The 482,758-nt window shown below is 40.8% G+C and overlaps 11 protein-coding genes and 3 long non-coding RNA genes across 35 annotated transcripts in view; 7 read left to right on the forward strand and 7 right to left on the reverse strand.

Moving 5' to 3' along the window:
• Positions 1-2,274, forward strand: part of TARS1 (threonyl-tRNA synthetase 1) — a 16,314-nt gene extending 14,040 nt beyond the window's left edge. The window contains exons 18-19 of the mRNA XM_027446044.3: positions 359-473; positions 1,801-2,274. Of these exons, the coding sequence (XP_027301845.1) occupies positions 359-473; positions 1,801-1,949 (264 nt within the window). The 3' untranslated portion in view covers positions 1,950-2,274. The remainder of the gene's footprint in view (positions 1-358; positions 474-1,800) is intronic.
• A 4,473-nt stretch (positions 2,275-6,747) lies between these two features.
• Positions 6,748-21,285, reverse strand: LOC113840159 (uncharacterized). Its single transcript, XR_003492930.3, has 3 exons — positions 20,951-21,285; positions 10,338-10,424; positions 6,748-10,233 (listed from the first exon to the last, which is right to left on the reverse strand). It is a non-coding gene; the product is annotated as an uncharacterized lncRNA (long non-coding RNA).
• Positions 21,286-23,533: 2,248 nt separating this feature from the next.
• ADAMTS12 (ADAM metallopeptidase with thrombospondin type 1 motif 12) lies at positions 23,534-196,585 on the reverse strand. Of its 3 annotated transcripts, XM_038170323.1 has the most exons (24): positions 196,051-196,585; positions 190,958-191,319; positions 127,390-127,564; positions 99,189-99,385; positions 96,228-96,311; positions 94,495-94,619; positions 92,204-92,353; positions 89,453-89,596; positions 89,051-89,195; positions 85,335-85,427; positions 84,984-85,129; positions 83,997-84,166; positions 75,264-75,397; positions 66,551-66,671; positions 60,597-60,841; positions 59,096-59,237; positions 50,828-50,954; positions 43,485-43,695; positions 39,798-40,949; positions 34,772-34,924; positions 32,521-32,694; positions 30,663-30,809; positions 28,528-28,681; positions 23,534-26,440 (listed from the first exon to the last, which is right to left on the reverse strand). In XM_038170323.1, exons 1-24 carry the CDS (start codon positions 196,568-196,570, stop codon positions 26,205-26,207), a joined length of 5,307 nt encoding a protein of 1,768 aa, XP_038026251.1. In that variant the 5' UTR covers positions 196,571-196,585; the 3' UTR covers positions 23,534-26,204. The 3 variants fall into 3 exon arrangements, with proteins under 3 accessions (XP_038026251.1, XP_071886945.1, XP_038026252.1); XM_072030844.1 differs by lacking the exon at positions 66,551-66,671 and having other exon boundaries at positions 75,257-75,397; XM_038170324.2 differs by lacking the exons at positions 127,390-127,564; positions 196,051-196,585 and having other exon boundaries at positions 190,958-191,120.
• LOC140000642 (uncharacterized) lies at positions 80,912-84,976 on the forward strand. The gene is made up of 3 exons (XR_011805699.1): positions 80,912-81,322; positions 81,943-82,036; positions 84,818-84,976. It is a non-coding gene; the product is annotated as an uncharacterized lncRNA (long non-coding RNA).
• An 8,343-nt stretch (positions 196,586-204,928) lies between the features above and the next one.
• On the forward strand, positions 204,929-210,289 carry RXFP3 (relaxin family peptide receptor 3). Of its 2 annotated transcripts, none has more exons than XM_072031336.1 (2): positions 204,929-207,482; positions 208,202-210,289. In XM_072031336.1, exon 1 carries the CDS (start codon positions 205,091-205,093, stop codon positions 206,429-206,431), a length of 1,341 nt encoding a protein of 446 aa, XP_071887437.1. In that variant the 5' UTR covers positions 204,929-205,090; the 3' UTR covers positions 206,432-207,482; positions 208,202-210,289. The 2 variants fall into 2 exon arrangements, with proteins under 2 accessions (XP_071887437.1, XP_038027021.1); XM_038171093.2 differs by having other exon boundaries at positions 204,929-207,193.
• Positions 210,290-217,011: 6,722 nt separating this feature from the next.
• SLC45A2 (solute carrier family 45 member 2) lies at positions 217,012-235,387 on the reverse strand. 2 transcript variants are annotated; one of them, XM_038170508.2, is made up of 7 exons: positions 234,467-235,374; positions 233,169-233,342; positions 229,943-230,259; positions 225,998-226,141; positions 225,235-225,358; positions 224,071-224,276; positions 217,012-221,096 (listed from the first exon to the last, which is right to left on the reverse strand). In XM_038170508.2, the coding sequence occupies exons 1-7, from the start codon at positions 234,903-234,905 to the stop codon at positions 220,872-220,874; spliced, it is 1,629 nt and encodes a 542-aa protein (XP_038026436.1). In that variant the 5' UTR covers positions 234,906-235,374; the 3' UTR covers positions 217,012-220,871. The 2 variants fall into 2 exon arrangements, with proteins under 2 accessions (XP_038026436.1, XP_071887463.1); XM_072031362.1 differs by lacking the exon at positions 224,071-224,276 and having other exon boundaries at positions 220,931-221,096; positions 234,467-235,387.
• Positions 235,388-236,417: 1,030 nt separating this feature from the next.
• AMACR (alpha-methylacyl-CoA racemase) lies at positions 236,418-256,718 on the reverse strand. The gene is made up of 5 exons (XM_027446439.3): positions 256,273-256,718; positions 253,883-254,026; positions 251,150-251,310; positions 246,160-246,346; positions 236,418-237,442 (listed from the first exon to the last, which is right to left on the reverse strand). Exons 1-5 carry the CDS (start codon positions 256,553-256,555, stop codon positions 237,033-237,035), a joined length of 1,185 nt encoding a protein of 394 aa, XP_027302240.2. The 5' UTR covers positions 256,556-256,718; the 3' UTR covers positions 236,418-237,032.
• Positions 256,719-263,412: 6,694 nt separating this feature from the next.
• On the reverse strand, positions 263,413-280,902 carry C1QTNF3 (C1q and TNF related 3). 2 transcript variants are annotated; one of them, XM_005017147.6, is made up of 6 exons: positions 280,357-280,902; positions 275,224-275,335; positions 272,879-273,033; positions 269,230-269,359; positions 267,689-267,788; positions 263,413-266,213 (listed from the first exon to the last, which is right to left on the reverse strand). In XM_005017147.6, exons 1-6 carry the CDS (start codon positions 280,642-280,644, stop codon positions 266,054-266,056), a joined length of 945 nt encoding a protein of 314 aa, XP_005017204.2. In that variant the 5' UTR covers positions 280,645-280,902; the 3' UTR covers positions 263,413-266,053. The 2 variants fall into 2 exon arrangements, with proteins under 2 accessions (XP_005017204.2, XP_021126313.2); XM_021270638.4 differs by having other exon boundaries at positions 263,418-266,213; positions 280,561-280,873.
• Positions 280,903-301,253: 20,351 nt separating this feature from the next.
• LOC119714391 (uncharacterized) lies at positions 301,254-317,868 on the forward strand. Of its 2 annotated transcripts, none has more exons than XR_011806077.1 (3): positions 301,254-301,855; positions 313,108-315,118; positions 315,197-317,868. It is a non-coding gene; the product is annotated as an uncharacterized lncRNA (long non-coding RNA). The 2 variants fall into 2 exon arrangements; XR_005261555.2 differs by lacking the exon at positions 301,254-301,855 and adding an exon at positions 310,562-310,922.
• Positions 317,869-324,783: 6,915 nt separating this feature from the next.
• RAI14 (retinoic acid induced 14) lies at positions 324,784-430,117 on the forward strand. 14 transcript variants are annotated; one of them, XM_027446239.3, is made up of 18 exons: positions 344,050-344,342; positions 354,736-354,827; positions 393,645-393,775; positions 410,441-410,529; positions 412,263-412,327; positions 414,473-414,530; positions 415,253-415,323; positions 416,716-416,822; positions 419,228-419,406; positions 420,075-420,103; positions 421,158-421,244; positions 421,867-421,944; positions 422,654-422,711; positions 423,048-423,166; positions 423,676-425,202; positions 426,010-426,159; positions 427,762-427,827; positions 428,080-430,117. In XM_027446239.3, the coding sequence occupies exons 2-18, from the start codon at positions 354,792-354,794 to the stop codon at positions 428,155-428,157; spliced, it is 2,928 nt and encodes a 975-aa protein (XP_027302040.1). In that variant the 5' UTR covers positions 344,050-344,342; positions 354,736-354,791; the 3' UTR covers positions 428,158-430,117. The 14 variants fall into 14 exon arrangements, with proteins under 14 accessions (XP_071887865.1, XP_071887864.1, XP_027302040.1 ...); XM_027446236.3 differs by having other exon boundaries at positions 344,051-344,342; positions 422,651-422,711; XM_027446238.3 differs by lacking the exon at positions 344,050-344,342 and adding an exon at positions 344,370-344,596 and having other exon boundaries at positions 422,651-422,711.
• Positions 430,118-440,891: 10,774 nt separating this feature from the next.
• RAD1 (RAD1 checkpoint DNA exonuclease) lies at positions 440,892-446,411 on the reverse strand. 2 transcript variants are annotated; one of them, XM_013097174.5, is made up of 6 exons: positions 446,217-446,411; positions 444,657-444,765; positions 443,366-443,624; positions 442,903-443,001; positions 442,423-442,602; positions 440,892-441,047 (listed from the first exon to the last, which is right to left on the reverse strand). In XM_013097174.5, exons 1-6 carry the CDS (start codon positions 446,409-446,411, stop codon positions 441,020-441,022), a joined length of 870 nt encoding a protein of 289 aa, XP_012952628.3. In that variant the 3' UTR covers positions 440,892-441,019. The 2 variants fall into 2 exon arrangements, with proteins under 2 accessions (XP_012952628.3, XP_038026967.1); XM_038171039.2 differs by having other exon boundaries at positions 440,920-441,047; positions 442,417-442,602.
• A 139-nt stretch (positions 446,412-446,550) lies between these two features.
• BRIX1 (biogenesis of ribosomes BRX1) lies at positions 446,551-451,198 on the forward strand. The gene is made up of 10 exons (XM_038171038.2): positions 446,551-446,705; positions 447,434-447,545; positions 447,935-447,978; positions 448,622-448,692; positions 449,071-449,120; positions 449,216-449,289; positions 449,386-449,436; positions 449,694-449,795; positions 450,330-450,458; positions 450,758-451,198. Exons 1-10 carry the CDS (start codon positions 446,562-446,564, stop codon positions 451,025-451,027), a joined length of 1,047 nt encoding a protein of 348 aa, XP_038026966.1. The 5' UTR covers positions 446,551-446,561; the 3' UTR covers positions 451,028-451,198.
• Positions 451,199-452,230: 1,032 nt separating this feature from the next.
• On the forward strand, positions 452,231-468,374 carry DNAJC21 (DnaJ heat shock protein family (Hsp40) member C21). 2 transcript variants are annotated; one of them, XM_027446292.3, is made up of 12 exons: positions 452,231-452,461; positions 452,762-452,855; positions 456,142-456,265; positions 457,160-457,282; positions 461,483-461,787; positions 462,334-462,485; positions 462,843-462,930; positions 463,181-463,339; positions 463,929-463,968; positions 465,207-465,391; positions 465,801-465,876; positions 466,583-468,374. In XM_027446292.3, exons 1-12 carry the CDS (start codon positions 452,365-452,367, stop codon positions 466,745-466,747), a joined length of 1,608 nt encoding a protein of 535 aa, XP_027302093.2. In that variant the 5' UTR covers positions 452,231-452,364; the 3' UTR covers positions 466,748-468,374. The 2 variants fall into 2 exon arrangements, with proteins under 2 accessions (XP_027302093.2, XP_038026589.1); XM_038170661.2 differs by having other exon boundaries at positions 465,804-465,876; positions 466,583-466,904.
• AGXT2 (alanine--glyoxylate aminotransferase 2) lies at positions 466,415-480,250 on the reverse strand. The gene is made up of 14 exons (XM_027446293.3): positions 480,183-480,250; positions 479,015-479,100; positions 478,477-478,661; positions 478,046-478,169; positions 476,845-476,939; positions 475,636-475,729; positions 474,988-475,081; positions 473,824-473,924; positions 472,628-472,720; positions 471,663-471,795; positions 470,943-471,031; positions 469,813-469,962; positions 469,383-469,481; positions 466,415-469,085 (listed from the first exon to the last, which is right to left on the reverse strand). Exons 1-14 carry the CDS (start codon positions 480,235-480,237, stop codon positions 468,975-468,977), a joined length of 1,509 nt encoding a protein of 502 aa, XP_027302094.2. The 5' UTR covers positions 480,238-480,250; the 3' UTR covers positions 466,415-468,974.
• Positions 480,251-482,758: the final 2,508 nt, after the last annotated feature.

Here is a 482,758-nt window from a genome sequence, read left to right on the forward strand (position 1 = left end):
TTTCTTTCAAGCTAATGATACATAAGTCTGCAAAAGTAAGAAACTTAAAAAAAAAAAAATCTCCTAATTGAAAACCCCACCACAGTGCTACCATTTACAGTATCAAACCAAAGTAAGTACTCAGCCCAAAACATTAGGTATTGACACCACTACTCACTGATATAATGTGTGTGTACTTGTTTGATAGCAGGCCTCGTTTTGTTCTTTGAACTAGGCTCATTGCCAAGGCTCAAGCCAATGACAATGTCTTTGGTTTAGTGGAGGTCAGATAAGCTTGACAGGCTTAACTTTACAGGTCACAAATAGTTCATCATCACAATTTATCCCATTGTGACAGTTTTAAATACTTTTTCCCTAGGTCAGACAGCAATTCCATGATGCTGGATTAATGGCAGATATCGATGTAGATCCTGGGTGCACACTGAACAAGAAGATCCGAAATGCTCAGCTTGCACAGTATAACTTCATTCTGGGTAATGTATAGTGAATTTGTTACCTTATCCTGGCCGACTTTTTCAGACAGGTGCTCTGAGCAGGTGGTAGTGTTTTAGCTCACTTTGCTCCTTCAGACTCTACATTCCAGATAGCCTCCCCTGTACAATGGTGGGCAGCCCTTGCATGTACAGCTGTTTGTGAAAGGAGGTCCCTGTTGTGTGGCCCAAGGCATTGCTGCTGCTTTAGAAAAAGTTCTTTGCTGTTTTCTGGTCAGCAGTGTGGACACATTAAATCCAATGGCACTTGTCACTCAGATTGTTAATTGTGGTTGTGAATTATTCCTTCCCCTTCTTGGTCCCCCTACGTAATTTATGCTCTCATTTCAAGTGTAAAAGTAGTACCCTAAGTTCACTTAATTCAGCTGTGGTGCCTTTGGTGCTCTGAGCATGTGGTGCTCTGAGGAGACTTGGAAGAAAAGGTGATGTAGGGACAATGAGAAACTGACCCTGAAGCACATGGTTTGAAGCAACACCAAAGTCATGTACTTGAGCTGTAGCACTGACCTTACATCTGTGGGCAAACCACAAAAGTTGAAGTAGTCTATTGGAGAGAAACTCTACTCTCACAGTAATTTACAGAATCATGAATAAAGTTATTCTGTTATTTAAAACTTAAAGCATATGATACAGGTAAGATGCAACCACGTTTTACCTTGAAGACCACAAATGGTCAGCCTACCAAGAAAAAAATCTCACCTAACTTGTATTCAGAGGCTATTTCAAAAAGTTGTCAAATATCTGCAGATGAGCAATCTGCCACTAAGTATAGAAATGCAATTTCTCATAGCTACCTCCAAGTATATTACATAAATTTTTTATTAGTAATGAGACATACAGATACTATCTTGGTATCTATCAATGTTTAATTTAAATATATAGCTTTGGCCTTTGCCAATAAGCTGTCTTGTTTCTGTAAAGCAAACAAATAGCTCTTGATTATTTACAGTCAAGCTGTATTTCTAACTTGCCCATGGAATTCTTCTACATTTATTTTTCATTTCAACTTTCTGGGTCTTTTTACTATCAAATTTGGCTTATGCAGTTTATTCATTTCTTTACTCACATTTTGCTAAATTGCTACTTAAAATATACTAAAATCTATTGAGTGATATGAGATTAAATAAAGCTATTAACTGTCACAGATCTAAGTTAGGGGGGCTAGGAGAAGGGCAAATGAGGATTTGGTGTTGTTGTGTTGTATGTTTGTTAGAATACTTGTTTAACATGCCTGTGCTTTAAGGGAATTGGTAGGCAGTATAGATTGTTGAAAGTTAAGTTCATTCCTTTGCATCTTGGTTGTTTCTAGTTGTTGGTGAGAAGGAGAAGGCCAGCGGAACAGTTAACATCCGTACCAGAGATAACAAGGTTCATGGTGAGCGTACAATTGCTGAAACGGTGGAGCGACTGCTGGAACTGAAACGTTCTCGATCCAAACAAGCTGAAGAGGAATTTTAACACCACCTGCTCTACCTGGCATAAAATGATTCTGGTGTTCCTAACTTGGTTAACCACAGGTTGCTTGTACTGTAGTGGATTGGCAGAGATCTTTAGTTAGACATGTCTCTTTCTGTAAAAATCAGTTTCTCACCAACCTTGAAGTAAGATTTCCTGGCCTCTGATCAATGACAGATGAAGCAAGATGACTTTGTGTGACTGCAAGAGAAAATGGAAACGTTAATTGGGGATACTTATAGTACTCTTAACTTTTAAAATAAAATACATTTTCATAAAAAAGGTTTTTCATGAAAGTTGAACAATAAACCTCAGACTTAAGAAACCGCATAGAAGCCCTGTGCTACAGCAGCTTTGGAAGTATCTCCTTTAGCAAGATAAGTGATACCTCGCAGTCTAGTCTGCTGCTCTTACACCAATTAAACACATTGACACTGAACAGTTCCTAGTCACAGGAGCTGGGAAATGAAAAGAAGTCTCCCAGTTCAACATGTTTTGGTGCCTCTGGGAGGTCGCAGCTCTCACTCCATGACAGTCCAGCAGTGGGGCTGTCTGCCACGTAGCACTGAGCTGCTTACCACGGCCAAGCTCTACCCTTCTCCAAAGGCTGCACATGAAATGTGCTCATTCTCAGAGTAAGCTCCTTCTAGCTGTGGGAAAGGGTATGAGTGGAAGAGGTAGCGCCAAAGCAGCTAAGGAAGCCAGGATCCTTAGGTGTTGGTTGGTTGGTTGGTTGGTTTTTTAGACATGCCATTTTTTTTTAACATGGAACAGTTCTCTCCTGTGGAACACTATGTACCAAGCCTTAAACCTAGGACATCACAAAGCAGCTCCTCCTGTTTCTCTCACACTTTTTTTTTCTTCTTCCTCCTCTTCTGGCTGGTGCCAAAATGCCAAATGCCTGTCACTGACAAAAAAAACAAAATATGGATGTAGGGCTTTTTTTTTTTTTTTTTATTAACAGACCTGAACAGCTTCCAGCAGTGGTTGATGAGTGTTCTGAAAAGAAAAATCTAGATGGTAGCAAATAGAGCCAAAGTTAGTTTTATTGTTACACCCTTAGCACACAAATCTGAAACCAGGTTTGAACTATCTTACCATTTGAAAACCTCCAGCTCTCATCATTTCCTTTATTATCTGGGCAGAAGCATTTTATCCAGCTTTTTCTCTTACCATTTTCAGGTGTATACATTATATTAGCCTTTGAACCTCTTGTGAATTCAGTCTCCCCAAACCACAAGCCCAGCTAATTTCAGCAAAGTCTATTTCCAGCCCCTTCACACTAGTAATGTTCTAACTGCTATGAGTAAAAGGGAAAGATTGACTTTCCACTGCTTTACTGCTTTCAAAATTATTTCAGTGATGGTGGAGTGAGTTTAAAATACCTAGGTCTGATTGTCTGTATTTCACATCTGCTTTACTCTGCTGTGAAGCGACTGTCACTTGTGCAAAAGAAAAGGGCATCATCAGATGTCAGCTGTCCCTGTGGCAGGAGACCTTCATCAAATGTAGACGTGGGAGCAAAACCAGAGCAGAGACCAGTCCCCAGGGAAAATGAGCTACTAGCTCCATTTCTCTAGGAACCAAGCTTTGAGCTGCCGTTCTAATACTCTGGTGTATTTGCCGAGTTTCACGGAGAGCTCTGCCTTTTGTTTTGTAGGGGTCCCTGTGCATGCTCGCATTAAGACGTGCGCTGAGAAAACAGCGCTGCAAAAGTGCTGGCCGCTGCTGTGTGCATCAGTACTACTGCGTGTAACTCAGTAGATGGCAGTGTCGGACAGCTTACCTTTGACAGAACCCTCACTTGTGTAGATCATGCTGATAGTTTCCATAGCTCGTCTGTCAAAAAACTATGTAACAAATACGTAGGTATGTAAAAATACATTACTAGGAACAAAACATAACAGGACACTCCAATAAAGCATGGACACACCCCAGGCATGATGTGGACCGATCTGAGGTGTCCAAACCCAAATTGTGATCAGTGCGGGGCTCCACTCACACAGACTTGGTAGGACTAAACTCCTGAAGTACCATGCTCACCATCCCCTACGGCAGGAGGATGCTGTGCAGGCTTGGGGTAATAGCCCAATGGTTGGACCACTCACTTGTCAAGCAAGAGAGAAGCCTTTGTACAGTTCTTCCCAGGGATGGGAAGGCTGAAAGACGCCCCTCCCATTCTTCAGAGCATGCTCTGGCTTACTGCCAGTAGGCAAGAGAAATCCAAAACATTTGCAGCTTCACTTTAAGCCTGCACGTCCGCTGTGAGGTTTTCATGGGAATATGAATTACCTCACATTTAGCACAGACTCCATCATGCCATGGGCATTTTCCTCTGGAGCAGCTGATAAGGTACAGCTGAAACTCTGCTTTACTTCACAGCAATTTGGTTCTCATATCTTAAAGCAGATTCCAATGCAAATTGCTGAAGGAGTGACAGAGAATGACAGTGAAGGATGCTACCTAACCTGATAAATCATTCCAGTATATAAAAATAAAATCTGGCAGGAACTTCTGTACTTGGATAGATCACTGTGACAGCTTTCAGTGAGCCTCCTCAGTTGTGCAAACTCACCTAAAAGAGTTTTCCCCAGCCCAGAGTCATCTGCAGACTGCCATGAGCCAAGATGAGTCCACGACGACTGTTCCCATCACATTTTGGGATCAAATTCCTACAGCAGCTGCTAATAGTACTGCCTCAGACCACTGGGACAACCTGATGCAGTTTCAATATTCAGATTCAGTAATGTAATTTCAACTCCTCTAAAAGCAGTGAAGAATCACCTTTAGGGAGAACCCAGCTCCAAAACAAATTTTAATCCCTGTAGGCACCTTTGCACAGTCAGCCCTGCCCTGACCACACATTTTTCTGCTGCATCTAACCCAGTCCACTCCTGTTGCTCCCCAAAAAAGGCAAACAAAACAAGCCTTCTGGTAAAAACAAACAAACAAAAACAATTAAGGGGCTTCTTGTAAAATCATTTAAGCCTTCGGCTTATGCCCTACATAATTTCATGATTGCTTCAGCTTTCTCCACAGTTTCTTAATCACACAGTAAATTTTGGCCTTCAAATCAGATAATGGTAAACTGATCCTATGAAAATTAAGTATAGCCTCTAGCAATACTTATAAAAACAAGACGATGCATACTGCTTAGTGCTTAAAGAGTATTTCTGAAACTACTCAGCCTATCTACACACTAGCGTTTTCCATCTGCCTGGACAGAAATATTCCTTTACAATTGTCTGGTTGCACTTGATGCCTTCTTAGTCACTGTGATAGAATATTCTCAGATAGAATGTGCTACATCTGGAATTTGTATCAAATTTACTTTTTTTTTTTTTTTTCAGTCTTCAAATAGGAATAGGAGAGTGCATGGAGCAATGCATGGATTAACATCTTCGGAGAAATTACTACAAGGAAACTTATGCTCAGATAATTAAGAGCAGCCAAGGGCATTTTCTTTTGTTCTTGGATGTTAACAGTAAATCATCTGGGCTATGTAATTAGTTTCAGTAAACAACATACCTGTATCCCATTCCAAACGATATTCTTCAACTGGATCAAAGAGCTCTTCTGAAACCAGGAAAAATTTCACAACAACACCAAAAAAAAAAAAAAAAAAAGCATTTGAGCAAACAAGAGGGGTGGCAGACAGGGGCAGAGGTTGAGCAAGGAAGCTTGGAACAAAGACATGCAGTGCTGTCCTTGCCTACATCCAGCTGAAAAGTACAATTAAGCTTCTTGGAGTTTCAAGCGTCCTCTCCTGTGATGGGTTTATCTCACTAGAAGAAAATACGTTCATTCCATGCCAGTTTGGGGCTGACATTTAAAGCACTTTCTGCTATCCATCACAGGAAGCTGCAGGCCTACAAAACAGGCACTCGCTGATTTATTACACTCCTGAAACATCATTCTTCATTTTGGGAATACTCACAACTCACCCCTGTGCACAGAGTGTGTACGGCAACAGAACAAGTTAACTTAATATTCCGCAAGAGCTTAAATGCACAATGACATTAATCTAATCATGCTTAATATGTGATTTCTCAATTGCACACTTCAGGGACAAACTGTAACCTGTCTATAGTACATCAGCAATAGAAGGAAAATCTATCTGTATTTTTGTTTAATGGGATAAAGGCCCTGAAGGATGTGATACCCCTGCGTATCTGCAGGGATGTCAGGCTGCACACTGGAACAGCTGTAAATCAGTTGAGGAATGGGTTTCTTCAATATGAATATAACTATGGAAATAAAGCTTTTCTTGGAGCAGCCACTGAAATGTCAAAACAGTATGAATAACAAAGCATACATTTCCAAGAAGCCATAACCTGCTGAGAGCTAATAATCATGCAATCAATTCCATTCATAAATACCCCACTAGGCTATGGGAAATCAAATCACACATGTTCTAAGTTCTGGCCTCCACATCAAGATAGATGGTGTCAGCAGAGGGATCAGGTGACAAAGCTGACAGGACAAAGGGATCAAGCAGAGGCATTCTTTTAGAGTAGGATTTCTTTTCTTAGGATTTTTAAGACACTCTAAGTCTTTGAGCAGATCACCCCTGGGCAGACTGCATGCACAAATACGGCCAGTTAGAGCTTTACCACCAAGTTTTCCCTTTCTTGCACTGAAAGGTAGATATTCCCAAACACATCAGCATAGGGAGGCTGAGCTGCTATTATCTTTTACTGGAAGAGATTTTTGAAATTGTTCACCGGATGGAAATAAAAATAATTTCAGAATGTGTAATTTTTAGTTTCCAATGACAAGTTGGTTTTATTTTTCAGTATAAGATGTTTTCCACATATTAAGACTTTCAAGATGTTTCTAGAAATGATCATAAAACAAAAAATTTCCATTTTGCTTTATGATGCATAAACTTGCATCACTTTGGATCTGCAGATAGGGAACTCGGAATTAAGGAGGAAAAAGGAGCACATTTTGAAAAGGATTTCCAAGCTGCTTTTTTCTGGGCTCAGATCCCTCAGACAGAGTTTGATAACTCTTCCAGATTTCACGTATGGACTGTCACAGGAACCCAGCGTGTAACTTGGCTGATCTGGAAGAGACAACTCAGTGATCTGGAAAACAGACAAGACAAGCTTTATAAAAGACTCAGCCCCTGCAACTGAATTCAAGAAAGATATGAGTGGCTAGAGTGGGACTCAGGTAGAAACTAGAGCCCAGAGCCAGTCCATAACTGATTCTGCAATCAGCTGCTGCCTGGCCCTGAAGTACCAGAACCACCAAGGCAATGACTTGTTTATCTAAAGCTCCCCACCTGTCATGCACCGAGTGCCTGTCCCAGAAGTGGAATTCCCCAATTTGGTTTCCCTCCTCTGCCTATGGGGGGATTCAAATCCCAACATCTAAAGAGCCTCTTGTCGGACTGGAGTCTCTCCTAGATAGGAAAGGACACAAGAAGGAAGACAGCAAAGAAATGCAGAAAACAGAGCCTGACTGTGCAGCTTATTGGGGATTTCAAACACATTTTAATTTTATGGGAAGGAGCTACTGTCTTCTCACCACCAGTAAACAAAGTTAGGACTTTTCTTTACTTTTATAACAAATCATGAATTCCCAGCAATTAAATTCTGAATTTTCAAGATGTTCCACACAGACTTGGTGGAGCATGAGGTGCAATGACGTGGTGTATGATTCCGTGTTCTCAACAGAAGAATACCTTGCAAAGCAACAATTTGTCTACAGGACAATCTGTATCTTCCAGTTAACAACCTTGTCACAACAAGTATCACAGATTGTTGATAAGGTCATTTCAACACCCCCTCCTCATGCATGGAAGATATAGTATATGGAGATTATGGCAAACTGTCACTTTCTCTAGCAGTGTTTCTAAATGAATGGAAGAGAGTAGCAGCTATAGCTAGTTACCTCAGTCTGCACATCATTAAAGATACACTGAATAATTCATTTTTCCTTCCATGTCAATGAAGAAAGGCAAGTATTGCATTGCTTAGAAGCATGACATGCGCAACCCACTAAAACTTGAGCTAGGTATCAGTATACATTTCATACAAAACACTAGTCTTAGCACAGGAAATGAAAAACCTGCTGAAGGTCGTAACACCAACGCTTGCCATTCTCATCCCACCCTGCTGTAACTGCAGGTGCCACTGCTGCCAAATTGTAACACTGCATTTTAACTCCTGAGTTAAATTCCTGAGCAATAAGCAGGAGGGAAATGTGGTATTCGATTCATGGCTTGAGCTGGGACCATGAGGAACAAAAATGAAAAGGCTACAGGAAAAGAGAGAGAATGTGGACAAATGTAGGAGAAAGCAGGATGCAGAAAAGGAGGCTGCAGTTGTCCCTTCCAGCTTTTACCCAGACTCCCTGGCCAGTGGAGAACTATGCCTCCTCCCAGACTGCCTCACCTACACCACCAAATAAAACACACCAGAAGTGCTGTCTCGTTCCTAGGCCAAAACTCACATTTCCCTCCCCCAGCCAAAAATGCCATGTCCCAGCTGCCCACAGACAGCAGCGTCTTCCAGCTGACACTGGGCCATGCCTGGCTGCTACCTGAGTGGCAGTCTGACTCTGGGCTGTGCCAAAGGACATGCCAACCTCCAGGTTATGGACCAGTGCCCCAGCCAACACGATGAGCGTGTTTTAATTACAGCACATCCAACACTAATCATCCTTGCACAGACAAATAGTTCTGGGTTTGCTATATTAGGGTTGGCTCATAAGCACAGGCATCTGTGTAAGGGCTCAAGGCGGGGGTATTTGCTGTCCCAGTTCTTCTAGCACAACCCCCATCTTCAACAACAAAGGAAATGACAATTCAAAGTTCAGCCACATGTGGCAATCCAAAACAGTGACAGTGAAATCTCTACCCTCCTGCCTGCCAAGGGGATCCTCTCTGCACCTCACCTCTCTCCCCGCTGTGGCTGGCAGCCTGCTCATTCTCAGATTCAAACCCCTGGGAGAATGCCTTCTGCTTATGAATGGTAAATTACATCGGCTTTTAACAGGGTAACATGAGCTTAAATGGATTAACTGTGTCACAGCCAGAGACAAAATAAATGACAACAGCAATAGAGCAATCTAGAGAGAATATCTACAAATCTTAGTTCAACGATCACTAACCTGTGCAAGCTGCGGTTGTATGCCAGTTAAAGGAACAAATGATCAGCTCAAAATTGTAACAGAAATCTGGTCTAGATCTTTTAACTTCCCATCCTCAGCCCTGTCCTTTCATCACAGGGTTGTTCTTCTTAAAAACTGTCCTACTGATGTGACCGTAAATCATATAATATGATTAATATAATAGCATTAATGCAGTGCCGAGGGACCTCAAACAAGATCAAAACCTCATTGTTCAAATCTGCACACAGGCAGCCTCTGCTCTGAGGAGCCGTCAATTTAATTAGAGGGGGCACCAGGAGTGCAGAGCACTGCAATGCTCACCCGGTGTCACCGTGCAACCCACAGGCTGCAGGCTTGCAAACCAGTACTCTGCTCTGCCCACACTGCACTGCCTCTTCTGCTGGCTTTGCCATGCAGCAGCTTTCATCAGACTGAGTTTGTTAGAAGAAAGTGAGACTGAACATATGTGTATACGTGAACATGTGTGTGCAGCATCTGTCTGCACCACTGCACACAGGCATGGCCCAAGGGATTGCCGTTCCTTGCACCGCTGATTTTTACCAGCTGCCAGCACTCACCAGTGAATTTTTGCATCAGAGCAGTCAGTGAACCATGCTACCTACCACAGAAAGGGAAAACACACATGGTCAAAACTTTTTTCTCTTGAGAAGGATGGAGTTTTTCTGCTGTTCAAGTTGCAGCTGTAAAATGCCCTGCTTGGCGTCACTGCAGCAAAGCTTTGTGCTTATGAGACACCAGTTTCCTGTTTGCAGTAGGACCAGCTTCACCTCAAATCTTTAATGCCTCTTTCCCCTAGCCTTGCTGTGTCAGACTGGCCCAGCAGCTGCACAAAAATTATGGATAGTCACAGCAGTACCACTTCATTTTTCGTGGCCCAATTCAGCAATGCACTGCAGAGGGGTGGTGTTACCTCTGCTAACACTGAAAGCAGGATCAGGCCTCTTCAGGATCAAGGGACACTTGCTGAAGAGGTCTCTGCCACCCAGCCCGCCCTGTGTCAGCCCACTGTGCAGCTCTGCATGACCTGCTCCTCCGGATTGCTTTGGCTGTCTCAGGGTCTGCAGGAGAGAGCAATCTTGCAAGGGCTGGGCTGCCCAGTTGACACAGGGAACTCAAGTTGCCCAGAGAAGTGCTGCTTCAAAAGCTGCAAATGGAAAAAAAAAAAAAAAATCAATCATTCCTTCTCTTTGGTCAACCTTGGCTTATGGTATTTCAAGCCCATTATTGATTCTGTACTCAAAACATCACCAGTGCCTTTAAACTGTTATTATCTGTAGAGGGTCCTCAGTTCCTCAGAAGACAATGGTCTTCATAAACTGTCACAGATGACGATGTCTGTAAAAAAAAACAGAGTAAGAAAATCTTACTTGCTGTTTACTTTTGTCCCATAGCTCATCAGCATGGGGCTTCAGATCTGGCACAGTCCCAAGGCAGGCAGTTTTCATCATCTATCATGATCAAGTGTAATTCCAGAGGGAGATGAATGGATGCTGAGGCTTTGCAGTCCATTTTTTGGGGTTACTGCTGCAGGTAATCCTGTGCAGTGGTGTCTGGAAGGTCTCTCTGAGCCCCTGTTGGTTTGAGCAATGCTGAACCTTCTCTCCAGTCATTTATTAGCTACTCTTTTTCTCCTTTCTCTGTTCTGTTCTGCAAAAATAGCTTCAGAAGTTGGGTGAGCAACAAAAATGTTACTTCTAGCATTGGAGTGCACAGGAAGATCTACATTATACACTTGAAAAGGCAAAAGCCTGATAGCTAGCAATTTACTTTTTCCTTACACAGGCTGAGAAATCACTTCAAAAAGTTTTCAGTTATCACAGTGTAGGTGGAGGTTGTCCGTTCTCAGCTGTTTATTATCGTTGGATTTCTGTACTGTTACAAAAACTACATTTACACTTGACAAGAATCATTGCTGCTCAAGAAAAAGAATAAGCTGGTGGGGGAGAGGCATTGTACAGAAGGGCAGCATCACAACCTCAGCAAGGATTACCTCATGTAACAGCAGCACACAAGAATTTCATAAAATCAATGAAGAACTGCCACCCAGTAATTTTCATCCTTAAATAAAACTCAGTGCAAGACAAGCTGATTTTTCTTTCTCCATCTGGGCTGCAAACATTTGGCTCCCAGTTATACTTTTGTAAGTCCAGAGCATGAAGAGTGAGGAAAATTTCCTCAATAAATACAAGACATTATTTGTTTCAGTTACCAACACTGTAATGGGCTGATTTTGCTAATTATGTTTCTAGTCCATACTGGGTTTCGATACCCATTCTGCATTGGGTTGCAAACTTAAGGACTGTCAGAAGAGACTTTTTTGTGAACACTAAAACTAAAACTAAACATCTAAACATCTAAAACTACCCCAGGCAAATCTTTTGTTTTAACCTACCTGAATACCAGCAGGTGGGTACCTGCTGTCTATCTCAAGTTTATCAGCTTTAGGAGGGCTTTTAACACTGTCTTCCATAACTTCTTCATTGACAAGTCGGTGGAGTATGGACTAGGTAGGTGGAGGTAAGGTGAGCTGAACTGAAAAGTGGTTGAAATTCCAGGTTTAACAGGTTAACAGGTTGTGATCAGCAGCATGCAGTCCAGCTGAAAGCCAGTGACTAGTGGTGTACCACGATGTTGAATCTGGGGCCAGACCTGTTTCACATTTTCATTAATAACCTGGACAATGGAATAGAGTGCACCACCAGAAGACTTGTACTGGGAGGACTAGCTGTAACAGCATTTTCTTTCCTCACTGTGGGAATGGTTGAACACCGGAAGAAGTTGCCTAAAGAGCTTGGGGAGTCTCCATCCAATAAAGGAAATACATATTAAAAACAAAACAAAACAAAAACAAAACAACAACAACAAAAAAAACCCACACATAACTCTGGTCAACATGAGCAGGGAGATTGGGTTAGGCAATCTCCAGAGGTGCCTTCTAACCTCATCCATTCTGTGATTCCATGAATTCCCATAAAGTGATCAGGTAGAGATCACACACACAGCTTCAGATGTAATAGAAACATAACAAGTAATCTGAAGATGGCTAGAAGAGTTGAGCTGGAGACTGAAAAGGATGCACACACAGACATCTGTGGGAGTGAAAAGAACCCTGCATTGTTATCAGAGCAGTTTTCAAACTGGGAATTTACAGTCACACAAATCTCATCCAAGAGATGAGGGCTTGGCTGGACACATGAAGCTTCAAAGTTATCGCAAGCTTTGCAAAATATTTTTGTGAATGTGGACAGAATTTCCATAAATAAACACACAAAGCAATTAGGTTTTTGTCCCTGGTTTCAAAAACAGGACAAGGACAAAGTTCGGTAAATGAAAATCCTCATGAATTGCTGCTCAGTTTTATTCAGTACATTAAAAAAAAAAAAAAAAAAAAAGAGAGAGAGAGAGAAGTAAATACTGCTCTTTTCCAAGTAGCAAGACTTGCTATTTGGGTAGAAATCATGTTGAACCTATCATTTTAGGACTCTCTTCAGATCTCATACTGCGTTTTCATATGAATCATGATTTGAAGTTGCATATGTTAATAAATAACATACAGTACCATATAACAGGTAGAATATAAAGGTTATTTAACAATGAACAATGATAACTAATTATACCTCATCAGTTACCATGCAGTATTCCTCAAGCCTTTATAGGGGGAAGTACAGTCACAGAAAGGAAATTAGACAGGACACTGTAGTTAACATTGCCATATCAGAATCACTTTAAATGTTATTTCTCAGTTATTGCTAGGACCACACGTGGGGTCAAACAAATGCAAACGGCACATCTAGTTTTTGACAGCTTGTCAGCTTTCCACCAAGAACCACAACACTGTCAACACGTCACTTTTAAAGGAAAATGTTAGCTATGACAAAATACAATCTTTTCATCAGGAAAATATTCACTTTGTGTAGTAAAGCATCATTTATCCTAAAATTAAAAAATAATAATAATAATTCTGAGCTTCTCACAAGAGCTGAACAAAGTATCTTCAGCTGTGGTGGTTTTACACTGCTGGGCAGCTGAACTCTACAACAACTCCCTCACTCCCCCTCCTTGAAGTAAAAGGGGAAGAAAATAGTGATGGAAATGGCTCAAGGATTGAGATAAGGACAGAGAGATCACTCAACCATTATCGTCATGGGCACAACAGACTCAGTATAGGGAGTTTAATACAGCCTGTTAGTAATAGGCAATAAATTGTAACAGTGAGAAACTAGAAGCAAACTAAAAGCACCTCCCCCACCCCCACCCCACCCTCCACCCTCTTCCACCTCCTCCCCCTGAGTGGGACAGAGGAATGGGCAATGGTGGCTGCAGTCAGTCCCTGATGCTTCATCTCCTCTGGCTTCCTACAGGCAGCAGCTCCTCAAGCACTGCTCCCACACAGCTCCCTCCCATGGGGTCCATCCCCCAGGAGCAAACTGCTCCAGCACGGGTCCCCCACGGGTGGGGGCAGCTCCCCCCAGATCCCCTGCTCCTGCGTGGGCTCCTCTCCAGCAGAGAGGAGCCCAGCTCCTCTGCAGCTCCGGCCCGGGGCCTGGTCCTGCGGGGGCTCTCCATGGGCCGCAGCCTCCTCCAGGCCACATCCACCTGCTCCACCGGGGGCTCCTCCACCCATGGGGGGGCTGCAGCGTGGAGATCTGCTCCATGTGGGACCCATGGGCTGCAGGGGTACAGCCTGCTCCACCAGGGGCCTCTCCACAGACCACAGGGGAACTGCTGCTGCATGCCTGGAGCACCTCCTGCCCTCCTGCTGCACTCACCTGGGGGGCTGCAGGGCTGCTTCTCACTCCTCACTCTCCCAGCTGCTGTTCTGCAGCAGTTTTTTTTTTTTGTGTTGTTGTCAGTTTTCCCTTTCTTCAACCTCTCCCAGAGGCCCAACCAGCGTTGCTCCCTGGTTTGGCTCTGGCCAGCCACAGTTCTCTTTTGGAGCAGCTCTGGTCTGACATGGGGCAGCTGCTGGGCTCTGCTCACAGAGGCCAGCCATACAGCCCCCCCACTACCAAAACCTTGCCATGTAAACCCAATACAGCAAAGTCACTTTTTATCCATTAAAAACGCCTGACCAGTTCCAGTCCTGAACCGTCTAGAGATTCAGAATCCAGTTACTATTTTATAGGCTAGAAGTCATTGACAATTGAAGTAATATCTGATATTTCATATAGAAGGAGGCATTTTCAATCATAAAACGGCTAACCAGAGAGCGAACTCAGATCACCGCAGATAAGCATTCCCAAGCTGCAAATTCAGAAGCAAATTACTTCTCCTTCAAAAACATATACAGTGGTGTCACAGGGGGAAAGTGCTAAGAAAATGAAATTTCTTCTCTTATAAAAATATCATACATTTTTACTTCATTTTATCTGTAACTAGTAACTTGTACTGATTTGAAGTCATCTGTGGATGTTCTGCCTGACTACAGGCCTATGGCTGCACTTTTGGGATCAGGATGATCACTGCTCAGCACCATACAGGCAAGCAGACCCAAAGTGCACCTGGATTTGTAACAAGGTCACTGCCACCTGTCTTCTCTCACAAATTTCCAGCACTTCAAGTTGCCCTCTTCTTTCACCTCCAAACTGGCAGTAGCTGGACCTGCTCATAAAACAACATACCTGCACTTCTAAGCTGTTACTGAATCTAAACTGGTCTCCTGTGCTCAAAAGCAGCTCTGCTTCTGGTTTCATCTACACACAATTACAGACAATACTACTGAATTACTTGTTCACAGGTGCCTGAGGCAGGTGAGGACAACCAGCACCCTTGAAGCCTCCCCCCTCAACCTTATTTGACTCTGCAGGAGTCATGGCCAACTAATGGCCCCAAGGGTAGTCCAGGAAGGCTTTAGTTTAATCTGTTTGTGCTCCACGGTAGCAGACAGGGGTTGGGATTCACTTTGATTTTTCAAACACAAACCTGGAGCACAGCATTTCCCATAGCAGGCTCCCCTGCTGATCAAATCCTCAGGCACATTGAAATATGGAGAAGATGGGAAAACATAGACTTTTCAACTGCTTAATAACAAAGCCTCTATGACTCTCTTATTTTTTTTTTCTTATTTCAGAGGACAGCATGCCAGCTGACCCAAAGATGCCTCCATAGTTATGTTAACAGAAAGCTGAGATCAAAGACATTTCAAAACTCTTTTCAGTGATATTTGGAGTGTGCCTTGAGATTAAAACTTCAGTAAGACAGAGGTTAGCGCTGTGGTTTTAGTAGCTTGTTTCTTATCAAAACAACATGACTATAGCCTCCCTCCAACAGACAAGAGGCTTGGTTGGACTGAACAAAATATATCTGTGAAAAACTTCATTTTTTCCCATCCAAAATTTTGACTGTATAAACTACTACTATGTTAAAAACAAGCCCATGCAGAACTGATTATAAAAGTAACATACATGAGAAACATCAACCTAACACTTCCATTCCTGTAGAGAGATATTTTTGCCAGTAAATATCTTTATTGTTGAGCTGGAAGAGAACAAAAAATGAGTGCTGGGTGAGACAGTAAAAGGATGATTGGTTAGACAGGGTGAACTGGGTCACTTGCTAAAGTCAGTGGAATTTAAAGATCTGTTTTCATAAAGCAAGCAAAACAAAAAGCAAAGAAGTCAAGTCCTATAGAAGAGGTGGGCTGTATGCTGACGTTCATGACATTGGAAAACAGCAGCAGACTAATGACAAACTACCAGCTGTGTTTATGCTATTTACCCTAATGCTACAGCTGTAAGAAGTACAAGTTGCCCCTGAAAAAAATGGTAAAAGTAATACCAATGCCGTGTGGACTGACAAGACCAAATTTTCAATTCTGTAGCAAGTTTGTGTCTGCACCTCAAAGTGGATTTTTGAGGGTTCAGAAACAGAATGGAAAAATTGAAGTCCATGAAATATCCATGGCATAACTGGAAAAACTCAGCATATTTATTTCATTTCACAGAAGATTTGACCAAAGTTTGCAAGCACCTCTCTGTGGAAGAGATTTCTAATGGAGGCTGTACATATTTTTGGCACAGAAATAACAGCACACAGTCCAGAGGTTGAAAGCATAAAGTACAAAAATTTTTGGCTGGGAAAAGGCTTGAGCCCGTGCAGTAATGGAACATGAGGTTAATCTGGACTTTCAGTCATCCTAGCAGCCCAACTCAGAAGCAAACAAGATGCCTTGATTTCACTGGACACAACCCCAGGGTAGCTCAAATTAAGAACATACTTTTCCCTTGATTGGAACAAGCACTCTTAAGGACACAATAGTCCTCTAATCAGCAACCTTAATTCACTCATCCATGGATAAAAAATGTATAATTACTCAAAAATTTAAAGGAGCCTAATAAATAAAGGTGATGAAAGAGGAGAAGGAAGCCAGCTCCCTGTTAGTTCTTGTCTGCAGCAGATTTTGTGCTCCATATACGGCATATTTTCATCTTAGCAGACAACTCCCAGATGAGAGGGAGCAGTGGCACTGACTGTTGCAGAGGATACATAATGTTCTTTCCTCAAAGACTTATTTTATTGTTTCCCCTATAAAGTTCCTCAGACTCAAGCACATGACGGGGCTGTGTTTGTTGAAACAATGGGAGTCAGTCAGACATACTCCATAAATCTGTTTGGGGACTACTGATAATTACTTACTGGGGCAATTCAGCACAAACTTGCTTTGGCTGTAAAACACACCCAGTGAAAACAACAACTCTCAACTTTGTGCTCAGTACATTTCCTGTATAAAATCTGTATAATTCATTCGACAACCAGAAAATGAATGGCATCCCCAAGTGACTGTTTCTTTCTCAGGTGACTGATTACTTAAAATAGAAATCACCTGCAGTCAAGATGAAACTAAGATTTTTCCCTGTGCACCAGAGAGGAGATGCTCCTTACTCTCAGCTGACAGCCCTAAATATCACATCACACTGTCCATCTCTGAGTGCTACTATAATTATCACTGAAAAAAATAAAACAGTGAAAAACCTCTGAGAGGAAAGAGTGGAAGGACACCACTTCAGCATCCTGCACAGAAAGACATGGCACTCATGCCAAGCCACAGTCAGGTACACGATCCAAACACAAGCTCCAGGCAAGGTTGCTGCTGGATGAGCCACCTAATACAGCTTACAGTTGGATTTGGAGGAGCCAGGAGTTGGACTTGATGTCTAATTTGTGGGTCCATCCAACTCAGGATATTCTAATACAGTTTCTGCCTTGTAAACAGTGCCTGCCCACATACCCCAACAAACATTTAATTTCAGCAATATCAAAATTAGCAGTTTTGATGTCTTCCATCACTTCACACTGAACCTAACTTAACACTCCAATACTCCTTTTTTCAATGACTAAACTTTTTAGCAAAGCTGGTTCCTTTTGCTGTTGTTAAAACTTCTCATTTACACAGACAAAACCATTCTGCACCTAGGGCATGGGCTATTGCCTATAGCTGATGGAAAACTTCACCACTGACCTTGGTTGTGTTTTTACAGATTCACACCTACTAGGGTCTTGGACATGGCAGTCACGACAGCAGGATAAAAGCTCCCAGCACAAAGCTTCCTTTGTGTTACGACATCAGCCAGTGAACATGGAGACATGGGTTGCTTAAAGGATTTGTTGAGCTCAGTGGAGAACACGTTGTATGTTCCCTATCTCGTTGCCCTTTTGAATACTGAGCAGTGAAAGCCACATTTCCCATTCGGAGGTTGACTGCAGGTCAGACAGATTGGGGTTGAGTCAGAGTGGGTGTGAAGACACAAATGAGCAGAAGTCCCAGCATCCTTGCAGGGGTTTCACGCCAGCCCTGCCTGCCCCCAGCAGGCTCCCCTACAAATGAGGGTTCCCTCATCAGTCAGACCACATGTCCCCTGTGGGCAGGGAGCATGAGCCAGCAGGAAGCTTTGCTAAAAATCTAGTTATTTCAACTTGTGACTGCATTAATTACCAAGACCCATTTCTGCTCCCATTAACTCCAGCAGCGTCTGGCTGTGGCAACATCCACTGTCTCTTTGCCTAAATGCATGCTTGGAAGACAAGCGTGGTAAGAAATGAAGTGATCCTGGAGTAACAGGGAACTGTCAGCTGTAACTTGCTAACAAGGGGACATCCATTGTTGGCAAACTCCCAGCTCATGCTAGAACCTGAGGACGCTCCTGCCTTCCCGTCAGCTGAGATGCAAAAACGTTCATTTTACACAGCTATGAAGCTGAGATCAGCTGAGCTCACCATCAGATGGGCAGTGGGAGTAAAGTTGGTCCCATTTCCTCTAAGTCCGTGGCCATTGCATGCAGGGTCTGGCACAGCCTCTTTTAGCTTGGGGCAGAATCTTGCTGGCTTTTCAGTGTGTTAGTTATTCCAGTGGTGTGTTTTGACTAGCAGGACCAGGCCTGTCCCCAGTGAAGTCTAGGAGGACTAGGGATAGAAACACATCGAAATGAATTTGCAGTTTTCCCCTGGAGAAAAACATCATTCAATTAGCATTCAGATGGTAGGACTTGCAGCAAAGGACAGTAATTTTATAAGCCAGCATTATTTGTTATGAGTATGATTCAGGCTGCCATATATTATAACATGACAAGGTATTTTTACTTCCAGAACCAAGCAACCAAACAATACCCTTCGAAGTGAACCCAGAGGATAAGAGGTAATTTAATCTCAAGCTTCATTAGTTCATCTATTGTATGAAACAGATAACAGATGCAGGAGAATAGACAGAAAACATAGTGTTTCCATGCCTGCCATCTGTGTGACACTTATGTGTGCTTGGGTGCTTGAAAATTCACCGCAGTCCCATTCACAGACTGTCCTTGTGGGTTTGTAACAAAGCTTTCCCTCTCTGGTATTCACGAGAGTAATCAGCTTCCCTCATACTGGAGTCTTCCTTATGGTGGTTTCCCATTAATACCATGTTTGCCACCATTCCAGCACACCAGCATTCCCAGTGGGAATCTCTTCTAACACCAGTACTATGGTAAACAGCAATGCCATTTCCCCGGGGGGCTGGCAAGCAGGAACACAGATATGGCATTCGAGGAAGGCAGCACTGGGTGCCTGCTCACATCCCAAGGACCACTGCAGTAAAACCATGCACTGCCTTGAAATGTTCATATGCACAATGACCTTGATTTGCCTGGGACCCCCCTCTCACCTGCAATGAATTAGCTTGACCCCACATGCAGCCTTTTCTTGTTTCTGGCTTTCCCTCAGCCTCTCCACACACAGCATGTTCTCTTTTTGCTAGCTGATAGCATTTACTTAAATCCAAGGCAAGACTTAAAATCCAAGTTTCATCCCTTTTTTTCATTTATTGAGACTTCATGCAAAACAAAAGGGAATTTGGAGTTTCTGTTCTGCATCTACAGCATAGTAAGAGCTGACACGTGCCACATGTACATGAATTGTGTTCCAGGGGTTCACCACAGGAGGATGGGAAGGGATGGCATTGCAGCCTTACCATATCCAGCTCCAGACCCAGCAACACCCATGAGATGGCTTGAACTCTCCCAAACGCTGCAGTTGGGACCCAGCAGTCCAGAGGAAAAGCACATCCAGCACTGCACTCTGCTTGCACGTAAAATCTCTTACCCATAGGAAAGGCTTAAACAGGCTTCCTTCATTTGTTTAAAATTAACCATGCTCTATTTACAGCACCTTTCTGCACAACTTGTTGATATGCTGGAATTGCTCCCAGACCCCATGGCTCCCTAGAAGATCTTAGTAATTGTCCTTTTGGGTCCACGTGTCTGTCACACCTATCCCAATGGCCACACATGAAAGCCATGCATTATGACTGTAAACGGTAATTTCCTTCTTTCCCAGGTGATTTAAGCAATAGTGTTTTGCTGCAAAAATCTCCAGGGGTAGGAGACATATGAGCTGGGCTCACCCATTTATCTTTTTGGTACTGTAGTTACTGCTTTAAACTTTTCGTATTCCTTGTCAGAGTTTAACCTACCACTTGCTTGGCTGCCCAGATATTACCTTCACCTGAGTGGTATTTTCAGAAGCAATTCATTGTTCAGGTTCACTTTTAAAGGGAGGCCAGTGGGTGAAGAGGACATATAATGGGCTTTTAAAGCCCTGTCCGTCACCATCATCACCTGTGGGATGAGTGTTCACGAACCATGTACTCGTCCACAAAGGACTCCACGCAAGAGCCACAATATCAATAATGTACGTCAACGCTGACACACTATTCAAAAAGCAAACAACTGAGCACAAAAAAAATGTTATTTTTTCAGGGACAGTGTGTACAGCTGTTTTCAAAGACCACGTAACAGCTCTGAGGTAGGAAAAGCAGGTCCGCTTCAGAGCTGTCACCTTTTCCAGCAAAGCCCAGAGTGATAGTTGCAAAAGTAAGTACATCTGTATTTTTACTGTGACTAAGCCAAAAGGCTGAATTTGCAAGGATTATAGCTCCGAAGTTTTAGATACACCTGATAGTAATGACTTCCAAAGAGGACATTACGAGACTTCAGATGCTATGATTACTCTATGTTAGCATGGTTTCAGGCTGAATTAATTACTTGTTTAGACACTGTTTTATTCCCCCACTATTCAGTTTTGTTTTGCTAGCCTGAAGACACCAACAATTGAGTTGCATATATTAGCTTAGATTTACCTTTCATGCTTAAGCTTTATAGCCCCTAACTCTTTGTAATTAGGGGTGAACATCAACTGAGTCCCTCTCTTGTGTCACTGAAGGAATAGTTATGGAAGTCTTACATACTTACACTTTTCTCAGTACTTTTCCTTGCTTTTTATAGCCTACGGTGTTACAGAACATCACACCCAGAGCCCAAAACCTGAGGAGACACAGACATTGACTGCAGAAAACACCTTAACAAACGCCATTCTTCTAAACCTTGTCCTACCTCTCTACTGGGATTAAATAGTAGCTTCACGTCTGCAGCCAAAGTTTCTCCAAGTGATTTTTCCTCCATGTTCTTTTTTATTTTGACTTTTCAGAGAGGTGGCTTCTTTGCAACCTCAGGGCTGAGCTCCCTCTTGTCTTACACCTAATCGATCACTAAAACAACCTACAATGGAGGCTGAGCAGGCTGGCTTCTCCCTGGGAGACTGCTCGATACTCTGAGCAGATACAGCTCCAGGCTCTGCTGGTATCAGTCTTGCTGCACCTGCTCTGTTTCTGTAAAAAGAGAAGATTCCATCCTGGGCTATGTCCTCTCTTGCTGCTTCGCTTACCTGAGAAGCCTCTGCTCTCTGTGCAGGCCTAATTAAATCGTTAGAACAACTAATTAGTTAGGAGTAATTAGTTAATTAACCAATTAAGTTAGGAAACTAACACAGCCACTAAAACACGGTAATTTTTCTGCTGGGTTAGTGAGCCCTGTCAGCTCAAAAACAGTGCTCAAAGAAGGGGTGAGGTTGCCCATGGGCAGAGGTAGAGAATGCTTCTGATGGCAGAGAGATGCGACAGGTTCTGCTACCAGTGAAACTGGAACAAACGTTTTTACCACGTGTTTCTGAAATCCCCAGAATTGTGACTGCTCCTGCTTGGACCTTGTAGAAGACCGTTCTGGTCAGGGGAGATTCAGGTTGGAAACGAGGAGACATTTGCTCTCAGAAAGGGTAGTCAGGCATTGGAATGGGTTGCCCAGGGAGGTGGTGGCATCACTGTCTCTGGGGGTGTTCAAGGAAAGGTTGCACATGGTGCTTAGAAACATGGTTTTGTGAGTGATATTGGGGGTAGGGTGATGCTTGGAGCGGATGGTCTTGGAGATCTTTTCCAACCTTAATGATCTGTGATTCTATGACATCCACAAGCAGCTTGGCCTATAGGCTACAGCGGAATTCAGGGATAAAACATTCCCCTGACAGTCTTACTGAAGGACCTGATCCACACGTGTGTGCTATGCAGGTAATGCACAGCTGGGGAGGAGGTACCATGTTTTTCACTGCATGCTTTGGGCACTGTATTAGGTTATTAAGGAGCTGGGCTCAACCCCTTTCCTTTCAAATCTGGAGGGGAATCAGTGTGCTGCTTCTCACAGAGGCTTTGGGGCAGGCCTTTTTGACTCATTAAGCTTCATTAAGTTAATGGAGTTTCATGGAGTTCTCCCCAGTCAATAAAAGCTGTCTGAGAACAGACAGCTGTCGAGGATCATCTTCTCAGCTGGTTGTAACTCGATAGAGGTAACTGCAAAGATCTAGGAAAAGAGTGCCTCCTCAAATCACCAACCCCTCTGAGTAATTATTTTCCTCTGTTCCAGGTCTTTAACTTTGATTTAATAAAAGCTACATCTAATGACTCATAAAGGTAATGCTGAATCAGCAGAAGTCCTGAAGAATCTTGAATAATTTTGGTTTTGATTTGTGTCTTTCAAGAAGGCATCTAATGGCAGCCTACCTATGTAACAAATTCCCCCTTCTCACATGTTCACCACAGATTCCTCCCCAGACCCAGGCACCCCAGCTTACAGGGGTGGTTGTCCACTTTGAAGGTGGTGTAGCTATTGCTCATCCTCCTGGCTTTTACTGCTACCATCATTGTGTCTGCAGAATGGACTTGGACTGCTCTGCTAACATACCTCAGGCTTTGTTCCTGTGGGCACCCTGGAGAGATCCATATTTGTCCATTAAGAGAAAGAAGGGATCAGTCAGTCACAGAAACATGCAATATCCTTGTGTGAGCTCCCCATGTCCTACTACCTGCAGGTGTAAGGGCTGGGGAGGCTGCAGTGCTGGCATCACTCAATAAGGCCTCACAAAGTGGAGGAACTTCAACTCATTTCTCAACCCAATTCATTCCCCCCTCTTAAATCACCTGCACAGGGCTGCTTCCCCTGGGGGCTGGAGATGCTCACCTACTTAGTTAAGCAAGAAGCAGCAACATCCTACAATTTCCACATGGTGTCATGAGGCTGAACCCATGGATGAATGGGTGGAGTTGGGTAAGTGAGCACACTTACAGTGCTCTCTGCCCAAGCAGATACACCTAACACTGATCCTTGTGCTTCTGGGTCAGGTCAAGGAACTGAGTTAGCACGATCATATTTCTGGGCAGCACAGAATCAGCAGTACTTGCAAAACTTGAGTATTGAAAGGATTTGGGGGCAAGGTTGGGATGAGCACATTGCAAACAACCCCCTCAAGAAAACAAACACTTCCCACAGTAGGCATACATACATACATCTGCTGCCAGGGCACATCTGCTGGATCTCAGGAGGTAGGATGTCATATATTTAATAGGAAATAACTTAGTACCATGATTTATTCTGCCACATTTTCCCTCTCCTCTTTAATGATCTCTTTTGTGTTGGAATATCAAGCATCAAAATATGTTAATGATGAGGATTCTGATGGAATAACTAGATAGAAAGCACAGGAAGATACTGTCTTAGGGTTTTGTTGTTTTTTTCTTTTTTTTTATTTTTCATTGTAATCCCATTTTATGAATCTTCTTGCACTGGACACAAAATACCAGAGACATCAGATGTAAGCAATGCCATTTATTGAAGCTTGAAACAAATATGTCATTGTAGTTTGCTTTTAAAAACTTGAAATACTAGAACAAGCAGTGAATGTGCCAAATACACATTTTTCCTGAACAACCTGTTGAAGCTGAAGTGTTTCAGGCTAATGTGATAATACAATGATATTATGCCTCAGCACTTAATACTCTATTCAGTTTTGAGAATAGCGACCATCTGGGTTAGGATCATAAATCCACCTTTACTTAAAAAGAGATATGTCATAAGAAAAGAACCTTGCTAATGGATGGCAGAGATGTTTGCAAATACTGTTAGCGTAGAGGAGATATTAGGCTGATGAGTGCAATGTAAAAACCTATGTAAAATACAGCAGTGGCACTGCCCTATTAAAACGGTTTGTGTTGTCACAGTCTCGTCCCTAAAGTTTTAAGCTGAGCAACAGTGCTGACTGTACTTCCCTGGGTAGAAAGTCCTTCATATCACTTACTCACTTTTATCCATTTCAAATGAAATAACAGTTCCCTGTAGTAAACAATGAAGCCAGGAATGGTTTTACTCCACCAGTGCTGCAAAGAGCAGTGGAAGGCACAACCTCCCAGGCACTTTTCCTCCCACCTGCACTATCTCCACTCAGTCAGCTCCCTTCTCATTAGCTCACAAGCCTGATGGCTGTTTGCTGACTTCCACTGTGCATTCCCACCAGTCTAGGCTGCTTGGACATCAGACAACTGCCTGTACTTGGCTTTACAGGCTCTGCTTTACACAATGCAGCCTGGGGCCAAACCCTGCTTAAATGCTTTCTGAATCACAGATGGGACACCTCCACTCCTTCACATGATTCAGTCCTTCACATGATTCCTCCCACGGAATAAGAACCAATCTGCCTTCTCTTGTTCAGAGGGCCGGTAGCCATTCAGGACCTCAGAAGGACATAAGCACACTGTGATACTGAAAAAGCAGTATGTCTGGCATTGGCCAGCAACACCACAGATATGTATTATTTTAAGAAAATGTGCATGTAGGCTATGTACACCCATGCATGCACACGCACCACTGTAAGTCATTGCCTGCAGCTATTTATACTAGCACCATATTTGTATCAGTGGATTTTGAGTTTTATCAGCACCTATAACTGGGGTTACATTGCCATCGCAGGGGTTAGTAAATCTAACCTTACCATGCTGAACTCCCAGAGACTTCAAGTGAAGAAGTGAGCCCTTAGCCAAAGGTCACAAACCTATGAAAAAGGACAATTAGACTTGCAGTCTTCATTAGGTTAATATGATATAGTCAGGCCCAAATATTTCCCTTAACTTTCATAAAAGTCTGTCTAGAAATACAACTATTGATAATCATAACTCTGTAACCATAGTGACACTTTGATTCATGGCTATGTATCTCACTCTACATTGCACAAAATATGACATTTCCCTGTATTACAATCTCAAATCGTTAGGTGGCTAGGGAGTAAATCCATGATTTTCAAAAGAGCACGAAGAGCCAAGGTGTCCAACTCCTACTGAATTTCAAAGGAATCTAAATGTCAGACTCTGTCCACCTCTTTTGAAAATGCCCACCTTTCCTTCAAAGGGTCCAGTCTGGTGTCCCTAAGCGTTGTTCTGCCATTTTCAATAACACACTATTCAAAACACTGTTTGGTTGGTGCTCTCCTAATGCCAGAGGTCCAGAGCTATGCAGATACTCTGGTCTTAGGCTCCTAATCCCAGATGTCATCACCTTCACTATGATCAAGGATTTGCATGGTGGGGGGGATGAAGTTTGCTGTGAGTGAGGTGATAAGAGTAATGTGGATGTGGGTTTATGCTCTACAGGAAATACTGGATTAAATGATAGAACTGTCACTGATTATCTGTGTGAATTATATATCTGCCTATTCAGGTGGTAGATGCAAACAGCTTTGCTTTCATGGTACCAATAAATGTTGCTTAAAGCATATCTGGGAACTTAACATTCCAGATTTGGTGGGTTTCTTCTTCTTCTTTTTGTTTGTTTGTTTGTTTTTGTTTTTGTTTTGTTTTTACATTAGAGCAAGAAGCAGGAGAAAACTGGCCAGAACAGGCTATTTCTGAGGTATCCTTTAGATGTTCAGTCAAGTAGGAAATGAAAAAGTTTTCTTTTAAAAAACACATTTCAAATCAGCCTACACATCATAATCAGTTATTACAAAACTCTACTTTTGTCTTTATAACAACTGAAGTGAGCAAACAATCTAGAGAAACACTGACACCTCACCTTGATTCTTAAAAAAAAAGAACAGAAAAGTGAGTGAGCACAGGGGAATGGCTGTCCCATCATCCGCCTTCACTCAGCACTCTTAAGTGGTGCTGCTGTTCCAAGAGAGTTTTGGAAAAGAGATGGAAGAAAGAGCAAGCTAAACAATCATTAAAAAACACAAAACAACCTTCTTCCAAGCTTGCCTATAGCCTCTATGCACACCTAAGTACTAGCTGCTTGCACATTGCAAATAATATTACAAATTCTGGACTTCTACAGGTGAAAAAATGAAGCAGTACATTAGAACTGATAACCATAAGGAATGTGTTTTCCCAGTTATGATCACAGATTTCCATATATGTTGGACGGTTCAGAAAAAACATGAAGAAACAAAACCTGTAAACAGAAGCCCCATCCAAATGAACTAGATAAAAAGCAGCTAGTGCTGAGCAGCTTGGTTGTTGTTTTCTTGGTTTTGAGGTGATTTTCTTCTAAGTTTAGTATAATTTTGTTGCTTGAGGCCTCGCTGATCCCAATATCTTGCTTTGTTACGAACTCGGGGATGACTACACGTGGAGCAGCACTGAGTCTGTATGGATGGCACCGAGCACTTGCCAATGCCTTTCAGCCTCTGGCAGAAGTGGACTGACAGTTGGTCATTGCTGCAGGGTAGGCCTATGGTGGAGAAGATGAGAAGAATTAGCTATATTTTGCTGACAAATCATCAGCACTTCAAGAATCTTAAACTGCATGTATGTTAAGGCTCATACTTAGGACAACTTTTGCTTCCTTTGTATTACTTGTCAGCTCAAGCCTCCTGAAATTTTAGGAGTTATAAGTGAAAAGTTCCTATTAAACTTCACATGACCTTCTGCCTTGGAAAATACAGCACTTTTTATTATTGTTCAGTGAGGGTTTACTTTTGCAGAAGACAGAGCTGGTTGATGTTTCTGACTTTCCTATTTCTGCTTTTAAGAGCTGCCACAGAGATTCAGTAACAATGATTTGTGTGTCTGGCACTTTGACATTCTTGTAACAGTGCATTTAAAATAAGCCCAAAGAGCTGCAGTGTGCTGCAGAGAAATGCAGGGCAGGCAGGAAGAGCATAAACAAGGCATGTAGAACTACAAGTTCAGCTTGGCTCTACTTTCTGCAGCACTAGGATAAGCCAAGGATTGCTAATATCAGTAGTAAGGTGCTGATAGGGCTGTAGGAGCTTAAATAAACTGACACATGTCAGATTTGGTTAGGCATTACTGAAATGGAGGTCCTGAGCTGTGAGAAGAGATGGCTGAGAGAAGGCAAAACTTTGCAAAAGCAGAAAGGCGGTGGATTAGTTGAATGAAGGATTTGTTCAACAAATCCCTCAACACTGGATCTAGGAAAACACAGTGAAACCAGCAGAAAGTGGTTTACAATAGATAGGAGGACTTCTTTTCAAAGCAGGCTATGAAATGCTGCAACTTGCTGCCAGAAAAGGTGGCAGAAGCAGACAGCACTGTAGGTTCAAAAAGGGACGTACCATATTCATGGAAAAAGTTCCATAAATGGAAACCAAAGGAACCAGGCTAGGATGCCTTTAATAGCCCTAATATATCAGTTGGGAATGCTGGGGGAATACCAATGAAATGAACCACAGAGAACGACTAAGCTCCTGTACTTTCCCTAAGTGGTACCTCCTAATGCCATCACTGGAGACAAAGTATTGGGCTGCATGCACCACTGGACTGCCCACTAGGTTATTTCCTATGCTATATTGGCTTCTTTACAGAAATAACTATTAACTAATCTGTGTACGTACTATTTACCTGAGTCTGTCTTTACAAACAAGGAGAGAATAGGAGATGAGCAAACCAGGTCAACCTTAGGACAAAACATGGGCTAAAGATCTGTGAATAGCAGGAGGAGTAAAGCAACTTTTATCACTCGCAAGCACATAACCAGATCTGCACTGCTCTCAGGAGCTAAACTCGTCAATCACCAGATTGCACCCTTACTGCTGACTTGCTAGGAGGGAAGAATCCTCCTCCAAAAGGTCTTTGAAGGCTCTTCCAGAACGGATCTGAGCTGTTGCTGTGGGTACCTGTTGGATACTGCTGTACACAGACTACAGAGCTTCAGGTTTTCCTCCACTTTATATTTGTCACAAAGAGGGATAAATGTACTTGTCTGTAATTTTCCCCCCACTCAGTCCCTTTTTTCTGGCCAATTATCATCTGTGGGAGTTTCATTCTCTCCACCTCTTCATTTTGGAGATAGTTTCACTCTGGGGATCACTGAATTCATAGTGCCAATGGAGTATCTGGGTTCACTGCCAGTCAGATTTTTCTTAGAGTATCTTTTTCACTTTGCTTGCTTGTACTCCCATCCCAGAATCTGCAGTGCCTATAGGGGTGTCTGTCTTAAGAAAAGTCATCTGTTTGGACTTGCAGCATTTCCTACCACAGCCCTTAAAGCAGCCTATGAGTTACCTAAAACCAATCAATATAGGAAGACCCATTAATTTAGTTGCGGCAGCATCACAAATTAGGGATGCGTGCTCAGAGAACTGTTTTCCCCACCATAGCAACACAAGGCCAGAAGGGCTGGAGAACATAACGTGGTTCTGCCAATAGTGTGGCTGAGCAGTAGCAGGTTAGGCTAACCTATAAATACCGAGCCTGTAGCACTCAAAACAAGCTGATTGAGTCAGTTCCCAGCTTTGCAGGACCGCAGAACAAAGAGCTCTTTGGACACCATCTGCCACAGGTGTATTATCATACCTGTGATTTTCCTGCACTCTTGTAGATTGCATTTCTGATGCTCCGTTGGCTTGGACTTATCTGCACACATACTGTCATCTTCAGTTTTGTTAGTTTCTGTATTCATGCACTTCACAGTTCGTTGCTGAATGCCCCCTCCACAGGAAACAGTGCACTGAAAGAGTCATTGTAACACATTTACAAGTCTTTTAAGTAGAAATTGTGCAATATGCCAGTATTTGAGCTGTAATGTGACAGAAAGCTAAAAACACTGTATGATCCAGAAACAATGACAAAATATTTTGTGTACTTCATTCTCCATATAAACATTTCCATGATGTATTGTGGCAAGATTTGTAAGGATACAGTGGACAGGGAAATAGAACAAATACAGCATCTTGGAATGTGTAAGCAGGGTGAGAGGAGTGTTTTCTACAGAAATGCAAAAGCTACATGGACAGTAGTAATCCAAATTAGTATTGCAAAATGACAAATTTTGTTTCCCGTGTGTTTTTTTTTCACCACTTGTATTAAACATGAATAATCTCTGTCAATTAAAATGTTAGGTCTAGAAATGTCTGAGCTTAAGATTTCAGAAAAGCTCATTGAAAAGTTTTTTTCTTTGGTGACATTTGCACTGTGGTTACCCTTTCTTTATGACAGCAAAACAACCACCAGCTGCTTATTCTGACTACAGACAGATGGCCATAATAGAACATTTTCAAACCATGTTCCTTTACTAGTCTAAAAATTCACTTAATTCTTCATTCCAGAGCTTATGAGAATTCAACTGAATTTTAAATTCTTATTCTCTTCAGAGAAAGAGTGGCCAGCAAGATAAAACAGTTCAATAGATACAGAATGCCAGCTGATGAAGCGCAAGAGATGAATACACAACTCATAGCTCTTTAATTTTGCTGCAAATCATCCTCTCTGTATTGTATACCTCTGTATGTATGACACAATCTTATTAGTGTGAAGTACATAAAGAGATCTTAGATATCCTTTCTGCAACTTTAACGTTTAAAACTTTTTTTCTTTTTTAAATAAAGTATAATAAATGGGATTAATAAATCAGCTGCTATACATTCTGGTATTCAGTTGCTTTCACTTACATGTTTAAGTGTCAGAGTTGAAACCATTACATTACTCTAATTTCCCATTTGAAGGCTTCCTCTCAAAAGCCAACCCTCATTACATTTTCTGTGTTAAATGACTCTCCAATATTTACTTATTTATGGCTCCTGGCTTCTGGTGTTCTTTCAATGTTCTCTTCTATTATGAGGAGTATTTGTAATGTATGAATAGGTTTACAAAGGAAACTGGAGGGAAAGATTTATTAGATATACCAGATTTTTTATAAATAGCATGTACTGCAGTTACAGGAAGGTTCTCCAAACATATACACACATATATTCATCAGCTAGATTCCCAGAATCCAAAGTGGAAGGCTATTTGTCAAAATTCAGAACTTCTGTTTGTGTGGACAATTCCAGTATTCAACTAAGTTGCTTTCAGGATATCCTCCTGGCTCCCCAATCTGCCTCCTTGCTTGCCCTCTCCCCTGTTCCAATTCACAAGCTGTGAAACATTACAATGACTGGAAAGGCTCTGAAAGCACAGACAGAACAAACAGGCTAGCTGTGCTAGGAGGGACTCAGCTAGGTTTGTATCGGGGACTTTTATTAGCAATTCAAGCTCTTCCCTCCCTCTCTAAAGATAGTCTGTCTTGTTGTCTCTTTGAAATTTTACCTGACTTTGGATCTAACAGAACATGATTGAATTTATTTGTCTCTTTCAATGGAAAATTTCAAATGAATAAGGGAAGAATATCAATGGTAACACATTCTTTGTTCAAAAAGGAGAAAGAATCATCCCTATAATGTTGATCACTTGAAGGAACTGGAGCTGGCTCTGAAATGTTTGGTAATGTTTTCAAGAGATCTCCCATCATAGCTCTAGCTGTGCATAAGAATTTACACCTGTCAGGGGCACTGAAGTTCACAGACAAGTAGGTAATTAATTGTCTGCCTAATCCCTCCTCCATTTTTTGCTTTAACACGTTGTTTAATCTTTAAATAATAGCAACAATTTAAATACTACCAGATACAGCCAAGTCATGAAAACAAATACAGCAACAAAGAGTGGAAACCTACCGGGCCCCATGTCTGGTTAATCCATTGCGTACAAGGTTGCCTGTTACATGGTACCATGGCAGCAGGTCTTTTTGTCCAGTCACAATTGCCTTCTTCTGGGCAGTAGATACGTCGCTTTTGCTGGCCACCACCACATGTTCTTGAGCACTAACACAAAAGATGCACAAACCCGCAAGAAGAGATGTGGGAATGAATAAGAGCCCAGTAACAGACCATAAAGACAAGCAAAGTATTCTTCATTTAGAAATGTGGATACACAGGTAACAGGAAGCATGTCCTGGACCTATATAATTCATTTTTTCTTTCTTTGACCTAGAAAGATGTACAGAATAGCCTACATAACAAGTCTTAAAATCCAGATGAGAAGAAAAGCTCTGCAGTGAGAAATGTATTTAATCATATGCTTGGAAATAGACAGGGAAGAAGCCGTTACTGGTCCGAAATACTTGGGAGAAAGCTGTTCCTGACATATATTAATGCAAGTAATAAGACAGCACAGAAGTAGCAACACAGAACAGGCAACGCAGAACTGCTCATGCAACACCACCAGAAACAGTAATTTCTCTAACAAAAATGAGATCGCAAGTCATGTGCCTGCAGGATTAATCTGCAATATTTACAGAAGACAGTAAAAGTTCATGGGATGAAACATCTCATTTTTATGAGGTGGTTGGGGACATTAAAATTCACCCAGTGCTAACAATAAATTAACTGCAGAATGGCAATAAAAAGCATCACACAAAGATGGTATCAGGGTTATTTTTTAAGCATTCTGTTGTCCCTTTTCTATTATTAGTTTTCAACTGTTCTTTTACTACTATTCATTAGGTCTGCAGTAGAGCCTGCCTGAAATACAGACAAGATTCGTACTCTAACATGAAATAAGGTGCCAGATATACTTTGAATATTGCATTGTTCCTGTCCTAAGAGGAACTGCATCCCTATGGACAGAGGATCAGAGCTGGCATCTAATAAATGAACCTGTTTGATCCAATTCTACCCGGTATGCTCAATTTGAGGACAACTGCCAGGTTGGACAACTGTTTTTATAGAATATTTTAAGTGGCAAACTATGAATTCATCACTATCACTTGGTTACTCTAATTATTTACTCCCTGCTGACTGCTCTGACAGGAAACCCACAACCGGCACACAGGATGATGTCTCCTACTGCTTACGGCAGGTGGGACGTGTCAGTGACAAGAAAGGAATGCGATCACCTCCCTTAAAATCCAAAAGTATAGGGTCCATAATGATACAAACATTGCAGCACTTCCTCCAGAGCTGCGTTTATTGGGAGCAAATATTCAAAGATCAGATCATCAGCCTACGTGCTTTAGCTGACATAAATATGTGCCTGGCTGCCTACGAAAGTTTGTTGGTACAAATTTAAATCACTAAGTGACCCCAAAATCAGATTTACATCATGTCTGACCTCAGCCTCTGGCCCACAAAATTCCAGCCACAAAAAGCATAAAAACAAATTCTAAATAGATCATAATGAGAAAGCAGTGTAACAACGGCAGCAAAAGGGAAAAGTTTGAACGAATCTCATTTACGGATCCAGCAGCATAGCTTTAACAAATCTACTTCATCTTCCAGGCCATCTGCTTCTCTGTTTCAGGGTAAGGTAATTTACAGCTGTGTAACACACGCAATCCTAAGAATGATTCTGGGAAGCCTTACTAACGTCTATGATGACTTTTGCTTTAAGCATACACAAAGACTGCAGCGTCTCTGAGTGTAATAGCTGTGTTTCTTCTTTTGTGCCGAAGTTTACTTAGCAGTGTGGGACATACCGCCACTGTTAAACAACAGCTAAAAGCTCATTCCCAGAGTCTCTTTTAAAGACCAGTACCTCATTCCAGGCCTCCACATGCCACTGCAGGCAAGGCTCCATATTACAACTGGTGCTGAGTTGTGGTTTATATCCAAGTAATTGGCAATGAAAAGGCCTGAGAAGTCGCTTTTCACGAATGTCGATGCACTGAACATCTCGGGTCTTGAAACCACCGCTGCAGTTAGCAGAGCACTGTAAACAAAACAGAAAGGAGCACTTCTTCAAATGATGCCAACAGCTGAGCCCTTCCAGTCTCCCTTTTTATCCCCAGAGCTTGCTCAAAGTGCCTCATGCATCAGTACCAGCTTCTATCCCCAAATACCACAGCCTCTCCTGCTGCTCAGGAAGAAATGAATTTGCTACCCTAAGGATAAAGACAAATACACATTTAATTATTCTGTCTTCATCCAGAATTAAAGCCTATTCTGCCAATGCCACTGAATAACCACAGATTAGCTTTAACTTCTATGACTGTGGCATTAGTTGTTATCTTGCAACATTCTCGTTTACATCAATAATGATTCTTGATTTGAACAAGGAAACTGAACATCCTACTTCCCCTGGGAGTAGGAGAACGGGTGAAAGGGGTGTCCATGTTCTTGTTCACAGAAGTCTCTGCCCCTCTGAATAAAAACAATGGACAAAATTGACTGTGCAAGAAACTCAGTAGACAGCAGCCTGAAAACACATGCAAATTGTATTTGGTAATAAACTCAGACTATAGGACCTAGTCTGAAACACCTTTCCTTTAGGTGAGGGGAAGAATTAGATGAGAGGAAGAGAACACAAAGATTTACTACACTGGCAGTGGGATACAGCTGTCTTGCTGTGGTAAGTTGCCTTAAAATCTTTGAAACAAGTAATGAGAGAAAGAATTGCTCCTTGCAAAAGCAAACAAAAAATACCCATTTTAATATATTAAATTGTAGTTAGGTTTGTATATTTCAATTGCTGTAAAATAAGGAAGGCTTACACAACAGAAATCCGCTAGTAAAGGCCTTTTATCTCAAAGTGTCCTCTTGGACTGAGGCTTTAAAACATTTGTTTCCCATAATATTTTAACATTAAATCTGATTTCTAGCTACTTTTTGTGACACAAACATCACCTACTTGTTGCAAGAGCAATAACTTTTACAAAGGAAGAGTGAAGGTGAAATATGTCTTGCTTGAAGTAGGACTGCAGAATGTCTGTGCATCATTTAAAATCAATTTTGAAGGTTTAAGTGTGGTTATGGCCTTGCCTGGACTTTCTATACAAGCACGTATTTCAAGTACAAATCAGTTCTATGTCAAAAAGCTCAATAATATAACCCAGGTTTTGTAACTATAATCTTTTCTGCAGACTCTTCTCTGCATAAATCTGCCCTCTAGTCCAATGGCAACATAACAGTCTACAAAAATGATAAGTGTCTGAGAAAGTTTGAGACACCTATCTTTCTATCCCTTCCTAAATCAACATTATTTCAAACAGAATTCTGCAGTTTTTCCTCTTCTGAGTCTTGAAAAATAGCTCACTACTTGATGCCCCAGTTCTAAACAGAATGAAGACAAAACATAATAAGCTTCAAGAAGTCACGAAAGTCCTTCCAGGTGTTCACCACACACCTTACAATATCAAAAAAAGAACTCAAACACAATTCCTTGGGTTCCACTTAACCACTTAAAAGTATCTACTTGGATACTTTCCTGTGTGTTGCCCAGACCTTTGTATGTAACTTGGACTAAAAAAGACCCTAGCCAAATCAGGCATTCTCCCCATTACATATTTCTTTATTTCTTTCTCTCTTTCTTTCTCTTTCTTTTTTTTAAATTACAAAAATTATGAGTTAAATGAACGGGGAATAGACCATGCCATGTGAGAAATGAGTAGACACTGACCAAGGTGAAGAGGAGTGTGAAAAGTCCCTCTCCCAAATTTTTACCTCCTTATTAAAATTAGGATATACCTATAGAGGCAGAGATCAAAAAGAAACACTTGCAAATATGTAGAGCTTTGCCCTAGGATCTCCACAAAACATGGACCATGAGCTGTGCGTTAGCTCTAGGTGCAAGATTTAATGAACATGATCCCCCCACAGGAAGAATAAAATTCACAGCAGGTGCATTACCATAAATAACTTAGTCAGGAAATTAGCACTGGATGGTCAACTGGGAATCATGTATGCATTCATTAAGTAAATACTTATTTTAAAAATGAAGTAGTTAGAAATCCCTAGTCTTTGAAGAGCGCAAGCTTACTGTTCAAACGCAGCTCTCCAAATGAAGTTACCTTGCTCCAGTTTCCTGTTTTCCAGCTAGCACATGGGCGGAGATAACATTTTCTGACAGGATCAGGCTGTTTTGTGTGTTGACAGTGAGACGCATTTTTACTGCTGCACTCCACGTGTCTCCAGAAAGCTCCCATTCCACAGGTGGTAGAGCACTGGCCAAGGGGAGAGGAAAGCCCAAGGGGAAAACTTGAGGTTAGTAAATCATTCTGGTAACAATTCAGGTGCCTGAACAAAAATATCTAGAGATTTTAGATAGCCTAGGTTATTTGAGAAGTCTGTACAGATGTTCAAAAGAAGACTTAAATTTACCAGTCTTACATGTACTTAAAATTACAAAGGAGGGCTTTCTGTTGCTGTGTTAGGAAAATACCAATTCTGCCTTACAGCATGCAAACATTCTGATATATACTCCGGAAAACTTCTGCTTATTGAGACATTCTAAATCTGTACCAGCTGTTCCAACGTTTCCCTCTCTGATCTTTGGGGAATCTAAGGCAAAATGTCATTGCATCCAATCTTTGTCAGTGTTCCCTCTCTATCCCTAACACTGCTAATGAGATATTTAGCAAATTGAATACATGATGCTGAAAACCTGAAATAAATTGTGAGAGACTCCTGGGAAAACTCCACAGTAAAACTATTTTTAAAAGCATGAATCCAAAGTGTGGATAAGTGTTTCCAAAACTGCAGGACGGCTTTAGTATCAGAGGTAAGAGGCCATGGATTGTGCCAGTCTATAGCTCCCAAGAGTGCCTGCTTTTCAGCAAGAAGCCCCTGTAAAGAGGTAAAAATTGACTGGAGACCCCCTTTTACATTTTTCTGCCTTAAAATGTGAGGGACAGTAAACTATATGCATAGAGTCAAATCCAACACATGCCAAGCATATTATAGCTGGCATGAGAAACAGCATAAATAGTCCCGGATTAAGCCACTGAATGATGAAGAGAGCAACTTCTACTGTGTGGTTTACAGTAAATTTACAAGTACAGACATATCCTAAGGAGCAAAGAAGCATCAGAATACTGGCAGTTATTCTGAAATTTATCAAGTGCATTACAGTAACAGTAGAAAGACAGGATAGCAAGAGATTCGTCTACATAGAATATGGTGGTATTGAAATATCAAGGCCTTAAACATAAGTCATCAAAAAACAGGAAGTGATTTTTGCTAAGAACAGGTAAACAAGACAAAAATACACAAAGTCAGAAAACTGTAGACTAAAAATTATTTCTAAGTAAGGAACAATAAGAAAACATTCTGTCAGTGTTAGAATCAAGGTGTGTGTATGGGGAAATATAAGTCCTTCATCTCATGAGAAATGTAATAGCTGACATTCACAAAATCACAGGATAGGACAGGATGCCTGTAGGTCATATTGTCCAATCCACCTGCTCAAGCTGGACCATCTAGAGCCAGTTGCTCAGGACCATGGCCAGAAGGCAGAAATTAAGTGGGCCAGGTTTCACATAAAGTTAATTTTAACTAGAAGCAGCAGCTTGAATCAAAATAGCAAAAGATAAATAAAATATTAAAAATAGTAAATTGAGATGTGTTAAGTATCCTCAAATTGTTTTCATCGGTTCTGCAAAGTTGCATTTATTGACCATACCACAATAGCGATTCAGGTGTTCATAAATGACCTTTGAACTGTTGAGAATAATCTTTAAAAATTATGGAAGATTAAGGAGGCCCCAGAGGATTAGAGAAGAACACCTTTCAAATTACCTTTGGGAAAACAAAAAGACAGATCTATGGACTAAGAACACACTGCCTAGCTTCACAGGAAGATACAAAAGCAAAATATTAAACAATCAAGACCAAAATGGCATATGGTAACAACAATAAAGCAGACAACATGGACCTTTCAAGAACAAATAGGGTACCTGGTTTAATGAAAAAAAGAGAGCCAGTCAACATGATGCACATTGGCATGATTGTTCTCTTAGCAAATGATAGAAATATGACCCAAGTGAAATCATTACAATGCACATCTAATCAAAAAAGTATAATAAAGTGGTCCTCAGTGATTCAACATCACAATGAAAAGATGTTTCAAATGCAGCTCTGCAGGTCTCTGTCCAGAGCCAAGCTTTCTTCAGTATTTTCATTAAAAAATTGAATGATGAAGGAGAGCATGCACTTAAAAATTTTGCAGATGACACCATGTTGGGAGAGTTGGCAGGAACACTGGAAGACACAACCTGAATTCAAAAATGTCTTGCCAAGTAGAAAAATCTCAAGGAAACAGTAAACTGAAATTTAAAAGATGTAAAAAAACTGCATTTAGGAAAAACCTTTTATATATATATAAAGCTTTGTGTACATATATATATATATATATATACACACAACAAACAAAACCAAGAACATCTGTTGAAAATAATAATATTGTATTAAGGGATCCAGGTTTTCAATGGTCCACAAATCAAATGAATCAAAATGGAATGGATACAAAACAATCCAAATTTCATCCCAACAGTAATATATATATACATGTGTATGTGTGTATACGTTTGAGTATATATATATATATATATATATATATATATATATATATATATATATACATACACACACGCAAAACTATACAACTATAGCTATTATTCCATTTTATTTGCCATCTGTCAGCTAGGTCCATAATGAGCACCACTGCTGATAGCTTGATGACCAGTGATGAGTGGTCCTAAGGGTGGGATCATAGAATTGTAGAATGGCTTGGGTTGGAAGGGGCCTTAAAAGACCATCTAGTTCCAATTCCCCTGCATTGGGTAGGGACACCACCCATTAGATCAGGTTGCCCAGGGCCTCATCCAACCTGGCCTTGAACACCTCCAGGGATGGGGCATCCACAGCTTCTCTGTGCATCCCATGTCAATGCCTCACCACCCTCTGAGTAAAGAATTTCCTCCTGACATCTCATCTAAATCATCTCTCTTTTAGTTTAAAAGCATTCCACCTTGTCCTATCATTATATGATAACGCAAAAAGTTGCTCTCCATAGTTTTTATAAGCCCCCTTTAAGTATTGAAAAGCTGCAATGACGTCACCTTGGAGACTTCTCTTCTCCAGGCTGCACATCCCCAGCTCCTTCAGCCTTTCTTCATAAGACAGGTGCTCCAGCCCTCTGACCATCCTCATGGCCCTCATTCGGACCCACTCTAACAGATCCGCATGCTTCTGGAACAAGCTGCCCAGAGAAGCTGTGGATGTCCCATCCGCAGAAGGATTCAAGCTCAGGTTGAATGGGGTTTTGAACAACCTGGTGTAGTGGAAGGTTCCCTGCCCATGGCAGGGGGTTGGAATTAGGTGGTCTTTAAGGTCCCTTCCAACCCAAACCATTCTATTTTTTTTTTATATTCAGTGCAACAAAGCCTCCAGTTATGGACTCTCAGCTGTACTGTTTAACTTGGCTGTCAAAGAAAGGCCATCAAAAAAAATTAAGTAACTTGTTCAGATACCAAAGTCTCTCACTTCAGGTATTATGATTTCAAGAACATCAACAAAAATGGGTATGTTTGCCCCTTCACCGGCCCTGACCTCCTGAATAAGTACTATCTCAGAACACAATAAGATAACAGCACAGAAACCTGACTGTCAAAAAGCATGGTTATGTGTATTGGTAAAGGAAAGTCAATAGTGCAATACAAAAGATGGTAAGCACTTCTGAAAGGCTATAGCAAACTCTGCAATTTATATTGCTCCTGCACAGAAAATAGAAGTTACTCAAGCTTTATAACCGTTCAGCAATGATCAGAGATAGCCAAGTCTGGGAAGCACAGTTCTCTACCTGCTCCATTTAGCATGTGATATACTTGCAAGGTAAGAGTTATGCTCACAAAATTGAAAACTTCTTTCTGAAAAGCTAAGAAACTGAGACAAGTCTGAAGGTGATGCTGTAAAACATCTTCCAAATGCTTAACAACTCAAAAGAGTTTTCAAACTTCCTGTGAGCTGTACTTGTTTCATTTACTCAAATAGGAAACCAGAGCTTTCAATAGTAGTATTATGGGATATTAACACCTGTTTTGATCCAACTTCGTTCTGGCACAGCCATTGATTCAGACAAAAACTGCTCATTTCTACCTTCAAATAACAAGACATAGCTTAATGCTACAATTATCAGCTATTGTATCCAAAGATACTGGAATAACCAAAGCCACTGGCCTGACTATTTTAATTTTTATGCTAACCAGACAAAATGCTTCATGTGTACTACTGCTTCAACCCAGTTCCAACATATGATCACCTAAACGTCTAAGAATGGTGCAGAACTCCATATTACAATGTCTCTCTGTGGACATGTGCTGGACAAATTAATGGCCCAGATATACCAGTTTAACTTTGGACTAACATTCTTATCTTGAATTTGCAGATTCAGACTGGTTTTACCAGGCAGAATGTTGCTCTGAGTTGGGAGGTTTTTGCTTAATGGTGGATACAAACACTGATGGTGGTATGAGATAGAAATGCACCACAAAAATCTGTTAATAGACAACTAAAAATATGTTTCAGCAACCATGATATCGATTTGCTTTATATAATAATAAAGCCAGCTTACCTACATGACCCTGGTCATGCACTAACTTAGGAAACACACATAATTAGAGAGAAATGATATATAAGGAAACGTTAGAACACAGTAGCATATCTACAGCTAACTTGAACTATGTACTTATTTGGAAATACAAGCACACTCATTTGGTGTCTCCAGGATTCATCTAATAGCTTATCTTTTTGCTATGCTTTAAAACAAAGCTCTTGAGGTATCTCTGGTTACAGTCAACCCTGAATGTCATGTCCCTGGAAGAGCTATGCATAGTTTTGCAGAATCCATAAACGGACACATTTTATTTAAGCAGCCTAATGCTAGATGCTCCAAGTTCTGTTACCCATTTTTATACTAATATTTCATTTGAATTTATGCTATTCATGTCAGATAATTGTGACAAAGCAAGATTTATTTCCTCAACAGTGGTTCAGAGAGCTGACAAGCTCTCCACTACTTACGAGTTAAAAATAACTTACCTCACTCCAGTTCCCTACTATCCAGTAGGCATCACCAGGCAAACTGTTGGATGTTATTAGGTGGTTACTTTCTGTGACATTCGTCAAAACCCCATCAGATGCACTTTGGTTCCTGGTAGCATGCTCAAGAGCTGACGATTGTGTACTGGACGTTATGTTGGCAGGGAGCTTTATTTCTGTTCTGTTGTCAGTCTCGTCTCTCAGTACGTTACCAAACACTGTGGGCATTACTGTAACAGATGCTTCTTGGGTAGTTACTTCTATGCCAGGCACATCAACTTGCAGACTAATAGAGTTTGCTGGTGTTGGAAATGCCAGCCCTTGTGCTGTTCTGCTAACAGGAAGGAGTGCAGAAGGCTCCTGGGGAAGAGATGCTGGGGGGAGGTGAGAAGTCACACTCTCATTCTGAAGGATGTGAGAGCTGGTATCTATCGTTGTGCTCCTGGTTGTAATTTCAGGATCGCGTTCTGTGCTGTAAAGATGATCAATCTGTTTCCCACTGCCTCCTACTGACCCGTCAATGTCATCAGATTCTTCGGTTAAGTAATCATAGCTGGAACTTATTTCTGGGCTACTGGTAAAAGAGGAGACAGGAGTGTACTCACTTTTTTGCACCTCACCTGCTATAGTAGAAACTGGCTCACTTTTAGAAACATTTTCAGCATGCTTTATAATTTCGGTACTTGAGCTATTATGAAAAGGCCACAAAGTAGTATTTTGGTGTGAACTATTTTCGGTAGAAACAACAGGATAGTTGTAAACACCAGTTGATCCAACAAAATTATTTTTTAATGTTTTGCTGGTTGTTCCTTCTTTTTCAGAGACATTACCCAAACTAGAGGATGTAGGCAAACAGGGAGTTACACTTTCAGGATTGGGAGTTTTTGTTGTTGTATGGAACCTTGGGCTTGGTAGAGGTATGGGTATCCTGTTAGGATGACTCCGTTTGGGATTAGTTGTTGTTTTTCTGATTATGATCTTTCCTCTTCTGGGTGCCAGTGGGGGTATCAGAAATCTTCCAGCAGAAGGACATTGCTGAAGACCACACAGGGCCTTAGAGTTTGGTCTCTTGGAACTATCACATGGCTCATGGTTATTTTTGGCACAAGTAACATTCCGAGTCCTTATCCCTCCACCACAAGTAACTGTGCACTGCAGAAGAAACAGAATTAATACAATACCTCTCTTCATTCTGTTGTACAAGTCAATTAAGTGACAACTGGCTGCTCTCTTCAATAAAGAAGAATCATTGCAAATAATCAATAACGTTTTTTTGTTTGTTTGTTTGTTTGTTTGTTTGTTTGTTTTCCCCTGAGGAACAAGACCTTCATTTTAGTGATTTTCTGTTATCATGGAGCCTTTGCCAAATTTTTAGAAGAGTAAATGTCACCTTGAGTGACAACTTGAGTGATAAACAACTACTTGATAAAGACAAAATATGGAATTCTAGAAAAATATGCCAGAATTTGATTTCTACTGTGAAACAATCACAAAAATTGTTTAGCCAACACCTTTACCACCAAAGTATGAAAAACAGACTGAAAAAGCTGCCATCAAAAGCATCTATCTGGCTCACTGTTGGTGGCTCATGATGCCACAAACCTGCTGTGATGCCTTGTGCAACACCTAGATCCTTGCTGAGTTTATGAAATGGATCTTTCATTCAGACTGAGTGCAGGCAGACTTATTCTGACAGGGCTATTCACATCTCTCCTAAATTATGGACTACTACAAGTAATTAACCTATGTGTCTGGTTTAAACCAGGTACTCAGCACACTTACAAACACTCCTACTGCCAGCACTTTAAAATCCCTGGGTTATCTAGCCTTCTTAGAGCTAGTCAAGGTCACAGAGCAGTAGAAAGACCTGTGACCTTGTGTTATTGGTGCTTCCTGCGTTGCCAACACCAGTACAGTAACATCAGCTCTGCAGCAACAGGTGCAGGGAAGAAAGCAGAGTAACCTCAGAGCAGACACATTTGTTAGACATTCTGTCTGTCCTCCTTGTGCTTCGAGCAGTGTAGCATATTTAGTGTACTCAGAGCCATGCAAGTTTACATCAGCTACAATTTGACCTCTGAAGTTGTTGAGATTGGCAGTAGGATTTTGCCTACTGAGGAAGACAGTAACTGCTGGCATTATATTGCTGCTTCCAGAGAAATACAACACACTTACTTTGCCACCTGGACAATTAAGATCAGCATTCTGGTAAATTAAAAAGAACATCTAACCTCATTAGCTTTCTGGGACAATATCTGTCTTTCTCCAAGAACTAGCTTTGAAAACCTCTGTGTTAGATTACAGCCAAGTACTAAAAAGAGATTTCAGAATGGCTGTAACACTTCATCCTCATTATCTGCCTACTTAACACAAATTAAACAGCAAAGTAAGTTCAGAGTAAAAGGAAGTTTTGCCTGTATAAAAACTCTTTCTCAAATTTACCAGCAAAAACAAAACAAAACTGTCTCTAATTACAAATGTACTGAAAATATTGTTGTTTGTTCAGGAGAAATAATTGAGCCCATACTCCTCCTCCCTACAACTCCCACTTTTTGCAGGTGAATAAAACCATCATAGAATTCTACTAGCTAGCTCGTTATCCTGAATCTGCTATCAAACTCATTAGTGAGTTTGATAAAAAAAAATAGAAATAGGAGAAAGAAGACAGAAGAGTTTTTAAAAATGAAAGTTTGGGAAGTTTTGAAAAACCTGTTAAACTTCAATTTTATTGACATCTGAAATGGAAATATTTGTTGTGCATTTGTTTTCATGATTATCAGTTACACGTTCTTATCTAAGTAGATACACAAAACTGCCTACTTGTGAGGTTAAACATAAGCAAATCTTACTATATCAGAACAAAACAATTTTAAAATTTTACATGACTCAAAACCTATTTCTTTCCCCCAAAAGATGTATCTTGGTGTGTTTTTAGGTTTCATGTAGAAGTAGACTGCTCAGCATGTTGGAGCTTCAATGAAATGTGAAGTTGGGAAGCACTTGCAGATACCAGCAACATAATCTGAAGAAAGCTAAGGAGTGCGAGGTCCTTCCACAGATTAAAATGTAGGACAGAGTATAAAACACAAGTGCTCCCAATTAATACTAGCATATATTGCAGAATGTGTTCTAGTATATTTAGACAAATTAACTATTTTTCAGTCATTAACTTGACCACCTCACATTCTGCAGTTCATCAGCTGTCAATGAAATAACTGCACAGTATTTAATTAACACTTGAAGGGTGCACAGATATTCTAGTGTTAATCTGAGCTTCAATCTAATAGTAGAAGTAAAACGCTAGCATGCTGTTGCAAAAAAAATGACAGAGATATAAATGTAAAAGATATATAAATGTAAAAACTCTGAAAAAGTTTTTTTGTATTCCTGTAGACACGACACAGAGCCTTCCCCATCTGGTTCACAGCAGTAATTTGTATTGCATAGAATTCTGTGCATGCAAACATGCACTGCTCTGTGGCACCAATAGCTCAGCATGCCAAAACCTTAGAAACATCTCACACACTACTCTTGTGAAGACTCGTTAAAAAATAAGGAAAAAAACAAACAAACAAACAAACAAACAAAAAAAACAGATTATTGGTCTTCCCTTGATTATGATGGGTCATTTTGAAAAAATAAAAAACAGAAAACAAATATTTAATGCTACAGGTGATATGAATTTACCTCAGTCCAGTTGCTCACTGTCCAGTCAGATGGGCACAAGACATCCCTGTTGCATGACAGATGGGTCTTTGGTTTAAGTAGGTGCTGGCATTCTGTGACAGCCAATGCCTGCTCATCAGATCCTACTGTCTGGATGCAAAGTACAGTTCGTTTTTTCTGTCCCGTTGGGCCACATGTTGTCGAACATTTCTGCCACTCTCCTGCCCACCATCTGAAAAATGGGGAATACGAAGCATTACAGAATATAATCCATAACCAGTGCATTAAAGATACTCCTTCACATCTAGACTGAGTAACTGCTAGGAAGCATACTTATCCTTTTACTCTATCGTATTATCTGTTTATTGTTACCTTAATAATACAGAAAGAGTTAACAAATCAGAATCATCAGAGGGTGTGTAATTACAACAGCTAGGTGGAATAGACCACCACACGTGTCTATGGAGCGAGTGCTACAGGACCGTTCAAACTGGCATTGGCACTGTACTCCCTGCACAAGGGCAAGCAGCAAGGCTTATTGACATCAGAAGACCAGAAGCCACATTGCTTGCAGTCAGAGCTATGCTGCTTGCACCCCCACAGGATCAGTGCCCAGCAGTGCTGTATCTCTGGGCCTAGCTGGGTGGTCAGTACTACAGCGACCTTTTCTGTACTTTGTTCCTTCATAAAGCAAAAACAAGCCCCTTTTGTGTCTCTCCTGATTACAGATGGTCTTCCATAGCATACTGTGCAATGCTTTACCAAATGAAAATTAAATATTTCATCTCATATCAGTGTTCCAGTGCAGCTTAGAGTACCCTAGGCAAGAGTATAGCATCTATCCCAAGATGCTATATAGACAGCTTAGCTCAGCTGTGAACTCCAGGCTAAAAATGTTCCTAGACATTGTAAGTTGCTCCTGAGTTTTGAAGTAAGTCATGCCAAAGCCTTACACACAAAGCCCCCACCAGGGACATATATTTCATTATGTATTTTGCGTTTATAGAAATATGAATTCATATAGAAATATGAATAAAGAAATATGAATAAAGAAATATGCTTTTCTAGACAAAAAGGGCAAAAAAAATGTTTTGGGCTCAAACCCAAAATAACCGTCTTTTTTTCCTCCCCTCCTTTTTAGGCCAATGAACTTGAAGCAAAATAAACCCATTTCGATAAACACATCAAAGTTCTATGGCAGGTTTTATTGCAGTTTTTAGCATTCATCTGCATCTGTCACAATCTTCTTGCTTTCTCTCCCATCTTACTGCATTTCTGGCTTCTTCGGTTTGCTGATAATCCCTCTCCCCTTTCAACTTTCATCCTCTGTTTACCGATTAATTTATTCTTCAATTGCTAATGAGCTGTCACTGATGTGGAAGGCACCGATAGGCACTGATATCTACTCATAATCATTCCAAAAGAAAAAAGAAAAAAAAAGACTCAGAGCAATCAAGCTACACATACAGCTCATTTATGCAACCATCTGGTCTCCTCTAGGGTACCTACATCTTCCTTCCCTTTACTTATGAATACATATTGCATTTCCTTTTAAATTACACTGTAAGCCCTTTGGGGCATGTGGTGGAATGGTAACCCACAGCCACAGCCCTGCATGAGGCCACTGGACACTGCTGTAATAAAACGAACAAATTAATTCTCTCCTTCTGCCTTTCTTTGGAGTGTTTCTTGCTCTATCAGGTTTCTATGAATAACAAAGTAAAGATAACAACTAGTTAAAAAGAAAGACAAAGTGCACCTCAGATGTATGTGGCAAAAAATAAGAGAAAAAGATATTATCATAACCTTAATCAAGTCATTTCAGGGTTGTTTTCATCTCTTGCATCTCCTCTCCAATTCTCTTTATCATCTCTAGTATCTTGTAAACAGCTGACGCTTCGGCACAAATGCAATCTGAAGTATGTGAATTGCCCTATTAATTTTAATGGAACCAGATCACGTATTTCCAGTTACAAACATGCTAAGCTGACACCCCCTCCCTCACTATTTTCATGTGGCTCTGAGTGAGGGTTCAGCAGTTCGCAGGTTTAAGTACTGAACTCTTAGTGCTAAATTATCAGTTTCCTACAGAACCTACCTTCACCAGCAGCAATGGTAAATTATTAAAAAGCTAGCACACACAAAACATTTTTCAAAAAGTCACTGAAGAAAATAAATTCTCTGAAGTTAGGAAATCCCAGAATTAAGACTGTACCCTATTGCACCTTCATGGACTACTTTTGGTCATGGAACTTTTCCACTGAACCCTTCCTCATGCACTGTAGGTAGCAGATGGTACTAATGAGTCAACTAGTTAATTGACTAGCACCTTGTTCACCACACACAATTCAAACAAGAACTTGCTTTTATTAAAAGCTTATTCTCATCAGTAACTGGAGTTCTAATGGTGCATTTTTCTTATTTACATTCTAGTGTAGATGCATCTGTCTTAAACACTCAGTCATGAGAAACTTAACATGGAAATAGAGTCTGGCTCTTGTGGTCCCCACTGAAGACTTCTGAATTGCAGAAGAGGAAGACAGGCAAAGCAAGGAGTGAAGAACATTTGCCATCTACTTGTCTGTTCTATTGCAGGGTGCTCCAAAGCAGGTCCTGGACTACACATAAGGGAGCAGCCATGTGAGTGACAAAACACCAGTCATCTAGGAGCTTCTTCTGTCTCCACACTGCAGAGCCATGACTGAAACTGGAGGTGGCTTCTGAACACAGCCAGAATTGACACAACCATCTGAGAACCACACACCCAACTTCTAAATTGAGATGACCAAGCTGTCAGACCTCGCAGCTGCAAGCTAGAGAGTGGACGGCAGTGCCAGACAGACTTAGCTTTGGGCAGGTTATAGAAAGACTTTTTTTTTTTTTTTCTCAATCACATGCGCAGAGATGCCTGGCAAAGAAAAGGATATGAGGAAGAAAACTAGTAGGTAGCTGTGCTGATTGTGGTGGGAAAAGTTGGTAGAAACTGAAGCCTGATGAGAGCAAATGAGTAGCTCTTCAATATTAATGTATCACCTTGTCCCTACAAAGTGACAGGACTGTCTTATCTCCACAGGCAGGCATTGCACAGAAAGATTGTGTTCACAAACAAATGAAGTGTATGATTTGGGTAACTAATTTGTGTAAGTACAAATTTTCCTCAGGCTCTCAAACTAGAGAGCAGTCTGTATGGTGAAAGCATAACTTCAGTAGATTTTCCACTGCAGCTGTGAGTGCTCAGCTCTTCTACAATCCAGCTAGTAGCACCCAATCATGCACTCAGAAAATGAAGAGCATACGCATAAGAAGAATTTTTGAAAAATATGTGACTTGCCTGTCATAACAACAATTTTGGGACAGAGGTAGGGACAAAATCTGATTTTCTCAGGGGGCATTCAGCTGCCTCGAATGAGACTTCTCTTTTTCCTATCATGCTGAGTTTTCAAGGTCTGTAATAATTAAGGCAGAGCCCAACAGCCCTGTCTGTCTATGCCTAGATGATGTATGCTGAATGAGGATCCCGTTGGGATTTTGGAACCTAAGTTTGCGATATTCATCCTATGGGGCTCAATATTCCTGCCCTCTCACTATTTCTTTAAGGAAAGACTGTCTTCTTTAACTACACATACTTGTACAGCACCAGGCAGAGCACGTATCAACAAGGCACTGGTTTTTGGTCTAAGTATTACAATAGAAACAAAACTTTTTATTCTTATTATGCTGTTGAAGTTTGCTAAGCACTTTAGAAGCAGGACAATACAATAAAATTGTAAAGAAGCAGATAAATTTGGATATTGCAGGAGATCCCAAGTACTTTGAAAATATCCTATTTACGGTTCCTCTGTTCAAGGGGGTAGACAGCTTAAAATTGCTTCGGGCAATTTTCTGTACAGGCAGGGTAAAACTTCTACTCAGAGCACAAGTAGTTAAAATTGCTCTCTTTTTCTTCATTTAGTATCTGTTGATTTTTATCATGAACACCTATGGAGCAAAATCTCTGCCTATCCAAGAAACATATAACTGGAAACCTCATTCCATACTGCAGTATGGAAAACATACATTCACGCCACAGTCACTCCTGCTGAGGAGTTTCACATGAGCAGCCTTATCGTGTTTGAACTCTCAACTATTCAACTGTATTTATTTTGTTCTTAGTCAACACATGGTATACATGTATTGCTACATTTAAAATATTCGCATTGCCCCAGATTTTTAGTAGGAAGCACGGGGAAGAAAAAACACAATAAAAATATTAAGACTTGGACTTTGCAGAAGCCTGTCATTAAACAGTTTAAAATTAACTTCCTGAAATGGATTGATGAGATTAGACCTGGTTCATGCAAGTTACAAACATTAATGTTATTCTTTGCCTGTAGCTACCATTTGATACATTATCTAATTTTGAGCTAGTGACCTAGTAGATAGGCACATGCTAGCATGTTTTCCTTCCATCCACAGGATTCAGCAGATCATAGGAGGGTTGTGCAAGACAGCATCCTTGTTTCAGATGGGATGTTTCCACAAAGAAACTGGTTTGCTGTTGGGAAGAATGATATCATCTAGCAGTTCCAGTCCTGTGGCTACAACTCCAACCAAAGGTTCCCAGTAGTGCCATTTTTAATGACACTGTCCTCAGCTCGCGCACAGTATTTAGCACCTCTCCACAAACACCTGTCTTTTGGCAGTTTCACTTGGACTCTCAGTTGTGCTAAATAGTGCTGTACAGGACACCTTTCTCTAACATTCAGATTTTCTTTACAACCAACAAACCACAGTATTTTGTGTGCTTGAAGTGCCTACTTGTTTTTCAGACAGAGATGTCTGAAGTTGAAAGGCCTACAGAGTAAGTCTTATGAGAAGCAGCTGAGGGAGCTGGGGTTATTTAGTGTGGAGAAAAGGAGGCTCAGGGAGACTTCATCACTCTCCACAGCTCCTCCTCAAAGGAGGCTGTAGCAGGGTGGGGTTGGTCTCTTCTCCCAAGCAACAAGTGATGAGACAAGACGAAATGGCCTCAAGTTGCAGCAGGGGATGGTTACATTCAATATTATGAAAATTTTCTTCACTGAAAGCATTGGTGAAGGTTGTGAAGCCTTGGAAAAGGCTGCCCAGGGAAGCAGTTGAGTCACCATCCCTGAAAGTATTCACCATACATATACATGTGGTGCTTAGGAACATGCTTTATTGGTAGACTTGGCAGTGCTAGGTTAAGGGTTGGACTTGATGATCTTAGAGGTCTTTTCCAACCTAAATGATTTTATGTGTGACTACCTGTCTGGGTTAGAGATAACACATATGTCATGGAAAAGTAAATACCAGCTAAACCCCATGCTGGGACCACAGCCTGGATCAGAGATCAGATCTACAAAATCCTGGGAAGGGTGAATAGGAACTCACTATTCACTGTCAGCTCTTCTATTAAAAGAGCTAGTGGCCACCAAAAAAGGCTGGTAAGAGCCACATTCAAAATAAATAAACTGTGTGGTTCTTTACACAGTAGGAATTAAAATTTGAAACTTTTTGCAAAGGAAGATGTGTATGAAATACATTTCACAGTTGCACAGGAAGGCTGAATTACTGCAGAGAGAAGGCATACATTGCTCTAGAAATGCCTCAAGTTAAAAACAGTTGGAAACTCTAAGAGTATTAGAATGAGAGATAATTTATGCTTGCCTTGTCTGCTCCTCCTTAGGCATGTAGTTATGGCCCTGCTGGAAACCAGAATAGGGGCTTACTTAGATGGGCACACAACTACAGTCATTCTTCTGTTCAGATAAAAATAAATACAGAAATTGACTCTAGAAGTATATGTTGTCTGGGGCTCCTGCGCTGAGGATTGCAAAATTGTCAAGTATTTTTTGCAGTCCTCAGAAGGATAATTATTCCTTTTCTCTGCAGAGCAGAATGAGCTTGAGAAGCATCACTCAGACTGGCAGCATACGAGAGCTTTTCTGCCTGTTTCACACATTAAAGTAATTCCATGATCTGCCTTATAATGGACAAGTTCTGCTCCCTCACTTTGAAGAACAGGCCTGAATAATGCAACCACTTAGAGTAAATGGGGTAACTTGAGCACACATTTGAAACTTTGGAATAAATAAAACAGTTTATACATGTAATAAATACAAAGTTCCCCCACACGTGGGAAGGCTCGGCTCTTAAGTAGTCAACTAGTTAATAAGTTTGATCTATTGTTAGTTGATTTCCTAGCAATCTATACAGAACTATGAAATGCTGACAGCTTATGCTTTTAACAGTTATTTATAGAGGCTGCAACCATAAAGATGTAATTCCCAAAGGAGGCATCATACTCTCTTGTGAAGATACTTGGAAACGATTAATAAAACCAATAGCCACACAATTTGTTACGTTAAAGCTTCATGAAAATTGCTGCTGACAAAGATAACATGGTATACTTTAAGGAAATCACTGCAATGACTTGGACTTGATCCTGAATTAACTAGAATTACTAGGTAAAGACTTATATACCACTGTGGACATCATGATAAAGGATTTTCAAAGAAAATGAAAGATGTGCAAGATGTTCCAGCATCCAAAGCACAAAACTAAAACCAATATTGACTGTAGCAACAAGAACGGGAACTGTACTGTCACGTCCCTGCACCACTGATACCTTCCAGCAAATCTGTGCCTATTTTATAGCCACAGGCTGCTGTCACCTGGAATGTTTGCTGTGGTTAATCTTCCTTACCCTGCTCCCTAAAACTGTAAAACAGAAAAAAGAGAGATGAAAAAGATCATTAAAATAATGCTATGGGAATAGAAAAAAATGATTCCCATGTGAACACAGAATGAAGAAAAGCTGCACTTCCCTGGAAAGAAATAAGAAGGGATACAATAAAAAAGATGTCATAAGTGTTATAAAGAAGGTATGGTAATTAGAGTTATGAAAAAGTGTGCATTTCCAATCATCCTTCCTCACAAAAAGGACAAAGGAATCTAAAAAAAAATACTGAAAAACAGCATAAAAAGGCTTAAAAATCTTCTCTGCAAGTTGGGTTTTGGAACATGCAGTGATACAGTATTGCTTGAGCTAAGACAGAATTTTTAAAATAAGAATTTACGTGGCTTGCATGCACACCTGCACCTAAACTAAATGAAAAGAGTATCTATACAGATAGCAGTCTCTGCCATTCACAGCAGATTGCTCAGCAACTCACACTGGAAACTTTACAGGGCAGCACACTCCTAATTTAACTATTACTGAGTTTCTGACACCTCACTCTGAAATCCTTAGGAGCTGTCACTGTGGCAGACTGCAGATGTCACATTAATCTGGTATTAGAACCAACATATCCTTTTGAATGACTCTGAAACAAGATTAGAAGGGCCCTCCCAGCATCTGGTACCTGGGCGGACAGTCCTTCTCATAGCATTTCTTCTGTCGTCCATTTGGCTGTGTTGCTGGGTCGCAGAAGGAGTTTTTGATTGCTCCGCTTCCCTTTCGCATGCAGTGGGCAATCTGGCGCCTCACCCCTGGAAGAGAAAGACAAAAAAGGGAAAAGTAATGCCTGTAGGCTGGGGACAAACTGCAGAAGTTATCTATCATGGCAAGTACACAATGATTGCACTTCTGGAGTAAAATTCAGTTCTGCTGAATGCCTGGGCTAAGTCAGGTATGAGTATACTTACAGAACAAGCTGAAAAAGTGTTATGCATGGCTCTTTTGAATCAGTTAGCTGAAACAACACACTAGAAAGCACTTTCCCTGATCACAATTAAATTGCCAGTCTCCAAAAGGGCTCCTATATACTGAAATCAGGCACAGCAACGTGGCAGCACCAGGCTGTTTGCAGCAAGGGAATTTTTCGTGATCTTTGCTTTGTACTTCTGGAATGAGCAATTAAGCAGGAAACAATCCACAGCATTTCCCTAAAAAACATAACCCTGCTAATGCTGAATTCTGCTTTTTAAAAGTTCTGATACAAATGACCTAAAATGATGATGCTGTAATACAAAGGAAAAGATCTGTTTTTAAAATTACTAATACTCAGCACTAATGACAAGAGGCAAAATTACAGCAGTGGAAAGAGACAGAGATATTCCATACATACAATTCAGATTATTTACTAATAGTTACACTCACTAAAATTCCTGCTCATTTAAGGGAAAAAAACATGAACCAAAATATTGCATCAACCTTACTGTGAACCTAAAGAAAACCACTTACCAGAGGCCTGTCTTCCACAGAATTTTACAATAATTTGAGGTAGGTTCTGTGCTGCAAACCCAAACAAATCCCAAGGACTAATAAGACTGAAGAAATATTTTTATTCATTGCTATTAAACTACTTTTGCTATTAATTCACTACAATTAATATGCAGATGCTGGGTCACTGTCTCCGCCACTTTTATCCCTCTCCCGGGAGGGAATGGGCTTAGTAACACTATTACTATGGTGTCAGGGTAAGCGTTACATTATTTTGCAGTATTTTTAGGAATCAAGCTTAACCTTCTCTCATACCTCCTAATAACCAGCATGAGGATCTATCTGGAAGACAAGAACAGCAATCTGTAAGTAATAATGCCTGGGAAATGTGAAAATATTCTTCAATGCAGCACATACTTCTGTTCGTCTATACAGTATCCCCATATATGAGAATGAAAATGTATGTCCTGAAAATTCATGCTAGCATTATTACTACTTTGATTGAAATAATATCACAGCATTCAAAAAAAACAAACAAACAAACAAAAAAAAACCTACCAAATCTAATACTAGGAAATCCAAAGCTACCAGTCAAGGTAATTCTTGGTGGGAGAATTGAACATGGAGTGCAGATATGAAAGGGAATTTATAGCCAAATATTACTGAAAAAGATCTCCATAAGACAGAAGAAAATTAAAAACTTTCTATCCATATTTGGGTCATTCTTTCCGTGAAGCAGATGGAAACCTTTATCCCCTTTTGATAGCACTCCCAGATATCAGGTCTGTGACACTGAAAAAATGCTACAGCTTCTGGAGTTACTTTCAGACTTGTGACTAGAATGCATGCAACCATTACCACAGCCAGCTTGGGATTTGATGTTGAGCCTCCTATAGTCATAAACAAGGGTTGATTTTCTAGAACATGTATTTGTTTCACATAAAAGGGAGAATGAGAGGGACTGCAGCCCTGCCCTTCCATTAATACTCTTTTTGCTGAGGCATTCGAGCTCCAGAGTATGTGATGTGGCAGCAGCTGCATGACAGCACAGCCTCTTTGACTGCAGCACGGACATGGCTCTCCTCTTCCTAGGGGACTCCAAGCAGCAGAATGCTTTTTGGTTCAGTGCAGGACTCCCAGGGAGCAAGGTCCTGTTTTATGCTACGGAAAATGTAACTGGAATAGTAAGCAGCCGTTCTGCTAGTTGTAAACAAAGCAGTTCACAGAAATACATTTCTGTTCTTTTCAAAATTATATGATATGTTGCTCTTACAAATGTAAATAAGCTACAGAAGAATTCTTTTGCTCTAACAATTTTTTTAGTGTCATTTCAGCTGCTATAATTCACTTTAAAACCACTATAAACCTTTGCAGAAGTATTGTTTAGAGGCTGTACATTTCCATAAAACATTTGCTGATCACTGGCGTCAATAAACGAATTTATTCACACAAACACATTTTTTATTATGAAAGTTATACGAATTTGCACAGTAGTATGAAAATCTGGAAAGTTCTGGGATAGATGCATATGTTTAAAGAAATCATTCATTCCTTTTTTTTCCTCATGACGGTGTACAGTTCCGTTCTAAAGCTGAAAGGAATTCTATATACACATATAGATGTGTATATATTTTCTTGAAAGCTGTCATCTTAAAAATATAGTAGTGCTTCAATTTATCTGAGACATGTTGGAAGAAAGAAGGAACCTTTTGTGCAATTTTAATATGTTTTTCAAGGACCTTAGCCAGTAAAGAAAATGAGATAGAAAAAGAAAGTTGAGCTGGGTGAATGGTTCATGAAATTAGCTTGAACCTGCCCTAAACAGAAATTTTATGCATCCGAAGCCCCATTTTTCTATTGAATGTTCAAGTCTTGCTTTCAGCTATACTATTCCTCTTTGCTTTTCCCTATCTAACCCGATAATATGATTACCCTTTCTGTGATTAGAGAGAGTAAAATATATATAGGTATACATATAATGACATAACGAAACACAGCTGGGTATTTCATCTTGAGCAAGTTGAACTAGAAACAGTGCAACAATAGAAAACAAGTCACCTCACACTGACCCTGGTTTACCAACTTTCACACAGGTCTTAATTTTGATTAAATCTGCTCAGAGACCACTTCTGCTTCTCTGTGCCACTTCAACCATAATGCAGAAGAACTTTTCAGACAGGAGTGACACACTCAGCTCCCAGTTTCTCAGTTAGTTTGGAAAGAAACAAGCAAACAAAAAAAAGCACCAGTTTTAAATCATTTGGGTCTGGATGGGTTTGAAAGAGAGAGAGAATCCTGTTGGCTGAACAGCCTCACCATGGCAGGTGGCTTGGAACCAGATTATCTTTCAAGGTCCCTTCCAATCCAAGCCATTCTGTGATTCTCAGTTTGGGTGAAGTTAAGGCTGAGAATGACAGAAGCAAAGGTCCTGCACCTCCAGAAGCAGACACAGAAACTTTGTGTGCAAAAGAGCATATCTGATAGTAAAATTCACTAGTTTGAACATTAAATTGTCACTGTTGTACGTTAAATACTCTGCAAAGAATTCACTTTGGTATTTGAATAAACGACATTCAATGAATGCACAAAGCACTCACACAATACAAAACCAGCCTTTACATACTTAGTGTTATAAAACTTAGACTCATAATCATGAAGGAAAACACAGTGACTGTTGTGTGTTTTTTTTTAATCTCAATGCTACAAGTTTAGTAGTACATTTCAGTTCAGGAACACCTGGAGGTAATTTAGCAAAACAGTTGTGATAACAGTTGTAAAGGATTTAGAGGGCACACAACAATTAACCCCCAAACAAATCTTACAGTCAAGTCCTCTGCAAAGGTTTGAAAATTTGCCAATCACTGCTGTTATCTATGGAGAAGTACATTTCTGAAGTTGCCTAATACTCTCCCTTTGTTGCAGCTGTGCTGTGTTTTTTTCCTTCTTCTTACATTCAATGCCACTCAAAGCTAGTTCTAAAAAACATCACTATGGCCTTTGACAAGTATAAAGGAATTTAACTTGTAATTTCTAATTGACCATTATGTAAAGACAGCATAATGCGTAGAAAGTATAATGGGTCTAGAAAAATACTCAGTGAGGCATTCAAATTAATCTTCCTATAAAAGAAGCTTAAGGGCTTTACATGCTACCTGGCTGGACAGCAGACTCTGGAGGGACAACCCTCTTGGCTAGAGGGTTGCTGTGCACAATTCAAGTTTGACAGTGGAAGAGCTTGCAGGACGCCTTCCATAATGCAGACTTCCTGACTGCAAAGCAATTCCTTTCTTTTGCCTAAAGCAAATGGCAATCAGAGATTCCAACTACCCTGCAGAGAGGACAGAGCAAAGCTTATGATTTTTATTGTATATTATCCCCCTAAGAGTTTGTCATGAATGGATTGCAATGTAATTACCAAACTATTTTCTACACGACAAATAGATATTGTTTATTGCCAAGTATTCTTTTCCCTGCACACAGCGTTAGGTATCTTTTGTACAGAAAATATTCACAGAATCATAGAATGGGTTGGGTTGGAAGTGACCTTAAGGACCACCTAATTCCAACACCCTGGCATGGGCACAGGGACACCTCCCACCAGACCAGGTTGCCCAAAGCCCCATCCAGCCTGGCCTTGAGCACTGACAGGGATGGAGCATTCACAACTTCTCTGGGCAGCCTGTGCCAGGGCCTCACCCCCCCTCAGCATGAAGAATTTCCTCCTCACATCTTATCTACACCTACCCTCTTTTAGTTTAAAGACAATCCCCCCTGTCCTGTCACTCTGCTCCCCGACGAAGAGTCCCTCCCCAGCTTCCCTGTAACAAGGGACTTCACCTGACTGCCAGGACTTTTCAAATGCGATGGAGAGAGGCTTGGCAACTCCATCAGCCAGTCCCTCAGGACCCTGGGACGCGGGTCATTGGGCTCCATAAACTTGTACCTGTTCATTTTTATCAGGTGGTTTCCAACCTGCTCTTCACTTACACAGGGAGGAACTTTGCTCCCCCAGCCCTCACCTACAGGTTTAGGGACTGAAGAGATGTGGGAAGCCTGACTGGCAGTGAAGGTTGAGGCAAAGAACTTGCTGAGTACCTCAGCCTTCTCCATGTCTGTTGTTACCAGCTCACCCTTCTCATTTTTCAGAGGACATAAACACTCTCCTCGTCCTTTGTTTTCTGGCCAATGTACCTACAAAAATCCCTTCTTGTTCTTTGCATCCCTTGCCAAGCTCAGCTTTATCAGTGCCTTGGCTTTCCTGATCCCATCCCTACACATCAGAACAACATCCCTGTACCCTTTCCAGGCCACATGTCCCTGCTTCCACTGCCTGTGCACACCTCATTTCGACCACAGGGTCCTTGCCCAGCCATCCCATTTTTCTGCCCTTCCTGCTCACTTTTTTACACAAGGGGTTGGAGAGTTCTCGTGATCTAAGAAAAACATCCTTAAAGAGTTGCTATCTCTGTTCAGCTCCTTTGTCCCTAAGGACATTGATTTTTCAGACTGTATTTTTTCCCTATTAAATACTGTTACTGTGGGCTGGTCAGACTTACTCTATCTCTGAGACTACAAAAGACAAGGGCATGTAAAGGAGATGCTAGAAAACTTAAGCACATTTGCTTCTTTTCTTTCACAGCTGCAATGGAATTGGGGAAGGATATGGGCCAGAGCACAGCAATGTAGGCCCATGGTGCTATCCAGAGGCCAAGAGCCTTTTAGAAAATGTCTGTAAGGAGCTTCCGCGGGGTCATTATGAGAAGGGACAACCTTACTCTACAGAGACATTATGCATCATTGGCAATTTTTCCTGGTACAGACCCATATCCAAGGGAAATGTATCATGAGGCTAGAACTACTTTTTCTCTTAAGACAGAAGAGGCTTTCTTGGATCAGCCTGCTCTTGTGTCTCCAGTCCCATTTGTCACTCTTCTAACTCAGTTTTCCTCTCTTGGCTCTGCAAATAATTTGTTCGCATTGTCCTGATCTCTGTTGCTACAGAAGACTGAAGGGCTCTTGGATTTACTACTACCATATCAACCCATGCTGATGAGAGGCCTTCAATGAATCTTTAGACAGGCCCAGGTTTGCTAAAAAAAAATTCTAGGTAAGGTTCAATTTCTCCCACTGGCTATACCCATCACAGTTAGTTAGTTAGTTCATCTTTCTTGGCCCTCCCTTTGATCCTGAAAAACAGTTAGTTTATTATTTACCAAATGATGACTGCATAAGTCCTTGAAGGTTATTTCACTACTACATTTAGTCTAAACAAATGCAACTTTTCTTATCTCCTTGATCCCCATTAAAGGTTTGTCTTCAGTAAGGGCTGTCAGGTAGCATACTGATAGCTGAAGATAATCTTCTTGCCTACTTCAACGCACTTTATCTTAGAAACCTTACGGAAATCTTTAAATGTCTGAGATCTGGCACTACAGCTTTGTTGCTGCCAATGGCATTAAATTCAGAATCTAAACAGGCTGTACATTCAGATAAAATCAATCTCATTATTCAAACCTAAGAGGTAGTTCTGTGTAAGTTGAGGAAATTTGTTGATTAATGGAGCAACATTGGGAACATTCAGTTCTGCCTTTATTTTGCCTCTCTTTCCTGAACTCAACTTGGGGGGATCAAAACACAATATTGTGCAATTGTGTGAGAATTTCTGGTTCTACATAAACCATTACTACCATGACCATTACTTGCTAAATGGGGCAAGACTTTAGAGTTTCCATATTTCTATGCTGATGGAGCATTAACATTTTCCCAATATTCCTTCTCTGCTGATACTTCCTGTTTTTCTCATGCAGCAGAGCTCCAGGTGTTTTTTGCTGATGTGTTTGTACTCTGCTCATCCAGACATAAGCCTGCTATGTTACTTCACTGGTGTGGTGCCTTGGAGGGCCAGAGCTAACTCAGGCTCACTGCCAAGGTAATACAACAGCATGTTTGGTGCACACTCAGGCAGCCCAGAGCACAGTCAGATTAAGCATCGTATACCTGCAGAAAAATGAAAACAGACTGTAATATCAGAGCTCCCCAGGTTCAAGTGATGTACTGAAGCTCTACACCAGGGTTTCCTTTTTTTTTTTTTTTTTTTTTTTTTTTCTGAATAGTGAGTAAGGGACAATACCCTGACTTCATTATACATTAGTAGATCACATATTTCTTCATGCCTGTTCAAACATGCCTCTTATGAACGTATGTATCTAAGGTGAAAGAGAGCAAAGGGTCTACTAATTCCTTTCCTCCTGTCCTCAAAGGAACACAAAGAACTGAGAAGGCTTCCATGCTCTTGAACTGTTATGCACCTCTTGGTTCCCCTGTGCAGTCATACCAAGAAGTTCACTATCTTTCCTAAAACACATCATTTCTACGTATGCAGAAAACAAAGCCATGAGCTCAAGAAATACTTGTTAAGAGTCCAAAGACAGTAATGGGGGAAGCCACTTATTAAATAAAAACCAAAAAAAGCCCCATATCCTGCAGTCCTATGTTTAAGTAATCATGTGGTTGTTAGAAATCAAAGCCAAATCACACAGTTCTTTAGCCAGAAGGTAGTGCACAGGATTGTAATTTATTTAGTGAGAAACACTTCTGGGAAAAGCAGAGCAGATGTCGAATAAAACATAATAAGCAGTCTAATAACACTTTCCCCCACCTCTTTTTGTTACCACGTCAATTGTTATATTAAACTATCCACAAATAGGTAACAGAGCTAAAACATACAGCATGCCATTAAGCAAAACATTTGTTTTGGGTACCTAACAAAAAAGCTTTCTTTTGCTACCAAGAAAGCACATGGTGCTATATGCTGAGAGTCTCAAAAAAATAAAAAATAAAACACAAATAATATGGGGTGGCTGACCTGGGTCGGGGGGACAGCTTCTTGAGGATGGGCTGGGCATTGGTCAGTGGATGGTGAGCAACTGCATTGTGCATTACTGGCTTTGTACATTCTACTACTATTATTATCATCATAATCATAATCATCATTATTATTACCCTTCCTTTTCTGTCCTTTCAAACTGTCTTTATTTCAACCCACCAACTTTTATTTTTTCTTCCTCCCAGTTCTCTCCCCCATCCCACTGGGAGCTGTGGTGGGGTGAGCGAACGGCTGTGTGGTGCTTGGCTGCCTGCCGGGTTAAACCACAACATGCTGGTAAGCAGGATTACTGCAAACAACACTGGCAATAAGTTAGGAGGAAAAGAAAACTAGGTTTTCATTTTTGTTCAGAGAGGTTGAGAATTTCAAGGCAGATACTACACAAAGCCACTTGCTTTAAATAGGTTTGTTAACTTACTTTATTTTAAAGCCAAAATATATTACAATGTATGCTTTCTCACTAAATGCAAGTAAAACCTTACCTCTTAAAGAAATAGAACACTGTCCAGGTAATTTAAAGCAAAAATGAAATTGGCCAGTAGCAAAGTCAAAAATTAATAGAAAAAGAAAATGAGGAATTACCTCTTCCACAGGTAACACTGCAGGCTGTCCACTCTCCATATTGCCAAAAATACTCTGGCTCTCCAATCTCATTCTCATGACTTTCTTCTTTACGTACAGTATATTCATACTTGATTCCAGGGTTAGTCTCTTGAAAAAGCAGCTGGAGAAAGAGTGCAGTTTATTTAATTATTTATGATTATAATAATCTACTGGCCCAAAGCTTTCCAAGTGTGAAAGCAGAAGAATCAGCAAGGTTTAAAGCAACCACCACCAGTTCAGAAATTCAGACCAGCAAATCTTCCATTTGTGTGCTGACAGTGGTGCACACATGGGCCTTTCTAAGACACAGCTGTTTGCCAGGCACTTTTGCAAGCATAGGTGGCAATAAGTGGGTCAACATAATTGGCATCCTGTTGACTGTAAGAAAAGATAATGCAAAGTCCATCCAAGGCACTGGCAAATGTGTTGCTGATTAAGTGCTATTGCCTACCACCATTATAAATGGTAATAACCCTACAATATGAAAAAATTTTTAAACATATCCAGTAGGTCATAAAACCACAGATTTTATTCAAATACTGCTTTATTATTTTTCAGTGTTTGTGGATTAAACAGGAAAATTCCAGTTGAGATGAGCCACCCAAGAAATTCACCATTTGGCCAACAGAAGGGAGAGAAGAAAAACATTTTCAAGGGATAGAATAGTGATGAGGCAATGAACTTCTATTCTTCCTTCTAATTGTTTCCTTGGCTTTGCTCCTGACAGTGATTGTTGAGTTACATGTTAGATGTGCCTTCTCTCCAGACATTCAAGGTGTGAAAGTGGTGCCCATCACTCCTCTAGCACTTCTTTAATGGCATGGTGGATACACAGGCAAACAAGCCATGAAAGAAAGATATATTCAGAGAACAAAGGGGCAATTTAAAAATATTGTTTTGCAGGATTAACAGAAGTTGGTTACGTTTAAGTTAGAATCTATAAAGCAATACAAGAGAAATAAAAGGTAGCAACCTTAGTATATACTAAACAGATCCATTTTACTTACCATAAACTATTGATCTGTCTATCTAATGCTGTACTTTGTTGCTCAGTATAAGCTGTCACTGCTGTCACTTTGCTAGCTTTCACTGTTCCCAGCCTGAAATCAGCTGCTTTTCTATGACAGTTACTTTTCCTCTGGGTCCAGTTCACATCACAGCAGTTGGTCTAAACTGGCATAAGAGACTGTGAAGTCTGGGCAAAGGACTGACCAACAACAGATGGTAGGATTCCTATCCTAGTGGCCACACTGAATTATACTTGCTTTTAATAGTCAGACTCTGACATTCAGTTATGATGAATTGCCTTCTCAAGCAGCATGTTCATTTCTCTCCTAAACAGCTTAAGTGATTTTTGCAAGACAGCATGCTAATAGCATTATCTAAAAATATATACGTTTTTTCAGCCTCAGTGTCAAAGCCCCAATACATTCCGCTGCCATCCAAACCCAGCAGGCTCTGTTAGAGATAACCTATTTACCTGAATCCATATTGATTCATTGGTGGGTCCTGGAGCAGTCAGATTTTCTAGATCACCTGTTCTGTCATACTGAAATATTGTTCCTGCCACTTTGTATTCACCATTCCACTGAATGATAAAACCTCCATTCAGGTAATATTTTTCTGGGTCTTTACTTCGCACAGCAAGGAAATTGCCAGCTTCTGCAACTTCTGTGACTCTGATTCCCCTTGCGCCTTTTGGAATTAGCCCAATATCAACATATCCTAAGAGACAAAAAAGATACAGGGAGGTGAACCACAAAAATGACATTGCATTGTACTTCAGATATTTTAAAACATAAGCTTTGTTTGAAAGTATATACAAATGCGCTATCACAAAGCTTTTATCTCAAGGTATTCTTTTCAGTTAGTTAATGGTGGGACTTTCCAAGCCAGGTTTTCCAATATCAGTTGGGGAATATGTAATGTGTTTAGGCCATGATAGTGGCATTTAGAAGCGATATGGAGGTGAATGCTTTACTGAGCTGCACCAGATGAACTCTACTCCATTGGTAAGTGTCAACATCTTTATAAACACACCTGAGGCCTCTGGCATACTGCAATGTGAGTGCTCTGGAGAAAGGCTATGGAGTCCCAGTAGGTTAACAGCATGTTGTAGGAAAGGTCTTTTCAATTTGCAAGGAACATTTTCATCTGTCATCTGTAGATGTACATAATTTCACATCCCTTGTCTTAAGTTACTTCTCCGTGACTATTTCCCTTACATAGCCTTCCTACAAAAACCTGAAAGTCATTCAAATGCCTCAAATTACTAAGATTAGTTAAACATTATTATAAATTACTGAGTTTCATAAGAAAGATCAACAGCTCTTCATTCATGGGCAAAAGTATCTGTAAAAAAAGGTTATTGGTATGTGTGTTAAGAATAAAGCCAGCGAAACTATTACAGAATTTTGTTTGTACTTCAGGCAATACAAGAAATCAAGCTCAGTGCTTCTCATCTTAGAGGTAACTACTATTGCTACTGAATGAAAACTGTAAAAATAGGAAGTTCGCATACAGATTTGAACTCAAACAGCTTTCTTGCTATTGTTCCTGGGTGGGCTTTAGAAATCTGATGGAAGACCAGCTCTGCAAGCAGGTACCCTGGGAGCATGTGCTGCAGTTTGGGTTGATTTATTTCAAGTTTGGCTACAGTATATGTATGTGGTTCCTCAGTTCTCATCACACATGGCTGAGGTCACAAATTAAGTCTGAGAATCACATCCCCTTCAACTTTCTTGTGAAATAAGCACATCATCTTTTATTACACTGACATATACCATATTGGCCAAACTTAGTGATCTTCTGAATCAATGTTATCCACGTACCTGAAGTACTAATATGCCCTTTGCTGTTAAATAACTTACTGCAGTAAGTGCCCCAAAGTCTTTAACATCTGAATTTTCCTTACTGCTCTATTATAAGGTGATATGTGTTGGTCCTACTGTCATATTTTGACAATGGTATAATTAAAAAAATAATAAAAAAAAGATCTGTCTGGATCTGTCTGCTTCAGGCTTTTCCTAATTAAATTCAATATATTTTTCCTGTGAATAATGTTAAACAGAGAGAGTTTTCTCTGGTTGCCATCTTTTACAAGTTTTCTACACTGACCATGGGAATTTAAACCTTTCAGTCTTTCATAGGTGAAGAGAATAACAAAATCCTTAGGATTACTGAATAACTTCTATTATAGGAGACTACAGGTCTAGGTCTATTATAAGCAACCAAGGTCTAATGATGTATTCATTCAGTGCAGTGGAGACATATTACAAGCACAGTGTGTGATCGTGTAAGTAAAGACTTGATTAGATGGCATACTCACAAGTATGCCAAATTAAAACAGCATGCAAAATCTTAATTGTATCATGTCCCAAGAGCTTGGCCTTGCAACCCTGGTGTCCTATTTCCAGCAGATTTTTTTTTTCTAGATGTAATTGGAATAACATTTGCTCAAAACAGAAAATATAAGAACAATCAGTTTTGATTCTAACATAAAGTCTGTATCGTCTGAAGGTTTTGCATAACAATTTGTCTGAATCACCTGCTGTTGCTCATAAACCTGATTTTAAATATATTACAGCTGTATTGTGACAGATGTTACATTTGGTCAATGTACCACACTCCTTCCCCCTACCTAGCCCTTCCTTTTTTGACTAGCTAAATTATCTCTTGATTTCCTAGAACCTCACCCTATTTCTCAGTGAATGTTATCTGCTTCTGAAAGGAAAGCTAATCAGGAGAGAGCTTTTGACTTTATCATTCAACATAATAATTTTTTTTTGTTTAATAATGAGGTGGATGGTGTTTATATAATTGCTCCTGGTTATATAGTTCCATCTGATAACGATCTAGTAATCTGAGATTCAATAACAGTTAAAATGTCAGCTCTCTAACCTACATGCTGTGTTCATTAAATCCTGGAGCATCCAAGCTCTAGGTGCTATCATAACACCTGTGAAATGGCAACTTTCAGATGCTATTAATCTTTTCCTTTTTAATAAAAAGCTATATGCTCCTAATCACAGATGAGAGCACAGTATGAATAAATTCATGCAAACCTTGTAGGCACAGCTCTACTAGGACCAAAGAGCTTGTTTCTCTTTTCCCATTGCTGTGAGACAGAAGTAATTTCACTGAGGTGGTTAGCAATGTATTGTAGATCAGATTACAATCTAGCTATTTCTCCTTATCACACCAGCTCTCATCCTGCTCTCCAGTTTGTCATATCTGTGACTTTCTCACTTTAAAATGTGAGCTCCTGACGCATGATTTTCCTATGAGCTGGTTTCTAGGCAATATCACAAGCATATTACGTGGAAAACAGCACAGACTCCCCATGGTTTATCAGGTTTGTACAGTTACATACAGCCTTCTCATGGAACATACACTGCAGTGTATGATGGCCATGGGAAAAAAACTGTAGTTCAGAGACAGTTCCCTAAGTGAGGATCCAGAAGATCTTCTAATCTCTTGGATCCATATTTGCATGGCTATGTCCAGACTCCATCTCAAGAACACACCAGACCTCCATCTGCACTTGGATAGCAAGGGACTGTGGCAAGTGTTGATTCAGTTCCAATCAGGTTGGTCAAAGGTGACAAGCCAAAGATAAACCTTCAGGTTAAGGCAAATACAGTCACAGTTCCTTGTTTGCACATCACTATCTTAAAATTTCTTCTGCCTTTTTGTTATCCATTTACTCTACACTTCACTTGCCACAGTCCTAAACCTATATCCCTCACATCTCAGTCTTTCTTTTACCCCAATGCTTTTCCTCATTCAGAAGTGCCATTTATTCTCCTTCCAAAGACTTTGTGTGCCTTGTCTATGGTCTGCTGTATGGAATAATAGCCCTCTGCAGCCACCACAACGATGTGAGTAACAGGAACATCTCATCCCCCCCAACAATACCCTACCATAAAAAAAAAGCAGAGTTTTTACAGTAATCAAAGGATAACTTGTATCTTCTTTGCCTAACTCTAGATCCTGCTTATGGTGCAATCTTTTGGCCCAATTAGTTCAGCTGAAGCAACATAAATGGTTTGCAAAGAAACTTGCTGAAAACCTAGTGTGGACTGCATACTAGCTAGCATTAGTGCCAACAGTTAAGACCATTTGCTCAAATCAGACCTCTGATTTGTTTTGCAACACAAAACTCTACTGGAACCCACTACACTGATAAAACTGTCACTCCTATGGCTGTGTTGGGAATTCCTGGACAGCTTTCCATATTTTGCATCCAAAGGAAAGGCATTTGAAAGAAACTCTGAATAAAAACATAAAAAAAAATATTTTTTTATGTGTTTAAAACTTTTTTCTTTTTTTTTTTTTTTTCCTGAACACAGGCAGGTTAAGACTTCAGGTAAAACCTATCCTGAAGTGAAAGGCTGAAGTATTTAAAGCTCTTTCCTAGTGTATCATTAGTCTGATCTGGCAACCTAGTTGTCTTGCAGAGACATTAAACTTTGGTCCAGTACCAGAACCAAGAAAGACTCTGCTGGGCCTAAGTTCTGAAGAAAGCTTTAGATCAGAATATATTAGCTTTGCTTTTGTAATTCTCATTAAACATTCAAAAAACTCATTTTCCTTCCCTGCTGATGGCACCAAGTATCCTGTACTCTGGGCCAGTTTCATTAGCTATACTGAATTTATGTCCCTGAAGTCTTTATGTTTACATAAACCGTTTAGTAGCCACTGTGTCATAAATCTGTGCTGTATGACAGAACATCACAGTACCTTCAAGTCAGAGACAAAAAGAAGCCAGATGTTGTGAACAAAATGCATTTTCCTTTTCTCAATTTCATGCCTGTTAACATCAGTAAGACAGTAAGATTCATATGTTGCCTTAAAAGCTAAAGAGCCCACCAACCTTTTCCTTTCCTGATATTTTTCCTTATTTTTTTCTGCTATGGAGTTGACTTCTCTAGAAGAGAAAAGAATCTACAGAAGATATCCCTTAAAAAAATATCTAAAGAACATGATTAAATAATTTTCTTTAACGTTCAGTATTCCTCAGTGGTATCTGTTAGTGAGGTTTATTGAATCTTGAGGCAAGGAAAAAATAAACGAAGATACAAGACAAGATGAATTTGAATAAAATTAGAGATAGCTATCCTCCCATGCATAGGTATATCAGACCATTTCAGAAAAGCTGTTTTTTGAAAACAAACTTCTGATCATCTGCAGCCTTGCAAAACCTGCACACAGACAAAGGCAGAGTGAATTATAGAGTAGCAGTAGGAAAAGATCAGAGGCTGGAGGATTACTGCAATATCGGAAGAAAAGGAGCTCTAGATTTTTCTTTGTAAGCCTCACATATGTATGCCACCTGTGTGGTTGTAGGCATCATCACATCTGCAGGATACAGAGTGAGTGGCGGGAGCAGAGGAACGTATCCAACATATCCACAGTTAAGAAAAAAAAAAAAAAGAAATATTAAAAGGACTTTTCCCACAAACTTTGGAAAACCTTAGCAAACCATTTCTAAATTATTACCTCAGATTTTAGTTGTGCATGTCAGATTTTTTAAATGAAAAAAACAAAAACAAAAACCACCACCACCAACAAAAAAAGCCAGCCACACACCTTACTGCAGTTTCTCGCTCTCCACCAGCATGGTACCAGTCACTGCTCTTGAGACTTTAAATCTTGGCAGCAGGATCTTTCCTCAGCCACAGACCTTGCCCTAAGCAAGCTCTCTAGCACCCTCTCATCTCTCCGGTACTGGTTTCCCATTCAAAGCATCCCATCCCATGTCCAACTCACCATCACTCTTCTCTCTCAGTTTTAGATACCCCTCTCTCTTCCAGACTTTTTGGCTCCAGTTCATCCCACAGAAGGCAACTAAAGGCCTGAATGTCTCCCTGGCATTGGTGAAGAAGGGCTTGGTCCATCAGATGCTGATTCAGACCTCCATAGCCCTGCAGGGGGTCTTTCTCCCCTTCTATCACAGAGGCATCCCACAGAAACTTTTATATAAACCAGATACAAAATTCTGCATGGGGAAGAGTTTGTACATGGCCACGAGAGCCAATGCTATCACATTTAAGATACTTGGAAATGAACTCTCAAAGCACTCAGCACAGGATTTTCTTGGTGCTTTACTCTGTCTACAGATTCAGTCCAGATTTTCCAAGGGCATTAATTACATTCATTTTGTAAATGCACTCACTATTTGGGGTTTTATTGGTGTAACTTGAATAGGACTTGTTAGTCTCTGACATAAATTTTATTAGATGAGGTGAACTTAAAAAGTACGGACCACTGATCTTTTCTGGCACAAGCAGGATTCACTGTGAAATATCCACTTGCTATTTCCTATGCGGATTGATCACTCAGTTTACAATGAAAAGCTTTTTTTTTTTTTTTTTTTTTAATGTAGAAAACAACTTCATCAATGGAAGAGTTTAAGAAAAGAACATGTTTTACCAAATCCTTCACTTTGATTAAAGGTCATCTTCACTGTATGACAGGCAGAGCCATCTCCCAGGCAAACTCCACACTGGTCTTCAGTTGCATTGGAATTTATCTCATAATCACAGCCGACAGCCTGGAAGAAAAAACTGTCTCAGAATAAATATGGTCTCCAAAACAAAGCTTCAGCATACTCTGTCCTCTTCTAAGATGGGGAGACTCAATTTTGTGGCAGAGTATATATTCTACATAGAGAAACTAATAATAGAGATAATTGTATCTAGGTAAAACTTCTGTGGATTAATAAGATGTTAAAAAGAACAAAAAAAAAAAAAAATCAACACTACCATGCCATGAAACATACAGTGGTGTTTAGATTCATATGCTTGAGATGGAAATGTGCTACCCAAATGGCCTCAGCAACTAGGATTGCCCCAAACATCTAGGATTTGTGTCTGCTTTTTTATGCTGAAGACACAACCATGGATTCCCAGGACTACAATGTAGTAATGGAACCAAAAGATAGGTTCACCAGTACCGCAGAGAAACCCCAATATTATACTCACAGACTAATGCAAACATTTTATATCTCTGGTCTGTTTTCTCAACAGATGTAAAACAAAAGCTGTGCACAGGAACAGAAGCTCTGAACCTGCATTAATGCTGGTGTGGTGCAGGGGGTTATTGCCGGAGATTCACTTCCTGAACATGCTGAACTTATACAACTGCACCCATCCAAAGATATAAAGCAACTCAAGATGTGACAGACCACTTTCTGATTGTCATGCCAGCTTTTTGTGGCAGTTCCGGTGCAGAACAGTTACTGCAGACAACCCCCTGGCAAGGTGAAACTCTTTAGCAGGCATGAAGTTTTACACCCATGACACTTGCTTCTCCAGTTTGCCCACATAGGGCAATGTATCAGAGAGAAAGTTCTGGTAAAGACCAATTTTTCAGTTCATGCTTGGTAGGGGGTCAAAGCAAGAGAGAAAAATTATTAATTTTGAGTAGGGCAAATCCTTCTTTCCAATGCCAAAAACTTTGTGCACTAATTCCTCTAAACTTGAACAAAATCTTTTATTTTTGGGATGGCTTTTTTTGCTTCTCTTTAAGAACTAGCAAAGTTTTTGAAGTTAAAGATTAACCTGTTTTCATATTTAAAATGTGGTATGAAAATGATTTTATGATTCTTGCATTTTATATCCATTTACTTGAGTAGAAGTAGCACATGCCCTCACCAGAGAAGTGGAAGTGTAATATGTCTGGGTTAGGCACAGCTGAACAGTTTGCTCCCTTCTCATATATAAAGTCAAAAAACCTTTCATCATCTGAATCAGCTTGGTAATAAGGCAATGCAAGGGTTTGGATTTCCCTGAAACTTCTCTCTCCTGACATGAACAGAGCTCAGCTGTGGGAAGAAAATCATCCCCCAAACTTTGAAAGGCTTCATGCTAAGATAAAACTATAAAAATATACCAGGGAAAGGATCCTAAAATTTATTTAAGAAGGCTTTAAATAGCTGGTTTCAGAAACTTTGCAAAAGTTACACTATAACGCAAAAGGTAGATTGTAATGTATTGTTAAAATTTGCAGGTTTATATTTTTATAGTACTGCTTTCCAAAGGGTGTACTGCATAACAGCACACTTGAGCTCCTAAAGCTCTTTAAATGGTATCTGCATTTCAACTGCTTTTGTCACAAGTCCATATTAATGAATTTTAAAAAACATTAACAGTACTTTGTACCAGAGCTAATCATCATTACTGAGGAGCAGGCTGTGGCTTTCCAACTAAAATAATCTCCATGTATTGTTCCATGTCTGCTATGTGTATCCCTACATCGTAGCTTCCTCTGTAGCACACTCTCATGCCGATAATGTGCATCAGGCAATGCACAGTCTTCAGTCATGAATAATAAATAGGACTTACTGCTTTTTTTGGCTTAATTTGAAGAATATTCCAACAAATTATTTTGTCTGCTTCCCTCCTCCTTGCATGTTTCATCTGGGGAATCATTTAAGAATTTTAAAAACTTTTTCTAAAAAATTCAGAGTAAATTTCTGGGGGAACTGTCAAAATGCTTTGTTTTCAAAACCACACAACAGAGTGTGTCAACTTTTCTGTCACTCCACATTCTCTGCTCCCTCCTTTCCGTATTCTAGTTTCAGACTGAAATCACTTTCAAATTTTGACATGAATTAGTGCATAGTTTCAATCCCATAGATGTTACATTTCTTGATTTGTTGAGTATTTACTAAATAAATAAAATTATATTTAACTTGGAGAGAATAGATATAATTCTGGACAAATTTTTGGGCCAACCCAAGCCCTGAAGGACAGAGACCTGGCTGGTACTCTGGGAAATGAAGATGGACATTTGCCTCAAAGCTTATCCCTTCCTACATTCTCTGGCTGGTGTATGGATAATGCTTGCACAGGAGCTTGAGGCTTTTCTCTGTTCTGTTGCAATACCAGGCTCAGTCCCAATATGCTACCCATACCTCACAGATCCTAAATCAATTCTTACCAAGGTTTTTTTGTGGATTGTTTGTTTTTAGCAGTGAAGCTCCTTGATTCTGTACCATCATCACAGCAAGCTGAACTTGCAGAATGCCGCCCGGTGTCCAATATTTAATAGCTATTAACAGCATCTAAGACATCTGGAAACCTTCAACAGAAGACTGCCTCTGATTTAGATGAATAACCAACAGGCTGGTGGTAGTTAAAAGTTTTTCTCTGCTGATTTTTCTTAAAATAAGCTTTCAGGTGTGGTACCTGCCAACTTCTCTGAGCCTCTTTATGTATGAAAATCCAGGCATCCCCTCTTTTGATTCTGATCCTATTTCACCTTCAGTACTTCAGCTATTGTAATCTTCTGTAAGCTCTTGACAGGAAAGCCCATCTATTAGATTAATCTAAGTATAAAGGCTTCTTCATATTCTTGCTCTTAAAATGACAGAAAGATAGTAGAAACACCTGAGCTTTTCCTCTGTGCACGAGTGATTTAATGAACAGCTAGAAAAGCTGCAAAGATAAAAGCATGAAAAGGCCCCAAGTTAACAAAGGTGTTAAACCATGTCTCTTGCATTTTTACAGAGGTTTCAAGAAACACTCATCTGTCACTTAATGACAGGACTTATCCAACACCTTTGAAACCTTCTATGAAAACCAATGGCTGTGCCAAAAGGATCTGCAGCAGGCACTTCACTCTTATTTCACAGAAGGAAAAAAAACTTTTCCCTTCTGTGAAATAAAGGGGAAACTTTTTTCTCACTGTTATTGTAATGTCTTTTGCAGACATATCTCAGTACCAAGGACCATGTTTACAAGCAGCACAGAATGTTACAGTGATAAGCACATGCTAAGAAGGTTCATGACCACAGTTTTGCCTCTAAGCATGTAGCTATTCATCCAAGGATGGATTTAATGAAGTACTCAGAGTACTCAGACACCACTGTGATAAGTGCAAGATGATTCTTCCTCTTGCCAAGAGCTGAGATCTAACTCCTCACCTATGAGCTAAGTATTCACTACAGTTTATATTTAGTACTTCCTAAGAATACGAAAAGGTAGACATGTAGCTATTTTTTTTAAAAGATGCATTTTCTGGTGTATCTACTGTACTATCAGTACATTTGTTAATAGTCTACAAGCAGTTATCAAAGTCAGCATTGTCGGGTTTGTCATTAGACCAGAGCAGCAACCAGCCTCCTTGGGGAGTCCAGCAAGCTGAAGTTTATTTTCTGTTCTATGAACACATTCATTATTAAACACAGTGTTGGGGATAAAATGTTTTAGGCTGAAGTTTGATTTTTTAAAATAGATTTTATCTTTTTTTTTTTTTTTTTTAATATTCAAATGAATACTCTAGAATTGGAACTCCAACACTTCATGTTTTGCTACTGGACAATATTAGTGAGTGTTTTTGAGCTTCTCTTTTGAACCTCAAAAAATATGTCTTCAAGTTTTATCATTTTTGTCAAATAAGCATTTTCTACCATGTTCTTAAAAGGTTTCTGTTCACCTTTATTTACTGCTCATTCTTGTGGTTACACCCAGATATAATTTATCTAATGTGAGCTGTCAGTCAGACATTCTGAAATGAACATAACTGAGCATATTTCCTTTGTGACCACCACATAGTATGAAAATCCCCAAGCACTGAACAATTTAGTCCTGAAATACTATGCTGTCACTGGTGAAAGAGTCCACTACCACAGTATGATCACTTTCCTGCCTTTGGGGTGCCAATTAGTATCTCGGTATGGGCTGTATGTACTCTGTATCAGCTCAGATCGTTCACACATTGCCATGCATTTCCCTTATTAATACATCCATGGTATCAAAACATGACATCCTTGTGACACAAAGGGAATGAATCCCTTTGTCCTTTCCAAATATAACCATAGAGGCTTCTATTTCAGTTTTCCTCTGACATTTGAAACAGCTTGTACCTGACCAGACATCACCAGACTTATCTATAAGCACAGCAGGGTGTGGTGCAGGGGTCCCCAAAATGAAGCATCTGCATAGCTGTGTCACAGTAAGTAAAGCCTCCACTTTACTCACTAGCTACAGGGGTGCTGCTGGTGGTGAAATGACCTTTTTATCTAGCAGCAGGTCATCATCTTACAAGGCCATTAATGACCATCACAAAGTGTACATTTTCATGCGTAAACAGGTTTAGCAGTCATTCATTACAAATACGTTTAATTGAACTGTAATTTTCAGGCCAGGTTTTACCTTCTTACTCCAGTGAATTGTACATTATTTTTATTTGTCAGATACATTTCTAGATGCTTCCTCCTCCCTTTTATTTCTTTTCCTCAATCTTCTATTTAGATACGCAGAAGCCATATCTTCTAAAACTGCCTTAAAAAGCATGCCTAAAATTTATGCCAAATTGCCTGTTAAAGAGGATCTGGAGACTAAACACAGGTTATTAAAACAAGAAAAAAACAGCAACAATTATCCTCTGATTGTATTACACATATGCTCTTGTGCACCCTCTGCCTGTGAAACATGCTGTGCTAACAAGAAACCCTTCTGTGCCATAGTATATGCATTGCAAATCATCACCACTCCCTGCAGCCCTTTGTCATAGCCCCATTCACCAAGAGTCTTTTTGACACACCTGAGACTGGCTTTATTACTGGTCCCACCACACAGTATGGAGGCAGAAATAATGACTTGAATTGCCTGGCTATGTTACAGGTAGGAGAAACAATTTAGTTCCTGCTGTTTGGTGACTAAAAGGAAAATAGCCAGAGATATTACCCTTTTGCCACTTCCAGAGGGAGAGACTTTTGTGCCAGACTGGCTGTGGGGAGCAGATACAGAAAGTTCTTGCTCTCACTGAAGGGTATGTCCTGGATGTACTGCCTGAATATCAAGTTACATGAATCCCATGTTATGCTTCTAAGTTCTTTCTCCCATCTGTCTCCCCCACTGGTCTACAAATAAAGAAATCATGATCTTGTCATGTTGTCCACGAGATTGCTCTGAACAGGGAAAGATGTGCCCCGATGTGCCTTATAATTTGTCTAGATGTTTCTGAATCAATTTCCTGTTGGGCTAGCAGTAGGAAGAGGAGATTGAAACATAGTGAATGGTAGCGAAAGTACTACAGAAAGATTGAGATACGCAATCTGCTTTTTAGCACAAGGAAAAAAAAACACACAACACTTTCCTCCCTAGTACTATGGTTGTGTAATTCAACAGCATGTTAATCTCTCAATATAATAACCGCACATTACCACAGAGAACAGCTTACAGATTTGCATGACTGAAGATCATTTAAACCTATTAAAATTCTGTGCAGGAGACGAATGCTTGTTACAAACAGCAGAGATGCCAGGTCCTCCATTGTCAATGTCTGCACACTCTCAGCGTGTTCACCAAGCTTTCTTTCACTTTTAGACAATGCCATGGCATGTTTAACCAAACTCCTCAGTCTGGAAAACTCATGTATGTAGTTTCTAGTAGTCAACAAACATACTACAGTGGCAGTATCTTTACTTATTGTCCCTGTGGGAGCAGCCAAGTGCTCTAATAAGAATCAGGGTCTGTTTGTGACATATAATTTAAACATGTGAAGATAGGTTATGTTCTTTAACAATCTTCCATATAAAGGGAAAGAGACACCCAAAAGATGAGTGCAGAGAAACATGGTTAAATAGCAAACTAGTCATGATATATCTTGACAATCTTAGGTAACATTACTAACAGATCTTGTTGCCGCCTTCCATTTCTAAGTTGGGCATTATTACAGGATTGGGTCCAAGAAGGAAGGCCAAGCTAGGTGAGAACAGAATAAAAGGGTTAAGGGGACTGCATCCCTCTTCCACTTGGAAGGAAAACATGGTGGCAATTGCAGGCATGTAGCATTAAGGTTTCCCTTTGCAGTCTCTATTCCCAGTGCAGAGTGATTTAACACTATTATACATTCAGGGAATTCCTCTTACATGTAAATGACAGAGCAGAGGGCCCAACTGCCTTCTCTACTAGGTTCTCAAGTAAGTTACCAGTTCTGGTTTGTTTCTGATCAGGAAGTTCTAAAGAAACACCATACCAACATCTACCAGGAAAACTTCCTTGTGCAGTGAGGCATAGGCAGCACTTCTGAAAAATTAGGCCCCACATACTGGGCAAATCACAAAGGCACTGGTGTCTGTACTTCCTACCGATTTACCAGGATGGCTAGATAACCATTCGGTATACCTTAGGTAACTAAAATGAGGTACCTCAATCCATGCTTAGCCATCTAGGTAAGAACAATTTCTCTGTCTGCTCTGAGCAAAACCATGGCTATCTGAAAAATCAGGTTAAAATCAGCTAAACTTAGGAGATTAGATTATTGACTGAACTGAGTCTACCTATATTCCCCCAGCCCAGCAACTATGAAAAAACTCTGAAATTCGTTGTTAAATAGGAACTACTCTACAAACCAAATATGTGAGCAGTATGGACAGACAGATCTAACATAAAACATCTCACCATTTTCAATTTTTTACTAAATTTCAGGTTGAAGTGTTATTTAGGACTTAGAACAAATGTGAAGTACTTTTGTGAGATAAAGTAATGAAAACCAGTTTATGGCATTATTAGACACTGCTGCTAATATCTGTGAACTCTTTTTCTATGTTATTAGCAACATGTTGCTATTGGAGTACAAGAATTATGTACCAGACTAATTATATTCAATGTATTTCTAGATTTACTGACCATGATCTGCAGTGTATTTATTGTGTTTAACTAGCTGGACTAAAATATTAGTGAATTATGTTGAGAGGTACTTGAAAAAGCTTCTCCTCAAGCTTTATGCTGGGCACTTTTTTATATAAAGACACACTGTCTTTCAGAGATATGAGATATTTGGGTTTACCTATTCATCGCTGGCTCTCATCTGTGGCAGCTGCATGATTATATTGTTCACTCCATGATTCTGATTCCAATTAGACCTGTTTGTCAGAAGATCTGAAGTGGTAGTCAACATATGAAAGGCTGACAAAACCATAGTTATGATAGTGTCAGTACTATGGAAAAAATTTTTTAGTTCTTGAGACTCAAAGCCTTTCTATTTATGTTGAAGTATATCTGGTACCTAGAAACTGCAATTAAAATTTTCCTTTCAATTTCAATCTGTCAATCATTCTACTATTTCCAAAATAGGCAAAAATTTGAATGGTCACAGGCAAAGTTCAATACAGAAAGCATATGGAAGCTAAAATTAGCCACAGTGATCCCAACCCTTTTAGGCTGGAAATCATAACATAAAAGCATAACATCACAAAAACAGCCTTCTGGGTTTAGATTCCTTGGCCTCTCATTAGTAAAGTGCTGATACAGTATGCAAATTTTATTACACTCTTCAATACAGCAGGGTTTGTTTGAAGCTGGCTTGAGCTGTTCATGAGCAGGTCAGTTCTTTCACCATCACAGTTAAAAGGCCTATCCTGGCTCTTACTAAAGCCAAGTGGAAACTCTTCACTGTGAATCGGAGCAGGATCTCAGTAACTCCCTTTCACAAAGGCATGTTCTGCAAGGAAAACTTAGAACAAATCTTTTATTACTGCTTTCTGAGGGACTGATGTTATGAGGCATATTAACTACCAACATGAAGAATATGCAGAGAACCTTATATTTATTCTCCAATAAACAGAACATTGTTGAGCTACATACCACGTGTTTGCCAGTTACCTCATTGTACAACATTATTCAATTTACTGTTGTAAAGGGAAATACTTTTAATTGTCTTTAAGAGCAAGTGTCTGATCCTGCTACAAGTCAGTTCAGAATTGCTACATAGTGTGCAATACTGAACAGCATTTTGAAAATAAAACCACATAGCAGTGACACCAATTACAACCCTAAAGCTACCATTCATGAAAATGTTTCACCATAACCAAACAGGCTATCTTTAACTGTTGTTTTAAAGCAACAGAAGAAAAGAAGAGTTCGAAGGTACCAAAAATAATTAGCCCTCAGGCTAATGGATTCATTAAAACTAATGGAAATGACTCTCACGTCTACTGAGAGAAGCTGTTTTTATGAACTTATTTCCATGATCATTAAAAATGCAATAAAATGAAATGCCTGCCATGGTTCTTCAAAAAAAAAAAAACCACCACACACAAACACAAAAAAAAACACAACCCACAAAAACATTAAGTATTTTCCCATAACTACATAAAATTGTAGAGAAAGAAACATGCAAACATACCCAATACCTTACACATGCCATTAATACAGATATCTCTGCTGTGCCTTCCTTCAAAGCAAGGAGTACCATCAGTGACTGCATCCAACATCTTCTCTGAAAAATGGCCATCTATTGGGCGACAGTGGAGCTCACAGGGGTTTGCTGAAATGAAAACAAAATACTCCCTCAGAAAATATTACAGCAGGACATTGAAGTGTAATGCACTGAGAATGACCGTATATCTTCACCGCACCATCCACTAGCTTTCTCTTATATTTGCTGACAAGAAATAGCATAACTAGACTCAGTTACCAAAGCAATCATAGTAATGCTAACTAGCAAGTAGCAGAGGCCTGATAAACATGACTAGAGTAGGAAGCAGAGAGAGCCCTGTACCATCAGACCTCCCAAACCTCCACCCTTTCTGTTGTCCATATATTAAAATCCAGCTGGCTGAATTGAGCAGTAATAAGGCCATCAGTTGGGATGGAGAAAGGGACAGGAAACTGGCAAAAACAACAGTCATCAGTGAGGGGAAAAGGAGGAATTTGGGAGTAAGATTGCCAAGGCAAACTGGTTTTTATCAGCTGATGGCTGAGTGATTTCAGATAATTTATAACTCTTGATCAGTGCTGCCAACCCCTCTCAGTGAGCAGTGAAATGATTGCTTCTCATCTTCTGCCTGTCAGTCGAGGGTCACATCTCTGCTTAATTTCAGATACCTGCTGGCAGTTAATAAATTATTTCAAACACTTGATTTTTTTCCTGGTTGGCAATTTATGAAATGGAGATAATACTGGTGAGTCTGACATATCCAGGCTTGTTTTGTATAGATGTGCAACAGAGAAGAGAAAAACTGCAGCAAAAGCAATTCGTGATTCTCTGTAAGGGCCCAGCCTTATCCTAGTCCATACATTGAATAAAAAGAGCCAAACAGGCACTTGCCCCACCTCATGGATGCTGGTCTTTGGGAACCTAAAGTTTTGAATCTCAGGCTTAAGTGAGTGAAAGGACACAAGTTTGATAAATCAGTTGTAAGCACAGAAGATGAGCTAGAATTGAAACCATGGTCAAAGCCAAAGACATATTATCTGCCCTCAGATCACTACCCTAGAAACCCTCCAGCACAGTCACCAGGGGTATCCACAGCTTCTCTTCACCGCCAGTGCCAGTGCCTCATCACCCTTAGAGTGAAGAATTTCTTCCTAATATCTACAATAAATCTCCCCTCTTTCAGTTTAAAGCCATTCCCCCTTGTCCTATCACTCCACTCCCTGACAAAGAGTTCCTTCCCAGCTTCCCTGTAGGCCACACTCAGTGCTATCTGACTGAAAGAAAAGCTATCCACTGTCACATCCAGGAGGGACAGCAGCAGAAGAACCATCTTTTGCTCCTGGTCTGTTCCAAGACCCTGATCTAACCAAGTGGCACAGCAATTTGTTCATGTTCAGCAAGCCAAAATCCTTTGCTGAGCAAAGCAGTAGGCCTTAAAACTGTCAGTTAGTAGGAACTTCAAGGCACCGTATTGAGCCATTTTGCTAAAATCTCCCTGGGTGCTACAGAGGTGCCTGTGCTGAGTGACATTTTCATCCTATGCCAGATAGCCAACAACTGCTCCCTTGGTCTCAGAGCAATGCAGGGTAACTATAAATTGATATCCTAGACGATGAATTTCTGTTTCCCCTTCCTCCTTTGTTGACCTTGCTTCTGTCATACAAAGAGCTATATTTAAAATTGGACAAGTTTCTAGTAATGAGAGAAATTCAATTTTTTGCTAATGCAGAGAAACCAAATCATTTCCTTTAAAAGAGCTTATGCTTTTGAAGGGGGAAATTCACTTTCATTGCTCTGGTTTGTACATCACCAACACATACACAGCACCATGCAGTGCACAAAAGTGACAGCAGCTCCTGGCCCTGAAGTGCTTGCAATACCAGCACTGACTCCTGCACAGTCTGAACTTTAACATTATTAATCTCATTCATGTAACCAGCATTGCTTTAAAACTGGTATCCAAAAAATAAAAAGGGGATACTCCAGAAAATCCAAAACCTTAATGAGGAGCTTTGTTTTCCCTCTTGTCAGTAGAGCTAAACGTTTTTTTAAGACTGACAACAATGATGTGCTTGTGGCTTCTGAAATAATGATCTCTTAATAAAGAAAGGGCAATAGAGGGATTAGAGGCAGAGGAGACTGAGGTAATGACACTGGTGGAAATCAGGGTGATAATCAGTCACATTCAAGAATATCAACAGAGATTGAACTAGAAAAATCTCAAGCAAGAACATTAAGTTTGTAAACCTTATCAGTCTTCAGACCCTCTGTGAAAATTCTCAGCCATAACCTCTGCCAGTTGTTCTGATAACAACAGTCCTGATAAGCAATACAATTTATTTTACCTTTAGCTAGAGAAATTGTTTTTCGGTTAATTTGATTATGTTAGTGCTCTAAAGTTTGCTTCATCTTCTCACCACACCTTTTTTTTTTTAAATGCTAGTCACAGTATTCATACAGTAAGGAGAACAGAAGAATCCCAGCAAGTCTGTGACCTGTTAAAAATGCATCCTGACTGATCCAGACTTTGCTTAAAGCCATTTCAGCTTTTACACTGCTCATAATGAAATATGTAGAGTAGTAGCTTGATACCTGTATCTCCTCCCTAGCTGTATGTTGAAATAACAAGCAAGACTGTATCCAGTTTCATTTCAGAAATCAATGAACAAGAAAAAACAGGCAGTGCTGACTACTGACATATTCCTGTCACGACGATGGTCTAAGTATATAACTCAGAAATAGTTTGTAGGGAAAGATAATCTTCCTCGCTAAGCCAAATGAAAAAGTAAAAATAAATAACAAGCAAACTTTCAGACTTGCAAAGCCTCATGAATCAGAGAAGAGCTTTGTAGACCTGAAAGCTTTCCTGTTTTTCCTAATTGTAGTAATTCATCTAAAAATAGATCCTACCTATATGACAAATGCGTTTCTTCCTGTCAGTTTTCTACTGAGACCCACTGGAAATGAGAGATTATTGTTCCTTCCCCACAGACACTCCTATCCAATATTTTATACTACTGTCCTCATTCTTAAAGCTATTTTCTTATTTCATCTGCATGGGAGGCTGATTAGGGCACTACTGAGGAAATTATCCAAACACTATATTAGTCATTCATTTGCTGAAATTATTTACTTATCTATCATTATTATTTTTTTTACAGCTGAGCTCAAGGATCTGATGAAGTATCAGGGCTCCATTATTCTAGGGCTGTAAATAAACTTCACAAGAATCAGTCACTGTCTTCCAAATATCTAACATTTGAACATGAGACAGATATAAGAAAGGTCTTACCTACTATTTTCAGATAGACAACTGACATACATGGAAAATATTTTGCCTCATATGATGGAAGAACTCAAAAGCAAAGACTGGTGTTGAATTCACATTTTCTAACTCTTATTTTAGTCCTCAAAAAAACTAAAAAGACTAAACAGAGTTCAATGCAAGGGTTTGCATTGCATTAGGGCTGCTCAAAAAGAACTCCTTAAAGCAGCTGGTTTAGTTTCCATTACTTCAGTAAATTTAGTTAATTCACGATGAGACTTTAACAAAAAGGCTGTCATTTTAGTAATTTTTAAGCCAAAAGACACAGAAATTCTTGCAATCCAGCATATACATGGAATACTACATCCAACCTGTAAACATTCAGTAATGATCAGATTTCTGCCTGAAATTTCTCTACACCAAAGTAGGATCAAAGCCACTTAGGTTGCTCATGCCCTGTTTGTGTTGCAATATAAAATGATAACATTAATTCGTCTAACCTTCTACACGACCAGCAATAAAGAACTCTTAATATGTTATCTAAAGTGTTCTTGTATTATTTTGGCTGTTACTGCTTCTCCTACCTTTCACAGGCATGAAGAACTGCAGGAGCCTGCTCTCCCTTGACTCTCTTTGTACTATCTCTCCCTTCTCCCCCCTCTTGAATTGAGGGTCTCAGAAGCTGCAGTATGAAGTTCAATGGCATAAAACTTGATGCTGAAACTTTTCACTTGATGGTTAAAGCAGAAGAGCTACATTCAAACCTAGCTAATAAGATCATGGTGTCCTGCTTTTCAAAGTCAAGTTAACAAGGGCATAAAACTGCTTGAGGCTTTGTAGCTTCCAGACCTGAGCACAACGCTGCATGGAGACATGCTGGCTTGCTAGCCTGTACCTCTACTAGCTCAGGGATATGTATGCAATACACCTTTAGAAACAGTCTTCAAGCACTTTGTATTTAAATCACTCAATCTTCTCTTTTCTGGAGAAGCACTTGCCTTTTTCTTGCCTTTACTTTAAACTATGATTTTTAAATTGCTTGTCTTTCATTTTGCTCTTCTGTGAACCTCATCCAGGTTGTCTGGCATTGCATTGGCCCTAGTTGAATATGTGTGCTTTTTTTTCCCTGCATATAGCAGAACAGAATTCAGATTCACCAACTGTAAGCAAAATAACATGAAGATAACCAGAAAAGAACATGTTCCCTGCTCTAAGCAGAAATACAAAATCCAAATGTTTCCTTTACAGCTGACTTCCATGAGTTTGAATGCAGGAAGGGTCCAACTTAACCTGACTGAGATGGATGTGATTAATCTGTCTGCCAGCAGATGACAAGGCTTCAATAGTTTTTTCCCAGCTTCACAAGGAACAAAAGAGGTGGGCCTATACTCTTGAAATCCTTGCCAGTCTGTGAGAAGTCAGAACAGGATGAGGAAATCCAAAACAAAATTAGAAAAGACAATTGCTCAGCAGACAAAACAGGTAAAAAGAAACTAAGGTGAAACTACCTTATCACACTAAACAAACTTGGAACTGCAAGAGAAAATTTAATTCCAAAGCAATGGCAGCAGAGACATTATCTTACACTGTTAGCTGAAGCCTTGTGACTATATCAGTACAGATCTTAGAATCATAGAATCATAGAATATCCTGAGTTGGAAGGGACCCTTAAGGATCATCAAGTCCAACTCTTGACACCGCACAGGTCTACCCAAGTTCAGACCATGTGACTAAGTGCACAGTCCAATCTCTTCTTAAATTCAGTCAGGTTCGGTGCAGTGACCACTTCCCTGGGGAGCCTGTTCCAGTGTGCAACCACTCTCTCTGTGAAGAACCCCTTCCTGATGTCCAGCTTAAACTTCCCCTGCCTCAGCTTAACCCCGTTCCCGCGGGTCCTGTCGCTGGTGTTAATGGAGAAAAGGTCTCCTGCCTCTCGACACCCCCTTACGAGGAAGTTGTAGACTGCGATGAGGTCTCCCCTCAGCCTCCTCTTCTCCAGGCTGAACAGGCCCAGTGCCCTCAGCCGTTCCTCGTACGTCTTCCCCTCCAGGCCTTTCACCATCTTCGTAGCCCTCCTCTGGACACTCTCCAACAGTTTCATGTCCTTTTTATACTGTAGTGCCCAGAACTGCACACAGTACTCGAGGTGAGGCCTCACCAGCGCAGAGTAGAGCGGGACAATCACCTCCCTCGACCTACTTGACACACAGACGTATTTTGGAAGAAATATGAAATTTCCCACTCTTTAGCTACATAACCCCTATCTGCCAGTGAATTAGATGAACCTGGCACACACTGAGAAAAGAATGGTGTTTATATGATTACTTTAATCACTTTAATGTAAGACGCATGATGACTATGTGGACTTTAAGTCCTAGGAAGCTATCAGGTTCAGATAAATGTAATTTGTCAAAAGGTATGATAAAAATAGATGTGGGCTCAGCCTGATGACAACAGAAGTAATTTAGCACCAAAATCTGACTAAAGTGTCAATGCAGGGGCCAGAATTATGAGAACAATTCAGTAGATACCCTGGTCAGAGCCACCATAACACCAAAAAAATTCTTGAACCTGCAAGTTCCCTTCATGTTGACATTCCCATGGATACTCAGGTGTTTTAGCATGAGCACACAGGTTTCTGTGCTCCAGGACAACTCTACAATAGGACTGTGCAAGTCCCCACAGGAGGCTCAAACTCGTCTGAAACAGGAGGGAAAAATCTCAAAGTATTTAGAATCTTAACCATAGCTGGCCTAGGACACAGCAAGGTTATGACCCACTTCTTTCCTTTCCAGTTGCTTGTTAAAGCTACTTGCTGCATCTCACTATTTACAATAGAATCTTTATGAAGGTACAATTTACACAGTGGGAAAGAACACTTAAACGGTGTTTAATTAAGTGACAATCATTATAACTTGGTTAAGGAAACTATGTAATTAAAGATGGGAGAGATGGTCATCAAGGTTTCTTTCACCATTTACCATTTTTCCAGAAGGATGAAGGAACGCAGAAATTAACAGCATCTAGAAAATTTCTATCTCAGGGTTTCATCTCAACTAAATCTTTTCACAAAAAAAAACTGTTACATCAATCAGGGTTTGGTAAAGCTTCAAAACACTTTCTTTTTCCCCTTATATCACATGTACAGGGTGAGAGAATTGAAAATGACTGATAATAAAACAAGCCAAAACCTTCTTGGCTGCAAGCTTCAAGTAGGAACAGAGTACTCCAAAAATTCTTTAAAATGGGATGGCATAATTTAGGCTGAAAAGTAAGGGAAGATAGTATAGACTGAGAGCCCTGAAGCATCAGCTCTCTTTGTGGGGGTTTACAAGAGACTGTTGGTTTGCTTTTGTTCAAAGTCTTGTTTTGTTTTGGACAAACACAGGAAAGGCTCAGACTGCTCCATCTCAGGCAGAGAACTGACTGATGAACCTACTTGAAGTTATTGTGCCCAGAACATCGTTAGAAAACACTGAAAGGTGACAGAAAATTAACATTTTAAATGACAGGAAAACTGCCTGATGTACTTCAGTGCAATAGCTGGACACAGCTAGACAAAACTGGAAGCACTACGCCCACAATAGCTACCTACTGCCATAAACAGTCATACAAAATTATGTTAGATGAAGGATCAGCACAGGATTTGGCCAACTGTCTGTCTAAATGCATGTCCCCTGAAAACTGACCTGAGGAAGCCAGGATAAGATAGAGTTTAGTAGCAAGAAAACACTTTACATGATGTTAATAGAACGTAAGAATGAAGTTGCAAACTTTATTTTTATTTTATTTTATTTTATTTTATTTTATTTTATTTTATTTTATTTTATTTTATTTTATTTTATTTTATTTTATATTTATTTTGTGGACCTCATAGATCATGAGGGAGAAATGCAGATCTACACTGAAATTCTGGCTGCTGAGAAAACATAGACAAAAATAGACAAAAAACCTTGTAAGCCAGAGAAGAAATATTTGCTTGATATTTGAAGGATTTGGCAAAAGGTCACCAAAACCGAGGATGTTTCAAATAGAATGGGATAGCATAGTTCAGTTGGAAGGAACTTACAAAGATCATAGAGTCCAACTGCCTGACCTTTTCAGAGCTAACCAAAAGTAAAAGCATGTTACTGAGGGCATTGTCAAATGCATCTTCAACATTGCATGGGGCATCAACCACCTTGCTAGAAAGACTGTTCCAGTGGCTGGCCATCAGCATGGTAAAGAAATTGCTCCTAATGTCCGGTCTGAACCTCCCCTGGTCCAGCTTTGTGCTGTTCCATGTGTGCTGTCATTGGTTCCCAGGGAGTAGAGACTTGCACTTTCCACCTCCCCTGCTCACAAAGTTGCAGAGAGCAATGAGGTCGCCTCTGAGCCTCCCTTTCTCCAAAGCACACAACCCAAGCATCCTCAGCCTCTCCTCACAGGACATGCCTTCCAGCCCTGATATCAGCTTTCTTGTCCTCTTGCTCTTTGTACAGAAGGATGCTGTGAGGAATGCTATCAAAGGTCTTACTAAAATCCCAAAAGATTACATCTGCTGCCTTCCCTTCATCCACCAAATGGATGACTGTATCATATAGAAGGAGATAAATTACTAAGGCAGGACTTTCCCTTCATGAACCCATGCTGATGATGCCTGATAGTTGCTTTGTTCGTTAACTGACTTTCAGTAGCATCCAGGACAACCTTCTCCATAACTCTTCCAAGTACTGAGGTTAAACTACCAGGTCAACAGTTTCCTGGGTCATGCCCTTTTTGTAGAAGGGTATAGTATTGGCTAGCTTCCAGCCAGCAGGGACCTCTGCAGACTCCCACTGCCTTTGGTAAATTGTTGAGAGGGGTCCAGCTGTAACATCCCCTAACTCTTTCAGCACCGTGGGGAGAAATCTCGTCAGGCTCCATTGACTTATGAATATTTTACTGATATAGCTGTTCAGTTACAATTTTGGTGACCACAGATGGGAAGTCACTGCTCCCCCAGTCATGGTCCTCCAGCTCTGAGGACCAGGCAGCCTAAGATTTGTCATTATTGTTAAAAACTGAGGCAAAAAACAAGGCATTAAATGTGCCTTTTCCTCCTTCTTATTTCTTAGGTCACCATCTACCTACCAGTACCTACCTCCACCTACCAGTCCATTGTTTTTCTCTTGCAGCTGACATACTTGAAAAAGCCTTTTTTTTGTTGTCTGACAAAACAAAAGTGATCAGGGTCAAGTCAAGCTGGGCTTTGACTTTTCTTGTTCTCTCCCTGCACTTGCAAAACGCAGCCCTCTCATCTCCCTGTGAAGCCTCGTATCTTTTCTTTTTCTGCCCTAGTACCAGAAGGAATTCCCTGTTCAGCCAGGCCAGTCTTCTGCCCACTTGCTTGCCTTGTGGCACAGAGGGATTGCCTAATCTTGGGAATTTGTTCAAGACATTAAAAAAACCATAGCTTCGTACCTGTGTTATAAACTGGCACCCAGTGGTAGAATTCATTTTGGTAGGGAACTGTGTCAAATTCAGTGCACTGCATCTGACGAAAGGTGGGCAAGCCTTTTTGACAGGGGCTAATGTTACACATGCGATAGCGTTTCCTTTCTCCAGTGCAGTAGTCTCCTCCAAACTGTGGTCTAGAAAAGAATCATTGAGACTAAGATGTGATACTCTGGGTGAAAAGTAGTTTCAAACATGCAATGACTTTTGGGTTCCAATGGGATAACAAGGTGAATCCAAATCCTTTACAGGGTAGTCATACTGTTCACATGTTCAATTACCCAAACATATTCTTATGAAGTATAGGAATCTAGAGGCGCTTTGTATCTTGTTACAAGCACAAAGAAGTGCTTGGTACATTGCCTGGCTGAACTTACATCAAATTACCTTATCAAATGAACTCCCCAAAATGCCTTATTTTCCAGAATAATTGACAGTTCTTCCGAAAAAGCCAAGTGATCTCAACTGTTAGGGACCCTCTTAGTGATTTTTCAAATTGAGATGTAGTGTCCTCATAAATTCAAGTATGTATTAGAAAACTCTGCCCTTCATGTTCTGTACCCATCAGCTCATGTATATGAAGCTCAAACAAAGCTGATGCTGATGACTAAAATAAAACATGAAAGGCAAGTCCTTGATTTCCCTTAGGAACAGAATGCTACCTATTGCTCCTACCCTGTGTATGAAGATGCTTGTTTGTGTATGACAGTATTATTAAAACAACATTTCTAACATTTACACAAAGCTAGCATGCAAAATAACAGGATTTTTTTTTTCATTTTGAATAGAAATAAACTCAATGGAAGGCAAGGATTAAAGTATAAGAAAGACAATGACTGTAAAAGGTGAGCCTTTACCCGTTGGTAAAATAGCATCATAAAAAGTGTCTCCAACATCATAAGTACCTCAAAGATCTTGAACAAAAAGCATCAAAAGATTGTGCACTCTGCTTACTCTGGGTTATCACATGGTCTCTCTGCGCTCTGAACTCCTGCCCCACAGGTCCTTGTGCAATGGGACCAGGATGACCAGACACCCCATCCACCATGGACTGCTTCTGGAGTCTTGCCTACTGTAATGCACTCACCAGAGAAGCACCACTGTCAAGAGAACAAAAAGGACAAACAGGTTAAGATTATTAAAACAGAAAAATGTTACATGAATTGTTATTTCAATCTCTGAAGGTTGACAACTTAGTGGAAATTGAAACAGAGATGTCACAGGACATCCTTCTACACCAAACAATAGCAGAGCTATTCATGGTTTTTCTGCTTCCGTTTTGCAGACACCACAACTCACAGTCACCTTGTTTTCTCCACATCGAGTTCCATCCGCAGCAGCATCCAGTTTGGAGCGGCAGGAGCCCTTTACTGAGCACCACAGTGTTTGGCAAAGGTTCTGGAAAAGAAATAAAACTGCAGCAGTCTGAAGCAGAGCTGAAGAACTCCAATGGCCAAGAGTTTCAAAATATTTCCCACAGTTTTGTACATCAATTTAGAAAGCCTTATAAGGGCTGTATTTCCAGAGACATGTTCAAAGTTTTCCACAAGTTAGGACCCAACAAAGGTCCAAATTCAAGTACTGCTCCTTACGGTAGAAGGAGTGTATATGACAAATACAAAACAGTCAGTACTTTCTATCAAGTTAACTAACCAAATTATATTTGTGAGTTTAAATACTTCCCTCATAGGCTGCTCACCTCCTACCTACACACAGGAAAAATGGCTTTACAAAGTTTGGGCACTACTGTTTACATTGAAAGAGAACAGAGTCTGCAATATTTTCTTTTAAAGAGTACTAATGAATACATTATTCAATTTTGTATTTCTGTTTGCCTGAAAACTCACAAAGAAATAAAAGGTTACAGGTAAATACAGGTAAATGAAAACAATGCCACAGTACAACAGCCAGGTTAACCGTCATGAGCTCACAAAATTGGAAGAGATCAAAACACAGGTCTCCTAAAACATCAGCCAAGCAGATACTCAGGAAATGATCTAAAAGAAGTTCAGGCAAACTGGCTGAGAAAAAAAAAAGCTTGGTAGGCTGGAAACAGCAAGGGCTCTGGTTGGTGAATACTGGCAGATTAACAAACTTAGAAACAGGTGCAAGTTCAATGCAGTTCCCTGTCAGTAAAGCACAGAATTTCAGCTGCTGCTCTGCATGCAGGGGTCAGCTCTCTACACAAGGGACAGAAACTCCTGAGAGTCAAAGATAGCAGGTCAAGAATTGTTACAGCCACCTTACAATTGCTCTTCACTCAAGCAGAACTATTCTCTATACAGAGAGGAGAGACATCAAGGGCAATTCCCCCTTGACAGAGGTGGTTAATACATCTCATGCAGACCTGACACAGTTCACATACAAATCAACTGCTCTTCTGGTTTATGTATAGAAGCCATGCATGCTTAGGAAATCCTAAGTCTGTGGAAAAACATTTCCAAGTTGGAGAAACCAGGGATATCAGAGAGAGTGTGCAGTCCCAAATGGAACAGCAGAAGCAAAAGCCCAGAAGCTCTGGGCCAAATCTTGGCTGAGGGTGTTTAACTGCAGAATTCAGTACTGGGAAAGGGAACAAACCTGGCAGCGTATACCTGTGAAACTGAGACAGCCCTGTGTTATCGCATAGGAGAACCAGCAAGAACTACCCCACTGTCAGCTTCCACTGGGATTCTCAAAGTAAAAAATATGCTGGGCTTGGGAGCCAACACTGAAATTGGACACTTGGGAAAATGCAGCCCCAACGAGCTAGCAGCAACGTTTGGCTGAATTTGAAATCAAAAACTTGGCTGCTGGTTTCTGAGCTGCTTCTACTTAAAATAGCTAAGCTTAGGCATAGTCTGTTATTTATGTTCTGCATTGCATGTTCACCAGGAAAGAAATTTGATAATGCAAAACGTTTCTAAGTACTTTACATGTCCAGTTGGAAATACATTGTCTGGGATATTGTATCTCTGCTCATGTAGCTGCTTTTGGCCGATATTTTCGAGCCAGAGATTGTTTTGCAGTTCCCTATTTATAGTTCAAGAGTAGCATTACTGTGCAACTCTTTGTGGAACCATCATTGTCAGCATGTAAAGACAGAGCTAACCAAATGTTCTGGATGATGAATTTTCCATGTACCAGAGCTTTTCTCCATCTCTAAAAATAGTGGAGCACTGTTTACTTTGTACTTTTGGAAATACATGAAGAACAGCTAGGAATTCATGACTGTAACATGGACTCACTGCAAGGCAAGTGATTTTATCATCAGCACCATGGTGTGTACACTTTCCACTCTATCTGTGAGTTGAGAGTCTGTGCCTTCATGTTAAGCTCCTGCAGTCTCTCCTATAGAAAGCTGAGCATCCACTTACTACTTGGAAAACTCCTCCTAACCTGTATTTTGCTTTTCTTTTCACATTATAGTGACAACATATATGTATTTCACAAGATACTAGAGGAATCTGTAAGTGTAATCACTGAGCCTTTGGGCATCTTCAACTATATACTGACATATACTAAATACTGATTCTTCCCTCAGAAAGAATCTGTGGATCGAATTCAGACATTAAAAGTTACACAACAAACGTAGCTTGGTCAGTGAATGTTCAGTAAAAACTGGAAAGGTAAATAATAGTCTGGTTTCTTAGATGAAATGCCACACAAACTATACTAATTCATAATCAAGCTTCTTGCCAGTGCAGCTACCTGCAAAACACAGTCCTTGCACTAAAAAGCAAAATAAGATGATATCAATTAATTTTCTGACATATATCTAGCTGTAAAATCGGTTCATCAAGAGATGCTGAATGTAGAGGCCCACAGGTTCAAACCCAAGGAGACACAGAATGAACCAGCACTGCAAAATTACACTTTAATTTTCTATCTGTACTGTTGGACAAATTACACTAGCTGAGGAAACTGGAACAGCAAATGAAAGCAATTTTTCAATACCTGCTTCAGATTCAGTAGTTGCAGTTCAACATTGGTAATCATGTTATCTATTAAGGCTAAGGGAGATTAATCAGAAGTAATCCCTCTAATAGGAGAGTAAATGAGGATACGCATAATTATCCAAATGGAATAAACAATCAAGATCAGCAGTCCCCAACCCACAGTTGTGCACAGTACCTTGCCTAGTGAAGACACTACTGCCACAGCCCTGCTTAACACGCAGAGGAAAATGTTATGCTGCCTGCAAAGTTTAATTAATATTGTTGCCCAAAACTCAGCAAAACCTAGTTATCACTTAGCTAGACTAGCACTTCAAACCACTGTTTCTGAACTCCTCCGTGTAGGAAAGGACTGCACTGAGCTTCATAGCTCTGAACATGCTATGTACAGTTACAATGGCACAGCGTGACACCATTGCTAATATAATCTGCTACTCTGCAGTGCTTCCTAGCTCTTGCAGGGAATTGTGCTGATGTCACTATACCATTCTCATGCATCTTCACACAGCACTGTTTTGCTGTGCTGTGAGATAAAACCCCAGGGTAACTACAAATTACCTGTTTAGACATAAAAATCTCATGTATGATGGGGACACAGATTCTTCATAGTCTATGGATCGAAATTTCCTTTAATTAGTTAGACCACCATGAGTATGAAATTCTTCAGAAAATACTTCCTAGAACTGAATATTTGTTACCAGTATGATTTGGTCACTTGAAAGCTATATGCTTGAAAAGCACCTTGTTTTTGATAACAGGACTTAAGTTCCACTGCTAATTTACCTAAAATCAGGATTTTAATTTTCAAACCAAAATGACTCCACCATTGAATGACAGGTACTTAACATCAAGTATGGGGAGACCCAGTAAATGTCTTGGAATATATAAGGCAAACAGTGCAACAAGTCTGCAGGGTAGAATTAAAACACTGTGTTACGCAATGCTTGTACTGCGCATCTAGCCTACAAGACTGAACATGCTATACATGTAGTTAGCAACTGAGGTTGGTTCACTGACTGCACTTCCACACTGTTCCAAATGTTTAAGCTGTTATTAGTAGAAAGAAGAAAAATACAGAGCACTCACATCCACATCTTCACAGAAAGTAGCATTGGAGCCATACTGAAGCTGGCACTGGTGATGTACATCATAAATCATTCCAGGAGCAATGATTGGCGACTTTAAGAATTCTTTTTGGGGGATATCATCCAGACAGAATCCCCACCCTCGGCTGAAAAACAAAAATTGCATATTAAAAAAAATAAACAAAGCTAAACAAAAGCCATCTTTTTGATGCCTCTATACCGACTTGTAGTATCTAATTGTTAACGGTAATTTTTGATATGGCCTTTGGAAACAACAGTTCCAGATTCCAGCTAAGATACACTGCAGTGCTACTGACAAACAGCACTTGTTTCTGGTAGTTTATCGAACTTTTCATACACAGTTGTACTCATTTCAGGGAAATGCTACAACCCAATCACTCACTCTAGGAAACGTGTGATGTATTCCTTGCTGCACGGTGACCAGGTGAGTGGAGTAGGATCGTACTGCAGCTGCCGGGACATGATGTACGGGCGCTTTCCAACAGGCTCACAGTCGTTCTCTTTTCCGTCATGCTGGATACCAAAACTGGAAAAACAAAACAACATCTAATAACTCCAGCTGATCGGATGTACCGCAACACTCATCTAGATGTTCCACGCTGTGTTTAAAAGACAGTAGGGTTGCTTCTGCCTCTGGTGAACTGCAGATACCCGTTTGTCAAAAAAAAAACACCCAAACACATAAATCTGACCCAAAACATACCAAAAATCTACATTTCAACAGGCTTTCAAATATATCTGTTATGCACAGCAATATTATCAGACCAAACAAAATAAAATAAAATAAAGAAGTGTCAAAGATTACATTCAGGGCTATTTTTAAGGTTGTCAGAACGCTATTGCACAACTTGGCCAGGAGTGCCAGTTTAAACCTCAAAGTTATGTCAAAGCTTCTAGAGTGCTTCCTAACTTGTGGAGCCCAGTTGCTTAGACTTGTACTACTTTAACTATGGTCAGGCTTTGTTACACTTTCTTTCACTCCCTTATTTTGCCTCTATTGCTTCTTTTTATGTCTCTTTTGGTAGATTTAGACAAAAACATTTTCCACATTACTGAACTTCAGTGGATTAGCCTCCAAACTTCACTTCTTCCTATTTAACTTCCTCCAGATGTATTTTACAAACAGATCTCCACGGCAGGAAGCTGTCTTTCCAACAGCTTTCTCTTCAGCTTTTCTGACTTATTATGAGATTTCTTTATTCAACACCTTATAAAAGTCATAAACAAAAAACTTTGTGTGGGATTCAGTGGACTAAACATAAATGATTCCACATCATCTCAGTGTGAAGGAGATTATCTGAAATAATAACATACAGAGATATTAGTATATGAAAGATTTTGACACCTGCATTGTTAACATCTGAAGTTGTATATGTCCGTGTGTAAAAGAGCAGTGAAAACTAACTCAGGTCATGATTCAGTAATGAATCAGACAAAGACCTTTCCGGTGAGTTCAAACCACTAAGACTTTGTTTCTGGAAAATGTAATTGTACCATGACTCAAATGTTCCAAATGCAGAGCACGGCTTCAGTCAGAATCAACTGCAGTTAACAGGCCTAAGCTATAACATCAAGTGTGTCCCCCTAGTGACAGGCCCTTTTCCATGAACAGGGTCTGTTGATGCAGGAGTCTGTGAACATTTGGAGGGACAGTATGAGAAAGAGTGACTTTGAAATCCATTTAAAATGGGTGCAGTTTTTTTCTTTTTTTTTCCTCTCTTTATTTCGCTCTCTCTCTCTCTCTTTTTTTTTTTTAATCTGTTCTTACAGACTTTTATTAGCCATTTAGAACTTTTATATATATGTACACTATGCTGGCTTGGGTAAAGTATGGTTTCAAGTTCATGATGAACTCTACAGCATTCCACTGTCTTTGCGGAGACCATACTTAAAGGCAAGGAGGCCCTGCAGCACTCTGCAAAAGCTAGTACAGCAGTACTGTCTCACAGCATCCAAAAGACGGTGAGTTACCAGCCATGTAGGTCAAACCAGGAGGTCACGCATGACTCTATGGCGAAGTGTTTTCTGATAACAAGCAGTAATGAAAAAGCTTTCTGTCAGCAAGAGGTTGTGGGGACCAAGAGACTAAACCTCAAAGCACCTAGATCCAATTATGAATGATTTCATCATTATTTGCTTACATTATTTCCTTTCTGAGAACTGACAGGTTGAATAAAGAAAGGCCAATTAATACGTAAGTAATCTTTTTATCAGATTTTATATCTCATCAGGAAATACAGACTCCATCCTGAGTGGAGGTTTGGTACATAATGAAAGTAATGTGATACAGCAACGAACATGTCACCTAGCCAAGCAACATGGCCCGAATGAAAAGTGCCAACATTTTATTCAAACCAAAGTATCCACAAGAATTTTCTAGCCAGGAGAAAGCAACTCAGTCTCAAAAGATTCAAAAATCCAAATACTTCAGGTGAGTTTAATAAATCAACTAACCAACCAAAACACCCTCACAAAGTGGGAATACGGAGAAATCTAGTTTCAAGCAAAAAGACCCAATCATAGAAAAATAAAAAGTTTAGGCAGGTCCAAAACTAAATGCCTAATAAACTTAGTCAACTTGACCTACATGAACCAACAATGGGAATATTAATCTACGGAAACTACCAGTTACTAAGACAAGACAAAAAGTAACTATATGTTAAGACAGGACTTCATACATGTATTTCTGTGAAGTTTGGCTGGTTGAATTAAAACCAGTTTCCAGCTAAATCTAAAATACTCAAATACACTGATAGAATATGAATGTTTTATATAAATGATTTTGATTAATTTGAAGATTATATGAAGTAATTGCATAGTAATTCAATATGTGCTAGGAAAAGTGAGTATGGGAGAAAAGGCATTAAGTGATGATTGTTTGCAGCTTAATTATGTAAATGTATTGCCCTAGCAGAATGTTAAAAGGGGTATACTAAATAATTCTAAGTATAAACAAAGGTCAAAGAATTAAGAATCTCTTATTCCTCTGCTCATTAAAAACCAGCATGGTTTTGATTTCAATAATGAAGAGACATTAACTCACTCCTTGTTTTGTTTCTGACTGGCAATTCAACCATTAATAAGCAAAGAATAAGTTAAACTCATCATGGTCCCCCTTCACTTTCAACTATACCTGTGTCCAAGTTCATGAGCAATAGTGAATGCCAATGGAAGGCCAGAATCTTCATTGATGTTACAGCTTCTGTGAGGCTGACACATGCCTGACAGATGAGACAAACCTAAAGTTTCACATGGACGATTCATACCAGCACAAATGTCCTTTCTAGAATTTAAAAAAAAAGAAAAGAAAAGAAAAGAAAAAAGTCTTACCATTAAAAGTTTTAAAACAACTGCAGAGAGTCCCTTACAATGGGTTGAGTGTTCCTCTCCCCTCTCATAATGTATCACTGCTAATTTGTGCTAATTTTTTTAAACAAAGCATCGTGATAACGTTTTACAAACATACACGTAACAACATGCACTTGTTCTGGTATTACTGTTTACAGTGCTATAATTTGTAATCAATATTGACATTGCTGTTGTGCCTGAATACATATGTTTATTCTCAACTTGCAAAAGAAGGTTTTAAAATCTCCACTTCTGACAGTGTTTTGATTATAGCACATGTGAAGTTTTCTAGCACATGCCTGATGATGAATGACATGCAGAATTTCTTTTCTTCTAATTTTTGTACAAGGATTTACTAGTCAGGACAATAGTTTTCTCTCTAGTGATCCACTCTCAGCCTCTTTAATCTGCTTTAGCTTTAGCTTTCACTAGGTCTCTTCTTATAACATCTTTAAGAAAAGTCACCCTTTAATTCCACCACCTCACTTAGGACATCAGACCCACAGCTACAGGCAGCCAGTGTGCTGCTGCAGAAGAGTCTCCACACTACCGTGGTGCCAAAATCCCTGTAAGCTGTTTAGGCCAACAATTCACCTCCCTCATCATGGAATATTCCCCTAGCAAACAGGTGTGTGCTGCTGTGTCATTGCCAACATTAAGGAACTGCACACAGTCAAAAACTGGGCCCTTCTGTCAAAAGGTTTGGCTGGATTCTGTCCAGTCTGCTAGAAGAACTGGAAGAAAGACATGCATTTTTGGGCTCTGAACAGGGCTCTGAACAGGAGGGAATGAGACAGATCCTCACAGGGATCCTCAGAAATCTGGGATCTCCTTCTACCAGTTCAGTCAGAGCAGGCTGAGGGGGTTACAACCATATTTCAGGCTCTTTGGAGGAACATCCAACTGCAACAGGGTCTCCTCTTAGGTTAAGAATGGCAATTTAGATCCTGTATATCAGCACTGCCAGGTACAATGCATTTGCAGCCACTGAAGGGTTGCCAGAGAGGTGATCCAACATTTACCCAAACACACATTGGCTTCATTTAAATAAAATGTCTGAAGACTGTTTATTTGGAGAGGTAAACCACTCAACATTTGGAGACTTCTTATTCTTGTCCTTATTTTAACACCTGTTGATTTTCTTACTGTACAACTAGAGTTTTTGTTTGTTTGTTTTAAGTTGTTCAGTTTGTGTGTTGGTTTTTGGTTTGGTTTGGTTTGTTGTTTGTTTGTTTGTTTGTTTTTTTGTTTTGTTTGTTTGTTTTTTACCTGACAGACTAGTTTAGGACTTTTTTTTCCAGATCTGGAACCCAATCTTTCCTCTAAGTTGTGTGTAGACTGGATCGATTCTGACAGGCCTGCAGAATTTCTGCCTCATGTCCTGCCACATACTCCCTGGGTAACCTCATTTATCACCTTTAAGTTTTGTGTGCCTCCATTGCTCACATGTAAGAAAAAGATTTTCTCTTACTCAGAATACTGAGATAAAATCACACACTTTAAATTGTAGTCTTCAAAAATATTTGTCCATTCTGAACTGCACCTGTATATTATTTTAGGATTTGTCATTATGCAGTTGCTTATCTACATGATAGGTTGTTTGGTATATTCCTTCAAAAAAGATTAAAGAAGTGACTGAGCATTAAATGAGACAGGATCAGGTGGGGTGAAAGACCTGAGCTCTGTAAACTTCTAGTCTCTTGGGACATACAGTTCTCAATTTCCTGACTAAGGTGCATGTCTAATAAAACACCCACATTCGTATATAGAGTGTTATATGTACTTTGAAAACAAATGAAAAACAATATCTTTAAAAGGTACAGCAGGTCTAACCTTCACCACATGTTTTTATAATATAACTCATATTCTCTGCCTTTGTGAATGTCAGGCATACTTACACTAGTTTATTTTTGCATTAACACTGTGTTTCTGAAACAGCATGTCTTCATCAGATAAATCACTTTACTGGGAAAGCAGAATGAACTAAACGAAGACATAAGCTAACAAAAAAAAATCATCACCAAAAGTAATACAACTAAAAAATATCTAGTTCCATCTAGTGAACTTCTGTCATACCTGGTTAGAAGGACAGCCACATCGTGATGCATAGGGTTGACATCACTCTTGGGATTGACACTCTTTTGCCATTTGCAGAAGCTGGCTAGTGTCTTATCAGCATGGTGAACTATCTTCAAGCCTTGCTAATGGGAAGTGAAAGAAAATACTATTGTAAATACAAGACTGTATTGCAATAACATGCCAGCAATGTTAGCTATGAAGTCTGAAATATAGTTGCTTATGCTTTTACCTAAGCTAGAGCAATTGTTAAGAGTAATGACATGTATTTATATATCATCTTGAATATTAAGTTAAAATCTTTACTTTTTAATGATGCAGCTAACAAAAAATAAAAGGCAGAATGTACTTTTTTTTTGTAAGTGGGCTTCATAAAATCCAATGGCATCGAAATTTTTGAACAAACATTTTGTATTTTCTCGAAAGCACTTTTCCCTTTTTTTTAATTAAGAGGGTAACAAATAACTAGCGTGGGACTTCATGCTCATGTTTGTCACTGGGTGTGATGTGAACAAACTTATGCTTAGGGAATAATTACACTTCTAAGGGCATATCTCTTTCACAATGTTTTTAAATTCCAAGAAAAGACAATGCAGTCATAGATGCGTCTTCCTTATCTTATGATTATATAACATACATGCAAGTTACCAAAACTTCAGAAATATAAAGTATGCAAAATAAATTAATTAAGAAGGACTATTTTCCCCTTTCTGGTCTTGGGTACCTGTCCTATCTTTCCTTTGTTTATTGTAGCAATTTTTTTACAAAGTATCTAGATAACATTGCTACCAGATTATCACTTCTGAGTAACTAAACCCCAAAATTTTAAATATAACCACCATGTTTACTTCCAGCATTGCCATACTCAACTGAATAGTAATCCATGCTTTATTTTCAAAACAGACACAGAAATTTAGCAAGTACACTTAATTGGAGGTCACTATAGAGTTCAGGGATCAGCTGTCCTGTTTAAGACATGAACTACAGTTTTTGCCTGCTTAATCTTATTTCACAAGGCATAGCCTCACTCCCTGGCTTTGTTCACTGCCTTCAATAGCATTGCTACCATTTGGATTATGGTCACAAACCATAAGTCACTGAGAAAATCCCCTCAATGTGTTCCTGCAGTCAGAGCAGGAAATAAAATTATCACAATCAGCATGTATTTAAGCATGTAGCAAAATAGTTGTGCATCACTGACATTGGAAACTGCCAATACACAGCTAGTTCACAGCAATTAGCATCTACTTAGACCTCATTTTTGAACTTTGAAAGAGATCTAATAAGAAAAATGTGTACTGCAGCTGTACAATAATAGATTTACTTCTTCAGGGACCTGCAAATACTCTAGTATTACACTTCATAATGCGTTTCAGATAATGTCAGGTAATTAGATTCTGAATGGTGACACATGTTAATTTTTGTTCCTCATCTAATCTTCCTTAGTATCCCATGTTCTTTTGACACTCAAGAGATTCCATTTTGCCATTCCTAATTTACCCATTTTAATTACATTTTCCTTGAGGATTTTATGCAAAAATACCTGAAGTCATGAGCTAAATACTTTCCTGCTCAGGAAAGGATTTATCCTAAAAGCAGATGTGCCAAAGTCAACAGATTAACGGAAGAGTAAAATTAACAAACTATTTTAAGCAAACAAATCTTCCTCTCCATAATTAGGGCTCAACTCCCAGGTGTCATAAATGGTATTTTAAGGAAAATTAAAACCTTACCTCCTCCTCCTCGAAGAGGATGAGCCGGACCAGCACAATGTGAATTGCATTGCCAATGCTTGGATCATGGAACAGCCCTGTGACCTGTGCCAGAGCCAGGAGGTATGAGATTAACTGATTCCTCTATAGCAGAACAGAACTTTAGAGAGAAAATATGGCATTTACTTCAAGCACACTGTACACCTTGGGATGTGAGGTGTAGTTTTGTTTTTCTTTAACTTTTTAGATCCCCAATACACTTCACTGAAAATTTAGTGAAAACTGACGTTAGAGCTACCACAAAGTGCAGCTCTGTCAAATGAGTGATGCTACAGGATTTGACAAAAATTACTAACCCAAAGAACAAAAGCATAGATTACACACACAAGATTATTTTGTCCATTTGTCATCCAGACGAATGCACCAGCTTTGGGCCTGCATCCTTCACTGCCTGCTGAAACACTTCAAAGTTCTTGAAAAATATTAACAGAAATGAATGTAACATCTACAGTCACACAATAATGATGGAGGGGTCATCTCAGGGTGCAAAAGAACAGCACGTAAAATCCTCATGTTTTGGTTTGATAGGAATCAGTTTCTGCCACACCAAAGCATTAGTAACTCTGTATTAGGCAAACAGAAATCAGTTAAATGATGGATACGCATATTCTTACATCACAGAAGAGGATGCAAAAAACAAAAGTAAAGATAATGAATCCATATTTAAAAAAAAAAAAAGGCAAAACATTAAGGCAAGAATTGAACTCCAGAAAAACTTGGCCAAATAAAATGTGATTAACATTATCATAATGCTGAATTAGGCAGAAGAAAATGGAATGAGAATAGTATATAGTGAGAATCTACCTATAGGTGAGCTATGCTTTGTATCACAAGAAATATGCATGGATAAAAAAGATTGCATTTAGGTCAAAATTGGTTTGGAGAATACCATTAAAGGAGAAATTACTGAGATATAGTGGAAATTGTGATTTTAAATACAAAGATTTGATTTGTTTACAATCCTTTTTCAAGATATGGGGCTAGAAATTGAATCATTTTTGGGTAACCCTAATATATCAGGTACAGACTGCAGAGAAAATGTTAAGACTTGTTTGTTCCTGAATCAAATCATGGCAGTGTTTTATTCCATGGGTTTTCCCTGTGTAGACAAAACTTCACGTGCCCAAATCATCTTTGTGTCTCTTCACCGAGACTCATTACCTCACTAAGCTAGCCAGACCACTTGGGGTAATGTCAGGAACACACAGTACAAATGTAAGCAATAGATCAATTGTCATGGCTAGAATTACACTGTGATTAATTTTGTATATATTACACACACACCATGATAAGGACATGGAATACGTCTTCAACAGACTCTCCAAGGTCAATACCTGTTATGATACAGATAACAACATGAAATAATCTGTAGTCTGTCTCATGAAACATTACTGCTTTTCCCAGGTCAACTTATATTTTGAAACTTGTCACACAGTAAAAAACATTGAAAGTTAAACTGTTAAACTTTCTTTCTCTCTCTCTCTCTTTCTTTCTTTCTTTTAAACATGGTCTTTATATTAGAAGCAGGAAACTTATCTGGAAAAGCAGTTGTACTCATTTTGGCTGGTATAGAGTTAATTTTCTTCATAGTAGCTCATATGGTGCTGATTTACGACACAGATGTTTCAGCTGTTGCTGAACAGTGTGTATTTGGTGTCAAGAATTCCTGTTTCTCACAATGCCCATCAGCAAGTAGGCTGGGGGTGTGCGAGAAGTTGGGAGGGGGGGACAGCTGACTCCATCTGACCAAAGGGATATTCCATAGGGGAATTCTGAAGGCACAGTGTCATTCTCAGCCATAAATGCTGGGGGGAAGGGGAAAATGAGAGATGACATTTAGAGTTATGATGTTTGTCTTCCCAAGTAACCCTTATGCATGATGAAGCCCTGCTTTCCTGGAAATGGCTAAATATCTGCCTGTCAGTGGGAAGCAGTGAATGAACTCCTTGGTTTGCTTTACTTGTACACACAGCTTTGCTTTACCAATTAAACTGTGTTTATCTCAACCAAGGAGTATCCTCACTTGTACGTGATGTATGGCTTGGGTTGGAAGGGACCTTAAATATCATCTAGTTCCATTCCATCCCCCCTGCCATAGGCAGGGATGCCACCCATTAGACCAGGCTTGCCAGCGCCCCATCCAGCCTGGCCCTGAACACCACCAGAGATGGGGCATCCCTCTAATACCCTTCTAATTCTCTTCCTCACCCCACTGAAGTGTTGTTGGGGGGGGAGGGGGGGGGTAAAGCAAGTAACTGTGTAAAGGGGGTAAAGCAAGTAACTTAGGGCTTAGCTGTCTACTGGGACTAACAACAAAAGTGACAGAAAGGAAAAAAATCATTGCAAAAAATGCTACTGTCAAATATGTAGGTAGCCAAATCATTTCTGTTAGATATAAAACCTACACCCTAAATGTTTTGGCTGAACTTCAATAACAGCATATGACTCCAAATTGCACTATCTTTATAATGTTAGAGCAAAGTTCAAATTCACTACAATTGCTAGTGGGCTCCTGTATACCTTTATAATTCAAAGACATGGGAAAGAATCCCTAATGCGTGAAACTGTAGAATTTTTCTCTATTACTGCAGCTACAGTTTACTGATCAGCAACAGGTTCTAGGGGAGAACAGGAATTTCAGCTAAATGAAAGTTAGTGCTAGAATTTATAAATTTGTGGTACTGTCCTCAAAACTAAGAACTGCAGAATTTTCATTTAAAATCCAGAGAAAAATGACATCTATTCATCTAAGGAAAAAAAATGCTTTAAAAGACAGAATTTTAATAAGTATGTATGAACTATATTCCATTTCTTTCAGTGAACAATGTTACCAACTTGTTTCTAGGTGATTAGCTAAATAATAAAGTTGAAATTTGCTCCATTCATCTAAAGACAAACAAAAAAATGAAATGTTTTACATACCATGTTCATTATAGTGAGGATATATGATTCCACATGATCACTTCCATGATACTCAACCATCTTACTGTCTGCAACCACAAGCGTCTCCACCCATCGCTCCTTGCTGACAGATCGCCGAGAAACCTTTCTGACAGCCATATGATTCTGTTCCCATTTCTCCCTTCGACGTTCTTCTTGTTTGAAAAAGCTGAGGGTATCTGGAGGGGTAAGAAGCAACACTGACTTCAAAATATTTTCAAGCTTGATTTACATTTGTTGTGTATGGCTGTAGTACTTGTGGACAGTAAGGCAGCACTGCAGAGTCACACGATGATATAGGTTGGTATGGCTGCCACCCACCTGACCAAAAAACTTCAAAGTGACATCAGCCTGCTGAGGGCCAAGTCCAGTGAGGTTCTGAATATCTCCCCCACGTGGATTAAAAGGTGCTCCGAAATACATATCCAGTCATCCCTACTCAAATACCAGGCACTAAAGTGCAAGACAGAGCCAAGTTTAAAAAACTGAAATGGAGATGCCCTTTTCAAGGTTTTTCTCTTCCATGCTTTCGCTCTTAACTTTCCCACGACGCCAATTCATAGTTTAAGATAAGGGATATACTTTCTCCACAGGCAGCTCTTATCCTCAGCAGGATGGCAAATTAGGCCGAGCACTTTGGTACATCCACGAATGGTTTGTTCTGTACATTAAGAATATCACCCTGTAAGCCCTAAGGGGTGGGAATGCTTTATCAGTGGTGTCATCTGAATAACAGTGAGGCAGAGAGCTGCTGGCCCCACAGCTGCCTGTCATGTTGTCTGACTGACAGGTGAGTCCCTTAGTGCTTCCACTGTAATTTTGGGATCTGTACATCCAGACTGTTTTGGGAAGTTTTTTGCTATGCAGAGTTGCAAGCAACCCTGCCCTGTGCTCAGCACGGATAATTACTCTCAAGAACAGAAGAGAACAGAACAGAACAGTTCAGTTGGAAGGGACCTTCAAAGACCATCAAGTCCAACTGCCAGACTTCTTCAGGGATAAACAAAAGTTAAAGCATGCCACTGAAGGCATTATCCAAATACTGCTTGAACACTGAGAGGTATGGGGTATCAACAACCTTGCCAAGAAACTTGTTCCAGTGTCTGGCCACCCTCATGGTAAATACATTTTTCCTAATATGCAGTCTGAACCACCCCTGGCACAGCTTTTTGTGCTTCTGTCCTTCTATCTGTGAATGCCAGCCAGCTGCATTATCAGAGAAGCAGTGGAAATGTAAATATCCCTAGGCCTAAAAAAGAAGTGAGAGATGCCAGTCTGACAGAAACTGGTGACAATTTTCCAAGCTAGAAGCCAGAGAAATACTTTTTTGGTGCTGGGATTCCCCAAGTCCTAAGAAGGATCAGGAGTGCTTCTTGTTATTACAGATATTGCTGTAGCCCTTTGGAATCTCATTCATGGAAGAGGATGTCCTAGTTCCAGACAGGGTACATTCACAGGCCTTTAAGTGCCTACAGCCTGTCCAGCATTACCCCACACCACTGTGTGGCAGGGGACAGTTATCAAGCATTACCTCCGTCTTCCAGCACTACTGAGCATTAAGGGACAGCTGCCACACTTCAGGTATAGATGACCTGGTGGCTAGGTCTAAAATCCGTGTGTTCACATCAGCAGCAGATCTGTTATGCTTCTGTCACCAAAGTGCTGTTTGCCATTTACAAGACGTAAATTCAGTCAGAATGTATTGTGATATGTTAAATGCCTGTATGTAGCACCATTGGACAATCACGATGTGCATAATACACCTCTCAGCATAAATGGCATCTGATATCTTGGGTTATTGTACGTGTGCAACAGAAGATGCACAGGACTTCAGAAATGAGTTCTCTGAGGTCAGTCTGGAAGTTGCATACTGAAAGAAATCCTGGTACTGATGGTGCATTATTTATAAAATCGGAACACGCCATACTAATAATCAAAACTAGAGCACATGTATAACAATTAGAACTGACTTCAATACACAAATGTGCATTACACAGCTGCTTTGTTAGTTAATGCACACAGTGATCTGTTAGCACTGTGGTGCACCTGGCATGAACCACTGACAAGCACGCAATCATACAAACTTACCCCATCCAGGTTCATTTTATTCAATGGAAGCCTGTAGTTGCCTGGACTGCTTTCTAAAGCATACTATACTAAGCTCGATTAGTATACTATGCTAATTAATTAATATACTATGCAGGATGTCACGTATTCTATACCATAGATACAGAATATAATAAATAAATTAAAATAGTTGTATGAACTGGCATTTGCATTTTAAAAGATGCTGAAAATACTACTTGTGAAGGCCAAAGAACTGTAAGATTTTTTATCTTCTTGGCAAGACAAACCTCATAAAAATTACAAAAAGCTTGAATAAATGTAAACGAATTCCAGCAAGCACATAAGCTGCTAAATTTACTATCCATAAACTGTCACAATAAAAAGCCCAACAGTATAAATTTCCTTTGTGATTACCAACCCAAATAATATGTCAGTGTCATCCTACGTAGCTGCACAAGCAGACTGTGCTGAAAATATATATCAACTAGTAAAAAAAAAAAGTGCTCAATAAAGAAAGTTCTCTTCCCATCAAGTCAATGGACTCAAAGAGAGCAATACATTTTGCTATATTAATCTTGAAGAAAGAACTGCATGGAAAAATAGTTTCTTATCTACCTGGAAAAATATAATTTTTGAGTAAAGACAAACAGAATAAATTGATTGGTTCATTTTGTTTTGTTTGTTTGTTTGTTTAAGAGAAGGAAATGGATCATCTCTTCTACAATCCCTACCCTAACTCCACTAGCTGCAGCATCACTCCTGCCATCTTCCCCAACCTTTGTTCAGTTACCGTAATACTCACTGCTATCAGGGCTATTTATGAAATGCATTCATTGATATCTCCCAGATATTTCTGTGGTTTTCAGCAGTCTTATTTCTCTCAGTAGCTCAATTTTCAAGGATTTTGTCCCGAGAAACACATTCCCCACAGCTATATGAACAAAAGATTCTGCTCAGACTGCTGGTTAAACCATTTGCTTATGGCCATACAAAACACCATGTCAGAGGTCAGGCTTTGTACTCACATCCACCAAAGACTTTTAGTTATTGTCTGGAGAGGTGATAGCTCTGTACGTACAAATTTTTAAAGCCATTCAGACTGCAACAATGAACAGCCCTCAGGTCTGTTGATCTGGTTCAGCAAAAGGATATAAACTGCAGGAAAGTCCAGAGAAGAGATCTGAGTTATGAAAATTGATGTCATGTAGCAAGAAAGTGCTGCAGTCAAAACCCTTTCCTAAGTGTCAACTCCTTCCTGTGCAGGGATCTAACCTAGACACGGGGTGCTGTTGGAGAAGTGGATACCCAGCTGTGGTAAGTCACCTGTCAGCTTTGTTAGTGAGATGAAGCAGAAAGAACCTCTTGGAGCTACACTAACATACAGGCAGGTATAAAGCATGGTTCTACTTCTGCTTTCATATCTCTGTGAATGATGATTGTCTCTTTAAGTTTTTTTTTCTGAAGTAAGGTAACATTGCTTTACTTTTACCTTAAATTTGCAGTGTTGCATGTGATTTCAGAGTTGCTGGCAATCCCCAGGTATTCTGTTGGCCAGTAATGGCAATCTTAACAAGGAGCCCACAAGTTCAGGAATATCCAAGGAGGGATGGATAGTTTAAAACCTCCTAACACACAGTGCTGCCTGAAAACAACCTGCTTGCTTCCCACACCACAATCATAAATGCTGAGAATGCCCCACAAATAGAACAGAGAAAGTGGGTTTCCATGCATTTTTGAAAAGCTAGACATGGGTAGATACAGTGCTGAGATCCCTAGGAACAGAAAAAAAATTTTTGCTGAAAGTACACCCTGGATAGTCACAGACTCAGTAAATAGAGGGTTGGTAAGAGATTCATTTAACAAACTGCATGAAATTCAAGCAGCAGCATTCAGAAGTTTCTGTCTGTTGTGGGAGATAATTTTGCAGATGTGAGGTTTTTATTAAAACACCTGACTTGGCCAAATGGGTCACATACGATGTTACATTGGTCATACATGAGACATCCAGCCATATCACAAGAGAAATTGTGTAGAGGACAACATTTCACCATATTCTCATTAGAATTTTAGAATCGTTAGAAGATTGTAGGTGTTTTTGTTGTTGTTGTTTTTGGTTTTGTTCTTGTTTGTTTTTAAAATCAAAATCCAATAGTTTTTTAGTGAAAAATGTCTCCTGAAACTATTCATACAAATCCTATCTGAACTGGACAACATACATGGCCTCTCAGATACGCAGGAAGATTTTAACTGTGAGTCTGAATGAAATAAGAAGTACAAAAAAAATTATCCAGTGCAGGTTAAAGCTGCATGGCTTTTGGGAAGGAAACAAATCTATATTCTTTTAGCAAATCAATTCTATTTTATATTAAGTGGCAACAGAAATACATAGTTATTTTACCAGTTCCCATTAAGATCAAACTTTCTAATCTTTAAGAAGTAATCTTGATAGCTGCACTATAAAAAATGTTCAAATCCATTTTGAACAACTCATCCACTCAAGAAGTTGCCTGATTATTTTTTGTAGTTTTTGTTGTTGTTCTTTTTTTTGTTAATTCTGCTTTTTTTTTTTTTTTTTAACCCCCCAACTCCCTTGAAGAATTGATAGTACTCAGCTTACAGGCATTATGTGAGATTTCCATATCAAAGGCTCTCTTTCCACCTTTGTTTCCTGCAGGTGTTGCTCGAAGAAGAGCGCGGCATACAGTGGAACAGACAGGGACCTGAGGGTGCTAACTGCACACAGACACCTTTCAACACCTTTGGAGATCCACAAGGGCTTTGAAGAAGCAAAGTGAAAATGTCTGTAAATTCCCAGGAGAGGAGAGCGCAGCCTTTGACTGAAGGATGTCAGACAAAGTATAGTTGTGCATATTTATGTCTTCACTTTTTATCTTCATCTCCTTTCTCTTTGCACATGGGCTCTTTCATTTTTACCACACTGTATTATTCAATGTCAATATGCTACATCTCTAGACATGAGGTATGTACAATGCTAGGGATGCTAGAATATTAAATTCCATCCTGTTCAGAACTTTCTAAATTATGATTTTTCTTAAAACCTTCTCTCTATGTCTTGCTCTAAGACATGCCCTTAGCTTTAAGCATTAACAAAAAGACCACAGTTTGGGGGTGAGTTCTTCAAGTGGTCAATAAACTCTGTTGCAAAGCAGTCACCGTACAAGGGCAGATGAATAAGCATATGAAATCATTTTTATAAACACTTATCCATAGCTGAAAAGAACACAAGTTCAACCATAGACTAAATAAAGGAAAGGTTGAAGAGTGACTCAGCTAATAAGAGTTAAAAAACAAACAAAAAAAAAAAAAAAAACACAGTAAGACAGAGGAAATCAACATGTCTTTCTGAAAAGTGACCATCATCCTATCAGTTTTGGGATAGATCTAATAAAAGACTTGGCTTTTATGCAGGAGAAGCTTCTCACATAACCAATGTCCAACCTTACCAGGCTGTACCGAAATTCTGGAGAGGACACAGGACACATGCCCTACAAGCATAGACCTCCAGGATATGGCTGCAAGCCATATAACAGGTTTATAATAACAGGTTTCTCCTTGGCATTGGGAGGTCATCCCTGAAAGACACAGTGACCTCAGTCTCCATGGGCATGGGAGCCTTTGTTCCTTCCACAATGATCTAGGCTTTCCAGCAGTCTGCACAGGCTCCTGACTGTCCTCATCAACATGGGAGCTGGGTACAAATTGTTCAGGATTCACATGTAGTTCCAGAAAGGGAGGTCCATCTCCTGCCTTCCAGGCAGTGAAGCAGCAATGTTCCTAAAAATTCCTTTCTTATGATCACTTACAGCACTGGGGGCTCTGGTATGCTTTGTCACCAAATGTATAGCTTGCTCTATTCAGATCACAGAATCACAGAATTTCTAGGTTGTAAGAGACCTCAAGATCATCGAGTCCAACCTCTGACCTAAGATGCAGCAGACTGGTTGTTTTGGGCAGCAAAATATCACAGCTCTACCTGACAATTTACTGCAAGATCTTACTATTAATCTACAAAACTAAAAAGCAATAGTTTACTCAATACAGTAAGTGAACCTCATCCCCTGGTCTAATTCTCTTTGCTGAAATGAATAAGGGAAGGATTTAGAAAAGCTCTGTGTCCCTAAGTACACTAGTCACTCTGTATCCACAATCTCTTCTTACACATACAATTTCGATTACAAATAACCTTAATACGTCTGGATGCTGAAAATGTGAGAGTGAAAATTCACGCACTGTACAGAAAAACTGTTGTAAAACAAGGAAGAAAGGATGAGATTTTAAAACAGAACAGGTAACCAAACCATCTCTTTTTATGAGCATTTCTGAAACAGACAAAGCTAAACCACACAAATGCTTTCTGAGTGTTAAACAGTGTTCACAAAGGAAGCTACTACAGCTATTTAATCATGTACTTCCCATGTTGACACCAAACATCCAAGACACAACAAAAATAAGTACAGGGAAAGAAAACTTGCATCTTTGCAAACTTTAACTTCAACACTCCTGCTGTCAAAATATCAACAATAAAACAGTAGAGTCATATCACTCTAACGCAGAATGAAGCTAAAATTTGTGTTGACTGATGCAGTTAATTAGATGCTGCTGCTAAGTGTATCTGCCACTCATTACCACTTACAATGGAAGGATGGAATGAAAAATGTTCTGGACTACTGGCATCAGGAGGTATACAGAGAACAACGTCACAGGAAATATTTCCTTCTGTTTGAATATTCTCATTTTTTTCCCAAGGGATTAAATCCAAGTCTTTAAGGGACAAATAAATATATAGATCCATGTGATGCTGTTCTAGGAGTACATTATTTCATGTGGCTTGAACTCTCCATGCTCTTTTATCTGTTAATTTTAGTGGCAGGTCCCTCTTATTCTTTTGATAACATCGGTGTGATGGGTGAGAAGAACAAGGTGACTTTTCTACAAATTTAATCTAGCACTTATTAACATGGCATCTTAAATCAGTTTACCTTGCAGAATAATTCTTCTATTTCTGTTTTATGAAAACAAGTATTTTCTAAAAAAGAATACATCTCACTGTAAAACAAATTTACAGATTAAGGATTCCCAGTAAATTATGTCTATAACTTAATGTCTGTTACCAAATCATTTAAGAATTGCTGACTTCAGGAAATGTAGTTTTGTGAAGCCGTTATGATATGAACAAGAATTTAAACATATGGGCTTTATTAATATTTTTTTCTTCTTTTTACATACCTGTATGCAACTTTATTTGCACGAAATGAAGGCAAATGACTAAAAGCAATATCTTGAAGTATTTGTCTGCACTTTGTCAGGGCTGACTTATACTCCAGCAAGGTTAACAGAATAGCAGCCAGAAGCTTTTCAATCGGACTGCAAAGATTTTAATTAATGTTCCATAAATTTCATTCAGATTATAATGAAGAAAAATAAACTACTTATATGTTGGTGGTCAGGGGTCACCAGCCTCCTTTAATCAGGAAAAAGAGCAAGGCTAAAAAGCCACAAGAATCTTATTCTTGCAGTATTCGCTAAGTCTGCATGCTGTAGGAAAGCATTTGTAGATACAGCAGCATTCAGTAGAGAAAGAAACTTTCAAAACTCTGGAAGGATACATGCTTTGTAGAGTTTCTTGGAGGTACAGACAGGAGGACAGTTACGAACCAGCAGGAAACTGGCAGCACAGGCCTCTGGAGTGCCTATTTTCTTTTTGAAGAACTACTTAGGACTATATTCCAAATCTTTGGGCAGTCAGAGTGATTTAGATCATAGAATCACAGAATCGTTCAGGTTGCAAAAGTCCTCTAAGATCACCTGGTACAACCTTTAACCTAGAACAGCCAAGTCCACCATTGAACTGAGCACTACCTCTACACATTTTTTTTGAAAACCGCCATGGCTGGTGACTCAAGCACTTCCCTGAGCAGCCTGTTCCAATCCCACACAACACTTTCAGTAAACAAATTTCTCCTAATAGCCAACTTAAACCTCCCCTGGTGCAACTTAAGGCCATTTCCTCATCTTATCACTTAGTGCTTGGGATAAGAAACCAACCCCCACCTCGCTACAACCTCCTTTAAGATAATTGTAAAGTACAATGAAGTCTTCCCTGAGCCTCCTCTTCTCCAGACTAAACAACCCCAGTTCCCTCAGCCCCTCCTCACGGGACTTGTGTCCCAGGCCCTTCACCAGCTTCGTAGCCCTTCTCTGGACATGCTCCAGGCCCATGGGGTCTCTTCTGTCATGAGGGGCCCAAAACTGGACACACTGTTCGAGATGCAGCCTCACCAAAGCCAAGTACAGACAGACAATCACTTCCTAAGTCCTACTGGCCACACTATTTCTGATCCAAGACAGGATGCTGCTGGCCTTCTTGGCCACCTGAGCACACTGCTGGCTCATATTCAGCCAGCCATTGACCAATACAACCAGGCGCCTTTTTGCCAGGCAGCTTTCCAGCCAGATGGCAGGTTCACTTACCACATGAGGCAGGACAGGAGAGCAATGCCGTCTTAACGCTGTGAGAATTGCAGCCAGCCTCTAGAGAGACTCAAGAGGCAGCTGAAAAGGGCCTTCTACTTCCAGGGAATTAATAAACTTATGTACCCAGAAGCAGGATGGGTGCTGCACCACAAGGACTGGAGAGAGTCATTCCTCCAGGCAGCTTATGCACCCACACATGTATTTAAATTCATAATACTAGCTAAACCCCAGATTGGTGAATGTTAGCAGTTCATTCTTCAAAACAGAATTACTGAGCATAATCACAGCTGATTCAGGGATTATAAACAAACTGGCACACTTCCCTGTGCAAACATTTTATTTCAGAAATGTTGTGCAACTGCTCTTTTATCAGAGGCTGAATCCTCCATGGTACAGATCTGTCTCAGAAGTCCTAAACGAATAAACATTTTGTTCTATTCCTCAGCAGAACCACGAGCTGAGCTACAGCAAAGGAGAGAGGCATATTAGCATAATGTTCTCCTCTGGTCTATAACATGCTCCTTTCCACCCTGGTCCAACCTTCAGCCAAGATAAAAGTTTCTTGGGGTTTGACCAGGGATAAACAGCTGCAGAGCAGAAAGGGAGGGTTTGGGATTCCCCGTGAGGGAAAACAGGAGGCCTCTTTACTGACTCGCACTCGTGTTCAGCTCCCTGCAAACAACTCAAGATTTCCTTGCCCCTCTCTGGAGAGAACTGACTGCTGCTCCATATATCCAGGACGCACATACTGTTTTTTTTTTGGACTTGCAATAACTGTGTAAGGACTCCCTCCACACAGACATCCTTCACAAAATGTTCTCTGTATTGTCACCATCACCACAAAAGCAGTGTGACCAGCATTATTTTGTATGCTTATGTTCTTCCACACATATGAATCAGAAATGCTGGGTGGGTTTGAAAGCCTCCTCCAGGTCTCCAAGAGCTGACCCACATGCCACAGGAACTCCTCCTGGCTTTTTTCTTCAGCAAATATAGCAGAACAGCCACTTGCATCTCCCTATGCAAAGTCTGGTACAGAACCAGCTGAGACCAGCTGCTCCTGCCTCCTCTTGCAGTGGGATTGGAAGTGAGAGGCAATCAGAGAGACAGCGCAGAGCAGCTGCAAGATGCCACCTCTCCTGTGTTTACTCAGACTGGTGGGTGGTCCCAAAACAGGATGCAGCCTCCCTGTGGGTTGTGACCCTGCTCCAGCTCATATTTTCAGCCTCACAAAGAAAACTCCAAGTTAACAAGAGCTGAGTCTTGATGGATTGCTTTGCAACTGTCTGTGAAAAGTGTGACTGTTGAACTAAAGCTATTCCACATCACCTACCTGTGTCCTCCTGCTTGGCCTGATCTCTTTGCATTCTTCTGCTCCTCTTGCCCTAACTTCCCCTACTCCCTTCCCAAAATGCCAAACAAATCCCCTCCAAGTACTGTGCAAGACTTCAGTTCAACAGTAGCTCTGATGCACGAGCTGAAGTATCCTGAACTCCTTGTCTTGTTTTTATGTCCGTCTCTCTCTCAGATGTTGGCACGCTCCACTCCACTGCCTCTGTTCTGCTTTGACTTGTGCTGGGTCATGGAAAGCTCAGAAAGTGCTGCTCAGCTAATCCCCCAGGAAAGCTCCAGATATTTGTAACATTCAAAACCAGCAAGCAGACAGTTGTGCCTGTCAGATCTTCTTTGACTTTCTAAATTAATTAGTCACATTCTCCCAGCTAAAATATTAAATTATGAGGAAATCTTTCAGCTGAGGGCAGCCTTAACTTTGGTTTGTAAGTGGCAGGTTTTGTCAGTTTTATTTGTGTGACCCGGGTGTTATAAAATACAGGACCTTGGGGTATGACTTCAGGTCAAAAGCTTGCACTGAAATCTGCCAGGTCTTAGGTGAACTGTGGAATAAATTCCTTCAAATCACATAATGGGACGAGCCCATTTCTTGAGACAAGGGATGGCTGTAATAGAGAGGCTCTGGAAATATCTAGGGACCAAAACAGGTCCTCCAAGTTGTGTCAAAACTGCTTAGGTCAACAACAAGTAGGAGCTCTACATCTCCCCAAGCCCATGGGGAGCTTTGCCCTCCATGGAGCTTTTACCCCATTGCCTTCCAGATGTCCTACTGGGTACCATGAATGAACACTATTTATATAAAGAGATTCGCTATAGAAATCATAACTCTTATTGAACTCTTATTGAACTCTTATTGCTCTGGGGCAGTCTTTTCTGGTTAACTAAGGAATTTCACATTCTCTGCATAAATCTTGCTATCACAAGGAGGGCTCACAAGAAGTCTAGATAGGCTCTGTAAAGAAACAGAAACTTGCACAGTATTCAGTATTAATTGACTGTCTACAGCTGTCAAATCACCTTGTATATTTAAAATAGTGAGCAAATTTACATTTCATTTTTCATTTTCCCACTGACTTCAGGAAGTCGGTGGCAGTTCTCTTCATCTGAGCTATAATTACTAGAAATAGTAATTTTGTATTTTTTTTTATTTTTTTTTTTGCACTTGGGCAATATTTGCAGTACACTGGGCTTCCATTTTCTAGATACTTATCTCATTGTTTTCTACACATATAGATTATTTTCAGTTACACCTTAAAAGGCATTATATTTCACCTATCTTTATCACTCTTGGATTTGCTTCATGCTCTCCTAGACAGAAGAGAACAAATACTGATGGTTATTTGTGGGATACCAGGTTGGGATAAATGTATCAAGAGGTTAAACTCAGCAGTGACATCTAGTATAGCTCGTATTTGATGCTATTTAACTATAAAGTTGGCTCCCTTAAGTTAAAGACTGCCTAAAGTTTTCTACAGCAGTTTCTTGACCACTGATGATTCATAAATATCTACAAGACTGTCCATAAAACCTAATATTTCTACACATATGAGTAAGCCAACAATGTAAGAGCCATATAAACAATCACTCAAAGCTTATCTGATGTTTTAGTAGCACATAAATGAAAACTGTACAAAATAGTCATGTTTTTCTCATTCAAACCAATTGATCCTGCAACTAAAAACAGGTTCTAAAACACTATTCTGTATGAGCGATTAGTAATGACTGACACTCTTGACCTGCTATGAGTTAGCTGAGAGAGCAGCCATCAAAACACTATTTCAAGCACTCACTTTTGACATTACTACAATGCTTAATTGCTTGTCTCTACAGTTGTAAATTCAAGTGACTGAAAGTGACTAAGAAAGTACTATACCGGCATTCAATGCTGCAGGAAAAATTTCAGTCTGTTACTTTTGTCAAAAAAAAAAAAAAAAAAAAAAAAGTAGATTCAGTTCAGCTGAAATGCTTCAAAGCAATTTGTGATACCTTAAGATAAATTCAAAGAAATACCATAAAAGTCAAATGCTTCCCATCAAAATTTTGAAAATTGCTTTTTTGTTGTTGTTTTAATTATGCAACCATTTTCAGCCTAAGTACAGTTCTATTTACTTAAAACAGGCTGAAAAACATAAAAGCTAAAAATGTTTCATTTCATCCTAGAAATTAAGAATGTTCTATTTAAGCCTGAGCAAAATGCTCTTTAATATGAAATCACTTTCTAATTTTGCTTTTGTTTTTCATCACAACAAAATCATGTCTTATAGTTCACCCTAACATATGTGTCATTTCCCTCTTAAACTCAAATCCCTTTTATTTTCCAGTTTGAGCAATGAACCAAAAGTTTTTGTAGAAAAACCAACCTGCTGGTAGTACCTCTGTAGCTGCATGCAGAAATCATTCATGAAAACTTGCTTCCATATTTCCATAAAGAGAAGCAATCCCAAAATACTTCTCTTTGACCTTCTTAGTTTGAAAGGTTGAAGAGCTCCACTACTCTAGTATAGTATCTTATTCCTAGTTGAATCTCAGCTATAAAACACTGACACCCTGACTTTCTGTGAATGGCACCTTCATTTTTAAGCTGTCCTTGTCAGCATGGCTGTCCCAAGAGTGATGATTCTGACAGGGCACAGAACACCTACCACTAACGTGGTTCCTTCTTTAGACAACATGCTTTTTGTGTATCAAGGACATATAAGGCCACTCCTGAAGCTTTGTGGTGCAAAATGGCACTCCAAACTCCTAACTCCTCTCCTTGACAAAAAAAAAAAAAAAAAAAAAAAAAGGAACCCAAAGCTTGCCCCATCAGGCTGTAATCTGTAAGGTGTTGTCTGCTCCAATAAATTAAATATGGTCAGGGAACAAACACACCCAGGCAGTGGAAACAGTCAACTCAAAAGTGGATGGTTCCTGGCACGGCCTCAGGAAGAGGAAGAGCATGCTCCCAGTCAGTTCCTGAATGTGGTACAGGAGTGGTTGCAGGCCAGGAATCCCTCTCAGTAGTCAGGATCTGGCCACTACGTTCAAGAGGCTAAGAAAATGTAATGCATGGACACAGGCTGGTCTTTACAATTTGGCAGCAATGCCAAAGAATGCAGACATGTTTCATTTATTAGTGCAGATCTGGTCTCATTGTGTTGGACTAGCAGTTGCCAAGAATACCTACATGACTATGGTGTATAAGTAAAAACAAGCTCAGCATTTGCAGATAAAACATAATATTGTAAAACACAGTCGATACTGTTTGGAATACCACCACCAGCATATTTAACAAAATTTGTCGAGCAAATTTAATAAAAAGGAAGCCTACTCATGTTCATCATATAACCTGCCTGCCGTTGTGGTTATTCTATATGCTTACAGTGCTGGACATTAGCTACACATTTTGGCATGCCATCAATACTTTCAATATAATTTTATCATTCAGCTACCCAAACATGTTCATGATTTGAAGAAATAACAGTTACTAGTTCAGTTTTCAAAATGTATAACTTAAATTACAACATGCTTCAAATATACTCTTTCAAGATGTCAACAGAAAGGTTACTGGATACCCACATACGTGGGAATTAGGTAACTTGTTTGAAATCATCCCAACTGGCATCTTCTTACTTTTTGGCAATATCAACATAAAAACCTTGGCTAGATTTCAAGAAGACATTCACCTGCTTAAAATTCTCCAGATGTGAAAGTAAGTCAAGAATTCAGCTAAAAATATCTTTTCAAGACTGGATTTGAGAGCTCTCCAGCTGCAACATGACAGCTATTCCCACTATAAAGCACTAGGCAGAAATAAATGATTTCATGACCAAACATGAAACAGGTAAAAACTAAAGAAAAAAAAAAATTGTTCTAGACAGATCTTTGGTTTAGTATTTGAGGAATTGAGTGGTTAAGAAATAATTAGACCCCAGGTCCTCAGTAGCTAAGTAAAAATGTATGAGGATGCATTTACTTACATACATTAATGAAGCAACCATTAAAATACAAATGGAATTATTTCACTGAGCACTGACAATAAGATTTTATGGGTCTTATGACCAACAATTTTACAAGTGGCTCTTATCTGCTGTGAAATCCTGTATGTTTTTTTTTTTTTTTTTTTTTTTTTTTTTTTTTAAGAGAGGACAGCAAAACAAGAAGAAAATCATCTAGATGACACTCACCAGTTCTCAACATGTTAGCTTAGCTCTCTGTTACTGCAGAAGACAGAACCTCATTTTTCAAAACTAATTTTATGTCAGCCATAGATCTACACGTATCTATCGTAGGTGGTAGCTACGCCTAAGAAAATGCATCACACAATTCTTTAGCAAAACACATGGGGGGGAGGAGGAGCAGGAAGAAAAATTAAAATGCATATTCTCTAAAAACTAATATCAAGTATTTGGAATGCCCCTTATAACTTTTGAACAACTCTTTTTCAATCATCCAAGGTCAACGCAAGGTCCTTCATGTTCCTTATATAAATCAACAGGCTTTGTTTTAGCACTGCTTTTCAACATTTTATGTAGCTCATGAATATAAACACAATCCTTTTAATCTTTTTTCTTTTCTTCCCTCCAAAATAGTTTCTCACAGTTAACAGGTAGTGTGCACTAACAGGGCTGGAAAGGAGCTTTAGAGCTTAAAAAGTAAGACAGTAATCAGCCCTTTCTAAATACTCTAAAACCCTGTTAGGTTACTAGTGTTCTTGGCTGTTATTAAAACAAAAATGACACGGCAATTTGGTATTTGTATAAGCTATTTAGTATGTTATCACCATTCTTGTGAATTCTGCAATAGCCTCATTCTGCAAGCTCTGCTTCTTCATCGATTAAGGTAAAGGTAAGGTAAGTTTAGACAGAACAAAATGGAAATCAGTGCACAATGCTGTATGCATAACTTGCTACCCACAGCAGTCTGGCTGAGACACCTCAGAATTCCTCTCACATTACCCCTGGAGCCCTGCACTCACAGTAGCACTTGCATCCCTGTGCAACCACTTTAAAATTAGGGAAGCTCATCTCCGCCCTCTGTTTTCTGGTGTCAAGCAGCAAGCTAATAACTTATTGCAAATTCAGGGAGTTCTGAAGATGTAGAAGGAACAACTGCCTCAGCTCTTTCTCCTCCTAAGGGTTTAAAACATATTGAAATGGGTCACATTATCAAGACTAGGGAGCAAATAATGCTGACTTGGACTTCCAAAATGATGCACAGTCCAATGCCCCACCAGTAAACATCTCAGCTGGCAGGACTGGTGCATGTCTTTTGGTGCATCATCTCTTTCTTTCTCACTCTCATCTCAGGCAGGCCCAGATCTCTTGGAAATACATTAGAACCAGAGCTGTTTCTGTATCAAAACCCATGATTAAATCTAGAAGCATCTCTAAGCAGTGATACAACTTCACCTTCTATATAAAATCCTAGAAATGACATATTGGTTTGAAGACACCAGTACAGTAATACTGATAAAACATTTATCTGAACTAATAGAGCAAATAAATCAGTAACACCATTAACTCTGTAACAAAACTAAATATCTACTGTAATGGACTGCACAAATCCTGATGTTTGATTTCTAATGTTATATTAATAGGATTTAAGTTTCAACTGCTTTTTCCCCCTTTCTTCTTTCCTTCCTTTTTTCCTTCCTTCATTTCTTTTCAACAATTCTGAGGAAAACAGTGTTTTTTCCCAATGCACTCAAAACCAGTGTGACATATTTCCATTACAAAAGGAATCCGAGGAGCAGTACTAACATGAGCCAATACAGGGGAGCAAGGGTAAAAGCTGGAGAGAATGACTGGATCTAATTCCTTTGCTCATTGGCCATCCTTATAAACACCCAAACCAAACAGGTTCTTCCCTAAAATACTGAAGCCCATTAAATTTTTGGCAGCTTCATGCACCTGTCTAAAGACCTTTGGGTTGCGAGGCATGCTGTGGACAGAGGCCAGTAAGTGAACAATTCTAGCAGTTTGTTATATGTGGAAAGCAGTCGTAACAGTTCATACATAGTTCCAGAAATTTTGATTGTTTCCAACAAAAGCCAAACCAAAAAACAAACAAACAAACAAACAAACAAACAACAACAAAAAAAAACACAAAACCAAAAAAACTCAGTTTAAAGTCCAACTTTTCCAGAGGTACTTTAAGAAATGTGAAGCACCACAACTAAATTGATGCATAATGTCATAATGTCTGTGTTGTGAAAGAGAAATGGATACTCACAGAAAAGGTTTTTGAAGTCACAGTCAAACTATGCCTTTTAATTAGTTTGGTTAAATACAGATTACTAAGGGAAAGAAGAAAAAGACAGTCAGGAATTAATATTGAAAAGAACAGTTCTTTTAATGTTTGAAATGATATCTTCAAGAAATGCTGCATATGCTATAACTTTCTTATCTTTGCGCTTATACAACAGAGTTTATTTGGCCTTCTTCTGGACCAGCTGTTGTTTTTTCCATTCCATTTCCATTGTATCTAAAATATACCAATCCCACTAGGAAAAAACACATACTTGCACTTTGAAGGGCCTCCTTGCTCTTGGCCAAGGCCAAATATCTTGTATTTCAGATGACGTTATTAGAGCAATACAGCCTTCAAAGCCTTGGGCCCAATCCTGCTGTGCTTCTGCATCAAATACCAGCAGTGTCAGACTAGCTTTTGCAGGCAAGGACTGCCCTCTAGGCCTGGGCCTACAACAGGGTTGGTTGTTCTGGGAGTTACTGAAAAGAATCATCCTAATATTACATCTTGAAAATCTCAGATGCATACTGCTTTAACTGTTTTCTGTTCTTAGAAGCAGGACCTGACAACATTTTTCAGTTTCGCGACACTTTGAAAGACCATGACGGAGGCTCTCCCATGCCAGCTCTACACACAAGCTTTCAGTTTGCCCGATTACGCCCCAGAACTGGAGGCATCCACACACAGGACACCAGCACAACAACAGAGCAGGGACAGCCCATATCTCAGCTATTCAGGCACCTGTAGCATGAAAAAAAAATCAAAACCTGTCAGGGAAGGTGGTCAACAGCATCTCTGCATGTGAGAAGTTGAGGACTCCTGCCACTGAGCACCCCACATAAGCAGCCCTGTTAGGATAATACTGTCCTGGGGTGATCAGTGACATTATGAGCTCTTCATAAGTGCCACAACCCAGGTGAATGGATATTCATATAATCACAGAATCATAAAGGTTGGAAAAGACCTTCAAGATCATCTGGTCCAACCATATTCCTGGTTTTAGCCAGAGTTTTGAGTGTGAATTTTATTTTTAATTCTTGTTTCTGATCAAACACTAGTTGTCAGATGCAATACAACCTGTGGGAAGTGACGATTATATTAATTTTCTTCCATTTTTGTTGTGTATAGGATGGAGGTTGACCAGTGACACCAGCTGTAGTTAACTGGACTCACTGTGGTTTGCTGCCAATGGAAAACCATGAAAGAATACTTCACAGGAAACAATCGGCTTGCACAATCAAATACCAAGACGTTTGAGTGTTTGCTTAGAACCGGGTTTGAGCTTTGAAATTTGCACTCTACTGTAAAGAAAATCAAGGAGAACCCTGTTAACAGACTTAACATTTATTATTTTCTAAAAAGAAAGCTCAGTTTTCATTTGTAGAAAGTTCCCAGTCCTTTCCTTTCCTGTAGTCTTGAGATTTTAAAGGTATGTGCATGGGACCAGAAAAAGAGAAAAATGCAGGAGTGTTTGCCTGAAGACATCCAGTTCAAACACATCATAAAATAATATGATTAATAATAGCCTAAGGAGAGAAAAATATATTAAAAAAATGATGAAGATGATGATGGATAAAATTGGGCTATATCCATCCCTGAGTAAGAGGTTGTTCAGTAAGCCCATCTTTAATGCTAAGGCAATGTCTATTGAAAAACTTTCACCTGTCTGCCAGTGTTACTGGCTGAGGCTTTCCAGGAAAGTCCCTTCTTTTTCTGCACTTCCCCATTACCTCCCCAGCAGGCAAAATTTCATTCTTCTTGTACCAGACATCTCCTCAGAGGAACACCTGACTGACAGAAATATTTCACAATGGGGAATGGATGCAACAGGGACTGTAAAAATACCATAAAGCAGATAGTTTTTCAGTGAATATTTTACCTGGAGAATGTCAGGCAAATAATATAGAAAATGTCAGGAATGATCCCTTGCTAAAACTTCTGCAGCACCTGAAAGAAGACTTTGATCCACATCCAAATCTCCACAGAGCTGAGGAGAATGCAGACTTGGGGCACAACTGACAACACTGAGGTTCTGAGTAGAAAGAACTTGATCCAGCTTGTTTTAGTCACGAGGTAGGCAAGAAACTTGCTTCTAATTCTAACTTTGGCAGAATGGAAGACTCATACTGAGGCTATTCTTTGTGTTTAAGAAATATTTAAAATGCAAAAATCTATTTCTCTGCAGCTTCAAATCGAACAGTTTTGCAGCTGAGCAAAACCTTAGACAAGACCTTTTTAAAATGAGTGTAAAGCAGAGACAGTATGGAATTAGACTGTTTCTGAAGAAATGAATAAATGACATCAAGGACATTCTATTTTGCACAAAGATTTAACTTTCTGGCAGTGTTCCTTGAGACTGGCCAGGACAGTTTAGAGGAGACCTCTAACCATCTAATTTATGTGTAGAGAGACTTCATCAGTAATTGTTTAAGAACGATTGGAAAATATATAGCTACCTAATTCCATGTTGTTTGCTTAAGTTTAAGTTGAATATTTGCAAGAAAAGCAGAGTCAGTACACAAGAGATTATGACAAGAATTAATATTCTCTTTTATTTTCTTTCATGTAGAAACCTGGACACTCAACAAATGGTTTCACAAAGTCTTCAGTGTAACAGTTAATGGTGGTAGCTAAAAATATTTGCTGTACCTTTTGGCATAGCAGTCTTCTGGTCACTTTTTTGTTTGTTTGTTTGTTAGTGTTTTTTGTTTGGTTGGTTTTTGTTTGTTTGTTTTTTGTTTGTTTGTTTTTTTGTTTTTGTTTTTGCATAAAGTCAGATGCCTACTTTGACTGAACAATTCCTTTTTCTAGAAAAAAAAGTGTGTAATTCTGTATGACCTGTCAGTGAAAAATGCCCCTCCAGTCTGTTATTTTTGCCCAGGCTTTTCAGGAGAGTTCTTTCTACAGAAATAGCATACAGCAAAAAGGCATTACTTACAAAGACACCCTGCAGCAGGTAAACTTTACATAAACCCTGTGAGACTGAGGAAAAAACCTGTAAACCCTACTAAATGTCTTTCATAACAATCAAACCCAGCTAGTTCAGTAGCTCTCTGAATCTGTGTTGAGCCAGATATTTGTTTTCAGATACTGAATGCATGAACAGTTCAGATATAAAGACCTGTGTCAGAAACAATGCCCTGGATCCCCAAAGATGCAGACTACTACCTGCCTAGTGTAATTGCTACTATTAAACAAAACAACCCATACAACTTGATACTGCCAGAAATACACGATGAGACTGATCCCCACAGGCAACCATTGCTAGAGCTGAGAACTCCATCCTATACTCAACAGATAATCAGGAGTGGAGAATGGGATCTGTGCACTCCAGAGCATGCCATCAAGTAATCAGGTGAGGAGCAAGGTAAGTCCACATATAGCCTCACTTCTACACACTAAAGATACAGCTTACAGTTTGCTCTACAAAATGACTGAAATAGTGGAGGATAAGAATAATCTTACAACCTCCTAAGTTATGCAGTACCCTCTGTCCCCAGTTAATCGTAAGTTAAAATCAATGAAAGAAGTAAGACAATCTCCTTTTAACTATAATTCACCCAGAGGACTCTCTTCAATTATTCAAAATGCATCCAAGTTCAAGCAGATGTTGGGAACATGGAGTGAAGAACACTATACCCAAGCAAGGAGTGGACAAGCTGTGAGGACACCGTGTTTCCTGCAGAATAAACAGGTGTCCAAGCATTACAAGCCTCTCACAGTTTAAGTGGGTCACATATAACAGAAGGCTACCAGAGGCTCATCAGGGACATGCAGACTTTGGAGAAACTAACTGAGAACATTGAGCTCGTATCAGTGCATTAGCCCCACAGCACAAGCCCAGCACTTCTCAGAAGAATTAGAAGTCTGTGATCTGCCCAGAAATAATAAGGTAATTGTAGATTCTTCTTAGAAAGTTCACAGAGAGTTCAATATGACTGGGAAGTTTGGCACTAACCACACTGAAGGCTGAACAGCTTTGCCAATACTACTCTATTAATGAGACAAGGGTTCGAGCAAGTTTTCAAACTCTTGTAACAAATCTATTCCCCAATGCATCTTTCTCTGTTGATTATTTCAATTGTGCAAATAAGGTTTAAAATTGTTCATGGCTAATATTTCTCTACAAAAGAGAAAGGAATGATGGCATGTGAAATGTTACAGTTTAATTTTCAACTGTATTGCTCCCCAAATCAATACTGCAGCAATTTAACATTTACATTAGCAAATCATTTGTTTACCAAATCAATATCAATACTTTAAAAGAGAAATAGCATCACACACAGTTTGACAAGGAAAACTGTAGGCACAGATCAAGAGCAGATTATATTCCTCTACCATGGAACATGGTTAAAAATGCTGACCGTAAGTTCATTCTGCAAACAGACTCCTTAATGTGATGAGAGGTTAAGCAAATTGTTCCAGTGAAGATGAGAGATCACAATTTACCCTTTAATCTACAGGAAAGCAAGCACAGTGCAGCAAATTCTGCCTCTTCCCAGTGGCACAGGATGGAAAAGAAAGACTGTTGAAATGCGATAAAGGAGATTGCCTCCCCCACTATAATTTTGACTTATATTGTTTGAAAAATGTCCTTTCACAGAAAGTCAAAATTTGTTCAGTCATTGAATAAGTGTATCATTGTTCCGATACATTTTGGTGGCAACAAGTGACTACTACCAAGTTATAACAACAATCTCCCATTGCCACTTGTTTTCTCCCTTACCACCAGCACAGTACAAGTACATATGGAAACCACCCTGTTACAGTTGGTAGGATGTACTGAAATACTGAAGGTTAAATTCCATTGGAAAAGAGAAGATGATAAAACCTTTAGGGATTGGGACACCAAGTGCAGGCACTCTGCCAGCATTGAGCTTTCTCTGCCACATTTCACCACAGACTTTGGATCCACTTGGAGAAAGCGCTGGGTTTGATTCTACTGGAGAGGAAGAATTGCATAAAATACAGTATTTTCTTCCATTCTCCTCTACCAGTACTTCTACTGCATGTAACTACAGCCTAGGCAGCTCCCAAGGGCAATGCATCCCAAATGTCAGAGAAGGCATCTTAGGATAGGATGAATCAGCCTTTGACAATGACTGTTACTGTCCAAGAACGGTAAAACATGCTAGCTTGTAACACATCTAGCTTAAACTAAAGTATTCAACTACTTGGGTATCAAAGTTTAAATGTTTCAGCATTATACAGTGCTGTTACAACATAAAGTTCAAGTAATACTTTAAGCAGATTCATTGAACATCTGTATGCTAATGAAACTTAGTATCCTTTCCATTGCTTAGCAAGAAGACTACACCTTTTCATTTCTTAGAAAGCCCACTTTTAACAACAGCATTTTTGACAGCAAAGTATAAGGAACAAAGAAGTCTTCTTAAATTTGTTCGTCAAATGCTAACAACTGCAAGTTAAAGATTTTTTATCTCCCGAGCACAGAACCCAGAGATTTCAGAAACGGAACTCTTCCTTTTTTCTGAAGAAGGAAAGCACAAGACAATGAAAAAAGAAAATCTATCTTATCTCTGATAAGCTGCTAATAAACTCCAAAGAACTGCAGAAAAAAAAAAAAAAGAAAAAAAAAAAGAAAAAAAAAACTTCCAGAAACATTGTTGTGTTGTGGTTTAACCTGTCAGGCAGCTCAGCACCACACTGCCACATGCTCACTCCCCCCAAGTGGGATGGGAAAGAGTACTGTAAAAGGTAAAACTGCAAGAACTTATGGGTTGAGACAAAGACAGCTAAATAAGAGAGAAAGACATAAGGTAAAGGAAAAAAGAAAAAAAAAAATAAAGAAAGAAATAAAGAAAAAAAGAGAAAAAGGGGGAAAAAAGAAAAAGGAAAAAGGAAAAAAAAATGAAAAAAAATAAAAAAGAAAAAAAAGAAAAAGAAAAAAAGAAAAAAGAAAAAAAAAAGAAAAAAAAAGTGATGCACAACAAAATTGCTCACCACCTACTGACCAACGCCCAGCTAGTACATGCACAGCAATGGCCCCCCTCGCCAACGAGCCCCTATTAACTGTTCAGCACAGCAGCACACGGTGTGGGACATCCCTTCTTCCAGCCTGGGCCTGTTGTCCTGGCTCTTTCCACTCCCAGCTCCTGGTGCACCCCCAGCCTCCTCACTGGCAGGGCCAAACCAGAATCTGAAACATCCTGTGCTCTGTGTGAGCACTGCTCTGCAACAACTAAAACATCAGTGTGTTATCAGCATTATTCTCATCCTAAACTCAAAACACAGCACCATGCCAGGTACTCAGAAGAAAATTAACTGTATCTCAGCCAAAACTAGGAGAGAAAGAAAGTTAGAAACTTCTGCACCTTTTTCTTGAGCTTGTTTGGGAAAAAAAATAATTCTGCTGAGATCAAACAGTTAAAAGTAATTCATAAAATATGAATCAAAATTCATATTATTTTTGAAATTCATCAAAAATAAAATTCACTATTAGTAAAAATCAGCTGTGATGTCTGTGTTTCCCAGGTACCCTACCTCTGAAATGCAAAATCTCCTGCTGTCTGCACAAGCAGGCGCTCACTGCTCACAGTTCAATGAAGCCTGTTCCAGAAATGAGATACTCCACATACTCCTGGAGGCTGTTTCTATTGTGGTTCTGGCTTTAAAACAGAGGTCACTCTGTCTATATGTATCCATTTGCTCTTTTTTCACAGCAAGCACCATTTAAACAGGTTTGTAGAGCGTGTTTATAGAAAGGAGAGGGATGCAGGGAGATAGATGCTCTTCCCTCTGCACTGAATTCAGCTTGGTTATTATAATTCAATATGTGAAGTTACTATTCTAAGAAAAAATAGCCTTTGTGTTTTGGAGAAACTATGCAAATTAAGATGAATAGTAATTGATGTGGTTAAACACAGGATAAACAAATACTGGAAAAATGTCAGCATCATTCTTTGAAAGATATGGAAGTCACACAGCATGTATTGGGTTCTGCCAGCAAGCAGGGCTGCTTACATTGGCCACAATATTCTTCCAAAAAAAGACAGACTATCCTTTGAGAATAAAAGTGTCCTGGACTTTTTTCCTGCCCTCTTCCAACTGGTTAAACAAAGGACTTCACTGTCAAGAGCCAAGATTAATAGTTTATGCTGTACATTTACAGACAGAAAAAATGAAGAGAATCCTCTGGCAGCTGCAAGTTAATTATCAACAACCAAGACCATTATTCAATAAAATCCTGCCCTCAGACACAACCCATAGGCAGAATAGCACATAACTATCATCTGAAACAGCTTAATAACATTCCAGTCACCTACTAAATGAATTACTACACAAAATATTTCTCAAACTACTTTAAAATAGTTTTGCAGGGATGTTGGTGCTCTTCTCCTTTAGTTCCCTCCACCCCTCTGCTCACCTCTCACAGCACCAGGGTACCACCTCCTCCTCCCTCACTCCAGCTTTATCCCATCACAGCTCCAAGGAAAGAATGCCTTCAATCTAATGGAGAAGTTTCTAAGGTTTGTAACTCCTCTGCAGACAAGGATTTGGAGATTCATGTACAAGTCAAACTAATGCCAAATTCTGATATGTGTGGAGCTCATCTATCGACTGTTTTCAAAACTGTCAAAATGAGGCAAAGCATATGACAACTGCTATATGCCTAAAGCTCCTATGACTTATTCACAGAGATCTATTTTAATACCATAAATCTCTCCTTGCTTAGTTATTTAGTACAGTTTACTTCAGCAATCACTGGGCTACAGTCTGAATAAAACTCAGCTACCCTACCTTTAAACTACTGCAACTTGACCACCTCACCAGACCAAGAAAAAGTCCATCTTTTCATATCCTATCAGTCCCCTTTGTGGTGCTGCCATCTCCTATCACTGCTCAGTTAGGAAGGGCTCCACTGTCATTCACAACTTCACAAAGCTTCTCCACTTTGCAGCTCACAAACAAACACAATACCTTGTGACAGACTGCATTAAAACAAGCAGAAAGATAAAGGAGCAGATCTTCTCTTATTTTGTGAAAGGGGGGTTAATTCATTCTCTTGCGCTGTACCTTGGAGCAGTGGAAAGTTTTTAAGATAGCCTATTTAGAGAAACAAAACAAATCCTCACTTTTCCTCTCCCGCAGGCAAAAATGATCAGAAAAGTTATTTGTAAAGGTCAGGGCAATTTTTCATTTATCATGTTTGCCCCTTCTCACACATTTCAAATATCACTGTAAGACAGCAGCTTGCAATGTACCGTATCATGGTGCTGTTCTTAAGATAAGCACTCAGTTTTGCATGCAGCTAATGACTGAGTCATCCAGCAATTGCCTTAGCAGCAGTGGGAGCATACAGCACATACCTAAGTTCTAATTTACATCATTTATCACAATGATTTTTCTCCAAATATATGGAACTTCAGGATACTGCAAATTATAAATTAATTAACATAATCATTGCAAGAGCACAGGAATGTAACTGATGCAAAAGTATTACTGTATGTAGATTAGAGACAGATGACAAGCAGGGTTGGAACCTGGAGATACATCTGGTCATTGTCACAGTAAAAGCTGTTGTGAGCAAACTGCACAGAGCTTTTTTCTAGAGCTCCCTACATCAAAAAAAAGGCTAAAAAATACTGTACAGGAGGTAGAGTCCTCACCTTCTCCTTCCTACAGCAATTCCTCTTTTTTGATTTTGCTTATACAAGTATCTTTCTATTCCTTGCCAGACAGACCTGCTAACTCTGACTACATTACTATTATCACCACCAAAATTTTTGCACAGACTCCAACTTTTCCAAGCAAAAATTATCATAGAATCATAGAATAATAGATTCATTAGGGTTGGAAAAGACCTCCAAGATCATCTGGTCCAACCGTCCCCCAGCCACCAATGTCATCCACTAAACCCTGTCCCTAAGCACCACGTCCTTTCCTTGAACACCCCCAGGGATGGTGACACCACCACCTGGGCAACCCATCCCAGTGCCTGACTGCTCTTTCTGAGCAGAAATGTCTCCTCATTTCCACCTTGAACCTCGCCTGGTGCTACTTGAGGCCATTCCCTCGTGTCCTATCGCTAGTTACCTGTGAGAAGAGGTCGACCCCCAGCTCCCCACACCTTCCTTTCAGGTAGTTGTAGAGAGCAATGAGGTCTGCCCTGAGCCAGGCTAAACAACCCCAGTTCCCTCAGACCCTCCTCACAGGAATTATGCTCCAGGCCCTTCACCAGCTTCGTAGCACTTCTCTGGACACACGCCAGGCCCTTGATGTCCTTCTTATACTGAGAGCCCCAAAACTGAACACAGTACTTGAGGTGTGGCCTCACTAGAGGATAGTACAGGGGGATGATCACCGCCCTGGTCCTGCTGGCTGCACTATTCCTGATACAATTACATTTCAACCTGGGCGTATAAACTGTTTCACAAGCATAGTTCTTAGAAATGGCTCAACTGTCTTGGTTTAAGTTCAGAAAACAAGACAAAACAAAAACAGAATCAGAGCTCAAATAAACAAAAGCACACACACTGTATAATGAACCTCAGCCCACAAGCTTAAGATACTTGACTCTGAAAACCAGGTCAAACACAGGATATGGCAGGCAGCTCTTTATCAGTTATTCCCCAGCCCAGCACAAAGTTAGGATTGAGAATACAGAAGAATGGTCATGATGTTGAATCTGTAAAATACAATTTATTTCTACAATTAAATGAGAACTTGGACTTGTTTTCCTTTGAAGTGATCCCAAAAGGCATTAATCTGGGCCATCTGTGGTATCACTGGGTATACCAGACTTCTGCAATGAAACTTAGCATGAAGTGCTTGTGGTGCTGAAAAGAGGGAAAAGTCAACTTGCCACCTCTAAAACTTTATTTATGTACCAAATATTCCCCACACCCTGTGTAGTAAATATATTCAGCAAAGAACTCAAGAATTAACTCTTTCCATTTTTATTCTGTATTCTACCTCTACAATGAGAAATTGATCTTTAATAATGCCTAATGTAAACAGGAAATGACACTGAAGTCTTTTTCTAGCCCTGTTGAAGAGTTGGCTACAACAGCAGTTGAATAACAGAACATAAAACACTAATTAAGGAGTTAAGGCCACCATAAGAACCAGTGACTATTATATCTTTTCACACAAAGAGCAGAAACATAATGAAGGGAATGCTTTCTTTTCCCAATGCACTTTTTCACACTGATTACTTTTATTACTGTCAAGCAGATTACTGCTTGACCAAAAGCAGGCATAACCTATAAAGGCTGATCAAGTCAGTTAAACACAGAAGCCTAAGTGACAAGTGCATTACTTTTTTAATTCATGAGATGCTCCCTTTGCTAGCCTGAAATATCATGAACATATTATTAGCACAAGGAATAGCTCAATCATATTACAATGAATAACATCAGACAGAGTTAAAATCCAAAAGCCACTTAGAGCAAATTTAGGTAGTCTAAGTCATGAAATCTCAGGGAAGGTATGCTCAATTTGTCCCAGCATCCAGGTACAGTCTTTCTCAGTCTCATTCTTCAATACTTTAAAGGAAGACCCCAAAGATAAAAAGCGAAAAGTAGAAAGAAAATTATCAGACTACACAAAGCAAATACACAGCACAATGCCTGGTATTTTCTATCTTCTCTCCACACTTAAAATTACCGCTTATAGACATTATTCCATGCATAAAAGAAAAATGGAGGACAGTAGACTAGAACAGTTCATCACTCTTCACAGGCAAATCTAAACAAATTCCTCTCATTTATCCCAGTAATCAGCAAAGGAAATGAAAAAACAAGGAGATACTTTAGATCTGTTAAAATAGACACCAATATTAGATATTCATGGCTTATCAACTTAAGGTTTAGTTATCTAAAAAGTTGATATATTTTTATTTGATGAAAAACAATAAGAAACACCATTGATACTAATTCTTATGGCTTCCCCTTACCCTTACCTATGCATTATCACAGAAGATCGAGTATCTCCCCACTAGCCCCCAGGCTTCTGGTTTCCCCTAGCAGTTTCACACTGCCCTTACCCAGCAAGAAACAAGTGCTATCCAGGTCTACAACCAGAAGCACAGGGGGGCTGAGTTGTTGTCTGCTTCTTTAAATTTTCAATTCACATCACACAGCAATAGAACTGCAGCAGCAGTCATGACTGAGAATTAAAAATTCCAACATATCCTTCCTTCTTTTGCACCCTCAGAAAAGAACCAACTATTATTTAACCATTAACCCTTGAAAAACACACAGACACACACCTCTACGTATTCCACACCTCTATTTGTACATAACCTGGGCCTTACATCATTTGGGTTATTTTCATTCTTCCTACCAAAACTTTACCATTAGTAATGAATGAATAAAGTAAATGATTCTAAAAATAATTAAAGGAACTCATTTTGGAGATAGGAGATATAAACTACATACTCCACCTTTCCAGGATAGCCTATTAGCTTGTTTTCCCAAAAGGCATAATGCTGACTATTTTTGCTCCAGTATGTCAATTATTTTTTTTATTTATGCTTCTAAAAAAAACACCAAAACAAACATATAACCATTGATCTGTTGATGCCTTACACTACACTTTCAGAACTGTCAAAAATCTTTAAATATTCTGGTAACAATCACTAAGAATCTATGAAGCTTAAATATAAACACTGGATTAGAGATGGGATATTTTATATTAAGAACAACATTTCCATGGAGTGAGTATACTTTAGTTAAAATAATAACAACTGCAATTCTTGTCATCCCAAAACTACTGAAGAATTTCAAGTCAAATTTACTAAACAATTTTGGCTGGAGGAAAAAGTGTGGGGTAGAAAGGAGAAACGGTGTGAAAAACATTCCAGCAGTCACAAGGAGGATTTAAATTCAGACTCAGAAAGGAACCAGATGGGTGGCCATAGAGGTGTTTTGACTGAGACACTCTCATTTTGCATAATCTCTTTTTCTACAGTTTAGGAAAGCCTGGCAAAAGGAAAGGCACAGACAGCTGGAAAATAAAAGCTGCTCAGAGAGATGCAGAAGGCAAATAGGCAGAAATTCAGCAACATTTGTACCATTCAATCCACATGCTTGTTGTTCTTCCACTGGGATTGCTCGTCTTCTCCTTAAAGCATTTTGAAGGGTATTTGCCTCATAGATAATGTGGGGATGGGGCGTTCCCTCTTTCTGTGGATGCTTTTTAATGGGCTCAATGAAGTAATCCCCATGGGGCAGTTGGAAATATCCAGTCTGAAAATAAGCATAAAATAGTTAATCTCTACTGTCCACTACCTGAATTCAAAAGTAAACTAGACTCTTTTCACATCACCGTCCTTGAGCTCTTCTCATAAGCCAGCCGTTACACTGTGGCATCAAAATATTAAAACAACACAAAACAACATGTTTTCAGCATTTATTTTGCTGCATACATCACAGTTGCTTTGTACCTCATGAAGGTGTAACAGACCAGATGGGAACAGAAGAAATATCTTCTTCCTAATGTCCTGAAATTCCATGTATTGAGGCAAAAGCTTCCATATTTGTACAAAGCCACGGAAAGGTCAAGAGTTAATTAGTCAAACATGATGCAGTACAAAGAGCCACATCTTGTTCTTCTGGCGTTTTGCAGCCATTCCCCAGAGAACAAATCCTGAATAGAAGCTATTTCATAAGTGAAAAGCGTAATTCTGCTCCTACTGAAATTCCACAGTCAGATTACACAACACAAAATGGCTGAACTGTGTGGTCCACTCTCAACTCAAACATCACCCCCCACCACAAGCCCCCAGGCTTTCAATGGAAGAAATAAGTAGCTTTTCATGACTTATAGCAAGCTATTGTGATCATACAATAGGCTGGCATAACAAAGGCTGTAAAATTTCTCATGCTACAGCTTCTGTATCAAGCTCCTAACTTTGACTGAGCACACTTTTGACAGGGCTTTGATATCAACCTGGACTACACAGGATTCATTTACACCTCCTGCTGCTGCAGTCTGAAAGATGCATGCAACTAAGAATGGCCTTGGTACCCTGTGTCTCAGTTTGCATTTCTGCAGAGATTGCTAACTTTGCAAAACCATTCTACAGCCCCTACACTCCAACATATACAGAGCAATACTAAATCTAAAGAGAAGGATCTACTGACAACTCAGGTCCCCTAGCCCACGCTGGGGATGTGACAGAAGATCAAGGCATCCCACCTACTCTTAGACCTTTTTTTCAGTCTTTGTTCATTCTCTCGCTGTGGTCAATGCATCTTGCTTAACCTGCTCTGGGACAGGGGAAAAAAAAAAAAAAATCAGCAACACTGTAATCCCTTAGCTGCTGTATTCAAACTTAAGAGGACAGAAAAAATGTTTAAATCATTCTGAAATACTCCAAGGTCCCCCAGTTTCCCTAGGCAGTTGGGAAAGCCAGCACAAAAGCACGAAGAGGGAACTCTTTGGAGCTGGGGAGTCTGCCCCAACATCTCTAAAAAGTGACAACTCTTCCCCTTTCCAGTTTTCTACAGCAAGTCAAAGCTTAAAAAACAGAGATTATTCTTGACTTGAAGCCTTAAGGTTACACCCATAAGACTTCACAGGTTTAAGACTCAAAGTCACATATGTTTGCTCATCTGGGATTACTGTTACTGCTTGTATGTTTTCATTTCCTTTTTAAGGAAAAAGAAATTGAGCCCTCACATTCTTAAACACGAAACCAAAAATGCCCAGGTTTCTTTTTAAATTATAAATCAAGGCTACTTTTGACATAGTCTGAGATGCACTACGAAAGCAATAAAACCCATGCTTAGAATGGATAATGATGTCAAGCAAGCATGAACCTACAGAGGAGGAATTCCTATGTGGAGGCTAGACAAGGAAATAAGTAGATGTTGCTTTCCTCCTGCTGCTCAAGGAATCAAAGCATTGGCACAGGTCCATTCCATTTCATTCCAAGGGATTCAAACTTTCTTTTATATTTTATAAGTCCTGTTGTGTTTTTAGCCTGGTTGGAACCAGGAAGAACTAGTCATCTTCACCGCAGATGCTGATTTTGTAGGGCAGACTGATCAGACACTGGCTAATTGTGTCAAAGTTGCACCTGTATAAAGGAAGGCAATCACATAAAAATTGTATGTTATCAGTAGTGACCTCATTTACCAAGCTCCCCAGTTTCTGTATGTCAAAATTCAGCTATCCATCCAAGCTTTATGGAGCAAGAGAATAAAGAAAAAATAAACGTATTTCATATTGCAAATGCACACACATAGATGGCAGGAAAGGTTGTTCAATGAGCCAGTAACCATTGGCTACTACAGAACCCGGCTTTGGACATTCCCACTGATTTTATTTATTTTTTTTAATGTTACTGTTTCTCAATATAAAACATCTGCTTTCTCAGTCTTAATGTTTTTTGCCATAACAACTCTATTCTAAAGTCAGCTCTGCCACAACAGACATCCCAAACCAGCCGGCATTCTGCAGACATCATTTGTTAAGTTCAGTACTGTAATTTCCCTGTCCCATCCTCCTGAGGCAGAAATACTGCCAGCCTTCCTGTAGATCGGAGTGAAATAAATTTTCATCCTGTCCTCTACAGTAAATGCTTATCTGTACTAATTCTACTACTATCCTTATCATCATCATCACATCACTTTCCAGGAGTATATGCAGCTACTTGAAGCATGCCTGTATGTGTTTCATTCTTCATGTAGATGGATAACTGAATATGAACAGAAACAGCTGCACCACCCTTCTTCTAGTTGTAATTACTACCTTCCTGCTTGTCTCCTCTATGTTATGTGAGACAAGGTCCAAGAGATGCCTCCTGCAATTTATGCAGAAAAACTAGAAATTTTTGATGTCCCTTATTTTCTGGAAAAGACCACACTTATGTCTCTTTCCCTGAAGAAAGACACCTCAGAGATTAATAACTTTTACGCAAAGGTTTTAACATTTGTTCTTTAAAAGGGATTTATAAAAGACAGCAGTTTTGCATTTGTTGGCTGCAGATTGCTCTATCTTGGGAAGATAAAGGCTGCTCCCACACTTAACATCAAGGCTGAAGTTGCTGTGAAACATGAAGGAGAAGCCTGGGGGGTTGTTCTACTGGGGAGACATTCCAGACCTTTCCAGTGTCATCAACTCACAATTCAACACGCCTCAACAGCTCCTGACACCCTGGAGTAGCACAGCTAACCTACAGCTAGAACTGCTACCAGCTCTGAATAAAACAAGAACAACTCTAAGCAGGCAGCTGAACTCCACCACAACCTCTCTCTCACTCCCCTTCCTCAAAGGGGACGGGGGAGAAAATGCAATGGAAAGGGCTCAAGGGTTGAGATAAGGACAGGAAGATCTCTCAACAATCATAAACATGGGCAAAATAGACTCAGCATAGGGAGATTAATACACTTCACTGCCTGTTACTAACAGGTCAGTGCAGTAAGAACTAAAAACAAACTAAAAACACCTTCTCCCTCCCCTCCACCCTCTTCTATGTCCTCCCTGAGCAGTGCAGGGGAATGGGAGCTGTAGTCAGCAGCTTCATCTCTGCCACTCCTTCATGGTCACTCTCTGCCCCTGCTCCACATGGGGTCCCTCCCATGGGATGCCATCCTTCCCACAGGCAGCAGCTCTTCAGGAACTGCTCCCACATGTCTCCCTCTCACTGGGTCCATCCCCCAGGAGCAAACTGCTCCAGCATGGGTCCCCCACGGGTGGGGGCAGCTCCCCCCAGACCCCCTGCTCCTGCATGGGCTCCTCTCCACGGGCTGCAGCTCCGGCCCGGGCCCTGCTCCTGCGGGGGCTCTCCATGGGCCGCAGCCTCCTCCAGGCCACATCCACCTGCTCCACTGGGGGCTCCTCCATGGGCTGCAGCACAGAGATCTGCTCCGTGTGGGACCTGATCATGTGGGCTGCAGGGGGACAGCCTGCTCCACCAGGGGCCTCTCCACAGGCCACAGGGGAACTGCTGCTGCGTGCCTGGAGCACCTCCTGCCTCCTGCTGCACTCACCAGGGCGGCTGCAGAGCTGCTTCTCACTCCTCTCTCCCAGATGCTGTAGCACAGCAATTTTTTCCCTTTCTAAAATCTGCTCTCACAGAAGTGCAAACAACATTGCTGATAGCTTGGCTTTGCCCAGCAGTGGGTCCCTTTGAAGCCAGCGGAAACTGGCCCTTATCTAACACAGGGCAGCTTCTGGACTCATCACACAAAGGCCACCTCTGCTACCAAAACCTTGCCATGTAAGCCCAATATTGTCATACGCAATCCTTCGTGATCAGCTTGGGAATACTAACTGGGTGCACTCATGCAGTCATTTCACACGTTAATTCAGTGGTGAGTCCCTACAAGCAACTGATGGGATAGCATGGAAAAATATAAGCCAGCACTGTCACCAAATAGAGTATAACTGTACCTGTTAGGCCACTGACTGTGCACTTTGAATCAAAATGAGGATTTGTTGCTGTTTTTCTACTTTCAGCTTTGACCTCAAAATGGCTCATGAAAAACTGTTTTAACCTCTGCCTAAAATGTGGTTCTTAAGGCAAGAGGATGTTTCCTTCACTCCTGTTTTGCACGGCAGACTTGAAAAGTACATTAAAAATCTGTATGCTAGTAAGACTGCAAAGACAGAAAGGGCAGAGGTGGCACTTTGTTACTGTTGGTTTCTATTCTTATTCAGAGGATCCAGCAGAACATACAGTTTTTTCAAGTACTATAGTTCTAGACAGATTGCAGGTTGTGGCAAAAATAAAAACAATAAACAGTTTGCTCCAGAAGTTATCACAGATCCTAAATTCTAGCAGCCATACAACTCGTTTAAGCAAAACTGCCTGCTCTATGCATAATAAATTCCTCAGTGATGTAAGAGATTTATAAGCAATCTTTCCTTTCACTTGAACTTTCTGCACTGGGAGATTCTGAAAGAGTTTGAAATTTGGATGAAAACATCATTGCTCAAATATGGAGTAAGATTGATACCATTACATCTTACACATTTTAGTGCCATCTGCATTCTCCAGGGTAAAGACAGCTGCCAGACAGTGCAGGACAGAGACAGGATATTGTAACCAGGCCAGATCTTATCTTTCTAAAGGTGTCGGTCACTTTGTAACCAAACATCTCCAAGTACTCCTTCTTTCCAGACAGTTTCAGTATACAGGTATTCTCTAACGGTGTTGCCAGCTTGAAATAAGTGCATGCATTGCCCTTATTTTTCTTGCAGCTTCCATTAATATGGTACTGTAAGCACCATGTGGGGAAAAAAGATGGAAAAGAAGATGAAAATAATGGAATATAAAATAAACTAGATTCCCTGGTCTGTATTATTCCCAGCCACTATTCCACGAGGATACAAAGATTCTTGAGACCAGTGTCTTAAATACAGCTCTGTGTATGTGTTACATAAATGTAAATCAAAGCAAATTTAGGGAGGCTCCCTCCTTTATCACAAACACTCAGCTTCCTCCTTTATCATGAACACTCACTGATGCTAAATACACTTCAAATGTATTTTCAAACTTTCTTTACATCAACTCTCTGTCACTGCCAAATCACTCAAGAACTGTTAGAATTGCAAGTGCAATTCAACAGTGGAGTGCACTGAAATACATGATTCTGCCTTCTACATGCAATACATATAGTTTGCTGCCATCATGTATGTCCATGCTTAATATCAGTCAGCAGGACGATGGGAAAAGGACTAAATCTGAAGATACTAAACGGCTATGATAATTTTCCTCTGGCAGTTCAATATTGTGTCAGACAAAAACCCAACAAAAGCCTCAACATATTTAGAGTCTATCCACAGATAATTCTACTGAAAACACTTAACTTGCTCTCCTCCCCCAGAAAGGGACTTGAAAACGAGTAAAAATGACCATGCCTTGTACCCTACACATCCATCTCATTCAAAACTTGTGTCCAACACTGAGTTTTGGCATGCCTGGTAATTCAGCATGGACATAATAAGGCAGCTAGGACTCATATTTGCAGAAGGACTTCCTGCTATGGTGGAAGTAGCTCCATCAGAATGGAGCTTCTTAAATTGTTTTTCTTCCATCAAGACTTCCTGTAGCAATAAATTCTTTGCTTTAACGCAAACAGGCATCCATTTATCTCCTAAAACAAGATCCCTTATCCTTCCTTTGTTTATCCTGAAACTGTTTAATTTTTGACTGATTAGCTGCCAGGTAGGAATAGTTGTTTTCATTCCTATCCAGAATCATAAAGAAGAGCATATGTGTTATGCTCTAGGTCATATATTAAACAAATTATCAATTACACAATCTATCAATTGGAAATGTAAAGACCCTACACATTATAGAGCTAATGAATAAAACTCTCACAGTTTTAACCCTGAGAAATGTGGAGCTCTTTAGAAATAAGTCTAAAAAAGAGAAGATTAATAGTTTATATTTCATGTGCTAATCTAGTTGGGGAAAATATTCTTTAATGAATTCAATTTCAAGTTCTGTCTTCATCAGAAATGCAGTACCTGTGTAAATTTATGGGTGAAACCAAATATGAAAATCACAATGCACTGTGCTCACCAATGCCACTTGGGATGAAGTGACTGTAAGAATCTGCTTCCAGCACATGCAGATGTACTTTCAAACAGCATTCAACAGACTTCCAGTACTTACTGAATTCACACTTTGCGCTTGAACTTTCATTCTCCACAGGCTGTATAGCAAGAAAGGAAGTAATGAGACTAACTGGAAGAAAACGTCACCTATCTTCACATTAAATTTACTTCAGAGCACTCAGAACTGGCAAATTTATCTTTGCTATATAAGTGCTTCTTTAATTCTGTTCATTTCATCTGTTCTTTTTTGACTCTCAAATATAACAGCAAGCGTTTTTCATTTAAAATCCATCAGATTTCAAGCTATGTATATATACAATGTATGTGTGTGGTTTTTTGTTTCATTTTTCAACAGTTTATAACATTTTTTTAATTATTTTTTTTTCATTTTGTAGCACATTTGGTAATGTGATGAACTGCAGTTCCCGGGTGCATTCACATAGCCTCAGGGTATACAAATAATCCTCATTATGAAATTCTCATCAGAAATAAGCAAGCTTAGTTACGCTTATTGTAAAATGCAGATTTAAAAGGTTAGTTTTTATGACAGAAAAAGTGATTGCAGACAAGTTCCCCTCATTCAAACTTTCTCATGATAAGCTACTGTATAAAATAATAGAAATGGCCATAAAATGGAGGAGGGTGGGGTCTCTCAATGTCTATTGGGGAAAACTGAAAAAAATGTGTTATTGTTCTTCATTCCTTCCTCAAATTCCAACATTTTTATTTTTTTTTTCCCCTAGGCTGTATTTGGAAGCGCTTTTACACTACTTAATGGGATTTTTCACTCAAGTGTCTCATCCTTTTTACACAAATGGCTCCCTGGACATATTGCATCTCCCACACTGCATGTTGCTCACCATGAGGCAATACTAGGACAGTTCTGAATCAAGCTTTTCAGCCAACATTTTTGATTTTCAGTAGAAATCTCTGTTTTCCAGTGGAAAGCAGGTATTTTTTTACATAATATTTCTTTTGGTCAAATGTTCAGCGTTTTTTGTCAAAATATATTTTGTGGCAGGAATTTTTCAAACAGTTCCACATAGGAAACTGAAGCAGAGTCCTGTGGGAGAAGGGAGAAGAACAGCTTTAGCCTTGACTAAGTTTTGTAATTTGCACTTCTATTCCAGACAGGAAGGGCTGGAATTAGTGGGTGTATGTCAGGCAAACGGGAAGAAAAAAAAAAATGAGTCCAGTTCTGTATTACTGAGAACACTGACAATAATGCCAAAAAAAGTAACATCTGTAATGAGAGCAGTTTGTTCCTCAAAGCAGACTGCAGTATTTCCAACAATAAGTCAGCAACGGACTCTGAAAACATGGTGAGTTTTTAGAAATTAAGGAAAACAAAAATAAGAAGAAAAGATGCTGGTTTTACCCTTAAGTAGTTTGTTGCACAGCCACATACTATAACTGCAAAGTGTGGTAAGAGAAATTTGGTTTGAAAAAAGGACTCTTCTAATTAAAGAAAAAAATGTGCTGTAGGAAACAGAAGTATTCCCACACTCATTACTAGAGAATTTCAGCCTCAAATAATCAAAACTGAACTACTGAAGTAAATTATCTGTGAACATATTTTCCTTTTTCTTATTTTCCTTTTTCAGATTCTGATTTGTTTTCTGAGAATTTCCCCCACCCTCCCAAGGTCTTTCTGTTTGAAACATCATTGGTTCCTACCTCCACCTAAAACACAAACCCTGTGACACAAGGATCCAAGCAAAATTTTCACCTCCTTCCTCAGCTACAGCTACAAAGAAATTGACCTGCCATGCCATTGCTCAGGCAGAGAGGAGAAAGCTGAGAGGCTGATTCTGTTTCAAGAATTGAGAAATTGGACAAAAGCTTGTATTATGAACATCACCCCCACAAAAAGCCAGCACTCTATCTCTTTTAAAGAAAATAAATGATGCTTTCAGCAGGATTAAGTGACAAAGGTGCTAAGCCTCTGGAACAGAGTCTTATAGTTGAGCATAGTTTTGGTACAAAATTAAAATAGCTTATTTTTAGAATAAGGCAAGGAAAAGGACAGTATCATTATATTACTAAATCAGTCCAAACCTGCGCTTGAGCAGGACTGGTTCATTCCTCTGCCCACAGTTTAGCAGAGATGGAGACTTGGATGAAGTTTATCTAAGATGCATTTAAAGAAGCTAAGGCAGGTGTTCATTTGAAATCCACCATTTATTTAAATGGGTAAGAGAAGCAAACAGACCAAATTCTGTGTCCATCTGTTCCTCTGCAGTGGCCCAGAAAGAGTTTTTTACATATTACTGACAGCCAGGAATAACTTCTGTGGACCTCCAACTCATTGCAAGCTTCACATTTCTTACAGAACCTGAAGTACCTTGGCTGTATTTATTTATATTAGAGGAAGTTCTCTTTGAAATTAATCAATGTGAGTATTTGAGAATGGCTCACATATTAAATAAAAAAAAAAAAAAAAAGCACCTTTGTTCATACATCAGGTCATGGCATCCTTACCCTTATTGTTCATCCTAAAAACATTTTTTACTTCCTCCAGCTCTTTGTTGGTTACTCTTAGAAGCAGCAGGCCACGTGTCTTATTTACATATTCAGTTCTGGGTGCCCTGCTGGCCACCAACTAGCTAGATCGGCATCACAGACATATCCCATCAGACTACTTTTCTTATGATAGAAGACCTGTAAATGAAAGCTGATTTCTGCATGGCCATGAAGCTGCTTGAAGCCTCATTATAATCTCTGTACAGGCTTCTGCTTTGGGATCTCCAGTGGTTCACGAGGAAGATGAACCACTACATCTCTAACCGTATCAGTCACTTCTTGTTGTCTAATTCCCAGACTGCCCTTATACTTCTTTCCACATTCTCATTTTCTACTTTTTGAAATATATCCCATTTGATCTGCTTAAGCCAGATCTGTGCTTCTTTTCTGCATCTAAGGATCAGACACACCAGTAAATTCCAACAGAAAAAAAAATTATTGTCCATTAGTGGAGATACAGTGAATATCCATTTTTATGGTCTTAAAATACAGCGAAGATGACATTTATTAAATCTTACACAACTTCCAGCACTGGTTATATTAAGTTGAAACAAGCCTGTGTTTGCCACAGGCTGAGCGTCCAGCAGGGAAATTGCATGACACATCTGACTCGTAATTCATTAACTCCAGCACAGTTTGAGTCCTTATTCTGTTTGCCAGTCTCATTTCCAAACTGCCACTGAGAGATGGACTCCCAAGGGCTCTCTGAAGCCCAGGGCACTCCTGAGTTCCAGGGCACTTTTTGCCCATGTTGCCTTTGCAGTTTGATGGCTGACAAGTCCGCTGTGTCTTTGGAGGAAATGGCATGGTCCTTTGGGCTGCTGAACCTGCCAAAATCCAGGGAGGTGATACCCCCACCACACCCAGCCTGTGCACAAGCACATCCACACAGCAGGTCACATCACTCTCAAATGCAAAGTGCTACACAAGTCCTTCCTCCTGCATAAGTCGGTTAGATAATACTGAGCACTCCAGCAAGCAATGAGTATGAAAAATATCAATATAGCCTTAAGCTCTACTTCAGAGTGAATCTAATAGCAACTGAAATCTAAATTGAAGATTAATAACCTTTACTGTCCAACCTCAATGACACCACAAAACTTCTGAGTGTTTGCCTCTACCGTATGTCCTTGGTCTCTCTGTCCTCCCCCTCCCATTTTGTGAAACCCTTGTATACTGGAAGTTTTAATGGCAACTTGTACTGAATAAATATAAAACCACCAACAAAACAAAAAAAAAAAAAAAAAACAAAGCAAACAAACAAACAAAAAAAAACATGAGCTGTTTCTCCAGGTGCAGGAGGCTTACTTTGACTATAGTCACAGGAGGGTGAGATTCTTGCAAGTTTTGCCTTAATTTGGAATCCAAAAACAACTTGGCAGGTGTCACTGTTCTGAGACAAAATATGTTTCCCAATTTCTCCAAAAACAACCTTCAGTTTGGAGAAGTAGGAAAGAGCAACAGCTGTTTTATTCTTGGAAAATACTCTTGGAACATCTAATTCATCTCTTTCTGATTAAGCTTGTTCAAAAAGCACTGTATCTAAGGAGTTTAAAAAGTATAAATACTTTTTCCCCCTCTAATATCCAAACAGCTTCTCATGAAAAGAGAAATGTTATAAGAATGGTTTGTAACACCCAGCTTCTGAAATCCCTTGCGACTTCTGATAACAGGATGAGTTCTAATGATTTGATCTGATGGACAGTAAACTTTTACAGTTTGTAAAGTAGATCAAATTTAAAGGTTTAAAACCTACATAACACTAAAGAATAAAGAATAAACACCAAATCAGTGAGAGGTTTCTTACCTAAACTTTGATTTCTAATAACAATGCAAACATATGCAAGAGGATCCACAGACACAATATCTAATCCTAGAGACTGAAAGTACCAAGAATTTTTTATTTTACTGCTCACTTACATTCTACAACTAATTCCATGCCAGCAAGAATGGCAATATTAACACTGCAGAGCTCAAACCTATTAGAGAATAACTAAATACAAATATTTGATCAAGTGACAACTGGCATTGTTTTTACTGACAAGTCTTGTTTGTATTACTGTGACCCGCAGGAAACCTAGTCAACAGCCAGTAAAGCAGAGTTCAGAATGATGAACCAAAGAGACAGCTGCCACGACGTGTGCAGATGGATGGAAGAAAGCACAATTATCCCTTTTTGCAGTGGATGAAAGCTTGGCAGGGGCTTTATTCTCCTAAAGAGAAGAAAAAGGAAGATCACAGTACAACTTCTGCTCCTCCACAGAAATGATTTTGCTTGAAGAAGCTGAAGATTGAAGTCTGAGAAACGCCAGACTGGATTTCACTGACCCATCTGCTGACTCTCTTCTAGCTTTATTCCGTGCAGCCCCATCACACAAACAAGCAGCATTGTCAGGAGCAGAGGGTATGATTTAGGTCTGCAGTTGTGATCGTTGGGGTATCAGGGAGAAAGCTTCTGCCTCTCTTTCCTGCAGACTCATGAAGCCTCTGGCTATGTGCCACAGATGGGACTTATGAATGAATTTCAGCATGCCTAAGAAGGGTCACACCACTACTTACCATGAAAGTCATCAAGGTAACCTAAAAGGCAGACAGTACTGATGCTATCAGTTTCTTCACTTTTCATGCTTCCAGTGCTTTTCCAAAAGGTCATTTTCCCACATCAAACGGTAACCTCAGAGCAGCACTGTTACACTGAGTTTCAGCTCACTGCCTACAGTAGAAATTATCATTTCTGCCCAATAAATGCTTGAAACATTCTGCCCTTTTTTCCATGGGAAGCATGAGAGAAAACTTCTCTACTAGCTTTGCACAGGCTGAGAGCCACGCTCACATGGCAGATTGCTACACTGTCACTGAGGAAGATTGAAGGGGAAGGGGGTTTATCAAAACCAAATACACTGTGAAAGAAAATCCAGTCCTTATCTGAGGGCAGCTGTGACACGTTAGGATACCAGAATATATCAAAATATGAGTGACAGTACACTGAAAAGGATATTTCGCATCACAAGCAGTGGCTGTATTGAAAACTGATTGAGAGTAAGAACTGAGATATGGGAAGAAAGGGGAGAAGAAGTGAAATAGAGCCATAAGAAAAAGGTTCAGAGTCACAGAATCTGGAGGACAAAGCATTGCCTCTAGTACACAGATGATGCTTGGTACAACGTAGTCTGGAAACCTGCATAACAAAAACTGGTAATTAGAACAGAAATGCTACACTTCTGCTGGCCTGAAGCAAACCACATGCCACTCATTTGACTTTCCCTGTTATTTCTGCCTGCCCGAGAAAGGAAAACTAAGTGATTTTATGACTGCATCTGGCACAGCACAATAAACGTTTTTACAAATCTGGTACAAGTTCCAGGTCCCACACATACCAAAGGCTGAGCTGATTCAGCATTGTGTTCAGGTAATTTTAAGAACATAACGTATGCAAGTTATCTCTAAACTTGACATAAATTTTCCCCTAGAAGCTTTAATTCTGACTGAAATCCACTTGTGTTGGTATGAGAGGTACACTGCACACACTAATACATCATCCAAATTACCTATACATGTGAGACACCACAGCTTGCAGGCAGAACAACTCTCTCAGAAGTGCAGAGATGACTCATGATTTCAGACTCAAGTTGTTAAAAAAAAAAAAAAAAGAACACTGAGAACTAAAGACTGTGGACCAAACAAAAACCCCTAAATCCATTCACATTCAAGTTTCAGTTCAAAACTTGGCACGATGTACATTCAGTAAGGACCAAACAAAAGGGGAAGTTGGTACCAAACCAGTAACTGAGTAGACTACTTACACTAAGACTGGCATAATTAAATCTCTGCTAATTCCAAGACCCTTCTGCTAGGAAGCTAAATCTGATGAAAAGCCAAGCACTGCCCTTGAGGTGCCAAATCCTTTAGCCCCTACTGAAGCAGTTGGGAAGTCAACATGTTCAATGGTTTCCAGAGCAAGGCTCAGAGTGCATTTTGCATTTTGGGCTCGATCTACAGAGATGGAGTTGTGGCTGCACCACCCTGCTGGGGAAGAATGACAAGCAGCCCTTCTAACCCACGCTTCTGATTATACACAGAAAATAACAGTATCTCAGAATGGTTGAGGTTGGAAGGGACTCTGGAGATGTTCCAGTCCAACCACCCTGTCAAGCAGGACCACCTAGAGCACATTGTACAGGATGGCATCCAGGAGGGTTTTGAATATCTCCAGAGAAGGAGACTCCATGACCTCTCTGGGTAACCTGTTCCAGTGCTCTGTCACCCTCACAGTAAAGAAGTGCCCTCTCGTAATCAGCCGGAACATTCTGTGTTTCAGTTTGTGCTCGCTGCCTCTTCTCCTGGCACTGGGCACAACTGATCATCTTAAGGGTTTTTCCAGTTACATTCAGACCTGTCTGAAGGGAGCAATACGGTGTGCAGACAGCAGCCCAGGGCAAGGACAAAGAGCCTGTTCTCTTGGATTTTGCTGCTACATAGCTATCTGGGGCAGGAAAATTTCTCTCAGTGCCAGTACCATCTTCAGACCACACATCTGTGTCACGAATAGAGACAGCCATAAAAACCCATTATATTTCAAAACATAAGGGGAAGTTCCCAAGGGATCAGAGCCCTTGGAGACATCACAGGAAAGTGAACTTTGAAGCTCATTGGGCCAAGCACTCAAGCAACATACAGTAGGGTTGGCTTTACTGATACAGACGTACTAATGGTCACGTCACCATGCAGGAGGTCAGCTGGGAGGCCACTCTTGCACAAGAAACAGCACATGGGGAAAGGCAACGAAGATACAGCCTCTCTTTCTTATCACTGCCTCTATTTTCTGGAGGGCAGTTTTGACTCTGACAGGCATTTCCGTGTCTCCCAGAAACTCAGCAGAACTTGGAAGTGAAGTAAGAGGAGGACCAGAACATCCTTTCCATCAGCATTTACAGTTATGCTATGTTCATGTCCCAGTAAGTCTCCTGTATGCACTGAAATCGGTTAGAGCTCTTCCAGAAACTACAGATAACACCAGAGTAAGCTCCTGTGTACAAACCCAGCAAAATGCTTTGTAGCAGGTACTGTGATATATGCTAAAGTACCCACCAAAAAGAAGGAAAAAAAATAAATAAAAGCAGGTTAACAAGATGGCGCTCTCTTTTCTCTTCTCTCTTTTCTCTTCAAAATCTACAGGAGAAATTCAGTCAACCCACTGTAACACAGATACAAAATTACTATATACTTGATGCAAAAAATAGAGAGCAGAACACAGTAATTCAGTGCAAACCAGAAAAAAAAAATTACAGTACCATTTTGTAAATCCACAACACACCTACACATTGAACACTTTATAATGTCTTGTTTCCTGGCCTCCTGCTCCCAAAAATAGGGAACAGAAGTAGAAAAAGTACACAGAAAGGTGACTCAGGGTAAAGAGCAACTTCTGCGTAATAAGCACCTGAAAAGGATGTATGAGAGACAACATAGGGCAGGTGGCAAGTGGCACAGAAAAGCTGGAGAGTCTCTGCCTATTTGCTGTCTGCTGTAGCACAAGAGCTAGGGAGCTTTAAAAATGCTGGGAGGTTACAAAAGATTTTTTCATCTAAGACTTACTTAAGCTGAGGGGGCATTTGTCACACAAAATTGTAAATGGGAAATGTTTAGAGAGGTTCCAGAAGAGGCTGGATAAACCCATTTAGGAAAAATTAATCCCAAGCTCTCAAATAGAAAAATACCACCTACAGGTCGGAAACAGCATGTCAAGGAGATGTTCCTATTTCCTAGCTCTGTTCTTATACCTCTCCCCAAGAACCTGCTGTTGACCATTATTTCCTTCTGAAAGTCTGCTGTGTACTCAGCAAAGCCAAGGGCCTGGCAAATAACACCCTCCAAGACACAATCCACAATCTGCTGCTCAGCTGCTGCCTTTGTAGGAGCTTTTTCAGTACGGAAAAAGGCTTTCTGGGTTGCATTTCTTTTGCCTCCCAAGAGGCTTGTTCCTATTGTGCCTTTTACTCTCCTGGTTTCTATTTTCTTGTAGCCATAACATCAGGCCATGATGCCCTGCAGGGACTTCACAACAGAGCACATGTACTCTGTCTCCCCAGCATAGCTCTTCTCAGAGACAGGCCGTGGGGCAGGCTGGACCTCTGGGCTGACATGCAACTGCCATGGGTCTTAACAATTTGTGCAAGTGGCAACCACTTCCTTTAGAAAGTGGCACCTTTAAAAACTGTTCCTGGGAATACCTGTCTGTCTGCATGCAGAAAGAATGTCTCAGTTGTGCAGCTCACCCATGGAGATGAAACTCCATGATTCAGATGGAGTCTGGCCTCAGATTTCAGGCTAAAAAAGATGAATTTAGGATTATTGTCAAGTATTTTGATATGCACATCTTTCTTCTGTAGAATATTTCTGAAAAAAAAAAAAAAAGGTTTTGCCTATTGAAAAGCTTTTGTTTTTATTTGAAACTGAGATTGAATTAAAAAAAAAGAGAATTAGAAAAAGATATTTCTTTTTGTTTGACTACAAAGTTATTGCTTTTGCTATTTTGGAAATAAAATACTTTTTGGAATGAAAGCATTTTATTTTGTCTTTTTTGAAAAGCAGCAGTCAGCCTTCAAGGTTTGAATGTGGTATGCCCTAGCACAAAGAAAAGAAAATATAGAGAAGAATCAATCTATGTTTCTGGACAAAAAATGCAGTCAAACATTCTTAGGAACAAGACAGATGGGGAAAAGTATTTTGCTATAGTAAAAGGACTCTTTTTTCTTTCTGTTAAAGCTTTGCCGTCATCTCTTCTTTTGCTCAATGTTAAAGTTTGGTCTTCAAAACTGGCATGTTTTGAAATTCTCATAATGCATCTTTCAGGGATTCTGAAATGATAAAAATACCTTCTAACTTAAAAAGAAAAAAAAAAAAGGCATCGATGTTCAGCACTTCTAAGAATTCAGCGCTTTGTCTCTTTAGGACATATAATACTGTTTAGAAGAAACCCACAGCGATATGTGGGAAAATATGCCACGCAATATGCCAATACTTTTGTGTAGATCAGACAGATGTTTCACGCAGATGAAACACTTTCCTGGAGACGTGCTGGTAGTCCTGGAACTTTTACTGAAGAAGTGAAGGTCTACAAGACTTAAACCTAAAAGATATAAAGTATCTCCAATTCCTATTCAGAATAACTCTTGCTTCTCAGAGACTAATGAAAATCCAAAGGCTTGATAACAACGGGAATAAATAAAAGGTAATAAAGACTGGATCATATGCAGTCCTGAAAGAACTCCAACGGAGTTCAGAGTTCTTAAGAAGAGGTATATTTGACCCTTAGATGTCTAATAAGCAACTTGTGTGGCCAGAGGAGTGTTTAGAAACAAATTTGGGAAGGAATTCATGACTGAATCATCAGTAATTCATAATTCACCCCTCACAAAGGTGAACTTACAAAACCAGTATGTACAATAAGCAATAAATGCTGCTGTCACTATTAGCAAGAGTTGCACAGCCAAATACCAGAATTTTACCGCAGAAATGTCTACATCTGTGAGACTGTGGCTTTTTTAGTGATATTTTCAACACCAGGATTTTCATACAAGATGATGCCATACTGTGATGGCACACTGAAGTATGGACAAATGAAATGCTATAATTGTTAAACCATTGAAAAACAACAGTTTTGTACCAGCGAAGCAGAGGCAATTTTTGTTCCTTGCCAAAACAATTCAGACAAGATTTCCTCAAGCTGATCTGCTTTTTTGTCAGCAGTACAACTTCTTTTCTTCATCCCTACAACAATGAAATCTGGAAAGGAAAACACTGAACCAAACTCACACTTAGCTCTACTGCGTTTTATGTGCTGCAGGCACGGATCTGACTGCCTACATCGCAACAAACTATGTGCAGATTCCAAAGGCAATGAATAATCTTCTCTCTGCTCATATGTAAAACACATGCACTGTTCTCCTCCATTCTTTTCCTACTTTAAAATATGCTTGACCTCACTCTAGGATAAGCACATAGCACATGGCTGTACCCACAGATCCTTGACATGCATTTTCTATGAGAAGACTTTCTGTCGTGGTTTAACCCGGCCGGCAGCTAAACACCACGCAGCCGTTCGCTCACCCTCCCCCCTCCCTCTCTGGGACGGGGGAGAGAAATGGAAAGTGAAGCCCGTGAGTTGAGATAAAGACAGTTTAATAAGACAGGAAAATAATAATAACAAAATAATAATAACAATAATAACAATAATAATAATATGGTGATAATAGGGAAATAATAATAATATGTACAAACAAGTGATGCACAATGCAATTGCTCACCACTCGCTGACCGATGCCCAGCCTAACCCCGAGCAGTCCGGCCCCCTTCCCCCGGCTAGCCACCCCTATATATTGTTTAGCATGACATCAGATGGTATGGAATACCCCTTTGGCTAGTTTGGGTCACCTGTCCGGGGTCTGTCCCCTCCCAGCTCTTACTGCACCCCCAGCCTGCCCGTTGGCAGGACAGAGCAAAAGGCTGAGATGTCCTTGGCTTAGTATAAGCACTGCTCTGCAACAATTAAAGCATCGGGGTGTTATCAGCACTCTTCTCATCCTAAGTCAAAACACAGCATTCCACCAGCTACTAGGAAGAAAATTAATTCTGTGCTAACTGAAACCAGGACACTTTCAAGGAAGGTTCTGCCAGAGCCGAGCTGGAAACACGGAGCTAGTTTAGTAGAACTGGACACTAAAAATCACATCCAGCCGGCTTCTTTGCCCACCACTGCTAGCTGTTTTCCAAGAGCCACACCATCTACCCCTAGCCCATGACATAGGTTCTCCTTTCCTTCCATGGTCTGACTCATATCCCCACAGCAAATTGCTGTTGTTTGGCAGCACATCTCCGGATTCTGCCCAAAGACTCGTACATGCCTTCTTACAGTTCCTGCCAATGCTGTTGAGACAGCATCAAGGCAACAGCTGTTCTTCCACCAAGATTACTCCAGCATCAAGTCACCTTCCTCCTTCCGCTCCAGACTTTGAAGTCTGTGACCATGAAGTCACTGCCCAAGCTGTTCAAATCCCTATGTTTTGTTTCCCCATGTAATCTGATTTGATTAATTTGGCACTGCTTTTGACTACCTTCAGTTGAGAAGCATTCAAGAGTATCCAGAGATAAGAGCTGTGCAAAGTTACTTAACAGGCTCTGTTTTTATCCTCAGTCTTCTTGATTTTCAGAGGTTTCTCGAAACATTTTTTTCCACAGTGCAGGCTTCAAGTCTCAACAAATTATTCTGTGAAGCTCTAGGGAAACAGTTGGGATTTTCTTGACTGCTGTCCTTAAATGATAATCCTGCTAATTCAGGAAGACCATAAGAAAGGTGCAGAAATGAGAAATCAGCTCTAGCTCCACAGAGTTTGAAAACATGTCCAGCTCTCAGCCATGGCACTTTAAAATGCAGAAAGCAAGCATGTGAAACATAAGCAAAGGATGCAGTTACACACAAGGCACAGGTGACATAGAGGAACTGTAATAGATCTCGGTTGAATCCCTGAAACTAGGTAGAAAAAGGCATAAACTATTGTGCACTGAGAAGTATTTACACAGCAATTTCTAATTAGTAACTGACTTGCAACAAAACAGCTGACCTCTGTCTCATTCTGTTAGCAATGCATAACGCATGGGACATTCATTTAAAAAAAAAAATTATATATATATATATATATATATATATATATATGTTAGCCTTTTAAAATCATAGATATATACATTTTCCTTTACAGCATTAGGTTCTTAGAAATAATGCACTCCAGGTTACTGTAAGCATGTTGCCTATATATGAGACAGACAGACAGAGGTTCAGAGCATACAAGCATATTTTTATTAATCACCTTCCACAAAACCTTCAGACATAAGGAGATTATGGACAACACAACATAAGCTGCAGCTCTAAATCACCTGCAAGACTAACAGGGCCAACAAGGTTGACAAGCAGCAGTTTCTGGCCTGCTGACACTAATATTCCATGGCAAACACCTTCTAACTGGTGACACATGCCATCTGCACATTTTACCACTACTCAAAGAATTGCTGCTGTTTGTCAGCTGGCTGTCTGAACTGAGAGGTCGAAAAAAGCCTCGGAATCAAACAGAAAATTCAGTTTCCTTTGTTGAAAATAAAAGGTAGAACACAAAAATTCATGCCAAACATACTGTTTCCCAAGGGAAAGTACCTCTTTCTAGTTTGCACTCATCTGCTACTGCTTGTTCTATAATGAATAAACCAATGAATAAATTTTTGGTAATGTTTATACTGGACCTAGCACAACACCTATGACTCAGACAGCTGGCACTACTGCCATGTGAATTATCACTCTTGATAACAATAACAATAAAAATGAGTAATACTCAAGAGGAGTAAAACTCACTTTACTGCTTGGGCTCCCAACAGAGATTTGGCTTGAAAACCATCTGACAAACAGTACCATGTGCACCCATTGCCATTATGGGGTGCATGCATGAGCTTACAGACCTCCCTCTGAGCCTAAGCTACACACAGAATATCAGTGTCACAGCCAAACTATGAGGTAGTAGTGCTTCTCTCCTCATGCTTTATCTCGAGGTACCCAGCAAAATGTGTGGTGGCAAAGACTTGTTCATCACATGGGCAAGTTGGCTATGAAACCCTACAACTAAGTACTGGTTAAGTGATATTTTTTTTTTCATTAAATGCCTGACAGACTCCAGAATCTGTTAAACACCCTAAATGCAGAGAAATCGGACGCAGACTAGAAAACCAGCCCATATTTGAGACTATATTCCGAAGTTTGTCCGTGCAACTGTAGTTCTACCACCACACTGACCAAGGAAACTTCTGGCCCTCCAAAAACAGTAGTATGTTAGTTTTTCTCTTTTCAAACTGTAATGAGGCCTGGAAGATAACCTTTATCCTTTATATTTTTTTCCAACATTTGCCATCTTTCAAACACTGTATTCACATTCCCAGAAAAACTCCATAATGCCCAAGTTGTAAGTTGAATATGATGTTTTCCTGGGTAATTAACTTCAGGCATCTCTGCAGAGTGAGAGAATAAGCATTTCATTGCAGTCCCCTGCTGACATGGAATGATTTCTAATAGGAAAGCCCAAATAGAAACAGAAATCTGCTAGCAGAAATTTGAGACGCAGACTTAAAGGCACGTGAGAAATGCATTTGCATTCATTTCCACCAGATCTTTAACCAGCTTCAGACCTGTCTGCTTAGACCACAACTGCAATTCAGAAAACACACACAGTGAATGGTGCTTTATTTAATTTGCAAAAAGAAGAACATCATCTGTTTTATAATGTTTGCAGCAGCCCACAGAAGAATTTACAGTGGTCAAAGGCCCTGCTGAAAAAAAAAATAAAAAAGAAACACAGTATTTTCATTCCACTGTCAGGAGAGTCCTGCTTTCACTGCTTCTCAAAAGAAAAAAAAAGGGTTCCACATGGTTTAGATACCCTTCTGCCAGCCCTTCTGCCTTCTAGCAGTCTTGGATGCATCAAAACAAGTAAAAAGATGAGGGTGAAGCCAATGCTCTTGCTCTAGTATATCATGCTTCCAGTGGGTATAGGCAGGAATTAACTAACAAAATTTGGGTTTCTGCTCAAATAACTTTGAAGGTCTCACTGCACAACTCTACTGCTGCATTTGTCGCCCAAGAATCAGCTTCAAAACATCTGCTGGACTAATGACCAACAGAACAAATTTTGACAGGACTGGTACTGACACTGAGGGCTGACAACCAGACATAACAGAGCTGTGCAAACCCTCTCCTATGCCCCAACCATCCTCCAGCAAAAAGTCAGTAGCTATGGGGAATGAAGGGGTGTGGGCCTCAGGGTGACCTTGGCTGTTGTGCAGGCAGGTCACCCCACATCAACAAAGATCCAATGGGGGCAGCTGGACTCTTTATCAGGACAGACTTCACCACAAGGGCTCCACATGCAGGTATTCTGGATACCCTTCTACCTCAGGTGTACTCCCATAATACTCGTGGAGTCACTCCTGCATGGGGGACACCAGACCGAAGTGCTGTGGGGAGGAAGAAGCTTTCTGAAAGGCCAATGCTTAAGCCATGTTGGTGCAGGAAATATCTGTAAACTCTTCTTTCCTTTCTTCATGCTTGCTCTTTCCAAACGTTAACTTCACTGAATTATTTGGCTTCTTCAGTAGAACTCAGTGAGACACCAGACCACCTCAGAAGATACTGAGATCTAAAGAGATGGGAATGGTTTTCCCAAGGCCAAGCCTAAACAGGGCTGCAGAGTCCTCAAGCTCATGTGACGTTCTGCTGCTTGTTCCCAGAAGCAAACCCTGTGAGGGTAATTTTTTTTGGAATTGCAAGTTGTGGTAGATAGAAAAGCCCATGGCTGCACATTATTTCACAGTGTTGCAGAGCAGCGGGGTATTCTGATGGGAAGGCCTTGACATAGGCTACCACCTCCTGGCTTAATGCCACAGCACAGCAGTGAGCTATTGACTGGAATTGACACCACCACTTTGAAAACGTCATCAGTCTTTGATCTCATGTCTAAATCATTACACAAAGAAGTGATCTGTGCTGCCTTTTATAACTGTCGTCTGTGAAAAGAGAAAAGCATCTCAAGAGGATGTCTGAAACCATGGGCTACAAAAGGACCACAGATTAAGGTTTCTAATTTAAAATCTTGGGGCAGTAGGTGGGAAGACTCTAAAGAAAGGAATTCAAGGTAATATAGGCATGTAAAAGCAAGAAGAATTAGCAGCAGCAGACAGCAGGAAACAAAACTGATACTGAACCATTATCTTTGCCTAATTTGTATTTGTAATTAGGCTGAGCTGAGATCCTTCAGCAAGGCCAATGGGATAGGGTGAGTAAGGCCCATGCAGCTGTTGGTGCCCTGCAGTTCCCCTTGAATATGGAGGGGTATGGCTGGTAACTTAAGCAGAGGATTTAAGCAGGCAGGTAGTTTTGAGAGTGAAGATCAAACATATTTCTCTGATCTTGTGAAAAATTATTGAGCCTCACGAGCGCAACTTTCTCAAGCCTTCTGAATTTGAGAATGTGATTTAAGAGACACTTGACACATTGAGATTCAATGATTACTCAAAACAGAAAAACAATTTAGCTTACTAGAAGTTCTGTGAAAGTGGATTATTATCTTAATTCTGGCTTTTCAGTTAATAGCCAGGAGGACAAACAGTTTCAAACACTTTCACAGTAGCTAGATGCAACAGTACCCGGTCACTTGCAGCTATGTGCAATGGGATAATCTGCAACAATGGGATAATCTGCATGAAGGTTTGAGAAAAGGACAATCTTTGTCTGCCTGAACTAGAAAGAAGCAGTTTTCCTCTCCAGATAATAGCAGCTAGGTCAATCTGCCCATGGGCAGTTTAATTAAAAATCTGTAATCTCCTGGCACTGACTGACCATTGTTTTCCCATTCCTGTTTTTTTCACTGATAAATCATTTGTTACCGTCAAGATCAGAAGCATCTGTTCTCTGTCTGAGGGGAAAATGCTACTCTCTTAATTGGCAACATACAGCATGCAATCCTGGAAGTGCCTTTATTTATTCTGACTTGCATAAGTTGGGCTGAACTGTGTTTTGATGCAATATGTGTAGTAATGGATAACAGTACAGAGTTGAAGAAAATAAAATCAATTGCTCAAATTCTGCATTACCCAGCTTCTAGCAATGGCCTAGAACAGAAGGGAATTTTAACAATGCAAGAACAGCATGATGAATCGCTACACATATCACTACATCAGGAAAAGCAAGTGTATTTCCCAGTTCCAGCTAGACACCAGTTCGAATTCTAAACAAACACACTTATGCATTTCCTTCAAAATACCAATCTTGTTTGTGCTCTACTTGTATAAAATATGTGCACTGGGAGTTTAATGTAAACCTGTATGAACATAAAAAATTCTCATCATTGGTAACTTGACTGTGGTCAATGTAATAGCGACACAGAAGACTCAGAGGGTCAGTGATCACCAGCTGAAACACAAGACACCAGAAGTTTAAAAAGCAAGGGAACTCAGATTGCTGACTTTGAGAGGAAAGGAATTCCTGCTGCCATCATCCCACATACTACAGCAAGATAATTTCAGAGTCTTCAGAAGCGCCTCTGAAGTAACCCAGCAGAATCAATTAACATCTGCTTATTTTGTGGCAACATATTAATTACTTACAGAACAGAACTGCTAGCAATAAAATTGTTATTTTAACCATGTAAACCAATGTTTACTTTCATCTTGTGTTGGTGAACAGGCCATTTATCAACTTACTTTCCAGGAAGTCTTTTTATTATTCCTTTTACCTTTCTGATACACTTTTTTTTCTCCCTTTTTTGTATCTTTTCTCTGGCTAATGGGTCTGGCAAAGCTGGTCAAAACATATTCCAAATGTCAAACTTATTCTTACCATGAGCCAAAACAAGATTAATCTCCCAGTGCTGGGCCAACTGGGCCCAATGAGCTCCACTCACAACTTAGAGTTTACCAAGGCTGAAATCAGACTCCAGATGTGTCATTCATCCTGGCACCACACAGGTCTACCCAAAAATTCAGACCATGTGACGAAGTGCACAGTCCAAACGCTTCTTAAACTCCAACAGCCTTGGTGCAGTGACTGCTTCCCTGGGAAGCCTGTTCCAGTGTGCAACCATCCTCTCAATGAAGAAACTCTTCCTGATGTTGAGCCTAAACCTCCTCTGCCTCAGCTTGACCCCATTGCTATGGGTCCTGTCACTGGTGATTAAGGAGAATAGATCGGCACCTTCCCCTCCGCTCCCCCTCGTGAGGAAGCTGCAGGCCATGATGAGGCCTCCCCTCAGCCTCCTCTTTTCCAATCTGAACAGGCCAAGTGACCTCAGCCACTCCTCATCTACCTCTGTGTTTCTGCATTCAGGATCTCTTCATTATCAGTGAAGAACAGGCAAGTTCATCTGATCTGAACCATCAAAATGAGTTAAAATGCATCCCAGAAGCACCTGTTTCTCTTCACTGACCCTAAGTTAGGTCTAAACAAGTGGAGATGTGGGCAACCAGGGCATTTATGTTTGGTCAGGTAAATCTCATTTACAGTGACCTGGGATAATATTAGACTATTCTGCATTCCATTCCACTGTTTTCTCTCTGTCACAACGGATAGCTGTACCCATTTGTAAAACATTGACTGTTTCTAAATCTGTATTGCTATGTGACGTTCAGACACTTGGGGCATAACATCTTCATCTAATCTGTGTAAAATGCAGAGTGTGTAAACAACACTGAAGGGCAACAAGAAGCTCTGAGGATATTCTTCGCTCCATGGAAGTTTTTCAAATTAGAGAATAAAGGATAGAGGTTCTAGAATGTTCTCAATTTCTGAATTACCTCTTGCAGTAAATCCTCACCTGTTCAGCTAATAAAGCATTTACCACAACAAAGCACTGGTGCAAAATATAACAAGCATTTCACTGAGAAGCACATGCCTAAATATTCTCACTAATTTACAAGTAACAATGTTTACAATGACAATTAACAGTATTATTTTTACAAGCTCATACAGATGATACTTATTATAAATACCCTCTCAGATTTCAGCATTGCAGAGTGATGGGAAAGCTAGTTTAGAGCACAGACTGCTACACAGATTCTATCAGTTTCCAAAGCATAAGGGGCAAGACCCCACAGAGCAAAGTTTGCAAACACTACCCCTTCGGACCATTCCATTCTTTAAAGCTAGAGTCGTGCTGATATTGACGTGAAAGACTTCTGAAAACACATCCAGAGTCTACACATGAAGGTGCATATTTGCTCAAATCTGCAAGAAGCCTGAAATAAAATTTAAGATGCACCTTATTTTGTTTTCAAAGGATGCTATCTTGGATCCCAGTAAGAATGCAATATCCTTGTTAAGTCTGTCCTTCCTCAAAGTGCACATAAATAAAGAGGAGTTCAGTTACAAAGAACTCTGCCAGTATTTTCCCAGGCAAACATACCCTGCATGCAGAACTGGGTGCAAGGCATAAAGCTGTCAATTGGGCAGCCGCATTACAGAAGGGGTCACTCTTTAATTTCACGTGGGTGGAAAAGACAAAGGCAGTCTTCCCCCATAACATAATGTCAATAATGCTGCTATATACTGTGTGATAATACTGTTCTCCTCTGATGTAGCTGCTCTTGCAGTGCTGTAATAAGATGCTTTTGAGCCCAGAACCATTTTCCCAAAGCCTTGCTTGCAGGTCCTTATTGTCCTGCTGAATCCCTGCCCAGAGAGCTGCAGTAGCAGCAGCAATGGTTGGTAATGTTTACCCCTTTGGAGCCCTCTTCCTCACCCTTTGCTACAGCTCTGTACCTTATTTACAGTCACTGCAAACTAGAGCTAGCAAGGGGCAGCTAAAGTGGGATTGTGCTCGTGCTGTGTTTGTCTTGAGTTTACTGGCTGCTCCTGGAGCCAAGGTGCTAAGGAGACAAATGGGACCTCTGCTGGCTATTTCAGGATCCTTAAGAGGCAATTTCAGAACTGCTTTTAAAACAGTTGTGTGGCTAAAACTGCACAAGGAACACACATAGTGACTAGGTCTTTGCTGTCAGCTACATGCAACAGACATTTCACAACAATACCTACCTTCACCTTAATTCCTCTAGCTCTACTTATGAAAACAGTAAGCCATCATTTGAGAATAGCATCTGCTCAAATCCAAATTATGCTGGTGTAGCTCAGCATGTGAAAACTTCACCTGGTGGTGCTAGGAGTGGTAGAAACTGAAGTGTAGTTTGCCCAAACAATTAGATGTTAGCTAACCATTAGAATTGCATTTATGTGCTAATAACCATGTTCATATTTCAAATTCCTGTTCCCATGTGTAATCACTCAGAACAGAATTGCAAATGATTGCTGCTATACCTAATATGGCATTATGTTCCAGATTTTGGATCATGGCACAATGTTATGGGCTATTTCTGAATAAAATCTGGCCCATCAGCCAAGTTCTAAAACCAACAGAAAGCAGTTGCACATTCCACTTCAGTTTATGCGGTAACTTTGTTTTTTCCCCAATAAAACCAACAGTTACTCAAGCCCTGTGCAAGCATTTCACTAACATATTTTAAAAATATCATTATACATGTAGGTAACAATCACAGGTTAGAAATGACCTCGCTCTTGGCAAAAGCTAGATTTCTGATTTGGCTCTCCCAAAGAGAACTCATGACATGGCCTCCTCAAACACAAACAGCTGCTGTGTGATTGCCCTGCTTAGAGCTAGCAGTGCGGCTGTAGGTCAGTGCACAAAGCCAGATCCTGAACTATGGGGGAGAAGTGGATGGGAGAGGGAATTAAAAAGGTTGTGTGATTAGACCACTACTTAGCAGTCTAATTACACAACAATATATCTGTGAGCATGTGCTGTAAGAGAATAAAGGACCTATTCTTAAATCCATCTGATAATTTTATACACCACTGTATCTGTTGTAGCCTTCTTATTGATGCTGGACACATCACTAACATGATCTTACACCATCCCTGATGACACGGGTTTTTTGTTGTGTTTTTTTTTTTTTGGTATCCAACCTGCAAAGAAGGATGGCAGGAACCAAACATGTAAAATCACAAGCTTCTGTATGTTTTGTAATACAAAGGAAAATGTAAAGAACCAGAGAGCTCATTTATGAAAAATATCTCAAAGCAGTGAACACATCCAGTTTTGATCTTTCAGCTCTGAGTTGTATGCAAAACAGAGCAATACTATCACCTTTGCCACTTTAGCTTTGTGAAAAATACATGCATGGTTGTGAAATTCACACTGAGGAGGAAAATTAGGGAAGAACTAAAGCTTTTCCTCATAGCAGGAGTTGCACTTAAACTTAAACTGCGCACTTAAACATAACATGGGTCCACACTGTGAGCAATGTGAAGCAGTTGAAATGGTAACAACTAGGTCTGGTTAGGAACGCTTGAAAGGAATGAATTGAAAAAGCATTTACGGTTGAGTCATTTAAAGATCTCATAGCATGACCCTCCTGATTCCATACCTGAGGCTGCAACATCACAACAGACTTTTCTCAGCCTTAATGCTGTTACAGGAGATTTCTTAAACACGAACCATGCAACAACTCCACTTGCTGTGGGTTCTTCCTGTACATGGCCACCTTTTGCAGCAGTGATATGAGTCCATTTGAGAAGTAAACTATGTTTACAGCTCCACAGTATCTCACACCAGCATGACAATGAAGAATGTATGACAACATTTATTTTGTCAGGTGGCATGGAATGGTGACTGCTGGAGGGAAAACAACAATAACAACAAAAATACCTGCAACTGTTAATGCAATTGTTTTTAATTCTCAGCAACAATTTACAGGTTTGTCAGAATATGATGCTGCAGATAAGATTTCCAAGTATCTGCTCCACACACACACACACACTCAGCACAATCTTGTTCTTAAAAGTTGAAAAGGATGAATAAGACAAAGTCTTTTTCTGAGAGCCTGAACCTTACTTTGGATGAACATCTGGACATAACAAAGCATGCATGCTCTCCCAGATTACAATAATCCGTTGGGAGAAAAAATATTAATTTTTTTGCTATTTTGTATCTGTTCTTCCCTTAACTCCTTTTGCATGCAATTGGAAACTTATCCCTGGAGCCTGAGGAGGTATTTTTTTCTTACATATTTCCTAGGGCAATTAACTTTCAGTAAAAGCTCTCCTGAAGGGGGTGGAAGAAAACAGTCCACTTCTACTCAACAGATTCACCTGCAGTTCTTGGTCTACTTTGAAAGAATCAGAACCAGGTAAGAAATGTTGATCTACAAGAAATATGTTTATTTACTGTTTTAGTCGTCTAGACCATTTCATTCCTGGTGCCTTTTTTCCTGTTGTGCACCTTTCCAGTGCTCAGACTACATACTGTAATGTGTAACTATGCCTCACATGCAATTTATGGTCCAACAGAGCTTTCTCCTGTTGGAGGCCAGTCACTAGTGGCGTCCCCCAGGGCTCGGTGCTGGGGCCGGTCCTCTTTAACATCTTCATCAATGATCTGGATGACGGCATTGAGTGCACCCTCAGTAAGTTTGCAGATGACACCAAGCTAGGTGCGTGTGTCGATCTGCTGGAGGGTAGGAAGGCTCTGCAGGAGGATCTGGATAGGCTGCACCGATGGGCTGAGGTCAACTGTATGAAGTTCAACAAGGCCAAGTGCCGGGTCCTGCACCTGGGGCGCAATAACCCCAAGCAGAACTACAGGCTGGGAGAGGAATGGTTGGAGAGCTGCCAGGCAGAGAAGGACCTGGGAGTGATGGTGGACAGTCGGCTGAATATGAGCCAGCAGTGTGCTCAGGTGGCCAAGAAGGCCAACGGCATCCTGGCTTGTATCAGAAACACTGTGACCAGCAGGGCTAGGGAGGTGATCGTCCCCCTGTACTCGGCTCTGGTGAGGCCGCACCTCGAGTACTGTGTTCAGTTTTGGGCCCCTCGCTACAAGAAGGACATCGAGGTGCTTGAGCGGGTCCAAAGAAGGGCGACGAAGCTGGTGAGGGGCCTGGAGAGCAAGTCCTACGAGGAGCGGCTGAAGGAGCTGGGCTTGTTCAGCCTAGAGAAGAGGAGGCTCAGGGGTGACCTTATTGCTCTGTATAAGTACATTAAAGGAGGCTGTAGCGAGGTGGGGGTTGGCCTGTTCTCCCATGTGCCTGGTGACAGGACGAGGGGGAATGGGCTAAAGTTACGCCAGGGGAGTTTTAGGTTAGATGTTAGGAAGAATTTCTTTACTGAAAGGGTTGTGAGGCATTGGAACGGGCTGCCCAGGGAGGTGGTGGAGTCACCATCCCTGGAAGTCTTCAAAAGACGTTTAGATGTAGAGCTTAGGGATATGGTTTAGTGGGGACTGTTAGTTTTAGGTCAGAGGTTGGACTCGATGATCTTGAGGTCTCTTCCAACCTAGAAAATTCTGTGATTCTGTGACAAGCCACTTCAACACAAATTTACAATCTGTAGGAAAGATAGTACTTCTCAGTGTCAAACCACAGGAAAATTAAGAGGAATAGAGAGCAGAGCTGGGTGAAGTATCCTTAGTGAAAGGAAAAATCATCTTCAGATTTCAGATCAAATGTGAAACTCAAGCCAGTTTCACCTGACTGCTGACATTGCAGATGAGTCAGATGCAAATGAATGCTGGTGTAAGGACTTGAAAAAAGGCTTCTGCAAGCATCCTTCAGTGACAGCCTAATCAAATTTTTAGTCGCACGTAGTTCTGGAACAAGCCTGGAGAAACTGCATTCAATCAAAATTTGCCTTTGGTGAAGAACAATACAAACTCAGGATCGGACCCATCCAGGTCATTCATTTAAAAACTGCAGAAGCAGAAGGAGTATCTGTGCAGAACTTCCACCTTGCATCTACATCAGTGAGAAAGTTGCAAAGCCCCATGAAAATAAGACCCATTATTCACTTTTTAATGGTCTTTCTAACAAAGAAGTTGTTAGACTCATTGTTCATTTTTAATGGTCTTTCTAACAAAAAAATGGTTACATTTTGCATCAGTGGGGATTCCTTCTCATTCCTAAGCATGAGAAAGGAAATAGTAAATTTTATTCTACAGCACAGTCATCTATGTACATGACTACACCTGGCTAACACAAATGCAGAAACTTCGTCTTTGCCAGATGTAGCAGGGAAATAATATATCTCATATACCCTAAACCCCAAATTTTGGTCTATCTTCTGTGTTCAACAGAGCCCAAGGTCTGTTTATAACGTGTATCTGCACATATTTGGGTTGGTAAGTCGAAAACTGTTTAGAAATAACATAACTCTGAAGAAAGAATGTGATATAATCTGTGCCAGCAAACATCATTCTTAGACATCTGGCTAAAGCCTTGAAGATTAAGCTAATCCCTAGATGTGGGATTGTGACGGATTTTTCCCCTCACATCAAACCATCAGGAAGTGTAGGAAGGAACCAGTACCACCTTCACAACGCAGCGCAACTAACCAGAATTTTCTCTGTATAGAAAACAGTTTTCTGTCACTTCTGGGACTTGAGACTTTTAAAGTCCCTTGGTCTCTCCACTCTTCTTCACTAGGAAACTAAACTTTAATATGCTACCAATGCTAAACGCAGCCAAAACAAAGCTAACTGGGTGAAATTTAAGGTGAGCAGCTTGAGGTCTGCATTCAAAGAGATAGAAAGATAATACAACGTAAAACCTTGTAGAACACTTTAATTAACTGGTATCACTTTGAAACAAAGATCTCTCCCCCACTGCAGTTTCACCATCATTTCAATAAATGATTTCATAGCATGTTTCATCCATAGGTTTGAAAATTCTGAAATTCTGAAAATTGCCAAGCCTGTAGTATATTGGATTCATCTTTGTAGGACCTAAACTCAGTTTGAGCTCTTCAAATTTATTTTCTGTGCTTAAATTGGATGCCTCACTGGAGAGGCACACTAGGAGCTACTCTGCTTTCGTAGCTATACAAGCAGTACTATACACGTGCTGTCAAATCAAGTAACATACACAACATAGCATAATATGTTTTCCTATAAACAGAGGAACAATTTATTTAAGTCCAAAAAAGAACCCAGAAAAATAGCCAAGTCCACCTGCTAAACACACCTGAACTTCAGTATTTGCTTATAAGAACAGCTCAGACATAACTAGACTAACAACATAATCCATAATTCAAACATAAATCAACTGAATTTTGAATGATATAGGAAGTTAGCAGCTATGATGGTCTGCTTAAAAAAAACTCAGATTGAAACAAATCTTGTTTGCAAGTATTTTTTGCTATCATACAAACAAATTAGTGAGCGTGATACCAACACCAACAATGTTATTTTTAACCACAATGCATACAAAAACAAAGACTTTGACTCAAAGCCTCCATTGAGTCAAAACTGAATAGTACAAAAGCACTTTTGTCTATAACAGAAAAAGGCAAATATATATGTCTATTTTATACCAGGCTCACCGGCATGGCATTAAATGATATCAAGTCCCCAGAACAGCCTGAACAGATTTTTAGTGAAAAAACACCAGTTAGAATTGCACGGCATTTGCTTCCAGATGGGATTTAGATCTCTTGTTGCCATTCATGCAAGTCAAACCAAAAACAAACAAATAAATAAATAATAATAATAAAAAAAACCCCACCTCTCTCAGGCCTAGGTGCTTAACGCATTAAGGCAATCAAACCCACAAGAAGCTGTACATTATCCACCTGTTTTTTACTATTGTACCATCACACACTACTCTTCTTTGGCACGAAGAGCACCTCTATCCCCCCCAAAAAAGAGCAGGGTCTGAATGGTATCTTGCCTACAAAGAGTGCAGATAAAGGAAGAAGTAAAACCTACTTGTTCCTCCCCCTGCTCTTGTTCTCCATCCTCTGCACAGTTTAAGGATCAGGCACCATGTAGTCCTAAGGATCCTACAATACTAGAAAAACAGTCTCGCATCCCAATTTGATTACAGCTGTACAGCTCCTTGATTTTGTACATTCAGAAGAAAAAAAAATTGTGCTGAAGGCCAAAAGATCAAGTTCTTTACCTCTGGGACGTTAATAATGTATTTACATTCAGAAAGCTTGCAGACCTTTCTTTGAAAAGCAAATGAAAAAATCAAATACAGCATTAAGTTTAAGAGCCATGTGATCTGTCCCAGGACAGGGCAGCACAATACAGTCCTTCTCTCAGCTCTGCAGCTTTGAATGCTCCATATGGAACTCATGCAGCAAATTTAGTCACCTATTTATGCAGATGCACCACAGTTTTAGGCACTTAATCCTTTGTGATAGAGATCCAAGGCTATAATATATGCCCTGCATTTCCTGGATGTGGCAGAGAGACATGAAAATCTCTTGAGCTGAGCCTTGAAATGGATCGTCTACTTACTGAGCAGAATATTCTTACAAGTAGGCTATAACACATAAGATGAACATTATTTCCCAAAATCCCACAACCACAATTAGCTTCCCATGAGCACCGGTAGAACCTGGGTCTGCATCACAGACAAGATAATTCAAGTGACACAGAAGCGTTTAGAAACTTTCAGGGTTAGACAGTTCCAGAAAGAAAGAAGACTGATTCATTTTCTGGGACTGTGGAAGGACTTCAGATACACAGCTTAACAATAACATAGATCCAGACAGGATCTTATCTTCAGGTATCTGGTCACCCTCTTTTTCCTTCAGCACAGCTCAATGGAAATATATTTGATATAATAGGCTTTGCCAGAATTTAATAGGTTTTTAAGTAGGCTTCACTTCAAGAAGTAGATTGTCTTGAACCAGAAAAACCATTAATATCCATTTTGCTGCACTCTACAGGTATCTTTGAAATGAAATTCATTGTCACTAATGTGACGCAGAGCTATCAACACATAGAAGTGAGTACTGTCCAAAACTACGCATTAGTCAGCAGTCGCAGGTACATCATATGACATCAACAGGTATTTGTACAGAATAAGAGTGTATCAAAATCAGGGTGACCATGCACCATCAAATGTATCTATCTGAGATGCTATTTTCACATGAGAAAGGAGGAGTGTCTGCACAGTCTGGGTCTGCAGCAGCCCCAACAAAGAGAAATGCAAGTGCAGGTTCAGAGACAGCCTGTACTCCTGCATACAAACTTAGCAGGGAGAAGATACTTGAAAACTCAAATGTGACAGGTGATTAAGAAGAGCTGCAATGAATTTCAAGCATGCTTCAGGTAAAAAATCCATTCTCATACATACCATCTCCACACAAGCTAAAGAGCACGTCACTGAACAGTCATCCAAACCTTTGCAAGTACAACAAGACCATGAAAAAATGACTATTAGATTTAAGCTGTAAAAACGCTTAAGGGATTTCCAGATTCATTTTTACTTTGTTTTGGTTATCCTTGACAACAGGAAAGAAAATAATACACAGGAGCTTCTCTGAAGACCATACACAGGAGGGCCAGCTGTGTCAGTCATGCACATCTCTCCGCTTCCTCTAAAGAGGAAGAGCTATGATTTCAAACGCATCCCTAAGTGCCTCCAGGTGTGAAAAAAAAAAACCCTACAAGCACCAAGCCACATTGAAAAGGCCACTCCAATTTCATTTATTACTTCCACACAACAGAGCTGCCAAACAGGTTAAATGACAATACAGAAGAAGAGCTCTGGACATGAAGTTTTAAAGCAGAAATGCTTATTCAAATGAGGCTCATTTGGAACTAAAAGTCCACACCAACTTTAAAATTCAGGTGAACAGTAGCATTTAAGCAACTACAGAGTTACCAGACAGCAGCTGCTGGCAACAAAACCAGGTATTAAGATTTGTTCATTTAATACACTTTTACATATCAATAGCCTGCCTTTTCTTCAAGTCATGCAACGGAGTCTGAATTTAGTTATGGCACTACACAAGAGAGCTATGGGGTAAAACGCCACAGGCAGCTGTGAATGTAGCTTGTTCAGGATTCAAGAGACCTGTTCAGGCCACCTCCAGAAGGTGGAGGTTGCTGGAGCTGGACCTTTCTGGTACCCAACCTAGTTTAATGTTGCTCACCCATCTTTGTATGTTCCACAAGTTTATAAGGCATAGATGTAGGCAAACAAAGACATTTTTTAATACTACATAATTCTGGTTTTCACTTCTCTTTTAAAACTCAGAACCCTTAAAAGAACATTCAGGAGACACAACTAGAAAGACAAAAACCATGAAGAAATACACAGTGCCTACCTCTAATAATTTAATTTAAGACAAAGCACAACAGGTTCACGTAACAATTTGACAGAATGTAGGGGAGTGAGAGACAACAGTGTTCCAAAATTAAGTCTCATTTTCCCTGTTAACTATAGTGAATTCGATTGCCACAGATCATTAACAAGTTCTTAGACAAAATGAAAAGCAATCAGGAAGAAAACAAGAAAAAGCAACCCTGGGGTTATACTTGAAATGAGAAAAATGCATGTATTTTTAACCAGATGATTTTCCCTCTGAATTATAAGCTCTGATAATATTAAACCGTTACTCTGTGTAATAAGTATTACTACTCTCTTGCTTGCACACATTCTTAATTTCTAAGAAAACCTAACTCTGCAGCTTCACCTCGCCTGCAGTGGAGACTTTCAGGAAATGCTAAGAATCAGCAAACTGATCCCCTCAGTGATCAATTTGCTTATTGACTAGTAGCATGAAGCTGAAGATGCCATGGGATCACACATTCTCAGTGTAGATAAATGTTTGTTAAGGTGATTTGCTTTGGCCTGTATAGAGAAAAGAAAGAAAAATGGCCAGGATTACAAAAAACGCAGAAAGCCATCATTTTGTCCAGAGAAGATGTTAAATTATGGAGCCTTAGCCTGGAAAAAAACATCCCATTAAACCAGTCAATGAGTAAGGCTTTGGAACATCCTTTTAAGAGCCTCTGGATATAACAAACCTCCAGTAAGAGCAGACTAACAGATAGGAAAATGCTGGTTATAGGAGTATCATTCTTTTCTGAACATAACCCTTTCTAATGTCTGGGATAATACCATATATTCCTTCCATCCAAATTCAGGCACTAAAATGAAATACTTACTGAAGTTATAAATGAAAGACAAGCATGAACAGTATTAGGTAAGACCTTCACAATGCCATGAAGCACCAATAATCAGAGTTAAGAGCTCAGCCGCTGAAGGCTAAGCCATTTTTAGAGGTTCTCAAAAAAATGACTTCAGCAGGCTGATCCACTCTCCAGAGCAACCACGCTCCCACCTTGAGATCTTCAGGCAACTGTCCAAAACAAAACCACATGAATCCAATTCTAAGAGCACTGGTTTGAACCATGAACAAATCTAAAACTTGTTCATGAAAACTTGTATGAAAACTTGTTCATACATCTCTCCTAATGTACCTATTGTTCAGACTCTTCAAAACACTGCCAACCAAATCAGCAATAAGAAACCCCCCAATCCTACTTAAATAGTCCACAGGAAAGCACAGTAATATATGTGACTTAATTTCTTTCAAAACAAAGACAGGACACCAGTTCTCATCAAAATGCCATATGGTGACACCAACCTGTTTCATATCTTTCTGTAGAACTGGTTTCTCAGAAACAGGGGAGCGCAAATGTTTGACCTTCTAATTCATAGCAAAGAATTATTTTACGAGACATTTCAGTAAATGAGGGTAGCATATCAAATAATGTTTCTAAAAAGTACAAGAGCAAGTTGCTATGTATTTTTCAGCAATAATTAACTGACCATCAACTTTGCAAATGCCACTTTCTTTCACGTGTGAACTGCTTTATCTCTAGCTCCAATATGCAACAGCCTGACAGAACACGACTGCAAACAGCTTTCCGGATCATTGTCCTTGGACTCCAATACAAGCTGTATTAATGTTCTTTTCCCCAGTGTTAAATGTTTTTGATAGCTAAGAGAAAGGCTCCATAGTGTAAGAGCTAGTTGCTAGATGAGGGCATCCCACTGTGGGCTGTATTTGGCACTTCTTTCCTATAATGTGAAAGCATGACACCCATTAGTATAATTGGGATTTACAAGCCTGCACAATGAAGCAAAACTTATAAAAGACCCAAGAGAGTGAACATAAGCTATCATCAACAGGGGTGAATTTGATGTGTAAGCCATAACGCTGTTTCTAGAGCATTTCTGGCTTTCATGAAAAACAAAATTCTTAGTATTGTTTAGTATGCATATAGTTCTATTTTGCGTTTGTATCTCATGCTACTTATTTTAAAAGTTTTTAAAAAAAGTTTTTATTTAAAAAAAAAAATCTTAAAATCACATGCAGACACATTTTTTAAAAAAAATCTGCTTCAAAAGAATAGCAATAGATTATGTTTTTAAAGTAGGAAAAATTGATGGAATGAAACCTGCTGTGAGACATACGTGCAGGTCTTCATTTCTTCAGCCTTCTTGGCTTTGCAATTCAGAAATATTTGAGTGAAATAAACTACTCTGACTTGGCCTGTGATTCATAGTTTGAATGGTAACTTCTCTGGTGTCCTAAGAGACTGCTTTGCATCTTTTAATACCTACTAAGGTTGTACTCTTATTTCATGGAGTGCAAAAGTGGTCTTTGGAGCTTACACAGACATCACACCTCATTTAAGGCAAGTCAGCTACTTTAAAAAAGCACCATTACGCAGATGGCACAGTTTGAATAAATGATTTTCTCTGAATAACACGGGTGAAAGGATATCCTTAAGAGATTCTTTTTAATGCTGCTCAGATCGCAAGCAAAAGCTGGTAAGTCTAAGCCATGGTCCTTCATTAGTCCGCTAGAACTTGACTTCTCTTATGTTCAAAGAGAGTTCAAAGCACAAGTGCTTATTTGCCCAAAGAGCAGTGCACATACTGCAAGGACAGTATGAATTAAAATTGCATAACCAGCTCATCCTAATAGCCTGTAACTATCATAAGTGTGCTTACACTCATAAGAAAGTCAAGCTACCAGACTCAAAAGCAAAGATTGGGATTTACAAGTTCCCCCTAGAAGTATCTTCAAGCAAAATAAACAGATGTCCACGTCAGCAGAGAGAAAAAAATAAAGAATTCAGTTGAGGTAGACATCCAGATTGTCTACCTTCTTTCTGCCTCTCAGACAGTGATTACAAAGACAGTGAAACAGAAATAACACATGTATTAGAAATAAAAACATATATTAATATAACTTTTCCTTATTAAATTGAAAGAATAGAACTGCTGACAGACAACAGCCAGAAAAAAAAAAAAAAAAAAAAGAAAAGAAAAAAAACAACACATAATTGCTTATGAAAATATTCTTGTTTTGTGCATGGGAAGGCAAACCTCCATGGCAGCCATTCCATTTCTACCTCAAAAATAACTAAGATGTCAAACAGCAACTACTACAGCACTTTTATGGTCACTAAGTAACTTGTATCCAGGAGTAATAAAAGAGAAAGTTGAGAACTATGAAAACTTCACGTTGTTGCTCTATACATTTTAAAACAAGAGGACTTTTCCTCAAGAGCTGAGGGCAGTAAATGTAGGCATAGTATCTACTAAGGACATATAATACAATATAGGATATCACATTCATGTCAGCTTGAAATGATTCAGGGCAAGCAGAGTAGGGAAAGAAGGAAGGACAGCTGATATTAACCAGACTAGTAAAGAATTAACAACAGGAAATATGGTGAAAGCCAACTTTATAAACAACAGATCCTATCTAATGAGATTACAATTTTACATTTTCTAATCACATTTCCTAATGAGATTACAAGTTTGACCAGAAAAAAAAAAAATACAGTATGCTTATGACACATTTAGGCTTTGTAAAACATTTATCTTGGCACTTTTTGATGAAGAATAATTTAAAAAGAGAATCAATGCTATACATATTCTACTGATTCAAAGCATGGCTAATTGAGAGACCTTAAAGGTATAATTATAAATGAAAAGACATTACCAGGCAGGTATATTTCTACCAAAATCCTCCAGAGGTATCTGTGTTGCACCTCTGAAACTGAACATTCTTATAAAGATTTGGAAGATGATACAGAAATATTCCTGGTGTTATCTGTAGATAATACAAAGGTTGTGGGATTGCTTCATTATCAGGAAGACAGGTGACAGACATGAAGCAGCCAGAGCCACTTAAAATCTGAGCTCCAGGAAACAGCACAAAATTTCTGTGTGGTCAAATGAAAAGTCACACAACACAGAAATTAAGCCTCAGGAAACAGACCTGTAGTCTGTGAAGCCACAACTCTGAGGCTTTTAGTGTCACCTTAGCCTATTTGAACACTGGCTCTTAACAAACCTCCACAGTCAAAAGGGTTAATGCAATCTTGGGAGACACAGCAGGACCTCAGAGTCCTTCCTAGCACTACCGTCTATTGCTGCAGGTGCCTGCTTACATCTCTGCCAACTGTGCTTTGCCTAGGCAACCCTTTTACCCTTCTTTCATCAACATTCAGGCTTCTCTCAGCACTGAAAAGCTTTGCCAGAAAGCAGGCAGCAGGCTAGTATTGCTCTTTTTTTTTTCAGGGCTGCTACACCAAATGACAAGAAATGTCAGTATACGCTTCAAAATTGCATGTTGCTCCCTACCATCACACAGCAAGCAGTATTTTGTTTCATATTTTTCTTTGTGGTCTTTTTGTCTTCAGCTACCCATAGTTAGACCTTTATCTATCAGAGCTATATGTACTACAATCTTGTTATTCTTTTATCTGCCAGCATTGATTTGCCCACATCTGAGTGTGGCAGAATAGCTTACATTTGCTCAGAAACAAAGAAAAATGTAATTTTTTTCTGTGACACAGCAACAGGCATTACTTCACCCTTCTCTCCAATTTCTGTATTTTGGCAAAACCAATGCAGCATCAATCTTCTTTCAAGTAGATTAAGAATCTCAGAGCTATGCTGTGCCTTTGCAAAGACACACATCAGCTCTGGAAAATCAATGACCCAAAGTATTTAAACCTGTCCCCAGCATCACCCCTTCAACTAGTATTCATTGATAAGTGTTTCTGAAGTGACACACACAGAGTACTTTAGAACAGAGTACAGGGGACAAAGTAAGATAAAGGCACATGTTGCAATGAAGGGGAAGATCCTGTGAGCTTCAAATCAGGCTTGTCAGCACAGTCCTAAGGACGTGACCTTGCTATTTTTCCCAGTAAGCTCAGAAGCATTACCATGCTTGCAGGAACAGTCTACACATTAAACAAACTGCTTGAAAATTAGCTTTGATTAGGTACCCAAGGGATTCTTTCCAACTGCCTGCTGTCTTTCTTATGGGTTTATTTCAACAAATATCAGCCATGGGCTGCTAGAGTTTTCTGTATGCAAAGAGACAGTGTTTTCCACCTTAAACTAGACGATACGTACCAGGTTAAAAAACAACACCCCCTCAAACCATTGTGGATGTGAACTCCTTGTCCTGGGTAAGAAGCAGTAATTAACACAGCAAAATGTCTGCTCTGACTACAAAGGAGGGAGAGCGCACTGGTCCTGAATCCTCATGTCAGACATTCGATTTCCACAGCTGCTTATGCCTCATGAACCACAACACGAAACAGTCTGGATTGCAGCAAGCAGACTTCCAGTGCTTCCACGTACCACCTTTGCTTGTAATCTGCATCCCCCTCCCTCCTCCTAGCTTTAGGATACTACTCCCAAGTGTCCCCAGCTTCTCCTTCCTGTCTCTTCTAGTTCCTCGCAGAGCTTATCAAACATGCTTCCTGATTTCTCCCATGGGGTCCTGACAGTTTTCAGTGCCCTTACATTTATCATCAGCAGTCACATGGGCAAGTAGCTTCCTTCAAATCTAAGCATCAACATGACTTTCAAATGGTACTGAATGACATTTAAGAGTGCCAACACTACAATTGCTGCAACACAGTTCTCAACAAGACCACATACCTGAGCTGTGTGGAAAATGCTAAAGTTACACTCCTCAGTAAAAAACTTGGTCAGGTTGCAGACCCTGCCCTTAACATGCCTGGGATGTTATGTATAAGAAATACTGATTTTTATACCACAGATTACTCGTGTAACAGCTGTGTTGTCTAATACTGGTACAAAAATGAAAAAATTTAGAAGCACTATGTTCTTGTCTCATTACACACAAGGAAATCTGTGTCAACATACAGCCAAGGATCTAAAGTTTTCTGAACACACAACATCACAATCTGGTGTTTACTCTTCTTTTGGCTGTATCTTTCTCTTATCATTTTATTCCTTTTCTTTTACTGGATTTTATTGTGGTTTTTGTCTGTCTGTTTTGCTTTTTTGTTTGTTTGTTTGTTTGTTTGTTTGTTTGGTTTTTTGGGGTGACACACGACTTTTATTTGTTCGGCTTTCTCTTGCCCTGAATTTCCCTTATCATCATGGGTCCCGCTTTTCTTCAACATCAGCTTTTTCACTAAAATGTAGAAGCATCTTATTCAATCACATTCTCATCTTTAAAAACAATGCTCAAATTTGCATAACCATTACCTCTTCAGCTAACTTCTGACTTCAGCTTTAAAAGGCTATCTACAAAACAAAGACTTGTTAACAATTTTTGGATGGGATACAGTAGAGTGTTATAGGAGAACATTCCAGAAAAGGGCTTTCATAGATCACTACAATTTCACTAATCCTTACCCTTTCAGCTAACAAGATCATTCTGTCTTTTTTTTTTTTCTGTCACTCTGAAGAAAACACCAATAGCATTTTTCAGGATTTTTCCCATCTTTTCAATGCTTCCTTGGTAAAAAGGAAGTCCTTACACCAGTCTCCACCTTTACATTAAATTTCTCCACAAAAGGTCAACTGGCCCTGTCACACTGGGCATTTTCCTGCATTTTTTACAGCAATGTTCTCATTAAAGTGCTGAAGTAAGCTTTATTATGCAAAAATACAAGACTCCAACAGGGCGACAGGAAAATACGTACAAAGGCAGTGAGGCAGAGGGGACGGAAAGGTTCTCTCTAACTACCCACTGCATAGCTAGAAGAGAAACACCAGCTTTTTCCAGTTTCCTTTTTATCAGAACAAGACAATGCAGGGAAGAGGACAGTGGAATGGAACAGATTGAAAAACTTCCTGAGATCTGCTGGAACTTTTTAACATAGGTCGAAGCGTACCAGACACACGGGTGTAAGTCTGCAGTCACTGCATCTGTCACTGTGCCAAGCACTCAAACATCACCAAACTCTCCTGACAGAGGTATGCCCACAGAGGACAAGAATAGCTTTTAAGAACATGTCTCATTACTGCAAAACGTCACACTTTATGTACAACATGGCACAAGTGCCACATAAATACCACTAACACAACCAAGCTCAAACCTTTCTCTCTACTAAACCTCAGTCTGAAGGCTAAGGTGTTTGTTATTGTCATTAGCCCTTTCAGATGATGATTACATCCAACTTTTTCCAGAGATTATTCCCATATGGACAGTGTCTTTCTGAAATGAATCATTCCTATCAAGTCACCATGCTTCAAAATAGGAATTAAGAAATAAAAAATAAATCAAAAATAAAAAGAACCACCCTAATCTTGAAAGGTAGTTTCCCTCTGTCTCAACTTGCTGTCAAAACTAAGCCTCTAATCACACCCTTTTGGATAGAAGGAGATGGCCCAGCTGTAAAAACTCATCAACAACACTGGTAACACAACAAGCATCAACCCTGTCAGGCAAATTAAATGTAAACTCCGAAACAAGATACTCAATATTATTATTTACTACAAATCATTCAGCAACCACCATCATTCTTCAAAGCAGGTATTACAAGTTCTATCCTGCACAGAGAACACAGTATTCTCACTCCACATATACGTTTTTGTCAGGTACCAGTCAAATGATGCTTCTGGTGATTCAGAAGAAGAGAAAAGTGAAGCTTGTAAGCAAGCAGACAGCAGAGTTTAATTCCTTGCACCTGCACAACCACAGGCTTCTTGCATGAACTTTGGCAAACCACTGAGCACCTCTATGCCTCCATTCTCTGTTTGCAAATCAGAGTTAACAATCCAGTGAGGTACGGAAGTGTTGCAATGAAGATAAACACTGTGAGATATTCAGCTGTTCCAATTAAGAAGACTACACAAGCACCTAAGACAGATCAAAAATCAATCTTTCACTTCAGCCATCCTCATTTGAGTTTAGCCTGCTGAGAACTCCTGCTGCAAAAGGGCAAGGTAGCAGTAGAGGATGCAGGAAACAAGTGGATGAAGCCAGGCTGTGCCACCCTTCCTTCCATCCTCCAAACAGCAACCAGTCCCCATGAGACCTGATTGATCTGACTGGATGTGGGATGTGGGGGAAGCTGGCCAGCAAGTGAGAGGTGTAGGTTCTCTACAAGTCTGCCCACAGTCCAACCATGTCAAGAAATGTTTCAGCTTCAGCAATCTAGTTCTGCACTAGAAACAAAGAAGAAAAGCTCTCCCTCTAAGAACTCCCAGCCAGTTCAATCAGTCAGGGACTTCCCATTATAAGCAAGGGATTTGTCCCTTAGCTGTGACTTCCTTTTGCAAATATTCTTATGAGCTTTTATGGCTCAGAAAATGGTGTTTTTCTTGTGACAAAAATCTCTGCTCTTCTCATACTTCAAATCCCCCTGGAGACACTATGCCAAGCTGCTGCTGCACTACTGTTTAAATAGCCCTTGTACAGAGTAATTCATGTGCAAAACCAAACACTGTGCATTTAAACACTACCTCTAATTTGTATTTCACAACTTCCCATTTTAAACAAGCTTCACTACATGCCTGATCATCCTGGGGCAGCAGCTAACAAGATAGGGGACACCAGAAGGGAAACGCATTTCCTGGAAGTTGCTGAGAACAGAGGGGTCGACACCTCTGGACCAGGCAGGCAACAACTGGGCTGACTGGATAGAGAAGCAATCTGTTCTGTTTTGGGAGCCTGAAAACCTGCCTAAAGCTGCCATAGACAAGAAAAAGCAGCAAGGCCCAAAAGCAGCAATTGTGGGCACCAGCTATACCTGCTCACCCTGCTGTAATTATCACAGCTGCATTCCCAGCCCTGACCCCAGCATCTTGTGGGAGCATTTTGCAGATTGGAGGGGAAGGGGATCTGGGACGGTTAATGAGTGAGAAACAACTGACTAAATCATCAGGGAGTAAATCATCTGGGATTACTCTCTCTTTTCCTTCTGTAACCACTGCATGGAACTACCCTTCTGGGTAAACCTTTGTCCTTAGGACACGTAATAGAACATGAAGAACAGTGGTACAAGTCAGTCAACAAGTTTATGCTGCTACAGAAAACTGGAGGGAGCACATTTCATTCTTCAATTATACAGCAATACAAGAAACCAGAGATGGCCTTTGTCTCAGCCTTCTGCACAAGACAGATCTGGAAGCACTACAAGGATATTTTCTCTGATGTTGCCCAACACTTATGTACAGGAAAACAATTAGAATTTCTTGTTATCAACATCAACTTCACCTCTCTCTCTCTCTTCTTACTACAGTCGTAGGAGCACAAATTAGACTTACAAAGATAAAAAAAATAGAGACTACAGAGTAAGCGGAGTGCCTGCTCTCTAACTAAAAGCAGCGCAAGCCATACAGAAAAGAATCCCAGCCAGAAAGTAAATAGTTTACTGCCAGACATACTTTCCCAGTAACTTCTTAAAGTGAAAGGTGACGCAGAGAGTCTTTACAGCCCTGGCTAACCAGAAAGTAATTCTCTAAACAGTTAATCTGACTCATACATTGCAGAATTCAGCATGCATCACAGGATGCCCAGGCTTATCTATCAGCAACTCCAATGAACTGCGACCACAAACAAAATAGTGTAAGAGAAATCTTGTTTCAGGAACAGAAAGCAAATAATCTGAATCCTTCATGAAACCAACACCAAAAGGACACATGAGAGTACTAAGAGCTGTAGTGCTATTAAGCCTTTTAGACAAAGAGTTAGTGAGATTCAGCGGATTCCGGGCAGCACCCAGGGTCACTCCAAGTTACTCTGCTCTTGCAGACAAGTGAGGGTATGTCCCTGAGAGATATCAACAAAAGGTGATAGGCTGTAATTAGAACCTATCTAATTACAAAATCAGAGGCTGCATTTAGAGCAACTCTTCCCCCATCACCCTTTCACTCCCGCTATGTTTGAGACGTCAGCTCTCAATCAGCCTTCTCCTACAACCAAACACTTCTGATACCACAGGAAGGCTTTTTTCCACCACAGCACCTTGCTGAGGAGAAAGAAGGATGCCTCTACCTGTGGGGAAGGGAGGGGATTCACAGCCTGCCTCCAAACCCACCAACCTCCTTGGTTTTGGATGAGAGAAGCCACACAGGCAGCCAGCCCCAACTGCAAGCAGTGGCCAGAGGGAGTAACAGAAGAGCAAGCAATGAAGAGACGAGGGGTGAGCTGTACCAGACAGAGCAGCTTATGGCAGCTGACAGTCACACCTAAAGAAGCCTGTACCCCACTACAGGATTGCACTCACAAAGCTACAGGATGCCATCCATGGCTACAGGATACCATCCATTACGGGAAAAAAGGATACTTGTGGCAAAGTTATGTGGAGACAGATATCTTAATGTGCTTCAGACATCATACATTTTAAGTATGGCTAATGGATGCAGACCACTGCATACATGATAGCATGATCAGAGCAAAAGGAAAACTTTATGAGGACCTTTTTCTTGCTTGGTATTTGTAAGTAAAATTACCATGGACTCAAGTTCTTTAGTTCATCCTTCTTGACTGATCCAGAAACCCTCACCACTCAGCTCAGACGCTGCTGTTTTGATTGAAAACTGGTCAAGATGTGAACACAAGAAGAGGGGAAAAACTCATTTTCCTTTCTCATTCTCTGTTCTGAAACAGACCCCTTTAAGCATCCCCAGAATACCAATGCTCATACACTGGCATTGGCCACACACGGCAGCGCACACCTCACGATCACTGCTCCCCAAAGTTCGCTCTCTACAGCAGACAGATATGAAATTTCTTTGCATCAGTGGATTGTATGGCAGGTTCATTTCAAAACAGGACAATGAAAGAGGTTATAAAAATGTTCCATGGCCCTTTCTGGAGCTCATGCTTGCCTCCTCCCCTTTACTGCATCAAATGCCATCGCACACTCTGTTGTGGGCACTGCACCCTTCACACACTGAAGTATTGAGATGCTCTCTCCTGCTTTTGTGGGCTTGACACTCCGCTATCCTGTCCTTGGGTCTCCTGAAGGAGGTTGGGCAGAAGCCTGATGAGGACAGGATATTTGAACAGGCCAAGAGTGATGTGATAGAGAAACTCCTCATGCAAACACTGTTTTCAGGATCTACTTCCTTTTCCCTTGCCGTCTACCACTAGCGATCAGTAGAGAAACATTTAATACTAGGGAACAGAAATTATCCATATGGGAAGGCAGACAAGACAGACTGAAAGAAGTGAGCTGCAAATATGCTTTTTGCCTACAACAATATTTTCTCTGCCACAACCAGCAGGAGAGAGGTTAATGCTGTGCCAGACTCCACAACAGCAATGCTGTGGAATCCACACCCTGCTGCCTGTGATTGAAAGGACCAGAGAATTATGCTACAGCACTGCTAAAGAGCAGGCCAGCTTTTGGTTAGTTTGCTGTTCTTTTAAAAGCTGTTAAGCAGTTTCTAAGGTTCTGCTGTAGTCTCCCTAAATATCTGCGTTCCCAAATAAAGCCATTTGTGAGTGGATTCTCCTAATGCATACTGCTGCTGAGTGCTCCCTGACACAAATCCTGCAAGAATATTGCTGGGCTCGCTCTCCTTTCAACATATATACAGAAACTGAAGCAGTGCAGTGTGTTTAACAGATCCCAGACAACTGAACTTTACAGCTGCCAAGATCTTTTCTCTGTAATCAGTTACACAAACAACATCCTCTCCTCCTTCTTTTCTCCCCCCTCTCCCCCCGCCCTTTTTCTTTTCCTTTCCTTAAAGCTCTCTCCCTTTCTTCTTCTCCCCTCTGTCTCCCTGCATTATCCATGAGTGTGTTGATTTAGCTGATGTGAGGTATTTCTCCTGGTTCAGAAGTCTTTAGGGTATTTAGGGATTGTATTTCGGAAAGGTGTTGGTTTTATTCATTTATCTATGTTCCACTATCTGCACTCATAGCGAATACAGGCACACTGTGCCCTGGAGAATCACATTCACTTTAGCCTCCATATCCTTAAAAGAAAGATAAAGTTGAGGTGAGAGAAGGCGACTCACAAAGGAGATAAGATGCTTATCGATCAGATTTCAGAGTAATGCTAAAAGGAAATGTCTCCACAGCTTGAAATCCTCTGTCATAGGTTCAAGGATGCCTAAATCATCTTCCACATTTAACTAATCTCATGGGCTCCAACTTCAAAGCTTGTTTACTTCTTGTCAGTTTTCCAGGTCTTCCCAGGAATGTCAGCCTGCTTGTTCCAAGAAGAGTCTGTGAATCCTCACAAACCTCTCTGCCCTGAGCACCCAAGCCACTACTCATGCAGCTAGAAACAGGACTTGAAAGAAAACCCTGAATCAGCAGATCCAGCTGCCAGTTCTCCATCGCAAAAAACGAATCTCACATGAGAATAGCAGGACTGGCTCAGACCACCATCCCTCACCCCTCAGTTTCAAATAACTGCCAAAGGCAGACACCTAGATAACAGTAAAATAGGATGAGAAACCTACCACTAGTTCTCCCTCTGCCTTTTTTTTCAAATAGTGATGAGAAATGCCTGTTCTGTTCTAAATTAACCTTTAGATAAACAGAGGGGAAATATGGCTAATCTCTGGTCACTCACAAGCACTTTTTTCTCAAGGTAACTTCCTGCAAGTAACAAACTATGTTAGCATCAGCTAGTATATTTAAATCTTGTCTTATAGTTCCAACCAATGAGCTTTTAAAAGCAGAAATTCCTATTACTTGCCAGGTTTATGAATTAACACCCCAGGCTACGACACTTCATTTTTTTGCCCTGCAAATTCAATTCTAACATCACCTATTTTAGCAGCCCATTCCTGTGGTAATGATACCTTCCAGCTTTGGGTCTTGGTGCACAGCTTATCACACATTTCTTATTTTTGTCCTGTAAGTATTAGCAAATAATTTAAATATAAGCAGCCTCAAAGGAGAGACTGACGGGACTATGTTAACAGTCTTATTTCACCCAGTAATTTCCCCCCACCTGATATTCTCCAGACTTATGAAGCCACATAATTCCATTGAAAAAATCTTTGCTTTGGTATTTATTGTTTTATGGGCTTCTTCCAGTACTCCGGAATGGAAGTTACAGTCTTGCCTGAGACCTGTGGCACATCTGTCCCACCACACTGCCACTACCCCTGCGAACAAGTTTCTAGCACAACAGCAGGTTTCTGACATCTGGTTTATGCTGCAGTCTGTTACACACACTGCCACGCTCTGAAAACCTCTGCAATCACCGATGACTGCCCCCTTGTTCATGGGGTTTGCACTGATTCCTCTTTACTGCTGCCAAGCTAGACAAAATGGTCAACTATCCTGCAGTGAGATGGATATTACACTTAGCTCACTGCTCTCCTGAGTCAGCCAGGCACAGCTCCATTTCTAATCAATGCATAGGAAGCACTGCAGTGCTGAAGCAGAACTGGGCATGGCTCAAAGCTTGACATCAAATTGTAGAAAGCCAGGTAACAATGACCTGCACTTACAGCTGGTAACCCCAAGTAAGATAGTGCACTGAAATACAGAGCTGCCATTAAACTGTTATTACAGCATTCTTCTGGACAGACTGTCCAGCTGAGAGGTGAACAGGCTCGTGCTGTGCTGGGTGATGAACTGGCTCAACAGTAGAGCTCAAAGGGTTGCAGGGAATGGGGCTACATCTGGCAGGTGGCTGGACACTGGCGGTGCTCCACAGGGCTCAGTTCTAGGGCCAGTCCTGTTCCACAATTTTATCAGCAATCAATGCAGGAATGGAATGAACCCTCAGCAACTTTGTCAACAAAGCTAAACGGGGGGGGGGGGGGGTGCTGCTGGCTGCTTGCAAGCATGAGAGGCCTTGTAGAGGGATCTAGATACCTCGGAGCACTGGGTGATCATCAATGGCATGAAGTTCAGCCAAGGAAAATGCTGGGTGCTGCACTGGAGACAGAGCAATGCCAGACACAATCTGGAGGTGCTGGTCCACAGCAGGCTCAATGTGAGCCAGCAGTGTACCTGGGCAGCCAAGAGGGCAAAGAGCATTTTGGGGTGCATTAAACACAGCACAGCCAGCCAGCCAAAGGAGGTGATTCTCCCACTATACTTAGCATTGGTGCAGCCTCTCCTTGAATATCAGGTGCAGTTCTGGGCTCCACAATATAAAGAGGATGTTAAGGTCCTTGAAAGTGTTCAGAGGAGGACAAGAAAGCTGATAAAAGGGCCAGAAGGCATGTCCTGTGACGGGAGACTGAGGTCACTTAGGTTGTCTACTTTGGAGAAAAGGAGGCTCAGCGGCAGCCTCATTGCTGTCTGCATCTTCCTGAGCAGGGGAACAGGAGAGGTGGGTACCGGTCTCTGCTCCCTGGGAACTGATGACAGGCTGTGTGGGAATGGCACAAAGCTGCACCAGGGGAGGTTCACACTGGAGATTAAGAGCAATTCCTTTACTGTGAGGGTGGCCAACCACTAGAAGAGGCTTCCTAGCAAGGTGGCTGATGCCCCATGCCTGTCAGGACTCAAGAGGCATTTGGACAACGTCCTCAATAACATGCTTTGACTTTTGGCTAGCCATGAAGTGGTCAGGCAGTTGGACTTGATGATCCTTGTAGGTCCCTTTCAACTAAACTATTCTATTCTATAGATCTGTGCCAAATATTGGATGGTAAATGCAAAACATTGGTTTGTAGAGACATCTTGCCACATACGTATCATTAGCCTTGCTAGCTGGACACAACTAGTTGGGCAGAAAGGCTGACAGGCAGCTCCCAAATGCCTAACATTATTTCTCTCAGTCAGCAGCAATTGCTTCCTGGCACAGCTGTGCTTCACAAACTGTACAAGTACCATGCCAGTATGTAAGTTAGGGCCACGATTTAATTCTACAGTGGAAAAATGACAGTGAGAAATACTACTGAATTTCCAAATTCAATACATACACAAATCCAACACAGATACATGGCTCATTATATTGCCACGGTCAGGTTAAATGACAAGGTCTGTTCAGGTATTTAATCAGGTTAAAAAGAAATAAAATAAAGGCCGTAACCACACTTTTTTGGTGGTTTTTGTTTTTGTTATTTGTTCGCTTTGATTTTGTTTTTAAAGTCAGATCAGTTCGATCTTCTAACTTAGACAGATAAGGAACCCAAGTGTGACTTGCTCAGTCACAAGAACAGCCTGCATGAGGGCTGAGAGTCAGAAATGCCAACACGGACAGTCCATAAATTGCTACACTTCACAGAAATTCATCCTCTTTGAGATTGAACTATTACACTTCCTGTTTTTCTGATTTGAACTTTTAACTCATCCAAGACTTACCCATTTACAGGTTTTGTATGTCATTGCCCCTCTGTTCTGCATCTTGGGTCTTCATACTGTAGTGTCTGGATAAAGAATAACTTGCCATGAAATGTTAGTTGGGACTTCATAGATCAAGGAACACAAAATCTTAACAATGGGAAAACACTTGTCCAAGGATGAAAAACACAACTCAATTTGGCTAACTTTTGTCTCCACCAATAAACTGGAAATAGACAAGTTGTTTTGCTTACATTTTAAAATGTTTAATTGCCATTCAAGCTCTTTACAGAACAATCTCCTGAGAAATGTTATAATAATCAATTTAACTGGAGCAAGCCCACATGCAGCAACATTCATAATATGAAGGGACTATGCCAATACCTGCTCTGCCATCTTGTCTGAAGAAGATATGTCCTCATTACAAGAAAACAGCCCAAAAGATAACACTACTACTGGGTTAGAGATCGTATTCCTTTCTAATGACCAGCAAAGCAGTTCAGAGCACTGCTACATCACAAATTTGATGGCCTAAAACCTCACCTGGGTAAAGAAGCGTAGCTGATAAACTGGCATTACATGCCTAGTCTCTGCGAGAGTATTGACTCTCTTACCCCTTTTCCTGGAAGACAGAAATAATTATTGCAAGCAGGGGCTTTGCAGTTAGTCATAGCTAATTTACGCTCTCCAGTTTCATTCCCTCCTCAGATTTGGATTGCCTCCCCTGGGAGCTGTAATGGACATTTAAGATTTATAACTCCCCTTTGCATCTTTCTCCTGAATTGCTAATACTCTCAGACTTTTGAACTCTTCTCCAAAGCTAAGTGAAATCCATTTTCTCAATTCATAGGGAACACTTAATTGGATAAACAAGAGGCATGTTGTCCCCATGGCTTAGCGAGCCATAAAAGAAGAAACATACATTTCTCTGTGTAAGGAGAAACCTGTACTACTTTAATTCATCCCCTCTTTCTGGATGTTGGGATTGGGATCCTACTTTGAAGAAATAGCAGTAGCTTCCTCTGCGCATTTTGATGCAAAAAAGGTTAAAATATCTGTCACTTTTTGACAAGAATCTGCTAACAAACTGTAATTTAACTAGATTATACAAAGACATATCAAAAGCTGTCAGCAAGTACTGAGCAACTCTAAACTGACACAACATAAAAGTCTGTTAGGAAAAGAAACCCAGTTTCTCCCTGTGGTTGCGAGTTATTAGGAAAAAGACGATGTGTAGACAATGCAGTTCAAATGCTTTGCTGTCATCATAGACATGGCCAAGACTGCTAAATGCAGATTAAGATCTAATGAGGCCCTTTGAGGACAGAGAGCAACAAAGGGCATCCAGATTTCACATGGAAGGCAGAGCCAGAAAGACCTTGTTTACAAAAGAAATCCTCAAATCTCACGGCAGCAATGGCAGCCAAGTGCTGCCTTCTATACCAGGCACAAAGCAACTTTCAAGAGGAGGGCACCTACATTAACAAGATATGCTGCAACAATACTCTGGGTTGGTGAAAACAATTACATACTGCGTGCCACACGAAGGCAAGAATGGCCAGACTGGATTACAAAGATCCCTTCGGTCAAGGAGGTTCTTAGAGAAAGGTTATATGAACAGTACAAGGATGAAATGACATATTCCTGACCTCAAGATAGTCTGGCAATCTTCCGTTCATAAGGGCTTTGTGAGTCAAAGGCCGCACTCTTATCACGTTGGAATTGAATTTTGCTGGAGCTTTTCTCCATCAGTAGCTTATTTGATTCATTTACTATATTGCCATCCAAATTATTCCATGTTTACCCACCTTCTAAGGTCAATTTAAATGACAGATTATGTCTCAGTAATTCAGCAATTTTATATTAATTCCTTTGAACCACTGGTTAAATACCATCTTATCCTAGTGATATATTATTTTTCATTAAATAATGTCACTTCTCTGCTACCGCCTTATCTCCTCCAACCATTTATTTGATTCTCAGTCACACACACTAAAAAGAAATCTCAGAAAGGCTTCCTGATTCTGAAATGTTTGAAAAAGCTCCCACTTGGTGCACCCTTAAAAAGCTTTTCTTCAAAACATTTTTTTTGTTTAGAACCCTTTTTTTCAGTCATCTGGCCAGCTTGTATGTTAATTTTCATTCTCCCTGTCCCCCACCTGAATGTAATCACTGCATTTGCAAGAACAAACTTTTGGTTTTCCTTTTGCTTACTTTTTCTTCTTACTCTGCTGTTTATTCCCACCAGCTTTTTTTGTGCTTTAAAACCCACAAAAAAAAAAAAAAAAAACAAAAAACAAAAAACAAAAAACATAACTCTCACTTGTCTTGAGCTTCCAAAATAATAATATTAATCAAACTCTGTATCACTTAAGTATCTTACCCTTCTAGCTGTTTTCTTTCAAGTCTTCATAATTTTTAAGCAGTTTCTCTTTTGTAAGTTAAACAGACCCATAGCAGACTTGCACTACATACAGAGGAGTAGAAATCAGAGCTGCAAGCTCCAGCACAAGTTTATAGCTACAAATTATTGCATGCAATTCTAACATGTCTTAAGAATCCCAGTCTTAGATTCTGTACCTTATTTTCAGCACAGCACCATGACCGGATTAAAATGTTTTTTGCCCTAGAAGAATGAACCTTGACAGTCCACAGTAAAAAAAAAAAATAATAAGGTTACAGACTGAGAAATGTAACACTTTTAAAAATTTATTTATCATGAAATACAATGCATCAGTAAAACAAGTACAGTTTCCCCTTTCTAGGTGTTTTATCCAGCTTAACACAGCAGAAAGACTGGGAAGGGTGATTATTACATATTTAGTACCTGTTTGTACTAACACTTAAGGACATAAATAACCTTCCTTGTCAAAATAGGGCCATAGATGAAAGAAGCAGTCATTGACAGCTATCATAATAATAGCTGAATTGGCAAAAGTGCAGAGAAAATACAGCAATCACATGGGTAATTGTACTCAGGCAGCTGGTATACTATGCCATTCTGCACAGCAGGAGAGGGGGAAAAAGAAAACACACATCAGTGATGCTACAAAGAGCAGTTCTATTTCATTCATGTTTCCCTGCTCTGCATAAGACACTCAAGTACACAGCCACTGACTAAGAAGTGAAGCCACTGCAACTTCAATTGTGAAGGTAAACAGGCACCGCACGTAAGTTATCTACTCCAGGCATCAGTAGGCAGGATTCACTCTGATTATTCTTGAGTCAAGTTTGGAAGTCTTTTCTTCCAAGACATTAAATTTTCTCTTTCCTGAAGGCATAGCACGCTGGAAACCTACACACCCCGCAGATCTCCGAATACTTTTTTATCTCCCCATGCCCTCTGTAAGGCAGAGGGGGGCATTGGGGTCCATTGGTTTCATTCTATATACTGCTTCACATTATAACAGAGCCCAGATACTTTGTGAGCCACCTGCCAGCATGCTGCACTGTTGGAAGTGCTTCTTTTTATGGCAACTGTGCTACAGAAAAGGCATATAAAGAAATCCACTTTATGAAAAAAATGCAGCCTTCTCATACATGATTGCACTTCAAGAACCAGGTGTGTGATGTCTGCAGGTGCTTGATCAACTCTCTGGTCTTCATATGAATTCCTCACCTGCCTTTTCCAGCCCCCAACTTACTATTATTATTCCAAATCTTACAGCCCAATATGTCTTATGTATTGCTCCAAATCTTAGAGCCCTGAGCAGAAAGGATTTCATGCCATGAAATGATACACAAAGGAGCAGTGAAGGAGAGTTGCAGTTTATATGCACCGAGTACTCTTACTGAAGCTCCTTCTTCATTTAACTACCTGCACGTATGCAGAATTGTGAGGGGTCATAGAAGTCACAGTGCTGAGATTACTGCAGAGTCAACAGCAGCAAAATGAATTTTAATGTGTTCAAGTCTGCAACTTCCCCAGATGCAACTGTTATTAATATCTGAAAACACAGCCCCTCCAAGTACTGGGCATAGTGGCAGCAGGATGAAAATGCTGCCTCTCAACACAGGTTACTAGAGTGTCTGGGGGCAACCACAACCTAAGATTGACGACTTCTGGCTTACATTCTGGCAAACACATCATTACCAGCAAGTAACAGATCTGAAGGAAACTGCAGACACTTTTTTCTTCCCTCAATTTTCTTTCATTTGAAAAACCTAAATAACATAAATCTAGAGAACTATATGCCAGGTCTGTTCGTTTTCCATATAAGATTTGTTCTGGTTATAAAATTCACAGATCAGGACATTCTTCTGCCTATCTTTACAAATAGAAATTTGATCCATTGAAGAATGCAAAAATGATTTGCAATTAATTGATTGCCACCACTGTACAAGTCACAATCAACTATGCAATACTCAAAACGTGCAAAGAGAGATATTTGCACAAGTTCCCTACAATATCATTTCTGCCCTTACATATTGATGAAAATACAGTTCAATAGAATATTCCACTGATTTGACTGCTCCCACATCCATCCAAAATTAACAAGCATCCCATCACAGACTAAGTAACAAAGTTTTGGAAATGGGAACAATTGTTTGGTATATGTTGTCTTATTTTGAAATGCTGAGTCCTTTAAAGCTGAGAATTTTTTCTACCAGTTCCTACCCCTACTACCCTCCCCAGCTCATCCCCCCAAAAAAAGCAGATTGAGATCAACTAAAATAATGTAATGAACAAGCTGGGAAAATATTTTTCCAATACTTTTTATAAATCCAAAACATAACCTGTTTGTTAACTTTCATTCAGGAAGGTATTCAAAACCACATACCAAGAGGCAAACCCATAAATAAAAATTTAGTTTTAAATCCAACTAAAGTTCCAGTTGAAATGATATGATGTGGGCATGTAGGGAAAAGGAGGGAAAAAAAAAAAAAACATGTTTTGTTCAGTGACAGAACTCTACAAATTAAATGCAGTTGATCTGAAATTACTAGAAGTAATTATTCATAGTCAAATTTTTGGCAGAGACTTTTCTGAAGTGGCACCCATGAACTGTAGTGTAATGGAGTTCAGTAAGGGTTAAATACTACCTACAATGTTATTTCAGCTCCATAAATCCCTTTGGTGGGTCCTTATAGTAACGCATATATTCATATTCCTTTTGCTAACACAGAAGCATGTTAATTCCTAACAAAGGAGTTGCTGCAAAAGGGAAATAAATTACTTAGCAATTGTTTTTGCCAAAAGCAAACAAGCTTTGTCCCCTAATATGTAATCCACTGTTTCCTTGATCTGATCTAATCAAAAAGACAGTGTACCTGACTAGATCTTGATTCATCTATCTAATAAACTCAAGCACAGAGAAAAATACAATGGAATACAAAATGAAGGCATAAACCACAATTAACAAAAATGAAGAAAAATAGCTGCTTATACCATTAAGTTGCATTAAGCTCCAGAGCTATGGCTGTGTAACAATGTTGCAAAGGAACCAAAGGCAGTTTTTTTTCTTCATAGCAACTTTCCTCATGTTTACATTTTGGATTAAAAATCAGAGACTGTTACACAGGATAAGACTGTTACACTGGAAAGAAATTTGTAAGAAAACTTGAGACAAGTTGAGCTGAGATAGACACTCTATACAAAGACAAGCAAGAACTCACAATGAATTCTCCAAATATTCCTACAATTACAATAAGTAGTTACAGATATGGCTGTGTGGGAGGTAATGCTCATTTACGACAATTCACTGAGAAGGCTGAGCACAAAGGTAAGAATTCACTGCAGATTAATGAAAAGCGATACATAATGGCATACCAAAGGAGAAAAAGCAGCAGAGAAACAGCCTCAATCTTTGTGCATTAAGTGATGGGCTCTGACCTGTCTGCTTCATGGCAAAAGAAAAGAAACTTGTTTATAACAGCTTAATGACTGTCAAAGGGAAAAAAAAAAAAAAAAAAAAAAAAAAAAAAAAGGCACTATCAGGTGTTCTGAAACACTAGGAAACAAAAAGGTAACAGAGACTATACTATGCAACCGAATAAAAGCATCTCAAACACCATGATCAATGACTGAACATTCATTGTCTCCTCCAAGACAGCAACTTCAGGAAGAATCAAAAAGAAGCTAACAGAAAGCTAGTTAAAAACTAAATGGATTTAGATGTAGCTTCTTTCAAGTGTTAAACTTCATAGTAAAGATCCACATCTCTAGCACCAGGTGACTCTGGGGAGCCCAAGAAAGTATGTAAAAGATGAAGTTGTTAATAGATTCAATAAAAACAATCCAATAAATTTCATATCAAAAAGTTTGATGGCAGCAAAAACATGAGGGAGATGTCCTAATACCCTATTCTTACTCTTCCCTAGATATTTATTTGCCAACATTGTTGGACACAGGATACTGAGTAAAACAGACCTTCACCTTACCCACAGCTTCCAATCTTATGGTCTCAATCAGATTTGCTCCACAATGGTTCTAGACAAGGAAACCAATCTAGTTAACATTGCATCAAAATAAACAGATATTCGAGTTCTAATTGAGCAGTGTTTTAAATATATACATACATATTTATATTTGGGGGAAAAAAAAAACACATTTGCATAAACCTTAACACGAGTTATAAATACAACGGATTTAGATCTTTTTTTTTTTGATTTCCAGGCATCAAAAAGCCTAAGCAGTTTTACTAGGGACTTGTCAGAGCTACCTGGAATACACAATGGATGTGTCTAAACATTGCCGCTTCTTAGCCAACAAGACCAGTTCATTATTACTACTAGTTAATTAGTTATTTTTAAAGCTTGCAATTTCAAATCAGTCTTTCTCCAGAGCACAACTTGGAGCCAGCGTGAGCATAAAGCACATAAGTATCCCAGCCTAAATTAGTAGCTACTTGAATTTTATCTCAATTTACAAGTGGTTTGGGGAAGTTCTTTGATAAGCCTCAGCTTCTAGAGAAACCCAACATATTTGGGCATGGCTTGATAACACCCAACATATATGACAGCCCTGAAGTCTTCGTAATACACAGGTATGTACCTTAGCCCGTAAGCTTTAGCTACAGTTCAAACCTTCTGCAATGCTACAGGTACATATATATTTGTGTATGTGTCTAATACACATGTATATATAATAGCCCCCTGATGCTGACCCTGCTCACAGCCTACAGCTGCTCCTCTGTGGAACACTGAATAGGCAGAACCTGATCTCCAAACTGCTGGCTGGCAGCTGTGGCTGGAAGCCAGGATCACAGAGCTGCTGTAAAAGCACCAGCAGCCCATCTATCCTCTAACTGAAAGCAGTAGGCACAGGGTATTTCAGTCTGGTGTTTACAACACCCACTGCTGTCTACCACTTAACTTATGGCCATTGTTTGTCTGCCCAGAACAGGAGCAAGGCAGGCTTTTCTTGGTGCTTTTTTTTTATTATTATTATTTTTAATTTTTTTCTTTTTTTAAACAGATAGATGAAAAAGGCATACAACTGGCGAGATTTGTCCCTATTACTGTCACATTATATGCATCACTGGGTATGTAGGAAAGCATGAGCTCTTCCCCTCTTACGCTCATCGTTAATAATTACATACAAAGGATGTGCTGTGATGGGCAGCAGGTACAGCACACTGTTAATATGGCAACCAGAGAAAACAATTCTGTTAATCCCCAAGCTGGACCCTTCCTTTCAGCATCATAAAAATGAATTAAAGAGAGGGAGAAAAAAAAAAAAAAAAGTTGTATGAAGAGCAGAACTAATCAAAACCTGTTTTCTCCCCGGATTTGCTTCCCACATGCTCCATTTCCTCACTTACAGCTTTTTTCTCCAGTCTCTCTGGAATCTCTTCCTTCTGCAATCCTCAATGCCAGCAGTAGCACTGCATCCTACCCTGTACCATGTCATAGTTGTACCTGTGTACGTTCATCATGTCTCTGATTAGGAGATCCCACCTTTCTCTGCAAAATCAGTAATAACTTAATATCTTTGATATGTCCATTTCTCTTTCAGATTGGGCAGAGTTTGGCCAACAACATTCAAAGGTACTAGAAGAAACAAAGAACAGACTGCCTTACAAACCCTATCAATCATGCTGAAATACATTTTTTTTTAGTATATTTTTATGTATATTTTTCAATTCTGGGTTCTGAACCCTTAGACTGAAGTCACGCTCCCACAGCTTTCTCTGAGTGAATGAAAAGCTTTGAAGCTTTTTTATATATAAAAAAACACAACACAGGTGAAATCACCAGTGGATATTTTTGAGGGGCAAGAAGAACAAAAAAATGCACACAGAGACAATTTATTAAAAAGACTGATGGCAACTGGAAATATGACTGGGTAGCTCTGCCTTATAACAATATTCCAAAGCAATTAGCAAGTAACCACAGGATTATACAAGAAAATAAGATTCCTTAATACCTTCTAAGAAATGTCTGCCCTCTGTACCGTCAAAAAATAGTTATTTTGAAGCAGCAAGGCAGTCTAATCCTGAGTACATCATTCAGGGTAGTTACTACCAACTAATCCCTACCTTAACATACCTAATTAATGACAATTCCACTGATGTGTAACGTTATAAAAACTGCAGCCAAGCCCAGCTCCTGGGCTAGCAACTTCACACTGGTCAAAGGTGACAAGGCCAAGCCCAGGAGCCACTGACACAGCCGGATTCTCAAGTACTGAGATCACTGATGAGATTCATTTGACCTGTCAATTAGAGTATTTTTGCTGACAATAGACTGGGGGAAGGGAGCTGGCAGATGGATAAAGTTGGATTTCAAACACAAAGAAAAGGGATGGATAAAGTAAAGTACTGCAGCAAACGCTATTCAAAGTTTGAATGATTAATCTGTTTAACAACACACAAAAAAAGCACCACCCCCACAGACCCTACCTTTTCTTGGTCTTTGGAGAAAATAAAACCACACACACAGGTCAAGCAAAAAGAATATCCAAATATTTATTATTATATGGAGAAAAATGGCAAACAAAGCATGACATTGAACAGATGCCTAGAGAACACTGGATTTACTTTCAGTGTATTATTTTTCTACTTACAGCATTTTCCGTACTACTGCCTAAGAAAAGAAATGTACAGCAAGTACACAACAGAGTTACTGAGCAGGTCATTCCTTCTTTACAAGTGACAGAAGGAGCCAAGTCACAACATTTAGACTTTGGAAGTTCCATTATATCCAAACATGGAGAAATCCCCATCCCCAGGGAAAAGGTAGGCAGCTTGCTTTCATGCCTGGCATTCTTCAGATGGGTCATTCCTACACTTCGCCTCCAGCAGATTATCACTGGCTAGACAAACTGGAAGAGGATGCTGTGGAGATATCACTGACATTAATAAGGAGACACTTGTTCCAAGAATGGAGTTCACCTATTGAGGTAGTACAGCAGGAATACACTCCACTTCACTGTCATCTGCACCTCTTAAAGTAAGAGCCACTAAATCTGCATGCTTGTCCTGACACATTCTGGAGCTGTAGAGTTCCCCATCATGGAACAGTGTTGAATCTAATTTCAGATGGTCATAAGGGCAATTTAAAGAAAAGAGAAATGTAGCCTTTTTAAGCATACTTCTGTATTCTCAAGTATTTACACACTTGTGATAATGAAAATCTACTTGCATTTGAAGAGAAATAATTTTACTGGTCACGGGTATGCCATAGGGCAATACAAAAACACGACCATTTTTCTGGGCTGGAGGAGTAAGTTAGGCAGGAGTTTTGCAGGGCTCTAGTGGCTATCTTTAATAACAAGTTAAAGAAGTTTTTCAGAGCTAACAAACCAACCTCACAAGCTGGAAGATGTAGAAGCAGACAAGAATCCCTATTACCTCTTAGTGATGTGTTTACTTCAGAACAAAATATCATAAAACCATTTTAAAGTACAGATTCCTTTATCCCCCAACCTTGTCTAAGGAAAGCCCTAGCTTTGCACAGTCTGACAACACGATGCATGCTTTCCATGTCCCCAAGAAAGTCTAGAACAGTAGTATTAAACTACTTGCACAGAACACATAACTAATGAAGTACTGTTATGGTACCTGCACAAAACTTTTCAGCTGGAGACAGATCATGAGATAATGCACGGTTCAGCATGGAAAAGCTATCTCACACTAAGCAGAAAAGTTTCTTGGGATATAGCAGGAGAACAGTGATCATGCTGGGTTTCCCAAAATTGAAGCAAGTCTTCAACAGAAGTTATTCTTGAATGGACCAGATTAAGAAGACAGGTGGCACTCCATATGTACTAGGCTTCATTCTTACGTCTCATATAATGGATAGTACTTAAAAGTACTATCCTGCAAAAAAGGAGAATGGTTACACTTGAGTAGAATTCAACATCGTCGTTCTTTTCAAAGAGAAGCTTGCCACAAGTGCCAGGGCAGGCACTGATCTGCGTGGAAAGGTCCCACTTGGAGCATCTTCCACCAGCTGCCATAGAAAGAAAAGCTGTCATACAGCCAGCAAGCAAGTGTTCACAGATGGCTGTTCTGACTGTGGGGACACAGAAGGAAGAACTGAGGCAGGGGAAATCTTAAAAAATCCCGGGCACAGGCAGCAGACTTGACCCAGTTTTCTACAGACTGATAGCATATGGAGCAGCCAACAGGTCTGGCCTGCCTGCCTGTCACTGCCAAGAAACAGCACTGTTCTGCAGCAGCTTGATTTGGGGGAGGCAGAGGGGAGGTGGGAGGAGAAATAAATAAGCAAACAGTACTTCATGACTGTGTACTGCGTTGCTGTTGCCTGGGCAGCAAACAACAGCAGCACTTCTGGTAAACACTGATGTCCATCAGGACAGGGGCAAGCTTCTGAGCAGCTGGAGAGAGCTGAAGCATGACCTGTATGAAGACGTCACCCAGCATGGCCACGAGCTTACCAGATACAAGTGTACAGATCATTCTTAGTTTCCATACTAATGTTCTTCCACTGCTCTTCCATTTCCATGCTAATGTTTAAATAGTCTTTGAAGATAAAAACACTACCAGAAGTCCAACAGCAACTGTCTGTTGATAGCTTTACACTATAAACAAGTGTAAAGAAAACAAAGCCTTAATGATGCTCTGCCATCTGAAAGTGCTATAAACAACGTCTGTGCTCCTGACGAATAAAAGAGGGCCTTATTCTAATGAAGAGGATATAGATTATCAGAAAAAAAGTTATCTTCCTGGCTCTTCTGGAAGAGCTACTAATCTTCTACTCAGTGCATAAACCTAGAATATTCATTTCATTCAACTTCTGAAATTTGTCCCCGCCAGTCCCTCTAAGAGGACAGGCTCACACATGCCTTAACAGCTACGCAAGGGAGCTCAGGACTAACACACGATTGAGAACCAAGGCATTACTGTTTGGAAAAAGCTCATGATAATCTTTTGCTTGAAAGGCACTGTGGAAACATGGAGCATTATTAGAAGTGTGCCCTACACAGCCTGCCAAGACAAGTCCAAATATTATTTCCACAGAGACACAAGAATTAAAACATTTCCTCCCCTCGCTTCCTCTTGGAAACTCTCCTGTATCCAAGAGATTTCACGTCTGTTCTCCCAAGTGCCACAGTTTTGATCCACTTCTGGCATTCCAGCAGTGACCTTCCCTTCAGGGTCTCCTCCTCTATCTAACCCAAAATAAATAGCAAGTGCCAAATTCCGCACTTGTGACGGGGCGACCCTGGCTATACGTACAGATTGAGGAACGAGAGGCTGGAGAGCAGCCCCTCAGAAAGGGATCTTGGGGTTCTGGTCAACAGCAAGCTGAACTTGTACCAGCAGTGTGCCCTGGCAGCCAGGAGAACCAACCACACCCTGGGGTGCATCAGGCACAGCACTGCTACTTTCTCGAGGGAAGGGATTGTCCTGCTCTGCTCTGCACTGTTGCGGTCTCCATTACTGTGTGCAGCCTTGGATGCCACAGTATTAGAGATAAAACCGTTAGAGAGTGTCCAAAGGAGGGCTACAAAGATGGTGAAGCGTCAAGAGGGCAAGATGTGTGAGGAGCAGCTGAGGTCCCTTGGTTTGTTCAGCCCAGAGCAGAGCAGGCTGAGGGGAGGCCTCATGGCGGCCTGCAGCTCCCTCACGAGGGGAGTGGAGGGGCAGGCGCTGAGCTCTGCTCTCTGGGGACAGCGACAGGACCCGAGGGAACGGCATGGAGCTGGGACAGGGGAGGGTCAGGCTGGGGGTTAGGGAAAGGTGCTGCACCCAGAGGGTGGTCGGGCACTGGGACAGGCTGCCCAGGGCAGTGGGCATGGCACCGAGCTGCCATAGTTCAAGAAATGTTTAGACAACACTCTCAGAAATATGGTCTCATTTTTGGGACCCAGGAGTTGGACTTGATGAGCCAAGTGGGTCCCTTCCCACTTGGGATATTCTATGATGCTAAAAACTAAATGGAAATAGAAATCCATTTCTATGTTTTCTATACTTTCAGTGCTGTGCAAGAACGATCTTTAAGACAAAACAGAAAAATTATTTTCAATGGAGAAACACAATACATCCCAGAAAGAAGAAAAAATAGAAGCACAAACATGGATGGTGCTAAAGAGCTAAAAAAATGGGGATCTCCAGGATGGAAATAATTTACCCAATTAGCTCGGGAAGCAGCAGACAACTACAAACAGGCTTGGAAACCTCAGGTTTTCATCCTGAAAATCAGATTGTATTTCTCAACATTGGCAAAACTATTAATTAACAGAGGTTTTTATTGACACTGGCTCTTTTGAAGAGCTTTCAGGGGAAAGGCAAGTTAAGCCACCTTTCCAAGCTCATGGCAGTTGCAGTTATTAAGATTCAGACCCAACTCCTACTACAACCTCTTCAGAACAGTGACTTTTAGACTTCATACATCATTCCAAAGTCATCATATTTTTCCCTCAAGGCCCCTTTCAACATGAATTAATGATTCTGTATTTTCAAGGTTTCATCTTTGAAAAAAAAATGAGACCGTATTTGTCTGCTACAGGTGTTTTGTCAAAAAGAAATAATCCCCAGGCTTTTCTTCCAGCAAACTTTGGTTCAAAAACCCCCAAATAAAAGTAAACCTCAAAAAGTTTGTAACTCATATCAAAGGATCACTTTGAAACGTACTACCAAGTTGATTTATTATGTAATTTGATAATTATTTTTTTTAATTGTTGTTGTGGGCTAAGCACATCAAAAGGCATAATGAAGCTCTACTGTCTCATTTTTAAGTTCTCGTTCTAATGAAAACTAACCAAGCTGTTTTGGCAAAGCCCACAACAAAATGACCAAAGAAACTACCTGTATCATTATACCACCTTTTCCTTACAGACCCCCCCTGAACATACGGTCTTTCAGGGAAGTTTTCACAAACTGGTGCCCAGCAGAAGAATTTCCGAGAAAACCCCTTGATACTCGTTCCTGTGGAACTGAAGCTCCTGCTCTCAAGTAATGGTCTTCTTCTCCAGGCAGTATGCCAGAAGTGTTGCCAGCACTTGTGTGATACTCCAGAGTTTCCCAATTCATCTCCATCAGACCTGTCTTCATGTTAATTTACATGCACTGTGAGGCTGTTTATGAAACCCAAAGTTCCCAAAGCTTCTGAAAGCTTCATGCTTCTCAATAGCAAGGAACTTGCTTGGATATTGATAGGTTGGCAGGGAACGGATGTACTTTACAGATACCTTGGTGTTGAGTTCAGGCTCAAGCGTGAACCCTCACTACCTAGACTGTTGCAGACTGAGATTTGTTGGCCAAGAAAGGTCAATGTGCTGCTCTACGCACTTTAAACTACTATTATTTGTCACACAAAGATTAAGGCACTAAAGCACACGCAGGCTGCACATACTTCATCACCTCTGCCTGCATACTCCAGAAGGCCTTTGCATTTTGTCTGTCACAGATTGTGTGCCATTTTACAAAGCCCCCTAAACCATTACTTTCTTCATGTCCATGCACTTTTGCCTCTTCCTTCCCCCCCGACAAGATAGGTCTAGCCTTATCCTCTAGAACTAGAAACCTGAGCTACAGTAGTGATAAAGAACAAAGCACAGCAAAAATAAGGCTTCCACCTGCTTGTCTCAGTCTGAACCACAGGCTAGTGACAAATATAAGAGTTCAAGCTCCAGCCTTGAAAGTACTCCTTTGAATGAAGGATGCCTACATGTGATTCAGGCTTGAATTTAAAGCTCTGGATAAGGCTGCACCTACCCTAGCATTTATTTCTGAAGTTGCAGAGCAGTTCTGAAACATGTCTTCCAGCTGTCCCCACCTACCACCTGCTGGAGTGGTTTGCAAAACAGTTTCAGTGCACCTGAGCTACATTCCCTGTAGAAGAAACTAAAGCAGGAACTCATATCCAGACACACAGCAAAAGCACTCCAACTACTAAGAGGATCAAAACAATGATTATATATTTGAATGGCTTCAAGCCATAATGTAAAGAGCCCGGGAAAAAAAAAAAAAAAAAAAAAAAAACAGAACTAGTCAAATGTAAACCCCAAAGAGCCTCCAAAAGAGCCTCCAACTTTTGGCCTACTGATTCTCTCTTCCAAAATTCCAAATTACACCCCTAATAATAAATCATTTCTTTTAGAAAACTGTGTCAGTAAAGTATCGGATTGGCACATTCCATTTGTTAGCACACGCACTCATATACAAGTGCTCAAGCTCAGTTCTAGTAACACCTAAATTAGCCAAGAACCCCTCTAAATGTCACTTACCAGGCCGCTGCATGTGCTGATTGCTGCTGTCCCACTCCCAGAACCTGGCTGCAATACTGTGCCAATGAAGTGGCAATGAACTCCTGAGTGAGTTGCAATCTTTGCACTAGTATGGTTGCCACGTCGCTTCTCTACTATGTAGTTGTGGGAAAGAAATCCCATGTGGGCAGTCAAATTGAAAAACAGATCCTTCTCCTTGTGGTTGATTTTATAATACACCACATTTTCTTTTTTGCTGAGATCTCTCTTCTTCTTCGTGTTTGAGATGTGGTGGTGTAAATTAAAAGAAACAAAATGCCCGCTTGCATCTACTCGTGCTGGATCAACCACATGGTATTCTTGCAATGTCTTGATAAATTGCTCTGAAAGGAACAGAGAAAAAAGAAACAAAACTAGGGTAAGTGCTAGCCTGTTTACAGGTTGTGTGATTTAAAGGAAAACTCGAGAGTGACAGCAAATCACCACACAATCCTACTGGCACAATGGCAGGCAGTACACAGACCAATGTGCAATACAGTCCTTACTTGGGCTTTCTACTCTCCCATCATAACACATTTTAGAATTCAAACATCCTCCTTTTTAATTATTTTGTCACCATGCAAATGAAGTATTGACTCTCCCCATTCCCAATCCCACAACAGCTAGCAACACTGTCTTTCAACCTAAGCACGCTAGGCTGTGACCAAGAAGATCCCCACACATTCAGACAGATGACCACCTGAAGGAGGAGGCAGAGCCTTACAAATACATATAGGAAAAGCAGCGTGGTTCACTGCAGCAATGGCACATCAGTAGCATCAGCTTTAGATGCTGCAGCAGAGGGAATTTTAAAGAGTGGTTTTGAAGGAGAATAAAGTAAATGTACCATATTGCATAAGGACTTCCAACCAGGATAAGATTGGACACCTTTTCAGAATCTAGAAGAGGAAGAAATCAGGATCTACCAGGGAATTAAAGCATTTCTGGCATTCTTGTCTCTTGTCGCAGAACACCTGTCAGTGATTTCTTCTTAAAACCCTAGTGTAAAACTCAAAAGCCCCAAGCAAATAACAAACCCATGTAAAACACAGCCCCTAAGAACTCATACCCTAAAGGCCATATCTTCAGCTGGCATACTTGATTTCAGCCCAAGAAATCATAGGCTGAACATATTTCACTAAAAAGAAAGTGTGAAGATACATGTCATTTCAATTCCTCCTTTCCTAGGGCTGTTCTTTGTTCCCAAAGCCTCAGCTGCTTATACATGAAGTGATTACATCTCATTCATTAATTAAGCTGCTTAACAAAGCAATTAACCTGCTCCATAAGCTTTCAGAGCAATTTACTCCTCCCTAGGACTGATAAGGCAATCCTTCTAGACACACTTATCTCTCCACTGACTGCACCTTCAAAGCCACACGGGATAAATCATGCCCAGACACACAGTCTGGATTCATCGCCTTTGGGAAGGAACATAGCTCCCATCAGCTGCAGTATAGGACACTACGGCTTGTGTGTCCTCAGGCCACGGGCACTTCAGACACATGCAGTGAAAGAGTCCCAGTTGAAAAACAAACAAACAAATACACACCACACTTCCCAGCACATAAACTAAACTACATTAGCAATTTGGCCTTGTCTCAACAGCATCTTTTATTTCAGAAGCGAGCTCAACACTCTCCGATACAATAGATGTCTTTGTATGCAAGTCTTCCCAGCAGCCTACAATGACTCTGTGCCTTCACAGGATAACCTACAGCAGTTGGCTCTTAGATCTCCACAGCTGCAGGTCTTGCCAAGAGGAAGACTCACACCTACCACAAACACTGAGAGATGCCTCCTGCCCTTGTCCACATCCGCACAGCGGGGACTGAGAGGTTGAAAACTCCATCCACACACTCCTGTCTAAAGTTCACACAGCCTGTTGACAGCACAGCAAGCGCATGCTGCCTGACAATTTAGCAGCAGAACCTACACTGAGGCCCTCCCTTCCTCAAAGTTTAGGGTAAAAGCTCTCCTTGATAGAGAAGAAATCCCCCTAACACATCTTACCTGAAGAAGTTGTATTACAAAACTTCTGGGTATTTCCCTCCATGTCACATACTATGCTAGCAAAGGCCAGGTTACAAAGAATGCTGATAGACGACGACCTCATTTCTCCATTTTTCAGCCCAGGTTATGGAACAATCTAATTAAAACCCTGAAGGAAATCTTACTTTCCACTGGGCAATACAACTTTGCTTGCTGTCTTGAGCTTAATTTATTATGGCTTAAGTGTTAAGCTCCATGCAAGACCAAAGGCTTGTGGTTTTGGACTTCAGATTATTTGAGGAAATTTTTTACTTCAGCACTACAGTAATTAGTGCGTAGAGGTTAAGGCAGTTTAGACATCTTTGGTAAAACTGAAAACAATGCCTAAGCATCTGGTGACAGCAAGATCAAAGCAGAGAAGTCTAACTTTTTCCACCAACCCTTTCAGTACTCATTTCTAAATGTTAGTCACTGGAGAGTGGAATTATGCTGAAATAATATTATACTGTAATATAACCGCAGAAATGAATTATTAAAAAGTCTGCAAAAGACCAGAGGGAATAAGATTACAACACAATGAAGTTTAACAAGATGAGGCTAAAGATATTTCTGCAAGTTATCATTATCAATATTAGCAAAGGCAATCCCATCAATATTAAAAGAATTAACTGAGCTCCATGTTAAGCCTAACATACTACTTAACCTTTCTAGCTGGAGATGAGTGTTTGAAACCAAGACAGGAGGTACAATTTTGATAATACCTCTCTGCTTTCCTAGGAAAGAAGAACATTCAACAAAAAGGAAGTGGCAACAGAAAATAACTTAACACATGCAGTCCAAACTGCACAAGAATAATGGTTATATTCTTCAATATTGACTTCTTCAGTCATCCTACAGTAGCAATTAGTACACATTAAAACGCTACAGGCCACCATAAAACTTTGTGCCAGCAAACACAGAATGGAGGAAAGGTATCTTGGTGCCAGTGATGATCCTTGGGGCTGGCATGGCAGGGTGTTCTCCTCATTCTCCACAAAAGCCGTATCTGTCAAGTGGCCCTGCTTGGGATTTGTATTTCAGGAAAGGGAAGACTCCCCTGGGAGGCTTCAGAGCACCAACGTGGACACCACTTTGCCTTCCACAACTGGAATCTGAGCACACTGGCTTGTGTTGGTGCCATAAGCAGGGCTGTAACTTCACATGAAGCAAGACACGTTCAATCTGTGCTTTGCCTCGGAACCACAGTGCTTGCATGGGCCCTTCTGGACAGATGAACTAGCAAGGTTGGCGACTAAGCCCCGGGCCCTTGGGGCTTGCTTAAGAAATCTAAGAATTGCTCAGTTCCTTTGAGAAACCCTCCCTGCAGACCCTGCCAATGCTGTGACTTGACAAACATCTGATAATATTTAAATCCACTGCTGTCTGTTCCACTCCTGTGGGGATTCAAACGCACAACACATGGCACAGTGCTGCCTATATTAAGAACTGCTGTATACAGAGTGGATCAACTAGGATAAAGAGAAAAACATTCACAATCTGTCACACGTGACAGGAAGTGCACATCTCCTTCTAGATGGAAAGCATGTTTTTCTGACAAAATTCCTTTAAAATGTGACACATCATCACTTGCCATTGTTTCAACTTCATCCTTGCAGTTCATCTGCATCTGCCCTTCAGACCATCTGGCTTCTTTCCAAATGATCCTGAGGACAAGCACTAGTGTTGCTCACTGCTGTCAGATGTCTTCCCAAGCCAAAGAAAGGCTCTGTACCCACAAAACACCCCTGAGCTGAAAAGACCCATCCTGGGAATCAGCCACTCAAAGAGGCCTTGGACATTTAGCAATGTTTAACTCTCTGACCAGCCACACTCCCTGTGGATGCTGAGTGAAGACTGACACTTAACAGCTGTGCTAGACACTAGCTTTAGTCATGACCATTGCATGTTTCACATTTAAAATTGCATTCAGTCTTCCTCTGGAAAAAAAAAAAAAAAAAGTTGAACTGTCCCTCTAGACAAAGCTCAGAAAATACTATGCCTAGAAAATGAAATTAATTCTACATCCATTTCTAAATGCCTAGCAAATAAACAGCTAGATGCACTAACACTGCTATCCTTGTCCTGTCCCTCTTAAGTGTCACAGAAATGCAATGATTGTATCCATTCACTCTAAATGTATTCTGTGTAAACTAATTTCAGGATAATTGTTGCTCACTTTCCAAGCAGCTTATTTAACCACTTTTCCCTTCCACTCTCTCTGAGGGGCACAGAAGACTTCCTCCTCTGTGCTCAGGCTCTCCCACTGACTGCACCACAGCTGTCGATTAGACCGGGAAGGTTTTCCGAAAGCAAAAATTCCTCCTACATTTTCAAGCCTTCAACCACTTGGCAGAGTCTTCCAGCTACTCATGATTTTCCTCTCTTGGGAACTGCTTCTCTTCATGCTCCTTAAACAGGCAACAGCATAAAATTTATGCTACACTACCCTAGCTGGACGTCCAGCTGCTGTGAAAGGGTGCAGTAAAGTTAAGCCACCTGAAGAAGCAGCCCAAGATGCAGGGAGTGGCTGGCAGGAGGCTCCTCCAGCACGGGAACCTTAACTTGCTGTCCTCAACGAGCATGAATAACTCAAAGTTTATTTTACATCCCGGGAATACCAATCCTTTGTAGTTTGTGCTGTTCAGTTCAGCAGAGAGAAATGATACGGGTGTTTAGAGAGATGCTAGGAAGGGAAAAAAAAAAAAGAAAAAAAAAAAAAAAAGAAAAGGATTTGGCGGTGCCTTTACGGAGCGCGAGTTAATGACTTCCAAAAAGCCGCAGAAAGGCAGAGGAGCACTGGACGTGCAGCTCACGCTCCGCCAGAGCGTAGCAGCAGCAAAGCCTCGGCGGGGGCTAACACACCGGGGGATTTCGGTCTCCCATGAGTGAATAACACCGGGAAACAGCGACTCGCTCCGCTGCAAGCAAACCCGGAGCCGGGCTGCCCGGCGGGGAGCCCTCCCCGGCCGCCCTCCTTCCCTCCCTCCCTCGCTCGCTCCCTCCCTTGCTCGCTCTTCCCCTGCCGCCGCCCGCGTACCGCTGACCTTGCCTCCCGTCGGGGAAGGGAGACCCGCCCGCCCCGCAGAGCGCCGGGACGTGGAGGACGAGGAGCCAGAAGGAGCCGCTCGCCGCCCGGCTCGGCGGGACACATGGCATGGTGCGGGCGGCGAGCTCCGGGGACGCCTCAGCCGGGCCGCGGCATGGCCGGGGCAGCGGCGGCCTCCCGGCACCGCCCGCACTCCGGCGCCGCTCCCCCGAAAGGGCTGCGCGGGGCCGGCCCGGTGTCTGATTTCTGCCGGCGGAGGAAGGAGGGCCGGGGTGGGGTGGGAGGGAAGGAAGGGAAGGGAGACGCTGCGGGAAGCCGCCGCCGGGGTTAAGGCGCCCCAAGGGAGAGGAGCGAACCGGGCGGGCAGCGAGGCGGGGGCTGCCGCTCCCCTCCGCCCTCCCTTCCTCTGCCTCGCCTCCCCGGCCCCTCAGCGGGACCCCCCTCGCACCGCCGAGGTGCTCGGGACGTGCTGGTGGTCGAGGTGTTGCTCGCCGAAGAGGCGAGGCGTCGACCTGCATGAGGTCAAAGGCTCCTCAGGGCCCAGCCGGGGTCTGCGGCCCCTGGCACTGGGTGGCCATTGGGCAGCCTTGAGGCTGCTTCCCCCCTTGTTGCTGTGTTTTCAGGGTGTGTTACTGTGCTGGGGCTAGTTCCAAACACCACCCCACAGGTTCTTTGTAGAAAAGGTTTGCAATCACCTCATCAGTTATATCGTTAGCTGGGCACGGTGTACTCCTCGCCATAGATCACTGAATACAGCCTCTGCCTCACTACCAGCACAGCCACTTTGTTCCGCAGGTTGCTACAGATGCTCACACGTGGCACCATTTCGATGCTGTCGTAGAATCGAATAATAGACTCATTAAGTTTGGAAATGACCTCAAGACCATCTGTTCCAACCACCCCCCTACCACCAATGTCACCCACTAAACCACATCCCTAAGCACCACATCTAACCTTTCACTGAACACCCCCAGGGACAGTGACACCACCACCTCCCTCAGCAACCTATTCCAATGCCTGACTGCTCTTTCTGAGCAGAAATGTCTCCTAATTTCCAACCTAAACCTCCCCTGGTGCTACTTGAGGCCATTCCATCTAATCCTATCACTAGTTATCTGCAAGAAGAGGCTGACCCCCAGCTCCCCACACCTTCCTTTCAGGCAGAATCACAGAATCATCTGGGTTGGAAGAGATCTCCAAGATCATCGAGTCCAACCTCTGACCTAACACTAACCAGTCCTCCACTAAACCATATCACTAAGCTTTTAAAGACCATATCACTTATCTTTTAAAGACCTCCAGGGATGGTGACTCAACCACTTCCCTGGGTAGCCTATTCCAGTGCCTAACAACCCTTTCTGTAAAGAAGTTCTTCCTAATACCCAACCTAAACCTCCCCTGGTGCAACGTTAGCCCATTCTCCCTCATCCTGTCACGAGACACATGGGAAAATAGAACAACCCCCACCTCACTACAGTCTCCTTTAATGTACCTGTAGAGAGCGATAAGGTCACCCCTGAGCCTCCTTTTCTGCAGGCTGAACAATCCCAGCTCCCTCAGCCACTCCTTCTAAGATTTGTTCTCCAGACTCCTCACGAGCTTTGTCGTCCTTCTTTGGACTCGCTCGAGTGCCTCGATGTCCTTCTTGTAGCGAGGGGCCCTAAACTGAACACAGTACTCAAGGTGTGGCCTCACCAGAGCTGAGTACAGGGGGACAATCACTTCCCTAGCCCTGCTGGCCACACTGCTTCTTATACAAGCCAGGCTGCTGTTGGCCTTCTTGGCCACCTGAGCACACTGCTGGCTCATATTCGGCCAACTAACAACCAATATTCCCAGGTCCTGCTCCGCCAGGCAGCTCTCCAACCACTCCTCTTCCAGCCTGTAGCTTCTCTGGGGGTTGTTGTGCCCCAGGTGCAGGACCCGGCACTTGGCCTTGTTGAACTTCATGCAGTTGACCTCAGCCCATCAGTCCAGCCTATCCAGATCCTCCTGCAGAGCCTTCCTACCCTCGAGCAGATCGACACACACACTTGGTGTCATCTGCAAACTTAGTGAGGGTGCATTCACAGTCCCCTCATGCAGATCATCAATAAAGATACTAAAGAGAGGGTTCCTCGGTAGTCCCCTGCTTTAAACTGGCTGTTCCATGGGTTTCTGTGATCATTTCATGGCAATCCAGGTTTCATGATGGGCATTCTTCAAGATTTTCCAAAGGGGAAGATTCTTGCCTTCACTGAGGAGAACTCTGAAACTCCAGAGAATGAAAATGCATGAAAGAGTTAAAAATCCAAAGATTTCCAAATGGGTTAGAAATGTGGCTTCCCCCAGTCTTGGGACATGATAGCTCCAGAAATAAACATATTTATAAAAGAGTAGTGATATTTGATTCATGAGTCATAATGTGCTCTCATCTAGCTAATGGAATGACACAAACTATGAAGAAGAGGGTGATTTTGTGTAATATTGATATCCAACAATACTTGCCAAAAGAAGATTTGTTCATTGCAATGTGTTTATTTTGATACAGCTGTCCATATATTTTGCATATGAGTAATGTTATCTTGCACTTTACAGTGACAAGTTTCCTGGTGTTCTTAGTGTTAGGATTCTTTCAGTAATCTAGTCACATATTGTGCGATAGACACTTCTGTGACACTGGAAGATGTAGTTTGTTTAGATCTTTATCAGTACATCCCTGACATTAATTTAAAGCCAAATGTGACCTGAAGTTGGTATAATGTCTTTAATACTTCAAGATTAAAATTTTAAATAAAGTATTTTAAATACATTTGAGATTTAAATAAATTTGAGGTATCTATGGAAAGCAGAATAAAAAGGAAACTGTTAAAATGAACAGAACAGACTAGGAGCACTGGAAAGGAGGGATGAAAGTTCAAGGAATGGGCATATGTGTACAAACTGCTGGTTTGGAAAACTTCTTGAAATCAGAAAAGCAGTCCTTCTGTGCGAGGCATGTAACTATTTACTTGATTCAGCTTCCCATCATCTTTTGGGTAGCTGCTCACTGTGTATGCAGTGAGAAAACTAGGATTTTATGTAGGATCCTATCTTGGCTTCCTTCTCAGCAGGAAAAGTTAATTCCCATTGCCCACAATTCTCTTGAAGCATGAGGTGTTTCTCCTTCTGCCTTTTTTTTTTCTGAAACTACAAGGTTTCTCATTCTAGACGAACTCTCTCACTCTCTCAGCCTACTCTTTCCTCCTCTCTTCCCTGATACCTCTTTTCCGGACAGCATCACATGAGAGAAAAAAAAAAAAAAAAAAAAAAAAAAACAGGAAATGTTGAAGAAACGATGGCTTAAGGAACTCTAGAGAGATGGTGGAAATGTGGGTGTTTTGTTCTGTTTTGATTTTGTTGTTGTTGTTAATGACCCAAAATTGTAGATGTAAAAGCCATACAGAATGGAGAAAAACGAAAAACAACTGTGGGAATCTGAATCGAAATCTCTATAATTCCCTGGGCTTTCTGCCAGCTTCCACACACACACACACACACACACACACACAAAATGATTCACTGGGTGTAGTGTCAGAAAATATGCCGGGGTCAGTAGGATTCCTGCTTAAGAGCTGAAGTGGTGCTAGCCAACACAGTTCCCTACACTTAAAATGTGAAGCAGTGGCACAACTAGAAAGCACTTTTGTGCTCTGCAGACACACTGAGACCAGCTACTTTAATGCACAGACTTTATGGCACTCTTCCCAGTACAGGCCTGATTTAGGAGAGCATTTGTGGGCTATGAAAATAAAAAAAAACATATTTTAAACCATGTAGTCATTCACAAGAAATAGTTAAAATCTAATGTTAAGGGATTAATTAGTTGTCTCCTGTTCCAAAAGAGGCATAACCTGAGTTTTTGGAACCTTCTGTGAATGTATGGGTTGTTTTTATTTTTATAATTCGACTTCAGTTACAAAAAGGAAAAGAATACACCACATCAGCAGCGTTCTTGTGGCAGCAAAGGTATTGCAGTTCAGTAACTGCAGCTCAACACCGAAAAGCCTCTATGTTTATTGAATGGAGATTGGGGGAAAAAAACAAAACAAAACAAAACAAAACAAACAAACAAACAAAAAGATTTGTGATTAAGAGATACTGTCAAACCACCCATATCTGAAACTTTTTTAATTTCCTTAAGTAGACCTGCAGACCAGAGGTAAAAGAAAAGCGTGTAATTTGTACACAAAAATGTGTATACAAGTACACAGTAGTTTGTGTACTTGTATAAATACGTGCATAGGGACAGAAATGCAGTGGTTATGATTGGTGAGGAACAACAACATAAATTACATGATTTGATATTAAGGAGTTGCAAAAAAATTAAGCCCACCTGAAGACAGTAAGGGAAATTCTGCTTCACTGGGAATGAAAGTCTCCTGCCCCAGATTTAAAGATCTAAAAGGCATCTAATACGTGCTTGGTTGTCGCTCCTCCATTCAGTAGATAAGAGAAGATGCACCTGGATAAAGAGGAATCCCTTTCTGCCACATGCAAGGTGAAGCACCATTTGGACCTGGCTGTCTGTTAACTGTGCAGGCAGTTTAACAATTTGCTTGGACAGGAAACGTTAAGGAGATAAATCACATGTGATATGGTGGACCGTGTTAGAACTATGAAGTATTAGCAGAGAAATAAACTGAAAGGGAATGACACTGAATCCCAAGGACTCTCGTGGAAAGTTTGCTGAGTAATTATTGTGCACCTGTTCCTTTTTTTTTGGAGACATATTTAGAAGGAAGTTTGTGAGTATATTTAAAAAAAAATAAATCTTTTTCCCACTTTTTCATTTAGAGACACAGTCTCTTACACCCAGCTAACTTCTGGTAATTGAGACAAAAACAATGTTGGATCTCTCACTTTCCATTTCAGTTCTAGCCTTTAAAGATTTTTGGAATTCAGTAAGTTACTCATGCAAAAAATATCTGCTTACATTCCACTTATGGCATGTGTGTGGATAGGTTCCAACAACAGAGTGAAGCAAACTCTAAAGTACTATGTGGTTCCATTACATGAGATTTTTGGGATGCTTACGTTCAGTATCCTGATGAGTGTTCAGACTTGGGTTGTTATTTGTAATTGGTCAGATAATTCACAAAATGATCTCTTTCATGTAAATTTAAAGCTCATTTGATCTTCCTATCTGTATTAACAATTTCAAAGCAAGTTTGTGGAGCAACAGGTCACTTTGAAATTAAATTTCTATGAAAATCAGTGTCAGGAAATTATGTTCTCAGTGATGTACATAGAAAGCAGATGACGAGAAGATGTTAACATGATTTTGGTTTTTTTTTTTTTTTTTTTTTTAATTAAAATTTCTATCTAGATTTAAATAATGCTTTCTAGAGAACATGTCTGTATTCTGTGAAGTTTTATTGATGATGTTTTCCTCTGGTCACGATGACTGTGTTATCTAACCAAGGTTTTGTAATGAAAACCTGCTTACATTTCCTTCTACACTTTTAAGAAAAGAATTCCTGTGAAAGCCTTCCCATGCTGTATACGCACCAAATTGCACCAAATCTTCACTGTCAGGATGTAGAAAGTAGAGCTGTAAAACCCTTTTCAAACTGTAACAATTCACTATCTGAATATAGTCAAAATCATGAGATCATATCCACAAGTTCATAAAAAGCCAATACGAGCAATACGAGACCATATGAGCTCTGAAAATTAGCACTGAGAAAATAAATAAATATGAAGTGTCCTTTCATTTTTCCTCTTTCCCTTTCTGCCTTCTGCTCAAAGAAAAAAAAAAAAAAAAAAAAAAAAAAAAAAAAAGTGTTTTAATGAGAAGGAAATGCCATAAAAAGAATTATTCATAAAATGAAATCCTATTGCAAGAAGGTAACATTTAAGAATAATGTCAAACCCATCTAAGTAACACATTAATAACTCTTTATAATGAAATCCATTCAAGACCTTTACCATTACTTGTCTTTTTTTTTTAATATGTCAAATAGAAAAAATACTTTGCCCTATGAAATAGTCCCATTTGGAATGTTTCTTTGTTTGAAATAATGATACAATATTTCAAAATATTCAATGTATCAAATAGATTGAATATTTCAAATTATTTCAGTATTTCAAAAATGTGCTTTAAGATAAAAAATAAAAATAAAATAGAGGCTGTCATACTGAAAACAAAACCCCATCTCCCTTGCTGAATAAGATTCAGAACAGCATACAGATGCTTCAGTCACTGCTGTAATCATAATCAGTCCTTTGTTTTTGTAAGAGCTTTGTAAAGGAAGCAAAAAATGACATAGATCCTCCAGGGCAGGGTGAACTGTATGAAAATTGTCATTTTCAGCAAATGTGTATTTGGCATGTTTATCTGAAACACTATTAATGCAATTCGGGAAATGCATGCAGGGGCACATTTATCGCTGATACAAGGGGGTGGTTGCTGTTGGGGTGAGCTGGTGCAAGCTTTCCAAGTTTCCTCTGTAGATAGACGCTATCTAAGTCAAGCAAGCCAAGCTAGCTCCATGGATTCTTTTAGCACAGTATTAAATTAACACCAAAATGCCTCTCCCAAAACTCTTAAGGATCCACCTGAGGTTTCATAAGCAAGCAAACCAGCCCTTATTTCTGTTATCACCAGAACACTCCTTTAAAGCCTTTGCCCATCAAGTATTTTTAGGGTTGTCAAAAAGATTGAGCCAGTAACAGGAATTGCACTGGCACTTTTATGAAGGGAAGACTCCAGGAAGTTTCACATTAGCGACAAGTCTTTTGCAGCATTGCTGCACTGACATGGAACAAGCAGAAAATAATATTTCCCAGAATAATAATCATTAGGTAATGTATCCGATGAATTTTGCAATAGTTTTTCAAAAAATCTGGTGACTTTTTTTAACATTTTTCCAGCTATGGAAATGTACAGATAATATGACGAGTAAATTATTCAGTGAATATTTCTTTTATTATTCATCTATCTTTAGTGAGTTCCTTTACCTACCTCTAAAACTTCTTCTCTGAGGTGAAGAATGACAAAAGAAAAAGACAAACCACTGGAGACTGGAAAAATCTGTCTGGTGGCTGTAGCAAAAAACATGGACAAGCATCTCATGCCTGCAGCCCTGATTTCAAAACCCACTGCCAGTATTCCCACCAGTTCCTCAGTTCACACTTGGTGGCTTTTTCTGGGTGGCTAATGAAAAGTAGTGTATGTGCAGGTACATTTCCCCCCTCTCCTCCTGATGCATCTTTATTAATGTGCAGCCTACAGTGTACCAACAGAATACACCGGGTGGGGGATGATTCATATGGAAAAAAATAAAAAAATAAAAAAAATATTTTGTGCAATACGTAGTTTCTGCAGTTTTCCCAGTAAAATACTTCGAACTGGGTGTGCAGGCAGCAATGTGGTCAGAATGGGGCAGTAGTCAATCTGGAAACATCCACTTCTGCACTGTCTGTCCCATCACCGTGCTGGTGTCTGTATGTTATGGTTGTTGCACTGCTGGTGCAGAAAGATCCTAAACCTTCTGTCCTGCCAGCACTATTATGGGCTGCTGTGCAGCACCGGTGGGGCTTTTGTGTTTCACTGCAACCATGGCATAGTCAGGGGGAGAGAATATCAGAAACTGATGCCATTCAACAGGCTAAGGGATGCAGATCAATGCCCTAGTATTGAAAATACTACCCAAATGCAACCCTGGTCAGTAATTAAGAGGTATGCAAGACTAGAAAGAAATCCATAACTTGGAGGAAAGTGGGGAGGAACTGTCAGAGCTCTGTCTTGCAAGGCCCTCTGTGTCCAGCCTTTTTAAAGCACTTTATTTCAAAATTTTGTTTCATTCTGGTACCAATGTATTTAGCAAAGCAAATCATCTGGATGCTAAGCCTTCCCGGGGCATTACATTGCTGGCTCCAGGAAGTTATTCCTTTGTTATGTGCCATACAAATGATGCATAAAACTTCCTGATTACTCCCATTCCCCATTAGCACTGCTGCTGGCTGGTACTTCCACATGGTCACCGCATCTGGAAAGCAGAGGGACGAGTGGGGCACTGGCAACAAATGGCACAAAGCCGTGTCCGTGCAGGAACTTCCATCAAACAAATCATCTTGGAGGCTACGGAGAAAAAAGCCACCTGTTAAACCCTAATCCCCTCCCAGGATCCATTTCTCCCTCGAAACCTGCCCTCACTTCGGTCTATCTAAACCCGGAGCGGAGGGTAGGAAAGCCCCTGTTCCTCTCCCCACCTCCTGCCTCCTTCTCCTCGGGGGTCTCGCAGGGATCGCGGCCGGGGGGCGAGGAACGGGCGGCTCCCGGCGGCTGCCGGCGCTGCGGGGCCCCCTGCGGGCGGGCGGCAGCCGGAGCCGCTCCGGGACCCTTCGCTGCCCTCCCCGGGGCTGGGGGCAGCCGCACGGCCCCGTGCACCTGCAAGCCGAGGACAGACACCCTCGGGGGTGGAAAGGGGATCGGCAGGACGCCCAGCTCCGGATATTTTGGGGCTCCGCGGTTTGCCCGTCGCCATCCCGCAGGCGGATCTTTTGGGGACGGAGGAGAGCGCCGCGGGACGTCTGCGAAAGAGAGGGGACCGGGGGGCTTCTTCACGACCTGAAACACCGTGCAGACTTTTTTTTTTTTTTTGGGGGGGGGGGGGGACTGTAGGAGGGTGTTGGTGAGCATCCTCCCGTCTCGGGGGCGCGCATCCCTCTCCCCTCCCGCCCGCTTTTCCCAGGCGAGGTTTCCAAGTGGGACGCGTAAAGCCGGGGCGGGAGGAGACGGGGGACGAGGGGTTGGTTTTTTTTTTTTTTTTTTTTTTTGGGGGGGGGGTGGGGGGTGGGGGCCGCTCTCAGCACCCGGGAGAGCTCCGGCGCCGCCGCCGCGCATGCCCCGGCCCCGCGGGGCGGATATAACAGCGGCGGCCGCCCCCGGCCCGCCCTGCACAGCCCCTGCTGCCCGCTCCGTGCTGCTCCCGGGGACGAGGAGCGCTGCCGCGGAGCCGTCCCTCTGCCTTCTCTTCACTCCCTTCTCCCCTCCGTCCCTCCCCTAGCATGGGATGGGAGAGCCCTGTGAGCGCGGCCCCTGCTCGGCAGCCACCGGCATGAAGGAGGGAGCGGATGGGGAGCCCTGGGACACGGCGCTGGGCTGGTTGGAGGGAGCCCCGATGGGCAACAGGAGCAACGCGTCGGCTTTCCTGCAGCTCCTCAAGAACATCAACCTGGAGAGAGCCGATGGGATGCAGGGGGACAGCTCCGACGTGCTGCGGATCGTCATCTCCCTGGTGTACTCGGTGGTGTGCGCCCTGGGGCTGGTGGGCAACCTGCTGGTGCTCTACCTGATGAAGAGCAAGCAAGGCTGGAGGAAGTCCTCCATCAACCTCTTCGTGACCAGCCTGGCGGTGACTGACTTCCAGTTTGTGCTGACCTTACCCTTCTGGGCCGTGGAGAACGCGCTGGACTTCAACTGGCTCTTCGGCAAGGCAATGTGTAAGATTGTCTCCTACGTGACGGCCATGAACATGTATGCCAGCGTCTTCTTCCTCACTGCCATGAGCGTGGCTCGGTACCGCTCCGTGGCTTCAGCCTTGAAGAACCAGCGGCGAGGTGACCCGCTGGGTGGCTGCTGCTCTGCCAAGTGGCTTTGTGCGCTCATCTGGTTGTCGGCCATCCTGGCTTCTCTGCCCCAAGCCATTTTTTCCACCACAGCTACCGTCTTCGATGATGTGCTCTGCCTTGTCAAGTTCCCCGAGGGTCGAGGCAGCAATGCCCAGTTCTGGCTGGGTCTGTACCAAATCCAGAAGGTGCTGCTGGGCTTTGTGCTGCCACTGGCCATCATCAGCCTCTGCTACTTGCTCCTGGTGCGCTTCATCAGCGACAAGCATGTTGGCAGCACCTGCAGCGGCCCCAGCACCAAGCGCCGCTCCAAAGTGACTAAGTCGGTGTCCATCGTGGTGCTCTCTTTCTTCTTGTGCTGGCTCCCCAACCAAGCACTGACAACGTGGGGCATCCTCATCAAGCTCAACGTGGTGCGCTTCAGCGCTGAGTACTTTCTCTCCCAGGTGTACCTCTTCCCCATCAGCGTGTGCCTGGCGCACTCCAACAGCTGCCTCAACCCCATCCTCTACTGCCTCATGCGCAGGGAGTTTCGCAAGGCACTCAAGAGCCTCCTCTGGAGGATCACCTCGCCTTCTCTCACCACCATGCGCCCTTTCACCGACACCACCAAGCCCGAGCAGGAGGAGCAGGCCCTGCACACCTTGGTGCCCGTACACCCCATCACAGCTTCCTCTGCAGCTGCAGCAGTGCAGCCGGAGCTGGCTTACTACCCGCCCGGGGTGGTGGTGTACAGCAGCCGCTGTGATGTGCTGCCTGCTGCCTCCACAGAGCAACGCTGCTGAGATGGCTGGGGAGGGGTACGGGGGTGGGATGGGGCCTGGGGATCTGCGCAGGATGTGGCCCTGGGACACTGAATGCCTGGTAGGAACGAGGGGAGGAGGGATGGGTGGAGAAGCCCTTCTGGGGTTGTCTGCTCTTGAAGGCTTGTTGGTGGAAATGGTCTTGCAAGTGTGTTCCACTCCTCCCCCCCCAGCTTGGAGAACAGGAGTAGGAGAAGGTGCCTGTGGTGCACTGGGGATCAGAGTGTCTCTAGGAGATGCTTTTTAGTGCTTACACCTGTCCTAGCTCCTGTTGGAGCCACAGCTGGGGGCACACACAGCAGGATACTGGGTTTACGGGGCTGGCTAGGGTGAAGCAAGGCTGGGGAGCCCCGGCTGTGCTCCCACAGCCCTGCAGCACAGCCAGCAAGGGGCCAGCACCTCTCCTGCCCCTCTGTGGCAGAGGGGAGGGGAGCAGAGGTGCTTTCTTGCTGCTGTGTGGCACTGCACATGATGCCAGCCTGGCACTGGTCGCCCCTCACCAGGCTCCGGTGAGGGCACAGGCATCAGGCAGTCGATGTGGGTACAAGGCGTCTGCTTGTTCAGGCTTGGATCCTTTCCCTTCTCTTAAGCACCCAGGAAAGAAGGGACAAGAAGCATTGTGCTCCCCTCCAGATCCTTACAGCATCTGCTTTTCCAGCTCCGTCATCCCCTCTGCTACCGCCAGGATACAGAGCAACCCGAACAGCCAAGGAGAAATCCCAGGGCAGGACTTGCAGCTTCATGGTGAGCTTTGCCTGGGTTTGGAGGGGAGGGAGTGACACCCCCATTCCCTCCGAGATCGTGTTCTCCAGCCTCACAGCTGGGGGGAACCCACAGCCCCAAACTTTGTGGCAAGGCAGGTGTCTCCCCAGGGGCACAGAGGCTGCAGGCTCTGCCCTTGCACATCAGACTGTTTGGTAACTTGCTCCAGGAGACCAGCATGACTGTAAATAAAGAGGAAAAAACAGATTGTAGCTACTTCAAACTGTTTGCTCCAGGATCCTTCTTGGTTCAGCTAAAGCCAAGCACAAAGGTTTGTGTTCTGCTAAAGTCTTCATTAAGGGTCTGCATTGATGCTTGCCAGTGTTTTGATTAATTCAAGTTCAAATCCTCTGGTGTGAGGAGCCCTAGAGGCTGCAGTTTGGAGCTCTCACCCCGGAGAAGGGCAGGGAGAGTGCCTGTCCCATCTGGTGTTACAGAGAAACAGCCGGGAAATAATTCGAGATTAGTCTGAAGTGAACTTTTAATGGCATGAAAAAGTGTAATTTCAAGCTGTGAAACTTTTTATGGTAAGGCTATAGATTTCCTTTTCCTTTATAAAATATTTTTAATATGAGGAAAATGATTTTAAATGGGAAGGTCAAAGCATTTCCTTTAGAAGATGGAAAAATGCAACAGTTCTGGCTTTGTTGTCAAAACAAGCTTATTAATACCCAAAACTGCAACTGGGATGAATATATCGATACAATATTCAAAAGCCCTCTCTATTTCCGCCTCCCTCCCCTGTAGCCTGACTCTGCTAAGGAAAAAGAAGCACTTCTGCAGAGGGTTGTTTGTCACCTCTAAGCACAGATGCAGAACAAACTTGCTATTTCTGTCCAGAGAAAATTGCAGTGCCATTAGTGGCAATTATGCTTTGCAGACTCCTTTAGGTTTACTGTACATGCCAATAACTCCTGTTGTAAAATTCCAGTTTGATCTGGAAGCAGCTGGTTCTGCTACTTGTAACAAGAAGCCGTTCCTTTTTCCAAGTCAGCAGAGACTTCTACTACAACCCTGGGTGCTTCCTAACCGGGAAGATACTGAGATCTGCAAGGTGCCTGGAGAAGAACAGCAGAAGTGAGCTGGCAGCTGATGGACTTCTTTGTAAAGATGCAAAGACTCTGGGGGAGGGGGGGAAAATCAGATATATCCACAGAAGAACTTGAGCATTTAAGTACTGTACAACTGTCCCTCTAAGTTCCTAAATGCTGACTTGGCTGCCAGTTGAAGTGTGTAGGTACTCAAAGTTTTTCAGTAAATTTTTTTGTGCCTAGAAGTCTGCTCCTGAGCATGCCTAAATCTGCTTATGTCTGTAGCACCTCTGTGCGTTTCATGGGGATCCTGCAGTCAGGACTGGCTGCTGTTTGTACCCTAAGGGGTACTCTGGCACAGGACACCCTGTGCCAGGCCACACCACGTTAGGAGGGGCTGCAAACTTGACTCACTCTCCCTATCCCTCTGCGTCTATCTCTAAATATGCTTCTCCTGTCCTGCCTTCAAATGCATGTGCAGATTGTACTTTTTCCTCTTCCCTTTTGAAATATTGCTTCAGTGGGCAGAACTCTTGCCCACAGTCTGGGAGATGCTCCTTTCCACCTTCCATATCCCTGGGGAATCTCTGGGCTTCTCTGTGGATGTGCTTGAATCCTCTGGCTTGAAACAGTTTCCAGATGCATCAGGTGCTCACTGTTGCGGGTTCAGAAAGTGAACTGAATGCTACTTTGCAGCATAACAATTCAGGCATGAGCCCTAGAGAAGAATCAAGATTTCTTCTTTGTATGAATAAATACAGAAGATAAATTGGATCCAGGTCTGGCTCCCAGGTTTTACCTCCCAGAGGAAAATGATTAACCTGGCTGTATAATCACAAGCTTATTCTTGCTCCCAGGTTCTGGTTCAATTAATGTTTCAGTATGCCATGCGTGATGAGATGGCTTTCACAGCCTGTGAGCTTTCTGTCTGTATAAATCCACCAGCTTAATGTGTCAAAGGATTTGTAAGAAATGCATTTGGGTGTTAACGTGTTCTGGGAGAAAGCCCTAATACCTGTGCTAGCAGATGAAGAAAACCACACTGTTGTGTGAGAAAAAGTGTGCGGTGAACATCTAACTCCAGGGCTCAGACAGACCTGAGCATATCTCCACAGAACAGGCAAAAGCACCTAAATTAAGAAGAGAGGATGGATCTTGAAGCCAGATACTTTTCTTGTTTGCTATTGAGCAGCAGAGCTTCTTGTGTGGCTTGCTGTGATTGTAATTCCTATTCTCAAATGCTTTAATGCTCTCGTGCATTACGTAGAAAACTATCCAGGTATCTGAAACATAGCTTTGAATTTCAGTAGTGAATTGCCTAAAAGACTTCCTCTGTGGTGCTCAGCATGACAAAACCCATGTGCTTTTGTGGATGTCGATGTACACATTATTTTGTGGCAGAAAAACAACCCGTAGTTCAGAACAACTCAGATAGTCATGATGCCTCAGATATCTGATCATGAAAGACATAAAAACCTTATGTGTGGCAAATCGCCCAAATAAGAAAATATCCTGGTTGTGTAGGGAGGGACCGGACTCTCTCTTAAGCCACCAATCCACCAGGTATAGGTCACAGATGTGGTTTTTGAAAGAGGCGATACTCATCCACAATTGGTCAAAAGTTGGTTTGTGTCTGACCTGCAGCTCAGGCTGTGTAGCCGGTCAGTGTGTGTCCAGTGTGGCCCAAGAGCACTGCTCTGGCTGTGCACAAACAGAGAAATTTTACTTCATGTGTGCTGTGAGTCCCAACTACCCATGCATGAAATCTGGGCTCTGCGTTGCATGGGCAGTGGCACCAGCCTGGGCACTGGGAGCACTGGCTGTGCACACAGCATCAGGCATGGGGCTGGAGCAGAGGGTCTTTCCAGCTCCAGTTTTGAGATTATGTGTTCACAGCAACAACAGGGTATGGTGGGTTTTCCTAAGTAACCAGTAAGTTACAACACTCTTCAGAAGCTCCTGTTTCCTCCAAATGTTGGTGTGTTCGTTTGTAACAATCACCTTTTCGTGGACTGAAATAAACACAGCTGAAGGATACAAAGCGATACTCACAGAGTTCTCTAAGAGATTTTTTTTTTTTTTCTTTATGCGTCTCGTCCTGCTGGAGATTGCTCTTCGGGTGCTGCTCGAAGTGCGCATTGCTGAGGAGCGATAGGAACCCGAAGGTGCAGACTGACATCTAGTGACAGTCTGAGAGAGCCTGCAAAGCCCAGATATTGCGATGAGGCGCTCAAACTGACTGCTCCCGGACTTTTAAATATCTACACCCCTCAAGTAACTAACCAAGCTCTTAATATGTTAACAACCTCCTATCGCATTTCCAGGCTTCCCTTTGAAATGTCTCTTTGGTAGAAAAAAATACTCTGCTTTCTGTTTGAATCATTCTGGCGCTCATTTCGGCAGTGAAGCAATGCAATCCCATTCATCCCGTTTCGGTACCATCCGCCTTACAAGCTGGATATTCAGTCGGGTGCCTGCACAGAAAGCTGATGTAACAGATATCTCTGAGCTGAGCAGGCATCGGCAGGGTGCAGAGCAGCTCGAGGGCATTAGTGTGGGAGCCTGGTCTGTAGTTTTTAGTGAGGGTTATTTTTCTGTTGCTTCAAAAGAGAATTCTGATTAAGCCGTCCAGAGGGGGCTATTGGAAATACATTTTTGTCGTGATTGCTCAGTTATAAGAGCTCCCTCCAGGTGCACTTTCAGTAGCAGTGATCGAAACAGAGTCTGCAAGAGAAGGCTGGGCAGTGAGTTAACAGACTTGCTCTCCAGTTGCAGGGAATTGTTTTCCTTAGAGTAAGTGCTTTCAAATCCATGTGGACTTGCACATATGGGCAGGTTTCTCAGCCTATGTTTGTCCGTAGCCTCAGAATCATTCTCTAAACCTTATGTGTAAGATACAGACTCACGGGATACCAGAATATATTGGTGGAAAAACAAACAAGCAAACAAAAACCAATACCCAAAACCCAGCAAAACAGCTGGAGACAGAAAACATTTATTTCATCAAGCGAGATTTTTGAAACCCTGACCTACCTCCTTATGGAATGCTAAAAGAAAGTTAAGGTGAGTCACTTTCGACTAACCAGTTTGGGGAAAGAAAAAAAAAAAAAAAAAAAGTAAAGGTAGCTCATTTTCTTGGGCTAATGAGTTAATATTCTGTGCTGTTCCTTGCTTAGGCCACCTGAATGAGGGCAGTCATTGCAGAATGACCAAATTAAATATTCAGCACTGACTTGTAGTGTCAATGTTCATTGAAGCTTTCCACTTTGATTCAGAAGTCACATTTAGTCTCCTGCTGGATAAAACTGAAATCTTGTAGGAAAAAAAAAAAAAAAAAATCTTCCTGCTGTTTTTGTGGAAAAGTCTCTGATCAGCTTAGATGAGAAATATGAAAATCAAATTCCTTTCTATTTTTCTTTTCAGGCCAAATCCTAAAGCTGAGATAATAAATTTGTTATCAATTTATAGCTACCAGCAGTTAGTCCTGGGTCAAAATGATGGGGAAATCACATCTGACCAACTTGATAATCCTCTGTGATGAAACAACTAGCTTGGTGGATAGGGGTGTTGTTTATATCAACTTAAATAAGGGTTTTGGTGCTCTCCCATGACATTCCCGTAGACAAACTGATAACGTTTGGCCAGATAAAAGGAAAGTGAGCTGGACTGAAACTGTTGGTTTTAGGGGGTTGTGACCAGAAACACAAAGTCCACCTGGAGGCTGGTGACCAGCAGGGTACCTGACGTCAATACTGAAACCAATTCTGATAAATATCTTCACTAATGATCTGAACTGTGGGACAGAATGTATCCAATCTTGTTTACAGATGATAAAAAAGGTGTGGGTGTTTGTGGGGGTGGTTCCACCATTCAGAGGAACTTCAGCAGGCTGGAGAAATGGACTGACAGGAACCTCAAGCACAGGAAATGCAATGTCTTGCACCTGGGGACAGATATATCTATGATATAGGGACACCAGTACAGGCAGGAGGAAGACTGACTGAGAAGCAAGGACCTATGGATCCTGGTGGGTGGACAAATGGAGTATGAGCCAGCAAGGTGCTCTGGTAGCAAAAAAGACCAACAGTATTCTAGGCTGCATGAGGCAGGGCACCAACAGCAGGTCAAGGGAGAAGATGCTTCCCCTTTGCTCAGCACTGGTGAGGCCACATCTGAAGTGCTGGGTCCAGGTCTGGGCTCCCAGGGCAAGAGATACAGGGACTCACTGGAGGGATGCCAGTGAAGGACCATCAAGGTGATGAAGGGCTTGGACCATCTGACATGCAAGGAGAGGCTAAGAGATCTGGGGTTGTTTAGCCTGGAGATTTTAATGTGTGCAAATTCCTGCTGGGGTGGGGGATTAGGTCAAAGAAGACAGAACTAGACATTTCTCAGTGGTCTCCAAGGAACAGACAAGAGGAAACAGGCACAAGCTGAAATTCAGTAAATTTCATTTAAACACAGAGAGAGCTTATTTTGTGGTGTGGCCAAGCACCAGGACAGCTGCCCAGAAGCTGTGGAGTCTCTGTCTTTGGACATGTTCAGAATTGGACCAGACACAGTCCTGACCAGCCTGCTTTAGCTGACTCTGCACTCAGCAGTGTCATTGAGCCAAGTGATCTCCAGACGCAACTCCAACTATTCCGTGATTCTGTCTGATTCTACAATGGCAAATGAATTGCTGTGAACACATCTTTGTTCTGATACAATGGAATCAACATATATCTGTATTGCTTGATGTTTATTCTGTAAAACCTCTAAAAAAATCAGTTAATGTCCTCAAATCACCTCCTGTTACATATTTCAAATCTTCCCCTATTCTATATCTGTGGTAATAAACACTTAAACTTCAAAGCTGTTTTTATTGTTCTTTTTATTTCTACTGAAAGAGCTCTGAGGGTTCAAAGGAAATACAACTTACATTTTGTTTCATTAAAAGGCATTTCCTACTGAGCTCCAGATCAAATCCATTGACACAGCTATATGGGCAGAGAGCTACCTATGAGCTCCTGAACCAAAGGTAGCAGGGATTCTGCAGCTCTCAGGACATACTAACAATATTAAAGAATAGCTGAACCTGTACCATCAATCCTAAATAATGAAAAGATGAAGATGAATCTACTCTGAATTTCAGATTTGGGGTTACATTTTCAGAGATGTGGACTGATGTCCTGGTTTCAGCTGAGGTAGTTAATTTTCTTTATAGTGGCTAGTATGCTGCCATGATTTGGGTTTAGAATAAGACTAATGCTGATAACACACTGATGTTTTGGTTGTTGAAGAGTAGTGCTTTCACTAAGACAAGGATGTTTCAGACTCTGGTGTTATCCTGCCAGCGAGGAGGCTGGGGGTGCACCAGAAGCTGGGAGGAGACAGAGCCAGGACAGCTGGCCCCGTCTGGACAAAGGGATGTCCTGTACCAGGTGGCATCATGCTGAACAGTAAAATCTGGGGAGGTGGGGGGTGGCCAGGGGTGCATGGCCACCGCTTGGGGACAGGCTGGGCATCAGTCAGCAGGTGCTGAGCAGTTGTACATCACTTGTTTTGTTGGTTATTGTTATTATCCCTTCCTATTCTGTCCTTTAAACTGTCTTTATCTCAAGCTACAGATTTCACCTTTTGTCCCAAATTTCTCCCCCATCCCACTGGGGGGCAGTGAGTGAACGGCTGTGCGGTGCTGTGCTGCCTGCCGGGTTAACAACAGCTCCTTTGGTGCCCAACGTGGGGCACGAAGGGCTGGGATAGTGACAGATCTGGCCAGAGCATGTTCAAACAAATTGGTTGTAAGCATGATATTAGTTTAATAGCTTCTGGTCACAATGTTGATTTATTCATTCACCGTGTTGCTTTATTTGCTCTCAGGGTTGTTAGTCTTAATTCCTTTCTTGCTGTTTATCAGCTCTGAGGTCTGGCCTAATGGCTTTGCCAGTCTGTACAGCACACATTTTTGTTACACCCACCGTGAACTTATGCTGGTATTTGTACTCCGTATTGCCGTCATCCTTACACTGCAGGAACCTTCTCATGGCAACTGTTAATAAGCACGCTGTTTATCTCTTCTCCTCCAAGCAAGTTACAATAGTTCATGAGATTTTTGAATATTCCTGGGATATTTAAACTAGCATGACCCTGCTGCTCTGTCTCCTATGTGTGTTTCCAGATTTGTCTAAGCTCAAACTACTGCTTAAGAATTCCACCCAGAGACGTGCCCTGAAGCAGAGTGGTTATGGTGGCAGGGTATATCTGAGGATGTGGGCAGGTATCTACTGTGGTTGTCACCTCTGATGGGTTTGGAGTTCATCCCTGAACTTAATCCTAAAAATTGATAGTATGTTTTAAAAAGATACGTCCCTGTCCTGGCAATGCCAGAGACTTACAGCTCACCACACTGTGTTGGGGTCTGCATCTATCAAAGTGCACTATTCAGTAGTACTCAGCACCTTCAAGAGGAAGAAAATGCCTCTGGATCTGATCCAGCTGGATCTGAACCTGAGTACCAACTTGTGCTGGTATCAACCACCCCTACAGTCAGAAAGAAACACTGGATGTGTAAAATCATCTTACTAGTAAGGAAAAAAACTTCCTCCAAGAAGGGAAAGAGAAAGAAGTGGGTGAGACTAGCTACTCTGAAGTAGGGCCATCATGAGAACTGGGAGGAAGAGGCAGAAGTGATGGACAAGGCAGAACCCACCTCATCCCTGTCACTGAGTGAGCTGTGAGGCATGCACAAATATTTCAGCAATCATCCAGGTAGGCATGTTGTCACCTGGCTGTTCCCATGCTGGGATAACGGGGCCAGTAGTCTGGAATTAGCTGGGGGGGAGGCAAGTAGCTGGGATCCTTCTCCAGGAAGGGGGTATTGACAAAGCAATGGGAAAATGGGCAAGCCTTCAGCCTCTGGTGGTGACTTCTGTGAGATGTAGAGGAAAGGTACCCCTTCAGGGAAGATGCTGCACATCACCCAGGCAAGTGGACTATCATGGAGGGGGGTATCCAGTACCTGAGGAAATTAGCTGTGCTGGAGGTGATTTATGATGACCTGGACACGACCAGTTATCCAAAGATCCAGGTGAAGCCAAGTGCACATAACTTGTGTGGCAGAACTGCGGACTCAGCCACAGCAGGTGCTGCCCTGCCAGCAAGGGGCTGGGAGTGCACCAGGATCTGGGAAGGGACAGAGCCAGGACAGCTGGCCTAGGATGGCCAAAGGGGTGTCCCACACTGTGTGGTGTTGTGCTGAACAATAAAACTGGGGGGAGTGGTCTGGGGGCTGCTGCTGCTCAGGGACTGGCTGGGCATCTCTTGGTAAGCAGTTGTGCTGTGCATCACTTGTTTTGTGTGTGTGTGTGTATATATATATATATATGTATATATAAAATTCTAAAAATTCTTCTTTTTATTTTCCATTCCTTTTCTGTTCTATTAAACTACGTTTATCTCAACCCATGAGCTTTCCCTTTTATTTCCAAATCTCTCTCCATCCCATGGTAGGAGAGGAGAGGAGTGAACAAATGTCTGTGTGGTGCTGAGCTACCTGCTGGGTTTAACCACAATAACTGAAATCTTGGATTTTGAGTACACTTGATATAGTGTAATTGCAAATTAAACACTACAAAAGGAATTTATAGGCATGCTATTCAGAAAAGAAAAACACTTTCTGATAAGATGCCATCTCTCTCTCCCTCTCTCAGAGATAACCATAGTTTTAACAACTGCTTTGTTGCCAAGTTTTACAGTGTTATGTCAATCTAACAATATTTGAAATATGTTTCTTAAAGGCTTGACAAATGGGATGTTAGAATTTCAGCACTTATTTAAGAAAAAATTACTTCAGCCCTTGAAGTCTCTGGAATCTGAGAACTTGAAAATTGTATTGCAAAACAGTTTCTTTTTTTCACAAAAAAAAAAAAAAAAAAAAAAAAAATCAATGTTGAAAAACAAAAGGAATCCTCTCGGATACCTTTGCACCAAGCACACAACTCCAGGTTAGTCATCCCAGCCTCTAACAAAAGGCATCACTGCCAGGACCTTTTAGTTTTCCCCCTGCCACTCCTTAGACCCCACACTTTGCCCCTCAGCACCTACTGAGCAGAGGAGCCCTGAGAACAGAGGTGCCAGGGAATGCTGCCTCTTGTCCTCCCTGTGTGCTGTGACCACTGTTCCTGCCACCCAATGCTGCTGGGGACCAGCGCCATACAAACTGACCTGCCAGCCAAGCAGGGGACAGCTGCAGTACTGGTCTGACTCTTGGCATTAGCGCTGAAGCCTTCAAAGGCCAGATCCTAGCATGAGTTGGATGCTAGACAAGTCCTGGGTGGCCTCCAACCACCCGGTGTCTGTATGGATGTGTCTTCATCAGCGTTGTGCAGTGTTACAGCTCGTAGCAAGCAAATTTTCGTTTGTTGCAGACACACGAGGGAGAAATTAACTGCAGCAGGGCACGTCTATAAGGAAACTTCAGAGTAAGGCAAAATTGAGAGGGGCAGGCTTTGGGTTAGAAAGCAATAGGGAAAGGCAGGTCCCATGCCCTGGGGAAGTGCTATAATGCCATTGAACACTGGGGGGCAAACAAGCACACTGCCTTTGGGAAGGAAAGAAGTGCTGGGCTCTTAGGAAGGCAGCAGACCCATTCCCTTTCCCTTGGAGCATTCTTGGTCTCGGGTAATTTTCTCCCAGCCTACTGCACCCTCCATAGTGGAGAGCACGAAATTTTGTTTTCTAGCTACTGCAAGTAGTTACCTAAAGCAACACGAGGCAGTATTCTCTGGTTTGGTGGACCTGCATGATATGAAGCCGTTACTTTTAATACACAGGTAAAATAGTAATACATGGAGAGGTAAGTTCATTTTCAAGCAGAAATACTTCAGGTGATACAACAAATTAATACAACATGAGTAAACCAAACAAGCATGTATGAAATTGAATACAGCATAGAAGGCAACAGAATTAAGAAACCTTTATCAGAGTTTAGTTTTGCACAACTGGTCCCAAACATTTGCTGTTTAAATAAACAAAGTAGAGCAGCTAGGGAATGAGAAATGAATGCTGGAGACTTAAATGGAAAAGCTCTGTTTTGTAGGTAATTTTTGTACAGCTTTATCATGTCAAAAATAATGTGAAAACATTTTACTGCAGATACCTCCACCCTTTTCCTTCATGAAGCAACTCAGTTACAGTCCAAAAATATCAAATGTCAGCATCAACACATCTCCTATTTACATCACCATCTCCCTGTCTTTTGGCACATTGCAGGGACTGGTGATTTGCAGGCACCAATGCTAAAACTGAGTTGTACCAAGGCAAAGGCTTTTGTGATTCATCCTGAGATACCTAATTTATTTTGAAGAAAAGTGTCTCCCACAAACCACCTTTTTTGCTTGTTTGGAAGTCAAAGAAATCTTTTGAAATCGCGAGAAAGAATGAAAATTGTGCGCGTGTGGGAGCATCTGTGACATTACTAATACTGCAAGTACTCTAAACAAGAGAATCAAAGCTTCTTAAAACATTTTACTTACATGACAGGCCAGTTTATTAAATGGAAGGAAATGACAGGCACTTGTCAGAGAAAGAAAAAGGAAAGCGTCAGGAAGATAAGGCAGCAGGTTTGTTTCCTGCCTCCTTTCATTCTGCCATGACTAGCTCTGTTAAAGTGGGAGAGCTGGAAGGCTGGTTATTGCAAAATATCTGCGTCTTCATCTAGATATATCGTTTGCCGAGACACAACATAGATATTTATTTGATTTTATGTATATGGAAGCAAAATTAGATGAGAAAGATCAGACCCAGGGTCCTTCTAACTTTCAAACTCACATAATTGCAATAGAAACTGATATTAAATATAGAAACTGATCATACTGATAACTCAAATGAAGTCCTGAACTAATGTAGAAAGACAGAAAAGGTGGAACTTCTTAAATTAGTAGCACTAATGTGCTTCTTCAGTGCCTGTAATGTAACTCAGTAACTGAAAAAAATACTTTTTTTTCTCTCTTGTCATGAATCAACATTTTTGACTGTTTCCAGAGACACCTGAAATATATATTTTTTTGCTTCAGAATAAGCACAACCATACTTCTGTTTTAAATAATTTTCCAAATTGTACTTATTTTTTTGCTTGCTTGTGACAAAGACACATTAAGTTGGACATTACTTTTAAGCATTAGAAGCAAATATAGGATGTTTTTATGGGACGACTGTCAAAGAAAAGCTGAATCTATTCTGTTGTGTGCTCTGTAGCACACAACTCATCTGAAAAAAGGAAAGATAATGAGAAAGATGATGTGAGTGCCTGAAACATTTTTCTCTGAACAGACTTGTAAATAAAAGCTTTGATGTTTAAGATAGTCACATCTCCCTTCTCTTTTCAGGTTCACAATTCTTATGTTGCTACAGACCTACCGTCACTCCGTTGGCCTGAATCAATGCCAGCTTTCCCTTTGTGTGAGAGAGCAGAGATAGCACTGACTGTTCAAATTTTAATGTTTTGATGGTATTAAACCTCAAAGAAAATGTTACCAAAAAAAAAAAAAAAAGAAGTAAATGTTGCAAATTTCCTTTCCCATCCTCACACTGGAATTAGAGCTTTATGTAGTTAACCCATTCTCAGCTCCTGAAGCACAGGTCTACATGGTGCTTTGAGTCTTCTCGTCCTACAAAAGTAAATAGCCTCCCCCTTTCCTTATTTTTATGGCTCCACAGAAGTCTTGCTCTTCCCTTCAAAATTCCTCCTCCTGCAAGATGCTGCATCAATGCAAGTTAATGATGGCAATAAGCGAACTGATCCTTCATTTTTTGGCCTTCTCCTCTTTGTCCTGGGTGAGGCCCTTGTGCTCCAGCCATCCCAGCACCTACAAAGTGTTTCAAGCACAGTCCAGGGTGTTAATTCTTACAAGCTCTTCTCTTTCTTGAGTATAACAGGAGAAGGATTAATGAAGAGTCACAAAATAGAAGAAACCATAACACTTGTATTTTTCACAAGGCAGGATGAAGGAGCTGTGGAGAAAGGTACAGTCTGCCATGAACTGAGCCCCATTTGGGGCTTCCAGAGGTGACAGACACAAAAAGGCAGCTGAGGCTTTCACAGGCTTGGTATAATTAATGGGTTTATATAAGGTATTTTTTTATTTATTTTTTCCCCATGAGAATAAATGACTTGCCACACTCTTAAAAACAAACCTGAAGCTGGTGTACCTGTGCAGGGGCTTCTCATGCTCAAATCCAATGATTTGCATGCATTGATGTCAGTTCACACTGTGTGGAGCTACTCCAGGAGATGATGAGCTCAACAGCTAGCTTGCTGAACAGTCAAGACTGCTCATGTGCAACATGTATATAAAAACATACTTGGCAGCAGTCTTTCTCTGTATCCCCATTCATTAAAAATATTGCATTAGTGGATAGCTTCATGGTGCTTAGCACGTAACATAACAAATGACAATCTCCAGAATAGAGGAAGCATAGCATAAATACAGTATATCACTTTCACAAACAAAGGGCCTTTGAAACTCTGGCAATATAATAAAAATAGGAATCAAACTCCATACTCAATTAAACACAAATAACTGGACTGTAGAGGTTAGAGTTACATATGTACAATAATTCATGACAACCTTTGCAGAACTGAATTGACTTAGAGCATTCTGTAAAGAACAAAAAACATTTCACTCAAGGCTAGACATATGCAGGTAAACAGAGAAAACAGATACTACATTAAGGTAAATACTGTTATTTCCAATGCCAAGGTTTGACTGGCTTACCACCATGAATACAATTCTTATTTTCACCAAGTTTATTTTTTTCAATTATAGTATCAAAGTCAAGAGGACAGACTTTTAAGAATTAAAAAATTGCACGTTTCCTGTAGATCGATTGTTTAGGTGCCTAAAAATGGATTTGCAGAGCAGCCTTAGCCAAACTTTCAAAACTGGCAAAGCCAGCCAGTACTTTCATTTCATTTGTAAACAAGCAGCAGGATCCAGTATAAAATAATTGCTTTAGTATTATGCTTTTAAACAATAAGCTTCAACGTTTTTTACATTCCAACCACCTTCCATACCCAAATCTCCTTTTGTGATAGCCAGGAGGTTAATATACCATTTAATGATCCTGCTAATCATGACATAATAGCACCATGGCTTATGACACCTGTTTGATACTCCTGCAGCTTTTGACTACCAAAGAATATAGCCCCACACTTAAGATACTTTTAAAACAAGATAAATAACAACTTTAATCCCAACTCTGTCCATTTTTATCACTTCTTCAATTTATCATACATTTCATCTACTTCCACAAACTGATAGTAAGTTTCATGGCTTCTCAAGCAGGGCATCAAGACACCACAGGCAGACATGTCTTCACATACAATACAGTGTGTTAATACACTGAGGTCAGCAGGAAGGAAGTAGTAAAGCACCCAAAAAAGAGAAACTTTCAATCTGAGGCTTGAGGCAACCAGTTTTACCAGGTCTTCACTTTGCAGATAAGTGATGCTCTGGAATTGCAACTGCTCCGAGCAGGTAAGAGAGGAGGGTGTACCAGTAGCATCAGCATGGCAAGAACACCAGTGCTACTGACCCAAAAAGAAAACATTCCCCTAGGGGAATTTCTTCCAATTGCTTCACGCAGTCCTACCCCACATATCGAACACAAAAAGCAACAAAGCAGCAGCCGATCAGTGACACCATCGATGCAGAAATCACAGTGACCACACTGCCAGCTACACTAACCAGGAGCCCCAGGCCCACACCAAGAATGATCTGGGCCAGCTGGACCATGCAGGTAAGAGCGGCGCAGTCAATGCCCTTCCCTCGCCTGTGATCTGTGTCTTGTTCATCTTCCTGCAGACTCTGGACCTGCAAATAAGCAAAAAACAAGATTCAGGGAAGGGAACTTAAACACTGCTAGTAACTTGCACCTCTCAGCTAATGATGCACTGTCATGACATTCAAGTGCAGCAAAACAAGCCAATAGCTCTCCTTTTCCTTTCCATCTTCTCCTGCCTGTCCCACAGAGGTTACAAAGTTCAAACAGATTTTACAAGTGATAGTAAGTTTTCCAAATTGTCCCTTTTCTCCCACCTCCAACTTTTCCCTCTACCCCTTCTTTCAAGGAAGGAATCGAAGAATGATCAGCAAAACCAATCCTTTCCTTGAAGTTCAGGTCTACTTGAGCTCTGGCAAACTAATATAAGGAGAAAAATTCACTGTACAGGACACCCTGTCAAGGATGTTTTCACTCCAGCTCTCACATGGCTGCATCATACAATCATCTAGCAATGACAGAATGGAAAAGGAATGGAAGAGACCTTCAAGATCATCAGGTCCAACTGTAAGGACAGCCTCAGGGGGTATTGAGACATAGTATGTCCCACACACATACAGATCATAATTTGTTGTAATGGAGCTCTTGTGCTCTGAAGTTATGCCTCAAAGCACATAAAGGAGTTCACTATTAAAATCTAACTGTAATGCTTTTATTTCTGAAAAAAAAAAGTCTGAGAATGAATGTACAGACTAGGATTCTTCTACATTACAGAAGGCCATTATCAGCTATGACATTCAAATGACACACATAGAAGAGGAAAAGGTTTTATTCTATATGAGCATCTCATATACAAGCACCATGTGAGGTTGGCTGAACACTGGAACAGGCTGTCCAGAGAGGTTGTAGAGCTTCCACCCACGGAGACCTTCAAAACTGAACTGGACATGATCACAGGCAATGTGCCAACTGCTCTGTTTCATTGGAAAATTACATAAAAGTTTACGTATTTATTGTTCTTGCAGTTGAATGGAGACAGTTGCTTTGTAATACACAGAGGGTTTCTGTGCTGTGTGCTAGCTGAGCTGGACTCTATCCAAATGCTCTTGATTGTGATTAGGATATTTTTTTCAAGACCTGTTATATTGTTTTTGAGCTGTTACCACCCAAAGCTCAAAATTACTGGAGGCAGTGTCTTCCTAATCCCGTAGATGAAATTGAATTTGGATCCCAGGGAACAGCAGCATGGAACAGGAATTGAAAGGGCAGCATTTTAAAAACCAGCACATGATTTTGGTTGACTGCATACTGAGGGAAAAAGTCTGTTCTTTGTTTTGGAATAATGCAGACCTTTCCTCTGAAGTATTTTCAATTTTAGACACAATTTCTTTGGAATTACAACTGTTTTGCTGTGCTCTGCCCAGGGTTCCTATGTGTCAGTAGTTCTGACCACAATAATATGAATGTGTGAATGAACACGATCTTGCACTTGATGTTTCCTCTTTACTTATCTTTTTTTTCCTATTATAGAAGGTTTGGGACAAACCTAATTCTGTTAATGTCAGATCTCACGTAGAATTATCATTTAACGTCTGGCATAGCAAGTACCATACACCAAACAAGAAACAATCAGTTCTCTCACAACTCACATTTGAAGCCTATTAAGTACAAAGTCCATTCACACTCAGCGTATTCTATTTCACTTCTATCTTGAAACAAGTCTGAGTCAGAGATGGGCTATAATTTACTTATAACTACTTTACTCCCTTTCTCTGAGCTGGCTGGCCTAAGATTAGGGTTGTGATCCTACCCCAAACTGGGTTCAGACCCTGTCTTTTGTTAAATCCCTCTGAAATTCTGCATTGTAATTGTTTTCTGTTGGAAGAAACAGGGAAATTAACTGAAAAATTGCGAATCGGATCTATGAAATATTTATTCACCTTGAAACATCCTCCTAGGATTCAACAGAGTAATTTAGGGTTTTCTTGTACTCATCATTCAGGTGATGATGCTTAGAAGTCATATAGAACAGTAGGATATGTTCTCATGGACTTAATCTAGTCCTGTGCTGATCTCAAGTATATATTTTTTTTTTGCTTTTCAACTGTTCAACACTTTCTATATTAATTTCTTCGAATGTCACTGGACATAATGAGAACTTTTCCTAAGTCCTCCCAATTCTCCTTAATCCTTCTTGTTTCCAGCTCTCTTACTAATTTGAGAGAACTTTTCCATTAAAGAGCTAAACTCTTTACAAGACTTTAAGATCTTGCTGTGTCCAGTAACATGATAGAAGGAATGCAGGCTTTTCCAGATTTCCTTTGGAAACAGGATTTCATGCTGTGGAAGACCAAAAAACAACCCCAGACATTTAGAGGGAGAACAAGAATGTGGAGTACAATTTATTACTGAACTACATAAAGCTGTTCAGCTGTTCATACTTGAATTGCATATCTTTATCAGCTAACAGTTTTTTGTAAGACTTTGCAGTTAACTGAAACTTCTGACAGCTTTTACAGCCTGGTTATTAACTTTAGGGCCTCAGAAGTCAGCTCCTCAGCTAATATGAAGAGGCTATGCTTCCCTGAAGTAATTTGAGTTTGGCAGCTGCTCAGCCTGAGCCCCTTGCATTTAGAAACAAGGGCATACACACACAGATGAGAGATCAATGGTGCACAGAGCAGTGGTTTAGATTTGATTCTCAGGAAGGCAGTCTTTGAAAGCAATGCAAATTGGAGCCCTGTTATCCTCTTCCTGCCTGAACATGTATTGTGACTGGCTTTGTTTCAGCTGGGATGATAAATAATTATTTGTCTCAATGCAGGACTCTGTTTGGAGAGCCTGGAGCTGGGACATTAGCTGCGAGGTGTCATGTAGCTACATGACAACTAATAATATTAGTGTTGTTTAATAAAGTCTTGAACATCTTTATGTCAGAAACTTTCTGTTCATAATATGTCACCATAAATAGTTTGAAATTACAATTAAAACCTGTTTGCCAGTTCTATCCAATGTTCTGCCAAAACAGACTAAACAGATTTATCCTTCTTTAGACATTGAACTTACCTCTTCTTCTCTGTGATACTCTGCAATGAGTTGGAATGGCACTGTGTACAGTGTGCTGGACATGACACCAAAGAGGGAACACAGAGCCAGAGTGGAATAGACATTGGGAAACAAGCCAATTAATCCAGTACCTAATCCAAAAAGTAGGTATCCAATGAAATAAAGTCCCTTTAATCCTATGTATTGCAGAAGGATTTTCTGCAGGTCTGGGGAAAGAAAGAAAAAATGCTGCTGAGACTAGAACAGAATAAGTCACATTTCATTGGGGAATTCCTTTAAGGAGTTTTATTTCGTAAGATGAAATGAAGGAGAAAGGTATTGATTTTGGAAGTTGCCTTAAATTACTGTGGTTATAAACTTGCTGCAGAATACTTCTTTCTGCTAACTGTCTCTGGAGATACATTTATTCAGACATAACCAAGCTCTGAGAAGAAGTAGTTAACAGCCATTCTGGAAGAACTGCCCCATTGACAACCTCAGACATTTCCGCTGTTTGATTACAACAGGAACATTTGGCATCAGCCCTTGTCTGAGCTGAAAGAGGTGCTACATAAATGCCTATAGTTAAGCTCCAAATGAGAAAGCTTCTTTTAGATGCTCACTTCAATTCCCAAAATGCTCCTAATTTGAGTTTTTGGATAGCAAGAAATTTTTAAATCCTGGGTAAGAGCTATGGTGAGATTTATTTGAGAAGCTGTGCTAGAGTATTTACACATAATTTTTGAGAGCAAGGTTCATTTTTTTGGCAAGAACTTCTACTGTACTGTGAAAAGGTCATTTTGTGAGAAATGCAGATGGGGAGAGACCATCAGACCTTTGAAAACCTAATGCTACAGGTCTGCTAGGTGAAAGAGCATCTCAGAATGATAACCACGGCTTCGATTTTACTCTGACATTTACCTTTAGCATAATATTCAGTGTTTAGGGTCAGTTCATATGCAGCACAATGCCTTAGTCTTAAAGTGACCCCTCATCACATGGTCCAAACAGGAACTGCTCATGTCAAGATACAGATTTATAACGCTGCTGAGAATGTAATATTTCTTAAAGTTTTCATGCAAAAAAAAATATTTGGCATCACTTTATTTTTTTAAACAATGGCAAACTGAAAGCAGTATAAACACTGATTTAAAACAGTGTTGGAGTACATTCCTGGATACTTACAAGAATAGACTGAGGATGAAATTGCATTGATGCACAGCCCCCAGCATCCAACCTCTACGCCTCTTCTGTAGGTAAGGTAAACTGTGGAGTTATGAGGTGCATAAGGACTACCTCGGTATACAACCTGAAAGAGACCATAGAGGTCACAAAAGACAAGGATGCATTGCATGTATACAATACCTCCTGCTTACCATAACATGGGACTCAAGACAGGGCCTCATCCCTGGTAGGGGTGATGATTAGCACCCAAGAAATCTTTCAAGCAGCGTCCCCATCATCCATTTGCAGTTCTTCAGATTTCACACTCATTTCTCCCAGACTCTCACGTACCAGATTTGTCCTCATTTCTTACCCTCAATTTTTTTCTGTTCTGTCCACTCATTTGCCCTTTTTCCTTTGAGTGTCCCATCTCCCACTCTCCTTCTCTCTCTGCTTCTGCTTTCCTGCTTTAGCATCTATTTTCTAAATTATCTATAATTACTTTTTTTTTTTTCTTTCATGCTGCACATACGTCGTTCCAATCAGTCATTCTCTTATTCAGTCCCCTATCCAGCCAAGCAAAATTTTTCTTTTAGGTGTTCATATACACTGCAGGAAACCAAAACTCCCTCTCACTTAAAGAGACCAAAAAAAGGCAAGGAAACATGGCATACTGGATGGGAGTCACTGACATTCCTTCAGATTTGTAACAATATCTTGTTTCTTTTTGGTGGAGGAGGAGATGCTACAAGGGAAGAAAAGCAAGAGGATTTTACACCTTTACCTGTCCCATGAAATCCGTGAAGAAGAGCATGTTGGACAGGAAAGCCATCCATCCAAACAGGTGGCTCACACACAGATAACGATAGTGGGATGGCATGCTGAAAAGCGTCTTCAAGAGTGACTTAAGGGTCATCCGCCTTTGAGTCTAAAAGCAAGTATTTAACAATAAGACTGTATTATTGCCCTGAAAGCTAATAAAATAGCTGGCGGCAAATGGAGAAGGCCTCAGTATCTTTTCATTGCTAAACTTCCAAAGTGTTTTATTTGTTATTGCTAGGATGGGTTGCTTGAGTACTGAATGTCCTTCACTGTATATTTGACTTGTAAAGCCATTGTATAGTAAAGTCATCTGAAAGATCACAGAGACTTGGGGAGCTGGGGTACACCAGCAGAGATGTAGCAACACTGCTTGTTGTTACAGGCAGTAGAATTATTGATTACCACTAGAACCAAGTGAAAATTTTCTGCCAAAACACATTCAGCAGGGGCTCAAAAAACAAAAGAAAACAAACATGAAAAGAATTATTTCCTCGAGACAATTAGCTTTCCATCACAGATTTAAAGCTGCCATGGAAAATAATGAAACCCAAAAATATCTCCTCAGAACTAAAGTATATCAGTTGCGGAGTATTGCAGTTCTGAGACTTTGTTCCCATTCCTCTTTCTATGTCCTATGTTCCCTAAGAAACTTAACCTCTTCTGGTGTATAATCACTATGGAATTTCCACTACATCTTCCCCCTCAAGAGGCAAGAAGAGGTGATACATGACAGGAGATGCAGCACCACCCAAAACCCTATTGTCCAGATAATGTAAGCTCCAGCACCTGAACACCCCCACCTCATGGGCAAAACAACTGAATACAACATCAAAAACATTATAGGTATGGGTTAACAAATCTCACTGACATGGAAAAACAAATAGTCTTGCCACCTTCAGTGCCCTACCTTATCTCCCTCTTCCTTGTCTGAACCCTGTGCCCAAAACCTCTTTTTTTTTTTTTTTTTTTTTATTTATTTATTTTGTTTTGTTTTCAGTCACAGACATCAGGTCAGATCACCTCTTTCGCTTGATTTCTTCGGTGCTTCAGGTGTGCTTGATGTCAGGCATTTGCAACATACATGTAGAGTCCTTACTACTTAAAAGCTCCTGCATGGTTCTTTACTTTCAGAGAAAGACAAATGTTATTTTTTAATACTATTCTGTGCATGATGGAACACTTCCAGTTTTCTCTAGCAATATTCGGTGGCAACAATGGAGAGGTGGTGAGGAAAGCTGTATGGCCACTAAATGTGGATGAACTTTAATGTTATGTTCATTGCTGGAAAGCTGAATTGTGTCTTCAATTTGCTGTTAGCTGATAACTTTTCTCCTTCCTTTAGTGCTCTAGCTACTTTTCGCAATTCTGCTTTCCTTTGAACTAGGTTATCCTGCAAGCTGATCTATGAACAATCACCACATATAAAGTTGGAAAACACATTGCTCCAGTGTGAGGTTTTTAATCCTCATAGGAATGCCAAAATTCAAGTCACTGACTTTTACCTTGAACTGCATATTGTCTAAATCCCTTGGAATTTCTCTCAGTATCACTGTCTCTTTTAACTGTATTTTAAACAGAGTAATCATTCTATTCAACTATAATTATACAAAAAACAAAACAAGGCAGTTCCACACTAACTCATTAGCGTCATTTCAAGGATAATTGCTATTGTTTGACTTAGCTTATATAATTTGTTCAACTCTTCCACAAAGTTCTTCAAAATAGGCTTTCTAAGGTATTTTCAAGGTATTAGGATACGGTCAGGGAAATTAAAGGGGCAGTAATTCCAAATAATAATTTGACAGTTAGACATGCTTTCTTTCTATTTAGATATTTTAAAGAGTAGAAACGGAAACAGAAATGTTTAATACATATGTTTAGTGCCCTCCAATGCACAATCATTTAAAATCTCACAATACCTAATCATTTTTTCTACAAAATTGCTACAACTCAAGGCTGATTCATAAGGATTCATATTACAAGCTTTATGGCCATAGATCCGGAGTAATTTGGCATCAAAATAAAGAACAAGAGAAGAATATTTTTGGATTTCTGTTCATACCATAACAGGTCAAATCTCATTAATAACCATGGACGCTATTAGTATGTAAGAGCATAGCCCTTAATTTAGAAGAAATACGGCCATGATGCCTGCGGTGAAAAAAGAGACACAGAAAAACAGGAAGACAAACCATTTATTCAAGGAAGTAATTACAGTGATGAATGAACTCAGAAAACATGTGCCACAGGAGGCAGACCACTGCGGTAGTGAGAGTGTCCAGAATTTGCACAAGCCCAGGCACATCAAACAAACATGAGACAGATCAAAGCACAATGAGCATCTGATGGGCTGTCCAGCTAAAATCCTAGAAAGAAAGGCAACAGCAGAAGCTGGCCTGCAGTGCATGACAGAATTTTTCTTCGGGTGTCAGATGCTACTGATTCACTGGTATTAGTTCTTGCCAAGCAAGAGGCTAGCCCAGCCCCCTCTCTTCTTCATTGCCCTTCCTTTCTTTTGGAGCTTGCATTGCCCAGTCAATGACACAGAGTGTCTCTGACAATTTGAAGGATGCTCAGAGATAACTGTGCTGCTGAAGGATGCTGTCTGCTCAGGTTGGCCTGAGGTAGGGAAACGGGGAAAACACTGCAGTGTGCTAGCCATATTCTCCTGACACTACTGCTTTGCTGCCAGTCCCTCACCGTGTGTCTGGCATCCTCACCAGGCAGTGTGCATCTTTTATTCTGGCTTTGTGTGGTGTCTGCTATAATAATATTCTTATCTGGGTTGCGATTACCAAGTGCTGCTAGAATACAAGTGTTAAATAGTAAAAGATAATAAATCCATTATATTGGTACTTTAAATATGAATTCGGGTTTTCTAACTTAAAATCATCTGTGTGTTCTCATTAATTTTTAGCTTATTTCCTAAGAATTGTGTCAGGGATATATACACATAATGCCAAGAGATAAGAAGTGAAATTAAAACAGCCAACTGTTTCATTACTTACTGCCATACTAGGAACCAAACATATATATTAACCTTTGCATACCTAGGATACCATGAAAGGGCGGTAAGAATTTCCACATTAAAAGTCATCAACAAAACAGTGAAAACCACTACGTGTTCCTAAGACTATTCTATAAATGTGTTCCCCAGATATTTTTCAGGTAGGTTCACCTTTTCTTTGCTGCCTTAGCTTGAAGCTATCTCTCATAAGAATTCAGCATGAACAAAATACCAGTGATTACTTGCAAATACAGGGTATTCTCTCCCACCTAGAATTCTGTCAAAGGCACAGCTACACCATCACTTCAGAATAAAACTAAAACCCTGGAAGTGACGTCGCACTGTTGCTTAAGTAGCAATTTCAAACAAATCAACACCATCAATAAATCCTCAATGAAATACCGAGCAGTAGCATAACTGAAATGTTTATCAGACCAGGGAACTAACTCTTCATATGTACTAAATGTGGAAGCGTGTTGACATCAACGGGAGTTGCACATTTATATCAAAGATTAATGGTCTGTAGCTCCTGTCCACAATGTGTTGTTAATTCTGCCAGGACTGAAGGACAAATTATATCCTCTTGACAAATTTCAGATGAGGAGGATACAAGAAACTGACTAAGGGTGGAAACTTGAATCTGGTTCTCCCTCATCCCTGCCAACTGTTCAAAGCATCAGGACTAGTCTGTCTCCATCTGTCTTGCTGGAAATACTTTACAAATAACAAAAAAAGAAAAGAAAGCAGACTTTCTACTGATGCTGCATCCTGGTGGAGGATTCTTTTACTGAGCGTGTGTGTGAAAGGGGTATATTTTAAATAGTCAGCATTAGCTAATTAAAAGGCTGTTGGTCTCCAAGGATGGAATGATATGGGCTACAAAATCATCTCTGCACTTACCTCTGTACATGATGTAGCAGCGTGCTTCTTTGGTTTTGCTGCAGCATTTATTTCAGTACATGCTATGTATCCATTCCTGATTTCCTCTATGGAGCTATACTTCCTGGGGTCAGTCACTTCCAACAATAACCTTGTCTCTTCTTTGTTATATCTGAGCGGGACTTCAGGAATACTGCGCAGATGTACAGTAAGGCAGATTAGGAAAACCAAGGCTGACAAGAGGAAAATCACCTGGAATTCCGATGTTAAGGAATATCCTAGTACGGTTTGACCCCAATCCACAGCACCTGTCAGGTAACCCAGGGCTCCTCCTAAGCCTACACGGGGGAAAAAAAAAGGGGGAAAAAATCTACTGGTATTCACAAAATAAACAAACAGCACACAATACCCTCAACATGTGATTCCCTCTAGTAATGATTGAATAAACACCCTTCAGATATCATTATACGTGGAAAGAATCACAAGGAAGTGGAACACTGAGCTATTCACACATATGAGCAGTTACCAAAATGTCTCTTGGAAAATATCCTTGGTTCTGGTGGATGGAGCTCTCAAAAAAAGACCCAAATATTTAGCAACATGGACCTCCATCTCTTTGCCAGCCAATATTCTGTATGATTCAGAAACATTTCTTTGAAGCTGTCTTTTCTTTGAAACAGTGAGTAACACAAAATAAAACTCTACTGGAACATGTGTTTTCTGAAACTTCATAGAAAAAACAATTTTCCTATTACATCAAGACTATCTGTACTTCAGACTTTGTAAAATGTACTTTATACAGCAGAATCTGAACAGTAATACTGCTTCCATGTTGTTTTTTGTTTGCTTGTTTGTTTGTTTGTGTTGTTTTTTTAGGAAAGGAATGAAATAAAACCCGTTGTTTTGTAATCACCAAAATCCAAGTACCTCTCCACTAGGAAAGGAAAACAAAAAGGAACGAATATAAATGAGAAATTCCTCTTATTGAGCTTCCCCATCTCAGAAAATTTAGCCTTCTCATTTTACTGTTTACTCTATCTTGTGTCTCAAAGTTAATAAAAAAAGAATTCAGTCTATTGTTTTACAATTCCTTCTTTCTGATGAGAGTGCAAGCTGTTTCAGAAGCACAAGGTACAAGTGTACACTGTTACATCCAGCACGTAGCTTTGGCAGGGGAGGCAGCTTTGCACAGTCCTGCCACCTCGTTAACCAGGTGGTTCTGCAGGATGTGGAAGTGACCCAGCACAGAAGCATCTGAAGGACTTGGATGTATTTCTGCTCCTCTGCTTAGGAGAACTGGAGACAATGCACGGCAGAACCATTCTGTCCAACAAAAAGTAACAGAGGTAACAAGAACCACGTATGCTTCGCCTAAACACCACGTCATTATCATTCCATTCTGGGCTTTCTGTACTTATTTCCCTCTTGGGTCTGATCACAGCCCTCCTTCCTTGTGCCCTACTGGATGGGGACTGTATCATTGCTTTTCTAATGAAAAACAATTAAGCTGTTAATATCTTTTGGAAGAAAACTTACACTAAATGTTTGCACAGCAGTTAATGCTTGATGCTCGAGGTCTTTTTTGCATACTGTTTTGACAAAAAGTAATCATGATATTGGAATGCACAGTCTGTGTGTTGTGTGTTGGGTATGTGCAGTCTTTCTTCTACTTGTCTCAGTTTTATATCTGCAAGCTATCCAGTTTCATGTTTGAACTTTAAAAATGGCAAAGACAAATTGGAGAGCAGTCTTGGGGATAGTTAATGTAAAAAGAAGGAACTAAATAGGGGAAAGATAATAATACATAAAACAGAAGCAATTAAAAAGGGGAAGGAAGGATGCTTTCTGTATTTAATAGAGACAGAGAAAAGGAGTAATATATTTTAACTATAGGAAATGTATATTAAGATTAGATTTTAGGGAAAAACATTTAACAGCAAGGCCAGTGAAATGCTGGAGCAGGCTGCCTTGGGAGGGCTGCAGAATCTCCAGCTGGGCAACTACCCATCCAAATGGGTTTAGGCACAGAAGATCTTGATATAGTGACAAGGTGTTGGACCAAATAATATGGAGAAATCTGTTCTGCTTGCATTTAATGTGATTTATCTTACATCACTTTTCACCACACAAATGAATCAGTTCAGTAGCTCTGAATGTAGAAATCAAAACTTTTTAGTAGGAAAAATAGTAAAGAGTTCTGCTGAAGGCAGGAGACTTAGAGTCTCACTCCTCATTCTGTCCAAATGAGTGATTGATTAAAATGTTGTCTGTGGGTTTCTAATGGCTCATACTGACTTCATTCCCATGTGGCTTCAGGGTTCTCTTAGAATCTGTGCCCAGGTTCCAGGATGCAGCTATTTCGTATATCCAAAATCTGTCTGTTGCCAATAGCTACTACACCTCCCTCTCAAATGGGGTAACCACCACCGAATCCATGTGCTTCTGCTCTTGGTATGGTTCAGATGCCACAAAAATCTGCATCAATACAGACTGCATGACTTCTCATCTAGCCTGTTTTTTGTCTAGACCTTTCACAGTGACTGCTCTCAGACACAGCTGGAAGCTCCTCCAAAGTCACACTACAGGTGCGCAGCCTTATGTGCATTGCCTGTTTGTTTCCTCAACACAGGGCAAAGCCTTCTGCACTGCATGAACTCTTTCCTTCCGTAACTCAGCAACTTTTCAAACGTCTAAAGGCAATCACATGAAGCAAGTTTTTGGACTGAACCCCTTGGTCTTATTTTCTGGAAGTTAGTGATTTTACATAAACTTCTATTTCTAAAGTGGAGGGCAGCATATGTTGGAGCACTGTCGAAGAACAGAAACCAGCTGTACTGCTGGTTACTTGCTCTGTCATGTGCTGAGTCAAAAATACTTATTTGTAAGTGCTACACCAAGGAAACAAGATCCTTCTCTTAATTTTTCCTTCACCAAAAACTTGAAGAAAATCAGAACAAAATGACTAAACTCTACTTCATTTTTTTTTAAATAGTTAATTACCCTTAATTGAACCGTGGCTATACTACTGTAAATGTTTATGCCTGCAGCCTTCTGCAGCAGAATTCTTGTAGCAGCAATCACAAGTTGCTGTGCTCTGAAGTAGTGAAAACCCAGCAACAAAAGACCCGTGACTGAAGCACAGAATCAGATGATCAGTTCATTCAAGATTAGCACCGAGTGATTATAAAATCCATGCAACTGCCTTCCCCTCCATCAAAGTAGGAAGAAAAATAAAGGATCTGAGTACCTGTGAAGAGGGCATGGCAATGCAGACCCTTCTCTTTATCCTGATGAGAGCAGACATCAAATAAATATGCTTTGATAGGGCCATCAATAAAGTCAGCTGCAAAATCAAAAAGCACTACTCCCAGCATGGTAACAACTATCGCCCACGTCTGCTTGTCTCTCCCATCGATGAAAGCTACAAAAAGAAAAAAAAAAAAGCCTCATTCTGACAGCAATAGTGTCATGTTTTGCAAAACCCCATTTTTCTTTCCAGAAACCTCCAAATCTAAACAACGCTGTTACGCATGAGAGCTCAGTCATAACAGAATGACATCTAAGAAGCAGGATAACTATATTTTGAGTTTGCGTAGCTCTGAGATGTGCTAGGTTGACTTTTATACACAAGCAGGAACTTGGCAGCTCAAGGCTCTGCAATCGAGAGCATCACTAGCCTTTCTCTACTCTATGCACTTCCATTGCATGTTCTGGTAGCCTAAAATACTTGCATTTTGGAGTATTTATTTGTTTTACTCCTTTTGTTCCACCCTTGCTCTGTTATAGACAGTCAAGAGTTGGCTAACATCTCTTTCTGGGTAAATGATTACACATACATACAACAGCAGCAATATCCGGAAACAGAGAAAAAATCTGTGAAAACACGCTCCTCCCCACAGGAAGGAGACACAAGCCACAATGATAGTGATGACTTTCTAGCAAATCTTTGAGAAGTTAGATATCAAGCTAAAATAAAACAGCATCTGGGGACATCACTCCTATCTGATTTTGCACACTCCAGGTGCAACAGGGTTTCGAAGGAGTTCTGATTTGTATTATTCACCAGCATAACACATTCCTGAGCCAAGCAAGTGCTGCAATAATTAAAGCTACATTAAAAGATGAATTACAGATAAATTTGAATGCCGACCCATCTAAAATACAGACTAATAGACATTCTCTTAAGATTTGTACTACATCATACAAACAACATAAACCATTTAACTTAATAAGGTAGATTTTAGTTCTTAAAAACTTTTCTAGGCCCAAGCAGAGTATGAACCGACCAGGCAAGCACATCAACATACAAAATACCGTAATCACATGCACAAACTACAGAACAGTACATACAGGGCACATAACATGCAGCATTAGGGCTGAACATAGATTGCAGTGCTCCTCAGCTGCTTCAGTGCCACCGAGTAACGTGCTACCCAATGTTAACACCCAAGTTTTACAGGGAAATAAAGGAACCCCTCCTTTCTTTCCAATTCAAAACACCGGCATGAGTTTTGTCTGTCAGCACAGCACATTCCCCTCACTCACCTGAGATCATCTCGTCCCCATTGAGGTACAAAGCCATGCCTACCAGCATTATGATGCCCAGACCCAGAATGTACGGTCGCCTCCTGCCCCAGCTACAGGTGCAGTGATCACTGGCTGAACCTACCACGGGCTGCAGCACGAAGCCCAGGATCGGGCTGATGAGCCACACCAGGCTGTAGAGGCTCTTGGGCAGCCCTACACTGAGCAGCACCGGCGTGACAAAGGCAGCCTCCACAGCATAGCAGAACTCCCTGCCGAACATCGCCATGCTGTGCATGACCAGCCTTCCCGTCGGTCGCTTCTTCGGTACCACCATCCCGGTCCTGGTCACGGATTGCTGCATAGCCTTCTCTTTCCCTCTGGTGTGGTCCAGGTCGGTCATGGCCACCTCAGAAGAGGGTGGAAGGGCCCTGTGGAAGCTCTGTTTGGTTAAGGTCATGGCTCTGGTTACTCGCCCCGGCCTGGCAAGTCGGTGCTGCCTGCTCTGGCTGACATGGAGCGCGGGTCATATGCCGGGTGGATTTGGTCTGCAGTGGGGGAGGGACTCACATACTTTTATGGCTCTGCGATCACAAGTTATGAAAGGAAGGGGGCGGGGATGAGCGTTAACATTAGCAGATCTGCCCTCCTGGATGTCTGCAAAGCAGGACTAAAGCGTTACTGTTGAAGCGTGAAACATGCCTACAACGGGAGCATACATCACATGGGCACGGCGCAGGATCAGCCCGGCACAAATCTGCTCCTCTTGCTGCTGCAAGACAGCGGTGACACCAGGAATAGAGAGCCCTCATCTCTCCACTCAGCAAACAACCCGCACGCCGGAGGGCTGAATTCCTGTAGGAGGGGGAAAAATACAAATATAAATCTATAATCACATATCCAGAAAAGGATTTCGAGGCACTTGATGAAGATAAGCGAGCCTACCTATTGTTCTATTGCTGGTGACAGACACACAGCTTGACAGAAGTCTGTCAAACAGCAACTGCTGAATATTTTATTGCATCTGCTCTGTGCCACCCTCGATAAACTGATTATTTTCTTGGTTTCTAAAAAACAACGGGGTATCAGGATCACTTAGTTTTTGTTTTGTTTTGAAACAGTCTCACCTGCCACATAAACTTTTGGCAAGAAAACAGAAGGTTTTAGAAGAAATCTATAGTGACACACCAAACCCCATTCCTTTTAGGTCAGCCACCTGACACAGGCAGCTGAGCCAACCTATGCTGAACTTAGCAGTAGTTTTTATATTGACCTCAGCAAATATTGGGTCAAAACCTGGGTGTGCTGTAAAGTAAGTTTGACAACGTTGATTCTACGCCAACACAAGCAGATGCATTTGGGACTAAGCAAGCTGTCAGATCTTAGTGTGGAGCCAGGAGTTGGACTCGATAATCTTGGCAGGTCCCCTCCAACATAGGATATTCTCTGATAGTGCAAAGGTGCATAATACTCAGCAATTCGTCAGAGTGATTATCTGCTGAAAACTTAAAATACTTTTGTTTAATTGTATATCTAACTTGTCAATACCTACTAAATAATTCCTCCTTCTATGCAGGTGTTTGTGTAGTAAGATATAAAAGGATTTTTGGTAGTAGCAATGCTGACATTTTGGCATGACATCTCTAAAATAAGCTTTGGAAGTCTTTGCAAGCAATGAGCTAATCTTCCCCAATGTAAACACTGAAAATATCACTCTCCCACACACCCTAAAACAAACAAACTCCAACCCCCCCTGAATTCCTGACACATTGGACTAATGATTGTATTAAGACCATATAGCTAATTATTTTTAAAAACGTAATTATATTTGTGTTGAAAGAGCAAAGACTTCTTCAAATGACTAATTTGAAGGAAATGACAACCACCATAGAACAACCATTGTTTAAAACCCATGCAGCTAAGTTGCCTACCATTTTTCCAAAAAGAAAGAAAAGGATTAATACTTGGCAGATATTTTGTAATAACAAATTTATTTCTGAAATGACTTTTCAGGCAAACTGAAATGTCAAATCTAATCTAATCAGGCAACTGCATAAAGAAAATGTAGACAGGATTTTAAATACAATTACTTTATCATTGTAACTCTACAGCAATACATAAGAAAACAGCGTTATTTGTATAATTGTTTTGGCATGGTAAAGCAAATGAATCAACACAGAAAAATAAAAATCCCCTTTAATCTATGAGTAAACAGTCATATGTTTAGGAAGTATATGACTATATTTTATGAAAAGGTAAGGCCTTCAGGTAATTGCAACACAACAAAGCAATGGATCAACTATGAGTCAAAAGAACCAACCAATTCACAGGATATGGTATTTTTAAAATATTTTGAGGATTTACATCTGCTTGCTAAGGCAAATAGTGTAGAACTTGAGAACACAATTTCATTATCATCCTAGACTGCAAACCATCCCAGCACACAAATATGTAACTCCCATTAAATCTAAAACTTCAGTCATTTAAAAGTAGTAGCACACAAACTTTTATTTGTCATGTAATTAAATTTAATACATAAAATCTTACTACATCAGCCTGAAGTTTGTCTGATTTGCATAGTCAGAGATTATAAATTAGCTTTAGGTTTGTTGAATTCTATTATTTTGTCAGAATAAAGTTGAGCAATCTCGTTCTTAGTAAATCCATATTCCAGGAGTATCTCTTCTGTGTGCTCGCCTATAAAAGGATCTCTTTTAAGCGATGGAACAGCAGGGGTCCTTGAAAGTAGAGGAGCAGGTCTAGGACTTATCTCTTCCTGATCATTTTTGATAAAAGAACTTCTTTGTTTGTTATGCTGATGTGAGGCAGCATCATCAAAGGACAAAACAGGGGTCACACAGGCATCAGTTCCATCAAATATGTGGCACCATTCAGCTTGTGTCTTCTTTGCAAATATGGATGCAAACATTTTCTTCATTTCAGGCCAGTCAGAGAAACTCAACTGATCAGGAAGTTTGTCTGAATCGAGCCCGAGACCTGAAAGAAGAAGATCAAAGCTAAGTATGTTTCTCTGGAAGCTTTTGTTCTGCAGGCAGTCCAACACAGCAGAGCACAGTAACCAAAAAAACTTCATTGGGATATCTATGACTAGGAGAGTAGGGAACAGGAAAATAAAATGTTGTATTATTTGCATTACACTAAATTGTACCAGCTATCGCCTCCTAACAACACCAAGGTGCTGAAGCGTGTCCAAAGAAGGGCAACAAAGCTGGTGAAAGGCATAGAGAACAAGTCTTACCAGGAGCAGCTGAGGGAGCTGGGGTTGTTTAGTTTGGAGAAAAGAAGGTTCAGGGGAGACCTTATTGTACTTCACAGTTACTTTATTTAAAGGAGGTTGTGGTGAGGTTGGGATCGGGCTCGTCTTCTAAGCAATAACTAATAAGATGAAGGGAAATAGCCTCAAGCTGCGCCAGGAGAGGTTTAGGTTAGATACTAGGAGCAGTTTCTTCACTGAAAGAGTTATGCAGCATTGGAATAGGCTGCCCAGGGATGTGGTTGAGTCACCATCCCTGGAGGTCTTCAAGAAATGTGTAGACGTAGCATGGTTTAGTGGTGGCCTCGTCAGTACTAGGTTAAAGGTTGGACTAGATGATCTTAGAGGTCTTTTCCAACCTGAATGACTCTACGGTTCTGTGAACTAAGTTCACATATATGCTCATTTCTGCAATTTATAACATCAGAGGGGCAGCAGCTCCCTCAAGATCACATTTTGTCCTGACAACAATTTCTATCACAGAAGCTATGTCACAGAAGCTGCCTGGAGTCCAACGTGACCAGGTATTTCCACGCTGGAGATGAGAAGATGGTGTGGATGGATAAGCTTGGGCTTGATCTGAACAAGGCAGTGTGGCAGCAGATGCCTGCAGGCTAACGGACATGCTTCTTGGACTGCCTCAGTCAAAACAGATTACAGCAGCATCTACTGTTCTCACCTCCTCGGCATGGTCCCCACGTTCAAACTCTCCTGCTGCTTCTCTTCTGGACGAGTGAAACCCGCAGCCCTCACACTCACGCTTAAGAACCCAGCTTCCCAGAAAGTCACTCACATGGACCACCAGGTATGCAGTACACACACCCCTTCTGAGACACAACAGCATGAGATCGACATGCAGGCTTTGTACAAAAAATTTTCTGAACTAGGGGACCCTTAGCTCCTTTTCCCAACTAAGCACCACTTTTCCTCTTAGTGTGGAGCTCACATCTCTCCTGTGCAGACAGTTTCCTGTCTCAGTTTCTGTTCTCATCTCATCCTGTTCCCCGTACTCCGTATTCCAAGGAGACAGAAGAATCATTAAAATTTCTTCTCCGGCTTACCACAAAAAGGAATTAAGAAACAAGAAAGAGACAACACAATTAAACCACATTTTCAAGTTGGAGATAGCATAAACTTAATTAACAATATCAAATAGAATTCAGAAGTGGTATACTGAAGGCTGCCCAAATAATCACATCTTTAAATTTACTACCTTGAATGAAGCAGATAAAATCCAGAAGAATGAGAGGCAGGAGAGAAGTCAATCTCAGAAATTTAGAAAGGTTTGCGAACAATTATTATCATAATGCTTTTACAAATAAACAAAAAGGGGCTTCTTAGAAAACTGCTTTTTGTAAAAGGCAGCGAAAATGTGGAGCTCTGCAAATATTTAATGTCGAGACTTCTTATATTTTGATATGGCTGCTATCAGATTGATGATCTGACTTGCGATTGTTAACAGGGCTTGGCTACTAGATGCCTGTTTGCATGTAAAATGTAGACAGAACTCTCATCTTCAGCTGTAGATAAAAAATAAACAATTGTGGTTTTTTGTTGTTTTTTTTTTGTTTGTTTGTTTGTTTGTTTTTTTACATTTTCCACTATTTCTACAGCTTCCTTATCACTTAAAGAGGTAAAAATACAGATAAGCAAAACACAGAATGGAGAAGAATATCATCTCCATTCTTCTGCTCTTTAATATCTTACTTTTTCCTTATCATCTCTACTATGTTACATTGTTGGGTTTCAGTCTCTTCTGAATTATATAGGTATCATAATATGAAATGAGTTTCACTGTTGCTCACAAGATTCTTAAATAGTAACTTTGAAAATAAACACGTGCTTTGAAATTTAATTTTGGTGTTGCAAAAAGTATGATGCAGAGAGACTGCTTATCTCCAGATCCAGAAATACTGCCTTGAAATAGATCAAATTTAGAACAAATCAACACAGCCAAAGGCAGAATAAGAATCCTCACATCTTATCAGAGATTCCCAAAGATATCAGGTTAAGTATCACTACAAGGCAAACATTTGTCCTAAGCAAGTTACCATGTCACATGCACCTTAAATCTCTAAACTTGGAATCTACTATTTATAACCATTCATATCATGTTCAAAAATAGATCAACAAAAGATTACTCATAATGGTTAAGTATCCATAATTAAATTGAACCTAATGATGCTTACAAAATCTTCAAAATATAGTACTGAAGATGAACAGTGCTGGACAGCTTACCTAAGAACCAGGAAATGAGGGAAATTTATCTTCCACAACAGTTAAAGCTAAGCAACAGCATATATTTTAGACTCTGTCTCGGTGCATGAAATCTTGTCTATTGGAAACACTGTCTGATAAACACTGATTTGCTTATTAATTATATTTGGGTTCCACTAGTCAGCTCAATATGAATAGAGCTCTACTATTATCCCATTACACAATTATATTTGAAGACCATGCCAGATGGAAAGTTGGCTGAATCTAGCCATACATGCTCTAGTAAAATAGAACAATATGTAGAACCTGGAATTTAGTATTACATGCTCATTTTCCACTGACCACTGAAGAGCTCAACTTTAAATAGTATGAACTGACAGCATTTAAGCACTAAAGCTTCTAATTTTCCAGCTTGTGCTAACCATTTGTGGTGCAGATGAACAGAATCACAGCAGGAGTGACTGAGTCAACAAGGAAACAATTACACAGCACAGAATTGTTTGGGATACCACAGAATGACATATTTCACCCAATATAATCAAAAACAAAATATCCTTTACAAAGAATATCTGGTAGAGCAATCAAAACTTGTTTCCAAGTCTTTCTTGCTCAGATTTCCATCTAGCGATTTTTGTTTAAAAAAGCCTAATAACCTACTCTAGTACAGCCTTGACGTAATGTTTTTGAAAAAGAAAATGTAAGTCTCCTTGTAATGCTATAGTTGTAAGTCTCTCTTAAATCATAAAATCACAGAATGGTTTGGGTTTGAAGGAACCTTAAAGAAGGAACCTTAATGACCACCTAATTCCAACCCCCTGCCATGGGCAGGGACACCTCCCCCCAGCCCAGGCTGCCCCCAGCCCCATGCAGCCTGGCCTTGAGCACTGCCAGGGATGGGGCAGCCACAGCTCCTCTGGGCAGCCTGGGCCAGGGCCTCACCACTCTCGGAGCGAAGAATTTCTTCCTTGTATCTAATCTAAATCTCCCTAAAATGGTTTTAGTTTAAAACCATTACTCCCTGCCCTGTCACTCCACTCCCTAACACAGTCGCCCCCCAGCTGTCTCATAGCCCCCTTTACGCACTGGCAGGGCGCTGTGCGGTCTCTCTGGAGCCTTCTCTTCTCCAGGCTGAACACCCCCAGCTCCCTCAGCCTGTCTCCATAGGAGACGTGCTCCAGCCCTCTGAGCATCCTCGTGGCCTCCTCTGGACTTGCTCCAACAGGTCAATGTCCTTATGCTGGGAACCCTGAAAGCAGTACTCTAGAGTGTGACACACCTTTATTGAGAGATACATCTACAAATTATTTATTAAAGCAACTCTATTTCTGCAGAACTTCATGAACAAACTGTAATAAAATTAGGCACCTATTTTCTCTGCTTAAAGCTTCTGAAATAATATTTTTAGAAAGTGACAGTTCATAAAGACTACCAGACTAACATCAGAGTGCCACTAAAAGCACCCACAGCTGTTCTCCAGGTTTGCATGGGTAATAGTAACAATTGTCAATGTTTTGGTGCAGCAAGAAACTGGCCCTGCTACATTCCTGTACAAAATGTAAGGCATATCATGATAAACAAATTCAAGTAAAACTTAACATAATGTGTGACAAGAGTGTTTAAAACATAAGAAGGAAACTGTTTGTCCACCTTACACATCTTAATAATGACGTTGTACCAAATTCAGTACATTAATGGATTTTTAATACAGTACACAATCACTAAATCACTGAATGGAAAGCTCCATGGAAATCCTTCATAATGACATAAACTGTATTTTTCAAGTGCTTCCTACATTTTTCCATCCTTTTAAATAGAAGACATACAATGTAGTGAAAAGATTATTAAATACGTGTTCAGAACTTCAGTGGCTATTTCTGCTTTTCACATAACTGTAAATTTACACGAAGTTCATCTGATATAGCAGAGTTTATGCCACATGATAATGCAGAAGCAACCGTTGCTTCTTACTTGATATATGAAATTTACTGTGTTGTGCATGCTTCCCCTAGACTGGCTACAACAATACTAAGCACGTACTGCTGAAAATTAAGAGAAACTTGCAGAAGCAATTTACAGGTCTGCTGGAAGACATTCTGTCTCTTTTTATCAAAATATTGAGACTTAACCATAGTAGCACATGTTCCCTACATCTGATTTCTTGTAAGATGCAAAGGTATTTTCATTATTCATTGGCTGACTTTAGTAGTAATAAAATTAATATAAGCAAAAGGATTACAGCATGTTTGTGAACAGGAAACAGTCTGTAATGTAATCAGAATACAACTCCTGATACTGCAGCTATTACAGCAATTATTTACCGTATCTATTTTATATAGCTTCAGTTTCTCATATAACCAATTTTCTTTAACTTCATAAACCTGTGGTAAGAAGAAATTTAATTTTCTCTGCTGAGCACAATCCACGAAGCCAACAGTTATCTCAAACTAAGATACTGTATTTTCTTAAACTTAGTAAATTTCCCTCTGCAGATCCTTAAGAAGAAACTTTCCTCACTATTTCATTAACTGCACTCAGATCCACTGAGCTCCTCACTCTGCAGGAAAACAATGACGTAAACTCAAAGCAAAAGGAAGATAGTTTCACTTCTGCTCAATGAAATTCTGTGGGCACTGACAGCTGGTTCAGAAATTGTGTTCCCTTCTCACTTCTGCACTCTTTAAATCTCTGACCATTACTTCTCCAACACCCAAATCCTTGTGTTCTCATTATATAGGAGTGGGGAAAGTAACCTGTTCTCCTAGTATGGACAGAGAAACAAAGTGGCTTTTGAATTTATTTTTATCTGGAACAGCATCAAATTGTTTACTAGAAAAATGACCAGAATTAAGGGAGGAGAGGGGGAACGTGAAATAAAATTATGGAAACTGTAACTGGAACATACCATTTAAATCTACTTCAAAGCACGGAGTTAATGCGTTAAACAGACGACTCAAGTCTAAGCTCCTTGGGTTTGTGAAATAGCAATACAATTCTCACAAGCAACTTTCTCTTCCCTATAACATTCACAGGCTTAAATTCTGAACTGAATTTCTGCAATAGATACCCCAGAAAGGGGAAAAAAAAACCCTAAGCCACAAGAAGAACCAGCTGTTTGAATTTAATACACTGTTGCTTCAGAACGGCTGCAAGAAGAGCTACTGAAGGGGGTAATTATTTTCTATATTGAAATCAGAACAAGTCACACAAATATAATGAAGTCCACTTATTTTAAGCTTGTTGTTGTGCAAACATCTGATATTTTAAACAACACACTTTTACAGAATAAACAAAGAAAATTAGTGAATGGAAATAAGCAAAAGTTGAAAAAAAAAAAAACAGGCAAAAAGCAGCACTTCCATGAAGACTGCAGTCTGTACGCTGAGTTTTTGACAGAAGCACACAAACACAGGTGCATCTGTGAGTACACGTCATCTATCTACTTACATCTAAGTACATGGGTTCTTTATTGGTGGAGTAACTGTTTTTGAAATTTCAGCTGTTAAAAAACAAGCCATTTATGTACATTTTAAGCAGACGGAAAACTTTCAGGCATGAAATTAATGTTGCTGAATGATTGAGTGATGTCCCAATATAGGCAGATGAATTTATAGTTTCTGCTCTAAATTTCTGAAAAACCACATAGAGAAAAACAGAATTTCAGCATTTTCCTCAAGAAATAGTTATCTAGATAAGACAGAAACTGGTCAGTGGTCATGTTATATCGCCTTAACACTGGATTCATTCATTACAGGGATCTTCTTATATAACATGGCTGGCTGGCTAGCTGACAGAGAAAAGGCTGAGTCCTCACCCCGTGGCAACAATCAACACAGGATGCCAGAGCGTCCGGCAAAGGCTTTCTGAGGAATAGTAACAAACCAACATCTGACTTCATTGCAGAATTTGTTGTTTTAAGAACAAGGATAGAGTCTTTCCCATTCCTGCAGCTTAAAAGTAAGTACTGTTCAGAGAATAATAAAATACTGCAGCCATAAATGCTTCAGGCCAGTGTTTGATCACTTCAGGCCAAACATATGGGTATTTGAGTAATCAGCTTTATTCTTTTTTTTTTCCTTTGTATTTAATATGGGCATTCTCCCTAAGGACATGTACTGGAATTCCAATTCCCTAACTTCCATAACAAGGGTTTCAATTTTACTTTGATACAGTTTTATATTTATTTTTGTTCTCCAACTACTTCTTGCAATCAAAAAGAAAATATATATCCAAAAATCCCAAGGGATTGGATGAGAATAACATTTCAAAGAACTGCTAAGCGTGGAATAAGCAACTGTATTTTCTCTTTCAAGAAAAGGTAGCTTATAACTGGAGCTCAAAAACAGAAAACTTATTCTCAGGGCAATGAGGAGAGGAATACCACCATCTTCAGCCAGGAGGACGGCTTACATTTCCAAACTTGGCATCTGATCTGGGTGCCATATGTAATGTTGGATATATCACTCTGTGAGCCTGCCTTATGAATTTCATATACCAATATGTAACAGTTGTGATCCTCTCTGCAAATGAACAGCCATTTATAGCCACTGATGTTCAAGAACTTTCTTTGGAAAGGCACATCCCATCTCACAACTCCATACCTTCATTTCATCCTGTCTTAACCATGCTCCTGAATTTCGAAAGCTCCTGGAAGTGCAGGAGCTGACAGTAACTGCCCGTGAGAAGATATACCCCTACAATTGAAGAAACAACCAGTGGGGACGATCTGAGCATCAATAAGGAGCTGCCACCCTCACTCAGCAAAGATTTATCGTATTTAAGCAATTCATACTAAGAAGCAGTATACATAACGCTGTCTGGGAACATCCAATTCATGTATATTCTGCGTTGGTACTCCTACTCATTAAGCACAACTAAAATTAGACTGAGAACTTTAGATATATTTCACACTCATAACACTGGAAACAGAAAATATATCCCAAATTATTTTGTGAATTTTCAAAATTTTTACAAATTCTGTATGAAAAGCATAATAACATACCAAAGGAGCATAGCAGAAGAAATCTTTTTGTAAATGAAACAACCAATAGGAAGCTAAAAGCACATTTGATCAAAAACACAAAGTACACAGAAAGTTCAAAGGTAAAGAGGCACCGGCGTGTGTCTGTTTTGACTACATGCATTAATGATTTTGCATAGAACATCCCAAGTTGCAAGTGACCCACAGGGATCATTGAGTCCATCTCCTGGCTCCACACAGGACAACTCAGGCCCCATGTCTAAGGGTGCTTGAAACACTTGAACTCTGGCAGCTGGGTGCTGTGCCCACTGCCCTGGGGAGCCTGTCCCAGTGCCCGACCACCCTCTGGGTGCAGAACCTTTCCCTAACCCCCAGCCTGACCCTCCCCTGTCCCAGCTCCATGCCATTCCATCAGGTCCTGTCGCTGTCCCCAGAGAGCAGAGCTCAGCGCTTGCCCCTCCGCTCCCCTCGTGAGGGAGCTGCAGGCCGCCATGAGGCCTCCCCTCAGCCTGCTCTGCTCCGGGATAAACAAACCAAGGGACATCAGCCTCTCCTCATACATCTTGCCCTCTTGACCCTTCACCATCTTTGTAGCCCTCCTTTGGACACTCTCTAATGGTTTTATATCCTTCTTACCTATTAGAAGTACCATGACCAATTCTAATTTTTCAAACAGGTAATATTTTAAAAGTCTTTAGTCAAATATAAAAATCATATCCATAGCTGGACAGAAAAAACACTCAATTCTGTGATGGAAAATAATTTATAAAGCTTTGATATTATAAAAAGTTCTTATTTATTAGGAAATACTACGAACTATCCCAATGAGCATTCATTTCTAAAATAGTTTCTTTAAAAATTTAATAGCAGAAATAAATGAAATTGCTTGCACTTTTATTTGCAGTAACAAAGGCATATTTACTTGCCTCTGAATAAAGTAGTATCAAAAAATAGTTGATTAGTTCTTAAGCCTGACCACAGACTACCACTGCTGTAATTTCAGAAGAAAACTTTTAATTTAAGTGTAGTGTCTGGGGATAAGGTCAAGAAGGGATGAAAAACAAAGAAAATCAACTGCTAGAAGAAAATCTGTTGAACTGCTACCACACTACCCAATTGTTTTTGAAAAGTGTTTGGCTTTTACAAAGAAATCAACATAACTGATGTCATGAACCAAAACAAAGTATTAAAGCACTCATTCAATCATGCTTTGCCGCTATGAAACAACTACTCCAAGCTACTTACCCTTTAGTAACTGCTCATAAAATTGGGGCTCAAGAGCACCAACAGCCATGAATTTTCCATCAGAGGTCCTGTAGGTTTCATAAAACGGTGCACCACTGTCTAGTAAGTTCTCACCTCGAGGTCTGTTCCAGATTCCTAAACTTTGTGTTTTCCACAGAAAAGAACTTATGTATGCTATTCCTTCTACCTGAAAGATACACAAAACAAAACCAAAAAAAAACAATAGCTTCAGTAAATTTGCTGGCACATTACCTTAATTCTACATAAAACGAGACAACAAAAACTTACGATAAGGTCTGTCCTTTGTCAGGATTTCACAGAATCACAGAATCACAGAATTTCTAGGTTGGAAGAGACCTCAAGATCATCGATTTATGTCATTTATGTCAAAACTTCTGGTAAGCAGTTTAATTTCTTATAATTTAGAAGTTCTACTTGTATTGCATATGTAAAATTGTCTAGAGTTAAAGAATAAGGAGTACAAATGTAATAATGCAGCTTCAGATGCATCATACACTTTCAACACATTTTCCTAGTTTTTCGAACCACAGAATGGTTTGGGTTGGAAGGAAAGCTGAAACTGCATCCAGTTCCAACCCCCTGCCATGGGCAGGGACACCTCCCATCAGCCCAGGCTGCCCAAAGTCCCATCCACGTTGGTCTGGAGCACTGCCAGGGATGGGGCAGCCACAGCTTCTCTGGGCAGCCTGTGCCAGCGCCTCACTGCCCTCTGAGTAAAGCATTTCTTCCTGATGTCTAATCTGAATCTCCTCTCTTTTAGTTTAAAGCCATTCCCCCTCATACTATCACTCCGGGCCCTGACAAAGAATCCCTCCCCAGCTTTCCTGCAACTCCGTTTAGGCACTCCAGGCTGTACAACCCCAGCCCACTCAGCATGTCTTAGTAGGAAAGGTACTCCAGCCCTCTGATCATCTTTGTGGCCTCCTCTGGAGTCATCCTAATTTTAACAGTCCATGTATGAAAGTATGAAAATAAAAAGCTACTGATTTTTCATGTGGAAATACCTATTCATTTCTACCTTTCTAAGTGAGAATTTAAAATACGCAAATCTTTGAAGCACTATGGCTTCTTTGTTTAATACGTATTGCTTGGCCTCTTTCCCAAGTTCCTGCCACAAATGCTGGAACAATTTTGCCCTATGTTTCTATAAGAAAACACTATGTACCTTCCTCTGCATGTTTGCAAAATAATTGCAGATGTGTCTGCTTTATTAATGATCTTATCTTTCACTGCTCCTAATAACAAAAAATTGCAAGTAAGGGTATTAGCAAACTAGAACAATATTAGAATAAGCTCTAAATAGAAATTAGATTTTAGTTCCAAAATTTGACAGAACCACCAACAATCTACCATGCTACCAACCCTGTAGACACTTTAAATAGAATAGCTCCTTTATTTTGGACTGGGATATGCACTTCAGAAATACCCCCAGCTGGGCAAATGGCAGCTAGATTCTGCCTGAGGGCTGCTGCATTTCAAAGACGAAAGGCGCCAAGCATTCGCCCCAAATCCCTAAAGGCATGTCTCCAAATGGCACCACACACACTGATGTGGTCTTTCTTTTAAACTTTCTTTTAAACCATGAAAAGTGTAACACTGGAAGGTTCCACTTTAGCCAACTGTACAGTGATTACAGTTATAGTTAGGCGTTTCATTTAATGACTCCCTAAAAGCATAAGCTGCCTCTGAAGTAGGGACAAGAATCCAGAGGCACTGTCCCACTGGGTGACCTCTATTAGCTCTGTGAGTCTTCTGGTACTTCTGTAGAGCGAAACATTTCAAACAAAGCGGAGAATAAATGCACACCAACCTAATCTATCCTCGTGATTGAGGAACTCTTTTTAGGATGTGGGAGTTTGGGATTTGAATACCTCCAGGCTGAGAAAAAAATGGAACCCCAGCCTTCTGTCAAACAGCAGACAGCTCTCACCATGAGACTATTATGCAAGTGATGATTATCACGATCTTCCTGTGGCTGTCTTTTCACAAAGAGCGAGTCATTCTTGGTCAGATGCCTACCGTCAGCAGAAGATCGCGTCTAAATTCTGAGTGAACCTCAAGTGCTGCCCTGTCTCGCATCCCTCCGTTCCAGAAGAGTGTGAGAGTGCAGTTGCATCGTTGTGCCTACTGTATTGTATCGCAGCATCCCTCCCGTGTCCCACGCAGCGTGTGGGAACTACCAGGGTCACGGCACAGAAACCTATAACTCTTGCAGAGTCAATGAGAAGAGACAGCAAATAACACGAAGCAGTTCAGACCGGGTTCTGAGCTATGCAGCTGAAATGCAGGACCCAGTGTCTGCTTTTCTATGCAGCGCAACAGTAACACAGGACACTGAACAAATTCTGCAAACACATCCCCAGGCCTGATCAGTTATACTCTCCTTTCCTATCAGTTTACCTTCACTAACTAGAGGAGTTTATTTTATGTATATCACAGTTCATTAGAGTGCTTCCAAGACAACTTTTTAGCTTTCATCAGGAAAATTCTGTCAAACTAGCCTCAAAGCCAAAAAAAATTGTAATTTTAGATGAGAATAATTTACAGTGCAATAAAAAGACAAAACTAACAGTCAGTTTAACAATCCATGAAGTAAGATAAAAACTGAAGTAATTCTGAGGACACAAAGCTGCTAAAAATAATAACTTCATTTTCCCTCTTCTACCTTAGAAAATTCCACCATGTGTCAGACTCATTAACACATCCAGACTAACAAAACTGTACAGCAACTTAATATGCCTATTAAATAAAAAAGAATGTTAAAATGAAATGACAGCTCCAATAGCGCAGTATTGTGATTTTAAAAATCTCTGTTTCCAGGAAACAAAGTTAGAAATAAAAACAGATTCATCAAAACAGTTAAATAAACTGTCTGCTATTTATGATGCACATATATTTTTCATCAACTGTCTCATCGGAAGTCTGTTCAAATAAAAGTCAAGCATTTCATAACAACTTTCCAGAAAAAATACATCCAGCAACACTTCCATCCATTTTGCAGGACACCAGGAAAATCAGCAGGGAACTGTATATTCCACAATTAACAATGAAACAAGAAAAAAATGAAGGAGAGAAGGTTTGCAGGCTTTAAAATCAAAGAAACAACTGAAAAAACACACACACAACCAAAGATGTCCTAATGAGAACACTGGAATGTGGGATATTACCAGACTCAGAGTGATTCTTCTTGCAGGAAAGTCTTTTGATGACTAAAAGCGCCAATAGTGAAGATAAACTAATACTCCAAACAGTTGGACTAGATAATCTTTGAAGGTCCCGTCCAACTGAACTATTCTGTTCTACTCTAAAATAGAAGAAGCATCTTTTTAAGTATTTGAAACTTATCATTTCTTTTCATAAAGACACAAACCCTCTCAACCTTCCTTTCTAGGTCATGTTTTCAGACTTGCAATCATTTTTTGTTGTGTTCCTTGGACCCCTACGAATTGGTGATTTTCTGGGGGGAAGGATGATGGCCAGTGCCAGAAACTGTACTTTCCTGTGGCCTTAAAATGCCAATGAGATGACAAGAATTAGTTAAGAAACCTTGCTGGGACTATTTCCTGTTTATGCACCCTAATACAGTATGTATGTGTTTCACAACAGCATTATATTGTTGACTCATGTTCAGCTTGTGACTATTACAAACCCCCAGGACCATACTTCAGCCAATTGTTCTCACACTATATTTGTGCGGCTAATTGTTTCTGCCTAAGAAAATTACAGAGCAGCAGAATTGATAAATTTCAGCCGTGTTTTTCAGGTCATTTTATAATTTGTAAAGGTCATTTTCAATTCTAATCCTGTCATCCAACATGCTTGTAGTTTTTCCCACATCCACATTATCTGTGAATTTACTAAACACAATCCCTTACCCATCTTTCATCTTACTGTAAAAGAAAAACACACACAAAAAAATAAACAAGATACCCATGGAGCTTCGCTTGGTAAGATTCTCATTTCGGCAATCAACTACTAATAACTACTGCCAGGGTAAAAACACTAAACCAGTTTTGCACAGACTTTCATCAGGACAATACTGCTATGGCCTACTTCTGAGGAATGTCACCTGAACCTGTCAAAACCTTAAGCAAAATAAGTCAAAATAGCTAGCACCTCTTGCTATTCTTCCACCTTCAAGACCTCTTCAATGAAAGGATTTTTTTCCAATTTACATAATTCTTTTTTCAAATTATATTTACAATCTAGATAGCCTACACTGTATTACAACACCTCAAATGCAGGTCAAATTTTGTATTACAACATCTCAAAGGCAGGTCAGATTTTAATTGCACAGAGGCATATTGAGAGAAAGGAGGGGGGCAAGGGAGATAGCACATTTGAAGATAATATAGTTTTCAAGGATAAATGTACATACATACTTTTCCCCTATATATAAGTGGGTGGCCTTGCACTGAAAAAATCTCTAGTATTAATTATTAAGCAAGCACAAAATTTAGCCTTTATTTTACAGCATATTACTGCAAAGTGTTTGAAATTGCACTCCCTGGCAATTATCCATGGCCATTAATTTTTCTTGGGAACTGTGATTCTCATAAGCACATTCATAGGCAGATGTATCTTCAATAAAGCTACCACAATTCTTTATTTTATTAGGATCAACATTTTGGCTGTTATGTTATTATATTTCCATACTCCAAACTTAGTTATGAAATATATAGAGCTAACATATAGACTGGTAAAATGAAACACAGGGAACGGCACAGGGGAAGAGCTGCAGTATGTCCACCCATGTCATAAGGGTGTCATGGCAACAGTGACCTGTGAAAACTGCTTTCAATAAAGGTATAGCCAGTTTATGTGATGACTTACTTTCCCATTCCAACCTCTCAATTTTAAACCTTACCATTAGCTCCAACCTCCTTCCTTTTACAGGCTTAGTGTTGGAAAACAAAAAAACAAAACAAATCCAGTCACCCCACCCACACTTCCCCAAGAGAAAACTTACCATGCTTGCATCAATGATCTGTCCTTTGCCAGATTTGGTACGTTCATAAAGGGCGATGAGAATGCCCATTGCACAGAGCACACCTCCACCAGCAAAATCAGCCAGAAGATTAACTGGTGCGTAAGGATTTTCAGATTTTCTACCTAACTTTGACAGCACACCTGGTAGTACAGGAAACAAAGCAAACTTAAGTATAAAGTTAATTGTAGAAATGTAGAAAGCAATGTTTATGGTCAAATTTTTGTTCTTTTCAATCTATGTGAGTAAATAAAAGCTAAAGTAAACTTCTACCAACAGTTTCTGATTCAGCTCCAGCTCTGTCTTACCAAATAGTTATTCCTTCATTCACAAAATTATTAATAGAGTATCTCAAATCATATTAGTGAATATGCATTTAATTAAATAAATTAATAAAATAGATAGTATCTTACAGATAATCCGTTGATCATTTGGCTCTATGAGGGCAAAATTTCATACAAAAACTTGAATGCAATAATTCTGTATTAGTACTTTGTACACGCATAGAACCTACCACAAAGGAATTCACTAGGCAATATGAATGTGCTTCAAGCAACTTCAGTAAATTTTTAAATCAGATTTACAGTCTTCTGTGCACATAATCCATGAATTAACAATCATAACAAAAGATTTCACACTGACAACTGCACTTCTGTCCTTTCTTCCCACTGTAGCCTTGAAAAACAGGTTGTATATCAGAAGTATGGATGAATATAACATACAAAGATTGCCTCTGACTGCATGCAACATAGACACAAGGAAACTATGTTTATGCCAGAAATTATGCTGAAATGAAAAAGGATAGAGCAAAGGCAGTTTTGCCTCTGAATTTGTTGGCATTTCTCTGCCATTCTGAAGAGCTTCTTTACTGTCGCTTCACTCTTTGTACTTCCCTCATAGGTAAGAAAGTCCTATTTGCCTCATAGGCAAATACGAAACTCTGCATATGGTCATGTCTCTTCTAAGTCTATAGCCTAAGGTCTGAGATTCACAATACACATGGTCAAAATTTCTCAAGAACTGCATGATGGTAAAGCATTGTTTAGTTAGCTACAGTCTAATGCACTTCCTAAGTGCAAACAACACTCACACAAACAAATTCACAGTATAAAGAAGTTTGTAGAGCATATAGGACAAGCATAAAGCCCTGTCACTGACTAAAATCTCTTGTTTAACAGTCTAAAGGTTGTCACGGGCACCATCCAGTTAACACAGTAACTTGTATCTGGAGTTTCTAATGCAAGCCAGTTTTATTTGAAAAAAGCCAACACTCATTAAGAAATTACAATGTTAGATCTCATTTTTCAGGACTGATACATCCCAAATACCTTGTCCTATTTCTTTAGAATTTCATACAGAATGACTTAAGTTTTAGTGATGTAAGATAGCGCCAACTAAAATACTGATTACATCAGCTCCAGAGACAGAAACATCACTTTTTGTAAACAGGAAGTACTACAGCCTAAGACAGTAATAGACAATAATGTTTGACTCTCTACCTATGTTAATAACAAATTATCATAATACTTTGAAATCATCTCAGCATGAAATCACAGCTGTTCCAAGCCAGGTATCTTTCACTCTTTTTGACTTCCTGACAATCTTACATAATGAGGGAAGACCGAGCCTGTCCCAGACAAAACTTCACAACACTGTAGATCCTCACAGGTGGTAATTGCGTATCACATCTGCAGCACCTCTGCTTTGGCCCTTTTCTGGGGCTAAAAGAAATGTACCATGCAGTGGGAAGCTGAGAAGTTTTGGCCCACTTTCTCTCCTCCCTCACTGGCAGTGACAGAAGCAGTGTGAACGGCAGTAAACAGGACTGTGCGTGACAGCACTGATGACACAGTGATTGCTACCATCAGAGTTGGGTGATTTTGTTATTGTTTCTTATTGCATACCTGTGGAATCATGATACTTAAAATCAGCATTCTGACAACAGTAATTTAAGGAAACATAACGCTGCAGTCAAAACTGCTTCATTTTAAACTTCCTTTCCCTTCAGTTGGTATCGTTAGAGATATTTATAGCAGAAAAGAAAAGAACATGAGAATGTTCAAATGGCTTAGGTTGCCTAGTTTTTCTTTACTTTAAAGCAGCTGCTCACAAACACACACAAAATAGTCTACAGCCCTTTAGGGACTGTAAAAAGATTTTCTAGGACAGAAGCCCAGTAGAAAGACAAAAACACATTAAAACTTCAGTCCTTTCTTTAAAGAGAAAAAAACTTATTCAGATAAAATGGCACATAAAGGAAGGAAAATACTGTACAGTCTGAGATGTCATGCTGATCCAGCCTAACAGCTCACTGCTGCTGCCAAAAAGAACAGTCCAGTCCAGCCTGCATTTCTTCCTTTCTTGTACCAACATTTTGTGTTTGTTAGATCTCCTAATGAACTGCCTCCCCTCAATAACCTGGCAGAAAAACATCCTCTTTTTTCCTACTTAGTTGTTGACTCATTAGGGAGCTGAGACAGCTCACACAGGGGTTAAGCAAGCTCCAGATTTGACTGGAGAGAAACAAGCAGGGAGAAGCACAGTAAAGGAGAAGGAAACCTTCCTTTCACTGACAGGGATGTTTCAGATCTGCTCAGCTGTTTCATCAGACTAAACTAGTGGTAATCGTAACAATCTGCAAAGAATCTTTCAATAAATTCTTGAGTCTGGACATAAGGGGAAAAAAATTATTCGTCAGAAAAATTTACAGGTTACCTGATAAAGCCACATAATTGATGTCATGTCCTGCAGACTTGGCGTATTTTCCTGTCTGACCAAATCCAGTAAGTCTAGCATAAATGAGTCTGGGATTCTCATGCATAAGGACCTCTGGACCAAGACCGAGTTTTTCCATGACACCTTAACAGGACAAAGCACAAAATCCTATTTTGCATTTATTTTTAATAAGACACAAAATATAGAGGTTCGAAGTTTAATTATAAAACAACAGAAATGAATTGAAATTTCTGAAGTAATACATTCCAATTCAGTATTTATAGTAAAATAATAACAGTCAGAATGTTACAAATTACCAACAAACTGTATACATTTTGTATGCAAGCCAAGTAAGAGGAAATTAAAGTTTAGGGTCTTTTCTTTTTTTTTCAGCCTTTTTTCTGTTTTTACTTCCCCAAAAGACTGCCGTTTAGCTTGCTATACTCTATGTACCATTGAATGAGCAAGAAAGCTACCAAAGGCAGGCATTACTTTACAACAAACAAAAAAAATAGCAGACTCTTATGTTTTCCACATTAAAATGACCTGAAATTGCTTCCACCTTTTACTGGAATGTACTTTCCTCATCACGTTAGCCTCTCAGTACACTGTGTGTTCCTGTATCTTTTACCTCACTGATGCAAACGGGCCATGCCACCATATATTCCAAAGCCTATTTGCAATGATTACATTAAAGAAAATGCTTTTTTTCTAATGCAGACAATAAGGAACTTTTAAAAATCAATGAAATATAGGTTTGGTCAGCTTGGGTCTACAGTAATCAAGCATAAAGTTTTGATCTTGCATGTCAAAGTAGTGGCTTTAAAAGAAGCAGATACAAGTTGCAAATAAATCACAGATTTTTGTTGGCTCCATGTCTGTTGGTCAGACTATATCTTATGATCCGTAACGGGACTGCAGAGAGACGCGGTTTGGAGGGGAACAAATCTACTCTCCTGACATAACTTCAATGCCCATTCGACCCCAGGACCAATTACTACAGACTTTAAAATCACTACATCTTCAAATTCCGTAAGATCTCCTTCTGTTCTATTGCTTACTGGGCAGTGGCAAATGATAATGCCAGGGAGAAAAGTGGTGAAATTTGTAACACATTTCTAACAATTAGAACCTACTTTGAGAAGCCAGATCCATCAAATTGCCAAGAGAAAATTGTAAAAATTAAATTAAAGGAAAAAACATTCTCCCTATGGGCAAGAGCAGAGTTTTTAGGATTCATAGTTTAAAATGGGAACTAGGGACATGAAGCTTCAAGCAAACTTCAGGACTGGCTTGTATAAAACTCCAACAGCTTAGTGCAACAGTCTGCGTGCTTTATTATTTTAAACTTTCAATGAAAAAGAGTTATTTACAGAACCAAATACATTCAGTTCATAAATTTGCTTACATGACAGCAAAGACACAGAAAAAATATATATATAAATTCAAATGCTAGTTTCTGGTGACTGCCTCGTTAATGTGTGAGCAAAATTCCCAAAAGCACAAGTGAGAACTGAGTGTCCCATAACCACTGGTGCCACAAAATCACTGTTTAAAGGTCAATGGTACATGTGTGTTTGAAAAAACCTCTCCTGCTGCATGGGCCCTCATCGTCTCATTGCTTCCACCAGCTCCATGCTGGAGGATCACGGATTTGGCTAGTTTGGCCACAGACCTGTGAACTTTAATGTCTTGTTACAAAATTATCTGCATTACCAGATAATAAAAGAGAGTGTTTATAAAGCCAAAGAGCATGGAAATTTCCACTATATGCAAAAATTAAATAATAATAATAAAAATGTTAGAAAACAGGAGGCAATTTACAACGCAAAGCTGAATTTAATTTCTTACTTTCTCTGCACTACTTCAGGGAGGAAAAAACAACAACACCAACAACAAAACATACTCATAAACCCCAGTTTTCTGAATGAAAAGCCCGTGTCGCTGAACTCCTAAACCACACAGAGGCACACCCCGTGCATGAGCATCAGCTGAATGCCCACACAGGGCTTACGAGGGCAGAGAGCTGCTGTGTGCAGAGGAATAGTAAGACTTGATGTCTGCTGCGTCTTCCCAAGGCACTAACCCTACAAATGGGACTTGAAGTACACCAACAGGCCCGCACACACCTCCCCCTCTGTGGCACCCAACTATTTGCCACACCATCCTCGTCCAGCCTGACTTCACCTCGGTGCTGCTCACCACCTTTTCCCCAATCCCAGCCGTTTTCCACCCAAACACGGGAAACCAACTCCCACCACGCCTCTCCCTCCCCGTGACACCCCAAAAACCCACAAACTAACCCCAAACCCCCCCAGCCCTGTATCCTACGACCCTCTCGGCGCCCCCCCTGTGGTGTGGGGGGGCGCCCATCACCGGCCCCGCCTCACCGTGGCGGAAGGGCTCGATGAGGACGTCCGCCCCTCCGCACAGCCGCCGCAGAGCCGCCGCACCCGGCGGCCGCTTGAGGTCGAGCGCCAAGGAGCGCTTGCCGCGGCCCTGCACGTCCACCGCCACGGCGGAGCGGGGCGCTCGGTCGACCCGCACCACGCAAGCCCCGAAGTCGGCCAGGATCATGCCGCAGAGCGGGGCCGGAGCCAGCCCGGCCAGCTCCAGCACCCGCAGCCCGCTCAGCGCCATGGCGGGGATGGCGGCTGCCGAGCGCCGAGACATCGATCCTCGGCGCCGCGCCCAGCGGCCACAACGGGTCGACGACTCCCGGGGCGGCGCCCTGAGGCGCTTCGGCGGGGCAGGGCGGGGAGCCGAGACCCCGTACTTCGTCCCCGGCTTGTGGGGACGGCTCGTGCTCCTCTGCCCCTTTGCCTCTGCCTCTTCTTAGTGGCAGGTTTCCCCGCCTCGCCTTCAGGTTTCCACGCCTGCAGTAGGATTTCAGTCGGATCAAGGCGTGCGGGGGTGCCATCCCTCGCGGCTCAGAGTTGGGTGGATAGTAAGGAATGTGAAAATCAACACCCAGTTTACGCACACACACAAAATAAAATCCCTGTGGTTTACAGGGCAGCTAACTCCACTCCGGTTGTCTGTCCTGGCCTTGTGAAGCTGATACGGAGGGTCCCTGACGGCTCAAACCCACACTCCAAGACATCAGTGGATGAGATGATAAAAACTCTTGTTCATTTTCCTTTGTGTTTGTTTTTGTTTTCTTTTCTCCCACCAGATCTGCCTGTTCAGCTGGCCTGTCTGGTCCTGCTACAGCAGCTGTAACCTCTGCTAGAGGAGCAGTGCCCAAAGCTAGGATAGCAACATCTCAAACACTTCATAATAGCTGGTCAGGACCAGATTATCTGGTTGAGACAGGGCTGGCACAGCTGTTCGTGGCAAATTTGCTGCTGAGATTTTAAATACAGATCTTAACCAAGGTTTTAGTGCTCACATCTTGCCCATGTGGAGCCATTATTAGCTCGGTGCCATAAAGGGAAGATCATGCATGTGAGGACCATCAGCCCTGCCTTTGCACATCAGGAGCATCATGGAGCTTGAGCCAGGAATATCTCCTGTCTCATCATCGAATCACAGAAAGGTTTGGGTTGGAAGGGACCTTAAAGACCACCTAATTCCAACTCCCTGCCATGTACAGGGACACCTCCCACCAGACCAGGTTGCTCAAAGCCCCGTGCAGCCTGGCCTTGAACACAGCTTGTCTGGGCAGCCTGTGCCAGGGCCTCACTGCCCTCAGAGTAAAGAACTTCTTCCTAATGCCTAATTTAAATCTGCCATCCTTTAGTTTAAAGTCATTTCCCCTTGTCCTATCACTACACCTAGATTTCTTGCAGGCCTCGTTTATATACTAGAAGGAAGTTTTCCTGAAGTTTTCACTGTTCGCCATGCACAAAGCACGGGTACTTCTGTTTGGTTAAATCATACCAGATTTAATAAAACTGTATTCGTGTACAGTTGCTCTTTTAATTCTGCCTGCCTGAAAAGCAGACACATTTGACTAGAGGCAATGGTGTTTTTTGTTTTTTTGTTTATTATTATTATTATTTGTATAGGCTGCTGACAGAAATGGACATCCGTTCAGGAAAAGTGATGGAACAGGCATCAGATTAACAGGGCTTTTCACATTTATGTCCTGCTCCCAGTATCTCAGGTTATGGGAGCAAAGAGGCCCTTACAATCAATTTCATGTTTGTTTCATTTATTTATTTAAATTTGTTGGACTACAAAAATGTGTCAAGGCTGCAAATACACATACAGAATTTGTTTTAACTGCTATGGTTAGCAAATAGAAGAGGTCTATTTCTAGAACACTCTATCTTTCAAGTAGACACCTGGTCCTATAATGCAGGCACTGATTGTATCCAATGTATGCTGTCATCCACAAGAAATGGTGGAGAGAAAAAATAATAATATGCATTTTTTATTCAAATGAAGCTAGCTTTTTTCCTTTATTATCCATTTCCCTTAGAGACACTGTTCCCTACACAGGTTTGTTTCCACAGTTACAATGATATTACTGGGACACTGCATTTCTCTAAGTGATTTTCAGTTTCATTTGTCTCCTCTCAGCTTAGGGTCTTGGAGTGTGTGTTGAATAGGAACAAGCAATTTCACCTTTTTTCATTTCACCTGACATTGTTTAGGTTAGCACATCCAAATAACACTATAAGCACAACCTGTGTAACCTCTGGATTTTGCTATGGTTTAACTGAGCAATGCATTTATTCTGGCTGTACACCTGCATTTTTGCTGCCATCAATCATTCCAATGGATACTCTGTGGTAGAAACATTCAAGTCAGGACCTTACTAAATTACCTTAGTTTCAGGGAAGCAAGGGCACCACTTCATGAGCATTGATTTCACTTTGAAAAATTGGCTTTTAACAAATTAAGAAAGACATGGTGTGGGAGAGAAAGAGAGATCCTAATTCACCAGGGGATGAGGCTGATGATCTGAATCCAACAATCTCCAATCTCCCCCAAAGCAGTAAGTTGCCCAGCAGAAACCATGTGCTGAACACAAAGAGCTATCTCTTGACATAGGCTTGCAGTAAGAACAGTGCAATGCTGATATATGCAATACCATTTAATATGTTTCATTAATAAGCAGCAGCAAGGGGTAGGCTGTATAAATTCAGCACTGCAGAGGTGTGGGAAGAGAGGTTGTTACGAGGTTAAAACCCCTATCTGGGTGGCCGGGCAGGCAGTTTTGTTTCAGATCTTGCCAGGCTGCTTTTTTGGGCTTGATTAAATTACTTCAGTGAGTCACTATCCATGTTATCCTTTGGAAAGTGTACACGTCCTATACTGAAGCTAGAGTATTCCACAGTCAGTGTTGAAAAAAATGAAATAATGTATCATATGTTACATCAACTTTCCTGACACAAGTACAGAAACTTCTGTGATGCAAGCTGGCTGGACTGCATGCCAGTTTTTTACAGTTCGTATCAGAGTTGTTGTTTACAATTACCCTCATTTTTCAGTCCATTGGAAAACCACCAAGGCAGAAATGTGAATTACAGCTCTGCCCAAAACCTTGTTTCTCCTGATTCTTTCTTTTTGCAACTATATTATTTAAATTTAATCTCTTCCACTGCATGGTTTTAAGAGACACTACTAACAGTTCCATTTGTACTGGGTTCACTAAAATGAAAAAGCAAGAAGTACAAAAGAATTGCTCACTTCTGTTGCAATATTTCAAACCTTACGTGATAATTATCATTGCCTAAAAATTCATAACATAGAGTGACACTTCCCTCATACATTCAAACATATCTGCATTAATCTGAAGTTGAGAACTTTAAAGATTCACATGAAGTTTGTGGTGGTATTTTTGTGTCCCAGATTTATCAAAGCTTTCGAGTATGGGTGCTTTATCCCCAAACCTGTGTTTATCCTTTGCCTGAATAGCAGCTGTTCTCCATTCAAAATACTTCTCAATATTTGCAGAGTAAATTTACTCCACACTTCTGACCTCGTATCACATGTTGTTATGGCACACTCTCTCTCATACAGCATGCTTCTCAAATGCAGCAGCCTAATCTCTGCAATTTCAATAGGTTATTCATCTAGGAGACAGAGCATCTTTTTGCCTGTCTGTGTTTGCTTCCCTGTGAGTGTGAACTGACACTTCCTTACTCTCTGTTTTAAGAGTGCATCCCAACACACACACAAGCCCAAAAGCGGATCTATCTTGAGGTCAGTACATCCCTCTAAAGTAGCTGTGAATTCATACTGCCTGAAGTGCTGTCTCTGTCTGTCTGAGAATATGACTTACAGACTTATTTCATTCTCATCCACAGGAAGTAGTTGCATAAACTGCCTTGTGCTACTTCATTAAAATCAACATCTCCTAGAAAATCTACTGTTCGTGAGTTGTCTAGTCCAGGCAGTCACTGAGGTGCAGACCTGGCTTTGCCACAATAAACAAGCTTTGCCATTAACTTTCACGGTGTAAGAAATTTGCCTCCTGTTACTCTGTTGAAATAGGAGAACAAATTACTGATGTCTGTGACAATGTCTCCTGTACTTTGGACCTTTACCCTTGTACCTGGAATAAAGTATTCATCTTTGAGTTGTACCTTATGATATTGCTGTGCTTTCTTGATTTAGATGAAGAAACTGGCAAACAGCTTTATATAACTAACCTTTATATTGGCTAAGCTGTAGAAAATAAATATTTTCCTGCAAGTTTATTATTAACCACAGCTGAGGGGGCTAGAAACTAAACCAGGGTTATTCTCAGGTTTTGATTGCCTGGATACTGAGCTTCAGCTCTCTGCTGGGCACCACTGCTTGGCAATCTTACCCTCACTTCTTTCCAATGGACCATTTCTGCTGAATAACATTGTCCACAACAATCATTACAGACATTTTTTCCAGCATTGCTAGTGTGATTGGGCTGATAAACCTTCATTTTTATGAACTGTTTCTAGCACAGAGCCACACTGTTGCCCATAAGCCACTAATTTGCGCCTTAGCTATGGCCATGATTTACTTACAACTTTTATTTATTTATAACTCTATAACTAAATCACGTTCCTCTTCATTTTTTGTCCCTTTGATGGTTTGAGAAAGCTAATCTGGAATTTTCTGAGGAGCATGTACATGTATTCTCAGAGGGAAGAGAGCAGTGATCTGCATTGATGTACTACGAGAAAGATTTCATTTGAAACAATGGTACACTCTTTTGTAGTTTACAAGATGAAATGCAGACAAATTAACTCTCCTCTGGAGTCCAGAGCTTTTCACAAGACAGGATAACATGAGCTCAGAATTCCCATGTTCTGGCCTGAAGTTCCAGTCCTTAATGACATCCTTGACTCTCTTAGTACATTGAGAGAGCCTGGAGCATTTTTCTTTCAAATAATTGTTAAGATTGTTAAATGAAGCCCTCAGAAATGATTAAAAAAAAAAAATTAAAGGTTGCTGCTGTGAATTAAATTACATTGTTCTTTCTAACATATTAGTATGATCTGTATTGTATAATAACAGTGCTTCATTAAGTATACGTGGGATGGAATTACTGAATGAAATTCTATATTCATCTTTGGCTATCACATTCTAGTATATAGCCCTCAGCTTATTTAGCAAACACTATATAATTGTTGCTGGAGAAGACCAAGAAGTAGCATATGGCTATGTGAAGGGAAGAATGCATTGTAAGGCACATTCACAAGAAACAGGAGCTAAGACGTCAAATATGATTTTAATGTGGGTATTACTATTCTTGGTGTTGTAACAATAAACTTCACACTGTTGTTTTTTTTTTTCCTTTTTTTTTTTTTTTTTTTTAATTATTGGTGGAATTTCTCAGGTCTGCTGGATTGTCTTCAGAAAAGCAGGATAAAACCCCATTTGTGCAATTTTTCAGCAGCTAATGCAAGGAATCTCTTTCCTGCACCACATGGGTTTTATTATTCTGTGAATGTGTTCATGGAGTATGCCCTGCCATGTTTCAAATGCAGCTGCACAATGTTGATCCTGTTCCACTGTCATCTTTACAGTTTTCATGCCAGTTCTCTGTGAGCTGGACTTTATCAACCCAGTGGTAGAGGAGAGGGACGAGGCCAGTTAAAATTTCCTCCCAGTTTCACAAATCCAGAATAGTCTCTTCTCATTCTTGTTACCACTCCTTTGTCAGCCTGCAAAGTGCTCGAGGACCATGTACACACTAGTGATTCAAACAGCAACAAGAATTTCCAAATGTGGGAATGGGTGCATTGTAGTGCTGTGTTTACAAAACTGATGGGTTGTATAATTATGTTACCAAGATATTCCCAAGAATGTCATTAGCCCCTGACAAGTGCTATCTTCCAGACTTTCATAAGTTCTTTTTGGAAGTTAGCGCCACCAACTGCAAAACAGAAACATTTTGCTACTTATTCTCAAAATTAAGATCTCTGTACATTTCACAATTAATTAGAGACTAATCTCCTTTGTGCCTCCCTGCATGTTTTGTTCTTGTGTAATTTTTTTTTGGCCCTGAGCACAAACATCATTTTAATCAGGCCTGTTAGTTATGAGGGAAATGTTTTTTAACCAAACCAAACCAAAACAACAACAACAACAACAACAAACAGTTAAAACATTTCTTCAGAAAGCAGTTGAGTTACATTTAGAAATTTCATAGGGAAGATGGAAGATCTGAGTGTCACTGTAATTAAATACCTACTCACTTTGCTTAAACCCACAAATTTTTCAAGTATATTTTCACTACAGAATCAGCGGTAAATTTAACAGAGCTTTTTATGCAAAATATGCGTTTTCAATTGAAGTGTATTCAATTGTTGGTCCTTTATCAAACACAAATAAATACTCTGAGTGCTTTGCTCTTTTGATGTCAATGTTTTCCAACTAATTCCTCTGGACATGCACTTCCTTTGTGCTGCCAGGCCATACCAGAGACCACAAGTTTTTTGCCTTTCTTTTGCACTCATCTACATTCTGCTCACTTGAAGTCTAAACTCCCCATTGCTCCTGCTTTATCCTTTTCCCTGCAAACTGTTTCCTACCAAATTCTCTTTCTTGGCAAGTTCTGCTTTCTTAAAACACCAGTCGTGAAACTGGGACTCAGACCTAAGACATTTTCCTTCAGTTAGGTTTCATTTCATGCCGCATCATCTCTCAAGTGACACGCAGCCCTTTGCAAAATGCAGCGTTAATGCTCCTAATACAGCTGGAGCTGAGAGGTGCCACATTGCAAGGCTGCTGCTGAGAGGCAGGGTACTGTCACAGGGAAGGACAGTGGTCCTTGGGGGAAAGGAGGACCAGGAGTAGGGGCTGGCGATTCATACAGAGCAGGGCACAAACTGTGTATTGGGCAGTGTTTTTGAGTTTCCAAGAGTTTTTTTCACTTGTAACACAACTTACAAGAAATCAAAATCAGTTATTTTAAAACAAAGAAGAAAAGTCTTTGTTAACAAGACTATATATATATATTTTTTTTTTTATTATTTTTTTTTTATTTTTTTTTTTGAGGGGGGGAGAGTATCTCTTAAAGGCTTTCAATTATTGACAGCAATGGAAAGGTGACTAATTTTCATAAACATTTCTGAGACAAACACATGTTCCACAAAACTTACTGAATATAAAACTTGATAATATTTTGAGGGATGGGAACACACACATAGATTTCTACATCAGCTGCTATATTTTGAAGGATCTTTGAAACTAATATGTAAGTTAGCAATTAAAATGTAAGTATCACAGCAATCAGTCAGCAGAGATTACATGCAGTAACTTTGCACAGAAAAGTCTGTAGAGATTTCTTATAAATGCCAGGAAGTTTCAATTTTGATTAAAAAAAAAACCCTGTTAATATTAACATCGGAACTAAGACCATATTGCTGTCATCAGAAAGCTTTCATGGTTATTCTCAGTTGCCTTTCACCCTGTTTTAGCAGTCCAAGTTGTACTAAATTCATGAAAATTACATAAAATGAGAATGGTACAACTTGGCTTTCTTTTATATCATGGCCATTACAAGAGATAATGTAAAGAACCTTAAAATGAGTGTATGTATCATCATTCGTAAGCAGTTTATTCTGACCAAAATGAATTAAAGTAGTCATGCCACAAAGGAAAATTAAGTCCTTTAAGGAAATCTTAGTTATTTAAATTCTTATGTATGCATATGTATATATAAATGAGTGTATTTTTGATCTGTAATACTGTCTTTCTCCAGTTTAGATTAATTAAATTAATGCTTGAGAAATACATATTATGAATGTATCTCTGTAACCTCCAAATGGTAGCTGTCTTTGGCTGATCTCAGAAGTATTATAGTAAATATAGATATGAACAAACCATTACAGTTTTATGTCTATTAATCTTTATTGGGTAAATATATGTTTTACAAAGTAAGCAAACATTCAAAAAAAAAAAAAAAGAAATATTTTTTTTCAAGATTTTTCTTACTGTGAACCTTAGTTCATGGTGCCATATATCTCATACACCTTGTGCACTTACTCCAGAAGAATAAAATTTTCTGATTACCTGGTGAGTGAGTTTTAAATTGAAGGCATGCCAGAATGTTACTAAAATACTAATTAAAATAACATGGTCTCATGTTTTTAAAACATACGTGGTGCAAACCCAACCCAAAAACATGTAAAAAAAATACAAGTCATCAAAGGACAGTTCATTAAAGCTAGTATTTTCAGTGGTTGATGCATAAAACTAAAAAATCACAAGTCATAATCATCAAGTATCAACATGCATTTTTCATCATAAGACATGGTTTCCATACACTAGGAAAGCGCACAAGAACACAGACACTGATAGGGCAGATTTTGATTCACTTTCTCTATTGGAGAGATAATAGTATCTTTAGCCAATAGAAGAGAATTTAAGATAAATATTGCCCTAACCTCACCTGCTTGTTACACAATAATGACAGGTAGTGTCTGTGTGATCCCCTTTTAAAATGTAATTTGTATTTCATTAGCTTGTGTGTGGAGAGACAGAATGTGCAGAAAATATATACAAACTTCAATATTGTTTTAGCATATTAGGTGCTGATTCTGATGAAAAGAAAATAGCAAGACAGGATTTCAGGTAGCCACATTTTGAAAAACTGGTGGCAAATGTTAGTGAAATATTAATGCTGAAGAATGACCTGATTTACTGTGGTCAGAACTACTGAGCCAGCCAGTGTTTGCTTTCACCAGTTAAATATGAACTGGATCTCTGCTGCTTTGCCAGGCTGCAATGTCTTTTCCTGAAATACTGGCTCTTGGAAGGTTGGTAAGAAAACTGTATCAACAACTTCGCTGCTAAGTAAATATGCCATACTAAAATATACATCCTTCTAAAAGAGCTCCAAACTTCACAGTCTGTTTCTCTGTTTGTGCTGTTGACATATCCCAACTTCTCCAGCATATATACCTCTGCTTTGACAGCTTGCATTCAGTTACATCAGGTTTCAACAGCTGAAAAGCTTGGAAGAAACATTATAGTTCCCCTGTCCAGTCTCCTGCACCCTGCAGACTAAATTACCTTAGCTTTCAGCTCCTACTAAGGCAACAATTATTACTTTTTTTTTTTTTTTTTTTTTTTTTTTTTTTTTTTTTTTTTGAGAGCAAGCATAAATATGTACTAAAAATCTATAACTCTATCAAAAATTATCTTCAGAGGTTTGAGATGGGGATGCAATAAACCTGAATCCTTGACATCTTAATTTTCACATTTTTTTTTCCTTCTATTTGTAAAGTTCATTCTAGTCCAAGCTTCCTTTAAATCTGATCTCAGCAGAGCCTACTTACAATTCATTCAGGCCTGTTTCCATGATGCAAATTTAAATGAACATGTCATAAGAACTGAATAAAAGAACAGAAAAACATGAATCAATTGTTCACTTCCTGGTGTGTATTTAACTAGAGTATATTTACAGACAAAATTGGCTTTACTGTGCAAACTGCTCTCTAAATTATTAAAACTCCTTCCCCTTTGTTTTTCAGTCGCTTTGGAGAAGACAGCAATCACAACATTGAACAGCTGCAGCCTAGATGACAATACATTCTCCGTGCGTCTGTAATTGTGTCAACTACCTGGTGTATTCGGCTCATCTCTGATACAGAAATAGCAACACATTGCATCAAAACAAGCCTTCTTGATCTTTACATGTCATAATGCAATTCCACAGTCCAAGAAAAATGCCAGTTCCCAATAAGAAGCTTCCTCAGGTAAACACCTACTTGGTTGTTTCTCTCTTTACTTGGTTTCAAAGAGAAGAAACCCAGCAAAGGTGGAGAAGCGTTGATGGTCCCCATGGAGAGCTCCATTTCCCATTCGCAGCCAGACTTCATCTCCTTTGGCAAGTTTTAGCACCGCACTGTTTCCTGAAGTGTCTGCTTTCCCTTTCGATTCATAGCTAAGGATGAATATTTTAACAAATCAGTTTTTTCTTTGTCAGCAATGATCATGCAAACAACTTTAAAAAAGAACATGACAAAGCATGCTGTTATCCTGAGCAGAACTTCCTGGAAAGGCTTGCCAACATTTTTTCAGCTTTATGTGGAAACTTTGGCATTTCTGTCCATTTGATCTGTTAGACAACCTCTGCACCTTATATAATTAATTTTATCATTCCTTCTGAAAAATCTGGAATTCTAGAAGTTTAAATTATGTGGTTTTGTTTTTGTTTTCCCCATGACACAGGTATGAATTTATGCTTTAAAATAAACTTCTGCTCATTCTTCACAACACTCCAGGCTTCCTGTGATGCTCTCTCTTTCCCTGTAATTCATCCCAGTCAATTTTAAATGCCTCTAGGTCGGGATTCTCCTGTAGGCTGAGTCCCTGAGCTCCCTGCACGGGCAAAAGATGGAGACAGGCAGTTTGCACCATCCTGAGGTCATCTGTTGGAACCTAGGCGTGTATCATGTGGGCTAACCCAACCCACCAACTTGTTTGAGTGTTAGTTCCCTTTCCTCCTCCATTTGTTGCCTTTTCTGACATTAATACATTAGGGGAAAAGATCTGGGTGCTTTTTGTTTTGAAGGAAAGATCTATTGGGAACGAAGCACGCTTCGGTGGTGCTTCTATTACTGGCTGTTGAAGAAGCAGCTTCAACAAGGCAGCTTAAATGAAGCCACTGTTGTCTAAGTGTCTAAAATCCAGTGTGTTGAATCTAAGATTTCATATCTGTTTAGTCAGACTTTGTAGGAAAACTTGATTTTGGCATCAGACTCTATGTTTGTATCAAAAAAATAACTTTTTTCCAAACACTTTTTTCAGATGTCCACTTGGCTACAAGCTTCTCAGCGTGGTCTTTATAGGAGTAACTAAGCTAGAAATGGATCCTATTCTTGATGATTCTTCAAGTAACATTAACTTCATAAAAGTTCAGAAACTTTTTTATTCAAAGTGTGTTGAAGATAACAAAGCTAGCAAGTGGAACACCTTCACTTCTCACCCATCTTCACTATTGCAGTTTAAATGCTCTCCACCTTTAAGGAAAATAGTCTTTCACAAGACTATTATTAGCTGCTGGACACTTCATTATACCCTTTCTCTGACAGACAAAGTGAGGATGAAGATATGTATTAGCAGAATTACATCATGCTACCAGTGAACTCCAACCCTGAATTGCAGTGCTAATTACATTCCCCTCAGCACTGAGGAACTTCTGATCAAGGCAGAATTTGTGGTCCAGCATCTGTGGCAGGTAGGATACAAATTTGAAAGTTGAGGAGAGCAAAATATAGTACTTTTTCTTTTTTTTTTTTTCACCCTACAGAATTTCTTCAAAGAAAGAACAACTTAATATTTTTTGAAACGTGAGCAACCAATTACACCTATGCAAACATGTCTTTTGCAGTGAAAATGGCCTGACCCTTTACTTACCTATATAAGCTGAATACTGTGTTACCATTATGCATCAGGTACACATACACTTCCTCCACATCTTCATGTTTCATCATATTGAAGGTGAAGAAATACACCCCTGAAAAGATGGCAAAATGTAGTATGTTTTGTTTGTTGAAGAAGGTAGTCACACTGCAGGCTTGTGCTTCTTGCTTAGAAAGCTAAACAACTGAGACCAAAAATCGCTTATAGTTATCAGTGAGTATTTTTCTTCTGCTTGTAGTGAGACCAAAATCTGTCTCATTTTTATTCTGCCTATGGCAGGGGTTAAGCCACATCCTGTTTCAGACTTTACTTGAACATGACAGGACTGCCCATCCCTTCCATCACACCAAAAGAGAAATTTCCCAGAGGCTGAGTTCTGTGAGCTTTCACTTTTTTTTTTTTTTTTTTTTTTTTTTTAATCTTTGCTTTCTTGCTGCTGCCTATTCCTAAAAGGGCAGCCTCCAGGCCAGGCTGGGCTCAGCCACAGAGGCTGTCATGCAGCCAGCATGCTGGTACTTGCTGCTGCTCTCCTGGCCATGCCACATCCCCAAAAATGTAGGCATAGCCACCACTTCTGTTTGAACAATGCATCCCTTGCCATCACCCTTTTTCCTTCTAGCTCTTTCACTGTCTGAAAGGTGCCAACAATGCTGTCTGTGCAACTGTGCCATGTATCATGAGATATACAAGACACCCACAGGAGAGAGGACAAGCTCCTGCTCTTTGAAGAGTAATTCTGTAGCACTGACCCTACAGTGGGAGCTTGGAGAATGCATCAAAGTCACTGAATCATTGTGGGTCAAAATTTAACATCCACATATATAGTAAGCTCCAAAGAGGGCAGCTGTGAGCTGTGATCGGTAGCTCTAGCCACCAGTAAGACAAGTGCCATGGCAAGCTTGGAGGGCCTAACTTCCATTTAATCTAACATCACTTCTCATAGCTCTGGGTAAATGAATGGAAAGGTGAGAAAGGCCAAGTGAAGGAAGATGGTCTTAGGCTTTGCCTACATGTGTGTTTGGTTATGGCCCTCTCTCCCCCGTCTTATATTGTTCCTCCTGTGCCACAGCTGTGAGGGGGGATTGATGTAGTAGAAAAATAACTCAGGGAAAACTGTAATGCCTTGGTTCCAGCCACATCTGCTGTTGGCCATCTCACAGATGGGCAGATTCAAGGGAAGACAAGGATGAAGTGAATGGCTGGAGGCAGGAGGTGGATGAGAAGCTGCTGCAACATGTGGCCATGGTTATACCATCACACTGGCGGAAGGGCTAAAGGTCTCAAAGCAGACCATCTTGCTCCTTCCCCAGATCTGGTAATGCCTCTTTCTTCTGCCTTTGTGCTAGCACTAGCTTGCTGGCTAGCAAGCCTTCTCTTGGCTTGCTCAGCTTCCAGTATAATTTCCCTGAAAGCAAGTGGCAATCATAGTATTTCATCAGTTCCTTGTTATAACACAGTTCTGTTTTCTCACCATTACTGATCACGCTTCTCCCCAGAGCTCCAGAACTGCATTATTTTGTTTCACAAGCACTCACCATTCACCGGAGCACCAAATCTCCCAGTCATAACATCAAAGAAATTTCCAACATTGGTTTCGACGCTACTGAAGATGATCCCGCTGTTCTGGTTGCTGAAGTGAGTAGCCATGGAAGCCATGAAAGCAACCTGGAAAAATGCAGTTCTCAGTCAGTTGTCCATTACGTGTACATGTATAGAGGAATCAGCTACAATTTTATTCCTGTATTTGCAGTCTGTTTATTTTCCTGACAGAGATGTTCTTCTAGGGCCTGATCCAAGGCCATTAAACACCAGTAACAACACTCCCATTGAAGGAAACTGGAAGAGTGCTAGCTTTCTTACATTCAATTGCCCTATTCATGACTGTAAAGGTAAGTGTATGGGCAAGAATTTGCAGAGCAGAACCTTAGTTTGGGATTTTATTTACCTTTGACTCTCTCTAGAATGATGCAATAGACAACTGCTATGGAAATGTATGGTGTTTTTGATACATGTGATGTAGTTAATTTTTATATGTTCCCCAATGCAGTTAGGCTGGACATTGCCTAACTGAATGTGTGAAAAAGTAATCTTGGTAAAATCCATACATAGTGGTGTTTCTTGCTAACTACCTACAGAGATGCATCGAGCATTTTTATCAGAGGTATTCTAAAAGTTCAGTGAGTGATATTCAGCAATCAGCACTTTTTCTTTCTTGCCCTGTACCCCTGACTCATGACAACAAAAGGTGGTGGAGATAAAAAGAGGAAACTAAGAAAGTGAGAACTGTGCTTGAACTTCATATTATACTTCTTGCAGTGGGACATACTGGCCATGGAAAAATTTTTCACAAGGAGCAGTGCAAAACCTCCCACACTAGACAATTTTGATTATTCCCAGTAAGATACCAGGGAATGACCTGTATAGAACTATTTTGCATGGGTAAGGAAGATTATCTCTTCTTTAAGTCTGTGATATCCCCATCTGATTGTCAGTGGGTGGGGTAGAGGCAGAATTACAATGCCTGGATGTGAGAAAGTCACACAGTGATTTGAAAGACGCTATTATTGTCTCTTAATTTCTTAAAAGGAAAGTGTTCAATTACAGCTGTTAATGATCTCCACAAAAACAATACTTTTCATGAAATTCCAGCTACAATGGTATTAAAGAACAAACAAACAAACAAATAAAACCACCCCAAACTTCTTTTGATTTCAGATACAAATGAGAACAAAACTGAAAAAGGCAAAATCAGATGCCAGGTTAGATCCAACAATGGAAATCATTAGCCATCTGCTCAGAAATCTGAGGTACTCCAGATGTGAGCTGAGAGTTTGGGCTGATTTTCTTTATCCATGCTTGATACATTTTCTCTGACAGCAAACTGTTAACTTCTTGTTTCTCAGCCAGGATCACATCAAAATTCATCATGTGTTAAAGCATAGGAGCCGTAATGGCCACTTGATGGAATTTATAATATTTTTTTAGACTCCATTTCACATTTTTTGACCCTAAGCTATTTTCTTGGGCTGACCAAAACAGCTGAAAAAGATGTCCTTTTTTCCTCTGTCTCATTTTGGATTAGCAGATAAACATAGAAATGCGAGTCTTTCAAAATAATTGTGTGCTTAAACCAGGATTGTATTTAAAAGTTTTTTGCCACTCTATCCCCTCTCTAAAGTTCTTAAGCATGATGTGAATAAGAAATGATATGCTCTACAATACAGGAATTTTTAAATGTAACTATTAAAAATAGTTCCTACCACTATGTGTAAGAAGAAATACTGATAACTCATTTTAAAACTGCAAAAATGTCTATGCCAAATGTAATTACAACCAATATGTTTTTCAAGATATTCAGCTATAATGTTAATTCTGGCTAATTCTTAAAGAGTGCTAATATAATTCTGCTATATCACAAAAGTCCATTAGTTTTGGAAGCTATTTTCATCGTGTTTTTTATTCTGTGTAACTATTGCATCTTTGTGCAACCTAAGGCTGAGAATCAAGCATACACAATGCCGAGAAATCTACAGTAATTTCCCCACATTACACAGGTTGTCTCTACTGGTGATTTTGCTGTTAATTTGCATACTTTTATGAGGATATAAAACATGTAAATGACTGTTACTTGGAGCAATACCTTTCAGTTAAAAGATATAGATTTGTAAATAGATCAGAATTTCTGTTTTGCTTATAGTTGGAGGGTTTAGAAGTGGGATTTTTTTTCCTGCATGTTTACTACATCCCATTTTGTACCTTCTGTGGTAAACTGAGTTTAGGGGTAGGAATCAGCTCAAGACTAAGATACTTCCATTTAAGGGTGTACATGCGAGTGAGGATGTAAACTCCCTTATAGTTACTGGAGATCAAGACAGTATAGTCCACAGAATGTGAAGACACATCTGTCCAAAAGCAGCAATGACTGTCATTTTAAGCTGAGTTGTTCTTCTAGATCCCCAATGAGTATAAATAGGAGTACATAATGAGTATATAATGCGTATGTAATGGGAGTTCAGATGCTTTCCTCGTAAGCAGCTTCCTAAACTATGTTAATTTGGAGCTAAATCTGACTCCAACAAGGTGCCCACACAAATGTATCTAGCACTATCTGAAGTGCTTTAGGATTCCCCTGTATGTGACTGGCTGATCTGACAATACCTCCAGAAGCCCATTCCACAGTGGCAGCTGGATACCAGTGGGGATACATCCAAAGGCTTACCATGCATCTATATTTTGCTTTTAGCACCTATGCTGCACTGTATCATAGACATACCCAAGTCTACTCCTGCTACTGCTGATGAACTGCTCAAATATACTCACAAAGCAGTGTATAGTGTGGGCAACTCTTAAATCCTGTTTTCAGCAGCAGTCAAAGGTCCTAGTTATTCAATTCCTATTTGCTTTTGGTTGCCTTAAGAACAAGACTACACCACGCCTCTGCCATACTGCAGGTTTATATATGTAAGATTTCCACCATCTGCTGAATTCCTGGGACATGAATAAATTCTAATCCAAAAGCTAGGGGATTAGGTCAACACAATATTGGGCCCAAACAAATATATCCATTCCTCAGCAGAGCTTATCAGCTCAGGCTCAAACCCATATTTTTATGCTTTCCTGGCTTTCAGCTTGCTCATTCCTAGGCAGACCCTACATGCTTCTCAACATATTTCAGATATTGAGACTTCTAAAACCACAGATTGCTAACTGAAGGGTATTTTTCAAAACCAGAGGGTTATGGTCTGCACTCAAAGGTTTTGACCCAATACTTTAAGGATTTGATTACATGTGCTGATGAGAATCTCACAAGGCCTGACTGACTTGAGAAACATGAGGCTGAGTAAATCCTTTACTCTTTTCACATGCCCTAGGAAGCACAGAGTTATGTGTATAGTACAGCTTAATAGAAAAATTATAGTCCCTATTATTCACCTTTAATGACCCAGGTACTGTCTTTCTGTCATAAAGAGGAGCCATTTGTTTCTTCCTGCCCATTTCTTAGCTGGAACCTTACTCTAAAAAAGGCTAAGCCCTGATGACTTTCTTTCCCAGAAAGATCATGCAGAGCATATTTGCCAGTCATGACAAACACTATATAGATCTTTCACTGTATTCATTTACAGGTGGATTTGCTTAAGTATCCTGCATTAGTTACTGCTGGAGCTGACACAAGCAGTTTTGTACCTGTAGCTCTGGAGGAATCCCAGGGTAACCCTTCTCGCCTTTGGGTCCATGATGGCCACGCTCACCCCTTGGTCCCATATCTCCTTTGTCACCTTTCTCACCTTTGGCTCCTTCCTGGCCGGTTGCTCCATTGTTTCCATTGTTTCCATGGTTTCCTTGAAAGAAACAAAGTTTTCTGTTTAACTTCAATTATTTCATATAATACATTTTAACAGCTACTGTGACAGGGTCCTTTTCTACAAGTTTTCAGCATATACACCTTTCATAATAAAACCCATATTGAGTTGTGATGGATAAGAAACAGTTTTGTTTTGTGTTTAGGATGAAGGTAAGGGTTTTGATGAGCATGTTTCCAGAAGGACATACATTGGTATTTAAGAGTTAATCCTCATGCTATCTTGGTGCTGTATAAACGGCAGGTGTCTTGGGTCACTGTGCTACTGGGGAAGTATGCAAGGAAGAGACCTCAGTGGACATGAGGCTTAGGGAAAGTGAAGGCCACTGCCAGCTGACACGTACCTGGTGACTACATATATAGTCTTGTTTTTTCTTTTGTGTAAAAACGTATTTCCTGTTGATTCAAGTTAACTAGTATAAGATGAGATAATTTTGAAGAACAGTTTGCTGTCTTTAGAAATTGTCCACACAAATGGAGAGTAGATGTAATCTTAAACTAGTTAAATCACCCATCTGTGTGAAGAATTGGAGGAGCTACATTCTTAGGGTGCTGGTTAGCTCAAAGAGGTTGATAGATTAAAGACAAAAGCCTTATAATGGAACTGTTCTGAGATGGCTTCTTATAAAAAGGGTCATTATAAAAATGTGTTTCTGTATCTGCAGTATTACTTACTTCCCAGTGTTTACTGAGGAAATTACTGAGCAAGCATGTGTGACTATGTGACTGACAAAATGTTAAAGTTGGCCTGAATAACTGAGTAGTTATTATGCCTGACTGAAGCAAGAGCCTGACCTTTCAATTAAGTACTCAGAGGATTAATTGGTGTCATCATTGCTCTAATTCAATGTGAATTTGAATTAGATTCTTTGTCACTCTGCTTGTTCTCTGATTAGTCACTTTAGTTATGAATTTATAAGAAAAGTTATGTTGTCTGTGATCAAATATGAATACCTGATTCTTCAAAGTTTTTGTACTAAGAAAAAATTTACTTCAAACTAACAAGCTAGATAATAGAAGAAATGAACCAATTTTTGTTTGTCTGAATGGAGAAATCAATAATTCCTAAAAATAACAAGAATGATCTTTCCTAAAAGAACAGCACTACTTTTCTAACAGCTCAGAACAGAAATGTACAAGTGGTATTTGTATTTGTTTCAATCAAAGGAAGAACAGCTGTTGTCATTTCCCTCAAGTGCACAATGATAGGAAACACAGCAGTTGAATGAAACAGAAGTTCTAGGTTGTGTAAGGTTGCCACTTGCCACACATTTGTGGCATCCTTTGGTAACACAAGAGTGTGACAGAGTTACATCCTGGCATGAGGAAAGGGCAAAGCTGGGACTGGGCTGCGTCCCACTTTATTGACCTGCAGCCTTAAAAGAGTGGGTGTAATAAAAATTTTGTGCAACTTCTAAGAAGTTGACTATGTATTAGTACACAATGCAGTTACTTCTGCACAAGAAGCCTCACCATCAGATTTATTTACATTATACATCTGCTTTAAGAATGATCATTTTCAAATCCCTGAAGGTAACTGCTGTGGCAAACAGACAAACGTACAACTAGCTTTTTCCATTCTGTAGGCTCTTCTTTTTCTAGTTTTGTGTATCCTGTTCTTAAGTGTGCATTTTTAATTTAAAGAAAAACTACTTTTTATTGTGGAAGACAGCAAGAAAGAAGAAAAAGAAGAAGTTTCCATGAGAAAATAGTAGAATGTGTGTCTCTTTGTAAAAATTTGGCTAGCAGTGTGCCAGATGAAAAAAACTCCTGCATACAGTACACAATAGCATTGCTATCCAGCAATCCATTATTGCTTCACTATTCAGAGGTGAAAGCAATAATCAACTCCAGGAAACAAGTTCTTCCAAGTTTAATGGAAGCTTCATGCTGCTCTAAGAAGACAGAACAATTTGGCCTAGAAACATAAGGAGATTACTTTCAATATGAATTTTTGAAAGCTGATTTTTATTAACAATTGGTTCTACACTGGGAAAGTCTTTAGAATCTAACTGAAAACCTCTGTCTTCCCAAGAAATTATAGAAAAAACTTGCTTCCGAATCTGTTCCCAGATTCTGATTTGGACCATTCTCTGGTACTTCAAGAATAGCCTGTAATATGTAGTCTCTAATTAGACTGTTCAAAAATCAGTTACAGTGCATTCTTTACCTGGCATCCCAGGAGGGCCGGGAGGTCCTGGGGGTCCTTGGTATAGCCGAACTCCAAAGTCACCACGGCAGCAGGAACTACAGTCTGGATTCTGTGGTCCAGTTTGTGGGGGCTAAGTACACAAAAATAAATTTTAAATAACTTGTTCATGGACTGCATTGATCATATACATGTCACTTACAGGGTCTTCATTGCATAGCCTCTGTTTATGTATTTGCTAAGTTTTCAAAACATTTCTTATCTGGAATGAAATCTCTCATACTTGGGTTTTCCCTAAAGATGTAATTTCTGGAAGATTTAAGGCAAAAGCTCTTCAAATGTTCTAAGACCTATATGAGTATTAAATAAATATAAATATACAAAATAAAAATGTTGTCAACAAATGTAGTGGGGGTTTTGAAAATAAAATAATACCAAATAATGAAAGTTAGCTGAATATTCCAGTTCCTATCTTGATTTTCAGTGATCCCACATTTCAGCTGGCCTTTTGTTGACAAGCAAGGCTAGGAGCAACGAATGGCAGGAAAAAAAGGGATTCCATTTGTCCATCAGCAATGTACAATTCTTCAATTAGCATTAAGAAAACTGGGTCAGACTGCCAGAAGGAGATACTCAAAAATGCAGCATATTCCTGTTAAAGCTCTCAGATTTGCATATTTACGGGCTATTAAAGCTGGGAGAACCTAAAAAAGTGCCAAGGTGCAACACGAATAAATTAATACATTTACTACAAACAGCTCAGTTTCTGTAATAGTAGTTTGATAATAGCTTCTTTTCAGTGCTTTTCTTTCCCAAATTATTGTATTTATACTAGTGGAGTCGTATCCAATCCTGTTTAGATTTTGTAACTGTGGTGATTCAGTGGTCACAAAACTTTTGATGGGTCAGCTGAGGAAGAAGTGCTAGGTTTGATTTTATTTCTCTACTTCTTCATTTTTTCTACTTTTTTTTTTTCCCTCACAATTTTTTGCTATTATCCAGAGGCACAAATCTGCAGTTCTTATATTCTGCAGGGGGATAGTTCCAACTACATCTTCTATTTCAATTTTCTCATAGGTCTTCCTTTCCTTTATTTCCATCATCTTTATCATCCTTAACTTACTCACTTAATGCTGACCTGTTGGTTTAACAGCAGCAAATGATCCTCTGGTGAGATGGGAACTGCCAAATGAACATGCAGATGTGCTGTATTCCTGCCCTCAAGGTCAACAGCTGGATTTGAAACACTGGTTTTCTGCCCACATTTTGAACGCTTCCAAGCATGTCCCTAGAATTCATACCCTCAGAATTCATTCATTTCAAAAGGCTTGGGAATTTATGTCATAAATACAGAAAACACCTTTCATGCCAACAAAATACTGCTACTCCTCCAATGCCACAGACATGTTCCTCTGCATCTGGAACCACTGACAGTGAGGCTACCATGGGAGGAAAGGTTGACCTGACAGCTCAACAAACCTGCTCCATATTCAAAGACTTGTGGAAATGTTAAGACTTGTCAGTGGGCAGAAGAGCTTTGGATTTATGGTATTTTGGTCAATGAGATGTTTTTCATCTTTCTTTTGGATAAGGTCTATGTTGAAAAAGAAAAATGGGTTCTACTTGTTGGACTATCTCTTCCTGGAGAACCTGTTTGTATCTTTCTTGCTGTTTTGTCTCTCCCTGTTTTTTCAAAGAACTTATCTGATAATCACCAGACACACTGTTCAAGTGTTTCCTAGTATGACAAAAGAAGTAATCCTACTTTCAGCTCATTTTCAGTTCTTGAAGGGGAGCCAAACACAAGAGGACTGGAACTGTGCAAACATTTTGCATCATCAGAAATGTTAATGTCAAGTATGGGCTAAGAATAAAATCTCCAGCTTTTTCTTTGATAGAGCTTGATATTCATATTAAACAAGAGGGCCAACTATATACACTTCTGCCAAGAGCAAATAAGTACTATCAGCCTGGAAATACCTAAATACTTAGAATTCTGGGTAATTGGTAAGGGAAAGCATGAGTCCAGCAAAATGAACTGCAAGTGTCAGAAAACCTTACCTCAGGCATGTGAAAGTCTCTGCACAGGTAAGATTTATTTTCTTACAAAGTGCACTGAAATCCTGGCCAACATTATTAGATAAGCAGTAGTTTTATTGCAAAACAGATATCAGTGCTGGTCATAGCCAAAAGTTATTTGACACAATCTCTCCAAAAACTCAACAGATTATGTGTGAAAGGGGGCAAGTCCTGCCAGCCTGGTTGTACTAGAGCAGTTCCACTGACTTGAAAATAGCTACTTATGGAAGTCATAAAGTAGTATTGACTTATTATCTTTACTAATCCTTTGACGAGGAAGAAAAAAATGTTCATAGCTGGCTGCCAAGAACAATGAATATTGAGGATTCTTTTTTAATCTCTGAAAACAGAGAACTTCATGAAAAGTACATTTAAAAGAAAAAGCTGTGGCTAATGTAAAATTACACCCAAATGGGACATAGAGATTAATTACAGCCTACTTGCCAAAGGTGTCCTATGCAGCCATTTGCACATAAATTTTATTGCACAATGAATCTTTGGCATTGCTTTTGGAACACGAGTATGATTTAGGGGCTTTTGAAATATATCTACCACACTGATATCCTAATAAAGTTAGAAAACTGGAAACAATGACATTGCAGATATTTGTTGAATTTCCTAGGATTTAGTATATAGGAGGCAGTTCCAGGCAGCAGATGGTCTATAAAATTCCCTTAATTTAAAGATGTGAACTAATCATTATAAGCAATCCAATCCTTTTTCAATTCCTGAATAATTTTATAGGTTTTCATTGTGCTATCTAAGACAATGCAGGAGACAATTAATGTACAGCCACCGTCCTTGGCTCCTGTTCTGGATGTAAAATAGCATTTCTTTGTGGACACTAATGTCCTCCATGCCCCTTTTCTAGCAATGAAATAAACAAGCCACCAGATTTCAAGGCAAAACACCGGTAGTTTGACTAGTACCTGAAGGTTTTAAAGGAGCAAGCTAAAAAGGACAAACGTGTCTGGCATGGCTCTCTCCATTTATTAAGAAACCATGTGCTTGAGAAATACGCATTATATTTTTCGTAAGTTACTGGGGGTGTGGAAACTGACCTCTTACCCAGTGCAGTAAAGACAAATGCTATAGTCTCAGTGCCACAACAGGGAATAGGATCTTTAAAACTCTTTAACTAGATGGTTATATTCTCCACTCACAGTTAGGATAAGCAGCAAAGTAGGATTTAGGGGTGAAACATTTCCATTCACAGACTGGTTGTCTTCAGCAGCTGCAAAACAGCTTTTAGATAGCTCAGGGGGAGGGGAGAAGTTTGACATAAATTAAAACAAGTCTTTACCATCTCTTTTCTTTCTCTGCCTGGAAATCCCTGGAGTTTGGAGATGGAAAATACCTATTGCGTCAGCCACTCTGTGATGGATTGGCCCTGTCACGCATCTGCTAGCGCTCCATTTCATTTCGGTAAGCCAAAACTTGCATCATTTCCCCAGAAAAAGATTGCTTCCCAGAGAGGGGACTGGCAGGTAAATGACTGCCATCAGCTGTACTCAGGCTTGCTGGGCTCATTTTTAATGTCACAGCCTCTTCTCCCAGCAGGCAACTCCGCACATGTACTAAACTCTCTGATGAGAGACACATGCACCCTAAAAACAGTGGCACTTTATGTAATGGAGAGCTTTAACCTTAAAAAATCATTATGCTGCATTAAATACTGCATTATATGATATTTTGTTAGTAGTTGTCTTTAACTACCAATAACATATGGTCTATAGTATGCAGCTGTACAGTTCTGTATGCAGTAAAGAGGTTCACACATGGTAACTGACTCATTGGAATATATACATGTATATCTGTTTGCTTACACTGTTTGTATACTGCAAGTGTAATTTAGCATACCTACAGTTAAATATCTATCTTGTTCAGTGTGCTATAGAAACATGTAATTCCTGCTCAAGAAATATGAAATACAATGCACTACAAAAATTAAATGATATATTTACATTTATATTATATTCAGGGCATATAGTGGTGTATTAAATTCATTCCTTACTCAGATGTGTTTCAGTTCTTTAAGCCTAAAACAGGATTAAAATCAAATCTCCCCTCTGCTTATCATGAAGTAAATTGTTATTCTACACTTGTCTATATGTCCGTGATTTTTTGGGATTCAAAATGTCATGGTTCAAACTGAAAATTTGTTTTACATCACAAAGGATAAATTGTGGACTGCATAAGACTCAAACATTTCTATCAGAAATAAGAGCAAAACACTCATGTTCTTGTTTCTAAGAAATATCAATCAACAAAAATTTCATTTGAGCATCATTTTGTTGTGCTGGGAAAAGCTTTGTCTTCTGCCCTTCAGTTTTCCTTTTAAATTTGGATTGCAATATTTTTTGTATAATCAAATTATGCAATTATTTCTTTGTTGTGAGCTAATGATTTTAACATATAAAATGCCATGTAAGAGGCATAAAAAGATCCTCAGTTTAAAAAGCAGATACTATAGAGGATTTTTAAAGTTTCATTCCAAATCTTTTTTCCACTGACACTAAGCAGATATATATCATTATTAAATCTATTCAGATCTCAAACACTTCAATACTTTATTGTTTGTTTTTTCAAGCTATCCCTTAGAATAATAATTTTGAATACTCAGTTTCATTATGTTTGTCTCAAGCCCAAGAGAATCTACTTTATATACATAGTTTTCAATGAAATTCATTCTCTTCTAACTGAATCTTTCCAAATATCTCTATAAATTCTCTAAGTTTCCTTCACATCCAAATGAGTTAACTGAATCTAAAACTTGATATATTAATTAAGTAGTACCTTGAAATAGTTAAGAGACTGTATATCACGATATATAATTGCATTGTATCGTAGTTTCAGCTAAAGAGGACTTCTGTCTATGTTGTTACCAGTGTCCCAAAAACACTGCTGGCTCTGCCAGCTCATTTAAAGATCCTATAAAGCAACCCAGCAGGATACAGACCAATATACAGCTATAATAAAATTCATTTAATAAACATATTGTTAATAATCTTAGAAGAAAACAAAAAATATTCTCATTAGCTTTAAAGTTATCTTTAGAAGATAAATTCAGAGTACCTGGACTCTATCTGAGGTAGTCAGTTCTACATCATCTACCTCTGGTCTCAGGACATTTTGGTCTGTAGAAGAGCTATTAGCAACAGTCCACTCTATAAGTTGACTCCGCTGTTTCAAAATTTCCCTGCTTCTGGAACCTTTATGGCCAGTCTGGTGGTGACTTTGCAATACTTTGGCCACTGGTTTATAAGATCTTCTGCTCACCTCCATGTATTCATCTTGACACAGGCAAAATGGAAGAAAAAATAAAGCCAGCAGATGCCAACTGATGAAATCCTTCTCTGCCATGTTATTCAAAATAATTTCTCAGGAGTCCAGAGGATGCCTTGCAGAAGGAGAACCTCTTTGCTGCACCAGGAGTTATGTGGTCCTTTCAGCTTTTCCACTAGTAAGCCTGGCACTGAGACCAGTACCAAGTTTTATACGGTTGCGTGCAATAAATAAAACTAAAAATGCCAAAGTGACAGGATCCTTCATCCAAAATCAGTCATGCTCCTTTAAACAAACCAGGCATTATTCACCACTTCACCACCACAAGGAAAATTGATTTGTATGCTGGAAATGGCCACAGCATTTAACGGACTCCCGTGGTTCCTATTTGGGGGCATTAAGAATGTAGCACCTTTTCTTTGGCATGTTTCTGTTTAAGTGTGAAAAAATGTGATGGAAATGGAGAACATGTGGCTAATGGTTTACGTTCCCTGATTAGACATGGAAAAGCTGTGAATTCACACTCTAAAATGTCTTTTGGACACAGACACCTTCCTTATTTGCCAGGAAATTCACACACACAACTGCGTCAGCCCAGTCCGAAAAATCCTTCCAAGAGCAATTAGGAAACAAAAGCACAAGAGGAGCTTTTGCATATGATTCTGACCCAATGGCTGTTTCTGACTATGCTTTTCATTCACTAAAAGAAAAATATTGAATTTCTGTCAGTTGGCCAATGGTGGAAGTAGACTGGGTAAGTAGCTCTGAAAAACTGGGTTGAATTCAGATTCACAGAGCCCCGTTTCTCAGCTTTAGTTCAACCTACTCAGCCAGGCAATATTTTTTCCCTTGAGTTCCCAGTGTTTTGCTAAACACAACTGCCAAACCAAGTTTCATGTCTTCTCTGCCAAGTAAATATAAATTTACCGGGGGCTTATTTCAGACTAAAGGAATCAAATTATATATCTATAATAATATCCTTATTATATTTTTAACCACCCACTAGTATCCTCTAGAATGCCACATCTGCAGAATGCAGTCCTGCAAATGCACACACATATGGGCTTACACGTGTGTGCACTCCTGAGAGCAAGGAGCATTCTGGCCCATGAAAAACACTTCCCCAGTACATGACTATCACTACTGATGGCATTGGTCCCGGGGAATGATCCCTGACCCTACAACATGATGGGCCACTCTGAAGTTGCTCAAGGATGACTGCTCTGATTAACATTTGACTGGGACTCCGGGGCACTCCAAGAGAGATTCTGGGAACAAACCAGGGTGCGAACAACCAGAAGTCTAGGACCCACAAGTGAAATTTAAGTGCTAAATTATTTGTCAATGTAGAAAGCCTTAGGTGTTCTATAGCAGCAAAGCCTAACAACAGAGATTCTGCTAGACAAGGAAAATGAGTTAGAGTTGCTAAAATGCCCCAGATTCACTGACTGCAGCTGTAAGGGGCAGCCATCACAGGTCTTCACTGCCTGACAGAGTGCTGAGATATATGGAGCATCTTAAGAAATAAAGCCTCATCTTCATCCCTGTGAAATCTTAGGAAACCCTCTTTTTTACCCCAAATAAGGAAAAGAAGTCTCAAGCAGCAAGGATTTTGAAAGGGGATGTAGCTGTCCTGTCTAAGTGGAAGACACAGCAGGGAGATTGGTGATTTGAGGGTTGTTCAGCCCCTTTCAGGTGCTGGGAGGGTTGAGTAATTGATGGTTGCTGAATGATGGTGAGGAACTGTGATCTGTTTATATTCTTATCCCTTCTGTGTCACATTGTGGGAGGAGAAACTGTCTGGAAATGTGATGGAAATGGGTGAGCAATGCTCTGTTGGGTTATGTCTACTGCTGGTGCAAGCGCTGGGAAAGATGTCAGCATAGAAGTGTACCTGGCCCCTCTCTTCCATGACCTGCAATTTTGCAGCCCACAGCAAGGGGTATGGGGCTGTGCTGGTACCCCAGAAAGGCAGTGCCAGACTCCACAGATGCCCAGGGTACAAGCTGAGCCAGTCCAGAGGCAGTGCTTGGGCCTGCCAGCAGCAGAAGTCACCAAGAGCAGCTCTACCCCATTTTATCCTACTCCATTAGCCAGGTGTGGCATAGGAGCAGAGACCTCAGCTTTCCCCACAAGGATAAACTTGACCACTGTCTGCAGCATCCTGGATATCTCAGCAACAACCTCAGGAAAAGGGGCAGCTTGTGGTTATTCCACTCCACAGGCTTGGAAGGCAGAATTGTGTCTCCCGGCCTTGTGTTTTTGTTGCCTTTATCTCCCTTATTTTGAATCTCTAATCACAGGAATCTTAATTCAATTTCAGTGAAATCTTGGATTCTCAAGCCAGATGTTCAGGATCATTAAATATACTTCATAGATTAGCCCTTGAGCTTTGTTTCATTGTATAAATGTTAATCAACCAGATAGTTTCACAGAAAAGGCTCATTAGGCTATGCTTTATGACAACTGAAAACCCTGATTTGAAAATTAAAAAAAAATGCAAATATTCCAGTTATTTCACTGGGCAAGGAGAAATGGAAAGGAATTTACTGGAGAACGAAGCAAGTCTTCTCTAAACACCATTCCAGATTTTGGAAGCTGCTGCCACCAAACTGGGATTTCTTTTTCAAGGAGAGAGGATTTTCTTGGTAGGAAAGGAGCTTGAAAACCCTGGACTCCGTAAAATTGGGAATGACTCAGAGACAAACATTAATTTATCTTGGCACTCAATAATTTGATTCAGCAAGTGCTGGGACAGCACTGATGTTTTCAACTGCTGTTAAGGCTTTCATGGCTTTCCAAACTCTGTTCCAGGAGCTTCCTGTGGCAAATGTTTCCAATATGAGTAATGAATATCCCCAGCACCCATGTCCCAAAGTGAGAAGGAATAAAACCAGAGAGATTTGGGCTTCAAAGGACCCATCTATCATTTCATGCAAAAGCTGAAACAAGCATGTTTCTTGGCAGCTATGAGAAAGAAGAAATGTTCCCTTCCTCACTTTCTAATAGAGTCCACCTGGTTCCTGCCCATCATGTCCTGGTGGTTTGATGCTACACACATTTTTTGGTTCAAATTAATGATAGAGTTTAGCCTCTGTTCTTTTATTTTCAATCTTTTGATCAAATTCCTGTACGCAGAAGTCTTTGCTGCACATCATTCTCCTCTGTCCCTTCCACAAGGAATAGCTGGCCCACAAAGTCACTGTCTATAGGCATAAATTTTGGACTTGAAAGTAAAAAGCAGTGGAGGTACTGATTCTCCATTCTTGATCTCCAAATGGTGAAATACACTTGTCCAAAAGTGTGAAGTGGATCTAAAATAATACAGCATCAAAACAGCAATACTTTGAATTTGTTTTGTGCTGGAATAAAATACCAAGAATGCTTCACAAAGAGAAGCACAGATCCTACTGATCTGGAGACAAGAAGGGACCACAAGGTTGATTTCTGCTTCTAGTTGTGGGTCCAGTGAACAGTGCAAGAGAGATGAAAAAGAGAATAAAATCTGACACACTCACACACACACATACCGCCCCTTAGCTGCGTGCCCACCCAGCATCGTCCTTCCAGCCTTTGCTACATAAGTTCCAGCACACCAATTGCCTTTCTTCTATCGACAAAGTTCTCTAGCAGCAGGATACATCTCTGCCTCATTATCAACAGTTTAAGATGAAGGGAAGCACATGGGTATATTTATGTCAGATAATTAGATATCAGCTAAAATGCAATAACTATTAGGTAAAAACTGCTTCCCACCTTCTGTGCAAGCAAAAATGCTACTCTGTGAGAAAGGTGACTCTTATTACTATCGTGTTAGTACTGACATCGGGAAAGCAGGTTATTAATGAGGTTGTTATATAAAACTGCAGGACATAATTTCAAGAGGCAGCAAAGCAAAATGATTATTTATAAATAAAAATGTTCTGGCTGAGGCAGAGTTTTATCTGTAATTAAACATTCGCAGTTCCTTCACTTGGAAATAATTCTGTTTGCAGTGTTAACTCCTTCATACCAAACACAGAGGTAACCTGCACCTGCTCTTTCACAAGTCATCTCCACTGAGCCACACTGAGAGCGCCAGACCACAGCTGAAGGAACAAAGGCCACCCAGCACTATGCCACCACCATGCACCGACTGTCACCAAATTCCTGACCCCACCGTGACTCTCTGGGCTCCTTCATTCCCAGGTGTGCTACCAGCTCTGCTCCTGCTGGGCTACCAGCTCCCCCCACGAGGCTGGCACTTAAGGCTGCTCCTGCAGCAATGCAAGGATGAAGCCTCCCCTCTCCAGCAACAATGCAAAATGCCCAGCACTGTGCCATCCTCTGTCTAGTTCCTGCAACAGCCACGTGCTGCGGCTGGGCAGAGCCCTCAGACCTCAGCGTGGCTGCGGGGAGAACACAGACGGCCCTTTCAGGTGGGATTTGCAAGTGTGTCCCCAAGGAGCCAGGAAGGAAGACGAAGAGCCAACGAGTTGTGCAGCTGCATACGATGGCTTTGAAGCCTTTTCCCACCTCTGTGCTGACCACTGCAACCCCACAGGACCAAGCAAGGGAGGTATTTTTGCTGAAAGCTTCTGAGATCTGCTCTTTATTTCTTCAGGAGTTTTGGTCAGTAACTGGAATTCAGGCAAACTCCACCACCCTCCTCCCTGAGGGAGCCTCCACAGACATGGACTATCAAGGGGAAAGCAGATTCATGGGGATTTGCAAGCATTGTGCACCCAAGAATGGCCTTTGGGCTCCCATGGCAGGTTGGCCACATGCCCCAAGCAAACCACAAATGCCTGGGAAATGCCTGGTGGAAAAAATCACTCCTCACCATGCTGCCAGTATGGCCAGGTCTCTTCCTCTGGGGCCTGTCACTATCCCTGCAGGGGCTTATGAAGGGCTGGCTCCCCTGCTCAGTGCCAGTAAAAGCCTCTCTGAGAGGCTGCCAGTGGGGATCAGCAAAGGAAGGCTGGCTTTAAATGCCAGGCAAGGCATCTTTAAGCACCCTCCGCTTGGTGCCACAGAGGAAGGTACACAAAAGACTTCATGCACTCTTGGCCAGTGGTCTGAGGATGTGCTGCTGCCTCACTGCAGCCTGGCAATGCAGGGATGTGGCAGCTGCTGACAAGTTTGTCCAAACCACAAAGCATAGCAGAATTTGTAGGGCTCAGGTTGGCTTTAAGCTGGGATGAGGTGGGGAAATTTGGTGTGAACAGCAATGGGCAGAAACTTGGTCCTGAGCTCCTGGCTCTGAACAGAGCCTCAGTCTGGGTTATCCTCTAATAAGCAGCACAGCCTCCATCAGTTTGTCTGCACCAACCCTCTCTCCAAAATATGCACTGGTGAAACAGACCCCTTCCCTCTGTCAATGCCATTTTTAAGAGTCCGTGAAAAACTGCCTGGATCAGACTGTCGACAGTCCCAGACAGGATCGCCAGGTGGTTTATCCAAGTCTCTTTCAAGCTTGCAGAAATAGATTTCACAGTGGTGATAGGGCTCTGGTTGTGGAACAAATAATGCAGTGTGATAAGCTTTTTCCAGTCTGCAACGCATCAATTATCCATCTGTAATTGAAGAGCCAGAGCACAGTGACTTCCAAGAAACCAGGGTGGGGAGAGAACAAACACCATGCCAAAAAATAGCCGTGGTCAACATTTTTGTCAGGGATGGATATCCTGGTTTGGATTAAACAAGATCTAACCTGAATCTTTGGCTTTCTCTTAATTCACCTTTTTCTCAAGTTTCAAAATGTTTAAATTTATGACTTGAAACGTGTTCCTCTGCAATTCTTTATTCTGGCCAGGACCAAGAGTGTAATGGATGAAATGCCACAGGAACAACTGCTCATTATTTTAACCACCCAACAAGAAATAAAGAACATCTTGTGAGAAATCCTCTTCTGAGTACATCCTGAACTCAAGTTTTGCATGTGCAGGAGGTGTGGATAGTTCAGATAAGGTATGTTATTTTTAGATTGGAAGCTAAGACAGTTTCAGGCACACTATTACCCAAGGCTAATCTTCAGGCCTGGAATGAAAAGCATAAAGACAAAATGCTCTCACTGTGCCCCAGTATCCATGAGAGGTCAAAAATAAATTACACATTTGTCCAGGGTCTGTAAGCAGAATTGCTTTGGTGACCTGATCTCACATAAATTGTTTTTAAAGGTCCAGATTTATCAGAGTTTCTCAGATTCCCAAGACATATCAAAGACTTTAAGTCTTCAGAAAAGTGTGATATCAAGTGAAAAATGGGGCTTGTATAAGTAATCAGACTCCTCCAGAAGTGCCCGACTTGGGCACTGGGTGAACTGTGACTGATTTGTGATCTGTTGACCCAGTAAGATCACTGGACTAGTTCTTGACAATTCATATCAGATTATCAGTCTTTGCTTTATACTCGTATTATGACACTGTAGTTCAAGAGCTGGGCTGTTAGGCAAATGCCAGGAAGGCAGCACCAAAGCTCTGGATTATATCCTTCTGGTGAGCTCAGCAGAGATCTTCTGGAGAGAAGACCAAATGTTTGCTTTGTGAACACACTATGTCCAGGCTCCAAAATGAGAAAACCTCTGCCACCACACTTGGGATCCAAAGATCACAAAACAGTTTAAATAAATCACATTATGGAAAGGGAAGGGTGTCCATCACCAAGTGATCTGATTTTGTTCCTATCTGCATTTCCTACCAACGCTACACACTCTGAATGGGCTGGCTTTCAAGGAGTTAGAAGCCAGCCCTAGAAAGAGATAAAAAGTTTGGGCTTATCAGAACAACCCAGGACAGATGCCAAGATAGCATATAAACCCAGCAACTACAGTGTGCTGCAGGACTAGCTCTTCGCTTCTTTTCATCTCCTTGTAAATAGTTTCTGATAAATGCCCAATCCATGGACATCTCTTTACCCCAACAGAGTCAGAAAACGGTGCTGCCATGAATCAAGAGGGACATCTGGCACAGCACAAGATAGAATTTTTTAATTTTCATTCATTGCCTGCCTGTTTGGTCTAAAAATATATTTAAAAATATATGCTATAACAGTAACTGGGAAAGAGCCACATGGACTGGAGAGAAGAGTAACCTCTCTTACAAAACTGGCAGCCCTTGCTGGGTAAAAGCCCAGCCAAGCTGCACCATTCATAACAGAAAAGAATGAGTTTCCTGCAGCGCAAAAAAAAAAAAAAAAAAAAAAAAAAAAAAAAAAAAGCATTCACTTTCATGGAGAGAAGAAAAGAAGATAGTTTGAAATATATCACTGTGGTGGTTTTTAAATGGCATTTGTGGAAGATTATGGCCTTATACACTTGAGGAATTCCTTTTGCATCTATAGGAAAGGGTGGGGAGTAGCAGACAAACCTTCTGTAATGTTCCAAACATTTACAGACCTTCTCTAGATCTGTTACCAACCATGTCCAGGCCTTTAGTCTCAAGACTGTCAGTAATGACTCCCTCTGGTTGAGGTGATGGCTTTTGCAAGACTTGTAGGAGTTTGTCCAGTTTTTAGAAGCACCAGCTGTTACCAAATATTCCTCCACTTATGACATCCTCTAGGCTGATTTAAAGTGATTGAAGTGGAAATAAAAGCCCAAAACTATGAAAGGCTGTCTGTATCTGTGGCAAGCTAGACCTAAATATTTTTTTGGCTGGACACCTCTGTTCTCTAGCAGTGCCATAGTTTTCCTCTGTCTGCATCAGGTGTCCGTTTTAATTGAATTTTTCACTGTATTAAGGAGAGTAGTATGCTAGCTCCTGGGCTATTTGCTGTACTTTGCCTTCATGTCTGACACTTGAGTATCCACACATTGTCTTCTCTAAGTGCTCTTTACATAAGGGAGGCAGTTTACATCTCAAAGCAAATGCTACATATTGTCCAGGTGTTTGTAATTAGGGACCCAAATTACTGGGGCATCAAAATAAGGACCCGAACAGCTTATTTATGGCAATGTATCAAGGCTGTGATCTTGTAACCTGCCAAATACATCAATATAGTCTCTTCAGAAGATATTGATGATAGGAATAGGTGCTGTACAGAGCTGAAGGTACTTCTGAGAGCTGTGATAACTTCTGAGTGTTATAAAATATTTTGGTGTTAGCCAGGTGATGTGGGGGGAGTCCTTCAACTCTGGGGTAGTCCCTTCTCCTGCTAGCATGGGGAGGTCAGGCACAGTATGTCCAGTCTGTGGTGTGCTGCCCTGGCGGGAACAGCAAGCATCATGTGAGCTGATTCCATGAGCACAGCCGAGCACATTTACAAAATGAATAGTATGTTCTGTCACAGTATAAATCAAATACAGACTGCAAACAGTGTAAAAATAATCTGAAAAGCAATATTATCTAAGGTTTTTGCCCTTTATGCCTGCAAGTGTGGTATGATTTCCCCAGATTCTTTCTGCCAGCAGCACTGTTTTAGGTCCTACCACTTTCTTGGTAAGGCTGATGGGATATTCCGTAAACAGTTTAGAACAGCCTTTTTGACAGTGGTCCGGGTGCTGACAGTGATGTTTCCATCTGAGATGGAAGTAGGATTGTACAATCACAGCTAATTCCTTCACAGAGAAGTTCTGGTTCTCCCTGAGCCAAGTGCTCAGTCCTGAAGTGCAGCTTCAGGAAACCTTCAGATGGGCAATTTCTTGTACGATTTCTTGTACAATTTCTTCTCTTCCCAATTTCTGTGTCTTATTCATTGCTTCTAACAAGGGTTAGTTGTTTCTCAAGTCTACAGTGACGTGATCTGTGCAATGTCAGTTAATCCTCTAATTGCTCTGTACCTTGGTACTCAGGACAGCAGGATCCTTACTTTGCTCTTACCATGTATGATGTACTGATCATGCAGGATTTTTGTCAACAATAGGATAGACAAAAAGGTTATTTTTCTGTAGCATAAAAATAAAAGTCATTCCAGTGACCGAGGACGTTGTTTAAAACTATTCCTCTCCTCACATAAGGTGTAAACCACACATGAATAAGAGGCAGGTCAGTGAAAGACTGTCAAAGCTGTCCCAGTTGCCTCTTGCAGATGATGCTGACCCGGCCAAAGGTACAGATTCAACTACACATCAAAAAGTTTTATTTTTAAAGCCCTACTCCAAAAAAAAAAAAAAAAAAATATAATAATTAAAAAATATTTGACTCATTTAAGAAGTGCATGGATTGAGCTGATATCTTCGCTATCATCTTGTGCCAGAATGTTCACTTCCAAAAACACTTTCCCTATCAGTCTGTAATTAATTTGTTATGGCCACCCACAGTACTGCTATATCTGCTTACTTTGTTAGAATCATGTTATGGAAAGATATTGCTTTCCATTTTTAATATGCTTTCTGGAAAGAAAACATTTCTTTCTACTGTGGAAAACCAGACAGAGATAAAAATTGTTTCCTGAACCAATTACCCTTAAGGTATATAAATTAATCTGCTTTCTTGTTGACTCACTGTTGTTTCTATTTAGGAGAGAAAAATGTCCTTAATAAATATTTTTAGAGAAGTCAATTGTCTTGGTACCTTTTTCAATTTAAAGCTGACAAGTGCAGGAAGGATATAATAGAATCACAAAATGCTTTGAGTTTGAAAGGACCTTCCAATTCCACCCCCCCTGCCATGGGCAGGGACACCTCCCACCAGACCAGGTTGCCCAAAGCCCCATCCAGACCAGTCTTGAGCACTTCCATAGAAGTGCTCCAGCCCTCTGAGCATCCTTGTAGTCTCTAGGTCTTCTCCAACAGCTCCGTGTCCTTCTTGTGCTGGGGGCCCTGGAGTTGGGTGCAGGGCTTCAGCTGGGGTCTCATGAAAGCAGAGCAGAGGGGGACAATACCCTCCCTCTCCCTGCTGGCCACACTGTTTCTGATGCAACCCAGGACATGGTTGGCTTTCTGGGCTGCAAGAGCACATTGCTGACTCATGCCGATCTCGTCAACCATCACCCCTATCCCCTTCTCCTCAGGACTGCTCTCAATCAGTTCCCCTCCCAGCCTGTGTTTATGCTTGGGATAGCCCTGACCCAGATTCAGGGCCTTGCCCTTGGCATCCCTTCCCTTCCCTCCAGTGTGTCATCTGCACAATGCAGCTTGGTGTCATTGTCAAAACTGCTGAGGGTGTACTCAGTCCCACTGTCCATGTCACCCAGAAAGATGTTAAACAGCTCTGGTCCCAGTGCTGACCCCTGAGGAACATCACTCATTGTTCATCTCCACTTGGACATTTTGCTGTTGACCACAGCTCTTTGAGTGCAATGATCCAGACAGTTCCTTACCAGTGATCCGTCCATCAAATCCATGTCTCTCCAATTTAGGGACAAAGAGATCATGGGGAACAGTGTCAAATGCTTTGCACAAGTACAGGTAGAAGACATCAGTTGTTCTCCCCCTATCCACCAATACTGTAAACCCATTGTAGAAGGCCACCAGATGTGTCAGGCACGATCTGCCCTTAGTGAAGCCGTATTAGCTGTCACTAATCATAAAATCGTAGGATATCCTGAGTTGGAAGGGACCCGTAAGCATCATCAAGTCCAACTCCTGGCACCGCACAGGTCTACCCAAAAGTTTAGACCATGTGACTAAGTGCACAGTCCAAGCGCTTCTTAAATGCACTGCTGCTATTTTGTTGGTTAATAAAAGTGACCAGGAATTCAGTCCCCGGACCTCCTTATTTTCCATGTGTCTTGGAATAGTTTCCAGGAGGATTTGCTCTATTACCTTGCCAGACACAGAGATGAGACTGACTGGCCTGTAGTCTTCCATTTTCCCTTTTTAAAAATGGGAGTTGTATTTCCCCTCATCCCATCAGTGGGAAGTTCACCGGCCTGCCATGCCTTCTCAGATATGATGGATAGTGGCTTATCAGCTTCACCAACCAGTTCCATCAGGACCCCCATATACATCTCATCAGGTCCCATGGATCTGTGCACCTTCAAGCTCCTTAGCTGGTCTTGAATCTGATTTTCTCCAACAGTGGGAGGTTCTTCATTCTCCCAGTCCCTGCCTTTGCCTTCTGGAGCTTGAGCTATGGGGTAGGTGTAATTTTCTTTTTTGTATAGATTCATTTAGCCAACATGGGCCTTGGAGAGAAATAAAGAGACATTATTCCTGCAACACATCTTTAGAAATGCCTCAAAAACCTCAAGACACAGAAGCTGCTAAAGCAGACATTAAATTTACTGATCTGATTTTAATTTTCCTCATTGGTTCATAAGAAAAACAGATGGGATGCTGGATTATGGCCAAAAGATCTTCTGCAGTGGGACACTTTGGCTCAACAAGTCTCGCCCCATGTCTGTAACTTCTATTAACTTCATCAGTAATGTCGGATTCAGTTTCTGGCAGGAAAGAAACCTGAGTATTGTTAAGAAAGGCTTTGCCATGGGACTGTTAGCCAGCTTCTGAGCAAAGAAACTCCCAACACAGAAGGCAGCAAGCCCAGCCTCTACCTTTAGGCTAAGCTGCATGGATGGTATGTGGGAAAAGCAACACCATCATTGTGGTCAGTGCCTGTGGCCAACTGTAGGCATGGGTAAAGTTAGCTGCCACCAAAAGCAGCCTGAAGGATGGAAATGGCATCCCAGAGATGTGCCAGAGAGAGAAACTGCAGCACTGAGCGGCCCCTGGGGCCGAGGCACAAGGTTGCCCTCCCTCAGGTGGCCATGTCAGGGAGGGGAGGCATGGAAGGAGGTAGGCCTCGGGGATGTGGGGACATGCTGGGCAACAACAGAGCCCAGGGCTGAGGCAGATGGAAGGACTGAACATGGCAGGAGGCTGGACAGGGCAGGGCCACCTCACACAGCCTAAGCAGTGCTCCTGGACTGGAGGGTCTACATCTTCCCCCTTCTCCCCAGAGCAGCAGCTTTCAGCTCCTCTTGGAGACTTTGTTTCCCCCATCTGCTGATAAAACTGATCCAGGACACTAGCCACAGGCACTCCTTTTAATATATTTATATATTTATATATTATTTTTTCTTTCCAGAGAAAAACTGTGCTTCTCAGGGTGACTTTGGAAAGAAAATTGTATCCTTTCAAGTAACTTCTGCAAATCCTCAGGTTGATATCTTTACCACGTGCTCCAGCTGATGGGATTTTCCGCCATTAGTCCTCACCCCGATTTTCCCCTGAAACATACCACATTGCACAGATTAGCAGTGTCCTAGGCAACAGGTAACCACATGTTTTCCTGAAAACCAAGAAAAAACAATCCCCACCAGCAGAAGTGTGCCAGGAGGTTAAGCCGACAGGGCAAGGATGAGCAGCAGAGACAGGAGATAAAGGTGTTCACCTAGCCTGGTGGGCGAGAAGCGTTTCTGCAATTCAGAAATGCAGATTTACCAGCACTGTGAAGTGTATGTGTATGGAACTGGAGGGGATTCAAAGCGACCTGCTGAAGCTTTACATCTATCAAATAAACAGTTTGCTAGACTCAAACAGAGGTTGCATAACTGTCCCAGCACCCCCTAACACAGCAACCATCACTGAGAGAGACTTACCTGCCTCCTTTCAGGCAGTGAACCTAAGCAGAGGCCCCGAGTCTGCACAATATCTGTCAGAGGCTGCCCATCACATATCTGAATGTCCTTTATAAAATACTCTTCTGCCTGCTGTGGTCTGGGGTCTTGCTATAGATTCATTTCTGCATCCAAACTGAGGTTCATGTTGTGCAGCAACCTGCAGTGAAACATGGGGTCCTGCTAACATGGGCACCAGACAGAGTAAAAATTTGCTTTCAGGTGGGGTGAAGACCCTGAAAGGACAATAATTTTTAGTGGTCTGGCTTTACTTTGCTCTGAAAGCAAATAGGACCCCAGTGTGCTATGCATGCAGTGAGCAGAGCAGCAGAAGCTGCCATGAGATCCGTGTTCCAGGGTGCTGTGCAGTGCAGACCCACTAAAGTGCAGTGGGGGAATGAAGGATGAACCACAGGAAGAGAAATCCACAACAAAATTATTTGTATTTGGTGTAAACTCCATCAGCGGAGAGAGATAGGCCATGTTAGGAGACAGCTCAACACATCTCCACACCCAGAGCGCGTAGCGTGCCGGCAGCTTGCTGACAAAGGAGATGGATCCTGCCAAATGAGACCACACATCTCCTTTAACTGAGAGAAAACTGGAACTGGACCCAGCATCAGACATGGCAAACAAATCTATATGAGGACTGTGGCCAGGGAGTGGTCAGCCACATCCATCAGCGGGAGGATGTTGCTGGCGAGCACTGCAGACAGCTGTGGGGCAGCTGCTGTCCCTGTGCTGGTTCTGCTTGGAGTCGTAGGGGTGGGATAAGGGTGAGTTACCAAACACATTCTTCTGTGCTAACTGAAAAGAATGACCCGACCACAGCAAAAGGTACATGACCATAAGCTTCTTCTTGACAGTAGGAAGGGCAGGGGGAGAAAAAAATATTGAAGTAACTGAACCTAATTTTGATTGTATGGGAACAGAGTGTTGCTTCTTTACAAAACACATTATACTGTGGAAATACCTTCCAAACATCAGACTGCATGTGTTCAAAGGACTGAGTTCAGTGAAGGAATACACTTACCTACCAAATAACTCCCATTCCAACATGGAGGGCAGAAAACCGGCATTCAGATTCAGGGACATTAACTGAAGCGTACCACACTCATAGGATCTACTTACTTAGTAGCCTGTACATGTGGTAAGAGCTGTTCTTATGGTATATCCATTCATCCATCCACACACCTATCCACCCATGGCTTCAGAACCTTACTTCAGAAATCCATGCTGAAAGCTGTAGGCAAGGTGTCTTGCTCGTGGCTCTCATGGACTCGGTTCAGGAATTTTGTCTCTTCTTCATGTATTTAGCTGAAGAACAGAATTGCATTCAGAACAGTGTAGGTTTTATAGGACTCCCTCTGTTGCTCTGTGCTACAGCTCACTGCCCTCTCTGTGGCAACTGAACAATCTTTGAACATTTACATACCATTGCTGACATTTGCATGGGTCTGAGCCTTAGCGTGTAATAGGGCAGCAAAAATCACTGCAAATCTTACTTGCATTTTAATTATTCATTTATTTACTGTTACAAGCCACAAGATCATAATTTAATGCAAGTTCACAGGCCTGAACACTGAGTTTGTGTCAAAATTTGATTGACTTATACATGGTTTTGTGATAAAACACATGCAAAGCTTAAGCAGACTAAAGTGCTTAGTCTCTCATACACACAGACCTCAGGAATTTTGGATAAGAGCAATGTAAATGCCTTTTGAGAAAAAAAAAAAAAAAAAAAAAAAAAAAAAAAAAAAAGAACACCTCACAGCAAAGTTAGCTTTTCTCAGCTTTTTTTTTTTTTTTTGAAGATATATGTTTACAAAACATATCTGGCAAAAATATTAACTAAAGTCTCTAAAGTACTGTATGTCCCCGCAACTCAGAGGTAGCACCAAAGTTTCTGGTCCCAATTAATGAAAGTCCTTAAACCTGTGTTTACATCTCCCTCAACTCAGCAAAGCCTTTGTGCTGCTCTCCTGGTCTGGCTTAGCATCAGCAGCACTGCAACTGACATTTGCTCCAGTGGTGACCTTTTTGACTTGACAAGCAGTCAAACAGTGCAAAGTGTATCCACATGACAGCCCTGAGGTAATGCCTTGTCCATCCCATGTCCTACAAGAGACTGCTTTGTAACTTACACTGTGATGTGGAAAGCTAGAAAGCAATTGATTCAGAGAGGGAAAGATAAAGTTTAGAAAATGCAGTAGTGTTGAATAGAAATTTCTAGTCTAGACACTCAAAACCATACAGAAGCCTGCATGAAAATATCAGGAAAGATAAATGAGCAGCTTGAAATTCTCCTTTGCATGGAAAATTTCCTTAGCGTCAGGATTACTGGGGCTTTACTTGCCAGCCCTGCTGTGTTGTGACTGCACAGAAAATAAATAAATAAATAAATAAATAAATAAATAAATAAATAAAAAGGCCTTCTCTGGGAAATCCAAGGTACAAACTTGCTGTGCACTTTTTATCTAAATTACCCAGACAAGGTATTCCCACTTATGCCAATACATTTCAAAGCAATATCTACAATTACTCTGGATATACACTCAAGCAACCAACTTACTCTGCTCTTGTTCTTGTGAAATTTGCAATGATTTTTAGCCTCCCATATGTCCTACATGGTACAACATAATGAGTAGTACCAGCCTTGAGTGATCACCTTGGAATTTTGCACCATGAATATATTGCTCTGCACCCCAGCAACCTTACTGATGCTTGTGTGAGAAATATTCTGCATTTAAAATTGTGAGAAGTATTAGTAAAGATTGCAAGACTATAAATGTTTTTGGTTTTATTTTTAATTTAAAGTTCATATTTATTTGAGTGCTTGATTTAAAAGGCATTAACAGAGCTCATCACACACACACAAAAAAAATTGAGATAAAATGAAGAGTTAAATCTATAGTAGTCAGTCTGTAATGCCAGTGAATAGGCTTATTTCTCTAGCTCTCAATGGAACAGAAACAGCACCATCTGTTGCTCTCTATGCTGTCAATCACAGCAACTTTTTTGCTGCCCAGAAGATGATTACAAGAACTGAATCATATGCAACAGAAATTAAATGAGGAGGAAAATGTTTATTTTCAAGGTGTGCTTGGACAGGAATAATTTAACCTGACCCACTGCATGTGTAGGGAAGAATCACAGCTGCTTTTTCATTTTACAAAAACAATGAACAATCAATGAGATTTAAAAAAAAAAAAAAAAAAGGCAAAAGCAGTGTCATGTTTCTCCAGAAGTCTTGCAATGTAGGAATGACCCTCATAAAATTATAACCACTAGGGATGGAAAGTATTTTCTTGGTCTAGCCTGATCCCTAAATGTCAGCTTGAGTATATGTCTAGTGGAGCATCTTATCCAAATAGCACCATTCATTATTTGGCTGGTTGAGACAAGACATTTCTCCAGACTGCTTTCCTGACACTTACTCCCAGAAGGGTTAGATGACACTGCTGAAAACCCTGCTGCCAGCTGGAAGCTGTTTTACAGAAGGGCTCTCATGTTGCCAGGGCTGAACCCTGATAGCAATGTTGGAAAATTTCTCTCCATTCAGTGCAGTGTGAGCCAATACATTAAAAAGCATCTTGGGTAAGCACAGACATGGGAAAACCATGGCAGAAATTTTAACAGGATGTTCTTGCACTGTTGCACTTGTGCCATTCACCATTTCACAGTTCCTTCTTGGAGGTGAAGATGCTTGCCCACAGTTTAGCAGACAAACACTGCTGTTTGTCTAGGTTTTGCATCTCTCTCTCAGCTGTGAGATCCTGCTCTGGGAACTCAGACGGTGCAGGTGGTGTAGGAGCCCAGTGAGCTTGGCAATCTCTGCCCTGTCATATAACCAGATTTGGGGGAGAAGACCTTCTATTTCAGCTGATCTGCTGCAAAGAGGGTCTTATACTCTAAGTTATTAAGAAAAACCTATGAAAGTTATAATCTTCAGTTTTGACTGTTATTAGGAAACCAATTAAGGTGCTTTTTTTGTCCACATATTGCATGGCTTGTTTGCATGGGGCCTGCAACAATGTCCAGGAGCTCACTCGGGGCAAAAGCGCTGCTCAGTCCTGTGCTCCCCAGGTACGCATCCTGAGCATCTTTTGACATAAAAAATCCACACAACCTCCAGAGCCCTCTCACAGACCAGAGGAGAGCATCCCACAACTGCAGCCCTCACCTATTCTCTTCCACAGGCCTAGCGTCAATAATTTTCTTCCTATGAATTTTGGAAATGAAGTGAGAAAAACAAATTACTTTGTTCTGAGTGATCAAAGGAGAGTGCTGAAAGGCTCAGCAGAGACTGGCAGCTGCTGTTCTCCTTCACTTCAAAGTTGAGTTTGGAAAATTGGACATTAGAGTTATGGTCAAGATACCTTAAGGGTGCCTGGTAGAAAATGAGATTTCTTCCCCTCCTTTTTCCCCAGTCAGGTGTTTGGTTTCTTTACATAAAATACCAAACTAAAACTGACATTTGTTTCACATCAAGCCCCAGTTTTGACTTCAAATTTTAACATGTGCAGAAAACAGCAACAACAACAACAACAACAACAATAATAATAATAATAATAAAAAAGTGGTTGTCTTTTCACTTTTGTGGAATGGCTTCTCTTCTTACCCCATGGAAAAAAGTGGGGAGATATTAAAAAAAAAGTGGGGGGGAAATGGAGTTTTAAAAGGCAGAAACAGAGAAAACTAAATAGTGCAGTGAAACTAAAAGTCACATTTTTTGCTCTTTAACTGTTTTGCAGAACAACACTAGGTTATTTAATCTTTTCATGCTGAGGTCTTTGTCAAAAATCAAAGCTACTTCAAAAAAAAAATGTTTCAAGGTTAATTACATTGCAGACTTAGATGGAAAATTATTTGGCCAAAATGTTTGAAGAGCCCTTCCTATGTATACAGAATATGTGGGGATGGCTGAAATTGGCAATAATCATTTTAAATGTCATGTGATACTTGCTAATCACAAGATGCCCATGTTAGCACGAGAAGTTGGATGTGGATATATCTTTTAGCAACTTGCCTTAAACTTTATGATGTAAGTTGAGGAATTTATCACTCATTCCCTTATCTGACTTGTCAGCTCAAGATTAAATTTCTGCAGAAAAGCCAGATGCAGCTGGGGCATCTCCTTCATTCACATTGACCACTGCAGCACACAGATCAGCACAAGGCACAACCATAGCAGAATATCACCCTCCTAACTTATCTGCATCCAGGTTAGGAAAGCAACTGTTGCTAGAAGAAGAAGTAAGATAACACTGCGCTTCAGTCAAAAGTGCGTAGTCTGGGTGCGCTGGTGTTTCCTCTATCAAATCTAGAAAACTGAAGAAATTAGATACATAAGTCAGTGCTTGGCTTTAGTCTATTCTGTTTATTGTTGTCAGATAAAACAAAAGGAATAGCTCAGAGAAAGCATTCCCTCCCCCCCCCCCCCCCCCCAAAAAAAAAAAATGTACGGAGAAACATTTTTATTTCTAGTGGTGTGGCATCAGCTCCACAGTATAGGAAGAACATCTAAAGATGATCTACCATAGCAGGAAACAACAACAAAAAATAAAAAATTGAAAGCTGAAAAAGCAAACTGAAGTCAGACTGACCCACAGAAAGGGTCACCAGACCAGAGGCAGTGGAGAGCATAGCATGAAGCTCTGTGCAGCAGTCCTGGGTCCAACAGGGTAGAGTTGAAACCTGAATAATTTCTCACCAGCAAACCAGCAAGGCTGAATCTTACATGCTGAATAAAGCAGAGATTCCATTGCTGCTGGGGAGAGCACTTCTGAGTGTGTATGCTTGCAAAGACATCCAGAAAATATGTGCCATAGCACTGGAAAAAAAAAAAAAAAAAAAAAGCTGGGTGTAACACTGCTGTCACACAGTCATCTTTTGTCTTTGGGTCTCTGAGACTGCATGGTATTGTACAACCATCCCCCTAAGAAAAGATTATTTAAACTAGCTGTGGTAACAGCTGAACCCATCCTTGTTTCTGCCTGAACACAAAAACTTCAAGAGAGGCCGCAGGATGGCAGCAACAGTTCTGTCCTGCTTTGGCACAGCCAAGGCTTCCTGGCAGGCATGGCACACCTCAGGGGCCTGTCCCTGTTTACTCAGGGTCTTCTGAGCTAAGGGTGAGGAGTGGGAGAAAGAAAGGTTCAAAGGAAGCTTCCAACCCTCTCTCTTTGCCTTCTTTCTTTGGATACTTTTTGCAGTTTGGCTGGTGGTGTTCATATGAGCCTTTCCTCTGCCTTGCACTTTCCCCATCCCTGTGAAAAATGTTGATCAGTTCCCAAAGAAGACGTATCTTTTTCAGTATAACATTCAAAGTGAAGAAACAGAGGTAGGTGGCAAGTTTTTTGATTGCTTGTAGCTGTCAGGAATACCAGAATCGTCAAATGTTTCCAAGCCTTTTCCTCCATGTCATGAGCCAACACCTTTCCCTCTCCAGCTACTCGGTGCTGTTCACCTCCACTCAGGATTTCAGTATCACTGTGGGAAAAGAAAACTGCAACCTGGCTTGGAGCAGTCCCACAGAGATCAACCGCATCTGGAGGTAGCCCTGAGCCAGCTTTGTTCTTTTTGTTGGCAAGGGCAGCTCCAATCGTCCATCTCAGGCTCCAGCACCATCCCAGACTCAGTATTTCTTAAAACATCCAGGATGGTTGCTTATAGAGACATCCACCACACTAGTCCAAGAACAATCCTTTCAGTACTTAAATTCTGATGCATTTTTTCATGCGTGTCCAGGGCTAGCATGTTCTTTATGACCTGAAAAGAAACACAAAAGTAATCCCACAAAGCATTAGCAATGCAGACTTAAGAGGAAAAAATCTATTATTGATTTTCTGTTCAAGTGTTTTCTTGTACGCTGTTTTCCAAGGCAGTGGCTATTGAGTTTCTTACAAGTACATTCTGTGTCCTGGGGTGATGAGACCTACAGTTTGATACCAGTGTCAAAGGCCTTCTTGCAAACAAACAAAAAAAAGCAATAGTGTTCAAACTGATGGCACCATGGTGCCTGAAGTAGGTTAGGAAGGAAATGGGAGCAAAATCTGTCTGAAAGGGGAGATCTCTGTAGTTTCACATCTGTTATATTTTTGGTCCTTTGGCTTCATATCCTTTCTATGCTGCAGCATTCTTTTATCCATGCTCCTGAGGGAAAGATTAATGGCTAAGAAGGGCTGTTCTTCCCCTTGGTTGTCCCCATATGGGTGATAAAAAGGAACCTCCCCTGCAGCTTTCACACATGGTCACACAGAAAATCAGTGTCTGAAGATTTTGTCAAAACAGTCCTGAGAAATTTGGATAGTGTTGAAAACCAGTTGTTTTTTCAAGTTAACTGGTATCAGTTGAGTGAATTAATTAGTATGATGTATAAAATAAACCATCTCCCTACCTGCAGTAGTCTAGGCAGTGCAAAGCAGCACCGCGGGCACCTCCTTCCCACTAGTTCAAACTCACCTTCATGCCCCTGCAAGACCTGTTTCCACTATCAGCACTCAAACTCACAGCAGCTGCCCAGCTCCACCTTTCCAGGCAGTGCACTGGGCTCTCATGCTGACACCAAAACTCCCAGCTCCTTCCTCCTGACATCTTGTGTACCCATTTGTGCTCTTGCCAGAAGAGGAGAGCTCAGAAGGAGGGGTCCAGCTCTGTGAGGGAGTATTCTAAACATCTTAGTGCCATGGTCAAGAAATTCACAGTACAGCACAGCAGACTTCGACGCTAATTTCAAAGTGCAATATAGACAGGGACTGGGATTCACATGGCAGGCTGTGAGCAGCACCAGGGTCTATACTGTACATCATGCACAAACTCTTTTTGCGTATACATACAGCCCAGCTTTTTAGATCAAGTGGTTACCTCTGGGCTCATCACTGGGCTTCCATGTTGAGTTCATAGCCCCTCACAACTATCAAGAGAAGCTGGCATGCATGAACTCTGTATAAGCAAGACTTCTCAATAGGACTGAACTAATAACTTTAGGACACGTCTAACATTGACATTACCATAGATGCACCCACCTGAACAGAGGAGCAGTGGGGTGGCAAGCTTGCCAGCTGTAAATGTCCTCATTTATTGCTACTAATTGCAAGCCCAGTTGCAGCTCCCTCCCAATTAGGAGTCCCAGTGCACCTGCTGATGACCTGACAAACAGGGTCTAAGAAAGAACCACAGCTGCAAGGTTAATTTTTTCTTTTAGAAAATCAAAACCATTCATATCTTCACCCCTGCTACAAACCCTTCCACTCTCCTCTGTGTCTCTCATGATCCCACCTTACACCCTGCTCAGCCCAACCTCTGCACAGGCTGCTGCCTCCATGTGAGTAAACGCATTTGTGCTGTGTGCTCTGTGGTGGTTATCCACATGCTACCTCCCACCCAATTGGACACGCAAAGTGGCTTAAAATAGGGAGAAATCCTGACAGCTGGAAGAAGTATTTGTCCCATCTTTGTAGCGGACAGAGGGGACTGTGCTGGTGTGTCTGCCTGTGTTGCTGAAGAGGTTTCTGCACCACTCCCCAGTCTGAGTGAAGCCACAGGGAGCCCCAAGCTGCTGTAGCTGGGACTGAAAGCAGTGCTCAGCCTGGGTCCTTCCTGGAGCTTGCTCCTACAGCATAAATGAAAACAGAGCAACTACTTCACGTGGCTGAGCCATGCGTTGTGAAAGGCTTCTGCTGGCAGAGAGGACAACTGCGAGCATGCTCATGTGGGAAGAGCAAGCTCTGGGGGAGAAGGCCACAAGGCTGGCTTAGTCAGAGCTGTACATGGCTCAGATTAGTGAAACCTACTTCTGAAGTATCAGGTAAGTGAAGTAAGTAGTATGGTGTATAAAGTGAAGTTTAATTTATACAAGGATTATAGGTCTGTTATGAAAATGATTCTGATGGAAGACAAGGTTTATTCTTGCCTAAATTAAAGTGGCCACTTTGCAGGTTCAACAGGAAATGGATTGACCTCAGCAGTGCTTATTCATGTGCCTTAAAACTTCCAGAAAAAATACACATGATTTTCTTTTAAATGAAGGTATGTTTGTCGAGCACTGCACACACAGATGCATGCAGCAAGGAGCAAGCGTCTCAGCAGACAGTGCGACGCACTGTTCCCAAAAAGCCATGTCAGAGCACCGAGGCACAGGGCCAGAAATTCCAGCATGCGGTAGGATAGAGAAGGAAACACAAGAAGAGGCTGGGGGGGATCTCGGGAAGGAGCTGTGTCTCCAGGGAATATGTGGGAGTTCGTGTAGCAGAGAAGTCTATTGTGTAGATAAGTATGCAGACAATTTCCAAATGCATGGTGTTTGCTTGATAAATTATAACAGATTCCTTGGAGTTAGGCCAGGCTATGTGTAAATAATGTATATTTCTGATGAGATGAGAAATGCAGGCAAGGACAGAGGAGTTTAGAGCTGCCACTTTGAAACGTGGTGACAGTCGGGATTTTGGAGCCATCCAATAAGAGGGATTTTCTGGATATTCCAGTTGGGTTTTAGAGCAGACTCATGTTACGAAAATATTGTAAAATAATGTGCTGTTCATACACAATAATGTTGAATAATACTCCATTGCTGTTTCTCCCTTGCTGTGGTAAGGACTGTGATATAACGACTCCCTAGATCAGAGATATGTAGATAGGACTTACAACTATTGCATTAATACAGTTACATTAGTTTAGAAACATTTTGCTGTAGTCAATTAATGCATCACAAGATGCAGTGTTCAAGACAAGGGTCATTTCAATATGTTAAGAATGCAGCACAAGCTTAATTTAAAATGAAGGTTATAAAGGAGCTTTTGTACCCTGGAATTTTGATATTTCAAAGTTTGTTCACAGAGATCTACTAAATCTAATGACAGTGAAGCATAAGGCCTCCCTAATTAGAAGAGATGGAGCCAAGACTGGACATTTGCATCTGAGTTCAAAATAACAGAATCAAATCCATGCAAGCATGGAGCACGTAGTGTCCTTCATACAGGTTAACTGCTAGCACAAGACATCATTCTACACACCACAGCTAAACTGTATACTCAGTGCACATATGCATCTTACCTTACAAGTTATTAACCTATGGATTAATCTGCTGGTTAATAGGATGGGCTCCAGAAAAGACATCTGGAGAAGCTTTTGGTCTGGAGCTTAGTGTAATCCAAAGAGAACCACCCACAGCTCTCACACGTAACTGCAAGCCATCCACCCAACCTCCACATCCTCAAGCAAGGATCTGAAGCAGCTCAGCTGGGTACTGCTGAAGGTAGGCAGGTTCAGAAAGGAACACAATGACCTTCAGTTATGCTGCCCCCCACTTAGTTCCTTTCAAAGGCTGAGCAAACTTCACCCCCGTGGGACGAAATTACGCTGTGACAGATGTGAACAGGCTGATGGCAGATTGTTATTTCAGGTGATGGGAGTGCACACACTGGTTAATGCTATCTGTAATGTATGTATCGATCCTGGAAATGTGGGACCAGATGAGTCCCATATCCTCCTGTTGCCATGGAGATTCCTTCTGGGAAATAGGCATTTATTTCTTCTTCTTGAATCAGTCACATTGCTGCCTGCAATTAAGATGATTAGTGATATGTGGGCCCTTGTTTCCGTTAAGAGGAAAAAGCTGACTACACAATCCAGCTATCTTTCCAGTGCACTACAGTTTACGAACAGGTAACACCCTCAGTCCTGTGGCCCTGCAAACAAATGGAACAAGCAGAAAGAGAAAGAGTTTTGATTGTCTCAACCCTGTCCAAAGGCAGGGGTATTTAATGGCCCCCTTGTTTCAAGCTGAAGAGGTGCAGTGCCACAGCTCCCCCCACAGCGGAGAAGCGTTTGCCTGGGGTCAGTGACTCTTCCTGGCATCTGTTGGAGGATCCCAGCATGACTGCATACTCATACAGCTATTCCTTAAGGGTCTTAATTCAAGACATGCATGAGCAAAAGTAAGAAAATGTCTGAATGCCCGACATGCCTGAAATTACGAATAGTATCTCCATTTCAGAAATGTTCAGAAATATTTGGCTGACAGATCCCTGGGCATGATCAATTTTGAAATTCATCCCCTTCTAATCCATGAACCAGACAGGATTTTGATGGCATGCAGTTTTGAAAGGCGAGGAGTTAAAGGTGGAGAAAGGCCTGAAGGCTATGTGACAGCCCTTGTGCAGAGAGCAGGGGGTAAAGGTAAATGCAGCGGGGCACTCTGTGAGAGGAGGGAAAGGCAGAACTGGAGTTGTAGGAAAACAAATTGAGGGCCGTGAAGAGCCCCTAGCATGGTGCAGAGACAGGAATGGGGGCACACACAGAGGAGAGCAGTGTCATCATCAGGGCATAACAGGGTGCACCCACATTATCCCTGGCACGGTGTGGGCAGTGAAGGGGTCACAGATGTCCAGAAAAGGCAAGAGAAGAACTCACAGTGGATGTGTGGGAAGGACAGAAAGGAGCTACAGGAACACGTAACCTACACGTAGGAGTACACAAGGCTCACTGGTTTTTAGGGGTTTTGAGCTGTTGAGGTGGAGTTTGAATGTACAAGCTTCAGAGGGCCACATCTGTAAAATACAATACCAGTGTTACAAGGGGTGTTATCTGAGAACTTTTAACAGGAGAATTCCCACATGTCAGATTTTAAATGTTTTATGTTGTTCCAAATGTCACGGTTCTGTCACAGGCAATCACAGAAGATGCAAGACCTGTAGCTCTGATCTGTAGCATGGATCCCGTATTAACTAGACTATTTTTCTTGGGAGTTTTTTATCAGCAGTTGAAGAGTGCTTTTCAAAAGCCACTGGGACACGGTCCTTGGCAACCTGCTGTAGGTGTCCCTGCTTGAACAAGGGGTTGGACCAGATGATCTCCAGAGGTCCTGTAAACCTCACCCATTCTGTGATTGTCAGAAAAATAAATGAACTGTGATGGTTGTGTAAATTTGCCCATCTTCATTTTCTTCTTTAAAAAAAGGCAGGGAATTGGAGCATTTTCTGAGGGTCTCACTGTGCCACTAACATTCCGGAAATGCACACTGGAACAGATTGTATTCTCTATTCCCCTTCCTCCCTTTCTATTCTCCCCAAAGTTTACTCATGCTTCCTAATACCACGAACGAAGGCACAGTTTGCTACTACAGGTATGTGAAATATAACTCTAGTCAGCCTCTGCTTAGCTGTTTCTGTTGATGGAGCACAGCTACATCAAAGCATAGAGCTCACCCCTTGCTTTCCAATCCTTCAGACCAAGAAATAATGCTGGGGTTTTCTCCTTCTTTCCTCCCTTCCTTCCTCCTTTCCTTCCCTTCTTTCTCTCTCCCTCTCTTTTCCTGGCTAGTATACCACCCTGGAGACTCCATAGATGAACATTTATTTAAAGATATAATGGAGATGGTGATCAGGCTGGCTCAGGAAAGAGGAGATAGATACAAGATAGCATGCAGAGTAACACAAGCTAATGGGCAGAGAGCTCTGGGAGCCTGCAGTACCCTGTGCAGCGCTTGCACTCAGCAGGAAATGATGAAGGGCTCTGTTTAGCCAGGAAGGCTGCCCGGAGGTGGAAAAAGGCAGTCTTGTAGTGCCTTGGCATTTCTAATGGTCTCTGAGAAAGCTGGGAGGTGGTTTGTTGGGTCTCCAGGGAGGCAATGATTTCTGATGATGAAAAGCTTGGTTTGACAGCATGAAAGGCAGCTGCCAGCCTCACTGAGAGCTCACACAGCCGGGCAGGGCAGGCGGCCAAACCCCACTGAAGGGGGCATTTGTGAAAAGCTTTGTGGACCCAAAGGGTCAGAAGTGATACTCTCAGAGGAGAGCACAAGTCTCCTCTGGCCAGACCAAACAGCCCTGCAGCTCAAGGAAGGTTGCTCCTTCCCACTGCCGACAGGTCTGGAGCATCCCCGGTTGGTGTGGTCCTTGGAGCAGAGCCAGCTGTTTCCCAGACACCAGCATTCCTCCTCTTCATTCACCACAGCTGTGCTGCAGTAAGGGAGTTTTTATTTACTCAGGACTGTGATGACAATATGAGTAGAACAGCGTACTTTTGCCAACCTCCTTTATATGCACTTTGATAGATGATGCTATGCAGATTGTTTCTTTCTAATCTTAAACCTCTATTTATAAACATACTTTCTGTCAATAGGTCTCATATCACTTTGTGAGCTATTGCAGTATGGCACTATAGTTGCTGTTATCTGACAAATGCATAAATCAAATAGAATAAAAAGAGATTTATTTCACCACTGGTCAAAGCCAGTGCTATAATTCAGTCCCCAGTTCCCAAGTATCTCCCACTTCCACTTCTGTCACTGGCATTTCTTCCCTTCTCTAGAAAAAAAGTCTGAAGAAAACAGAAGATCTTCTCAAGAACAAAATTTGTAGTGATATTATACATACGATAGTGTTACACCAGCAGTGACATAAATCTACAAGTATAATGTACCAGAGAAAAATAACTGCTGAGAGCAGCATGATAGCTGGATTTCATGCTGTTTGCTTTAATCTTCTCATATAATGTGGCATACATATTTCAGAATGCAAACACTGACTTGCTTCTCCTTAGGTTTTGAATTGGTAATATAATCCACATGACAAAGACTAGAAAACAAATGTTTGAGAGATGCATATTCATCTGTATCTGCAAGTCTGTCTTGAGGCAAGGCAGAAAAGGCGTAAATACAGGACATAGAATTAGCCTTTTCTAAAAACATTTATTTCTCCAACTAGGAAAAAATCCAGGGGCAAAATTTCTAATACTACAGTATTTATCTTGCAAGTGTCTTGTAAAATGTATTTCTGATACAACCAAAGCAAATTTACAAAGTTGTAGACAAAAATACCAGGCATATGCTATGAAGCCTATCCTGGGAAACTCTGGCAGTGAAACAATACAACAGCCATTGTGGTCCAACAGCTTAACCTTAGCTCCCATTGTGATGCAACAAAACTGAGTTTGTACCTAAGGGACAAACCTACATGATCAGGGAGTTAATTTTGATCCTGTATGTAGTCTTGATGAGCTCAGCTCTGGAACCGTGCAAATTGTTCTGCTGGTAGTGTTTTTTAAAGATTTCAAAAAAAATTGAAGAAGGTAAGGAGAGCGTCATAAAATTATTCAAAATGCCTTTAAAGACTATCTTCCTTCATCTCTTTATCAAAAAGAAAATTGCGAGAACATTTGTATATAGTGTCTAAATAAATGGGAAGAAAACGCCAATGGAGTCATTGCAAGAACTTGTGACTAGACCCTAAAACCAGGTGAATTTAAATCAGAAATCAGAAAAACTGTTAAAGTAGTGCATTGTCCAGTCTTTGATATGTTTGGTAGGTATCCTGCTGGAAGATATGTTTGTTTTTGCTTGATGGAGGAGAAACAGGGTGTTGTGGTATGGGCTAAAACAGATACACCATGGATCAGATTAAAAGTTACACTCAGTCCAGCCAGCACAATCTAACAGCAAGGCAGGTGACAATCTAACAGCACTTGCAGGTGAGGTGTCAAGGCTGTTCTGTTGTCAATAGGGAAAGTAAGCCAAGAGAATGAATCACACCATTTATCTCAAACACCGATCTCAGGAGGAGATGAATTGCCTTTTTGGGTTGTCTTGCTCTGTTATTTGGATTGGGAAATGAGACAGCTTCATCTGTACTCTGGGACAAAGTTATGTGAGGTGAATCCCAGCTCTGCCCGATGGTCCCTATGGATCTGGAGTGACCAAGCAGGCCAGCTGCAGATGTTACTCAGCCTTTGCTCAGCTCCCAGTCACCCACTGCTTTAACCCAAGTTTTGGGTTATCTGCTGTGCGTGCAAAGAGCAGTCTCTTCTGGCTGTATTTTTGTGGGCATTTCTCAGTAAGAACAGATTTATTTCTTCAGAACATGCATTTTTCTGCAGCTTGACCATTCTCAGCTACTCACATCCCCCAGCTGCCACTTACACTCCTGCTCAGTGGGACCAGCAGGCAACTTAGTGCTGCTTTTCCTTTACAGCAGCCCAAACCCTCCACAGCTGGCTCTTCTTTGTCATGTCCTCTTACATGTTTGCTATAGACCCTAATGTATGCACAGCTTCTTAGCTGCTTTACAGACAGGAGGCGTGTGTGTTGGTGCCATCTGGCATCACAGGGCTTCGTGTCCCTGGTGCTGGCAGGGTTGCAGTAGGAAGAGGCCGAGGGCCCCAAGAGTCCATCTTACTCCACAGTGCAGCATTTCTGGGAATAACCTAAAACTGGAAGAAAAGGCATAGAGAATTGGGGCTTAAGGAGCTGCTTCTGGGCAGTGCCACAAGGCAGTGCTTCGTCTCCCTCTAGTGATGCCTGGGAGCAGGAAGGAGGGTGGCACAGCTCAGGTTTGACCATGGCTCGCATTCAAGTTTGGCTTGTGTCTTATGGCCTAGTCCTGTGAGAGCTGCTCATCCCTCTACATGGTTTCCCTTAGTGGCTTCTTACTCTCCTGTCCTCCCCTAAGGGAAGATTTCATCCATCGAGTCTATGGGAAGGACAAGCAGGCCCAATTAATTGCACAAGTCAGACAAATAAAGCAGTTTCATCCTCAGGCCACAGGCATATCACACAAGGCCATGTGTGGTCACAGGTGAACCCAGTCCCTGCCCAGACAGGCTTCTCCCTCTCCTGGCACATGGTGGGAGGCCCAAGTCTCCATACCTGACTAGTGGTTCCCGTCTCTGTCTCCCGGACAGAGCTCTGGTTAAGGCTAAATACATCATCCCGTACTGTGGGAAGACATTCTGTGGATGAACTGCAATCCCTTAGGCAGCCTAATCTAGCAGAGGCCATGTCAGAGCTCACGCCACCGTCTTAGGCCAGAGAAGAGGGCCCTTGTATCACTGGAGAAGACCATCTGTGCAGGCAGTTTGCAAAGCAAGAAAGCAGAAGATGGAAAATGGTCTCATGCTCCAGGATATTATATCTGGCCTGCTTGGTGTTGTGCATTGTCACTGCTCAGAAAACACCATGGGTTACCTTCTTTGAGCAAGAGACCTCCCAAACTTGCTCTCTCTGGACGGAGTCATGTTACGGTGTCTTGGGTCTTTTAGAGGACACCTTGGTCACTCATCTTCGCACAAGGGGTGAATGTGTATCCTCCTGGTCTCCTCTGTACGTCCCTTGTCCCCTGCAATGGGGACTCAGCTGGGTATCAGCCACGGGGCTGGGTAGCGTGGGGTCAGCGAGAGCCCTGGCTGAAAACGTCTGTGGGACAGAGCAAGGGGGGACACACAGCACTGGAGAAGAGGAAGGCCAGGCCAATCTGCCAGCCAGCCAAGGCAGAAGGCATGCAGGGCACAGCCGCTTCCAGCAGGCTGCTCCAGGAAGCAACTTTTCTCTCGAGTTTGCATGAAAAGCAGAGCCCACTAGATGGCAATCGCAGGTCTAGGATGGCCAAGATCCCTGCAAAGCTCCCCAGGTTTAGTTGTCCGGAAGCGTAAAACAGACAGTACGTACTGACTGTATCATGAGCACACTGGTATTCAGATTTCCTAATATTTCCTGAGAGCTGTTTAGGGATAATTGTCCAATAAATCTGAGGTTTCTTTGCCACATGCTGAATTGGAAGTGCTGTGCTTTTTCAAACTGTCTCCTTCACGGATGCTTCAACAGGGTGCAGTTACGCAGATTGACTTGAGCTAATCGAGTAGGTTACCAAGGCCAGAAGGAAGGAGGAAGGCTCCTTCTCTGCCACGTCCCTCCCATCCCAAACACGGTGAACACCCTCGCTCTGCCAGGTCTGACTTTCCCTGGGCCTGTGCCACTCCGACAGTGCTGTGCCAGGCTGGGGATCCAGGTGGATCTGTAAAAGGCCCAGCAAGTGCCAGAACAAACACAAGGAAAGGGCAAAACATGTCTGGGATCAGAGAAGTGAGCAAGAGGGGCAGGACTTACCATTCTTGGTGGCTGGGAGCTGTTAGATGTTACTTGTAGATGTTACTTCAACTTTTTCTTAACAAACCTGCTTTTCTTTGAGGAATACATAGGGTTTTCAGCCATGGATATAAAGATCTTAATTTTATTTTGGGAGGGACACCAAAGTAGAGGTCTCCCAGTCCAACACACACAGTTCAACACAGGTGAGATCAGGTTGCTCAGGTACTTTTCTGAGTGTTGAAGATCTCCACGTATGGAAATTCCCTACATCTCTGGTCTCTGAAGATTTGTTCCCCTACACAGAGAAAAAGGTTTTATTTTCATCTAATGAAGATTTCTCATGCTCTAGCTCGTGTATCTATTACCTCTTGTCTTACCACTGCACACCTTTTGTGAAGAGTTGACTGGATCAGCCTTACCTAGTTACTACTTACCTAGTTACTACTAGTTACCTGGATAAATGTAGACAGTATTAAATCACCTTCACCTTCCAAGGAGTATACTCCCAGAGAAGTTTTACATCAACAGAGTTTTGCTATCAAGTATCATCATTATTTCATTTAGTTTAAAATGACTTTTTCCATTTTCTGAGCAAAACAAAAACAAAAAAGCAAAGAGCAATAACAACAACAACAAACACTTTGCAAAGCACTGGGCAGTTATATACATAAACCTGTCTGATACAATGGTCCTGAAGCAAAGCTCTTTATGTTTCTTAAAAAAATAAAATAAAAAATCAGTGCCTGTGGTTCCCCCTATGTGGTTCACTACACCCATTCAAGGAAGTGTGGTTTGCAACACGAGCAGCTGACACCCACACATAAAGCTTTAATGACTTCAGCTGGGGTGAGGGCTCTGACTCACTAAGAGGGGCTTATTACCAGTCTGGGAGAGCTGACCTGACCACTTGATCCCCCTTTACCCCACCCTCTTTTGGAGGTTCCTACCCCAATTGCAGACACAGCTAAAGGTCTCCTTAAGCACCACTGCCAGAAACTATAATCCAGCTGTGAAGGTAAACCTGTACCGATTTTGGTTTTCTTCTGTGCGTGAGGGCTGTGATTTATAATTCATGAACTGCTTTGCTCAGAGATTATCTGGAAATTGATGGACTGATGGAATTGAAGCTTCATTTCCAGACTCAGGGAGCTCTGGTAATCAGAGCTGAATCATTTAGTCTGTATTGTGCTCATGATGTGAGCAACAAGGAAAAGGAGAGGTTATCTCTGCACTCACAGACAATGAATCAACAAAAAGACATAATTAAAGAACTAAAACTGAGGGAGGAGTACAACAGGAGTTCAAAGTCACATGAACTCACTGTTTATGTTCAAAACAAGTCACCTGGAAAGTGGGAACTTCTGGGTTACTTTGAATTAACCTTGACACTGTAATGTTCCTTCAAAAAAACAGCACAAGATGAACATGCTAAAACCCAGTATTGTTGCCAAGTATTTCATTTAGTGAAAATGAAATACTCGATTCTATATGCAAGTAGAGTGGATACTCAATATACTCAAGTCTCTGTCCTCGATACTCATTCAAGTCTTGATAGGCAAGTAGTAGAGTGGATCTGCAAAAGTGACAGTCTATCTTTCAGATCCTTTATTCATGATTAATGCAAAACTCCCACTGAAATGTAAGGGTTTGACTGACCATAACTAGTGATTAAATATTGCCACAGCCAGTTTGCAACATAAGTATTCTCCACAACAGGAAAGGGATATAAAAGTTTCCCTGAACTCCTATGATTTTCTGTAATTCATACAATGACATCATGATTCCAGGCACTAACTTTTGCACTCACTATCACATGCTGGATGAATGTTACACCGTCTCACTGCCCCTTCTGGGTCCCTTTGATCCAGGCAGACACACCAGCTGTGGCAGCTGCTGAGCTCTGTCTGGAGGAAGAAAATTGTCTTCTATGGAAGATTTAAAGATTTTTTTGGTTGATTCATTTGAAGCTGAAATAAACTTTCTGAATTTGTCTCACAAAAATGAAGCACTACCTTTTCTCAAGCCTATGCAAATTTCATTTTCACAAAATAGAATTGTTTGTATTTTTTATTTCATTATATAATATATGACTTAAAGATGTTTATATACACAAAAACATTGAAGCAAATGCAGTTTAGCATACAAACTAGAAACATATGTTGAAACAGGACTTTTTTTTTTTTTCTTCTGTCTTTTGAGTTGAAACCTCAGCAAATTCAATTCCACTTCTGAGAACATTTCAAATTCCACAGGCGGGCAGATCCCAGCAGCCTCTTCCACCGCAGCATGTTTCACCCCTTCCACTGCTGGTGCCTTACTCTATTTTCTGAGCTGCTTTGCAGCAATACTGGAGTTACAGGAGTCCTATCACTCGACTCTTTTATACATGGTATCACACTTTTGGGAGAATTGTTTTTAGCAAAGCTGTGCTAATCTGCTTGAAAGGACGACCTAGCACAGGTCTGCTCAGGACATGGGCCAGCTCTGCCGGGCATGCAGTGAAACACAAATGGAGGCTTTTCTCAGCTCCAATAATTGCAGCCAGACCTGGTGCTGCTTAATTTAACAGCAAGGCTCTGAGGCCAAGATTTTCTGTTAGCAGAATCACGTGGGAATTGTAAAATGCTCAGAATGTCTGAAAATCAGTCGGCTTATTCAGATGGCTGAACAGTGGGCTTCGGAGACACAGCTTCAGGCAGACATTTTCAAATGTCTTGGCTCTATCTACTGTAGCAAGCAAGGTGATAGCACAGTTCCTTTATATTGCTTAGAGAAATGCAGGTATTCAGACAACTGAGTCACATTTCTAGCTTTAGAAATCTGGCCTCTAATTCAGTGATTGCCCCTCTTCCATTTGGGTGCTCATAATTTTATTATGCAAAAGTCAGTCTTTGTTAGGGAATGGAAAAGAGATCAAGCTTAGCCTTTTAATTGTCTTTTCTTTAGAAATGGGGAAAACGTTTTCACTGCTACTTTTTTTTTTTTTTTTTTTTTTTTGCCTAACAGAAACTAGAAATGATATCATGGGGATGTGCTGGCATGGCAAGCCAGTGGTAGGAGAGGTGAGGATGATGTCTCAGGGTAAATATAGGGAAGCAGATACCAACATAAACAGCAAGAGTGCCCTCCTTTGTCCACATCAATGGGAAGTCCCAGAAAGATTTGTGCCCTGACCAGGTCTTCTACCATCTTTTTTTTAGGATCTGTCTGAACTGCTGCACCTATTCCTCAGTCCCCAAGATGTGCAACCATATGGCCACAGGCACGAGACCCTCATCCTCCAGTCACCCATCGGGATGCTGATGTGACACTCAGTCCTGTGATCCAGACGGGATGTGATGGACACACATCCAGCTGCGGACACCCAACAGGCTCTGGTCAGAGATGAGATGATAGTTCTTCTCTGGAGCACATCTGATAAGATGCTGGAGGAGAAGGAAGGGTGTATTTCCCTCAAACACCTGCAGTGGATGTGTAGAGGTTGCTTGCTACGTCCTCTGAATCCCACACTTTCATTTGATCCCCATTCTCTTCAGCAAGGAAACAATGGCATCCTGAGAGCTACAAGCACATAAATGTTAATATTCACAGCTATTCTCCCTCAAAAAGAGGGTGGACCCACCCCTGCCCTAGCAAAACCAGCCCCTGGTTCATGCTTCCCAGTAACCTTGGTGTTGTTTGGGATAGTGTGAGATGCGAACTCATGATTAAGCAGCAGGGAAAGGCTGTGTGAACCCTGGCCCCTAACTCTAGCTGGCCCATGCAAATGTGACTTGGATTTAGTTCCCCTGCACAAAGCCCTCTCCTGACCCAAGGTGAGTCCCAAATTGGCCAGGGGCTGCATGTGGTGGCCTCCATACCCTTTGCCAGGGTTGGAACGGATGCTCTAAGGTCACCACAAGCTGTTTTTATTGCAAGTTCCTTCTCCTTTCCTGCCAGGCACATTTTCCCTTGAACCATATCCAGGTCTCCACCTGAGCAATACTCACCCGCCACTTCACCACATGTCAAATGCCTGTTCAAGCACTAAACCAACAATGTCCCTGCAGAGTTTTCATTTATCTGATAGCAAGCAGATTGAAATTACTGGTTACATGCTTACCTCTGCTATGTAAAGCCAAGGAGCTTTAACTCTTTGCTCACGGCTGACAAAGACTGGCAGGAAGTTTGCCTCCAACACCTCTGCTCTCTCTTATTTCTGCCATATGAAATTACCATTTGGGAGCAAGAAGTAGCTTTTCACTGGCAGAGAAGTTGAACCTTGAAATATCCTCCTTCAACTCCAGAAGCCGTGATTCCCACTACCCATGTTAGCCTGCTACATAAGGTTTTCAAAGCTCTGCTCTTGAAAGGGAAGGCTCCCTTGGTAATGTACACAGGCTAGCACTACACAATGCATTCTCATTTCATTCACTCTATTTTGGAGAATTAATATGTTATTTGGGAGCTCTGGCAGATTACAACCTGCCATGTGCCAACAGTGCTATCCTGATGCAAAAATAAAAGCTCTATACCAAGATGACAAACAAGACACAAAAAACAGTAATTCACCACAAATCAGCACTGGTAGAGCTGCACCTACAGAACCCGTCTGTTTTAGGAAAATGTTCTTCATAAAAGGGGTAGACCAAGTGGTGCAAGGATGCCAAGAAGAATGAACAGCTGTCTGGAAACTGTTTTCTTTCCAGAGAAATTGAAATAATGGAGCAGGTTACCTTGGGAGTCTGATGAGGTTTCTAAGAACAAGTTAGAGAAATTCTTTTGGAAATGGTTAAATTATATCTGATCCTATCTTCTAACAGGGGAAGTGACTAGCTGGCCCTTCAACATCCCTTCTAGAGCTATTTTTGTGTTTCCATGACAACTCTTTTTCAGATAAAATTTTTCATTGTATCACCGGGGTATTCTAAGGTGACTCATGGAAGGCAGTTTATGGGGGTTGATACTTAACACCCACATGTGAATAGCTAATAACTTTTTTTCCCTAGACTGATCCTCTTATTAATTATTTGAGGACACTTCCATATAAATCTGTCGTTAAACCATTTTCATCATATTTCCATCCCCCCACTGAAATTCAGCCAAAGATGGGATGACAGCAACAAGATCACACCCACTTTCAGTAGGACAGAGAGGGAAGAATAACGTTTCCTGTAGTCGCTACCAAAGGAAGTTCATTTAAGCAAGATTTTCCAGCTGGAATTTGCCCAGGTATGCCAGGGTTCACATCATTGCTCTTTAAAAAATAACAAATGGCCAGAGAGGATTTGACTTCTCATTGCCTTGCAGAGATAGGAGCTCCAGCTGAGCAGCATCTTTTCCTCCCTGGGGAAGGGACCTGAGGTGGGACTAGACACGCTGCAGAACCAGTGCCGATGACGTTGCCAGCTTGGACATACTGGAAAAGAAGCTAAAGAAGAAGCTGCAATCCGCAGGAACACACATCAGCCAGGACTGATAAAGAAATACTCAGTAAGCAAGTATTCTTGGCCAGAGACCGAGCTCTTACAAGAGGTTTCCACAATAGCGGTAGCATAAAGGGTGAAAACAGCTATCGAGTGACTGAGAGCTGGTGGTACAAGCGTAGAGGGTGAGGTCAGATATTGCAGGTGAGATGGGAGAAATTCGCTTTGTCCTTTAGGGACAAGCTGGAATTTTCCTCCTAATGGGTATTCTACACCCTCCTTACGTAACTGTAGGAAAATGCTGGTTAAACAGATGCTGGGCTGCTACCCTGAGCGATCTCTTAACTGGCCTGGCAGGCGGCTTGGCAATGGCCTAGGATCCAAAGGCCTGGATGGAAAACTCTGAAACAGAAGCTGCTCGCCACGTAGCACATTGGCATCCTGCGGAAAAGACCTTGGCCTGGAACCAGGTACTTCTGAGTAACAAAACCAGCCGCAGGACGAGCTAGCACGGACACTTTGTAACTGTAATTTACAGACAGCTTAAGCACTTTTCGTTGGTGACAAAAGTACAGGAGTAGCGAGACTGTCCGAGCACCTACATAGATGTTAAGACAGAGATTACAGAGTGATGTTACACACCCGTTAAAAAAAAAAAAACAAACAACCATTTGCCTCTCCCTCCAAATTGTTTTTCTTTATTTTTTTTCCTTTTGCTGCACACCACCCCACTTTAGTCTCACAGGAGCTTCCCACAGGGCCAAGCCAGGCCATGTGCCCACATGGTGCATCTGCTGGTCCCCCAGCACATTCCCGGTGATGTTTTGCAGACCTCCTTGGGTGGAGGTGCGGCAGCTATGGTGAAAGCTGGGCCACCTGGGCCAGGCAAGGAGTTTTCCCCTGCAGCTGCTCTTGTTGAATCAGCATATAGCAGCAATTGCTTGAGGAGCTGGGCCTGATTCACATCTCGCTTGGACTAATATTTCAGTTGGGAATGTATCGGTGTGCAGCTGCTGTAAGCAAGGTCAAAGTGAGCTCTTACGCACAAAAGGAAATAGAGAACGGAGGCAGCTCTGGGTCAAAGTCATAGGAAAGGCACGGTGGTGCTTAATTGCACGTATAGTTACTCTATACATTATGTCATATGTTATGCTTTTCCTGCTCCTGCAGCCAGCCAGCAATCTGGGACTAAGCTGTGGAGGAAATTGACTTTAGTTCCTCCACCTGTCCGCTGTGTGGCTTGGGGAGACTCTCCATCACCTCATGCTTCTGGGAGCATGGGGACACAGGCTGGGACAGCTCCATTGCTGTCTTCTTCTTTAACTAAAATAACACAGTCATCTTTTTTAACTGCTGGCACCCAAGGAACACACAGAAAGTGAAAATGCTGTAGATTAAAAGGCACCGCTGTGTCCTTCATAGCAGCGTGTAGAAATGAGATGAGGATGCTGGATGAGACAACACATAGGCAGCAGAAGGTGTTCTTGGGCTGTGCTTCTCAGTATTACCAAGAGTGAGGGATTCTATCTGTAATTCTAGCTCCTTCAGATTAGGTATCTCTGGTCTGAGGGATTTGTTTTGATTCCTCGTGTAGTGAACAGATAGAGAATGGCAGCTGCAAAGGGGGTGATTCAGCCCACCCTAAAATAGATGGAGTGAGTCATCCCCAGACAGGCTTATCGCCTGCCACCGATTATAGAGAGAGACCAGACAAATTGCTTAGGTGAGATGCCATTGCTTTTAGATGGCTAAAATTAAACAAGTGGTATTCCAGTCTGTAGTCACAAAGGTCTTTAGGTCTTCTGCCCAGTGATTCTGGTAAAAGATAGCAGCTTTTCCATCTTTCACTTGCAGTGAAATGACATCAAGTGTTCTTGCATATTTGGAAAAGCACGGTCCAAGCAGGGTTTCAGCTCTCAGTGCAATTAGAAGAATTCCCGAGGAGGACAAATAGGGCCCCAGGCAGCTGAGCCCAAAGAAAATCCAGGCTAAATTATCTGAGGTCCACAGACACTTAGCAGAATGCTGAACATTTATTTTTAGAAAAAAAAGCATTTTCTTGGAACATTTTCCTTCAACCAACATGCAGGGTGAAAACATGAGAGGCAAAGATTGGAGTGAGGGGGATTTTCCTGGGGTCTGAGCCTCAGCAGCACATCCAACAGACCAGGAGATGGGCAGCAGCACCACAACACAGGGCTGGGTGCTACAGCGGTGGAGCCTTGGGTGTCGTGGGCATGTCTGGTGCCCCTGCATATGCCCAGAGTCACCAGCACCACTTGCCATCATGGCTAAACAAATACACTATGAGGAAGTCTGCACCCTGACCCCTGTTTTCCCCTTCTCCTCTCCTGATGGCTTTCTACGGCAGCTGTACAGAAACGGTGTGAGTTTCAAGCAGTCTCTGACCTCCTGACAGAGGAGCAAGGCTTGCCAGAGAAGAGAAGAAATGTAGCCGTGTCCCTTCTTAAAGCTTCAGCATGTTTTACAAAATTATAAATAATAGACCATTGCATAGCTCAGGGCGAAGCTGTTAAAAACAAGTCGGGTTGGTTCTGCTGGATAAGGTACAGAGCAGGAAGGTTACGCAGCAAAATGTCACAGCCCAGAAAATAAGCTGGCAGTGGGATGCAAGGAGCGAGCTGAGTTCCCATGCTGAGGCAGGGAGCAGAACGAAGCCTTCACATCACCAAGCACATTTCCTGCAGCATTGATATGTGCTTTGGTTGCATTTTCCAAGCGACACATGCTAAGGCAGCAGAGTTGCAGAAGGACAAAGCCAAGGGTCAGTGGTATTTTCTCTGCGGAGCCTGTGGTGGAAGCTGAGAAGTCCCAGTGTAAGCAAAAGTTTTAGCGCTGCAAGGGGCACAGCGTAGGCACAGGCTTAGCACCTACAGGATGAGGGTGAGCTGCTGCTTCGAAGTGTCTGGAGCACAAAACAAAAGAAAAAAAAAAAATCAGCACAGCTATGTTGAAACCAGGGTGGTTCATACAGCAAAAATCTCTGACAGCTTTCAGGGTAAAATCATTTCTGGAACAGCTGTGGTGGTTTAAAGTGTTAACTCCTGTGATGAGGGAGGTCTCCATCACTTCCGAGGACAGGAAGAATTAAAAAAAGCATCCCACAATCCCAGGGCTCTCTGACCTGGGAGGCTCAGACCACCTGGTAGGTAGCTACACGAGGGAGCAATCCACTGAACAGTTGCACCAGCAAGGAGTTAAAATTTTTGCTTCCCCTTCATTTAGACAAACCAGTCTGCTTGTGGTTGGCCTTGAAGAAAAAGCAGGCTGTGGTATGTGGGCTTCTGGTCCAGGTTCAGGCCACATTCGTGCTGTGGTGAGAGACCAGCATGGCCAGGCTGCCGTGAGCATCCTCCCCGAGCTCTTTGCTTGAGGTTGGCAGCAGCCCTCCGGCCGCCTGCTCCTGTCACGGATGGACACGCTGGGATGCGATGTCCCCAGCATCTCTCTGCACTGTGAGCCAGGCTTGTCCAACCAAGACTATTCTGCATTTGTTTTCCCATTCCTGGAGCCTGTGGCAAACAGAAAAAAAAAATAAAAATATGAAAGCAGTGAGTTAACAGCTCTTGGAGCAACCCTTCCAGCAGTGCTGGGTGTGCCTTCCTATTTATGCTTGACAAGTGTTTTTCTGGCACCAGAGGGAGGACAAGGGCAGTGGCACACTCTTTGCAGCAATGTGCAGGGGCAGTGAGGAGCCCAGTGGGCTCACACCCTACGGAGATCGCGCTTCTGTGGAGAGATCCCCATCCGAACAGCCTCCTCAGACCGAAACCTTGGGGCAAAGCAACAGGAAAAAATGCTCTGTGTTAACACTGCCCTGCAGAAAGTTGTTTCGGAAACTGTCATCCTCGCCAAGTGTAAAAACAGGCATTTTACCTACAGGAAATGAGTCCTGCCAGACAACAAGCTATCACAACCCTTCCAGGCGGAGTCCACGCTCTGAAGGAACTGCGTGGCAGGAGGAAGCGGGTTAAGGAGCAGGCAGCACTCAGAGGCACTCAGAGGGAGAGGAAGGAGTCAGGCAGCTCCTGAGGATGAAAAGAGGCATAGGGAAGGCATGACAGGGCTCCTAGACGTGGTTTGGTTTCTTCCCTGATGTATCAGGGATAGTTAAATAAACTACAGGCACCGGTGGGAGTCCCAGGCGCAAAAGTGTGCTGAGTAACAATGTGCAATGGGGCAGCGACTGCGGCTTCAAATGCAATGAAACACAGGAATATTAAAATGAATATTAAAACTCTTTCTGCCCTCTGCTCCCTGGGCTGACCACACTCATCCCTCTTCTCTGGCATGATCTGGAGTGGAGCAGGGCTGTCTGCATGCTGTCTGAGCCTCAGAGTGGGTTTATGCCCCGTTTCCGAGAGGGACAGAGGTGAGTTGCACCATGGAGCAGTAGTGCCAGGGATGTGACTCCATTTCCCAGGTAAATCAGGTCGCAAGGGAAGCAGGCAGCTTGTGACTGTCCAAGAGACACAGCTGCACAGTCAGCCCTGAGCCTCACTGCCCCTTTGTCTGAGACTTGTGGTGTCACACTACGAGGTGAATCATTACACTGTTTTTCCTTGGTTTTATGAAAGATGCGAGTGGTATTGCCCATGGCTGTTACATGATCTGCTTCCTCTTTAAAACATTCTTCCAAGAACAACATTCCTACCCTATTATCTTCTCTTTTCTCTCCTCTCCCCTTCTTCCTAATCCCTTCTCCACAGACCAGTCATTTGTCACTGTTTTCTCAGACTAAATTCCCCACCAAACCCTCCTCCACCACCGGGGGTGGAGGAAGGGGCCTGCAAGCTTCCTGCATAGCTCTCCTCCAGGCTTCATGAAGCCTTGCACAACCAATGCTGCCCTCTCCAAAACGGCACTCTTCCTCTCTCAAAACGTATCTCAGGGTACTAGGAGGGCAGCAGAGTGGCTTGTGGGTGCCAGGAAGGCTTAGCACGGGATGCTGCAGAAATAGGGGGTGAGTTTGTTCTGCTCCTCTCTGCCTGCAGCTTGCCCAGGCTTTCTGCACTCTGGGCAGCTGTAGCTTTTTAATCAAAACAACCACCCTGCAGCCTCTATTTGGTTTTGATTTGCAGGAGGGAAATTACCAGCAGCTAATAAGCTAATGTAACTTTTACTGGGAGGCCAGGTACGTAGCCTGCTAACGTTGACAGACTTGATCACGTACATTTAACTGGAGCACTTTGCTGCAGGATTTTGTACAGATGTTTCCAAAGGGCTGAAGGAAGAGGGGTCAGGGGACTCACATCCACACGAGATTCAGGTAGGTCTCAGGCTAGGGTTGCTTGTCAAGGAAAAGAGGGCAGGGAGAAGAGGTAAAACAGACTATACATAGTCTATCACTGCTGTGGTTTTGGTCTCTCAAGATTAATTAACTTCACAGGGAGCAGGCAGAAAGCAGCTCTAACTTGCACTCTAATTGCAAGCAGTGCAGCCACAGCGTGAGGAACAAGGAGGTGCCACTACTCCTTGGAAGTCACAAGCCTGAAATCAGTTGCCATTGCTCACAGCTGAGGTCTAAGAGCGTGCTTTCACTTGTGTCCCTCTCAACAACCACCGCCAGCAGCTAGGAAAAGTCCTTGGCCAGGGCGTGGAGGGAAAAAGCCAAAGGCTCTTGTTTAAACCAGTTCTGTGCTTGTGTTGCTTCAGAGGAGCCACCCCAACCACCATGGACAAACCAGAGAACAATGTTAGACCCTCAGGACTTGATCCCATTTCCTGGGAAGCCAGTGACTAACCTGCCAGGAATGGCTGTGGTGGGAGATTTCTGCTGCTCGGTCCTGCTGCCCCATAGACCACCTCTGAGGAGCAATGGAGGAGCTCCCCAGTGAGCACACTTCTTTGCATTGCCCAATAACAGTGCAAATATCACTGATCTTTCCCATCTGTCCTTCCCAGCCCAAGCACCTTGCCTCTCGCTGCACGGATCAGCATTAACACGATGCTGGTGGAGACTGGACATGGAGAGGACATGGAAGGGATGGGGTGAACTCCCCTGGCAATGGCATTTGAAATTTCCCCTCCAGCAGAGCCCCATCTCTCTCTGTGCAGAGAAAGAAGTGGCCAAGGAGTCGCAAGCTTTCTTTAGTGGGGAGAGATGAAACCTTGAACTGACCTGCCTTCGTGTATGAAAAATGAGAGCAGAAACGTGGGAAGAAAAAACTTGTTTCATACCAGCTTTCGAACCCTTCATACCAGAGGACCTCAGTTCATCTAAACGTGGGGATTTGAAGCTCACATTTCATCCCTGAGAGAGGCTAAAACACACACCCCTCCTTGCCTTCCTTCTGAGTCAGTGTCAGAAAGCAGAGTCTGCACACTGGAAAGCCCCCTGTGCTCCGGCAATGACGGCAAATTTCCATTCCTGGAAATCCCCCGCCGGCTCCAGCAGCCCTGGCTGGGGAGGAGAGCCAGGGCTGACCACTGTCGCCTTCCCGGAAAGCCCAAGCAGGGGGCAGGGGTTGCAAGGAGCATTGCTGGCAGCCGGGCATAGCAGGACCGGGGGCTGCAGGGGAATTTTCCTTTTCCTTCCTCTCCCAGCCTCCTTTTTGGGACAGAAATTACCAGGGGTCAGCTGAGACGCAGCAGTTTGTTGAGGGGGACCAGCATCTGCTTCCTCCACCTTTTCACTTTGTTTATGTATGTATATTACTGTCTGGAAGAAATGTCTTGTACATTCCAGACAGCAATAACAAAATCTATTCAGTGTGGAGGGAACGGGGATGGTGGGTAAGGCAACACAGGCAGCCCAAGCTAAGCCTCTGGCTGTGCAAAGGTGACAGGATAGTGGTTCTGCACTGTTCCTTCCCTTCCCTTCCCTTCCCTTCCCTTCCCTTCCCTTCCCTTCCCTTCCCTTCCCTTCCCTTCCCTTCCCTTCCCTTCCCTTCCCTTCCCTTCCCTTCCCTTCCCTTCCCTTCCCTTCCCTTCCCTTCCCTTCCCTTCCCTTCCCTTCCCTTCCCTTCCCTTCCCTTCCCTTCCCTTCCCTTCCCTTCCCTTCCCTTCCCTTCCCTTCCCTTCCCTTCCCTTCCCTTCCCTTCCCTTCCCTTCCCTTCCCTTCCCTTCCCTTCCCTTCCCTTCCCTCCAATTCCCAAGGGAACTTAGGGAGACACAACTCATCAGTCTGGGACTTGCTCAGAATATTCAGAATCCCCTTCTCATTAGGGTTTTTCACATCAAATTGGTTTGATAAACGTTTTGACCTCTGCATACCACTGATAAACTCTGAAAGCTGTTCCCCTCCTCCCTCTACCCTTACTGTAAATATCTTGCAGATGCTCTGCTCATTTTTCTTCTACTATAGCCAGCTGGCAACTCTGTTGGCACGCCAAAGAATTCCCGTCATCATAGCAAAGCAACCTTTTAGTTTTCATCTCTGGATATTTTCTCACCAATATGCCAATCAGTTGATATTTTAAGATTTCTATTTAATTTTGCCATTAGACCAGTGGACAGAAAGTGTAATCTAGACTATGAGTCTTTAGCATAAACATCTTCAGGAAACCCTGTCCATCAGAATGAGAATATTAAGCAGATGGAGTTGAGAAAGGTTATGGAAAAGTCCAAGAGAGTTTCACAGAAGGTTAGTGCCTTTGAACAAAATATTTAAACCAATCTATAGCATTTTATAATAGGGATAGAATTTTCTATTAAATTCCTTGGATGGGGCTAAAAGTTCGCCTGGAAGGATCACATTCAGTATTGAATTTTCATTTGCTGGGTATATCCCAGAGGCTTCCAGCTTTGTTTCAATATATTACTATTATTTTCATCCCTAGTAAATGCTAAATGCTTTTCCATTTAAAAGAAAGAAAAAGAAAAAAAGAAGCAGCAAGCCAGAGCTGCTAGGTAGTACCACTGTTATGCACAGAGACTGTGTGAAGTCCGTGAGACTGACATCCAAGGAATGCACACAAAATCACGGGAAAAATGTGCTGGACACGGATGATGTGGAGCCCCTGTGGTGCTGTGCTCTGCGAGAGGAAGGGGGCTGGCAAGAAAGGAATTTGTCTCTGTCCATGTCAGTGGTGGGACGAGCACGCGATGCAGAGGGGAGGGTGGCGTAAGGCTGATGCAGCACGCCTTGTCTTTAATGAAGCTTGTTAATTTGGACCCTGGGCTGCATGGTTCCTGTCGCACAGCTCTCAGGCAGCACGGAGAGTGGGTGAGGCGAGGCTCTTTCTGCTCACCACGGTGCAGAAAACTGCCCAGAGCAATGCATTTGTCTGGAGGAAGCCAAGTGAAGCCTGTGGTTTTCGAGCACGCCCAGCACTCGTTTGTCTCCCAGCACTGCCCCCGTGTTATTCCCAAGGAGCTCAGAGGCAAATTGCAACAGGCAAGGCCTTTTTCTCCGTATCCACATGAGTTTCTAGCATACAGGAGTTGACTGATCCGCTCCAACATGTAACATCACATGTGACACTATTAACGCTTGTTTTAGCATGAAGAAGAGGGAGGCGTGAGGATGACACAACCAGGAGTGTGGGTGGGAACTGGTTAGGCAGGTGTAGCTGTTGGGAAAAGCATCTACCAAGTTTGGCTCAGAAATGGAGAGGCTGAGCCACAGGTAAGTAGGGGAAAGAGAGAAGAGGTAATAACACAAAGACCAGCCTGATACACTGGAGAAAGCAATGATGAACCCACAGAACGAGTGTGGAAAATCAGTGGGGTCTGAGGAGTGCCGGGAGAGGATGGAGCAGGGAAAACAAGGGAGAAAAATATTTTGAGGAGTGTCAGTGGAGCGAAAGGAACAGGAGCTAGATTGATGGCATGTCAGACAGGTCTGGAAGAGACAGATTTAAGATTAAGTTATGGATTCTCCTCCCGATTCTGCTCTTGAGGCGGAAGAGATGATGGATTTATGCATCACTGTTACTTTTATACAGCCTACTGAATGAAAGGTTTGCTGTCACAGCGTGATTCACGCATTTCCAAGGACCAGGCCTGGAAGACGCACTGTGTCTGTACATTGAGCAGTTGTGCCTACTTTACTTCTCACTTGAATGGATGTCCTGGTTAAAAATCTAACACTGGCTCAAAATCTTTAGGCATGTTCAAGGAAAAACTAACTGCTTACATCTCTCCTTCTCGGCTCCCCCCACACACTATTTCTACTTTCCCCTTTCTCCAAATACTCGTTTATTTATTTATTTTATTGTGACTTGAGGGGGTGGATAAAGAGGCAATCACAGCCAGCCAGGAGACCAAGAGATACAGGAAATCTGACTGGCCAGCTGGCTACTCACTCCTGGCAAACAGGAAGGTTAAACAAACAGGCTCGTGGGCCACGTGTGCACAGCCAGCCCCAATCTGAAATATAGCTGTTAGTTGCTTCCCCTAGCTCAGCACCACCTCTGAACCACAGCCCAATTCGTCAGCTCCTGACAACCGAAATACAATCTCTGAGCTCTCCTGAGATTAATGTGAGCCCTGCTGCATGGTCAGCATAGAGCCGCCCTGCCTGTCCCTGCTAGCTTCAGCCTGCACCCTTTGTGGTCCCTTGGGGTAAGTCCTATCCGAACCTAATCAGCTTCTGTTGACCAGACTTTTCCCTTTCCCTTCACAACTAGTGTCAAATCCAACCCAGATGTGAGCACTTGAATTTCCCAGCTCTGACAATGAACTAATGACCGTGGGTGGGTACCTGGGTGGGTGCCTTTGTTCATTAGTCCATCCCGACCTTAATGCAGAGATGCCTTTCCCCTAGGTCTAATCATGCAGCTCCTACTTTGTTCTTTTCCTATTTTCTCCTTCCAAACCCAGTGCTAACTGGGTGATGAACTCGACCAGCTTGAACCTGCATCTTGTACATTGACCACTACCAGCAAGCTGGAGCAGGGGCTGCCTTGTCAACACACCCATGTGAGATCTTTGGTGGCAAACTGCAACCACCTAACACGATAGAACTGTTTTACAGAGAGTACATAGCAGCATGCAAACCTGGCAGAGCTGAAAAGGGTTTTCCTATGTTTATTTTGCTGCTTGGAGAGGGAGAGGTTGGAGAAAAATGTAAGACGGTGGCCTTCCTAATCACAAAGGACAGGCAGGAAGGGAAGCACTCAAACAGTACTTGAATATCATAGCCCTTTCATGGGCATGAAAGGGCCAGTCGAGCTGGGGAGCTGTGACTGGGGGAGCAGAAGGGAAGCCTGACTCTCATGGGATCCCCTGGCTGCTGAGGCAGTGGGTGCCAGGCATGTGTGCCCCAGCCTATGCAGTACAGAGCAGGCTGGAGGAATTACAGGTGAAGGACAGCCGGGTGAAGAAGGAGATTTTCTTTTTTGTTTACTCATTGTAGCCTTGTTTCCAGCCTTGTAATGCAAAGACAGATTGTGTTTCTTCCTGAGTAAACTCTTACTCTGTCTTTATCCTTACATTCCTTTGCAGCTGGAGGTGGTCCAAGTGGGACTTTCAGATTCAGTGACTTTTTTTTTTTCTTTTCCAATAACTAATGCAAATACAGTGCTGTGTACCATGCCTCCCTGGGGTGTTTGCACTGTGACATCTGTTCAGCTTCATAAAATACAAGGACCCTCCCTTGACTCGTTCAGTCTGAGCGAAATGGGAAGTAGACGTCACGGCAAACCAGTTGGAGAAAAGTGTGACTGGATATACACATACGTATTGTTACATTGGGAACTGGTCCTCAGCAGTCTGCAGGCATACAACCAAGCAGTTTAGAAAGTTCCTAGGACATTGACACACAACCACACTACCCGCAAAAGTCATTTAGTGATTACATGACTGTGAAATTGCACCTGCAGTTATACTGAAACCTGACTAGTAAGCATGATGGTCAGTGTGACACAGACCTACAGTACACGTATAAAAAGGCCAACAAGTTCCTAATTGCATGCGTAGAGGTAAATCAGGCTCTCAGGCCATATATTTGAGACTGTAACACATTCTACCACAGTCAGCTTTAACTTTTGTTGCTTTGTTTCTCTATGTTGGGCCCAACAGAGTTCTTTCATTCCCAAAAGAAGGACCACTGTGGGGAGTAAAAGTGATGTGAATCACTTTGGGAATTGAGGGCTTGCTTCTCTCCACTCTTCCTCTGTGTCCTACCCCATCAGCTCCCTAGAAAGCTACAGTGGTTTTAACTTTCATCAGCCAGCAACAATCCCATAAAGATGCTGAGATAGCTGTGGGCTGCTGCTGCACCTACCATCCAGATGTGCCGATTTCTCCCCAGTAAGGCAAAGTGTAGCATAAGTCCTGTAAAAGTTACTCTGCTCCGAGTTAGACAACATTCTTCAGAAAGAAATCTGTATCTCTTCCATATCCCTATAACTTATGAGGCGAAAAAGGAAACATAAATCAAACATATTTAAATGACCTGGATATGGGCCTCACTGGAAAAATCTAAAATGCTTCTGTGGCCACAGGAATAATTTTCACTTCATGTTTTTGGACTCCATAACACACCACCAAAAGCACTCAACATTGGGAAAGTAAGATCTCTTAATGGAAATATTATAGACTTGTAATTTGCTTAGGCGGCAGTTTCTGTAAAAAGATTTCTTGCTATTCTAAGGAAATGAAAAACGTATGTTTTGTTTTCATACAAAAAGCACAGCCATTGACAGAGGAAGGGCAGTAAACAGTGAGTGTTACAGCAAAAGTCTCGGTGCAGTGCTGTTTTAAGGAAGAAAGATTGAACTGCTCTGCTGAAAGGCAATCACAGACCTTTATGAACTTGAAGTTTAGCTTGAAGTGTAATGGACAACATAATAAATGTTAAATAAATAATAAAACTGGTTTAACTTTAGGATGGACTTCACTTTGGGCTTCACTTCTGTTGCCATTTTCACAAGGGTAAAATTTCAGTGGACATCTCTGATTGAACAATACAGATTGTATTGCTGGTAAAGCTGTAAAGCAGAAAGCATAGAGCTGTACACATTGAATTAGATGTTAAAATACATTAGAATGTGTGAGGTGAGTTAATATATATAGAATCAAACATTTTTCTGTTATTAAATCCTTTATTCTCTGTGAAACAATGAATTGCAAGTAGGTCTGCCCACAATTAAAGAGTTCTGAGACTTTTAAACAGTAATAAATGATTTGAGGTGTAAATCTCTCTAAAACAACAGGATATTCAAAATGTTTCAAGCACCTGCATTCAAAAAATCATGATCTTTGATCTTTAATTTTATCTCATTTCCAACACCCCAACATGGAGCCACACAAAGTGGTTATTTCATACCAACAAACTTGGGTTTCAGTTCTTTGCAAGCTCTAACTGTGTTATTTAGATCTGAAACTGAATCCCTTTGCAAAGTTTCAGCAGGTCCAGATCAAGGGTTTGGGTTTGGTCTAGAGTATAGAAAGTGGCCCAGCTGAAAGGCTCGGAAAATAACTGAAACATGCCCGAGGTCAGAGTGCTGGTGAGGATCCAGGTCTTTGATTCTGGCTCCTCTCTAATTTAAGCCCTGTATTTGATGAATTTTCTCGGAATAACAAAGGCTGAAGGCATAATGGCCCTGTGGTCAAGCCTGGAAAGCAACATATATATATATATATATATATATATATATATAACCATGAAGAACTTATGTTCATCATATGAGGAATTTAGACTGACTTCTGTCATTTTTAAGTAGCTGCAGAGAATGCTGCTGTGTCAGGGAAATGGGCCAAGGAAAGATCTGCACTGTATCTCCAATAAAGTTTACCTGGCAGCTAAAAATCAGCTCAAGTGGGGATTACCTAACTGTAATATTCTCAGTTAACAGTGAGTACACTCATTTTAGACAGCTAATGGTTTTAAACACCACCTCGCTCGCACGCCCGCACAGCCCTAAGCGGTGTTTTGGCACACTTGCTGGTGTGCCTGCCCTCCTGCCAGGGCTGCGCTGATGATGACTCTCTCAGTTCACACACGCACGGTGCCTGGCTGAAGACACGTGGGATGAGCTGACCAGCCGTGTGAACTTTTCACAGTGGTTTCTGTGATGTCTGGACCCTCTGGAATGCAGAAGATTCCTATTTCACCAGTGTACCATGACTTGCATTTTGGGCAGAAAAACATGTAAATATAATTAGGGAGCTGGCAGCTAAAATTCCCTTTAAAAACACAGTCAAGCTCTGTGGCTTTCATTTCTATTTTATTTGGGACAGATTAATCTGATACTGCTCGAGACAAACTTGCCTATTGCCTTAAGAATTTGGGAGTTTTCCAGCAGACTGTCTATGGGTTGTGTGTGCCTGTCTGTCCAGAGTAAAGGTGAAGCAAGAACTGTATGATTTTCACTCGGTTGTGAGCAATTGTAAGAGGCTGTGTGTTCTTCAGCTTTCTTCTCTTTTCCCTTCCAAGTATCAAGATACGCAGTTTTTAAATACCTACCACCAGCAGGGTCAAGGCTTTCATAACTCAAAAAATGTGTGTTTCTCTCTGCCGAGGTTATGGGCTGAGGAGAGTAGCCCTGCTCTGGCAGCCTCCTCCATCTCCATCAACGTTGCTGTTGTCTATGGCCAGGCTGCAGGGAAGCAATGTAAGGTCAACAAAGTATTGACCGCCTTTTGGGTAGACATGACAAGATGCAGAGCCTCAAGAAGTCTTAAGGGAAGGAAAAGCGGACTGACAAAGAACCAGGTCTGTGGCTGAAAGACACTGATTCCCTCCTGTAATTAGACAGACATAGCTATCTAATTTTGCTAGAAACTACAGACAGGGAATTCCGTTTCCCCCATGGTCAGGCAGGAAATGCAAAGTCCTGCAGTCACTGACTTTTATGTAATACAAATACACTGGAACTTGTAAGGACCCTAAAAGCAGTTCTCCAAGGCCAGCTTCTGGAACCAAATAGGAATTTACTGCTCTGTCTGTGATGGGGGAGGAGTAACACAGACAGATTGATTTCAATGCGTGAGGAATTTCTGTTTATGGAGCCTGTGATTGCATTGAAGGGACAGAGAGGCTTTTCTAAATTGCTTTTCCAGAACATCAAGGAAGGGCTTTAATGTGCACAATGGGGGTATACTAATTTATCTTCAGTCTCTTGCAAAGCACTTCTCCCTGGGCTCTGGAAACCAGCCTGCAAGAACCTCTTTATGGCTGGTGCCAGCAATGTGCATCAACACCCCCAAAACACTGAAGAATGACATTTCCTTATTTCTTCTGCTTTGTTGCTTAATACTTTCCCTTTTTATGGTACTATGTATAGAACTGCCATGCCTACTCTGTTTTATTTAATCTTTAAAATCCATTTTCCCTTTCCATTTGTAAATTCTGCACACGTCTTATGTCTGCATCCCTAGGTCTTAATGCTGACTGTAGGTGATGGATCAGCTCCCACTTGCTAGTTCATTTGGGAGTCTGTACAGCTACTGACTATGGCCAAGGTTAGTTTCTCAAGTAATTGGACCACAACCTTTTGTTCTACTTCAGTGTTTGTGTGGCTTCAGCTGGCAATGGTCTATGGCAGACCATGCTCACCCATACACAGGCATCGGCTCATAGCAGCAGCCCACAGGCTTTTTTTCAGGGCAACATGTGCAGTGATTACACAGTCACAGACAGGCTATGGGAAGAAAGCAAAAGATCTATAAAAACGGTAAACATGTATGGTTATATGATCTATTTTTGTCTCTATAGTAGTAGAAGCATTTTTAAAAGAATACCTCCAGCAACGGGGAATGAAAGAAATCAGAGGAGGAAAAGAAAGAAATTGGACAGAGTAGAAAAAATAAAGGGAAAGAAGAGACAAGGAGCAACAAAGAAAAGCCATGAATAGGTGGAAAAAGGAGAAGAAAAATTTTGAAAGGGCCCATTTGGAAAGCAGAACAACAACAACAACAAAAATAAATAATATATGCTGAAGCTGTGTTCAGTACACACTTTTGAACTGAGATGTCATTTATATTTTGGTGAGTATTATTTGTTCCTTCACACCCAGAAAACAAACTCCCACACCCACTTCATAATATATTCTCAGTGTTAGGTGGATACAGCTATACTCACAGACAGCAATAAATTTCTGTTCATGCATGTACATAAAAGAAAAAAAAAATGTATGTTTTATGCTTTTGCTGAGATGCTTAAATGTTAACGAGGTTATAAATAAAAACACAAACATTTTCAACTTTCCCTCTCAAAATCTCATTTGAAGTTCAGGTTGAGTATCGTGTGTTCTTAAACCAAACATACACACAGCTCAAAAGCACACGGGCAACACAATTTTTAGGATAGAATTCTACATGTTTCCTCTTTTTTCTTGGTGGTAAGGCCAGCATAAAGAATTTCTATTGCGCACTCCACCCTAAGACTTGGGCTTATGGCTCACAATTTCCAAAGCTGAGCTGATACAATTGCTTGGGAGGTTATTCTGTACATATTTTTGTGGTATTTATGGAAATTATATGGTAAAACTCTCCTTAGTTTTCAAAGACAGAATGTTCTTTCACTCCAACGTGGAGGTTTTAAAGGAGTATGACCTTTGTGTTTTTTTAACTGATCTAGATCAGGGTTATCATTAGCTTAAGGGTTTCAAAACACTCTCTCCCCACCTCTTCTCCTGCTCTCCAGCCACCAGCAGTCTGCAAAACCTTGCATCAGCCACAGAAGAATCTTTTATTTGAGGCTGTGCTGTTGCATTTACTCAAAAGCAGAATTTTGTCATGCTGCCCTAGCCAATATTCCACCCATTCTGAATATCTTGCTGGGATTAACAATTTAGGAAATCCTGATCTAGACCTAAACTCCTGAGAAATGTCTTTTTGTTGACAGAAAAAGAAAACACATTTCAGTGAAGTTTAAAATGTAATAAGAGAGGTTTTCCAAGGTCATCTGGTTGTGCTCACACATTTTTATTATTGTTTAAAAAAACATTTACAGAGCATTCAGAGCATAATCACAGTGTTATCATGTATTCCTGTCTCCCAGATTGTTAATCCTCAAAGACAGAGGAGGTTGTGGTGGAGAGATAGGGGCAGATTCCAGCCAAATGGGAAGGACACAGAGTAAAGTTAATCACAGTACCAGAATAGCAATGAGTTCATCAATGACCTCGGTATGAGGTTTCCATTCAAAATCTGCTTCAGAAACATCAGAGTTTATAAATACAAAGTTAGCTATCATGTTCACATTGACAGTCCCTCACATGGCTTTTCCTTCTATTGAAAATTGATTCCTGATTTTTTTACGTTAATCCTGTTTAAGGGTAACAACATTACTGTATCTATCCACCTACTACTGCAAAAATGCTGTACCTATTATTTGCAGGGAATAAAAAAGAGATAAATATCTTTTAAAAAAAAGTAATGATGAATGGATGTTTACTGTTATAAGCATCTACCATGAGTATTCCATCCCATCATAGGTGTAGCCTGTGTCGCAGAATTCCCTCAGTTAATCTTTCACCCAGCCCCACACAGCTCACCTGAAAGGCACCCATCTGCTCCTGGCAACTCCTTCTGAGCTGGTGCTGAATTCTGGGGGCCAGCAACCACTGTGCTCTAACAACCCACCACACCGGCCTGATATATGAATGTAATTTACAGCCACTCCAAGCTCCACTTTCATCACATAAAGAAGGCTTTATATAACTGAAACTGAGTTCCAAATGCATAAATAACTAAAATTGCACAGGTACATGAGGTCAGCTATAGCTACCTGGTGAGCTGGATGGGAAAGCTCAGCAGCAAACTGTTCTGTCCACCCCTGGATATCCTGCCCACTTTAGCCTGGTAAATAGTGGGAATTTATTACCAGCTTTGGGATTTTGCTCACATTTTTCTGACCTTCAGGGCATGCTCAAGAGTCTGCTTCTGCTTTCTTAGGTAATTAATGGGGGAAGTGATGAGGTCTGGGCTCCGGGAATGCAGTGTGTCTTGAGCAGTGATGGCTTGTATAAATAGATTAAGTGACAGACAGAAGCTTGCTTTTTTTCTGTTTGTCTACAATATAACAATTCTCATTTTTTCATTTTGTAAATACACAGGCTTATGTATTTATCTAGATATATTCATTAAAACATAGTCTTTAAAAAGACCAGTATATGATCAAAAACCTTAGAAAAACTGAATCACTTTGCTGTGGCAGTTCTTTCTGACACAGCACCTGGGAAGAAATCATGGGCTGGGAGAGAAAGAGTGAGGGAGAGAGGCAGAATGTTAAATCAACAGTGGGAGACACAGAGGCAAACAGAGAAAAGAAAACACAGGCCATGGAAGAGGGCACAGAGGTGAAGGGGAGCTGTAAAGGAAAAAAATCCAGACAAAGAGAGAGCAAATGAGATGGAGACTGCGAGACAAAAGGTGCGGGGGAGCGATATGGGAGAGAAGGAATGGGAGAAACCTATTCCATCAATTTTTGTCGTTTACTAATGGAAATGTCTTAAAAAAACTGATGGATGCACGGTCCTCTCAAAAACGTACACGTGTTCCATGGGAAGATTTGAACACAGGGCATTTCTTTGCATGCCTGGCTATGAAGCCCAAATTGTCCTCTGATCAGTGAAGGGAACCGTCAGCGTAAATGATGTTTAATGGCTGCTCTTGACATTAGAAAAGATTGCCCTCACTTCTGATTTATAGCCCCAAGGGGATAGTCTATGAAAGAATCTTACACACTGAATTTCCAGTTTAATAGACACTGCCCCAATATTCAGTAGAAATATTTCACGTTCATCATGTATTCTTTCTTTTTATGGATTTCATCTCATCTCAGAGCAATAAAATCTTAGGATATGCTCCTACTGATTAAAATTTAGATTAGACAAAATTGATCTTATTGATTATCTGAGCCTCAATGTGCCACTACCTAGAGATTTGATGAGAAACATTTGCTCCCTTTTGCACATCTTTAGATCACTTTAGTAGCAGAGAAAAGAAAATCTTAGATTAGTACTTGTGCATAAAGTAAAAAGATTGAGGATTATGACTGTATTGTGATACTTCAAATTAGACATAATATGCATATACATGTAGCTACAGGTTTTAGCTACTTGTCTGATATTTATGCACTTCAGACCTTTCTCATATCTGTAATCCCTTTTGTTTTACTAGAGCTATTTGCGTGAGAATAAGCTATCTGAGTAAGTAAATGTTTCCAGGATTGGCCCCTAACTGCTTTTAGTATGGTTATCAACACTGGCCATCTGTGTTTTTTCATTTTAATTCCATAATTGAATGCTTGCCCTTTGAGAATTTCAAGGACCAGGAAGCAGCAATAAACCTCTTTTGCAGTTTCAAACCAAATACTCCAACAATTATAAGTTGATGGGAAATGCAGTAAAAAGATTTTTTTTTTTTTTTTTTGACAGAGCAATTTATAAATATAATTTAATTTTGCTAACAAGAATCATAACATTTCTGTGCAAAGATGTGGCTTGCTTGGCTGTGTGCTTAACCATTTTTGAGCTAGTCTTTTGAGATGCAACCTAGACAAACAGCAGGTACGTAATCAGATAAGTAGGTCTGCATCAATGGTACATTCTGATTTAAGATTATTAGGGTTTTTACTCACTTTTATTTTGTTTTACAGACTGTAAATCCAAGCCTGTATTTTCTAGTTGGTAAGTAAGGAGAATTAAAAACCTGCAACCAATGAAAAGCAGCACTCCAATCTTCCATCTATACTGGTATGGCTGGAATGTTGGTAAGGATACAGTCACCATCTTATGATTCAGCGCTTACTCAGCTTTTGTTAACTCTCCCATGATTAGTTTTAATAATGAGATAAAACCTAAGGATCCAATCACCATACTGGTTTTAAAGTATGACTGGGAGCTGTAACCGTGCAAATGAAAGCAGATATGGCTACAAGACCAGATACCTACTTAACATTAGCTGAAGGAAAGAATAAAATGTACAGATAGATTCTTACTTACAAGGGAAATAAAGCAGTGAAAATGTAATTGGACCTGCTTTAAAGGAACTTTACACACAATAAACAGCATAAATCACCCTTATAAATGTAAACGAAAATACAATTATTATATTAGATCCAATTGGCACAAAATTAAGATTTGTATTTTTTCTCAGAGTTCTTGACTAATAATATTCCTCATGAAATAAAAAAGTTGAGGTTAATAAAAACAATTCCCATGCACAGCAAAGCAGATCTCTATGCTAATGTTTTTACCTTCAGACCAAGCACAAATTGACTGTTCCCTAACTCTCCAGGAGAGGAAAAAGCCAAAAAGCATAAAGAATGATAAGTCGTATCTTTATTATATATTTATTTATTTATTTCAGGTATTAACTGCAACATAGTTATTATTATTATTATAAACTATTACTATAAACTATTCAGTCATGACATTTATAAAGAACATCACAGTCTTTGCTAGCCTTCTGGTCCAGTGAGGCATGAAGCCATTCCTAGTAGACCAATGCTTCTTTGAATACTGGCTGTATAGGACAATATATGCTACTTTGTAGATTCAGTTCTCCTAAATACTGATGGCAATCTTACTCCATCATGAACTGAACTGAGGTTTTAAAACCTGTTGGCATGGCAAGTATTCAATTTAGTTCGATACAGCTTTCATGCACGGATACATATCATGTAATCTCACCTCCTTGCAGGCAGAGAAGGAATTTGGACAGGCATTTTCTAGTACGTAGTCAGACATAGGGGCTGTCCAGATTCCTAAACCAAGTTAAAGTAAACAAATTGAAAACACATCAGGAAGGTTTGTCTGTGCTTATGTTAACATTTTGTTTTGGTGTGGTTGGGAGTGAACCTCCCATCATGTTGGCTTGATTTGCATGCAGAGCAGCTCTGGTCCACATGAATTAGACGTAGAAGAATCTCCATTACAAATTCTCATTAAACATGCTCCACATCCTTGTGGGATTACATGGGTCTAAGTCAACAATTTGTACTTTGGATGTCTTTGAAACACCTGTGTTGGGGATGCTTTGCTCAGGGGAACAGACTGAATGATATCTGAAGGAAAAATGCACAGCTGCATGCAGTGTAAATACAGGGGCCTTAGCTCCAGCTGCTCTCATCCTCCCTCAAGCACCAAATGGTTCGGTGAAGTAGACACAGGTCGTTATCATCCTCATTTAGAAGATGTCTCTCACTGAGACCTTCAATTCACTTGTATAATATGCATTTTTTACAGAAGATGAAAAGGGATGGCTTGATGTACTCTGAAGGACATCTGGGGAAGGTCAGGTTCCTGGAAGTCAGCACAGTCTTGGGAGGGAATGATGCTGATGAAAACAGAGGTCGAGGGAAGTTCAAAAGCTGCATGAAAGTCATGTCAGAAATAAAAGTAAAAAAATAAAAATAAAAATAAAATTAAGAGACAAGACTGCCATTCACAAGGGAATTGCTGATTCAATTATTTACATTAACAGAGATTTTCAAAGCAAAGAGACCTATTTGCTTTCTTCAATAATTGCAGTGCTGCAAAAAAATCTCTCAAAGCACAGGACATGTTGAAGGATGAATTCAGTAGCAGAGGCTGTAGTCTTCCCCAGCAGGCATCTCATTGCAACCAGCTACCATTTCTTTGCAACCTTTGAAGAACAGATTTTCCAGATAAAGTCACTGTGTGGCCCCCAGCACAAGAAGGACATGGATGTATTAGAACGAGTCCAGAGGAGGCCACGAGGCCATGAGGATGCTCAGAGGTCTGGAGCATCTCTCCTATGAAGACAGGCTGAGGGAGCTGGGGGTGTTCAGCCCAAAGGAGAGAAGGCTCTGGGAAGACCTTACAGCTGCCTGCCAGTGCCTAAAGGGGGTTACAGGACAGCTGGGGAAGGACTCTGTGTCAGGGGGTGGGATGATGCTGAAGGTGGTCTGAGCTGAAACTTAGAGTTTCAATGAGACAAAAAGAATATATGGAACTTATTCCCAAAGTCAGAATAGCAGAGGCTGAGACTTTCTGGCAGGAATAAAATTCTGGATAATGAACAGATACAGTTCCAGCTAATGATAGAAAATAAAAATCTCCATCTAAAATATTTACAATGAATACATTTAATATATCACTTAACAATCAGTTTCTATTATGGGGCTACTCTAAGGACAACTCTATAGAGAAAATTATGCTGTTGCAGAGTATGGAAGGCAGAAAGTAGTTCATGATGAAACTGGAAAGGGCACCTAGTTCTTTTTGATGCCACGACAGAAAATGATGGTTTACAAGACATTCTGTGAACTCTCATATGCATAAATGTTCTTAAAACCCTTCCTTTCTTTGAATTTTCAAAACAAAAGCCTCTTACTTTCATGAATGATTTCAGAAACAAATGCTGAGAAAATCCAGTCAAATTATTTTAAGGTACTTGGTATTTACTCAGTTCCAACAAGTACCAACCTATCTAATGCTCATAGAAAAAGTGTTTGGTGTATCCATCTGTCTCCACTCTTCAGTATCCAATTGCAGACACACTTCTGTTATTCAACTACTAAAAAGGGAATTGACAACATCCTTACTGCTAACATCTACACTTTTTTTTTTTTAAATATATTTTTGTTGCTTTAAAATTACAAAATAAAATATAATGGCAGGCAAGTACCCAAGTAAACAATTCTATCTTAATTATTGTCTGTGCTTCATTATTACATTTTATTGTAAATAGTTCCATTCCTTACAGTAAAAATTTCAACCCGAGGCTGCAGTTTCTTGGCTTTTATTTTTAAATGCACTTAAAAGTTAATTAATAAAGTGTATCCATATCTCTCAGTAGTTGCATTTTTCCTTCCAGGGCAGCAGAAGGAAATAACTAGCAACTGACTAGAAACAAATGTTGACTTTTTATATTTAATGATGTTTATTCAACCTGAAAGCTAGAGGAAATGGAAGCAGCACCAGATTGTCAGCTGGGCTCTCACAGTCATGGCCTGAAAGAACTGAACTCTATGCCCAGGGCAAAAGCTATCCGGATATAGTGTCAGGCTCTGTATTTTCTCAGAGGTTGGTGCCGCCAGACCAGATCCAACCTTCCTGCATAAACTAGAACACTTTCTAAGAAGGCATTCTATTCTCATTTCTTATACAGCAGTTCAGATCCAGGCAAAGTTTGAAACTGAAAGAGCTGGTATGGGTGAATCCAAATCCGGACCTCCTGTATATTGAAAGACATCAGTAAGACACTCCAAGATATTGCTGGACTTCTAGGATCTCTGTACACCATCCGCTATAACAACCCTTAGTGTCAAGGTGACTGTTAGTGGATTTTTGAATGGTTTGTCACCTCTCAGCACAAATTCGATCTGCCTGAAATCTGAGCACATCTAACCTGGTGACAACAGCACAGCTGCCTCATGGTGTTAGCATGGTCGTTCACAAAGGAGTTCATTGCTGGGTATCCCTTGCATTCTGCTTTCCCCTTAACTACTAATGCACTCTGGAAGGGCTCCAAGCCTGTAGTGGACTGATGTCCCCCTCCCACAATCATGACCATTCATTTTGTTTAGTCTTTTTGCATTCTTTCAGCGCCTACATTCTCAGCAACTTTAAAGAAAATGACTGCTCCTTGAGTGTCTTCATTCCCAGATGCCAGGTCTCTGAGCAAGAGAATAAAAGATGTTCACACAGCAATTACTGGAAGATCAAGCTCCCCTCTCCTCCATACCACAGTCTGGTGAATGGGACAGTGTGGCTGATACCAGACCTATCTGTCTGCCCCAGATCTCCACCTGGAAGGGAAGCACAGGCAGAGGAACAAGTCTCAATGACTCTTAGGAAAGAAAGACTCATGTTATGATTGGTGTAATGGGAAAGCAGAAGATGGGTTTGTGGTGAGAGCATGCTGGGACTTCTGTTGTTATCTGTTCCTGAGATTGGGAAAGGAGGGTGAGATTTGGCCTGGACTCAGTAGTGGACACGTGAATCCACAATAGGTCATGAAAGTTGGATGAGCAGGAAGAGGGGGATAACCCAGCTGGTGACCACCATGACATTTTGACATTACCCTCGCACACGATGATGTGATCCTGTGAGTTGTTCCAGGCCAGCAAAGCTATTTCTTCACTCTAGGCTAAAGGAATCTGCTGAACAGACTGATTGAGTCTTCTCTGGTGGAAGGCAATGAAATGTCTGAGACTGAGCATTCAAGTGACAGAGCATGCACATAATGTAGAACTGTGAGAGTGGAGGACATTTCAGCCATAGCATCGTAGAGGTATGCAATACTGGTTCAGCTCTGCAGAATGTGGCTTTGGGTTTTGATGTGCCAAACCCATATCTCATCAGCTCATGGAACTGTGTCCTTGGATCCATATCCATAATCTTTGATATAAAACTGCATTCCTCTGTGATGTTTTGGCTTGTCATGATCTCTAAAAACTGGTACAATATATCAAAGGCTTACTCTCACTCCTTTGTTTGCTACATATTTGGTGGTAATTAGCTGCTTCATTTGTAGAAGTCCTTTCACAAAGCCTCTCTGCTGGAGCAGGATTACATAAGATTTATATCTGTCCTTGTGCAAAGTGCAGAAATCTCCAAGGTCTGCACACTAAATCGCAGAGTCTTAACCTTGGATCCCATCCCAATTTCCAACCCTTTGATATTTTTTTCTTATGATCGAGGATGTACGCTATAGCCATCTCTGAGAAATAAAATGGAAGGTCTGATGCTCATTTACTACAGCTCCAGCAGAGGCAGGGGGCTTTCAGTACAAATATGAATCAGGTCCAAACAAGCTGTTAGTTTCTTCTTTTGTTTAGAAGTTATGATTTATACATACAAAAGAAAGATCTTAATGCCTCAAAATAAATGAAGAATCATAGAACAAAATTATGGTATGAAAGTCTCTGTATCAGAGGAAGCATTTTTAAAAACAAAACAGATGACTGGCATAGTGATTTTTTTTTTTCTGTAGGTGTAAGTGAAACTTCTGTTTCAAAAGCTTGAAGAGCAACAACAAAGATAGAATTTATATGGGATTTTGTACCACCGCCACAAAATCAACAGCAGAAATTGTGTCACAGGAATACAGCATGGGACAGAGCTGAAGTTTTAGCTTAAAAAAAAAAAAAAAAAAAAAAAAGGAGTAAAGCAGTTAGGAAATGCCATTTTCAAGGTGCTTGGTTTCTCTGTAATGCAAATAGTCATATAAAATATGCAGGAATGTGGATTTCTTCGTTTTGAATGGGAAGAGGAAATTGATTTACAAGTCCTGAATGGAAGAGAAACCTTACAGCAAGAGCAGAGACAAAGCAACTCCTGGCATGGCGTGGAGTATATATGACACATAACTGCCTCTGCCTGTGGGAACTGCTTTGACTTTTGTGCTATTACAACATAATCAAGGTGCTCTCCAGCGTAATTGAATACTAGGGTTTTACTCTTTAGTGATCTGCAGATTAGTATAATCTTCGTGGTTATTCTCGGGCAACTGGCCTTTCAGGACTTTCCGTGGTGGGCTTTCAAAGAGACCTTTATGTTTGCAGAGGGGTTGGAGTCAGCTCTCTGCAGTGTGTGCTCTGCCTGGCCTCTGGCAGTCGGTTAGCTTCACGCAGACGTTGCCATCAGGATTTAGAGATGTCTCAAACCCTCAAGCTTGCAAGGAGGTCTCTGGGTTGTACAGGAGGTCTCTGGGTTGTACAGAGGCTGGGAAACAAGGGATTTCCTCACGGGTGATCTTGGTCCCCAGCTGTTCCTGGAGCATCTATTGGGCCAAGCAGAAAATCTTCCTTTTGCTTGTGAAAGAAAGGGGAAAATTTGAATGAGCCAAAACTCAGAATTTTCACAGCTCCATGCAGGAATAGCTGTGAAGGTGAGACACTATCTTAGAAAATAAAATAAAATAAAATAAAATAAAATAAAATAAAATAAAATAAAATAAAATAAAATAAAATAAAATAAAATAAAATAAAATAAAATAAAATAAAATAAAAGCAGGGAATGCTCCAGAAAAATAGTTCATTTATGGTAATCTGAAATATACCCTTTTGATTCTGAGGTAGGTTTTTAACAAAGCTTTACTTTTTACCTACAAAAATCTTCTTGCCTATTTGGACTGTTGCCTTTCTGCTTGCAGAGCTTTTCTATAAGAAGAAAATAAGCACTTTTTCCTTTTTAAATTATTCACATAGAAGCACTGCCATTTTAGGCACAATTTGTTTTTGTGGGGAGTGTGTAATCTTCTTTTGTTGTTTCCATGGACTTGTGCTTTGAAAATAATTTTAAAATGAAATACGTTATGGGATAATTCCGCGGATGAGTCTCTGTGGGAAAGCTGCATTAGATCATCAAGCTCACTGCCTTGCAGCTCCAAGCTGTGGTCCCCACAGCAAAGATGTATAAGATAGTGAATTTACACTGCACTGGATGTTAGTGAAAGGGCCAAGAAATTATTTTTCTCCTAGTTAAACCTACAGAAAGCACATTCATATCAAAGCAAGCACAAATTTCCATAATAATGTGAGAAAGTGAAAGGAAAAAAGAGGATTTTTACTCTTTGTAGTTAAGAAGGATTGCATTAATTCCTTTTGTATATCCCAGTGGCTAAAGCTAAACTGAAAAAAAACATATCCAGAGGCAGATAATGTCCTTCGTCTCATAGGGACAGAAGAGTAAACTACATTTCTGGAGGGTTGTTTGCCCTCCTAACCAGACACATGCTCAAGCTCTGATCCTTTCAGTCCCACCCAGGTAAGGCTGCTCTTTAAGGGTGGCTCCCCAAGGTCCAGGTGATCTTTGCTGCAAAACTCCTGAAGAATGTAACTACAGTGACACAAACAGCCTATTTCTGCTCCTATGGCAGAGGAGGAATATAAAGATTTATGAGGCCCGGCTGATGGCAGCCCAGCCTCGCAGTATCTCCTGCCATGGCAAAGCAGGGCTCAGTGGTGCAGAAAGAAGCTGACAAAACAAGTGAATTGCCATGCAATTTTTCTAGAAATATTACCTGGGACCATAAAGAGGTCCCATGAGTGTCAAAGACTCTGTGGGACTGGGACTGGGACTGGGACTGGGACTGGGACTCCATGCAGAAAGGTGTGAAGAGAATAACGTCACGTAAAAGCCATGATGGAGAAGGAAGATTGATGGAGGCAAAGGAAATACCCATCTAACAAGTGAAAATTGAAATAATCTAGAAAATTCCCTGCAACTATTTCTGGACTTATCTTCTCTAGCCTTTAAAAGATCACTTCAGAGAAAAACAAGTCCCTAGACAGATTGTCCTCACTCTCAAGATGTCACCTCAGTTAAAAGCTTTGTCTGAGCATCTCCAGTTGTGACTTTTATCAGTTTTCATTATTTTCCTCTGCTGTCCCTGTTTCTCTTACGCATCAGAAGGCCCATTGCTGGTGCTACACAAGTGGTACCAGAACAGGAAAGGAGAAAAATTCCCCACTGGGTGAAACATGTCATGCTGTGAACTGAGACAGAAGAGAGACATCAAGTAACTGTACTGTGATAACAAATTTTTTAAAAAAGAAAGTGCTCTGGCAGAAGCAGATACAAAACACACTTTTTAACTATCTCTCATTTGTTACCACAGAGATTCCTGCATTTTGGGGGGACATCTCTCACAAAGTGTGAAAAAAAAATATTTTCCTGTAAGCAAAGAACTGTTCAGGGAAAAAAAAAATAGAAAAAAGAAAAAAAAAAAGCCTCAAAATCTAAAAATAAACTTTATTTAAATTGTTCTTCAGTAAAAATATCAGCCAGGATTAGCAAAACAAACTATATTCAGGCTGGAAGCAATCAGACCAAAACAAGTTCAATGAGGGAAGACAATATGCGGAACTTGGGGCTCACAGAACAAGTTTATGCGGCTTGCAAGATGGCAGGGAAGTGATGAACCTGTTCAGGAGCATGATTTCCTTTGCAAATGATTTCTAAGCGGAGATGTGACTGGCACTTTGTGTTCTACAGAAGGCAGTAGCCAGAAGCAGCAAAAAAAATTAACAATGCCAAGTAAGATAATTAGCAGATGCTATCAAGGCAGTAGAGTGATAAGGTGTGATTGAAGACATCTTTAAGCCACTTCCAGGCCTTTTCCTTCTGGAGAAGCAGCAAGGAAAGCACAGGTGGTTTCATTACACCCTCACTGTGGTGGGCAGCAGCTCCAAGTCACAACTGGCAGCAAGCACCCCAGCTTTTCCAGGAGAGGCTGAGCAGAAGACAATATTCTCTTCCTCTCCCACCCTCTTTGCATGCCTGTGGTACAAAGGGTTGGAGGGAGATGGGACAGGCACGTCACACAGCTGACATGCTAATACTGTCATTTTGACTTTGTTTTTTTGTGTTGGATATGCTCTACCTTCCGCCTCTTGCAGATTAGATTGTCTCCATTTTACTAACAACTTTTGTTAGCTCACAGGTAGCATTTGTTAACTACAGGTTTCAAAGAATGGTTCTCACCCAGTAGATAGATAGTAGTGGCACAGGTGGCTACCCCAGAGCTTTATGCATGAAATCTCCTGACTCCCAGTCTTGCGCTCTGCCTGAAGAGGCACAAAATTACACAGGAGTGTTTTGTACCAGAGGCAGTGCCCTGCCCTTGGAGAGGAACCCAAAAGGGAGCTCAGAGAAGAAAAGATGAAAGCACAGTCTTCCATTAAAGGAGACTAACCTAGAGGGCAGTCAGGACCTGTAAGGCATCAGTCTGGTTTGACAAATTTAAGCTAGCTGCCACTACAAAGCCCAAAGCCTTTATCCTGGACCACAGTTTATGAGATGGTGAAAAACACTTCTCTGGGAACTAGTAAATACTGTATTTCCCAATCCTCAAGGAATGAATGTTTTATCACACCATAGCCAAAATATATTAACTGTTATTAAGGTGTTGTATGTGACCATCCTATGCAAACATACTGAAAAACCATCTTCATGATATTCTGGCATTATGAAAGCAGGTAAAACTTCATAATGGTCAAACTACTCAAAATGTAAGAGATTATACTTGCATATTACATCATTTTCATATTGGTCACGCACAATTACATGTAATTTTGCTGGTGTTTGAAGAAGCAGGCAGGATATTTTTTAACCATATTGTACACGTGTATTTTGCTTTTAAAAATAACCGGAATTAAAAACAATTGCACAATAATCACAGCAAGTTTTGTAGCTGATGAGATGGTATTGTTGGAGAAGTTTAATTTTCCTATTTACTTTTTTTTTTTCTGTGCAAATTAAATTTTCAGCATTAACTATATTAGATTAACATTGGTGTTTCTTTACAAGAAAAAGGAGAGGTAACCGGGCCGGCACGATTACGTCTGTTCTCAAAGGTAAAACACACGCAGAATAAATTGGCTGAGGTAAGGACTGCGTGTTAAGAGAGGAAAGTATGCTTCTGGCGATAACTGAGTGTATTTATTCAATAATACTTGCCACTATTACAATAATGACCTAAAGTTTTCAAGTGCTTACTTCCTCCCCTTTACTGTTTGCCACTTCATGTGTGGATATGGCTGGGAACAGAAAAGATTAAGAGATTATAGGGGGCCTTCTGAGGTGGGGAACGTGGTTGTGGCGAGTGGGACCAGCTGACGGGCTTCTCCAACCCCATGAGGTGGGAAGTTGGCTAACAGCGGTGGACTCCTGTGGTGGAGGCTCACCAATGTAAGAGGTAAATTTGTTGACAAAGTGTCCAGACTTCACTCCACGGGGTCTGGAAGGCAACTGTGGCGTTTGCGGTGAGGTGCGGAGGTGGGACAGCGGCTTGCCATCGGACGAGGCGCAGCCGTGAGAGGAGGAAAGCTACTTTCTGGACCGCGTCCAGTGAATCACTACCCCGGCTCAGCTTGTCATTCTCTAAGCCCAGAGAAAGGTTAATTCGAGGGACGGGAGCTGAAGGGGCGGCGGTGGGCACGGCAGCACACCGCCCCCCCCCCTCCTCAGCCCCCTCCTCAGCGCTAACGGTCGCGGGGGCGCTGCCGCGCAACGGCCGGGCGGGCTCCGCGCGCCGCCGCCACGTGACGCGCGCGCGGGTGTCCCGGGGCGCGCGGCGGCGCCGCTCCGCCCTTCGCAGCGCCGGGAACCGGAGCGGGACCGGAGCGGAGCCGGAGCGGGACCGGGACCGGAGCGGAGCGGAGCGGGAGGCGGCGGCTGCTGCTGCTGCGGCTCCATGCGGTGAGCGAGGCTCGCAGGAGGAGGAGGAGGGGGAGGTTGTGCACGCCCGCACGGCGTGAATCGGGGCTTTGTGTGCGGCTCCCACCTGCCCCCGCCGCCCCGGGCTGCTGCTGCTGGCGGAGGAGGAGGAGGAGGAGGAGGAAGGACGCAGGGAAGGAGCTGCTCCGGAGCTGCTCCGGAGGGGAGAAGCCGCCAGCTCGGCGCAACAGGAGGAAACTTCTCCCTTCTCGCCCCCGGAGAGCCCCGTTTGCACGGTGCGGGGAGCGAGCAGCCCGTGAGTCGCCGCCGCGGGGCTGCTTCGTTTTTGTCTTTTTTTTTTTTTTTTATAGATAAAATACATCCTTTTGGGTATTTCTGCGTTTCCCCGGGGGCTGGCGGGGGTGACAGCTGCTTGCCAGCGCCGTCTGCGCGGGTCCCCTCGGTGGAACAAAGCGGTGGCCCCGGGGACGGGCTTGTGGCGGCTCCTGCGCCGGGTGGTTTCCCCCTGGGGCTTTAATTTTATTTATTGTTATTATTTTAATATTACTGGAGCCCCTTTGGTCCCCTGTTATCGCCTCGCTCCCCACCGGGGTCCGCGCTCGGGTGGTGGCGGGGGGCTCAAGGAGGGCGGGGGGAGGGTCCCTGTGTCTGCTCCGAAACAGCGGTAATTAAATTAAAATAAATGTAATTAAAACGCAGGCAGGCTGCGCGAGGGGTCGCGTCAAGTTGAAGCAGAGCCCTGCGCTGCTAAGTCCCAGCAGCACAGGAGGGGTCTGCTTTTCTCCTGCACGGCGCTTGGCAGCCAAAGCCTCCCGCAGGCTGCCATGGCTCCCTGTGACAGCCTCAAGTTTCCCTGAGACCGTGAAAAGTGCGGCGACATCCCGCTGTATCAGCGCTGCGGGATCTCAGCGAAGTCCCCTGTTTGTTTCTGGAGGGAGCGTGAGCGCACTCCTTACAGATGCGGTGCGAAACGCAGCCTAGCTGGAGTGAGTGCTACTTCTGCAGAAGCTGATTTTTTTTTTTTTGTTTGTTTCCGTGTATGCCAGCAAGTTTAAGATTAGCATGTTTTATTTCAAGTAAAAAAAAAAAAAATGGAATGCCAAAAAATACGCATACGTCATCTTAGAAGGGCCGTCTGATGTCCCAGATTAACTAGGAGTAAATGAAGCTAGTAAATATCTGTCAATGACCTGCTTGGCTCTTTTCGCGGGACACTCATGGAAAGCTGTCAATGAGATTTTATTTACTAATAGCAGAATTGCATAAGAGCCGTATGAACCGGAGTAAAAGAGCATTTGAGTAGAATGAGGCTGGATATGAGCTCAGGGTTCTCTTGAGTTCAGGCCAAGCTCAGTGCCAATAAGTCACTATGCAGTAGCAGATGTCCGTCCCTCCAATCTCTAAAAATATTGGCTCTGTGCTATTCTCTTCCCTCTTCCAAGAGCACATCTGCTAGCGAAGCAGTAAAGCTCTATCTCCTCCCCTCTCCTTCCCTGAACCAAGAAATGGATCGCATCAAGTGGAGAAGAGATGAGGCAGGAGGCTGCCGGTCTCTCAGAGGGATGTAAGCATTTTGCAGGAGGGTTTACTCACTTGCCTCATCTTTATTTTTATTTTGTACACTCCCCATTACGTTGCTTTTCTTTCACTCCCTCTCTAATAGGGAGTTTATGCCTTTCTTAATGGAGAAGCAGTGCCAGGAGACCACGAAAGCTAACTTCTTGTGTGAGACGTTGGCAATTTTTAAATCCTACTGTAACAATACCCTAATCACATGCCTTCTGAGAGCAGCTTGTGGGCTGGTCCTTTTTGCGTAGGGATAATACTTGAAATAGCTATAGAGGAAAAACAAGCAAAATTAGAACAAATCAATTCAAGGCTCGGTGCCTTGCTTAGTGGCAGAAATAGTAGACTACTGAAAATCCCAGGCAGCTTCCATTAGCTGGGTGGTAGGTGGGAGCAGAGCAGTCCATTACATCTTTTGGGGTTGAGGATTTGCATACCTGTACTTCCCGCATATCTGGGAAGCCTAGTCCCTCTAACTTACTCCTTGGGGCTGCTGTCTAGCTTGGGGATTACTTTGGGAGTTGTTGGTCTTGCTGCTCCTTATGTCTTGAGGGTCACCTAGTAATGCAGTTTCAGGGTGTAGAAGAAGATAGAGTGCAAATAGCTGCAATTCAGGTAATGTTATAGGAAAGCCTGACACTGTCACACTGACAGATGTGAGGCTGGTAAGGCATGGAAACAACTGAAGATCTCAATGGGTATTTAAGGAAAAAAGCTAGTCTAGGCACCTTCAGAGGACTGCTGAATCAGAAGACCATGGCAGTGAGAGAAAGCATCTTTCCCTCATCTTGAGATCCAGACCAGGATGGCCAGTAATGCCTGGAGGTGATGGTGGCGGTCACAGAATCACAGAGTAGTTGAGGTTGGGAGGTGCCTCTGGGTCCATCTGGTCCAACCTCTTGCTCAAGCAGGGACACACCAGAATAGGATGCCCAGGACTGTGTCCAGGCAGCTTCTGAAGATCTCCAGGGAGAGAGACCCCACAGCCTCTTTGGGCCACACATCCCAGTGCTCCATCACCCGCGCAGCACAGAAGTGCTTCTTCATGCTCAGAGGGAATCTCCTGTGCTCCAGTTTGTGCCCATTGCCTCTTGTCCTGACACTGGGCACCACTGAAAAGAGACTGGCTCTATCCCCTTTGCACCCTCATCTCAGGTATTTGTAGACATCGATGAGATCCCACCTGAGTGTCCTCTTCTCCAGGCTGAGCAACTCTCTCAGCCTCTCCTCAGAGGTGCTGCAGTCCCTTCGTCATCTTGGTGGCGTTGTGCTAGTTGGTGTGATCACTTCTGGAGGGGAGAGCTGGCAGCCTGATGGGTAGTGCATTTGCCTGAGCAGTGTTAGATTTTCACTCACGTCTTTCCTCTGTAGATCAGGTCTTCCATTTTAGGTGAATGCGCTCATAACTTGCACAAACTTCCTAAAGCTGCCATAGTTTTTTTTTTGTTTTGTTTTGGAAGCCTTTGCTCATGTTCAAAATTCTGTAAAAGAAGATGTGTGGAGGCTTTTTATGTTTATTTTCCACCTGAGTCTATAGGGAATTGGGTAAAGGGGAGAGCAAAGTTTATCCAGTCACTACAAAGAAAAAGAACTTCGATGTAGGTCAGTCTGTGACTCTGTAGGACTTTAGAAGGAGATGGGGCCTTCCCACTTCTTTCCTTATAACTGCTGAGTGTCAGCAAGCGGCTGTGGGCTATTGCAGATGGGCATGTAGAAATAATGGCCTACATCTGATTCCCAGCAGCACAGGGGCAGCCTGAAAAGTCTCTGGGCAGTTTGGTGCCTGAGTGATTTTTGAGAACCTTGTTTGCAAGGACTTGAGTTCCCACCAGGGTAACTCTGAGGACGTTCTAGAGATTCACAGGTCTCTGAAACCTGGGAGAGCATCATGAACACTGCATCTCCTCCACTATTTGTCTAGCAGTGTGGCTACTATTGAATGTAAGTTTTACCAGCCAAAATGAAATCAGTTAAAACTCACTTGATTATTACAAAGATGCAGGTGCTGATCTTCTGCTTGTTTATAGCATTGGTACTCTTCCATAATAGAAAAAATGTGAATTCCTAATACGTTTTGTGAGGTGTGGATGTACTTAATTTTTGATTTCTAAACACACCCAATTCTCTTTTTCAGGTAACGTTTAAAAATACTCTGCACTTTCATCAGCTAAAATATTTTCCCCACCCAAAAACTTGGAAGCAGAATAGGAGAGTTGTTATTAGCACTGTCTCTGAACATTTCTGCGTTAGGGAAGTTTTCAGTAGGATACTCTTCCAAGGCCCTTCAAAAGTATAAGGGCAGAACTTATGGGAGTGGTGCTTGGCAGGTGTTAAATTGATGTTCCAGTTTTCCTGTATCCTGCCCAGTACGAGTCTGCTCTGCCTTGATGCTATTTCAGAATATTCATCTATACATTGATGAATCTGTCTCTTTTTAGATTTAAGGTTGCATCTGTGCAGATTCTCATTGTTTGCTGGTTCTGAGCAGCACTTAGTTGTTTATTGATGCAGAATGCTAGGAAGTGAGTAAGTACAAACAAGTACTAGCTGTTGTTATCCGTGTGGGTTTCTCATTTAAATAACTGGCATTGAACAAGTGGAACTCTGCATCATTTTTCTCTATTTCTGTTTGTAGCCATGTGTTTCAGTTCCAATCTAGCCTTGTTGGACTAAGCGTTGAACGTGGTAAAAGTTGTCAGGACTGCAATGTATCTTGTGTATGATGAACCCCAGAGAATGTGGTCTTAAAATGGAGGGCACACAAGGTAGAGGGGGACTTTTTGTTTTAGAGGTAGGGAAAATGAAAGCGGCGAAGATAGCAGTATGTGCCAGCTCATGCAGCAAATCTTGTCTCTTACTCTGAGCTGCATGTGTGTTGACAGATACTTCAAGACAAAAGAATTGGAGTAAGTACAGAGTAAAGTTGTAGTGTAATGAGTGAATGACAAATTTGCTTGGACTTCTCTTGAGCTAGGATTTTGCCTGGAGTGCTGTCTAATATGCCAAGTAAACAAATCAGAGCAATGTCATGTTTTGATGATTTTTCTCTAATCTTCTCCTGTGTAACTCACTGTGTCTAAGGCCTTATTGATTTGAACTTTCTCCTAGTCATCTAGAACTAGGAGAAAGCACTGTTTAGCAAATTGCACATATTCCCACATTGACAGTTGTGCATTGGTTTTTATTCATGGAATCATAGAATAGTTTGGGTTGGGAGGGTTCTCAAAGATCATTAATTCCAACCCTCCTGCCACGGGTAGGGACACCACCCACTAGCTCAGGTTGCTCAGGGCTTGATCCTGAGCACCTAGCCTGGTCTTGAACAACCCCAGGGGTGAGGCATTCACAACCTCTCTGGACAACCAGTTCCAGTGCCTCACCACCCTCTGAGTGAAGAATTTCCTCCTTGCCTCTAGTCTACATCTCCCCTCTTTTAGTTTAAAACCATTCCCCCTATTCCTGTCATTATCTGATTGAGCAAAGAGTCGATCTCCATCTTTTTTGTAAGTTCACTTCAAGTACTGAAGGGTAGCAATGGGATCACCCCGGAGCCTTGTCTTGGGTAGGCTGAACGTCCCCATCTCTCTCAGCCTCTCTTTGTAGAAGAGGTTCTCCAGCCCCGTGATTATCTTTGTGGCCCCCCTCTGGACACACTCTAACAGTTGTATTTGTTGTACTACGTCCCCGAAGGCTGATATTGCTTTAGCTGAAAACATTAGAAATGAAGTAAAATATTTGCAAATTTTGAGTATCAGAAGGGCATGTAAGAGTAGAAAGCTGATTCAAAGCATTCTGGAGGGAGGAGCAATAACTGCATTTGTTAGTGATGCAGTATCTATGGAGCCATAACTTCTGGGCTCAAATGCTTAAATTTGTACAGTTCAGCACATCTTTGCCAGTGATTTGTGAACAGATAGAGGGATAGTACTAAGTTACTCAAGGCCCTTCCTATCTCTGATGTCTGATTCTGTTTGGAGTGGGATTAACTGTATATAAATCACTCCCATTCTTGTGTAGTACTTGGGCTCCTCAGTGCATTTTTCAGTGTGTTTTCATTGGTAAGTAATAATAGATTAACCAAGCCAAGAATTATTTGTCTTTATAGGTGACATTAAGTTCCATTTGACTTTTCTTATGATAGATAGGAGGAGGAAGAGGAGGACGGATTACTCAAGATGGAAAAACTGAGTTGTGCTGATAAAGAGTGGGGAAATGTTCCCATTGCTTTTGGTCAGATTGTACATGCTTCCCTGCTTTGGCCTGAGAAGTGGAGAGAGAAATACTCTCAGCTGGATGGAAATGAGAAGGTAGTCCAAGATGAAGTGCTGGGTGGATATTTGTAGCACAATATGGACTTGCCTGTAGTCATGTGCAAACTGAAGAGGCTGGGTAGTGGCTAATGCCTCCAGGTTGTGCAGAGGGCTTTGGCAGTACAGGAAGCTCTGTAAGGAGAAGCTTGTTTTGGGGCATGTTCTTGGTATTGGTTTGTAGGTCAGGGTAGCTGAAGCATGTGAAGCACTTGATGGGTTGGGTACTGAAGGTGGGCAGCACAAGAAAAGCTGGTGCTGTGGATGCCTCTGGTGGCCATGCAGAGCTGGCTGCCACCAAGGCTTGTTCTCCTGGGTCAGAGCAGGGCTTGTGTTTTGGAAAGATGATCGTCATTCAGAGAATAAATGAAGTTGAGGTGCTGGAGTGCAAGGCAGAAGTGATTGCTGGGACATCTTACTTTCTCCTGAGAGAGGAGGTGTATTCACACAAAGGAGATGTGAACGTGCAATAGCAATGGTACTCTCTGAGACCATTTTCTTCATATATATTGGTCTCTTCTTATGTTACCAAACCTTGTATGGAGTCTCTAGTTCTTTTCTGTAGCCTAATAATGGTAGGGGAAAAAAATACATATTTTTGGGAGTGGAACGGGAAATTAGTTGACATTATAAACGATGCTTTGCTGCAGGAGAGCATTGCCAGACACAGAGGCTTCTCATTGTGTTCTGAAAGAGATGCAGGACTTTTGACACCTAAAATTAATTAAATTCAGCATGTTCTAATTATTAAAGGGTAGCAGTCATTGCCATGAACAGTATGCATTGAATATCCTAAGGCTGTTTTACTGTTGCTTCAGTGGATCTTTGGCCATTCAAGGAGTTAATAGTAACATCACAGGAAGGGCCGTGCTCTGGTTTTGCTGTGAACTAGTGAAAGGGGGAAAAAATGTCAGTATGGTTGTTTACTGTGGTTTGCCCAAATCTTACTGTGAATCAGTAGGGGAGATTATCTTAATCTGCTTCCTACATTTAAACCTGATGAGTCTATTGTCTTTTAAAACACAGTTTCAATGAAATTATTGAGGCTGAAGATTACTGCCACTTCAATGTCTCTTGTTTTTAACTAGATAGGTTTACCGCCAACCTAAAGATGTTTTCTGTGGCTTGTCTTCCTGAAAGCTATTAATATTGAGCTAAAGGAAGATGAGATAGAGGACCAGATATTTAATTTTGGAGATAGTGTTTAAAAACATGTGATCAGCATTAGCTGTTGAGAATCTCTGGAGTTAAGCAATTCTCTACTGCAAAACTTGCTGCAGCTACAAAATGACAGCCCTGAGGATTTATTACCACATTTGTTTTGAAAAGGGAGAAATGCCGCCATAGGTAGAACTTGCTTCTTGTTAATACCTGTGATTCATTGCAGAAATTGTTTTGAAATGTCTTGATTCTCCATAGTGAATTTCTAGTTGTCGTTTCCTGTCTTGTAAAACAGGAGTTTATTAACGGTGCTTCCTTTATCCCCCCTCTGGCAAGCGAGCAGTTGTCATAAAGCTCTGCTGAATCAGAATGTTGACCTCTTTTTGCATCAGTTCCAATAATTACACCCTTTGAGAGGTGACTTCCTCCTTTAAACTGTGCCAAGAAAAGACAGCCCTCACTGCTTCATGGGTTTTTATCTCTACAGCTGAGGGATTATGGGCATTATGATACATGAGCTGTAATCTTAATGTTTGTGTTTAACTATCTTTTATGGAAAAAATACAGATGTGACACACACTAAACTTAGGAATGCTGTTTTTGTGTGCTTGTGCATGCTTTTTTAATTATGCTGTGGATTTAAGTTTCAAATTTAATGTATAAAATGCACTTACGCAAGAAGTGAAGTATCCTGTGGGAAAAAATAAGTTGGCTTCTAGCAGAAACACAGCTCACCTCCCTTCTTCCTTCCTGAAACTGGGAAAAGTAGCATACTGGGAGTGCTTGCAAAGCTTGTTAGACTGCTACAGGTTCCTCACAGAAAAGAGTTCAGCTTTGCAGCTCTTCTATGTGTATACCTACAAGGATTTGCCATCTTTCCCATAGCCCTGTACTTTAGTACTTCATTTCCATGGGAGCTATAACAAATATTTCGTTCGTGGGAGCCAAAAATGCTGTCGGGGGTGGGAAGGGGAAAAATGACCTATAGCAGGCAATTCTTTGGCAATCTGTCTGTGAGGAAAGACTTCATGATTTTAATTCCCCATGCAAAAACTTTGTTTTTACCTTAATAAATAAGCTATTTAAACTGGATACCTTTTTGTTTACCTTCTAATTCTAAAAAGATGTGTTAAATTTGGATTATGTAGGATACTGTGTGATGTTTCTCAGCTTAAAGTTCTTTTAAATCTTTTTTTCCCCAAAAAACTTTTGCTGGTGTGGTATATAAAGAAGGCTAGATAAATGTAATGGCATTTGTCTTGTCCATACTGTGGCATTTCTGGTCTTTGCAAGGCTCATTATCCTTGGTGTTGCTAGAGAATGAGTTAGGAGATTATTGGGCTCTTGCTGAGGTTCAGGCTCATTTCCACTGCAGGTTATGACAGCTGTTCTGCAGTTTCACACTTTCTTCAAAGTTTGAATAGGTGTAGCAGAAATACAGTGTTCTGCTTCTATCAGAGCAATCTAAAATAATTCTTTCTTTTTGCTTTTTCAGGGCTTCCAATTTTTTAGTTCATTCAGCCCAGGAGAAAGCAAAGAAATTGTCACTTAAGGCAGGGAGTGAAAAGCTTCTGCAGTTGTTTTCCCCCTTGCACGATAAGGATTTAAACACAATGCCACAATCTCATTCTCTGAGGTCCTGTACCTCGAGATGAACAGCAAGAACTTAGAGTAAAACCCAATGTTTGTATTACGTGGAAGCAGTCAGGAATCTGACATGACTTTAGGATGATTATTTAATTAGACTTAGAGTCGTATAATTAGAGTTAATGATATTTTAACAGCCTACAGAATTATCCCATCCAAATTACCTGTTGGAGGTCTGTGGGAAATGTATTTGTGTATCTGCAGTGTATGGGATTTTGTTTGTTTAGTTTATTCTTTTTTTAAGAAATGTACTTGTGTGTGTCTGCCAATTAAATATGGGTTTGAACAAAGTGACATGTTTACTTAGTGCTAATTCCTCTTCCTGGATGGTGCTCTGCGTTCTGTTCTGTGGGAGCGTTTTTATATACTCTATAAAGATCTTACTGCATAATTACATTTTGAAACTCTCTCATAGTAGAGGAATCATGTAGAATGTAGCAACTTTCTTCATAATAAGGGACTTTCTCTTATGGAATAATTGAATCTCTCTTTGCCAATCAAACTGTGATCTGCTGTTTCTGAAGAGTAATGCAAAACATTAGTGACCCACCATGACCTGTTTGGATTTATGTTCCAGTCTTCTTTTCAGTTATTTATTTGGCTAGACTAGTAATATTTTTCTCCTTTTTTTCTTTTCCAGGGTGGAGGGAGGAAGTTTATACAGCTGAACACCCTTCACTTTAAACTTTTCTTTCAGCAGGAATTTTTAGAGCAGCTAAAATATGTAGATGAGGACTATTCCAGTGAGCATACTGTAGAACAAGAAAGCTGGAATATTTTTTGTACAGGTGGCTTTGTCCAGTCCACAAGTATGGTGCTGTTTCATTAAGCTTTTCTACTGTCATCTATGAATAAACACATAGCTATGCTACTGTATTATGTTTTCCCCATTTACATTTATCTTTGATTATTGTATATTGTAGCTTGCTGTAGGAAACTTTGCTGTAGATACTATTTCCCAAGCTTGCAGCTTGTCTGTAATGCTGAATGTAGATGTTTGTGCTACTGCTGCTTTTCTTCATTTGAAAGAGAGGAAGGAGGAATATGACTGTTTGTAATCGATAGTGCATTGTCAAATTAAAATAACTATGATTGCAAGAATAAACTTACAGTTTCTTTTGGGGAAAAGTATGAAACAGTTCTTCCAGTGATGACCCCTCTTGCTTAGATGGTTCTACCTGCTACATTGCATTGACCTAACTAATATGTGTCATGCATGGTATTGGTGTACTTCTGAATTGGTTAGTGGTGAAATTGGTGCACGTACTACCTTGGCAATATGCGTAGTACTACTTTGTACAATATAGACGCACAGTTGTAGGATAGTGAGGTTTTAATTGAATGACTGTACATATAACTTTCTGCTTTTTCTTCTTTAAAAATGGCTGCTTTGACATTAATATTAAAATTGGATGTGGTCAGAGAGAGATGCTACGTTTATGAATGTGTGAGTGATGTACTTATAGTGATAGGTAGGAAGTAATAATGTGATACACATTTGGGTTTTTGGCAAAGGCCTCCTATGTTCTTCTGTGATCAGACTTAGGCTTGCTTTTAAGTTTGGAAATACAGAACACTTCTCTTAGCTGGCTGTTAATCTTTTTTAGAGCTTGAGGGCTAAACCCTCAAAGGGTGATATACGTATGCAAATTCAATTCAGACTTGGCTGCCAATGAACTGAAAGGTATCAAGTTGGAATCTTATTTCTCTCTTTTTTGTTGTTGTTTGTTTAGATATTGAAGAAGGATAAAAAGCTTCTCAAAGATTTGGAAGGTTGAATGTGATCAGCATGAAGAGCTTAAAAGCAAAGTTCAGGAAGAGTGACGTAAGTATTTCTGCTCGGTTTGATTGCTGGTTTCCATGCTGGAAACAAGTTCTTCACTCCCACCTTGATAAGGTTGTAGGTTAATGAATTACAGAGAATAACAGCTTTTTTTCCAAGCACAAAGGCAACAGCTGAGTACAGCATGTAGTAGGCTGTTTCTATTTTGGAGTGCAAGTCTCTGTTATGCAAAGTAATGGTATTTCACTACCTTGCTCCCTTTTTGGAATAATTGAATCAAGCGTGTACATATAGGGTCTGCAGAACTTCTGTTAGATTGTGCTGATGCCCGGACTGAAACTTGGTTCCAGGTACAGGATTACGCCTAGTAAGGACTTTACTGCCCAATCATATTTCTGTCTAAACATATCATCATTCTTATCAGTGTGGTGTTTCAGCACTTAACAAAAGGTCTCCTCAGCCTGTGTCGGGGTTTCTTTGTCAGCAAGAATACGGGAACCAGCTGTACAATTAGGGCGAGATGTGGCTTATCAGTTCCAGTGTGACAGGAGAGGTGGATACAAGGCTTGATCAGTGAGGACAGCAGGTATAAATACGGAGGTTCTACAGAACACTCTTCACAGCTGCATTTAGAGAGACATTATCCTGCATGTTACGTGTTGTCTCTTGCTAATGGTAGTATCAGGGGGACCTAAGCTTGAAATTGTACAGCAAGTGTACTTCCCTTGGAGCAATGGGAGTGCTGTAGTCTGGTCCTGTCCTTCACTTTCTTTTCTTGCTGCTACTCATTCTAGCTTCTTGCTATGCACTAATGTTGATGCTCACACGATAGTGCAGTGAGCAGTCAGTGATGTGGGTGACTTTGGATTTAATTAACTTTCCTGATATTGTGTGGAATTTAAAAAAACAACCAAATAAAAAAAAACCACAACCAAACAACAAAAAAACCACCTCCATGATCCACAAAGAATGTGATGTTTCATCCTTCTGCAACTTGCGTGCTGCTTTGAGAGAAATGATATGGTGCTTGTTGTTGCCAGATTCCCACAGGATTTTAGAGCAGCCAAGTTTGATGAATATACATTAGATTTGAAAGTGAAGCTTCTTTAGAAGTTTTGATATTCATCACACACTGCGCTTGGGAGCAGTACAAGCAATACTTTGATGTAAAGATGGTCTTGTGGCACAGTGTTAGAGTGGTCTCTCTAGTCTAGCGGTCTCAGCTTGTAATGAGCTTCAGTAGCTGGGAAGAAGGAAGAAATGTTGTGCCATGATCTGTAGATGTGCTGATTACAGCTTACAAAGTCTTTGAGCTGCTGGTTAGCATCTAGTGCAGGCAGCTGCTGTGCTGGCACTGTAGCAACGGTTCTGGTAGTTGTTCTACTCCTTCGTTTTAGCAAGAGGCCTTTATAAGAAAGCCAGCTCCTATAACCAAGCTAAATATGTCAACCAACGTTTGGGAGCAGAGTGAAACACTAAGCTGTTTAAGAGATACTTGGCTTTTGCCACCAGGACACTTCGGCCAGTGGCACAGTTACCTAACCCCAAATGCCTCTTGGTCTTCAGTTGCTTACTCGGTGGTCAGAAGTTGCCACCACTGATGCAAAGAGTAGCAGCAGTTGCAGTTTGAGTTGACCTATGCCAGTAAAACTTCCTTTGGGCATCTGCTTGAGTAATGAGAGGAGTCCCTTGGCTAATGCATGAATGCACTTGGTATTATGGAAGTTAGGTGTGCCTGTGTGTTAGGATGACTTCATTCACACTTTTATGCTTGTTGGCTGGGCTGCTGCTCTAGAGCAAAGGCTAAGTGACATGCGTGATGTAACTAGATCTTGCTGAAGCTAGTCCACCCACTGTTATAAATTCCACTGGTTCACTTCTTACTCGCCTGGCCTTGACAGCTCACTCATACCTCTCCCCAAAACCAAGGGAGGTCTGAAAGTAATTGCTGTTTTGATACTACTGCTGTCTACTGGCTGGAAAAAAAAACTTGCAAAGTTGACCACAAAGGATTTTTAAGATACCTAATGTTTAGATATGTAGCTCTACGAGCACAGCAGTCTAAACTCAAGACAGTCTTATTTCCTCAGTGTTGAAGCCAAACCTTAAGGGCATAATTCAAAACAGCCAACAGGAGCTGTTCTGTATTTCGTGCATGATAAGCAAGGAAAATTATCTTTCTCTTCTTTAGTTTCCAGAAGCTGCCCTTAGCTATAATTTGGGAGGAGGAGGAGGTGGTTTTAATTGGAATTAAGTCTTATTTGTATCTCAATTTATATAAAATGTGGTAACTGCTTTCAGGATGGGGATAAGAGGAAAGTCAGCAGGGATAGAGGGACTTTTTTTTTTTTTTTTTTAACCCCCTCTTTGTTTTTTTTCCTTTCATTCTGCCTCCCCTGTACGGCATTCTGGAGGAAATCTTTAATGTCTTATTCTGTAGAGCTGGAGGTGTCTTGGGCTAGGGAATGGTACCTCTTTTTTTAGCCTCATTGTTAACATAAAAAAAACATAGGAAGAGGGGAGGAGTAGGAATAAGTCTTTAAGGTGTGCGTGGGAGACAGGAATTACTCAAACACTTCTCTAGCAGTAAGTCTGATAACAAAACTGTATGCTAAAGCAAAGACCGGGTAGGCAACTTCAGTGGTATATTAAAGCTCTCTGGAATGGCTGAATTGAAAGTGGGCATAACTGCTGATACTTAGCTGTAGGTATAAGTCTGTCTGCTGTGTGGCTTTGCTTTAGTGCCATGTCTGTACCACTCTTGCAGCTTCAAAAAAGATGGTCCTGTTCCCTCTTCTATCTCTGCCCTTCTGTTTTTAAGGATGTTTGACCCTTGTTGAGGGTAACAGTGAGTCAGTTCAGGAACCTAAAGTGATGGAAAATTACATTGTGGGGTTAGTTTTAGCTGGATTAGTTGGTTAACTCCCTGCTTTGTCTCTCTGTGTGGTCAGCCCCAAGAGGAATGGTAAAATGAGGAGGAGCAGCAGGACTTCCCTTTCTTTGCTTGTTTTAGCTGTGTTGTCAGATCATGCTTCCAGATTATTGGCCTAAAAAGCACTGGGCTGAGAATGACAGCAAAGGAGTTGCAGGAACACACAAGTAAAAGGCTGCTAATTCTGATATTTAGCAGAATTGATGTAGTCCACAGCTGAGAGACGAGAGCATTAGTCCTCTTGTGGCTTTGCATTTCTTGCTTTTGCTACTCAGCTCCCCTCTCCTTTGCCTGATTCACTGTCTGTGTGCACAGGCAGCTCCATTAACTGGAGAATCTTTTTTCCCTTGACACATTTAACTGCTGTGAAATCCTTCCTTAGGGTGACTGTTGCCATGTGAACATGTGTATTTGGTGTGGAGGAGTGAGATTTATAGCTCTGTCACAAACAAGCATTGTCAAAGTGTGATGTACAGTTACAGGAGGATGTATGTAGTCTAGAAATCTGAAGGGGATGCATAGGTGGGAGCAAACAGTGAGACTAGAAGGTAGGTAGTGGTTGTGCATACTTCAACTATCTGTAGACAAAATGACAGAAATTGCACATACGTCTTGACAAAGGAACTAGGCTCTTTTTCTGCCTGGGGAGCTGTATTTTTTCAGCTCTTTCCTTACTTCTTTGCTCCTTGTTATCAAACTCAGAATCTACTGTTGGTAGTAACACCTAAAAGCAGACCAATGGATGGCCATTTTAATTGTTGCAAGGCACCTGTTACACATGATACTTAAAAAAGTTGTGTTAATATCAAGAGCTATTGTTTCAGAGCCTGTATTTATTTATGGACTGCCTGCAGGAATTTTATCTGCAGGAATAGACTGTAGGAATATGGTGGAGAATAGATGTCTTCAATGACAAATTCAGAAGTTCTTCAGTGTTTCTGTCTGGAGAAGTAGAATGTGAAATAATCCAATTAAAACCAGTACTACAGGTGTTTAAATGAGCCTCTTAATTGTTGTTAATATTTGAGATTTGAATGTTTTCTGTAGTAATTAGTCAGTTTGTGGCCTGACTTCAAAAGAGTCTAGAATCTGAAACAGGCAGATCAGGGCCGGGTGGATTTTCAAATGTACACAGATATCAAACCTGTCTAAACATGTTTTGTCTGCTTCTTAAATATGACAAGATGCTTGTCCAAATTTGTGGGCACCTGCATTTACATATCTTGCTTTTTGATACTAAGATATTGTAGGAACCTAGATGACCTCGTTAGGTGATTTGTTTTTAACAGTATTTACAATTCTTCTAGAAAAAGGATGTGTGAAGGTTGTGATGGATTGGCTTTTTTTCACACTGACTTATGTCAGTGGGGAAAATAACAGAAAATTTTTAGGGCTGTTTGCTGTGAGTATTGAAGATCAGCTGAAAAACGTTTCTTGTGATTTGACAACATAGCTATTTTCTTCTTTATGCTAGCCTGTTGACTGGGCAAGAGGAAGATGAGAATTGGGATTTGTTTCTGCATACCTTCAATATTGAATAATTAAAATATTAGAGTGTCTTTAAAATTTAGAATTGACTGTGCAGTTAAGCAGAAAAAGTAACTATTGTCAGAAGCAGAGCCAAGACAGGCTGGGATTTCCCAATGCTAATTGCCAGCTCAAACTTCTGGTATTTCTGGAAATGCCTATTTGTTTTGCTATCAAATGAGAGAGGAAAAGTTTTCAGTTCGTATGGAAATTTCTTCGTTTTGGCCTGTGGTGTAGTCATTGTTCCATAAATCTTGAAGTAATGAGGCAGTTAGGTACGCTGTAGTATGAAATATCTCAGTCTTAACCTAGAGGCTATGCTAATTAAGGCTTGGCACTTCTTTTTAATGCCCAGCGTTCTAACTAGTAGGTTCCTATTCAACAGTTTTTATAGTATAAAATGCTATGTGGGGGTCTGGAACTGAAAGATTGCTGGGATACATTCCACTGAAATTGCTGTGTTCCCATGTGCTCTGGAGTGAGTGAGTGTGTGGGAGAACAAAATTCGGGTGGGGCAACTTTAAAAATAATGAAGCAGGATCTCTTTTAAATAGCTTTTTTTTTTGGTCCACTGAAAACTGCAATTGACCTAAAAAGGAACATGGGATTGTTGAAAATTGCTCTATCTGCCCTGTGTATACATACTATTTTCTTTCAGGGTAATTGTTACAAAAAAAGGCATACAAAATTCATGCTGGCTATAAAATGGAATAGCAGTGTTTTCTGATCACTCTCCCCGGTTATTCAGAAAATGAACTACTGAAACTTGTGTGTAAGTGTCTTTGGATCTTCGGATTCCACTATACAGTGTGTAGGAGGAGACTTACTTTCTGGAATGCACTGGACGTTCTCCTCCACCTCCTCTTGGAAAAGCAGGATTTATCCTCTCTCTTGAAACAAATGTGGTGGCTCCTGCTTCTGCCTCCTTCTGTCTGGAGTTGAGGATTTTACCTTCCACTGCATTTTCAGCATGGGAGCTGTTTGGCGTCACGCCTCCAGGTCTGGACAGAGTACAACTGCTCTAGTCAGCCTGCTCTTCTAGGCAAAACTTACATGTTTGTGCAGAAAATAAGTTAAATGCATTCAGAGGCTTATGGTACGTAGAGTAAGACCTGCTGCCTGTTGCAGTCAGTTCAGTATGAACATCTTGACATCACATAGCGTCTCTTTGACAACAGGAATGTACTTAGAGTAAAAAAGTTACTTTATTCATGTGAACAGTAATTCTTGTGCAAATCAGCCCTCTATGAGGGGGCCAAAGTGACACGTAAGTGATGTAGCATCTGTTTTAGTGATGGAAGGAAAATGTAATGGAGAAAAGAAGTGAGCAAGGACTTAGAGATAAGGATAGGGAAAAACAGAAGGGAAAAAGGAAAGGTCTGAAAGGGATTGGAGGGACAGTTGAAGCTGTTGGGTAAGAGTTACCATTTTGGTATCTGTTCTGTGTGGAGGAATAACTGGACTCTTGTGGGATGCCTGCTGATCAGCTAGCTGTGTAAGGGAAAGCACCTAGCTGTGGCAGAATGCACAAAGTCGCTTGTGGCTTCTCATCACATCGCATTCTGGCAACAGCCTGCAGCGTCTCCAAATGGTTGTGACAGAAAGAAAGGGAAATAGATCAAAAAAGAACTGTATTGTGGTGGTTGAAATTATGGCAGGGGAGCCTGAGCTGGAGTTGGATTACTCTGAACGAACATGTAGTTATTTCCTAAAACAGGATTATAGACAGGAGTGTAGTAGAGAACATCCTGGTTGGGTTCCCAGCTGTGCCTTGCCAGTCTGTAACAAAATGTCATTGTGAGCTACAAATTCATTATTGCTATGGTGCTGGTTCCTTGTCTGTTAAGTATGCATTGTTCATCCACAGGCTGGGTCAATCACGGACAGCTGCAGCCCTGATTAGGTAGCCCCACAATGTCATTGCATGTCAAGTGGAACTCTGTTAAATCTGGTGATTGAAGTTGGAAGAAGCGCTGGGGCTGAAGGACTGTCAGATCAAACCTGCAGGGCTGGCTAAGGACATGATACACAGCTCCTGCACGTCTTCTGATTTCTACCTCCACCCATGTTTGTGCCCCAAGTTACATGAGGAACAGTATCTCCCATTATTACTGGCCATAGAGTCATATTCTTAGCAGCACAGGGTGACACAAAAATGATGACTCTTATGCAAATTTAGCTTGGGTTAAGGGAAAGGTGTCTTCTTTTCCCAAGTGCCTGCTCAGGCCTCTCAACTTTGTTATCCCAGATGCCTCCTCGCTTGTTCTCCCATTTGGAGCTGGAGGAATATTGGAGGCTGTGTGAACAGAAACATTGGTTAGTCACTGGCTGGCCTCAAACACTGCTCTGCCCTGCTATCCTGAGCAGCACTTGGCCAGCTAAACACATTGCATCTGTGTTCTGCATGTGCCATTCTCGTGTGCTTCCTCATTAAAAAGAACATGTAAAGCCTTTGCAGAAATGGACACAACCCCCCACCTTCCCCCCTCGGTTACAAAGCTGTTTTAGAGTTAAACCCTGTAGTGGTCGGGACATTGATCTACAAAACTGTATTAGATCAATGCAGAAGAATTAAAATGTGAAACTAGCCAGTTTGTTGACAGTTCAAGACTAGATCAAGTACCAAAACTAGGCAGCATGAAGTGGGGGTGGGTAGGAAAAAGAAAGGCAAATTGGCATATACACACTGGGGAAAAAAAGATAGTATTTTTAAATATATTGGTAACAAGAAAGGAATTTTTGTTGTGTAGAAACATGTCTTTTGTGTCCCTTTAAACAAAGCACAAAAGTTCAAAGGCCTGTGTTTGGAAGAGTTGCAAAAAAGCAATTGTATTTTTTTCATTTATTTGCTTATCTTTAGTAAGATTTAAATGTAAAGTAAAATAAATAAAAAATATGATAAATTAGCTGTCTGTGTGTTCTTACTGTGGTACACTATATCCTTGCTCTTCCTTTTTGGCACTATTTGTGCCTAGTCTGATTTTTTTTGTAACAACAACAACAAAAAAATCTGTCCAGCTGTCAGTTAAAACTCATTTAAAGGGATTTAATGAGTGGTCTAGTCTTCAACTGAAGTGTTGTCTCTTGTCTTTACTAAGTATAAAAACATTTGCTGAGAATAGGCACTGTAGTATTAACTAAACAATAAAACACACATACATCTTATTCTGTTGGAGACAAGACTTGAGCCTTTTCATTCCGTGCTTATCTTTTGAGAGCCTGTGAATGGTACAAGCAGACAGCAAATGTTTAAAAATAAAAAAAAAGTTTTATCAAACTGAAACACGTGTATTGTTTGCCTTACTCAGCAACCCTTTCTGGTCCTGTTCTTCAAGGAGCTGTTCTGCTTGCTTGTAGTCAAATGTCAGCTGTGTCTAGCATTAGGGACATGTTAAGTCCTTTTCTGTTCCCTGGCTTGCCACGCTTTTGCATCTCCTTGAGTTTCAAGCCATGCATGTTCTGAAGGATCCATGAAGCTTAAGTGTAGAGGAGAATGGCATTCTTCCCAGGAAATACCATGTAGTGATTAGGGACAGTTCAGACAGTTGGACTGCCAGCACCTCATTGAAGATGCCTTCTTTGCTCAAAGGTTTGGGCAGACAGGTAGAGGGAATAGGAATGAAGGGGACTTCCTGTATTGTAGTTCACTGTGGTTGTTATAAGGAAGTTGCTTTTTTTTTTTTTTTTTTAGCACAGCTGTGAGGAGGACTTCTGTGGTCTGAAGATTTTTTGTGTCAGGTGAGATCGATGGCTGATGTTTGTGTTTCACCACTCTGTGTTAGCTATAGTGATTAAGGGAGTGTTTAAAAACTGTAGACCTACGTAGAGGGAAAACACAAAATTGGGATGAATATAAGGTTGAAAGCTAAAAGGAAGTTGCCTTTTGGCTTGTGAGAAAATGCTGTAGTACCACAGTGTCTGTCTTACCGTGTACGTATGCTATAGCTCAGTGTCAAAGGTGTTCTATAAATAACTGCTCTTTTTTTTCTTTTACAGATGATATTCCTTTAATGAACTTTTGAAATAATACAGACTCTTAAATTTATCTCTTAATTGTGAATTGATGCAAAGCTAATAATTTGTGGTCATTCTTACATACTTGGCTCCAACTTGGTCGTATAACTAGCCAAAACCTGATTGGGCGAGGCTGTTGGGGTTCTTCATTCTGGAGAAGAGTAGGCTCCAGGAAGACCTTGGGCCTTTTAGTACCTAAAGAGGGCCTACAGAAAAGCTGGGAAGGGACTCTATCATGGAATGTAGTGATAGCACAAGGAGTAATGGTTTTGAACAAAAAGAAGGTAGATATAGATTGGTTATTAGGAATAAATTCTTCACTCATAGGATGGCGAGGCATTGGAACAGGCTGCCCAGAGTTAACTGTGGTTGCCCCATCCCTGGAAGTGTTCCAAGGCAAGGCTGGACGGGGCTTTGGGCAACCTGGTCTGGTGGGAGGTGTTGCTGCCTGTGGCAGGTGTTTGGAGGTGGGTGATTTTTAAGGTTCCTTCCAACCCAAGCTGTTCCATGGTTCTATAAAGTTCTGAGCAACCTACTCTAGTTGAACCTTCTTTTAGCAGGGAAGATTATCTTCCAAACTTGGCTGCTTTGTGATTCTGTATAAAGATTTGTATCTTGGCACACCATGTAGGAAGCTTGCACTCATGCTGATCCTTACAGAAGATACAAAATGCTCTTAAGTCTAGAAAAAGATACCTCTACTTTTTTTTTTTTTTTTTTTTCACAGCTACTGAAAAAAAGCTTAAGGGTTAGCTTCAGGAAAAGCTATGGTATCCTTGTCCAACTGTTAGTAGTAAAGCTGCCTGGAGTCATGTAGTTATTCTGACACATGGAAAGCTATTTAAGGAGCTATCTTTGTTGTGTTTCTAGATCTAGACCATCTAGAGTTATGTAGACTTAAGCTTTTAAAAGCACTGTAGACCGTGTTGGTGAAAGCTATTGTGGTTGAATGTCAAATTTTAACTACAGCTGCAGGATGTCTTCATCTTTTTGATTCATAGCTTGTATTCATATTTTGTATTCAGGCTGATTATTAGGAAAAAAACTCTTCAGTGAGAGGCTGGTCAGGCACTGGAACAGGCTCCCCAGGGCCGTGGTCACAGCACCGAGTCTGCCAGAGTTCAAGAAGCATTTGGACAACACTCTCAGACATATGGTCTGTTTTTTTGGGTGGTCCTTTGTGGAGCCAGGAGTTGGACATGATCCTTGTGGGCCCCTTCCAACTTGGGATATTCTGTGTATTCTTACAACAGTACTATTCTCTTCCTATATTTTGCTTGTTACATGGACTTTATACTTTACCCTCAAGTATTTTGAGGTAGGAACATCTTTCAGTGCTGTTCATGTGTAGCACCTAACACTAGTGCTACTTGATGCTATTTGGATTTGGGTGGGTGATAAAACTTGAAAAACATAATCTGGAACTTGAGCTAAATTTACTGCTGCATAGCTGTCTGAGGAGTCTCATTCCCCAGATAGGCTGCCTGCACATATCTCAGATGGAATATACGGTTAACTATTCAGAACACTGGAATGGTACAGATGATGACAGAAGCCAGGGTGTTTTCATAACTTTGCAAATAATGCGGTTACCAGTACTTACATATGTGTCTGACATGCTCATTCTGCTCTGCTCGCAGGTGCGTGCTTTTCTTTCATCTTAGCTTCCTTTGCTGTGTGTGGTGGAAACCTCCTAGGAATCTCATAAACTTTGGGAACCTGTCTGCTTATCCAGAGACTGAAACAGTGCCCTTTGAAGTTAGACGAAAGACTTCAGTCTGCTTGACTGAGCTCTGAATCAAGAACCAAAACTAAAATGCTGACTGCATGGAAGCAAATGGCAGGGCTTCCATGAGGCTTGGGTTTCCTCTGAGTCTAGGATAGAAATAAACGCAGATACTTGTTGAGGATACTTAGTTTGACGGGTTATCCAATAGTGTCTTCTTTGTAGGGTCTGGGTGTCTTTTTTAAATTATTTTTTAAGTTTGCTTTAGGGGGTGATTGCTTGTGATCTGAAATAATTTCATTCAATAGGAACAATGGCAACCCCTCAGTGACTTTGCGCATTCAATGTGAATCTCAGATCTATAATTAATAGATCTGTCAGAAGTCTAAGTGAAGCACACCTCTTGAGACTTGGGTAAACAAAGGGATATAAGTAAGCAACTGTGTGAGCTTATGGAGTGCTAATCAATGCACTGCTTGCAGGAATTCACGTGCACCAGTTGCAAACAAGTTGCTATGTATTCAAATTAGAGTAAACTGCATCATGTACGGGCACCTAGTTAACCGGTAAGCCATACAGTAGGTCAGTGAGGAGAAGCAAGTGTACCTCTTCTGTTGTTTTGCCTTAGTTGCTTTTTGTCAACATGCAGTTAACAACAGGGAAAAACACTGTATAGCAATGCAGTCCGATTTGAAATTATAATTCTGAATACAACCCATTTAATGAGAGAAGAGAGGATTTGGTTGAAGACAGTGATTTGTGAATACATACATAGAAGATGTTGAATGTGTAAATGTGTACTTGATTTGGAGGCTGATTTTTAAAGGCCTTTGTAGTATGATGGATTGACCAAACTATTTTCTGTGTATTTACCAGGTGAGGAAGCTGGATATTTTTCTGTAACCCTTCTGTCTGGGACTAAGGGCATCTGAACACTGTGTACAACATATCTGTTTGAGCAGGCTGCAAGTTTCATCTCTCTTGGAGCATGTGTTAACTGCGCTTACTGGCACAGTAAAAGCATACTTAGGGGTGGCATTTTTGTGAATTTGTTTTTGCCCACCCAGTTATGTCTGTGTTTTGGTACAAACAGCCAGTTGCTCTTTGTTTTTTGCTGGACTTGTCACAGCTGTCTCCCATCGTGTGTCAGTGTCTGATGACAATTACAACAAGCAGCAGGTGTGCACCCTGGCAGTTATGTTGGAATAGGTGTTGCAAACAGGACTCTGCGTGCAAAGTGCTGTACAGCAACAAAGCTGCCCTAGGCTTGGTGTTGGGCAGCTTTCTTTTTGCAGTAGCAAATACCACTTCTTAATGCATATGTTGTTTGCTGGTAAACTTGAAGTTGCTCAGGGTGTTTTGGTTTTGTTGTTCTTAATGTAGGTTCCTTGTTTGCAAGCCAGGTCTCGCTTCAGCTGGATTGCTGTGCTGGTTATTTAGCATGTTGTGCTCTCGAGAAGGAGGTTGTGTTATCCATGTGTTTGTGAGGACCGCCAGCTCAGATTAATGTCACAGCAAAGATTTCTTGACGGTTTGCTGTAGTGTTGCACGTCAGCTATCTCCATTTACTCAGATGATGGTAAGATGCATGAAATTAGATGAAGGCTGGATTTTGTTTCATTTATGAGTGGAGTTGCTTTTTTTAGAGGATTGTTTGAGTTAGAAGTCATTTATGTAATGCTGGGTGAACTGTGACATAACGAATGAGATGTGGCAAACATAAGCATCGTTTGAGGAAAGTGGCTACAGGTAAGTTTCTTCACGCCTGTTGAAGGGTGATCATCAGATTCTGTTGTATTGTCTAGGACTTTGGGATAGTGTGTGGTATAATTTTCTTAATTTTTTTAAAAGTATGGATGCTTGCTCAGTTGTTATGCTCTAGGTGTAACCACCAAATGCACCATATCTGCTTTGGGTAGCTGTTCTGTGTTTTTGAAGGGAAGACATCAAGTCCAGTCTGGGATTTACTGATGAGATGAAATGGAAGAACATTAGGTAGCTGTTCGTTAGGGTGCAGGAAGGCAAGTTCAGTAAGTTAAGGTGTAGCTGAAATGTACTTGGCAGTCACTGATGTTTTTCTTCTGGTAGCATAAGAATGTCATCGTTCTGCCATGGTGTATTTTTCCCAATCCATACAAGGGATTTTCCATACCTGGAATATAGATTTATAATCTGCCCCCTTCCTCTCCTGCTTTAGGTTAAGGTCAAGTCACTTTACAATTTATCCTTGAAATGCTAAGTTACCTGTTTCCTGCAAAGTGAGATTCAGGTTGTATCTGTCTATAAGCTGGGGGGGATGACGTAACTAACCCTCTGCTACCTAGAAATTGTATATAGATATTATTTAATGACATATTTCTTCCTGCTCTTTTGCAGTAGTAATTCTTGCACTCGTTCACCTCTTCTGGCAAACTCTCATAAGCTTAATGGCTGTGTTCAGGACAGTGTTTTTATTCTCTTAGATTTATGTTTCTATTTTAACAGGGATAGCTGTTGTTTTCTTGTTTTGTCAGGCTAGCATCTTTCGTCTGTAAATTACTTATATAATGCTTAGTAGTTCCAGTTTTATGAATGTAGTATTGTTTCAGCTCTCTGTACATGCAATAAACACAACTATGAAATTATGTTCTTTGACATAAGGAAAACAAACCAATTCTAAGTAGCTTGTGAATTCACTGAAGGTGGCTATAAAACAGTATACAGCCTCCTTTAGAAAAGGGGAATGGGCACTGTAAATCTCACCATCAGGACTGACTTAAGCTCATAGGTTATCAGCATGAGAACTGCCCAGCTAGTGCAGTAAGGGAAGGAAAAGCTAGAAGTTTGGAAGAAGGACTCAACTGCTCATTTTTCAGTGCAGGTTTCTGTAATCTTTTGCAGGTACTTGTTACTCCACATTTCATATATTTAAGATGAGGGAGTGGTGTGTAAGAATATTTATATGGGGTAATTGTGGTGGATAAAAAAAAAAAAGTGATTCTGCACTGCTTGAATACTGTGGAAACATGGGGGCTGCATAAATTCTGTTAAGGAGAGACAACCAGCTTCTGCCTTGCCCAGCTTTATTTTTGGCTCTACGTAGCTTGAGACTGCTCAGCCTGTTCTGACTTTTGTATGTCTGCTGGCTGTTGTAAACTGTCTCTCGAATTTCCTGCTATTAAAAATCTGTGGGGAGTTAGGTGAGGTGTTGCTGTTGATTCTTCTGAAGATTTGACATTCCTTGCATGCCGATCTGAGTTTGTCCCGAATATGTGATAGGACTGCATGAGGTTTGCATGGACACTTCCATCAGCATGATTCAGAGGGCTGATTTTAAATATGGAAACCATAAATGGCCATGATAATGAAGTCTCCTTTAATTTTTTTTTCTAAACAGTAGGGACCTATGTTCTTGGTGACAAGGTGCTCAGGACCTTGTAGAATCAGATATTTTATGTTTTAGTATCTCAAATGCTTTCAGTATGTTTGCTCCAAGTTTCCGTCAGTGCACGACCTGATACATGTCTCCTCTGATTTCAGTGTGTGTGGGATTTTCGATGAATTCTTTGTTTTCACACACACAACTGAAATGCATCTTCTTTTCAAGTATGCTTGAGTAATCCATGTGATTAAGCAAAACAAATAGGAAAGAATGTGATCTTGCTATATTCCATGATTGTAATGACCCCCCTCTTTGAAATACATCAGTTGTTTGTCAGAAGACTCATGTCTGCATATGCACAGGGCATTGCTGCAGACAGGAAATGCCCTAGTCTGTTGACCTCGTCTCCAAGGGAAAATCAAAGCTCTCATTAAATTTACAAAAAAAAAAAAAAAAAGGAAACCAACTTGTCTTAGTTGGAGACAAAGGCAATAGTACATATAACCTCTTCTTCTTTTTTTTTTTTTTAGTTTATGAATGTGCAATCTGATATTTAAATTGCTTTCCAAACTTTTTTTAAATGCAGCTGAAAAGAGTGAGGTCAGATGTATTTTCTTAAGGCTATGTTATACTCCACAAGGGTGAACGGGAAATGGTTTAAAGGAATGCCAAGAAGCCCTTATTCCCTAACCAATTCCCTTGTCGTCTTTTAACCAGTTTTATTTCACATTGCATGCTTCAGCTGCTGTGAGCATTTCTGGGTTGAGAAGAGGGGAAGATTTCACTGTGTTCTTAAGTTACATCACCCAGGTTCCTTTGCCAGTGGTTTAAAGAAAACTGGCTGACTGGATTTTAAATGCATCTGTATACAGACCAGGTGTGGGGAAATTGAAATGGTGCTGTAATCATCTCTGATCTGTTAGAAGTGTTGGGAGCGATACCTTATTAATACCAAGAAATGGTGATAGTTTGATGTAACAAGAATATTCATCTCAGTTCCCAGTTATTACTACTGTTTTCAGGAATTTACTGTTTGAATTTATGCAGTACAAACCCCATTTTTTCACTTTATTCCATGAATTTTATTTTTTCTGTTTCTTGCTAGGTTTTTCTTCAAAGTAGTCTTGATTTTTTCCAAATCTCCTGCTGCAAAAGTCTAGAAATTAATTGAAAACAAACAAACAAAAAAAAACAAACAAAAAAACAAGGCAACTTAAATATTTCCAAATCCACACCTTTGCAAACTATTAAAAATGAACAAAAACAAAGCTGGATTTCTTTGTGTTTCTCTACTATGCTTATATTTCCTTGCTGTCCTTGCTTTTCAACTTGAATATCCAGTTTAGATGCACAAATGAACATCTCCCTGTAGAAAAGAGAAAATGGAAGTAAATAATTCAAGCTGCTCCAGGGAGAATAAGTTGCTTTCTGGAGGCGCAGCGACCTGTACACAGCATGATCATGGACTTGCTCATACTCATAGGTAAGACAAGTCCCTTCTTCTCTTGGGAAGGTTACTTGTTAGAGCAAGTCTTCTCTTTCTGAGGCTTTGAACAGGTGTAATGAACGCTGTTTTAACATCTGGCTCCTGATCTAAAAAGCCCATAAATTTCTTCATACCCATTGTGGCTGTTACCAGTGGTGTAAATGATGGTTAGTTGTATCTGTTGTCCTGCTAATAGGGCAAATCTTGCAAAAAATATTCATTGCCCTTGCCAGAATGTTGCCACACAGAATATTCAAGGCTAAACCAGAAATTTACTGAATTCCTTCACTCTGTGTGTGTATTTCTTTTACAGTACTGTCTCTTCATGAGTCATTTCAAACACATGCATAAGTGTAAGTTTCAAAACTAACCTACTGCTTATCTTAAAATATCCTTAAATAGTCACATTGGAGATTATCCTGTGCTCTTTCCAACTTGGATATGAACCCAAGATGTCTGAAGTATGACAAAACTAGATAAGCTGGCTAGTAGTATTGGTACAAATTCAGGAGTTTAAACGTAGTAATGTTTTCCTCCCTTGTTATTCGGAAGACACAGTTGTAACTTTTTTTTGTAGCTTATGGACACCTAGATTTGGCTTTCCACAACTCAGCAGCTTTACTGACTGCCTGGCTTAGAAGTTCTCTCTTAACAGTGTTTACAGAAGTCAGAAATATTTGCACAACAGTAATTATTAAAGAGAACTAGGAGCTCTGGTTATGAAATCCAACACCTATAACAATAATTAACATTGAATGGTTGGGTGGAAGGCATGTAATATGCTAAGAATCTACAATTAGGATTGAGTGCCTGCTACATTGCATGAAAACCTTGGTTGCTAAAAATTGTAACTCATTAGGCATGTGGCAGTACCTTATGAAATTAGAAGCTTTTTTCCAGTCTTCATGATATTCATTTTAATTCTAAACTTACTCAGTTTTCCATACAATTAATCCTTATCAAAGCTGTGATTTGTCGCAGTTTGAGTTGTATGGGGAGGCTCGAAATTATAGAACACTTGGTGTTACATGCCTCCCTCCCCCACATTTCTGTTCACTTTTCTGTTTGCTTCTGGGCTGTTTTAGTGTAGGAGAAGACATTTAGAGAGGAGGAAAACAGCCATTTTTTTTTCTGCTTCAGGAGTGCTATAACAAAGTCTGCTTGAGACCTCAGCTACATCTCTAATACTGTTTGTCTCCTACAGAGGTTGGAAGGTCACTTCAGTCTTCTCAAAGGTGGGGACACTGAGATCACCTTCAGTAGCGGAGCTCTGGAGAACAGTTCTTGTTTGGAAGCAATACAAACAAAAACCAAAGGAAAATACATCTATTGTCACGCAGCTTGAGTAGTATTTAAAAAAGAAAGAAAAGAGCTTGCACAGGCATGAATATCATCCACATTCTGTTTCTTGTTTTCTCTTTAGATGATTGTGGGTGGAGTTCTGAAGTATTTCAAGCTAAACTAACTTCAGAAGGCAGTAACTTGGGAGAGAGCTACCATCAGCCTGGGCCTCCATTGTCCTACTGTAACTTTGAGGATGTTTTTGGCACTTCTTCATGTGGCTTTTTCATGCTGCCCTTGAGGCATTGTGCTTACCAATAGATCTTAGTTGTTGCTGTAATGAAAAGCATCACTGCTAAGCCGTGCCTTCTTTCCTGTTTCCATATCCCTTTGCTGTTCCCCACACACTTATTATGTATCAGTACCACAGAGAGCTAGTACTGTCCCTGGATCTTGCTCTGGTTAGTGCTGTTATTTTTATTCTCCCTTCTTGCCATTGCAGTTTGAGTTGTGCTCTTGTAGAGTTTCATTCTAAAATGACAGCTACATCTCTCTCTTATAAAATATCAAATACTGTTGATCGTACCTAAAAGACACATCGTGCTTTTCTTGCGGAGCAACGGGTAAACATAATTTGCGTTATGCAGACTTGCCGAGAACATTAATAAATTCCAATCACCCGAGTTGATGAAAGACTCACATTATCTGTTTCTGGCAAGAATTGTATTGCATCTAATTAGGCCCAACTTTAGAACATAGCATTTCATGAGCAAAGTTAATTACAATGTTTTTAGTCTTTGTTACAGGAAAGCCCAGTGGTGGGGAAAATCAGCAGTTGACGTTAATTTGTGTTCTCTTACTTAATGCTTAACTGTCTCAGTCTTTTAGTATGTAAGCTTGCCAGACCTGCCATGTACTGCAGTTGGTGGGGAGAACATAACTTCAGCTGATGAGAATGACAGGGAGAGGATCTTATTTCCAGTAGCTGAAGGCAGCGTGGTTAACTGTCTAGTGGTCGTGGAGTTCTCTATCTTCAGTGATTCAATAGAGGCAGAGATTTTACCAATTCATAAAAATCAGTTTATCAACTGATCACTGATACTATATGTAAGATGACGGCGTTGGAGTTGCTGCTATTGGTGTTTAGTCCAGAACACAGTCCTTCAGAGATTTCCCATAGCTTCCTCCTCAATCCCACTATTTTAAACCTTCTTTCCTGGTACAGTCTACCTGATTTATGTTAAGAACATGACTACATATTCTGTAAAAGCTGTAAGAAAATAAAGCAACCCTTTCAAAAAAACATCATTTGAACATTTTTGGAATATTTCTTGAGACTGGGCAGTCAGTCTTTAGATATCTTCTATTTCACAAAGTCCTTTGGAAGTAGCAGAACTGTTGAAGCCTGATTGGTTTGTGTTCCATCTTCACTGCATCACAGTACTTGTCGTTTACCCGCACTGGCCTTCAACGTCTGCCTTTTCTGCTCTTTCTCTGACATACATGTAGAGACAGCTCTCTGCAGTGTCCCCCATGTGCCTGCTGGGCATCAGGCAGTGCCTGTTGGGGCTGTTGTGAATTGCTAAAAGAGGTAGTGCAGTTAAATGTTTAGCATCTGACAGATCAAACAAAACAGCTAAGCTTAAACTGCAGCCTTTGGTGGAAGCACTGCATTATTCTCATCTACATAATCTCTGTTTCTCATGAAACTTGTGTGAGCTTATTTATCTTGGAGACTGCTTCCTAGCTTTAAGTAATCTTGGAGTAGGTGTACTGGTATAGAATGATTGCATAAACCTCTTTCTGTGGTGAGGAAGGAAACTGCATCAAATTAAAAACTATTTCAAAATAAATAATTTTGGAACAAGAACAGGACCTTCAGACCTGTATTGCTGAGTTTGCTGAAACTAGCCATACTACGGACTGTAAGTTTCTCTGACACTTGGTAATGAATACCATCAGTGCTAACAGAAAGCTACCAGCTGGGTCCGGTTTTTGAAACTGACAATTCATATCGAGGAATAGGGATGTGGTTTCTGTCTATGCTAAATAAACTTGTAAGGAGATCTGATTCCACTCTGTAAAATAGATGGAACACTAAAAGTAGTGTCACACTGAACTTGTTTAAGAAAGCTACTTAACATAGCTGTTCTGGAGACTATCTGTTTGGGTGAGGATCTGGCTACACTTGCAATTTGAGAATAATCGAGGGTAGATTGTTTTCTCTAGTGCTTTGTGCAATAGCGCTTTCAACCATGACTGGGGCCCTGAAATGTTAGGATAATTTGAACTCTGACATGCATCTAGCTGCACAGTTTCTTGTAAAATAAATAGATCTCAATCTTTTGCTACATGGCAGTATTTTTTTCTGCCTGACATTTTGCATGTTATTTTTATGGGTGTACCTTCCACCCAAAGGGTAAAATTGTACTCTATTACTGTCACTGTTTTGTGAACTTAAATGGCACATCTTACATCCTGTTTTTTGGTGCTCTTACACTGTTGATTGAGGCAAGAAATGAAAGAGTTAAAATAGGATGTTTTGTCATTAAGTTAACCCTGCTTCATTGTATGATGTGAATTTTTCCATATCACCCTTCAGGGATGGAGGCTGCTGACTCTTACGTCTGAAGGTCAGGTCTCTTACATACATATCAGTGAGATGATCTCAGGAATGGTGGTTGGCTGCTATCTGCTCTGTCCAGGCTTCTGCTTCCTCCAACCTGTCTGAGCAGCAAAGGTTTTAGGTGAAAAATGTGCTGGACAAGGCAAGTTTCAGGAGACTGTGGCTAAAAACAGGTAGTGACTAGATGGCTCACATGTAAAATCTGCATGTTCTGTGCAGGGAAATAGGTATGGCTTTCTTGTTGATTTCCTGAAGAACTTCTCCCACAAACCTGCTACTTGTTCAAGATGCTGCAATCTAGTGAACAGACAAAATATGATGCTCTTTTAGCAAGTCTGATTCCTGTGTCTTAGGGAAATACATGTAAGATTTGGACAACTTCTACAACCTGAATTCTGCTGGATAGCCTGGAAGATGCTCTGTCTGTGAGAGAACTCTTTTTTTACTTGTTTCCTCTCCCTTGGCTCCCCATCCATCTTTTCAGGAGACCAGCAACCAAGATGTTCCTCTACATGGTATTGACATGGATGTTGTACAGATGTAGTAACTTTCTTAATCTTTCTTAAGCACACACATGGATCTAAGTGCAAAGAAAGATTGTTTACATAGAATAAAACAGTTACAGGACTGGGTGCAAAGATATTTTGTACTCTTCTGTGGGGAGGTGCTGGGACTTGTAGTGCATCAAACTCCAGTTTGCACGTCTTTGAGGAACAGAGCACTGTTGTGATGCCATCTCATTTGAGCTGTACTGTTTCTACTTGTGTTTCAATAGTGCAGTTGTTTTGTGAGCCTGCGATGCTCTCTGGAATGATATAGAGCATGTGATTGTCCATTGAGTCATCTGCGGCAGTGCAAACATTGCAGCAGGAGAGTATGCTCTAAAGCAAATGCTGAAAACTTGCATTCAGTGTTAAAAATAGGAATTTGCAATGCTGCAGTTTGTAGAACGCAAACAGTTGGTGATCTCTTCTCTATTGCACTTAAAGGTCTGTTGCAGAGTGCTACAAAGACCTTACTGCACAGACTTATGTACTGGAAAGCTGAGTTGGGTTTGCAAGAAAAAGCTGTTTCCCATTTTCGTCTGAAATATGAACTCTGCTTTACATTCCTGACCCGTAACAGAGCTATTCCAAAAACATGCTTTTTCTCCACCAAAGCAGCATGTGTTGAATTATAATGGCCCATCTTGCAATGCAGACTTTTTAATTTTTGACAGGCATGAACTTCTGCAAGGGGGTGAAAGTTCGGGGGGAGAGGGGGACTTAACTCAGAAAATATGAACAGAAATATGCTTCTTTCCCAACCCTCTGTTCTTCCTGACATTCTTACCAAAAGAAATTAAAACCAGAAAGAATTTTAAGAGTTTTTATCTTGAGAAGAAAACTTGATGCCTTTTTGAATTTCTGGAATGTAAGTAATGAATTGAAAGTCATCTTATGTTTGTTTACAACTTTACAGTATTTTATGTGATGGTGAAAAATACACCTTTGAGGGCTGAAAATAGATTTGTAATTACGTATAATTGGCCAAGATAACTGACTGTCTTAGCCTTGGCATGTCAGCTGAGAAGAAGGGGAACCTTCTGCAATCAGTGCTTTCCATTGAAAACACTGAAATTCTTCACGCCTTGTAAAGCATGTTGTCTGCAAGTTGTGTGGATGTTGAACTGGTTAAGTTGGGCTTCTGCTGTATCTGTTGCTCACTACTTGGCTGGCTCTGTTCCAAGCAGAAGCTGAGCTGTTTGCATAATGGGATTTGAAGTTCATGCTGGTGCCTTCTAGTTGCAGCTTTTTGTAGCCCAGGGACCGAACAGAGTAAAAGGTAGCTTTTGTAGTAATAAAGGTACAAATTGTGCTGTGCTTTTGAAACTCTGAAGGGTGCAGAGTCTGATGGGCAAGTCTCATGCAAGTAGTTAAAGACTAAAGACCTGTGGTGATGGACTGAATGTGGTAGAGTGCTGGAAAACTATACTTGGCTTCTTCAAAGAAAAGGAGCATCTACTTTTTCGCAAAAGCACCTCTGCAGTGATATATGTGTTAACAGTAATAATACCATGTGTCATCAAGGCAGAAGAGATGCCACATATCCCACTGTACACCCTCAGGCAGTCTTGTGAAGCAGGAGGGTGTTATGTTGTGTGAGATACTATTAATAGGGGACACGTCTCTGGTGAAAGAGAAGTTCTCTTTGACAATTCTGTAAACAGGATTAAAGCAATTTTCCTGATTTATGCTGGGATTGAATTCTGACAGCAAGAGAACTTGCTAACAGAGATTCCTTCAGTTAAAAAACAACAAAAAGTATTCTTGAATAGTGTATATCATTGTAGCTGTGTTGTTCTGCTCTTTTGTAGCTCTTCCTAGTTCTCACCTGACTGTTGCAGGGCTCCACAGAGTATTTCCCAGATACAAATTATTTTAGGCTTGGTTTAGAAGGGACAATGTCAAGATGAGTCTGCTGTACTATTCTTCTTAAAAATAAAGATGTGTTCATTCCAGCATGTGTTCCTAAACATCAGCTCTCTTTCTGTCTCAGGGACTGTAAGTATTAAAGTAATTGGTATATTTTCTACATTTCGGGTGAAAGATTTCTCTGGATGAAAGTTTTCAGTATCCACTTGTTATTTGTGCAATCCCTACCAAACAAAACAAAACAAAATGCCTTTTTTTGTAGCAGGCTCCTACTGCACCACAGTTTTAATACTTCCATATATGCTAGGATCTGGATGCAATTACTTTATCCTTTTATCCTATGCTGATATTCTAGCTATGCTGGGATACATTGGTCATTTTCCTTTGTGTCATTGTATTCTGCTCAAGCACATGGAAGTTGTCTGTACCCAGCGAAGAGACGCATTTTGGTGAGATATATCACGAGAGGTCTGCCGGAGCTGGCTGGGAGATGTCTCCAAGGTAACCAGGCTTTTACTGGCATAACTCAATAACTCTGTCTAAAATAAGTGCTGGTAGGGGCTGCGTTGGTGCAGTAGCAAGAAATGCATCAGTTTTGTTTTAGACACAAATAACTCGCTCTCTGCTGATGGACTAGTGTTTTATTCAGCCATGATCCATGTGAGGCAGGCTCTGTCACCTCTCTTGAAAGGGTTCACAGTTTAGTCCCAAGCTCCCAGGGCTGGAGGAAACCAGGGCTGGAGGAAACCAAGTGTTAAAGCATGCTCAGCTTGTAGACTTGAGAATAAATCTGTTTGTGTTTGTCTCCCAATAATTTTTTCTTCAGCCAAATAAAAAAAAAAAAAAGCAATACTGACTTGCTCTGGTGGAAGATGTATATGCAGACAGTGAAATATATAATGAAGCCTGAAATCTCTTTTCTTTTTCTTTCTTTCTTTCTTTTTCTTTCTTTCTTTTTCTTTCTTTCTTTTTCTTTCTTTCTTTCTTTCTTTCAACAGTCATTTGATGGCTTAGAATCATTAAAGTGTTGCCCTACAGCACCTAATTTTTCTAGGTCTACAGATGTGCATGGGTTCTTTTATTGCTCTTTTATTGCATGTTACAGTCTCATGCAAACAACATATGGATCATAAACAACACAGTATGTTATTTTGTACTTTATTGAAATTCTATCGTTTCTATTTGCAAAATATGACTTCTCTTAAAATAGCACTGGCATGACTGGTTATAGTACTTGTGGTAATTCAGAGTGTGTATAGTGTGTCAGGATGTATGGAGTGTGTTGATAAAGCTCAGTTAAACTGGCTGTCATCCACTTTCCACTTCAGTTTTCCTGTTCGACATTAAATGTTTGGAAAACTTTTTGCATGGGCATAGAAATAAATGAATGACGCATTTGAAAATAAAACAAAGCTCAGGAAATGGTTAGCTACCCATGAAGCTCAATGCTCATCTAAAACTTACAATTTATTTTCAAATAACATAATTCTCAGAAATTTATTCTTTTGCCAAAATGTTTGTTGCCTGAATTTTAAACAAATCTGAACCTGAACAGTGAAATTTTCCTTTCACTCTGTCACTTATGTCTGATGTTGATTGCTTCTGTGATTCTGTAATTTACAGTGTAAAAAGCTGGTGCGTGGAACTCTCCCAGCTCTTTTTAACACACCGTGGAGGCTGCAGGTAACCTTCCAGCAGTCATGAAGCCTTGCACCAGGATTTGATGTCTGGTACCATCTAGAGCATTTGTGCTGAAAGTGGCAGAGGTGGTGGCCAGCCCATAGTGAGCATAACAGCCCAGTTTTGCAAAGGGGAACATAGTAAAACCAGTTCAGTGGCTAGGCAGGCATGTAGCAAGCAGCCTGAGGCAACGTGTTGTGTGAGGGACTGAGTACAAAGCCTTGGACAGCTGCAGCACAGAGGTTTAATTTATAGTGACGTTGCAGTGAGTGTGCCAAAACTTTCTTCACTCCTAAGGAAACACTTTCCAGCACATAGTCGCTCAGCGTTGTAGAGTTCTTTGGAGATGCCGAAGAGCTCTTTGCTATCTGCTCGAAAAAAAAAAAAACAAAAAACAAAAAACAATGCTTTGTGGTGGGTTTATGGAAGACTTGTCTGTTCACACTTCACTAAAATTTCTGTAGTCACTATTTAATATTGCTTCCATATTTTGCTAATAGCAGTATCTTCACTGTAACCTTTTCTGGAAAAGTAACAAGACGATTTATCTTAGCTTAGTCAGTCTCTTCCCATTCAAACAGCATGCCAAGCCAAAATGTTTAAAATTTGATTTCTTGGAGGTAGTTGAAGGGCAGTTGTGAAATACTATAGTGTAATAAAAGGATAAAATAGAACTGATATGTTGTAATTGACACTTCAACTGTTAAAAGAATAAATTTGCTAACATCCATGTCAAGTTCTTGAGAGCTTCCTTTTCAAATCCATATTTAGATACAAAAACTAGATACCTAGTTTTCAAAAGGGCCACATGTTGAACAAGTAATTCAGCATTTCTATAGCTGGACTGGCATGGTATAAAATATGCTTGATATAAAAGATGATAGTGCATTGAACTTGTATCCCTTCATAGTGTGGATGTGACCTCAGCCTATGCGACAGAGATCATTTTATACATCTTTAGGTTTTTATTAAAATCCCTGATTTACGAGCATGGCTGCAGCCTGTCCTTGGTTTGTACTCCAGCCCTTGACTCAAGTTCCACTAAAAGCTCTTGCCAGAAGGTTATAGGAATGGGTGGCTGCAGTATGAGAAGACCATACAATCAGAAGCATTCGAGGCTTCTGCATGGGTAATGCTCTGTGGTTGAGGCGTCATGGACAAATATGGTGGCTTTAAGCCACTTTTGTTCTGCAGTTTTCTTATGAGTGTTGGGTTGGTGATACAGAGTTGGCCTGCTGAATTCAAGGTTACCGGTTTATTTTCCTTAATCAGCTTAGGATGCTTGAAGTGGTTAAAAGATCGCTAGCGGTCTACAGCACGCAGCTTGCTTCAGCACAGAGGTTTGAGTCAGAAGCATGATTGTTGGTAAAGGGAAGCTCAGACAAGGGGTAGCAGCGCTGTTTTTTTTTTTTTTTTTTTCCTCTTTCTTTATGCTTTTCTTCTCACTAGAGGAAAAGCAGTGTCATCATGTGTGACTAGCTTCTTCTCTAGGGCCGTGTTCCTAGTATGGCCTTGTTCTGGTCCCAGTCAAGGCCCTGGGGAGGCTGGTGTATCGGCTGTTGGAGGGAGCAGGAGGACAATTAGGAGGTGTGATGCAAACAGTGACAGGGCTGAATCAGATTTCTGCTAGCAACATAACAGTACTGTTTCAGATTAAGGGTCCCAGATTAAGGGTTCCAGATTAAGGGCCTAATACCTCTACTGAATCTTTCTAGCTAATATGTGACCAGTTCCTTCTTGAAACCCCATAAATGTCTTGCAACTGCAACATCCTTTGAAAGGAGTTCCACAAGGCTGCTGTTGACTTTCTTTTCTTTATGACCTGGTCCCACTTTTGTTTGATGTTCCCTCGTTGTGCCAAAAAAGACAACAGTTGATCCCCACCCATTTTGTCCATGTTACTGATGAGTTTGTTGATTTCCTGTCTCCCTTAACTCATCTACCTTAGAGACTGAGGCATCACGGCCAATTTGTTCTTGATACAGATACCATTTTGGATCATATTTGCACGTTTGAACCTCTTCCAGCTCTAATAGCATTTTAGAGATGTATGGTTGGTATACAGTCCATATCGATTGTTGTTTTCTTTATGCCTTACCTGTTGATTTCTAACATTTCTTGATTTGTTAGGGCTTGGGTGGAGAGTCAGGAAGCTTGGAACTCTTTAATGGGTCACTTGTGTAACCAGTTGGCCTATCAGTTTCTGCTCTTTCTCTACAGTTTAAGTGTGCGTGCTCATAGGAAAAAGGATGCTCAGCGTAATGGCTGCTTGGGCCCTGTTTCTGCTGGGGGGTATTGTAGCACAGTGGTTTCAGATGGGTTTTGGAATGATTGTCGCTATATTCCAGCCCCCAGTAATTTTCCGTTGCCAATTTTGTCACTATTGAGAAAGGAAACTACTGCTGCTTGTCACTTTTTCCTTATTTTTCTTTCTGGAATTGGTCTTTTTCTAGTAGCCTGGACTCAAATCCTAGATAAATTTGAACTGCCCACAATAAAAAGTGGAGTTTTTATAGAGCTGTTAGAAATTACATGCTAAGACATCTGTGCATACCTGCTAAAGTGGAGTCCTAAATATAATGAGGGCCAAAGTTAGAACCATGTACCGAGTGGTCACTGTTAATAGCAGGTGATTGTAGAACACTTGAATTACAATGGTATCGATGTTGTGTATAGTTAGGTGATTAATGATTTGGAAATTATTATTTTTTAACTATTTTAATGATTTGGAAATTATTATATTTAATGATTATTTTACCTGTCAGAGCTGATGGCTCTGATTTTTCTTAGCAGTTATTTCAATTCAACCTTTACCTAATGCAGAAGATAATATTCTTTGCCACTCAGTGTGTATGTATTCTTAGCTGATGTGTATTCTTTCACCTTCCCTAGATACTTTTAAAAGGGAAGTTTCTTTTGATTTGCAAATAGTCCTTTAAACTCTTCATACTCATTAAGACTGAGGTAGTAATCCAGCACAGATTGATTTCAGAGTTTATAATGGTAAACCTTCTAAAAGACACATTGTTGTGGAAAGGTGTAGTAACTACTTCACTGTACATGTTTAGATGAGCACTGTTTGTAACAATAATGTCTGATGCATTGATTTAGATTTGAAGAGCAATACTTATTCCTTTTCCAAGAAAAGATTTGAGAATATTTATCTTGGAGACTTCTAAAAAACCCTAATTATTTGTGTATTACCTTTTTAAACTAGCTAGCCAGATGGATATAGGGAATGCTTGTGCATGTCACACATGTCTAACGCCTTTCCTTCTCCTGGGACCAAGCTACATTACATCATGTTTTATGATTACGAGACAGAATTTTAGTGGAACTTAGCCATATGGTTGAGTCATCTGTTCTCTTCAGTTTTGGAAGGATTATACTAACATCTTCAAAAGACTGTTAAATTTATTGGCTTTTTTTAACCCATAAAATTTGGAAACTTTCTGCTGTTTCTGGCAATGAAAACTACCCCGTTTTCAACTTATTTATACAATTCTTTGCAATTATTACTGAATCTCTTGAAGATGCTGTTAGAGGATACAAAAAGGACGCTTGTATTGTTTGTCAACTTGGTTTTCATGTCTCTTGAAGTAGAAAGGTATGTAATGCAAATTCTTAACAAATACACTTTCTTTGCACTTTGCTCATGACATACAAAGCTTTTAGGTGTTATCTCTTCTTTGAAGACTTGAAATCTGTTAAACATCCTTGATCTCCTCTTCTCTCTCCTTCCACCTTCTCACATAAATTTTCAAAAAGCATGTTTTGAAGAGGATAAGAAATAACTTACTGATGACTGGCCATTCGCTCTTGGGAGCAGTCTGAATTTAGCATCTATTCATTCACAGTTGTTGCATTAGATATTCTGTACAGAATCCAGCATAGCCATGGTGTGCATTTGCAACCTGAAAAGTTTGTAGATTAAACAAAATGTAGTGGAGAGTGGGTACATCTCGAGGTGTTTGAGTGCTCTACTTGTAAGCATCAAAGGGGAATGGTGGCTTAGCAAAATCTTTTATAAGATTGGTATTATTACCAGACACTCTTCTTCCTCATGTCAGTACCTCTGTGTGCTCTGATGAAGAAGTTCTAACTGCAACAGGGATGTTTTTGATGATGGAAAATGGACTTGTAGCACAGCAGACCCACTGTACATGGGATTGTGTGATCTTTCTTCTCAGACCCTGGGACTGTGCTGCCCTTAAGGATTTTTTGCTTTGTGTGTCTTTTCATTGTAGCAATTTAATTCACTGTGACTTTGTACTGGAAAGGTGAAAACCTCTGGGTAGTTAAGCTGCTGATCTCTGTTAATATAGGAACTGTGTGTGAAGCTTTTGAAGAAAATCACAGTAAAAGCTAGACAGCCCTGGGAGGGTTTCTAAATGTAACAACAACAGTATTCCTCACAGAGCACAATCAAGGCTATGTGGTGGAACCATTGGCAGCACTTACCTCTGATAAGAGTAAATAGACTGTGGCATGCCAATATAATCCAGCGTAGGACTAATTAATAGGAGATGAGTGAATCTTTTTTAACAACAACAAAAATGGCGCAAATTGTGATTTCTGTCATTTTGTGTGATTAATCCTGGTGTGTTCACTGAGATGCAGATTATCCAAATGAGCAAGAGCTTGGTAGAGATAGCACTTAGTGCTCAAGTAAATTTCACATGGATATGAGTATTTAGATAAGAACAAAGGATTCTTTGCATATAGACTGGCCCATTAGTACTGATCCAGGAAGTTGTGTCAGGCAGCAGATGGCTCAATTGCTGTTTGAAGAGGCAAGTGCTAAACTCCACCACTAGCGTGGGGCAAATAGCTCAATTTCCACAGGGTGCCTGATAGATGGGGTGCTAGCTGCGGCCCTGATCAGATGAAAGGTGAGGCCATCTGTGCCAGGCAAACAGAAGATCTGCGTAAGGAGGATGAGTGTTATTATTCATCTCTGCACAGAAGGGAGCTCCTTCTGCAGATGAGGACCACGGGAAGGAAACGGGGTGAGTGCCCACCTGCTCTTTCCCTCCTTTTTCTTGAGGCCTGCCATGCGTGGGCAGTTGATGTTCTGTGCACAGAGGATCTGACGCATAAAAGCCTTGTCTGATTGTCAGTGCACGTGATGGGGAGGATAAACAACGTGGGAAGATGTGGTGGTGTGAAATCTCACATACTCTTCTCTGGTTGTTGAACTGGATCTTGTTTTCATGCAAAAACAATTGCTTACATTCCCAGTAGGACTTGAGAAATTTGGAAAGAATTGTAGGTGTAACTTCTCTGTGACTCTCAGATTATCCTTCATTGCACCCATAGAAGTTAAAGCAGCAAGAAAAGCTTAGCTGCTTTAATATTTGATTTTGGAGACCTGACAAGTATTAGACCTAGAGGTCAATCCATGACACAAGTATCCGTCAGTGGCCTATTGAAGATCAGACAGACAGTGAAACATTTTTGCCTTCTTTTGTAGCCATGAAGTGCTTTTAGAGATTGAGCTGAGCTCTTAAAGACTCCAAACAAAATAACTTCTTGGCATAGGGATTTGTTTCTATGTGTGTACTGTGTTTTCTTTGGCCCTGTCTTGGGTTTCAGAATAGAAGGCTATAACCCAGTAACAGTGGATATGTCCATTACAAGAAGGGCAAATTCAGCTATAAATAGACTGTTTTTCTATGCTGAATAATGTTGAGATTTTTAATATCAATTTTGTTATGAATTTTGAAATAGAGTTGCTTCCTACAATGGCAGTTTAAAAGGTATCCAAAATAGTGCGAGCTGTTTTTTAAATTTATGATGATTTCTGGTATGTTTGGATGATATTAAGATGGTAGAGTTTTGTCAAGTAATCTACTGCAGTCTTGCTAGCAGAAAAACAAAATGAAAACAATGGAAACAGCTTTCACCGCGAGCTGTTGGTGTCATGTAGACAGTTCATGTGACTCTTAACTCTGTGATTCTGTTTAGTATTGAAGATTTTTTTTTCTTTGTCTGCAGACTTCACAATTAGCCTTTGTTTCTCTGTTCCCCTTTACAGAATAACAGAGAGAAAAAAGGGCAACAGCCCTAAAACTCGTAAAAAAAAAAAAAAATCATCTCTATGTAGAAGTGGCAAGAAGAACAATGGTTGGAGAGGTTCAGCAGTAGGCAGGAGGAAACACGGAGTCATGGGTCTACAAAGTGCCAGTCCTAGCAAATGAGGTAATGTTGCAGTTGAGCATGTTCCAGCATGATAGATGTCCTTTTGCTCATCTGGAAGCAGGAATATGCGTCAAGCACTGGTTGCCTCTGCTAAATTCAGTCATCAACAGAAACTGAAAGATGTTACTAAAGATTTGAGTAGATGTAGTCAGCTCAGATACTAACCAAAATATAGGTGGTGCTGAATGTAAAAACAAATCCATTAAGGAAGTGGTATGTATACAGCATTGGATGTTGAAAGCTGGCAGGTTGTTCTGATCACTGTCTCAACTCCAGAAAGTTTAGAACTATGTCCTGCTCATTAGGCACGCTCTGGTCCTCAGAGACCATTGTGTCCAGCACAGTATTGCAGAAAGCAAGATAGTCAACACAATAGCTGAACAAACAAAACCAGCTTTGCTTGCAGATAGTTGGCAGTGTCCCTGTATCCTGTAGCCTGTTTATCACTGAAAAATACTTAGCAGATAAAAAGTGAGATTAGATTGCCTAACCAATTTCACGTTAAATCTCATGATTTCTTTTTCCCAACTGAGCGTGAAGCAGTTGTGCAACAGAAATCCTGAAGACTTGAAAGACTGAATGTCCTTAGTGTGAGTTGCAATTTGACCTTGATATTTAGCTAAAATCTGTTGATTCAGTAGTTCTTTGGTCTTAAAACTGCGAGAAAGCAGTCTTCACCAGGCCTGTAATGATGAAAGTCAGTTTTATTTATAGATTTTATTATTATTATTTTTAAAGCAGAAGGAAGACCTGAGGATTCTCTGTGGTCTTTGAGTAACAATTGGAGAGGCTTTTTTTTTTTGTGTGTGTTCTGACACCCCATGGATTTTTTTTGAGGGACTGCCATGTGCTTGGCAGCAAACAACAATCTATTAGTTGTAGTTTGGTTTTAGTAACCTTTACTGAATGACTTCAAGATGAGAACAGCAATAATCTGAGTTCATGTTCACTGTAGCTCAAATCTTTAAAGCTATGGGAAAAGGCAGAACAGTGGGAGATGATCACTTCAAAGAGGATTGATTTGACTTTTTTTTTTTTTAAGATCCCTTGTGTTACTTTACTGTGTAAAGATAAACATTGTTTTATTTATTAGAATATCCACAATTAATTCTTGGCTTTACTTTCTTCTGTGCTACAGAGAATGATCAGTTGCATGTGGTGTGGTTACTGCTACATCCTTCCCTATCTGAAAGTAAAGATAAATCTCCAGTTGCTGTATTGGTGATGTGAGGTGATAAATAATGGGCAGTAGTTCCACACATTGCCAATGTTCTGGCTACATGTTACTGATGATTTCAGTGTAGTTTTTCTTACCACATGCTAGACATTAGAACAAAGTGAGCTTTTTGCACATCACTTGTCCTTTATCTCCACTGGAAAGTAATTGGTTACTTGAAAACAGTAATTGCTTAAAAGAAAATAAAAGACCTGATGTGCCTAGACGTAACATTAACAGGAAATCTTGCTGTTCCTCAAATGCGGAGATTGATTTCCTTTATGTTGTTAAAAGGTATTTAAGTGGTATTGGAAGGAAAAATACATTGTGGCCTTTACTAGGAAGTGAAATGAGCAGCACTTGAGACTTTGTGTGCCTCCCAGCTTGCTTAAAATTCCACCATGTGCTGCTAGGTTTGCTAGATGTGGGCCAGCCATTTCCCTGATCTGGCTTGGCTGGACTATGTCACTCTCTTGGCCACCCTTGCAGAGTTTCTAGGCTCAACCTCTTCACTGTTTTACTGTTACAGAAATGAAATCTCACAGTTAAGCTATGAAGAGCCACTGATTTCTGCATTACTAGTTGTGCACATACTGATTTCTGCACTATTAATTGTGCACATTCCCTACACTGACCTCATGGCTACTCTGCATATAAATTTGTCAAAAATAACAAGAAATTAACAATAATATATGCAATTATCTCAGCTAAACGGCAAACTCTTCAATGCTTTTTTTTTTTTTTTTCTCCATTTTCATTACCCTCTTGAGCATTCTTGGAGCACAGCTCACAGCCAGCTGCAAATTGCAAGTCATGATTTAAGCAAAGACCACACTAACTTTTTCTCAACAACATCTTTGTTTCTTAGTTGTTCCCCTCCACAAACTTGCAGTTTCAGATGGCCATTTCAGTCGGGTCATCTTTCCCGTTCTCTGCTGGTAAAAGACCCTTTCATTTCACAGCTTTTAGTCCCCCTTTGCCTGGAGACTTTCCAGGCAGTCCTACTGGCCGATAAAAGTGCCCTGCTGAGTGACTTGTGGTTCAGCTGTATTATTCTGGGGTTCAGCAAGAAAAAATGGTTTGCTTGGATAATAATCACTTCTTTATTCACAGAAGCTACCCAATGAATGCATAATTATCAAGGTTTACTGACAAGCTACCATTAGTCCTTTGTTAACATTGGTGGTTCATGCACTCCATCTGCTTCCTGCATTCTCCATGGTGGTTTTTATCTACTTTTCAAATTGAATTTATGCTCTGACACAAATACAGTCTCCAATATTAAACAGGCCTTGTGCATGTTGTATAGGCAGTCATTCCAATGAAGCAGAATAGCACAAGGAGCAAGAGAGCAATGGAGTAACGCTTTTTATTGTAGAAGGTTCACAGGTTACTTGCATTGCTGCTGCTGTTTCCACCTTTAAAGAAATACTTTATCTGCTTATATAAATATAATTAATGTTACTAGCTGTCAGTCACCTCAAGTAGGGAATACAGATGGACAAGTGAAGCTGAAAAAGACTTTCTGGTGTAGCAATTAGTAACGTATAGATAATATCGCTATGAATTACTTTCAAAGCCATTGTCACACTTTACTTTTTTGACAACTTAATTGGAGGTCAGGACCTTATTTGTGGTAAAGTTAATGAACATAGCATCTTTTGGCAGAGTTGTTCAGGGTGCTACCTCAGTGGAGTGCAGTGCAGCAGAAGTCAGCTTGCGGTGGCACTGCTGACATGCGCGGCCCCTGGGCAGGTTTTGAAAGGTTCAGGAAAGAGCTGGAGCCACAGCAATTGAAAGAGGCCTTGTAGGCAGCAGCCTCTGGCATCTGGTAAGCTCCAGATGTCCTGGGAGCTGCTGCAACAGACTTGGACAAGCTGTTGCTGGTAAGTTGAACAACATCTTGCCACTCTGTGAAGGAGACTTCCAGTGCACCATATAAGTTTGCTAGTGACCAATTATTTGGTCTTGGGGATGGAAGGCTGGGAAAGGTATAAGCTACTTACTCACTTATCAGACTCCTGGGTTAAATGTTTTCAGATAAGCCATTCTTTTGAGAAAAAGCCATCATCTGGTGTTTTAACTTTGAGGGATGTTTTGTCTAGCAAATGCATTCCCTACAATAGGATTGTTCTTGTTTTTAAGACTCTCTTGGGAACTCTAGCACACGCACTTCTGTGGGTGACCTTGTGATGCAGTGGTGTTCAGCGTCTTTGGCTTCACAAACAATTGCATGGCAGTCCTTAAGTATTCCTTTCCTTTTCAGACAGCAAGTTGCTGAGTTTGAAGTTATCAGGAATTTCAATTTGCTACTCCTGGCTTCCCTGCAGTTCTGATTTCAGCGGAGATAACATAACTTTGCCTCCAGTAGGTTTGCAACAATGCAAGGTCATTTAAACCATCTCCTGTAGGCTGCATGCCAAAGATAAAGAAGCAGTTGTTGTCCAGTTAATGTTTGCTCGGGTCTTTGCAAATGGGAAACACTGTGTACAAGTGCTAAGTAGAACTCACCTCTTGTTATATGTTGTCATTTCTTGCATGACATTTACTGCTAATCTCAAGACAATTGAGGTTTAATATCCTGATGTGGTCATGAAGGAAATTAAGAAAGTATCTTTCTTAAACATTTTTTAAATTCTTGAGCTTTTCTTCTGGAAAGGAAAATGTTCACTTTGCGTCAGAGGAACAAAACAATGCTTAAAGTTTGCATTAGCTATTTTAACTAGGAAAACATAGGCTTCGACATGAAGGTTTATCTTCGGACTCAAAACAAATTGACAGCTAAATATACTCCATGTGATCCCAATAGCAAAGGATTTATAATGGGCAGCTCCTGCCCCATGTAGTAACTCCTTGATTCAATGGCTGCAAGTACTGATAATCTCTAGGTTTGCAGGAAAAAAAAGTGTGTGTCTGTGGCTGATGAAGCTGTGGTTTGGACAGCTATACCTGTCCTGAAGATTGTCATTGAAGGTACTGCCCTCACTCTGCTTTTGGCTTCAGTACTATGCCCTTTTTAATAAGTAATCATAAACTGATAGTATAAATCAAGTCAATCAGTTCCCTTCTGCCTTCTGCCGCACTCAGTTAACCTTGATCTGACAGTGCTGTGTGCAGGAGTGGCTTTCCCTCCTGAGCTTGGCTAGCTGTGTCCTGCCAACTTCTTTGTAAGGTTCCTAAAAATGTTCCTAAGCTGAACAGTGTGCTGATACTTAAAAATTCAACTAGGGGAAAAAGCAGCTGAAGAAGTACAATGTGGAATACTGATTCTGTTTATATGAAGCTGAAATGTGTGTTTCATCAGCTGAGTTTTGCATGTGTTTACAAACCATTGTTATTGCAGAATGTTAATTGTTTGGGGGGACTTGAGCTTGCTGAGGAAGGGATAAAGAAACCCCACATGTGCAGTCTTTTCTGTGCTGATTCTGCCAACTTAATTACATGCATGTGTTTGCCTTCATGCTGAGCTCAGTTTTTTATTTGCATGTAGCACCATGTGTCATGCTGTACAGGTTACTCAATTGGCTAATTTGCATATTTGCAACACTCTTCAAACAAACAAAAAAAAATCCCCTTTGGCTCTAATGCTGATGAAAAGTATCTGCTTAACTGCTTGAGTCTTACATTTTTGTTGCTCTGATGCTATGCTCAAGAGACACTGCTGCTATTCTGTGCTAACCTTGAGCTGGTGCCCTACATGGGCTTGCTCAGAACAATACGTGTCTAGGCATCTCTGACAGAACAGGAAACATCCATTTATGCTACCTGAAAGAGTGGCGGTGACAGGACTGAAACTTCCCAGGGGCTGTTTGCTGCATGGTGTTGTCAGTGCTGCCTGGCTGAAATGTGAAAGCTATGTCTGTGGATAAAAGCAAGGAGTTGGTGCTGAGCAAGTCCTGCGATAGAGCAGGCAGGATGTGGGGCAGCTGAACAAAAGAGCCTTACAGAAACATTTGGGCTGCCTGGATAAGTGGGACGGGATGGTTTGTGGGGTTGCTGTGGCCTAAGCTTGATGCAGAGGGTTTAAGAAGTTAAGGTCTCTAGTTATGCTGGCTGCATTAGTCCTTCCAGTGATCTTGGTCAAAGAGCATCTGTCTCCCATGTGCACGTTGTCCTGGACTAACAAATGGTGGTGCTGCACAATAAATGGCAGCTCAAGGTGGCTTTTAGAAACATTTAGTTAGCAATAGTAGCTGTGTTTGGGACTACCTGTATTTTTTATTGTACTGGCAGAAGTTACCTTCCAAGTCTTTGGTGGTTATTTGTGTGACTTGTGGGGTCAAAACCAGGCTAATATTATAAGAGAACCAGAAATTGTGTGTAATGCAGCAGTCACTGCCTCTGTTGAGTGTTCTGTGTTTTCCGGTCTGCTCTGTACACCAGTGGCAGTGCACTGTTGATTACATGAGGTACCACTGTGAAAATCTCACCAACTTAAACGCCTCCAACTTGCTTCCAACCCCGGGGAGGGGACACTATTTCTGGGTACATATTCTCTTTCATTCTAGTGCATGGGTTCCTTCTTCTGTGCTTTTTTTTTTTTTTTTTGCGTGTGTGTTTCTTTTTTTTCCTTTTTCTCTCTCTCTTTTTTTTTTTTTGATAGTAGGGCTACAATTTCCTACAGGAACAGCTGTTTTTGAAAGCCTGCTGTAAGCCTTTATTAGCTCTACCTTTAACTTCTGGAATGCATTCATTGTACAAAGCTGCTGATTTGAGCGTAGAAGAAGAAAAAACAGTTGAATCATATCAGAGGAATACTTAAGCAACAGTTGATGTCTGCATAGTTGTCTGTTTATGGTGACAGATGTATCCCTGATTTTATTTTGCAGGAAAAAAATGAGGTCTATAAATAGATTTATGTAACTCACATTATAGTTAAATGTATATAATTCTGTTAAATGTGTATAAGAGAGCTTGAATAGAAAATGGGCTTTTCATTTACAATAGTGACATGTTTATTGACACCCTCAAATGGAATCCTTATTGCTTTAATAGAAAGATGCATAACTTTTATATGGGCAATACAGCCTGATGACTTTAAGCATGTTGCAAAGAACACAACTATTTTTAATACAACTAATTTTTAAATGAGCATAACTCTGCTGTACAGTGGTGAAGAGAAACTACATGTATCCTTTTGTATTCCAGGAGAAGAACAAAAGAGCCAATATGATAATATTAAAGATGTTATAGAATCACTAAGGAAATCTGAAAACATGCAATTGGAAAAACTAATGTAAGCTGATTAGGTATATGGCAGTCTCTAAAATTATTCATTCCTTTAACAATTCTGAGTCATAGTGCTTAGAAGATAGGGTACTAATTAAATACAGAATTAGTACCCTGAAAAAAGGGGTGTCTAAAATGATTACCAAATACAGAACTTCCTGTTCTAGCCTCCAGCCTCTGCAATTGGCCTCTGAACAGGAAAAAGAATTACTATATTTGCATGAAAAACACGGAAATGTATGCTGATAGCCTTTCCTTGACACTGAGATGGATCTGATATAAATGACTGTTTTCAGGCTCCTCGTGAGAGACCACTTTACCTAACAGCTTGTCCAAGTTTGGGTCTGTTTAATTCATAGAGACAAGGGATTCTGTTTAGTGGTACAGATAAATAGGAAGCATTTGTTGAAATGGGGCACTGTTAAATCTTTCTCTAGCCGTGTGAGTGTGTTTGTTTTTTTTTTTTTTTAATCAAAACAAGCATGGTTGGAAACTACAGTAAAAATGAAATAAAGATTCTGTTCTTTTAAGAGACTAATACCATATGTCATAAAATGTTTTGCTTTTGGCATGAACATGGCATCATTGCGCAACATTAGAATTGCTTTCAGAATGCTCCAGGCTTCGCCATTCAATGTTAAATCTCCCAGGTGCTGCTTCCACGCTATTTAAATACTGAGGCATAATTTGGGACCTGGCTGTGTTGCTTTCTCTTGGCTCTGGAATGTTAATGACAGTGTAACTACAGACAGGGATATGGTTATCAAAGCCTGTCCAGAGGGAAATAGACTTATATCTTAAACCTGGGGCTTGGCATTAGTGTGCTTGCATGCTGATACCAGAATACTGGATATAGGATTATATGTCATTTTTTTTCAGTTTAAAAGATGAATATTAAAGAAGTACCCATGCAGCTACTTCTGGAAGACATGGTCATTTTTGCACTAAAAAAGTGAATGCCCTGCTGAAAGCTGTTTTGCTATGGATTTTCTGCAAGCATTAATCTTCACATTTTCCTGTAGTTTACTCGGTTTCATGTTTCAGTAGTAAACTGGTTATTTCAGGCCATGAGAAAATCTTAAATTAGGTACTGTATTTCTTTTTCAAGTAGAGGTGAGTATTAGGTTAGACATGTGTGTAGATCATCATGTTACCTGCTATCTCCTCTTTTCCAGGATTAAATAAATAAATAATTTGTGTAGGAGTTAGGTGCTACTAATGCTTTGCAGTCATTGTGGTGATTTGTGGGTGACTGATCAAATAGCTTGTATTTAAGTATCTCATATGACTGCAAATAACAATAAAACAAACAAACCTAGAAACAGGATAAAGTCCAAAACAAAAGGCATAATATGCTGACAAACAAAGCATGTTAATTTTAAAGCATTTTATTTAACAGTAATATCCTTCTTAACATCTGTTTTTAATAGTAGGCTCCCTTTAAAAGCATGAAAATCCCCAAATGAAGAATATGCAATGAGTTTCATTTTAGGTGGAGCTTGCTGCTTGGAAGAGCACTCATTGCTATGGAGTATAAATACTGCTAGGGGAAACATCATTTTTTGCAGATGTAACTAATGCTCTGGAAACTACAGAGGTTTATTCCAGTGGTGTAAGAGTAAAGAACGCAACCTGCTTGATGTACATTTACCCACCAGTCAAAACACTGCTATCAAACTGCATTTGCTCTTTGTCTTCTGCATGCCACCTCCTTTGGCAGAGCTGGCATTCATACTCTTGGTTTTAGGTGTTGTTCTTTCAACTACTACTTTCCTGATTGGACTGCATTCTCATCCCAATATGTGTTTGTTTTATTTTTTAATCTATTTTTTTTAAACAACCAGCAAGGTGGAACACTTTCTTCCCCTTCTGCTATTCAGGGTGTGCAGAGCCTGCAGAGTTGGTTTGTATCAATGTGTACTTCATACATATTTTCTCACGAGTCCAGACGGAAAAGTATCAAACATTTTGTTCAGCTAACAGGAAAAAAAAAAGTCTGTGCAAAGTGTCAGAACAAAGTGCTCTTCAAGCTGAATATTTCTCAAGGAGCATATTAATAGGAATTCAGTCTTTGCCAAAATTGTTTGTGTAGAAATCCAGTACTGTTGAATAGACAGCCATGCTGGAGATGAGCTGACTGATGTCAAAGAGAAAGCCATAATATGTTGAAGATGCTCTCTTGAGTGTAGCAGGGTTTCAAGCTAATCTAAAAGCAGCTTTTAATTGCACGTGAACTAGATGCTCTTACTGAAAACTGTACCTTGTTGTGAGTCCAAGCTAGAAAGCATGGGTGCAACTTTTCACTCATTTTCAGAGCTATTTTTGCTGTAATTACATGGGATACAAAAAGTTACTCTGTTTTCTTAGTAATTTGCTAGATCCTGGTTGGTAATCTGGTAGAGGAAATAGGCCCTGCCTTGAGAATTGGGAATGGGAGGGGGAATCATCACATTAGGAAATAGTGTCCTTTCATTAATTCATTTGATGAGAATGATTAAAGAGACGCAGTGGATTTGGAAAGGTTTAAATACAGGGTGGTCATCTTTTGCTTTCAGTACTGATATAGATGTACTGTCTATCTTGGGTTGATTCCTTTGTTTTTAAGGCAAACATGGCAGGTTAAAACCTCATGAAAACTAATTACAGCCAGCAAGGGGAAGACTCTTAACCTGTTAATCTCTCCTGTTAAACCGTGAGCTGGGGAAAGCCTTGAATATGGAAAGTTTTGATTGACCTGGGTTGATAAGGTGAGGTGTGAATCAGATGAGACAGCTCATTGCTTATCCACATGATGTACGTGATGAAGGTTTCATGGCGCCAGTGCATCTCCAAAAGAGAAACTACGACTCTCCTGCTTCTAGGGAAGTGAAGGAGAACTCTTTTAAAGAAAGTAAGAACAAATGGGTTTGTATCTGTACAGTGCTTCTATAGAGTTCCTATGTTAGAGGTCATCTTCAGTGGTTACTTAGTTCCTGGCTTGAGCCATTGAGTTCTAGGGAGCCTGTGCAACATGGATTGCAACTTTCTTTTATGTAGCTTTCTCCATGTCTTTTCTTTGGTTTGGGCTTTTGTTTCAGCTTCCAAATGTGCCAAGTATGTGTAGGATCATTCAGGGAAGCCTGGGCACTAGTACTAATAATGTTTCTCCCTTCTTCTTTTACTCTAGACCAATGAGTGGAATAAGAATGATGATCGGCTACTTCAAGCGGTGGAGAATGGTGATCCTGAAAAAGTGGCTTCATTGTTGGGTAAAAAGGGAGCCAGTGCCACCAAACAAGATAGCGAGGGCAAAACTGCGTAAGTCAAACTTAAACTTGTGATTTAAATATGATAGAGGAGAAAAAAACGGCCTTGAATGTCCATGACACAGCAATTACGCACGAGGGACTGTACTGTAAATGAAGGTATTTTCACCTGAAGCACAATATATTTTCAAAAGCTTCTTTCTGATGCTCTATATTTATCATTTTACATTTAAAATTCCATTTCATAATCAGAAACCTATTGAGGTAACTTGAAGCTAGTCTGCTGGGCAGTCTGGTGCCATTTTAGGACAGGATATTTTGGGACTCAGGAATTTCACGACACTCTACAGATTGCACACTCCAAAAGGCATTAATCTGTGGGGCTATTTTTTCCCATGAACATTAATTTAACAATACAGAACTGAAATTATCTTTAGTCCTAAATAATCCATTAGAAACTAAAAATACAGTGATGGGGGGTTTTAAAATCTTGCAGATGATAATGGCTTGTGCAACTGCTCCTTGTTGTGATTAAAACTGGACAGTGAAAGTTTTGAGTGAACGAGATTCCTTTCATAGCCTCAGTATATTTTATTGAGAATCAGTGTAATATTTTCCTCTTCTATTCTTCTTATTCTCCTGTGAACATTCTGAATTGTGGAAGATAAAAGATTCCAGTAAGAAAGTTACAACATGGGATTGCTATCCTTAAACTTTTTTTCTTAAGGCATTGGAAGATGATTAAGTGGATAAATGAAAAAAAAACCATCCCATGAGAAAATCAAAGCCTTTGTAAAATTGTGGATAGCCGGGGAGAAAGGAAAACAGTTTCTAGTCTTGGGATAGACAGAAAAAGGCTGTTTATACCAAATAATAAGTTTCAAGGAATTACCTTCTGGATTATTTATTGAGTCATGATCTGCTTCTTGCTTGGTCTGTCTCAGTTTTCTACATCTGCTATATTTCTGTTCTGCATCTGAGGAAACTGGCAATGACTCATAATGAATGACCTGCAGCTTCTTATTGCAGAAGTCCATGCCCCCTAATCACTTCAGATGGGCTTTCTCCACACTTCAATATGATTTTAATTTTTAAAAGTTGCATGCACGTATTTTTTCTTTTGAAATGGAGAATCAGACGTAATCAAAGCATGACTTCTATTGAAGCCTTTAAATTAAAGATATGTCTAGCATCTTGCATTTTTCTAGTCAACGTAACCACAGAGCTAGATTCTTAAGCTGGATTGTTTCCAGTGTAACACCAATATTTTGCAGGTTTCACATATGATATGATACTTCGAATTTTTCTAGGGAACTAAGCAAGACTAAATTTATTAAATACACGCAAGCCTCATGACTCTAGGAAGTGGGATTGTAACTTTAAGGATCTGGTGCAATGATTTTCATTGTCACATGGAGACATTTCAAAACTTACTTTCTTTCATTAACTGCAACTGCAAAGTTCATGATCTTATATTTATAGTAATGATGCAGATGCAACTACTTCTAATTGCTTAGGATGTGTGAATTAGTGCTGTGAAGATCTGTTTTTGTTAGTTCGTTATGCTAATTTAATTATTGTTTAGTGTACTGGTTTAAAAGAAAACTTGAGAGAAAATGAAGGAAAATACGACTGGTATGCTACAGAAGCACAGTGTGTCAACTCTCATTCTGTTTCAGGTTCTTTGGGAAACTTAGCAATCTACTCAAGTTATTTCTGCTTCAGTTTTGAAAGATAGATACCGACAGTTGTAGAAGACATGACACTGATCTGGAGAGATGTAGCTACCAAAGAGTATTGTGACCCAGAAGTATACCCTATTATGGCTTATTAATAACGGGCAATCTCTTGTTTGCGTTTTCCCCACTACAGTCTTTTTGTTTTTTGTTTTTGTGTGGCCTCTGTGTGTACGTGTATGCATGCAGGCTCTAAAACCAAAATACTGTTGCCTAAGCAATGTTATCAAATGCAAAATGAAACACAGCTATTTGTTCCATACTGGTACGCTTGTTTCTCCTATGTTTGCAGTGCAATGCCATGGCTTCATGCCTGTGCAGTGAATCAGGGGTGTCTATCATAGCTGTTTTTCAAACTCTGCTTAGAAGCATAGACCCAGCAGCCACTCAGCATTGAGGTCTGGTAGTGTTTGTCAAGAGCATGGTAGTAATTTGGCAGCTGCCTCACCTGGAGCATAGGAGACTCATGCTGGGAAAGACCGATTTGGGATCTGGAGAGGTCTTATTGGGACAACTGGCTACTATCAAATGCAAATGCCACTAGTTAGTTAGAAAGCGGTCTGCAGTGCTGTGTGGGGAGGATGCTCTTTGGATGAGTGGTCTATTGATCCTTGTGAGTATGTATCGATGCATTTGTTTGCATAATTAAGCTGAAGGTGACTAGAAAAACATGATGGATTCAATTACATAACAACTTGCATAATGCAATTAAAGCTTCAGAATGTGCTTGAAAGCACAAAAGGAGAAACAATTACACATTGCAGTACAGGTTTGTTAGGCCTGTTTTCTGTTCTCTTAAGATGTGACTGCTTCTATTAAGGTCTTTTATTATTCAGTCCTTTTCTTAATAACTCTTCAAATAAAATTCTCGATATTGCTTGTGTTTTATTTGAAGCACACCTTTTAATAATTATCTTAAACAAAAGGTGGAGAAGACTTAAGTTTTCATGCTTAAGGGGGTTGTTCCAAATTTTTGTTTTATAATCAAATGGCATCTTAATATAAAATCCTTGAACTGAGAGGCATGGAGACAAGAGCCCAGGGTTTTCTGCATCTGTTCTGTGGAGTACTGCACAGGTCATCCTACTGAGTCCTGCTCAAGTGTGCTCCGCTTCTGGCTCGGGTTTGGACATAACTGTCTAAATTTGGCGTGTGTCCTCTTTTGCCACTGTCCTATAGATTCTTTTCTCTGTGGCTTGCCCATGTGCAACAAAATACAGAAGTTTAAATTAATGAGGTCTAGGTATCAATAAATTGCTTTGAGCTAGTATTTACAGATTTTTTCATCAGGAGTTTTTAACTCTCTAGCAGTACCTCTTAAAAAAAAAAAAAAAAAGGTGTCAAACTAACAAAACATAGTTTTTTCAAGACTTGCTTGACTTTCCTTGCCACCACACAGCCTCTGACTCAGTCATTTCTATAAACAATAAATCAGTTTTAAGGCCATGGAGCAAATCCACCTTTGGCGTAAGTTGACACAGCCCCATTGTTGTTCCCACTTACGGTGCACAGACTATTGCCAAGCACATTTGTAATAGAACCTATCTGGAAATCTGACTCTGCCATTGTAGTCTTATTCTGCCAGATGGTGTTTTTTTTTCTTTTTTTCTTTTTTTTGGACCAGCTTCCTTAAACAACAAAACAGTGCTTTCCAATTTGGAAGTTGATCGTTTAAATCCCACTTAAACTAACAAAAAGGCTTTTTAAAGAGGACCTTTTCAGGAGGGGATAGGATTCATTTATGTACTACTCTTTCCACAAGAGCAAGTGTTCAAACGGGCTGGTATTTAAAGAAGCGGCTGTTGTTATTGAAGGAAAAAAAAGTTTGGAAATGATTCACAATGTATAAATGGCAGCACTTCCGTGTCCTGAAGTTATTTTGTCTGTGTGCCAGTGCATCACTGCCATGTTTGCGTGTTTTTGCAAGGTACTGAACTAGAATTAAATGCTTATGGCTATTAAATGAAACAATAGGTCTCTGTAATTTTTTTTACTGCAATTGAATCAGCTGTTGCTTAATAAAATGAGTCTGACAATGGTACAAAAAAGCTTTAGAAACCTCTACAAATGCACTTTCTAAGGACTCTTTCACAAAACTATTGTCAATAGCAGTCAGTAGAAATGATATATTTTCATTTGAACCAGAATGTTCATGCCTCAGAGGCTGAGCTGAAAATAAATTTGAACATATTCCATCCCCAAATACTTTATCCTGTATATAGGATTCATTTTTCCTTTCTCACTTTTTGATCTTGTATTTGGAGGTGGGGTGAGTGGCACAAAGGATATGACAGTTCAAAGAATAAGTTAGATATTAAATGCTTTTTGAGAGGGACTGTTTCCCTGTTTCCTTGTATGTAATAGTATTTATCTTAAAGGAAGCTTTTTTATTTATTTATTATATATAGTTATAATACTGTTCTGGTTGAGAAAGAAAATCATAGAAATGATTTAATTTACCTCCAAAATCAGAGTACTTTGTCAGGTGAGTCTAGGGCTTGTGAATTGAAGAAGAATCACAGCGTCCTTTCTTTGTTGATTCAGAATAATACAAATCCTCCACAAAACCTTTGAAATTGAGGCAGTCTCCACATTTTTTTCTTGTGTACATACTGGGCATCATCAGTCTAACATCACGCACTAGGAGATGTTTCTTTTGCACCGACTGTGTTTTCTCCAGAAATTGACCAAACACTTACAGGATGCTAATATGCTTTCCTACTTATTTTGAAAGTTGTACCAGGATGGGAGATGCTACTAGAAATGTAGTGCCTGAGGATTCTAACCTCTCTAGGAATATATAGAATCATAGAATCATTAAGGTTGGAAAAGACCTCCAAGATCATCTAGTCCAACCATCAAACCATGTAGTTCATTGATGTTCCAATAACCAGATAAGATCCCTGACACAAAATAGTATTTGTCTTGCATTTATCATAGTTTTCAATTTATGGTAGTCCAGATGGTAACAACCTCTAGGTTTCAGATTAGGGATGAAATAAAGACAACCGCAGAGATATCTACCTGTGTTTTATTGCTAGCCAAAAGATAACTGGAGTCTGGTTCTTATTTCAAAATTTCTTGTAAAGTTTGTTTCCATGGGAGATTGGATGTAAAAACTTTTGTTTTTCCAGAGCTTCCTTGAAGATCTTTTCGGGTTAAAATCGTGATTGCTCCTTTTAGTTCCCCTTATCCCCTGCAGCATTGTTATGAATATAATTCAATTGAGATGTTGATATTAAATTTCCTGAAAAATTACTTTCCACTTTCGTCTAACTCTTAGAAATGCTAATGAAACATCTGGGCATGGTTAGGCAAAACCATGCTCTGCCAGGATAGTAAATTGGGCTAATTAACTTTCCATTATATTCAGTATGAGCCAATTGTTAATGTATAGTGAGAGGAATTGCTTGTATCTCCACAATGGAGCAGCAATACTTAACTTTGATTTTAGAGTTTGGCAATACATGAAAAAAATCTATATTTCATACAAACATTACTGTACTGACAGTCATACCTTATGCACGCTTTTAAACGAGATCCATGGAGTGCATTTCATGCCAGTGGTTTGTTTCTGGCTCTTGACTGAAAGAATTTCTGATGGTTTGAGTATACGACCTGTCACTTAGACTTTGAGATGTACCATGATTCAGTTTTTAGTTCTTAGCTATATTTTTCACAGGACTTTAAACTAATACCATTCATGTTCTCTTATGTGCATTTTTGAAACATTTTTTTGAAAGACATTTTAGTCTTTTTTTACCTTCATGTTCAAAAATAAAAAGACTAGGTGATCTTCTAAAGAGACAGAAATTAATGCTCCTTGTTTGATTTCAATTATGAAGATCCTAAACTTTGCATCTGAGAAAGTGAAACTTCTTACTTTCTCTTTACTAATTTCATATATGGTAAAAGCAAGCAAATTTCACTTAATTTGAAAAAGCAAATTCTCTATTTGATATACATTTCTTTGAATGTTGAGAAACATCCCATGACTTCAGTGTCTTACATGCACAGGGCTTCCTGCAGATGATAGTTGGAGTTCAAGGATGAAACAATACCTTTTTCTAGGAACCAGCTTATGTCTTCTGTTTTATACTCGCTCTTCCAATAGACCAATAGGATGGCTGTTACTAATAAGCTGTTGCATTTCATGTCTATTAGTAGGCCTATCATCTCAGGAGAAAGCAAGATGCCTTTTGAAGGGCCTCCGTGCATGTGTTTGGGTACCTCATGAGCTGCTCGCCCCACTCCTGTAGGGTTGGCCAAACTTGCAGTGGAGCACCAGGCAGCTGGCAGAGTTCCCTGTAAAGCAGCTCCATTTGCAGAGTTGCCAAATACCCAGATTTTACCAGACCTGGCCAGTTTTCAAGAAGCTTCTGAGATGCTTGAATGGGAGCATAGCCTAGATGGTTGGGAGTTTTTGTGTGCCTGGCTTGAAACAGCTGCAGCTTGGCTCACATGGAGGCAGAGCATGGTGCCCTGCTTCTGCGTTACGAGCGCCATGGCAGCTCCTTGCACTCCTCTTATCCAAGCTGGCAAGGGAGCAGAGGGGAAGCGTGCCTCCCGTGGGCTGGGCCAGAACCAGGCCCGCCAAGACTGGAGGGGATGGGGCTAAGGCTGCAGTTGTTTTTCAGATTTATATCTGCATAATGGGCTGCAGTTGTTTTACGTGTTTTTCAAAGACTTATGCAACCAAATGAGCTGTATGTGTAGATTTTAATTACACCAACTGGCTGCTGCTAGTTTAAAGTGCTCTAATCTAGGAAGAGAAAGGGAACAGAAAGCCAAAACTGAGCAACATGTAAAAGCTGGATTTTTTTTCTCCAAAATGCTTCTTTATCTGGCTTGTATACCACTCTGCATCTTCTGCTACCTTCTTTACAGGTTCATGCTGTGTTAGGAAAAAATACAGGAATTGGTTATTCCTTCACATGTCTCTATTTCATTCCTTTCTCTTCTCCAAAAGTGTGGAGTCTTTGTTAAATGCTTTACTAGCATAGTTATTCTGAAATGCTAAATAAAAATGTTACCATTAACATGTTATAGGATACATGTTAACAGGTCATCTTAACCAGTAGTCTCCGAGGAGCGTGTTGTTAGTGGATTTAGTACTATGAGTATATATTAATGCACTTGGGTAATAATTCCCCGATGAAAAGAAATTCACCGTATACAGTTAAAAAAAATAATAATAATAAAAAAAAGAGTAGTTCTGTTCTTTCAAATCTGAATAGGTCCAAACTGTTAGAAGTTTAAAAATCACAGAAACTTCAAGCAGCACATACCCTGAGCTCTCCTTTGTCAACATCCCTGATGTTGAACAGGGATATCTATGCTCTTTGGTTCTTGGAGCACTGTATGCAGTTTTTAAGCCTTGCTGGATTTTCATGCAACAAAAATATTTTCTTTAGATTAACTTTTACCCAGTTGTTCTCAGCCTTTTCCAGTCTTTTCCTGGCTTCTTGTTATGCTAACATGCTTTGGGATTTCCTGGCTCTAATTTCATGACTTTTCATGTAGTAGGGTGGTTATTAGCTTTTGCTGGCCTATAGACAATAATACCAAGCACATTGTGTTGTAGGATGGAGGCTGAGGGAGGTGCTAGTCATTGCTTTCATTGTTGGACATAAAATGAAGTTTGAACCCTCCTCTGGCCTTGCAAGCAAGGGCAGCAGATGGGTAGCTGGTTTTACCTAGCCCTAGGGAGAAAGTTGAACTGATACGGATACATCTATGACATCCTCAGAGACTTTGCTCTGCTGAAAAGATGCTTTGCCAGAAGGCATATATATCGAGAAGCTAATTGTGAACCACTTTGGACTCAAGATGTGGGATGTGCTTTTAAAGAAACAATCAGAAGGAAGCTTTCCTGGAAGCTGGCCAATGTTACACTGATCTAAAAGAAGGGCTTGAGAGAATACCCAGGAAATGATAGACCTGTTTAGTCTGTTTAGTGTAACATTAGTGCCTGGAAAACTTAGAGATTGTCCTAGATGTTATTGAAAAGCATTTAAAGAGCAAAGCTATTATCAGGCATAGTTAAACATGGGTTCATGAAGGGAAAGTCCTGCCTTAATAATTTGATCTGAAACGATAAGGTGGCATGCATGGTAGATGAAGGGAATGTGGCGGATGTAATCTTCCTGGATCTCAGTCGATACCATCCCTCACAGCATCCTTCTGGACAAAACTGTCCAACTGTGAGGTGAACAGGCTCATGCTGTGCTGGGTGATGAATTGGCTCAACAGCAGAGCTCAAAGGGTTGCAGGGAATGGGGCTGGTGGCTGGACACTGGCGGTGTTCCACAGGGCTCAGTTGTAGGACCAGTCCTGTTCCACAATTTTATCAGCGATCTGGATGCAGGAGTGGAATGCATCCTCAGCAGGTTTGCTGATGATATTAAACTGGGTGGTGCTGCTGACAGCAGCAGCAGGGAGGGATGAGAGGCCTTGCAGGGGGATCTACGTAGATGGAAGCATTGGGCAATCATCAACGGCATGACGTTCAACCAAGGAAAATGCTGGGTCCAGAGCACAATATAAGAAAAGAATTTAAGAAAGAATTCAGAGGAAGGCACCAATGCTGGTAAAAGGGCTGGAAGGCATGTCCTGCAAGAAGAGGCTGAGGACACTTGGGTTGTCTGCTTTGAAGAGGTTCTCTGCAGCTCTCTGCATCTTCCTGAGCAGGGGAAGAGGAGAGGGAGGTGCCGGTCTACATGTATACTCAGTGAGAACCGATCACAGCGTGCGTGGGAACAGCACAAAGCTGCACCAGGGGAGGTTCATTAGGAGCAATTTCTTTACCATGAGGGTGGCCAACCACTGGAAGAGGCTTCCTAGAGAGGCGGTTGCTGCCCCATGCCTGTCAGTGTTCAAGTGATGTTTGGACACTGCCCTCAGTAATGTGCTTTAACTTTTGGTTAGCTCTGAAGTGGTCAAGCAGTTGTACTCTTTGTAGGTCCCTTGCAACTGAACTACTCTATTCTCTTCCCTGCTCTGATTTCTTCCTCTGACCTTCGCTTTAGAGGCATATGCAACACTGCTCTCATTTCTAGGCTTTTCTATTTCATACCCTGAAACATCAACAATAAAAGCAGCATTTCAAATCTTTAGACTTTCTGTCAACACCTAGGAGTACCCTAAGGCTTGACCTTGGCAGAATCTGTGTTTCAATTTGCTGATGTTAGTTACTGAGGGCCTTTAAAAATGGACAGTCTGCAGGAAACTTCGTATGACAAATTGAAATTGTGAGCACTTAGATTTACAATTAATGGTACATGGAAGAAAAATCTATATGCTTCAGACTTGAAGGGGGGAGTTTGTGGTAATGTGGTAATAGAGTTTGCCAAAGAAAACTGTGCATGAAAATGGAACTGCTGGAACACAACCTGAGAATGAAAAATATAAAGCTTCTGGGGATCTCAGAAATCTCTCTGAAGAGCAGCTGGTTAGATATTTTTGCTGAGTTTGAAGGCTAAAATCAGGAGTCTGTGGCTTGCCAGCTTCTGTAGTGCATGATGCAATTGCTTCTTTCCTATTAAGAAAACAGCCGTTCAGCAGGCTTGCCTTTTTTTCATGTCCTATACCTTGAGGTGTGTATGATTGAAACAAGATTTTTTATGCTGTGAGGCAAAGCTGGAAACTGTAAATGAAAACTGTGTTTTTTGAAAGCTGTTCCAGAATATATGCTAACAGTGAAGACCTATATATTTTATGCTAGAGGGCTTTGTGTGTATTAGGGAAAGCAGATACCATCTCATGTTTAAACAGAGGATAGGAGAACAGAAGCTGGGTGTCCTGCTTTACACTGTAGTGGCTGGTACTAAGAAGGAGAGATGGGAAGAAACACTCATCTCCTAAAGCCAGTACTGCTTATGTCACCTTTCTTGAAATCTTCATCTGTCTACACTCCAGAAGAAGGCAGTAGCAACTCATTGATTGAATTTCTTTTTAAAAACCACAATACTTTGTTTTCTGAGTTTTTAATAGTGCCAACTCTGGCTTGAAAATGAAATGTATTTCCTATAACTGTTTTTCCTATAATTTTTGCGCTTGTGGTTACATGTGTGCATGACAGGAGCATGACATGGACAGCCTGCACTTATGGAAAAACCACATTAACTACATTCACTCTTAACAGGAGTGAAATGGATGCAGTGTAAAGCTATGGGTTTTAATTGTTAAAAAATAAAAAAAGTAAAACAAACAAACAAAAAAAAAACTAGTAAGTATTGATATTTGTGCCTGTAGATGTATGATATGCCCTTAAAACAGCCTGTGATTTGCTGAATATCTGAATGGTATTTTTGGGCTCTCTCTCTGTAGTATAGTAGTGTCTATCGTAACTGAAATGTATCTTCATGAGGATTTATCTGGTGATATCCAATATTTGTCTTTCTCTCTTGATTTTAATTTGGTTCTCATCTTGAAGCTTTTTCTGTCAAGACCTTTCAGTGTGGGATTGCCAATGTGGGTAGGTCCTGTTCCCAGATCTTTATTCTGGCTTGGGGTGAGGGGCAAGCCTCAAGAACTCAGTACCCTGACACACTTTAGGGCAGGAGGACAAGGGAGCAAGAGCAGCTGTAGGGTGGGGATAATCCAAATTACTAATTCTGCTGCAGTCTGCTACTGCCGTTTTCACACTCAGCTAATAAGTATGAAAAGAAACTCCGTTAGTGAGGAGGCAAGACTGCTTTTATTCCCAAATTAAGGATTGGTAACATACATCCAGATGGTTAGTATTGACAGGCTTGCCAATAGTGAGCTTCAGTTCACTATTTCCTTTGTGGTTGAATCACTGGCTGCTTCTAAGACATGCATCTTCTCAGGTGAGTGATTGTCACTTGATTATGAAAGATAAAGGAAAGATAAGGATACAGTAGCTTTCACAGGGAAATGTTCAGAGTCTCATTTTAGTTTTTAGTTTTAAGGTGAAATTCTACATCTTCTCAAACTTCACTGTCTTGAGGCTGGTCCTGTTCCTTCATTTGCAGACGGCATGCACATACATGTGACTGTGATGGAACAGTGGAAAACAATTTTGTTATTTTTTTTCAGCGGGTTTTGTTCCCTCTGTCAGCTCATGTGGGTACCTACCTACCTGTGCAGATAGATGGCAAGGAAGAAGCAGAACCAGCAGCTGGATCAGCAGATGCTAGCCATGGAAGCATAATCCTTGCTGGAACAGAGTTACTGCTTTGCTACGAGCTCTCTATGGGTCAGCAGAGGAAGACAGAAAACACCTTCTCAGTCAGGACCATTCTTGGCCTTTCCTATTCTTTAAATCTGAAAGTGATTATTTTTCTATGAATTAGGTTCAGGATGTGTCAGAAGTTTTTTTATTGGGTATAAAAGGCTTACTTCCTTCACTGTTCTTTATGTTGATAAAATCCCAAACTATTCACAGAAAAGTAAACAGTACTCTTCTCTAATTACTTGTCGTCATATTACATGCCAGAGGACACCACATTGGACGTTAGTCACTCGGGAATACAGTCACTGCAGGCACATCTGTGCACTGAATATGCTGCTTTTGTTGTACTTGCAGACCTTTCCCATCCAGCTCAGGTCTCTGCCACACTCTAGCACTTCTGCCACTTAGCCTATGGTGGAAAGCAATCAAAAGCCAGGTAGCATCTAGTCAATGTATTTTTGCTGTTACAATTGAAGGGGGAAATTGAGGCTGTGAGGGGTAATACTGATTGTGAAAATCACCGTAGACATTTATACACCAGATGCTGCCTCTAAAATGTTTAAAAGTTTAAATCAGTGCAGAAAATTTTCCAGATTATCAATGAGTCTCTTAACGACTGAGGTACCTGGCAAAATCACTTTTCTCATCTGGTAGCAGCAAGAGTTGAATGTTTTCCATTTCTCTCTCTCTTATCAGCATTGCAAAGTCTCCAGGCAGCTCTGTATCTTATTTTATCAATCTTGTTTGTTTGTGTGAAGGTATTGGTCAGTTTGAAAACTGTAAATCATCAAATCATTGGCAGACAAGTCAGATTTTTTGAAAGTAAACAAAGATTTGACGTACACTAGAAAATGAAGAAGAATGATATGCTTTGGGGAGGAATGTTTTTACTCAAAATAAACCTTGACAACGAGTATATGTGAGTTCATAGCGTATTTCAAACATTCTTGCACTTAAAATATTTTCAGAGCACTCAGATTAAAATGGCAGAGAACAATAGTATTGTACTCTTGCATATGCATTTGACTTTGTTCTGTGTTTGTCGAAATGCTGTATTTGCTATTTTCTGTTCACTTAGCATCCATAATTCAACCATGTTCTTTATTTGCTTTGGATTTTGGTAAATACCATGTCAGACTACTTTCAGGCCCTGGAGAAATTCTGTGCTACAGAGAATGCTGATTCTGCCCTGAAAGAACTCTGGAGCATGACCCTGCCATACAGAAATGGAGCCTGTAACAGGATGTAATTTTTCTGCTCTTTTAATTTTGTTTTTCTTTTCACAAATAAAAATTTCCTAGTGTTAGAAGGTTATTGTCTCAAATTAAGACTTAATATTTATTTTTTCTTATTTCATCATGTTCCACTGTAATTTTGTGGTATTTTCTCTAGTTATATGGACCACCCAGTTGTTTTAAGCCAGCTGTCAAAATATCATTCAGTAAGAGGATTGTGCTCAGTTCGCAGGATCTAGCTGTGTAAATGGTTCAGCAGAGAACCTGGATTCAGCATACACAGGTCTCGTTACTAATATCACCTCAGCAAGCTCAGTTAACTCAATTTTTACAAGTCTAAGCTCTAAATGTGGATTAATTCTGATCTTTTACCTGTGGTGAAATTATTTGTTTAAAAAAAAAAAAAAAAAGTAGTAAAAATTACTGCACTTTTCTGTTTGAGTTACTCTCTGGCATTTAAATAATTTCTGGAAATACTCATTCTTGACTTCATAGCAAAGACTAAGTGTATCTCAACTCTTGTGCTCTCTGTCAGACACCCACTGAAGAAATCTCCATTCCCTTGCTAGTTTGACTTTATAACTGAAACACAGAAAAGATCCTTAGCACTGAATAAACGACTGGCTTACTTAGGACAGTCGTGTTTCACTGACATCTATCTGTAAGGAATCTGCTGTTCTCAACTAATTCAGGGATGTCATATGCAGCTGTCCACACCATTCAGTCAGCAAGCATTCATAAAAAGCATCTATCAATGCATTTGAAAATGTTACTTGAGCAACCTTTTTTGGTCAGGAAAAAATTACACCTTACAGGACTTGGAGATGATAGCCTTGCAGCTGTTCTCCAGTTGACTCCAAATCTGATGAAATTTTGCTGTGTTCCCGCTTACTGTCAAGGCTGTTTGCTCCAAACAGGCTTTGTGTTTTTCCTGAAGAATGTCATTTATCACTTTATCCTGTTCATAACTGAGTAGTTGCGGGACCTGTACATTCCCGGTGGAAAAAAGCAGTGTTAAACAATTGATCTTTATCAGCTGCTGCAGAGGTGGATCTGATACCTGACATGCCTCATTTTTGGATCCAGTAGGTGGCTGCTACTCTGCTGCACCGGAAGGTCTGGAGATGATAGTAGAAGACCATCCTGTGCCACAGGCATGGTAGAAATGTTTGACAGCAATAAAAGAAATCTGTCTCAAATCAATTCAGTCTGAGGTACCAATATGTAGCTGGGAGTATCAGCAACAGGCTTCTCTTTTGTGAAAGAAAAATGAACTATGTTGGAACGGGGATTTAGACTGAGTGAGAATGTAACCCTCAGTGTGGCCCTTGCTCCAAATCAAAACTTATATGTTTGTTTTTATTTGCCTAAATCATTGCAAAACCAGGAAGTGGGAGGAAAAGTTGTTTGCTTTCATATAAAGGGAAGTTTATTCATGAAGGATGCAAGTAAAAGGCACCACTGCTCAAGGCTTCCAGATGGTGAGAACTCCAGTGTTTGGAAACCTGCAGCTTTTGCTTCAAGTATTTTAGGAAAGTTTATGTAGCTTGTAAAGAATTATTCTGTACTGAAATCAGTTTCTCCAGGCTTTGTTTCAAGAGCTTCCCTTGCAATACACCAGCCCTCAGTGTCTACTTCTGGAGTTTTTTTCATTTTTTGGTGGGGGAGGGTGAAGGAGGGACTCATAATTTTAAAATCAGATAGAATTACTCCCCAGGGTGAGGACTGTGTCCAGTCCTCTGCAAATAACTCTGATTTAAGTATGAATGTAATAGGTTCATCCTAGTCCGGAACCATTCTCCTCTCTTTTGTAAGCAGGTCTGATTTCCCAGTGAACCAGTTCAATTTACTAACCTGTAGTAAACTGAACTAGCTGTGTCCCCCACCCCAATTGCTTATGGACTATTAAGAAAAAAAAAAAGTCTTACTATAGGGTTATGTTAGGGATGATAGCATTAAGGAGGGGACAGATAGACAGTAAACATCTGAGAGTGAGCAGTAGCAGCCCCAACCGTGTTTGACTCAGGTAACTGTGTAAATGAATGCGAGTTAAACCTTACCACCCTCTCTTTTCCCAGGACTCTTCAGATTGCTTCTATGTTTTTGCTTTAGTTAGATCCTTACATCTTTCACGCGTTTTCTCTCATCTTTCTCACCACCTGCAATGCTTACTGATGTTTCTTTGATCCTATCAATTTGGGAGAAGCAATACTTTTGATCAGGGTTTCCTTAATTTGTAAATTTTTGATAGCATGAAACTAAGCACATGCATGTGTGATGACTCGTTGAGAACTGCCACAGGAATTGTTTGCATTGGTGGGACTGATTGTTCATAAGTACATAGCCTGAAAGGAGTTAAGTTTTTCTTCTCTGTTTTCTTTGCAGTCTGATTTTACCTAAATCAAACTTCTTTTGCTCTTGCATATTCTTGTGGCATTTTATCCTCCACAGTCTGTCTCTATAACCTTAACGTTCTTGATTTAGCCAAGTTATTATTATTCAAGTATTTATTATTCTTATGAATATAGTCAAATGTAAGAGAGCCAAGTGTGCGCTTCACAGCCTTCCTGATATTTAAGTGACTTTGACTGTATTGCTTGTCTACACAAATGCATCTGAATCTGTTTCAATATTTACCAGTATGTTGTGCTGGCCAAATTAGGGGTGATGGAATTTGTCAGACTCCCTTTGCCTTCCTCTCCTAGCCATTTTCCCAGAGCCTGAGAAACCTTTTCTTCCGAAGAAGAATGTTTACACAACTTCGCATTGGTCACCAAGTACATGAAGTTTTGATATCTGAATGACTAGAGAACAGCCAGCAGCAGGGCTTCTTATGTTTTTAGAAGTGTTAACTCTTCAGTTTGTTTATGGCAGTAGTGAGCAAGTGGACAAGCATACAGGATATTTTTATACTTGCAGAGAACAGTTCAAAGCTCAAGAACTGCCTGCCTACCATTTGGAGTCAGCAGCAGGCAGTGGGCAAGGACTTCGTGTAGGAAGGGAGATAGTTGCTGTACTTGGTACTTTGTTCCAGGAGTGCTCCTGCTTTGATTAATTCTCAGCCCTTTGCCAGATCTTGTCTGTAGGTCTTTTTCCTCTGCTTGGTTTTCAGGAAGGCTGCAAAGAGTCTGCAGCTTAGAGAACCACAGTGTTGCAGTTCACATACTCTGTGCCAGAAATGTCTGTTTCTTTCTTGCCTGCTATTCCTGGTTGCTCTGCCTAGCATGCTGAATTTTCAGTGCTAGCTTTAACATTTAAAGGAAGCAGTTGTCTGAAATGCAAACTCTTAAATACAGTGGAAATGTGTCTACATGATTAATTAGGCTCCCTTTAGATGCTGGGGGAAAAGGCCTTTAACATAGGGGTGTGGTGTGTTAAAAATAAGAAAACATCCCAGGATTACTGGCTTTTTCAGTCTGGGGCGTGCTTATGTATGTACCAACTTTTCATACACAATTTAATAGTAATTGAAAGTGTTTTGTCTCTAACTTGCTTTTTTACATTACATCAGTTGGAAAACAGCTCTCTATATTAAGCTGATATTAGTAAGACCATGGGGAAGTAATATGTCTGCTTGTACTCTCTCCATATCTTGAGACTCACCTGTATTGGCACAATATGCGTCAGGATGTTATAAACTTCTCAATTTTCAAAAGATTTTCCTTTGTCTTTGCTTCTTATCTTAATTAAGTTAGCAACATGTGTATATGCTTCTGTGAATCAAATTCTGTGAATCCTTGAGATGTCAAGAACGTCAAAGATGAGCTTTCAGTGTAAAAGTCTTGAATTCAGCATAACATCTTCAGTTTATTCTGCAATCATATCTTTAGTAATTTATGCTGTTCAGTGTGTCCTGCCATGGTGTGGTTGGCAAACTCTCCAAATTTTCCAATGTTCAAACAAGCAGATGCTTGAGATGGGAAAACAAAACCAAAAGTTGGAAAATATATCCCTAGCATAGTCTCAAAAATATCCAGTAGCTTTCATTCCTCCATGTTACATTCACATACACTGATTTATTGATTTATTTATTTTACACACATGCGCGCACACACACACACACACTTCTCTCCTGTGAAGAAAGTTGTCTCTGTGGAGGACAGTTCAGAAACAGAGCTTGATTTAGTTTAATTCAGGAACCAAATTACCTTTTAGAGGAACTAAATTTTGTCTGCTGAAAGAGGACAATTACGATGGTCCTGAGTGTCTAGAGCAAAGCCATTTTTTTCTTCAGTAATTTCCTAAATCCAGGAATTCTATGAGGATATATTGAATCACTAGGAACATTAGTTTACAAACCCTGTTGGGCTAGATAGATGCACATTAGGTATATGGCTTGGGTTAATGAAACATCACCCTTTCTAAATGTATGAATACAAAAGTTTTTGATGTGCTTTCTCACTTTCAGAGCAATTACCTTCTTGGGAGGTAGTGGAGGTTTGCCAAAAGATCTAAGGACAGGGAAGGCAGAACTTGCCAGTACTTGATTTATGAATGAAGGAGAAAGGAGGTCTGTAACAGAACAGTGACATGTAAATGCTCTCTTCCAGCTTTCACCTGGCAGCTACAAAAGGCCATGTAGAATGCCTGAGGATTATGGTGACACATGGTGCAGACGTGACAGCCCAAGATGGTGCAGGTATGCCTCTGAGAACATAAACGTGTAGCATAATATGCTTCATTTGCCTATAGTTCTGTATGTGCAGATTGCAACGAAAATTTGACAGTACTGCTCCCTCTCCCTTGCATACCATCTATGAAAAGCACTTCTAACCTGTGAGGGTTTGGATATGCTTGCTTTTCTGCACATAGAATTCAGATTCTATGCCTTTGAAAATTTTTGCCCTGATACGATAAATGCCAGAATTTATAGTGGACTCCAGTTGCAAAATAATAGTTTGATTTTATTAATTATTGCAGTTATTACACCCCTCCCCGCCCCCCTCCCTCCCCAAACAAACAAACAAACAACTTTCTGTTAACTTCATGTGAGGTTTTGCATAGATTAAATCAAGGTCTTGTGTGTTGCTTTTATGTGTATCCAAGCTATTAACTCCGTTAACTGCACAGAAGTTGCAGTAAGACGTTTACTCAGGATTATGACATACGGAAAAAAGCTGATATGGGCTAAAACAGAGAGAGAACAGTTAAATATGCTGTTTCAGCCCTTGAAAGTCTATGTCTTTATTCCACTAGGACAATAATGAGAGCTGAATCTGAAACTGGCAAACACTTCTTAGTATATTTCGGTTGACGTATCTGGGGAATCTGTGACCAGCATTCTGTCAGGCTAGCAGAACCACCTAAATGAAGTGTCAGTATTCTGCCCATGGAATAATGATCTGTAAATGCTGGGTTCAGTTTTAGCCACCAATTACAGCCCTAGTGAATTTGTCATACACTGAAATGATTTGCCTCCATGAGGAAGTGTCTGTGATACTACAAGAAGTATTCAGATCATACATAATGATAAGAGAATATATACACCCAATAGTATTACTCAGAATTCATACTTCATCTTGTCTCAGGTTTTATTAGTCATTTGGATAAATAACAGGTTGCCTGCTCTTGCTTGAAAGTGTCAACCCTGTGTCTCTTAGGAAACGTCTTTTCTGTAAAAGTCTCATTATTTGCTGTGAGGTTCTACTGTCTGGAGTGGCTCTAGTGTCTGTTACTGAGTACTGAATCTTAGCTCCTTCTTTCTTGCACAAATAATTCATTCTTTTGTTGTCTTTGGCCTATTTAATTTTTCAGGGGCTCTGTAAGATAAAACTAGAGGAGAGACTGCAAAATCTTTCATCGCTAATACATAGTCAGTAAATTACTGTATTGCATAGCTAAATATGACCTCACAGATGCTAAGTAAATTAAGAGAAAGGGATGTCTACAAGATGTAAACTGAAGTAGTCATGTGTTCTGAGTCCTCATATATTTGTCTTTCATGGATGATAAAAATTTGTTGTAGTGATGAGTTTAGCTGGTTTTGCTCTTGGTGCTAGTTTTCTTTTTTCATTGCAAAAAAAAAAAAAAAAAATCATGTGGACACCTTGACCGACATCTATCTGCAAGTGAGGCTGTGTAATTTAGGAATTTTTTTTTTTATGAAACAAAACATATCTGCATAAAGTTAGACTTCCACTAAGGCAGACTCTGACACAATGTTTGTGTCATTCCTGTATGTAAAGCTAGACATTAAAATTGTTGTTCAGGTAGATAATGGAATAGTCTGCTGTATCTGAAGAAACTGGTAACTTGTAACAAGTAAACTTGTGAACTTGTAACTTGATGCAGGATTTTATTTTATTTTCTCTTGCTAATTCCAATGCTTTGCAGTGATTGAATGCTTAATTTGCTTTGCTTTTGTTGATCTAGGGCACAGTGCTTTACATCTTGCAGCAAAGAACAGCCACCCTGATTGCATTAAGAGGTTACTTCAGGTAAAGTAAAAATTAATATTTTTGAGATTTCACATTGGTGTCTCTTCACTAGATACTGACACATTTCCTGTTAATAATCTGCATCACACTCCTATACTGTTGTTCTGTTTCCTTACAATCAAGAGACGAGCTTGAGTTTAAGACTTTTTAGGCACTGTGAACAGATGATAGCAACATCTCCCCTGAGTTGTCTACAAATTCAGTTTTCCCTGTGCAGCTGATCTGACATAGCGGAGCTAGGTCTCAAGCGGACTAATTTCCCAATTTTAGTCTGTGGCTGGATGGCTTGGAAGTAGATGGTACAGAATAGGTATAGGGAAAGAGGATTCTTAATGTGCGGTGGGACTTTGATAGTGATCTACTGGAATGCTTTCTGTCTGTGCAATATAAAAGAATCCATTGTTGACCCGTGTCAACAATGGCTGTCAGGTTTACAGTCAAAGGTAAAAGAAAACAAAGTAGTTTGGTACTAATCCTCAACAACATGACATGAAGCACAGTGAGGGGTTAGAAAAAGTAGAAAGAAAGGAGTGGAAGGAGGGGGGGTAAGAAAAACAAAAATGAAGATAAAGAGAAGGTTCTTAGGACACTGAGGGAGGATGAAGATGTGTGTTAGTAAGCAAGGAGACACATTGTTCATCTCAGCTCCGTTGCAGAAAGCCACATAAGTTTTGTTGATGGAGGTGATCAGATATTTAGAAGGAGTGTAGAATTACCAATAAGATTGTGGCTAAGACAACGGATGAAATAATGAACCTACAAAATAACACTGCCTGAGTGCAGTAGCACAGAAAGGAATTGGATCCCACATCTCAACCTCCAAATTCCTTTCCACTGGTTCCTTCAGGGTTACTCCAGACTCCAAGTCTGTTGTGACTGATGCCTGTCAATGTCTCTGACCATATTGAGTCAAATTTAATCGATTCCCAATCATTGCAAGCTGAACATCCCACCCCCTTCTTCCCCACCATTCTTGCACAGTTGGAAGGGGTTATGATTAAGCAGCAAGACTCTTCTCTTTGTGATTTGGTTAGCAAAGTCCACTAGATTCTAGAGCAAACCCATTTAGAGCATAAACAGTGACATCAAGCTGTCACTAATTGTATCGCATGCAAGAGCATGATCAACTCAGCAGCTAGATGTGTTTAAATATCTGCTGCCTATTCACCTGCCCGCTGTAACCGCAAACTGTTTTTGTTGATGTCTTGCTAATTTTATTACAACATATGTATTTCCAAACAAGTTTGTAAGTCCAAATTTAGTAATATTCTCCAATAATTCATGCTCTTTGGATTGCTTTCTTGCATCTGTAGACCAACTTTATGATATAAGGTGTTTGTACGTGTGAGAAAAGTCTAATCTTAACATAATTATTTTACCCAGGCTGAATCTTGATGTTTTTTGTTATATAATTTGGTAGCCGGCACAAAATTGTTTTCCTGGAAAACCATGGAAGAATTGGAGGCAGTGCTACATTTGAAAGTTACAATATCTAACGTTTGACTTATAGAAACTAAAAATATCAGTGTGATATCTTTATTTGCCATAAACTAGAAGTAAAATCTTCTGTACCAAAACAAGTCTTTATAAATATATGCAATCTGGTATTTTTATATTTATTACTTCAAAGCCTAGCTTAATCAGTAAGCAGGTGGCTTAAAATATTACAAAATATAACTAGCTTTTAGATGATTTAGTTCTTACATATGGAAGTGAGGCATTATGTCCTTCAAGAGAAACAATTTAATGCTAATGCATTAGAATGTGTTTGCTTTAGCTCCTAGTGTAATGTAAAATATGAAGCTTTTGCTTTTCTCAGGCAAGGGGTGGAGAGAAGAGATTCTTTTCAGTTTCCAGATAGAAACTGTTCCAAAACTATAACTTTTTTTCTAGGGATATCTCTTACCATGTATGTTTCATGACTTCAGAATAAGCTCTTACCAAGAAAGGATGGACAAGATTGGTAGAGAGGAAAGCTGTGCTTTTCATCAGTATTCTTGTTCACTTTTATTATATGGGCTGAACTTCGTGGAATAGCTCATAAAACTATTCTCTGAGATGTTCAGCTCTCTGTCCTTAACATCAAACATATGTGTTTTTCTTGGTGTTTCACTATTATTTTTTTCTCCTTTCTGAACTATACAGTCTAAATGTTCAGTAGACAGCACTGACAATTCTGGGAAAACAGCTTTACACTATGCAGGTAACTTCTTTGTTAAAAGTGTGTACTATGTATTTTGTCATGCTTGATGTTCCTAGCTCATGAGCTTGATGAAGCTTTGTAGGTTCTAAATGCATAAATATAGTGACTCCCTTTCTGCTGATTGGAAAAACAGTGGGCAGAATGGTGAGCTGTATTAAAGTTGGCTACTTTCTGTTCTGTCATTCCATTTTTTTCTAGCTTTCTTTGACTAATCTTTTGATTTTATTTCCAACTTGAAATGTCAGATTTATTGAAATGCATGCATTTTTAATCTGACAATGGAAGTTTACTTTTCTAAAATTAACATATTATTGACTAATTGAAGATTCGAGCAGCCGAGGGATACGTGTTCATTCTCATGGCTTATAAATTTGGGGTATTTTTTAACACTGTGAATAGCAAATTTCAGTTAATTATAGTTAGCAAGTTCACTCTTACATGTGCAAAGCCATTTAAATATTTAAATATTAAGATAAGTTTGATTCTGACTCTAGTGCTTAAAGATCACATGTTAATTTGGACTATAAATAATAGTTTTATTTCTGCTTACAGCTTGCTGTTCATTCTCTGTCTGTTTCAATCTTCCTTAAAAACAGATATGATTTAATTGTTTTTCTTGAACACCATTGTAATGATGCAATATTGCAAATGGGAAGTGGGGAACACAGGTTTCAAAAAAAGTGTTTCATGGACTTTCATGCTAGTTTTTTTATTTCTTTTAGCTGCGTGTGGTTGTCTTCAGGCAGTTCAACTTCTCTGTGAACACAAATGTCCAATTAACGTCAAAGATTTGGTACGTACCTCTTCTCCCATTGTTCACTTCAAAGCTTTTACCTCCTGCTTCAGTCAATCTCAGGTATCGTAGTTCAAAGCAATACTACTGTTGTATTTCATTTTGGATTTCTCTGGCAGAGAATATTCCTTTTGCAGCTTGCCATAGTAGATGTGGGAAACCACTATCATACACTAGTGGTAGGATTTGCTGTTTGTTAAATTGAGGGTTTGATACAAGTGTTTAGAATCCATTCTGATATATTCAAAACACCATTAAAAGTCTTCCCACTCGCTCCAGTAGACTGCGGGAAACGCATGTTATGTGGCAAGTGCTGCAAAAAAAAAACCACAATTTGGTATAATGTAAAGGCTAAGGGACAGTACATTCTCTATTATGAAGTGACTACAAACAAACAGATCTATCTGTGAGAATGATGCAGTTGCCTGATAGAAAACCCTGATGATAAAGAGAGTGGATGTGACAGAAATTAGACCAAAAAAAGAGGGGGAAGGAGGGCATTTAACTTTTTTTTTTTTCTTTCTTCCATCTTATCTTCCTATCTGGTCTTTTTGATGAGTTTAAAAAAAAAAAACAACAAAACACTCATGAAAATTAGATCTAAAATTTCAGCAGATGCATTTTAAAGGCAGAAACATTTGTCTTTTTTTTTAATCCTAAGAATTAGGAAGGCTGTGGGAGAATCTTAAGATGCCCTCAACTGCATCATGGGTGATCATGAGGAAGACATAGCTAAACCCACGTCAGGTGCACAACAAAATGATGTCAAGCAATGGTCACAGTTTGGGCAGTAGAACTGATTGGGAAATTCCAATTATGTGTTAAGGAAAAAAAGAATTATTACCATGTAGGTGGTGAAACATTGGAAATGGGACCAAAAGACACCATGGTGTCTCTGTCTGTGGACATGCTTAAAACCTGACTGGACAAGTCTCTGAGCAATGTACTGTGAAGTTTGCCTTTCTTTGGAATGAGGGCAAAGGAGAAAAAAAAATCTCTGAAGTTGTCTTCCAATTAAAGTCACTCTGTTATTGTAAGAAATGTTGTATTTGTGCCCTGTACTTAGTTAAAATTAACCTTTTTGTTGTGGACTTATTTATAGGCATTGTATAGTTGCAAAATCACCGTGTTATAGCATTAAGCAAACAGAAAAGGGAGTACAGACAGCAAAAAGCATTCCTGTTCCTAATGCTTTGCTGAGTGATTCCATTCCCAGTACTAAAGGAAGAAATTAAATAAACCCAGCTACATTTATGGTACATGAGAAAAATGTACAGATAGTGCCTTGTTTGTGCTGTGTAGAAGGAAGGTGCATAGCTGACCTTTAAATCTCAGGGTGGTATTTGTAAGTTGTCGAATTATTGTTTATAGTTTCTTTAAATGCATTCCTAGGATGGGAACATACCTCTGCTGCTTGCAGTACAAAATGGTCATACAGAAGTCTGCAAATACCTTCTGGATCACGGAGCAGACGTCAACACCAGGGATAAAAATGGAAGGTACAGCAGGTTAACCATCACCATGTTAATTCTTTCTCAGGGTTGACTGTCAAACGATGCTCTCTTCCCAAAACTGTTGTTATGTGAAATAATGCTTTCAATACCAGAGAGAATATCCCAATTGTCAAGAAAGCTTACAGAATTCTGCCTAAAGGGAAAGAAACTAAATAACTCTAAAACTAGATCATGCCTGTAAGATTTTCATTGGGTTACCAGAGCAGCAAATCACATTTTAAAATCATTCCTGCAAGAGTTTGAATGATAGCACTTGCCCACACGTCACTTTGTATGTGTCCCAGTTTTCAATGCTGCTCTGTTCTTGGCGTGAGTTAGTTTCTCCAATTTTAATCTGAAAACTGTTACTTGGGAGTGACATCCATGGGGATCTCTCTTTTCTAACGTAACACAGCCACAGCACCAAGAGAAAATACAATAAAACTGTTGTATCATGGAGATGCTGTCTTCTTAGAAAGTGCCATTTAGCGACTTGTTGCATTAATAGACATCTAGTGTGTCAGAAAATTGTTTATAAACCAGAGCATCCTTGTGGAAAAAAATGTACTCATTTTGATGATACTGATGAAGTTCAAGAGCTTTTGAAAATTATGGACTGTTTTATAAATGATGAAATGGCAAAGGTAAGGCCAGATGCTGAGAAGACTTGGCACTTAATAATTATCTTGATTATTATGTGATACAATGCCCATATTGTTCTTTGGCAACACCTGGAAGGATGAGATTGGGCCCTAGCTTGGTTTATGAGAGTTCAAAGTTCTATTAGTCTGCTTTTTGTTTTAAGTTGCCCAAAGAAAACCCCTTTGTTAGTTCTCAGTTGGTTCATTTGTTCGAATGGCCTCTACGGTGCTTTGAACTCAAGGTGCTACCATTCTGGGACCTCTGCCTTTCTCTCACTTGCTTACTTTTAATCAAGAGGTAGTGCTAACAGGTTGTAATTTAATTGGATGGAGGTATTTCTGTTATAAATAAGACAGTACTTGCAAGTTTGGTATTCCTTATTTTTTTTTAAAGAAAGTACAGTGTGTAAAAGCAAGAAAAACTATATAACATGGAATGTACCATTTTAATTCCAACTTTCCTTATGGTAAGGAGAATAACTGCTCTGGCATCTCTTGTTCACAGAATCGATTGCATATTTAATGAAAAAGCAGAAGCCTTAACAGGAGGAGAAAGAGAGAGCCTTTGCAAATGGCTTGTCCAATTCCGTCTGTTGTCCAGACTAAGCTAGTCATTTTGGCAGTCTAAAACCATCCCTGTGAAACTGCTATCCAAGTTACCACTCAACATTTGACTTTTTAGCACAGTACTGCAACAGCCATCGCTTCCTGAGGGCTCCCCTTTTACAGGGAGTGTGTTTAATTCATCAGTGAAATGGTTGCCTTAATATCTAGTAAATACCTAAACAACTGGGGTTGTTCAGCCTAGAGAAAAGGAATCTCAGGAGAGACCTTATCACACTCTACAGTTACCTTAAGGGAGGCTATACGGAGGTGGGGACTAGACTTTTCTATCAAGCACCAAGTGATAAGACGAGGGGAAATGGCCTCAAGTTACACCAAGGAAGGTTTAAGTTCGATATTGGGAGAAATTTCTGTAGTAACTTCTCAGTTTCATATCTGCACTGAGAAACGTAGTTGTGTGTGAACTTGGCCAGCCTATTAGGAATGATTTCGTATTTAAAAGGGAGAATTCTGCTGTGTCAGGAAAGCAATATTAGAGCATGCTCGAGAGGTGGGGTTTTCTGTGTTTTTGTAATTATCCTATGTGTGGTTTATGATCCCTAAAAGTCACTGAGGAAAAACAGACACAACCTGTTAGGAAAATGTTCCTTCTGTATGTTACCCTTACTGTAGGAGGCACTGTCAAGCTGCCCTGTGTTGGAGAGAGAATTGATTGTGCTATAAGACACTTCTTTATCTTTTTTATTTGAGAATGGCTCAGGATTTGAGGTCAAACCACCTTTCAGTCTCATTGAAGAGCTTTGAGAAATATGTTTAGCTTTTTGGGTGATAGCTGCTTAAAAACAACATGAAATAAAGGCTTTTGTGTTGTAATTGAAGTGTGACAGTGAGATCTGGTAGTCTGACTTTATCCTTCATCCACTTCTCTCTCTCCTTTTAGCTTCACGAACCCATTTTTAGAAATGTTTGGAGATATGTGCAAAATATAACAGGCCTTTGCAGAAGGTCCAGCTGGGATGTATGGGGAAGAGGAGGAAGGGCGGGCAGGTGTCTGTGCATAGAAAAGACAGTTGCATGTGTGTGTTGATAAATATGTTGATAAAATTGTTCTTCATTACACAATACCTGTCACTCTTTCTTCCTTACAAAATGAGCTGCTGCTTCAAAGGCTATTCTTGATAATTTTATCTTGTTTCTTTTGTCCAGAACTGCTTTGATGATGGCTTGTGAAGCTGGTAACCTTAACATGGTGGAAGCGTTCCTTAAGAAAGGTGCAGATGTCAGTTTAGTAGATGTCTTTGGGCAGAATGCCATGCATTACTCCAAAATCTCTGAGAATGCAGGGATCCAGAATCTCGTATCATCAAAGTTATCTCAGGATGTGGGTACGTAAGAGATGCTGTTATACTGTTTGTCACTTTTCATTTTGGCTATGTTTATGTTTATTAATGAACAAATTTACTTTGTAAAGTAACCTGAAAATTTTCAAAAGCTATCTTCAAGATGGTCTGTCTGAAGCTTTTCAAAACAGGAAAATGTGGTATTTGCTGTATATGGTAATATCCAATGTGAGACAAAATATTCAGCAGGGCAAACAGGTGGTCTGGAGAAAGAAAAGGTAAGCAGATGTAACAGCATAAAGAACTCTTGCAATGAATTTGAACTAGAGCTTCTCTTTACTATGTGAAAGACTATGTTTAGCTCCTCAGTAGAAGGATTCAGAAGGAACTAATGCAGACGGGACTTTATGGTCAAGCTAAAACAGATTTTTGAAGTAGTAAGTTAATGTGAACGAATGGTGAGAGGCTACAGTAGAAGCAGAGTTGTCACAATCCTTCAAGTTTTATATCACTGTGAAACAAACAAAAAAAAGCAGCGGAGAAGATGTATTTAAATGCAATTTTTAATTTTAAGTATATTGCTCAGATTTCAAACAGGAGTTCAAAAAACAAACAGCATTTATGATGCAGGAAATTAGAGCTGAGAGAAGTGTTAGGCAAATAACATTTTCGTTGATCATTGTTCTTAATTCTGCTTTTTTTTTGCTTCACAGATACAAAGTCACCCACTAAATCAAAGCAGGTATTTATCCTTTTGATTTTAAAAATTCTTGGGCTTTATAGACTTGTAGCTCATGGAAAAAATAGTAACTGTCATGACTAGTAGCAGTAGATGTGACTAGTAGCTAGTAGTCACTGTGAGATGCACATCTAATAACTGCTCTGTAATTTGAAAAGTTTTTGTTGCTTATTTAAAGAATGTGTTTCAGGAACATCAGTTTTGGGTTTACCTTCTCTCTGACATAGCTGCCAGATTCCTCAGTGACAAAAGGAAGGGAGGATGCATGTGCATGCGCACGTGTGTGCCAGGAGGATACTCCGCCGTTTTCATGTATTGCAGGAGCTTTGCTGGACTCCAGTCTCTTAAAACTGTATAAAAATCACCTAGAAAAGTTTTCTGTTTCCAAAACATCTATCTGAAGGTTTTCCCTGGTTGTACCTTACTAGTGACCCCTATCTGTTGAGACTCTTATCAGATTTAGGCAATTAAATAAGTTTCTTACATTCTGTATTTAGTACCATGCTATCTTGGAGTGCAAATATCTTGTAGACTTACTTGCTGGTGGCTGGAAATTAGATGAGGGTGCTATGTATTAGTTCATTCTTTCTCTGAGTGGAGAAGTTGGGTTTTTCAGGGAGTTCAGGCAGAAGCTGATGGAGGGGAAACATGGTAGCTGTTAAGAGTGGCATGGCTGGAATATGAATGAATGGAAGTTGATGGAGAGGAAAGATGGTAGCTATTAAGAATGGCATGACTGGACTATGAATGAATTTCTGAAAGTATTCAAAATCACTAGTGCTAAACTTGTTGTCAGCTTCTGCTTTTTCACTAAATCTTGTTTGTTTTCACTGAAGCATGGATTACAAAGGAACATATTCTTATTGTTAGGCATGTTTAATATCTTTGTGTTATTAGAAATGTAGTCTTTACATAGAAAAAAAGGAGCTGCATGAGCTGCTAAAGTTGATATTAATGTGGGAAAATATATATGTATATATATATTTGTGAAACAACTTGCTCGGACTTTACTAACCAAACTAACAAACCTACCTTCTCTGGCTGGTGAAACTTTCAGCATGATCAAGGCTCTAAATTAAGTTCAGAAAGAAGTGGAACTCCAAAAAAACGCAAAGCCCCACCTCCTCCTATCAGTCCTATTCAGGTAAAGAAAAGACCAATCTTGAGATACTTTTAGGGGATGAAGAACATTTTGACCATTATGTGAATGATGTGGGCTGAATTTGAGCTGTCTCTCCTTCTTTATATGCCTGTCATGTTATGAGTGCTTTTCCTGACATTAAGATGACACATTGATGAGTTTAACTAAGAAAATTGCTTGAAATATAGCATGGTTTAAGATACAGTAGTACAAATTTTACTGTATAGGTGCTTTTTCTATCTAAAATTGAAGGTTTGATTGTTTTGCAGACTTCCTTAAGTAAATTACATGTATTTTAAATCCACATATGTATGTACACGTTATTATATGCACATATACATATGATAGTAAAACACTTAAATTGATTTGTATAGTATATCAAAATACAGTTTAACAGTTGTTATATTAAACAGAAAAGTTACCCGTACAACAAACGCATTGCAAGTGTGATACTGGCTCAAAAGAGTAATGAATAATTAAATTTGCTCTTTGAAATTAACCGAGTTGTTACTTATGTTAGTGCAAGGAAAAGTGCTCGCATGTGTTTGTGTCTATATATGGCACATGTTAGAGGATTAGTTATATGTATGCATACATATACTTATTTATATATAATCTTTTACAGCTTAGTGATTTGTCCTCTCCACGCTCATCAACTTCAACTCCCATGACAGGAAAAGGACAGGCTTTCTTTGCTGACCAGGTATGTGAGATGTCAAAGTTATCTTTCTGTTCTTACTAAGTATGGGGGAAGAATGTGTAATACCATAGCAATTTATTTTGCTGACTGCAGAATCTCCTGTGAATTAATTAGCTGCATTTTAAGAGTAAAAAGGAATCTAAATCTATTTCAATGTAATTTACAAAGCAAATGTGGATTGCTTTAATGTTTAACGAACATCTAAATAGAATTAGTCATAAACTAGTCAGTATATAGGAATATGGTTGTGAAAGTAAGTATTAATGGTGTGAGAACTCATTAGCTAATACCAGTGAAATATATGGGATTGTGTTGCAAAAAGTAGTGCCTCTGTCATCAAAAGACATCAGGCAAATACTTAAGCATGTTCTGTCTCATATTTGTCTTATGGTTTTGAAGTTTATCTTAGGGTATTGAAGATTTCTTTTTAAGTACACCACAATATATTGCAGCAATTTATCATAGGGGCTGCAGCTTTTCCAAACTATCTGTGGGATAGTAGCCCAAATTACATTAACATTTAATGAGAACTAGGCAATTTAATTCCTGTCCTGGCCACATGCTACAATTAAAATTAAAAAAAAAAAAAAAGTTTTGCCAGGTTTCACCCAACAAGGTCTATGCTATTTATATTTATGTTCTGTGAATTGTCCAACTTTATATCTGCTTTCTGTGAAAGTGTTTTTAAAATTTTTTTCTCATGTCTCAGCAGGAAGAATTCAGTTCCTTGCTTCGAGATAATAAAGACAGACTGAGTGACAGCACAACAGGTATACAATAAAGCTTAATCCTTATTTTCTCACTTGGTTAGGTTTTTTAGGTGTTGTGAAAAGTCTGTCTGTTCGGATGTGCTCTGTGTCATTCTACTTAGAATGTGAGTCACAATAAGCGTTGGGAATAATGTTATGTAATGTCACTACCAGCTGCCACCTGCTCCTATTGGGTGACATAACACATTTTTGGGGAAACAGCTCTAGGAATTGTTCATGTGTTCACTGCACTTAATAGTCATGAAAACAAAGTGTTTAATTTGGAAAGCAAAATAACTAGCTCGCTGTGGGATCGGTTCAAGTTCTGAAAGCTTTTGAATCTTTTTTCCTCCAAAGGTGCTGATAGTTTATTGGACGTGAGTTCTGAAACTGAACAGCAAGATCTACTTATGCTGATGCAAGCAAAAATTGCTTCTTTGACATTACACAATAAGGAGCTACAGGACAAATTACAGGTGGTGTATTTTGTGCTGTTCTAGTGCTCTGTTAACCTCTTACTGGAACAAAGAGCTGCTAACCAATTTAAGGAGATGTTCTGTAAATATAAAAAGCTTGTGGTGCTCATCATTGAAACACTCTGCACCCAGAGGATTAAAATTAGTGTTTTGATCCTTTTCCCATGAATTACTGAATATCTTTGCTTACTATGATAGTTGTATTCTAAAATATGCTGTTAACAGTTGTGTTAGCAGATCTGATTTTAATTTGCTTAGCTTTGATTATTAGCATATGGAGATCAACACAGACTATCGGAGGAGCTTGGCACTTGCTGCCTTCTGTCACTGTAGATGATTAAATGGGACCAGCTGGATTCTGAGTTGAAACCCGAGGGTTTCTTCCATGGTGCTTTAATTGCCCATCTTTGTAGGATGTGGCAAGGATTGTTTCCTTTTTCGTCTATATTTTGTTTTAAATAAATGTATTTGCTTTTATCATGCATTTGTTTGGGTTTCTTTTTGCACAGGAAAGAACACCTAAAGAAGTGGATTCTGCGATAGATTCTTATCATTCAACCCAAACAGAGTTTGATCAAGCAGTAGATAGACAAAATGAGTTCTTAGCTCAGGAGCTGAAGCCTACATTAAAAGCCACACAAATTCAAGAAAACTTGGCAAGCCCTAGTGAAGTAAAAATAAAGTACCTCCAGGAAGACTTAAAGGATGTGCAGAGGAAATTAGAAAATTCTGAAGCCAAAAGAAAGCACTTAGAAGCTCAGTTCCAGTCCAGAGTTCCAGAAGCAGATCGCTTAAATAACACAGACATTTCAGAAAATGGCTCTGATCTTAACGTGAAGTTCCAAGAAACTCAAAACAGGTATGAGGAAACTGTGAAAGATGTTTTGAATGTACAGAGGCAGGTGAAACTGGGTCTCATTTCTTCTGAAAGTGAAGAAACCAGTTCTGAGCTCAGTAGGTTGAAGGTGACATGTGAAGAAGTTGAAGTGCTTAAGCAAGAATTGAAGAAAGCATTGGAGGAGAGTGAAAGACAAAAAGAGAAAGTGAGAGAGCTCCAGAAGAAGTTTGAAGAAAGAGAGCAGAATGTGGCAAGCAAATTGTCTGTGGAAGAATGTGAAGAAATAAGGAATTCATATTGTTCAGTTATTGATAATATTAATCAGGAGAAGGCACTGTTGATCGAGAGGTACAAAGAAGGGCAAGAGGAAATTAAGAGGCTACAGGACAAGCTGACAAATCAGACACAGTTAGAGTCTAGTGCTGAGTCTGGAGAAATGAAAGATGCAATGCACAGAATGATTGATGAGCTCAACAGGCAACTTAGTGAATTGTCACAATTGTACAAGGAGGCACAAGTAGAGCTTGAAGATTATAGGAAGAGAAAAACTCTGGATGATATCGCTGTGGACTACATTCCTAGAGATGAACATGAGAAACTGATGCAGGTAACAAATTCTTTGAAATACAAAGCAGAGAGTGAATTATCAGAAATGAAATCCCAGTACACAAAAGTATTAGATGAAGCAGAAGAACTAAAGCAACTGTTAGACAGTCAGAAACAAAACTCTTTGCCAATTACTGAACACCATCAGGTGATGAATGTACTCCAAAGTACTGTAAAGGAAATGGAGGAGGAAATAAACGAGCTCAAAGGACTGCTTACCAACAAGGAAAGTGAAGTAAGAAACCTGCAGAAGGAATTATTGGAAGAAAAAGCTGCAATTAATGAAGCAATGGTACCCAAGGCTACGTATGAAAAACTCCAGTCTTCATTAGAGGGTGAAGTTAGTGCTTTGTCATCCAAGCTGAAGGATGTAATCAAAGAGAAGGAAAATGTGTCCTTGGATGTTATGCAACTGAGAAATGAAATTTTGCATTTGAAAGAAGAGAAAGAAGGCATGCATACTCTGCTTGAAGCAAAGGAACAGGAGGTGACTGGTCTTCACCAAAAGTACCATCAAGCTCAAGAAGATTTACTTGAAATGAAAAGATACTCTGAAAGCACATCAAAACTAGAAGAGGACAAAGATAAAAAGGTTAGTAATTCACTGCTGTGGAGGCAGTAGTACACGAATTCAGACTACAAAACATATTGGAAGGTGCGTGAGTGACCTTAAGCCCCAGTTGGTGTAAGGTGTCACAGAGCGGCGTAACATTGGAGTTCATGTGACCATCTGAAAATTCAGATGCCAAAGTACTGTCTCACAGATCTTAATGTCAAAGGAGTTTTTATTCAGCATTTTTGACTTCAGTTATCTTCCTCTCTGGTGAAGATAAGCATCTTTCTGTTCACCTCCTAAGTTCTGTTCAGGTAAGGTTCACAGAATTCAGTGAACCTAACCTGAATTGAGCAAATTCTAAGTTGAATTTAGAGCAGGAAGAGGTTCGTGAAGAGACAAAGAAACATCAGGATCAGGAAGCAGCAGACATTCACTATTCTGAGTTTACTGTATCATCTCAAGCTCAGTGTGACAGCTGTTTTTCCTGTGCAACTATGTCTGTCACAATTTCTTTATAAAATGCTATGCATTTTGCTTAGTATGAATAGCTGGCCTGTTTGGTATGTTTCAGTCTTCTGTTAAGACACAGCATTTGCAAAGGTGGTAAATACAATCTTTGTTTGTAAATATTACCCTTTCAGAGCCAGGAATGCATTCTGAAGGACTGCTAGGATTATGGTAGAGAAGCATTGTTTATGTGACATCTCTGTCCATTGAGTTTTCATCTAGTTTTCTGCCACTTTTTAAATATAAGTCACAAATACTTATTTGTATAGGATGAGACCCATGGGAATATAGTATGCCTTGCAGCTTTTCATGAAAACCTATTTTTCACCTTCATAGATCAATGAAATGTCCAAGGAGGTCAGCAAATTAAAAGAAGCATTGAACAGCCTTTCTCAGCTTTCCTACTCTACCAGTGCCCCCAAAAGACAAAGCCAACAGCTGGAGGCGTTACAACAACAAGTGAAGCAGTTGCAAAACCAACTGACCGTAAGTAGATAATAATAAATAATAGTTAATAAACCCACCATTATTGCCAGTGCTCCAAAAGCGTGCGTGGCATTCTTAACTCTGCCTTATTTAAAATGAAGTACAGTCAATAAGTACAAGAGTTTTCATACAGAAATTTTGTAATGCTCTGAAACATGTAGGAATCCTCAAGTCACTTCAGATGTCTTTTTTCCAGAAATAGTCTAACTAAAGAAAACTATTTTTCTGTATATATTTCTTCAGATTGATAATGGATCAAAGTTTCTGCACTTGTAGTGGAATGTAGTGACCAGACCTGCTGCTGAGACCCTGATTTGTGAAAAATCTGGCCAGTGTGCAGTGGACTAAAGTTGTGTTTTCTCAGGAACATGTATTAAAAGATGAAATCTTTTTGTTATTTTAAGCCAAAAGAAACGTGACTTTTTGGAAGAAAATAGTCACTGAAAGCCTGAAGTTTCAAATCAAGCAAGTCCATCTGTTTACAGGAATTGCAGTTCATTTTCTGCAATTCTGAACAGCTTAAAGACTTTTTAAAATTGTACTTGCTTGTGTGTGAGAGGCTCAGTCTTCTAAGTCAGGTTGAGCCATAATTGCTATTTCCAAACGTTTGCCTGTCCAAAGAAGCATTTTCACTCAGTTTAGAGAGGGTGAAGAGAAGGTACTTCCCACCAGAGACTCATTTGTAGAGAGCTCTGGAATAACATTTGAAAGGAAAATTCCCAGCCCGATGGACTAAATGCCTTAACTGTTATGTGCTGTCCTGTCATCCCCAGCAGACAGATGCAGGAGTTAATATGCACATGAGCCAGAAAAATTCCCTTGCAGTGAGGAAAAATAAATAGGTAGATAGTTAAACACCATGTCCTGTCAGTGTGTAGGCTTGTGTTTCCTATCCCAGTCCACCAAATTAATAAGGAGCCTTCATCTCTCATAGCTCAAGGATCAGCAAATTAGTGCAAAGATACACAGCAAATTAGGAGATGCGTAGGACTTAAAACAGGAAACATTCTTTCCTTCTCTTACACTGGCTTTCCTGGCAGCTTCATGTTTGTTTGGAAAGACGGCTTCTGGGATGTGGCAGTCTGATCACAAAAAAGGTGTTTGACTTTCCTTGTTTGAATGTATAGTAATTAACTGAAAATTTCATAGATTAAGACCTTTGTAAGCATCTCCTTCACCAGGGCATTTACTGACAGATGGGTTACTGCAATTAAGTGGTTGATTTGCAATCAATTGCAGTCAAGGGTTGATTTGTCAGAATATTGTTGGCTTTCCTTCTGGTTACTTCTGGTTTCTGATAAACTGAGAAGCAGAGTATGTGCTTGTTTCACATCTTTGCAGCTCAGGACTTCTTGCAACTAATATCATCTCACCAATTATTTATTTATTTATTACAAAGTTGGCTAGAATTACAGCATTTCTGTGGACTATGTTTCCCAGCAAATTATGTTTTAGATACCTAGCAGCACAGTCCTGAGTTTGAGCTAGTTTTCCACCCATGCATTAGATTATCACTTTCACAGAGCTCCATACGTCTAGGTGAGGAGTTCTAAATTCCACAGTTCTGAATACTCTGTGACTTTCTGCTTAACTGTTTTCTAGGAAACAAAGAAACAACATCAGGAAATTGTGTCAGTTTACCGTATGCATCTTCTCTACGCTGTGCAGGTATGGTTAGATATTACTCATTACATGGTGTTTTAATGGAATATGTTTTTGCTGCAGATCTATTTAGAACATTGCAGGTTGTATTGAACACATAATACCTGAAAGAATTGACTGTTTAAGCACAGATTTAACACTGTTTTCTTTTGGAAAATTGGTGTAATTTTTATATCTTAAAAATAGTTTGTAAACCTTTTCAATGAGTTGGGAAATGTTTGAATTCAGTCACCTTTTCTTCTTTCTCCCCTTGTCTAGGGTCAAATGGATGAAGATGTCCAGAAGGTGCTTAAACAAATTTTGTCGATGTGCAAAAGCCAATCACAGAAAAAGTAAACAAACAAACAAGCAAAACTCCCTATTTTCATTAATCCTGTTGTGGGTGTTTATCTAGATTTGCCTTAAAGTAAGATTTAAAACAGGCAATTTGCTGCTTTTTTGTTGTTGTTGTGCTGTTTGTGAGGTGGATTAATTTGTTTGTCTCTACCACTTTCCATGTGCATAGACATGTGCAGTAACTAAACACATGCCTGCTTTTCATAGCCAAAATGCAAGTATGTTCTTCAGACTTTTTACTTAGGCCACTACATGTGTTTACGCTGAAACTGCTTTCTAGCTTCCTCCCAGAGGGAGATTAATATGGAGGCAAGCACTCATGCCACCTGGGTAAAGGTGAAATTCTCCACGTCTCCTTTACCTGTGTATAAGCTGCATATTGTTATTGGGGATAGGCATAATTGCTTGATGTTGTAGCACTCAGATTCAAGACATTTTGCCATACGCACTCTTTGGCAGAGCAGAAGCAAGCCTTGCAGCAGTGAGCAGAAGTAGGTATTTATGGTAAGCCAGAACATCAAACAGCTATACTTCTTAACTTAGTTTTGTTTTAGATTAGCACACCATACTGTAGCTGTCCCAGCCCATCCAATGCACTGAGCACACAAAAATCATACCATGCTTCATAGTTTCCTTGAACTGCCTGCTAGTGGAATGAAACTATTTCAAAAGGTAAAGTAATTAGTCTATTGAAGTTCTGTACAAAGCAGTACAGAAAGGTCTGTAGAAACAACTCATGATAGGTTTAGCTATCTATGCAAGTGTTGGCCATGAAGCTCAGGAACAAAACCAGAACATATACTTTAGACAAGGGATCCTAGTGAACACAGGATGTTTACAGTGAATGTCAATGCCTCATATTTCCTAACCTCACTTTTGTAAAGATCTTCTCTTCAGTATATTTTTATTGGCCCTCTAATGATTTTTTTTTTGTAACTAAACCGTTTTTCTACGTAATGTTTGCATTAAGCTTATTAACAAATATTTTTAGGTAATCGTGTTTTAGAGAGTTCCTTTCTATACCCCCAAGTATTCAGTAATAGTGAAGCATAGAGAAGTGTTCTCAGTTTGAAAAAGATCTGTATGGAATAATAGACCTGTCCATTGGTGTGGTCCAGAGCAGTGAAGTGTAAAATACAATTTATACCGCTGTTTCAACAAATGTAGAAATGATAGGTAGTGAAGAGCAAAATGTGTCAAAAATTTCTACGTGTTGTTTCTAGAGGCCAGGGGCATCAAGAAAGCCTTTGTCAGCACTTTTAAATTTCGAAGTCAAATAAAAATGCCTGATGAATGATGTATGGTTTATTATGAAGCTATGGAAGAATTCTTCTAAGCACACACTGCACTCGAGGGTACAACCATTTGAACTAGCTTGCAGCTTCACTATATTTGTCTTATTTCTGGTAGTAGATATGTCTCTAATAGAGAAATCTCCAGAGCTATATAATCTGAAGTTTATATAGAGTCATAATATGACAAGAGTCAGCAGTGCCTGAGGCTGACTGGACTCATAGTGCACTTATATCAGATAATTCCTAACCCTGGCAAAGCTAAAATGGATTTTAAAAACAAACAAATAAAACATTCTTTTGCATCAGTTAGACCTTGGTGTTACTTTTCTTGGGTGGTTTAACTAATGCCTGCTAATTTTGGACAGTATTTTATAGTTAGATGATTTTGAAAATGCTCCAAAGAAATGTGAAAAGAATTTTGCTGCAGCACTTCAGAATGAACAACAAGATTTTAAGCATGCCAATGCTGCGAAGTATAAAACTTGATGAACCATTTTGTAAGTTGCCTGATGGATTTAGTCTTCTACTTTGTTTTGGTTTGTATATTTATTACAATTATCTTTGTGGAATATTGAAAATTATACACTACAGCATAGCAAGTTTCTTTATATGTAATTTACCAGAAGTTTCCTTATGCAGCAAAATAAACTATTTCCAATTTTTCATCTTGGTTCTCCTTGTGCCTTCAGTTACTTTTTGTCTCAAGGGAAATCTCACCACACTCACTGCTTTAATGTAGTACAAATGTGTTCTGTACTCCATGTTCAGATGCCTGTCAGATGTATGGCTAGTACTGAATCTACACCGAACCCAGTGCAACCACTTTGGCAGATTATGCCTTGTGTTGGATTGATAGGTTGAGATATTTCTCCCATGGGTGTCCTGCTAGAAGTAATATGGGTCTTCCATCACCACTGGATGCATTCCAACTAGGTTTAAAGTGACCTTAGACCAGTATTGGAGGTGGCCTAAGTCCCACAATTTCTCAAAACTCTGGTTCTTTATCACTTATCACTTCACTCCATATACAGAACTACAGTGAAAGTATATTTGTATGTGTGTGTACTCGTGTATATTTCATAGAATCATAGAATATCCCAAGTTGGAAGGGACCCATAAGGATCATCAAGTCCAACTCCTGGCACCGCACAGGTCTACCCAAACATTTAGACCATGTAACTAAGTACACAGTCCAAGCGCTTTTTAAATTCAGACAGGTTTGGTGCAGTGACTGCTTCCCTGGGGAGCCTGTTCCAGTGTGCAACCACCCTCTTGGTGAAGAACCTCTTCCTAATGTCCAGCCTAAACTTCCCCTGCCTCAGCTTAACACCATTCCCATGGGTCCTATCGCTGGTGTTTACAGAGAATAGGTCACCTGCCTCCCCGCTCTCCCTCACGAGGAAGTTGTAGACCACAATGAGGTCCCCCTTCAGCTTCTTCTTCTCCAGGCTGAACAGGCCCAGTGACCTCAGCCGCTCCTCATACATCTTTCCCTCTAGGCCCTTCACCATCTTCGTCGCCCTCCTCTGGACACTCTCCAACAGTTTCATGTCCTTCTTGTACTGTGGTGCCCAGAACTGCACGCACTACTTGCATTTGAGTGTGTATACATACACATACACAGTACTCATGTACATATACATATACAGTACTCACATTTGAGTATGTATACATCTCTTAACAGCATTGACTATATAAGCATTTTACATTTATCATCTTTCTCTCAATTTTTATTTGAGAAACTAGTTTTTCAGTACCTGATTTGCTAATTACATCTTTCGGTCTCAGTGCAAACCCCATACATGACAGGAATTGCACCTCTTTTGGTTCTGTCCTGTGGGTGAAGTAGTTCTCTAGACTTCTACAGAAAATTTCCGTAACCTATTCAGTACTGGGCTTCCTTTGAACAAGGGTGCTAACAGACTGGTATGTGGAGTCTGTGTGAGGTCAGATCATCTGGCAGGGCAAATTTGAATCGTTTCACAGTGTGGGTTAATGATTTTGTTGCTAATAGTTGCTGCTGGATTAGTAAGGTTACAGAATAGCTCTTTTGTGCCATCCATTGCAAGCAGTGGACCTCCTGACTGGGAACTCCCATTTGAATTGCCATTTGTTTTCCTTGTGAATGGCTGGATGCCAGATCTGTTGCATAACAATTTCTTTTAGGGTCAGAGCCATGGTGTGGCAGTCCTGCCTTTTGCCTTCTAGAACGGTTGCTGCCACACTTGCGTGAAAATGCCTCTTGGGCATCACTGGTCTGGTTAATTATTTGTCGTCTTCTACCTGGACAGTCATGACAGCAGGGGTCCCCTCCTGGGCACCACTTTAATAGCTCATTTCTTCATCTCTGAGGCTTTCTCCACTCATGCCAGCCTCCTGAGCAGATGGCAGACATGAAAGACTGAAGCAATTTGCCCCTTTTAAACGTGGCAGCGACCCATGTGCTGTGGGGAAGAAGCTCCGACTCGAGCTGTGTGGTCAGGCCTCGCGGCACAGGGCCGGGCCGGTGCTGGTGGTTTTGGCCTTGTGGTTTTGGCCCTCTGTGGAGCCGGGGCCCAGGCCTGTTGTTGGATATTTAAGGGATCCAGGCTTCAAAGCAGCAGCTGTGCTGTAGGTCATAGTGCTTTGTGATGAGGAAACTCATGGAAAAGCTCCTGGAGTTTGTGTTAGGTCTTAAGGGGAGGGTTGCAAAGTAGCGGCAGAGATGGATGTGATGTAACCCAGCAAAAATTCTGCAGGCACAAGCGTTTAACCCAGCACATTTTTCCAAACAAATAGGAACTGGTGCAAGGCTTTTAGGCCAGATCAGTGGCTTAAATCCTCTATGCGCTGTGGTTTTGATCTGCCACAGGGAGCACTAAAAGTGCTCTCAATTTAATGTCAAGCCACAGTTCAAGAGTTTGAGTACCTTGAAACCTTCGCTGATTGTAACACTGTTCTCCAAACACAGGTCAGCGGTTGTACTTGTGGGTGCAAGCCAACTCTCAGCCAAATGTTTCTTAGAAATGAATTATCCGAGTGGATTTTTTATTGCTGCTTCTTCCTCCCCTGTTTGGGTCCTTCACTGGTCCTTTTGAAAACAAGTAAGGGGTACTAATTACAGACTAGAACCGTACTTTTTCTACTCAGGGCAGTAACAAATTAATTCTTGTTGTATTAACAGCCATTTTCATTATCTTAGAATTACATACAGAGGTAAACTGCAGGTGAAGTTAATTCAAAGCTGTGATTTAAGAAGTTTCTCCTTATCTGAGGAGGCCCAAGGTACAATTTTTGTAACTGCAGAAAACTACTGCAGGCAGACCCTGTTGCTGGCAAAAAGGGCTGTTTTGCTCAATACCTGTAAATGCTGAATTCTCTCTCCCAAGGTATGATAGCATGTCACAAAAGGTTTTCTAAGTGAAATAGCCTTTGTCTTGTGATGGATCCAGTGATGGGATCCTGGGGTAGCATGTTACCAGTGTAAGGTTTTGCCACTTCACACAAGCTATACAGACTTGTGCTTTTAGTCCTGAATATGCCACATCCAGAATCCCAGTGGTAGCTTCGGTATGGTCTGTTCGTGATGCAGCTTGTATTTCCTGAGCCATTTTAAGGCAACACATCTACCCTGTTTACAAGCCTTTGGCTGCTCTCAGGTTTAACACAGGTATTTACATAATCATCACTTTTTCAGTGTTTGATTTTAAAAGCCTGCTTGAACACTGCTCTGTCCAGATTCACAGTGCTGGCCCTCCTCGTGCATTTTCCAACAGCCTGAAATGCTCAGACGGTTGGTAATGGGGCCTCCTACCAGCAGCTGGAGATTGGAAACAGGCACAGCCCGCTGACATCATCCCCGACAGGAGCTCGGGGCCGGCGCCTGGCTGCTCAGAGCGGGGCCCTGGGCTGGTACCCTGTGCTCAGCAGCCCTCAGAGGTGAGCATCGCCTGAGTCTGTAGGCAAATGTGCTCCTCTGCAAGGCTGCTTGCTCCATTGTGGCCTCTCTGTGCTTTGAAGGTAGCCAAAGTGCTCCCTGGTGGTGGTTGGGCTTGCAGCTGGAGCGCTCCTCATGCACTTCCTGTCCTAAAGCAGAGAATGCCTTGCACCCAGTTGCATGCGCCAAAGCCCTGTCCAAAAATGTTTGGATGCCTTTGCTTCTCCGTAAGCACTTTGCTGCCCACCAGGAGGTATCCCTGAAAAGAGAGGCTGGGGAGCAAGGGTAGGGCTGGATTAAGCTGCTTTTTTCCAGACAGGAAAAGAGTTGGGGAGGGACAGAAAACTAAAAGCAGCCATCCTCTTTCAGGTGAAAAAGCTGTAGGGATTGAGGGCACAGAGCAGAAAGGTCTGGGCTGCCCTTGTTCCTAGAAGTAGCTCCTCTAGGTTTTCACACTCAGCAGTGCAGCTCCCAAAGGAGCAATGCTGTGCTCAGCACAGCTGGGTGGGGGCAACATCTGGCCAGATGTCACAGAGCTGGGCCCAACGCAGCCGTGCAGATGCTGCGGAGCCAGGTGCCAGTTGGAAGGTCACAGTGTGGGGCAGTTAGCAGGGCTGCTGCCTCCGTGGGGAGGGCAGCATGTGCTCCTGCTTTGTCCCCTGCACCGCGTGCGAGGTGGCTTCAGGAGCAAGCCGTGGAAGCCCTGCACTGCGTGGCATCTGCAGTGGTTTTAAGCTTGGTGCTGTTCTGCTGGCAAGGGTCAGCACTTCCTCTGCAGATGCTTTGGCTAATGTGTCTCTGGCAGCATGTTCCCTTGCAAATATGAGTGTAATTAAAGCCCTGCGTGATTGCCTGGTCTGGGCTATGACACTAAAGGGGATGGTGCACAGCTGCCATCTGGGTCCCTCCCCAGCAGCTCTCCTTGGTGGCTCAGCGCCACTGCCCAGGACTGCAGCTGCAGAGTGCCCTGGTGCTAAGTCACAGCCCGGGTGCCCCTGGGGACCACAGCTGTGATGCAGCCCTGGCTTTCCCACTGCCACAGCTTCACTGAGGATCTTCCCACAGGCACCTTGCCCAGGCTGTACGGTAGCTGAGACTGCAGCCTGGCACAGTGCATCTCATCCCTGCAGCACCAGAAATTTGGTCACAAATCCTACCCCAAGGGGGAAGGGGCCTCCGACCACCCCAGGGCAGCTGGCCAGGATCCAGCCTTCCCCAGAGGCTGTGCTGCTCTGTTGGGGACACCGGGGCATCTCCAGAGTGCAGCTGCTTGCAGGGGACCTGGGTGCTCCTCAGTGCTGCGAGCAGGTGATAACATGGGGGTACCCCCATCTCCTCCAGGACCCATTTTATGCCTCATGCCTCCAACTACCTGCAGGCAGCATCTGAAAGAGAGAGAGAGAGATCCCTGCATTGAGGCAAACAGCTGCAAAACCACTGGGAGAAGAAATGTGTTCTTGGTGGTTGATCAGGCTGCACCTACACAAATGGTCGGGAATATCCTTTGGTGCTGTAAGGAGACCATCCCTACCATTTGGGATGGTTCGTGGCATGGTTTTGGCCAAGGCCAAACTGTGATTCCTGCCAGGCACAGCTCTGTATCAGCCTGTTCCCTTCTGAAGGTGGCCCAGTGTTTTGCAAAGTGAGCTTCCAGCAGTGCAAACCCCAACTGTCCTTGCCTGGGAGCATCTGCATGGGCAGGCATAGCCTGGACCAGGGCCTTCAGCATGTCCCTGTGGGGTTCAAGGGAACAGCTTTGAACCTAAATGCTCACTCCTCTGATTTTGGGACTGTACAGAGGTGTGTACAAATCTTAGAAGTCTGTCTCCTCAGCCATCAGTCTGCTTTCCAAGCAGGCAGAGGCTTTGCAGTTTGGTGCTGCTGCAAAAACCCCACCATTACTGTCTTATCAAATTAATCACTGCACTGTATTTACAGAGTAAAATCTCCACATGTTATCTAATTATGTAAATACAGGGTTGATTTCGGTGCCTTTCAGTTTTCTGCTGGCTTGCTCATTTTTGGCCAAGCCCAGAGTTCCATCTGAGCTGGAAAAAGTAGGAGGCTGCAGAATTCTCCAGCGACAGCTTTACTCTTCCCCTTTCACCAGCCTCAAAGCAGGAAACCATAAAGCCCAGCTCCCCCTCCAGGCCTGTCAGTAAAAACCAGCCTCCAACAAAGCTGGAGCCACTCTGGAGCTGATCCTCTGCAGGGCTTTTCTCAGGATCATCTGTAGGGATGGCTCTGAAAGCTGGCACAGGGCTCACCTGCAGCTCTCTGGTTACTTTCATGTGTATCATGGACCTGTTGAACTGCAAGGAAAACACCTGAAAAATCCCTAAACTGGCTTTGTTAATGGGGTCCTGCAAAAAAGTTTTGTAGGATGAGGAGGTGAGTACAAGTGACTTGCAGGTGTCTGTTCACAGATCCCTTGAAGTGGGAGACTGGCAGACATCACCGCAGGGTGGCCGTGCTTCCTGGGGTCAAGAGAGCTTTAGTCTGAGGGATTGCTAGCTGGTACCAGATCTTGTCGTACAGTAGGTCTTTGAGAGAAGATGTAGACACTAAAACTTGGCCATGACCTCAGTGTCTACATCTGAGGAAAATTTTGAAGGAAGTGTAATCTGGGACCCAGCCACAGGTGTGCTTGCCGAGTCATCTGGGAGAGGAGGTTGCGTGCATGCTGCCTTTCTCCCAGGGCTGTACATTCATACAAATGAGCAAACTATAATTAGGCTGAGCCAGGACCCCATATCTCTTTTGGGAGAGACGGCTTGCGAGGCATTGCATTTCCCTGAGTTAGTCAGAGGGATGGTGAGGAAATGAAGTACTGATAAGGAAGGAGCAGCAGAAAAATCCTGTTGTCAGCACACACTGTCTCTCCAATTTTTTGTTGTAAGCATTTCAGTGTTAACAGGATGGTGCCAAAGTGGGACCAGACTGAGACTAAAACAAATTCAAATTGCACCCTCATGCACGCTGTAGAGTTATACGGCAGCAAACCGTGTGGTGGGTACCTGGGTGGATTTTTATGCTTTGTGACCATATGTATCCTCCCCATCTGACTCAGACAAATGCATCCTTATGGGGAGGGAGTCCCTGCCAACATCTGGGGAGGAAAAGGGAGAAAAATTTGGGCCCTTGGTAACTCCTTGCTTTGCTGGGGATGCAGCACGTCTCACACAGAGCAAATACACAGAGCAAAAATTGTTCGAAAGCAATTTTCCCCTAATGTACCTATTACAGAAGGCTTCATAAGCGCACATTAATGGTGCATAACTTCATTTTACATTTCCTCCATCCAAGCCGTGACATCCTTTTGCAGTGAGCAGGACAGCCTTGTGACAGCAAATGTAGAAACGTCCCAGGCTAGGTGGGGGGCAGCCTCAGCTGAGATCAGAGCTAAAACTAAGAGGAGGCATTTTAGGAGGTGGTGACCAAAGTTTTGGGACAAAAAGCAGGGAGCTGGAGGACAGCAACCACCTGGTTCAGCCAGGGAGATGCTTCCAGCATGTTTCTCACCCAAGCACGAGTGCTGAGCCTCCTGCACGAGCAAGGAGGTGAGGAGCAGCCCGTGGGACTCAGGAGCGCAGGCAGGGTCAGCTCATGCCCTCTGCTGGCCAAAAACCTCCTGCAAAACCTCCTCTTTTTCCATTTCCAGAAAGTTAGGACCAAGCTATAGGTGCCACAAGATGGACAGGTCAGCGCCAAAGCTGTGCCTTTGTTTCCCCAGCCCCTCGGAGCTCTGTGCAGGCTCCGGCCCCAAAATGCCCTCACCCATGAAGCCCACACTGTGCTCAGCCCAAAAGCTCTGACCTGGATGTTTGCACCTTGTGGAGTCAGGAAGAGCAGCGACATGTGAGAGAAATAGTTTCATTTAACCAAAAACTGATCACGATGAACAGCTGAAGTAAGTGTTCAAAAAAATGATGCTGGCATGGCAAAGAGCAGCCAATGTGGTCATTTCACCCATAGGAAAGGTGTCACCTGAACTCAAACATCTATGTGGGACCTTGCCCAAACTGAAGAGCACTCACATGGAAAACCATGTGAGTGCTCCAAGATACTTGTTTCAGGTAAGAAAGATTCCATTAATCACATTAACTCAGTGTTAAAGTAACTTGCACAGATACATCATTGCATAGGAAGACTTAGGTCACTCTGAGTTGAGGACCTTGGGACCTTTGTGTTCCAAATCTGACTCCAGGAAGAGAAAAGGGGAAGCCTCTGTCTGTAGGGAAAAAATGATGGAATGCTGAAAAAATGCTGAAAAATGCAAAAAGCAGTGATGATACAGGTAAACTCAGAGACTAAATGCAGAGAATATAAGGATATGCATGGGTGTAAATCTGAGCTGGCCTAGAGACTCTTGAATGCCCAAAGTTTTTTTATTTTGTCACTGAAGAAGCACTTCACACTGCCCACAGTGGACAATTTTGGCCCTGCCTTAAAACAAACAAACAAAAAAAAACACTCCCAAGACAACAGAGGCAGCAAAATCTTTGACTTGATTTCCTGGGAGATGAAACCCCATCTCTTCACGTCCACAAAGCACCAAGGTTCATCCTGGCATCCTTTTGTTCTCGCACAGCTGCTCCTGATTCCTGAGGTCAGCGCTGGTGAGGTGAAGGCTTGTTCTGGGAGAAATGGGATCAGATGGGAGTCATCAGTGCACACTTCTACTGGAGGTCACTGAACATGCTTTACAGAGAGCCTCAATGCCTTACAAGTGACACTGGGTGCAGATAATTCATGGGCTCTTAGCACTGCTGAGAGATTCAGCAACAGGCCAGTCTGTCTGGGGAAAAATGAGGTAAGGACAGATATTTGCTTAGAGGTTTTTCTGCAAATCTGAATGCTGGCATGAGCTGCTCACTGGCTGCGAGTGACTCCAGCCCAGTAAGGGATGAGGGAGAGACACGCAATGCAGTGGTAGCATTTTTGGTTGTCCCAATTAATGGTGCTGAACTGATGCCAAATATATTTGAAAATATAGGAAAGGGCAACATCCCCATGGGGTTTTTGAAGTTATATTCCAAACAGCAATTACAATATAAAAACATATGTAAATATATACATATTTATATGCATATGTTGATTTTTTTTCAATAGCTTTACATTTGTGCTTCAAAATCCTTGACATGCTTGCCCAAGTGCCAGACATGTCCTGTATACAGATGACTTGGCATTTGGATGTCTGATGTCAAGCGAGGCATTTCCTAAGAGGTGACCTGCCTCACAGAGGTTCCGATTTCTGACGGTATAGGAAAAGGGGAATTTTTCCTGGAATTGTTTGTTGTACAAATTGTTTGTTGTGAGAAAAGTTCCTCATGCCTGGGAATGATGATGTGTACTGCATTAGGCACGCACCAGGAAAGCCTCCAAAAAATCGTTCTAAAAACTGATATTTTTTTATAAATTTAGCATATTTGCAGATAATCTGAGTTGCAGCTTTTTCTGTCTAGCAGGCCTGCACTCTGCTGAAAGACTTCCTGAAAGGCAAAGCAGCTGTCGTGAGGACATCAGTGTGCAAGTGGTTCAGTGTGACCATACAATGGGCAGTATCTGTCTAGCAGATGGAAAAATTGGAGAAATTTTTAACCTGTTCAGTAGGGTAGCTGTAATACCACACTTTGCCTTTTTGTTTTGTTTTGTTTTGTCTTGTTTTGTTTTGTTTTAATTAACTCTCTGAAGTGTAAAGAATACACACAGTGCTCTGGGCTGTTGCATCAAAGCTGGCGGTGTTAAAGGTACTTCAGCTTTTGCTATGCTCCTGTCAGGTGTATTTCTCCCTGGAGGCTTGAACAGAATGACATTCACCTCTCTTGGATATTCATGCATCCTTCTCACGGTGTATTAACTCCACAGATCAGAGCTTAGTGGCACTTGATTACATTTCCCTACAACGCTCATTCCTTTGCAGAGCCCTTACAATTTGATCTAGCTGTGCTAATACACTGCCACATTAGTTGTTGGAGCCTGACAAGAGTGAGAAGTACAGTAGAAAGATGCTGCAGCAGTCTGTAATGGACCCTTGCTTCCATTTCTACCTAAGTAGCCCTGCTCCCCCTCAAAGATTAATTCATATAAAAATGGGTTTCTGTCTCCAGAAGGTAATACCAAGCTTCTAGTTTGTAATGACTTTTTTTTTTTTTTTAAATAGTTCCATATTTATTCAGTTTAATGTTAGTGTTCCATCAGCAAAAGTACAACTCAGTGCTACTATTACTCTTTATGCACACTCTACATATTTAGTAACGCCCACCTACTGGATTCCTGGGGCTTCATAAGCTGCTACAAGATGTTCAAAATAGCCACCTACAGGAATCAGCTCGTGCCTTGTATCAACTTTTCCAGCTACTCCACTAACATCATCAAAGACCTTTCTAGTCAATAATGCATTTCCTGATACATCCACACATAATTAAATAATAGATTACTTACCATGGCTAACAGAGGTGTAGAACTCAGTTCCTTCCTGGTGATTTTGTGTTCAGCAGTCCTTACAGAACCAAATGGTGGTGGATGGGCACCAACCTTTTTATTTTACTGTAGCTGAAGACAGAGATGTAATAGATGCCATCATAGGTGCTTCTTAAAACCCTGCCTTGCCTTACTTGCACAGTAATTTCATTTCCTTACCCAGACTTCTTGTTTTTCCCTACCTAGAAGTACATGTATATCCATGAAAGCATTTGTGTACAAGCATCTCCCCACCTCTGTGAATCTAGGGCCTGAGCTGGTCCTGAGGGCTACAAACCTAAGTTTTGAAAAGATCTTGCATGTCTGTAATAGCAGTTATTTATGAAATGGAACAGCTAGTTTTTGGTATTTTGAAGTGTTCTAACTTCTCAAGATATTATTTCCATGATCGCTGTTGGTAATTACAGAATAAATTCTTAAAAGTACTATTTTGAGAAGTAATATAGTACATCTGTGGTCAATTATGTAAAAGTACAGATGTTAAGCCACAGCAATGTCCTTGAGCACAATACAAGGAACTTCAATACTCTAAAATAAATCACACTGAGAAAAATCATATGTTCAGTTTCATTTTTATCCTGTCATTCTTAACACTCAGTAGTCAGGCATCATATAAATAATTCCCAATGAGGCCATTATACTAATTCTTTTCATTGAAGAAATTGAGATCCTAGATCAGAATTAAGTTTACCTATACTGAATACTTCAGTTTGAAAAACAAACAGTAAATAAAAGGAATTTAGAACATTGTTAGTTATGTTTATCAGTCTTCTACTTTAAAGATTTGTAGTTATTTTTAAAATATAAATGTATTTCACTAAATGGATGATTTGCACAGAAGACCATGAAAGTATACAGTTAAATGGATTGCTGACATGAGCAAGAGGTGAAGAATGGTCTACAAAAACATTATTATTAATAACATGAAATAAACCCAAAGGATTTGGATCCTGTTGAGTTGTGGGGCAACCTACTTGGTGACATAGGAATATATTGATTTCCAAGTGTGCAAGGAAGGACCTCATCTTCTGACAAACACCAAAACTTGACCAACACCACAGAAACCATCCACTGATCAGACTCTCTGGATCCCATGCTGCAGCAGCAAACCTTCAGGCTCTTACAGCATTATTTGCAGTGTCTGTATCTGGTTCGAGACCCAGCTGGTTCAGTGGGCCACATGTTTGGAGGAGACTCTGCAAAGGAGAAATGTGAAAGGAGAAGTGCAACTTTTGATCGAAGTACAGCCCATCTCATTGCTTTGCAGAGCTTGGCACTGCAGAAAACTCTCCAGAAACTGCACTCTCCTTTTGGCAACCAAGAGGTTAGGCTCATTTTTAGCAGTGGTATGACTTCATCCCACAGACATTCCTTTAATGCGGTTCAGGAGTCCATCCTGTTTCTGACAAAGGCTACTAAGGAGGTAAATCCATTTCAGAGGCAATTTCAAATACAAAATTTTTCTCTCTTGTGATTCTTACCAGATTTATATAGGATTAGTCTAGCACTATTTGTGACCCAATACAGGCCCCATATAACAGAACTTAGAAAGAATAACAGAATAAAGAAAGCTGTCAAAGTCTGTGCAACTGACTGACCTAAACACTGAAAGAGAGCGTGCAAGTCATTTAATTCCAGTTAGTCATGAGTAGAAGGCAAAGACCCTTTAATGAAGTCTTTTACAAAATTATATAAACAAGTCTACAGGACTTTTATCTCCCAAACAAGTACTCTAGAACATTCTCCTTATATTAAAAGCTGGTAGAAGCTTTTAGGTTGCAGCATAGCAGTGTAGGAATGGGAACAAGTATGTAAGGAAACATTTCAGCAGCAGTGTTTCTTGAGGATATGTAATAAATGACTTAAACACAAACTAATAACATTGCCAGAACATTTATGAGTAATGAATAAGTACACCCTGGACTCCATCTTGATTTAACAATTCAATTTACCCGTACTGCAGACAAAGGGGTAAGCTGATCTGAGGTGAAATCCTAAGGAATTGAGTTAGACTAGGAATTAATCATGCTGATGAAAAGCTCAGTGGTTTCACAAAAAAAAAAAAAAAAAAAAGTCAGCATTTGCCAAAAAGAAACCACCTGCTGCTGTTAAGAAAACAGATTGAAAATGCCATCCTCTTTCCAGACAAACTCGGTTTTACTTTTAAGTCACTGAAGTTAACTGGCTGTCTAACACACAGCTAGTACTCAGACTTCCCCTAGTAATTTCTTGGAACACAAAAAATGACAAAAAAACAAAACACAAACCAAAATACTTGGAGAGCACCATAAGTGAAGCAGTGTATTACAAGAACACCACTTTTAACACCAATAACTACTAGGGACTAATTCCCCTTTCTGTTCTTTGAGCTGAAGCTTTTTGGGTCAAGGCTAAGAAATACTGGCAGGGGAATATGAAATAAGTCTTCATATTTCCAGTTCCACAGTTTAAAAAATAGAAGACAGTTACCAAGACTATCAATCTTTATAGCTTTTGTTCATTTTTATTAAAAAAAAATATAGCATTTTATATATTCATAAATATAATACAGATACCAGAACGTACACCTACAGCTCTGCTTCAGCAATATCTTCATCAGGGCAACAGTAGTATTCCACAAAACAGATCTGTCCATCTTCATTCCTAATCATATACTGCAGTGAAAGAAATCCTCGGTTATCTGTTCGAATGGAGACTTTACAAGATAAAGCCAGTGCCTTTGTAGATGGTTTAATCAAAGAAATCTTGTACCTGTAGGGAAGAAAAATACCATTTGAAAAAAACGTTATGCAGAGTTTAGCTGAAACACTACTCCGAATTAAAGCCTATGTAATGACTAAAAATCAATTAGCAACATGTTAATTTCATCTTTTCCTGGCAACGTCATCAGACAGATGTTGTTATGGTATAGAGCTTTTGATCAGACGGAAATTATTTTTTTTCACCTTTACTAATGAAGTAAATGTCACGACAGCACAAAAGCAGTTTCTTATACTTCCCATCCAGAATTGATGGCCTGCCACAGAGTGCTCTGGTTACAGATTTACTCACCTGTTTGTCTGGGTTTGGTTGCAGTGGAACGCTTCCACCAAATCAGAGTCCTTGGGATAGTCCAGATGTGCACTTCCTGCATTTCCAAAAGTGGATAACCTGGAAGACAAAAGGCACCATCTCAAAACACCTGACAGAAGCTCTACAGAAAATTTGTCAGAAGCAGTTGGCCTGTACATCTCTATGTCTATTTCACAAAACACTATTGTTTGTTCTGCTTTATTTAACTATACATGCTAAACTGTGCGTATTAGAGTCACATTTATCAGGTAGTCCATATATTAATTTCTACGTTAATGAAATTACATACTGTGATTTGCTATATTCATTGCAACTGTCCTTGAAATAAACCAATATTCTAAAACAGTTCCCCCTCTTCACCCTGGAAAATTCCAGTCTTTACCTGCTGAAAAGCAAAAAGGCAAGGCATGAACATTTGAGTTGAAAGTCTCATTTCCAGTACCTGAAATATGGTTTATCTGGAGACATGGTGATCTGCAGAACTTCACTTGTCATATCTAGTTCAGCAAATGCTTCTCGTAGTCCCTCTGACTGCAGGATAATTTTGTTGACAACATTGGTACTGCAGAAATCAAAGTCTAACAAGTCCTCAGGTTCCTGAGTGTTAATTCTGCACACTGTCACTACTCCTCCTTCTTCTAAGAACAGCATCAAGGGATAGCCATAGCCACGATAACACATCTTGAGAGCTGTTGGTGTTCCTGAAAAAGAGAACAAAATACACATTCTTCAAAAAAACAATTAGTGTATTTGATCACTTTAGGAAATTCAGATTTTACTGTCAAATGAGGCACAAATCATTTTAATTTAGCATGTTTAGTCCATCCTCCAGTATGTTAATGTTGCATGTTTAGTGTAGCCTCCTATACACCCTTTCAAGTGTTATCTTATGCAGTAAAATGAAATGATGTGTACACATAAAACAGTTCACATGCAACTTGTGCCATGTACCAAATGGGTAATGCTAGCTGTGGTAATGAAGTTGGATGTGAAATAGTTCAGCGTTAATAGCTCTGCCAGCTGTGCATAAGTTTTTTACCCTTAAGTGAAGTTAGCATTTGTATGATGTTGGTGATCTGGCTCTGGACTGAAAACAAAAAGGTGCTCGTGGTGTGTATCAGTCCTGGGGGACAGTATGGGCTTAAGCATTAGAACTGCAGTCTGAGTTCTAATCAAGCAAGTCACATGACTTTCTTGTCCAAATTACTTGACATGTCTTCTTATCGAGATTACAAAATCTTTTGAGATTTTCAGCCCCAAACCACAGCAAGCATGTGAACTGGGGTTGTTCACTGCACCTCATGCCACAGAAGGGTTCTCTCCCAAAACAAGTGGCTGTTTTGTGTTTTACATAGATGCAAGAAACATTATCTTCACAAGAAGACCCTTCTGTTTCTCAGTTACCCCAAACATGTCACACACACATGCATTTTTAATTCCATCTTCCAAGCTGAGCCAGCCTCTTTTACCATCTCATTCTGCAGCAGTCCCTGACACACACTCATCATCCCCTTTTCACCTCTGCATTGACTGTTGTGACTGCATACACTTGCACTAGGTTAGGCAAATGGGGTGGACTCTGCTTAGCAGTGAGAGCTGCCATCCTCGGATGGACTTCAGGTGAGGAAGTCAGAAGTTTTGCCAAGATTGAAAAGCTCCCTATGGTTGTGCACAGATTTCGCTATGTAATTACAGGTGATACACATAAAGGTCAAGGTAAATATGCACCATACCTGGAGTAGAACTGGCACCAAAAATAGTCAAGCAGTCCAGAAGAACAGCCAAATTGATCCTGAATGTCACTGATTCCTCCTGAACAGAAAATTCCTGAAAAATGTCTGCCTATGAGAGAAAAAGTAAAGAGATGAAAAGAGGGAAGCTTTTGTAATTATTTTACATTTTAATCTTATCTTCTTAAATTGAATGCTTTTGCTTTCAGAGACCAGTGCAATACAAAGCAATTGCTACATGTAACACAATATCCATTAAAGAAAAATAGGTCATCATCCTCAAAAACTAATAAAATAAATCAGGTCACAGTTTAAACAAAATAGTACATCATATCCATGAAAACCTACACAGTTTTCTTTTATAGCTTAATACAAGCTACAAATGTTAAAGCCTACAGTTGCCTAGTTCTGGGGCTGTAAACATTCAGAAAACTATGCAATGTAAATGCCCCACTTCTCCAGAAACAAGACTTGATTTTTAGCAAGAAGAATGAAGAAAAATTTCAAAAAATAGGAATGTGTAACTGCTTTTTCAAAAGCAGCCCAAATCGCCCTGCTTTTTTTCTGAGATACTTTGTTCCGGTGGCTGCCACAAAGTAGCTGATGCCCAGTGACCACCAAGAGGTAGTTAGGCCTACCAGTACCAAGCCTAGTCACAGGCATGCTTCAGCACATGTGGTGAACTCACCTGGCAGCTCAACATTCTCACAGGAACCTGCTCACAAATCTAGGCATGGTACTGTCAGAAGGAGCCATAGGCTTAGCAGGTGCCAGCCCATGAAAGAAGGATACAAGCAGGCATGCATGAATGAACTAGGTGCTGAGTTCAGCCTATCAGTACTGTGTCATCTCGAGCCTGTGCAGAGAAGACCAACAAAGTTGGTGAAGGGTGTAGAAAACAAGATGTATGAGCATCACCTGAGGGAACTGGGGCTGTTTAGTTTGGAGGAGGCTGAGGGGAGACCTCGTTGTTCTCTACAACTTCCTGAAAAGAGGCTGTAGCAAGGAGGGCTGTCAGTCTCTTTTCTCAAATAAACAAGTGACTGGACATGAGGAAACAGCCTCAAGTTGCACCAAAGTAAATTTAGACTGTATATCAGGAAGAATTTCTTCATGGAGAGGGTGGTCAAGCATTGGAATGGGCTGCCCAGGGAAGTAGTGGAATTTTCATCCCTGGAGGTATGTAAAAGACGTGTGGCTGTGGCAGCAAGGGGCATGGCTTAGGGACAGGGCTCAGGGTTAGGGATGGGACTCGGCAGGTCAGTCTGATGGTTGGGCTTTATGCCTTTCAAGGTTGTTTCCAACCTAAACGATTCTACTACCTTATAAAATAGATATATCTATACACATGTGGCCTATTCATACACAGCCTATCCAGCGTACCTCCCTCACGTCAGCGTCTGCAACTATTCCATGGTTTTCCCAAAGATTCCCCTTTCCCCACAGGTAAAATCCTGTACACCCCCACCACGCACTCTGGGCTTTCCTAGGGTCTCTGTCACTGCCACCAGCCCCTTCCTCACCCCTTAACGGGGGTCCCGCTGTTAGCAGCTCGTCCCCTACCTGGATGAAGGCGTTGGCCTGGATGCATTTGGCATCCTCCACCGTCACCCGCAGCCCGTTGGCCGTGGCGAAGCAGGTGGCGTGGTCCTGGAACTGCACGGCCCTCAGGAGGCTGGACAGGTTGCGGGCATTGTCCAAGCTGGCCGTCAGCACGTACGGCTCCCCGCTGCCGAGCGGCTGCGTGGAGAGCGGCATGGCGAGGCCCGGCAGGGCTCACCGGGCTCTATCGCGATCTATCGGGATCTATCGCGATCTACCGGGGCGGGGCGACCGCGGCATGAGGCAGCGGGAGCGGTTCCGGGGCTGGCGGAAGGGCGGGCGGGCAGCGCCGCGGTGCATCCTAAGATGGCGGCGGCCAAGAGGAAAGGTGGCGCGGCGGCGGGCGCCCGGCCCAAGAAGCGAGCCAAGGGGAGCCCCGGCGAGCCTGAGGCGGCTGCCGACGCCAAGCCCGGCCCGCAGGAGTACAGCATCCCGGCTCCGGTGTCTCAGGTGTGGTGGTTGGGGTCGGCGTGGCACACGGCTGGGAGGAGGCGGCTCCGAGCTCTGCGGAGCAACGTGGTGCCGGGGACCGAGTGGTGTGGTGGTTGGGGTCGGGGTCGGGGGGGTTGGGGGGACGGGGACCCGGCTGGTGTGTGAGGGGGGAAAGGCGTGTTCCTGGCTTTATAATCCTTGCATGCACAAAAGCAAGAATTTTAAATTACATGATATATACATAGCATATATATTCTGTAATTCTGTTATATACGAAGGGCCAGATAAATACCATGCATGTTTCATGTCGGGATCATCCCGAGCAGGCTTCAAAATCAGCCTTTTAGTTAGTTTAAAAGAAAGCCCAGAAGCATGTGGGTGCCTGAGACCTCCTCTCTTCCTCGTGGCTGAGCTTTCCTGTGCCCAGGCTGTAGCTCAGTTCATTTCCTAAAGGAGGAGGAGCTTCAGATTAATGCTTTCGGACTAAGTATTGCACAGGGTTTTGTTAATACTTATATGATTTGTAGTTAAAAATCTTACCCATAGGGACTTTGTGAAGTGTTAATGATAGCAGTAGTTCATGTGAAAACATGTTTCAGCGCTTTTGCAAAGTGAGAGGTTCTGTGCATGAGTCAAGATGGTAACATATGGTCTTACTCTGCTTTTCTGTTACTACAGTTCAAACATTTGCTCTGTGGTTGTAGCTTTAAGAAGCTCACTTCTTGTGATTTTTTTTTTTTCCCTAGGGTAAATGGAAGAACAAGGAACGGGTGCTTATTTTCTCCTCTCGTGGAATTAATTTCAGAACAAGGCACCTAATGCAAGACTTAAGAACGCTGATGCCTCACTCTAAAGCAGGTAGGGCTGGGCATCATTCCTAATGCATATTCAGAGTCGTTTTAAACCAAGCACTTCCAATATCCTGTTCTTTTTAAGATGTTGTATGCAGCTGTTCTGATGGAACTGTGGCCTCTTATTCTAAAAAAAATAAATATATAAAAAATAAATAAATTTGAGCAAATACAGCAAATGTTGTGTCATAGTACTCTGGGAAACAACGCCTATGGTTTCTGTCTTGTAAGGATACTTTTTTGCTTTACCAATCTATTGTAGAACATGTCTGGAAAAACTTGATAGTTATGCATCTTTCGTTTACAGCTAGTAAAAAATTATGCAGACTGATTAAAAAAAAATTACTTGTGTTAAATCAGTGTACAAGCCTTCTCAATGTTGTTTTTGTCTTCCAGATACTAAAATGGATCGCAAAGACAAGTTGTTTGTAATTAATGAGGTAATTCAGGATTTAAGTAGTGCTTCCTTTTAATTTTCTGTAGAAATTTAACACACAAGAAAAAGGCAGCCAAGATCAAAGGATCTTGTACTAGTTAAGGGAGTTGTGTAACTGCAAAAGTGAAAACTGTTTATACTGAAAAAGTGTTACTGATAAAATGGGAAGTTGACTTGTGATTAATAAAACATTTAAATACAGTCTTTTTGCCATGGAGATAGAAAACAGAATATGCCGTTCTGTATAGGTAATGGATGTATTACAGTTTATATTTTAAGAAATCAAGGAATAAATACCCAAGCAGGCCAAATGGCTTAGTAAGATACTGGTAGTGCTGAAACTAGAACCTAATGTTACAACTCCTGCTCTAATGTTCATATTCTGGAGAGCGTATCAGGTTGCTTTTAGCTGTAGGAGAGTTATTACTTCTGGTAATAAGGATTTTATATTTTTTAACAAAACAAGTGCTTGAAACTTGATTTGGGGGTCAGTAAGTGTAATTTGTTAAAATGAGACAAATAATGAGCTTTTTAACTTTTATTTTGGGAGGAGGAATGATGTTGGAAATGGATATGGAAACATAGAAAGCTTTTGAAAATGTCTTCACAAAGCATTGTAAATAACTGATTTGATATATCTTGTTTAGGTGTGTGAAATGAAAAACTGCAATAAGTGCATCTTCTTTGAAGCCAAAAAGAAACAAGATCTCTATGTGTGGTAAGTAATTCTATGTTTTCCTCATGTTTCTATAGATAATTGGTGATGCTTCTGTCTGTAGTTTGTTACTGTAATAGTGTGGATACATGAACTAGTGTTGCTTAGTTAAATTTGAAATAATCTTATGTTTCTGCTGTAGGTAGTGCAAGCTTAAAACACATGACTGGTTTTCATACTGCTTATGGAAACATTTTTACAAAATTGTTCAGAAAGCAAGTATGCACAAATATCTTGAAGGAACTTGATACTGCTATAAAAGTGATTGAAATTACTTCAATGCAGAAATAATTTGTTGGAGTGTACTGTAGAAATCCAGTGTATCTTTCTGTCTCCTACTAACATTTTGCTTTTTTCTTTCCCACTGCCTTTCCTGTGCAGGCTTTCAAATACACCACAGGGACCATCAGCTAAATTCTTAGTGCAGAACAGTAAGTTGGTTGCTATTATTGTTTTTAGACTCTTACTTTCTTGCCTGAATGGCTTTCTTTAAGTACTAAAATGATCTTTTTAAAAAAATCACTAGTTCACACACTGGCTGAATTGAAGATGACAGGAAACTGCTTGAGAGGCTCACGGCCCCTTTTGTCTTTTGATCCAGTAAGTACAAGTTTTATATTTAATTGATTGTGTTCATTTTCTTTACATGACTGTTGTATTTAATCATGTATATAAAACTACTCTTTTCCTTTTTAGACATTTGACAAGGAGCCACACTATGCCCTGCTAAAAGAATTGTTTATTCAGGTCAGTCTTTAGCTTAGAAATCGTCTTTGGCAACTTACTTTAAAATCTTTTTTTTTTTTTTTCCACGTTAATTTTACACTTCTGTATTTGCAGAAAATCTTAAGAGGATTAGAGTCACTCTCAGTCCCTGGGATTCTTTTTCTTAAGTTTCTTTTATGTAACCTGGGATTGGAATCTTAAAAACGTAAAATGAAATAAAGCTATTTATGTTTGGCCTCTTACAATTAGATATTTAGAAGTACTGTCTTTTATTACAGATATTTAGTACGCCACAGTATCACCCGAAAAGCCAGCCTTTTGTAGATCATGTTTTCACATTCACCATTACAGACAATAGGATCTGGTTTCGGAATTACCAGGTTAGTGGTCTCTTAGCTCTTTCACTGGTGCTTAGTGGAGTAACTTCATGTCAATTACAATAATTAATTAAAATTAATTATTTACATTAATTGTGCAAGCAATGGGCATTGGCATATTTTGATAAAATAACTTCAAACTTTCTATACATGTGGAGATAATTTCAGTTTTGTCAAGTTAAGCTTATGCTCTCTTAGTTGTGTTTTTTTGATGAGTGTTTTGGTAAGAGGAGGTAGTAGGTAGCCAAAGCCTTCACTTGTCTTTTAACTTGAATTCACACTTTGGCCTAAAGTATGCTGGCACTTCTTTTCTAAAGGAAGAATTCACAAATGCGTAGTATTCTGAAGTGCTTGCTTGAACGTGTAAGAACTTCTTTATATACAGAACTTTGCTTGTAGAAGTCTAGCTTACCAAATTCAGTGGCATCATATCTTGGATTTAAATTGTTACGCATCACCGTGTGTGAAGTGTGTATATGTTGTTTGTATACATTGACTAAATCTATGAGAAATAAAGAGAATATTCTTTTACTGCAGATAATTGAAGAGGATGCATCTCTAGTAGAAATTGGGCCTCGTTTTGTCCTGAACCTCATAAAAATCTTCCAGGGTAGCTTTGGAGGACCAACTTTATATGAAAATCCCTATTATCAGTCCCCAAATATGGTAAGCAGCCTTGTCTTTGTTTTCTCTTTAGCAGTTAATTTGAAGATTGCAATCCCTCTATCTCAAGCCACATATGCCCTGGACCTCTTTGTAGGAAAGAGTGCGCTAACTAATCATAGTTTGAGAACAGAGTAATTGTGCAAAAATTGAATGCAAAGTTTTTGTCAGTGGAAAGATGACATATTGTGGATTTTTTGCAATTAAGCAGAGAAATCCCCACCTGTTGTTACAATACCTTATGATTTCTTCCATCTTGCTTGTTTGACATCTGTTTTAATTAAAATTCTCATTTTTAATAGCATCGACGGTTGATAAGGTTGTCAATGGCTGCTAAATTTAGAGAGAAAAATCAAGTGAAGGAAGTACAAAAGCTTAAGAAAAAGGAGAGTAAGATGCTTATTGAAGAAGATCCCACCGAAGTGGTCTTTGAAACTCCAGCTGAAGAAAAACCAGTGGAAATACAGCTTGTGAAACCGGAGTCGAAGGCAATTGTAAAAGATAAGAGGAAACCACGCAAAATTGAGAGGAAGAGGCAAAAAAAGCTTTTCAGAACCGAAGCAAAAGCCTAAAAGTTACAAATAAAGAAACTAAACAGACTTCAGTCATCTTTTAGTCTGGTATAGCTATATTATGTATATTTCTTAGCTATATTGACATAATATTGTAAATACTTGTGTTTTTTTTTACAAGTAAAGCTAATTAGACTTCAGTTTTAATTAAACGAAATACCAGTTTCTTCATTGGGGTTCAGTTTTTACTTTTTTTTTTGTCTTTTCTTTGAGCTGACTCTGGATTTTGAAAAACATGGCAATGGGGAAGGGGAAATAAGGAACTCCAAGTATTTCTGCTTTTGGTAATTGGTCTTACATTCAAATACCTCTGGGAAACAACATGTAACACATACAAGGAATAAAAGTAACCGGGTTGTCACTGCTGGTTATCCGTAATGGGAATTTGAAAGATAGCTTTGCTAGTCCTTCACAGCAGCAGATAATCCTTTGTAAAGTTTTAATTCTACAGGCATCGTCTGACTGGAGAATGAAAAAAAAATAAACATGAACAAAAACCGAATGAAAACAAAACAAAAACCTTACTTACTTCTTGTGCCTGTGGTAACTCCTGTATAACATTCTTATGACCTGAACTATCCTGCTGGGGAGAAACAGGCAAACATAAGATTCTAGTTTTTTATGCCAAATTAATTGCAAGTACCTTATAGGTAAGAGGCAGTAGCTGGACTGAGTACCAAAAACATGTGGCTATGTTAGCCTGAAATATATCTAACTACCTGTGATTATTATAAGAACACTGCTTTTAAGCACTGATTATGCATAAGAATGCACAATTCTGTTACAGAGTTGTACACAGAGACAAATTTTTTGGTACAAAAATTGCTGTTGAGTTGGTTTAGTTGTATATACTATTTAGGTTTTGTTTCTCAAAGTTAGCCATGGAGATTTTTCCATATAAAAGTTTTAAAAATGTTTCCAGTAGTGCTTAAAAGTTGTTAACTTCACACTGCAGCTTTGAAGCACCGTTTGATTTGGGGTTGTACTTTTGGGGTTGTAGCTTTCGGGCAGCGATCAGTGAGGCTGCCTGTTTGGCAGGCAGCTCCTCGTGAGGGAGCTGCAGGCTGCCACGAGCCCTCCCCTCAGCCTGCTGTGCTCGGGGCTGACCAAACCCAGCCCCCTCAACCTCTCCCGCACTTTACCCTGCAGCCTCCCACCCCTTCCACGCCCTCAGCACGGCTGGGCAGGGCGATGCGAGGAGCTCTGCGGGGCTCCTCCTCCTCGCTGCTCGGGCTCCTTATGGCTCCACCGGCTCCTCCTCCTCCTGCTCCGCCCGTTCTGCCGGCCGGCCGGCGCTCCCCGCAGCCGTCCCCTGCCCGCCCCGCGTCCCCTGCGCCATGCGGTGCCACTACGAGGTGCTGGGTGTCCGGCGCGACGCCGCCGAGGAGGAGCTGAAGCGGGCGTACCGGCGGCTGGCGCTCCGCTGGCACCCGGGTACGGACGCCGGCCTCAGGCGAGGCCCGGCCCGGCCCGGCCGCAGGCCCCATGCCAAGCGGCCCCGGTCCCGGCCTCGACCTCCCCGGCCGTGTGGGGTGTGCGGTGGGGCGAGAAGGGGCAAAGGGAGGGGAGGGGAGGCTCCGGGGAAGCCTCTGAGGTGCCTCCGGAGCCGGGTGGCGGCACGGGGGAGGGTGGGCACCGCACCTGTGGCGCCCTGCGCTCGGCCCGGGTTCCTTCAGCGCTTGTGGTGGGGGCTGCTGCTAGGCTCTGTGTAAAACTCGATAAATTACTTCACAGATAAGAACCTAGAGAACGCTGAGGAAGCCGCAGAACAGTTCAAGTTAATCCAGGCGGCGTATGATGTGCTCAGTGACCCACAGGAGAGAGCGTGGTGAGTCGTATTTACCTGCTGGTAGGCTGCAAAATGTGCGTTTCCCCCCCCCCGACCGTGTGCGTTTTTTCCCCCCTCTTCTTTGAGTTCACCTCCTGGCCTTGCTGGTGGTGAGAGTGGGGCCTGTGTAGCAGCTGGAGTCAGCCTTCGTGGTGCTTTGCTCCAGCAAACCAGTAGTTGAGAGGCCTGAAGCTTCCTGAGGAGGCGTAGCTGCAGACCCACACCTTTCTCGCTGTATTTTGCGAGGTGGTGTAGGACTGGGCACTGGGGAGGTTCCCTGGGGTTGTGTTAGTGCTGGCCTCAGTTTCCTCCTCCTAGAGTGGGAAGCAGTTCGCATGTTAACTTAGGTATCCCTGTCCTGGTTTCAGCAAGAACAGAATTTTCTTCCTAGTAGCTGGTGGAATGCTGTGTTTTGGCTTAGGATGAGAAGAGTGCTGATAACACCCCGATGTTTTAATTGTTGCAGAGCAGTGCTTATACCAAGCCAAGGACATCTCAGCCTTTCCCTCTGTCCTGCCAACAGGGAGGCTGGGGGTGCAGTAAGAGCTGGGAGGGGACAGACCCAGGACAGGTGACCCAAACTAGCCCAAGGGGTATTCCATCCCATCTGGGGTCATGCTGAACGGTATATAGAGGTGGCTAGCTGGGGGAGGGGGCCAGACTGCTCAGGGTTAGGCAGGGCATCGGTCAGCGGGTGGTGAGCAATTGCATTGTGCATCACTTGTTTGTACACATTATTAGTAGTAGTACTATTATCACCATTGTATTATTATTATTATTATTATTATTATTATTATTATTATTATTATTATTATTATTATCTTCCTGTCTTATTAAATTGTCTTTATCTCAACTCACAGGCTTCACTTTCCATTTCTCTCCCCCGTCCCAGAGAGGGAGGGGGAGGGTGAGCGAACGGCTGCGTGGTGTTTAGCTGCTGGCCGGGTTAAACCACGACAATCCCTCCGCTCACTATAACAGCCCTAATTTGAGATATGCACACGCATCTCTTTTTAAGAGGTTGCTAAGTTAAATGCTCCGCGTAACATTTTTCAAATGGGCTGAAGCATCTGTCTATCTATCTTATGCAGTCAAGAACACATAGGTACTAAGTTTGTCCTTTCTTAAAGTAGTGTTTTTCACTTGAAATATGCTAATTTATGGTGTTTTTTTGTGTGTGTGCGTGCAATTTTTGGGTGGTTTAGGTGTTCTCGTTTCTGAAAGCTCACTGAAACAGCTTGCTCAAATGCTAGTGCTAGGTTTCTGTTGGGAAGTTGTTACTATGGTTATTGCAGGTAAAGTCGTAGTAGGTAAACTAAAGGTCAAGAGATATTTAAGAGATATATCAAGAGGTAGGACCCAGGGTTTTTTCTCTCTAAGAAGAGAGAAAAAAGTGCCCTCTTGGCTGCCAGGGCACACTGCTGGTTCACATTGAGCCTGCTGTGGACCAGCACCCCCAGATCCCATCCTGCTGGCCTGCTCCCCAGCCACTTATCTCCCAGGTTGTAGCTGTGTCCCATTGCCCTGTCCCAGGTGCAGCATTCATCATTTTCCTTTGTTGAACTTCATGTCGTTGATGATCACCCAATATTTTAAGGTATCTAGACCCCTCTGCAAGGCCTCTCATCCTTCCAGGCTGTCAACAGCACCTCCCAGTTTACTATCAATGACAAACCTGCTGGATGTGTTTCACTCCTGCATGCAGATCATTGATAAATATGTGGAACAGGACTGGCCCTAGAATTTAGCCCTGGAGAGCACTGCTAGTGACCAGCCACCACCCAGACACAGCCCCACGCACTACACAACCCTCTGAGCTCTGCCAGTGAGCACCCAGCATAGTGTGAACCTGTTCATGTCACAGTTGGACAATTTGTCTAGAATGATGCTGTGAGGGACAGCATCAAATGCCTCCTAAAATCCAAAAAGATAAGTCTTCCACCTTTCCTTTGTCTACCAAGTGGGTGACCTTATCACAGAAGGAGATCAAAGTACTAAGGCTGGAATTCACCTTCCTGAACCCGTGTTTGACTATGCCTGATGATTTCTTTGTTCGTTAACTGACTTTCAGTAGCATCCAGGACAGCCTTCTCCGTAACTCTTTAAGGGTTTGAGGTTAATCTAAGGTCAGCAGTTTTCTGGGTTCCCTCTCAAGCTTTTTTTGCAGAAAAGTAGAGTATCGGCTAGCTTCCAGCCAGCAGGGATCTTCCCAGACTCCCACAACCTCTGCTAAATTGTTGAGAAGGGTCCAGCTGTAACATCTCTAACTCTTCAAGCACTCCGGGTGAATCCTGTGAGGCCCCATGGACTTATGAATGTTTTGATGGTAGAGCTTTTTCAATTTTGGTGACCTCATATGGAAAGCCAATGCTCCCATAGTCATGGTCCTCTAATTCAGAGGATCAGGCAGCCTGAGATTTGTCATTACTCTTAAAAACTGAGGCAAAAAAGGCCTTAAAGGGCTCTGCCTTTTTCTCCTCCTTAGGTCACCACCTTTGCCAAGTATTAGTGTTTTCCTTAGACCTCCTCTTGCTGTTGACATAATTGAAAAAGCCTTTTCGTTGTCTGACACCACAGTGACCAGTGTCAACTCAAGGTGGGCTTTGGCTGTTCTTGTTTTCTTCCCATGCTTGCAAACCGCAGCTCTCTCATCTGCTTGTGAAGCCTGACCTGGCTTCCAGAGGTCATAAATTTTCTCCATCTGCCTTTATCCCGGGAGGAGCTCCCTGTTCAGCCAGTCCAGGCTTCTTCTCCACTTGCTTGACTTGTGGCACAGTGGGACTTCTGCTGATGGACTATTAAAAGGTGGTTCTTGAACAGTGACCAGCTCTCATGCACCCTAAACCCTCTAGAGTTGATTCCCAGGGGATGCTGCTAGCTAGCTGCCTGAGAAGTTTAAGGTTTGCTCTCTCAGGTCTAGGTTGGTAACTCCACTGACCTTTTTTCTCCCCACACAAAAAATGACTCCGTTATTTCATCATGGTCACTATGGCCAAGACACCTGCCATGACCTCTCCCTCAAGGCCTTCCCTACTCTCAAACAACAGATCGAGGAGAGCACCCATCCTGGCTGGCTCACTCGGTGCGTGTGACAAAAAGTTAATCTTCAGCATGCTGTAGGAGTTTCCCAGGCTTGCTTGTCCTGTCAGTATGATATTCCCAGTGTATGCCTGGGAAGCTGAAGTTTCCCATAAAGATAAGGGTTACTGATCGAGAGATTGTGCTGTTACCTGTCTCGTACTGGGATCTGTTTCCTTATGTTACTGATGCTATGAATTTTTGTTAGGTATGATAACCACAGGGAGGCCCTGCTGAAAGGAGGAGTTGATGGAGACTATCAAGATGATAGTCTGGATCTGCTGCACTACTTCACTGTCAGCTGTTACTCTGGATACGGAGATGACGAAAAGGTGATGAATTAGTTCATCTTCAATGAATCAATTTAATTTTCAAGAAAAATGTCAGCATTTGCTTAGTGTTGAAAAGCTATGCATGGAGTTATTGAGCACAGGTGGTATAACAAGTGTTTGTATAAATCCACACTGGTTATCTAGGCAAGCTTTGATTCCTGCTTATTAAAAATTACTTAGTCAGGATTCCTAACTGAACTGTACAACTACAGGGTTTGTCTATGTTATTTACATGCACTGTATAGTGAGGCATTCTATTCCTTTGCAATAGCATCAGTTTGTTCAGTAATGTCTTTAACAAGCTAGAATGCTTCAAACTAAGGAAAGACAATATGATAACAGTGCTTAGGTGAAGTGTTCTTCCAATAATTGAATTCCCTGTTGGATTTTAAGATAATCATAATTTAAAAAGCTCTAGGTGATTAGAATAACTCCTTTCAGAGAAAGTCCTTATGTCTTTGCATTACTACAGTAGGAGTGAGTTAGCAACAGCTTAATTTAAAAAAATAAAGATACAATTGGGATACATTCTTAGCAAATTTTGTATTTGGAACTTCCTCAAAGCTTGGTTCTGTGTACCTAGAAACTTATCAACATCTCCTGCATGATGTAGCTTTTTCGTTTGTTTGTTTGTTCAAAGTTTAATACAGATGTTTGAAGTTTGAGAGAGACAGACGCTGAGGAATGAGACGATGGGAGCGTTGTTAAACAGAAGGGTCTTGCTGAGAAAATGCTTACAAAGCCTTTACTTGATTGCAAGTTGCTCTTGCAAACTGTAATTTTCTCTGAATTGTAATTTTTTCTGAAATATGCTACTTAATGTAGTTGAACATCTGTGCATTTATTATTGAGTAACGTAGAATGAATCATAGACTTTTTTTTTTTTAATTTCAGGGATTCTTTACGGTCTATCGACGAGTTTTTGAACAGATTGTAAGAGAAGAGATGGAGTATATGACCCAGGAAGATATTGAAGAATTCCCTACATTTGGATATTCCCAAAGTGACTATGATACGGTAAGAACAACTGTTAAACTAAACTAAAAGTAACACAGTTGTAATTACTTTGTGCCACACTGAAATCAAAGGAAAGGCTCCTGATCTCTGAGGTGAATACTAAAAACAAATATCTACTGTTTCTTAGACCATTACTATAAAGGAAGTGCTTGCAATATGATTCATAATACTTAGATGAATCAAAAGTGTCATTTCCTGTTGGACTGTATTAGTAGTCAGGCTTTTAGTGGTAGTGGTAGGTTGGCAAACAAACATTTCACAGGGCTAACCATCAATTATGCCAATGAAAATTAAGTGCAATGTTAAGCTTGAAACAAGGCCTTAAAAAAAAAAAAAAAAAAAGGATTTTCTCTTTACATCTTGATGAGAGTAGTTCACCAGTATTCTATTGCAATATACAATACAAATAAATATACATTATAGCAAGAGATAGAGAAATAGAGAAATGTATTACTTCTTACTAGCATATAGTATTGTGCCTTATTTAGGAAAACTAAGACTCATTCACTGCATCACATAGCCTGTAGGAAATGAGATATTTGGTTGACCTGAGGTGTGAGCTCCAGCTATGATATTCCTGTCATCTACAATTATTCTGTAGTAGGATTCAACTTGCAGAATATTGCATTCCTACCTTATCTGGAGAAAATAGTGCGTAGAGGACACTTGAATTCTTCCCATCTGGTTTACCAAGCATTTGTTGTATTCTGTCAGACTTCTGTTTTTTAAAGGTTGCTAGTTCTTCTGCGTTGAAATAGTAAAAGTAATATTTGTTTTCCTTGTACTCACAAATATTCCTCCTAATTTGCTACTTCTCTCTGTCACTTTTAGTAGCATTGTACTGTGTGCTGAATTATTTATGAAATATAAAATGATACATACCTTAAAAAAGAGAAACTCTGACATTACAAAACTGGGCTAGAGTTAGAAACACTGTTACAAATCAGACTAAAAAGTGCTAGAATGGGTGTTTGAATTTGAGGTAACATTACAGGATGGCTTAAAAATTGAAATATTTCCTTGGGAGAGCATATTTAGTGTCTATGAAATTGTTGAAATCTATCTGTTGCTAGAAAAAGCTTGAAACATCATTTGGGAGCTCCTTGTGTTGAAACCATGGAATAAATGATTATAGACCAAAAATTGTTTTTAATGCTATCAACTAGTAACTACCAAAATGGCTGTAGTTCTAGAAGCAGCATCGTTATACATGTACCTTGTTCACTCTGTTCAGGAAGCTGAATGCTTGCCTTTTTTTTTTTTTTTAATGGGATCTAGTGTTTTTTGGAATTATTTAATGGAAGGTAAACTTATTTAAATGGGAAGCTTATTAATCCTTCTTTGCTTATATTCAAAGAGACAGTCAGAAGAATTGCTGCGGCCAAATTTCTGCTCAGTGGGAGTATGGTGGGAAAAGAGATTTAGAAGGGAGCTACAAAAACTGTACAGAGGCTTTAAAATCTTTGGTGTGAGTGTTCTCTGATTCAGCCTACAGAGTTAACTCCCAGAAAGTTTGAGAGGTGACTCAAAAAAACACGAGGCAGTCAGGGAAGATATTCTTATGTCTGTGACTTAACAAGACTTCATGAGAAGAGAATAATTTTAGGTCAGTTAGATGCAGAGACAGAAGTAATCAGCTCCAATTATATGTAGTAAGCAAAGCAAAATCCACCTGAGAGTTCAGCAAGAGCTGGTTTGTAGTCTTCTGGAGTGAGGACTTAGGTTGGACTTGTGTCGTGGTTCCGCTCGAGTGGGCAGCCGAGCTCCACCACAGCTGCTCTCTCACTCCCCCTTCTCAAAAGGAAGGGGGAGAAAATATGTGAAAAGGACTCAAGGATTGAGATAAGGATGAGAAAATCACGCAATAATTATTGTAACGGGCAAAACAGACTCAGCATAAGAAGATAGATAGTAAGATTTATTGCTCGTTACTAACAAGCTAGAGAAGTGAGAAACAAAGGAAAGAAACCAAAAGCACCTTCCCCCTCCATCCACCCTCTTCCACCTCCTCCCCCCGAGCGGCGCAGGGGAACGGGGGAATGGGGGTTATGGTCAGTCTACAGCACTTCTTCTCCACCGCTCCTTCTCAGTCACTCTCGTCCCCTGTGCTGTGGGGTCCCTCCCACGGGATGCAGTCCTTGATGATCTGATCCGGCGTGGGCTTCCCACAGGCAGCAGCTCTTCCAGAACTGCTCCAGATATGGGTCTGTTCCACGGGCTCCATCCCTCAGGAGAAAACTGCTCCAACCTGGCTCCCCCACGGACAGCAGCTCCTGCCAGATCACCTGCTCCTGCGTGGTCTCCTCTCTACGGGCTACAGGTCCGGCCCGGAATCTGCTCCGGCAGGGGTCTTCCACAGGCGGCAGCCTCCATCGGTGCAGGGCCACCTGCTCCACCGTGGTCTCCTCCACGGGCTGCAGCATGGAACCCTGCTCCACTGTGGTACTCCATGGGCTGCAGGGGGACATCCTGCTTCACCATGGTCCTCACCACAGGCTGCAGGGGACTTCTGCTTCGGCGCCTGGAGCACCTCTCCCCCTCCTTCTACACTGACCTTGGCACCTGCAAAGCTGTTTCTCACTCCCTTGACTCTCCCGGCTGCTGTGTGGCACAACGTTTTTTTCCCTGTCTTAAATATGCTCTCACAGAGGCGCAAAACAACATCGCTTGTTGGCTCAGATCTGGAAAACAATGGGGCCCTTCCCAAACATGGGGCGGCTTCTAGATCCTTCTCACAGAAACCACCTCTATGGCTCCCTGCTACCAAAACCTTGCCACGTAAACCCACTACAACTTGTATTTCAGGTAGCCGCAGAGGAGGAAAATCTCACAGCTCATACAGCTGGTGAAGGGACAGGTGGTTCCTGTCATCAGCTGATGGCCTTGCATCTTTCTACACAGAAGATTCCTCCTTCTAGAGCACAAATTTGAGCTAATAGTCTATCATCACTTAGATTATTGGACAAAATGTCCAATATGTATATACGTTATAGATATATATATACCTGGATTTTAGTGGCAGCAGAGAAAAACTTCATAGCTACTTATCTGCCAGAGGCCACAGCCATGAACTTTCACATGTAGATAAGCTGTTAGAAATTAGTGTTGAGGAGATAATAGCTGTAGCCCAATGAATACCAGTGACATAAAGAGAAGAAGAAATACTGGCAGAAGAGATGTGAAACTGTTAAATTGAAGAACAGGACTTAATGCTGTGAAGTGCTCCAAAATACAGAACAGTAGTGAGCAGGGATAAGTAGTAAAAAGTCAGTTTAATGGACAAGTAATTTTTTTAAAAAATCAGACATATTTTGTTTCCCAAATGTACAAAATGCAGAAGGTTAGTAATTATTTGGAGAGGAATATAGAGAATAAAACAAAAAATTGTTATGCAACCTTACTAATTCAGTCTTTGCTCATGAGTAGTAGAAGAAAGGAGAATAAGTAAAGATGATTTGCTGTTTCTTCTAATGTGAGAGCTGGAGGGCATCATTTTAACAAGCAGTTATATAACACAACAAAATAGGAGTAAGTGCGTCTTCACATAAATCCTCGTTGAACTGCATAAGTCACAGCTCCGTGTTACTCTATATTGCCAAAAATTTACATAAATTAGGAAAATAAATATTAAACATTCACAAAAGAAAAATGGATTGAGGGCTTTTAAACAGCTTCTCTCTTGTTCTGGAAGCAGAGAGAATATAGTGGGGAGAAACAATATTTTGTATTTGCCATATGTTTTGTCGGTCTTTTTGTGCTGGTTGTTGGCCACTGATAGAAATGTACGGATGACCTTTGGTGTAATGTGATACAGTGGCTGTTACACAATACACGTGTCTGCTTATGTACAGAATGTCTGATTCTGGTTTTGCTTTCCCATTTGAAAGGAAAAATACAGCAAAGATAAGTGACTGGGCACTAGCGTTAGCATGGTCCATTCCTAAAAGGGGATAATTCTAGAAACTGGAGTTTAGAATAGTTTAATAGATAGGTTGTTAGCTTGCTGTGTTGTGAAATTTTAAAGATGATACTACAGGTTTCTCTAAACCTTCCTGTGATCTATTTATATTATACTCTGGGGAAGAAACAGTGGCCTGTATAGAAATCTCTATGCAAAACTGCTACAAAAGACCTAATTTATTTGGTGAGTTCTTAGCCCCCTCCCTAATAAAGTGCTTTGTTCTTTTTTAATTTTAACAGGTAGTCCACCCTTTCTATGCATACTGGCAGAGCTTCTGTACTCAGAAAACCTTTGCATGGAAAGAAGAATATGACACACGACAAGCATCAAACCGCTGGGAGAAACGAGCTATGGAAAAAGAGAACAAGAAAACTAGAGATAAAGCAAGGAAAGAGAGGAATGAACTGGTCCGTCAGCTGGTAGCCTTTATTCGTAAAAGGGATAAAAGAGTACAGGCTCATAGAAAACTTGTAGAAGAGCAGAATGCAGAAAAACTTAGGAAAGCAGAGGAATTGCGGAGGCAGCAGAAACTCAAACAAGCCAAGTATGTAAATGTGGAACAAATTATTTATTTTAAACCTGGACAACTATCCATGTGGGTGCCATGTAGAGTTAGATTCTAATGATAGCTGCAGTTGCTCTTTCAAAAATTCTTGAAAATTCTTTTGAGACTTGGTCTCAAGTGTAACCTTTTAAAAATTGTATTGTAGTATACCAAGCACGCTTTTGTAGCACAGAGTCAAGTAGCAATGTGCTAGTGGGCTTTGCATTGCTGTAATGTACATGGGATTGTGTAGCAGGTAAAAGCAGCTGTACTTCTTTTAGGATCGAGAAGACTTTTCCCGCTGTGAGCTTGATATTTACCATGCTGCAGTACTTTTCCTGCCTGACATTCGAGCAGGATCTGCTTATGCTTATACCTCCTTACTTGCAGTGTCAGTATGCCCACTGACATAACCAAGTACTTGCTTAGATTTCCAGGCCCTCCTGAAATACTGGAGAAGAGCAACTTATCTTTTAAATAATATAGTTTCTGTATTTCCCAGCTCATAAATGTGAAGTAGAAGTTACTGTATTATTCTACTTACAGGCTTGCTGAGCAGTATAAAGAGCAGAGCTGGATAACTATGTCAGATCTGGAGAGGGAACTGCAAGAGATGGAGGCACAATATGAAAAGGAATTTGGAGATGGATCAGATGATGACGAACTAGAAGAACAGGAGACAAAAGAAGGCATCGAAGGTATGGGGTGTGGTGGTATGAGATGTGGCGGGTTGTTGCTGTGTCAATATTGGCTCACTGCACCTCAAGCCACAGCTTCACAGCTCTGGTGCAAGTCCTGTGCTGTGCCTCCAACTGAGGTGTGCCAGGTTAGAGGCTGGCTTTCAGATGTTTTCCATGGAACATGAGAAGACATCAAACTACAGCTGTTAATTTATGCTAATGTATGATTTGCTGACATGGTCTTGATTTCTCTGCACATCAGCAATACTAAAGAAGCTGAATGTCAGTATTGTGACTTTCTTGGGGTTTTAAGAGTAACTTACTCAAAAATTGGTCCTCTGACTTTGTCTCTCCAATCCCCGTTTGTTTCTTCAGACAAACTGAGTGACGAGGCCGAAGAAAGTGAATTTGCTGATGATCTCTACTGCCCTGCTTGTGACAAATCATTCAAAACTGAGAAAGCGTAAGTGTGTGTGTATGGTTGGGAATTTCTTCATGCTGAGGGTGGGGATTGTTGCTTTTTAACTTTTAAAAAAGCCTTTTAAGGACTCGAACTTCACATCATGGTCGTTGTCTTCTTTCCAGTAGAGACATTGTCAGGGTGTAATTTTCCATTCTTAGCAGTGATGGATAATGGGCCAGTTATTAATTTATTTGCAAATGCAACAATATCTGCTCAGCTACCTGTAGTAACTATTTGCTGGTCTTCACAGCATGAAGAACCATGAAAAATCAAAGAAACATCGAGAGATGGTAGCACTGTTACGACAGCAACTGGAAGAAGAAGAAGGGAAATTTCCTGCATCTTTGGATGATGCAAATGGAATAGATACTAAAGAGGATGAAGAAACAGAAGAGATGCCCAAACAAAAGTACTTAAAATTATTTTTAGTTATGTTATGATTAATGATTTAATTAAAACTTGAAGGGCTACAGAGAGCTTCTGACTGAATTTATTATCATGTTGGAACTCATAGTATCATGTAATTCAAAATATTTCTTTGTGTAAGAGTATCAATAGAATGCATGCATTAGTATGGCTGAGTTCAGCTGTCAGATTTTTCAGATGGGAACATCCTACAGGCCCAGTGTTTTTTGATTTAGTTATGGGACTCTTTGTCAGTTGGGTGCTGGCACACGCAGAAAATGAGTGTACTTGAAATTAAATTGAATTTATTTAATAAGTTGTACAACTTCATTTCTTGACTGGAAAAACATAAAACCAACTAGCTCATTACTACCTTTCTGTTCAGTCTGAACAGAATAAGTGTTTTTCTAAATGCAATGAATAGTTAGGAGAACTGTTATTTTCACTTCAGATATGAATCGTTTCCTAGTTGTGGCCACTATTCTAATACCATGTTATGATGTTAAACAAAAATATAACTTCATAACTTTCTAGAAATTGTATTCATTTTCACTTTTTTTCAAAGAGTTCATTTTGCATTCTTATCTTTACAGGCTCTCCAAGAAGCAGAAGAAGAAACAGAAAACAATGACGGTAGGGAGTCAGACGTAATGAAATTCAGGGAACTTTACAATCCTTTTTAACACATAATATGATAATATATCTCATAAACATAACTTTATTCTGTTAGTACAGGTCCTACTAAATGTAGTGCTGGTTCCAAAAAGCTTGTGGGCTGAAGTGTAAGGAAAAGAGAGAGAAAAAGTTTCAAGAAAAAAGATACAGGAAATACAGGGAAACATGCAGATAAAGAGTGAACACAAGGAATTGATAAGAAAGACCAGCAGTGGCCCTAGTGCAGTAGCAACTTAATTGTTTGGTAATAGTTTTCTGCTTTGGCTGCTAGACCTGGTAAAATGTACTGTTCGTAAATTATTTTTTTTGGCATCTTACTGACCCTGTGTGGCTGTTGGAGTGAACGCATCCATTCCACCTTTTACTTGCATTGCAAACACCAGTAATGCCACCCACCAGAACATGGGTGGCACTCTTGCATAGCTGAGCTGGAACCTTCTTGTGCAGAGAGATTCTTCTGGAAATGTAACTTCGATCCTCTGCGAAGTTTTACTGAGTGCAGGAATCACTACAGTTTTTGTTTTGTTTTCCTGGAGGTAAATAGCTTAGCTAAGTCTTTTTCAGGTAGTTTTAAGTCCACAAGTTAAGTTTTATATTGCATACTAGAGGTGGTATATTCAATAACATAGTGTTAGGTCAAACCTAATTATTTTGCTTTTGTGACTTTAGCAATTTTTTCAGACATGCTCAGACATAGATAGACCTTTGCCAAACTTAGTCTTGACTCAAATTTTGGAGAAGTTTAGCAGTGTTTTCAAAAGTTAAGGGGGGAAAATAGCGTGTTTAGCTTCCGTCAGTAGAATAATTGTGTCCTAATGCGCACATCTGGCACAAAAAACTTTAGCCTAAACAATTACCATTTGGCAAAGTTGTAAACAAAACCACTATCTTATAATGTGAAATGGGAGCCCTGTGATTAACTCTGTAAGTAATTAAAAGCTACCTTTGTTCTTATGTTCTGTAGCTTTTGAGGCTGTTTTATTGGTGTTTCGTCCCTTCGTCACAGGTGGTCTCATCTTTCGAAAAGGGAACTAAGATTTTATCTGTTACAGTCTCACTGAAAACACAGTGTAAAATTCAGAGGGTTGATGGCTTTGTGTGTTACACCCATGTTTTGAGGTAAATGAGTATAACAGTATAAACATAATCACTAATGAACTTAAAGATGCTTACTTGCATTTATTGTCTTTGGACAGATTTATGAGGACTCTTTTGATAAAAGTGCTGATGAGGAAACAGCTGAGCAAAAGGAGGTGCCATGTGTGGACAAGGACACAGCAGAGGAATTGGTAAATGATGGCCAAAGATGTGCTGTGTCAGAGGAAAGAAGTGCTTCAGAAGATAGCAGCCAAGTAAATGAAGCACAAAGTGAAGTGAAAAGGTGCGCTGACTTGCTATATAGCAGTGATTGACATTCTATGTCATGTCTGATACTGTTAAACAAGTCTAGATTTAAGTCTGGATTTTTCACACCAAGTAAACTGGGAGGTCTACTCCACTAAATCAGAATTGAATAAAAATGGTACAAACCAAGGAGTGTTAGGATTTACTCTGGAAAAGGTATTAGACTGCAAATCAGTGCCACACATTTACCAGCATCTGATCCATCATCTAGCTGAATCTTGAGACTGACAGTTTATCATATAAATGACAGTTCTTTTTTCTGAACACACTTGTGTTGTGCGAAGGAAGAACTGGGGAAATTAGGAGAAACTTTGCTCTGAAAGACTACTCTTTAGTGTTAATTTGTATATCTTGTGCACTGATCTTGCTTTCTCTTTGTCTATCAGCAGTGCTAAGCCTAAAGGTAAAAAAGCCAAGGATGCAAAAAAGTCTGCCAAGGCATCTTCAGAACATCCAACAACGGTATGTCAAATTAGTAATGCTACTAATCATGTCATTTAATTACAAACATGTAATTACAAACAGGATTGTTGGTTTGAATTCTAGACAAATATTCTATTCCAATTTACTGCTTGTTTTTTTAGTAATTTAAATAGGTGACTTCTCTTCCTGTGATTTTTATTAGAATCTGCGATATTGGAACATCGGATCTTGTCTTTGCAGAGAAAAGTAGGACTAAATTTCACTTCTAAGAGAGTGGCAAGATCTCAGTATTCAAAGCAGTTTAAACAAACAAAAAGTAGACAAGACAGCTGTTGTCATTAGTCAGTACCGTTTGCATCTTTCCCAATATTGATGATTCCCAGTAAGAGTGAACTCTTATATTAACTAGAGCTAAGACATACTGAATTCAGTAAATTTCAGAAATGAAAGTGGTATGTGTATAGTCTTCTTTAGTCAGATGAGATCAAATGTAATCTAATGTATCATAAATGGGATTTGCAAAGCTTCTGTTTTGTTCTAGGCTTTAATTAGCACTCCTTAAAATTCTAAGAGGCCATATTTGTAATGTTTGTTTTTTATTGTTAATCAGTAATGGGATTTTAATTATAGAAACAAACAACTTAATCACATTTCATTGTTTAAGAAAAGCTACGTGTAACCAGTTGGTGCATTCTATTTATTATGCATTCTGTAAAAAAGTTAATCTTTCTTTTTTCCCTTGTAGAATGAAGTTCCCATTCACTGTGTAACCTGCAACTGTGCATTTCCATCCCGAAATAAACTGTTTGAACATCTAAAATTGACAGGACATGCAAAAGCAACACAAGCACCAACTGTAAATGGAGCTGTACACACCAGAAGCAAAAAAGAGAAACGTAAAAACAGATAGAACTTAGATACAGTGACAGTCTCTGGAATCATACATAAAAAATCTCCCAAAATGGAGAAGTGTGCATTGCCTGTATTTTGAGGTAAACAGAGCAGGCAACTCCAACTTTGGAAGAAGGAAGGAAAAAAATGTAACAAAAGGAACGTTATCTTGTGAAGCAACCTGTGCTTTCGTTTGTTTTTACCAGCCGTTCTTTACTGACTGAATTTGGCTTACCCTTCCAGCAGATTTCATGCTGAAGGGGAAAAAATAGTGTTTTAAAGCTAGTTGCCTTGCATTCTTGTTGAAACTTGCATGGATGCAACCTATGCAGAAGGAATAAATTATTTTAACATGTTGCTATTTTTTTTGAGAGAAAACTGATTTAAGAATGGACTCTGCTGCTTTGATCATCTGTTAAAGATGAAATATGAACCAGGGCAAGGGGAAAAAACAGGCTTTTCTGCCATCCTCAATGGCCTTTTCAAACTAATTAGCAGACAAAAGAGAAAAGAGTAAGATGACAAAGCTGGTTAATCGCGGCTTTGGCAGTCCCTATTAGTTCTGTATGTGTGCCTGCATGCCAGGTGTGTGTGAGAGGGACAAAAAACCTTGCTGGAGTAAGTGGGGAGGAGGGGGATGAAAACTGAGAAGTTGGTGTTAATGTATGTGAGGTGAGCTGCATGTGGGAAGTCTGTCCCTCAGCACGTTTAACTTACGTATTCCTATTTGACTGGGGAATGGTGTGAATTAGAGACACCTGTCTACATTTTTTCTTTTGATTTCTAATGAAAAACAAAATGTGAGCTGGTATGCCTCTGTTTAAATGCATAATCTGCTTCAACTTGAATAGCACTTAAAAAAAAAAAAAGTGAGACAAACACCTGATTTTGGAGTGTAAGTGTAGGAAAGAACTTTACAAATCAAATTGTGAATGCAGTTAGAGAATGCAATGCTCAGGGAGGGCTGGGGCTCTAGTCTGATAGTAAACCCTGAGAGTTGATAAAAGCAATGATCTTGCCTTATCCAAGTTGCTCTAACATTTCAGCTCATCAGACAAAATTGCAGAACACAGTACCATTGTTGGGGTAAGAAATTATTCAAATGTTACAATTTGAACCAAAGTAAAATGACTAATGTACAGTTCTTGCTAACAGCCAGCAATTATACTTTTTTTTTCTTGAGAGTGAGAGAGGTAATGAACTTCTTTTTTTTCCCAAAAAGTGGTTATGTAAGACATGCTGCACCTTATTTCCCCAGCCAGATTTTGCATCTTGCTAAATGACTAATTGGTGTGCTGTGCAATCCTAAAAGCAGCAGGAGGAAAATAAAAGCATTTTTGGAGAGGATGATGACTGGATTAGAGCCCCATATAAAAAAGAATTAGTGTAATTAGAACCTTTACAATTAGTGTGCACAGATATTTTTTTTTGTGCTTTCAGTGTGCACAAATTACAGTGCTTCCTTGTAGTAAGGGTAAACACTTTTAGCACTGTTTGAAAGCTGCACTTATGTTCTCCTCAGAGTGGTTCCTAGCCCAAATAACTGTGTGAAATCTCTCATTGTGGGACTGAGGGTGAGACTTAAACCCTGCACTGTTACCTTTGAGTTAATTATTTTTCTTATTTAAATAAAGTCGAATACTTCATCACTGTCTGTCTTTACAAATGTTCCTGAGCATTGAGTGTAAGAGGGAAGGTTGTGGTGGCTGTGGGGGTGACCACAGTGGAAGATGGTCAGGGACTACTCTGCACTGGTCACAGCTGGCTCTGCAACAGTCCCACCACATGCTCAGTTAAGCGGGAGTTTGTGTTGCCTCTGTGAAAACAGCAAATGCTGTGAGACACAGGAACAAGGCCATAGCAGCAAGAGGCACTCCATGGTGGTACCTGTAACACCTCCAGAGTGACGGTAGCCTGGTGGAGGACCTGTGCTGGTGCATAGGAAACAAGTGAGACAGAGAGAGCAGCAGAAGAAAAGAGTAAGGAACAAAGAGCATCAGAATGAAACCATTCTGTCCTAGTGTCACATGTCGCATTGTTAAAGACAACTGTAGTACTGAAGAGTATTTTTACAAAACAGATTAGAGGCATTATTTGAAGTCTGGCTCTGTCAGCATCATTAAGACTACTCCTACACATTTTATCTTCAAACTATGATACTTCTTGTCCTGTGTAGATTAGTGCTGAGTCTGGATGGCAAGTATGGATTCATTCAATTGCATCTCGTGTACAGAAATAAGTCGAGTCTACTTTGCAGCTACTCTTCTCATGTGTCTCTCTAATGCAGTATGAATTACTTCAACAGCGAAGTCAGCATCCTTTTTAGTGATGCACATAGGAGGTTTAATTCTAAATGTCTGAGAAGGAAAAAGAAAAAAAAAAGACATCCTTATACTTGTAGGGGAAGAACATAGGTTATAGCAGCCCTTCTAGGTCAGTGCTCACACTTTGCCACACAATCTAACCATAGGTATGGAAAAATAATAGAACTGTAGAGCTGGGACCAAGGCCTCTTTGATAAGTGTGCCCCGAACTAGTTGAGCACTAGTTTCTAACTAGTTCTAGCACTAGTTTCAGAAAAGAAACAAATAGCTCCTGCTTGGTTTGTAAACCAGGCAAAATCAGTATAGTTAATTTAACCAGAAGTTCTATACCTGATTGTAGAGTCCTCCTCTTCCAATCAGAACACCCATATCTTTACAATCTTCCCAGATCTCACTGATTTCTTCAGTTGGAAGAGGGTGGCGACTGTCCTATGGGAAGTGAACATTAAACTAAGATAAATTTATAAAATTCTAGATTTATAAATTAATTCTAAGAAAAAGATGTATATTCCAGTTATTCCCATATATCCTACTCCCATCTCTGTCTGAAAACTTCAGTTGCATAATTTAATCTGCTTTCTAAGATGGCTTTATGCAATTAAAGTGCACAAGTCACTGTTTACACAAAGCTTGTGAGATATTTGAAATGCTGGCATCTTCTGGCTCATTTTTAGCCAGAGCAATGCTTTCTCACTCCACTTTTTTAAGTAAAACATTCAGTGGCATTGAAAGGAATTAAGGAATAAAGTAAATAATCAACCTTATCTGTCACCATCTCTATCCCAATCATAAGTCCCTTGCCACGGACATCTCCAACAATCTCAAATTTATCCCGTAGTTTAGCAAGCTCCAGTAGCATATACGTTCCCACATCCTCGCTGTTTTTTTGTAGATGATCTTCTTCAATAGCCTAGGTAGAATGATGCACAATGACAATGTTGCAGGACAAGCTTCTAACACATCTGTTTGTTTAATACCCTGTAAGATCAATGACACATCATCCTCTCACGCTCACAGATTTGCATACTATGTTCCTTCACTACTGTGGTATTTAAAATCCTTCACTACTATGGTATTTCATTTTTTCCAATCTACTAATAGCATCAGATTAAAACTGAACAAAATATTTTGATGTTGCTCCATCCTTTTGCACATTTTACTTGTTATTGTTATTCCATAATCATATTGCGGTAATTCATGCTCACACACAGTCATAGATGAAAAATACCTGAACATCAGGATTATTTTCAAAATCTTACCCAAAATATTTTAAAACTTGCTCCAGCACCGTACGTATATAACTTGACAAGGCATACCTATTGGTACTAGGTAGCCTTTTAGGAAACAGCTTGAGTGCTTTAATTAGATTCATCAACACTCATCAATGCTTTTTAAATGCAATTTTTCATACTCTGCTCTATTCATCAAAGTTCTGACATGCAACCAGCTATCAGCACTGATGTGCACAACTTAATTTACAAACTTAAAGTGTACTTTAATAAAATTCACATAAGAAAAAGAATTACAAAAATTAAAGTGATACTTTTCCTTTTTTTTTTTTTCCTTAACTCATTGTCTTTCAACTCCATTTTATTTTTTTCCTAGCTGACAACCCCTTCAGACTTGCTTCAGACAGGTTCAAAGTAATGTCCAAGATGAAGACTACAAATGACTCCTACTCCTGCCTAAAGGGATGAAAATTTTGCAGTAGAACTAATCAGGAACTTGTATTTTTCCTACACATAAAGCGCCCTGCCTATATATAAATAATACTTTATGTGTTTATACAGTTACAAAATTGTCCACACATAACTTTATAATAAGAACAAATGCAAGCAGTTTTTATCCAGAAAAAGCTTGGAATAAATCAACTCATAATGTTCTCCCTACATCAAGAACTGCAGCTCCAACTACGCAGGCTAAAGGGTTTCCTCCAAATGTATTGAAATGAAGGTTTTGAGCCAAAGAATTTGCAATCTCTAGAAGAGAAAAACAAAACCAAAAAACACTAATTAGTCTTACAGTTGTTTTACATTTGGTAACAGTACTTACCTGCGTTAACTTAAAATATTGCTGTGCTTCTACCCTGATTCTCCAAAGTGACAGACCATAATACTGCCAAAACTACAGTTTAACAGATGCTAAAGACAGACTTTAAAATGGTCACACTTTAAAATAATCTAGTCAGTTGTCTCCTTGGGCCAACATCTACAATTTTCTTAACCAGACTCAGTGAGTCATTCATATGAATCAAGTATCTGGCTAACATATTGTCTTCTCTTAGTGCACTGATTATTAAAATGGAAAATTCAAAGATTTTCAGGATTTCTTACAAGGTATTTCTTTTCACGATTTCTATGACAAGGTCATCTCTGCTTCAGTTATGCAATTAACCCCATCTAAATAAAGCTTTTCACTGGTAAAAGCAGAGCTCTAGGTAAAACCAGTCAGTAATGAGAAACCAATTCATTTACCTCAAAAGACAGCTTGAAACCAAGACCATTAATAAAGCTCAGCTGTTTGAATACACATCTCTCCAGTAAGTAACTATGGTATAGTACATTTTGTATTTGCTCTACTTTAATTCTTATCAGGACAGAACACTTATACCTTTTGTGGTAACAACAGCTGCCATGGGAAAGCCATTACCAATTCCTTTTGCCAAAGTAACAATGTCAGGGACTACACCATGCGTTTGAAATCCCCAGAAATGGCTGCCTGTTCGTCCAAATCCTGTCTGTACCTTTCAAAGGAAAAATCCGGAGAAACCTCCATCACTTTCTCACATTTTACAATATGGCTTCTTTCTATTTTCATTCAATTTTTGCTGATTTTCATTACACTGCAACCATACCTTGAATCAACTATTGTAGAAAGATCCTTACTCAGGTGGCTTTGTACAAAATATTATTTACTATAATTGGGTTTTTCTTTTGCATATTACACAGCCAACATCACACCATGTCTTAGGCATGGTGAAATGCACAAATATGCTGCAGTTTCCATTTCAAAATGGAGAGGAAATGCAGCTGCTTACCACATTTCAAAATTGCAGTCCCATGATTGCTGATTTCTACCACTACAATGCTTGACATACATATCACAGTCACTTTGAAGAGTTCATTAATATTTCAAAATGGCCTTAGGTAAGCAAATTTTATTTATGAAATGTATTTGCAGAGGTATAGTAAAAGAACCCCGTTCTAGAGTTGCCAATGTACGCAAACAACACTTGTAACCATAAGTGTTATTGTGACAATACCACATCACAGCTGGCATTTATTAGTTGCGTATTTTTGTAAATTTACTCTAGACTTCTTCCAAAACTGGAGGACTCAAGCCTGGTACAAGCCTTACCTATGTCTAAAATTAGTATACTATGCTGCAGAATAAAGGCAGTAAAAACTATGAGGCACCTAAGCTTGGAAAGAGGTACCATGTTAGCCTTAAGTGAAATGCTATGTATTTCACAGCTTATTTTATTTCCAGGGCTTCAAGTTTGCCTTCATGTGGATTCTTTCAAAAAGATTTTAAGAGGTACCCCAAATTCTAGAGTTTTTTGTGAAAAAACTTACTTCATCTGAAATACAAACACCTCCTCTTTCCCGTACTAGCCCGTATGCTTCCTTTAAGAAACCTTTTGGATACTGAACAGCTCCATTAACACCCTGCCAAGACAAATAAACAAACAAACAAATAAATAATAAAATAAAAATAAAACTTCTTTAGGAACAGAAAATGAAAGAGTGGTTTTACTGGGTGACTATCTTTCTACAGTAAGAAAAAATACCAGCAACTCTCAGGTAATAGCAAAACAGTTGTCTTAAATTTCAGTCTTCAGCAGTGAAACTGCTTCTGATAGTTTCTGCTCAGGTCACACATTCCCATCCCACAGGGCAGTTTGCTGTTCCATTAGCTGTGTTCATACAAATGTCTGTGAGGCCATACTGTAAACTGGACCACTGTAAGATAGAGTGGATTAAAGAAAAACTGCCAAAACAAGTACCTTGAAAACCTGCACACTGAGAAATCCATAAACTGTGTTTCATGATAAATGTAAACAGAGAATTCACATCCCTCCTTCAGTAAATTTGTTTTGAATACTGTTTACTCAATTTCTGTTCATCTTGCCAGAAATTCTACTCTATACCTTGATTGCAATGGCTTCTTCGACTAAAACATGTGAAGGCTTAGGAAAAAGCAAAAATGGAGCAGCTCCAGTTTTCTCTGGTCACAGTTCTAACATTTTTTTCTTGCCTTTCCTGGTCTTGAGATATATTCTCCATTCCTCCTATTTAACAACCACATACATATACATCAGTTCTGTAACTGGGGTGAAACACCAAGAGAATGAATACTGTGGCCAGCTAGAGAGCTCCTAAAAACACAGTGGAGAACATGTTGAGAAGAGGTGGAAAGGAAATTGTGCTAAAGTTTACAGAAATAGTAAATAGAAAAGCACTATGAGATTTGGAAGAAGGTACTGAGATACAAAACAGAAGTGCATGCCATACATGCTATCTAAATACAGAAAAAGCAGGTACACTTAATCATGATTCTTTGTTTATCTTTATGAGTAACATCCTAGCTCCGCCAAAATCAGTGACAAAAGCTGAACCTTTAAGAGAGTGCATTAATTCTTCCAAATGTTTAAGGTGTTTAAGTCATAAAATAAATGAACATCCATATTTAGGGTACAGCTAAAGAGCACCAGATTTGAATATTTCATACTATTTGTGATATCACAACTGAGAAATGCGAAACTACCTACCTGAATTGGTTCACTGATAAATCCAGCTATTGTCTTTGGCACACAAGTGTTCAGAGTATCTTTGAACTGTTCAATGTACTGGTCATTTGCATGACATATACCTGTTTACAGGGAAAATGCTTTAAATACAATTTAATTAAAATGACAATAGCAACTTCAAAATATGAAAGTGCACATCTACAAGTATTATCTGACTATATGGTAAATATCACCTCTCAAATACATAAAAATGTCTAAATATCACGAGAGAGTCCCTTATTTTCTCGTAAAAAAAAAAAAAAAGTATATCATAAAGACTAACAGTTCTAAAACAGCAAAGCAAAGCTGCCAGACAATGAGATGTTACCAATTATACAGGCTACAATTGTACAGGATATAACAATAAGCTGTAGGTTAGAGAGTGTGAAACACCTACATCAACAAAAGGAATAAGCAGATAACTTTTTCAGGGTTCAATTAACATCAGAATAAGACATAAGGAACATTATGTTAGTGCAGATACAAGGCTTCTGGAGAATACAGCTGCATATAAGTGTATACAAATAAAGAACAGAAAAGTTAGTAAAGCTAATCCATTCACTGGGGAGGGCAAAGATAAGAAGGAAGTATTTTTTTATGCATGTGAATTAAAACAACAGAGTGCCTCTTGAAACAGTGGGGAAAAATACCATCATTTTTGTTAATTGGAGGGCAGTAGAGGAGCTTTCACACTATATGTGAATGGATGTTCTGCCTCATAAAGACTTTTTCATATCACTGGCTTCACTTTGTCCTTACTATTTATATTACTCCAAAACAGCGGAAAATATCAATCAACAAATAGTACTTCCAGATGCACTAAGGTTTGAGAGCCACAGCTTTTTGAATACCAGAGCTGATCTTGACAAATGCTTGAAATGAAGGCTAGGATTTTCAGGGAAAAAAGAAAAAAAAAAAAAAAAGAATATGGGATGTTGCCTGCCCATATTTTTTTCTGTGAGAAGCAGATACCCATGATTTCTGCAATATTTTCATTAGTTGCCCTTGCAAATCCTAACTAGAGGTCTACTGAGGAATGCTTACCTTTCTTGAGGAGGTAGAAATAACCTGAGCATATACTTTGCCTTCTACAGCCTCCTATTACTCTCTAATCTAAAAACCAAATAACTTTTCTCATTGACCAACCTTCAGAACAGCTGCATTTTCGAACAGTTTGTACTGGAGAATCTCTACAATTGCTGCCTCCCCATGGACCACGAAAAACATCTGGTAACATTGTCTGTCAAGCATAAGAGAAATAGCTACAGATTTGGTAACATCGTTCTAGGAGATGTGTTAATCATATCCAGTAATGACTCTAATTAAAAAAAAAAAAATAAAAAAAATAAAAAAAAGAAAAAAAAGAGAGAGAGAGAAAGGCGGTTAGAGACAAAAGGCATATCTAGTTCCAGTGACTTTTCCACAGAACACTTGTGGAATAATAGCAGGCTTCTCCCACAAGGATATCCCTGTAGTAGTGACTCAACTGATGACTTCCTTTCTTTTGATATTTAAGTTTTGAAGTTAGTCAGCAGTTATGGTTATCTAAGATTAATGGCAACATTTTCAGAGTTGCTGGTAGTGCTTCAATAATCCAAAGCATGTTAAAACCTACAAAATACAGGAACGCAGGCAGATATCACAGCAGAGTAGTAGCTACAGTGCACGAATAGCTACACTGCAGTTTGGTTAGTAACTATAAAGCACTTTGAAGATAGAAATTTGCTAACCATCAAAATGTTCAAATAAAGTGCTAGTTCATCAGATTGTTAAAAAAATAAATTAAAATCTCACTGTTGAACAGCCAAAGCCATTGGCAACACCATGCTTATAAGGACCAATAGATGTCAATCCCAGTGTGTAAGGGCTTCCTCCATGGTATGCTCCTCTGTGCAAACAGACAAAGCACAAGCACATCACTCATTTCCAAAAAGAGACTGCAGCAATATTAGTTCTGAGAAGGCATGCCTCTGAGATATAAATTATTGGGAAAAGCGTGTGCTGCTACGCTCAAAACAAGATTCCTACTGCCTTTTTTTTTTTTTGCTTTGGTCTTGGAAGGTCCATGACTGTCCATCTGCATTGGTTTCCTGTGATTTCATATGCTGTAATTGTTCACAAGGAGAAGCGAATGAGGACTGGAATTGACAGCAATTCAGACAGGTTTTATGCAAGCCCTTCACAAAGTTCTGCTGCAGCACCTGAGCCCCACAGAGCAAATGTCTCTCTTCTTTGAATCATGGGATCTGCTGCTCTCTCAAACAGATGCTGCCAATCATTAAACTACGTGGTGGTTTGTTGATAGTTTTATAAGCAAACCAGAAGTTCGTTAAGGAGAATATACAAGCTAGGTGGATGCCCAATGTTCCGTTGAACAGAATGGCAGAAAAATACAGCTCCATATAACAAGGTCTTTTATTCTAATATCTGTGTCTGCCTTGGATGCAAAGTAAAGAGAAGAATTGCTTACACTGGTTCTTACATAGCTCTCACCCCTGCACCACCTCTGTAGTTAAGCCAGAAGAGCTGTTAGTGTAGCTGTGCAGTGAACTGTGGTTCAGGGATCTGGCAGAAAAATAAGGCAGAAAAACAAACAAAACTAAAAAACCTTTCCTCCGGATAATTTTCAGCCAGACCTGTTCCCTGCTGTGGTTCACTGCACCGCTGTTCCGGAGCTGCCCCCATGAAGTGGAGCACTGCAGGGGTGGAACAAAGGAAGAGAGCAGTAGATGCTGAAGCCTGCTCTGACCCTGAACGAAGGTCCGCTGAAGCACAGCCTGAACATAAAGACTAGATCTTTTTACAAAGTCAGAAAAGCAGAAATTACAGATTGTGCCTTCTCTGCAGAAAAGTCCTAGTTCACTGCATCAAATTTTGAACTCCTGTTTTAATTTTCTTTGTTCAACAGGGTGTCCTCAGCAGGTCTGCAGTTACTTCTTGTTTTAGGCGTATAGAGACTCACCACACACACAGTGAGTTTGATATCGACCATACCACCATTACCTGAAAGAGATGATGTCAAAGTTACGAGTATATAGCCTTGCCATGAACATCGCCAAGTCATTGGCTTCTGACCCACTGTTGGTTAGATAAACCACCTGTGGAAGAACACTTAGGATTAGTACAGTGCACAGCCACCACCTATTTATATGTCACTTTATAACAGTATCAGGAATCACTTTTCACTGCCACTAAGTGACCTTTCTGCAGTAAATTTAGTGGTATCCATAGCCTACAGATGGGAACAAAGATCATGATGACACCAGATAGTACAGAAGATTTTTAAGACATGCAGTCTTCAGGTTTTCTGTCTCACTTCTAAGATGGAACAATGATTCAAAGAAAAATAGAAGTGTTTGGGTCAAACTGAGCATGACTAACTGAATGACCTTCAGACCAGTAAAATTGGCTGCAAAATACCCTTGTGTGTTAGTTACAAGGAGCGCAACACAGAGAAACAACAGTGGAAAACAAGACGTTGCTTATTGGGTTCCACTGAGAATTAAGGGGGATATTCAGCATATAAGATCTAAGATTTGAAAACAGCTCAAATCCTACCGTCACTGCTTTTAAATTTAATTTTCAGAAGTGACTGAGACAGTCACTCCCCTGCTTAAGCTATGCAGATGCCTTACATTTACATCTATTTTTGAAATTTCTTCCATTTTTTTAAGACTGCAATGGCTTCACACACTTCTGGTAACCAAGTCTCTTTTTATGACCACTTTCTTTTACCTGAAGAAACACAGTACTTTTCTTACTGTTTCTGTGCATACGGCACATGACATTTTGACATTTATATGGTTTACTTACTTAAATGTCAGTAAAGCTCACTACATAAAATACTGTCAAATACTTTTCACTCTTAATTTTTGTGAGATCAAGAAAGTTAGGGCTGACTACATATAAGAGTAGTTAAAAACATCTCAGTTCCTTCAGTCATTTTTCTCCAGTCAACACTCCTTAACAGTGTTGACTGAAGAGAGAGAGCCAAGCAGAAGAGAAGCCTGTGTTATTATGCTTGTCTGTACCTAAATCAAAGAAAAGGCCTTGACGGTCATCACGCTCTCTTTAGCTGACAGTCTCTGGAGAGGTTTTTCTTGCTGCAGATGTTGTGGCTCTCATTTATGTATGTAATAAATATTTTCATTCAATAAACAGACACACGCTTTCCCCATCCCTGCTCCTGTCAGAAGTGAAGTACCTTAAGTGGATCTGGAAGAAGCGAAGTTAGCTTCTCAGCATATTCCTGGATTGATGGGTGCATGTAAATATTAGTGGTATGCCAAAGGCGAGCAAGCTGTTTCTGGATAGCCATAGTAACCTTCCTGCAGGTAGAACAAGGAGAGACACAGGGACTTCATTCAGTGTATGTGTATAAATCCATGCAACCCCCCGCCTCTGTTACTAATGCTGAAAATACAGACACTGCTCCATTTGCCCAATGGATGAACAAATAGATAAAATGAATGAATTCTTCAAAACATAGTGGGAATTGACCTTAATATATAAGGCATGAAAATCCAGTGAATTACGTTCTGTTTTTTTTGGCTCACTGTGTCACAGATTAAGAAAGAACAAAACTATCAACAGCATCTCTTCTTGTATTTTGTAGTGTAAATCAAACACACTTACGGATGACAGTGACCAACACTGACAGTAACGATTCCAGCAAAGAGATCAAGATATCTTCGTCCTTCATAATCAAACAACCACTGCATATATCCTTGATGCAGCAACAAAGGCTTCTTGTAAAATGTTCTCAGTGCCGGAGAAACATTTTGTTCACGAATCTTCAACATACGTTCATATGAATAGGACTGGCGGGAATAAAAAAGTCAGTATCTGTTCATGCTTTCTAAAGATCCAGACTACTGGAACAGCTCTAGTTCACAGAACAAAGGTTTTAACAAATTCTGGTACATAGAGCGCTCTGCAAAACAACCTTTTGAAACAAGACTGCTGTTCTGCATCTGGAAGTCTTCCAAATCAACAATTTAGCCTTAATTACAGAAATGCCACACAAATGCATCTATAGGTTATACTGCGGTTCTAACAAACAAGCAAATAGCAAAAGTCCTATTCAATGGACAAACTTCACAGCAGATGAGCCTATCACTCAGATCTCATAGTGGAGTCTTACTTAAGTTCAGGTGTAGGATATATTACTTACTTGGTATTTTTCAGGTACAAAGTTGCAAGGAGGCATTTTTGCTTGTACAGAGACAGTGCTTTTCCATTTCTGCTGCCTAAAGGCAACTAAAAAATAGAAACAGAAATATCAAACGTGTACCAAAGTGCACATCTGAAAGCATTTCGCAATAAGCTTGTTCACAGGAAATAAAAGCTACAGACAAGGAAAATACTTTGAGGGCTTTCCTTTGGGGAAAACAAAATACTTAAGAACTGTTTGCAGAAAGGCAAAACACATGTTGCTTTGTTTTGACAGAGAGAATCTTAGAAAAATCATTTTCTGACACAAGACCAGAGACAATGCGGGAGACAAGGCAATGACACAGGTCCAAGGTCCATGCAGGAGATGGGGACAGGGACAGGACTGGTGGCGAGGCTGCACACCCCCGTGGCACGGCTGAGGCAGGGACATGGACATGGGTGGAGGTCCTGGGGGGCTTGGGGCTGCTCAGGGGTGCTCCGGGCCCCTACAGCTCTCATCCCCACCTTCCACCCTCACTTCAAAATCCTGAAGTCACCGTGCCGTCCTATCTTCAGCTTAACTCAAAGTATAATTAAGCTGGCATCAGAAAATGTTATCATTCTTCCACATCCCTAACAGTCGTTCTCCTTCTGCATCACTAATGTCACCAGAGGAGAACTATGCCCTTTATTTTTCAGTGCTTTAGGTTTCACACGCTTCCTAAAACACATCAGATGAATGAAAAATGAAGTTTCCCAAAACGGACCAGACACACTGCCACTGCCTTGAACGAATTAAACACCCACGAGTGTCCACACTCAACAACAAACGTGAATTAAAGCTCTAGGGTCTTGGACCCAGCTCTACCCATCGATCTCTTCCAAGGGGATCTGTCCACATCTCCCACCCGCAAACACGGCTCTACGAGGATAAATCCGAGCGTTTCGGGGACAATCGCTGCCCCCAGCCCCTAAGTGTCCCGGCCGGCCCAGGGCTCGCAGGGCTCCGCTGCAAAAACGCCTTTCTGCGGGCAGCCCCCGGCGAGGCGACCCCTATGGCAGGGGAAGAACCGCCTCAGCCCTTCGCTGCTCCGGCTTAGTGCCGTCACCCGGTCCCTATCCCTATCCCTGTCCCTGTCCCTCGGGGGCTCGCTCCGTTCTGCCTCGGCTCCCGGCGCTGCCCTTACCGCTGCCGAGCCGGTGGCCGCCCCCCTGCCTCAGCGCCGCCATGCCGCCCGCCATGCGCTGGCCTGAGGGACCCGGGCAGTGGGGCCGCTGCCCTCGCCCCGCCCCGGCCCCCGAGGGCTCGTCCCGCGGCTGTGGGGAGGGGCAGCGGGGCCAGGCGGCTTCCGAGGGTCAATAAAGCTGTTTTTTTGTTTGTTTGTGTGGTGGTTTGGGGCAGCTGAGCGCCACCACAAGTGCTCTCTCGCTCCCCATCCTCAAAGGGAAAGGGGGAGGAAATACAATGGAAAGGGCTCAAGGGTTGAGATTAGAACAGGGAAATCACTCAACAGTGATCGTCACAGACAAACAGACTCAGCATAGGAAGATTAATGTAATTTATTGCCTATCACTAACAAGGTAGAGCAGTGAGAAACTAAGAACACACCAAAAACACCTTCCCTCATTCATTGTCTTCCACCTTCTCCCCCTGAGTGGCACAGAGGAATGGGGAATGGGGGCTCCTGTCAGTCCCTGGCGCTTCGTCTCTGCCGCTCCTTCATGGTCACTCTGCCCCTGCTCCACGTGGGGTCCCTCAGCCAGCAGCTCTTCAAGACCTGCTCCCACACGGCTCCATCCCACGGGGTCCATCCCCCAGGAGCAAACTGCTCCAGCACGGGTCCCCCACGGGTGGCAGCTCCCCCCAGACCCTTGCTCCTGTGTGGGCTCCTCTCCACGGGCTGCAGCACGGAGATCTGCTCCATGTGGGACCCATGGGCTGCAGGGGGACAGCCTGCTCCACCAGGGGCCTCTGCACAGTGATTAAGGAGACATTGGGGAGGCAAGGACAATATTAAGGAGGTATTGGGGAGGCACTGGGGAGGCAAGGACAATCCCCAGACCAGGACTGTATATCTTGAAACAAGACACTGGAACTCATGATAAGGAAGTGGCAGACGGACAGAGAAACAAATGTAAGGACTATAAATCTCAAAACTGGACATTGGAATTCATTATAAAGATACAACAAATGGAAGAATTAGCAACAACCAGCTCTTGCAATTAAGAAACATGCCAACTCAGCAGATTCCTGACCAAAGGTGAAAAGTACACTGTGAGGAAGACTCAGGGTCTTCCTCCCAAAGACCACTGCCCACATCCCAAAGACCCCTGCCCACAATTCTTGGGAGGCTCTACGCAGGCTCAAGGTGCCAAAAGGCTAATTAGCATGAGAAGCGAGGGAAGGCGGGGATAGGTAATGAATATGTATAGGCGCTTGTAGAATATTGATAGATTGATTGTATAAATTCAAGACTGCTTTCCGCTTTGGGTATGCACAATAGGTGGAGAGATCCCCCATGCATCCAGCGCTGCAATAAAGAATATACCACTTAAAGGAATTTCGGCTTCGATCTTTGAATCAACAGGCCGCAGGGGATCTGCTGCTGTGTGCCTGGAGCACCTCCTGCCCTCCTGCTGCACTCATCTGGGGGGCTGCAGGGCTGTCTCACTCCTCTCTTCCCGCTGCTGCTGTGCAGTGGGTCTTCCTTCCCTTCCCTTCCCTTCCCTTCCCTTCCCTTCCCTTCCCTTCCCTTCCCTTCCCTTCCCTTCCCTTCCCTTCCCTTCCCTTCCCTTCCCTTCCCTTCCCTTCCCTTCCCTTCCCTTCCCTTCCCTTCCCTTCCCTTCCCTTCCCTTCCCTTCCCTTCCCTTCCCTTCCCTTCCCTTCCCTTCCCTTCCCTTCCCTTCCCTTCCCTTCCCTTCCCTTCCCTTCCCTTCCCTTCCCTTCCCTTCCCTTCCCTTCCCTTCCCTTCCCTTCCCTTCCCTTCCCTTCCCTTCCCTTCCCTTCCCTTCCCTTCCCTTCCCTTCCCTTCCCTTCCCTTCCCTTCCCTTCCCATGTCAAATTGCACTTGACCTAGGCAAAAATGAGTATGGGGAAAAATCAGAAAAGGTGTAATTAGGGAAAAATATGAACCAGAATGAGATATTATCTGTAATCTGGGTGATAAAGAGAATTTATATGTAAATTATTATCTGGGTAATAAAGAGATATTGAAATATATTGTTGGAAGGAGAGGGATAACTGACTGATGACCAATTTCTTTGCTCTCTACAACTCCATGAAAGGAAGTTGTGAGGAGCTGGGGTTCAGCCTCTTCTCACAGGTAACTATGGCTTCTAGTTGAGCCAGGGGAGGTTCAGGTTGGAAATTAGGAGAAATTTATTCTCAGAATGAGTGGTCAGGCATTGGAATGGGTTGCCCAGAGAGGTGGTGGCATCACCATCCCTGGGTTGGATGTGGTGCTTAGGGACATGGTTTAGTGGGTGACATTGGTGGTTGGGGGATGGTTGGACAAGATGATCTTGGAGGTCTTTTCAACCTTAATGGTTCTATGATTATTCCTCCTCCTCCCTTCCCCCCTTTTTTTTAACTTCTTCCTTAAAGAATACTGTCATGACCAGCAAGAATGGTGAATCTTCTGAGGGAAAATAAGAAGTGCAAGATTCTAAAATACTTAGACTTCTTCAATCAAACTTTACATTCAAAAACTCGCAATGCCTGAATTTCAGTGATAATGACAATTTTCAAGAAAGAAGGAAAGAA

This window comes from Anas platyrhynchos, chromosome Z (genome assembly GCF_047663525.1).
Source record: "Anas platyrhynchos isolate ZD024472 breed Pekin duck chromosome Z, IASCAAS_PekinDuck_T2T, whole genome shotgun sequence".
In the NCBI taxonomy this organism is placed as follows: Eukaryota; Metazoa; Chordata; class Aves; order Anseriformes; family Anatidae; genus Anas; species Anas platyrhynchos.

What these genes read in the sequence shown, in the direction of transcription:
- AGXT2 (XM_027446293.3), bottom strand. Translation starts at nt 480,237, where the DNA reads ATGGCGGGCGGCATGGCGGCGCTGAGGCAGGGGGGCGGCCACCGGCTC. An exon ending in TTGTACCTGAAAAATACCAA is followed by an intron (nt 478,662 to 479,014) that starts GTAAGTAATATA and finishes TATTCCCGCCAG; the next exon opens with TCCTATTCATATGAACGTAT. An exon ending in AGTGTTGGTCACTGTCATCC is followed by an intron (nt 478,170 to 478,476) that starts GTAAGTGTGTTT and finishes TTCTACCTGCAG; the next exon opens with GAAGGTTACTATGGCTATCC.
- RAD1 (XM_013097174.5), bottom strand. Translation starts at nt 446,411, where the DNA reads ATGCCGCTCTCCACGCAGCCGCTCGGCAGCGGGGAGCCGTACGTGCTG. An exon ending in AGGCCAACGCCTTCATCCAG is followed by an intron (nt 444,766 to 446,216) that starts GTAGGGGACGAG and finishes TTTCTCTCATAG; the next exon opens with GCAGACATTTTTCAGGAATT. An exon ending in AACCAAACCCAGACAAACAG is followed by an intron (nt 442,603 to 442,902) that starts GTGAGTAAATCT and finishes TCTTCCCTACAG; the next exon opens with GTACAAGATTTCTTTGATTA.
- C1QTNF3 (XM_005017147.6), bottom strand. Translation starts at nt 280,644, where the DNA reads ATGGCAGAGAAGGATTTCATCAGTTGGCATCTGCTGGCTTTATTTTTT. An exon ending in GGATTCCTCCAGAGCTACAG is followed by an intron (nt 269,360 to 272,878) that starts GTACAAAACTGC and finishes GCATTTTTCCAG; the next exon opens with GTTGCTTTCATGGCTTCCAT. An exon ending in ATTTGGTGCTCCGGTGAATG is followed by an intron (nt 267,789 to 269,229) that starts GTGAGTGCTTGT and finishes CCATCTTTTCAG; the next exon opens with GGGTGTATTTCTTCACCTTC.
- BRIX1 (XM_038171038.2), top strand. Translation starts at nt 446,562, where the DNA reads ATGGCGGCGGCCAAGAGGAAAGGTGGCGCGGCGGCGGGCGCCCGGCCC. An exon ending in CCCTTTTGTCTTTTGATCCA is followed by an intron (nt 449,290 to 449,385) that starts GTAAGTACAAGT and finishes TTTCCTTTTTAG; the next exon opens with ACATTTGACAAGGAGCCACA. An exon ending in TCTGGTTTCGGAATTACCAG is followed by an intron (nt 449,796 to 450,329) that starts GTTAGTGGTCTC and finishes CTTTTACTGCAG; the next exon opens with ATAATTGAAGAGGATGCATC.
- RXFP3 (XM_072031336.1), top strand. Translation starts at nt 205,091, where the DNA reads ATGGGAGAGCCCTGTGAGCGCGGCCCCTGCTCGGCAGCCACCGGCATG.
- SLC45A2 (XM_038170508.2), bottom strand. Translation starts at nt 234,905, where the DNA reads ATGACCTTAACCAAACAGAGCTTCCACAGGGCCCTTCCACCCTCTTCT. An exon ending in TTGCCATGCCCTCTTCACAG is followed by an intron (nt 230,260 to 233,168) that starts GTACTCAGATCC and finishes TCCCCCGTGTAG; the next exon opens with GCTTAGGAGGAGCCCTGGGT. An exon ending in TCACGGATTTCATGGGACAG is followed by an intron (nt 225,359 to 225,997) that starts GTAAAGGTGTAA and finishes GGTCTCTTTCAG; the next exon opens with GTTGTATACCGAGGTAGTCC.
- ADAMTS12 (XM_038170323.1), bottom strand. Translation starts at nt 196,570, where the DNA reads ATGCAGGTCGACGCCTCGCCTCTTCGGCGAGCAACACCTCGACCACCA. An exon ending in CTTTCTGTGAAGATGTGGAT is followed by an intron (nt 85,428 to 89,050) that starts GTGAGTGCTCTG and finishes TTTCTTTTCCAG; the next exon opens with AACCTTTGCCAAACACTGTG. An exon ending in AGACCATGTGATAACCCAGA is followed by an intron (nt 84,167 to 84,983) that starts GTAAGCAGAGTG and finishes ATTCTTTTCTAG; the next exon opens with ACCACAGTTTGGAGGAGACT.
- DNAJC21 (XM_027446292.3), top strand. Translation starts at nt 452,365, where the DNA reads ATGCGGTGCCACTACGAGGTGCTGGGTGTCCGGCGCGACGCCGCCGAG. An exon ending in GACCCACAGGAGAGAGCGTG is followed by an intron (nt 452,856 to 456,141) that starts GTGAGTCGTATT and finishes AATTTTTGTTAG; the next exon opens with GTATGATAACCACAGGGAGG. An exon ending in CAGAAACTCAAACAAGCCAA is followed by an intron (nt 461,788 to 462,333) that starts GTATGTAAATGT and finishes TTCTACTTACAG; the next exon opens with GCTTGCTGAGCAGTATAAAG.
- RAI14 (XM_027446236.3), top strand. Translation starts at nt 354,792, where the DNA reads ATGAAGAGCTTAAAAGCAAAGTTCAGGAAGAGTGAC. An exon ending in CTCCTATCAGTCCTATTCAG is followed by an intron (nt 421,245 to 421,866) that starts GTAAAGAAAAGA and finishes AATCTTTTACAG; the next exon opens with CTTAGTGATTTGTCCTCTCC. An exon ending in ATCTTCTCTACGCTGTGCAG is followed by an intron (nt 427,828 to 428,079) that starts GTATGGTTAGAT and finishes CCCCTTGTCTAG; the next exon opens with GGTCAAATGGATGAAGATGT.
- AMACR (XM_027446439.3), bottom strand. Translation starts at nt 256,555, where the DNA reads ATGTCTCGGCGCTCGGCAGCCGCCATCCCCGCCATGGCGCTGAGCGGG. An exon ending in CATCGAGCCCTTCCGCCACG is followed by an intron (nt 254,027 to 256,272) that starts GTGAGGCGGGGC and finishes TGTCCTGTTAAG; the next exon opens with GTGTCATGGAAAAACTCGGT. An exon ending in CAATTATGTGGCTTTATCAG is followed by an intron (nt 251,311 to 253,882) that starts GTAACCTGTAAA and finishes CTGTACTACCAG; the next exon opens with GTGTGCTGTCAAAGTTAGGT.